This window comes from Oryctolagus cuniculus, chromosome 8, assembly GCF_964237555.1.
Source record: "Oryctolagus cuniculus chromosome 8, mOryCun1.1, whole genome shotgun sequence".
Taxonomy (NCBI): domain Eukaryota; kingdom Metazoa; phylum Chordata; class Mammalia; order Lagomorpha; family Leporidae; genus Oryctolagus; species Oryctolagus cuniculus.
Window position 1 is genome coordinate 17,850,763 of NC_091439.1, and position 576,716 is coordinate 18,427,478.

The window sequence follows — 576,716 nt, forward strand, 5'->3', positions numbered from 1 at the left end:
TTTGAAATAGTTGGCTTGGGATTGGCATTGTGTTGCCAATGTGTTGCCATAATTGAAGCCACTGCTTGTGACGCCAGCATCCTGTATCATAGTGCTGGTGCAAGTCCCAGCTGCTCTGCTTCTGATCTGGCTTCTTGCTGATGTGCATGGGAAGGCAATGGAAGATGGCAGAAGTGCTTGAGTCCCTGCCACACACATGGGAGACCCAGATAGAGTTCCTGAACCTGGTTTTTGAGGCCATTTGGAGAGTGAATCAATGGATGGAAGAGCCTTCATTGTCTCTCTTTCTGCCTTCTATCTGTCACTCTGGCTTTAAAATGAAAAAAAAAAAAATTACAAGAAATGGTAGATCTGTGTTTTGCCTCTGGTTATGTTGGATGGTCAGTTCATCTCTGTAGACCTCCATTTTACTCCATTATAATTTAGAGTAAATGCTCTCCATTTACCTGGAGATTTTTCCCAGTATTCCTGAGTCTTTGGCAGTTATGGAAGTTCATTTGCTAATAAAAGTCCTTACACCTGTCTAGCATGTTTATGAGCACTAGTCATCATTTTAGAAGAAGTTTCTGGTACAGAGCCAGAAGTCTGGCCTTGCTCTCATTCATCTCTGCTCCTTCACATGAATGTTCTTTCCCTATAAACCTCCTGCCAGCTGCTGCACCTATACCTCATGTCCCTGGCTTTTTAAGTAATAACCAGAAGTGGTTTTCTCTTCCACTCTTCATTCTGAATGTGTGCGCTTTATTATAAATAGTTTCCTTGTCCCAGAGTACAGAGACCGATCAAACCCACCTTCCTTAGCATCTCTAGACCACATGATATGTAAATGTGACTCTTATTCCAACATAACTGGAGCATGCCACGTCTACCATCTTAATGCTTTATTGTTTTTTTTTCCCAAATAGTCCTGTTACTAGGTAAAACCTTTAACCAGAGAATCCAATCTGAGTCTGTTTCCATTATTTTCTGTGTTGGCAACTATCTCAGAAGTTTGGGGGACTTAATCATTTATCCTAAATCCTAATTTCAGTGATGGTGTGGCACATGTTTCTTCATATGTAATCAGTCTTCATAATGATCTATGTGAATGAATTGATAAGACAAAAGAAACTTTCAGAATAAACCCTTAATGTGTTAATATGTATACTCTTACATATCAGTGTTTACTTCTTATGTGATACAAATTAGAATGATTTTGTTGCATTGCAAATCATATGCAATATATCTTAAACTTTTCCATAAAGAAATATTCATTATAGATAATTATCTTTATTCTCCAATAATTGTTTACCATCTTAGGAGGTTTTGCTGTTTTACTCACAAGCATGTTTCTATTTCTCATATGTGTTTAATAATTATTTAAAAATTATATGCCTATATCTGTGGCTGATGGTAACTAGCAGTGGCTTCCTTCTGGTTCTTTTTGAGGGGAAAGTTTGTTATGCATCAAATTAGATCATATTCCTTTGCCATTTTCTCCCATTCTATATCATTTTTTTCTACCACAACCTTTTGTTTTCATTCTCCATCTAAAGAGGTATAGTGAAGTTTCTAAAGCTTTCAGACATATACCTCATACATGTGTCTTGAGAAATAGATGCAATGAAGGAGGTTTGATATCTTTATAATGATAATTTAATGGCCGTACTACTTGATGTTAGGAAATTCCTCAAAGTGAAAGTCGGAATGAGATTACAATATGTGCAGTCATTAAGAATATCTGATAGGCACAGTATGAATCATAGATTAAAATGTGTTCTGACTTAAATTTGAAGCATTAACTGAAACAATTCTCCATAGAATAAATAGTATCTTGACCTAGATTTTGATTATTATCTTTCATTCAATCCCAAGAAGACCTTCAAATTCACTTGCCTGGGGCAGTCATAAGCTCCAGGTTTTTCGTGCTCATGAAAGAAAGATAAGAGTAACTCTTGAGAAGTGAGAAATTCTACAGTGAAAACTCAGTGTGGGGTTATCTCTTTGTGTCCTTTAGCCAAATCAGTCACAGCTTTGTCAAATCTTAATTTGTCCTTATCAGTTAATTTGACTCTGTAACCATAATCCAGGTTATTAACTGTAGCATCACTATAACTAAGTGTAGACAAGGGTACCATTTACCTGCCCCCTCCCATGTATATGTTACAACCTATTCCCCAAGGTGCTGTGTTAGGAAGCTGGGCCTCTGGGAAGTGATTAGGGCTCAAGAATGGGATTAGCACTCTCCCAAAAAATGAGGGACTCATCTTTGAACAAAACCAGCCAGAGCTTTGATCATGAACTTCTCAGCCTCCATAACTAAGAGAAATAAATGTCTGTTGCTTATAAGCTGCTGGTTTATATTATTTTGTTTTAGCAGCCGGAATGGACTGAAACAGAGAGAATAGTTTAAGTGAACTTGGGCTATAGTCCTAAAAGACACATAACTCACTCAAGTCTCAGTTTAGATTGCACTTTCACATGGTAGTCTTCTCTAACTACCCAATAGAAATAAACGTCCTCATACATATGTCCGGGCATGCATGGATCTGCACAACCACACACATATCACTCTGTGTTATGTTTTATTTGATTCACAGCCTCCAAATCATCTTGTTCACTTAGTAGCTGTCTCTCATTCTCCCCATTAGAGTATGGTGCTCACAAGGCCCATTAGACTGAAAACTCGAGTGCTTTGTTTAGCGCTATGTGAGTATTTTCAGAATGTAGAAATGGCACACGGCAGTATAGCTAATAAAAGAATATTGTAGTAAAAAGCCTGTTGTTTACAATTTCACATAGGCTAAAGAACTAAAAGACTTATGACAGTTTCATCTGAAAATTCAAAAGAAAGTTATCTAAAATCATGTTATGAAAATCAGTCTGCTAAGGTCACAAACCAATATGTAAAATAGAGTTCTTGAAAGGATTGAGGTCTGAATTAAAATGCATGATTATTTGTATTTCTTATTGCAGGAGGATTATGAAGAAAAGACCTAGAACTTATAAATTATTTTTCTGCAGTAATCATAATATTAAATTGTGTGATACCTATTTATATGAGGATTAGTGTATTTGTACATAAATGGTGGTATGTCGTTTTGTGATTTTTGCAGACTTAAATCCCAAATTTTCAGCTGAATTAAATAATCCCCACAAGTTTTTTAAGTATTGTTTATTTATTTGGAAGGTAGAGTAACAGAGAGAGAGGGAGAGGATGAGGGGGAGGAAAGAGAGAGGGAGAGAGAGAGTCTCTTCTATCTGCTGGTTCACTCCCTAAATGCCTGCAACAGTGGGGGCTGAGCCAGGATGAATCCAGGAGCCAGTAACCGCATCCAAGTCTCTCACATGGGTACTGGAACCCAAGTACCTGGGCCGTCATCTACTTCTTCCAGGTTCATCAGTAAGAAGCCGATTGGGCAGGGGAGGTGAAATTCCATCCCAGGAACTCTGGTTTGGGATGTGGGTGTTCAAAGCGATGCCTTAACCCTCTGAGTCACAGTGTCTGCCCTCCCTAACCCCCATGTGTTTTGAAATTGGGAAAACAGACAAATTAAATGACTAATACTTGCTTGGAGAAGCAGAGAGATACTGAAAGAGGCTGCTCCCAGAAGAGCAGTATTTGAATATGAGATCCTTGTGTCTGGTTTACAGCTTTGCAGATTCAAAGACAAATGTTTAACCTTCACCAAAAGGTAATCAGGAAGTAAAAAACTGATTTTCTTTTTTTTTTTAAAAAAGATTTATTTCTTTATTTATTTGAGAGGTAGAGTTGCAGAGGGAGAAAACAAGACAGAGAGATCTTCCATCCATTGGAACATAAGTTGGTTCATTCCATAACTGCCAGGGCTTGGCCAATCTGAAGCCAGGATCCAGGAGCTTCTTCAGAGTCTCCCACATGGGTACAGGGGCCCAAGCACTTGGGCCATCTTCTGCTGCTTCCCCAGGCCATCAGCAGTGAGCTGGATCAGAAGTGGAGCAGCCGGGACTTGAATTGGTGCCCAAATGGGATGCCAGCACCGCAGGCCCCAACTGATTTTCATTAACCAAAATTCTTAAAGGTGTAGTTTAACACTCAGCTGTGGCATTGCCTGTGTATACAAAGGCTGTTGATTTTTGTGCATTGATTTTATATCCTGCTACTTTGCCAAACTCTTCTATGAGTTCCAATAGTCTCTTAGTAGAGTTCTTTGGATCCCCTAAATAAAGAATCATATCATCTGCAAAGAGGGATAGTTTGACTTCTTCCTTCCCAATTTGTATCCCTTAATTTCTTTTTCTTGCCTAATGGCTCTGGCTAAAACTTCCAGAACTATGTTGAATAGCAGTGGTGAGAGTGGGCATCCCTGTCTGGTACCAGATCTCAGTGGAAATGCTTCCAACTTTTCCCCATTCAATAGGATGCTGGCCATGGGTTTTTCATAAATTGCTTTGATTGTATTGAGGAATGTTCCTTCTATACCCAATTTGCTTAGAGTTTTCATCATGAAAGGGTGTTGAATTTTATCGAATGCTTTCCCTGCATCTATTGAGATAATCATATGGTTTTTCTTCTGCAGTTTGTTAATGTGGTATATCACATTGCTTGATTTGCAAACATTGAACCATCCCTACATACCAGGGATAAATCCCACTTGGTCTGGGTGGATGGTCTTTCTGATGTGTTGCTGCATTCTATTGGCCAGAATTTTATTGAGGATTTTTGCGTCTATGTTCATCAGGGATATTGGTCTGTAATTTTCTTTCAATGCTGCATCTTTTTCAGGTTTAGGGATTAAGGTGATTCTGGCTTCATAGAAAGAGTTTGGGAGGATTCCCTCTTTTTCAATTGTTCTGAATAGTTTGAGAAGAATTGGAGTTAGTTCTTCTTGAAATGTCTGGTAGAATTCAGCAGTGAATCCATCCGGTCCTGGGCTTTTCTTTGTTGGGAAGGACTGTATTACCGATTCAATTTCTTTCTCAGTTATGGGTCTGTTTAGGATTTCTATGTCTTCCTGGTTCAATTTAGGTAGGTTGCATGTGTCCAGGAATCCATCCATTTCTGATAGATTTCCCTGTTTGCTTGTATACAACTCTTTGTAGTAATTTCTGATGACTCTACTTTGCCAACTTATGTTCAAATCTGTATCTGATGATGCAACAAAGATGAACTGCTTAACTCAGGACAGAACTCTTTTGTCAATGTACAAAGGAGATTGTAGGTCAGAAAGTCCACTGGTGAGCAAAGGATTAGAAATAAGTCAGATAGCTTAAAAGACGTGCCTACCAGGCTTTGACCACCTGTAGGATTATATTACTCTAGTGATATCTCTGGCTTGACAGCTAGAATTGGTCTTTGCCATCAGCCTCAGTATCTTTGGACACTCTGGGAGGACATGAGGCAAAGTCATGCTCATATTCTGCCTTTTGCTGTTTGTCACAGCCGTGACACAGTCTCTTCTAGGCAACTTGTATTTCACTGGAATTGATTAGAGACAATTTTCCACACGACAGCTAAGTCTTTATAATCACAAGTCTTTAATGTCAGAGGTAGCACTTTTGCTAGCCATTTCATATAATAGTGTACTTTTACTGATGATCAGTCTGGTGTGTGATAGGTGAATTTTACAGCTCTCAGTTATATTTAAAAACCTCTTCCTCTACCTGTTTTTAATCCTTCCTAATGCACCTTCTTTGGCACCTGTAGCCCCTATGAACTCGTGACATACATCACATTTTCCTTTATTAAATAATTATTAGCCTAGCTAGTTGTGATGGTGCTAAAAATGGAAAAATGACAAATATTTTTATTATGTATTTCATCAATATTTTAGAGGATTTTTGCAATTATTTTATTGCAGTTTTCAACTTTTTCTCTCTGGAACATAAAAGTGATGAAGGGGAAAATGGAAACATTATGATAGCATTTTAGGTGTCAGATTTCTTGAAAATATTTTACCCTGTCTTCAGTGTGTTGTGGAACAGTGAAACATGACACACATAAATCTTCTGGAATTTATTGTCTTAACAACTTGCACAATGAACTGTATCTACAGGAAACTCAGACAATGAGAGTTTATTTAATCATTAGCACACTGTATTCATCTATCTCTCAATCTAAATTTTTTAAAAAGCAAGGTTATTTGGGGTGTTTTTGAGGCTCATTATGGATTTTGAGTTAGACTGCCTTCTTCTTCCATATTAAAACAATGGGAATCATCAACTGAGCAAGGTTCTGCTTATATGAAAATAGGCCTTCTACCAATGAATTCTGTGCAAAATTGGGTGCACAACATCCATTTTATTTGTGGTAATCTCATATTCAGTTAAAACAGCATAGTTGGATCTGTGTTTGCACCTCTAAAGCATCTATTCATTCCATAAATCTTGCACCAGTCAAAGGCAGTTACTTGATAAAACTTTTGGGGTTGACAAGGAGCCAGCCTGAGCAATGAGAGAAGCACACATCAGAAAGCAGGAAGGGGAAGCAGTAAACCTCCAGTGGTGGAAGCCAGCCTGAACGGAGTGCTGAGACCTCGCTGTTCTTTCATAGAGTGAAGGATGCACTGGCACACTGATGAGGAGCGAGTGCAAGAGTATGAGCAGTGCATTTATGACGTGAAAGGTGCAGGATGCTCTAGGACGATGGTGGAAGTGTTAGGAATGGATACAGCTTGCTAATCAAATTGATCAGTTTTGTCAGTAGGTGACAGCCAATCAGAGGATATGGAGACTATATTATTGATGTGATTTAGAAGAGCTGCAAAGTTGCACCTTCAAAAGTACCATTCTTGTCTGTTGAGGCAGAACTACTCAAAGTCTCTAGAACATCACGGTTAGGAGCAAGGACTTTGGAGTGAGAATGCCTGAATAAATCCCAGCTCTGTTGCTTGTTAGCTGGGAAAACTGAAGCCGTACAGCAGAACTGGGTGCATCCTGCACTTTTGCAGGTAGTTTCACAAAGCAGAGGCAGGACTTACCCTGTGCAGACTTGAAACAATTTATTCAAACAGTAAGGTCAGCTGGGAGGCTGGTGCTGGTCTTGACTACATTCAAGTCCAGTGCAGTCTAGTCCAGGCGGTTAAGAGCACATCTCCACCAGGAATCCCTCAAATTACTCATTCAGGAGAGGTAGAATATTAATCAGGTCTTATTTGCAAAGAGCAGAAACGACCAAACTTGAAGGGTAGAACAACGCCAAATGTCATGCCTCATAATCAGTCCTGTGGAGACCCTGGTGCTTTCCAAATCTGCTGGTTTGGAGCCCTCTACAGTGCTGCCTCTGAAAACCGGGTGTGGAGTGACCCCTGTTCCTGGCCTTGCAGCCAGTGACTCCTCAATGACTCACTTCTGGTTCACCAACTACAGCAGATGTGCCTCATTGGCTGAAGCTGGTGATATTTCCATGCTCTCCTTGCAAAGGAGTCTGGGAAATCAGTTTTCAGGCATACTGAGCGTCTACAGATGGAAGCAGACTCTTACAAGGTACAAGATTTCCTAAATATATCTGGAAGATTCAGATGCTGGGTGAACAAAAAGAATGGGTCCGACTGCCCAACATCAACACGTACTATTAGCCCCACGTTTACATAATGCAATTCTCTTTTACACAACCAAAATCTGATCATTCCATTCCCAGTGGGAGTCAACCAGAAAATCTCAGCTGTTTCTGCTTTCAGATCTTTGTCCAACATTACTCAGTGTTATTCATTCTCCCTCAGTTCTTGTATGATTTCCTGTCAATATTTTGAATAAATGCAAACTTGTTTCTGTAACTTGTCATTCAAATGAAAGTTGGCATAATTTTCATTCTCCACTACTTATTTTCTTTTGTTTCTATTTAAAGTTCTTCAAACTCCATATAGTTAGTGCTCTGTGAGTACATTCTCGTGGCCACTGCAACAGATAATAGATCCTCCATTATCTGGTTATCCCAGAAAATAATATAAAAATAGTACTGCTAAAACTGTACACAGAACCACGGAAATTACTCTTGTTTTTATTCTTTGATGTGTAATATACACAAATCTGCCAGCCTGTCAGCCTGTTTAGGTTTATTGCTATGGTCTGAGGGTGCCTCCCCAATTCATATGTTGACATTGAATCTCTGATGCGATAATATTGAGAGGTGGGAATTTAAGAAGGTGACTAAATCAAGCAGGTGGAGCCTTTATGGATAGGATTACAGTCCTTATAATGGGATTTGAGGGAGTGAACACATGCTCATCTGCTCTTCCACCACCTGAGGACACAGTGTTGGGACCCTCTGGTGGATGAAGCAACTGGGAAGCTCCCTCCAGACACCCAACTACTGCTACCTTGATCTTGTTTCACAGGCCCCCAAACTATGATAAACAGAGAGAATGGAGGACAGACATCAGTCTAGTTCTCTCTGTTGCTGATATAGATGGGTCACAGAGTTTAAAAGAAACATGTCTTCTGCATGTTTTTCTTCACTTCTAGGCTGTAAGTTCGTTGAAGACATAACTTACCTCTTCACATTCCCACTTCAGCAGAGTGTATGGCTTGTTTAAATAATGGATGGATGGGTGGGTGTGTGGATTTAGAATCTGAAATTCAGTGCTTAGAACTGCTACTTCATATGCTTTCCTCTGTTATATCTGATTCAGCTGTCATTTGTACTTTTATTTAATATGTTGTTTGCCTGAGAGACTATACTGGAAGTTAAAGTAGAATTTAACTAAATATGATGTTTGTCATCTTGTTCATAATGGTCTTTGAGAAATTTCATTATATTTTATATTTTGTTTATCAATTTAAAACTCCCCTTGCACATACACAGTTACATTTTTTCTTGGAAAGCAAAAAACTTCACTTCTGAATTACATTTAAACATATTATCATGTCTCTTAATAAAATTACATTTGTGTAGACATTAGTAGCTCAATAGAAGTATATGTGTGTGTGTGTGTGTGTAGGTGTATTATCAGGTACATTCACAATTAAATTTTAAAGAGATCTGGACAACTATTGGAGCCTATTATTTTATGGAGATTTGTCTCCATCAATACAACACATTACTGTTATAGCTTTACTCATGGTAGGCAGGAATGAGCTGATGAGTAAAATTAATCATGAAGTATATGTGGATAGTCAGGTTCATATGGTATTTTTTAAAATTAGTAGATTTGGCAGTTTGGCCAGCAGAATTGCATTAAAGCTGCATTTCAGAGTATGAAATCAGTGAATAAATAAGTTCAGTTCTAACAGTGTTTATAAGATTTTAAATGGAATTTGGTTGTTTGTATACTTTGGATTTAAAAACAAAGTGATGTGTACACATCGAGGAAAAAACAGCTACGTCTAATTTATAACCAGTGAAATTCAGATAGGATGTCAAGTGAGATTATATTTTCAGATTATATTTTTTTAAAAATTTATTTATTTATTTGAAAGGCGGAGGGCTGGCACTGTGGCTCACTTGGTTAATCCTCTGCCTGCGGTGCTGGCATCCCATATGGGCGCTGGTTCTAGTCCCGGTTGCTCCTCTTCCAGTCCAGCTCTCTGCTGAGCCAGAGAGGGCAGTGGAGGATAGCCTGAGTGCTTGGGCCCCTGCACCCACATAAGAGACCAGGAAGAAGCACATGGCTCCTGGTTTTGGATCAACCCAGCGCCGGCCGTAGCTGCCATTTGGGGAGTGAACCAATGGAAGGAGGACCTTTCTCTCTGTCTCTCTCACTCTCACTGTCTATAACTCTACCTGCCAAATAAATTAAAAAAAAAAAAAAGAAAAGAAAAGAAAGAAAGGAAAGGCAGAGTAACAAAGAGACAGAGGCAGAGGCAGAGAGAGAGAAGTCTTACATCCACTGGTTCACCCTGCAATTGGCCGAACAGCCAGAGATGTGCCAAACCAAAGCCAGGAGCCAGGGATTTCATCCAGGTCTCCCACGCGGGTGCAGGGGCACAAGGGCTTGGGCCATCTTCTACTGCTTTCCCAGGCCATAGCAGAGAGCTGGATAGGAAGTAGAACAACTGGGACTCGAACCGGCACCCATATGGGATGCTGGCACTGCAGGCAGCAGCTTTACCCGCTGTGCCACAGCGCTGGCCCCTCAGATTATATTACATCAGATTCTATTTTCAAGGGAGGCCAGAATGGCTTTCCAGGGTTTCTTGAAGGTTGATGGTTTTAATGAAATCATTTTCCAGACCCTCACCTTTCAGGGGGGTCTTTTCTGACATTGCTATGCCTAAGTCTCATTTCTTCACCCACCACTGCTTCATTGCTAGCCCCATTTCATTTTTACCGAATCTTACAAACAAAAGGGTAATTCGAGAATGTATAGTCCACACACTCTTTGCTGATTCTATTTGGATCTTAAAAATTATTTTTATAAATTCTTTTAATTGCTAGACAATTACAACAATTGCAGGAAGGTTGTACATATTGGTAAAATCTGCAGAAAGGCCTTCAACTTTGAATTCAACATAAAAATTATTACTTGCAAGCATTGACAAGCCAATAGTTTTTCAAAAGTATTAATACCTGTATTACAGCATAAAGCAGTATTTTAAACATAAGTTCATTTTACAGTTAAAACATTTTATATACAACTCTAGAGAAATCACTGCACAGATAGCTCCACCTTAAAGTGGGTTATAATTTAAAATTCAATTGAATTGTTTGATACATAAATTGCTGTAGGAAACAGTATAATGATAACATTTTCCAGGCTAGCTCAACAGGCTCTTTCAAACCAAATGGTAACTGAATTACACATTTGTGAATATTATTTGAGTTCTGGGATCAAGAAAAAAATGTCTGCTTAGTTAATCCAAATAGTCATTCTTTGTACAATTAAGTTGCGTGAAGTAAATTCCTATAGCTCTTCCCTTGTATTCTTGATGCAGTGCACTGTTTATGTAAGAACAATAAATATTTACTAGACTTCTCCCCTCATTTATTATACAAATGTAAAATGAACCAAAAAGCATTTTGCCATATTTTCAGCCAGCTCAAAAACACACCAACATTTGACACCATATAAATAAAATATTTCAGTCTAGAGGTTTTAAACTAATTTGATCAAAATTCTATATAATAGCAGATGAATAAATGAATTGTTATATATACTCTGATGCAATTTCTTAATTGAATCTTAGAATTTCAACCATTAATTTAGAAAACATATAATGTATTAAAATGTTCAGTGTGAGTAACTGAAGTCATCTGTAATTAACTTATTGATTTGTATCTTTAATTACATTTTATTAGCTCATTTGTATTATCTAATCTTTAATTATTATATAAATCAGTAATATTTGCTTATGGTTTTAAAAATTTACTAGCTTTAGAAAAATTAATTTACTGAACAGTATCAAGGACTCACAAAAATCACTGGGAAACTGATGAACCAGAGTTGAGAGGGGAATATATCAAGGCAGATCCTGGAAAACAAAAATTGCAAAATTATTTTATTATAGGAAGCAGCTGTAGAGGTGATAAGAGACCATAATTCATATCAGCTTCCAAAACTCAAAGTAACTAAATAAGCATTTGAAGGTTCATGTGCAAATTTCAACAAATTATCCTCCATATTGGAGTGTTCAGGCGTCTAAACGTACTACTCTCTCCAAAAACATTTTCACCAGGCAAAAGACTCCTAAATTCTCATAAAATGTGAATCTTTCCTTTTAGCACATGTTTTTTGTGCCAAGGCATGAAGAATGCCTGCTATTTCTTGATCGCCAGGTATACTAGAATACCTATCAGGGGCTGACGCTGTGGTGTAGCAGGAAAAGCCGCTGCCAGCATCCCATATAGGTGCCGGTTTGAGTCCTGGCTGCTCCACTTTCAATCCAGTTATCTGCTATGGACTGGGAAAGCAGTGGAAGATGGCCCAAGTCCTTGGGCCCCTGCAACCCAAATGAGAGACCTGGAAGAAATTCCTGGCTCCTGGCTTCTGATTTTGGATCGGTGCAGTTCTGGCTATTGTGGCCAATTAGGGAGTGAACCAGAGCATGGAAGACCTCTCTTTCTCTCTGCTTCTCATTCTCTCTGTGTGTAACTCTGACTTCCACATAAATAAATAAATCTTAAAAAAAAAAAACCTATCAATATAGTGACCCAGTACAGCATTCTGTGATATGGTAAAATAAAAAAAGGTCCCAGTAGCCTAAATAGCAGCAAAACACCAGAGTTGACAGATCACTGATTTGGAAAATAAAAGTGCATTGCTCTCCCTGCTAGGTAAAAGCAACCTGTTTCTGATTTGTTTGCTTGCTTCTCCTTTATCAAGATGTATGTGTTGGGTGTTGGAGGAGGGGTGGGAGGACCCCATATGCTACATACTAAGTTGTCCCAGCAAAAAGGGCTCTGTTGGGAACAGCAGCAGAATTAAAGTTTCCATCAAGTTATCTGTTTCATCTGCAAGACATAGCACTACATCTGTTCTGCTCAGCTGACCTAAATAATTAAATGAGAAGATGCAAGAAATTAGGAATTTTCAAGAGTAAAACTCCTCCCAGAAATAAAATATTACTTTTGTTTTATTATTTTGATGGAGAAATGTAGGGTTAGCTTGCAGCCAACTCATAGTAGCTTTGTGTTCATCTGGAGCTGTGATATTTTCCCTCCACCTGGATAGCAATGCAATATACTGAATAGTGGCGATAATGTGTTGTTTAATAACATAACTGCCCTGCATCTATTCTTTCTAGCTTGTCTGTGTTGGTTGTTAGTAATATATAGATTGATAATCTACACCTGTCTCACCTCGTTCCCTAGCCTTGTTCTGGCTCTACAACCAGTGGAGAATAAAGATCCCTGCGTAAACTTTACTTCTGTAGATGAACTACTTCCTGTGAATGAACCTGAGGGAGGACACAGAAGTTGCCTCTGAGTGTTCAGAACCAATGTGAACTTTTCTTCAGTTTTCTTTAACCCTGTTTCTGTGTATCCTCTGCCCATAGGAAACCTTTCTGAGTGAACCTCACTAGAATCCACTAAATTCTTTTCATCATTTGACCCAATGCCATGACTACATGAAGGGAAAGTTTCAAGAGCCTCCTCCTGACCCTTTCCTACCATAATAACCTGTATTACATATGCCAGGTGGCCAGAAAAATTGTCTGCAATTGTTATGAATGTATCTATACACTCAAGGGAATAATTATAGGATGTACTCAGGGTCCAATAGGTTTATTTTAGAATTGTTTTTAAAAAAAAAGTTTGTTTACCTAAACTATTAGAAGGGTATTCTAGGTCCCTAGAAATTACTGAGATTTGGTGTCTTCTGTTTAAAAGTCCAAATGTTTAGGATACTCTCCTTTTCTCAGCACAGTTATTTGAATAAATAGAGTTACCTTTGAGAAAGAATAAGAGACAGATTCTGCTGTGGTTCTAAGAGGACTTGGATCCCCAACTCATGCACATCCTTATTGTCCAAAGTCATAAGTTAATGGTACTTGGAAGGTGAGGACTTGATCCGATTAGGTTGTTTAGGAGGTGGGCCCAGTGAAGGCCCATTGGTTACTGGGATTGCTCTCAGAAAGTCATTCATGTGTCAAGGTTGGTGCTAAAATCTGAGTTAGGCCTACCCCATCTCTCTGCTCCCTGGCTCACCAGGTTATCATTGTTCCACATGTACTCTGTCCTTGCCATCCTTCCACCTTACCTCACCACACAATCAGATCAGTGAGGCCTGCGCAATTTTGGACTGTAAATATGCAAAACCATGAGCCAACACACAGCTCTTCCTTCATCAGTAGGCTGCATCGCATACTTAGTTATAATGATGAAAAGCTGACTAATCCAGTGTCGCAGTGTGCACTGGCTGTGTTACATCTAAACTCTGAGGTCCAGTGCCTTCATTAAAGGGTCTATGAATCCATCCTGGAATAGGGTGAGAGAGCAAGACTCTCTGTTCCCCAAGTCATAACTCCAGCTAGGCCTCTGTTTACTAGATTTAGATTCTCCCCCGCTTTTTCTCACACATATCAAGTTCTAAGTAAGTGGGCTACCCACTAATATGATTCCTAGCAAGATCATGAACAATTAATCACAGCCTGAGATCTCCAAAGTTCAGGCTGCTCTAACGAGCACAATGGCACAACTGTGTTTTATGGTTAAATACGTCTAATCTCCTGCTGAGATGTAATGAGCTGGACTCTCCAACTGGGATCATTGCACGTCCGTTGATGTTATGGCATCCACTTAAATTATAACAACTCCCACCAGCACTTTTAACCGAGGAGAAGAAGTTAATAAAAACATGTAAATGCTATGGCCCCTTTCCTCTTTGTATCTCAAATCCTTGGTAAAGGGGAAATTTTCAAAACTTTCTTAAAGACCATAGTGGAGGGTGAGACAATATGATGTACACACACTGGTACTCCTATGTCTGGAAGACTTTAAATCTCTTCCTTCCAATTAAACTTGTGTTTGTTTTCTTTTTATTTTCTTTTGTCTTCTTTTGTGATACAACTTACTTTACTGTTGGTCAGGTTTTTGGCAAAACAGGAAAAGGTTAAATGGAATACACATATTCACTGAAAATAGCTCCTGGAGTTTAGAGTCTCTGGAAAATGTGAAATCGGACAAGACCCCCTAACATTTACACTAAAATGTGGCCCTTAAAGTTCCCCAGAAGTGCTATCTGGGGTGCCACATGTGCTACCGGAATTTGGGGTGCCATACGATTTCACCACGGGCTTATTACTAAATCCCCAGTATTTATAAGCCCGAGAGGGTTCTTGCCTAATATTTAGAGAAGAATTCTAAATATCGGCACAGGTAAATGAGGCAGCATGGTACGTTTTAAGCTTTTATTTACTGAGAAAGATGCATAGGAGAGTGAGAGCTTTCTTTAAGAGAGAGGTAAATAGGGGTTCATATCAAGCACCAGGAACCAGCCGTGTGGCAGAGCATCTCGGCCAGGAAGCCTAGGGTGCATGGCCTCCGGGTTACATGGTACAGAGGCGCAGGGGTACAGCAAGCCCACCTCCTGGCAAGAGTCCAGGGAAGAAGAGAAGGTAGGGACACACTGTGTCCTGGGCTTGTAACTCACTTCCAAAGGGGAGTGGTTAATTAACCTGATTGGCTGGTGGGCACCCATATGTGGCCAGGTAGGGGGATGAGGTCACACAGGGGTATGGTGAAGGCATGGTCTTCCAGTTCACATATCTAATCATTTTTAGCCTGTATGCCTGCCTACTTCAAATGCACTCATTTGACAAGTTAATTGTTTTGTATATTATGTCATATTCTTTTTCTTAAAGAACCTTCAAAACCTATGCTGAAGGAAAGCAAATTGCCTAAAATTTTACTGACATAAAATAACAAAATCACTTTGCCTCTCTCTATCATTGTCTGTGTGTGTGTGTGTATGTGTGTGTGTGTAAACACATGAGTCATCTCAGAGCTTGATTATTTTCACTTATTCCTCCAGAACCTTATGGGATCCCCTTCTTATTACAGATCTGTATATTATGAGAAGATGGATAAAAAAGAAATTAGTTTTTCTTCAAAGGAACAACTTTAGGCAAAGAAATAACATTTCAAGCAAGGAAGGAAGAGTCACATGAGACAAGGAAGGGAATTTTCTACGCAAAGATGCCTCAGTGGAAGATGAGGATTTTGGATATCCAAGGTTTTCTGAATATGCCATGATAGTCTCATTTCCATGGTTACAGTGATACTCTTTTCTGATGACTGCCCTAACACTCACAAGAGAGATCCGCCCAGGTTATAACATCAGGTTTTGCTCTGATTAAATTCCTGTTTTTTTTTTTTTTTTCAGGTGGTTGCATAAAGACCCTGAGATTTACAGTATGTTTTGAGACAGAACTTACTATTTTGAATCTGCCTCTCGTTTAAATTATCCAGTACCGGGGCTGGTGCTGTGGCATAGCAGGTAAGGCTGCCGCCTGCAATGCTGGCATCCCATATGGGCGCTGGTTTGAGTTCCAGCTGCTCCACTTCCTGTCCAGCTCTCTGCTGTGGCCTGGGAAGGCAGTGGAAGATGGCCCAAGCCCTTAGGTCCCTGCACCCATGTGGGAGACCCAGAGGAGGCTCCTGGCTCCTGGCTTCGGATCAGCGCAGCTCCAGCCTTTGAGGCTGGCTGGAGAGTGAACCAGCAGATGGAAGACCTTTCTCTCTCTCTCAATCTCCCTCTCTCTCTCTCTCTCTCTCTGTGTTTAACTCTGATTTTCGAGTACAGTGAATGAATCTTTAAAAAAAAGATGAAGGTATATATTTAAAAAAGAAATAAATTATTCAGTACCCCCGAAAGCAAGTACTTAACTGAGGTACTTGAATTCCTCATTATTTTGTGATGGTCTTTGGTAGCTCCATGGTATATTAGTTCTACCCTCAATGCATAATTGGTCACAAGTAATCTCAGTTGATAATTACTAGCTATTTCACCAAAGGAGGCATGGTTTTCCATGTTTCTCTACAAATTAAGAACCAGTGCTTTGTTACCTTTCGCTCAATGTAGATAACCAATCCCAAGAACTCTAGGTTTACTGAAGAATCTTTCCATAAATACAGTCTCTGGCTCCAGCATCTCTATCAGTTAGGACTTATTCTCAAGCAACAAAATTCTACTGTATTTAAACTAAAGGAAATAGATGAGAAGCTGAAAAATTGGACTTGGGAACTTGTAGGAATCAATGTAGATTCCAAGGTTGAGAAATCACACAGGCAAACATTGTCTTGATAGGACACCACAGAGGTGTGGAGTGAATGCCAAACATTCTCAGGTTATTTGTTTTGCTACTCGAAAAATTCAAATTCCAGGGTGGAATTCTAAAACTGGCCTGGCTTATGTTGCACCCTTGTCCTGAGTGTAGTGGTGTATAGGACACCTAATATTGTCCAACTGGATTCAGTCTGATGGGAAGAAATGTTTGCTCAGCATATATTTTTAGGAAGAATAGTAGATATATACTAGCCAACTTATGCATAAATAAATTAATCTGGTCTAAAGTTTTAGGAAGCGATTTTGGCTATCTATCATGGATTTAAGATAGGAGGTTTATGACTTGGCTATTATGGTTTAATCAGTGTTTCTGTCACTTTTCACCACATTTTCTATTTAAATATTTATTTATTTATTTGAAACTGGGTGGGGGAGGGAGAGATAGAGGGAGGAAGAGTAAGAGAGAGAAAGATATATATATATATATATAGAGAGAGAGAGAGAGAGAGAGATATTTTTCTTTCTTTCTACTGGTTCACTTCTCAAATGCCCACAACAGCTGGGCCAGGAGGAAGCCAAAAGCCAGGAACTACATCTGGGTTCTCATATGGTTGGCATGGGCCCAAATGGTGCTTGGGCCATTTCCTGCTGCTTCCCCAGGCACATTAGCAGGGTGCTGTGTAGGAAGCGGAGCACTTAGGATTTGAACCAGCACTCTGATATGGGATATAAATGTCCCATGTAGTAGCTTAAACCACTGTGCCACGATGCCAGCCCCACATTTTTTTGTTTTGATCTATGTTTTCTCTTCCTTACTTTTTTTTAATTTTCCTTATGTCTTATTTTCATAATCTTACCCTGAGAAAGATTCACAGGCTGTAAAACTGAGCACTTATATTTGTCTCTCTTCTCTTCAAGATCCCAGAGAAATAAAAATTTTAAATCATCACAAAGAAACATAAATAAGAGCAGCAGTGAAGTACTAGGAGATGTCAAAGTGTGAAATATTTTAAAAACCTTCCAAAGACAGGGTAGAAGAGAGCAGGTTGAAGGATGGAGAAGACAAAGAAAGCCCAGTGCTGAAGACATAAAGGGCAGTCTTTTCCTAGCATCAACCCTGGAGCCATTGCTCAGCATCTACAGATAAAGCATAGCAAGGGGAGGAGAGGAGAGATGATGAAGGAAATTCAGTCTCAGCAATGATACATTTTAATCACTCAGTGCCCCACTTGATCCCCCGCACATGCCAGATGCAGAGACGGAAGGAGAGCTTTAACCCAGGCAACTCCTTTATAAAACCATGAAACTGTCAGTGGAACTCATAGGCTCCGTGTTGACTCTTTCCTATTCTAACATAAAGGGCACTGTCTAATAGCTGGTTCCCTATCTGTCATCAAGGAGACATGACTTGTCCACTTCATCTATAGCTATGAAAAGTCTCACCAAGGCGTGGGTGTTTGGCTTAGTGGTTAAAGCACCTGTATCTTATATTAGAGTGCCTGGGTTCATGTCCCAGCTCTGCTCATGATTCTAGCTGCTTGCTAATGCAGATGCTGGGAGGCACAAAGCAATGGCTCAGGTAGTTGGGTCCCTGCCAGGAATGTGGGAGACCTGGATTAAGTTCTTGGGTCCTAACGTTGACCTGGCACGGTCCCAGCTGTTCTGAGTATTTGGGGAATGAACTAGTGGATGAGGAGTGTTCTCTCTCTTTCACTCTCTTTTGCAGCCTCTTCAAGAAATGAATTAAGAAATGAAAGAGTAGAATTACATTAAAAAAAATCATCCAAAGATGAAACTTGGTGAAAAATGGACCTATTTAGACAATAGAGGAAAATCACACTAAACATCCAATACTTCTTTTAAAAGGAAGAATTGAGGCCAGCGCTGTGGCTCAATAGGCTAATCCTCCGCCTGCAGCGCCAGCACCCCGGGTTCTAGTCCCATTTGGGGCACCAGATTCTGTCCCGGTTGCCCCTCTTCCAGGCCATCTCTCTGCTGTGGCCCAGGAGTGCAGTGGAGGATGGCCCAAGTGCTTGGGCCCTGCACCCCATGGGAGACCAGGATAAGCAGCACGCCGGCCTTGGTGGCCATTGGGGAGTGAACCAATGGCAAAAGGAAGACCTCTCTCTCTCACTGTCCACTCTGCCTGTCAAAAAAAAAAAAAAAAAAAAGAAAAAGAAATAATTGACATCTGTACCATTGAAGCTATTTGTCCCTGTCCCCCATTGTCCATTCTCATATGTTCCATAGTCATAGAAGCCCGGTTTTCAGCAAATCATATGGATAGCCCCCCAAAAGTCATATTTTTCAGCTTTTAAGTAGAAACATGGTGAAGGTCTTGCCAGTGGGACATAGCAAGAAGTGATGTATTCATTGTCTTGCAAAGAGCATTCCCTTATTCCCCCATGCATGGTTTCCCTGGGGAACCTACTAATACAGTGGCTGGATTCCCAATTAGATGATCTTAAAATGGAGTCCATCTACATAAGAGTCTGACACCATGGAGTGCCTTTCCAGTTCTGTTTTTTTTTTTTTTCTGTTACTAGCAGCTGAATCCAATGCTAATTAATACAGCTGCCAAGGACAATGAGCTATATATAATATAAATAAATGTCAACATTAAGCAAAGAATAGCTTTTCCTAGGAGGAAAAAGTAATTTAAAGGGAAAAAAAGGAAACTTAAAAATTAATCTATATATTCAGAGATTATTGAGATGATATTGCATCCATAAAAGAAGAAAAAGGTCTGTTAAAAAAGGAGTAATCAAAACATAAGAACTTGTCCTTTGCAACTACATGGATAGAAATGGAGGTTTTTATGTTAAGTGAAACAAGGCAGGCAGAAAGACGAGTGCTGCATGAACTCATTTATATATGAAGTCTAAACAAAGGTGACCTCACAGAAGTAAAAGTATAATTGGTTAACAGAAGCTGAGGAGGAAAGGGGGAGTGTAGAGAAGAGAGAGGTTGATTAATGGGTTCTAGTTATATTTAGCAAAGAGTAAGAAGTTCTGGGGTTCTACTGCACAGTTGGGTGACCGTAGATAATGGGTTGTATATTTCTCTACTAAACAAACTAGAGGATAGGAATTTGAAGGTTTTCACCATGTAGAAATTTTGAATGTTTGAGATATATGTACCCATTACACATGCATACAAGGGCTGAAACATCACACGGTACTCCATAAGTGTATGTAACTTTATGTATCTGTTAAAATTTTTAAGTAAAAAAATTAAAAAACAAGTAAGTAAGAAAAAATTGTCAAAAACTAAACATATGACTTCTACTCACAAAAAAATCAATAAAAGATTGGAAATGAATATTTTTAAAAATTTCTAGATCTTAGAACAAAAATGTAAAGGGAATGAAAATGAATGTCAGGGATAAAAAGGACCAGCCCCAGGGATTTTCATTGAATAAACAGAATCATGGAAAAAGGTAATAGAGAATGAGATATGGAAATTATTTTTAAAAAGAGAATAATTATCTAAGTCTAAGTTAGGATAGGAGGAGTACTTAGCTTAAGGTTTCTACCTAGGGACCCTAAGAAATGTCAGTACAAAAAGAATAAAGAGAATAACCTTAAAAATGCCTGCACTGAGAAGGAAAAAACAAAAACAGATCTCGGTTAGTGATTATGGCCATTCCCAGACAGCATGTTTTTCATTCAGACACATGGAATAATTGCAGTTACCTGGTGTCTTCACGTTGACATGGCCATTTGACTTGCTGTGGCCAATGAAATGGAGAGGAAGTATTGATATCATTCCCTGTGAAACCTTTAAATCCAAGGTGCAGTTTACTCTGTTTTCTCCACCACAGACCAGCAATACCTCAGATGGGAGCAGCTGTCCAGCCTGATTCTGGAGTTAGGACAGCCTGGCTTAATACCCAAGGTTGGCTTGTGGTGGTTACAAATCATAATTAAAAAATAAAATTTTGTTTTAGGCCACTGGGATTTGTGGTTGTCACAATCTTATTACAAGATCACATGCAAAAGAAAAAAATAAAATTGGTATATAATTTCTGCTCTTAGGTATCACATATTTTACTAGAGAAAAGTGAAATAACACCTTCTAAATGCTGAGAGAAGTGATCACTAAGACTATCTTACCTTGCTAAGCAGAGCAAGGCAAAATAAGGACATTGTTAGATACAAAAATGTTCAACCATTTACATCCTGTATAAAAAAAAAAGCGAGGGGTGCGGTGCTGTGGCATAGTGGGTAAAGCCGCCACCTGCAGTACTGGCATCTCATATGGGTGGCGATTCGAGTCCCAGCTGCTCCACTTCCCATCCAGTTCTCTGCTATGGCCTGGGAAAACAGTAGAAGATGGCCCAAGTCCTTGGGCCCCTGCACCCGCATGGGAGACCTGGAAGAAGCTCTTGGCTCCTGGCTTTGGATTGGTGCAGCTTTGGCTGTTGCAGCCAACTGGTGAGTGAACCAGCAGATGGAGGACCTTTCTCTGCCTCTCCTTTATTTATTTGAAAGGCAGAGTTACAGAAAGAAGGAGCGTGCACGAGAAAGAGGTCTTCCATCTGCTGTTTACTCCCCAAATGGCTACAACAGCCAGAGCTGGAAGCTGAAGCCAGGAGCTTCATTGGGGTTTCCCACATGGGTGCAGGGGCCCAGAGACTTACACCATCCTCCACTGCTTTCTTAGGTGCATTAACAGGGAGCTGGATTGGAAATGGAGCAACCTGGACTTGAATTGGTATCCATATGGGATGCCAGTGTCACAGGGGGTGGCTTTATCTGCTAAAACACAATGCTGACTCCTCCATCCTATAGCCTTTCTTCATGTATTACTTGGGAATGTGTTCAGTGACATGGGAAAGATTCAGAATAGTTTTCCTATTGCAAGTGATGATTATTACACTATAAACAAGGCCAGAAAAGTTATCTATAGTAGTTAAGAAGCACTGGTGGCCGGCGCCGCGGCTCAATAGGCTAATCCTCCACCAGGCAGCGCTGGCACACCGGGTTCTAGTCCCGGTCGGGGTGCCGGCTTCTTTCACAGTTGCCCCTCTTCCAGGCCAGCTCTCTGCTGTGGCCAGGGAGTGCAGTGGAGGATGGCCCAAGTGCTTGGGCCCTGCACCCCATGGGAGACCAGGAGAAGCACCTGGCTCCTGCCTTCAGATCAGCGCGGTGCGCCGGCCACAGCGCGCCAGCCTTGGCGGCCATTGGAGGGTGAACCAGCGGCAAAAGGAAGACCTTTCTCTCTGTCTCCCTCTCTCACTATCCACTCTGCCTGTAAAAAAAAAAAAAAAAAAAAAAAAAAAAAAAAAAAAAGCAGCACTGGCTTCCCCTACCAGGTGGGGGGAAACTTTTTTTCTGCCAAGGGCCATTTGGATATTTATAACATCATTTGAAGGCCATAAAAATATCAATTTAAAAATCAGTCTGCTATAGCTTTATTGAGTTTCCGGGCCCATCTGAGGTTGCCTTGGCAGGGTCAGACCAAAAGATTTGGTAGACCTCATACAACTCATGGGCAGGATGTTCTTCCCCAACCCTGCACCTAGAGGATTAGCAGCTGGGCTGCTCTGGGGGCTGACGTAAACTAAAAACCTTTCCCCAGACCAAAGGTGAGAAGAGGGCAATCTTGATGCTGTTCTGTGGGTGAGAGCATTCAGACTGATGTCAGTTGTGGCACCTCCCCTTCCTCCTTAAGTTCTAGATGGGGAAGGGAGAGCAGGAACTCCGAAGAATTACACAAGAAGAATCGGCTCCTGCAGCCTCCATCTGTCCGGTCACTCATTCAGTTAATTCAAAGAACACTGTGAGCACATACCAGTACAGCCTTGTACTGTCCCAGGAAATTCAGAAGACCATAAGATAGTCTCTGCTTTTGAGGAATTCCCAGTATCTCCGGGGAGGACTGACTCATATAAACCAGGCACCACACAGAGTGACACGACATGATAAGGGTAGGTTACAAGGAAGGAGAGGAGAGAGGGAGAGAGCTTTGTGTAAGAAAAGGTGGAGGTGTCTGAAAGTTCTCAAAGCTTTCAGAAGGGCCTGAATCTAGATAAAGTTGCACCCACAGGTGGCATGCTTTGTTGGCAGAAAATGGTTTCCGTTTTTCTCAAGCTAGTTGGAGTTTCCTGCCACTTGCAAACAAATTCTTTAACTGGATTTCCCAGTTCTGAGGAATACGCAGAGAGACAAAGAGAAGTAGTCCAAGAACTGTCAGTGCAAAACAGCAAGCAGGAGGAATAAATCGGAAGTGGCAGGAAGAAGCCACCTGGAACGCTAGCTAAGAGAGCAAAATGTGAGGAAGGAAGGCGTACGGAATTCAGAAACTCCTACCAGTGGAAAAGCCAGGGCTGGGGCAGAATTCACACAGGTCACAGTGGGGTTGTGTTAAGGTGATGCTGAAAACTGGGAAATGAATTCCCCCTTACTGATGTGGGGGAGGGGTAGAGCCCAGTTGCAGGCAGTCACAGTGATTAGTTGAATATGTAATGTGGAAATAATTTAATAATTTGCTGCAGCAAATCTGGTATTGGAGTAAGAGTGTGGTTCTGGTTGTTACACTTGTGTTCCAAATAGAATCGATTTACGGCTGATAGTATGACTCCTGGGAGTCATGTTACTGCCTCCCTTCCTTACAGAGTAAGAGCTTCACTTTCCAGCACACGTGCATTTGAGAGGCAACAAGCAACAAGCCTCACTCCGTGGCCACCTAAACGACTGAGACAATGAAAAAAGAGGCCTGCTTTATCCATTTACAGGAGAGGGGAGAGATGGAAATGCTGGGCTGACATGAACAAGATGACATTTAATTGTTATACAAAAAATCTAAATCTAAAATCCCAAGTTTCAGGTGAGAACTCAAAGATAAATTTCAAAAGGGTAGGATGCAAGGTGATTGTCTGAAAGAGTCCTTGAGTTTTTAGCTAACCACACCTGAAAACTGGATCATCTGGAGACGGGATTGGGAAATATTTGTGTTGTTATTTTTTAAAGATTTTTTATTTATTTATTTGACAGGTAGAGTTATAGACAGTGAGAGAGAGAGACAGAGAGAAAGGTCCCCAGACGGCCGCTAAGGCCAGAGCTGCGCGATCTGAAGCCAGGAGCCAGGAGCTTCTTCCCCGTCTCCCGTGCAGGTGCAGGGGCCCAAGGACTTGGGCTTTCTCCCACTGCTACCCCAGGCCATACCAGAGAGTTGGACTGGAAGAGGAGCAGCAGGGTCTAGAACCAGCGCCCATTTGGGATGCCGGCGCCGCAGGGGGAGGATTAACCTAGTGTGCCACAGCGCTGGTCCCTTGTGTTGGTTTTGACTGCAGCAGAGGAAGAGGGAATGACTTACATAGTGCACACTGTAGGGTCAGATCATGGGGGTGAGGTATGAATGCTAGTCTGAGGGTTTTGCATCAATATTGTAAACAAAAGGGCAGTACAAAAAACTGATACTGCAGGGCCACGAAGGAAATAATTACAGGCCGCTGGGTTTCAGGAACTAATTTTTAAGGGAGCCTAACTTCCTGTAGTAGCCGGGCTGGAAGAGCCTGCTGGGTCTGAAGACCCAGCCCGGAAGCCAATAGGTTCCGCCCTCTCCCTTTGCCCCGCCCCTTTCTCGGAGCGTCTGAGAGCTGCCCCAATCCCGAGTCCTAGAGTAGTCTAACTCCGCCCCCGGAGGCCCGCCCCGCCCCTCTGTTTCCCTGGAGACGCTCTCGGCGTCCCCTTCCTTTAGCGCCTGGCTGCGGGGCCACGGAACCTCAGCGGGAGGAGGGGGCGGAGTCCAGCATCTGTCACCGGTGGGGGACTCACTTCGGGGGAACGGAAAACCGGAGCTGTAGCCCGGGGCCAGTCCAGCGAGGTTCGTGACGGCAGAGGCGAGGCTGGGTCAGAACTTTTCCAGCTCCTAGGAGGGGTGGGCTGTAGGCTGGAGAACCCCTCCTGGCCTTTCTCCATCCGCGGGTCTCTGACTTCCGGAGAAGCTCGTCACCTTTTACCTGAAGAGACGCAGAGGAAGTAGGGAAAGGCACGCTGCTTGCTCCCCAGCTCGCTTGACCCTCTGAGGTCGGAGTGGAAAAGTAAACAGGCTCAGAGACCAGTCCATTAGCCTCGATTAGAACTAAGTAGAGGATAAAGGGAGCTCAGAAGCTCTAGGTTTCCGGAGAAATACCTTCATCTCCTGAGTTTGACAGAACAGACTAATGGCCATCCCTCACATCATCTTTGTATTGGAAGACATTAGTCCATTTGCATAGTTCAGATATTTTGGTGTTCTGTTGAATTAGTGATTGGAGCTGCATTTGTTTTTGTTTTTGTTCTTGAAGCTCCCCTAAACATAGGAGACACTCTATGAATGAATGTGGGATGAAGAGAGAAGTTATCCCACTGGCCGACTTTTAACTTTTTCTTTCTCTCCTTTGCTGGTGCTCTGTGCTCGCTGGTTTTCAGGCTGAAGTGTAAGTGCAGGCTCCTTCTTCAGCTGTCACCTGCAAATGTAAGTCAGGTGAACCAGGGTCTCTTTTCAAGCACTTTTCCTGCTTTCTGCTTTGATTGAACTTGCAGTAAGTGTCAGATGGTAGGAAGTACTTGTTCTGTTTAACAACCTAGCAAATTACCCGCGACAGAATGCAAAAGGTGTCCAAAATTCTAATGCAAGGGACAAAGACTTAATGACTGTTGAAACTCATTTATGTGCAGTTTTTTTTTTAACTTTTAAGGAACATAATTAATATCCTTTCTGTAGTTCTCTTTAAACTTTCATAGTCTAAGAACTTGGTGATAATCTGAAGAGTTCTAACTCTTAGTGGTTTTCAGTGGTGATAATCAGATCTGTCTTGAAATCTCTCGATCATATACGATAAGTTTACTTGCAGTCATTTGTTGACTTCACTTTTCTCCTCCCTGCTCTTACCCCCCAAAGTGACTGAACTCAGGAGACACTGGTCCGCCTCAGACATGGTCCCTCCAAAAGTAGCCTTGGTCTACACAGTTGTAGGCTTCCTCCATGGAGGGCATCTCTGGGGATAGTGGGGAGAAGGGTTAGCCTTTGAAGAATTCTACTTGGGGGGCCAGAAATTTAAACTCACACCGTGGGACACATCCACCTGACCTAGCACTCTCAAAGCTTTCATCCTGTATTTCTCCATTCTCATTTGTCTTTGCATGTGGGGGCCAAACATAGAGACTGCAACTGTGATACGGGAGCCAACCAGCAGATCAAAGAATGCACCAAATCTCTTCTGAATACCAACAGTGGAATGGCTTCAGGCGGCCTTTTGATCTTTGTCTCAGCCCCTGTGGTGCCACTTGTAGCGCCGCCCACTTGCTGTCTTTGGGGGGAGCTGCCTCTGGGTCCTCCTGACAGACTGCTTCAGTCTGGGCTCCTGGTGCTAGGCTCATTTTGGTACTAGCCAGAGAGGTACCCCTCAGTGTCCTCCCCTGCTCACCTGAGCAAGTCCCCTTCCTCTAGTCGTACCCTTCTTGCCTGTATTCCTCTGGGATTGAGCTGGAAGAACCCTGATGCAGTGTGTTGGGGAAGGTTGATATGACCGGTTTCTGTGACAGGCCTGTGTCTCTCACCCCTAGTGCTAGTCCCGTTTTTTGTGGGTGAGTGTTGGTTGAGCTCATCCAGGAGCTGGAACTGCTGTCTGACCAACACTAGGAAAACAAGGCAACTCATGTTAATAAACAGAAGCCACACTTCACTTTACAGGTGTAATTCAGACCTGAAGTGGCAATATGCTAGGCATACTTAACATTTTTTTCCCACTTGCTCCCCCCTTTTGCTGCTTCTATGAGCTACAATACAGCTACTTCCTACAATCAGAGATATCAACATAAATTAGACTGAACTTAGAAGGCATAAAAGAGCAGTGATTAATTAGGTGAGAAAATAATTTGGTACAGGATCCCTTTAAATAGTTGGTGATTTCAAATGTTATGTGTCTATCCATAAAATTCAGATTACGTGATCAAATACTCATATGTAGCCATGTACTGATGGTGAGAAACAAAATGCCCTTTCTGAACCAGCATAAAGCAGGTTAAGATGTGGAGGTTGAAAGCAAGGAGAGACCTTCCCGATTTCCACCCTAATGCTGAGCTTAAACTTTCCAACACAGATTGGATGAGGGTTAGTTTTGCAATATGCAGTTAATAAGTTTTTTCCCACTTTATCATGCAGCTCTCACCACCCCCCCTTCAGAGTTTGTGCCTTGAGGCTTGCCAGCAGGGCTTGCAATACTTACATTCAACTAAATTTAAGAGTAAAGGTGCTCCTGCTGCTAATGTTCTCAGATCAGAGGAGAGCAAAATGAAGGCACTGGCAGCTGAAACTTTAATGGCAGGAAACGTTGACTCAGAATTTGAAAAAAGAAAAAAAGAATTGCAGTTGATCCGTGTAACAAAGAAGACATGTTGCTCTCCATGTATATCATTTGCATTTGATTTCATGAGATGCTTATATTTTCTAGCAGAATTCATCTAGCCTAAGCAAACATCAAAAGGATACATTTTATATAGTCTACTGGTGAGCTAAGTTTTGTGAAGATGCACAAAAGGGCTGAATGGTATATGTTGGCTGGATGGTATATGTTGGCTGGATCAGGACTTCTGCAATGTGCTCCTCTGGCTGTCTAAAAGTAGTTGAGTCTTCCTACTGTTTAGGGAAATTGCAAGTGCTGTTCCACATTTTGAAGCTCCTTGCGATGGTGCAGAGAGGGTCTGGCCCAATGCCAGTTGCACCCAAAGTGAGGCTCTTGGAAGAGTCTTAAAGCATGGAATGCCCCGTCCAAACCAAGCATAGTTGTTTTCTTCTCTCCTTTTTGAAATCCACTAGGACTAGATGGGGCAGGATTAGGGGGAGAGGTGAGTCGGGTTTACTCTGTAAGTTTGGAAGATGGTGCAATACAGAGATGGCACAGCTTCTCTGAAGTAGGCTCGTGGGAGGTAGATCTGAGGAACCTTTGGTGCCCTCTCAGACTTGTACATGGGGCTCAACTATGTTGGTTATAACTTCTTACCTCAAGTTCTGCATAGTCTTACCATTTGGTAAGTTCTGGTTGCTCAAGTAAATCAACTAGTTAAGAAGCATCTGTTCCAAAAAATTGATTTCTCTCTTTTTTATTTAATTGGAGAAAGAAAGAGAAAGAGAAAGAGAGAGAGAGAAAGAGAGAGAGAAAGAGAGAGAGAGAGAGAGAGAGAGAGAGAGAGAGAGATATCCCATCTGCTGTTTCACTCCCCAGGAACATAATCCAGGTCTCCTATCTGGGTGACAGGGACCTGACCACTTGAACTAAGACCCCATCCTACCAGAGTACACGTTAGCAGGAAGCTAGAGTCAGGAATGGAGCTGGAACTCAAACATAGGCACTCCAGTACTGGATGTGAGCATCACAACTTGTGTCTTAACCAATGTGCCAAATGTCTACCCCTGCAAAATATTTTTAAATTAAAAAAATAATGAAATCACTAAATTACGAAGTTATGGGACCTAACGTAGTATATTTTCAGTGTCTTAAAGGAGTAGACTAGTACTGCTGTTTAGACTGTGTGCTTTAAAGTGATAATTGCATAAAAATAAGTGAAAATTATGTTTCATGGATCACATTACGCCTTGATAAGCTGCTTCATATTAGGCTTCTGTTATAGCTAAAATAGCAATCTATGTGAGAATTATCTCTTTAATTATGTGAAAGCATATTTTTAAGCCAACACAATTATCTTTTCCAGAAACACAGATCCACCCATTTCTACATTAAATTTCCAAATATTTCCCCTCAAGCCATAGTGCCCTTCCTACCCTTATCCCAGCCTGACTCCCATTGTGAGACCCCTCTCCTCCATCAGCCCCACCCCACCATGACTTTCTGGCACTGGAGAAATACTGTGTCTCTACTGTCCAGAGGGAGCTCTGTCTCAGGTCTCCCCAACTCTACTTCCCCTTACATCACCATCCTGTCTCACCCCATGTCAGAGCAGCTTCCCAGGTAGCCTCTCTGCTGTTGACATTTTCTCTCTGTGGTCTAACCTCGAGAGAGAAGCCAGAGTGACCCTTTCAAGGTGAAATCACTTCTATGCTCAGAGTTCTCCAATGGATTTTTAACTCAGAGTAAAAGCCACAGTTTTTATAATAACCCTCAAGATCCTACAACTTTGGAACATCACCAAAATTGTCCTTATTTTTTTTCATCTCTAACTTTTATTTATGCCTTTGCTATTGATGAATATTTGTGTAGTTTCTAGTTCTCTGCTTTATTTTACACTATGGAATCTCATCATCTACAGCTGTCTGTACTTGGCTTGTTTGTGTAGGGCCACACTTGTATTATGGATTGATTTTTGTGTTTTTGTTCACTGCTACAACCTTGATATCTAGAAGAGTGCTTGGCACAAAGTAGGAGCTCAATAAATTTCTGTCGAATTTATTCACAGCAAGATTGGTTGTGCGGGCCATTGAAGAAGGAGGTACCTTTCTCTGAAGGGAAGAAGGAACCTCCACTTTGATATGGCCTTGTCTAAATAAGATTGGAGTTGGTGAACTCTAGAGACTTCCAGAGCCTTGGCAGCTCATGACCAGAGCCTCAGGTGATTACTGACATCATAAATAAGAGTGTCAATTGTTAAATCAACAACGGGAGTCACTGTGCACCTACTCCCCATGTAGGACCTCTGTCCTTAATGTGTTGTACTGTGCAAATTAACGGTAAAACTACTACCCAAACAGTACTCTATACTTTGTGTGTCTTTGTGGGTGTACACTGTTGAAATCTTTACTTAGTATATACTAACTTGATCTTCTATATATAAAGATAACTGAAAATTAATTGTGATGAAGAATGGGATAGGAGAGAGAGTGGAAGATGTGATGGTTGCGGGTGGGAGGGAGGTTATGCGGGGGGGGAAGCCGCTATAATTCAAAAGTTATATTTTGTAAATTTATATTTATTAAATAAAAAAAAGATTGGTTGTGATAGGTCACATGGGTAGTCAATACTGGATAAAAGTCATTTAAAACCTAAACAAGTCTTCTAATTGCTTAGTGAAGCTAAGAGTGGAGATTGAAACCAGTAGATACAGATATAGTGGGGGTGGGATTGGGAGACTGGGCTTTTGGATGCCTTTCTGTTTAACAGAAGCGTGGATTCTTTTGCATCTGAGAGCATTTGCAACATGGGACAAGCTTTCTCAGACATCATGCCCACATCTCCTCCTCTTTGGGATAAGTTTTAGACAACTGTATTTTATAGACTTGCCTTCCTTGTTGTTCATCATGTGGCACAATGTATTTTCCAAAGAGGCCTCGGCAGTATCTTTCATCCCACATTCACTTCCTGTAATGTGACTTTGATACTCTGCTCTCAGTAGATGCTCTGTGTTCACTGACCTTAAATCCTGGAAGACCTGTTACCATAGAGGAAGTGAAGGTATATCCGAGGCCAGACCCCGAAAGGGGATGCAGTTTCCGACTGGATTTTCTTTGGGATCCTCATCTCTGTGCCTTGATCTCCCAAGAAGAAATCCAAGGTTGCCATGCTGTGAGGAAGCTCTGTTAAAGCTCTAGCTAATATTTAGCACCAACCACCAGACCACCAGATACAGGAGTCAAGACTCTTATAGATATGTACTGTCCTCCACCCCTGGGTTACCCCAGCTTCTGAGTCTTCCCAGGAGAGACCCCAGTCGTCATGGACAAGAGAGAAGCTGTCCCTGTCCAAAGTCCCAAGCCGTGTACACTGTGAGAGATACAGCTATTTCAAAGAACTGTTTAAAACCACTGAATTGTGAAGTGCTTCATTAAACTAGTAAATCTGTGTGCTTTCTCAGGGCAGCTATCTTGTTGAAAAACATTCTTAGCATCTATCGTTTCTAAGGGAAGGTCTTTATTTGTGAGTGATAAGGTTTTAGGAAAACAGCAAAGTGTGAGCAATTTTCAATTCTTGACTATAACAAGAAAAAAAAAGCATAAAAATTGGAAATCCATAGCCAACCTAAAATTCTTCACTGTAATTGCAACCATCCCCCTTAACAAAACTCTCACAATGCTGCTGATTGTCTGAATCAGCAATGCTTTCAACCAGATTATTCTCCTTAATCCATTTTGTTTGTGGTGGAAATGCAGACAAGTAGTAAACTGGTCAAAAGGCAGCCAGAAGAAAATAATGAGGGAAACAACCCGCAGAATCTACTTGCTAAATATTGTTCCCAAGGAAGAGAGCTCTAGATCCTGCGCACACAGATGACAGGCTGTGGGTGCTAAGAATATCTTAAAGGATTCTTTGAAGATTGATTCTTTAGAATACTCTTCCTCCATATTCATTTATTTATTTATTTATTTTTATTTTTTTATAGTCCAAAATGACCACCCTGCCTCCACTGCCCGTGACACACCCAAAGCTTGTGACCTTAGCCAAACAGAAGCTGCCATGCTCCCGTGGAACCATTCCCAGGTATGTGCCTCTGGCTTTCATTTTGTCCTCCCACACAGAAGAAATGTCCTGTAGTAGTGCCCTTCAGAAAATAAAGTAAACAGAAAAATAGTTCCATCTTTTCAGATATTCAAATTTGCTCTCTCAAAAGGATTGATGAACCTTATTCAAATATGATGACAACTGAATTTAGCTGTCCAACCAGTGTTAATTTGATCATTTTATTTCCTATTGCAAGTGTGTCACGGTTCTTAAAGAGTTTTGAGGTAATTTTCCTTTTGTAAGTATGTGCAGGAGACAAAGCAGAAGCATTAGGAATGAAACGCATGTCCATGAGATCCCTCCTGAGTGCTGACTGCTGTTTCATGGAAGGAGGGTGCAGCTTGATTCCTAGGGTAGATGGCAGGCACAGTTTAGCTCATGAATTGATGCAGGGGGCCTGGAAATACATCCATAAACTGCTGCTACCTGTAGATGGCTGCTAAACTCTAGGAGTTGTCACTGAGAAAGTACATGGCAGAGAATTGGATGTATTTTATCACAATTGTGAATGTTAACAGAGTTGGGCTACTTTGAAGTGGCCACATACTTTCATTGACCTTTAGTAATATAGGGATTCTTCATCAATATAAATAATTTCCAAATGTAAGTTTATTTCCTTTATATGCATACCATTCAATTCCTGTAAGGCAAAATGATCAAAGTATTATGAGACTTGTTCCTCTCATAGCTCATTTTTAGTATTTTTTTGGAAAAACCAAAGGCCCAGGCCCAAAATAAATATACTCAGCTGAACTATCATAGAAGTTCTTTTAGGATAGCAAATCAAAATTTTCTTTTTTCTGTAGCTGAGAAATATTTCAATGTATGCATAATTTGTGTATAAATGTTTTGATATTTGATCTTTTACTTTTGAATGCTGTGAAATATGTGCGAAGTCTGAAAAAAGCCTGTTCTTCCTGTCTTATTTAATGATCAGATTTGCATTTTCTCTTCAAGACGAGCAAAAATATAACCCAGTCTCACATCCCTACAATCAGATAGAATTTAAAGAAAACTTTTTCTTGCATCCATTTTTATTAAGAAAATTATTTTTATCATAACCATTTAAGGCAACATTTATATTAATATTATTTAATAGCTTCTGAATAAATACAGATATTTGTTTAGTCCTCTGTCCCAATGGTTATGGGAACTTGTTAACATTTTATTTTTTTAAGATGCAAAGGTATGAAGAATGAATGTCCTACAAGTATAATACAGTTCTCAAAAAAGTCTTCTTAAAATCATTTTGCACACCAAATCTTTAATAGTAATTAGAGATCTTATGTGTGTTTTTTTAAAAAAACTATCCAGACGGCATTTTCAGAGCAAAATAAGTTTGGAATAAATACAGTTTACACATTTGTATCAAAGAGGAGTTTCTGGTTCAAGATTCTGTGCCAAACAAATGTAACTTCTTGCAACTGGAAAGTTATATCGTGAAACAATGTGACTAAAACGAAGACTCCCCAAGCTCTGAGGATGACACTCAGTTTACATTGGATTATTGCAGTGTGTTCATGTTGTATTTATTTACATTCTGAATTTAATATTCTTCCCTATCTTTTTCCATTCAAGAAATAAAAATTTGGAAACTATCAATCAGCAACCTAACCATAGCTGTTGCAGAACATTTATTATATATAGCATTATAGTCTGATATTTCTGTTCTCCTGGTGGCATTTTATATATTTGGTATCTTTTCAACTTGATAAGGCAGTGCTTTATTATTTCTTTCCATTTCATTTAGGTCTCAATTGATCAAAGAGAAAGATGACATAGATCATTATCTGGAGGTGAATTTCAAAGGATTGTCAAAAGAGGAGGTTGCTGCGTAAGTATAACCTCTTAAAGGTGCTTTAATATAAAGTTTGTTTCTTTTGTCTTGCTTCTTTATTGAAATTCGAATTTTACTGTGCAATACATTTTTTCATTGCAATGTGCCATTTAAAAATTAAAGTTCATATTAAATAGTGATAAGTCATGTCTATTGATCTTACACATTTCAAAGTCTTTAATTTTATGGCTCTCAAAATTCTCATATTTACCAAGATATTATACTATCACATTTGCAATATTTAGTTGTGGCTGTGCCATTAATTGCTTATTAACCTTCATTTTAAGATGTATTGCTTCGATAGGGAAGAAAAAAGCTTTAAGAGAAATATTCACACATGTTTTCCCCTGATGATTAAAAAACAAAACAAATCTTGATTAATATATCTTCTTCCTTCCCTCCTGAGAACCCACAAAAAGAATAACTATTCATTGGTTAATTTAAAAATAATTCTAAAGTGTATGCCTTTATTTTTTAAACAAACATTGTAAACTTTGTGATTTTTACTACTAGTTAGAACATAATTTATGGACTCAATAAAAGGACTATAAGAATCCTTATAGAATACTGACAAGTCACTAGCAACCAGCAATGAAAGTTAAACAGGTTTGATGTTTCTTACTTAAAAACTGAGTGATTCTGTTACCATCGGATCTTGAGATGTGTGTTAAAAATGGAAATACAATAGATGCACATGCATCTTAGGGAGTTTGTAATATGTTTCAATTAAAATACTTTATGCAGAAAATGTTTTTAAAATATTTTATTAGTATTGTCCAGGGCTGTGGAATTATACAGAAGTGTTCCTATTGATTTTTTGGCACAAGTTTCATATATCCTAAAAGTTTCATATATTCTAAGTCTCTGGATATACTTCATTTTATCAGATACTATCTTTTTCAAATTGCATATAGTGTGGGAAAACAAAGTAGTTCATTCTTTCTATAGGCATTTCATAGAATGAAAAAATTTTACAGGAATCTAATCACTCACTTTCCGAGAGCTCTTTAAACTGCCATGTGTTGTATCTGGGATGTTCCGTTAAATGCTATACTGATTGTTAATTCATTATCTCTCCATGGTAACCTGTTGGATAAAACTAATGGCCAGTATTGTATGATTGCACAATTGCGCCTAAAGCTAAAAATGTATTTGTGATATTTACATTCTGATTTAAAAATAATTATATCCAAATACTTTAATTGTCTTATAAATTACATTAGGAATTAAACTAATTGGGAATTAAACTTGTTTTATATAATTCAACAGACTGACATCCATATTCTAAAAATTTATTGATACATAAGCTTACAGTGCAGACTGAAGAAAAATTTTATCTAAGACTACAAAAGAGGCTACAGCATTACATTTTCTCTTAATAATAATACCAAGGATATTACCTCATTGATTTCAAATTCATTTTCATGCTACAGAAAACAGTAGCACTGGTCATTTCCTGTCCTTCCTATTATATTCCCTTTGGGGCTTCCTGCCCTTGAGTAGTATCTTCAATGAAAGCCCTTTCAGTAAGCTAGTGCATGCAAATCATTGGTATGAAGATAGCTTGAGCACAGCACACTATTATCCTTTGATTGATATACATTCTAGAGCTCATGCACACAAATTAATTGCACAATATAAAGAAAAGGAAAATTGATGAATGACTTGAGCATCTCCCAGCAATGTCGAGCAGATGCTGTGAAGAATTATGAATATTCTGTTAGCAAAGCAATTGCTGCATAATATTCTTTATTAGTCATTCATCTCTAAACAGATACATTAGTCAACAAATATTTACTAAGTACTTACTTTATATCTATTGCTAAGTTTTTCACAGTGAGAGAGACAATGATATTTTATTGTAAAGTACTTGACCATATCCTGGAACCTTAATGTCTATTTGAGACAATAAGACCTATGAACAGGAGACACATGAGGAGTGAATGAGTGCTGCTTCTACTGTGGGATGCAACCTAAAGGCCAATGATGGCTATGATGGTAGGGTGACACTTAACAAGGTTTTGAGTTTGGCTCCCTGTCTAGTAGTATTATAAATCTTCAGCATGGAAGGATAAAAAGGGTAGAAATGGAAGAATCAAATTTTCCATCAGGCTAAAGGAAGACCAAGGATATATGGACAGATTTTGTGGCACAGTGGGTTAAACCACTGCTTGCGATGCCTACATCCCTAATTGGAGTGCTGACTCCAGTTCCCGTACCTCTGCTTCCAATCTAGCTCCCTACTAATGAATTCTTTTTTTTTTTTTTTTTTTTGGACAGGCAGAGTGGACAGTGAGAGAGAGAGAGAGACAGAGAGAAAGGTCTTCCTTTTGCCATTGGTTCACCCTCCAATGGCCGCCGCGGCCTGCGCGCTGCGGCCGGCGCACTGTGCTGATCCAAAGCCAGGAGCCAGGTGCTTCTCCTGGTCTCCCATGCAGGTGCAGGGCCCAAGCACTTGGGCCATCCTCCACTGCACTCCTGGGCCATAGAAGAGGGGCAACCGGGACAGAATCCGGTGCCCGGACTGGGACTAGAATCCGGTGTGCCAGCGCCACAAGGCGGAGGATTAGCCTATTGAACCACGGCGCCGGCCCTTACTAATGAATTCTGATAGGCAGTGGATGATGGCTCAAGTGCTTGGGCCCTGCTGCCCACATGACAGACTTGGATGAAGTTGGCCTGGCCTAGCCTTGCCTGTTGCATTCATTTGGGAAGCAAGCCAGTGAATGGAAGGTTTATCTCTCTCCCTCTGTCTCTGTCTCTCTCTCTTACCCTCCCATTCTGCCTTCCCAGTAAGTGAAAATAAACAAATAAACTTTTTTTTAAAAAATCTATGATATATATTCAAATCTTTGTATTTCCTTTTTCTTCACAACAATGATAGATTTATATGTATTCAGTAATATAACAGATATACACTTAACTCTGATATTCTATAATGTGTACAGGCTCTTTTTCTAGTCCCCAAAATAACCCCTTATAATCTAGCTCAAAATGTACCAACCAACATGTAAATTCCATGCACTCTGATTTCCCCCCTATTGTGGTAGGTAGAGGGTTTCTGTTCTCTTTAAGGATTTTCCCTGTACTTTACTTTGGATTCCATCCCCTCTGACCTGCTCCAAGCAGTTAACTCCTGCAGTTAACCATGATTTTTGTTTTCCTTTTACATCTTCATTTCCTCCTTTTCCATTGGAGCCGTCTCAGCAGGATATTGCCTATTCCATTGTATGCCTTTAATGCTTATCCCTCTCCAGTTTCTCTGCCACTTTTCTCTACCATTCACAGAAAGCAGAATCTTTCTGTCAATATTTTCACAATCCACTCTTGCCACAGTTGACTCTGAACAGATTTCCAGCCCCAATAGACACTGAAGCCTCTGTTTGTGGCCACCAATGGCCTCTACTTTGACCACATGTAATGGCTATGTTTCTCCTTCGTCTTACTTGACAGAGTCGAATGCCCTCTGCCTTCTTGCAAATTCTATACTTTCTGTTTCCAGGATGCGATGCTCTATGGTTTTGCTCAAAACTGCACCACTGCTGTCTCCTTAGCTGGCTAAATTTCTCTTTTCAAACTCTGAGTGGTAAAGTACTTGATGACTGGGTCCAAGGCCCTATATGTCAGCTATATTCTCAACCTGAATCCAGTTGTATTGCTGTAAACATTAGCAGTAACATGATGACTTCTTTGTTTTTTTTTTTTTTTAAGATTTATTTATTTATTTGAAAGTCAGAGTTACACACAGAGAGAGGAGAGGCAGAGAGAGAGAGAGAGGGAGAGAGAGAGAGAGGTCTTCTATCCACTGGTTCACTCCCCAATTGGCCAAAATGATGGCCGGAGATGGCCAATACAAAGCCAGGAGCCTAGAGCTCTTTCTAGGTCTCCCACATGGGTGCAGGAGCCCAAGGACTTGGGCCATCTTCTGCTGCTTTCCCAGGCCTTAGCAGAGAGTTGGATTGGAATTAGAGCTGCCGGGACTCAAACTGGGGCCCATATGGGATGCCAGCACTGCAGGCGGTGGCTTTACTCGCTATGCCACAGCTCCAGCCCCAATATGATGACTTCTGAATTTATAAATGTAGCACTGATTTCTCCATCACCTAACAAATTTTATTTCAGACTGCATCCCTAATGGGTATACTGGATAGGTAATAGATGTTGAGGTTAATATAACCTTAAGCTGGACTCTTGCTCTTTCCTGCTCCTCTCCTGCACTTCCCGATATTCCACCCATAATCTTCCCCTAATTCAGCACATAGCACCAACGGAGCGGTGAGTTCTACCTTCCCTTCACACCCGCCCCCTTTAACCCATCCATATACCCCCTTAAATATGATGCCAAAATGTATCCTAACTTCATCTACTTCTCTTCATTTCCCAGCTATAATCCTGCCATGACTGCTGCAATAATCTCTTTGCTGCTCTTCCCCCATCCACTGTAATGCCACCTGAATCCAGCTGCCAGAATGATCTTTTGAGAATATTCAGTGGCAGTCCCTTGATTAAACCCCCAAGAACTTCCCATTGCCCTTAGGATGAAATCTGAACTCCTCATGTGGCCTGAAGCTGTGTGTGCTGTGGACTTTGCTGAACTCTCTGACCTTACCTCCCATTCTCCTCCTACCCCATACCATGTGGCCTTAATGCTGACACTTGTTGTCATGCAAGTGTCACCTTGAAAGTGAGCTCCCCAGTTAACATTCCTCTGGCACCATAATAAAATTTAAATGAATACTTGAGCAGGACAAGTCAATGTAGTTGTTAACTGCAATGGCCAAATCTAACACAGGGTGTTTTTTTTTTTTTTTGAACAGGTAGAGTTCTGGGTTTTGTACCATCACCATCTGAATTTGCACAAGGAATTTCTGTATGCTCTATTACTTTTTTTAAATGACCAGATAATTGCCATACCTTGTTGGTGCATTTTTTAAAAATAATGTTACATTAACATTCTGTATTTCACACTGATGATTTTACATTGTTTAAATGTCTTCAAAAGTTTCACTAATACTACCTAACTGGTCTTTAACAACTAAAGAAAGTTATATAGAAAGTGTTTCTGTATTTAGATTTTAAATTCTGCATAGTTTATCAGAATGCATTATTCAAAGACTTATTTATGTATTTAGAAAACAGAGTTACGAGAGAGAGAGAGAGGTCCTCCATACATTGGTCCACTCCCCAGATGGCCGCAATGGCCGGAACAGCACCCAACCGAAGCCAGAAGCCAGGAGCTTCCTCCAGGGCTCCCACTCTGGTACAAAGTCTCAAGGACCTGGGCCATCTTTTACTGCTTTTCCAGGACCTCACAGAGAGCCAGATCAGAAGCGGAGCAGGCGGGACTCGAACCAGCACCCGATGCTGGCACCTCAGGCAGTAGCTTCACCTGCTACGCCACAGCACCTGCTCCATTATTCTTTTTTAAAGGGATTTAAAATACTACTTACTATCATATCATAATTCCTTTGAGTAGCTAAGTAATAAAGTCATTTACATATCCAAATAATATTTCTGGGGGGCAATTATTACAGTACCAGCTATGTGTATGAAGATACAGGTTAACCAAATCATCTAGGGACAGAGTTGGTCTGCTTAGTAATTTCTAGTTTACCTATGAAATTCTCCTATGTGGAAGAATAGATTTGTGTGCATTTCTAAGATACAGATTTTGTTCAGAATATCTTACTTTCAGTATTGTCAGATGAGTTTACTGTGTTATTTTGTCACTCAGATCAGTTAGAGTATCAGTTACCATAGTCAGCAAGTGTAGGCTGTAAAGAAACAAAGGCTAATTTAATTTGTATCTTTTTTCCTTTCTTAAATTTTGGTTCATTTGTTTGAGAGGCAGAGAGAAAGAGAAAGGGATAGAGACAGAGAGAGCTCTCATCCATGGGTTCACACCCCACATGCCCATAATGATGGACTGGTCTGACTGAAGCCAGAAGGCGGGAACTCAATCTAGGTCTCCATGTAGTTAGCAGGAACCAAATCACTTCAGTATCACTGCTGCCTTCCAGGGTCAGCGTTTTAGCTGGAGAAAAGAGCTAGAACCATGAGGGACATGGACATATAAACCATCATTTTAATCACCAGGCTAATCACAGCGACTAATTTCTTTTCTTTTTTCTTTTAATTTTATTTAAAGTATACAAATTTCATGTATTTCCTATGCATAAATTCAGGAACATAGTGATGCTTCCCACCCCACTCTTCCTCCCACCCACATTCCCACACTTCTTCCTCCTCCCCCTCCTATTCCATTCTTAATTTTTACAAAGATCTGTTTTCAGTTAACTTCATACACATAAGATTAACCCTACACTAAAAGAGTTCAACAAATGGTATGAAAAGAAAAACACTGTTCCTGAATAGTCAAGACAAGAGCTATAAATAATCATCGAATCACAAAATGTCAATTTCAGCCCTATAGATTCATTTTAGTACTCTATTAGTTACTACAAATCAGTGATAATATATGGTATTTGTCTTTTTGAGACTGGCTTATTTCACTAAGTATAATGGTTTCAGGTTGTAGCTATTTTGTTGCAAATGACATGATTTCATTTTTTACTGCTGTGCAGTATCCATCGTGTGTATATATATATATATAAATTACTATATATATATACCACATATATACACCATAATTTCTTTCCCAGTCTGCAGTTCATGGACATCTGGGTTGATTCATATCTTAGCTATTGTGAATTGAGCTGCAATAAACATGGGGTACAGATCACACTTTCATATGTTGATTTCATTGTGTTTGAGTAAATTCTCAGGTGTGGGATGGCTAGGACATATGGTAGGTCTGTATTGAGATTTCTGAGGTATCTCCATTCTGTCTTCAACTGTACCAGTTTACATTCCCACCAGCAGTGGATTAGGGTACCTTTTCCCCTACATGCTAACCAGCATTAATTATTTGTTGACTTCTGTATGAGAGCCATTCTAAGAGGGGTGAGGTAAAACCACACTGTCTTTTTTTTTTAAGGTTTATTTATTTATTTGAAAGGCAGAGTTACAGAGAGGCAGAGAGAGTGAGAGTTGAGAGCGAGAAAGAGAGAGGTATCTTTCATCTGCTGCTTCACTCCCCAAATGGCTGCAATAGCTGGAGCCAAGCCAATCCAAAGCCAGAAGTCTGAGGTTTCTTCTATGTGTCCAACATAGGTGCAGGGGCCAAAGCACTTGGGCCATCTTCCACTGCTTTCCCAGGGCATAGCAGAGAGTTGGATTGGAATGGAGCAGCCAGGACTCAAACCAGTATGCATATGGGATGCTGGCACTACAGACCAGGGTTTTAGCCCACTGCATTACAGCACTGGCCCCTTATTGTGGATTTGATTTGCATTTTCCTGATGGCTAGTGATCCTGACCATTTTTTTCATGTGTTTGTTGACCATTTGAATTTTATTTTTTGCAGAATGCCTGTTCAACTCCTCTGCCCATTTTTTAACTGTATGGTTTGTTTTATTGTTGTTGAGTTTCTTGAGCTCTTTATAGGTTCCAAATATTAATCCTTTGTCAGTTTCATAGTTTACAAATATATTCTCCCATTCTGTCAGTTGGCTTTCACTTTGCTGTTTTTGTTTTACAATGCAGAAACTTCTCAGCTTGATGTAATCCCATTTCTCAATTTTGGCTTTGATTGCCTGTACTTCTGGGGTCTTTTCCAAGAAGTCTTTGGCTATACCAATGTCTTGCAGAGTTTCCACAATGTTCTCTAGTAATTTGATGATATTGAGTCATAGATTTAAGTCTTTGATCCACTTTGAGTGGATTTTTGTGTAAGGTGTAAGGTAGGGGTCCTGTTACATACTCCTACATGAAGAGATCTAATTTTCCAAGCACCATTTGCTGAAGGACTGTCCTTGTTCCAAGGATTGATTTTAGCTCCTTTGTCAAAGATAAGTGGGTTGTAAATGCATGGATTGACGTCTGGAGTTTTTTTTTTCCATTCCATTAGCCTATACTTCTTCTTCTTCTTTTTTTTTTTTTTTTTTTTTTTTTTTTTTTTTTTGCTAGTACCAGGCTGTTTTGATTAAAACTGCCCTGAAATATATCTTGAAATCTGGCATTGTGATGCCTCTGGCTTTTTGTTGTGTAAGATTGCTTTAGCCATCTGGGGTCTCCTTTGTTTCTATATGAATTTCAGCAACATTTTTGTATATCTGAGATGTATCCTTGGTATTTGAATGGTATCACATTGAATCTTTAAATTACTTTTGGTAATATGAACATTTTGATGATACTGATTATTCCAATCCATGAACATGGAAGATTTTTCCATTATTATGTCTTCTTCTGTTTCTTTTTTAATATTTTATAATTCTCTTCTTAGAGATCCTTGGTAAATTTATTCCAAGGTATTTAATTTTTTTCCAGCTATTGTGAATAGGATTGATCTTAGAAGTTCTTTCTCAGCCATGGCACTGTCTATTATACAAAGGCTGTTGATTTTTGTGTGTTGAATTTATATCCTGCCACTTTATCAGGCTCTCTTATGAGTTCCAATAGCCTCTTAGTAGAGTCTTTTGTATCCCCTATATATAGAAGCATGTCATCTGCAAATAGGGATAGTTTGACTTCCCTCTCCCCAATTTGTATCCCTTTGATGTCTTTTTCTTGCTTAATGGCTCTGGCTAAAACTTCCAGGACTATATTGAATAGTAATGGTGAGGGTGGGCATCCTTGTCTGGTTCCAGATCTTAGTGGGAATACTCCCAACTTTTCCCCATTCAATAGGATGCTAGCTGTGGGTTTCTCATAAATTGCCTTGATTGTGTTGGGGAATGTTCCTTCTATACTCAATTTTCTTAAAATTTTCATCATGAAAGCATGTTATATTTTATTAAATGTTTTCTCTGTATCTACTGAGATAACAATATTTTTTAGTTTGTTAATTTGATTTATCACATTGATTGATATGCAAATATTGAACCATCCCTGCATACCAAGGCTAAATACCATTTAAGTCCGGGTGAGTGATTTTTCTGATGTGTTGTTGGATTCAATTAGCTAGTATTTTGTTAAGGATTTTTGCATCCATTTTTCATATGTGATACCAGTTTATAGTTAAGTTTCTTTGTTGTATCTTGTTCTTGTTTTAGAATTAAGGTGATGCTGGCATTGCAGAAGGATTTTGGAGGATTCTCTCCCTTTCAATAGTTTTGAATAGCCTGAGAAGAATTGTAACTAATTCTTATTTAAATGTCTGGTATAATTCAGTAGTGAAACCATCCTGTCCTGGGCTTTGCTTTATTGGGATGTTCTCTATTACTTATACAATCTCTGCCTTACTTATTGGTCTGGTTAGTTCTTCTGTGTCTTCATGACCTATTTTTGGTAGATTGTATGTGTCTAGGAATGTATCCATTTCTTCTAAGGTTCCCCAATTTGTTGGCATATAGCTCTTTGTAGTAATTCCTAATGATTTTTATTTCTGTGGTATCCATTGTTACGTTTCATTTTTAAAAAAATTTTATTTATTTGACAGGTATGGTTACAGACAGTGAGAGAGAGAGAGACAGAGAGAAAGGTCTTCCTTCCGTTGGTTCACTCCCCAAATGGCCGCTATAGCCGGCACTGTGCTGATATGAAGCCAGGAGACAGGTGCTTCTTTCTGGTCTCCCATGTGGGTTCAGGGGCTCAAGCACTTGGGCCATCCTCCACTGCACTCCCAGGCCACAGCAGAGAGCTGGAATGGAAGAGGGGCAACCGGGACCAGAACCCGGCGCCCATATGGGATGCGAGTACCACAGGCAGAAAATTAACCAAGTGAGCCACGGTGCCGGCCCCTCCTTTTTCTTTTCTTTATTTTTTAAAAAGATTTATTATTTATTTGAAAGTCAGAGTCACACAGATAGGAGAGGCAGAGAGAGAGAGAGAGAGGTCTTCCATCCGCTGGTTCACTCCCCAATTGGCCACAATGGCTGGAGCTGTGCCCACCCGAAGGCAGGAGCCAGGAGCTTCTTCCAGGTCTCCCACATGAGTGCAGCGGCCCAAGGACTTGGGCCATCTTCCACTGCTTTCCCAGGCCACAATAGGGAGCTGGATCAGAAGTGGAGGAGCCAGGTCTCGAACTGGTGCCCATATGGGATGCCAGTGCTTCAGGCCAGGGCATTAACACACTGTGCCACAGCACCAACCCCTACATTTCCTTTTTTAACCTCTGATTATTTTGATTTGGCTCTTCTGCTTTTTTTGTTGTTTTTAGTTGTGCCAGTGGTGTGTCCATTTTGTATATTTTTTCAGAAAACCAGCTCTTCCATTTCACTGATTTTTGTATTTTTTTGTTTCAGTTTTGTTTCTTCTCTAATTTAATTTTCTTTCCTCCTAATAATTTTGGGTTTGGTTGTTGTTTTTCTTTTTACTTTTTTAAAGATTTTATTGATTTTATTTGAGAATTAAGAGTTACAGACAGTGAGAGGGAGAGATAGAGAGAAAGGTCTTCCTTCCGTTGGTTCACTCCCCAAACGTCCGTAAGGGCTGGAACTGTGCTGATCCAAAGCCAGGAGCCAGGAGCTTCTTCCTGGTCTCCTTTGTGGGTTCAGGGGCCCAAGGACTTGGGCCATCTTCTACTGCTTTCCCAGGCCATAGCAGAGAGCTGGACTGGAAATGGAGCAGCCGGGACTAGAACTGGTGCCCATATGGGATGCTGGTGCCACAGGCGGAGGATTAACCTACTGTGCCATGGCGCCAGCCCCTGGTTGTTGTTTTTCTAGGTCCTTTAGATGCTTTGATAGCTTATGTTTTTGGTACCTTTCCAATTTCTTGATGTAGGCACCAATTGCTATAAATTTTCCTGTTAACACTGCTTTTGTGGTATCCCATAAGTTTTATATGTTGTATTGTCATCTACATAAAATTTCCAGAAATTTTTTTATTTCTCTTTTGATTTCTTCTGTGACCCACTGTTCATTCAGAAGTATGTTGTTCAGTCTCCATGTGTTTGCATATGTTCTTAAGGTTATTGACTTGTTAATTTCCAGCTTCATTCTGTTGTGGTCAGAGAAGATGCATGGTATGATTTTGATGTTTTTAAATTTACTGAGATTTGCTTTATGATTTAGCATATGTTCTATCCTAGAGATAGTTCCATGCACTTTTGAAAAGAATGTATGTTCTGCAACTATGTGTTCTGTAGTTATCAGGTAGATCCAGTTGGTCCATAATGTTGATTACGTCTGTTGTTTGTTTATTTCTGTCTAGTTGATCTGTCCATTGATAAAAGTTGGGTGTTGAAGTTCCCCATTACTATTGTATTGGAATCTATGTCTCCCTTTGGATCCATTAACATTTGTTCTAAATAGCCAGGTGCAGGTGCCCCAGCATTGGGTGCGTTTACATTTATTATAGTCACATCTTCCTGTAAAGTTTATTTCTTAATTATTACGTAATGCCCTTCTTTGCCTCTGTTAACAGTTTTTATGTTAAAATCTGTTTTGTCTGATATTGGAATGGCTATAGCTGTTTTCTGTTAGCATGGAATATCTTTTTCCATCCTTTAACTTTTAGTCTGTCTGTATCTTTGTTAGTGAGTTGTCATTTAGGCAGCAAATAGATGGGTCTTGTTTTGAATCCATTCAGACAGGCTGTATCATTTAATTAGAGAATTTCGGCCATTTACATTAAAGGTTACTGTTGATGAGTAACTGTGTGGCCCTGAAATTTTTTGATAAATATTCCTATTGTTTACTTTGGATTTCCTTTGTATTTTCACTGGGAGATTTTCTGCCTTTGTGTTCTTTTACAGTGATGAATATCTTCCTGTGTTTCTGTGTGCAGCACATCCTTAAGCATCTTTTGTAAGACTGGACAAATGGTGACAAATTATTTCAATTTATGTTTGTTATGGAAGGTCTTTATTTGACCTTCATTCATAATGAGAACTTTGCTGGGTACACTATTCATGGTTGACAGATTTTTTTTCTCTTAAGGCTTAGACTATTTCTCTCTGTTCTCTCCTAGCCTGTAGAGGTTCTGATGAGAAGTCAGCTGTGAGTATAAATGGAGAGCCTCTGAAAGTAATCTGGTGTTTCCTTGTGCACATTTTAGAATCTTTTCTTTGTGTTTTACTGTGGAGAGTTTGAGTACAGTGAGTCATAGTGAAGCTCTTTTCTAATCATGTCTATTAGGAATTCTGTGTGCTTCCTGTACTTGGATGTCCCTTTCTTTCTCTAACTTATTGAATTTTTCTATAATTATTTCACTGAACAGGACTTCTAATCCATTTGCTCTTTCCACACCTTCTTGAACTCCTAAGACCCATCTGTTGGGTCATTTGATAGTATCCTATAAATCTCTGATACTGTTTTTAAGTCTTCTAATTTCTTCTTCTTCTTCTCTTTTCTTTTCTGGTCTTACTGAAAATTTTCCAGAGATTTGTATTCTAGCTTTCTAGCTCTGATATTCTTTCTTCTGCCTAAGTCTGTTGTTAATAGGCTTTCCACTGTATGTTTTGTTTGAAATATTTAATTATTGATTTCTAATATTTCATTTTGATTTCGCTTTAAAATCTCCAAATCATGGTAAATTTTTTCATTGATGTCCTGTATGGATTTCTTTAATTATTGAATTTACTTATCATTGCTTCTGAGTAATGCTGTGATGGATCTGTTGAATTGCTTTTCATCAATCTCTTCATCTTCACATTTTAATGTTGAAGAGTTGTTATATTCCTTTGAGGTTCATTTTGTCTTCCTCATTCTCATTTCTTGAATTTCTGTGTTTATTTTATTTTTTATTTCTGTGTTTCTAATTTTATTTGTGGAGCTACTTGTTGGTTTTCTCCTCTTATGGCTTTTATCTTTGAACTATGCCTCTGTGACTTTGTAAAGTGTCTGCTCTTTCAGTGAATACCCATAGATGTATGCTGGGTGTGGCTGGAGAACTTTGGTTAGTGATCAAGAGTGGGGCGAGTATCCAATGTTACACCCATCTTGAACAAGATAGATCTCCTCTTGTTAACAGAAAGGGGGGTATGGTCACCTCTGTTGGCATAATAACACCCTCACCTCCTGCCTCCCGAGGTGACCAATGCCTGGGTGTTAGTCCTCGGTGGATGCAGTAGTCATCCATGCGTCCACATGAACTGCACAAAGGATCTGTGCAGTCCTCAGTGTGAGCATGGCTCCTGCTGCCACGATCCACCCCAGGCAGTCAGGGAGCTCTGAGCAAATGGAGCCACACATAGTGATTGTCCCAAGACCCAGCTACAACCTGTGATCTCTCATGCAGTCAGAGTTCCCACAGTCTCAGGACTCAGGGCTCCCACAGGGCAGAGAAAATCCACTCCTCCACTCTAGACTGTCCCATCCACAGAAAGGCAGAGACATTCCCAGAGCCAGATACCTGTGGGTGCTTCACCTTGGCAGTTTGAGTCCTGGGGCGTATGATATGTTGAGAAGCTGGGGTCGCCTCACCATCATATGTGGGCTCCCAGTCCATCCATCCTCCCAGCTAGACTAAAAATCAATGAGGATTGCAGGTTTTTCCCTCTGATAAAGTCCTTGGATTGTACACGTGCACAGTAGCCACTGGCTGCAGCCCTACTCATTGTCCCCACCAGTTGCCAGGCATATACAAGAGTCTCTGCAGCCAGTACTGATGTCAGAATGACTGCTTCTCCCACCCCATCCTGTCACCTCATTTCCGATGTGCGCACCTGAGCTGCTGTGGGTGTCTGCTGATCAGGTGGCATCTTGCCCTTGCCAGTTGATGAGCATGTGCAAGAGCTGTCATAGCTGCTACCTACTTACGTCTCAAATGACAACACCCTCTCTCAGCCAGTTGCCAGGTGCTGCTGTGTGGGAGATGGGTAGAGAGAAAGGTGCCCCTTTATTTCTTTGGTTTATTGGGCACCCTGTTCCTTTCATGGCTCCAAATCGGACTCAAAGTCACTATAGTCCACTAGGCTCTCCCTCCGGCACTGACTGCTGCAGTCCGATCTCACTTTGCTCTCAAAAGCTGGCTCCTTCTCTGGCTCTGGCAGCCCCGAATTTCATATCATTTAAAGCCTTTTTCTCCTGCTTCATCTTGAATTGTATTACACTTAATGGATATTATCCTTTGCGAGTCTAGCTTTTCCTCTGCAATTTCAAAATTTTCTTCCAAAGATGCTTTTATAAACTACAGATACATTTGTCATATACAAATGTAACACCTGGATTGCACAGTGGTCAGGCACTGTGTGTGTGTAACAAGGTGAACATGTGTATTGAGGCTATAATATTTCATAGCAACATCAAGGAATGTTTTGCTTCATTCATTTTCTTTAGCTTCATTCATTTTGTTTGCTTTTGAATGATTTTTTAAATTCATTTTGTTGTCTTTTCAAACCTTTCTCATCTCTTTAGTTGTTAAAGCGAGGTCAGATAATGGCCTCACAAGGGCTCTTCTGCTTCCCTTGGATTTCTGCAGATGCAAGGGTACTGCTCAAAGTTCCTGGGTAAGAGATTTATTTTTGTCATCCCAGAATTTGAAGTCCATGCATAGTTTTTTTTCATAGTACACATTTTCCATGAACTTTTTGAAGATTTCTCATTTTAGCAGACCAGGGTCTTTTCTGGTAACCACAATTAGATGATTCTCTCACTAGGTTCATAGGGTTCAGTGTTATTGTTCTCTTTTGAGATAAAAACATTTAAATACATGGCCGTAGATAATAAAATATATAAACCTCCAGAAGATACTTTTCCTTGACAATTTTTATTAAGTCATTTGCAAACTTAAAACTTTGTTTGCATTGGAATGACTCTTTGAAATGATTTTAAACACTTCCCACATTCTTTGATCTAGGGAGGCATCATATCAAGATATATGGATACAGATACGGGTGGATAGAGCTAGAGATATACACATGACATGCACATACAAACATCAGAAGTATATATACTACATGTTGATAAAGACATATGTTGTATGTGTGCATGTTTGTATGTGTAATGTACGTGTACATACATACTATATTCACACCCACACACGTTTACATATATCTCCAAACCCCATTCTTTAACGGTTAATCTCAATTTTCTACATATCACTGTATAAAAATCTTTCAAAACAGTTTTAACATTTTTCTTGAAAGTAAAGTAGAAGCCTGTTAAGCAAAATTAAATATAGGCAGAAAACTCAGGTGTAGAAGAATACATCTTCTTTCCCATAATCTGCACACCCCAGGCAAAACTTGACAGTCCCTTTCTGATAAGAATATCAGAGATAACTCACTAATTCAGATATCACATTTAGGTTAACCAACATCAGGATTTGTGTGCAAACCTTGACACAAATGAGGAAAGCCCTAGAGAAATAAACTACACATTTTACTGTCAGATAAGGTGTAGAGCCATCATTAGGCCAAGTTGGTTGACTTAGAAATTCATATAAAATTATTTTTTTCTATCTTAACTAGGTTGGACATATTGTTTTGTGCAGAAACCTCATGTTTTCCCTACTTTAATAAATTGCATCTGTGAGGAGGAACTGTAATTCTGAAATGACAGCTGACATAGAGGAAGAATTGACGAATATTAAAACATTATCAAATGCCATAGAAATACAACAAACCATTAGCGATGACTAGGAAGAATTAGATGCTAACAAACTGTAAAACCTAGAAGTGGATAAATTCCTGATACATATAACTGAGCAAAAGTGAACCACAAAGACATAGAAACCCTTAGTAGACCAATGACAAGGAATGAGATTTAATCAGTAGTAAAAAACTCTCCAACAACAATGAAAGAGGCCAGGACAAGATGGCTTAACTGCTGAGTTACACCAAAATTTTAAGGAACAACTAGCACCAATTCTCAAACTATCTTAGAATATGAATGAGAGGAAATCCCCCTTCTAAATATGTTCTACAAGACCAGAATCACACTGACACCAGAAGCAGACAAGGACACACAAAGAAAGCTAGAGATCAGGCTCCCTGATGAATATGTATATATAAGAATTCTTGACAAAGTACTATCAAATTTAATAGAATAATACATCAAAATACTCACTCATCATGATCAAGTGGGGTTTATACAAGGGATTTTAGGATTGTTCAACTTTATTGAATTTGTTTATCTGCTCTAATAGTTTTTTGGTGAAATATAGAAATTTTTCTATAGATAATATAGACTATGAATCAGTCAGTATAATACATATCAACAAAAAGAAGAATAGAAGTCGCATGATCATCTCAATAGATTCAGAAAAGGGGTTTGATAAAATTGAATATCCACTCATGATTAAAACTCTGAACAAATGGGGCATAGAAGGAACATTCCTCAGCAGAATAAAAAATGTGTGTATCAGATTCGCAGTGAGCATCATACTGAATGGGAAAAGCCGAAAGCATTTCCTCTGAGATCTGGAAGTAGACAAGGATGTCTGCTGTTACCTCTCCTACTCAATATCATACTAGAATTCCTAGCCAGAGAGCAGTTAGTCAAGAGAAAGAAATAAAAAGCATCTAAGGAAGAAACAAGGATGTGAAATCATCCCTGTTTGCAGATGATATGATTTTAAATATTAAAAAAAATACTGTTAGAATGGATAAACAAATTGTTAACTTGCAGGATACAAAATCAACACACAAAATCCAATAGCATTTTTATATACTAGTAATTAACTTGCTGGGAAAGAAATCATAAAAGCAATTTCATTCAGAGTAGCCATACAAAAATATGAAATATCTAGGAAAAGTTTTAACCAAATTAACCACTGTGAAAGAATTCTACAGTAAAAGTTATAAAATACTGATTGAAGTAGTGAAAATGGGAAAAATAGAAAGATCCCATATCCATATTGGAAAAATTAATATGTAATTATAAATTGAAATTGAATATAAATTGATTATAAATTGAAAGTATGTCATTGTAAAAAATAAATTAAAATAAGAAAAGGAGGAGGGATGATAGGAGGGAGGGAGAGTAGGATAAGGAGGTATCATTATGCTCTTAAAACTGTATATATGAAATATATAAAATGTGCTCCCGTTGTATAAATATAACAAAGTAAAAAAAATTGGGCTGATGACCCAAAATTATTTACAGATTCAATGAAATACCTATCAAAATATCGATGGTATTTTTCACAGAAACAATTTGTAAGGAAGCACAAAAGATACTGAATAGCCAATACAACCTTGACTAAAAAGAATAAGAATGAATGTGTCACAGTACCTGATTTCAGACATGCTGCAGAGCTATATTTACCAAAATATCATGATATTGGCATCAAAACTGATATGTAGGCCAGCGCCGCGGCTCACTAGGCTAATCCTCTGCCTGCGGCGCCCGCCACCGGGTTCTAGTCCCGGTCAGGGCACCGGATGCTGTCCCGGTTGCTCCTCTTCCAGTCCAGCTCTCTGCTGTGGCCCGGGAAGGCAGTGGAGGATGGCCCAGGTCCTTGGGCCCTGCACCCGCATGGGAGGCCAGGAGGGGGCACCTGTCTCCTGGCTTCAGATCCACACTCACACACAGGCCGCAATGCACCAGCCATAGTGGCCACTTGGGAGGTGAATCAATGGAAGGAAGACCTTTCTCTCTGTCTCTCTCTCTCTCTCTCTCTCACTGTCTAACTCTGCCTGTCAAAAAATAAAAAAAAATAAAATAAAAAAATTTTAAAAAACAGATATGTAGACTAATAGCACTGGATAGAGATCCCAGAAATAAATTCACACATATAAACCAGTTGTAGCAAAAGCACCAAAAGCATACAGTAGAGAAATGTCCTGGACACACTGGATTATATTCATATGCAGAAAATTTAACCATTACCCATACCTCTCATTCTAAACAAAAATCAACTCAAAATGGATCAAAGACCTAAGTATAAGACCTGAAACTATGCAATGAATGAAAAAAACACAGAGGAAGCACTTGAGGCTATTGATATATGCAATGATTATTTAATAAGATACCAAAACCCATGGGCAACAAAAGCAAAAATAGGCAAATGGATTATACCAAATTTAGGAAGCTTCTACAAAGTAAACAGTAAATGAAATGAAGAGAGACAACCACCAGAATGGGAGAGAAATATTTGCAAAATACTCATCCGAGAAAAGGTTAATATCCAGAATATCTCAGGAACTAAAAAAAAAAAAAATCTCAACAATGAAATTGTAAATAATGAATTAAAGGGGCCAGTGCTATGGCTTAGTGGGTAAAACCGCCGCCTGTAGCCCTGGCATCCCATATGGGTGCTGGTTCGAGATCCTGCTGCTCCACTTCTGATCCAGCTCTCTGCTCTGGCTTGGGAAAGTAGTAGAAGATGGCTCAAGTTCTTGGGCCCCTGCACCCGTGTGGGTGACCCAGAAGAAGCTCCAGGCTCCTGGCTTCAGATTGGCACAGCTCTGACTGTTGCGGCCAACTGGGGAGTGAACCATTGGATGGAAGACCTCTCTCTCTTTGCCTCTCATTCTCTCTCTGTGTAACTCTGACTTTCAAATAAAATAAATAAATCTTTTAAAAATCAATTAAAAGGCGCTCAGCCCTCTGCCTCTCTGCTGAGTTGCCCACCTGGTCTGGCCAGGTGTAATCTCTGCACTCAACCATGTAACCTTGCTCCTTCCCCCCAGTCTCTCTGGCTCTGGAGAGGTGCCCATCCATCCTTACGGATGTCCCTTCCCTAATAAACCTTGCTATTTTACCACCCACTAAAAAAAAAAAAAATCAATTAAAAATGCTTAAATTATATGAAAAGATATTTTTCAAAAGAAGAAATTCAAATGACCAATAAATACATGAAAAAATGTTCAGTATCACAACAATAATGAAGGATCACCTCATTCCAGTTAAAATGGTGATTGCTACAAAGACAAAAAATTACAAATGCTGGTGGGGATGTGGAAAAATGGGAATTCGTACACACTGCTTGTAGGAATGAAGTTTAGTACAGCCATTATGGAGTGCAGTTTGAAGGTTCCTCAGATAACTAAAAAATGTTCTGTATGATTCAGCTATCCCACTTGTAGGTGTATACGCGAATAGAATGAAAGCAGCATTTGCTAATCTATGCCAGCACTCTCATATTTATTGATGCACTATTCACAGTAGCTAAGCTGTGGAGTCAACCCAGATATATATCAAAACATGAATGAATAAAGAAAACATGCTATATTTGCACAATGAAATAACATTTAGACATAAAAAAGAATGAAATTATGTAATATGCAGCAAAATAGGGGGAAGTGAAAGATATTAAATGAAATAAGTAAAATTCAGCAAGACAGATAACACATGTTCTCTTTCGTAAATAAAGCTACAACATTTTATCTAAACTTAACAGTGGTTGCTACCTGAGCTTGGGAGGCAAGAGTAGAAGAAAGACTAGTTGATGATAGACATTTAAACACATAGAGAAAAGTAGTAAGATCTAGAAAAGGAAACTGGAGTAAGATGCCAGTCCCTCATTACATATTTTTTTTTTAAAAAAGGAGTAATATCTAGGCTCATAGTGAGGTGACTAGTACACAATAATTTAGGAACAATTACAAGAGTGAAACTCAAAGGTTCCTAAGTAGTGACAAGGAGAATGAAACATTTATTACTCTAATTTGATTATGGCACAGTGTATATACATTTATTGAACTATCACACTGTACTCTGTCGATAAGTACAATTATTGTTAATCAAAAGTTTTTAAAACTATTTAAGTAGAATGGAATGCTAATTAACCTGATTTGATCATCATCAATTGAGTCCATGTATTGAATTATCATATTACACACCATAAATGTTTACAAGTAAGGGCCGGCGCCACGGCTCAATAGGCTAATCCTCTGCCTGTGGCGCCAGCACACCAGGTTCTAGTCCCCGTCGGGGCACCAGATTCTATCCCAGTTGTACCTCTTCCAGGCCAGCTCTCTGCTGTAGCCCGGGAAGACAGTGGAGAATGGCCCAAGTCCCTGGGCCCTGCACCCCTTGGGAGACCAGGATAAGCACCTGGCTCCTGCCATCGGATCAGCACGGTATGCCAGCTGCAGCACGCCAGCCGCGGTGGCCATTGTGGGGTGAACCAACGGCAAAGGAAGACCTTTCTCTCTGTCTCTCTCTCTCACTGTCCACTCTGTCTGTCAAAAAAAATAAATAAATAAAAATAAAAATGTTTACAAGTAAGATAATAAAATAAAAATAGAATAGAAGACTATTGAAACTGCCCAGAGACATACTTTGGAAGAGCAAATAATAACTGGGACTTGCAGGCACCATTGTCAGTGAGTTTATATTGTCTCCAAATTAAATAATTCAAATTTAGTAGCAATGCATTATTTTGTTCATCTGTTTCATGTGACAAGGAGATGAATAATACTTTTTAGAAACATTTTAATAGTGTATTTTGACTTGTTAGTTTATTTCATTCTAGGATTTTATATTTAAAAAGATGACCTCTTCTGAAGTGACCTGAGAAATTGGAGGAACCTCTTTTTCACTGATGAATCTCCAGTACTTCCAGTAACATTCAGCACGTAGTAGGCTCACAGAAAAATGGATTTATTTTAAAATCTTTATTTATGTATTTATTTATTTATTTTTATTTGCAAAACACAAAAACAGAGAAAGAGAGGAGGAAGGAGAGACAGAGATCTTACATCTGCTAATTTACTCCCTGGTGTGCCAGTCTAAAGCCAAGAACCTAGAACTCAATATGGGAATTCCATGTAGGATGGCAGGAATGCAAGTACCTGCTGCCTCCCATGATGCACATTAGCAGGATCTGTAGTGGTTGACCTGGGGTTTGAACTATGCAGTCTTTTTTTTTTTTTTTTTTTTTTTTTTGACAGGCAGAGTTAGACGGTGAGAGAGAAAGGTCTTCCTTCCGTTGGTTCACCTCCCAAATGGCTGCCACGGCCAGCATTGCACGGATCCGAAGCCAGGAGACAGGTGCTTTTCCTGGTCTCCCATGCGGGTGCAGGGCCCAAGTACTTGGGCTATCCTCCATTGCCCTCCCAGGCCACAGCAGAGAGATGGACTGGAAGAGGAGCAGCTGGGACAGAATCCGGCGTCCCAACCGGGATTAGAACCCTGGGGTGCCAGCGCCACAGGCAGAGGATTAGCCAAGTGAGCCACGGTGCCGGCTGAACCATGCAGTCTTGATATGGGATGCAGGCACCCCAAATGGTATCTTCACTGCTCTGCTAGATGCCAGTCCCTCATTACATATTTTTTTAAAAAGGCCAAGCAAAACCCACCCTCTGTCAGATTATTCCTTCAGTTCCCACTTTGAAATCTATTCTTCACAAAAATAATAATGCTAATATGCCTGATATTTGTTGTGTCCTTGGTATGTTTCAGCTAGTTTTAATAACCTTATATGTATTAATGCATTTATTCCTAGAAACAGTTTTTAATTTCATTTATGGCCAACGGCTGAGCACAGAGATACTAACTATGTTGCCCAAAGTCACACAGATAAAAAGTAGAAGAACTTAAATTTGAATCTAGTCAGTGTGACTCCCAAGCCCATCCTTGAACCCTTGCACCATTATGCTTCTGAAGTCACTCAAATGCTCTTTCATCTCTCATTCTTCGTGTGTTGCCATTCTCTTGACATAGAATGCCTTTCTCTTTCCTATTTAGTGGCTAACTTTTAAAAGATTTATTTATTTATTGAAAGTCAGAGTCACACAGAGAGAGGAGAGGAAGAGAGAGAGAGAGGTCTTCCATCCAGTGGTTCACTCCCCAGTTGGTCACAACGGCCAGAGCTGCACTGATCTGAAGCCAGGAGCCAGGAACTTCTTGCAGGTCCTCCACATGGGTGCAGGGGCCCAAGGACTTGGGCCATCTTCAACTGCTTTCCCAGGCCATAGCAGAGAGCTGGATCAGAAGAGGAGCAGCCGGGACTAGAACCAGAGCCCATATGGGATGCTTACGCTTCAGGCCAGAGTGTTAACCCGCTGAGCCACAGCACTGGCCCCTTCCTAATTTTTTTTTTGACAGGTAGAGTTATAGACAGTGAGAGAGACAGAGAGAAAGGTCTTCCTTCCATTGATTCACTCTCCAAATGGTCGCCACAGCTGGTGCTGCACTGATCCGAAGCCAGGAGCCAGGTGCTTTTTCCTGGTCTCCCATGTGGGTGCAGGGGCCCAAACACCTGGGACATCCTCCACTGCCCTCCTGGGCCACAGCAGAGAGCTGGACTGGAAGAGGAGCAACTGGGACCAGAACCTGGCACCCATATGTGATGCTGGCCTTGCAGGCGGAGAATTAACCAAGTTAGCCATGGCACCTGCCCCCCTTACTGATTCTTAAGTGACTCAACTATGTTAGGTAACTTTGCTAGTGTATTATAACTCCCAGTATTCCTCCCATTATGGGACTCTCTGTTTCCCATAAGACTATAAATGCCAGGAGATCTTGGGTCATGTCTGCTTTATTCATATGTGAATCCCTGGTACTCACACAGTGCTTGCCTCATGTGGCTGCTGGATCAGTGAATGAGAGGCCGTGATCTTTTACTTCTCCATAGCGTCGTACATGCGCTTTTCTTGGAGTACCTCCTCTTTCATTCGTGTCTTGTGTTTGTAAACATTGGCTTATCTTCCAGCCTCTGCTGAACTTTCTTGCTCTGTGAGCTCTCCTTTGATCCATCTTCACCAACATGGCAGAACTCAGCTCCTGTTTGATCTCTCTAATAGCCATTGACAACCGTATGCATGGGTTTTACTTCCTCTTCTTTATTAATGTTTAACAAGCTATAGATTGTGGCTCATTAGTGGGTAACAGTTGTGAATCATCAGTTTAGGGATCATAACCAACACTTTAAAATGAAAACAGAGAATGGTAAATAGAACAGAAAAGAGTGTTTTGCATAGAATAAGGCTAAATATTGGGAGGCTGCCAGAAATAATGGAATACAGCACATATATTTTAAAGAATTATTTTATTTATTTGAAAGGAAGAGTTATAGAGAGATGGAGAGATAGGGAGAGATGGAGAGATGGAGAGAGAGAGAGAGAGAGAGAGAGAGAGAGAGAGAGAGAGAGAGATACTGATCGATCTCCCATCTGCTAGTTCACTACCCAAATGGCCACAATAGCTGGAGCTGGGCCAGGCTGAAGGGTCTCCCACAGGGTTGACAGGGACCCAACTAGATGGGCCACCTTCCAGTATTTTTCCAGGCACATTAGCAGGCAGTTAGGTCAGAAGTGGAGTATCCAGGACATGAATCAGCACCTTTTGATATGCCAGCATTGTAGGTGACCGCTTAACCTGCTGGGCCACACCAGCCCCAAGCACAGATTTGAAAACCAGACTCCCTGGACTCAAATCCCAGCCTTCTATTCTCTTAGCAGAGTGACTGGTTGGATAAGTTACTTATCATTTCTGTATTTGGATAAGTTACTTATCATTTCTGTATTTCAGTTTCCTCATCTAAAAATAGACATAATAATATTGAGATCTATTTAGGGTTGTGAGGATTAATTCTGTTATATATACCCTGAGTTACAACATAAATTAATATAAATGTCTTACTGTGAGTGGCCATAAGGAAAGACTGCTTATAGAGTCTTGGAAAGCAGGGATTTTTAAAAATCACCTTTGCATTAAATACCACTTAAAAATATTTCATTTGCTTAAAAGGCAGAGTTACAGAAGGAGAGAAAGAGAGGGGAGATGGTCTTCCATCTTCTGGTTCACTCCCCAAATGGTCACAATGGCCAGGGCTGAGGCTTGGCCAATGTGAAGCCAAAAGCCAAGAGCTAAGAGCTTCTTCCAGGTCTCCCACATGGGTGTAGAGGCTGAAACACTTGGGCCCAGTGCTTTCTCCCGCTTTGCAGGTGCATTAGCAGGGAGCTGGATTGGAAGCAGAGCAGCTGGGACATATGGGATGCCAAGTGCTGCAGGCTGCAGCTTAACTCACAATATCATAACACCAGCCCCTAAATAACATTTTTTTTTAAATATTTTATTTATTTGAGAGGTAGAGTCACAGACAGTGAGAGAGAGACAGAGAGAAAAGTCTGTCTGATATTAGGATGGCCACACCAGCTGTTTTTTGGTTTCTGTTAGTATGGGTTATCTTTTCCATCCTTTCACTTTCAGTCTGCATGCATCTTTGTTGGTAAGATGTGTTTCTTGTAGGAAGCAACTAGATGGGTTTTCTTTTTAATCCTTTTATCTAGTCTTTGTCTTTTAACTGGAGAATTGAGACCATTTACATTCAACGTGACTGTTGTTAAGTACCGACTTTGCCCTGCCATGTTTCCGTAGATAGTCCTGTTTATGTATTTGGATTTCATTTGTACTTTTGCTGGGTCATTTTCTGTGTTCATCTGCTTTTGTAGTGACGTTCCCATTTCTGTGTTTCTGTGTGTAGCACATCCTTGAGCATCTTTTGTAGGGCTGGGTGAGTAGTTACAAATTCTTTCAATTTCTGCTTGTTGTGGAGGATCCTTATTTCTCCTTCATTCATAGAAAAGAGTTTTGCAAGGTACAGTATTCTGTGTTGACAGTTTTTTTCTCTTAGGACTTGGAATATGTCTCTCCATACTCTCCTTCCCTGTAGGGTTTGTGATGAGAAGTCTGGAGTGAATTTAATTGGGTTTCCTATGAATGTGATTTGTCGTTTCTCTCCTGCACATTTAAAAATCTTTTCTTTATGTTTTACTGAGGAGAGTTTTGCTACAGTGTATCATGGTGAAGTTCTTTCCTGGTCCTGTCTATTGGGAGTTCTGTGTACTTCCTGTACTCGGATATCTCTTTCTTTCTCCAGATAAGGGAAGTTCTCTGTTATTATTTCATTAGGAAGGCCTTTTAATCATTTCTCTCTTTCCATGCCTTCCATAATTCCTAAGATCCATATGTTTGATCACTTAATATAATCTTGTAGATCTCCAACCATGATTTTTAATTTTCTAATTTTTTCTCGTATGATTTGGTCTGACTATATTATTTTCAGAACATTGTCTTCTAGTTCTGATATTCTTTCTTCTGCCTCACTTATTCTATTGTTAAGGCTTTCCACTGCATTTTTATTGGATCTATTGAATTCTTCATTTCTAGTATTTCATCTGACTTCTCTTTAAAATCTCAATTTCTTGGGAGCACTTTTCATTTAGATCATGAATTTGTTTCTGATTGCCTCTAAGTAATTATTAATTTTCTGAATTCCTTTTCTGTCATGTCCTCAATCTCTTCTTCAGCTTCTATTATTGAAGAGTTGTAGTGTTCCTTTAGGGGACTCATAGTGTCTTCCTTATTCTTATTTAGGGTTTTTCCTTTTTTCTTTTGTCATTTCTGTTTGCTTTTCTCTTTAATTTGTGTCTTTGTGCTTGTAATGAGATTTCCCTCTGCTATGAGCTGCTATGTGTCTGTGCATTGCACGTGGGAGCATGCAGCCCCGCCTCCTGGAGTCTTACTTACTTCTATATCACGAAAGGGCTAGATCTGAGAGGTCCCAGAGGTCGGGTGCGCTAAGCCCCACCTGCTGAGTCTGGGCTGGCTTCTCACTGGTGCATGACTCAAGCTTGAGTTTTTGATATTTAGGACTTCTCCTGGTTGTACAGCTTGCATGGTGGGAAGGAAATTACTCTGAAATGTTGTGATCCTTGTTCCCGGGTTGGGGGTGTTGTGAGGTGGTCCCTGCAATTGATGGGCGTGTGCACAGGAGGCAAATGTGGTAGCCCCCTGCGTACATTTGAAAATGTAAACAATCAATATGGCTTCTCCCAACCGGCTGCAGGTCCTGCTGGAACAGAGGGGAGATATAGATGGACAAGGGCATGCATATATTATCCATGTGTTCCCCTGTACTTTCTCTTTCTTCCTGCTTGGAACTTCAAACGCAGTTCACCAGGCTCCCCTGCCCGCTGCTCTCCACAGCTTCATGGACTCTCGATTTCCCTTCTCACCTGGTTTGCTGAAGGTGTGTGTGTGCCAGTGTTCCTGTTCGGCATCTCCGCGGTACCTCCACTGTTGCCTCTGCCACTTCCCTTTCTTTTTTGCTCCTTCAGTGTGGACCTCCCCAGTCTCTGTTGGACTCCTGAGCTTCTGTGTGTGAATTTCTCGGGACTCTGTCGCTGGATTGTATCCCCTCTCCTTATTAACTGACATTTGCTCTTGATTTTGATCTTGGTCTCTTCCTCTCAGCCTTTCAAGTAGATGAAAATAAACAAACATTAAAAATAACTGACGTTTACAGAATATTCTACCATAGAAGAGTAGGATCCATAATTTTCAAATGCAAGAAGCATTAATAAGAGATGGCATTCACAGCCATAATGTTTTAAAAAATATATGTAAGGGGCTGGTACTGTGGTGTAGCAGGTAAATCTGCTGCCTGCAGTACTGGCATCCCAAATGGGTGCCAGTTGAAGTCCTGGCTGTTACACTTCTGAGCTACCTCTCTGTTGTCGCCTGGGAAAGCAGTAGAAGTTGACCCAAGTCCATGGGCCCCTGCACCCTATGGGATACCGGGAAGAAGCTCCTGGCTCCTGGCTTCGGATCAGCGAAGCTCCAGCCATTGTAGTCATCTGGGGAGTGAACCAGCAGATAGAAGACCTCTCTCTCTCTCTGCCTCTGCCTTTCCGTAACTCTGCCTTTCAAATAAATAAATAAATAAATAAATCTTAAAAAAAGATTCTCTTCATGTTGAGCCTAGAGTTAGTCTTTCTTATAAAAATATGTAGAGGTGTATAGGTTTTAAATCCTAAAAGTTATATTGTCTTCCAACAATGAACTTAAATTAGAAATAATAGAAAGATCTCTGGAAAACTCCCCCAAATGTAGAAGTGAGATAGCATATTTCTAACTAACCTATGGATAAAAGAAGATTACAACATAAACTTAAATGGGCTATCAAAGTAACTAAAAAAGAAAAACAGAAAACAAAACAAAACAAAACTGCCCTGAGGCCCAGTACCTGATGAAACACAAGGACTGCTATTCCAAGGCCAGTGCTCATAAACAAAGCCTTTAGACCTGTCCCAACATCAGGCTGAGACCAGCACTCCAATCAGGTGGAATAGTTCTGGTGTGTATTACCACCAGCTTCCAACAGGACCCACAGATATCCCCAAGATTTCATGGAGCCCAGTAACTGTTTAACCCAGGTGTGACTCAGAGTGGTTGGCCAAGGGATTGCCTTTCTCACTGTCCTCCAACCTTGGGAAGACAGCAAGGAACCACAGGACTGTGTCTTAGGACCCAGTGCTAGGTTGGTAAAGCCCAACACTGGGCAGATCCTGAGGGTCCCTTTCCTAGGAAAGTCCTAGGCAAGAGACTCTAGATTTGCTCCAGGATCACATTGAGACCTGTGTCCTGGTAGTATGACTTGTGTGAGTCTGTATCACTGACAGTCTCATGTGGGCCTAATACATATCCTGAGGATTGCTTAGGGCCTAATGACTGTGAGACACAGCTGTGACCCACCCATAGCCTGGCTGGGCAGCTGAAAGTCCACATCTCTCATTGCTACCCTTACCTGGGACAGACAGCAAGGAACCACAGGACTGATTTGGATGCAGGGTCAATCTGATAAAACTCAACTTTGAACGGATCCAACAGTCCCTGTTTTGAGGCAGAGCCTACTAACAGAGCATCTGAACCTGCTTCAGTACCAAGTAGAGTTCTGTGGCCCTAATGTTTCAGTCTTTTATCTCCAGCATGACCAGTGGCTGGTATGAATGGCACAGGCAGTGAGTCTACTGCAGCAGGAGACACACCCTTGTAGATTGGGCTTTGGTCCTACTTCCCGGCTGCACTGGTCTTGAGGGACTGTGGACTCCGAGTGGGCCCTAGCATCAGGGCAGTGGCATTCATGGCTGCAGTATTAGGAGTCTGGGCATAACACAAACTCTGGATGAGACCTATAGGGATGCACTATCCCCATTTATGCATAAACAGTAATGTACAGTGAGTGTCAAGAATTTCCAGGGAACCAAGCCTTCTCTTTCTTTTTATTTCATTTTCATTTTAATTAATTTTAACAGATTTGATAGAATTTGTAGATACCAGTCTAAGAACATATTTCCTTCCTCCCTCCCTTCCACCCATCTCCTTGCTTTTCCTTTGTTGTTTTACTTTTTGAGATAACTTATTCCAAATTTACATTGTACTAAAAAGGCTTAATACTTCACCAAATAAGAAGTTTAACAAGTAAAAAGAAAAAAGACCCTAGTTTTGTTGGAATATAGACAATGGCTATAAACAATAATTGAATGGAGAAATAACCATTTCACCCATACACAATTTTCGTCAGCCATTCATAATTACTTTCAATTAAATAGAACCAATGACAATATAACATCTAAATATTTCCTCAGTGGTTACAAGATAATAATTAATTCATTTAGACTTTAAGCCATTTCCTCTCAACAGTTTATGCACAGGAATAAATTTATGCAGTTTACAATGCAAATAATTATACATTACATTTTTTGTGCTCTATTATTTACCACAGATCAGGAAAATATATGATATTTGTCTTTTGGAGACTGGTTTATTCCACTAAGTTTAATGGTTTCCAGTTGCATCCATTTTGTTACAGAAGACAAGATTTCATTCTATTTATGGCTGAGTAATATTCCTTATAGTATATATGCTACATTTCCTTAATCTGGCTGATGGTCATCTGTGTTGACTCCATATCTTAGCTATTGTGAATTGAGCTACAAAAAACATGGGAGTATAAATAACTCTTGCATTTGCTGATTCCATTTCATTTGAGTAAACTCTCAGGAGTGGGATGGCTGGGTCATATGGCATACCTATTTTCAGATTTCTGAGGTATCTCCATACTGTCTTCCACAATGACTGTACTAGTCTACATTCCCAACAGCAGTTGGGAATCCCACATCCTTGCCAACATTTATTGTTTTTTTTTTTTTATTTCTTTATGAGAGCCATTTTAACTGGGGTAAGGTGAAACCTCATTGTTGTTTTGATTTGCATTTCCCTGATGACTAGGGATCCTGAGCATTTTTTCATGTGTCTGTTTCCCATTTGATTTTCCTCTATTGAAAAATGCCTGTCCAAATCCTTTGCCCATTTCTTAACTTGAACAATTGTTTTGTTGTTGTTGAGTTTCTTGAGTTATTTAGAGATTCTGGATATTAATCTTTATCAGTTTCATAGTTTGAAAGTATTTTCTCCTGTTGTATTGGTTGCCTCCTACATTTTGTTGTTTTCTTTGCAGTGCAGATGCTTCTATCCTTGATGTAATCCCATTTGTCTATTTTTGCTTGCATTGCCTGTGCTTCTGGGGTCTTTTCCAAGAAGTCTTTGCCTAGGCCTGTGTCTTGCAGTGTTTCCCCAATTCTCTTTTCTAGTGACTTGAAGGTATCAGGTCTTAGGTTTATATCTTTGGTCCATTTTCAGTGGGTTTTTCTGTAAGGTGTAAGGTCAAGGTCTTGTTGCATACATCTGTATGTGGAGATCCAGTTTTTCCCAGCACCATTTGTTGAAGAGTCTATCACGGCTCCAGGGATTGATTTTCACTTTGTCAAAGATTAGTTGGTTGTAGGTGCATGGATTGATTTCTGGCAATTCTATTCTGTTCCATTGGTCTACATGATGATTTTTGTGGCAGTACCAGGCTGTTTTAATTATAACTGCTTCGTAGTATGTCTTGAGATCTGGTTTGTGATATAGGAAGCCAATAGCTAACATCATGCTGAATGGGGGGGGGGGCATGTGAAGGTTTTCTCTCTAAAATCTGAAACAAGACAAGAATGACCACTTTTATTTCTCACAGTACTAGAAGTCCTAGGCAGAGCAATTAGACAAGAGAATGAAATAGATGGCATCCAAATTGGAAAGGAGGAAGTCAGATGGTCACTATTTATAGGTGACTTGATCTTATACCCAAAATGTCCACCAAAAGAGCTGTAGAACCAATAAAAATTTGAAAACAAATGAGCAGAGTTACAGGATGCAAAGTCAACATACAAAAATCAGTAGCTTTGTTGTACAAAGTAATGAACTATCGGAAAAATAAATCAAGAAAGTAATTCCATTTCCAATAGCTACCCAGAAATAACTATGAACAAACTTAAAGAAGTAAAATATTTCTACAATGGAAACTATGAATCATTGATAAAAGTAATTGAAGAAGACACAAAGAAATATCCATCCTGTGTTCATAGATTGAAAGACTCAGTATGACTGAAATCTCTATACTGCCCAGCTTACAGCTTCAATGCAATGTCTATCAAAGTGCCAGTGACTTTTGATAAAACTAAAAAAAAAAATACGACTGAAATTTGTATGAAACCACAGAAGACCCCAAATAGCCAAAGTGATCTTGAGCAAAAAGAACAAAGCAGGGGGAATCATGCATGTATTACCAAAGGGCAGAAGTTCTGGTGCAGTGAGTTAAGCTGCAACTTAGGATACGTATCCTGCATTCTGTACTGGAGTGCTGGTTCAAGTCCTGGATACTTTACACTCCCAATCCAACTTCCTGCTGATGCAACTAGAAGGAAGCAAATGATGGCCTGATTATTTGGGATCCTGTCACCCACAAGGGTGAACCCTGGCTACTGGCTTCAGACTGGCCCAGCCCTGGCTGGTGAGGGGTTTTGGAAATGAACCACTGGATAGAAAAATTTTCTCTGTGTGTCTCTGTCTCTTTCAATCCCTTTCCCCTTCTCTCTGTATTACTGTCAACAAATGAATAAATAAATCTCTAAAAACAAAATATATCACAGATTTAAGGTAATCAGTATAAAAACTGATACCTAGACTGGTGGAACAGGATGGAGACCCCAGAAATTAAACCCACGCATCTTCAGCAACTAATCTTTGACAAAAGTGCTGAGAAAATAAAGTGGAACAAAGTATTTCCAATAAATGGTACTAGGAAAATTGGATATCCACATGTGGAAGAAATAAAGTAGGCCCTTATCACTTACCATCTATAAAAATAAATTCAAAATGGAATAGAGGCCTCAATATAAGACCTCAAGCTTTGAAACTGCTAGAAAAAAACAAAGAGGAGACTCTTAAGGAATTGGAATGGGCAATTATGTTCTGGACTGACCTCCCAAAACACAGAAAACAAGCAAAAATAGACAAATGGGGTTTCATTAAAGTGAAATAAGCAATCAACAGAATGCATAGATGTCTACAGAATGAGAGAAAATATCTGCAAGCTATACATATGCAAAGCATTAATAACCAGATTGTATGAGGAACTCACATGACTCAAAAGCAAAAACTCAATCCAATTTAAAATGGGGAGTAGATCTAAATAGATGTTTCTCAAAGGAAGATATACAAATGAGCAAGCGTTTCATGAAAAAATACTTAACATCACTAATGATCAGGCAAATGTAAATCAAAATCATAGATAACACTTCACTCCAATTAGATTGGCTATTATTAAAAATAGAAAAAAAACAATAAGCATTAGCAAGAATATGAAGAAAATATAACACTTGTACACTGTTGGTGGATATATAAATTAATGCAGTCTTTGTAGAAAGCCATATGGAGTTTCCTCAAGAAACTGAGAAAAAAAAAAAGAACTACCATATGATCCAACAACCACACTACTGTATGTGTGTGTGTGTGTGTGTGTCTGTGTGTGTATATATATATATGTGTATATATACACACATATATATACACTTCCCTGTTAATTGCAGCATTGTTTTGATAGCCAAGAAATAGAAAGAAAAAAAAAAAACTTGAGTGTCCATCCACTGATGAACAGATTAAGAAAATATGATTCCTTTACACAATGGAATACTACTTAGGCATAAAACAGATGACATCTCGGCATTTGCAAAAACATGGATGGAACAGGACATCATTAGGTTAAGTGAATTAAACCAAACACAAAAATGTCACTTACGTGTTAAGTCTGAAAAAAAGATGGTGATCTCATTAAAGTTAAGAGCATAATGATGGTTACCATATGCTGGAGAGGGGAGGAAGGATGTGGAAAGATTGATTAATGGATACTAAGTTATAGCCAGTAGGAGATGACCTGGAAACTAAGATTTAAGTGTATTCATTCAGTGTGCTATTAAATGCGGAAGGGTGACATGATATATAAGAGGGAACACAAGAAGTTCATGGAAAATAAAGACAAGTTTGTTTCAGTGCTAAGAAACATTGAAGTCTATACATACAAGAGATGTTTAAAAAATTCATGAAAATACATATTATGAAATAATTACATAGATTGCAAGCTTTTGCATCAAAATAAACTTTTAATTCCATTTACTTATTGCAGTAGCATTTTATGTACCCTCAGATATTATATAAAACATTAATATAAAAATAAACCCAATAATATTTGCAATTATCCCAAATAGTTTCCTCTGAACTGAAATGCCACTTTTATTAAATGCCAATTTCTCCTGCATAGATGCACATACATACATATACATACACACACATGTACATATATGAAGGGTCTTCAAAATACAGAAAATGTGCACTTTCAGTTCCATGTTTCCACTATTTGAAGTACCCTCATATATTCCCTTGTCTGGTTCTATTCTATGGTTTATTTAACTTTAAATGTATCACTGCCACACTCTTTTTGTTAATATAATTAAAAAGCATTTTACACTTGGCAGACAGCTCACCTCTTTGTTCCAGCTGATTGACTTTTCTTGTATATTAACTGCTTTGAGTGAATCTTGGAGTTATTTTCTCGAGAGTCAGCAAAATATCATTGAGTTTTTATTGAGCTTATACTGATTATTATGCTATTTAAGTATATTGATATTAAAATACTGAATCTCAGGTTAACAAGAACCTTTACTTTCTTTTTTTTATAGTTCGAGTTCTTTTTTAAAAAAATTTTATTCATATAAAGAGAACAGCTTTCATAGGTACAATTCTAAGAAAATAACTGTACTTCCATCCCTGCTCCACTCCCTCCTCCAATCCTTAAGTTCCAGTGGTGTTAAATGACAGCAATGATGGCAGTACCCCTTCATATGGCTGACATAGTAGAAGTGATTACAGTGTATCACAAAACATAAAGCTTTGTGCCACAGTAGCTATGTATTACCAAAATAGAGATTCTTTAAAATTTCTATTTTTCTTAATCATGAGTGAATTTTAAACTTTATTAAATAATTTTCTAGCATGTACTAAGATTACCACTAAATTGCTAGATTTTCCAATTTTGAAATATCCTTACAATTCCCATTTTTGTTTTAATGTGTTGCAAGTTGTTTCTTTTGTGTATGTGCATGCGAATTTTGTATCTAAATCATAATTATTCAAAGCTACAAATTTTCTCTACACAAGTAAAGAAATTTTCTTTCTAAATAAAATGTTGGGATTTGTACAGTGAACCAAAGAATCGTTCATCTTTTTCAGTGTTCTGGAACGTTTTGGATGAGATGGAAATTTCTTATTATTCAAAGCTTATTTGAACTCCTCTGTAAATCCCCCATAGTTTTGCTCCTTTAGTGTGAAAGTGTATCAAGGGGAAAGGAAGTGGGTCTGTTGTAACTGATGTGTCTTACACTGCCAGTTTTGGTAATTGGTTGGGGTATTTTTAGTGTGTATGAAGATTTTATATTTATTGTGATAAAGTCTAGCATGATATTTTCTAATAATGTTTAAATCTCTTCTATGTGTTTTGAAGTATTCTCTGTGTCTTGTTAGTAGTGTAAAGATAATGATGGCTAATAACATGGTTTCCAGAACTGGACTGCCTGGGTTTTCACCCCAGCTCCCTCACAATGTGTGTAACTGTTATCTTATTAATTAAACTGTACCACACTTTCTTTATCTATGAAATGGAGATTATAACAGTACCTACGTCATTAAAAATGGTGTAAGCTTTATCTAAGATAACTGCATGCATAGTATTGAACAGCACCTGTCATAACCTTAAACATATGTAATCATTTATATGTGGCTGTAATTACAACTAGAAGCTGTATTTTCTTCCATTTTCAGTATTATTTTTGTTTTTCTTGGTTATCCTTGTAAAGATTTCTTTCTTTTTCCACAAAACCTGTTCTTTTGTTCAGTGGGTGTAAGTTTTGTCCCCTTGGATTAATTCATGAATTTACCCTTCATTTGCCCTTCCTTATTCTTTATTTGGGTTTCTTTCATTGTGTATAATTTGGTAGGCTTTTATTCTAGCATCCTGAGTTGAAAGCCTGCTTCTTCGCTTGTGTCAGTTACCCCTGATTTTTATCAAATGCACTGAAATCTGTAAGAATCATTTTAAATACTGAGATTAATTCTCCCTCCAGGATTTTTTATTCAGAGTTTTTATTTCCTTTCAATTCCAAATACATGAAAAGTTTCATAGTATTTCACCATTAAATAATGAATGAATTACAAATATATTTTAAAATGTGTATGTCAGTAGTTTTTGTTGTTACTTATTTTGTTTTGTACAGATTCAAGATTGAGTAATGTATGATATCAATTTATGAATTTCCAGTGTGACCAGTACATAATCAGTTTTCATAAATATTCTCCTATATTTGAAAAATGACAATATATTCTCTATTTATTTGGTAGACAGTTCTACTTGAAAAATCTATCAGAATCTAATATCAGCTTGTACTTGTTATTTCAATGAAGCTAGGCAATTATCTTCCCCATGTTTTTTCTGTAATTTTCTGAAAAAATTCATTAAAATCAATTTCTTATTCTGGTAATTTCATATACTTTGTGGCTGTGCAGTTAGTTGCATTGTTTTCTATCTGCTGTATTTCTTAGTAAATTAATTTTATAGGAATCTCTGATATTCCTATGACCATTTATTTTTTTTTTCTGACTGAATTGTACTTTACGTGATATTAGTAATGCTGTAAGTTTTCTTTTTTTGGCAGTATTTTGTAGGAATAAAAGAGAAGGAAATGACAAGTTCCATCTCTGTAGTTTATTTTATAAATTAAAATGGTTGATTTCAAGGATTTTGTTTTATCTTCTCACAAATATTTCCTTTTATTCTTAGAATGTTCTTACTGATGTACATATATTAGTTTTCTAAATTTTTGAAAAAGATGCAATAAATTTAATATGACATTCAGGAAAACAAGATACTTATATACAGTTGTTGTCTGCCCAGAACATCAAAATAATCAACTTGCTTTTTGATTTTGTCAGTTTTTGTGATGTGCTAGAAGTTGAACCTTTTCGTACATAGGGTCTGTGAGAATCCTGGCTTCACCATTCATGTCAGTAAATACCTTCTTTGTCATGGCAGTTAAAGATCAAGTAATAGGAAAGATGTCTTCCCATGGCTTACAGGTTAGTAGTTATCTTTTAGGCATCAGGTGTGACAGGGAAAATATATTCTGTACTTTTTGATTTGAGGGGGATTGAAATATGTTTAGTGAAAAGTTGAATTACCCTTGCAATAGAAACAAGGATCTCCAAAAATGATGTTAACTGGTGCCCTTCAATAGTCAGAACTTAACTCTTTAGTTAAAATATAGATTTCTTACCCAAGAAGCATAAAATGAGGGCACTGAATTGAGCCTAAAAATAATTTGGTTTAATTTTTTTACTTTATCAAAAAAAATCCAAAGAAGCCAACAGGTTGTAGTTAACAGAATACCAGTAGACAGTGTGTAAAAGAGAAGTGTTATGAGTGTATGTGTTTTTCCTCACCACAAAATCTCATCACCTCACTGGAAGAAACCTTGAAATGCGAGAAAGCTCCATGCAGGCTTTGTTATTTTCCCTTACGCTGTTGGTGTGACATTGCTGAAAAGAGCGTGAACAATGTTTTGTGTTCATTTTTAATTTATGAAAATTTTCCCTGTATATTTTCAACATGTTTTATTTCTCTTGAATACTTTTCATTTTGATAGTCCAATGTGTACTTTTTGTTTTTCTCATCATTTCAGTACTTTTAAAGTGTTATAAGGGAATCCGTGTTTGGAGACAGCAATATTAGAATAAATAAGACAAAGCTACAGGTGTAAAGAATTGATTGGTTTACTTTTCCCAGAGAAACCTTCTCACACAGTTGCTTAATGTGTAAGGCATTTCTTGAAAAGGTTAAAAAAGTTCTAATCAACTTTTGTACATTATGTAGAACTTCATTTTCTAAACTCTGCAAAAGAAAGTTTCATATTTAATGGGAAATCATGAATTATTCCATTTATTATCTACTTCCTCCTTTCAAAGACATGATCTGGATAAAAGGCGGGGTGAATAATTTCAAAAAATACAATACATTTTTAATGGGAAGGTGCAAACTACAGATTCTCATGACTATTAGCAAGTGGAGAGGAAACAGAATTTTACTTGCAAAACTCGTCAAACTCTTGCAAAGATAAAATGTATGACATACTTTAGTAGAAAAAGAACACAGTGAGCTGAAGTTTTCTTTTTAATGCAACTTGTTGTTTTTACTAAGTTTGGGCTTTATATTCCCCAATCTTCCATTTTTATTAAAAGTTTGATTTTTCACTCTGTTTATATGGAAAATTGACAATTCTTTTACTTACAGATGTTTAGAGAAATGAAAAAATCTATATGACATTATTTGGGAAAGATTTACCTTAATAAATGGAATTTTTAAAAATTTTTGAAGGCATCACAGAATTGTGTTTCAAACAACAAATAAAAATATAAATACCAATTAAGAAAAAATATTCAGTTGATGAGCTAATGTGTTATGTTTACATGTATTTATATTCCATTATTTGTAGTCATGAGATATGCTCATTTTTTTACATTCTTCCTCTTTTCTCTTTTGGGTCATAATATTGGGAAACAGTATAAAAGAATTATGTCACTTATTTAGGCTTTCTTTCTTTCTTCTTTTTTTTTTTAATCATTCCAGCTGAATTTTAAGACTAAGATCAGTTTCAGGCTCTACTTCTCAGCTTATGTCTGACTGGTTTTCCTATGGTTTAAAGTTAACAGTGCAATTTGAAAAAAAGAATCAGAATCCAGATGATTGCCTCATTTAGCCAAAGGTGTTTGGACTCCTGTGTTGTATTCCGGCTTGAAAAGTTTCCCGGAAAATTCCTTACGTTAAAAATAATACTTATTCCATATATGTCCATGTCAAAACTTTGTGTTAAAACCTTCTTTTGAGGGGCCGGCGCCATGGCTCACTTGGTTAATCCTCCACCTGCGGCGCTGGCATCCCATATGGGCGCCAGGTTCTAGTCCTGGTTGCTCCTCTTCTAGTCCAGCTCTCTGCTGTGTTAATTAAATATGCAATTAACATCATGTGATGATGCTTTCCTTCTAGTCTTTTTTTCTTTTTTACCACACTTCTAAAGAAAAATTTAAGAATGTTTGAGATTGTTCTGCAAAGCATGAATAATGCTAAAATGCTGTACCATAGCTATACCTGGGTAAATATTTTGGTAATGCTACTGACTGAAAAATAGTCTATTCTTTCCCATTCAATGACAGTCACTTTACTTTAAATATTTGATTGAATGGGATTCACTTGAGTAAGTCATTGTTCACAGGGTATATGCATAAAGATGCCTTTGTGTTATTAGGGAAGTTATTGAAAGCTCTTGTGGGGTTGCAGTCCTGTAAGGTCTTCTAAATAGCCACGGCTTTCCTCTGATGTGTTAAAAATCATCAGTGAAAAAACGCTTGATTATAAAGACTTAAATGATCTCTCAAAAAGTGACTGCTAAATCACTAAATATCTAAATATCTCCTCTAACATAAGAGAATGAGTGTAATATTTTACCCATTCTATACAAATATTCTATTTATCCTGAAATAAAATCGCCCATGTGGAAATGCAGTGTTAGTATACTAATCTTTGCTGATCAAATTTTTGAATATTTCATTGGTTCAAAGAATTATAATAGTAATACATCTATTATTAAATGTCATGGAGTTAACTCTATTTCTTAATTTTTATTAAACTTTTTTAAAAATTAAATATTGAACTTAAATCATTTTTTCTAGATGGTAGTTTTCAGCTTGTCTCTGTGCTTTCAAAATGTTGAGAGTCTGAATATGTGTTTTCACTTTATTACTAACAGATGAAAATTTGTATTGTCCAAAATATACAGAAAAATGTGTGTATGGCATAGTTTCTTTTAAAGATTTGTATTTCTGAACTTATAAATATTCAGAAAATCACATAGAAATTCTACTCTGTAATCTCAGAGGCAGGCTTTATTTATTTATTTTTAAATTTCATCAAACTAATCTAGCTATCTAAATTGATTCTCAGTTTAAACTGAAACAAAAATCTTTTATTATTTTTGGTAACATTTTTATGTTGATTAATTTTTTCAGCTTACACAATTAAAGAGATCACATTTATTTGTATAGTAATTCTAGTGAAATTTAGAAAGAGTGTGAATTAATACATGTTTCATGGCATTTCCTTGCAAGGAAGCTAAAATGTTAGCTATTTCAATTTTTTAAGAAGGGTTTTATATAAAATTATAGCAATATGTAAAATATATACTGTTACAGCTATAGCACAATTCTTACACCTTCAAGATTAATTTTTAAATTTTCCCTGAAAACAAGTATGGTTTATACATTTCACAAAGAAGATCAAGATTGTTATAATAGCTATAATGTTAAAATTCTTATTATATGATTCGCTATAACAGCAATATTGTGAAGAGATCTTTTCATTGAAATACAAGTATCTGTCAAATATATACATGTGCTTGCATTATGTTACGTATGTGTTCTCTATTCTTTAAGGAAATTCTGAGATGTTCAGGAGAATTAATAACAATGTTCATTTTAATGACTAATTCAAATTGTAATGACTAATTATACTAAAAGATTCTTTTGATCTAAAGTATAATAAATTCTACTTTTTGTGATATTAACATGTAATAGTTAAATTAAGTCATACAGAAAATAAGCAGGAATTATCAGCTTATTTATGACTGATGGATGTGCTAAGATGCCAAGGGAATTTGTTTTGCAGAAATCATCATATTTTTAACGTTTTTAATATGCATTTTATTTGCCCTAAAATAAATGCCTCATTAAATATATGTATGTTTATTTATAAAATGTCTAATTTTTTCAGAAGTGAGAAATGAATGATTTGAAAACTTAATCTCTGATATGCCACCTGCCCTATTTACATTTTTAGCAGTTGAGTATTTGTTAACTGATCTCATAGACAGTAACATATTTTGCTGTTACCAGATGAATGAGATAGAATACCATGCATAACTTTACATTTATATTCTTTGAAATCACCTTATTTACATATCAATTAAAATAATGTCTGTATTTAGATGGATAATTAAAGTTATCAAATTAACGTGATATGACTGCAATTTGCCGCGTTTCCAGTAGATGCCCCCAGAGACCAGTCAACTCATTGGGAATCTTTATATTTAAAAATGCAACTTTTCGTGTTAAAATTTTTCTTTTTGTATTTTGAAGAGCATAAATAAATAAATTAAAGGTTCTAAAAATCTTAATTCTCCATGAGCTTATTACTACCCATTGTTTGTTGCATATATGTAACATTTATTTTACATATATGAGTGGTGATAGTAAAATTCATAAGCAGTATTTATCCCTACTAAGACTGATAAGTGTTGAAAATTGAAATGTGTCAAATTAAGAAAGCTGCTTCCAGTTTTCATTATTATTCTGTATGTTTCTAAAGTAAAATAATTTCAAACCCAGTTAGTTTTTTTATTTTTAATTTCTATCAAAATATATACATTTGGGAGCTAGGAAAATGATATATCATTGTTTAAGCTTGAGAAAAATTATCCTTTTTGTAATAATTGTAAAACATACTCAAAATATATATACATATATATATGATTTTACCAGTTAATATGTTTGTGGCAAGAAATGACCATTTCATTTTAACTATATTTAATATCTACCTACACTGAAAAGTATGGTAAAGAATAGTGATTCACTCTATTCCATGGAAATTATGTTAACTGAAGCTATTTAAGTATTAATTTAAATCAATGTAATTATCCCGTAGGTAATTCCAATAACATTTATCCCTACAATATGAATGTAAGACTGTTATAACTGACACACAGATAACCCACTAGTGAATTATAAATATCAACTTAATGGAATAAAAGTATTATCCTGACTTTTGATTAGATATTACATATCTGTAGAGTTTATCATTGTCAGATTAAATAAAAATGTTATGATCTCAATTTAAAGTGAATGGTTTCTTTTAACTGCTTTTGAATTCTATTACTAAATGTGAGGCTTCACCTTGTTGCCATCATTTCTGCTTCGTCCTATGGAGAAACATACTAAACAGAGTAAATTCTGTTTCAAAAGGTGATAAGGCTTTGATTCGAAAGTCCACCTAACAAAAACTTCAAATACTACTGAAGGCTTTATATTATTAGATGTTCTATTGGAGGTGCAAAGAGAATAAAATAAGTTGTGATATCCATTCATCTTTTTGATAATTATAGAAGCATGTGCTTTTTTATGCTTTTAAATGTTTGCTGTTGCCATTTATTTTTTCTGCTAGACTTTACACCCATAACTGGGAATAAATCTTTTTAATTTACTTTTCATGGATGTTCCTGGGCTGTCCACTCATTCCTTTTAAGGAAAGGGATTCTCTGGAGGAGTCACAGAACAATGCTGATCTGTCTTCCCAAGCTAATGGGTCATGTGCATAAAGAGGATAGCTTTCAAACTGAAGAATTACAGTGTAATTGTCAAATTATGTCAGATTTTTAAAACTTTTATTTCAAAATATTTTAAATACATAAAACAAAAAACTGTGAGGTAATATTACAATGTTTAATTCTTCAACGATTGATGCAAAAAATAAAATAAAAACCCAGATATTGAGCAGAAGAGGGAAAGGAGAAGGAAAAAGCAACCATATTTGGTATACTAGGAGGTCTTGTGATGAAATGGAAAAAATTTTGGGATTTGCAGGCAAAGAAAATTGGATGTGAATTCCAGCTCTACCAATTGGGAGCTTGTATGGCTTTGGACAATTCAGAACCTCACTGAAAAGTTTTTGTTTGTTTGTTTTTTTAATCTGTAAACATGGAAGTGAAATTTTACAGTTATTCTGAGAGTTAAAAATGATGTCTACACAGTGCTGGACACATTGTGGGTACTCTATAAATAGTAATTATACAAAGTGGTTGAAAGCAAAATTAAAACTGATACAATATCTCTGTGGCTGTTTAACAATAGGCACCCCATTTGCTACCATCACCATGCATTCCACTTCTATGGAGTTATGTCAGATTATTCAATTTTGCTTTCAGTTACTAGACTTTGTTTATTCTCAGAAGTTTCTAAATAAGTGTTTATGAAAAGTCATAATAGTTAACCAAATATCTATTGAATAAAGCCTTTAAATGACAATAAGACCAATATGAAATATGTGACTACTTAATTCCATTCTTATGTCTGCTACTCTCTAGTTGCTTCTACATCCTGGTGCAACCTCAGGTATCTGCAATGGGCAGAGACCCAACCACTTGAGCCATTCATCGCCTGGGCCTCTTTAGGGTGCACAACAGGAGGACACTGGAATTTAGAATAGAAATGGGACTTGAACCCAGGCACTCCAATTTGGGATGCAGGAGTCTTTTTTTTTTTTTTTTTTTTTAGATTTTTTTTTTTTTTTTTTTATCTGAGAGGTAAGAGTTACAGACAGTGAGAGGGAGAGACAGAGAGAAAGATCTTCAATCTGCTGATTTCACTCTCCAAATGGCCGCAATGGCCAGAGCTGAGCTGAGCTGAAGCCAGGAGCCAGCTTCCAGATCTCCAGATCTCCAGCTTTCAGATCTCTCACAAGTGTGCAGGGGCCCCAAAGATGTAAGCCATTTCCTGCTGGTTTCTCAGGGCACAGCAGAGAGCTCGATCAGAAGAGGAGGAGCTGGGACTAGAACCGGTGCCCATATGGGATGCTGACGCTGCAGGCAGAGGATTAACCTACTATGCCACAGCACCAGCCCCAGGATGCAAGAGTCTTAATCCCTAAGTCAAATGCCTGCCCATCCTTTTTTATATAAGGTTTTCAAACATTGGTTTTGTTTACATATTAAAACACTTAAGAATATTAGTCTGAATTTAAAAACAATTACATGTTCCTTAGGATACATATTTATAGATATCCAGGGTATCTGTGAATATTGTGACTTGCTTCTGTGGATAACATTTTTTCCTAAATGGAGAACTCTCCTCAAGTTACCTATTATTAAATCTCTCCACAAATTATACCAGTATTCTCAGCTTCACACAGTTTTAGAACTTCAGGTCGAGGAGATTTTTCACTTTCTGATGCCTAAAATATTTTTAACAAATTTATATTACTATTCATAAGTATTTTAATGTGTAAAAAAAGCCAAAGACTGAAAAACATGTCCAAAAAAGGGACAGGATTCTGTCTCTCTATTCTCTCCTAGCCTGCAGGAACACTCAGCAAAGGAAGATGCAACTGACAGAATGGAAGAAAATATTTACAAGCTATGCAACTGAGAAAAGATTAATATCCAGAATCTATAATGATCTCAAAAAACTCAACAACAAACAAACAAAACAGTTAAGAAATGGGCAAGGGACTTGAACAAGCATTTTTCAAAAGAGGAAATTCAAATGGACAACAGACATATGCAAAAAGGGCCAGGATCACTAGCCATCAGGGAAATGCATATCAAAGCAACAAAAATGAGGTTTTCGCCTCACCCCAGTTAGAATGGCTTTCATACAGAAATCACCAAACAATAAATGCTGGCAAGGATGTAGGGGAAAAGGTACCCTAATCCACTGTTCTTTTTTTTTTTTGTATGTAAACTGGCATGGTCATGGAACATAGAACAGAGATAACCTCACAAAGCTAAAAATAGATATACCATATGACCCAGCCATCCCACTCCTGGGAATTTACCCAACCGAGATGAAATGAGCATATTTAAGAGTTATCTGTGCCCCCATGCTTATTGAAGCTCAGTTCACAATAGTGAAGATGTGAAATCAACCCAGATGTCCATCAACTGATGATTGCATAAGGAAAGTATGATATATATACATATATATAGTATATGATATATATAGTATGATAATCATATACATGTGTGTATATATACTTTATAATATATATATATGTATACGTATATGTAGTGTGGCATACTATTCAACCATAAAAGAATGAAATCCTGTCTATTGCAACAAAATGGATGCAACAAGAAACCATTATACTAGTGAAATAAGACAGTCCCCCAAAAAACAAAATTGTAAAGAATAGGAGTGAAGTTGACATTTTGAGATTCAATGATTGTTTACAGCCCTTGTATCTAATGTTAAGGACCAGTGATTTTTTTTCTTCTTACTATTTGTTGAACTCTTTATCTAGTGTAGGGTTAATTTTTTTTTTAAAGATTTATATGTTTATTTGAAGGGTAGAGTTAGAGAGAGGCAGAGACAGAGAGAGAGGTCTTCCTTTTCTATTGGTTCACCCCCCAAATGGCCACTGCAGCCGGCGCACCATGCTGATCCGAAGGCAGGAGCCAGGTGTGTCTCCTGGTCTCCCATGCGGGTGCAGGGCCCAAGGACCTGAGCCATCCTCCGCTGCACTCCCGGGCCACAGCAGAGAGCTGGACAGGAAGAGAAGCTTTGCTTGATTTTCTGTTATGAGTTTCTAAATCTGGGAAATCCAGATATGATCATGGAGATTGACACATAATTTTCAGAGATCGTCATTCATTTTCATAAATTATTATTTTCTTTGTAAAAGAAATAATTCATATTAACAGTGGTTTAAGTAGGATAGTCTCCACAGTTAGTAATGAGGGTTACTTAAACAATTGTATCTGTGAACGTGTGGATGTTTGTATACAAAAGAGGCACCAGCATGCCTCGAAGTAGACATGATTTTTAATGAAAGCGTGTTAGGTAACCAGTGAAATTTAGGCACAAATAGGAGAAGACACTGGCCTCTGAATGGCTCTAGGTGTCAAGAACTCCTTGAGAATCTTGTCAAGATACTGCTGCCAGATTGAGTGAGCACCAGCAACCTTCTGTACACTTGTGTGCTTGCTTCAATATCCAAAATCCTGAGACAGAGGACAGTTGGCCTAATTTATATCAATAACCCAACCATTGGCTAAGGAGTCTCTGAATTCCATTCCACCAAAACCATACACAATTTGAGATCATTTATTTCCAGAGTTTTTTGGAGTGCTGAGGAAATGGAATTAGGTGCTCGGTAGACCAAAGGCAGCCAAACCACCTTCATGTTCAGTGAGAGGAAAATAAAGCCCAGAGAGTAATTGTCCATGTTTTTGTCTCATTTGGAATTTGAACTGAGATGGTTTATTAAGTGCCCTATCTGCTGCTTATTTTTATTATTTAAAGTCAATATTTCAATTTTCATTTGTTTATCATTTTCTTTATGTTTTGACCCAGAATTGTTTCTTCACTGATAGGAAAACATACTGGTAGCCACTACATACATGTACAAAGAAGACAGTGCTTGTTTGAAATAAGGTTGGATTTCCAACTCCTTGTGTACTGAATTCCTCTATACCACCCCCTAAACTGCCTTTGGGTCTTGATTTCCCTTCAGGCTCCCCACACTCAAATGACCTCAATCTGAATGTACTATCTTTATTCCAAACTTATTCAACTTTTTGTATTCCTTCTTTAGCAAGGAATTAGTTACTAATTACTCATTACCCAATCCAATAATATTACTGTCATTCCAGATTCTACTTTTTTTAACCCCCAACATCCAGTCACACATGATCAGTATTATTATCTGCTACACGTTTTGGACTCACCTATGTCTATTCCTCTACTCCTATCAACGACGGCCTGAGTCTCCCATCCATTCTCCCTGCTCCCACTTCTACCCTCCTCACATCCCTTCTCTTGGATCAGGTGTAAACTTCAGAGTCACAAACTTAAAGATGCTAAGTTGAAAATCTCTACTTTTATATAACTTAATTTTAATTCCTGGTCCTGAGCCTTAATGCTCTGGAGTATAGAAATCAAGTCTTGCCACTCTCAGGTAAAGTCAGTCCAATTCAACAGTTTCTCAGATTATTCAAGATTCCATACCTCTTCTCTTCATCTTATCTTCCGATAAACAATGTTGTGTAGGCTGGGACTGGAAAGGGGTAGAGAGTCTAGATATAACGAATGAAAATACAGGACATACAGTTCAATTTGCATTAGAGATAAGAGACTTTTTTTAGTACAAATAAATACCATGAAATATTTAGGGCACATTAACACTGAAAAAAACTATTCATTGTTTATCTGACATTCAAACTTCACTGAGCATCCTGCATTTTTAAAAAAGATTTATTTTATTTATTTGAAAGACAGAGTTAGAGAGAGAGGGAGAGACAGAGAGAGAGGTCTTTCATCTACTGGTTCACTCCCTAGATGGCCGCAATAGCCGGAGCTGCGCCGATCTGAAGCCAGGTGCCAGGAGCTTCTTCTGGGTCTCCCACGTGGGTACAGGGGCTCAGATACTTTGGCCATCTTCTACTGCCATCCCAGACCATAGCAGAAAGCTGGATCAGAAGAGGGGCAGCTGGGACTGGAACTCACGTCCATATGGGATGCCGGCACGTCAGGCCAGGACTTTAACCCACTGTGCCACCCTGTCGGTCTCTGAGCATCCTGCGTTTTTGTCTGGCAATCTCAATGGCAGCAGATCTTGATCTGTGTCCTTGTGAGTGTTACTGCATTTGCCTGCCGGGCTCCCTGACCCCAACCAGCACACTATTCTGAATATCCCCTGTAAGATGCAGGCTTTCCACCAAGCCACAGAGGCACCTTTCCAAGAGCAAAGCCTTCAGGGGAGAGACCAACAAGTGATTCCCCAGATATGTAAAAATAAACATAGAAATACATGAGGCTGGCACTGGAGTGTAGAAGGTTAAGCCTCTGCCTGCAGTGCCGGGATCCCATATGGGCACTGGTTCAGGCTGCTCCACTTCTGATCCAACACCCTGCTAATGGGCCTGGTAAGGTAGAGGAAGATGGGCCAAGTGCTTGGGCCCCTGCACCCAAGGAAGGTCCTGGGTAAGGAAGGTCCTGCCTCCTGGCTTCGGCCTGGCCCAGCCCTGGCCTTTGTGACCATTTGGGGAGTGAACCAATGGATGGAAGATTCATTCTCCCCCCTCCCCCTTCTCTATCTCTCTTTCTGACTTTTAAATAAATAAATCAGGAAAAAAAGAAATACAAGAAACATGGACAAGGAAGACAATATGACACCCAAAAGTAACAGAATAATGCAGTTGTACTGTTCTGTGAAGATAAGGAGATTTATGAAATGCCTAAAAAGAAATTCAGAAGAATTATTGTAAGATTACTCAGAAACACAGAGAAGCAATTACATGAAATGAGGAAATATGTACATGACATGGGTGAGAAATTCTGTAGAGAGATAGCAATATTAAAGAAAATCAGACTGAAAGTGAAGAATGTAATATGTCAAAAAATTTGGTGGAAACTCTTAAAAATAGATTTGGTGATGCAGAATAAAGAATATCTGAATTAGAAAACAAATCTTATGAAATATATCTCAGACAAAAAAAAATTAGAAAAACTGAAGTGTTCAGTATCTATGGGGTATCACCAAACAGCCAAATATACATACATGTCTTAGGAATTCCTAAAGGAATGGAACCAAATAATAGCTTAGAAAACCTATTCAGTGATAATAGCAGAAAATGTTCCCAATTAGGAGAAAACCTTGGACATCCAAATACAGAAATACACAAAACCCCAAATAGGCGTGGCCAGAAAGATCTTCACCACAACACATTATAGTGAAACTTCCAAAAGTAATACATAAAGAAAATATCCTGCTGGTTTTTTTTCTTTTATCTTTGTATTTCACCATTCTCTTTCTTAAATTTCTCTGTCTTGTTCTGTACCTCATCTGACCCACTAAATAACAAATCTGTGGCCAATGGAGACTAGGCATTTTTGTTTTGTTTGTTTTTTATTTTTATTTATTTATTTATTTATTTTTGACAGGAAGAGTTAGACAGTGAAAGAGAGAGAGAAAGGTCTTCTTTACGTTGGTTCACTCCCCTAATGGCCACCACAGCCCACGCTGGCTGATCTGAAGCCAGGAGCTGGGTACTTCCTCCCGGTCTCCCATGCGGGTGCAGGGATCCAAGCACTTGGGCCATCCTCCACTGCCCTCCCGGGCCACAGCAGAGAGCTGGACTGGAAGAGGAGCAACCGGGACAGAATCCGGCGCCCCAACCGGGACTAGCCCCAACCGGGACTAGAACCCAGGGTGCCGGCGCCACAGGCGGGGGGATTAGCCTATTGAGCCGCGGCGCCTGCCTGTTTTGTTTGTTTTTTAAACATTCTAGGTGTTGAAAATGAACACTGTATGGCTTCACATTTCCCAGGGTATTTTACCTGCATCATTCCATTTGTCTCCTTGAAGAATCTGGTGGCGAAGATAGGGCGTATAATAATACACATTTTTCAAATGAGAAGAACGAAGGTCCAGGGAGGTTAGGCATAACTGTACTGAATAGCTGTGTTTTCTTTCTGGGTTGTTTTTACTCCCCAGGAAATTGCCAGAAGCAACACATTATGGCAGTGGTTCTAAGTATTTTACTCCTTAAAAAAAAGTAGAGTACTATGAAGCTCTGTCTGCCATCTTATTGTTCTTTTAAAGGAATAATAGCCATGTACAGCTGTTATCCTAAGATACTGTTTATTTCCTTTATAGAAACATATCATTTGAACGTATTTACCACTTTTTTTACCACTTTTGTTAGGGATATTTTACCATTGAAATGCAAACTGCACAGGATGTTGAACCTATTTGACCTAGGACAGTGCTGGAATTTAGTAGGAAACTAAAAGCTATTAGTTGAGTAAAGAAGTATAATATTCATATACCACTTTCCCTCTTTGCATATAATTTATAATTGAAGTTAGAAATGAATTGCCAACCTAACAAAACAGTAACTTGATTCTAACTGAAAATAATCTAAAAGATAAAATTGGTAATAGACTTCAGTAAACATTTTCTGCATGAGTGAGTGATGAACTTCCAAAACATATATTGAAACTAGTGAATATACAGTAATTATGTTTTTGATATTAAATGGCAAACTTTATTTTTGCTTGGAAAATTGTATTGTTTTTCTTTGTTTTGGTGAGATCCTACTCTCTCTTGTATTTTTGTAATGTTGTCAGTCAGCTAGCCTATTTATCCTTATCAAAGGGAGCTCAGTCCTAAACTGATATATTTATAATGTAATTTCATTAAAAATTTCTGTATTTAGATAGCTCCTGGTATCTTTCATTAAACTGAAGTTTGTCTCACTATAAATGTTTGAGGCACAGCTCTTTTGATAGCTTTCAGCGCTCTCACTGAAGGGAAAAGCGCTGTGCAATTCAACCTTTAATTATCAGAGAACAAAAACCCCGTGCGGATTGAGAGGCTAAGAATAAAGCTTTGCGTGTTCTGATTCTGCTCCCAGTCACAGGAACTCCTACAAGAAGAATATCTGCGTTGACATGCTGCGGGACGGTTATCACAAGTCCTTCACGGAGCTCTTCGCTCTCATGGAACAGTGGGAGGCCCTGAGGGAGGCCGCGAGACTCCGGTCCCTCATCTGGCAGCAGAAGCCCCTGGAGGAGCAGCCGGATAAACTGGACTACTTCTACCACTACCTGACCAGGGCTGAGGCTGCCGAGAGGAAAGGTAGGCGGAAGGAAGGCGGGCAGCCGGCACAGTGGAAACAGCACTGAGCACGCCGAGGGAACGTGTCCGCATCTTCCTTGTATAATTAGCAACACGAAGACAACATAACACAGTTTCACCTGGTCAGCTAAGCCTATTTGGGCAATAAGAGCGCCGGGTTAGGCTGGGCTGGACAGCCCAGACACGGGGACATTGGGATGGTGTTGTTCCAAGCCAGGGGAGACAATGCAGAGGGCCTGATAACAGCCCTGGAGTTCTCTAGTGGGTTGGGCTCTTTCATATCGTTAGTGGCAGATCTTCACAACATTCTTCTCATGTGATGTGAATGTTGACTTTGGGGGGATGCTTTCAGAGAGCACCATCACTTGGAAAGCACTCTGCTTTTCCAGATTCCAGATGATCAGCTTTGGGGTGCCTGAGCTGGAGTCCCAGCCCTGGCTTCTGACTCCAGCTTCCTGGTGACGCAGACCCTGGAAGGCCGCTGGTGGTAGCTGAATTCATTAGAAGTCCTAGTTTTAGTTTTAGTTCTTGGCACCTGGTTTCTGCCCTGGTCATTGAAAGCATTTGAGGGAGTGAGCCAGCTGATGGAAGCTCTCCATCTCTGTGTCTCTCTTTATGTCTGTCTCTCTCAACCTCTCAAAAGTGAGTAATAAATCATTTTAAAAAATAGTGTTTTTAAAGTCCAACTGATTTGAATCAGATAATTTATATTACCAAAGAGCGAAAAGCATGCAACTTACAAATGTAAATAAAATTAATTTTGTATTTTCCAAGACATCATTATAAATTTTTTACCTCCTAAAAGTTTTCCAGAAAGTTAATATATGTCAGATATTGAATAAAAAATCTTAACCATAATTATATTAATATTAAAGTATTTCTTAATTAGTCATTTTAGTTGATCATCTATCATCAAAGAAAAAAAGGAAATCTCAGAATTTGCCATATAAATTTGGTATTCTAAAGTACTGTTTTCTTCAACTTTCTGGGTGAAAATAACACAGGACTCATAAAGAAAATCCTAAGCCCCAACTTATTACTGGCCAAAATTACCTCTTGTTCAGAATAACTCATTTATAGGGTTTCCTACTATGTGTGATTGAAATACAAAATTTTGTAATTATTGCAAAAAAAGTTACTGGAAATACTTCAGTTGAAGGGCGTGCAAACATTTATATGGTCTTTTTTTTAAAAATGAATAATCTTTTATTCACATTCAACACCTGAACTTTATTGGACTGTATTTCATTTCAAGCCTCTCTGTGAGAAAAATAGAGGATTAGGCAGCTTCCTGTTACCTAATACTACCGGGGTGGAAATTGGTGGGCCCTAGAAGCAGCAGTAAAGGGGCCCATGCATATTTCCCAGTAGATCCTAACCTGACTTCAGAATATTGACACACATACAGATATGGACAACCATACAAGTAAATAAGGGTATGTGGCAGGAAGGTGGGATATGATGTCATTGTGTATTCAAATGTATTTAACTGTAGAGCTAACAAAAACTAATTTATTGGTGAACTTCAAAATGCTATTTTCATATACCTGCTCAAGAAATTAACTATTTTAAGTAAAAATTGCTGTTGTAAAAACCTTACATTGTAGTATCAGTCTGTAATAACTCAGAAATGATATTTGTACTGGGACTGGAATTGACCAATATAAAATTTGGCCATTTGTCATTTTAAGTGGAATTTCATCAGATTCAATCTTTTCAATACAAGGCTTAAGTAGCATAAATATGATACAATTATCTGACTTGTTACAAAGTATCGTAAATGCATTGTAAGCCAACTAGACATAAAACATTTTGTAATTATAAGGAAACTAAAAAGCCAGATAGTCTATTTTGAGGTAGGAAACTCTCTAATTTATAATCTTTTATTAAAACAAAAGTGCCCCATCTGTTAATAAAAATACTTCTCTAATCTCAAAACTAACAAAGTTCAAAACTAACAAAGTTCAAAACTTAAAGTATCCAGACCTATGCAAGTGGACAGAGTAATGAAAGAAAATCAATTCTAAACTGGGAATCTTATCATATATTCATAATAACTAAGGTTGTATTTGTTAAATTGGCCAAAATTATCTCTTGTTCAGAATAACTTGTTTATAGGGTTTCCTACTATGTGTGGTGGTTGAAATACAAAATTTTGTAATTATTGCAAAAAAAGTTATTGGAAATAGTTAAATTAAAGGGCATGCAAACATTTATGTGGTCTTTTTTTAAAAAATGAATAATCTTTTATTCACATTCAACACATGAACTTTACTGGACATGTGATTTGAATAAATTAGAAATGTTCCAGAAAATGGGATAAGCATATTGGGTCTTACTAACTTGAATTAAATCCTAAACATTAGAATACACACACACACATACATACATACATACGTGTATGTATGTGTGTGTGTGTACAATATAAAATCTGTTAATGGTGTCTCAAGTTTCCAACACATATGGTCATGGAGTCTGAGAAAATTATTCTGAAATAATATATTTCAGAGCATTCTCACTGCTTCTTATTGAAAAGACCATCACTCTTAGGGTCACAATGAAGTTCATTTAATCAAAGCTACGGCACTAACAATAGAAATCTCAGGTCAGTTTTTTTTTTCTCTTGGGATGTCCAGAACCATAGCCTAATATTATTTAAATTACTTTACAAAACATCACTTGCTGTTTTGTAGCAAAAGCTTGTTTAAAGTGAGCCAATCATTTCTTTTTGGATTATTTTCCACTTCTTAAAATGTTTCTTTGTCTCTGATAATTTTCTGTTACCCATTGTTGTAAATCATCTCCATACCATCTGCAACGTTATGACTGGGGTCTTGAGGCCCATGGGACCGGGAGAAGATGGCAGTAATGATAACGGTAGTCAAATCAGTAGATGATTCAAACATTATTTCCAGTTGACTTTTAAATTATTGTCAAGGATTAGGCAGCAGTTTTTTTTCTAATAACATTTGTTTAAGATACACAAACTCTACTCAAGCAGAGTTCCACAAGATATTTATAGCTTTTATACAAAGAAAAACAAAACATAAAATGATGAAATACGTTTGAAAATCATGAAGCGCATTCACATGGAAAGTAAGCATGGTGCTATATCGAAGGGCCTATCAGAGCCCTTAACAAGCTGCTTGGTTTGCTTAAAAAAAGAAATTTGAAGGTATAAATAAGCAGCAATACATTTGATTTTCCTCTTAACATTCTTATTGCCAATTCAAGCCTGTGGTTTATAAGCCAGGAGAAATGCTGCTTGTAGAGAATATAGAGAGCACACATTTGGATTATCCGAGGATTAAAAACTTTAATATATTTCTTTATTCTTGATATTTTGAAAAACATTCTAGTTTTTCCATAGAAAAATAAGTTAGCTGACAAGTAGTCTTTAAATGTGACACCTTGATAGTATATTTAATGATACTTCAAAAATTTGATGCAAAATAGAATAAAAAAGTTAAGTTTATTTTGGTGCAAAAAATATTGAAACCTATGCTTATGTAGAGTCTTTTTAATAAGTTCATATGAAATGAATATAATGAAAAATCAATGTATGAATTTCAAAATGTTTGCACCCAAATGAATTTGTTTTTAAATTCCATTTCCCATGGACTTTTTGAAGTATTCTCATTTTTTTTTAAATTTGTATATAAAATTTTTTACTAAGGCTTAGTAACTGAAAATGGGAAAATTATGAAAGGAGCCCATTTCCTTTTCAGGCTCTATGTGTACCTTTTGTTAAGATGGAGAAAATGAAATATTTTACTTGCTAGCTTCTAAAAACAGTAGCTCTCTAATCAGTAAGCAATACCAAGAATACGGACTACTACAAAATAGACTTTAGGACTCTACTTGTGTTAGGTAGGAGGTTCAGGAAGGAAAGCTATGGCTCAGGGGAAGTCATATGTGAGTATAGAATCCATGTTGTAAATAAATAACTCGGGTTACTCTCCACACTTCATCTAGGCTCTGCCTGTGGTGAGCGCCCTCAAAGAGCAGAATGGCCTCCCACATTCCTGGATACTCCCAAAATAGAGATATTTTTTATTATCTTGTTTTGAAATACATGTTATCTTGAAATAAATATTATTTCCCATGGAAATGTGAAGAAATATATGTACAAGAATGACACAGATTAAACATTTCCTTCAAATATGGAATGACTTGTTTACAATTTTGGTTCATCTGTGGAAGTACATTTTTAGTGGCTGGTTAATTATATCACTACACTCATTGCAGTGCTCATTTAAGCACTTGAAATGTATACAATGATTAAAATAAGATAGAGCACATTAACTAAATATTTGGCTTTTACGTAAGTGTTATAACCACATTGTTGACATTTAATACTGTTATAATACAACAGTTAAACTTAAGAATCTACAATAGAGAGCATCTGTAAACAGGCACAATGTTTAACATTAATGTTTTTTTTTTATTTTATTTAATGAACATAAATTTCCAAAGTACAGTTTATGGATTACAATAGCTTCCCCCCCCATAACTTCCCTCCCACCCACAACACTCCCCTCTCCCACTCCCTCTCCCCTTCCATTCACATCAAGATTAATTTTCAATTATCTTTATATACGGAAGATCAGTTTAGCATATATTAAGTAGAGATTTCAACAGTTTGCACCCACATAGAAACACAAAGTGAAAATACTATTTGAGTACTAGTTATAGCATTAATTAAACACCTAAGAGTAATTGTGTATTAATTACAGAGTTCAATCAATAGTTTTAAGTAGAACATTAAAAATACTAAAAGGGTAAAGTATTAAGTTCTTTTTTTTCTTTTTTTGTTTGTTATATAGTTATTTTTTTTATTTAACAAATGTGAATTTACAAAGTGCAACTTTTGTGTTGTTGTGGCTTCCCCCCCCAACCTCCCTCCCTCCCGTGGCCCTCCCCTCTCCCACTCCCTCTCCCATCCCGCCCTTCATCAAGTTTCATTTTCAATTACCTTCATATACTGAAGATCAACTTAGTATATACTAAGCAAGGATTTCAACAGGCTGTACTCACACAACCGCACAAGGTATAGGGTATTGTTCAACTAGTAGTTTTGTTTTTAAGTTTCATAGTAAAACACATTAAGGACAGAGATCCTACATGGGGAGCATGTACCCAGTGACTCCCGTTCTAACATTAATGTTAAAACCATTGTGACTTAGAATAAAAAAGGGAGAGAACAATCCAATATGGGAAGCGAGATACACAGCAGACCCATAGAATGGCAGATGTCCTAAACAGCACTCTGGCCTCAGAATCAGCCCTTAAGGCACGCGGATCTGGCTGAAAAGCCCATGAGAGTATTTCAGGCATGGAAAGCCAGAACACTCTGGCAAAAAAAAAAAAAAAAAAAAAAAAAAAACAAAAAAAACAAAAAAAACAAAACCTAAATGAAAGATCTCCACGAGTGAGATCCCAGTGGAAAGAACAGGTCATCTCTGAAGGGAGGAGAGAACTTCCACTTTGACTACGACCTTGTCTAAATACCATCAGAGTCGGTGAACTCAAAAGGCTTCCATAGCCTTGGCAACTCATGACAAGAGCCTAGGGTGATTACTGATGCCATAAACAGGAGTGTCAATTTGTTAAGTCAACAACAGGAGTCACTGTGCACTTACTCCTCATGTAGAATCTCTGTCCTTAATGTGCTGTACATCGTGATTTAATGCTATAACTAGTACTGAAACAGTATTTTACACTTTGTGTTGCTATGTGGGTGCAAACTGATGAAATCTTTACTTAATCTATGCTAAACTGATCTTCTGTATATAAAGAGAATTGAAAATGAATCTTGATGTGAATGGAAGGGGGGAGGGAGAGGGAAAGGGGAGGGTTGCGGGTGGGAGAGAAGTTATGGGGGGAAGCCATTGTAATCCATAAGCTACTTTCGAAATTTATATTCATTAAATAAAAGTTAAAAAAAAAAGCACAACATTAAAAAAAAACCATTGTGACTGACAGGTGGGGATTGAAGGTAGCAAACAACATACTCAGCTCCTGAGTGTTTCAAGTTTTACAACACACATTGAAAATTATTTCTTCCATCAACACTATAACTTCAAACTCTCTATGTTTATGCATTTTTCAGGTTACACTGTTGTTTTCAGCCTTTTTCATTTTTTGGATCCTTTTAATGTTAATCTTACCAGTATACCAGTGGACAGTATTTTTCATAGTTTGACCCCTTCGAAAATACATAGGTTGTCTCTTCTTATAGTAGTGAAAAGTTAGTATCAGTGAATTCTGGTAGATTATGGTTGTTATATAAACAAAAAGTCTTTGAGAGAGTAAGCCAGAGGCACTTACATTTTTAAAATGGCACTTTCAGCCTCAATGCCAAAAGGAAAGATTATGAATGTGTTTATGTTCGTCATTAGAGAGGTGTTTACAGGAGTGAGACATAATTTATTAACAGACAGTGCTATTCACGGGTACTGTTGGAACAGAGTTTGTAAGACTGATTCACAATTTATTAACACAGTCCTTTTTGTGTACATATATATATAGACCAGATACCACTCACTTTAGGGAAGACACCTAGAAGGATTTAAGTCATAAACTGACAACCATCTACATGAATGGGATAACTAGCATTTATGCATTTTCAGCAGGGAAGAAAACCAGAAAACAGCAATGCAGAAGTGGATCTTTGTTTTTGTTTTTTGTTTTGTTTTGACAGGCAGAGTGGACAGTGAGAGAGAGAGACAGAGAGAAAGGTCTTCCTTTTGCCGTTGGTTCGCCCTCCAATGGCCGCCGCAGCCAGCACGCTGCGGCCGGCGCACCGCGCTGATCCGATGGCAGGAGCCAGGGGCCAGGTGCTTTTCCTGGTCTCCCATGGGGTGCAGGGCCCAAGCACCTGGGCCATCCTCCACTGCACTCCCTGGCCACAGCAGAGAGCTGGCCTGGAAGAGGGGCAACCGGGACAGAATCCGGTGCCCAGACCGGGACTAGAACCCGGTGTGCCGGCGCCGCTAGGTGGAGGATCAGCCTAGTGAGCCGCGGCGCCGGCCTGTTTTTTTTTCTTCTTAAAGCCTACATCAGGCCGGCGCCACAGCTCACTAGGCTAATCCTCTGCCTTGCGGCGCCGGCACAGCGGGTTCTAGTCCCGCTCGGGGCACCAGATTCTGTCCCAGTTGCCCATCTTCCAGGCCAGCTCTCTGCTGTGGCCCAGGAGTGCAGTGGAGGATGGCCCAGGTCCTTGGGCCCTGCACCCCATGGGAGACCAGGAGAAGCACCTGGCTCCTGGCTTCGGATCAGCGCGATGCACCGGCCGCAGCACGCCGGCTGCGGCGGCCATTGGAGGGTGAACCAATGGCAAAGGAAGACCTTTCTGTCTGTCTCTCTCTCACTGTCCACTCTGCCTATCAAAAAAAAAAAAAAAAAAGCCTACAGCACCCAGTACTCCCAAGAATCTATCGAATCTATCTTTCTTAACACTGCTGGAAATTTGAATTGCTAGGAACATTTTTAGAAAGTATATAGAGCTTATAGGGCCATTCTGTTCATTGTTTCTTACATATATCAGTCCCATTGTTTTTGTTCTGTGTGAAAAGATTGTAATATTTCCATATCTTCTCTGCTTCCTCATTTCCATGATTTTTATGCCATGATGAAGGAAAATTTGCTCTCTGGTGGCAATCTCCAAATGCTTTTCAAGCTTCCAATAGGAAAAATTCTCAATAGCACCACAGACTTGAATTGAGCACATTGCTACGTATTAGCCTGAACTGTGTCTTACACTCAGTCTTCTTCTTAAAAAAAAAAAATTATTTATTTATTTGAAAGGTAGAGTTACAGAGAGGCAAAGGCAGTGAGAGCAAGAGATCTTCCATCCACTGGTTCATTCCCCAAATGGCTGCAATGGCCAGAGCTGGGCCAATCCAAAGCCAGGAGCCAGGAGCTTCTTCCAGATCTCCCATATGGGTGCAGCGGCCCAAGGACTTGGGCCATCTGCCACTGCTTTCCCAGGCCAAAGCAGAGAGCTGGATCGAAAGTAGAGCAGCTGGGACTGGAACCCGCGCCCCTGTGGGATGCCGGCACTGCAGCTAGCGGCCTTACCCACCACGCCACAGAGCCAGCCCATAGTCTTCTGTTTTAACCAAATAGTAGGTCAATTTCTAAAGCGTTTTAAGTTTAAAAAAAAAAAAAAAACTTTTGTTGCTTTACTCATCTACATATCTTTTAAATGACTTAGTTATTTCAATAGTTAAAGTACATTTATTTTTGCATGAAGATTCAGTTTTTCAAGTAATTACACTTTAAAGGAAAAATAGGAGATAAATGCCATGATATTGGTCTGCTCTTCAAAAGGCTGTGCCTTGAAGCATCTTTCTAATGCACTTTATGATGTTTTCCTCTCTTTGAAGAATACTTTGAAGATGTATATAACAATTTGTATGCTCTGGCCTGTTACTTCAATAATTCTGAGGACAAGTGGGTAAGGAACCATTTCTACCAACGATGTTTTAAGATCGCGCAACGGGTCAAAATTGATGGTGGGAAGAAGGAAGCCGAGGCGTATGCGCACATGGGTCTTCTCCACGAGGAAGATGGTGAGTGGGCATTTCCCGTGGCTTCTCTGGGTGTGCTTTGGAGGATGCTGTAACCATGCAACCAGGAAGCACGTAGGGGCTGAAAAAGAGACCTAAGGCTTCGGTGTAAGAGTGTACATTTTAGAGATCAAAAGGGCCTGAGAGGCATAGCCTTGGCTTGAGCATCCCTTGCAGAATGCTCCTCGCAGAAGATTTGCTGGGCTCCTGCTTGAACCCACAGCACAGAGCTAGCAACAGCATCCTCACTAAGGCGTCCTCCCCCGGCCTTCCACACACATCGCTCAGGCCACTTGCTGTACCCTTGTGGATTTTGTTTTTCGTTCATGGCAGCCCTCTTTGTTGACTTTAAGTTGGTATCTCAGGAATGAAAATGGGAAGAATGGAAAAATAAATTTCGTGATTTTCCTAATGCCCCATATCAGCTATGTAAAAGCCAACATATATAAATCAGGTACCACTCCAGCGTGAATTTAAATTAAGGAACTGTTCTTTTAAATATAATTTTCTATCTAGTGTTATCTTTTTTTAAGAAAAACAGATTGATTTATTTGTTTGAAAGGCTGACTTATGGAGAGGGAGAGTCAGCGGCAGAGAGAGAGATCGTCCCTCCACTGGTTCACTCCTCAAATGGCTACAAGAAGCCAGGAGCCCAGAGCTTCATCCGGGTCTCCCATATGGATGCAGGGGCCCATGTACTTGGGCGATCTCCCACTGCTTTCCCAGGTGTGTTAGCAGGGAGCTGAATCAGAAATGGAGCAGCCAGTGTCATGTGGGGCTTCACTCACTACACCATGGTGCTGGCTCCCTCAATGGTATCTTAAGAAAAGCCAAAGTCTAAAAGAACAGCAACAATATTGTTAGATATTATATAGTGGTGGATCAATAATTGCAAATAAGAATTTAAAAATAAAAATTATTTTTGGAAACACAGTGTGTAAATATGCCAAGAAAATGTAAGAGAAGATAAAAATATTTTGTTACAAATAATGCCGTTTCTTCCCTCAAAATACCACTATTTTCCAAATGATTTTTTTACTTTTGCAGAACAGTTAGATTTGAGAATATTTATTATTTTGTGGTTAGGATTGCATAGGACATTGGAAAATGGAAAAAAAAAAAAAAAGAAGCAATAGGGGAGGAGCTGTGGTCTAGGAAGCCGTAGCTACTGAGATTATAACTTAAGTAAAGCATGTGGAGCCTCTGAGCATGTCCAAGGACCAGCAAGAAGGCCACTGGGACTGGAGCTGTGCCCATAAGGTGGAGTGGAAGGAGCTGAAGGTAGACACAGAGGCTTGGCATGGATTTCTTGAGAGTTTGGAGGCCACTTCGGATTTTATTCCAAATTATGTAGGAATCCATAAACATGCATTGATTTGAGAAAGTTCTCATGATACCTTAAGTAGAAAAATAAGGCACAATGTAAAAAAATATATAAATATATTTATATAGAGAATATGTAACACATATCTCACCTAGTTAATTGGTTATTTCTGAGGGTGGTAATTATAAGTGATTACAGAATTATGCACTGAAGAGATGTTTCTCCTTGTAGTTTGAGAAGTTATTAGTTAAACTTTTAGCCTGTTAAAAATACACTTTTGTTTTTTGAATTGTCAAAAGGGCATGAAATTTTGCTTAAGTAAAATTCTTGATGATGTTTTTAAAAATTGCTATTATCAATTCACAGGTGAGATAAATAGTTTTTTAAGTTTGAAAAATTATGATTTTCCTCCTGAGGCTGAGGAAACTGGGCTCAAGGAGGTTGAGCTGGTTAATGGTGGAATTAGTATTAACTGGTCAGCTAACTTCAGAGTCCATGCTAATAGCCACTGCTCTGTGCAAAAGATTGCATTACTTCTGTACTGTACTAATTTTGAAGACTGCTGACTACAATGCTTTTGCCCTTCTCTGTTCTCTGTTGTAGTAATAACCCTCCTCCAATCAAGTAGAAAAAAATTTTGTTTTTATTTTATAATTAAGCCAATGAAAATTTGTCACCTGCAAAAGCAAATCAGATAATCATCTGTCAATTATTGGCCCACCAGAATAAATCATGCATAATACTTGAAAAGAAGGACTGAAGAACTCAGGGCCATACTGTTAAGAAATGAACAGTGGCCACAGTGAGAATCAGATCATTCATTTTCATAAGTGTATTGTGAATATTTTTATAACTTCTATTTCTGATTTTTAAAATCTGTTTGCTTAAAATGTTTTTACTGTGGTAAAAATGTGTGACATAAATCTTGGACATCTGAACCATTTCTCAGTGTACGGAGTTCAGTAGTATTAAGTGCATTCAAATCGCTATGTAGCCAATCTCATAACTTTTTCTTCTTAACAAAGCTGAAACTCTATACTCGATGAACAACTGCCCATTTCCCTCTCCTTCTGATTTTGTAAGGTCTGTAAATGCTTTTCTGTTGGAGGATTTATACATTGCTCATTTTATTCACATATCATGTGTTCAGGCTCTCATCAACAGTTCTTGGAGTGCTCCCTGATGATGCCCATGTCATTTTAGTGTTGGACACACAGAGCTGAGAGAAGGATGAGTTTGGGAAATGTTATTGGGGTGGTGCCGCTGTGAAAGTCCATTCATATTTGCTGTCATTTAGATGTTCCATCCTACAGCATGATAAAATCCACCCATAATCCATAATAAATAAAAAGTGTTGGTTATAAAATTGGTTTTTGACTTGGAAATTATTTTTAAGCTAGAATGTGTTATTTTGCTTTGGAATCACCTTTTGGGAGATATAAAGTATTTTTCTTGTCCCTTAAAATGTTCATGGATTCTAGAACAAGGCCTATTGCCTGATGGATAAAACAACTGAGCCAGTGTTGATGAAAATTCCAGAGGTTGGCTTTGAGTGTTTGATGTATGTAGTGATGGTGAAAATGATCAGTGTAGCTTTTGTGGTTGGGGTAGAATTTACAAGACGACTGAACTAGGAATACCAAGAATAGAGGCTACAGTGTAGTGATGACTCACCTGGCTGTAGGGTTCCCACTGAGGTGGCCATGCTGTAGCTTCTGCATATCTGACCTGATTGGTCCAGACAAGCGAATGGAAGCCCCACAGCAACAGCTAGGCAGCAGCTGTGCCCAGGGGCAGGTGGTAGCATCTTGATTCCATGGATGCCCCCATGCAGGTTAAAAGAGGATATTAGCTGGCAGATGGCAATGGGCAGGTTGTCCGGGCCCAGCCAAGCGGGCTAGAGTCCAGGGCAGGACTCCAGCTCCCTCAGGGAACTGTAGAGCAAATGAGGTACATGAGCAGAGCCACAGTCACAGAGACCTGGCACATGGCTGTAGCCAGGGGTAATGCTCAGCCTGATGGCACACATGTGGCTAGAGTCTCACCCAGAGCCCGCTGGTCAGAGTTCAGCACAGGTTCACCTCCCACTTGCTGCTAAAGGTAGGATCCTGCTATACACTGTGGCCTGGTTTCCATAGGCTAAGGCTGGTAGCCTTGTTTGTCGGGTGAAATATCTTCAGACCTATAGCCAAAGTAGCAGACATGAAGGAGTTATAGACTGACAAACACTCACAGCAAAACAGTGGCTGTATCTTCTTCTAGCATGTTGACCTTATTTGTAAAGATCTCATGGAAACGGGACAAATGGGCAAGCAGGGTTCACACTGTGTCTATGGAGGACTGGAGAAAGCTCTCAGACATTGGACCAATAGGAAATAAGCTCATTCCTGCTAGAGCAGCACACAGAAGTCTGAAAGAGTCAGATGGCAGACCTGGGAGAGAGAACTTTTTAAGAGCCACAATTAGGGACACAGCAGCTCCTCCTCAGTGTGATCTGAGATCAGGGCACAATAGCAAGATGATGTGGCAGAGCCTTAACTTCAGTCCTATCCTTCCAGGCCAGCATTAGTGGTTGGATGCAGCCCCAGCATGCTCCACGGCATGACGAGGGGACTGAAGTCCAAGTTTTGGAGTTGCAGCTTTTTTGGTGGAAGGCAAAGGGGATGCAAGCCAGTGGCAGAGTTCATGGCATCAGCATCCCTTAGAGTTCATGGCATCAGCATCCCTTGTTGAAGAAGCACAGCACTTTCCTCCTCTTTTCCGCCAATGATTTAGGAACTAAATCAAATCTTTGCTCATTAGTCTCAAACACTGAGAACAGCTGGTTTCCATGGTGCCTCAAATGAGGCCAGTGTCTTTCATGGGAGGCTAGACTGGAAGGACTTGAGTAAGTTAATGCTTTGTTCCAGTCCACTATTTTGTTCTGTGCTTCCTCCCTCAATTTCCTTATGCGTCTTCTAAGTGTCTTCTCCTGCTCCAGAACCAGCTCATTACATTGTAAGCCATCATCTTCCAGTCTAGGGATGGGTTTTGCTCTGAGAGACTAGGAGAATGATTAGATGTTCTTCTGGGCAGTTGAAGTTGGGTGATAACCTGTGGGTACTGAGCATGTTCACTGAAGGCAAGTAAGGGAGGTCGTTGTCAGCACAGCTTGGGAAGTACCTACCCTCCAGTTCAAAAGAGCCTCATGTTATATTATCGTAGGGGTTGAGTAAGGGCTAACCAGGATCTACAACATTGCTCACAAGTCCTTCCAGTGGCTGGGAAATTTCTGAATAGAGTCGTCCTGGTTAGCTTTGCTCTCTGTTCCTGTCAATTCCATGGACACAGACGAGATGATGTATCTCAGTGTGGATTTTCAGAAAGCTAGTAGGTCCCAGGAGCAGCACAGTACTGTGAAGACACACTGGAATCACTACAGGCTCACCCCTGAAACACCCAGTAGTGGAAGACAGAGCCAACAAGAGATTTCTGGGGGATGCCACCACTGTGAGGTTCTGTCTCCTTTACCATTTTATGTTTCAGATTGGAGTTAGAATTTGGGAGCCCGTTTGTTGATGGTTAGCATCTTCCTCTATCTCCTCCACCCATTCCTTAAGGATCATGGGAAAAATGTCCCTTTCCATGGTTCATGGTTTTTTTTCCCCCATGAATTTTATGAGAAACAGCGGTTCAGTTTTCCTTTCAGTGAAGTATCCATGCCATCTTAGGCACAACAAAACATAAGGAATTCTATAACTGACAGTCTTCACTCCTTAGCTGTCTACTGCTCTGGGTTTTTTTAAGGCTATTTCCTCCTAACAGTCACTAACTCCTGAAGACTAACCTCAATACTATGAATAGATTCTTTCCACTCCAATTGTAGTGTTGATCTGTCTCTAGTCACTTAACTTGTTTCCAGGAGGCCTAGATGTGTCCCTGGAAAGATGTTCTATCTCCAGGGACAGCTGCCATGCTGGCAAGGTAAGTTGGTGGGTGGCGCTCAGAACAGATCTACTGGATCAGCATTGCTTTGAGAGAACCCACTGAGAAAGGGCAGTAGCAGGTGTTTTGGTCTTCCATTTTCCTTTCATGAGGAGCTGTAAGATTAGGGAAGTATCATCACACTCCTGGTATGGTCAGGGACAATATGACATGACAGAGCCTTGATCTAAGCATTATCCTGTCAATTCAGCATGCATAATTTGAGGTAGCATCAGCACCTCCCCTGTGTTATTGGCAAGACAGCGGAAGGGAGGGAACCAGGAGCTAAAGCAGAGGCTGTATGTTTGCAGTTATGGCTATGACATACAAACAGCAAAATTTGCCACATAGGTATTCATAGTTTTGGGAACACCAGCCTCTTTGGCAAGAGGGACTTGGATCAAGCCTTTGCAATAGGTCAGGACTGGTTGCCCTAAGCACTGAGCATAACTGATTTCCATGAAGCTCTGCCATGGTCCCCCTTCATTTCTGAGAAGCTAGAGTGCCGAGCATAAGTTCTAGGAATGTTTACCATAACCTCAGATTTTTAAGTTCTGTATATAGAGGGCTATTAACGCCTTTAAAGAGATTCTGATGAGATTATGACCACAAAAGTCCTGTAATGCCTTTAAAGAGATTCTGGTGAGATTATGGCCACAAAAGTCCTGTATTTTAAGACTATAAGCAAGACCATCAACTTCAAAAGAAGCTCCACCTCTAAATACTAGGTATTTTCAAGAACTGATAAGAATTGAAGAGAACCAGTAAGCCAAAGTAAGAGAAGATCAAATCTGAGTCCTAGAAGAATGTTTGGTAGACACTGCAATTGAGTTGAGCTGTTCCTACCAATTATCCTACAACTAGGTAGAAGCAGGGAAGTCTACCAGCACCTCATGGTCAGCCGGTAGAGCCAAGGCTAGGCTGTTCAGTCTGCCTGCCTTTGAATGCCAGGATTAAATGGGACCCTTATGGCTGAGAGACAGAGAAAATTCAGGGAAAACAAGGCATTAATACAGAGAGGGTGAACCTAGGGAGTATAAAGGGATACATTTAGAAAAGCACGGAATATCTTCAGAAAGATGCAAGTAGAAGATAGAAAAGCATAGGAGATTGACTGCATTGGGAAAAATTAGACAAAACTTTTCCATTTGCCACAGTACATGGCTCAAGACAAAGCATAGAGGGGAGGGAAAAGAGAATGTGATGCTGTCAATCTGAGAATTGACAGTGCTCTGCAAAACCAACCTCTACTTCCTCTGTGATGAATCAAGAAGACATTCTTAGGTATACAAGGTTCAGAAAGCACAGTATGAGGATAGCTTCTCTGTATATTGTATTCTAGAACCCAGTGAGATAAATCAACATTAAAAATTGAATAGGGAAATCCTGATCTATAGGAATTGACAGGAAACTTTTAAACCAATTGGAGACAGAGTTAAATGTACAATAATGCATGTCAAATGATTGTCAAAGTATTCGATGCACAGTATGAAACTTAGTGTTATTAAAATCTTTCTCTTGGGGGCCAGCACTGTGGCATAGCAGTTTAAGCTGCGGCCTGCAGTGCTGGCATCCCGCATGGTCACTGGCTTGAGTCTCAGCTGCTCCACTTCCAATTCAGCTCTCTACAAATGGCCTGGGAAAGCAGTGGAAGATGGCCCAAAATGGCTCCAGCCCCTGCACCCATGTGGGAGATCCAGAAGAAGCTCTTGGCTCCTGGCTTTGTCCTGGTCCAGCCAGCCCTGGCAGTTGCAGCCATTTGGGCTATTTTAAAGTTAATTTTTTTTTTTTTGACAGTGTGAGAGAGAAACAGAGAAAGATCTTCCTTTTTCCATTGGTTCACCCCCAAATGGCTGCTGCGGCTGGCGCACCGCACTAATCCGAAGCCAGAAGCCAGGTGCTTCTCCTGGTTTCCCATGTGGGTGCAGGGCCCAAGCACTTGGGCCATCCTCCACTGCACTCTCGGGCCACACCAGAGAGCAGGACTGGAAGAGGGGCAACCGGGACAGAATCCAGTGCCCCGACTGGGACTAGAACCCGGTATGCTGGCGCCGCAGGTGGAGGATTAGCCTAGTGAGCCGCGGTGCTGGCCTAAAGTTAAATTTTATGAGATCCACCATGTCCCTCTAATTCCGGAAGAGTTTCCTCTGCCGTTTTTTGTGTGGGTGCAAACTGTTGAAATCTTTACTTAGTATATCCTAAGTAAATCTTCTGTATATGAAGATAATTGAAAATGAATCTTGATGAAGAATGGGATGGGAGAGGGAGTGGGAGATGGGATGGTTGCAGGTGGGAGGGAGGTTATGGGAGGAAAAGCCACTATAATCCAAAAGTTGTACTTTGGAAATTTATATTTATTAAATAAAAGTTGAAAAAAATGTGAGAAATATTTTAAAATAAGCTATAAAAAGTAGAAAATATAGACAAACATTTACTCAGTCATAGGTTTGAAAGATCTTCAAAACATGAAAATGATTGAACAAGCACAGAGCCTATTCAGAGAAAGCCTGGAATCACATCTTAATTGTTAAGGCTGGTTAGAAAAAAGAGCTTATTGTCAGATGCATGGAATTTAAAACATTTTGTATCAAAATAAGCTTGTCTTTGAATTCCATTTTTCATGAATGTATTGAACGAACCTTGTATCTGTGAAAATCAGATTTTCTGTTATCACCCAGAATTCACCTTAACAAGTTAGTTACTAGCAAGCTGTCAAGCTCAGGCTGTCCTACAGGTTCAAAGCCTGCTGCTGTGAGCCTCAGCATGGAGCTCAAAGGTCACACTTCCTGAGGACCTTATCCAGAGAGGGTGCGAGCTCAGAATTTTCCCCAGAGAACTTCATTCCCCCTCTCTTGGTAAGAAGTGAATGGAGATGGAGAGAAGTCCTCCTTAGAAATATGAAGCTGGACAAATAGCATTACCTCTGTCAGAAGAAAAACATTGAGAGAATTGGGTAATTAAAAAAAATTATTTATGTATTTGAAAAGCAGAGTGATAGAGGGGGAAAGACAGGAAGAAAAAAAACAACCAGGTCTCCTATCCCCTGGTTTTCACTCCCAAAATGGCCATAGCAGCTAGGTCTGGGCCAGGCTAAAACTAGGCACTAGGAACTGCATTCAGGTTTCCCACATGGGTGGCAGGGACCCAGGTATTTGGGTCATCTGCACCTTCCCAGGCACATTATCAGGAAGCTGATGGGAAGTGGAGCAGCCAGGACTTGAACTGGCAGTCTGATATGGGATGCGGATGCTTACCGTACTGTACCACAATGCTGAGCCCACGTTCTTACCGTTTAAAGGAAGAGGCAGGAACGCTGATAATCACAGTAATGTAAGTGACTGTGCTGATGGACCGCTGCAGAATGCACCAAATACAAATGTGGAGGAAGCAAACTTGTCTGGGTATTTGTTTAGGATAGCATTAAATGCTTAGGAAATTAATATCATTATTATATGAAGATAAATTAGTGATATTCTTACATTGCTGGTGTAAGATAAATTAGCTGATGTTTCTAGCATACAATTTGAGAATATGTACCAAAAGTTAAAAAAAAAGAAGTCCATATCCTTTAAACCTTCTATTCTGCTTCCAAGAAATCCCACTTCAGAAAAGTGTTTGCAGAAAGGCTAGTCATATCTTCTTGCATATTTCATGTGTAATAGTTTTATAAAGGAAAAAATAGAAATGTCCCCTCACTGGGTACTAATTAATTATGGTAATGACACATGAGCTCTTTTCAAGCCCTTCAAGATGTTGTTTGCCAGTAACTATCAGCATAGGAGCTACCGTTTACTGTGTGCTGTGTGTCTGACATGAAAATTCCACGTGTGGCCAATGGGCAGTAGGCAGTCACTTCCAGGCTGAAGCATGGAGGGACACATGTGAGATCTCTGTGCTGTCTGTAATTTGCCATGGCAGCCATGCAGTCTTCCCAAATGATCATTTGGAAAGGAAGAGTCACACAGTCCTCAGCAAACTTTGAGGTCTGGGAGTTCATGGTCCATTTCCTCCCACAATAGTAAATCTAACTTTGGCTAATACCATCTCCAACATGTATTTGCCCTTAATGAATGAGGGATTTCAAGAGTTTTACTATCCGAGGTAACTAATAGAGCAGCTAAAATGTCATGTGTTGGAGTGAAATGGACATTTTGAGATTCGATGATTGTTTACAGCCCTTGTCTCTTCCGTTGAGGAGCGGTGTTTTTGTTTTTCTTCATGCTATTTGTCGAACTCTTCACTTAGTGTAGGGTTAACTATATGATCATCAAGTAAACTGAAAATAGATCTTTGTAAAAATTAAGTGGGAATGTGAGAGGGAGGAAGAAGAAGGGTTGCAGCTTGGGTGGGAGGGAGGGCAGGAGGGGAAGTATCACTATGTTCTTAAATCTGTATATATGAAATACATGAAGCTTGTATAACTTGAATAAAAATTTTAAAAAGAGTTTTATTAATAGTTTTGGGCAATTTGCTTGGAAGTTTAACACATGGTATAAGGCTCATTTTGGAATGTGAAATCTAATGTCTGTGCTTCCCAAATAGCTTCCACTTTAACATTTTTGAAGACACAGAAAATCCTCAACTTAGTAATATAATTTAGTGTTCCAAAAGTTCATTTCTATATCTATAATACAAAACTGATACACTTTACTTTTTTTCTTTCTGTGTTTCTGTATTGTTTTATTATAGTAGATATTCAGTATATTTGTGATCTAAAAATAAAGACAGAATTTTTTGAAGCTAGCTGATGTAGAATGATTTCAGTGCAAGTCCACACTAGCATAGAGTCTGCTGAGCAGGGTTCTGGATTGTCTTAGGGTGCAGTGGTGGTTCCTACTGAAGACCTCACTCAAGAGGGAACAGTAGCGTCCATGATGACCCAGTCTCCGAGTGTTTCCATCTGTCTAAACCACAGGCTCAATGCCTTTTCACGGATCATAGATTGAGATACCCTGCTCAAAATTTGAGCTCTCCAAATCTTTCATGAACTCCTAATTTCCTTTACTCAAGTCCCTTGGAAGCTCCCTCCTGGATAATTCAACATTCCAGAGTGGAAGGAGAAACAGCCACTGGTATCTTAATGTCAGAGAGTGAGCACAGTGGTTGTGGTAATGAGAATTGAATACTGAATCTGGAATCTTGGAAACTCAGTAAATGAAGGTATTCAACAGATTCCTTGTAGATAACTTATCCTAGAAATTAGGGCTGTCTGATCTTATATTCCTCAAATAATCCACACTGGAAGTATTTCTGTCATCCATTTCCTCTTGGACCATAGCTCAGGCAATAATTCATAGATCTAGAAACATCTAAATCTTGGAGACATTCCCAAAACAGGCTCACATGGCTAAAGAACACTTTTAGATAGGATTGTTACACACACACACACACACACACACATCTATCTATCTACACACACACACACATCTATCTATCTATCTATCTATATTTAAAGTTTTATTTATTTCATTTCGAGGCAGAGGGAGATCTAGAGAGAGATGTTTTCACAAAGTACAAGACATGCATACACACACACACACACACACACACACAGATAGGAATGATTCTACCAGCTGATTCACTCCCCAGATAACTGCAATGGCCTGAGCTGGACCAGGCTAAAGCCAGGACCAGAAACTCATTCCAGATCTCACATATGGATGGCAAGGATGCAATTATTTGAGCTCTCTCCTGGTGCTTCTCAGGGTGAGCATTAGCCAGCAGCTTGATTTAGCAGCATAACCTGGACTTGAACCTGAGCACTCCAATATAAGTTGTAGTGTTTTAAGCTCTACGCCAAATGCCTACTTTCATATTTTAAGAAGTAAGTCATTCATAAACTGTTTATTATTATAAAATATTTGCAACATATTTCAGAACTTACACTTCCAGGCCTTAACACAGCCATTAAGAAAGACAAATTTAGGACAGAGTTTCTGGTTATGCTTTAACAATCCATACCCGAGTTTGACTAATAAACTTCTCAGACCATTCATTTGTCATTGCCATCATCAGTCTGATTTTCTTCCCCCAGTTTTTCCTCTGTGCCTCCCTTCATATTTGAAAATCTTAACATCTGCTAGACCATAAGACCCCAGCTTTCATTGGTTCCCTCTTCCAGTGGATCTCTTAGAAAATGAAGACCTCCAATCCCAACCGTGTGAACTGAACTCCATTCACATTGGCCTGGGGGATTGATGCCAACATGTGCATAAGCTGGAGAACTTTCTGGGTCTTAGAACAAGCTCTTTTTCTTGTGACAGCTTTCCCAGTGACTGATTCACCTACACAAAACGTGACCCTATTTGTGAGAGTGGAATGCTCAGTAGCCTAGGCATTAAGCTTGTTGGCGTGGCAGCCACAGAAGCTAGTTCTTATCCTTCCAAATGAGGGCCTTCTGCAATGAAGCCTCTCTGGGCTGTATTCATACACGGCTTTACTCTCCGCTTGCCTCTTGTCTGCTTTGACCTGTTTGCCATGGATGCTAGCTCCCACATGCAACTCACCTGCAACCATGCCATGATTCTAGTTCTCTGTTTGCCTGATGGACTGGGCCTTTTCCCATCCAGCCCGCTGCATCTTGAGACCACTTGGTGCCATTACTGCCTCTTAACGACATAGCTAAGACAATACAACTACTGTATATGTTGTAGACACTTCCATTTTTTCGTTTTGCAAGAATTTTTCAGCCATTTGTGATGGGCTGAATTGGAGAATTCAAGATATAGAATTCTCAACCCATGGTACCAGTGAATATGACCTTATTTGTAAATAGTCTCCTCACAATGATGAAGACGAGGATGCCACAGTGAGCCCTAAATCCAATTTGACTGTGCCCATACTGAAAGAGGGAATTTAGACCCATAGAAAGACATATGCAAAAGGAAGACAGTATGAAGACATGGGGAGAATGCCACCTAGAAACCAAAGAATGCCTGGGCTACCAGAGGAACCCAATAGACCTTATAAGGTACAAATCTGGATTCAGACTTCCAGCCTCCAGAACCTATTTCTGTTGGTTTAAGCCGCTTGGTTTATGGCACTTTGCTATAGCAGTCTTAGAAAGCTTCTACAACATTCAATATGAGTTCAGTGATTTTCCTTAAGTAATATTTTTTCAGAAAAAAAAAAGAATATACCAATGGTAGAATGATATGACTCAAGATATATGAAGAGTGTAATGTTCTTTCAATTTAAAACCTTTATGTATACCATAATGTGGGCAGGAATGAGTTAAATACTACCTAAAATAATACAAGATGATTTTCAGAAACTCCCTCATATCTCAACAGTCATTTCCTGCAGTTTGACTTTTTACCTTATTCTATATTCCATTATTAATGTGACTTTATTTTTATATTTTGACATTTGAAGTTAGGTTGATTATCATAGTATTCCATTCTCAAAAAAAAAAGCAAAGATAGAATAACAATATAATCAAAGATGCCACAGGAAAATTGATAGAAATTTCCTTGTAATTTCTTACTTGTCACAGAGTAACATTTGCCAGTTTATTAGAAAAACAGCCTTAATAACTAACAAAAATGCAAAGGATATATCAGGTTTTAGTATGGTATTTTATTTTCTCTTTCATTTTATTAAAAATTAATAGACATGTAAGTGCTGCTGAGAGGGTTTAAAACCCATCAAATATACAAAATCTCGACCAGAGCAGCCTCTGGAAAAGAGCACTGATGATATGTATGATGTGGGAAAACATTTTACACAATAAACCCTTTTGCATTGCTAGAATTTGTGCATGAGTTATTTTCTTTAATTGCTGAAGAAGTAGCTAGCTTTTAAAATCTCAACAAAGTCTTGAAAGGGATTGAAGATTTTAGAGTTCGTAAGAGAAAACTGTAAAGGTTGGGAACTATGATAAATCTAATCACAACATTATTAATGAAGTAGAAAAGAATGAGGAATGGACCATGCTAGTTAAATGTATAGATTGAATGGTCCCCAGATAGCAAGAAAAGCCCAAATCCATAGGGATAATAGAAGTATGGGACAGAGGCAAGCATATGGCTTAACAGGGAAGATGCTGCAGAACCCACATCCCATACTGGAGTAGCTGGTTTGAATCCAATCTCTGCTTTTACTTTGTCCTTTTTTAAAAATTTTATTTAAGTTCTACAAGTTTCATGTATTTCATATATACAGAATTTAAGATCATAGTGACACTTCCCTCCCCCAGCCTTCCCTCCTACCAGTGCTCCAGCCCTTCTTCCTCCCTCTCACATTTTTTTACAAAATTTTTTTTTTATTTTTTACAAAAATCAATTTTCAGTTTACTTAATGATCATATAGTTAACTCTATACCAAGTAAAAGAGTTCAATAAATAGTATGAAGAGAAAAACAAACAAACAAAAACATTGTTCCTCAATGAAAGAGACAAGGGCTGCAAACAATTATCAAATCTCAAAATTTCTGTTTGACTCCAATGCATTACATTTTAATTACTCTAATAGTTACCTTGGAAAACATATGATGTCTGTCTTTTGAGGAATGGCTTATTTCACTAAGTATAATGGTTTCCAGTTGTGTTCATCTTGTCACACAAGATGATTTAATTTATTTTTTACAGCTGAATGATGATGTGGATTCTTCCAATCTATGAACATGGGAGATTTTTCCATTTTTAATGTCTTCTTTTTCTTTCTTTAGTGTTTTGTAATTTTCATTCTAGAGATCTTTGGTAAAATTTATTCCAAGGTATTTAATTGTTTTTGGAGATATTGTGAATGGAAATATTTAAGAATGATCTTAAAGTTCTTTCTCAGCATGATGTTATCTGTGTATACAAAGGCTATTGATTTTTCTGTGTTGATTTTATATCATGCCACTTTACCAAACTCTTTTATGAGTTCTAATAATCTTAGTGGAGTCTTTTGGATCCCCTATATATAGAAACATGTTATCTATAAATAGGGATAGTTTGATTTTCCCCTTTCCAGTTTGAATCCCTTTGATTTATTTTTCTTGCTTAAAGTATCTGGCTAAAACATCCAGAACCATATTGAATAGCACTGGTAAGAGGGGCATCCTTGTCTGGTTCTGAATCTTAGGGGGAATACTTCCAACTTTTCCCCATTCAATAGGATGCTGGCTGCGGGTTTGTCATAAATTGCCTTGATTGTGTTGAGGAATGCTCCTTCTATACCCAATTTGCTTAAGGTTTCATCATGAAAGGATGTTACATTTTATCAAATGTTTTCTCTGCATTTATTGAGATAACCATATGGTTTTTGTTCTTCAGTTTGTTAAGGTGCTATATCACATTGATTGATTTATGGATGCTGAACCATTCATTCATGCATACCAAGGATAAATCCCTATTTGTCCTGGTGAATAATCTTTCTCATGTGTCATTGGATTTGATTAGCTAATATCTAATATTTTGTTGAGGATTTTTGCATCTATGTTCATCAGGGATATTGGTCTGTAGTTCTCTTTATCTTTTTCAGGCTTGGGAATTAAGGTGATGCAGGTTTCATACAAGGAGTTTGGAAGGATTCCCCCTCTTCCAATGGCTTTTAATAGTTTGAGAAGAATTGGAATTAGTTCTTTAAGTGTCTGGTAGAATTCAGCAGTGAATCCGTATGGTCCTGAGCTTTTCTTTGTTAGGAGGGTCTTTATTACTGATTCAATTTCCATCTTTGTTATTGGTCTTTTTAGGGTTTAGGTTTTCTGTGTCTTCATGACTCAATTTTCATAGATTATATATATCTAGGTTTCTATCCATTTCTTCTAGTTTTACCAATTTGTTGGCATAGAGCTCTTTGTAGCAATTTCTGACAATTCTTTTTATTCTGTGGTATTTGTTGTTACATTTCCTTTTTCATCTCTACTTTTTTCACTTTTTTTTTTTTTTTTTGGTTAGTTGCACCAATTTTGCACCCAAATTGGGCATGGCAGATCCCAGTGTCCAGCTACACCCTGTACTTTCTCATGTAACTACTGAGTACCCACGTTCTCAACACATAATACTCCACAGTCGCTGGGTGCAGAGGTTTGTCTCAGCCCTGCCAGCTTGTCCAGTCAACAGAGGCAGATGTTCCCTGATATGGCTCTGCCTAGGCATCTTGATCCTGGGAGGTAGCAGTGCCTCACTGTCCTACGTGGTTGCCCAGCCACTTCCCAACCAGATTTAAAGTAACTGGGGACTGCAGATTTTTTCCCTTCACTAGAATCTCCGATCACATGCATACACAAGAGCCACTGGCTGAATGTTGCTTTCTCTCCACCACTGCTGCCAGTATTGCTGAGGAGATGGTGGTATATCTCAGTCAGTTGCTGTGCCTGTGCACAGTCTCCTGCAGCTCCCACCCAGACCCAAAATGGCACCTGCTCTTTCTCAGCCGGGTAGTGGACGCTGTTGGGGGAAGTTGGGATGAGATAAATGTGCCCCCTCTACTGGCACTGGGTCCTCAGGTTAACTGCTGGCAACGGCCAGCCCCCAGAGCTCCAGTCCAGATTCACGCCATGCTCGCCCTCCAGTTGTGTTCCCCACACATGGCTGTGGTGCAGTCTCACCTGCGTCTCCAAGCTGCCACCAGCTCTGGCTCTCAGCTGCTGCAGTTGTGCTTGTGTTTGTGTTCATGCTGCTGCGTATCCACACCCTGCACGCAGGTCCACAGCATTCCTCTTCTCTTGTGCCATTTCCAGTGTGCTTCTTTCTCCAGTTCTACCCCCAGAGTGCAACTCCTGCACTTTTTAAAATGTTTAGCCCTAACCTAGCACAGCATGTTGTTCCCTAATCTGCTATCCTGGAATCCAAGTTACTTTTTATCCAGCATCTGCTTTTCTTTTTTCTTTTTCTTTCTTTGTTTTTTGTTTGTTTGTTTGTTTGTTTGTTTGTTTTGACAGGCAGAGTGGACAGTGAGAGACAGACAGAAAGGTCTTCCTTTTCCATTGGTTCATCCCCCATGGCCGCTGCGGCTGGCGCACCGCGCTGATCTGAAGCCAGGAACCAGGTGCTTCTCCTGGTCTCCCATGCAGGTGCAGGGCCCAGAGACTTGGGCCATCCTCCACTGTACTCCTGGGCCACAGGAGCGAGCTGGACAGGAAGAGGAGCAACCGGAACAGAATCCAGTGCCCCGACCGGTACTAGAACCCAGTGTGCCAGCTCCACAGGCGGAGGATTAGCCTATTGAGCCGTGGTGCTGGCCCAGCCACTGCTTTTGATCCATCTTCCTGCTAATGCTCTTAGAGGCAGCAGGTGATGGCTCAAGTACTTGTGTCCCTGCCACCCATGTGGAAAACCAGGATTCAGAGACAGGATCCTGGCTTTGGCCTGGCCTAGTTCTGAATGTTGTGGGTAGTTGGGGAACGAATGGACAGTGGATTTCTTTTTTTTTCTCTCTCTCTTTCTCATAATTAAAAAAATTATGGAACACAACTTAAATAGTATAGATTATAAATATGCAAATTCTACACAGCTTTAAATTTGTGATAATTGATAAACATTGAATGGATAGCTTGGTCTTGATACCATGGCATTTGCATGTTACTCTAGAGATGAAATCTAGCAGTGGCAAAAAGTATCAGACTAGGGAATAAAGTTAGGTTCTCAATTGGCAAGGCCATTTGCTAATAAATAAATGAATCTAGATAAGTTATTTAATTGTGGATCTTGCTTTACCCACCTCTGAAATGAGGGACTAGAATAAATATTCTCTGTTGTTGATTCACTTGCAACTCTGGGTTCCTTGGCTTCCTGAATTTCAATTGAAAGATCAATTATTTAAAATTATGTGTCAATTTATATACTTATTAATGAACCAGAATGTTAGTTTATGGCAGACATGGAGCCTAATATTAACCTGTTTGTGCCTCTCTTCAATATTAAAAAAAAAAGTCCGATTCTTCAAAACATGTTTTTGTTTTATGATTTATTTTATTTATTTGAAAGGCAGAGAGGAAGAGACAGGCAGAGAGGTCTGCCATCCACTGGTTCACTCTCCAAATGGCCTTAATGGCTGGGGCTAGGCCAGGCTCTAGCCAGAAGCTTCTTCTGGATCTCTCACATGGATGCAGGGGCCCAAGCTCTTGCATTGTCCTCCACTGCATTAGCAGGGAACTGGATCACAAGCAGAGCAGCCAAGACTCCAACCAATGCCCATATGGGGTGCTTACATGGCAGACAGCAGCTTTAGCTGCTAGGTCACAACACCAGCCCTGGAACCTGGTTGTGAGGGTAAACTAGCCAAGTGCAGTGTTTGGTGCTCTGCTCGGCGCAGTGGTCTGTATTAAAGGCTGCTTTGAATTTTCACATTCTTTCTCTCCATGCACAGGGTATGCAAGTCTGTTAAAGTAGGGCCAAGAAGAATTACAGTAGTGCCATTACTCAGATCGGATCCACAAGCAAGAGGTCTCATGAATCCCCACTTAAAACTGGAGAAAACTCAGAGTGCTCATCAGTGTGGAAACCAAGGGCAGCCGGGGTGAGAAGGGACTTTTTGATGAACCTGCCCAAGTCTTCCAACATGGCCACTGCTACTCTTTCCCTTTTATCTCAGCATCTGGCTTCAGCTCATCTGCTTCTTCCTTTCATCTGACATTTTATCTCAGTGTGCTTATCTTCTGCTCCACTGTTTATGACCTCCAAGTTCTCTCTACAGGCCTGCATAAAAGACACAAAGCAGTGGAGGAAAGCATCCTTTTGAACTATTCTTTTTGAGGCTTATGCTTCTCCTTTTAGAGTTTTTATTTACTTATTTGAGAGGCAGACAGGGAGGGAGACAGAGACACACAGGCAGAAAGACAAATAGAACTCCCACCTGCTGATTCACTTCCAAATGCCTGAATCATCAATGGCCTGGGCTGGGCCAGGCTGAAACCAGGAGCCTGGAACTCAATCCAGGTATCCCACATAGATGACAGGGACTCAGATAGTTGAACCATCACCTGTTGCATCCCGAAGTGCATATTATCAGGAAGTTGGAATCAGGAGCAGAACCAGGACTTAAACCTAGATACTCTGAAATGGGAATGTGGACATCCCAAGCAACCATAGGCCAAATGTCTGTACCTTAGTTATTTTAGATGAAAGGATTTTAGAGCCATGTTGGATCTTCAAAGTAATCTAGTCCAGATCCTAATTTGAAAGGTGAATCACCTGGGAGAGAGTAATTAAATAATTTTGCCACAGCCATATAGTTTGTCAGTAGCAAGTGTTAGGCTTGAATTCAGAACTCCTAATACTCATTTAAGGTCTCTTTCTCTTATTTTTGTCACACTCAATATATATAAACACAAACTATCTCTATATATGGTTTCTTGAACTGATGTAACAACATCATTTAGAATGTTGCTATGAATTTAGACCAAATCAGGTGTATTTATAATGCATATATTGGTGGTAGCACATTAGAAAGCTATATTGATAGATATGTAATATTTTTTCTCATGCATTAGTTGGGTGATGTCATCCCCACTTTAAAGATTCATAAAGATTTTGACAGGTTAACTTCTTTTTTTATTTTAATTTTGTTTTGCTATAGTAAGAATACTTATCACGATATCTATGCTCTTAATAGATTTACTTATTTGCTTGTTTGTTTATTTATTTGATTGGCAAAGAGACAGGAAGACAGACCAACAGACAGGGCTCTCATCCAAATGGTTCACTCCCCAAATGCCCTCAACGACTGGGTCTGGGCCTAGCCAAAGCCAGGAGTCAGGAAATCAATCCAGGTCTCCCATAAGGGTAGCATGGACTCAAATACTTGTTCCATCACCTGCTGCCTCCCAGGCTGCACATTACCAGGAAGTTGGAATCTGGGATTCAGAGCTGGGAATTGAACCAAGGCATTCTGATGTGGGATGCTGGTCCCAACCAGCATCTCAACCTTTAACTGCTAGGCCAAATGCCCAACTCCTCTTTACCGATTTTTAAGTGAACAATACAATACTGTTATCAGTAGACACAGTGTTGTACAGAGGATCCTTATAACTGGTTCATATTCTTTGCTTCTGTGAGTTTGGCCATTTACATACTTCATATAATTAGAGTCATGCAGTATCTGCCCTGTGTCTGGCTTATTTCACTGAGAACAATGTCCTCGAGTTTCCCCATGTTACAGGTTGCAGGATGAATCATATGCAGTTATTCAAGGCTGAAAAGAGGGGCTGGTGCTGTGACGTCGTGGGCAAGGCTGCCGCCTGTAGTGTCGGCATCCCATGTGGGCGCCGGTTCGAGTCCCTGCTGCTAAGCTTCCGATCCAGCTCTCTGCTATGCCCTGGGAGAGCTGTAGAGGATGGCCCAGGTCTTTGGGCCCCTGTGCTCACATGGGAGACCCAAAGGAAGCTCCTGGCTCCTGGCTTTGGATCAGCACAGCTCTGGCCATTGTGGCCACCTGGGGAGTGAACCAGCAGATGAAAGATTCTCTCTGCCTCTGCCTCTCTGTAACTCTGTCTTTCAAATAAATAAATCTTTCTCTTAAAAAAAAAAAGCTAAGTAATATTAAATGACAGCTAAAGCATGTCGGGGCCAGGATGAGATCCTGTGACTTCAAAACTGTAGTCTCAGTGTTCTTTCCAAATCCTTGCACTACCCCTGCCCCCACATACAAAGATTTCCTTGACATGGATCTCATGGACCTGACCTTCATGGTTTATTTTTGTCTTGTTTGTTTTATTTTTGTTAAGGTTATGATAAGGAAAGTCTTTTAAAATCAGACTTACTCAGACAAAATTATGAATAAAACAGTGTATCTTCCTTTTTATGTCCTGTTTTGTTTGCCAGTGGACCCAAACATTTGCCTTCTTCATTTTTTCCTCAGCCCTAACCCTGCCTCAGATCCCCACAGAGTGACCCATGAGTGCCCCATTCCATCAGAGGGTGCCAGGACATAGCTCCCTCACTACTTCATCGTCCCTGCTACTCTTCTTGCCTATCCAGCTCATGTATGATAAAGATTGTTCTTAAAAAAAAAAAAAAAAACTAAAAACTAAATCCACGAAGGTTAGGACAGTACAGAGGGCCTCCCAGATGTAAAGAGCCAAGTAGAAGAGAAAGCTTGGCCGACTGAGTCAGCAGGAACAGGTAGGGCTGGTTGGCTTTATAACCCAGCTTTCCTTTAGCTGTCCCAATCCTAGCAGGGGGAAGATTTGGATGGCATGAAGATGGGTGAGGAGAGTAGGCTGTTGTGTAGGCTGAAAAAGTGGGAAGCAAGGAAGACTTCCAGACATTACAGCAGAGAAAAGGGTGCCAGTGTTCAGTTGCAGGAGAGGGGAGTGGAAAAAAGAAGAAAAGAATTGTTGGCTGTGTTCTATGCAGCTTATATGTTAATTGGTAAGAAAATATTAAGATATTCGGAATTTAATAGAGAAAGGAAGCAGCTCATTCACCAATGTGGAAATATAAAGAATATTTAAGAAAATAACTCTCTGAGAATTAATTTGAATAATTGTGAACTACCATTTAATCATTCTTAAAATATCAACAAATTAAAATAATAAGAAGCCTTAAAATAACATTTAATATATTACTTGTGATAATGTGACTCATTTAGAATGTTTTAGAAAGTAATGTAGCCGGACCCCTTATAAGTTCTATTTCTAGAAATATAAGATTTTAAGGACAGAAAAATGCATAGTGTTAATCAAAGCATTTAATGAAAAAATGATCTGAATATCCAAGCACTAGAAATATAGATGATTGAAATATACATTCTCGCTAACCCCAAATATAGTGTAGTCTTTGAAAAAGCAGTTATGGAAGGGCCACTGCTGTGCCACAGCAGATTAAGCTGCTGTCCACAGAGCCGGCATCCTATATGGGTGCTGTTCCATGTCCAGGCTCCTCTACTTCCAATCCAGCTCCATGCTAATGTGCCTGGGAAAGCTATGGAAGATGGCCCAAGTCATTAGGGCCCTGCACCCATGTGGGAGACTCCAATGAAGCTCCTGATTCCTGGCTTCAGCCTGACTCAGCCCTAGCTATTGCTCCCATTTCGGGAGTGAACCAGCAAATAGATCTCTCTCTCTCTCTCCCTCTCTCTCTCTCTCTCTGTCTCTTACTCTCTCTCTCTGTAATTCTTTCAAATAAAAGAAATCTTTAAAAAAAAGAAAAAAAGAAAAAGCAGTTATGGAAATATATAATATGGAAAATAATTCTAATAATATAATCCAGTTAAACAGAAAAATTATATTCAAATCTTTAAAGCTGTATAAAAATTATATATAGATATATAAAAGGAGCAAAATTGGTGCTGGTGTCGTGGCTCAGGGTATTAAGCCACCACTTGCAATACTGGTCTCTGATATCAGAGCCTAGTCCAAGTTCTGGCTACTACACTTCTCATCCAGCTCCCTGCATCTGGGAAAGCCTGGGGCCCTGACAGCCACATGAAAGAACAGGATGGAGTTCCAGCCTCCTGGTTTCTGCATGACCTGTTACAGGTATCTGGGGAATGAATCAGTGGATGGAAGAGCTCTCTGTCTCTGTCTCACCCTGTCTCTGTGTTGCTCTTCCTTGAAAATAAATAAGTCATTTTATTTTAATGATTTATTTTATTTATATGAAGGGCAGAGATAGAGGGAGAAGGGGAGAGAGAGAGAGAAAGAGGTCTTCCATCTCCTGATTCACTTCCCCACACGGCTGCAACAACCAGGCTGAAGCCAGGAGTCAGGAGCTTCATTGGGGTCTCCCACAGGGTTGCAGGGGCCCAAGGACCTGGGCCATCCTCCACTGCTTTCCCAGGTGCATTAGCAGGGAGCTGGATCAGAAGTGGAGCAGCTGGGGGACTCAAACTGACACCCATATGGTATGCCTACATTGCAGACAGCAGCTTAAGCTGTGGTGCCGTGAAGACAGCCCCAGTAAATAAATCACTTTGAAAATCAGTATGATTTCATACATGTTAATAGAATTTTTTAAGAAAGAGTAAAATGAAACTTAATGTTTACCTTTTGAGTGACTCTGTCATTGTTAGCAATATTCAAGATTCTTCCCTGTAGCTGATGTATATTCGCCTTTAAAGTAAGTAAATGAATATTGCTTTATACTTTATCACTTTTTTTGTTTTATTGAATATTATTTGCAAATTTCTTTTGTGTTTTGGGTCAATGGTAAGACGATATCATTCTGGTTTGCCTGGAGCTGAGGTGGTTTCCAGGGACTCACACTTTTTGGTGCTAGAACCAAAGTCCAGATAAACTTGAATGAGCTGGCCACCCTAAATAGAATGAATATTAAAATTTTCCTTTTGTCTTTCTAAGCATAATATTTTATTTTTATACCAGAAACAAGGAGACAATAACATCTGTGTTATTTGCTGTTAATAGATTTGACAAGTATAATATGGTTATTTTTGGTTTTAAATTACTCTTATTTTCTATTGAAATTGCTGTCGTATTTTAAAATTTGCAACAGTGAAGCTTCCTATGTATACACAAATTGTTACCAGAGATATGGCACTTAAGCTGAAAAGGACACCTTATTTAAGTGCCTTGAAAAATAAATTCACTGGTGGCTGCTGTAGATGTTTGGAGAGGAAAACAAAACAAAACAAAACAAAACAAACAAAAAACTCCAAAAATAATTTTAGGTGATGGTTGCTACGTTGTGGATAAAGCTCTCTGTATGTTTTCTTGTTTCAGTTTTAAAGCCCTAGTGTATTTTCTTTAGTAAAACCATGTCAGTTTATCAGAACATTCTCCCCTGTTCATAGTGTATTTTACCTACCTACTAGGATACCTAAATCCCATATCAGAGTAATGGTTCAGAATCTTCTTCTGGCTCTGGCGCCAGCTTTCTGCTATGCAGAACCTGGGAAGCAGTAGTGGTGGTTCCAGTGATTGGGTTCCTACCTATCATGTGAGACCTGGATTTGTTTCTGGCTCCTGGCTCTGGCTTTGGCCCAACCATGGCCATTGTGGGCATTGGGGAGCTAAATAGTGGATAGGAGTATCCTTTCTCTATCAAACAAATAAATAAAAATAAAGACAAAATTTTTAAAATCCTGTTTGTTTGTCTCCCTCCCCTGTTTTGTAAACTGTTTCTAAATTTAGTTCTTAAGGGTCCCTTTGGAGGAAACTTTCCCAAAAAGTTTAGAAGAAAAAACACATTATTCTATGCAGGTTTCATGATAACAGCATGGAGTCAAGATGATCCTACAGTGTCCAAGCATTAGCACAAATGATTCCAATGTCCTTGTCATTGAGACCTGTTGGCGAGCTGAAGGCCTGTGGAAAGCACCTGCCCTTTAGTCCCTGGTGATTGCAAGGTAAACTGTTTCTGGAAGCACTTCCGGCTACTATTTCCCACAGTTAATTTTGGGAATAAATTCCAAGAACTCCAAAGTACATCTGACTGGAGCAATATGGGAAATTGAGTCACTTTGTATTTGAATAAAAATGAATTCAACAGTTAACAACCTTTTTTTAAGAAGTTGAGTAGATTAGCAACGCTATTTCTACATAAATTAGTTGTCACCTTTTGGGGCATGCCAGTTTATTCTCCATCTACTATGTGCACACGTTCTTAAGACCTTATAGTATTTAATGAAGAGATTCTTTTTAAGTATTGATAGCCATGAGAAAATTATACTATGTTTGATCTGTGTTAAAGAATCAAAGTCCAAGATTTTGAATGGAACTTAGAATAAAAATGTAATTAGGTTATATCCCTAAAGCCTGATATATCTTTAAACAAGACTGCAACTGGAACTTTATTAGAGCTTCAAATGAATTATTTCATTGCTTTTTTTTTTTAAATTCATTTTCTTCCCCTTCTCTTTCATGTCTGTGTTGCCAACATTGCTGCTTGTATTTTACCTGTCTTTTTCAGGGTGTTTTAATTATTTACTGTGTAAGGAGTAGCACTGAGAGGAAGCCTCACTCAGAGGTGTCTGCTCTGCAGCAGGTCTTTCTTTTTCAAAGCTTTGCAAGGAGATCCTATAGCACAGAGCCCACAGTTCCTGCTGCACGGAATGAGCTGTTCTGCAGGCAGTCTTTCCTCTGACTGTCTGAGAACAGGTGTTGCCCCAGAAATATCCCTTATAAGGTGAAACTGACCAGAAGTGAAAGCAGCACTGGGTTATTTGGATGCAGTGTGCTCTTTCCAATTAATGCCTTAAATGCCATTTAATCTGAATAACTGACACTGCTCCATGGTACTTGCATTTTAAGGCATTCCATATAGCATGCCCATCCAGATTCTGTCTCAATACCACACTTGAAATACATATTTCAAGTTATTCATAGATATATCCCTGCACGAAAAGTAATACAATGTCTTTGAAGCACTGGGCACTCAGCATGGAGCTGACATGGTTGTTTAAGCTCCTGCTGCATCCTCACCCTGAGCTTGGTATTGGCATCCTTGTTCCACACTGGTAAAGAAAGGGAGATCAGAAGTAGGGTGGGAATGGTACAATTACATCACGCTGTTGAGGTTCAAACCTTGGTCTCTGCTTGGGAGTCAAACATTGAAGACATCCTCTAAAAAGAATCCCCTTGAGGGAGGAAAGCCACGTTGGACTTTGGGCATTGGCTCTGCCATCTGCTTGGTATGTGAATTTAGGCAAGGCAATTCCTGAGACAGTTTACTCATCTCTAAAATGCAGATATTAACACTCAAGGGCCAAATAAGGTCTCCGCACCCTCCAACACACACACACGCACACACACACACACACACACACACACACCCCAGAACGCTTAAAACTTTTGTGGAAAATGGAATTAAAAGATAAGTTTAGGGGTATGTGTTTATGCTAGGGGTTAAGATGCTCCCATCCCATAGAGATTTTATTTATTTGAGAGGTAGAGTTACAGAGAGAGAGAGAGAGAGAGAAAGAGAGAGAGAGAGAAAGGTCTTCCTTCCACTGGTGCACTGGCCAGAGCTGGGCCCATCTGAAGCCAGGAGCCAAGAGCTTCTTCAAGGTCTCCCACATGGCTGCAGGGGCCCAAGCACTTGGGCCATATTCTACTGCTTTCTCAGGCCACGAGCAGCGAGCTGGATCGGAAGAGGAGCAGGCGGGACAAGAACCGTTGCTAGTATGGGATGCTGGCACTGCAGGCAGAGGCTTAGCCTGCTACTCCACAGTGCTGGCCCCAGAATATCTGCTTTTAATACTGGGTTCTGGCATCTGACTCCAGTTTCCTGTTAATGTGTACCCTGGGAGTCAATGCTAATGGCTCAAGGAATTGGATTCCTACCACCCGCCCTGGGAGAATTTAGAACCCAACTCTGCTTTGACCCCCTCTGGGGGCTGTTGTGGGCATTTGAGAAAATGAACCAGTAAACAGGAGGCATCTCTGTCTCTGGCTCTATCTCTATTTTTTTGTCTCTAAAAATAAATAAGTTTGTTTTGCTGCGGAAAAACTTTTGAAATTCACGTATAGCTTTTTCATAATATGCATTTTCAGGAACTTTTGCAAGATCTCTTGCATATACCTGTATGTATCTGGAAGCTGTTCAACTAGCATTATTTCTCTCCCTCCATGTTCAATTAAATAGATTATTTTCAGTTCATTTTTTAATTTAAAACACACGTTCATTGTCTATCAGGACAAGGGTATGGGGGGGAGAACAATTCATACCCTTCACACTGTCTTCAATAATCAACACTGTATTTTTTGTCTTTAGGCTTCCGCACCTGTCTCTCTGCTCCTAGAAACATACAAATCAGATCGAATGTGGCTTATTTAACATCATGAGCAATATGTAATTCAAGCAAGAATTACATTATTGATTAAGTCCCAAGCAATGTAATTCATTAGCAGATCTAATGTCAATATTGACTTTATTTCTCTTCAGACTTTTCATGCCTGCCAACACTTTTAACTTGGTATTTTTAATGAGCCAAAAACATGAAATTAAGGCAATTTACTATATGAGGAAAATAATAAATTCTACAAACTTTACAAGGTGTATGATTGCAAATATGTATTTCATATATATATATACATAATACAAATGTTTCATGTTTTTAAAAAATTTTAATTTTTGAGTAAGTTTTGTATCACATCACACACATTTGAGAACAAAGCCACCTAATCTCTTAATTCTTAGAAATGAAAAGATAGAATGCAACAGACTGATTTCTTGACCCAGAGCAGCTACACTTGGGCACTGCTCACAACTCCGCTATCTTTAACCACAAGCAGCAGGTAGTAACAACTCCCCTGCAACGTTGTGGAGGTATGGCAATTTTTTCCAACTCTCTGAAAATTAACCTGTGCTCCCATGGCCAACATTGGTGGGAAAGCTCAGAGTGAGTCATTCTGGCACCTGCCCCCCTGTCTTTCTGGGAGCCTTTCTCTGTCCAGTTTAGTGGCTGAAGCTCTTGAAGCCGTGACTAGTATAATGCTCTTACAATGTCCACCTGCAGTCTCTGCCCTCAGTGATAAAGAGAGGGTTCTATTTCTAAGATAGCGTCTAAAATTTCTTCTGTATAGCTTCTGAATATCCCAAAGTAGCTACTCAAAAGTTAATGGGCTTCTTTTCTTCACAGTTTATTTGGGATGCCTTTGGGTTACAGTACCAAACCTTTGTTTTCCAGTGTTCCATTCCACAGTGGTGTGCAATGGGTTGTAGCACACAAGCAAATCTCCCCTGACAGGAAACATGCCTTAAAAGGGGTAGCTTCCATGGGAAGCATGTGAGCCTCTAACTATTTCAGCATGTCTACTGCTGTTATAATTATCATAATTGAATGTAAAAACCCAACAATAATATAAATTGTTCATGCAGTTAAGCTGAAATGGGAAACAATGTCTTTTGTTTTTTACAAAAGAGCAATAACATTTTTCTCTCTTTGCTACTGTTCAATATTGCTCCTAGCAGATTTTGTGTCTACATTGTACAGAATAGTAACTTACGCCGCAGATGTCCAGTAGCTCCAGATTAAAATGTAATCTAATATACATAAAACTTTACTGTTCCTTTAGGTTGTTGTTTTAAACTAAAGTGGGATATTTCCCTAAAGTCCTCAACAAATGTGCACAGTTTAAAACTAAATATGCTTAAGACTTACAACAGTGGTGCTGAAGAAATGGGCCGTGTGGACCCGTCAAATTATTTTCATACAATTGTTTCTACAGCGTTATTTTTACTGGCAAATGTACAAGTTGATAGAAAAGGAAATAATTAGCTACTTTCAGAATTGCTGATGCATGGAGCTAAACAGGCCAGTCTATGCGTCTTGGAGATTGTGACATTTTAAATTACGTGAACAATACGAGCAGCCATCTTTGGACATAATTAACACCTGGCCTAATTAATGTCAGGTCTGGAGAGAATCACTCCTTATTTATGAAACGTCATTTCATTTAAACTTGTTTTTGTCCTTACTGTATTCCAAACTTTAGATTTGTGTGCTATTTACTTAAGTGGAATAAGTTCTTTTTTTTTTCCCTTTTTCTTTCTTTCTTTTTCTTTTTTTTTTGTTTCCCTCCCCCTTCAAGTAATCAATGCACTGCTGAATGAGTTCATTTTAATGCACTCAATCATGCCTCTAATGTTCGTAGCTTACGGGCGCAAGCATCAGTAATGCAGGAATGTTATATGGCTTTAGTTTGGGCCATTTCATAAAATATTCATGGAATCAAAAATGTGCATCAAAATAGCGGCTGGGAGAATTACATTTATGTTCCTGCTTTTATGGCAGCTTCACATTTAAACCCATTTGTGTTAATATCTAGTCAATCTTCCTACTTTAAAAAAAAAACTAAAATGGGAGAGATCATATACATTCTCCTTTGCTTAATATTTGTTCTAGACATCTGCTGTGATACAACAAATATCTATAAACTTTCAGAGATGGTGTGCAGACAAGAGGGGTAAGCTACAGTTTGGATAATACCCAAATGTATAAAATCTTATTTTCTTTCCATACTTCTTGTCTTAACATCCTACCAAGCATTTTGCAATTTACCACATTGTCTAGGTTTTGTTTGTATTTTTAGATAAATGGATTTCTCATTTATATGAGCTTTAGGTAAAGCAAAACTCCCTCGTAGTAGTTTTAATTTAAGAGTGCACTTTCCTTTAGGTAAAAAACTATCAATGCATGCCAGACTCCTTAGTGTTTATGTAGATGTCATATAATTGTTGAAAAACAAAACCAAACAAAATAGGGGCTCAGGCTACTTCTAGCTGTAACTGGCTACCTTTGTTTCACATAATTGTTAAGTGTTCTCCCAAGACCTGTTTTCTGATGCTACTTCATACTACTGAAATAATTTCTCTGGAAAGCCATCCCTGGTCTCTTCAACAAAACGTTACCTCTCTCTGTTTTTCCTTATTCCTATGGGGTATTAGTGGACAACCTGCATCTTTGCTTAGTGTAGAATAAAGCATTGCAGACACTTTGGCGATAGTTAGTGAGTCTTTCGCATTGTGGTTACTGCCATGATCTTAGTCTCTCCATGATGATGAGGGTTGGCTGGTGATTCCCAGTGCAACATGGCAGCAGCTCTTTAACAGCCACGAATGTTCCCCGGGGCTCCTTGTTTCTGTTTTCTGTTAACTTTTACTTTTGTGATAACTTAGTGCAGTCGTTATTTCCTCTGCCCCTCTTCCTCACTGCAAAATAACGTTAACACTGGATAATTTCTTAGGGACATCGTTTTTGGACACTTGCACTAAATACGTATCCTTCTCCCACTACTGGACTGATAGCAGGGTCTAGACACCTCACAAGCTTCTGCTATATTTCAGTTGAATACAGGGTAGTGTCTGAACTCTAAGAGGAAGTTATATAGAGATGCTTTGCACTGGATTTGAAATATGCTTCATTAGCTTTGTTCAGAATGATTTCTATATTAATGGTGTTTTTGCAACATTTATCTCAGGTATATGGGATTTAAAATTTTCAAATAATTAAAAAAAATAAAATGATCAGATACAAGCAGTATGCATTAAGTCTTACTAAATGTCATTTAACTTATTATTAGAATATTCACAGAGAAAGTAAGATAATTCTTAAAATCCTGTTCACAGTAGAAAATAGAAATTGGATAGAAAACATGTCATTGTTAATCATGCTTAAAGGGAAACAAACTTATTTAAATTACCATGCTCCTTTTGTGGCATAAGCATATGGTAAATATTTTAAAATCAAATATTGTACTACATCATACTACATGCTTTCAAATTCTGATCAGCATTTATAAAATGTAGCCAAGTTATTTGTGTGCTTGTGGACATCTGAATCACATCCTCGCTGGCTTATTTACTGGCACTGAATAATTTCAGAAATGAATTTCTACATCTGAGAATGACTGGAGCACTCCACAACTCTGTAGGCTGCCCCACCTACAGTCATGCAATCCAAGCCCAGTAACCTCATCTGTGACAAGGTGGTGAAAGCAGGGATATGAAATCGTGAGGTGACTAAGACTAGAACACCCAAAAATTTTAGGTGCCCCTATGAATGTCACTGCATGGCTGGGGAACATCCACTACATGTACCGTATAAGGCCTGTGAAATCATTTGGTGTGACCCTGCCAAGGCAGTCACAGGCAAGACTCAAAATTCAATAAATCTATAGCAGGCTAATTTTAAGTTGATAATTTTGTATAGCCTACGAATGATGCTATAAATATCTAAGTGGCCCTTGGCAGAAAAAAGTTTTCCCATTCTTGCAGAGGGAAGCAGAGAATTTATATGTAGCCAAATGATAAAACTCCTTCAGGAAGACCAATTAGGATGAATCTGTGTGCTTTGGTTAGAGGTTATTTGATATGGCCTGAGCAGAGGCAAAGAATGATAGACCTGGAAGAGACTATAATCTTGAAACTCAAACAGTGTTTTTATTTCCTCTTTAGAAAATTGATATTTTTTGCTTTTTGTTTTGAAATAATTGTAAAAGAAATTTACAAAGAAATGTACAGGGAGATCCTGGGTGCCATGCACCATGCTCCCCAAAAGTTGATATCTTGCAACTATAGTACAATAACAAGACCTAAGAAATTGTCAGTGGAACAATCTATAGAACTGACTCGGATTTCACAATCCCACTTAATCCTTATTTTTTTTCCAGAACTATCTTGTTTTCTTGTAGCTTCCTGTATCCACCTTTTCTTATTCACCTGGCTGAAAAGAAATATGTACCTGTTCTTTATGAATAGATGGATACTGGATAAAAAACGAACTCTCATATATTCCTTTCCAGGGATACAAAGCTATACTTTACAGGCAAAAAATATAGTTAACAGAGGAAACATAACGCACGTATGTGTCAGTGCTACTTTCTAGTTTTTAGAAAAATGAGGGTCGTGGGTATTTGGAGTAAGGTGTTTCTGGCAGGACGTGCTACAGGAGAGGGAGAGACATGAAAAACTATGCCTGCTTTCCTAGGAGGTAGGAAAAGATCGTCAGCTAAGAGTCAAGACAGATTAGAGTAGTGGACATCAACTTTGAGTATTTAAATCCAAGTGAAAATGGGGTTAGACGTTATTTGAAAATGATTTGAATGTACATTTCTTATTAGAAAATACATGTATTTTGGTGATAGAAGCTTAAGAAAATGCCAATAAACAGAAAGAAAAAAATCATGAGAAAATAGAAAATCAAAAAAGAAGCTGTCCAGTAAACATTATTCTACCTCCTAGAGATAACACCGAGAGTGCCTTGTAAATGTTTTCTGATGTTTTCCAGTATTTTCATTTATCATAAACCCCTGTCCATGTAATGAGATTTTCTTTTGTAATAGCATACTTATGGCCTTGTAGTCTCCTGTTGTGTAGAAGTCTCATTGTATAAATTTATCAACAAAAGTGCAATATATATTGCACACCTCTGGATACATCTTTGCCAAGGTGCCCTCTACATGATTATGGAGAGGATTTGGACCGGCCATGTCTTTACTGACATGTATACAAGTCATTTACCAATTAATCTACCCCAATGGTTGTCTTTCTTTGATATTATCATTCTTATTTGTGTGTTCATTTATTTATTTATTTGAAAGGCAGAGGCTTAGAGAGAGAGAGTCTTCCATCTGCTGTTTCACTCCCCAAATGCAACTGGCTGAAACTGGGCCGATCTGAAGCCAGAAGCCAGGGGCTTCTTTCGGGTCTCCCATGCACGTGCAGGGGCCCAGCACTTGGACCATATTCTACTGTTTTCCCAGACCATAGCAGAGTTGGAAGAGGAGCAGCCGGGACTTGAACGGGCGCCTATATGGGATGCTGGCACTGCAAGTGGCAACTTTACCCAGTGTGCCACAGTGCCGGTCCCTGTGTGTTCATTTTTTATACTGATTTTTGATACAAAATTTGGTGTAACAAATAAGAAGAAACGATATGTAATAATCATGGAAAAAGCTTCTACCTGCACTGTACCATGAAGCCTATTTGAGGAAATACATGGGAGCTCAATATGACCTGCATTTGTTAATTTAATTAGACATGATAATATTGTTATAAGGACTCAACTAATTCTTTTTTGCAGGAAGAGTACGTTGTACCTCAAGAATATAACAAATTAGTGGCTATGTTTAAATTAGCCTGTGGCATTTCTAAGAAATTCTCTGACTAAACCAAATGATAACAGAATCTGTGTTCATTGATCACCTGCTGTGTAACATGTTAAATGTGCATCAGTTCATTTCTTAAGATAGTACTCCAGATATTTATGGTATTACACTATTTCACAGAAAAAAAAAAAAGAAGTAGGCACAGAGGGCAATAATCAAACTGGGGCTAAACAGCAAAAAGTGGTGAAGCTGGGGTGGGAACAGGTTGTCTGATTGGAACTCACACTCTTTAAATTATTTTTTAAGTTATTTGAAAGACAGAGTGACAGAGAGGGAGGGAGAGGAGACAGAGAAGGATCTTCCATCCTCTGGTTCATTCCCCAAGTGACTGCAATGGCCAGGGCTGGGCCAGAGCCGAGACAGGAGCCAGGAGGTTCTTCTGAGTCTCTTATGTGGGTGCGGGGACCATCTTCCACTGATTTCCCAGGCATGTCAGCAGGGGACCAGATAGGAAGTAGAGCAGCTGGGAATTGAACTGGCACCCAGATGTGGTGCTGGCATTGCAGGTGGCTGGCCCCCACACTCACTCTTTTTTTAATTTTGTTTTTTGGCTTTTTTTTTTTTTTTGACAGAGCTAGACAGTGAGAGAGAGAGACAGAGAAAGGTCTTCCTTCCGTTGGTTCACTCCCCAAATGGCCACTGCAGCCAGCGTGCTGCACCGATCTGAAGCCAGGAGCCAGGTGCTTCCTCCTGGTCTCCCATGTGGGTGCAGGGCCCAAGGACTTGGGCCATCCTCCACTGCTTTCCCAGGCCACAGCAGAGAGCTGGACTGGAAGAGGAGCAACTGGGACAAGAACCGGCGCCCCGACCAGGACTAGAACCCTGGGTGCCGGCGCCGCAAGCAGAGGATTAGCCTAGTGAGCCACGGTGCTGGCCCCACACTCACTCTTAACCACTATGGTTGAAGTACCTACATTGAAAGTTGAATTTATGTTGATTCTAACTTTGTCACTCCAGTAGCAAAAGAGTGTTTACATTACTGAATATGATGACCATTTCCACAATACAATTGACAAGTAACATACAGTCCACAGTGTTGAATGCCAGCTCCTCTTCCAGAAACATGTTTGCTTGTCTTTTAAAGAATGAAATGACTGAAGGCAGATCTAATTTAGGCCTTGGGAAGATATATTTTAGACTGCATTATAGAGTATTATCCAGAAAGGCAGGTAAGTTATGGTCTAGTAATTAAAAAACAAAAAGAGTATATGAGGGGCCTTAATAAATGTCATGGGTAAGGGTAATTGAAAGGTAACACACATACACACATTTTCTGTGAACCTTTTTTAAGGATTTATTTATTTATTTGGAAGGCAGAGTTACAGAGAGGCAGAGGCAGAGGCAGAGAGAAAGAGATCTTTCATCTGCTGGTTCACTCCCCAAATAGCCATAATGGCCAGAGCTGAACCAATCCAAAGCCAAGAGCCAGGAGCTTCTTCCAGGTCTCCCACATAGGTGCAGAAGCCCAGGGACTTGGGCCATCTTCTACTGCTTTTGCAGGCCATAACAGAGAGCTGGTTTGGAAGTGGAGCAGCCAGGTCTTGAACCGGTACCCATATGGGATGCCGGCACTACAGGCCAAGGCTTTACCCAATACACCACAGTGCTAGTCCCTCTATAATATTTTGAAGGCCTCTTGTGCAAATGCCTCACTAGAAAGTTCAAACATTAAGGAGCAATTTGAAGATACATAAAGTCTGAATTTGTGTTTGATAACAGATGAATTGTTTCTCAAGATACTGAATTCTTCTTGAGAATGAAGAAACTGCCATCTGTTAGAAAAGCACTGTAGAATCAAGGTTGAGAACATGAGCTACGGAGTCAGACTTCCTGGGTCTACCACCGACTAGACATGCAATCTGGGGAAGCATTCTTGGCCTCACTAAGCCTTAGCTTTCTGTTCTGTAGAGTGAACTTGCTAACAGTCCCGCTCCTTAGAGTTGTTGGGAGGATTAAATGGGAAATGCATATAAAGCAGATAGCACAGTGCCTTGCATATATAATGTTGAATAAATGTTAATGAATATAATTGCTTTTAATGATTATTGCTGGACTGTCACACTGTCCCTAAATACACACAATCCCAATCAACTTCTGGTTGAAGGACACTCGTCTTATAGGTGGCTAACCAGATCAATGCTGATTCTCACGTCCAAGCAGAGAGAACTCTTTTCCCAGTTTTTCTCTTCAGCCTTAGAAATACTTTACTGTATTCCATGGTGTCTCCCCCTTTAATAGTAAAAGATAAGATGTACGCAAAATTTTTGAAAATATGTTCTGGCCTGTGGTTTATATTAATGAATGGCTTTTATTCTTCAGGTCAGCTTCTGGAAGCTGCCGGGTATTATGAGACATTCCATCAATTGACACAGGGGCGGCTATGGAAGGATGAGACAGGCCACATCCTCAACTTGCTGGCCTGTGAGAGTCTCCTGAGGACTTACAGATTACTCTCCGACAAGATGCTGGAGAATAAAGAATACAAACAGGCCATCAAAATTCTAATAAAAGCTACTGAAATAGCCAAAGAAGGTGGGTGGAAAAGAACGTTCTCGCATTGCTCTCTTTAATGGGCAGACACTGGTTCTCCCAAGGGGCAAGTAAAAATGGTCAAGTGTTAGGGTGAGTATTTCCTATGAAATGCAAAGACAAATGCCATCAATTTAGTTTCAAATTTGACTGTAAAACAGAGTTGCCTTACTGCTGACAACAGGAAATCCGTTTCTTGAAAGCTTTGTCTCCAAAATTACAATCCATCTACTGGGGTGATGCTGTAAAACAAGAAATCCACAATAAGAAGTTAAGATTATCTGTACAGGATAAGGGTATTTGTGTGTGTGTGTGTGTAAGGTCTTATATTTCTTGCAATCTGAGAGATCTGTGTAAATTCCCTGTTGTCAGGTATAGATGAAATATGATAAATACTTAGGAATAATGGGAAAATGAGACTCTAGTAAAGAATAGACCTTTGCCTCTTAAAATGTGGCCTTCAGTCCAGAAGGACAAGCACCAGCAGGAGCATGGTATGAAAGCAGAGTCGCAGGGCCCACCCCAACCGTACAGTGTTAGAATCTGAAAGTCAGCAACATCCAGGTGCCTCATGGGCACCTTACAGCAATAAAGGTGCTCTTGTGAGAGCTGGCCATATCTTTAATATTGGTTATCTTTTGCATAGGTACATATAATATTTTTTAATTTTAACATATTCTTACAAACTTTCATTTTGTGAAATGCAAGGACTTTTTTTTTATCAGATAATGATTTATCAATAGAGTAGCTTTTCCACTAAGGAGAAAAAGAAACTACATTTATGAGCTAAAGTTTATTAGCTTGTGGCTGTATTTGTTTGATTGATTGGTTTATCAAGTAATAGATGGCTTCTTTACAGTAAGCCAGACTAGGTTTCTGGGTGTGATTTTAATTGACTACAGAATAAAAGTAAGCATCTTGTTCTCTCCATTACTTCCTCTTTTCCTCTTTTTTTCTTTTTCCTTTCTTAAATAACTTCTTTAATAGTATTAGTTGAAATACTCATAGCAAATCATTCCCACTGAAAGATGTTTCCCATTAAATGAACTTCTTGTAAATATATAGTGATCTTGTACTTTCCCCTTAAGAATACTGATATAGTTAGCACTGAGATCAATTTCAACAACAAATTGTCCTCATGTGGAAAGTTATATGAAATTTCAATATAAAGGACTCTATAAATTAGGAAAAGGTTTATGACTTCAGGCTCCCATCTGCTAAGTTGTAAGGTAGTTCACAAGGAAAAGAAGGTTCCTCCACAGTATCCCCCATACCCATGAGCAATCACTCCCTGTTAGCTCTTTCTCCCAGCTCCTGGAAACCACTAAGCTGTGTTCTTCCGTTATGGATTTACCTATCCTGAATAGTTCATATAAATGAAATCATACAATGTGTGTCTAGCCTCTTTCCCTTAACCTAGTGTTTTCAAGCTTCATCCATTTTGTGTCATTTCTTCATTTCTTTTCATGTCTGAATAATATTCCATTGTGTGGTTATACCAGTATTTCTTTATCTGTTCATTTGATGGGCACTTGTGTTGTTTACACCTTTTATCTTTTGCAGCTATGTACAGCGCAGGTTTTCAACGATCTTGAGCATATATTTAGGAGTGGAATAAGTAGGTCATATGTTTAACTCACTGAGAAACAAACAGTTTTTCAGAGTTGCTGTACCATTTTACATTTCCACCAGCAATGTATGGGTTTTCAATTTAGCTACTTCCTCATTATTACTTGTTACTTCCATGTTTATTATGACAGTCATTCTAGGAGGCACAAAATATCTCACTAATGATTTTACTTGTATTTCCCTGTTGGCTAATGATGTTGAAAATTTTTCATTTGTTTTTAATTTGATCATTTGTAAATCTATTTTATAAAACTTATTTAATTTATATAAAGAGGGCATTTCATATATACAATTTCAAGCTCATAATGATACTTCTCACCCTACCTCACACCTTCCTTCCTTCCTTCCTTCCTTCCTTCCTTCCTTCCTTCCTTCCTTCCTTCCTTCCTTTTCCTTCTAACTTTTGTGATAACATACTTTCAATTTGCTTTATAATCACAAGCTTAATAAATAATTTAACTAGTAGAAAGTAGAAAAACTATTCCATGGGAATATAGACCAGAGATTTCAACAATAATCAAATCTCAAGATGCCAGTTTGGCTGAGTTGCATTCCATTGTGTATTTATATCACATTTTCTTTATTCAATCAACAGATTATGGACATTTGAGTTGATTGAATACCTTAGCTAATGTGAATTGAATTTATAGCAATAAATGGGGGTACAGAAAACTCAGATGCTGATTACCACTGGGTAAATTCCAGGAATGAGATGGCTGGGGCACATGGTAGATTGATCTTCAGATTCTTGGTCAATTTTTAGCTAGATTAATTTTTTGTTATTATTGAATTGCAAGAATTCTTTATATATTCTAGATAAAAATCTTATGTCAGATATATGATTTGAAAATATTTCTATTATATTGGTTTTCTCTTCAGTTCTTAATGGTAGCCATTGAAACACAAATTTTGATTTTGATGAATGCAAATTTATTTTTTTCTTGTGTTGTTTGCTCTTTGTATCACAGCTAAGAAGGCTTCAACCAGTCATAATGATTCACTAATATACTTTATTCTAAGACTTACTCTGTTGTTTTTTTTCCCACAGGGAGTATTTGTCACCATAAACCTTACCATGGAATTTATTGTTTACTGTTTATTTCCCATCTCTAGCCTAGTTTTATGTATATAAATATATGTGTCTCATTTTAATAGCACAAACATTTCAGATGTAACATTTGTTGTTGTAATCCTACTCCTACTGACATTTTTCTCCTCTATCTCACTGCTTTCACTTCATCTCAGTTAACAGAAGAAGTTCTCATGTTTATGACAATAGGTCTGATCTGATTTCATCATCATTTAAAAAAAAATCATCTATTATTTTTCACTTTATGTTTCTGTGTGGGAACAAACTGTTGAAATCCTTACTTAAGGTATACTAAGCTGATCTTCTGTATATTAAGATAATCAAAAATGAATCTTGATGTGAATGGAAGGGGAGAGGGAGTGGGAAAGGGGAGGGTTGTGGGTGGGAGGGACGGTATGGGGGGGGGGAAAGCCATTGTAACCCATGAGTCGTACTTTGGAAATTTATATTCATTAAATAAAAGATAAAAAAAAATAAGTTCTCATGTTTAAATTCTATTTTAAAATTAAAATTTGGTTGTCTGTGCTGTGGTTTAGTAGGTAAAGCCACTGCCTGCAATGCCAGCATCCCATATTGGCACTGGTTCATGTCCTGGATGCTCCACTTCCAATCTAGTTGTCTGCTGATGACCTGTGAAAAGCACTGAAATATGTCCCAAGTGCTTGGGCCCCGATACCCATATGGGAGACCTGGAAGAAGCTCCTGGTTTTGACCTGGCTCAACCCTCACCGTTGTAGCCATCTGGGGAATGAACCATAGTATGGAAGATCTTTCTCTGTCCCTCACCCTCTGTAACTCTGCCTTTCAAACAAATAAGTAAATAAATAAATCTTTTTATAAAAACTGATATTTGGTGTTTCCTCACTATTTGAGGTAACTGGCTCAAAAACCTCGATCATCAGGGATAGATTTTTCCTTTTTTTCCTCCCCTTTGCTAAGCTTCCCTTCACACAAAATTAGTTGCAAAAGATCTGCTGTTATCAACTCAAGCAGTTTGCTAGTGCCTTAACTCACTTACAGCATTTGACACAACAGATACAAAATGTATACAATAGATGTTTAGTTCTTTAAGAGTGTTCCTGCCACAGTCTCTTCCTTGTCTCCCATCTTTCACTTTCCTGGTCCCACGACAGCACCCATAAACCTATAGCAAAGAAGGTAGGGCCCAGATGAATTGTAAGAGTTAAAATCTCCCAGGTGTAATCAGTGATACCATCAATTCTAACAAAGTCATTTGTAAAGAGTATAATTCTCTGCCATCAGTAAAACACCTAGGGAGGAAAAAATTACTGTTGCTGCCATTTGACATCCTGTTTTCTTTCTTTTTATTTAAGGTTCATTATTTTACTTGAAAGGTAGTTTTAGAGAGAGATCTTCCATCTGCTGGTTCACTCCCCAAATTATCACAAAGGCCTGGGCCAGCTGAAGCCAGGAGCCGGGAACTTGATCCTAGTCTCCCACATGGGTGGCAGAGTCCCTGGTACTTAGGCCATTTTGGCTGCTTTATCAGGCTCATTAGGATCCTTCTTTCCAAAGAACAAAAACATATATTGCCCAAGAATTAGGTGATAGTAGAAGCCAGTCACTTCCAAAATTACAAAAAAAAAGGTAGTATTCCTCTGAAAGTAAGAACTTTAAATGCAAATATATTAAATTTATGTCACATTTACACTAGTAAATATAAACCACCTACTTTTACATGATACGTTGTAAATTTTGTTGAACAACATGTTATACCTTTATACATTTTGCTTTTATAAATAAAAAGTGGGTTATTCCTGGATTAAAACATGTCACAGGGTTTGGAAAGTCTAAATTCCTTGTAAAAAGACAATGAAAAAACATTGCCAGTGACTAGCAAAGAAAAACATGTCTGGATTTCAAAGTAAGAATGAAATTGTGTACCAGGAATCCAAGCTCTGTCATTCTCTGCAGCCAAGCTGACTTTTATAATTATTATTTATTTATTTATTTTGAAAGAATAATAGAAAGAGAGGGAGCACACATACACATAGAGATGCACAGAGAAAGAGACTTTCCATCCACTGGTTCACCCCCAGATGGCTGCAACAAACAGCACTTGGCCAGGTCAAAGCCAAGGGCCTGGAGATCCATCTGGGTCTCCTACGTGGGTGACAGAAACACAGATACTTAGTACACCTTCTGCTGCTTTCTAAGCCAATAGCAGGGAGTTGGATCAGAGGAGAAGCAACCGGGATACAATCCAGAACCCATATGGGATGCCTACTTCACAGACAGTGGCTTTACGTGCTACACCACAATGCCAGCCCCATTCTCACACAAGCTTTAATTGATAACCTTTAAGCTGAAGATAGACAAGTAGTTCTTAAATTTGCTAATTTTCTGCGCAAATTTGAAAACTTAGCAGAATTTCTGTCCCTGGGAGTACTAGAGTTTGTGCACCAACTAAAGTTGTTACAGCTATTTCATGTATGTTATTACAACTATGCTGAGCTACAGTAGGTCTTTCCATGGTGGAGTCCTATAGAAATTATTTATGAATGCCAAAATGATAACACTAGGTTGTGTATGTAGAAGGAAACCCCTTATAATTATATTGCTAATGTACCTGATTCTGACACCTGTGGTGCAGGCAAGTTGCATTTATGTTAGCCTTTTTCTCAACTAGATTTTTGGGACCATTGATAAGTCTATATAATTTTTCACAATAACTTTCTACTGTCTGAAAAACAAGAATTCTGTTTGCTGTTGTGATAATTTATTGAGCATGTTGGTAATTTTTCTCTGCCTCCCCTTTAGCAAATGACAAGAAGATGGAAGGAGAAGCTTCCTATTACTTGGGATTAGCACACTTGGCTGCTGCAGAGTACGAGACAGCATTAACAGTAAGTTGAAATTCATTTCTGTCCTTGCTGTTTTTAATTTTTATTTCTTAACATGTTATTATCAGGCCAACAGAAATGGCTTGGGCCTATTGTCAGTGTGCCTGTTCACCAAGGTGAAAACAGAATGGCTATATGTTAGAAGCATTAAAGAAGCTGCTTTCATTGTTTATAGAAAACAGTACGAAAAATCACCATGAAATGCTTTAGGGAATATGAAACTTAAATGCATGGCATAGGATGGCCCTCTGTGTTTCCATATCAACAAAGACAAGAGGAAATTGATATAAATGACACCACAAAAAAACTAAGTAGTAAAAATATTACCGTAACTTTATAATGCAATTAGGAGAAATTTTGCTTAGGAAAGAATGTGAGCCTCCAAGGCTGCAGAGTGAGTTCCATGGATACTATCTTTAGTATGGGGACTGGGGAGGGAGGCAGCAGAGGTGACGGGAAGCATTTGGGCCCAGTCTAAGAAGTAAATTGTTTCATGATAGCATTAGTGTTTGCATATTTCATGACAAGGCTTTGTTGGTCTGTCTAAAAACAAACTAAAATTAAGACCTAGCTTTGCTATATTGTAACTGAAGTCATTTTTCTTCTCTTCTTCTCTTACCTCTAGTATATTTAAAGTGTAGCTTCCTACTTCATTTCACATACCCCTGTTTTAATAACTCTACTGATGAGAAGTATTTGGCTTACTTTTTAGTGTTGAAGATATTATTTGCTCCTTTAAATCTTTATGCTGAGTAAGATTCTGGTACTTGGGTTTGGTATATTTTTCTAGCACTGTTAGAACTGGTTGTCGTGGGAGACAGGTTTTCAGAGACAACGCTTCTGTTCAGTAGTTTTCAGCTAATAATAGGCTTTCAGCAAAGCTTTTTCATGTATCTTGGGGAACATAAAGACCAAAAAGATGCACATATATCCTCAGGACCTAATTTAATGAGAGCTATCAGCTTATAAATATAACTGTAATTCAAAGCTGGATGAACAAGTGGTTTCTGAGTGTGAGATGAGAGTAGTTGGTTCCAAAGTCAAGAATAGCTTTTGGAACTGTAGACATACACAGACACACACACACACACACACACAGATTCACACACACATTCACTTGCTGAACATGAAGATATTCAGTATTTTGGGGAAAGCAATGAATTGTCAGGTGAAAGATGAAATGTGGTAGGAGTCTAAGTGAGGAAAATGGTGTAAATTAGCTCATCTCTTTCTCTCTCTCTCTCTCTCTCTCTCTCTCACACACACACACACACACACACATAATACAAGTACATGGCAAAGTAAATCCAAAGAACACCACAATACAGCTTATAATGAAAAATGAATCCTCTTTCCACCCTTGTACTCAATTTCACAGTTCTTTTCCTAGAGACAAATATAACTACAAAATTTCTGGCTTATTTTTCCAGAAGATTCTATATTTGAATATGTATAACATATACTTGTAAGGACATATACTTATATGTCCTTTTCATTGTTTATAAAAGGCTAAAGTTTTATGCACACTATTCTGCATTTTGAGTTAAATTCTTTCATAGTAATGCATACAAATTCATTTTGTAAGTTTCTAACATTTTTCAGCTCTATTTCGAGGTACAATCAATGGATAAATATGGTGTATACTTAAGATGCAAAATGTGTTTTGATATATGTATATGTTGGGAAATGATCCCCCAATCAAGCTAATTGACCTATACAACTGCTTACGTTTTTACCTTCTTTGTCTCTGAGAGCACTTAAGATCTATTCTATCATAAAATTTCAAGTACACAATACATTATTAACTATAGACTTGCTTCATCTTAGAAGGGCTGTATCATATCCCATTGTATGGCTGTACCATAATGGATTTAACTATCTCTCATTGTGGGGCATTAATGCTGTTTTCAATAATTTTTATTGCAAAGGGTGCAGCAGTAAACAACTTTGCCGAATGTGACCAATTTATTCATAGAATAAGAGTCCTAGGGATAGAAATATTGGTGTGTCCTATATTCTAGTCTTAGTATAGTCTATTAATGAATGGATTGAAGAAGCAGTATTTCATAATAAAGTTGATGAATTTCTTGCGATTGTGACTCCTTTCAGAAAATACTAAAATTGTTTTTCTGGTTATAATTGTTAATTTCATGTCTATAGCCTATTAACTAATGTGACTTTGGGAAAGTTCCTTAAGCTCTTAATTGCCTCTTCTATCCAGTAGGACTAATAACTATGCTTATGTTATAGAGTAGAATGTTTATAATGCCCTGCCACCACCACCACAAGATCCATTTCCTAATTCCTGGAACTTGTGAATATAGATGTAATTGAGTTATGGATCGTAAGGTGAGGTGATCATCCTGCATTATCTGGGTGGGCTCTAACTCCAAAGACAGCAGCCTTGTAAGAAAAAGGTAGAGGGAGATTTGAATCAGAAGACAAGAACTTCACACAGAAGAAAAGACCATGGGAAGACCAGGACAAAGAATGCGGAAGACAAGGCAAGGAATGCCTGGACCCACCAGAAGATGGAAGAGGCAAGGGAGTGTCCTCCCCTGGAATGTTCAGAGGGAGTACGACCCTGCTGACACCTTGGCTTCTGACTTCCAAGCAATAAAAGAATAAATTTCTGTATTTCTGTTATTTCAAGTCATTTGGTTTGTGGTAATTTGTTATGTCATCCCTAGGGAGGTAATTTATGTGGTAATTAAAAGAGCTAATTTATGCAAAGTTTTAGATTAGTACATGCCTGGTATGTAATAAACCTTCAATAGTAATTTGATTTCATTATTGTTGCACTAGTCTGAGTTTCTAGACATAAGTAGTAGTAGTGAAAAGGGAGAGAACTAGATGGATTCAAGAGTTGCAAAGAGGATGGTAATGGACTTATGAAGGAGACAGAGGTGTCTAAATGGGCTCTTGGTTTCTGGCTGTGGAACATGGCAGGTGCCGGTGTGAGTAATTTTATAGGTATCTGGGGAGAGTTCAAGTAGATGGCTAAGTAGGTGAGTCTGGAGCTCAAGAAGTCTACATGAGTGGTTCTGTGCATGGCAGGTAATTTTATGGATCAACTTGCCTGGGTTGTAGAATGTCCAGATAACAGGTTAAGCATTAATGCTGGGTATATCTGTGGGAGATCAGCATTTTAATTGGTAGACTGAGCAAAGCAGATTGCCACCACCATCCCCCCAACCCAATATGGATGAGCATCTTCAAATCCATTGATGGTCAACCAGACTCTTTGAGCACAAGCATTGATTTTCTCGTGCCCTCAGCACTGTAGATGTCAGGTCTTCAGACCACATCTGGAATCTATACCACTGGCTCTGCCGCTCTTAGGCTTCAGTCTATACCACCAGCTTCCCTGGGCTTCCGGCTTGCACATGGCTGAGTCTCCATGAATACTTGAGCCAACACTGAAAATAAATTTCACTCACTATATATTAATATTATATTATCACATGGTACATTATATATTTTATTAGAATATTTTGTATTATGTGTACATATATATATATATGAAAAGCTATGAGAGCATACACTTGTTTTAATACATTTAGTTTATGATGGTGTGTTCCATCAACTATGGGAACTAATACATATGGTGATTATAAGAGATTTATGTATATGTCCCATCAATTTTATTTCTCTGGAGAATCTGGGCAGTATACTCTACCCATTTGAAAGTGTTCAGCATATTGAGGCTGTGGAATAAATAAAATTTGCTAGTAAGAGGTAATAGTAAAGAGAGAAAAAAGCCTAGGACAATGCAAGGTGCAGAAGTGAGATATAAAGGAGGGTAAGCAGGTATATCCAGGAAGGTAGAAGGAGAACTGTATAGATGATGATCTTAACATGAACCAGAAAACCAGGTGTGCCTAAAAGACAGAAATGTACAAAATAAACCTGAAACCTAGCTTTGGCTTCATATTGGAAGGCAATATCTTTTAATTTTCCCTAATATCTCTTTTTTTAGGTTTTATTTATTTATTTTAAAGGCAGAGTGACAGAGAGGAGAGACAGAGATCTTTAATCTGCTGACCCATTCCCCAGATGGCCCCAACATCAAGGATTGACTCAGGCTAAAGCCAAGAGCCAGGAACGCCATTCAGTTCTCCCACATGGGTGACAAGGGCCCAAACACTTGGGCCATCTTCTGCTTGCCTTCCCATGAAAATTAGCAGGTAGTTGGATCAGAAGTGGGACAACCAGGACTTGAACTGGATGCTGGTGCCACCAATGACTGCTTAGCCAGCTGCATCACAGTGCTGCACCTCCCCTCCCCATCTTATTTTAGCCACTTTTCCCGCTTCTTTAAGAAGTAAAAGGTCATTCTTCAGATATTATCTGTCTCCCCTTTTACTTTTTTTGGTTTGGGACCCTGTAAAGGTAATTTTGATTTATGGGAGTATTTCAAAAAGTTTGTGGGAAAATGGAAAGTAAAAATATGTTTAATTTGATATCAAAAATTTGAAATCCGTGTATAACTTTTTAATAATATATATTCCATCAACTTTGTGAGTACTCTGCGTATGACGTGTGCAATTTACAGCATGTCTTTCTCTGTGGCCTCACTTTTCTGATGACCTTACTTCCAGTATACAAAACGTCCATTGCAACCTACACAGCACAGAGAGCTCCTTATTTAGTGAACATAGTATTTTACAAATACAATAAAAGTAATTAATTACCTAAATAAATGAGATGTTCCCTGGTTGTTGATTGCTTAATTGATTGATCAGAGACCAGTTATCTAATCATTAAGTAAATGTTCAATACATTAAAATAATTTTTAAAAAACTTCTTTTATTGGGACTGGACTGCCGGTGTGGTGTAGTAGGCTAAGCCTCCTCCTGACAGCCAACATCCTGTCTGGGTGCCAATTCATGTCCCAACTATTCCTCTTCTGATCAGGCTCTCTGCTATGTCCTAGGAAAGCGATGGAAGATGTCCCAAGCGCTTGGACCCTTGCAACCAGTGTGGGAGACCCGGAAGAAATTCCTGGCTCCTGGCTTCAGAATGGTGGAGCTTTGACCATTGTGGCCATTTGTGGAGTAAACCTGTGGATGGAAGACCATTCTCTCTCCCTCTACCTGTTACTCTGCTTCTCAAATAAATAAAGTCTTAAAAAATAGGAAGAAAAAGAAAAAAAAACCTTCATTTACCTTACTTTCCCACTCTTCCATCTGTTATTTCATTCCACAAACAGCGATAACAACCAGGACTGGTTCTTGCACTCGGTTGCCAACATTATCTTCATATGATTGACAGAATTGACACTGTTTCTATAACCATATGGCTGTGCAAAGAGATAAGATTGACCAGACATCAACTTTGTCTTGTCATAGTGAGTTTAATACGATGTATAGTTCAACTTAATATTTTCCTTTCCTTTCCGTGTTCGGTTTGTCTTTATTCTCTCAGTCAATTTTTTAAGGTTTATTTATTTATTTGAAAGCAGAGTTACAGATAAGCACAGACAGAGCGAGAGTGAGAGTGAGAGTGAGAGTGAGAGCGAGAGAGAGAGAGAGAGAAAGAGAGAGTCTTCCATCGCTGTTTCATTCCCCAGATGGCCACAATGGCTGGAGCTATACTGATCCAAAGTCAAGAGCCAGGAGCTTCTTCGGGGTCTCCCACACAGGTACAGGGGCTCAAGGACTTAGGCCATCTTCTACTGCTTTCTCAAGGCATAGCAGAAAGCTGGATGGGAAATGGAGCAGCTGGGACTCAAACTGGCACCCATGTGGGATGCTGGCACTGTAGGTGGTGGCCTTACCTGTTACACCACAGCGCCAGCCCCAGTCGAATTTTAAGTTCGTGATTTTTCAAGTTTTCAGTGTCTTTCCTCTCAATTCAACTTCTGTCTCTCATGGATCTCTCCCTTCCAATAATGTTATTCAACTATTTAGAGATTTTTATATGATTTTTCCCAAAGAAATTTGGCTTAGATAAATCTATCACAATAACTATTCCTAATTAATAGTTCTAATGATCTGACACAAAAAGGATTTTTAAATCTTGCCAATATATCCTAACTCAAATGATTTAATTTATTAATAAATTACTAATCCATGTAATATAAGACTGTCTTGATAAGCATATAAATTAAAGTTTGATGAGCTGTCCCTTGCTGGCATAGTGTTTATTACTGAATTGCAGAAAAGTTAAACTAAAAAAAGAGTGGATTTATTTAGGGTTAAAATGCCTACTATGAATAAAGGATATTTAGTGCAGAAAAATGATAGTTACACTAGTGAAGTTATGCAAGAGGTCATGGAGACCCTGACATTTAAGGAGGAGAATGGTACATGCATATGTCAGGTGCTAGGAAAAGAAATATAATTTCCTTTAGCCATCATCAATTTAAATTTGTGAATGTTCCACATAGAGTAAATTCTAAAGTTTAGAAGGTATCTTATGAAGTTCTATGAGTTGGGAAAAAATTTGCTAAAAATGATAATTAAGGCTTTGTGCAAGGTTGACCCGACCATATTCCAGCAATAAAGTTATTTTCAGGAAAAGGAAGGGCCTCCCTTAGCACTTTGTATGTATGAAGTTCCTTCCTCTCCAGATAGTTCATTCTACTTAAAAGTTCTGGGAACATCAACTTTCTTCAGTTAGAGAATTTTCTTCAGAGAATTATTTGCTTTCTACTATTTAGCATTAATGTTGCCTATAAAAATTATATTATTTATTTTTTCAAAAAACAGCTCTTTGCTGATATTTTTTGTTTCAATTTCATTTATTTCTCCTCTAATTAATTATTTCTTTTCTCCTACTAATTTTGTGTTTGGTTTGCTATTGTTTTTCTAGGTCCTTGAGATGCATTATTAGCTCATTTATTTGGTACCTTTCTAATTTCTTGATATAGGCACTAATTTCTGTAAACTTTCCTCTTAACACTGCTTTTGCTGTATTCCATACATTTTGATATGTTAGATTGTCATCTTCATTCATTTCCAGAAAATTTTATTTCTCTTTTCATTTCTTCTATGACCCACTGTTCATTCAGGAGCATGCTGTTCAGTCTCCATGTGTTTATGTATGATCTAGAGACACCTGAGTTGTTGGTTTCCAGATTCATTCCGTTGTTGTCAGAGAAGATGCATGGTATGATTTCCATTTTTTTAATTTACTGAGACTTGTTTTATGGCCTAGCATGTGGTCTATCCTAGAGAAAGTTCCATGCACTGGTGAGAAGAAAGAATAGTCTACAGCTGTAGGATTAAAATTTCTATAGTTATCTATAGTTAGGTCCATTTGGTCTATAACATCGATTAACTCTGTTGTTTCCATCTTGATTTTCTGTCTGGTTAATCTTCTGTTGCTGAAAATGGGGTATTGAAGTCCTCTATTACTATTATATTGGAGTCCATGTCTCCCTTTAGATCCATTCACATTTCTTTTAAAAAGACAGGAACCCTATAATTGGGTGCAAATACATTTATTATCTTCCTGTTGAATTGACCCCTTAATCATTACATAGTGCCCTTCTTTGTCTCTTTTTATAGTTTTTGAGTTAAAGTCTATTTTGTCTGATATTTTTTGTCTTTTGGGGGGTTCTGTTAGCATGGAGTATCTTTTTCCATCCTTTCATATTCTGTGTATATCAGTGTATATCTGTGTATATCAGTGGTGAGATGTGTTTCTTGTAGCCAGCAAATAGTTGTGTTTAATTTTTGATTCATTCAGCCAGTCCTTATCTTTTAACTGGAGAGTTGAATCCATTTACATTCAGAGTGACTATTAATAAGTAATGACTTGGCCCTGCCATCTTTCCTTAAATATTCCTATTGTTGACTTTGGGTTTCTTTTGCAGTTTTACTGTGAGATTTTCTGCCGTCACATTCTTTCATAGCGATGACCATGTTTCCTCAAGCATCTTTAGTAAGGCTTGCTAAATGTTGACAAATTCTTTCAGTTTCTGTTATGGAAGGCCTTTATTTCACATTCATTCATAAATGAGACCTCTGCAGGGTACAGTATTCTATGTTGACAGTTTTTTTCTCTTAAGACTTGGACTATATCTCACCATTCTCTTCTAGACTGTAGGGTTTCTGATGAGAAGTCAGCTGTGAGTCTAATTGAAGAAAGTAATCTCTTGTGCATATTTTAGAATCTTTTCTTTATGTTTTATTGTGGAAAGTTTGACTACAATGTGTCATGGTGAAGAACTTTTCTGGTCATGTGCATTAAGAGTTCCTTTTGCCTTTTGTACTGGGTGTCTCTTTCTTTCTCCAAATGGTGGAAGTTTTCTATAATTATTTTACTGAATAGGCACTGAATAGGCCTTCTAATCCATTCTCTCTTTCCCTTCTCTCTTTCCACACATTCAGAAACTCATAGGACCTGTATGTTGGGTCATTTGATAGTATCCCATAAATCTTCATCACTGTTTTTTTTTAATTTTTCTAATTTTCTTTTTTTTTTTTTTTTTTGTCTGAGAAATTTCCAGAGATTTGTCTTCTATCTTGGCTAGTCTTTGTTCTGCCTCACCAAGTCTGTTGCTAAGGCTTTCTACTGTGTTTTTTATTTGACATATTGAATTCTTCATTTCTTTTTTTAATAATAATAGTAGACTTTTTTTTTGACAGGAAGAGTTAGACAGTGAGAGAGAGAGAGAGGGAGAGAAAGTTCTTCCCTCCGTTGGTTCACCCCCCCAAATGGCCACCACAGCCAGTGCGCTGTGCCTATCTGAAGCCAGGAGGCAGACACCCCCTCCAGGTCTCCCATGCGGGTGCAGGGCCCAAGCACCTGGGCCATCCTCCACTGCCTTCCTGGGCCATAGCAGAGAGCTGGACTGGAAGAGAAGCAACCGGGACAGAACCAACACCCCAACCAGGACTGGAACCCAGAGTACTGGCACCACAGGTGGAGAATTAGCCTAGTGAGCTGCGGTGCCGGCCAATAGTAGACTTTTTAAAGATTTATTTATTTTATTTGAAAGGCAGAGTTACAGAGAGGCAGAGGGAGAGAGAGAGATAGAGAGAAGTTTTCCATCCTATGGTTCACTTCCCAGATGACCACAATGGCCAGAGCTGCAGGAGCCAGGAGCCAGGAGCTTCTTCCAGGTCTCCCACGTGGATGCAGGGGCCCAAGGACTTGTGCCATCTTCTACTGTTTTCCCAGGCTATAGCCCAGAGCTGGGTCAGAAGTAGAGCAGCCAGGACTTGAACTGGCACCCAGATGGGATGTTGGCAGTGCTGGTGGCAGCTTTACCTACTTCACCACAACACTGGCCCCAGATTCTTCATTTCTAATGTTTCAGTTTGATTCCTCATCAAAACCTCAATCTCCAGTCTCATGGGAGAATTTTTCTTACATGTCATGTATGGATTTCTTTAATTTGTAAATTTTTTCTCATTACTTTAGAGCAATCATATGATTAATCTTTTGAATTCCTTTTCAATCATTTCATCAATCTCTTCATCTTTACATTCTAATTTGGAAGTGTTGTTATGTTCCTTTGTGTGAGTCATGTTGTCTTCCTTCCTTATCTTGTTTCTCAAGTTTCTGCATGTATTTTTAAGCATTTGTGTATTTACTTGTTGCTTTTTTTCCAATGATGAATTTTGTCTTGGAACTGTGCCTTTGAGCCTTAGTGGAGTGTCTGCTCTTTCATTGAATACACAGAAGGATGTGCTAGATATGGCCAGGGAGCTCTGGTCACTGCTCCAGGGTGGGTTGAGTATCCAGGGTAATGCTGAAGTTGGGCATTGTAGATTTCCTCTTGTCAGCAGGAAGGAAAGTATGACCACCTCTGTTGGCATTATCACAACCTCACCTCCTCTCTTCCAAGGTGATCAGTGCTTGGAGTTAGCCCACAGTTTGTGCAATACTCAGCCGCATTGCCACGTGAACTGCACAAAGGATCTGTGCAGTCCTTGTGTGAACACAACTCAGTCAGTTAGGGAGTTCTGAGCCTTTGGTGCCACACACATTAGCTGCCCAGAGACCCACTTACATCCTACGCCCTCCCATGCATTCACTGAGTTCCCACAGTCTCAGCACACAAGGCTCCCATTGTCACAGGGTGCAGAGGACCCACTCTGCTCTGCTAGCCTAACACATACATCACAGAGAAGCAGAGATATTCTCAGAGCCATCTGCCTGTGGGTGCTCCGCATTGATGGTTTGAGCCCAGGGGCCTGTGATATTCTGAGAGGCTGGGGGCGCACCCCACAACCCTACATGGGTGCCCAGTCCCTGTCAGTCCTTCCTGCCAAACTCAAAATCAGTGGGATATGTGGGGTTTACCCTCCAGTAAATTCCCTTAATCACAGGCATGCACAAGAGCCAATGGCTCAATACTCATTTCAACGTGGCAGCTTCTACTCACCAGTTGCTGGGCATGTGTAAGAGCTGCTGTAGCCACTTCTGATTCCAGAGTAGTGACTTCTCCCTTCACATTGCTGGGGGCACGCCCCTGAGCTGCCACGGCTGCTGCTTGTGTCAAGATGATGCCCCCTCCCACCACTTGCTAGGTGCCATTTTGGAGGTATGGGGAGAGAGAAATACGCTCTTTTTTCACTTGGTTAGAGAGGTATGCTGTGCCCTTAGGGCTCCAGGCCAGACTCAAGCCAGGCTGTCCCTCTGGCTATATCGCAAGTAGCATGGGCTGCTGCAGTTTGCTGTCACCTTTCTCTCTAAAGCTGGCACTTCCTCCAGCTCTTGGCTGCGGGGGTTATGTGTTGTGTCCACACTCGTTGCTGTGTGCATCTACAACTTCCAAGCTGATCCGCGGTGTTCCTCTTCCTTCTGTACAATTTCTACTGCAGATTTCTCTCCATCTCCCCTAGGAATGCCCTTCCTCTACTTTTTTGCTACTCTCTCCCCTTGCAGTAAGCAGTATATCCTTTCCCTATGCCACCATCGTGAGGATCTCTCAGTTTACAGTATTTTCAACTTTAAGTGAGCTTCATCAAGCATAATCTTGTCCTGAGCTGAGGAGCCTCAGTGCTTTAACTCTAGTAAGTTCTGGATGTTTGCAGTATATTATAGGATGACTGTTTTTGATGAACATCACACCTATTAATATATGGCATCTGAATCAGTTTTTCTATGGGAGTGATTATTTCCATGCACCTGCATTTTCACCCTTTCCTGCCATCTTTTATCTCCATGTGAATGACTGGGAAGATAGTGGGAACCCACTGGACATGGCAGCATATTTGGTTAGAATTGCCTGGTATGGACATAGGTACACCTGTCACCAAATTTTTGATAATTATACCTTTGTGAGGTAAAGGCAATAAATACTGGAAAACATAGTTTTATAGGATATGTTTATCAATTCTTTAAGAGGGCAATAAACTGGTTAAAATCATGAGATTTATAGAAAAAGTAAGTGATAAATAGGATAACAAATATAAAGATGGGCTTTATATTGAAATCCTCAGTGATGGAACCTCAGCTCTGCCACCACCACACCACGTGATATTACCGAAGTGACTTTATCTTGCTATTTTATTTTTAAATTTTATTAATATAAACAGAGGCTGGCGCCGCAGCTCACTAGGCTAATCCTCCGCCTGCAGTGCTAGCACCCCGAGTTCTAGTCCTTGGTTGGGGAGCCAGATTCTGTCCCAGTTGCTCCTCTTCCAATCCAGCTCTCTGCTGTGGCCCGGGAAGGCAGTGGAGGATGGCCCAAGTGCTTGGGTCCCTGCACCTGCATGGGAGACCAGGAGGAAGCACCTGGCTCCTGGCTTCGGATTGGCGCAGGGCGCTGGCCATAGTGGCCATTTGGGGGGTAAACCAATGGAAAAGGAAGACCTTTCTCTCTGTCTCTCTCTCTCACTGTCTAACTCTGCCTGAATATATATATATATATATATATATATATATATATATAAACAGAACAGATAGATTTCGTAGGTACAATTCTAAGAAGTAACCATACTTCTACCCCTCTATCTCTTCTTCCTCAATCCCCCAACTTCCTTCCTCCCTTCATCTTTTTTTTAATTTTCAGAAAAACATATTATAATCAATTCTGCAATCACAGGCTTAATGCACCACTAACCATAATATTCAACAAGTAAAAAATAGAAAGACCACAATTACAAAGGGGTATAAACAAGGGTTAAAAACAAGCCCTTGGCTCACTTGGTTAATCCTCTGCCTGTGGTGCCAGCATCCCATGTGGGCGCCGGGTTCTGTCCCGGTTGCTCCTCTTCCAGGCCAGCTCTCTGCTATGACCAGGGAGGGCAGTGGAGGATGGCCCAGGAGCTTGGGCCCCTCCGCCCGCATGGGAGACCAAGAAGAAGCACCTGGCTCCTGGCCTCGAATCAGCGCAGCGCTGGCTATAGCAGCCATTTGGGAAGTGAACCAACAGAAGGAAGATCGTTTTCTCTGTCTCTCTCTCTCTCTCTCACTGTCTATAACTGTACCTGTCAAATAAAAAAAAAAAGGAGTCAAGTCATAGATTCCCATTTCATTTATTTATTTATTTGAAAGGCATATTTATACACATGGAGAGAGGCAGAGAAAGAGACACACAGAAATATATTCCATCCACTGGTTTACTCCACAAATGATAACAATTTCCAAAACTGGATCAATCCAAAGCCATGTGAGTACAGGGGCCCAAGCACTTGGGCCATCTTCAGATGATTTCTCAGGCACATTAGAAGGGAGCTGGATTAGAATTTGAGCAGCCAGGACTCAAACTTGTGCCCAAATGAGACGTCAGCACCTCAAGCAGTAGCTTTACTCACTACACCACAGTGTTGGCTTCCTTTTAAAAATATTCTATATTAACTGTCACATCTCAGAGAAAACATATAAAATTTTTCTTTTTGAAACTTACTTATTTTGCTAAGCATAATGGTTTCCAGTTGCATCCACTTTGTTGCCAAAGAAAGGATTTCAGACATTTTATGGGTACGTAGTATTTCATAGTGTATATATTCCAGTTTTTCTTTATCTTGTCATCAGTTGATGAACATCTGGGTTGATTCCATATCTCAGCTATTATGAATTGAGGTGCAGTAAATATGGAGATACAAATGACATTTCATATACTGATTTCATTTCACTTGGGTAAATTCCCAAGAGTAGGATGGCTGGGTCATATGGTTTATCTATTTTCAGATTTCTGAAGAATCCATCTCCATATACTCTTACATAATGATTATACTAGTTTACATTCCCATCAGCAGTGGAGGAGGATACTTTTTAAAACACATCCTCACCAGCATTTATTGTTCTTTGATTTTTAGGTGATAACCATTCTGACTGGGGTGAGATTATACCTTATTATGATTTTTGTTTGCATTTCCTGGATGGTTAGCGATCCTGAGCATTTTTTAATGTGTCTCCTGGCCATTTATATTTCATCCTTTGAAAAATTCCTGTTCATGTACATTGCCTATTTTTAACTACTTGGTTATTTTGTTGCTGATGAGTTTGTTGAGTCCTTTTTAGATCCTCAATATTAATCCTTTATCAAGTGCATAGTTTGCAATTATTTTCTCCCATTGTGTTGGTTCCCTCTTCATTTTGTTGAATGTTTCTTTTGCAGTGTAGAAGCTTCTTAGCTTGTTGTAATCCCATTCATTTATTTTTGCATTTATATCAAGTGTTTTTAAAGTCTTTTTTCAAGAAGTCATTGTGTATTCCAACGTCTTGCAAAGTTGCCCTCAATATTCTCCTCTAATAATTTGATGATATCTGTCATTTGTTTATTTTTTTATTTATTTATTTTTGACAGGCAGAGTGGACAGTGAGAGAGAGACAGAGAGAAAGGTCTTCCTTTTTGCCATTGGTTCACCCTCCAATGGCCGCTGCGGCCAGCGCGCTGCGGCCGGTGCATTGCGCTGATCTGAAGCCAGGAGGAAGGTGCTTATCCTGGTCTCCCATGGGGTGCAGGGCCCAAGGACTTGCGCCATCCTCCACTGCCTTCCCCGGGCCACAGCAGAGAGCTAGCCTGGAAGAGGGGCAACTGGGACAGAATTTGGCGCCCCGACTGGGACTAGAACCCAGTGTGCTGGCGCCACAAGGCGGAGGATTAGCCTAGTGAGCCGTGGCGCCAGCCTGGTCATTTGTTTATATCCTTGATTTATTTTGAGTTGATTTTTGTTTAATGTGTAAAGTAGTGGTCTTATTTCATACTTCTGTGTGTGTAGATTTAATTTTCTAACACCATTTGTTAAATAGGTTGTCCTTTCTACAGAGATTGATTTTAGCTCCTTTGTCAATAACTAGTTGGTTGTAGATTTCTACTCTGTTCCATTGGTCTGCATGTTTATTTTTGTGCCAGTGCCTGGTTGTTTTGATTATAACTGCCCTGTAGTATGTATTGAAATCTGGTATCATGATGCCTCCATCTTTGTTTGTGTTGTTTAAGATTATTTACCTGGTTGGTGTCGTTTGTATTTCTATATGAATTTTAGCATTGTTTTTATAGATCTGTGAAGAATATCATTGGTATTTTAATTGGGATCACATTGAATCTGTAAATGTCTTGTGGTAGTATGGTCATTTTGATTATATAAATTCTTCAAAACCACAGAAATGGAGGATTTTTCCGTTTTTGCATCTTGTTTTATTTGTTTCTTTAATGTTTTATAATTTTCAGTGTAAATATCTTTCATATCCTTGGTTAAATTTATTCCAAGTTATTTGAAATTTTTGTAGCTATTGTGAATGTTACAAATCTTACAAATTCTTTATCAGCTTTGGCATTGTTTGTGTATATATGTATTGATTTTTGTGTGTTGATTTTATATTCTACAACTTTACCAAGAGCTCTTAAGAGTTCCGATAGTCTTTTAGCTTTGGTTCCCCTCTATAGAGGATCATGTCATCTGAAAAAACAGGGATAATTTGACTTCCTCCTTTCCAATGTGTGTCTCTTTGATTTCTTTTTCTTGCTTAATGGCTCTGGCTAAAGCTTCCAGAACTGTGAATAGCAATGTTGAAAGTGGGCATCCCTGTCTGGTTCTGGATCTTAGTGGAAATGCTTCCAAATTTTCCCCATTCAATATGATAGTGGTTGTGTGTTTGCCATATATTGCCTTGATTGTGTTGAAGAAAGTTCCTTCTGTATCCTATTTGCTCAAGATTTTTATAATGAAAGGATGTTGTATTTATCAAATGCTTTATCTGCTTCTAATGGGATAATCAGATGGCTTTTATCTTCAATTTTAATGTGATGTATGACATTTATTTATTCACATGTGTTGAACCATCCCTGCCTACCAGGGATAAATCCCACTTGGTCCAGGTGAACAATCTTTCTGATGTGTTGTATTTGATTACCTAGTATTTTGTTCAGGAGTTTTGCAACTATGTTCATCAGGGATATTGGTCTATAGTTCTCATTCTTTGTTGAATCTTTTTATGTTTTGAGAATTGAGATGATACTGGACTCATAAAAGGAGTTTGGGAAGATTCTCTCCTTTTCAATTGTTTTGAATACTTTGAGAAGAACTGGAATTAGTTCTTCTTTAAAAGATAGGTAGAATTCAGCAGTGAAAGTCATTCAGTCCTGTGCTTTTCTTTGTTGATAGTGTCTTTACTACTGATTCAACCTCTGTCTTGCTTATTAGTTTATTTATATTTTCTGTCTTCACAACTCAATTCTGGTAGATTGTATGTGTGCAGAAATCTATCCATACCTTCTAGATTTTCCAATTTGTTGGCATGTAGCTATACTTTTCTGAGCCTTAGTTTCTTTGTCTGTTAAATGAGGATAATACTACCCCCTAATTCATTGCAGCTTTGTGAGACTGAATAAAAAAAAATGTGTGGAAAGTTCATGGCATGGGGTCTATCATGGAGAAAACCATAGCTATTACATAAACATGGACGATAGATGACCATATATCTAGAAAAAAATCACAGTTTCTCATTTTGCTCTGGGTCCTAGGTACTCCCAATTCTTTAGTTATTATTGGGTGAAAGGTTAAATTTGTAGGTGAAGTCTATAGATGTAAAGGTATTTGTAGTAGGAGTTTACTTAGGTACGTACCTTGCATGATAAAGAGTATCATTATATAATATGGTTCAAAGGATATGTAGCAACAGCTGTCTAATCATTAAGAGGTCAGATAATTGAAACAGGTTTTGATGGACATTTTTTAGTATAAGAAGGTAACAGTAGTATAGAAAGTGCATATAAAACAGAGTGGAAGACAAGGATTTTAGACCTGTTTGCATGCCCTAGATGTATGACCCTGAATTAGTCACCCAACTTCTTGGAGGCTCAATTTCAACTATAAAATAAGGATCTCAGTGGCAGCTTCACTCTATGTACAGTTCAAATTTTAAAAAGTAAATTTAAACTTTATAGTATGAACAATTTTCAAATGTAAGACTATTATTACTATAGGTGTGATATACTTAACACTGGATAATGACAGCAGAGATGTTTTAATAGGAAACCTTTATTTATTAAAAGTGACTGCTTTATGCTTGTTTCTTAGTTATAGTTTACTAAATTTATCATATGTAAATTACATGGTCCTTAAATATATTTTTGCTTTGGCATATATTCGTACAATGGAAATAAGATAAACCATTGTCTTATAGAAAGTTTTCTATTAATAATGTATAAAAAAACTTCTGAATTTAAAATATTGATATTTTTCCCAAAAAAAAGCATTTTTGTTATTTCTTTCTTTAAGCATCAGAGCTATTCACTACCCCTTATGTAGAAGTAGCCTTTACTTGCCAGTTAACAATCCTTCTCTAAAGGTAACCCTTCTGTTCTGATACAGTGGCCTTGGTATTGGGGGGCGCTCAGGTGCTGGCAGAGAAGAAATCATAGCCTCCCTCTCCCGGAGGATGGCTGGCTACTGTGCTCCATAGCAGACAGACAATGCTGCATGCAGTCAGTATGCCCCCGGCTGTGTGTGGTCCATCACCAGCTTCTGAAGCATGCAAAGAGAGCTCACTGCTCCACTCCAGATGACGCAGGTGTAAGCTCAGGGGCTCAGCAGTCATTTTCTTGCTTTACATCAGGGTTTCCATGTGCTTTATCTCTTTGTCACATGGCCCACCTCAGGCAGCATTCTTGAGAAACCTAAAGGGAGCAGCTGGTGCAGACCCCATTTCCCCCAAGTGTGGCCGCTCAGACTTCTATTTAGCCTCATCTTCTGCCCCACACCCACACCCACATATTTCTATCTGGACATAAATAATGCTGACTTCATTTCCATCTTAGACATTTGGCTGCATAGAGAAGTGTTCAAAATATTTAGTATTTAACAAGCAAAAGAAAATTTATATATGAAGATTATAGTTATATTTCTTAATTTAAAAATGGATTTATTTCCAAACTGCATTGAAATCATATTACTCAGAATTATTCAGCAATAATTTAAGGCATAGGAGAAGCATGTGTTCTATATCTGATGTCATTTAATGCTTTTCTGAGTCACTAGCCTTACTTGGAAAATAGCACCTTAAGTAGTTCATAAATGTCTTTTTATAATTGGGGACTGTGAAAATACAATATATTTTATTCATTTTCCTACTCCTATCTTTGTATTTAAAGTTATGACCTTTTTAAAACAAACAGGTAACTTTATAGTAATAATTTAACGTACATTTCAGTGGTAATGTTCGCAGTATAGAATCATAGTAAATTGAATGTTTTCATGGGAAATTTAATTATTTTAAGCCTTTTAAAAACATTTTAAAAGATATCGCAAGTGTTTATTTTTCTTTGCAATGTTACAGCTTAGAAAAGTAGCAATGCATTTTTTTTGTTTTTTAATGATGAATACATTATAGCGTTTTTGTAGCACTTGTAATTTAAATGATAAAATAGTATAGACAATTAGAAAGTTCAAGAAAAAAATAAATCTTATTTTAAAATTATTTCTTTATTTATTTGAAAGACAGAGTCATAGGAGGGAGAGAGGGAGGAAGGAAGAGAGAGAGAGGGAGAGATTCCGTTGTATCACTTCCCAAATGGCCACAGAATCCAGGGCTGGAACAGGCCAAAGCCAGGAGCTAGGAGCTTCATCCGAGTCCCCCATGTGGGTTCAGGGGCCCAAACACTTGGGCCATCCTCTGCTGCCCACCCAGGAGCATTAGCAGGGTGCTGGATTGGAAGTGGAGCAGCTGGGACTTGAACTGGTGCCTATAGGGGATGCCAGGACTGCAGGTGGTGGCTTAACCAGCTGTGCCATCATGCTGGTCCAGAAGTTTGTTAATTAAAAGCAGGAATTGGTAACAGATATTTACAGTTCATGAACTTTCATGGATATAATGAAATATTTTTCAGGAAAAAAGTTAACACTCAAAAGTAATATAAACACTAATTTTCTAGTAATAAAACATATTGCTATTTTAAAATGCAAAAACTTGTTTTACATGTCCTTGTCATCTAGAATAGCACTTGAACCAAAACTTCACGCTCATTTTGATTACTCATTAAAAAGAGAAATTGTGATTAGAGAGGCTCTTTACAAAGTTGCTAAATTTTTTTGTTTCCATTCATTCACATTTTAAGAAAGAATGCAATAATTTCTGGTATTTATTTTGAGAGGAAATGAAAGAAAAAATAATTTTTATTGAGCTATCCAAAAGTGGATAGGCTCCAGGAACCTGGAAGTTGAGTACACCAATAATCAACTACACAGACTAGTGCCATATGGAAGATAATATATGTATACGCCTTAAAGTTCAAGGCCTAACATGGGAGAATGTTCTCTGGCGCAATAAAGCAACCTGCATAGTTCATGACAAGACGAATTGTATGACAGACCTAGAGGCAGCGGCACAGATGTGAGCACACGTTGATCTAGGGGCTGCAAAAGAGGCATCACACCTGGAGTACCAGAGATTATAGGATTAGATTGTGAAGCAGTGGTCAGTGCATGCATCATGCTTCATCCTTACAAGTTTATGCAAATTATATATTTCCTCTAACACATGAAAGGGGTGACTTCAGAGAGAAAAAATTAATGGAAAAATCTTAAAATTTATCCAAATTATTCTCAAATCTTTCTGTAGTGTAGGCAATTAACTTGATTTCCAGTTAAGAGCAATATTGACTTTAGAGATTATTCATAGGCCGGCACTGCGGCTCACTAGGCTAATCCTCCGCCTTCCGGCGCCGGCACACCGGGTTCTAGTCCCGGTCGGGGCACCGGATTCTGTCCCGGTTGCCCCTCTTCCAGGCCAGCTCTCTGCTGTGGCCAGGGAGTGCAGTGGAGGATGGCCCAAGTGCTTGGGCCCTGCACCCCATGGGAGACCAGGAGAAGTACCTGGCTCCTGCCATCGGATCAGCACAGTGTGCCAGCTGCAGCGCACCGGCCACTGGAGGCCATTGGAGGGTGAACCAACTCTCTCTCACTGTCCACTCTGCCTGTCAAAAAATAAAAAAATAAAAAAAGAGATTATTCATTATATTTAGTGGTCAATAAAAATAACATATAGCAGAGTTTGAAAATAGCATTAATACTATACTCGTAATACTCAGTTCACATACTTGTTAAAAACTGTTTTACTCAATAATTTCACTTTCTCCTTTAGTAGGCACAAACATGTAATTAATAACTAATAAAATGTTCTTCCTGAAGATTATCAGGTCTCCATTTTTACAAGTGTACTCTATCGGTACCCACATTTTTTTGAGTGATGAAGATGATGATGATGATGAGCCACAGGCATTTAGCCTAGCAGTTAAGATACTCAGATCCCATGTTTGAGTACCTAGGTTCTATTTCAACATCTGGATCCTGACTCCAACTTCCTGCTAATGCATACTCTGGGAAGAAGTGAAGATAGCTATTGTAATATTCTAGGAGCTTAGTAAGCATTCAATAAATGGTAGCTTTGTGCGGTTTTTAAAGAGATTTACAATTTGTTTCCTTTGATTCAAGAGTTCCTCATTTCATATTTGATCTGAAAAAATAATTATCATGTATACAAATATTTGACCACAATATTGTTCATGTAATAATTACTAATATGTAGAGAGATTTATCTGTAACCTACATGTACAATGTTATAAGCATATTTATAATGGTGAAAAATCCAGAAACAAAGTAAATATGAAACAATAGTAAATTGATAAAAAGCAGTGTTTAGTATCCTATAATGAAATGCAACACAGAGAATAGAATTATACATTAAATAAATATTTTATAACAATAAAATATTATTGATACATTGAGCAAAATACAAGCTTGCAAAACAATATACATTATGATGCTACTTATATATGTATATGTATATGTAATGCATAAATATATACAGAAACACCAAATTGTTTTCAGTAGTAATCTGCAGTAATTGGAATAATGAATGACTTTAATTTCCTATTTTTTGGGGGGCAATGGGATTTGTATTCTCAACATTTTACACAATTAACATATATTGATTTTGCAATAAAAAAGGAAAAAAAACTATTTAAAAAGTAAACTATTACTTCTTTTCATTCCATTAAAATTTAAAGATTTTAATGATTGTCTTCAGTAGGTTTTATATAGACGGTTCATAGTAAAAATCTTCAGCATAGGATTGATGGTAGTAGTTAGTCATTACAACAGCTCATCTCAACCCAAAGCATTAAAGAAAATTATTAAATGTATAACAAATAATGAAAGAATTTAAAGAAGATTTCTAGCTGGAGTATGAATGTGTGGGGGTTGGGGCTGTTCCAAATGGGACCTCGGGAGAAGTCATTTGAAAAGAAGGTGGAGACTGATTAAATAGCATTCCCATGACCACACAGAGTCAACATGAGTCCATGCCTCTAAAGGCCAATACTTTCTTTTTTTAATTTAAATTTTTTTATTTATATAAATGGAACATATTTCATGTATCTCATACTTAAGTTTTAAGAACATAATGACACTTCCCAATTCCCTCCCTCCCTAACTCCCTCCCTTCCTCCAACTTCCTTTCTTATTTTCCTTTTAATTTTTGCACTAAAATACTTTTTATCTCTTTGAGAAAAAAATTTATCATTAATTGAAGAAGCACTTGAAGAGAAAAACCAATGGAGTTTGGCACTTAGGCTTATCTGAAACTATCCTACACTTAATACACTAAAGCAAAGTAAATCTTTGAGAACAATTTTTATTATTAACTCTCATAATAAAACTCTTTGAGGACAAAGGTCCTGCATGGGAAGTTAGTGCACAGTGACTCTCGTTGTTAATTTAACAATTAACAATCTTATGTATATATATATAACACTCTTATGTACGACATCAGTGATTACCTGAGGCTCTTGATATGAGCTTTCTTAGCTTATTAAAGCCTTTTTTTTTTTTTTTTTTTTTGACAAGCAGAGTGGACAGTGAGAGAGACAGAGAGAAAGGTCTTCCTTTTTCCGTTGGTTCACCCCTCAATGGCCTCTGTGGCCGGCGCGCTGTCGCCAGCGCACCGTGCTGATCCAAAGCCAGGAGCCAGGTGCTTCTCCTGGTCTCCCATGTGGGTGCAGGGCCCAAGGACTTGGGCCATCCTCCACTGCACTCCCTGGCCACAGCAGAGAGCTGGCCTGGAAGAGGGGCAACTGGGACAGAATCCGGCACCCCGACCGGGACTAGAACCTGGTGTGCCGGCGCCGCAGGCAGAGGATTAGCCCACTGAGCCGCAGCGCCAGCCAGAAGCCTTTTGATTCCACAAACTCCTTCAGTATTTAGACAAGGCCATAAACACAGTAGCAACTCTCTCCTCCCTTCAGAGAAAAGTACATCCTTCTTTGCTGACTGCTTCTTTCTACTGGGGTCTCGCCCACACAGGTCCTTCATGCAGGACATTTTTTGTCACAGTGTCTTGGCTTTCCATGCCTGAAATGCTCTTGTGGACTTTTCAGGCAGACCAGAATGCCTAAACGGCTGATTCTGAGGTCAGAATGCTCATTTTATGAGTCTTCTGTGTGGACTGCTTCCCATGTTGGAGAATTCACGCCTTTTTAATTCTAATTATTATTATTACCAAATAGTTAATCTTATTTATATGATTGCTTTAATACTTAATCCTATCTATATGGTCTCTTTAATGCTTAATCCTATCCTTATGGTCACTTTAACACTTAAAATGCTTATTTATCACCCTGCTTAATGGGGTTTGGTGTCCCATGGCAATTTTTTTATAGATTTATTTATTTATTTGAAAGTCAGAGTTACACAGAGAGAGGAGAGGCAAAAAGAGAGAGAGAGGTCTTCCATCTGATGGTTCACTCCCCAATTGGCCACACAGCTGGAGCTGCACCAATCCAAAGCCAAGAGCAAGGAGCTTCTTCCGGGTCTCCCACGCAGGTGCAGGGGCCCAAGCACTTGGGCCATCTTCTACTGCTTTCCCAGGCCATAGCAGAGAGCTGGATCAGAAGAGGAGAAGCCGGGACTAGAACCGGCACCCATATGGAATGTCGGTATTTCAGGAGAGGGCATTAACCCCCTGCACCACAGCACTGGCCCCCCATGGCAAGTTTTTAAACTGTACCCTTAGAAATAGGCCCGTGGAATGTATGCAGAACTATACAGCTTTACAGTTGCAGGCTTCATACACTTCATAATTACTGCTTTATGAACATGGTGATTCTTACTATCATGCCCACACTCCCCCCCATACTCCCACCCCACTTCCTCCTCCCTCTATTATTCCCACTCTTATTTTTTTTTTTTTTGCTAAGGTCTATTTTCAATTAACTTTATACACATATGATTAATTCTATGTTTAGTAGAGAGTTCAGCAAGTAGAAAGAAAGAGAAAAAAAAAATGTTCCTCAGCAGTAAAGACAAAGGCTGTTCAAAGACATTGCTTTTCAGAGTGTGAATTCCACTTCTACAGATTGCCTTTTAGGTGCTCTATTAGTTATCACAGGTCAGGGAGGTCATACAGTATTTGTCCCTTTGGGACTGGCTTATTTCACTAAGTATGATGTTTTCCAATTTCATCCATTTTGTTGCAAATGACTGGATTTCATTTTGTTTTTTGTTTGTTTGTTTGTTTTTAACTGCTGTGTGGTATTCCATGGTGTACATATCCCATAATTTCTTTATCCAGTCTTCAGTTGATGGGCATTTGGTTGATTCCATGTTTTAGCTATTGTGAACTGAGCTGCAATAAACATGGGGGTGGAGATAACTCTTTCATATGCTGATTTCATTTCCTTTGGGTAAATTCCCAGGAGTTTGATGGCTGAGTCAAATGGTAGATCTATGTTCAGATTTCTGAGGAATCTCCTTACTGTCTTCCATAATGGCTTTACCAGTTTACATTCCCACCAACAGTGGATTAGAGTACCTTTTCTCCCACATCCTTGCCAGCATTTGTTGTTTGTTGATTTCTGTATGAAAGTCATTCTGATAGGGGTGAGGTGAAATCTCACTGTGGTTTTGATTTGCATTTCCCTGATGGCTAGTGATCCTGAACCTTTTTTCGTGTGTCTCTTGGCCATTTGGATTTCTTCTTTTGAAAAATGTCAGTTTAAGTCTTTTGCCCATCTCTTAACTGGGTTGTTTGTTTTGTTGTGGAGTTTCTTTATCTCTTTATATATTCTAATTATTAACCCATTATCAATTATATAGCTTGCAAATATTTTTTCCCATTCTGTTGGTAGCCTCTTCACTTTCCTGAGTGTTTCTTTTGCAGTACAGGAATTTCTCAATTTGATGTAATCCCATTTGTCGATTTGTCTTTGATTGCCTGTATCACTGGGGTCGTTTCCAAGAACTCTCTGCCTGTGCCAATGTCTTCCAGGGTTTCCTCAATGTTCTCTAATAATTTGATGTTATTGGGTCATAGATTTAGACCTTTAATCCATTTTGTGTGGATTTTTGTGTAAGATGGAATGTATGGGTCTTGCTTCATACTTCTAATGTAGAGATCCAGTTTTCCCAGCACTATTTATTGAAGGGACTCTCCTTGCTCCAGGGGTTGATCCTAGCTCCTTTGACAAATATAAGTTGGTTGTAGATGCTTAGGCTGATTTCTGGTGTTTCTGTTCTGTTTCATTGGTCTATGCATCTGTTTTGCACCAGTACCATGTTGCTTTGAATATACCTGATCTGTAGTATGTCTTGAAACCTGGTATTATGATGCCTCTGGCTTTGTTTTTTGGTATAAGATTCATTTAGCTATTTGAGGTCTCCTTTGTTTCCATAAGAATTTCAGCATCAATTTTCTATAAGAAGAATGTCCTTGGTATTTTGATTGGTATTGCATTGAATCTGTAGATTGCTTTCAGTAGTATGAACATTTTGATGATATTGATTCTTCCAATCTATGAATATAGAAGATTTTTTCATTTTTTGTATCTTCTATTTTTTTAATGTTTTGTGATTCTCATCCTAGAGATCTTTGACATCATTAGTTAAATTTATTCTAGGGTATTTGATTTTTTGTAGCTATTGTCAATGGGATTGATCTTAGAAGTTCTTTCTCAGCTGTGGCATTATCTCTGTATACAAAGGCTGTTGATTTTTGTGTGTTGACTTTATATCCTGCTATTTTACCAAACTTTCGTGAGTTCCAATAGTCTTTTTAGGATCCCCTATATATAAAATCATGTTATCTGCAAATAGGGATAGTTTGATTTCCTCCTTTCCAATTTGTATCCCTTTGATTTTTTTTTTTTTCCCTAAAGGCTCTGGCTAAAACCTCTATGACTATATTGAATAGTAATGGTGAGAGTGGGCATCCCTGTCTGGTTCCAGGTCTCAGTGGGAATGTTTCCAATTTTTCCCCATTCAATAGGATGTTGGCTGTGGGTTTGTCATAAATCACCTTGATTGTGTTGAGGAATGTTCCTTCTATACCCAGTTTGCATAAGGTTTTCATCATGAAAGGATGTTGTATTTTATCAGATGCTTTCTCTGCATCAATTGAGATAATCATATGATTTTTATTCTTCAAGTTGTTAGTGTGGTGTATCACACACTACAGTGACTGGCTTAATGTCTGCCCACTGGTGCTACCAGTGTTGCCCTGTCTCAGTGGGCTGTTTAAATATGCCTGCAGGCTTCCCTGGTTGTACTCCTGATTTAAAATGGTGTCCACCCTCTCTCACTCGGGTCATGGGTTCTGTTTTGGAGAGATTGCTTTGAACTGGCCACCTCCTTCCACCTGCACTTGGACCTCATGCAACCACCAGCATCTTCGGGCTCTCTGGGTTTTCTACTGGACCTGCACTATACTCTTGCCAGTTCTGTACTCACAGATTGCTGCAGTCCATCTTGCCCCATTCCCCTGCCTCAAAAATGCCCCCAGCTCTGGTTTTCTGAGCTCTCTGGGTGCACATCAACACTCACCACGCCAGTTCAAGCTGGTTCCCCTCCTCCCATGGGGCTTCCCTGTGCAGTTTTCTCTCCTAATTTTCATGGAGTATGTATCTCCTATGCATCTCCTTGTTGTTTCTCCATAGGCATGCGAAGCGTGCTGCTCCCTAATCTACCATTTTTTTTCTGTATTCTGCCAATACTTTCAATTGACAGAATTGTCAGTAAGATGACTGTAAACTAATTTGTCGTTTCTCACCAGGAATCTCCCATATTAGTTTTTTAAAGGTTTATTTTATTTACTTGAAAGGTAGAGTTATGCACACACACACAGACACACACACACAGATCATCCATCCACTGGTTCACTCCTCAAATGGCTGCAATAGCTGGAGTTGTACTGTGCCAAAACCAGGAGCCTGGAGCTTCTTCCAGGTCTCACACGTTGGTGCAGGAGCATAAGCACTTGGGCCATCCTCAGCTGCCCTCCCAGGAGCATTAACAGAGAGCTGGATTGGAAGTGAAGCAGCCTGGACTTGGAGCCAGCGCCATATTGGATGGGGGTGCTGCAGCTTAACCCGCTATGCCATAGTGCCAGCCCCTCTCAAAGAGTTTTGAATAACATCTCATCTGTTCTTCTTGATGAACTACTTATACTTTATAGTATTGGTATAAATAACATTTTGCTATTCTTGTCCAGTGGAAATGATTATTGAGTAACACCTTAAGCTTGAAAGAGAAATAACCTCTCTGCTACTGAGCCAATTGGAAATAAACATAGTTTGAGGGAGAGTGCAAGAGCACACTGGAAGCTGAAAGTGCAGCTAGCATCAGGCTAGGAATGCCCCACTGCTTCTCAGGATGAAGAGATGGCACCATGTCTCATTTCTTGTTTCTCATTTCCATCCCCCTCTGCACTCCATCAACCTAGAGAATGGGGTACCTTGGAGTCTATTTGTTATGATTTCACTGCTTAGCTGAATTTGCTTGATATTCTCTGCATTTTTTTTCTGACAAGGAAATATATGCAATGCTAGAGTTAATACACTTTTAAAAAGAGCACTTCATTGAACTATTTTTCAAATCTGGTATATTCAACATGTGATTCCTACATTCCCTGGCCAGTCTCTTCTTGATCCAAGTGCAAATTTGCTATAGCAACTCTTATTAAATGCAAGGGAATAAGCACATGAAACATAATGTTTGTTAGATTTTCAATTGAAAAATCTGATAGTGGAGAATGTTTCTCATTCTCAGTAAAATGAAATAGGAAGAAGGGGCCAGGTTCCTTTCCATAGATCTTTTCATATTCTCAGTTGCCATCTCAACCCTTATCACAGTATGATTTGATAATGACTGACATGATGTGACAGAACTGGGCTCATGGAGCAACAGTACTTGATTCCAAATCCTAGTCCCAGCATTTCTAATACCATGACCTCAGATGAATTCACTGTTCCTGTGCCACAATTCCCTCACTTGCAGAATGAGACTGACCCTGGTACCTACCTTATAAAGGGGTGATGAGGATTAAATGGATTAATATATACAAAGCATAGAGAACTGTGTCTGGCATATGGTACTCCCTCAGTAAATGCAGTGAATATTATAGAAGAGTAAAAGTATGATTTGTGGGGTTAATGCAAGGACTGTGTACCTCAGCTGCTGCTGACGTATCAAATCACAGACGAAATCTCTCAGCACCCCCCACTTTGTAAAGTGAAGATGGTATTTATTAATATAGCATGTTGATGAAAATTCCAGTGGAAGAGCAAAAAGATAATGGTTTATTGGCCCTTATTATTGTACCACAAATGATTTAACTATACATTTTTCCTAAATTTAATTAAACATATTCATTTTCCCTATGAGCTTATATTAGCTTACAGTAGAGTGAGTGTTTATTATGTGCATTTTATATGTTTATAATATCACAGATATTAAAAATAAGCATTGCTCTTTTAAAATATTATGTAAATAAACATTAAGATTTGTCACAAGTTTTAAGTGCCAAAATTAGTTTTTAATTGCTTATTGTAATAGATTACATGGGATTGAAATAGGACTATCCAAGCAGTCATTACAATCTTCAAAATCAGTTTTAAAAGGATCAGAAAGACCTCTGTGTTGGGCACAGACATCCTGAGTTCTGGTTTTGAGTTTGCCATCATGCTCTTTGACCTTTGACAATTCACTAAACGTTGTTCAGTGCCCTTAATGATGCTATGGCATGATACCAGCATGAACAGGCAGCAGTAAGACAGGTTGTACCAAAAAGATCCCGAATTTGGATCCTGACCCTTATGGTGGCTTTACCAGGCAGCATCTCGGCAATGAGATGGGGAAGAAGAGAGGGCTCCGGAGGAGACTGCAGCCTCTGAGATCAGATGGCCTGGATTCACGTCCTTCCGTGGACACTCACTGGCTGCGTGACAATGTCCCAGCAGCTTTGTCTCTGTGTATCTGTTTCCTCACCTTTCAAAGGAGATACGAATAATAATTATAATACCTATTCATGGAATGTTGAGAAGATTAAATTAGTTAGTATGTATGGTCTGCAAAGCAATCTATGGCTTAATCACCCAGCACAGAAAGCCCTGTTACAGGCTCTTGAGATGCACCAGTAACAAAACAAAGATCTTTTTCCTTGTGTATCTTCCATCCCACTGGGGAAAGACAGTCAATGAAGACCAACTGTAACAAATAATGAGCTGTTCTTGTATGTTGGATAGTGAGCAGCACTGTAGAACAGAAGAACAAAGGGATGACTCAAGAGTGCCAGGGCAAGGCGCAGGGGTAGGAAGGGAATTTTAAATAGAGGAGCAGAAAAGGTAGGACTTCACTTGAGGGAAGGACTTTCCAGGGGGTGGTAATGATGATTACAAAAGCCCTGAGGTGGCAGTGTTCCAGGGGGGTGGCAGGGGAAGGCGGCCTGGAGCCAGTGAGGCTACAGAAAAGCAAAAGGGGAGAAGAGCAATAGGAACTTAAACCAGTGAAATAAAGAAGGGACCTTAGATGTCCTTGTAGGACTTCACAGACTGAGGCCAGAGAAAAGGAGATCATTGCAGGCAAATGAATGATATAAAACCATTCAAGCTATTATCATTAAGCTCTGTGATGAAAAAAATAGCAGTTGGGAATGAGTAAAACTGTAACCAGGCAAGTATGAGGTTGGTGTCTAGACAAGAAGACCTGGACCTACAGGAAATGTCACAGAAATCTACAGAAAATGTAGGTGGACAGAGAACAGTTTTTGACAATCAGGGCAGGAATCGGTAAGCTGTTAAGTAAAAGTTGAGTTCAGCCCATCCAAGTTCAGGGTGATCCAGCACCAAGCATGTCATAATGCTTAAGAACATATGTTTCAAAATCCAATAAACAGCTCAAATACTGTCTCTTTCACAGATCCACTGTGTATCCTACAGCAAGTCACTTAGCTTCTCTGTACTTTACTGCTGTCATTAATACAATGGGAATATTCATATTTGTCTCAGGGCTCTGTGAAGAGTAAACGCATCAAAAACAAAACACTCTGCCCATGTAAGCTCTGCCTGAGAAATGGTAGTAACTGCTTTTGGCAAGTGATAGGTACTGGGGCTGAGGGGCAGGACCCCTGATCTAGGCATATTGATGGCAGCCAGGCAGATTTCCAGACACGCAATGGGTAGGAAGACAGAGACTGCAGCAACAACAAGACTGCAACTTAACTCGGTGGGCTGGGATATATACTGGGGTCTTGGGCTCAAGGGACAGGGCAAAAGCCCAGCTGTGGGGAGCAACTCGGACTAGACTAAGTTACTGGAATTAAGACTTATTCTATGCATCTGCTCTCCCACAATATGGCGCTGAGAAGGGAGTAACAGCTTCTACACAGCTGCCTCCAGTTCAACCAATAAACAGCAGGACCTGCTCCTGATTGGAGGAGAGCAGCATACTTGGCGTGTGGGTAGCAGAGTTGGGATTGGTGGAAGAGGACTATAAAGGAGGAGAGAGACAACATGCACCAGGAACATCTATCTGAAGGAACACCTGTGCAGCCCCCGAGAGAGCCAGCCGGCGGTGTGCCGCTCCCCCGCGGAAGTGGGGAAAGCGGCAGGGGGAACCGCCCTTCCACGGAGGTGGAAGGGACGGTAGCCAACCCGGGAAGAACCAGCAGCAAACCCGGGGAGGGCCAAGCAGACAAAAGAACAGCGCAGGGTCCTGTGTCGTTCCTCCACGAAGACGGGGAGCGACACCCAGTCACTTTAACAAAGGCTAAAATCAGAATGTGATCTGTGGCATACTGATGTGAAGCCTTCTGGTAGTCCATTTAGTAACCTGTAAGTTGGGCCGGCGCCGTGGCTCAATAGGCTAATCCTCCACCTTGCGGCGCCGGCACACCGGGTTCTAGTCCCGGTCAGGGCGCCGGATTCTGTCCCGGTTGCCCCTCTTCCAGGCCAGCTCTCTGCTATGGCCAGGGAGTGCAGTGGAGGATGGCCCAGGTGCTTGGGCCCTGCACCCCATGGGAGACCAGGAAAAGCACCTGGCTCCTGGCTCCTGCCATCGGATCAGCGCAGTGCGCCGGCTGCAGCGGCGGCCATTGGAGGGTGAACCAACGGCAAAGGAAGACCTTTCTCTCTCTCTCTCTCTCTCTCTCACTGTCCACTCTGCCTGTCAAAAATAAAAAAAATTAAAAAAAAAAAAAAAGTAACCTGTAAGTTACAAATAAATGGGGGGAGTTGGTTAAGGGGATGACAGGACTAAGGAAACAAGGAAACTGGCAAGTTATTCCAAAAGTGATCTTTACAATTCCTTCTGGGCGCTATAATTTTCAATTTCTGATATTGATAAGTAATTTGAAAATGCCAAACATAATGGTACTTTTTGAGTTTATGTTATAAAACCTAAAGCTTACAATAAGAGTGCTAGCAGCAATTTGTTCCTGCCATTTTATTTTCCGCTCATATATTATTTTAGAGCTGATCAAAGGCATTGGTTGCAAAGAATAAAATAAATCACAGCTCTAAATAAACCACCAAAGAGTGTTAAATTGATTTAAGTGATTTTAGGGATATTAATATTTAAAATTTCTCTCTCTTAGCCTCTTTATGACTACCTATAGCAATAACAACGACCACTTCATTCACCATTCTTCATCTTGTATTATTACACAGTAAATGGTGTAAAAACATTATTTTGTAGCATTGGAATGGAAGTTTAGGATTTCAGCTGCTTATTTATGTTTAAATATCTTGAATTTTATTCAGTCAATAAAAGTATACTCAGTTAAATGCTTTATTATACTCTTTGCATGGGTTGCAGTGAATAAAGTGCACTGTTTGTTTTTTATTATTAAAGAAAACTTCACCTTCCACCAACACTCCTTTGCAGTAAATTTGATTTTAAGCAGACTATATTTCAGGGTTAGTTCCAGTCTCGATAAATTTTCTAGCTTCTTTATATCGCATCTTTGGCTTATCTGAAAATATTCACAAAAGGAACGGCCAGTGTTTGGCCTGGTGGTTAAGACACTGCTTGAGAGGCCAGCATCCCATTTTGCAGTACCTGGTTTGGGTCCCAGCTATGCTTCCAGCTTCCTGCTACTGCACACCCTGGGAGGCAACAGGTGATGACTCGAGTAGTTGAGTCTCTGCCACCCATGTGTAAGATTCAGATTGAGTTCTTTGGCCTGGTCTAGCCCTGGCTATTGCAGGCATTTGGAGAATGAACCAGTAGATGGACGGTCTCTCTGTCTCTGTCTCACTCTCGCTGTATGTCTGTGTAACTGCCTTTCAGAAAAATAGAAATAAGAAAATAAAATAAATTTTAAAAAGATATTCTTAAAATGGCATGTGATTTTCCTAGATTTTTAAAGACACAAAGAGGGAAAAGGAATCCACTGGCCACAGTGTCAAGCAGAATATTGAAGACCATTGCTCAGAGAGAGGGTTTGGGCACTGTGGCATGCCCAGCATCCTCTCTGGTGTTTGAGGCTTCCTGGCGGCACAGTTTGACAGCCAGGCAGATGAATGAAGACACACCGTGTGATGGAAGCAACTCAGATATGGGAATCACAGTGTAAGCGTTCAAAGGCATTTCTGAACCGTTTGTGCAGTTGAACTTACCCTGGTCCCCAGCCTTGTGCACGGCTCACTCATCACTTTCTTTTCCACCTCCGCCTGACTTCGGCATTCTGTGTTCTGCCAGCAACCTCCGTTTCCCTCGACAGGTCACCCCCATCTGCTCGTGCATTGGGGTGGCCCTTCTGCCACATGGCTCACAGAGGAATTCTCAAGATGAAGCGCCTCCCTGCTTCTCCTGCCTGTCACTGTTCAGCGCACAGCGCCACACCGGCTTGTTTTGTCAATAACCATTTATTTGTTGCTGGAATAGTAGCAGCCATTACATCTGACCTCCCTGTTTCATCAATTATGGATAGATTATTGGATGTGAACAGCTGCAAAAGCTCGCTGTTGAACTCACCTCCTGGCTGGGATTAGATAAAGTACTAAACTGTTGTTTATTGTCAGGCCAAAACTCTACTGGGAAGCCTGGGAATTCCAAGAGTGGCAGAGCCCCATCTGAAGTACCCAAAATCATTTTGTATTGCCACTGTTTCCCTGAAGATCCCAGGCATTTATTATTTACTGGTTGTTACAACCTACTTGATAAAAGCCCTTGGCAGGCAAAGAGTTGCCAGTCATCGTCGCTTGTGTCAAGATGGAAATGACTCATAAATTGTTTTCTTGTCTCTTCTGTCACTGGGCAAAGGTGGCAGGCAAGATTCCGTGTGAAGGCATTCGGAGGAAGACTTTCCTACCGTGTTTTATCTTATAGAAATCTGTTCTCACAGCCTGATAGGAAAGCATTACATCGTGGGTCTAAACTAGGGTTTACCGAGTTTACTGGAATAATGGCCTGACGTGGAAAGGCCATCAGATTGAACGGAGAGAATATGCTCAAAATGTTTTTGAGGGCTTTCATGGATTTCTGAGAAGGAGAAGGCAAAATGAAGTTTTATTGAATTCCTCCTCAAATGAGAAAAAAAAATCTGATAAGAGGGAATATGAAAAGATGATGACTTTACTGCCAGAGGAGAGCCAAACCTCCTAGCTGTAATCAATTCATGCAGAAATACAGAAATTTCCATAGTGTTCGTGTTCATCAAAACCTGCTAGAGGCTGGTGCTGTGGCTCAATGGGCTAATCCTCTGCCTTGCGGTGCCAGCACACCGGGTTCTAGTCCCGGTCGGGGCGCCGGATTCTGTCCCGGTTGCCCCTCTTCTTCCAGGCCAGCTCTCTGCTGTGGCCTGGGAGTGCAGTGGAGGATGGCCCAAGTGCTTGGGCCCTGCACCCCATGGGAGACCAGGAAAAGCACCTGGCTCCTCCATCGGATCAGTGCGGTGCGCCAGTCGCAGCACGCTGGCCACGGTGGCCATTGGAGGGTGAACCAACGGCAAAGGAAGACCTTTCTCTCTGTCTCTTTCTCTCAATGTCCACTCTGCCTGTCAAGAAAAAAAAACCTGCTAGATAGTCACTCACAACCAAAGGACACTCCCTGGCCCTGTCATGTGAAGCCAGAAGCCGGTTGGCTTAAGACGGCCAAACCAAAGACGGTTGATAGGTGGCCCCAGCAGTGGACATTGATCAGCTCAGTGTGTCACCACTCTGGTGACTTGGCACACCTGACCTCTCTGCCTCATTCTGTTGCCCCTGGAGACAGAAGCTGTGCTTGGATTTGTCTCTCATCATTCAAGAAGAAAAGGCAGAGGAAAAAGTGCTCTGTTTTCCCTCTACTGGTACACAGATTCATTCCTCAAAATACTGTAACTGTTGCACTCGTGTTTAGAGTTCCAATGCACCTATCCTTGTTTAGCAAAATGGTCATGTGGGCTCACAATGGGAGGGGGATCTTCTATTGGAGACTGTGAGGTGACAAAGCAAGCACTTGTTTAGGCAGTTGGTTCATGTGTTATCTTGAAATTTCATTTCTGTACTCTTCTAAGAATCTGACTTGTTTACTAATACTTAAACACCCCAAGACTGGCTGTTAACTGAAAACTTTCACATACTTTCTGTCTACCATAGTTATAAACTGACATTTTTTCTTTATTGTATCAAACTTAAGGCAAGATGCAGAACTTGTTATATCCACACTAATGTTTCTTCTGCAAGTACTTCACAACTGGGTCCCTCCGAGGGATCTGTCATATTCATTCAACAATATTCAACGTTAACATAAGACTAGGAGTTCAGAATACAGAAAGCAGAAAAGATACAGTCCCTGTCCTCAAGACACTTATGATGTAATTGGAAAGGTATAAATGTGTATTAATAAGTAGTTACACACAGCAGTTGGCACCTTGGCTCACTTGGTTAATAAGTAGTTACACACGACAGTGCAGTGAAAGGGTGTGTATGTGCGTGTGTGTTTCTGTGTGTGCATACGAAGTACTTAAAAAGGAGTGAGTAAGAAAGAGCAATGCTGCCAAAGGGAACTGCAGGGAACAAGGGCCAGGAGGGACAATATGATGCTCATTCCTGATAGGGAAAGTCTTTTATGCCTGGAGTGAGGTTCCCAGAGTCCAGCACATCCCAGCAGGTTATGGACAGTGACATTTCTGAATGGGCAGAGTGGCAACATGTGTTTGGTCAATTAGATTTGACTGGAACTCCATTTAATTCAGTTTGCCACCACTATCTTTAGTTTCCATAAATAACAGAGAACTGATATTACTGGTAATGTTAATCATAGGTATAATGCAATCATTTGTCACACTTTTCCTCATCATAAAATCTTAACCAAGTGGAGTTTGAGAATTTCTTGGTCATAAAACTATACAAAAATGTATTTTTCCTTATTTCCAACACTGACATCACTGAGCATCATGTGCAATTTGTGTCTGCTGGCCTCTCTCTCTTGCCTTGGGAAGAATCAACCTATATTGTTCTTGTCTCATAAACATGCAAGGAAAAAGCCTTGGAATTAATTTCTCGCCTCTTTAGCTCTAAACAGCTGTTTTATTTCTCAGTACTTCTCAGATTTATTCTTTAGGTTCATGAAAGAAATTCTTGCAGGTTACCTTCCACAGAGGAGTTGACTGTAAGCATTTATGGGGCATGGAGAGAAATCATAATCCTATGAATCTTCAAGAGTAGCAGCAAGGACCTCACAGAACCAGGAAGACTCAGAAACCTGAAGACCACTGGAAGATAAGGGACTGAGTTTTCTTGTTACCCCTTCAGCAAGCAGTCAGTTGATTCACTCCATTGACGTAACTTGGTTGCTCTCTTGATGTTCATTTATCTCTGGACACCTTCTCGCTTCTGCTATTACTAACTGCTCAACTGGTCTGAATTTCCTAAGAGGATAGGATTGAACTAACTCATCACTGCACTATTACACTGAACAGAACTTTTTATATCAGGCCACCTCATACATTGCTGGACAGCCTTTAAATTGCCTACCATTTGGTCAAAGGCCTCCAAGCAAAATATAAAACCAAGCCTCTGATGGATTTCCTTAGCAGGAGGTTAAAGGCAGGGAAATTTTCCCTTTAGAAGAGCTGTAAATATAACTCACACTATGATTGGGCTGTACCAGATAAATATTTCCTTGCTTTCTGATTTACAGTAAAGAAAGTAACCACTCAAATTAGAATAAAAATCATCATAAATATATTTCTTATAAATTAATCTTGATGTGAATGGAATGGGAGAGGGAGCGGGAGATGGGAGGGTTGCGGGTGGGAGGGAAGTTATGGGGGAGGGAAGCCATTGTAATCCATAAACTGTATTTTGGAAATTTATATTTACTAAATAAAAGTTTAAAAAAGTATCTTTCTTGTGAACATAGTACGAAACTATAATTACAAATTAAAGAAATAGTCAGTTTTGAGCAGTATGTTCCATTGTGGGAAATGTTCATTTCTAACTGTATGAGGAGTTCGAGGGTTGAGAATGATTTGTGTATTGGATATGTAAAGAGTCTTCAGTGAGGAGAGATTCTTAAAAATGTTCTAAGATATATTTCTCTCTTTGTAACAAAGCTTTTAAAAACACAGTGTGAGGGGCTGGTGCTGTGGCGCAGTGGGTTAACGCCCTGGACTGAAGCACCCGGCAACCTCTAAGAGGGCTGGTTTGAGACCTGGCTGTACCGCTTCTGATCCAGCTCTCTGCTATGGCTTGGGAGAGCAGTAGAAGATGGCCCAAGTCCTTGGGACCCTGCACCCACGTGAAAGATCCAGAAGAAGCTCCTGGCTCCTGGCTTTGGATCCAGCAGCTCTGGCTGCTGTGGCTATCTGGGGAGTGAATCATCGGATGGAAGACCTCTCTCTTTCTCTCTCTCTCTCTCTCTCCCTCTCTCTCTGTGTAACTCTGACTTTCAAAATAAATTATAAATCTTTTTTAAAAAAGGTGTGAACTCCAAGTATGTGAAAAAAGTAATTATCAGTTCTAATTCAGGCTATAAAATTTAACAGTAACCATGAATTTTCAATAAATTCCTTTGAATTTCTGACTGTTAAGCAAAAATTGGCTATTTTCAAAGAATCCCAATCACTGCACTTAATTGGTATTTAGTGTTAACCAAATACCATGGTAAATTCAGCTCACCTTGCAATCAATTATAATGCAATGTGTAGACATTTTTTTAAAAAGCAGTACTTTAAGAGTATGCAGAACTTTTCAATTAAGGAGGAAGTATGAAAATAAAATTTTTGTTGAATGAAATAATTCATTATTTTGTTTCCTTCAGATAGATTTAAGGAAAAATGAGTTGATGAGTGATTAATAAGGCAAAATAAATTCTTGAGAACAATTAGAGCATATCTTAGACTACTAAATATATTGATGTAACAATGTAAAAGCTAAACCATATTTATTGAAGGAAGAATTCTAGACCATTTAACCCAGCCCCATCATCCTCCAGATTTGGAAGTGGCAGCACAAGACAACCCAGCGACTCGTCCTAGGTCCCACAATGAACGAGCAGCAGAGAAGAAGCTGGAACCAGCACCATTTACTATGTAGTCCTTTCTGCCCTACTCCATGCAACCTTTACTGTGTGTGCGGCGACACACTCAGTGTGTGGCCAACAGTCTAAATGATGAGAAACGGGTTTCAGGGGTCAAAGAGCACGTCTTCCAAATGATCAGTATTAAAAACAGTCAGGCTAGACTACTTCCAACTTACGAATATTGTTTCAACAGAATACAAACTACTTAACTATCTTTGCATGTTGGATAGTCTATAAATTTGCATAGTGAATTCATTCAAGATAAAAATTTATAAAAAAAGAATTACTGCATGTCAGATACTTTGCCTTTCCAGAAAGCATGTTAGAACCTTTACATAATGCAAGCCCAATTCTGTTTACTCCCTTTGAAACCCTTCCACCAGTGCCCACTGCTGGCTCCAGTAAATAGCCCTGAAAGCCGCTGCTGCCCAGGCTGGTCCTTGTGACTGGTCTGTGACTGCAGTGCTTGTCAGAAATCATTAGCCACTGATTTCTTTGACTAATGTTGCAGTTGATTGTCTGAATCGTGTTCAGACACTGTAAATGAGGCAGAAACATCCTTTCTGCTCACCAACTGTGAAATGGCTAAAGGGAGTTAGATTGCCAGATATCAGAATAAATGTATCTCCAATAAGATTTGACAATGATTTCAAGCTCAAGATGGTGAACTTGGTTTTATTTAAATTTCTGTATTCTGTATTGCACATGTGTAAGTCAGAACCATTGCCCCTTTTTCCCTCCAAGTAGTGCACTGTATTGAAAACAGTGCTGAACTTTTTTTTTTTTTATGAAATGACACAGTTTGGGGTTTGTAAAGGGAATTATAATGAAATGTTATCCGTGCTGCCTAGTTATGGTGAGAAAAGAAGAAAGAGGTAAAAACAATTGCACGCTTGGCAATGAACTCATAACTTCTTGTTTATAGACAAACTTGCTGGATGCACTTTGTGGTTTTACAATTTCTGTTCTAGATAATGTCATTTAAGCTCTCCTAATACTCTCAGACTTGTAGACAAATCTAGAAAGAAACCACTCAAATGTGGGTGAACTGCAGGCATTTCCATTCTTATTTATTTCAAGCTATCCTGCATGACTGCAAATTTGGGGGCATTGGGGAGGAATAAACAGCCACTTTTCAGTGTTGGAAGGACGATCAAATGAAGAGGGTTGGACTTTATCTTGTCCCACAAGACACGATCATAAGCATGACTAGTAGGTTGAAGTCACAGATCTTGCCTCAGCTTACCCAGTTGTTTTCTCAAATAACTCACTGGTGATTGAATGGCTGGCCTTCCAAGGGAATAGTTTCCAATCATGAAATTTTTTAAATGAAGGCTCAGGGTTTCTTCACACATTCGGGGATCAATAAGTCTTTGTTATGGGTTGTAGGTTGAACATTATAGGATATTTGGCAAAATCACTGGACTTGAATTTAGAGATACCAATAACACCATCCCCTGACTGGCAATTATGACAACCTAAAATAATCCCAGAGGTTGCCAAATATCCATGGTAGGGCCAAAATAACTCCTTTTTAAAAGCCATTGGTTTAGAGAAGCACAGGCAAAGTTCAGCAGTTGCTTCCTGCAAGTCTTCACTTAGTACTTTCAGATACCTCATCTTATTGGAAGGTTATAACATGGCTTCAAGGTAGGCTTTATTCGTTTCTATTTTACATCCAAGGTAATAGGCTCTGAGAGATTCAGTTACCTGACACATGTCACTCAGCTCAGTAGTAAACCTGCCTGACTTGAGAGCCTGTGATAGCTGAAGAAAACTTGAACACCTAGAGGGAAATTTGATTAATTATCCCATACGACCCCTCCAGAGCCTGTACTGTGCTCTCAAAGTAGGCGACCCTGTTGACTCAGACAGTGAACTAATGAAGGATGAAAGAAAGAACAAGGGGAGAGAGTGGCAGAAGAAGAAAGGAATGTGTATTGAAAGAAAATACAAAGTGCAAGAAGGATTAGCATTCACTGATTTTTTTTTTTTTTTTTGCAAAGCTTCAAAATTCCCATTTTGAATGGGTGGGCTAGACTCTAGGACTTATTTTATTTCATGGTTTCTATCCATTATTTCCCCCACAGAAATAATGGTAGAGAGAATGTGTTCCAATGTGGCTAAACGGTAGTGTTTTGCATTATTGGCTACTATATCTCTAGCACCTAGAATAAGAGCTGGTCCATAGAAGATGCTCAGTATTTGTGTAATGAGTTAGTGTCTTTGACTGAAACTTTAACACTTTATACGGACTTAGAGCACTATGTAATTTTCGTGTCTGGAAGTCTTACCCTTTAGCATAACATGACCTGGTTGACCTGAGCTGTGCGTGCACAGTGATATACCACAGGGAGAAAGGGCCTTCCTCTGCTTGCGCTAGGCACAAAAACAAAATTTTTTCCACATTAAATTTTGAAAACTTGGAATGATGGGACACAAGTGCCCACTGCACCATTATGAATGGGATATATTTAACCAAGCACTCAGAAAGTAGAAAAGAAAAAAATATTTATTTGAAAAAAGAATTCTGCAAAAGATCACTTTTTTTAAGCCTATAAAAATATAAGGATGAAAATGAATAGCCTGCCTTACCTTCACAACAATAATCAAATTATTTCTCATTAAAAAGACAAATTGAAGTTTGACAGTTTTGTCCCTTAATATTATGAAATTAAAGTTGCAATTACTTAGTCTGTATGACTAGAAGAAACACTCTATGAATGAAGTGTAAAGTTCAATCTGGTCTGGCACTGCAGCTCACTTGGCTAATCCTCCGCCTGCGGCACCAGCATCCCGGGTTCTAGTCCTGGTCAGGGCGCCAAATTCTGTCCTGGTTGCTCCTCTTCCAGTATAGCTCTCTGCTCTGGCCCAAGAAGGCAGTGGAGAATGGCCCTAGTCCTTGGGCCCTGCCCCCGCATGGGAGACCAGGAGGAAGCACCTGACTCCTGGCTTTGGATTGGCGTAGCATGCCAATGGTAGTGGCCATTTTGGGGGTGAACCAACAGAAAGGAAGACCTTTCTCTCTGTCTCTCTCTCTCTCTCTGTATAACTCTGCCTGTCAAAAAAAAAGTTCAATCTGTTCTTCTGTTGGACATTGTTGCTTCTGTCCATACCAGCCTTTTGTTTTTCCTCATCTACAAAGGCTAACTCAAGCTGCACTTCTCTCTGCAAATCCAGTTGGTACTCCTTTAAAATGCACAATGACTTTCTCTTCCTATATGAAACCTCCCCTGGTTATATGTGCTTCATAGTTCTTGCAGCTCTCTGAAAATTCACTCATTTCCTTATTTCATTACAAATTGCCTCCCCATCACTCAGATACAATGCAAAGTGTGTGGGGGCAGGGATTTTACATGATGGCAACTCTAACCCCAGCACTTAGAGCAAACTCAGTATCTGTGTAGCATCAATGTCTGTGAATTAAATGTTTAGCCCTTTACATAGACATAGCACTGCATGAATTCCCGGGTCTCTAAGTCTTCTTCCCTTAATAAGGTCTTTAAGAGCAGAGCAGAGACATCGTTTTCTGTCTAGCCGTCACACTTAAATAGTGGAAGAGTTCTTTGTATTACACACTGGTTCTGAACTATGGGCATCCTGAAGAGTGTGACAACAGGAGGGAAGGAAACCAGCATGCAGTGACCTTGCAGCCAGCACATCTGCTGCTGCCTGCTCTGCTCTTTGCTTTTTCTGCCTCTCCCAGGCTGTCGTGTAAGAAACATGGTGGAAAAGTATGGGAGCTTCTAGAAAACCTGACAGTTCAGAAGTAGATTTTTTTAAGTTATAAATACTAGTACTTTCTCAAGAGGTCATATCAAAGGTCAGATTTTTCAGACAAGTATAGCCTTTGTTAAAACCTTTGCTCCAAATTTTCCTGCCACACGCTGTCTGCATTGCTTCACTTCACTCTCTAAGACTACCTGGAAGAAATGATTAGGGGCAACCAAATATTTTCCTTTTAAAACTGTAACTTCCTCTGGCAGAGTTAATGATTTTTAATTAATTTTTGAGATAACATATTTTCAATTAACACTGCAGTCAGAGGCTTAATGCTCCACAAAATAACTTCAACAAACAAAAAGCAAAAAGACCATACTTTAGTAAGAACACAGGCAAGTTCCATAAACAACAATCAAATGAAAAGATGTTGACTTCACCAATATATGGTAAACTTCACTGTGGAAAAAGTATGGTGAGTTCTTTAAAAATTAGAAATAGACTTGCCATGTGATCCAGCAAACCCACTACTCTACTGTGTACTTAGCCAAAAAGCATGAACACATTGTATCAAAGAGATACCTGCATCACCATATTTATAGCAGCACTGTTCATAATACCCAAAATATGGAATTAAACCAGGTATACACACACACACACACACACACACAGGAATGTTATTCAGCCATTAAAAAATGAAATTCTATCATTTGCATCAAAATGGTTACAACTGGAAAACATTGAGTGAAATAAAATGGACACAGAAAGACAAATTCTGCATGTTCCTCTTATATGTGAGAGCTAAAATTAAAAAAAAAAAAAGCTAATGATGTTTGAGTCATTCATACCTAGGTATATGTTAGTTTAACCAACCTCTTTTCTTCTATCAGTTAGCCAAGTAAATTTCCTTGGCGAAAACTAAAGAAGGTGCCTTAAAAGAGTGGAAGAGTCTTCTAGCAGTTAGGATGCCTCCATCTCATAACAAAGATTCTCAGTTTCATACCTGGCTCTGGCTGCCATCTCCGGCTTCCTGATAATGCTGATCTTGGGAGGCAACGGCGATGGCTCAAGTAAATGAGTTCCTGCCAAGTGGGCAGGAGATCTGAATTGAGTTTCCAGCTCCCAGCTTTGGCCTCTGGCTGTTTGTCCAGCCCTGGCTGTCACAGGAATTTAAGGGTGAACTAGTGGGTGAGAGCTAGCTCACTCTGTATGTGTATGTCTCTGTGTGTGTGTGTGTGTGTGTCTTCCCTTCTCTTGTTTTTTTCTCTATTCAAATTTAAATTTTTTAATAAAATTTGAAAATGACTTTTTAAAAAAATGGGGGGGGGTGAGTGAAGGCAAATGTCAAATTATTTCAGATTTTTTTTTTGTCAAAACTGGACATTTACCCAAGGAAAAGGGAAAAAAAAGTTCCTCTATAATTCTCTTCTTTTTCCCCTAACAGCAGACTGGAAAAGTATAGGATGATAGATCCTTAAAGTAAGAGAATTTCTTTGTACTTTGATTGTGGTGGTATTCACATGAATGAATGGATATGATAAAATGGCATACAAGTTAATAAAAATGCACACAAATGTGAGGCGGTGGATTACATCAGTGCCAATTCCCTGGTTGTGACAAGGCACTTAATTATGCCACAAGGCATTATTAGGGGAAAACGGGGTGAAAGATATATGGGATCTCTCTGTATTATTTCCTACCACTGCATGTGGCTCTACAATTATCTTTAAAGTTTTGAAAACAAAGGAACTAAGACAACGTTTTCTTACAATGTCTCAGTAGACAAAGAGGTGATAGGAATAATCCCACTAATAAAAGCTGACTGCTGGATTTTTTTTTTCTTAAGTTTGCTTAAAATAAAGGGGATAAGCCGGCGCCGCGGCTCACTAGGCTAATCCTCCGCCTAGCGGCGCCGGCACACCGGGTTCTAGTCCCAGTCGGGGCGCCGGATTCTGTCCCGGTTGCCCCTCTTCCAGGCCAGCTCTCTGCTGTGGCCAGGGAGTGCAGTGAAGGATGGCCCGAGTCCTTGGGCCCTGCACCCCATGGGAGACCAGGAGAAGCACCTGGCTCCTGCCATCGGATCAGCGTGGTGCGCTGGCCGCAGCACGCCGGCCGCAGTGGCCATTGGAGGGTGAACCAATGGCAAAGGAAGACCTTTCTCTCTCTCTCACTGTCCACTCTGCCTGTCAAAAAATAATAATAATAATAAAGGGGATATAAAAGAGTAATTGCAAAGGGTTAAAAATAGGAAGGCAGGAAGAGAAATCAATGCCAAACACTTCATTTTCTTCTGTTCTAAGAAAACCTTGTACCTGGTATTCATAAGAATTGAAAGGAAACAGTTGGGTGTTTGATGTTATCAGACCTAATAACGTGTTCCCATGTATCTCCTTAAAGCAGAGCTGAGGAAAGTACAGCCTGTGGGCCGTGAAAGGCTCACAAAATCATTTGGTCTGGCCCTGCCAAGGCAGCCACAGGCAGAACTTGAAATTCAGTAAATCTATAGCGGCCTAACTTTTAGGTTGTTAGTTCTGTATGGCCCGTAAATGATGTTCTAAATATCCAAATGGCCCTTGGCAGAAAAATGATCCCCACCCCAATCCTAGATCGGCTTCCAGCAAACTGTGTGCCACAAGGCCAGTCAATCAGCTACAGCAGATCCCTCAGATTGCCACACTGTATTTTCTCACCTGAAGTGTTCTTTATAAAAAAGAAATCTACTCTTAGGTGTTTCAAGTTGATCGATATTTATTGATTTGTAGATGTACCTTCCCAGAAAGTAGGACAAGTAGCTTACCATGGATCAGTATACAGCATCCTATTGCTTACAGAATTCATAATCTCGTGTTACTTTTCCATATATTTTACAGAATTCATAACCTCATGTTATTTTTCCATATATTTGTAGGGGCTTTTCTTCAGTCATAATGAAAACCTTCCCACCCTCATCAGTGTGAACTACACAGTTCACCAGTGTGCTAGAGCATGCCCTGTGTTCTCTGTGGTTTCACTTGCATGCATGTCCTCTCCCCCCTGGAGTTCCTGTTCCTGAGGAGCAGAGCTTACCCTTGGTCAGACCAGCTCCTCTACAAGGTCCTCAGTATGGATTTCTTGTTATTTACTGTTTCCTTATTTGGCCATAATGAACTATATATTCTTCCTACTGCCTAGGTATTTCCTGTTTTTAGGTAAATTGTTTAAGGAGCTACCCAAACTCTCAAGTCATACATAAAATGAGGAGGGAAATTCCCACCAGGAGCTAGCTGTTCACTGGGAGTGCTTAAGAGATTCCCAAAGAATTCTTGTCTTGAGGTTTACATATCATTTTATGTTACCTCATTGTAGCCTCACTACAACTCTAGGTTTTCTTTTTAACTCATGAGGAAATTCAACACAAAAAACTTTGGGCCCAAATGTGTTGGTTATGAGAGATCCAGGACTTGAATCCAAGTCTACAAATTCTAAGGTGAGTGTTCATTACAGTAGGCTGCATTTTTCTCCATAAGGGAGTTACTACAGAGTCAAGTCGAAGGGCAAAGCCAAAAACCCGGGTTGAGCTGAGTTGTGCCCCTGTTGCTCCATGGATTGTTGCACTCTGGTGTGGGATAGGAGCCATCAACAGGAAAGCAGGCAGCTACCTCCTTTCTATAGGCAAGAGAGTCACACGTCTCACATAAAATTGAGCACCTCTGCACGTTGCCATACGCTTTGGGGCCCATTGTGGCCAGGGATACTGGAGAGAGGGGCAATAGTTTCAGCTCTGAAAAAACAAGTCTTCAGTCATTGCTAATTCACATAATTGCTTTCAGTCCAATGCCTACACCACTGCACTGTAAAGGGGTTGAGAATTGCAAGCATGTTCTCATCTATTTAAGGTTTCCTGAGGTCCAAATGGTGTCTAGGACATGGTATTTGCAGAAGAAGACAATGACCTATTTTTGGCCCAAGATAACAATAATCTTTAATATTCTGAATGTCGTATAGAAACATATGGAGTAAAAGAAATGACATTAGAAAATCTCTTCCTAAATATTTTGATATTTGGATTCAGTAAGCTCTCTGATAAATGCATGAATTTCAGGGTTTCTGCCCTTACATCAGACAGGTCTGTGTCAAGTAAGAGCTGATTAAGCATAGGTGTTGTCAGTTACGCAAGACAGAGTAGAAAGTATATTCTCATCTTTTTTTTTCCACAGGCAGAGTGGACAGTGAGAGAGAGAGACAGAGAGAAAGGTCTTCCTTTGCCGTTGGTTCAGCCTCCAATGGCCGCTGCTGCTGGCGCACCATGCTGATCCAATGGCAGGAGCCAGGTACTTCTCCTGGTCTCCCATGGGGTGCAGGGCCCAAGGACTTGGGCCATCCTCCACTGCACTCCCTGGCCACAGCAGAGAGCTGGCCTGGAAGAGGGTCAACCGGGACAGAATCCGGCGCCCCGACCAGGACAAGAACCCGGTGTGCCGGTGCCGCAAGGCGGAGGATTAGCCTAGTGAGCTATACAGTTATACAGGGTTTGTCCAGAGACTTAAAAATAAGAATCAAGATTAATAATAATATCTTAACTATTTCAAAATTGCTAAAGTAATAGATTTTTTAAAGTTCATGCTACAAAAAATGAAAAGTTCATGAAATGATGGAATATGTTTATTAACTTAACTGAATCTTTCTATAACCTATATGTAGAATGAAACATCACATTATATCCTATAATACATACTTATAATTTGCTAATTATAGATAAGTAATTTTAAAATACTTTTGAAAGTACAATCAGTGAAATTTTGAACCTTGCACATTTAGCAGAAATTATAACTCGGGTCTATAAGTAACTTGAATAAGCATTATGTCAAAGCACTCATTTGCAAACACACAAAACTCAATTTTTGTGAGGTATCACAACAGCCTCATTGAAATAATCTTCCAAATGTTAACCTTAGGAAAGTAAAGATTAATATCAACACTGCCTCTAATCCTTGAACCTGGAGCTGCCTAATTCTGGCAGCAGCACTCACTCACAGTCTATTTATGTCCCTGTCATTCTGCGTCTCCCTCCCAAATGCCATCGAATCACTCACTAATTTTTGCTTAGAAGATGTGCAAAAAGGATTTCCATAGAGGTCTTTGGAGATTTCCTGTGTCCTCATGTGTGTAATAGGTTGGGTTGAGTAAAAATGAGGGAAAGGGAAAGAATGTAGATTTTGTTTTATGTATTTTTCTCTTTATTTTCTATTGAAAGGTGGGGGAGAGTAAAGAAGAAAATTATACCGTACCGATGATGTCAGTGTTAAATTAAATTAAGATCATATGTTGGCTTTGGCAGCTGTGATCTTTTGATTATTGAAGAGATTGTTGGTAATGAAGTACCTCTGTAAGAAGTATTTTTAGTGTATTCTGTATACATATACACACTATGAGATATGCATCTAATAAAATAATAGGTTTAGAAATAATCTAGCAACTAAATTCATGCTTTTCAAACAACTATTTATAGAAAGAAAAGTGATACTTAAGCTTCCATAGTAGAATATTGTAATCTACCTTATATTACCACTCATAATAGTCTCATATTTTAAAATAATGTTATAAACATTCTATTATTTTTCACACCTACATTATATAAATTGGAAGTTTCAGGATTGTGTAAGAGAAGAATTATTTTTATAAAAGTGAGACCTCATTGTCAAGGCTTAAAGGGATTGCCATGAAACAAGTAGTGCTACAGATAAAAATAAAGCATGCCTACATAATTTTTAAACCAAAAAAATTACAGAGGCATTTAAAATTATTTTCATCTTTTGTGCTATGAAATGAAACATAAAAGAGCGATGTGTCTGGCTATGCTCTATGTTCAGTATGTATTTCTCTCCCTGATAGGTCCTTAACACGTGCTGCAGAATCTCTGCAGACCTTGATGATGATCTCAGCCTGGGGAGAGCCTATGAAGCAGTAGCCAAGGTCTTGAGGAGGTAAGTTAGCACATCCTTGCCTTGCTGTCACTGTGAATTCACTCAACTGTGGAAGACTTAAATTGTTTGAGGTCTGTCGCTTTCCATTACTGCCTGCTTAAATTTTAAGCAGTGCCCTTCTTAAGTGACCCTTTCATTGTAAGTTATTTTAAACCCTTGTGGTATTTTAAAATATGCATCTAAACTCTTCTTTGTCTCTTCTTCCTTCGTATTATTTTCTCTTCTGTTTTCTGTAAGTTTAGTGATGACCTTGAATGAAGGGAGAAAATCAGGTCACATCTTGCAGGTTAAGAAAGCAGAGAGCACAGAAATGCACGCTTCAGTGACCAGTTTCCCATGGCCTTCCTAGATCTCTTCTTTGAGGAAAGTTTCCATTTATGCTTCAGTCATCCTTCTTCCTTTCCGACATCTCTCCATTGAGCATATCTGGATAGACAATTGGGTACAAAACCAATATTCATTTACTCTATTTAAAACATCAAATTTAACAAAAGTATAAATACAAATTTCCAATGTACAATTTTCCCATGGGAAATATATGATTTTTTTCCCTCCACTTATATTGTGATCACTGTGCACTTCATTTAATCTTTACATTATGTAGTACCATTATGACTTAAGCCATGATGGAATAGGGAGAAAAAAAGTTATCAAAGTTAAGACCTTACTTTTAGAATTTTTTTTATATCCAGAATTATAGTTTTCTAAAAAATAGTTGCAGTAGTGTAGATAGATAGATACATATACATACATATATACATAGGTAGATAAAGATCTGATTTCTTCCTGTTTATATTTAAATTGCAAGTACATACAGAGTGGTATTTTGAAAGGGAAATTGTTATTAGAAAGTCATCTAAAACATGAAATGCCTAGTGAGCTGGAGGTGGAATCACTAGTGCATATTATCATTATTAATATAATAATAATTGGTCAAAATACTAATACCAAAGAAATGGAATGGACTGTACAAAATACCAAGTAAATTATAGTCACTGCTGGGTAAGTGGTACAGAAACACAGACACAGTTATAAGGTGAGTATGAACACTAACTCAACAAAGGGAGATTGAGCCACAGGTAAGTTATTTCCAAATAAATATTGGAAACTAATCCAGGGAAGACCAACCAGCTGACCTTTAAAATTTTTCCGTACATAAATAGAGTGTCAATTGTTAAATCAACAACGGGAGTCACTGTGCACCTGCTCCCCATGTAGGACCTCTGTCCTTAATGTGTTGTACTAAGTGAATTAATGGTAACACTACTCCTCAAACAGTACTCTATACTTTGTGCGTCTGTGTGGTGCAGTCTGTTGAAATCTTTACTTAGTGTATACTAAGTTGATCTTCTGTATATAAAGATAATCGAAAATGAATCATGATGAAGAATGGGATGGGAGAGGGAGTGGGAGATGGGATGGTTGCGGGTGGGAGGGAAGTTATCAGGGGAAAAGCCACTGTAATTCAAAAGTTGTGCTTTGGAAATTTATATTTATTAAATAAAAGTTGAAAAAAAAACTTTTCCATTCCAAGTAAAAGCCAAGAAGAAACAAATGCTTGAATACAAAGAAGAGATTTATAAGTATTCAACTTAATGTCTGTTAAAATAAACCAACTCTGCTTTTTTGTTCAGTTTTGAGTCTGTTTTTACCATTGAAAGAAATTGATAGAAAATGATTATATTCTTCCTCTTGCTTTGTAGTAAATGTACCTCTTTAAATCTGTATAACCTATTTTTTTACAAAATGATATTTCCATTGTGTCTCAACATAACTAAAGAGTTTAAACTCCAGGGAAAATTTGTTTTCTTTTCATGAGCTTTTACTGTGTCACAGGACTAGTATTGGAATGCTTCCTTGGGTGCTGATAGTATTTATAATTATTTTATTTATTTATTTGAGAGGCAGAGTTACAAAGAGAAAGGTCTTCCATCCACTGGTTCACTCCCCAAATAGCTGCAACAGCCGGAGCTTAGCCTATCTTAAGCTAGGAGCCAGGAGCTTCTCCAAGTATCTTATGTGGGAGCAGAGGACCAAGCACTTGGGCCATCTTCTACTGCTTTCCCAGGCCATAGCAGAGAGCTGGATAGGAAGAGGAGCAGCCAGGACACGAACGGGCGCCCATATGGGATGCCTGCACCACAGGTGGATGCTTAGCTCATTACGCCCCCTGTAATTATTTTTGAAACTTCTGGAGACAGGAAGTTCTCCCCAAATAACTTTCACATGTTAGCCTTGTGTCTCATCTGGAGTACTTTAGTCTACACCCTATGATTTCAATTCCTAGCCCACAGAGCCAAAACTAAGAGGAGAACTAAACAGTTATCTGGTACATTTTGGCAACAACAGACAATCTGATGTTTTAATTTGGCTGCTTAAGTATTATTAGGGAGTTAGGGATGGGAGACAATGTAGCTGTATTTGAGATTTTCTGAAGTCAAGTGTGGATTTGGTAGGAATGTGAATGATTCTGTTCCAACAGTCTCAGCAACCTAGTAACTTGCCTTAGGGCAAACAGATAATGGAACAAGATTTATCCCAAATTCACTTTTATACCAAATAAAAATAATTCCACCTATAAGAATCCCTGTCTACTAAAGTACAATAATGCTGTCCATGCTTTGTGTGGCCGAGGTTCTTGATTGTGCAGTGTTAGAAAAATGCACAAGGGCAAGGGAGACGTCTCTTCTGAGGTCACAGGGGACCCAGGCCACAACAAGGCTTCAAGGCCAAATCTGCCCTTTTGCAGCACTGTTGGTGTCTATAGAGGAGTGCTCAGGGGAATGGAAGACCCCACATATTTCAACCTCTGTGCACAATAATCCAAGACTATGACCTGTTGACGGGCAGATGTTTCAAAACCAAAAATCATATGTAGGTCAACAATAGCACTCTTGGATATCTGAGAATCCTTATTAAATCAAGTCCACTAAATAGTAGAAATCCTCCTATATTAATTGTGTGGACAGTTTTAGTAAATTTTTGCTTTGCGAGCTTAATATTCTTCAATAAGCTTGCATGTACCTTTACACACTCATTGTCATCATCATGCCATCATCATCACTTTCACATTATAAACTGCGCTTCTCAGGTTTACAGCAACATACAAGGGATAGAGCACATGCAAAACAGAGGAAACCTTGGCAGGACCATCTGCGATACAAGTCATATGGTGGGTGATGTTCAGCATTCCCTCCAAATTTCTTTTCCCTAACCTGTGCAGTTCCACCAGTTTCACTAATAGTAGCTCTATTTCTATAAAAATTTCTATATAAACATATTTAATCTCCTTCAAGGAAAGAGAAGAGGAGAGCTGTGTCTAGGATAAGTGTTTGTATAAGGCCATCCACTGAGCTTCCATGAAAGGTGAATAAGCTAGAAGGCTAGAAGCATCTAAAATAGTTATAAGAATTGATTCTGAACCCTCAAGTGAAAAAAACAGCATGTTCTCTCAAGACGAAGAATTTGGGAACCCAAAGTTTCCTAGTTGATTATACTAGACTTCAGAGCTGGTGTTAGAATTATTGAGGAAGTTTAGCAGTGACCAAGGTTTGTTATTTTTCACAGTTCATCTGAGTAATATTAACTGCACAAGAGTTTAAGTGACATAACAAAAATACACATTTAAACATTTAAAATGCCTCCCATTGGAATACTAGTGAAAAAAGCTGATGCTCCAAAATGATAAAAGCTGCTTTATTAAGTACATAGACCAGAATTATGGCCCATAAAACATAGAAAGATGAGATGAGAAATTTTGAAGTAAATATTATAAAGACAGACTTTAACTACAGAAGGAAAAACACCCTCAATTTTATTTATGGTATTTTTTGCCTTGTTTACTGAAATTACTCCTTTACTGAAATGCCAAACTCTTCAACATCATCAGAATTATTCTTTAAAAGTATCTAGAAAAAAATCACAAAGATGTGTTTCAAGACACATTGGTCACAACTGTCCCATTTCTGGGTTTCCTCCATACCAGTTGGAAATCTGCTTGTGAACCCAAGTTAAATTATTTCCCAGTAAACTTTCCACAGTGATCTTTAAATCAATCAGTACAAAGTTCCAAGTGTGAAAATTACCTTTCTGTTATAACTGGAAATTAATTTCTTCTTGCTTGAGAGAAATGACATGCCCTAGTAATTCTCATATATTCTTTAAACAGGAACATCCAGGCTTTGATGCGAAATCTCCTAAAATGACCAAAAAATACATCACAATATTTCTATTAATTCATGAAATTAAGAACAGCTTTTTACATTTTCTCCTGTCACTGATCCCATTTGCCTTATTACTTTCATCTGTGGCCCACAGACTTGGTGGCACAATCAACAGACCCCTTAGTGGCTGTTTCATCTCTGCTCTATTTGATTTCTTCTCCCTGAGTAAATGATTAAGTTTTCATGCATTGGTTCAACCAAAATCTATGTTCACTCAACCACATCCTTTATTGATTACTTCTACTGCAAACAGTAGGCCAAGTGTGATATACATAATTGGACAGTTGTCAGGGGACGTGGGTGTTAACAGTCCTGTTTTCCCAGTAGAAAAGTGGAATCACCTTGATACACAAATATTCTGCACTGTTTCATTCTCATTCTTTGGACCGAGGAGTCCTGTTCCTCAGAATATATGTTTTTAACTCTCAAAGGTCTGGTTGAATGAATTTAATGATTATACCATATAATGTGCTGTTCAAGTTGCACCTGTGCACTGCATATAGAAAACTGGAATTAATATTTGTCTAACATTTTAACCTTGTCCTTCAACTTATACAAATAATCTGCAGCCTTTCTGTAAGAAAATAATTTTTGTCTCTTTCAAGGAGAAATTGGTTTTTAAATATGTTGCTAACTTTTACATTTGAAAACCCGTTAGCAAGAATATAATGTTTGTATTTCAGATACTGTACGAGTAACTTTGCTGGCTATATTACATTCATTGAGTAGAGCATAGTATTTGTGATAGAAATACTTTCCTGTAGTTGAATTTGTTAGAGCAAGTTCCAGATAATTTTGAACACGTTGGAGATCTGTTGCCCACTGGGAAGAAAAATAAAATCATCCAGCAATAGTTTGATTTATGCTACTTTTCTATTCCTTGTTCATGGAATTTTTTTTGTTTATTTGTATGTATTTAAATTTAATAATCTTCAACAGAACAAATCTAATCCAAAATATACTTCCATCAAAAATATATCAGCTTTTAGGAACATGAAACTAAGCATCCCTGAATTTGTTTCAGCTAAATAATAATAACAATAATAATTTTTCCTGAAGGTTTTAAAGTGATATGCAAAGCAGTCTCCAGTTTTTTTTTTCTTTTTTCATTATTTTTCCTTGAGTATCAAAATCCAGGATATAGCTTGGAAAGTTAATATCAATTTGATAAAAACATTTTTACACATAGAAATCCAAAAATTTGTTCTACATCCCAAATAGTATGATTGATTTATTGCTATTTTGTACTTTTAAGCTCTCTCAAAATTGTTTGGTCATCCTATAAAGAAAAAAATTATAATAAATAGGGAACTTCTCAATAGATTTCATTCTTTGCCTGCATTTGGGAAATTCCCCTCAAAAGCCTTTTTTTCTGATCTACATCTAACTGGAAAATTAGTCATAATTTTGGCATGAAAAAGTGAGGACAGAAGCAGTGTTTACAACTTAAGGAAAGCCAAATTCCATCCTATTTCTCATGCTTAACAGTTTCCTTTACCAATAAAAAAATGGCAAAAGAATGAATTTGATAGAGTCTGGTACTCAAGTAAACAATATGTTAGTTCTTTGATCCTGTTCCCTAGAAAGCAGATACTAGGATTTTGTGTGACTAGTTTGCAGAGTGTACATTTAAATTACCTTGTTTAATTCATTTCATGATAAAAGATTTTCAAGGAAATAATGCTTAACAAATTGAATTTTCTGTTTGGCTTGTGTTGGAAAATATCATCTAGAGAGCTGTGAATGTGAGAGTCGTTTGTTTCATACACGATACTAATACTTGCTGCCACTTAATGAATCCCTACTATGTGCCAGGCTATGAATTTTTTGCTTTTTCATCTAACAGCAATTTGTAGTCATTTTATTTATTTTTACCATTTTTTTAAATTTATTTTTTAAGAAATACAAATTTCATAAGTACAGCTTTAGGAATATAGTTATTCTTCCCACCATACCCGCCCTCCCACCCACATCCCCACCCCTCCCTCTCCTCCTTATTCTTCCCTTGCCAATACCATTCTCCATTAAGATTCATTTTCAATTAACTTTGTACACAGAAGACTCTATACTAAGTAAAGATTTCAACACTTTGCATACAAAAACAGAGAACTAGTGTGACAGTTAAATCTCATAATACATCTCACTGAGGACAGAGGTCCTGCATGGGGACTTAGTGCACAGTGACTCCTGTTGTTAATTTAACAATTAATGCTCTTATGTATGACATCAGTGATCACCTGAGGCTTTTGACATGAGCTGCCTAGGTTATGGAAACCTTTTAATTCCAAAAACTCCTTCAGTTTTTGGACAAAGGCCATAAGCAAAATGGAAGCTGTCTCCTCCATTTAGAAAAAGTATATCCTTTTTTGATGGCCACTTCTTTCTGCTGGGGTCTCACTCACAGAGATCTTTCATATAGAACATTTTTTTGCCACAGTGTCTTGGCTTTCCACACCTGAAATGCTCTCATGGGCTTTTCAGCCAGACCAGGAAGTCTTAAGGGCTGATTCTGAGGTCAGAATATTACTTACAATGATTGTCATTCTATGAGTCATTTTAAAAATGAACAAGCTGAAGTGTTGTTCAGTTTCTTAACTTTAATATGATCAAAATTATTCATCCAAGAAACCAGATTGGAATGAAGCCTAGATCTTTCTAATATCCACAATACAATGAATGACTTTAATGTAAGCTAACTTATTTTTCTTTTTTTAAAACTTTTATTTAGTAAATATAAATTTACAGAGTACAGTTTATGGATTACAATGGCTTCCCCCCATAACTTCCCTTCCATCTGCACCCCTCCCATCTCCCACTCCCTCTCCCATTCCATTCACATCAAGATTCATTTTCAGTTATCTTTATATACAGAAGATCGATTTAGTATTATTAAGATTTCATCAGTTTGCACCCACACAGAAACACAAAGTGTAAAATACTATTTCAGTACTAGTTATAGCATTAATTCACATTGGACAACACATTAAGGACAGAGATCCTACATGAGGAGTAAGTACACAGTGACTCCTGTTGTTCACTTAATAATTTGACACTCTTGTTTATGGTTTGTCAGTAGTCTCCCTAGGCTCTAGTCATGAGTTGCCAAGGCTATGGAAGCCTTTTGAGTTTGCCGACTTCAATCTTATTTAGACAAGGTCATAGTCAAAGTGGAAGTTCTCTCCTCCCTTCAGGGAAAAGTACCTCCTTCTTTGATGGCTTGTTCTTTCTACTGGGATCTCACTCACAGAGAACTTTCATTTAGGTCCTCTTTTTTTTGCCAGAGTATCTTGGCTTTCCATGCCTAAAATACTCTCATGGGCTCTTCAGCCAGATCCGAATGCCTTAAGGGCTGATTCTGAGGCCAGAGTGCTATTTAGGACATCTGCCATTCTATGAGTCTGCTGTGTATCCCACTTCCCATGTTGGATCGTTCTCTCCCTTTTTTATTCTATCAGCTAACTTATTTTTCTAAAGATACCACATCTATGAGAATAAATATTTCATCCAAATCATCAGAGGCTATACAAGTTGATATCCCTCCTCCCTCTGCCTCCTGTTTTGAATAAACTCCATTGACAATACTTTCTGAGCCTGTGACATGTTCTTTCAATCATTATTTGAGAGACATAGTTTTGATCTTTAGAAACAGCCAGATGAATTTGGGGTCACACTTAAAAAAAAAAAAAACAGGAAAAAAATCTCTACTGGTAATCCCATTTGTTGGACAAATTTTATTAAATGACTTATGCATGCTTTACATTGCTTCACTGTGAAGGAGTTTTCTAAAGAGAGATTCAAAAAATACCATCATCCTCACCGTTAGATGACCCTGTCAGATATAACCATTGTAAATAACTGCCTTCTTTACATGCCAAGTGTGTATGGCAGTGAGAAAGTTGGATCTGAAGCAGGAGGGGAAATGCCTAGAAACGCCTGTTTGCCTGATATGTGCTTATGAGAGTCAAGTCACACCATAGTAGTAGAGGAAGCTATCCAAATAAAATTCACTGCAAGGGAAAGTCAAGCCCTGAATAGAACTTTGGAAAGAGCCAACTTTGGGTGAGTGTCAGTGAGAGGTATAGGAGAGGTGAAGGGATGGACTGATAGTGCTAGACGCCGAAGAGGGAAAAAACATTTGGAGAAAGAGAAGATGATTAACAGTGATTCCCAACCTATGTGCTGAGGATGTGGGTGAAAGTGGAGAGGGAAGAAACATGTCAATCACTAAACACACCACGCATTTTGTATATGTCACAATTCTAATATGTCTCCTAAAATGGACACTTTTTTTAATTCATATAAACACTGAGAGGTCTCCATTGCATTCACTAGGTTTGACTCCAAATCTCTTTTGGCTTCTTTGTAAAATCAGAGTTACCCTCCAAACATTGGACATGCTTTTATAAGGTTGTCATATGAATGTACTCCAGATTTCAAAACACTATATGTAATTCATATTACCTATCCCACTTAATCTCATGTAGAGTACATTTATCTCCATCCAAGTTGACAGTGACATTCTTCAAGGACAGAAACCATATTCCCAGTAGTGAAAATATTTGGGGATATTTGCTATGCTTTCAAAGTTTCTTGATGTTACTGAAAAATCCAGTAGTCAGAGTTTATGGTCATGGACCTCAAACATCTGTTTGACAGAGGTTCTCACAGTATACTTGGAGGCTTAACTTTTGTGTATACTCTATAAGTGCCATCCTTCACAAATTTCCAACCATTCCTTCACTCAAAAATATGTATGTACTTAGTAAATGCCAAGCGGTTTGCTATAAATTGTTTTTCTGAGCATTTTTCTAGAGTATACAACCCTCTAAATGTGTATGCACAAATCTCAATGTGTTTTACACCAAAAATAAACATATTTTAATTCCATTTTCCATGAACATTTTTAAGTACCCTGATCTATGTGAATTCAGTGACACCTAGATTTCACTGCTCAGAAAAGCTTGCAAGAAAAAATTAGCCTTTACTTTTTGTAAGATTTTTAAAGGCTTTTCTTTTTTCAAAAGAGCTTTATTCATATAGCATTCAGGTCACCTTTTTAAGATCTACAACCTGGTGTATATTCTGGTATATTCACAGAGTTGTGAAATCATCACCATTACCTAATTTCAGGACATTTTTATCACCCGAAAGGAAACCCTATATCCATTACCAGCCATTCCTCACTCCCCCATCCTCAGCCTCTAGCAACCACTACCCTACTTTCTGTCTAGGCAGATCTGCCAGTTGTGGACATGCCATGTGAATGGAACCATACAATTTGTGATCTTTTGTGTGTGGCCCCTTTGTCTTAGTGTGTTTTCAAGTTTCATCCTTGTTGCAACATGTATCACTACTTCACAGCATTCAGTTGCGTGGGTATACCATATTTTGTTGACTCATTTGATTGCATGGCTTCCTTTTCTTGGCCATTACAAACAATGTGCCATGAACATTTACATACAAGCTTTTTTGTGGACATGTTTTTCTCCTGGGTACATATTTGGGAGTGAAATTTCTAGGTCATATGGTAACTCTGTTAAAGTTTTGGAGGAAGTTTTCCAAAGCAGCTGCATCATTTTACGTTTCCATCAGCAATGCATGAGGGTTTGAAAATTGTCAGTTTTAATTCATGGTGTACTCTAACAAAAAGAAGCCACATGTTTCTTTACTTGGTATTCGCACGTTACATCTCATTGTCCTGATAGCCATCTTGTGCATTTCTACAGCCCAGACACAAAATGCATTCTTTTCACTGTAATGCCAAGTGAGATGGCATTCCAATGGTTTCCTATTTTTATATTCCAGCCAAGGAGAGACAACGGAAGCAATTAAATACTTGAAAAAGTACTTGAAAATTTCCAGAAACACTTTTCAAAGCCTAGATATTGTGAGAGCAAGTACAATGCTTGGAGACATCTACAACGAAAAAGTGAGTGTATATGTTTCTTGTTAACAGAAAGATTTGCAGTGGTTACAGATAACTTGGTGGAGTTTTAAAGGTCTACTCTGACTTGTGTGTGAGGCCAGTGGAGCCCAAGATGAGATCAGAGGCCGAACTGGGGATCTGACCAGAAGGCCGGACTGCCCTGCAGGATCATCAAGGAAGCCCCAGTTTGCTTGCAGAACCGGTTCCCGGGAGTCAAAGCAGATCCAGATGAGAGTAATGCCAGATATTTTCATGTAGTCATTGCTAGACCCTTTGAGGGAGTGACTTTTAAACTTGAACTGTTCCTTCCAGAAGAATACCCAGTGGCATCTCCTAAAGTAATTCCGTGACCAAAATTTATCATCCAAGGTAGACAAGTTGGGAAGAATATGTTTGGGCATTTTGAAAGATAAGTGGCCCCCAGCACTGCAGATTTGCATGGTGTTGCTGTGGATTCAGGTTTTGTTAGGTGCTCCCAAACCAGATAATCTGTTAGCAAATGATGTAGCACAGCGTGGAAGACCGAGGAAACCCAAGCCATACAAACAGCTAGAGCATGGACTAGGCTACAGGCCTTGAGTAATATTCAAGTCGATCTGCTCAAGTATGCATCACCCTCTCCTGTTCTGTTAAGACTTCCTTTTCTGTTTGCATTTAATGGACACAGTCTTAGAAACATTACAGAATAAAAGCCCAGATATGTTCAGGCTTTTGGTGACTAAATGCACTTTAGCAAATCTCTATCTTGTCCTAATTCACTGTTGTAAAGCATGAGCAGATTTAGAAGTATCATCTGGACTGTTGCAAAATGCTGAAAAGCATTGTTCCCTCTGCTTTGATTCATTTCCCCCATTGGTTTAAGTATAAAGCACTGTAAATGAAGGCAGCTGTCAGAGTTAGCTGCAAGAGTGTGGGTGTTTTTCTTATTTTTTGGGGGGGAGAAGGTAAGTTTTATTTTAATTTTATGGACTCCTTTCCCCTTTTCATGGCACTCTAATTGCATTGCTATAAAGCAATGAACCAGTTCTTTAGAATGTGCTTTCTAGCCAAGTCTAACTTTATTTAGGCTCTGTAGATGAACAAGCTTGATTGAACCAAACTGGGAACATTAAGCAAACAGCACAGCCCTCACTAATAACATTGTGACTCTGATGTCAAGTGTAGATTCGCCTTCAAAACAACTTGGGACCATTTTGTATGGCTCATCTGGAAACTTCTATAAGTCTTATGTTTTAGTAAAATATTTTTGTTATTCTACCAAAATAAACCAAACCAAAACAAAGACTATTCTCATGTGATCCTCACCTTGCACAAAGCAAGGACCAGAAAGAAAAACAGTTCTTTCTTCATTTCCTTCTTGTACCTTCATGCCTGCAATCTGTTTACCCTGATTCACATATTCTCAGCCAAGGAAGATTCTCAGTGGCTTTGACTTTGAGCAGCAATTTACAATATGTAAATTCAAAGCAACTTCATAGCAACAGTTGACTCTTATCTGCCTACACTGGCATTCATCTCTCTCACTCCAAATTCTTTTTTTTATTAGCATAGCCCTGATGTTCCCTGCCAAGTACCTAAGGAGAAGAAATGACAAACCCAAGAGTAATTCTGAAGGAAATTTAGAATGGAGTCTGTGGGGAGCAAACCGGACTGGACTGAGTTACTGGAATTAAGACTTATTCTATGCATCTGCTCTCCCACAATATGGCGCTGGGAGAGAAGTAAACAGCTTCCGCACAGCTGCCTCCAGTTCAGCTAATAAACTGTAGGACTTGCTCCTGATTGGAGGAGAGCAGCGTACTCGGCGTGTGGGCAGCCGAGTTAGGATTGGCGGAGGAGGACTATAAAGGAGGAGAGAGACGGCATGCACCAGGAACATCTAAGGGGAACATGTAGCTGAAGGAACACCTGTGCAGCCCCCGAGAAGAGCCGGCCGGCGGTGTGCCGCTCCCCTGCGGAAGTGGGGAATGTGGCCAGGGGGAACTGCCCTTCCACGGAGGTGGAAGGGATAGTAGCCAACCCGGGAAGAACCAGCAGCAAACCCGGGGAGGGCCGAGCAGACGAAAGAACAGCGCAGGGTCCTGTGTCGTTCCTCCACGAAGAGGGGGAGCGACAGAGTCTTAGCAGCAGATTGGCTATGTAAACTAAGACAGAAAAGAAAAAATGTCTAAAATTTTACAAGAAACCATTGTTCATAAAATGCACTATTCATAAGGATCTCTAGCACAGTTTTCTCCTGGTTGTATCTTTTATTACTACCTAGATTCTCTTTTAGAAATGATACGAAACAGGCTTGTTTCTCTGGTTGTAATTGCTATTTTGATCATGATTAAGATCCATCAACTTTTAGGGTAATTGTGTTCTCAAACTATGTATTTTTAAAAATTAATGATTATACATATTTATGTGCTATAGTGTGATATTTCGATATACACACAGTATGTACTGATCAAATCAGGGTAATCGACATTTCTGCTTCTTTGACATCTTGATTGGAGGTTGGCAGCTCCTCCCTGAAGGGCTGTGAAGGTAGTGGCTAAAAATGCAAACTCTCAGGGGTGGGTGTGTGGCACAGCAGTTAGGTTGCCTCTTGGGGCCCATGCATCTCATATCAGAGTGCCAGTTTGAAGTCCTGGCTACTCCGCTTCTGTTCCAGCTTCCTACTAACACACACCCTGGGAGGCAGCAGATGTATCACTCAATTACTTGAGTTTCTGCCACCCATGTGGGAGTCCTGGGTTGAGTTCCCAGCCCCTGGCTTTGAACAGGCCCAGCTCTGACTTACAGGCATTTGGAGAGTGAACCAGTAGAAGGAATATCTCTCTCCATCTGTGCATTTGTCTTTCTGTTTGTCTGTCTCTAAGAAAAGCAACATATCAACTCTGAATCCAGAGTGCTTGGGTTAAAAGCCCAGGTTGTCCGCATACAAGATCTGTGACTGGGAACCAGTTACTTACACTGCAGGATGCCTCGCTGATCCCACTTCAGGAGCTTGTTGTTGAGTATTGAGTTAATATATGTAAAGCACTTAGAACAGAGCTTTCTGGCAGGAGACTAGCTGCAGCTGCTATCTGTATGCTCATTGGCTGTTAGTATTCTCTATGCCCGCCTTGCTTTCAAACAATTCTGCATTCCCAGGCCCTTAGTGAGTTTCACTCATCCCAGGTCTCCAAAATTCTAGGTGGCAGTGGTATTCCAACCCATACTCTTAACCACTATAGTATTCTGCTATTTGCCATAAAATTAACTTTATTTCAGAGTAACTTAGGGGTTTTTGTTTTATAGAAATAGAGGTTGAAATTAATTTGAATGAGTGAAACAAATACTTGTTTCTGCTCTAGGCAAAGGGCTGTCTCATGTTTTAAAAGGAATTTGTTAATACATTAGGTTCTCAGGGTCACAGAAAATGCGTGATAATTATTACAATGTGATTCTCAGCAATTCTCATATTAATCTGATATTAATACAAAGACCAGATTCCATGTGGGCCATGTATACAATTCTAAGAATATGATACTTCCCTTCCTCCCTCCTTCTCTTGATTTTCTTTTCTTTCTCTTTTGCTCTTTCTTGCTTGCTTGCTGGCAGAGGGATTTTTAAGCAGTTTCTCTGGTTTCTTTTCTTTTACACACCCATCTCATGCTCCCCCTGGCCTGTTTGTCCTTGGCTTCATGATCTTAAAAACCTTTTCAGGGGCAGGTGTTGTGGCAGGGTAGGTTAAGCTGCTGCTGGACACCCTCGTCCTATGTTAGAATGCTGGCTTCCAATCCGGCTTCCTGCCAATGCATACTGGCAAGTGGAAGTATCTGGGACCCTGCCTCACACAAGGAAGGTTTGAATGGAGTTGCAAGTTCCTGGCTTTGGCCTGGCCCAGCCCTGGCTGTCTGGCTGTTGTGGTCTTGTGGGGAGTGAACCGGCGGGTAGAGGATCTCAATCTCTCCCTCTTGCTCCTTTCCTCCCTCCTCTGTGTGTGTGTGTGTGTGTGTGTGTGTTGCTCCACCTTTCAAGTAAATAAAAATAAACATTCTTTAAAATTTCCCTCTCTTGCCCAACTTGGCTCCCTTCTCTTATGCCTCCTTCTTTCTGGTCACCCATCCTCTGCTGGCCACTTCCTCTGGTCCCCCTCGCTTGGCTTCGCCTCTCCTTTGAGCCTCTCTTGGGTGCTGCCCCAGTCCTGCTCACCTTTCCTCTCTGCCCTGTGCTTTGTCTGTCTGATGCTCCCATCTCTGACTCTTCTTGATTTTGTTTACTTTTCAGGATATAGTGGTGAAAAAGAGGTAAGACTCACAAACCTTGTGAGGTTTACAGTCTGTTTTGGGGCAGCTTTTCCCAGAGTAGCAGAATTGGCATTCCTAATAAAAAGATTTAGTCCTTTTTTTCTCTTTATTTAAAAACAATTAAGGAATTTATTGATACATTAGATTTTCAGGGTCACAGCAAATCATGATAATTGCTACAACACAATTCTCATCAATTCTCATGTTAGTGTGATACAGTCCTACTTTTTACTGGGATTGTTCTCTAAAACAGAAGTGCAGAGATTACAAATGAATTTTTCCTACCAGCAAACAATGCTGCAGACTCAGTCCTTTAGCATAACAGGAGCATCAAGTATCATCCTGTATTTCCCTAATAACAGGAAGCAAAAGGAAAATAAAGCAGTAAATTTTTCTAAGGGATAATATTTTAGATTTGCATTTCTCTTAATGTTTTTGCCAAAAGTTTGTATCTCATCAATGGGTATTTTATTCTCTTATTTTTTATTTCTGGAGAAGAATTTAATATTTAGTGGCCAGCGGCCGGTGCTGCGGCTCACTAGGCTAATCCTCCGCCTTGCGGTGCTGGCACACGGGGTTCTAGTCCCGGTCGGGACGCCGGATTCTGTCCCAGTTGCCCCTTTTCCAGGCCAGCTCTCTGCTGTGGCCCGGGAGTGCAATGGAGGATGGCCCAAGTCCTTGGGCCCTGCACCCCATGGGAGACCAGGATAAGTACCTGGCTCCTGCCATCGGATCGGCGCGGTGCACTGGTTGCAGTGCGCCGGCCATGGCAGCCATTAGAGGGTGAACCAACAGCAAAAAGGAAGACCTTTCTCTCTCTCTCTCTCTCACTGTCCACTCTGCCTGTCAAAAAAAAATTTAAAAAAAATATTTTAAAAAATATTTAATGGCCAGAAACATGAAATATCCAAAGACTATCTCTACTTCCAAAAGTTAATTTTTTATCCATTTACCTCTATTCTAATATAAAATTTGAAGGATTCCAGGTATTTATGTTATCTTCAAATACACGTGCATTCAGAAATACTAGTTGTTTCATATACTTTGCTGATTCCATTGATAACTGGTCTTCTATAAATTAAGTGGATAATACCATAGTGGTATTCTATGATGTCACTGATTTCAAAGCAAAGCTTGATTTGTTACTCAGATTGTTAAAGTTACATTCAGTTTTTGTACATTACTGTGTTTTTCCTATATACTTCCTCAAGTTAAAAAAATCTACTGATAACTTCCCATACTGATTCTGAGTTGTTAAATCATTATCAAGAAAATAATTTGAAAGGTATTAGACATAAAATAGTGAATTTACTAGAAATACATGGTAATTTTTTTTCCTTCTGATCTTTTTAAGGCAAGGTAGTAGCCTTGATGACAACCTGAATTTCCTTCTCGTTCTACAAAGCCATTTCCAAGGAAAACACTGACAATGAATTATTTCATGTCTCTACTTTTCAGTTGTTTATGGATGTTTCCTGATTATTTAAAATCCTTATTTTTCATCTGTTGGTTCCCTCCCTAAATACCCGTACTATCTGGAATTAGACCCAGCATAAACCAGAAGGCAGGAACTCTCTCTGGGTCTTCACAAGAACTCAAGTATTTGAACATCATCTCTTGCCTCCTGGTGTGTGCATTAGCAGGGTGTTGCATCAGAAGTTGAATAAGCCAGCGCCGCGGCTCACTAGGCTAATCCTCCGCCTTGCGGCGCAGGCACACCGGGTTCTAGTCCCGGTCGGGGCACCGGATTCTGTCCTGGTTGCACCTCTTCCAGTCCAGCTCTCTGCTGTGGCCTAGGAAGGCAGTGGAGGATGGCCCAAGTCCTTGACCACCTGCACGGGAGACCAGGAGTAGCACCTGGCTCCTGGCTTCGGATCAGCATGGTACGCTGGCCGCAGTGGCCATTGGAGGGTGAACCAACGGTAAAGGAAGACCTTTCTCTCTCTCTCTCTTTCTCTCTCACTGTCCACTCTGCCTGTCAAAAAAAAAAAAAAAAAAAAAAAAAAAAAAAAAAAAAGAAGTTGAGTAGCTATGGCTCTAATGCAGGTGGCAGCTTATCCTTGCTGCACCACAACATCAGCCCCAGATGTTTCCTGGTTGTATTGATGGCCTTTTTTTCAATTATATTGGTTAACAAAAAAAAAAAGTGGGGGTATTTGTACCACACTTTATACATTAACTAATCTTTTACAAGAAGGAAACTATAGGAGGAGAGGAACTACCCCTAAATTTTTTTCCACCTGAGCTCAGGCACTAATTAATGATAACTTTGAACAAGGCCATTCTTTGATTCTCAGTTTCCTTATATTTCAATTGTCAATCACAAGATGGCCTGGAGATTATCTAAAGATTAGAAATTTTAGAATAGTTATATGGTACCTAGTAGAATCCTTAGCATATATTTGGTACAAGATACTGTAAGCTACTTAACATCTTGAGCTCAGATCTCTCCCTCAATTCCACTACCTACTTCACATCTTTACTTGGACTGTATCAAATATAACCTAAGAACTGAATTCAATTCATCTTTCCTTTAAATGCCGTACCATGATAGAACATAGCCAGGTATCTTCCAGGTAACCATCTCTTTTCTATGAGTGCTCCTTAACTGACATCACCCATACCCATGGTTATAAATACTGTCCAAACACCAATGACTCCCATATTTGTTACATTTTTTATCTTCACAATCTTGATCTCTTCTGGGACTCCAGACTTGCAAAGCCAGCTGCTTACCTAACATGTCCACCTGAGCTTCTAAACGATATCACACATTTAACATAATTCCTCCTTCCATTAACCTAGTTCCCTCTAGTCTTCCTCATCTTAATCAACAGTATAATTATCCATCAATGTGGTTGCTCAAGCCCCAAAACTCAGGACCTCCTTGGAGTGTTCGCTCATCTGTACTTCATATCCAATCCAGAAGCAAACCTCAACCTTAAAACCAACAAAACAGATCTCAATCCGCCTCCTTCTCTCTGTGCTACTCTTACCAGCATCAGCTTGTTACCCTGCATCTTCTCCCTGGACCAGTGCAGTAAGTAGTACTGCAAACCCATTCCCTGCAGGCACTGGCCCTCTCCAGAACATAAGCCAGTCTCTACACGGAGGCCAAAATAATATTTTTCAAACTTAAATTGAATCATATTATTTCTCTGCTTAAATCACGTCCGTTACTAACTCTTCTTGAGAACGTAAGTAGAAATCTTTGCCCTGGAATGCAGATGTAATGCCCTCACCCCCATATTTCTGACCTTGGTGCTCCCCGTTCTCCCTATCCACTCCACCGCAGCTGAACTGATTTTTGTGGAATTCTTTACACGTGCCAGGTTGGTTCCTGCCTTAGGACATGTGCCTCTCCTGGATTGCTCCACAGGGAACACTCTCCCATCTCACCTTCACGTGAGATGTCATTCAGATCTCTTCAGAGAGGCCGCCCCTAGACAATCCAATCAAACATAGCCACCAGGGCTGTCGTCAACTTTACTGCATTGCGATTGTCCATGTAATATTTATTTCTTGGTTCTGCTGTTTGTGGTTTTTGTTACTGAAGCAAGATGAATTTGCCCACACATAAGGGAGCCAGACAGTGAAGCCACTGTCTTTCGCAGAGTTTATTACAGAGCAGCCAAGCAAGGAGCTGGGAGCCATGCTCAAATAGCATTCCCTGCACCGTTTTTATAGAAGGTATTTATTGGGAAGGGAGTGAGGAGTGGAGGTGGGGCCTAGGAGCTGACTGATCAGCTAAGAAAAAGAAGTTCCTTGCATTTCTGCCCAGCCACAGGTCAGCTACACACCTCGTAACACTCTGCATATTCCAAAATTGACAGCCTTAGCAAGCTCAGGGGGCGTATTTTGGCCCAGAATGTCCCATGTTTATCCGGCAGTCAGCATTGCATGTTTAATATGCTGTCTCATGGCTTTGACTGGTCTCAGCCAGTTTTTTTTTTTTTTCTCTCTCTCTCAAGGGCAATGGTTTTCAGCAAGATTTCCTGTTAGTTTTGCTTGGTTCCTCAGTTCTTAACTGTAGGACATGACTTCAATATTTTTTACTTTCTGTTAGTAACTTCTTGAATATAAACTTGATGAGAGCAGGGGATGTCTACCTTGCTTGTTTTACTTAGTGCTCAAATGAGAACCTCAGAGTTGATGAACAAAATGTCAGTTCACTGAACCAACACATGATATATTTGTTACCAATTTTATACCACACAAGAATAATCTCTCATTTTTGAAATGTAAAAGTTCTCTTTCATTTTTGTATAATATTTTAGTAGTCTGAAAATTTCTCCCAAGCCATTGAAAGCATACCTAATACTGCTGCTGTCCGTCCGTCTGCTTAGTAGGTCTCCTTCAAACTGCCCTCAACTCATCTTCTTAGCTTTAAATTCCTAACGTAATGTATTATAATTGTATTCTTAGCTACGGTTTCCAAGAAATAATGTTACTCAATGAACAAAGTTATACTGCAAAACTTTATTTGGAAAAATACTGGAGTGACCTTTTTCTGTAATCACTATAGTGCTATTGTAATTAAGTTAGCATATATTAAAAGACCCTTTCTCTTAGTAGGCTTACCTTTTTTTATATAATCACAAAAGGAGAGCTGCCACCTGTCCCACCTTTCACATGTGGTCTTTGATGAACTGTTCACTGAAAATATATAAATAAAGGTGTCAAATGAGAGTGTTCCAGGGACAGGTCTAGGTATAGATCCTTTATAAGATTTCTTTTTATAATTTTTTAAAATTTTATTTATTTGAATGTCAAAATAACAGAGAGAGAGAGAGAGAGAGAGAGAGAGAGAGAGAAAGAGAGTCTTCCATCTCCTGGCTCACTCCCCAGATGTCTTCAACAGCCAGGACTGGACCAGAACAAAGCTAGGAGCCCAGAATTTCATCCAGGTCTCCCACATGAGTGGCAGGGACCTAAGTACTTGAGCCATCACCTGCTGTCTCCCAGAGTCTGAATTAGAAAGCTGGATAGGACATAGAGTAGCGATGATTCAAACCAAGCATCCAATATGGGATGCGGGCACCTTAATCACTAAACCAAATGCCTGCCCTGAGATTTCTTATTCCTTAATGAGATCAGAGAACAGTCACACAGATAAAATCATGGTAATTTGAACACTAATTTTACTAGGTAAGAAATGGGTAGGGAATGATTTATCCTTAGGACTAAGAAAATACTCTTTTATTTTGAGCTTGTTCATTGGAAAGGATGATGTTTTAGCCTCTAAAAAGGATCTGGTAATAATCAGAATAAATGCATAAGAATTCTACATTATAGTGTTATAATTCAAGCTTTGTTTCAAGGTCCATGATATCATTGAGATCTTGCCCTGAAATTGTCCACTAATACTCAGTGAAATTACCCTCTTCTAATATGATGAGCTTATAAAATGCATAAATGCACTGTGTATTCTCAGTCTAATCTTTTTTTTTTATTTATTTTATTTATTTGAAAGGCAGAGTTACAGAGTAGTAGAGACAGATAGCGAGGTCTTCCTCCCACTGGTTCACTGCCCAAAAGGCTGCAAAGACCAGGGCTGGGCCAGGCCAAAGCAAGGAGCCAGGAGCTTCTTCCAGGTCTCCCACATGGATGCAGAGGCCCAATCACTTGGGCTATCCTCCACTGCTTTCTCAGGTGAATTAACAGGGAGCTGGATTGGAAGTGGAGCAGCTGGAACTCAAACAGGCTCCCATGTGGAATGCTGGCGCTGCAGGCCAGGGCTTTAACCCACTATGCCACAGCACTGGCCCTCAGTCTAGTCTTTAAGATTGCCAAGTGAATTACTAGAATCTTCTGAAATGTGTAATAGAATAGGAGTAATCTGATAGCAAAAAATAAACTATGGAAGGTTCTTATAGAATCTTTGGAAGGAAGATTAAATTTGATATTAATTTCTTTAAATTTGGAATCTGGAAATATAATATACATTAATTAGTGAAATCTCATTACAAAACAATACTGATTTCTAGAAGTTAGTTTGGTGTGGACATTTGGCACAACAGTTAAGATGCTACTTGAGACTTTTTTTTTTCTCCTCTAACAGCAATGTACACACAGATGCAAACAAAGACATATAAACATTTTCATAGCATTATTATCAATATCAGTGAAAAACTGGAGGCAATCCAAATAAAACCCACAGTATGGAAATGAATAAATAAGTGTTTACAAATCCAAACACTGGAATTCTTTATAGCAATTAAAATTAAAAATCTGTGGCCATAAACAACAATATGCAAAAGCCTCACAATTGTAATACCACATTTGAATCATTGCAAAAACAATGGTGTGTTTACTATTTGATTTGTTCTATTTACACAAATTTCAAAACCAAAACTAAGTCAAATTAATCAATGGCTACAATGGGGTTTCCCTTTGGGACAGGCAATCAAGTGGATTCTGGTGTACTATAAATAATCTATTTCAGAAACATTATACTTTTAATCTAAGAAATGATTACACTGATGTGTTAACATTGTAAAACTCCAAAATTTCATGAATCTGGAAACTGTTAAGTTTTTTTTTCTCTAAGTATGTTATATCTCAATTAAATGTTTAAGACAAATGCTACAATTAAAATGTTAAAAATTAATACATGAAGGATAGGAGGTAAATATTTAAAGTAATACTCTTCTGATGTGTTTGTGTCAGTCGAAATGAGCACAGAAACTGACCAGCTGTTTTACATATTGTCACATAGGCCTATAAAAATGTTAGCATAACAGTAGTAACAAAAGATAGAATGTAAAAATTTTGAGCAAGGACTGTAGAATTGATGATGAGAAAAAAAAATTTGTACAATAGACAGAAAACAGCAAATTGCAATACAACAGCCTGTAAGAAAACAGGAAACGATGATTTAAACAAACGTAAGGTAGAAAATCTCAAAGCTACAATCTCAATGAAACAGTGAAATCAGTATGAATTGGTTCATTATTTCCTAAACATATATTTGTTACTATGATATTAGGATGAACCTTATAAAACTGCCAAATTGGATCACTTTTCATTCAAAACTAGTTAAATTTCATACTGTCCAATCTAATAGATAGAACTTATATTACTAAATTAAGGTATTGGCTGGTACATACTCATTACTCTTTGAAAGAACCTTATTCAAATAGAGAGCCTGTTTGCCATTTCTTACTTTTTTTATATATTTTTATTTTTTTATTTATTTATTTTTTTGACAGGCAGAGTGGACAGTGAGAGAGAGAGACAGAGAGAAAGGTCTTCCTTTACTGTTGGTTCACCCTCCAATGGCCGCTGTGGCCGGCGCGCTGCGGCCTGTGCACTGCGCTGATCCGAAGCCAGGAGCCAGGTGCTTCTCCTGATCTCCCATGGGGTGCAGGGCCCAAGCACTTGGGCCATCCTCCACTGCATTCCCTGGCCACAGCAGAGAGTTGGACTGGAAGAGGAGCAACCGAGACAGAATCTGGCGCCCTGACCGGGACTAGAACCGGGGGTGCCGGCGCCGCAGGTGGAGGATTAGCCTATTGAACTGCGGCGCCACCATTTCTTACTTCTTGAAAATGATCTGCTATAATTGTAGAAAGGTCAGCCTGGGACTTGCCAAAGTAAGATGGGCAAATACATGAAATGATGAAACAAAAATTAAGATGAAAATTGTTTTTATTACTTTCTTAGGGAGACTACAGCAAGGCTTCTAAATCCTTCCACCAAGCTTTTGACACAACTGTAAAGCTAATGAACATGTCTCTGATGGACGAGACCAAAGTTCATTATGGAATAGCAAAAGTGGATCAGATGATGCTGACAATAAGCAGCTACATAGAATCTGCAGATCTCACCAGCCTCGACTCCTTGCTGTCTTGGAAGGAGAGCAGAAGTGACATTGAACTTGATCTGGTTACTGGTAAGGCTTTGGCTTTTGAAGTCACTTTCATTTTCATTTCCCTCTTGATGTTAAGCCATTTTCATCGAAAAAGGTTATTCAACTGCTGGTGATTTTGTTTTGAAAGTTATTTTAATTTTTTTGATTCATTTGCTACATGAAGATTGAGTATGCTCCCATGCCACAAGTATATTGTACCTTTGATTTTTTTTAAGGAAAGCATAAATAATGGCAGTAACTTGATAAATCATATTACACTTTTTTCAGTTATCATAGTCAATAATATATATTGATCATTTGTGAATAATGTGAAATAAGCTTGTGATTTTTTTCAAGGTTGCCCAACCCTTTATTTTTTAAACTTTATTTAAGGTATACAAGTTTTATTTATTTCAAATATACAGATTTAGGAACATAGTGGTAGTTCCCACCCATGATCCAGCCCTTCTTCCTCCTCCCTCTCCTCTTCCCACTCTTAATTTTCACAAAGCTATTTTCAGTTTATTTTATGCTCATAAGGTGATTTTCTTAAATGATCACAGTTGTACCTTACTGACAAGAGAAGTGTTGATAGATGTTAATTTGTATTGTACACATACTTGTCAGATAGCTAATTTTCCTATTCTTTTTTATTAAATTGGGTTTGAATATTAATTTAGAAAATATGGAAAAGTGATTTCTTTTAATTCTGTTTTCCCCTATATATTTTCTTATGAAGAATTCAAATCAAAATCGTCAATTAATGCCAACTGGAGGGAATGCCAGGGTCGGTTTTATGTGTCAACTTGGAGGGGCTCTTATGTTAGTCTATTTCCTGTTTATAAAATACCTGAAGCTTAGTGCTTTATAAAGAAAGACATTTAATTAGTTCACAGTTTTAGATGTTCATGGCATGCCACTGGTACTGGTTCAACTCTGGTGAGGACCTCATGGTGAATGGCCTCACAACTGCAGGAGCTTATGCAAGAGGGAGGCACCACACGATGTTAGAAAGCTAGGGCATGGGAGGAGCTAGTCTTGCAACCTCCCACTTGGCCCAACCTGGTAAAGGACAGACTGCTTTCTAATATCTCCACAGTGAGGACCAAGCTTCCAACACACGCACCTTTGGGAGCAAAACCATAACAACTCTAGTCCCATTAAGAACTTCAGAATAGGATATTTAAAAACAAAAAGTAAAACAAAACAAATAATATTGCCAAAGGTAAACTTTGGGTTTACATAATTATTTGTTTGGAAATCAAACTTTTTTAAATAAAGTGTTTCAAGTATGTTGAGATAGCTCAAGTAGAATCGTAAGATAAAGCTTTTGCAATTTGAAGAATGTTCTCCTATTTGGTTTGAACTAGTTTTTCTACTTAGGTCATTTAGATGAAATAACAATCTGTTTGAGTATTTATTTCCTATACAATATGTAGTAAATAATTTATTTTCTATTCAATACATAGTGAATAATAGTACATTAGGCACCAAGGAATCTCATTGACTCTTTGAGGTCAGCAGGATATTACTTAGCACTCTCGGTCCACTAGCCATAAAATAAGTGAAAATCTTATTCCAAAAACATGCATAGTGATGTTTTGATGTGGTTCTTGTTTCTGGTTTTGACAGAGTCTTCAAAAACAGCTTATTGAATTTCAGTATCTTCAAACACTCTGAAAATATATATAGGCAATTATTAAGTAAACACTTTTAGGCAATACTTTGCTTACTTCAAAATGTAGTTTGTCATTATATATTTGGGAACATGTTCTATAGTTTTAAATTCTCTGTCCTTTAAGCTATCATGTTGTCTACCATAATGGTAGACAGAAAAACAGATGAAATATAATCTATGTGAAATGCTTATATATGATATAATCTATGTGATAAAGATTTGGGAGAGGGTACATTGAACTACTCACGTTTTCAGATTTATTTGGGGGCCATCTCTAACCATTATAATGGTAATTATGAGAAAAATACTACTAAAAAAAACTGTCTTCTGATTAGATCCATGTCTATTTGTTGCAATCCTGTTTTTGATTTTTTAAAAGGTCTTTTGCTTTAGTTTATAAAATTATTTATTTATTCCCCAATTTTTATAGGGTCATGTTTTGGTCAGAGAGTTAGAAGCAGAAAAAAATGTGCATTCCAAAATATTATGCAGACATTAAAAGTTCAGCTATTTGGATGTTGGAAGGGGAAAATTATATTCTTCAGAGTGCTATAAAATATACCCCATTTCACTAAGATGAGAAATCTATGCATGGAAGAGCTGCATCATTGTAAAAGCGAGAAAATTTTCTTCAGACTCAAGTACAAATGAAGAATTAATTCTCATACATAGTTTTCATACCCTTAAAGTTTTCAGGGGAAGTTATTCTATTTAGAAATAAAACCTGTTAAGACATTATCAAACATTCTTATTTACATAGACATATTTTTATTTCAAAACACACTAAAATCTGCTTTTAAATGCTTCAACAATCTATGTTAAAATACAACTCTCATTCCATCTTTGCTCTGTTTAAAAAAATCTTCCTTGGCTGCCCGTTGGCTAATTATTAAATACAAACATCTCGACATTTTTGACCACCTGCCTCCCCCAACTCCTCAAATACCCACATACACAACATACCGTATTGCCACCTTACTTCCAGCTCCAGCCCCAGGCAGGCAGGCAGGTCTTGTCCATCTTGCCAAGTTCTTCTCAGATGCCAAACCTCTCCCATCCCATCCTACTTCAATGTGGGCTCTTCTCTCTGCTCCCACGTTGAATTGCATTCATTTCTCCCCAAGTGATTTTCATGTGTCATATTCTGTATCCCCCCATGGCCATTTCTATCATTGTCTTAGCTGCCTGATCAAGGGTGTTAAGTCTTTTTAAAACAGGTTCTGATTCTTGGTATTCCCCACAAAAGAAGACACTACGTTTGACATCTGTGAAGTTCCGAGTCAATATTTGTTGAATTAAACAGAATTCAAAATAAGTGCAGATGCCCTCATCACAAGCTGGTTTTCACTAACCACTTTCTAAAAATATTCAGTTTCCCTTAGAAAACCTATGAGCCAATGCTGTATTTTGATTACCATCCAATTATCACATGAATGAAGGACGACACTTGCCAAACATGATGTTGACAAAATGAAAAAAATACAGAAATATTATTTGGAAATCTGAGCAGCTTTTAAGATTTCAACTTTTGCCTTTCTTCTACGCAGAGGCATCTTTAATCTTGTGATGGAGAGGGCCCAAGTATTCGGAAAAAAGCAGATCAAAGATCTGAATGACACATTATAAAAGCTGCTCAGTTATCTTCACCTCTGAGACTTCATCCTCCAAACAAATCATTAGCTCAGAGCGCAGGCAATATTCTTTTAAGCAGAGGAACAAGACCCCCTAAGGGAATAGAGCAGTGAGAGTGCTCAGGTCTCCAGATGAAATAGAACAGTGACTCCCCAGCAATCCTCTCTCGTCTTTGTGCCTTTCAGGGGGAACACAGACAAGACAGGAACCTTCACACCATCCTAATACTCTTAGATACGGTGGAAAAGATTTCATTTTCCTCCTTTGCTTTCCAGTGTTAAAAGAAGAATAGATTTTCCTCCAAAAGTTAGGAATGTAGACTGAATTCAAATGTATTGCAGTTCAATAAAATTATTCAAGCCTGAAGCAACTGAAATTGGTTGGCTCCAGAAGGCTTAAGGGCCTATGAATTTATGCCGATTTCTCCAGAATATAGTTTCCTTTCCTTACCAGAAGTATTATCTCTATAATTCAGGATAAATTTATTTTTTTAATGAAAGGCCAGTTTATCTTGCCTTTTGTAGATCCCAGACCCAGATGTGTAATACTAACATAGAAGCAAAAGCTCTCTTTATTCAACTTAATGCAGTGCTAACCTAGAGATGTAATCATAGCCATTGAAATGCCAACATTGTTAACCACTTCATTGGTAATAATTATTTCAGTAACATTATTTTAATGCACTTTCTTCTTGTAGCAAAATGTAAATGATATCAGAGATATCGAATACAAATCCTGAATATGGAAATAAATGAAAACTCTGGCCACTCAGGTCTTAAAAACACTTACAGTTTTCTACAAACGGCACATGAGACTTTGCTTGAGTGGCAATAAAGTCACCCTGGGTTTATGAATCATTTAATATTCTTAAAGAAAAGCAATCAAAGTCATGACTTTGCTTCAAAGCCCTTGCTGTATTTTGGTTTAATCCTGGACCCTGGGATTAATGTCAAGCCAGGTTTTCCTATCCAGTTCCTTGTTCATGCTTTTACATTTTTCAGATATGAACTTAACCCTTTTAGAGCATGTGAGTGCAGGAGAGGAAATAGATGGGGATTAGATCACAAGTACCAAATAATTACCCTGGTTTGATTGGTATGCTTGTATACATTTATTGAACTATCATAATGACCTCATAAATATGTACAATTGTTAAGTGTTAAAACTGGTTTTTAATTTTTTTTATTTGAAACTCAAAGTTACACACAGAGAGAAGCAAAGGCAGAAAGAGAGAGAGATAAAGAAATCTTCCATCTGCTGGTTCACTCTCCAGATAGTCACAATGCCTGGGCTGGGCCACGCCAAAGCTAGGAACCAGAGTTTCATCCAGTCTCCTGCGTGGGTGCAGGGGCACAAAGACTTGAGCCAACTTCTGCTGCTTTCCCAGGCACATTAACAGGGAGCTGGATTAGAAGTGCAGCAGCCAGGACTCGAACCAATGCCCATATGGAATGCCAGTGCTACAGGCCATGACTTAACCTACTGCACCACAGCACCAGCCCCTAAAATTTTTTTAAATGTATAAGAAGACGGAAATGCCAACTAACCTGATTTAATTATCACACATTGAATATCTGCATCAAATTATCACATTGTACCCTATAAACATATATAATTAACAATTTTAAAAATACCTTAAAAGAATGTGACAATGTCATATTCCCAAGTGTGTCCTCATTTTCCTCATGTGATAAGCCACTTTGTTAAATAACTCTAATAATGAGGAGAAATTGAGATAATTAGCCAAAAAGTCAACAAGTAGGTGTCACACCATCCTGTTATCGTAAAGCAAATCTTTCTCTCTCTAATAATGGGTGCAAAAACATAACGTGGGGAAAAAAGCCTGGTGAAAATATGATTGAATCCAAGCTGACCCTTCTGGTGACTGGTCGGCCTTAAGGGAAACTGATATGCAGGAGTCTGGTGACTTGGGTTCTAATAGTACCATCCTGAGCGCCAGATTTGTGACTTGCAGCAAAAGGTTTAATTTCAGATTTCTTTACCTTCTTTCTAAGGTTCAAAATCAAGAAAGATTATTTATAAGATTCCTCTGAAAATACATCTTTTTAAATAAATATGGTGTTTTTTAATAGTCCCTAACAATAATCTAGACTTTCCCAACCTTCTAATTGTTGGGTTTGTTTGCTTTTTTATGAGAGAAAGAGAGACAGACGGGCAAAGAGTTCCCATCCATTATTTCATTACCCTGGTCAGGGCTGAGCTGAGATCCAGGAACTCAATCCAGGTCTCTCACATAGGTGGCAGGAACCCAATTACTTGAGCCATCACTGCTGCCTCTTGGGGCCTACATTAGCAGGAGGCTGGAGTCAGATGTAGACCAGGGTGTTGAATGCACACACTCCCATGGGGACATTGGCATCCTAACTAGTGTCTTCACCACTAGGCGGCACACCTGTGCCTTGATTTCTTTTTTTAACCCACAAATATAGATGTCTATGGTATTTCCACAAAGGGAGATTTATTATTTTATTAAACCTGTATAAAAGACAGGTATATGTGTTTGATCTTTCTTCTGAAATTTATAACAAAGATATTTCTGGCAATCTGATGTCATATGCAGTTTTGCTTTTCCCTGGTTGACACTGTTCAGGTTGCTAAACCTATTAAACTATTTAATCTGCAGACTTGCAGCTCCTCCTCCTGTTTTCAACCCTATGTCTTACTTTCTCTCAGTGTTTCCTCAACCTCTGTACTTTCCCCCACTGTTCATAGGTTACAAATTCCTAAATATTCAGGCTTCTCCATTTATCACCATTCCTTTTTCATAAGCACTTCAGTTTGTTGTTGATTTTCTCCTCCTAACACTGGTACCATTCCCAAATCCTCTTCTCATCCCTGAATACAAATTTAAATCTTCTTGAGCGGCCGGCACTGCAGCTCAATAGGCTAATCCTCCGCCTTGTGTCGTCGGCATACCAGGTTCTAGTCCCAGTTGGGGCGCCGGATTCTGTCCCGGTTGCCCCTCTTCCAGGTCAGCTCTCTGCTGTGGCCAGGGAGTGCAGTGGAGGATGGCCCAAGTGCTTGGGGCCTGCACCAACCGCATGGGGTACCAGGAGAAGCACCTGGCTCCTGCCTTCGGATCAGCGCGGTGCGCCAGCCGTGGCGGCCACTGGAGGGTGAACCAACGGCAAAGGAAGACCTTTCTCTCTGTCTCTCTCTCTCACTGTCCACTCTGCCTGTCTAAAAACAAACAAACAAACAAAAACAAAACAAAACAAAACAAAATCCTCTTGAGCTTTTTTTAAAATTTGATGGTACCATGAAAGGATTGAGTTGTGAAGTACCAAAGAAATCCAATGCTCCCCACTATTTATTTTCCTGTGTCCTGTGACTCATGGGAATGTACTCATACAGTAACAGTACAAAAGACACAATGGATCTATAATCTATGTCTCTAGAATTCTAGTCCAATATTCTTTATTTATATTGCCCTTTCGTACATGTAATGGTACTTTAATTGTTAATATAAGCCATGTCTAACATATTTAAAGGTTGAATTTTTAAGTTAAAGCTTTCAGAAAAGAAGTGAGACTCTACTTCTGGTGAAAATGGAGTAAGTGGGTCCCGATTTACCCTCATGCTTTTAACAACTGGACAAAAACAAAAACAACATGCGAGACAACTTCTGCAGAGACTGGACAACAGGCAGCACAGGGCAGTGATCCATGAGAAAAGTTGGAAACAAATGAGTGAACTCTGCATCATTATCCCAGGAGATAATGACTGGAATAGGCTCCCAGACTGTAGCACATGGTGGGGAACTGAGCCCAGCAGACTCCTGAGTTGAAAAGACTGGGCTGGGAGTTAAGGGAGGCCAAGGTAGCTGGAGTTTTCAGTAAGAAATACAGGAAAGGAAAGAGCCAGGCAGCAAGAGAGCCTCTGAGTTAGGCAGAGGCATTCAGCTGAGGACTGAACATTATGTGGATGTGAAGAGATTAGCAAAGGCACCTGAAAGGACTGGGTAGAACAATCACTTAATTTTTTTTTCATTTTCAATTCTCTTTATATACAGAAGATCAGTTTAGTATATATTAAGTAACAATTTCAACAGTTTGCACCCACATAGCAACACAAAGTGAAAAATACTGTTTTAGTACTAGTTATAGCATTGAATCACAATGTACAGCACATTAAGGACAGAGATCCTACATGAGGAGTAAGTGCACAGTGACTCCTGTTGTTGACTTAACAAATTGACACTCTTGTTTATGGCATCAGTAATCTCCCTAGGCTCTTGTCATGAGTTGTCATAGCTATGGAAGCCTTTTGAGTTCACCGACTCTGATCATATTTAGACAAGGTCATTGTCAAAGTGGAAGTTCTCACCTCCCTTCAGAGAAAGGTACCTCCTTCTTTGATGACCTGTTCTTTCCACTGGGATCTCATTCGCAGAGATCTTTCATTTAGGTGGTTTTTTTTTTTTTTTTTTTTTTTTTTTTTTTGCCAGAGTGTCTTGGCTTTCCATGCCTGAAATACTCTCATGGGCTTTTCAGCCGGATCCGAAAGCCTTAAGGGCTGATTCTGAGGCCAGAGACAATCATTTAATGTTAAACAGACCTGGCCCACCAGCCAAAATAAGAAAGTCCCATAAAATATGAGACATCAGGAAAGGAATCTGATAAAGATGTGGGGGAGAATTTGCAGATAAAATGCTGCTTTGGTCCCACCTAACAAAGCTTAAATACAAACATCAAAAGAATCGGTCTTTTTCCCCAGTAACCTAATTAGGATAAAAAAAAAAATGAAAATCCCTAGCACCCAACAATATAAAATTCCTAATATCTGGCATCTAATCAAAATTATCTAGACACACCAAGAAGCCCAGAGATATGACTCACAATGACAAGGAAATATAGAAGTAGAAACTGATCCAGAAACAATACAGATAATAGAATTAGCAAAGACATAAACAGTTCTTAAAAGTATGGTCCAGTCCTTTTGGCCAGATCTGCTATCTGACAGATAGACACAACGGCAAAGAGGGGCAAGCATTTGGCACAGCAGTTACATGCTGCTTGGGGCACCTGCATACCATGTCAGATGCTAGGTCTGAGTCCCAGCTCTCGTCCTAATTCCAGCTCCCTGCTAAGGCATACCCAGCAGGCAGGAGGTGATGGTGATTTAAGTTCCCGGGTCCTTTGCCACCTATGTGGGAAACCTGGATTGAGTTCCATGCTCTGGCTTCAACTTGGCACAACCCTGGCTATTGTGGGCATTTGAAGAGTGAACCGTCTCTGATACTGTGCCTTTCAACTAAAAATAAACAAAATTCTTAAAAAAAAAAAAGGAAAGAGGAGAGGTACCTTTCTCTAAATCTTTTCTCTCTCTCTGGTATGGGCTCTTCCTAGCTTACAAAGGGTCATTCAGTCTTCACAATGCTTTTCCAGAAGAGAGAGGGAGACAGAATTGGTGAGCTCCCTGGGGTCTCTTCTTTCTTTATTTTTTAATTTTAATTTTAATTTTAATTTTTTTACAGGCAGAGTGAACAGTGAGAGAAAGAGAGAGAGAGAGAAAGGTCTTCCTTTTGCCGTTGGTTCACTCTCCAGTGGCTGCCGCGGCCAGTGCGCTGTGGCCGGCACACTGCACTGATCCGATGGCAGGAGCCAGGAGCCAGGTGCTTCTCCTGGTCTCCCATGCAGGTGCAGGGCCCAAGCACTTGGGCCATCCTCCACTGCACTCCTGGGCCACAGCAGAGAGCTGGTCTGGAAGAGGGGCAACCAGGACAGAATCCAGTGCCCTGACCTGGACTAGAACCCGGTGTGCCGGCGCCGCTAGGTGGAGGATTAGCCTAGTGAGCCGTGGCGCCGGCCTAATTTTAATTTTTAAAAATTAAATTTAAAAAATTTTTAAATTTAAAAAAATTAAATTTAAAATTTAAATTTTAAAAATTGAAAGAGCCACAGAGAGAGAGAAAATGAGAGAGAAAGAGGCCGAGATCCTCCATCTGCTGATTCACTCTCTGGATGGCTGCAACTGCTGGGGACAGGACAGGCCCAAGCCAGGAGCCAAGAGCTTTGTCCGGGCCTCTCACATGAGTGCAAATTCCTGGCCCATCGTCTGCTGCCTTTCCTGGGCACATTAGGAGAGCGTGGACCAGAAGTGGAGCAGCAGGGTCTCAAACCAGGCCCCGTATAGGATGCTGATGTCACAAGTGGTGGCTCCAACTGCTACAGTACAGTGCCTGCCCCTTGGGGGTCTCCTTTTGTAAGGGACCACTGCAGCTGAATCAGGGCCCTGTCCTCATGACATCATTTATCCTCACTGACCCCCTTAATGGCCCCATCTCTATGTCCAGTGACACTGGGGGTCTAGGGCTTCAATCAAGCCCTCATGGTCTTGTCCCATGCTGACCTCCACAGAGCTCCACTGTAGTCACCCAGGCCTCATCCCAGCTGAATGCCTGGGCCTCAGAGCTGGCTGCACAGGAACAGGATCCAACTGCAGTTGTCTTTGTCTTCTCTAGGGCCCACCTAAACCAAGGCATCTGGGCATGAAACAGCAAGCCTCCAGGGGTCTCCTGCAGCTCCTCTGGCTCCCTTCCCTTCAAAGCAGCTCTGATGTGAAGATGGAGCTCATGGGAGGAGCTGCAGGGAGTCTATAAGCCTTTTGGAATAAACAGAAGTGTTTCTTTGGCTGCACACATGTGAATCTACAAGAAAGGTGCCATTAGAGACACCAGGGGAATGGGTACTGTTCAGAAAGGAATGTCCCCGGCCAGCGCCGCGACTCACTAGGCTAATCCTCCGCCTAGTGGCACCGGCACATCGGGTTCTAGTCCCGGTCGGGGCGCCGGATTCAGTCCCGGTCGGGGCGCCGGATTCAGTCCCGGTCGGGGCGCCGGATTCTGTCCCAGTTGCCCCTCTTCCAGGCCAGCTCTCTGCTGTGGCCCGGGAGTGCAGTGGAGGATGGCCCAAGTCCTTGGGCCCTGCACACCCGCGTGGGAGACCAGAAGCACCTGGCTCCTGCCTTCAAATCAGCGCAGTGTGCTGGCTGCAGCGCGCCAGCCGTGGCGGCCATTGGAGGGTGAACCAACGACAAAAGGAAGACCTTTCTCTCTGTCTCTCTCACTCTGCCTGTCGCAAAAAAAAAAAAAAAAAAAAAAAAAAAAAAAAAAAAAAAAAAAAGAATGTCCCATAAATGCCAGCATAGCAAAGTGGCAAGTGTCTACAATTAAACTCGTCACGCTGTTGGCATTGTTGTAGACAAGCAAGGTAAGGGTGTATTGATCACTGCAAGGGCCAAGAGAGCTTCCTGAAACTCGTGAAGAAAAATGATCAGAAAAAGAAAGAGGTACCTAGGTTCAACTGAAGCACCAACCTGCTGCACCCCAGCAAATTCCCTTTGTCAGAATCCAGGAAGGGAGCCTGAACTGCTGGAACTCTTGCCATGTGAATTCTTGGCATAATAAAGGTAAATAAAAGAAAAGACCCCTAGTCTATAAAACAAATAAACTGTAGTCCATATGTTCAAGAAAGATTGAACGTGTATAGTCATGGGAGATATTTTTGAAAGACCCAAATTGGATTTCTAGAAATCAAAAATACAAAGCCCAAGATGAAAAATAAAAAGGAGCAGATTAGATAATACGGAAGAAAAGATTGATGAACTTGAAAGCATAGCAGTAGAAACTACCCAAAATGAAATACAAAGAAAAAAAATTGGAAAAAATGATTAGAGCATATCAGAGATTGCTGGAGTAACTTCAAAAAGCTTAATATATCAGGGTCCGGTGCTGTGGCATAGCAGGTAAAGCCACTGCCTCTCTCCCTCCCACCGTCCCTCTCTTTCTTACTGCCACTCTGCTTTCTCTGCCTTTTACATAAATAAATAAAATTTTTAGAAAACAACCTAGAATTCGGGGGCCAGCCATATAGCGCAGTGGGTTAATCTTCCACCTATAGTACTGGCATCTCATATGGGCGCCGGTTCTAGTCCTGGCTTCTCCTCTTCTGATCCAGCTCTCTGCTATGCCCTGAAATAGCAGTAGAAGATGGCCCAAGTCCTTGGGCCCCTGCACCCACGTGAGAGACCCGGAAGAAGCTCCTGGCTCCTGGCTTCGGATCAGCGCAGCTCCGTCCATTGAGGCTAATTGTGTAGTGAACCAGAGGATGGAAGACCTCTCTCTCGCTCTCACTCTCTCTCTCTCTCTCCTTCTCCTCTCTGTGTAACTCTCACTTTCAGATAAATAAATAAATCTTAAAAAAAAAGATTGTGAAGACAAAGGAATTGATGAAATCCCTGAAAAAGGAATTCAAAAGTTTGATAATAGGATAACTCAGAATCAATGAGAAGCAAATTCACAAGTGAAAGAAATCAGTACATGAGGCTGGAGCCACGGCTCAATAGGCTAATCCTAATCTGGGTTCTTGTCCCGGTCGGGGCGCCGGATTCTGTCCTGGTTGCTCCTCTTCCAGTCCAGCTCTCTGCTGTGGTCCAGGAGTGCAGTGGAGGATGGCCCAAGTCCTTGGGCCCTGCACACCCGCGTGGGAGACCAGGAGAAGCACCTGGCTCCTGGCTTCAGATCAGCACAGCTCACCGGCCGCAGCAGCCATTGGAGAGTGAACCAATGGAAAAAGGAAGACCTTTCTCTCTGTCTCTCTCTCTCTCACTGTCCACTCTGCCTATCAAAAAAAAAAAAAAAGAAAGAAAGAAAGAAAGAAAGAAAGAAATCAATACATGACACAGAGGAAAAATTTTCCCATGAAATTGAGATTTTGAAATAAAAATGAAATATTAGAGATGAAGAATTCAATAGATGAAATAAAAATTGTGTGGGAAGCCTTAACAACAGACTTGGTGAGGCAGAAGAAACAATATCTGAGCTAGAAGACAAATCTTTGGAAATATCTCAGGCCAAAAAGAAAAAGGAAAAAATCAGAAAAATTAAAAATAGTGTTGGAGATCTGTGGGATACTATCAAATGATCCAACATATGGGACTTAGGAGTTCCTTAAGGTGTGAAAAGAGACAATGGACTAGAAGTGAAATAATTATAGAAAACTTTCCCAATTTGGAGAAAGAAAGGGACATCCAAGTACAGGAAGCACTTAGAACTCCTAATAGACATAAGCAGAAAAGATCTTCACCATGACACATTGTAGTCAAACTTTCAACTGTAAAACATAAAGAAACAATTCTAAAATGCACATGAAGAAATGTCAGATTACTTCCAAAGGATCTCCAATTAGACTCATAGCTGATTTCTCATCAGAAACCCTGCAGACTAGGGGAGAATGGAGAGCCAGAACCCAAGTCTTAAAAGAAAAAAAAAAAAAAAACTCACCCCAGAACACTGTACCCTGCAAGGCTGTCATTTATGAATGAAGGTGAAATAAAGACCTTCCATAACAAAAGAAATTAAAGAATTTGCCACTTCTCATCCAGCCTTACAAAAGATGCTTAAGAATGTGCTACACACAGAAACACAGAAAGATAGCCATCATTATCAAAGAATGTAAAGGCAGAAAATCTCCCAGTAGAAGTACAAAGGAAATCAAAAGCAAATGAATCTTTAAAAAATAATAATAATAACCTTTATCGTAAATGGCATACATTCTCCAATTAGAAGATAGACTGGCTGAATGGATTTTTTTTAAAGATTTTTATTTATTTATTTATTTATTTGAGAGGTAGAGTTACAGACAATGAGAGGGAGAGACAGAGAGAAAGGTCTTCCTTCCGTCGGTTCACTCCCCAAAAGGCCACAATGGCCAGAGCTGCACCGATCCAAAGCCAGGAGCCAGGTGACTCTTCCCAGTCTCCCATGCAGGTGCAGGGACCCAAGGACTTGGGCTATCTTCCACTGCATTTCCAGGCCACAGCAGAGAGCTGGATTGGAAGAGGAGCAGCCAGGACTAGAACCGCCATCCATATGGGATGCCGGCGCCGCAGGTGGAGGGTTAACCCACTGTACCACAGAGCCGGCCCCCTGAATGGATTTTAAAATCCTGATATACTCAGTGTATTCTCACCCTTTCACATGCATCTCCTTGGGGAAGGTGAAGCATTTCTCTATACCCAGTGGTTGAGTATTTACTATGTATTTCAGCCAATGTGGCCTCATGACACTAGCCAAGTGACAGCTTTAGGGAGGTTATATGGCATAATTCTAATTAATGATATAAGAGAAGAAAATCTTCTGAGGAATTCAGGAAAGGTTTTCTTTGTTTTTTGAAGGGAGCACAAGATAAGGAGTTTTTTTTTTTTTTTTTTTTTTTTTTTTTTTGGACAGGCAGAGTGGACAGTGAGAGAGAGAGAGAGACAGAGAGAAAGGTCTTCCTTTGCCATTGGTTCACCCTCCAATGGCCGCCGCCGCCGGCGCACCGTGCTGATCCGAAGGCAGGAGCCAGGTGCTTCTCCTGGTCTCCCATGGGGTGCAGGGCCAAGAACTTGGGCCATCCTCCACTGCCTTCCTGGGCCATAGCAGAGAGCTGGCCTGGAAGAGGGCAACCGGTACAGAATCCGGTGCCCCATCTGGGACTAGAACCCCGTGTGTCGGTGCCGCAAGGCAGAGGATTAGCCTATTGAGCCATGGCGCCAGCCAAGATAAGGAGATTCCCTGTTTCTTGACCTTAAATGTTGATATTTGAATATGTGATGCCTGGAGCTGCAGTAGCTACTAAGCTATCAAAGTGCTGAGGATGGCAACAAAAGAGCTTAGAAAGAATCTAGACACTTAAAGCCTTCCTGGATGCCAAATTAACCAACCCTGTAACTACCACCATCACCTTTTGTATGTGAGATAATTTCCCTGTTTATTTTATTTTACTGTTTTTAATTTATGGAAATATATATACATATTTAACATGTGCAATACATTATGAAGTTTGTAGACCCTGTAAAATAGCTAAATCAAGCTACTTAACACATCCATTACCTCGTATAATTATTTTTTTGATGTGAAAACACTTAAAAATCTGTTGTCTTAGTGATTTTAAACTACAACACATAGTTACCATGTTGTTACAATAGTGATCTTGAATCTATCCCCCCATCTGAAATTTTGAGTCTTTTGACCAACATCTCCCCCATCCAAATTTCTCATTTCTTTCTACAAGCCACTTGTAGCTCAGTATTTTGTTCCTTGCTGCTAACTTTACTCTAAAAATGAAATACCAAGTCGTGCTGACATATTGCTGAGCACAGAGGAACGACTGCAGTTATTGTTGTAGCCCCAGCAGCAAGCACAGTGCTTGGCACGTGATGGTGCCCAAGGAAAACCTGAATTGTGCAATTATTTATAGAATCTATTTTTTGAAGTGGAATTTAATAAATGTCATTAAAATATTAGGTAATATTTCAGCACCTGATATTCATTCTGGTTTTTTTTTTTTAAGATTTATTTATTTATTCGAAAGGCTGAGTTACAGAGATGCAGAGGCAGAGAGAGAGAGAGAGAGAGGTCTTCCATCCACTGGGTTACTCCCCAGATGGCCACAAGCAGAGCAGCCGGGACTCGACCTGGCATCCATATGGGATGCCACCACTGCAGGCGGTGGCTTTACCTGCTACAACACAGCACTGCACACACACACACACACACACACACACACACACTGGCTCTGGGGTTTAAAAATGCTTCATGTTCTAAATGTACTTGTCCTACCTCCAAACTTAACTCCTTTCCCAATGAGAGCACATGGAAGCTATAGATATTGTTAACAAGAAATCCGTCTGTCCACGGCTCACTAAGTTAATCCTCCGCCTGTGGTGCTGGCACCCCAGGTTCTAGTCCCGGTTGGGGTGCCAGATTCTGTCCCAGTTGCTCCTCTTCCAGTATAGCTCTCTGCTGTGGCCCCAGGAAGGCAGTGAAGGACGGCCCAGATCCTTGGGCCCTGCACCCGCATGGGAGACCAGGAGGAAGCACCTGGCTCCTGGCTTTGGATGGGTGTAGCGCACCAGCCATAGCAGCTATTTTGGGGGTGAACCAACAGAAGGAAAACCTTTCTCTCTGTCTCTCTCTCTCACTGTCTAACTCTGCATGTCAAAAAAAAAAAAAAAGAAAGAAAGAAAAAAAAAGAAATCTGTCTGGTTGAACTGATTCACACCATATTATGCCTAATTATTATTACTATTATTATGTCTATTATTATTACTGTATTATTAACCTATTGTTACTAATTGCAATTAGGAGTTTGTAAATGATGGAAGCTCAGCAATAGCCAGAACGTAGGACAATTTGATACAATAATAAAATTTAATACACTAAAATCACTTGGACCGTGGAGAACAAGATAATTATGGATCATGAAACTGACTGGGAATCCTGGGCCAGCACTGTGGTGCAGTAGGTGAAACCTCCACCTGCAGTGCCTCCAGCGCTGGCATCCCATATGGGCACCGGTTCTAGTCCCGGCTGCTCCACTTCCCATCCAGCTCTCTGCTGTGGCCTGGGAAAGCAGTAGAAGATGGTCCAAGTCCTTGGGCCCCTGCACCTGTGTGGGAGACCGGGAAGAAGTTCCTGGCTCCTGGCCTTGGATCAGCTCCAGCTGATGCCACCATTTGGGGAGTGAACCATGGAAGAAAGATCTCTCTCTCCGCCTCTCGCTCTCTCTCTCTCTAACTCTGCCTCTCAAATAAATAAATCCTTTTAAAAAAAAATCTTGGAATTTGCCTTTAAATTCAACCTCTGTAAACTATTCCTATATTTCAAAACTTTCCTTTCTTCCATATGAATCTATACCATTTTACTAAAAAAAAGAAATAAAGGTAATTATAAATTTTTTAAGATTTATTTATTTATTTGGAAGAGTTACACAGAGGCAGGCAGAGAGAAAGAGAGAGGTTTTCCATCCACTGGCCACAGTGGCCACAATGGCCGGAACTGTGCCGATCCGAAGCCAGGAGCCTGGAGTGTCTTCCCAGTCTACCACGCGGGTGCAGGGGCCCAAGGGCTTGGACCATCTTCTACTGCTATTTCAGGGCATAGCAGAGAGCTGGATCATAAGTGGAGCAGCCAGGTCTCGAACTGGCGCCCACATGGGATGCTGGTGCTTTAGGCCAGGGTGTTAACCATTGTGCCACAGCACTGGCCCAAGGTCATTAGAATTTTTAAATAATAAACAACTTTGTGATAAATCTGATGAAAGCTAAAGACTCATTTTCAGAAAAAAAAAATGTTCAATTGCAGCATATAATTTTAGAGGGTTCAGTAACCATTCAGGTAGAAAGTATCAGTGTTTGCCAGTGTTTGTTATTTTTTCTCCCTCCCTTCTGGGAACATGGAAGATTGCACTTAGCACTTCCTTACAGTTAGGCCGAGTTCTTGACTTAGTCCTGCTCAGAGGGCTGCGAAAGTCATGCATGGGCAGACCAAAGTGAGACCCTGCGGCTGATTCTCTCTGCTGCAGTGGTCATGGGAGGAGCCTTCGTGGAAAGGATGGGGCTACAACATGGAAGCAGCATGGAGCACTAAATCCACATGCGGAACATGTGCCCTGGGAAGACATTCATATCTGCCACAGATGTGCATGCACACAGAATAATCCTTTATTGCGGTAAACCACTGAAATCTTTGTTCACAATGCTTAATTTAGTCTTTCTTGACTTCAAGGGCTTCCTGATTCTTCATGGTAGCTCCCCACACAGTAGCAGTGACAGCTGCTGCAGGAGAACTGGGACAGCCACTCTTGTGTACAACAGTTTGTGAACTGTGTTTGCAGGCAGCAGGACTGCCTGGGATTGTTTCAGAAGCAAAGATCCTTAAAAACTTCTGTTTTTTACTTCCATTTCTAGTTTTTGAAAATAAGTTTGATAAGACAGATTGAAACATTAAAATATTTTCTCTGTATATTACATACTAGTGTCAAAACAAATAGATTCATTAAATAAAAGTTAAAAAAAAAACAAAGATGTTCAACTTTAAATCACAGTAGATTATGTAAGTGCATTTCTAATAAATATCAAGTAGGAGCTTAGAAAATCCAATGACTTCTAAAACCAGTAAGAAAACAAAATGATTCCAAAGATGGAACATGCTGAAAAACACAGCTCTTTATTTATTTATAATTAAATTTTAAAGTTAAAAAGACAGCAGAATTTAATCCTAAATTTCTGATTTCCTCATTCACATTCAGTTCACCCACCTTCTATATTTTCTCCCACACAAATGACAAGTTGCTTCCTTAAGAATAAAGTATTTCTTCAGAAACTAATGCTCACTTCATTGGGAAATAATAATGTAACTCTAGATCCCTCGGGTTGAAAGATTTTTTTTTCTTTTTCTTTTTTTTTTTTTTTTCTTCCTTCTGAGAGTCTCCTTCTCTATCTGCTGCCTTGGTTCAATAAAAGAGAATTCTTGATTGCTCAAACAAAACTATACTTCTTTTAGATTCTGCTCACAGTTCTTGGTAGCTGATGGTGTTGCCAGTTGTAACTTTCCAGTGCACACTGAATTTGCCACTTCCAAGAAAAATGTAGTAGGTTTCTCTGATCTGATTTTATTTCAGTTTTATCTTCAATTACTAGTTTGTGAAAAGTTGCTTGGTTGGTTGGTTAAACCATAGCAACAGCAACTGGATATTTATCAGTAAAAGGCTAAAGTTTGAAGTTCTGGGAGAACCCAGTTGTCATTCATTTGTATTTGTCTCATTTCAAGGGAGGATCTTAAATCTGCTTCTAGCTGTGTTCTTTTACTCATGGTCGTGGATTCCAAATATGGTGCCAATTTAGCTTAAATGCTTTGCGCCATTGATAGGATTAGGGGGCAAAAGATCATCTCCTGTGTTTATTTAACCTTTCCTCAGAGGGGATCCTTTAGTTATTCTTAATCTATAAGATTTCTTCAGCGGGGAAAAAACAGAGGTTGCTATGCCATTAGTTTTTAAAACATGAACACATGGAAGGCACAAGTTTTGTTGGCTTCCAATTTTCTTTCTAAGATTTATGTATTTGTAAGGCAGAGTTATAGAGAAAGAGGGAGAGAGAGGGAGAGAGAGAGAGAGAGATCTTCCATCCTCTGGTTCATTCCCCAGATGGCCTCAGGGACTGGAGCTGGGCAGGGCGGAAGCCAGGAGCCAGGAGCTTCTTTCAGGTTTCCCCCATGGGGTCCAAGTACCTGGGCCATCCTCTGCTGCAATCCCAGGCACACTAGCAGGGAGCTGGATCAGAGGTGGAGCAGCCTGGGCTCAAACTGGTGCCCTTATGGGATACTAGCATTGTAGGTGGCAGCTTTACCTGCTATGCCACAATGCCACCCCACTTGGCTTCTAATTCTTACTAAACTTCCTTGATTAAAAGGCTTTACAAAAAAAAAAAAAAAAGTATATCCTTAGAATTTATCTATGAACTACATTGAATCAGTTTTCTTTGTATTAATAACACATTAACATGAGAATTGTATTGTAGCAATGATCATATTAATTCATATTAATTAATTAATTCATATTAATGAATTCCTCTTTTTTTAAAAAAAAGTACCCAGGATCCCAGAATTCATTTTTCTTTTAATTCTTTCATTAACTTTCCAGCAAGAGTGAATGTTTTTCTATCTAGATTCTTTAGCATAATTCATAGAGAATTATAATGCCCCCTGGTGATGGGTTTGAACAACAATCCCCAGTGTGTTTCTCCTGCATGACGTGTGCCTCCTGGGAATGGTGGAGTGTGCTCAATATGGGACATATTGGCAAGAATCTAAGAACTACTAGCACGTTTCTTCGTTTCAGTGCCAGTCCATCCTTGGCCAAGACCAGGGCCTTGGCCTTCCTGAAATGAGTCTTTGGATCTTTCAGTGTATCCAGGCCAATTTACTTTCTGACACCTCTGAACCAATGAAATAAATTTTAAAAATATTAACCAGTTTTCAACATCTTACAAATTCTTTTAACACCATGAAGTAGTTAAGATTTTTTTCCTTCCTTTTACTTCATTCTAAGCGTCAATAAAAGAAATCTGAGCAGATAGTCTTTCATTATGCTCTTTATGGTAAACAAAGTTGGACTTTGACAAACCTATGGAAAAACCAAAGTTAATTTGATTTAGTGTTGTGCCTTTAAGAGAAGCATTTATTGATCTCTAACATGGAATCAGACACCTAAAATGGAACAACAACAACAACAACTACAACAAAAAAGACTGGTTTATTTTAGCAGTTGGTAAGATAAGGCTGAATTAAGGTTATACATTTCATTTTATCAGCAGTGAATGCATTGTATTTTTTGCTTTTATCAAAAGAAATATAAATCAGTATTTTCAAAGTTCTCTGTGTCCTTGCTTTTTAGATAAGTAGCTAGGGAGGGATATATTGTTTTCAAATCTATGCATATTTTAAATTCAGATATTAAAATGGGTAAAGATGAAATGATATGAAGTTTCATAATCAATAGTAGGTAAAAACTAGTAAGAAGAAAAAACAAACCAGGAAAATGGGTCAAAATAGCCATTATAAAATTTTGTAGTCAATACTGATACTGTTCAGACTATCTAGCCCAAGTTTATATGACTTCTCACTAACAGGATTATGAAAAGTGGAAAATAAACTATGCAAGAGGAAGCTACTATATCAGCCCTTAGTTATCCATTTATTTCTATTGTAATATTTTAAAAATACTAGTTATACTGAATACAGTGTAAGCCATAGAGACAATGTTTTTCATAAAAGCCTTTGTAGGCACAGATGACTAGACTGATAGATACTATGATTTCTTCGTTGGAATAACCCCTGAAAATATTGATGTCCAAATAGCTATATTAATTACCTCTCATCTGACTGACTTCACTTGTTCACTCACCTTTACCCAGGGCTTTATATTTAATCTTATTTGGAAATTTATATGGTGAAATGTGAATATACTGTATTCCCTAGTAATTTGATTGGCAGGAAATAGCAAAGCATTACAAGCACAGCTTTTTAATAATTTATAATTACTTACACGAATCTACTAAGTTTAGGCACACAATTATATGACTAATTACGTTGAAAATCCAAGAGGATGCTTAAATAGATGACCATGCCCTGAGGCCCTTCCAGTTGTTTCTGCTGTCTCATTTAACCATGCAAATGTTATTAAGCATTCCTGGCTAAAAATTTTCAAGCATGTGCAAGTGTAATTGCATAGATAATTATGCATAAAACTGTCAGTTTCTATATCTAACACTGAAATTTTCCTTTTTATTTTTAAAAAATAGCAGCTTTATTCTGGGTAGCTTTTCCAGTACAAATATAATATATGAAAGATAAATAAACCAAAATCAGCATATTGCTCTTCTTCAAGATCTCTTCCTGACTGCCTTTGGTGTATAGACTTTACTTTTGTTTTTTGTGTGTTTTTTTTTTTTTACCCAGAAACCTTTTACTTAAGATATACAAACTTCATCAATTTCATAAATACAAATTTAGGAACATAGTGATTCTTCCCACCTTACCCGCCTTCCAACACTGCACTCCCACCCATCTTCCTCCTCCCTCTCCTATTACCATTCTTATTTTTTCTTTTATTGTTTGGTTTTTGTTTGTTTGTTTTTATTAGATGCTATAATCCAAAAGTTGTACTTTGGAAATTTATATTTATTAAAGTTAAAAAGAAAAGAACTAGAAGAGAGGAACTGATAGACTCCAGACACAAGATAACAAAATGGAAAGGCTAATCGGTATGACAGGTTGAAGCTGTGTATATGTGCTGAATTATTTCACTATAGACATAAAAATTGAAAAATTTTTTTAATCCAAAATTTAAAAATCAATCATGCCAGAAATGATGACTATGTCTGTATATGTATATATACATGTATATATACATGTATATATTATATATAGTGTGTGTATATGTGTGTATATATGTATGTATATATTTTATATATTTATATATAAATATATGTATATATATATACATATATACGTATATATATGCACATATATATACATAAAATCTCCACACAGATTTCTTTGGGTAAGTTGTGTGTTGAAAACTTTTTTATTTCTATTTTTGCTCTTTAGCTCTGTAAGTTTAGTTTCATATCTTTGTTAAAACCTCAAGTGATATTGATACTATTTAATCTGGAGAAGATGCTTTGGAAAGCACTTTCCTAAGGCAACTCAGAGTAATAGCAAAACAATATGTGGTGGATAGCTAATGGAACCAGCAGTTTAGTGATAGTAATAACTGTAATACTAAGCCTGATTAAAGTGAAAGAAACAAGAGAGAAGGGAGGAAATAACACAGTATTAGTAAGTCAAGATAAAACCATGCTTATTTTTTCTAAGATCTATATTCAATTAATTTTATACATATTAGATTAACCCTAAAAAAAAAAAAAAAAAAAAGATTAACCCTATACTAAGTAAAAGGTTCACAAATCGTATGTAAAAAACCAAACTGTTCCTCAACAGTTGAGACGGGGCTGTTCAAAGTCATCGCATTTCAAAGTGTCATTATCACTTCTATAGATTACTTTTAGATAATCTATTAGTTATCACAGATCAGGGAGAACATACGGTATTTGTCCTTTTGGGATTGGCTTATTTCACTAAGTATGTTTTCCAGCATATCAACTTTAAGAGAAAGAGCAAGACATACACTAATATCAAAGCAAATTTAAACTATCTACAAATGAAACTATCTATATTCACAAATAAATCCAACTTAAAATGTAATTCAATAATTATGTAATAATCATGTGGACCTAGGCCTCTATAAATATTTATACAAATTTGATAACAAGTATACAAAAAACTAACCGACCTGAGAACAAAAGTGTAGGCATCAACTCCTTCAAGCCTTCATATATCAAAGCCACATTTTGGTAATAGCAAAAAATATCCAGAAAAAAAATTGCTTGCTACTACATACATGTTGATAGAACTATTGAGGAAGCATCACAATACAGAGAATGCTGTCTGATGCTGTCTCTTGCCAGGTTGGAGTCTTCACCTGTTCCCAATTGAGTTTTGTTTGTGGGCAGCTTATTGGGGGGGGGGGGGCTGGCTCACATGACCCTGTGCCAGCCACAGAGGAAGCTGGGAAAGTGAAACATCTAGCTCCTCAAAACCTAGAGTGATATGGAATCTCATCATCACACCTGAAGTTATAAAATAGGGAATTTCTTAAGCATGGAAATGGAGGTTTAGATGCTGGTGGGCAGCCTATAAATGGTGCTAAATACTGTGATGAAAAATTAAAGCAGGGTAAAACAAAAGGAAGAAATTGGGTTTGGGGAAGATTTTTTTTAAAAAATCAATATTGTTTTGTGAAAAAAAATATAGATTTTGTTCCATTAGGAAGAGAGGGAGGGAGGGAAGGTGGTAGGGAGGGAGGGATAGAGAGAGGGGGAGAGAGAGAACTCCCACTCTATGGGTCATTCCCCAAATACCTGCAATGATAGGGCAGGGCCAGGTCAGAAATCCAAGCCAGCAGCTCAGTCCAGGTCTTCCACTTGGGTGGAAGCCATTACTTGCTGCCTCAGAGTGCACATGAGCAGAATTGGACTCAGGAGTGGAGCTAGGACTTGAACCTATGATCTCTGTTATGAGATACAGGCATCCCAAGTGGGGTCTTAATTGCTGTGCCAAATGCATGCCTCTGGGGAGGGATATTTTAAACAGAAGATCCTGAGAAGCCACTTAAAAGAGGCATAGTGTGAAGAAACCCTGATTGAAACAAGGAAGCAAGATGTGTGACTATCCAGGAGCTCTGGGAGAGGATGTGACAATAAAGCTAGACTTATCCAAGTAAGAAGACCAATGTGGCTGGAACAGAACGAGTGAGAGGAAGAGAGGAAAGAATTGAGGCTTAAGGTGCAGTTGATTAATTTAGGCTTTGTCAGCCATGGCGCTGACTTAGAATTCCTTCCAGTCGTGAAGGGAAGTGACCACTGTGGTAGGAGAGGGGACTCTGACCTTTCAAAAAGGTCTTTGGCTGCTGTGTGAAGAATAGAAAGTAAAGCAATGGCCTTTTTGATGAGAATCTATAGTAAGAAATATATTTCACTCTGTGACATAGAATACATAATTGAACCAAGAGTTTGACACACTACCTATGAAGCATACTACCTATGAAGGACTCTGGTATTTTGATTGTATTCTAGACTAATCTCATCTTTTTCTTTTTAAAATGATTTTAAAGAAATTGTAAGTAGGAGATTCTTAGGAAGGAAAGTGATATTGAAGTTAGATATATTCACTGGTGAATCAAAGTATTCTGTTGCTTTTTTTGTTGTATACACATATTTTAAGGTACCTGGTGGAAAAGTAAACTTCACAATAAACCTTAAGCAGTTTCTCCGGACGTAACTTAGGGACTACTGGGATCAAAATTAGGGAAAGGGGTGGAAATGTTATGAATGCATATTCCAGCAGCCTACTTCACAATTATTCAATCAGACTCTACTGATAGGGCCTAAGAATTTGCTTTATCAAGCTCAATGGGTGATTATTAAATGTGAGAACTGTTCTTAAGTTTTTCAGTATTTTAGGTGATAAATGCAAGTTTAGCTTTTCCTCACAAATATGTAATATTTCATGAATATATATATTTAAGCTCATTTAGTGGATCTTAAGGTGACGTTTCCTTATCTCCAAACTTATTGAGTTGTACACATTGTGTACAGCTTCTTATAGCTCATTCATATGTCAATAGCATTTTTAATAGGAACATTTTTAAGCAATATTAGTACGGCTTACCCAATGAAAATACAGGTATTTCATGTTAATCAAAAAATTCTAAACTTCAAATAAAAAAATATACTGCTAAACATTATTATAAATATGAAATACGAAAGCATTTCAAATCAGTGCTGATACTCAATGCATCTTTCTTACGCCTCCTCTAGAACTGTTCTCCCTAATCCCAACCCTGTATCAACACTTGTCACTTCACATCATTTATCAAAAATACTCTACTTTCCTCTGCTCAGTTCCCTTTCCTTTCTCCCTCCCACTGTTTCTAAATTTTACTTCCCCGAGCAGCACACCTACCCAGGATGAGTTGTGGTTAAATATCACACATTCACAGCCCCACCCTTCTGAGTGGCATATGACTGTTCCACTCCCCCAGAGCTTCACATGTCATTGCTTTCTACTAAATAGTGTGCTCCTCTGTGCCACAGGCGCCATGTCCTCATCCTGTCATGCTTTTTAGATGCATTCTTATTTAAAAAAATAGATTTATTTATTTGAAAGGCAGAGACTTACATACTGGAGCAGCTGGGACTGGAACCTGCGCGCATATGGGATGCCGGCACTGCAGGTGGCTGCTTTACACACTGTGCTACCAGTCCCCAGATGCATTCTTGATACACAGGTTAGATGCCTTTTCTTAGAAAGGGGCTTTCAGTGCATCATTAAAGTATGTGGGACATTTTTTCTCTACTTAGTTTTGAAATGAAACACAGGAAACCCCAAATAGTAGCAATATTATAGATTACATGCCTGCAAAATCAGGCTCCAAAGCAGTACATTTGATGTTTACACAGAGCAGGTCTTAATACATAATATTCTAAAGCCATTTAGTAAACAGTTTCCCAGTTTCACATGCAGTCTTATTATGTGTAGGGTAACATCTCCCACATTAGTAATATCACTATAGCAAAGCTGATGGCTGGGATCTTTTCCTCATTTCTCAGCCAAAGCAAAATATTCTGACTTCTATGATGTACGTCAAAGGAACTATCTGCCATCAGTTCGGCTTCAGAACCAGAAAGGGGCAGGATTCTTACGTGTTGGAGGGGAAACATGGGGTGAAAGTGGACTGCATTTCAGGAAGTGTTCAGTTGACTTGCTACGTGGTGAAAGGCTGTGAGGGCCTAGCTAATGACTTGTAGGTACTGAATCCTCGGGTCTCTCAGGTGGTTTCAGTCGATCAGTTTCAGCAGAATGATGAAAAGGCTGAGATAAAATAAACTGACAGTTGCTACTCATCGTAGGCAGCAAGCTGTACCCAGGCAGCTGAGACCCTGGGAGCCCTCTTTCTTAAACAAAGGCTTTCACTGCAGTGAGCAGTGAACTCCAAATAAAAAAAAAATGGGGGCAGATTGGCAGCTGGTGACCGACAGGAGGAGGGAGAGGAGGGAAACTGGAAAGCACAGCAATTGTTGGCTAATTAGAAGCCATTCCCACCTACTTAATACCAACCCATTAAGCAGAAAACACTTTTCATCCTCCTCTCCTGCTACAGAGGCATTATACTCCAACGGATACCCCCCACTGGCTGCCCCAGCGCCCACAAATGAAGGCACTGCAAGTTTAAGAATGCAGTAATTGACTGGGGACAGTGAAATTGCAGCTTCCGCAGCCCGTTTTCGGAAGATACTGATGCAGTGTTTGTGATGTTCAGATAAAGTAATCATTTCTATAAACTGACAGCTGTCAAACATTGACAGATATAAGAGAAAGACCTACGCATGCATGATTCCTGAGCCTTAATAGCAAACACTTGGGTAAACTGATTTTCTCACTTTGGGGGAAAAACAACTCAAATATTTGGTTAAATAAATTCTCTCTTTCTATCACCATTTCCACCCTACACACACACACACACACACACACTGAAAGAGAGAGAGAAAGATTGATTTTAGGATGGCATTTGGAAAGTATGATGAGTATTTGTAAAAATGTCTTCCATTACCTTTTTAACATTATGATTGAGTAGAACTATTCATTTCTACTGCTTTGAAACTTAAAGGGATTTATCACAACTCAAATGAATTACTGGAAATTTATATTAATGCAATAAGATGCTATTCATATACCATCACCTTCATATTATTTGGAACAATTTCCCATCCTAAGTGACTTTGGTGGCTCTCAGAAATAGGAGTCGATCCTAAGTAACATTTTCATGAAAACAGTATATTCTATTTTTTTTTTTTTTTTTTTTTTGGACAGGCAGAGTGGATAGTGAGAGAGAGACAGAAAGAAAGGTCTTCCTTTGCCGTTGGTTCACCCTCCAATGGCTGCCACGGCTGGCGCGCTGCGGCCAGCGCACCGCGCCGATCCGATGGCAGGAGCCAGGTGCTTCTCCTGGTCTCCCATGGGGTGCAGGGCCCAAGCACTTGGGCCATCCTCCACTGCACTCCCTGGCCACAGCAGAGAGCTGGCCTGGGAGAGGGGCAACCAGGAAAGAATTCGGCGCCCCAACCGGGACTAGAAACCGGTGTGCCGGCACTGCTAGGTGGAGGATTAGCCTACTGAGCCACAGCGCCGGCCTGAAAACAGTATATTCTTAAATATCATTGTGGTGTGTTCTGTTTCTGTGACTCCTATAAGAGCTAGATATTTTTCCTGAGTCCAAACAGCTTCTAAATTATATATAGATTTTCTAACTGATATTTGCTCACTATTCTGGATCCCTATGCACTGATTCTGGGGCAGTGGTCAAAATATTCATCAAACACTTTGAAATCATAGAGTATGGAATAAGAAGGTAACCAAATTGTTCCCCTAAGCTATGCAAGTACTTGGGATCTCAGAGTAGGCCCTTCCAGGGACAGTAATTTCTCAGAAGTGATGCTGGTCAGAGGAGCCGAACATGGCATTGTGATTCCATCCATATGCATAAAACAAGTCCTATGAGAGTCCAATGATCTTTTTAAAAAAGTATTTATTTGAAAAGCAGAGTGGAGAGGGAGAGGGAGACAGGGAGGAGGAGATTTTCCATCTGCAGATGCTTGCAAACATCTGGGGCTGGGCCAGTTGGAACCTGGAAGCCAGGAACTGCATCAAGTTCTCCGTGCCCTCCATGTCAGGGGCCCAAAAACTTGGGCCATCACCTACTGTCCCAGGGTTGTTAGCAGGGAACTTGAATCAGAAGCCCAGAGTAGCTGGGCTCAAATTGGTAATCCAGTATGAGATGTGGGAGTCCCAAGCAGCAGCTTAACACCTGGTGTGGTTCCTGCCCCCAGTGATCGTGTATTGAGTGTGAGTGTGAGTATGCTTCAAAAAGCTTATGGACGGGCTAGTGTTGTAGCACAGCAGGTCAGGTTGAAGCTTGCAACACGATCATTCCATATTGGAGTGCCTGTCAGAGCCCAGGCTGCTCCACTTCCATCAGCTGCCTGCCAATACATTCAGGAAGGCAGCAGAAAATGGCTCAAGTATCTGTGCCTTTGGAGGACCTAGGTGGAGTTCCTGGCTCTTGACTTCCACCTGGTCCAGTCCTAGGTGTTGAAAACATTAGGGAGTGGGCGGACGCCGCGGCTCACTAGGCTAATCCTCCACCTGTGGTGCCAGTACCCCAGGTTCTAGTCCCGGTTGGGGCGCCAGATTCTGTCCCAGTTGCTCCTCTTCCAGTCCAGCTCTCTGCTGTGGCCCGAGAAGGCAGTGGAGGATGGCCCAAGTCCTTGGGCCCTGCACCTGCATAGGAGACCAGGAGGAAGCACCTGGCTCCTGGCTTTGGATTGGCGCAGCGTGCTGGCTATAGCGGCCATTTGGGGGTGAACCAACGGAAGGAAGACCTCTCTCTCTCTCTCACTGTCTGTAACTCTCTCTCCCTCTCTCACTGTCTAACTCTGCCTGGCAAAAAACAAAAACAAAAACAAACAAACAAACAAACATTAGGGAGTGAACCAGCAGACTAAAGGTCTCTTTCTCCCTCTGTTTCTCCATCTCTGTCTGTCATTGCCTTTCAAACAAATCTTTTTTAAAAAGTTCATCCACAGCAAACTCATAATTACAGAATGAGTTGCTTGAATTTCTTTTTCTACTTTTGTAAATACTTCCTTATAGATGTTATAGTATAGTTTCTTAAACAACAAAGCACCAAAATAGATAGGACTTTACATCATGAGATAGATTACACTGACATAAAGAAAACATTTTCATTCATAATACCATTTTTCTCATAAAACAAAAACAATGAACTAGCTGTTGCACTGAATGTGGTATTTACTAACATTTTTCTGTAAATTTCTCTGGCAGAGCAATGTCAGAACACTAGTTACACAGTAAATATTTTTATTTTTAAGTAACTACAGGAATATAATTAACAGTCATTTTCTTTTGTTATATGACTTTTTCACTTCTCTTGATAATTAATGCACTTTCAACAATTTGTTAACTTTAATATTTTTCACATGAATGTTCAAAATATAGTATTTAATTTTCATAAGATACTGAATAAAATAACTCATTTTAAGGTGGTCATTTTCTACACAAAGTTACCAAGAAAGGGAATGGTAGGAGGCAAGATTAGATTGATGAGAAAAAGGAGAGAAGAAATGTACAAAGAAGTAAAAGTTTCAGTGTCTTCTTAATTAAATCAGAGTCAATTTGTGGAAGCAAAAATAAAGAAAATTTTAAATGGACAGTTGCTACCCGAGGTCACATAAGTGAGTTGACCACTGCAGGTGCCATGCTTCAGTGGACTAAACAGCATGGTTAATGTCTGCATTTTTAAAACAATTGTGTTGCTTACTACTAGGAATTGGGCTTATCATTTTCTTGTGATTTTCAGTTTATGTTTTTGTTCATTGAAAATTAAAAGCCAAGGTTTTCTCTTAACTCTCAGAAGCCTCACCTGTCTCACCCTACCATCGTGTTCCTTCGACCACTGAATTTAACACTGCCTGCATGCATAAGCAAGTTTTTATGGAGAGGCACTCTGTGTACACAGCTAGGTGAATCTCATTTTCTACAGATACTAGAGCGAAAACATTTGAGAGTAGTACTGTGATAAAATGTAATCCTCTGGTAGTCCTATGCTGGAAGTGAATAATTTGAGATAATACAGTATTGGAATAGCATTTGAGCAAGCCTTAACTTTTAATGAAGTTTTACAGAACCCAAAATATAGTAATTTGTTTCTATATAATGCTTGCTTTTATTGAGTAAATCTTTCACAGTACACTCCTTACATTAACTTTACACTGTGCTAAGAAAACTGTTGTCTACTGATTTGTCATATGCATTTCAAGATTTTAATCTTGAATTATGAAATTACATGTATTTCCAGCCATCATTTGTTTAGAGATACTGAGGTTGGGCCATATTTTTATTGTGGTTTCAGAATCTCAATTTCAGGAGTCTTGAACGAATCTTTTATCCAGCACTTGATTCTTTTAATCCATTTTCTCACATTTATTATGAAGGTTAACTCATTTCAGTATGGTACCATCTAAATATTTTTGTTGGAGAAAGACAGATAGAAGATAGGTAGGAAAAGATATCAAGACCTGTATTACTATATTGTCCAGTCTAGCAGTTCTTCTGTTCACATATGGTTATGGATTTTATTGTATCTCATCTTTTGCTTCAGACATTATATTGACAGGTGTACTTTTGAACATACACCTATTTCAAGAATGGGAGCGTGAGGATGTGCTTTGATTTCAAAGCCTCTTTGGTACCTTTTTTTTCATTATAGATCAGTGCCTTTCTTGTATACTTTAATTGCACATGGACATCAAACTTTAGTAAATTAAATTTCATCCCTCTGTTGGAATCCTCAAGTCTAAGAATGTCAGGATATTTTAATGGTTGTGAGACTAATGCAGATTCACAGCCTCCCATCCCCTAGGAAAGAAGCAGGTAAATTATATCGAGGGAAACACAAGAGACGTGAATTCTAACAGCCATCCAGTCATCATTTGCAATCCAGTCCTCCATCTTCTCATTTGTTTTATGAGGAAATAATTCCAAGTTTACAGAGATGTTAGGGTTTTACTGTGTCCCCAAAGATTTGTGTATTGGAGGTTGGTCCCCAGTGTGGTGATGCTGAGAGACAGTGGAACCTTTAAATATGGGGCCTAGTGCGAGGTAATTGGGTCATGCACACCGTTGAAAGAGATTAATGTAGTTCTCCCAGGACCCCAGTTAGTTTCCAACACAGTGAGTTGTTATAAAAAGAGCAAGCCTGGCCTCTGAACCTCTCTGGCTTCCTGTCCCTGTGTCATCTCGCCCTCTTGCTTGCACACTGCCACCCTAAAACCATCCGTCACATTGTGATGCAGCCAAAGGGGCCCTCACCACAGGCCAAACCAGAGACTGCCTGCTCTTGAACTTGCAGCCTCCAAAACTGTGAGCTAAATAAACTAGCTTCCTTATGAAGTACCCAGTCTCAGGTACCGAAAACTTAAGTTGGAAACTTAAGTGTGAAAAAAACAGAATGGTTTTTGTTTTTGTTTTTGTTTTTTTTTTTTTGAGTCTTTTTTTTTATTTAATGAATATAAATTTCCAAAGTACGACTTATGGATTACAATGGCTTCCCCCCCATACCGTCCCTCCCACCCACAACCCTCCCCTTTCCCACTCCCTCTCCCCTTCCATTCACATCAAGATTCATTTTCAATTCTCTTTATATACAGAAGATCAGTTTAGCATATATTAAGTAAAGATTTCAACAGTTTGCACCCACATAAAAACACAAAGTGAAAAATACTGTTTGAGTACTAGTTATAGCATTAAATCTCAATGTACAGCACACTAAGGACAGAGATCCTACATGAGGAGTAAGTGCACAGTGACTCCTGTTGTTGACTTAACAAATTGACACTCTTGCTTATGGCATCAGTAATCACCCTAGGCTCTTGTCATGAGCTGCCAAGGCTATGGAAGCCCCCGGAGTTCACCAACTCTTTTTTTTTTTTTTTTTTTTTGACAGGCACAGTGGACAGTGAGAGAAAGAGACAGAGAGAAAGGTCTTCCTTTGCCGTTGGTTCACCCTCCAATGGCCGCCGCGGCCGGCGCGCTGCAGCCGGTGCACTGCACTGATCCGATGGCAGGAGCCAGGAGCCAGGTGCTTTTCCTGGTCTCCCATGGGGTGCAGGGCCCAAGCACCTGGGCCATCCTCCACTGCACTCCCTGGCCACAGCAGAGAGCTGGCTTGGAAGAGGGGCAACCGGGACAGAATCCGGCGCCCCGACCGGGACTAGAACCTGGTGTGCCGGCGCCGCTAGGCGGAGGATTAGCCTAGTGAGCCGCGGCACCGGCCGTTCACTGACTCTTATCATATTTAGGCAAGGTCGTAGTCAGAGTGGAAGTTCTCTCCTCCCTTCAGAGAAAGGTACCTCCTTCTCTGATTGTTTATGACTGTCAGTATAGTGATATAATGATTTTTAAATATCTAATTGAGATATATATATATCTGATATATATAATATCTAATATATATCTAATAATTATATAATATATGTATTTATATATTACACATAAATATATATTTCAATAAGTAATATGTTCTACAATGAATGAGGTGAACTTCAGAAAAAGGAAGTATCTGAGAATCTGAAACTAGCCCCAGGAAGAGCAATTAATCACAGAGAAGAAATTCCTACAGATATTCTGTATACATTCTGTACATACTTTATACATTCCTGAATGGCTTATCGCCTTGGTCCAAATGGGATACAAGATCCCTGGAAGAAAACTGGAGCTTGCTGATCTCAGGAGATAGTGTAATGGAGCATGCCTCTTTATGTTTTTGTGCTTATTAAATAATTGAAGCATTTCAAACAATAAGATCATTTAATATGCAAAAAATAAAGGTTTTATGATATCTGCATGCACACAGGCATGCACACAAACACACCAAGATTAAAGCTCTTCATTGGGAAGCTAATTTGTGCTAATCTCTCATAGATGCTGAAACATACTGAGCGGAGCTTTGTAGTCTCTGCCCGTGCACCTTGCCCGAAAAGTACTGTAAAATGAAGTATAGCATTCCACTAAGTTCAGTTTGGGGGAAGTAGATAGATTTTAGAACATCTGAAAGAGTATATGAGTTCTGGAAATCTTTGCCTTTCACAAGTGTTTCAATTTAATTAAAATATTTTAAAGTTCTACTAAAAAGCACAGTATCACATTTATTTCAGGTGGGAGGAGATCAGAAGGAAGTACATAACTTTATGTTTTAAACATTCTTTCCTTTTATCTCTTATCCTGGAAATTGATACCCACTTAAATGTTCTTTGCTTTCTCTTAAAGCAAAAATTTTCTGTTAAAATTGTGTTTACTATCCTTGACATTTCAAAGAAAGGTAAAAAATATATATAATACTTTCAAATTGTAAAATATTCCAATTTTTGAGAATGCTCTATAGGTCTGGAATCCCAAGTAGCTATAAACGTCATACTAAGCGAGGGTGGGTGTGAAATATGACATCTTATCAGCCAAAAAGATTATTTGAATGTGGTGTTGAATATAAGATTCACTTTCTGGCTTCAGTTGTCTCGTTAGAAGAGGCTTTAAAAGCAGTGGAAATAGCAGGTGGGTTCCATTCTGTGTGAAAACCTATAAATTCAGCCTTATTTTGACTAGCTTCCAGGTTAGTCTTCCATTAAGTGGAGATTCAGAACCAACGTGAAGGAAATAAAATGGTGCTTGGCAGTTTCACCAACAGTGGAGAGCCAACGACTGTGGAGAAAATGTAGTGATGCCTGGACTCGGCCAGATAGAGCTTAATCTAATCTAATTCAAGCCTGTACTAAAACCCCAGACCACAATAGCCTATCATGACAAACACTGAAACACGCATCGTGTCATCTGTGTTTTCTACAGAAAATATTGATTTATTAGGTAGCTATTAAAATCATTGATGGGGCTCACGTATAATTACCAATGTTTCTAGTTTAAGAGCGAATCACATATCTAGCCTGAATTCAATTTGAAATATTAATTTCAAAAAAAATTTAGACTATCATTAAGTTCCTTAAGAGATGTATTGAATGCTTTCAGGGTGTACCTAAACACTAGGAAAACTGGAAATTAATTGCAAGGGCTCAGATTATAAAGGAGCTGTCACAGATTCTAAACACAAGATATCCGTTGAGATTGGTGAAAAACGGTTACTGGAAAAATGTTCTTCAAAGGTTCTCACATGATAATCCTGGAATGTAACATTTATTTTACTGTTAAATTTACATGTTATCTTTAAAAGAATTCTATCCTAATTATATTGGGAACTTGTATTTATTGTATTATTATTGTATGTATTGTATTATTGGGAACTTGGATTTAAGTTCCTCTTCTCATTCTTCAGAATCTTTGCTGACCATCCTGTTAGTTTTACAAGAGCATTGCAAAAGTGCTTTTTCATAAAATTGCTTTTCACTCAGCATTCCTAGAGACTAATTCAATATGCATTCAGTTTCTGTCCTTATATAGAAAGGTGTACTCACATGTGGATGGATGCAAACATGAGCTGTGATTTTGCCCAGTATGGGCATGGAATTTGTTGTTTGATGTCTTTCCAGGTGCAGTTGCTTCTCTATAACAGAGAAGCTGTAAAAACTTAAGCATGCAGAATACAGGACACAGAAGTAGAAATGAGATTTTTCTACTTAATTTCGACCAAAAGAAACTTGAATAAAAAGCAAGAAAGGATATGTCGTAGGCATTTGGCCTAGTAGTTAAGACACCAAAACAGAGTGCCAGAGCCAAGTGCCTGCGTTTAATACCCAGCTAGGTTCCCGATGCCACCTTCTTGCTTCTTGTGATGGCTTGAGTGACTGGGTCCCGCCACCAGCTTCCAGCCCTCTAGGAAGAGAGCCAGCAGATAGAGTCTCTCTCTCTCTCTCTCTCTCTCTCTCTCCCCCTCTCCCCACCCTTCCTCTCCCTTCTCCTTTTCCCCTCCCCTCCTTCCCTCCTTCCTTCTGAAATAAATAAATAAATAAGTGAAGGATGAATGACAGACTGATTGTAAGTTCCATCCTATCCCTCTTAAAACTCGGCAGTCATCAGGGTCATAGCACAGATACAGTGATAAGGAAAAGCAAATAAACTCGAGGTATATTTTTTAAAGAACCAACAAGATATGTTGGTGGATTCCATTTAAAGATGGAAAAAATATAAAAATAATGACTCCTGAATTTTTCATTTGAGTAAGGATAATTTAAGATAAATAAGATAAATAAAAAATTAATTAAGATAAATAAAGATAATTTCTGGGAAGAAACACACTGGATGGGGAAAGTCTAGGGTCTGTTTCGGACATGTTATGCTTTTGATGCTTCACATGTTTATTAGAGCCTCAGCTCTGCATTTTAAGGAGTGAAATATCTACATGAGGAGTTCAGAGAGGAACACCGGGCTGCAGACGCAAATGTGAGAGTACAGCTATGGATAGTGTTTGAAACAGTGGTACTCCTTGGAATAACCTGGAGGGAATTTAAAGAGAAAAGAGGGAAATGGCCAACATGTGAAAACCAAGGCATTCTACTAGTGAAAAGTGGGTGCTAGAGGAGGAACCAGCAGTAGCAGGCAGGAAAGAACACAGGTACCTCCACTTCCTCAAAAATGTTACCACCATGAAACCTTTAATTTCCAGTTAAACGCAGGATGAAAGTTTCTAAACACTTTTAAAATACATGGCAAAGCTGGCAAAAGGAAGGAAAATGCCCAAAATCCTAAAATGTATTGCATGTTTGCATGCTTGAGAGATAGCAAAGTTGGTTTGGCTTTAGAGAGGGGAGCAAAAAGTCAAGGGATCCTGGACTCCAGCATTAATAACTGGATGGAGGAGGCCTTGATCCAATGGAGAGTGAAGAAGTGACGTGTGAAAGAGGAGCTAATTGGTGGAGTAATGTTCTTTCTTAGACAAAACGACTCGGGATTCACTCCAACAGTAGCAGCATTGGCTTTCAGTGGCCACACAGACACATCTACTTCCAAACAGAGCACAGACACAAGTTCAGTGAGTAGGTTGTTGGGGGTTTATCCAAGTTATTTTTTAATTGCTCCAGTTTTCTTGGGGAAATAAGAAGCAACATCACTGTCTTGTAGTAGGATAGTGAGGTTTGAGGAGGAAAGAGAAATTATGAGACTGTTTTCTAGAATAACAGAGTGCATGGACTAGGTTAACATGTGGTAATTCCAACAAAAATCTAATTGCCTGCTTGAGGTAAATGTTTATAAATATAAAGATCAGTCAGGATGGTGCCATTCCTCTCAAGCCAAAGGTAAGCTACTCTTTGGGCACCAAGTATAAAGACATTCAGACTTAACTGATCTTGGGTTTACCAAGTTAGTACACAGGAGGAAAAAAAAAAGAAAAGATTTTAAAAAAAAAAAAGGAAAGAGGGGAATGAGGAGTATGTACAAAGAATAAATTAATATAATGGCCAATGAAATAAGTGAAAGATAAAGGAATCACTTCATGGATGGCTAGATGGCAGATGAAATACCACTAAGTGGAGAACAGGTTAAAAAAAAAGGTGTTGGGGGGGCGGTGCCATGGCACACTAAGTTAATCCTCCGCCTGTGGCGCCAACATCCAATATGGGTGCCAGTTCTAGTCCTAGTTGCTCCTCTTCCAGTCTAGCTCTCTGCTGTGGCCTGGGATAGCAGTGGAGGATGGCCCAAGTGCTTGGGTCCCTGCACCCGCATGGGTGACCAGGAAGAAGCTCCTGGCTCCTGGCTTCAGATCGGCACAGCTCCAGCTGTAGCGGCCATTTGGGGAGTGAACCAACAGAAGGAAGACCATTCTCTTTATCTCTCATTGTCTGTAACTCTACCTGTCAAATAAATAAATAAAAATCTTTAAAAAATAAAAAACAAAAAACAAAATCTAAAGAAAATACCATGTAAAAGACAAAAGCAGGTATTGACAGTGGTAATTTGAACAATCAAATTTTAAAATTTGGCATAATGATCACTGTGGGGAGCAACTCAGACTAGACTAAGTTACTGGAATTAAGACTTATTCTATGCATCTGCTCTCCCACAATATGGCGCTGGGAGAGGAGTAAACAACTTCTACGCAGCTGCCTCTCGCCAACTTGAGTAATGACCTGCAGGAGCTGATCCTGCTCCTGATTGGAGAAGAGCAGCATACTTGGCGTGTGGGTAGCAGAGTTGGGATTGGTGGACGAGGACTATAAAGGAGGAGAGAGACAACATGCACCAGGAACATCTAAAGGGAACATCCGGATAACATCTGAGCAGCCCCCGAGAGAGCCGGCTGGCGGTGTGCCGCTCCCCCGCAGAAGTGGGGAAAGTGGCAGGGGGGCCCGCCCCTCCACGGAGGTGGAGGGACGGCAGCCAACCAGGGAAGAACCAGCAGCAAACCCGGGAAGGGCCGAGCAGACAACAGAACAGTGCAGGGTCCTGTGTCGTTCCTCCACGAAGAGGGGGAGTGACAGATCTCATGAAATTATATCTAACAATGGGAAAATACACATTAGTCACAAATACATTAGACATTTTTAAAAACTGATGCATATCAGATAATTAATAGAATCTATGGGATTGATTTTATTATATAGACCATGTTCTTGCCTACAATGCAGCTAAGTTAGAATAATTTAAAAAAAAAAGTGCTTGAAAATTTTTAGAAAACTACCTTCTTCAAAAAAAAGTGAGAAAGCAAATTAAAAAATTCTTAGAACTCATTAGTCACATAAATATTAGAATATCAAAATTCATGAAATAGCTGAGGCAACTCTTTAAAGGAAATTTATAACCTCAAATACTTACATTAGGAAATAGGAAGTATATAAATGAACTAAATACACTAATTAAGAAGTTAGAATAAACAATAACTTAAAGTAAAAATAGGAATGAAAGAAATTAAAAAATTATGAAATGGAACATAAAGATAAAAAGGAAAATATAAATGATGACTCCTAAATTTATGTGTCCACTAAGATACCGCCTGCACTCCATGTCTGTGGGCTACCTAGCTACCTTGATAGCTCCATTGAGATATTTAACTGTCATCTGAAACTCAATCTGAATTCCTGATTTTCACCTCAATTTTTTTTACTCCAATCCACCTATCTCACACCCTGAAATTTGCTCTTTAGGCAAAGTTCAGTTAAATGGAAAATCCATTATAGGAGTTTCTATTTTTTTAAAGATTTGTTTACTTACTTGAAAGGCATAGACACAGAGAGAAGAGAGAGAAATTTGCTTGAACTGCTATAGTCAGGCCAAAGCCAGGAGCCAGGAACTCTATCCTGGTCCCTCACATGGGTAGAAGGGGCCCAAGTACTTGGGCCAGCATCCACTGCCTTCGCAGGTGCATTAGCAGGAAGCTATTTGGGAAACAGAGTAGGTGGGACTCACTTTGGCACTCAAATATGGGATGCTGGCATTGCAAGCAGCAGCTTAACCTGCTAAATCACAACTCTGACCCTGGTTCTTAGAGGTTTTTAATATTTTTTAATTTTAATTTTTAATTAGTTTTTAACAGAGTCAGTGTGCTTTGTAGACACAATTCTAAGACCATCTTAATTTAAAACATTTGGAGTCATCTTCACTTCTCTCTTTGTTCACATTCCACAATTCCTATTGGCTCTTCTATCATTGTGATGAATCAACAACTTCCCTAACGTGGAGGAACCCTTCAATCATTGTATTATAAATCTTGATGTGGGTCTGGCACTGTGAGGTAGTAGGTTAAGCCCCTGCCTGTGGTGCCAGCATCCCATTTGGGCACTGGTTCAAGTCCTGGCTGTTCCACTTCTGATCTAGCTCCCTACTAATGCTCCTGGAAAAGCAACAGAAGATGGCCCAAGTCCTTGGGCCCCTGCACTGGTGTGGGAGACCCAGAAGAAGCTCCTGGCTCCTGACAGCAGATCAGCCCAGCTCCAGCCATTGTGGCCATTTGGGAGTGAACCAGCAGATCAAAGACCTCACTCTGTGTCTCTCCCTCTCTGTCTGCAACTCTGCCTCTCAAATAAATAAATAAATCTTTATAGAAAATATTGATGTGATGTTAGTTATGCCAAGTTCGAAATGAAATTTCAAAAAGATCCTGTGTAGGAGTTACCATGCTAAGAATTGCCGCTCCTCCACGGGCTCGCGGGAGAACGACACAGGACCGGACGCTGTTGTTTAAGCGAATGACTCTGCGTTGTGCGCTCAAGTATGCTCCTGTGCTAACCGCATTCTAACCACATTCCACTTGGTGTGTGTCCGCATTCTTGTTATTCTTTCTGCGCGTGGTGTGAGATGTCTGCGGCGCCTCGCGGTGCATAGGCGAATCCCCCCGCGCCGCTTCTATCTCTCCTTTATAGTCCTCTCCCACCAATCCGTGCTCTGCTGCCCACGTGCTGAGCACACTGTCCTCCTCCAATCCGAGGTTGGGTCAGCCCCTGCAACTCATTAGTCAAATTGATGAAGCAGCCGAAGCCGCTGTGTAGAACTTGTTTACTCCCTCTCAGCGCCATGTGGTGGGAGCCGGGCCCTGCTTCCCACAAGAATCTAGCAAGAAAAGAAACAGAGGCTTAGAAAAGTGAAGCTGTAGAAGGCAGAAGTGGCAAAGTATAGACACATGGATAGTGAACGGCCCCAGGAAAGGTGATTGAAGGAAGCGGGAACATTATGTGGGAATCGCTTCTGTGCCACTGAAATGCCATCTTGATTATGATAACAGACTTCTTCTTACCTCGGAACTTCTCTGCTCCAATAAGTAACATTCAAGACACACAAACAAGAATGGTATAAACTCTTAGTTTAAAAAAGTCAGTGTGTGATATAGGAAAAAATAAAACAGCTGGAGTCCAGTCCAGGCTGTGGTACCTGGCAGACGAGTCAGCAAAGGCATTCCAGCTCTCTCTGCCTCTGTTTTATCTTCTCTAATGAGGAAAGCACACTTCCCATGATCTCAAAGGTACCTTCTGCCCAGAAGAACCAAGACTCCAGGAGACAAGGCACTAAATGAAGAAGGCAGGGGCAGGCATTTAACTCTCTGGTTGAGCCACTACTTGGGAAGCCAGCATCCCACATTCGAGTGCCTAAGTTCAGTCCCAAGTCCATTCCCCATTCCAGCTTCCTGCTCATTCACACCCTGGGAGGCAGCAGGTGATGGCTCAAGTGCTTGGGTCCCTGCCACTCTTGTGGAAGATTCTGATTTGAGTTCCAGACTCCTGACTTTGGCCTAGCCTGGTGCTGCCCTTGTTATTGTGGGCATGTAGGGAAATGAATCGGCAGGTGGGAAATTTTCTATCTCTCTCCTTCTCCTTTTCCCTCTCTCTCTCTCTCTCCTTCTCCCTCTCTATCCCTCCCTCCCTACCTCTCATTGTTTCAAATAAAGAAAATCAATAAATTGGAAAAAAAAAAGAATAGGGAAAGTTGCAGTAGTTTATACCACAATCATTTATCCAGAGAATCCTGTAAGTCCTTTGAGATTCAGCTTGCTTTAAAGTATTTGTCATGATATATGTCAAGACAGGATATCAGCATATTCTACCTCAGTGAAGTCTCGATTATGAAAATAGTTCAGCTTCCTTGAAGTATGATACAAAATAATATTCACATTTTTGTATTTTAATACTTTTGTATTTTAATCTTCTTATGCCCAACCATTTATAGAGACTTTTTTTAGCAAAATATTTCTTTTTTATGCTCTTCACATTTAAAATCTTGCAGTTGGGTGAAATTTAATATTTTAAACTATATCCCCCTCTTTAAACATGTAAAAAGTGGAAAATTGCTTTTAAAGGAATATAGTTCATAATTAATTGAGCAGTTTTCTAAAAGAGTTAATGAGAGTCAAAGGTTTTATTGATAACCTTATATCCAAGGAAATTAAAAAAAATTTTGCAATTTTACGATGACTTTATTGATTAGTTTTACAGATATATGCCCATAAGTTTTATTAGAAACATCTGAACAACATATAGTCTTTAACCAAAAACTGACCATAAAGCTAATAAATAAAGTCCACACATTTCTTAATAATAAAGGCTTAGCTCTCTGCTCCTGGGCAAATTCACAAAATGTGCCTGTAAGGTCTGTTCTGCATTCAAAATTATGATTATTACACTTAATCAATGGTTTCTGTCCTTATTGGGGATATCAACATATCAGAATAGCCTGTGCTAATTGGACATAATAACAGCTAAGACTTTAGAGATAATGTAAAATAATGACTAACATCCATCGAGCCCTTGCGTGTTAGGGCCCATGCTGGACAGTTGCATGCAGCACCTCTTACCCTTTCGAGGATGCTGCATGTGATGGGCAGGCTGCTTGGCAGCAGAGAGCTTGACTCCCTGTTTTCCTCTGCACACTCACAGTGCCTGCCATGGAGCAGGTTTGGGTGCATTTTTTGACCACATTGAACAAATATTATTGCATGCATTTTACACATTAGAAAATGAAGGCTTTTTCATGGTGCCGAAACAGGTAGGTAGAGCACCTAGATGTTATCAGATGGATGTTATTCAGACAATGGTATTTGTTTAAAAGTTCTGCAAGTGAGTCTAAGGTGCATCTAGGGTTGAAAAGCTCTTGATTGATAAACCTGAATGCCATAAGGTCTGGATTCTTTCATCAGGGCTTCCACCACCTTGAACAAATCGGCCGACTTCTCCAGATTCGCCTTTTAACTCTGCAGTGGATATGATATGGTATACCCTGTCTACTTCAGGGCTGTTACAGCAAGTAGACAAAAAGGCTCGGGAAGTTTACAGCCACACATTGATTGTGCCTGTCTACATCTAGAAACTCTGTTACCCATCATCTGAATGCTACCATTAGATTTATTTTAGATAAGCTACAGTGGACAGTGGCATTATTTATAGAAGTTTAAAAATTATTAAAGCAACTGAAGATGGCCAGTGCCGTGGCTCAATAGGCTAATCCTCCACCTTGCGGCGCCAGCACACTGGGTTCTAGTCCCGGTCAAGGCACCGGATTCTGTCCCGGTTGCCCCTCTTCCAGGTCAGCTCTCTGCTATGGCCCAGGAGTGCAGTGGAGGATGGCCCAAGTGCTTGGGCCCTGCACCCACATGGGAGACCAGGAGAAGCACCTGGCTCCTGGCTTCAGATCAGTGCAATGCGCCGGCCGCAGTGCACCAGTAGCAGTGGCCATTGGAGGGTGAACCAACGGCCAAAAGGAAGACCTTTCTCTCTGTCTCTCTCACACTATCCACTCTGCCTGTCAAAAAAATAAAAATAAAAATAAAAAAGCAACTGAAGATGTACATACTCCTTAACCTTTATGAGGAATAACAGAGAAGGGTCAGAACTAAACTCATTTCTTTGTCACTTTTTGCAATACTAAATATCAACCCAAAGTACAGTTAAGGTGGTAATCGGCTATCGGGCATATCAGCTATTGAAGACAGGCAGTACATTTGTTTGGTACTACCTGAAGGACCATAGAAATTCGAACTGACTTTATTTTGTTTCTAATTATGTGTGAGGCTCTTTTTTATCTATATCATTCTTCTGGATGTGCGTGAAAAATACATGTTTTATCCCTGCTTGTGTGTGTGAAAGCTATAATTAGTCAATAGTAGAGCCTTCCACTACCTTTCACATGTCTGTATTTGACAAATATACTTTAGTCAAACCCCATAATTGTTAAAGTGAGAGACAAATATTTTTTAAAAAATCCTAGAAATCAAGAGAATATTCTAAACTATGATTTAAAAACTTAGATCTTTTATTTTCATCAGACACAGTATTTCCATTTATTATAAATTGGTGTCTATCCAAAAGTAAGGTCAAATATGCATTTGCAATCAGTAGAGCAAAACATTCACGATTTATTATGTCTTGTGTACCAACAGAATTTCAACAACAAATAGTGTATACTAAAAATTTCATTCAAAACTCTGAAATTATAGGACAACATGTAGTTTTTTTTAAAATAAGAAAGACTTGAAGCCAGGGGAAAGGCTTGAAAGCAGCCATTTTGTTGCTGAAAGTTAGGCATAGTTAATAGGTTAATTTCTGTTTATTGAATAAGAAAGCCCAATGCTGATTGATATAGTAATTTCAGTGTTTGCGATGGCAAATATTTAGCTCATTATCAGTTTTAATAGCATTTTGCAGAACAAGCCTTGTCTTGACATCTAGAAAATACTATTAAATTTCCCTGCATAGATACATTGTTATGACATGCAATAACTACTTGAATATAAAGGGGATTAATAATTTAAAAGGTGTTAACAAATTAGGGCCATCATTAAAAATAGACTTTGAACCATTTTGTAGCAAAATCAGATTGAGGTAATGCTCTGCTCTTATGATAAAGAATTACTGCATTAATTCTGCAAAGTGAACTTATTGCTCCTATTCGTCTCCAAAACCCTGGAGCATTAAAAGACAGGAAGAATGAAATGATCATGGCATTTTTTTCAGGCACAACAGCTCTAATATTTCCATCACAGTTTCACGGCTCGGCCAGCCTCGTTGTGTTAATGGAGAGGGAAGAGGGCAGAAGACCTTCAGATTGTCATCTTTTTCTTCTGTTTCACTTTTAGCCTGTCATATAATATGGGGCCTGATTTTCTGGGACAGTTTATAATAATAAATAGGGAATTGTATTCAACTTGAGCAACATCAACATTGACTACATGTCTTACTACTGTTTTGCACCCTACTGTTTACAGTTTAGTGCATGGGTGTGCTGATGATCTTACTTCCACCCTGGCTACCCTACTGATAGCTGGAGTTAACTTAGGTGGCAGTGATGGCTTCGTGGTGTCCCCTTTCTCCTTCACTCCTCTACATCCATGCCTCCTAAAACTGAGCACTTTGGGATACAAAGGACAACTCCACATAAGTTGTTGCCTGGTCAAGAGAAAGGGGTAGCTACGATCTCCTGTTTGGATCCTCAAATGTAACACATCGTTTTCTGGGCTTTCTCTTCTTTCCTCTTATCAATATTACATATAAGAAGACAATTAAACATCTGTTGTATTCACTGGAAAATTTCTCATGCAACTATTGAGATAAGCTGAAAGAAAATAACAAGTGGCATAGAAATGGCAACCATAACGCCTGTGTGCATAGATTCACCGGAAGAATATTAAAACTAAACTAAAAGATCATCTTTTCCAACTCTACAATTTGAAAGATGAAGAAATGAGGGTTAAATAGATTGCCTTGACAAACACAGCAAAGAATGACAGGCCCTCCCCTTTTGTCATTTCTGCAATACCAGGTATCCTTCAGGTTTGAAATTCCCATATTTTTCAATACCAACTGAGCACACTACCAATTACAGCTGTGAAGTAGAGGCTCTGCCAGACTTAGACTGAGCTGGCCTAGAACCTGAGTCCCAAATTTTGCACATATCCCTGAGGAGGTCACTTGGACTCTTGTGAGTATCAATTTCCTCATCCACTGAATGTAGACCACAAAGTACCACACTCTAGATGTGCAGCGTGAATTAACTGAATTTATACATGCAAACATAATAAACTATAAATTGTTATACAGAAACAACTTATTATCATTAAGGAGGAATATCTGCTTGCGTTAAATTAAGGCATTTGTTATCTGGGAGGGGGGATTATTAGTTAGCTGACACATTAGCAAGGCCCTGAAGCGATGGAACACAACAGTAAGTTTTCGTTTGAGGGAGAAGAAAGGCACAGAAAGACCTAAGTCTTGGCAATCAGAACAGAATAACTGAGAGACCCAGAGCAGTTGTCAAAACCAGCAGTAAAGAAAGTGGAAGAGATAGTGGAGCCCAGTTTTGCAGTTAAAAAAAAAAAGCCAAGGCTTGGAAAGGTTAAATAAGTTGACCCAGAGATCCGGGCAGAGGGTAGAACTAGGACTAAACCCCAGGGTTCTCTGTTTCTGGGAACCAGATATGATTAACTGTAGGAAAATGACTCAAAGTATCATAAATAGAATGCAATTTTTGCACTGAGATCATAAGAGAACATTCTTTTCTCACACCAAAAGCTGGAGGTGACACTTAAGAAATCTGTGTAGAGGAGAGCTGTAGTGTCAGGTTGCTAAAGCAATGGCTAAATGGTGGACTGGTTGTTTATAGCACACTTTAGTGAGTGATTCTAAAAGAATCCCAGTTGGAATTTATCAATAATCATCTTCTTTAACCTTAAACAATTCATTTGAGGGTTGAACGACTTGTACAATTCTTGGTGCATCTAGTTGAAAAGAACAATTCAACCATATGAGTTAAGCTCTTTAAGATAAGTCTATATGCACTAAATATATGCTAAAATATCCATTTAGAAATATTTAGGCATACCTGTCCCTGTAGACAATAAAGTCATCCTCACCCAGCTCCAGTGCTCTCAGAATGTTGGGAAGAATTGTAGAATTTAAATTTAAGAGTGTCCTATGGGTGCAAAAGTAGAAAAAGAGAAGCAGCTGTGGAAATAGTCACAAAAGGGGGAATTTCTTCTGTGGTAGATGCTAACCTGAAATCAGGCTTGCGCAAAGCAATCTCTAGGTCAAAAGCATCTTCCCTTATGTGTCAGAATTATTTGCTTACATACATCTTGCTCCTCTGTTTAAAGTTCAGGAACCAGACATTTCTTTGAGTTAACAAACACTAGGTTACAAACGCAAATTTCTGTATGAAGGTTATGGCCGTTCATACATTAAAACGGATTGACCTAGTCTGATTGCTTTCTTCCTAGCATTGAGTGGAGCACAGCTGAACTAAGACGCTGTGAGTGTGAGGAAGCCGTATTTTGACTCAGGGCCTTTCTGCCCCCCAGGTTTACAGCATTTCTGAAAGCCCCCATTTTCCTTGCTGTTGTGCACTTGCTGAGAATGCAGCGACCTGACCTGCATGTGTGTGGATGGCAGAGGCTGTGTATTCTGAGCCACAGTCCCCTCTAGAGAGTGGAAGCTGTCAAAACATTTCGGTCAGTGTTATTGACAGTTGATTTATACCCTTGAATTTGCTCTCCCAGAACAAGCTTCTTTTTCCCACACCAAGTCATGGAGTATCATCATCATTTAAAACGGGAAGTTTTGGCAAACGCCAGGGCCTGCCCACCTCTTACAGACCATCCAATCAGTTCACTTGACTCGGGGCCCCATTAAATACCAAAATCAACTGGAGGTGCTAGGGACACTTTGTTATCACTGAAGGATCCTATACCTGATATACAGAGATTCTTTCTTAAAGAAATTACAATATTCTCACTATTGTAGGTAAGATAAAAATTTAGAGTTTTAGTTCACTGCTTAGACCAGACCATTCATTGATTTAGAAACTAAAACTTGGAACATCTAATGCATTTCACCTAGATTTTATCTTGTTATTCATAGTTTCTTTTAGATGAATGGCCAGGCATTTAATTCATAATTTAACCTTACAAAGAATTTTTTAAATTTATTTATTTATCTTGAAAGTCAGCGTTAGAGAGAGGGAGACAGAGAGAGAGAGAGAGAGAGAGAGAGAGAGAGGTCTTCCATGCACTGGTTCACTCCCCAGATTGCTACAATGACCTGAACTGGATCAGGCTGAAGCCAGGAGCTTCTTCCTGGTCTCCCACATGGGTGATAGTGGCCAAGGTAGGTGGGCCATCTATCACTGCTTCCTCAGGCCATTAGCAGGAGCTGGATCAGAAGTGGAGCATCCAGGACACAAACCAGGCTCCATACGGGATGTCCGCATCACAAATGGTGGCTTTACCTGCTACACTACAATGCCAGAGGCACGAATTACTTTTTAAATATTTTGTATTGATTTGGAAGGCTGAGTGACACAGAAAGTGAGAGACAGAAAGAGATCTGTCCTCTGGTTCACTTTCCAAATGGTTGCAGCAACTGGAACAGGGCCAGCCAATGCCAGGAGCCTGGAACTCCATCTGCATCTCCCTCATGGATGGTAAGGGTTCCAATATTTGGCCTTTTTTCCACTGCCTTCCTAAGCACATTAGCAGAGAGCTGGACCCTAAGGGGGCAGCTGGGAACACACCCTGATATGAATGCCGGCATCACAGGCAGCAACTTAACCCACAGTGCCACTATGCCAGCCCCATTTTCTAAAGAATTATTTTCTGTGAAAATGGATACTTTTTTCATGTGAAATTAGGTTAATATATTCCTTTTTATATTGAGGAGGTAATATTCTAAATTTTTTAAATAGCAGATAATTACTTTTTATAATGTTATGAAATTATAAGATAAGTTTATTTTAGTCCAAAAATTTTGAAATCATGCATAATATTTTCATAATATGCATTCTCCATTAACACTTTTAAAAATTATTTGAGATACAGACACACAAAGAGAGAGCTCCCATCCATTGGTTCACTACCTAAATGCCAACGAGGCTAGGCCAAAGCTGGAAGTTGAGAACTCAATCCAGGGCTCCCACATAGGTGGCAGGAACTCAACTACTGGAGCCTGCTGCCTCCCAGGAGGTGAATTTGTGTGAAACTGGAATTGGGAGCTGGAACTGGGACTTGAACCAGGGCACTCCAATATGGGGCACATGTATCTTAACACATCATAATTGCTAGGCCAAATGCTTACCTCCTCCATGAATTTTTTTAACATTTATTAATTTTATTTTAAAGGCAGAGTTAGAGGGAGGGAGAGAGGGAGAGACAAAGAGGTTTTCCATCTGCTGGTTCACTCCCCAAACAGCCGGGAGCCTGCAACTTCAACTGGGTCTCCCTCAGAGGTGGTAGGAGCTCAAGCAGTTGGGCCATCTTCTGCTGTTTTCCCAGGTGTGTCACCAGGGAGCTAGATTGAAAGTGGAGTGGCTGATATAAAGTGTTTGTTTATTTTTATTTTATTTGAAAAGCCCAGAAACAGAGAGAGACAACAAGACTAAAATTTTCCACTTGCCGATTCACTCCCCAAATAGATGCCAGAGTTGAGCCATGCTGAAGCCAGAAGCCAGGAACTCCATCCAATTTCACAATTGGGTGGAAGGGACCCTACTACATGGGCCATCATCTGCTGCTTACAAGATGTACATTAGCAGGTACCTGGACCAGAAACAGAGGTGGGACTAGAACCCAGAAACTCCAGTGAGGCATGCAGGTATCCCAAACAGGAGCATAACTCCCTGTGCCAGCTCCCTACCATGAATTCTTTGAAGATTCTTCACACATGGATATATAAGAACAATAATTTTTAAATAAATCCTAAAATTCTTCCAACAGTTTAATTTCATTTTAAAAAAATCTATAGAATGATGCGATCACAAGTTAAGACATAACTTGCAAAGTTAATGAAGTTTCTTTGGGAACACAATATAAATAATTCTTTTGGCTAGGCTTAAAAGCTCACATGTCTATATATTTGACAAGTGAAATGGTGAAATCAGTAAATGAGAAACTGATGATCCTCATGGAACAGGAGAAAAGAGAAAACCCAACCCTGTTTACAGTTGCTGCCACTTTCAAGAGACGATAAGAGAAACACCCACATCAGTGGTACCCCAGGACGTGGTCATCCTGTTTGAGTTTATCAAGTACGTTTCTGCTCCTGAGCCACTCTGTCTCCAAGCATTGCTTTATTCAACATTGTTCCGACCCTAACTCTGGCAGTGATCCCTTTAGTGTATGTTGTTCATTTGTAGAAAAAATGTCAGGCACAAGCGAAGGAGTAGAAGCAAATGATACATATGCTTCAACATGATTTTTTAAAAAGAGGACAGAACTGTTACGTAATTAAATGTAAATGTACTCTCCTAAACTGATTCCATTTTAAAGTGCTTTCTCTCTCTTTTTTAAAATAATTCTTCTGATTGAGTGCTTACAAACCAATTAGCCAGGGCACTGAGCATCATTGATGCCTTTAGAAATATTACTTATTGGGGTGACTGAGGCTCTCCCTCCCCCTGCTGCCCCCACGGTGAGAGGGGGAGAGGCTGAATCTCCCAGGAGTAGCCCCTTGAGGTTAGCTTAAAGCAGCATTCTGCTTTGGAAGAAGCTGTCAGCCCTCTGGGCTACAGGAGTATGCTGTTTTTAATAAGAACTTTGCACAAGACAGCAGTAGCTATGAATTGGTTTCTGTTTTCTCCACTATATCACTCTTGAAATGGAACAGATCATAGGCTGTTAGAATATCCACTGCAAAACTAATTCTGAGCTTTAGAAATGAGCAAGAATTTCAAGGGGTATGTTAACGTTTCAAAAAGTAGTTTGATTCCAGTGCTTTGGGGTTGTAGTCTCCACACAGTGCTTTTGAAGCAGCCTAACATTGCTTGGCCATGGTAGAAGGGTTGCAGTGAGAGAATCAGATTCAGGTGCGTGTTGCCGTGTTGCCATTGTCTCCCCGTCTGGCTTAGCAGTAACCACCCTGTCATTCAGGTGTGATCTCTTCTCTAGAACAAAGTTTAGAAAGTAAATGGACTCAGCCTCTACACATTAAGACACCAGACCTGAAAAAGGGAGAGTGTAAATTACAAGGAAGGAGCTGTCTGGTGAAGTCTATAAAAAAATGTGTCGTTCAACTGAGTCTGTCTGAAAGTTACTGGACAAGTACACCTGCCTGTTGTGTTAAATTAAGAGCACTATCCAAAATGCAATGACTCATCACCTTCAACAAAATCTTTCCAAGCTCACAATTCTTAAACCCATAGTAATTTGAATATGAGTATTATCTAATCCACCTCCCTGCTAATGACTTAGGGTTTGGTCCCTGCGACCCATGTGGAAAACCTGGAAGAAGCTCCTGGCTCCTGGCTTCAGCCTGGCCGAGCCACAGCTATTGCAGCCATCTGGAGAGTGAACCAGTGATGAAAGATGAAAGATTCTCTCTCTCTCTCACTCTCGCTCTCGCTCTCTCTCTCTCTCTCCCTCTCCCCTCTCCCTCCCTTTCCCTTTCCCTCTCCCCCTCCCCTTACTCTCCTATTAAAATAAACACATAAACAAGCAAAGCTTTGTGTCAAATTATACTATGGTTACATACTTTAGTCTAATTGTTACTCTGAGGTCATTGAAGGTCCCAATTCTTATCCCTGAGTTATATTATGATTGGTTTTCAGTAATTAAATCTTTTAAGTTATGTGCATGTATAAAAGGTACCTTCTTCAGGGGCCGGCACTGTAGCACAGTGGGCTAAGCCTCTGCCTGTGGCACCAGCATTCCATATGGGTGCCAGTTCTAGTCCTGGCTACTCCTCTTCAGATCTAGCTGTCTGCTGTAGCATGGGAAAGCAGTAGAAGATGGCCCAAGTCCTTGGGCCCCTGCATCCACATGGGAGACCCAGAAGAAGCTCCTAGTTCCTGGCTTTGGATCAGTGCAGCTATAGCTATTGCGGCCATTGAGGGATTGAACCAACAGATGGAAGATCTTTCTCTTTGTCTCTCCCTCTCTATGTCTATAACTCTGCCTCTCAAATAAATAATTTTTAAACATCTTTTTAAAAATTACCTTTTTCCTTAAAAGGTTTATGAAGGTACTTCAAAAAGTTCTTATAAATTGAATTAAAAATTTTTATTTTGGTGCAAAAATTTTTGAAATCCATGCATGTAAGGGCTTTTCAGAAAGTTTGTGGAAACATATTATGAAAAAACTATGCATGAATTTCAAAAATACTTGCACCAAAATAAACTTATCTTTTAATTGCATTTTCCATAGACTGAAGTGCCCATATATATGAATTAACAGGTAGAAACTGAATGTATACATGCACTAGGCACTGTATGCGTTTCGTTGTCACTTAGGTTTTTCCGGGGGAGGGGAACATGGGAGGAGGTTACTAGGCAAGATAAGCTACTTCTCACTCCAGAAGTCTTCACACTGTACATGGGTGTGTTACTGCAGCTTTTCTTGAAATCCATATAGGACTGTTTCAGTGGACTCTAATTATGCATTTAACAGTCACCTACTGCTACATTCTTTATATAAGCAGATGATTCTCTGGTGGCAGTTTCAGCCAGTGGGTCCTAGTAAGAGAGAGAGACGCTTTCACAGACCACATTGCCTTAAGAGACACTGAGACAAGCAGAGAAAAAACAAAATTACACTGATCCAATAGATAGACCACTAAGGGCTTTCTATTATATTTTTCCTCAGATGTTGTACCACCATTAAATTCTTACATTATGGCCCTGGGAATCGGGCCAGTCTGACACAGAAGTTCAGCTTCAATGAATCTACTGCATTAGATTCTGTGAAAATGATTAAGCTCTATGGATTAAAGATCAGTTCTATTTTTCCAGTGGTGAAAGCCCTATGAAAGTAGGCAAATAAACCCTAATAGAAGAGACAAACGAGAGGGACTCTGACAGAATTGAATAGCAAAGGCGAGCAGGCTACCACAGGAGATTGAGCCAGGTCCTCTATTCAGCAGTTTTGTTTTGTTTTTTAATCTGCCAATAGGTGACATTTTCTGATGTCTTTTAAGGATACTTTCCATTACAAAGGCATCCTTTTAATCAGAATTCTTACAGTGTTTCCCATGTTCCTTTCCTTAAAAAAAAAAAAAGATTTATTTATTTGAAAGGCACAGTTAAAGAGAAAAACAAAGAGATCTTTGATCTACTGCTTCACTCCCCAAATAGCCACACCTGCCAGAGCTGAACCAATCCAAAGCCAAGAGCCAGAGGCTTCTTCTGGGTCTTCCACATGGATGCAGGGGCCCAAAGACTTGGACCATCTTCTGCTTCTTTCTAAGGCACATTAGCAGGGAGCTGGATCAGAAGTGAAGCAGATGGGACTCGAACCACTGCCCATATGGGATTCAGGCAATGAATGCCACAACACCAACTCCTCCCACATTCCTAAAGAGAGTCTACTTCTCTCAAATTAGTAACTCAGATAAATCACATTAATTAGCTAATAGAAGCCAGCATGTGGTTTTGAGTCCAGAGACATCCCCTGGTTATTTAAATTATGTATACTATCCCACACTAATGAAAGAGTAAGTGAAAGGGAGCAACAGAGACAAATTCATACTTGGGAAAAAACACACACACACACACACACACACCCCTAGTTAGGATTAATGCATGACTAAAATTTCCCACAACTTCCTCTTACCCAGAGGAATACAAGGCAACTTTGACCTTCTAACTCAGAAAATATCACACACCAACATTCAGCTCTTATTTCAACATTGATTATGCATGCAGTGTACAAAGTGTGCACTGGAAGCCTCCTTGAATGTATTTGTTCTAGAAAGATTACCAATTCCTAAAGAATGGGAGAGGAAGCATTGTTTTCCCTACATAATTTGTGACACACGAGAATCTTCTTCATCGTCTTCATGCCTGTGTTCTTTAATTGACCTGCTCTAATTTGTGTAATTGAGAGTCATTCCCTAAACTAGAGGAAGAGATAAAGGTACCACGTAGCTGCCTTCCTCCTAAGGCTGTACTTTGACTGATGGTGTGGAGGATGTTTCCATGCTTATCTGTTTTGAAAATCAAGTTGTTCAAATGGAAACAGCTTTTCTTAATCCTGCTAGAGAGCTATTCCTTTATTCTCAATACTGTCTCCCTAAACAGACTGAAATTTTGAATAATCTAACCACAGAATACTTTTTGTACAGAACCAGGTACCTAATTTTATTGCTTTTGCCAAAGGCCATTCATGTTATCATTTTGAACCTCATGGGTGGAATGTTTACTTAATAGGGTTTCTAAAACATGAGTGTCATAAAATAAGTAGATATCTGAAGCTGACTAAATATTTTACTGAAAGAAATCACAGATACAAATGTTACATGTTAATCAGAATTATTTTAAAATAAAATAGCATTTTGAAAAAAATCACAGGGTCTGATTCTGTTTAAACATGAGAGTTGAATTGCATTAAATGGTAACAGCTTGAGGCTGGAAATAGATATCCATTTGAAGATTAAAAAGTCCTTTCTTACTGGAGCTTCCAGAGATAAACTAGCTCCTAAAATAGGATAGACTTAGTTCTGGGTTGTTCTTTGGACCTGTGATATAGAACTCTTTATATATACCTGTTATTCCTGGAATGGAACAGAAAGTGGACCAACCTATGAAATTGAAAAAGTAAGGAACCATTCCCTTTGGCATTCATTTAAACGCACTCTCTGCACAGTGCCCACAGTTGATGACTCCTCCACCACATACATAACACAGTGAAAGTTTCCTCAAAATAGTAGTTTTGTCTAAATTAAAACTATGTGGAAAATACTTATAAACCAGTGTTTCGCTATATTTTCATATCTGTGGAAATAATGAAACTAAACAGAAAATCACAGTATTTTAATTTCTTTATTGTTCACCATTAAATCATAATTGCATCACAGTTACAAATACCTAACATCATGATGGTGAGCTGACTAGAAAATTGGTGTGCAGATGTTTGGAATTTGTGATTTTTTTTTTAGTACAACTCTCCACCTCTTTCGGAGAATATTAACGAGTTCTACATGGTATTGTAGCTCTGGATGGTTCAGAGAAGCAAGTGCTGACTTGTTGCTCACTTCGTGTAGCCATGCCCTTTGATATCTCTCTTTTTTTAAAGTTTGTAATAATGCTGTGACTACTGCTGTTCACAGATATTTTATTTATAAAATCTATCCTCCCCTATGGCTGGTACAGAGGATCTACAAGCTGAAGGCTAGTCTATAAACTCCACTCACTCTAGGAGACTGAGTTTCTGTCTCTAACATCAATCGGTGAGCTGGGAGTTTAGACAGAGAAAACTAGCTGTGCTTCCCAATTGTGATACAGAGAGCAAAGCATCTCTTTGCAAATAGGTTTTCCTGTTGTGTCATTCTTTACACAAAAAGAGAAATACATTGTTAAATAACAGTGCCCTCTCTTTCAGTGTTAGCACTAGAGCCCAGTGCTAAAGGCAAAAGAAAAAAAAAAGTTTTTCAAAAACTATAGCCATCTGAAAACCTTTGAATAATAAATTTGAATAATAAATGTATGATTTGGCTTTTCATTACTACCGTGGAACACCTGAGGCAGGCCAACTTTATAAAGAAAGAAGTTTATTTTGGCTCACAGTTGTGGAGGTTCAAAGTCCAAGATCAGGTGGCACCCCATTACTTGAGCCCCTGGTGATGGCGTTCTTGCTGACAGAGTCCTGTGGCAGTGCAAAACATCACATGGCAAGAGACAGCAAGCATGCTTTTATCTGCCTATAGCTCTATGTCTATGTGGTCTTTTATATCACCATTATTAAATTATTGGGTCTGTACCCTTAGAACCTAATTCAGTCACCTCTCAGAGGCCTTACTTCCAAACACTATGGTTAAATTAACTTTCTACCCTCTTAGTGCCATTAATACAGCACTTTGGGCATTCAATTTTATGACTTTGTGGGTCCATGGCAATCTACGCCTAGATTCCCAAAACTCATATCCTTCTTATATACAACCACGTAGTCAATAAGTCTTATATAATTTCAAACACTGAGTAGTCTTTACATACGCCACACTACTGATACTTGAGTATGCTGTTACACAAGTTATTGTTAGCATAATACAGCAGGAATTACTTTAGAGTGGGCAGAAGAGCTCATGATTTTCTAACAGAAGGCCTAAAGTTTCTTGAGACTCAAAGTTAGTTCTTATCTGCTATGGTTTAAGCCAACTTCCATCCATGGACTTTTATGGTTAACTATACTCAATAGTTTAATAGTTATAGTTAAAGCTCAGCTACATAGTTAGCTCAATAGCAGAAAAATAGTCTAAGCTATAGTTCAGACTCTAGCTGAACTAAATTCACTAGCAAAACAGGAAATAAAAAAGCTTTGTTTTCTGCAACCAACAAAGAACCCACAGAGAATGCTGCCATGGCTAACCAGCTTCAGGTTATTTCCTTCAAAGCCCAACATTGTGTGCCTGTCCCAGTTCTATGACTAGGAGTTTTCTACCTACCTGCCGTCATTCCAGTTTTCCTGGAGGCTTTGGTTCTTGCCAATAGAGTTGTAGTTGTCCAAGCCTGTGTCTGTTTTATTCTAGATCCGTGTACTACCATTGTTTTTCCACCAGTCCACCAATTTCTAGAGCCCTCTCAAATCTGTCACTGTCTCTCAGATCTTTTGTTCAGTATTCCTATCTGTGACTATTATATGTGCCTCATCAAAGTTACTGGTGTCTAGTTCCCAGACCAGGCATCTGGGTGTTGATGTTCAGCATCATTTACTCTGAATCTTGGGTAAGTGCCCATTGATAATGAGTGACAGGAAATACCCCTCCACTTTCCTTTTCATTTTCATATTTTCATCCCTAAGATATAATACAGTGGGGTGACAACTCCTCATCTCCCCATACTCATGCATTCCTATGGGAGTAACCATATAGCCCACTAGCCATTCATTCATAAATTATAACTTGAATGCAAACTGTAAGCCAGAAATTTTCTAGGCCTCAGGAATATGAAACAATCTGTGCCCTCCAAGAGATCATAATATGCACAGACAAGTAAGCGGATGGCAATATGCTGTGATCGCTGAGAGAGGCATAGACATCATTTGTGGGGCACAGGCAGTCTTCCACCCCTCCTACACTGTGAGATCTTTACTGGGACCCCACCTGTGATGATGGAGTCATTCAGCTCTCCTAATCCCAATTTGTGGGACCAGAATGTGTAGGAAAAGGTGCCTGGGGGAACTTTCAGGCGTGGACTACACAGATCTCTTTTTATCCTGGTAGATCTATCTAAAAGTGACCTCTAGCTCCTATCACTGCTGCTGTTTACCTATTTACTTTCATTCCTCTCCTCTATCTCCCCCTCCTCTCTCTCTTTCACACACACACACACACACACACACACACACATGCGTGCGCACTACACATCTCTGCATAGGAGATATCTAATTTTTAAAAACCTTACTCACTCAGAGCAAGAATGAATAATAAGAAGATATATTGGAACGTTACCTGAACAGACCTAAGAGTATTTCAGAGTATTTCTTTGCTTTCCTTTCCCTCCACAGCTCCCATCATTATCATTCTTCCTTACTGGTAAACCCAGTGTGGCTGACTTAGGTTTGCTGGCATTTGCTCCTTGGGTGATTGCATGCTGCAAATATCTGCATTGCGTGGCTCTATGGATTCCTTTCATCAGCTGCTCCCTGTGAGGGGAGCTCTCACTAGCCCAGTTTGTAGATATTTCTGTGTGATCAAACCCAGATGGAAAGGGTCTATGCTCTGATGCTGGAGAAAGTCGGTAGCTGTGCCAGATCTCCTTTATGGGGTGGCATAGATGAAATACTCTGTCACTTAAAGGGCTATACAAATTGTGTTTTTTTCAGAAACTAAGTAAGAAGCAGAATGCCCAGCAAAGGAAATCAAAGCAATCTACAATAATCCTCAGCCTAGGTGTGTTCACCCCTACCTGACTCTCGAAGGAAACTGAAGTGCCCTCAGTCTAGGTGTGTTCACCTCTACCTGACTCTCGAAGGAAAATGAAGTGCCCTCAGTCTAGGTGTGTTCACCCCTACCTGACACTCGAAGGAAACTGAAGTGCCCTCAGTCTAGTTGTGTTCACCCCTACCTGACACTCGAAGGAAACTGAAGTGCTCTCAGTTTAGGTGTGTTCACCCCTACTGACACTTGAAGGAAACTGAAGTGCTCTCAGCCTAGGTGTGTTCACCCCTACCTGATGCTTGAAAGAAACTGATGTGCTAAAAACATCTAAGTGAAATTGGACTAAATATTTCTTTGAGTGCCATAAAACTGAAGCATGTCTTGCATTCTTTGCTTTGTTGTCTTTAAAACATGAAAGGGGAAAAAATAACAGGGAAAAAGCAACCTGTCCATGCTGCCTGTTCACTTTTGAACTCTCCAAGCCATCCACCCCTAATTCAAACTGACACTGCTAATTTTGGCATTAGAGTTTGAAATGAAAATCAATATCTGTTTTGAGCCTGGAAACAGAGTGACTGTGCCTTGGGTACAGCATGGCCAGGCACTTATCTTCAGTGATCTGTAAGTGAGGTAATAGAAGTTTCCAATTTAAAGCATTTAAAACACATACTCAGGTAAAATCTGGCTGTCTTTTTGAAATTAATCATGTGCTACATTCTCCCTCCCATGACCAATCATGAAATATTGTCAACATTTCTCATATGTTTTCTTTCTTTCTTTCTGTTTTTGAAGCCCATAATCCTGAAAAGGTTTGCCATATGAGATTTAGACCCATTACCTGGCCTTCCTGCCAGGACACAAGGTCTCTGGCCCAAGGCTGCTCTCTTGTGATGTCAGGCTAGAGGAAAGCGAGTGCTTTTGCTGGAGGAATATTATATCTGAGGAAGCCACTTGCCACTGTACGTTCTGCTTAGTTAATTTTATATTTCTACCAAAATCGCTTCTGAAAATAAAAGGATATTATTTAAACATTTTTTTAACAGGAAGTTACCTCAGAAAGCTCGCAGGAAAAAATGCAATTAAAAGTTTTTTATTTTGATGGAAAATTTTTTGAAAGCCAGGCATAATTTTTTTTCATGACATGCACGCATTTTCCATGAATTTTTGGAAGACTTATCATATGTAGCCTGATATAATTTAAACTTCTCTTCATTAGAACTGAAATCAGCTATTTTGTTTTAAAGGTGAAAGGATGAGGAGAGGATTCAGGGAGAAGGGAGGAAAGTAGAAGGGAAAAGGAAGTTTTGTTAGGGAGGGAGGAAGCAAGGAAGATTAGTTCACATTGATATGTGTAAGCTATCTTTCAACATTTTGAAGTATTTCTTCTACTTTTAATTACTGGGTGTATTTACCTACAGGCTATCCCCCCTTGAGCTGTAAAGCATTCAAGAAGGCTGTCCTTACAGAAAGAGAATAGTGAGAAGACACCTCACCTGCCCCCTGGAGAGTTCTGTAGTGTAGCCAGCAGCAGTGCAGTTCTCAAGGCACTCCAAATGTTGCACAAAGAAATTCTCAAAGTGTGCATTTGATCATAACCTGAAAGTCAGATTTTGACCAATCAGGAGCAACATGTCCATTTATGCCCTTAAGCAAAAGACCTACCTCAGAACCCTCACTGGACTTCTCGCCCCAGAAAAGAGAACTTGACAAAATAGCCTTAATTTCTTGGCATTGTCCAAAACAACTAGGAAATGTAATATTTTTTCACTAGTAAAAGAGGAAAGACTACTAAGTTCAAGTTGGATACTCGAATAACCTAAGCATAATTTAGAAAAGAAAGACAGAAGTATATAGAGAGAAGGATTCATGGAATAGTGTTCATTCGGCAGTGGAATAGTGATTCACAGTGCCAATTCTGGGGTGAGGTGCCCTAGATTCAAGTTATGGCCCTACCATAACCTGAGTTATGAGTCTCTTTGGCCCTATGAATATTCATCTACAATATGGGGATAATAATATTATCCCAGAAAGTTAGAATTGTGTGAACCCATTAATTCCCAGAATGCTGACTACCATCATTATACAGGTCTCCGATCTGCAGGAACTGGCCATGTAATACAGTCTGATAAAGTACGTAGAGCCATGCAGACGCACCTAGCTTAGGGGAAGCGCCCGCAGAGGAGATGCCTTTGAGTTGTGATGAAAGTTGGGTAGGAACTCACCCAGCCACTGGGGCAAGGAAAGGCTCATTAGAAACCAGAGCATATTTAAGGAACTGAAGCTTAAACAGGCAGGTAGCATGTTGGGAAAATGGAGGTTATCACAAATGTGTAAATATTACTAATTGGCAATATTAAGTAAAGATTTCATCAGTTTGCACCCACACAGAAACACAAAGTGTAAAATGTTGTTTCAGTACTAGTTATAGCATTACTTCACATTGGACAACACATTAAGGACAGATCCCACATGAGGAGTAAGTACACAGTGACTCCTGTTGTTGACTTAACAATTTGACACTCTTGTTTATGGCGTCAGTAATCTCCCTAGGCTCTAGTCATGAGCTGCCAAGGCTATGGAAGCCTTTTGAGTTCGCCTACTTCAATCTTATTCAGACAGGGTCATAGCCAGAGTGGAAGTTCTCTCCTCCCTTCAGAGAAAGGTACCTCCTTCTTTACTTAATATATACTAAATCGATCTTCTGTATATAAAGATAATTGAAAATGAATCTTGATGTGAATGGAATGGGAGAGGGAGCGGGAGATGGGAGGGGTGGGAGTGGGAGGGAAGTTATGGGGGGGAAAGCCATTGTAATCCATAAACTACTTCAGGCCAGGGTGTTAACCCCCTGCGCCACAGTGCCGGCCCCAACCACTTTATTTTTCTAGTTCATCCCTTCCCTGGGTCCCAGCCAACTAATTCATATTTTGACTTCTTCACTCAACTTCCAAAACCTTTCTGCCATTCTGTCTCTCAACTAATGACCCTGCTTCCCATTTCACAAAGAAACCATCAAGAGAACTTCCATAATATCTCACCATTTCTGCCCGTGTCCCTCTACCTCCACTCAATATACAAGCATTTTGCATCCTGGAGGAGCAACTGTCTTGCTCCTGGCTGATGCCAGTTTATCTAGCAGTGTTCTCTATCTCATCCATTTGCATTTACTCACTTACTCAAAACCATTACTTCCAACAGTTCTGCCTTTTTTCTCCTTATGCCTCACATCTTCCATAGATCATTCTTACCGGCATACAAAACATGCTGTAATTTCTCCACTTTTTAATTTCAATCTCACCACCAATTGCTGCTACTACTAGTTCTCTACCTCAAGGCAACACTCTTTAATATAATCACCTATATTGGCAGTTTCTACTGCCTCCTTTCCTATCCTCTCCCAAAACCACTCAAATCAGATTTCCAGTCCCATCTTTTCTGGAAATTGCTTTTCTCAAACTCACCAATGACTTTTACATTATCAACTTTTAGTTGTAGTCATTTTTCAGTCTACATCTTATTTGACCTATCGGCAACAATGAACAGAGTTATTAACTCCTTCCTCCTTGGAATCCTGTCTTCATTTGGCTTACAGGATACCACACTGGCTCCCTCTTCCTCAGTAGCTACTCTTTCCAAATATCCTTGCTGGTAGTATTTCTTCTTCCTAATCTTTAAATGTCACAGTGACTCATGGCTCAAACTTTAATTTCTTCTCTTTTCCATTTACACTCATTCATTTATGATCTTATCCAATTGTATCCTGTATTCAGTACTTATTCTCAAAATTACATATCCAGCTTGGAATTCTCCCTTAAATTACAGACACAAAGAGATGCAAATTCCTTCTTGATACCTCCTCTTGAAAATATAACAGACATCTCCAATGCCCAATGTCCAAATTCATACTCTAATAACTCAATTCAAGTGGGCCTAAGTAGATCTCCTCCCCCAAACTCTCAGGTCTCTGCTAATGTGTGCTCATCTTCCATTTCAATCCATTTAAAATCCAAGTGTCATCCTTAATCTCCTCACACCTCATCTCAGACCTGTCCAGAAATTCTATAAATTGTCTTTGAATTACTTAGTGTCATGTAACTTCTTTTTTTTTTAAAGATTTATTTATTGGGGCTGGCACTGTGGCACAATGGGTTAAAGCTGTAGCCTGCAGCATTGGCATCCCATATGGGTGCCAGTTCGAGTTGTGGCTACTCCACTTCCAATCCATCTCCCTGCTAATGTGCCTGGGGAAGCAGAATAGGGTGGCCCAAGTGCTTGGGCCCCTGCATCCACATGGGAGACCCAGAAGAAACTCCTGACTCTTGATTTAGGATCAGCTCAGCTCAAGCCATTGCAACCATTTGGGAAGTGAACCAGTGGATGGAAGATCGATCTCTCTCTCTCTCTCTCTCTCTCTACCTCTCTGTAACTCTGTTTAACTCTGTTGGAATTACAGAAAGAGAAGGAGGGAAGGAGAGAGAAATTACAGGGAGAGAGGGGGGAGGAGAGAGAAAGAGAGAGAGAGAGAAAGAGAGAGAATCTTCCATCCACTGGTTCACACCTCAAATGGCTGCAGTGGCCAGGGCTGGGCCAAGCTGAAGCCAAGAACCAGGAGCCTCACCCATGTCTTCCATGTGAGTGCTGAGGCCCAAGCACTTCTGCCATCCTTCTCTGCTTTCCTAGGCACATTAGCAGAGAGCTGGATCAGAAGTGGAGCAGCCAGGCATTGCAGGTGGTAGCATTGTGCATCGCAAAGCAGGTGCATTGTGGTGTAACCTGCAACACCACAGTGCCAGCCCCAGCCATGTAACTTCTTAGCCTTTCCACTGCCAACACCTTGATCCAGGCCACCAATATCTCTTGCTTGGATCACTAGAGCTTCCCAAACAGTCTATTGTTAATGCAACAGTCACAGCAATTATTTTTAAACACAAGTTAAACTATTGCTCCTCTACTCAAAACCCTGCACAGGTTTCCCATCCACCATGAAATAGCAGCTAACATTCTCACAATGGCCCTTGAAAGCCTGCATAACCCGGACCTGTGAAATTTCTCTGATAATCATTCCTGTTACTTACCTTATATCCTTCCTTTGTAGGTCTTTGTCGTTCCTGGAACATATCAGACCTATTTCCACTAAGAACTGTTATTTTTGCCTGTGTTACTGTTCTCCAAAGTACCCCCACATCAAATATCACCTGATCAGACTTTTAAAAGTTGCAAACCATACCCCTACACTTGTATTTACATTCCCTGTACTCCTTCCCTCTGCAGCAATATATTATAATCTAGTATGTTTTACCTATTTATTAACTCTTTTTAAAAAAAAGATTTATTGATGTATTTATTTGCTTGAAAAGAAGAGCTACATAGGGAGAGGGAGAAGGAGAGAGTGAGGGAGAGGGGGAGGGGAGAGAGAAAGAGAGGGGGAGAGGGGGAGAGGGAGAGGGTGGGAGGGAGGGAGGGAGGGGGAGAGAGAGAGAGAGAGAGAGAGAATGCTTGCCCATCCACTGGTTCACTCCCCAAATGACCAAAACAGCCAGGCTGGGCCAGGCTGAAGCCGAGAGCCTGAAACTCAATCAGGACTCCACCATGGGTGCAGGGACCCCAGCACCTGGGCAATCTTCTGCTGATTCCCCAGATACATGACTAGGAAGCTGGATCAAAAGTGGAGCAGCCAGGTATTGCAGGTGGTAGCTTAAACCACTGCATACAATGTCGGCCCCATTAACTCTATCCTTATTCACTTGGATCACAAGCTCCCATGAGAGCAGGATTTTTGTTTTGTTGTTCTGTTTTCTTTCACCACTATTGTATCCCCAGAGTTTAGAAACTAGACAAATTGAGGGCACCCAACAAACAAGCATTTATCTAACAAGTGAATGATTAACAGAGAACGATCATGTAATCATCTCTATGAGTGTTCATACCATGCACTGATAAAATTCACTACCTCTTCTAGGAATAATTCCATTGAAGACAACAATAAAACAAAGATACCTCCCATTATTGCTGTCACTTAATATTATTTATGGGGAAAGAAAGATGTATGAGACCTGGAAAGAATCTGGGGAATGTATACTAATTTACATAGATATAACTGCTCAATTGAAAAGTCAAGGAAAAGCAAATGAAAACTCTTATAAATAACTGGAGTTTGTTCAGCTGTAAAAAAAGAATGAAATCCTGTCTTTTGCAACAAAATTGATACAACTAGAAACCATTATACTTAGTGAAATAAGCCAGTCCCAAAAAAGACAATTAACTAATAAAGTAGCATATAGCGTATAACTAATAACTAATAAATGTAACATATAAGAGTGAAATTGACATTTTTGAGCTTCAATGATTGTTTACAGACCTGAACAGTGTTTTTTTAAACTTACTATTTGTTGAACTCTTTACTTAGTATAATCTTTTTTTTTAAGTTATACAGGTTTCATGTATTTTATTTATACAGATTCAGAAACAATGATACTTCCCACCCTACCCTCCCTCCCCTGCCCATGTTACAACCCATCCTCCTCCCTCTCCCATTCCCACACTTACTTTTTTTAAAGATTTATTTATTTATTTGAAAATCAGAGTTACAGAGGAGAGTCAGAGAGAAAGAGACACATATTCCACCCACTAGTTCACTCCCCAAATGGTTGCAAAGGCCAGAGCTGTTCCAGTCAGGAGCCAGGAGCTACTTCCAGGTTTCCCACGTGGGTGTAGGGCCCCAAGTGCTGCCCCTCACCCACGCACCTCTTAATTTTTACAAAGATCTACTTTTAGTTTACTTAATGATGGTAAGTTAACCCTACACTAAGTAAAAGGGTTCACACAAATAGTATGAAGGAAAAGAAACACTGTTCTGTGGGGAGCAAACCGGACTAGACTGAGTTGCTGGAATTGGGACTTATTCTATGCATCTGCTCTCCCACAATATGGCGCTGGGAGAGAAGTAAACAGCTTCCGCACAGCTGCCTCCAGTTCAACTAATAAACTGTGGGACTTGCTCCTGATTGGAGGAGAGCAGCGTACTCGGCGTGTGGGCAGCCGAGTTGGGATTGGCGGAGGAGGACTATAAAGGAGGAGAGAGACGGCATGCACCAGGAACATCTAAGGGGAACATCTAGCTGAAGGAACACCTGTGCAGCCCCCCGAGAAAGCCGGCCGGCGGTGTGCCGCTCCCCTGCGGAAGTGGGGAATGTGGCCAGGGGGAACTGCCCTTCCACGGAGGTGGAAGGGATAGTAGCCAACCCAGGAAGAACCAGCAGCAAACCCGGGGAGGGCCGAGCAGACGAAAGAACAGCGCAGGGTCCTGTGTCGTTCCTCCATGAAGAGGGGGAGCGACATAATGGTGCCGTGACTCGGATATGAAGCCTAGGACGGATAGAAAACTTAGGAGGGAAGAAACGGGAAGAACTGGGAAAATATCGGAGAGAGAAACTAGCAAACAGCCTAGGGAAAATATCGGAGAGAGAGACTAGCAAACAGCCTAGGGAAAAGCCGGACGAAAAGGGTGCCGGAAGAAGCTATTGAAAGCCTAGGCATAGACTCAGATACGGACTACGGGGGGAAGCTGGGAGAAATCTCTAAGGTCGAAAGCGAAAGTGAAAGCTAGAACAAACAGACTCGGATGCGGACTGTGGGGAGAGGCCAGGAGAAATGAGGGAGGAATATCGTTGGAGGAAAGTTTGGGGAAACATACCGGGTAGAGAAAAATGTTAGGGAAATTGAAGCCGTGGGGGGCAGGCCAAGGCGGACACGAAAGCCACTTTGGGATTCTCAAGTTAGCCCGGGAATAGGGGGCGAAAAGTTGAAACCAGAAGCTGAAATGTAAGCCAGATTGGGATCCGTCTGATTAGCCAGGGGAGCAAAGGACGGGAAGCCAAACCGTGGGGCGGAGACGTATGCTGGGTTGAATTCGCCAGGCTAGCCCGGGGAACTTAGATTGAATGCTAGTGGCGGACACGTAAGCTACGCTGTGTTACTCGCGGAAGCCGCCGCGTGCAGAGAGAGCACGGGGCGTGAATAGATAGGGAACGGGGCTGGCGCGAGGCCGTGGTGCAGACGCGAAGGGCGTGGAGACCGCGGAGCGCGCGAAGCCAAGCCGCGCAAAGCCGGGAAGCTGCGCAGATGAGAGAGGCGCGGGCTGAAGCGGCTCAGCCGGGAAGCCGCCGAGAAGCAGCCTCGGGGCGGGCAGCGGGAAGCTGCGGGGATAAGAGAAACAGAAGTTTAGAAGTAAGATGAGAGAAATAGGAATGCTGGAAGATAGAAGTAAAATGGGAGAAATAGGAATGCCCGGAGATAGAGAAATAGAGAAATAGAAAGGCCTCCCTACAACACTGCAATGTGAGAGCTTGGATTCGGTCTGCCTGATTAAGTGAGGCGATGAGCACCTGGGCGGCTAGCAGCTTATGCGCTGCAGGGCACCGAACACAGGCACGTATCAGCGCCTAAAAACCTCCTCACAACATGGCGAAGAGAGGACCCGGATTCGGTTTGCCTGATAGGACTTGTAAGAGCCTGTGGCAACTCTAGCAAGTAGAGCAGAGTGTGTGCCGCGGGACACCGAAGACAGGCGCGTATCAACGCCAAAAAATAAAAAGAAAGGGGGATCTGTGGGGAGCAAACCGGACTAGACTGAGTTGCTGGAATTGGGACTTATTCTATGCATCTGCTCTCCCACAATATGGCGCTGGGAGAGAAGTAAACAGCTTCCGCACAGCTGCCTCCAGTTCAACCAATAAACAGCAAGACCTGCTCCTGATTGGAGGAGAGCAGCGTACTCGGCGTGTGGGCAGCCGAGTTGGGATTGGCGGAGGAGGACTATAAAGGAGGAGAGAGACGGCATGCACCAGGAACATCTAAGGGGAACATCTAGCTGAAGGAACACCTGTGCAGCCCCCCGAGAAAGCCGGCCGGCGGTGTGCCGCTCCCCTGCGGAAGTGGGGAATGTGGCCAGGGGGAACTGCCCTTCCATGGAGGTGGAAGGGATAGTAGCCAACCCGGGAAGAACCAGCAGCAAACCCGGGGAGGGCCGAGCAGACGAAAGAACAGCGCAGGGTCCTGTGTTGCTCCTCCACGAAGAGGGGGAGCGACACTGTTCCTAAACAGAGGAGATGAGGGCTGTAAACAATCATCCTCCTTCCCCTCGTATTCCCATTCTTAATTTTTATAATGATCTACTTTCAGTGTACTTTATAGTTATAAGGTTAACCCTACACTAAGTAAAGAACTCAATAAATAGTAAGAAGAAAAAAACTACTGGTCCTGGACATTATAGACAAGGACTGTAAACAATCATCAAATCTTAAAATGTTTATTTCACTCCAATACGTTACATTTCAGGTACTCTATTAGTTACCTTGGATCAGGGAAGACATATGGTATCTGTCTTTTGGGGACTGGCTTATTTCACTAAGTATAATGGTTTCCAGTTGCATCAATTTTGTTGCAAAAGACAGGATTTCATTGTTTACCTCTGTATAGCACTCCATATTGTATTAATAGCATAATTTATCATAAATAAATATCATAATTTATTTATCTGTCAACAGTGATGGACATCTTAGATGATCCCATATCTTAGCTATTCCAAATTGAGCTGCAATGTACATGGGGGTACAGATAGCTCTTTCATATGCTGACATCTATTGGTTTGGGTAAATTCCCAGAATTGGGATGGATGAATCATATGGTAGGTCTATATTCTCATTTCTGAAATATCTTCATACTGTCTTCAACAGTGGCTGCACCAATTTACTTTCCCACCAGCATCTGAATTAAGGTACATTTCTCCCCACATCCTCACCAGAATTTGTTGTGTATTCATTTCTATATGAGAGCCATTCTAACTGGGGTGAAGTGAAACCTTGTTGTGGTTTTGATTTGCATTTCCCTGATGGCTAGTGATCCTGAGCATCTTTTCATGGGTCTGCTGGCCTTTTGTATTTCTTGTTTTGACAAATGCCTGTTCATATTCTTAGCCTATTTCTTAATTGGATTCTTTGGTTTGTTTTTGTTGAATTTCTTAAGCTATTTATAGATTATGGGTATTAACTCTTTATCAGTTGCATAGTTCGCAAATATTTTCTCCCATTCTGACAGTTGCCTCTTCACTTTGGTGAGTAATTCTTTTGCAGTATAGAAGTTTCTCAGCTTGAAGTAATCCCATTTGTCAATTTTGGTTTTGATTGCTTGTGCTTCTGGGGTCTTATCCAAGAAGTCTTATGCCTAGGCCAATGTCTTGCAGAGTTTCCCCAATGTTCTTAATAATTTGTTGGTATCAGGTTGTAGATTTAGGTTTTTGATCAATTTTGAGTGGATTTTTGTGTAAGATATAAGGTAGGGATCTAGTTTCATGCTTTCTGCACCTGGAGATCTGGTTTTTCCAGCACCATTTATAGAAGACAGTGTCCTTTCTCCAGGGATTGATTTTAGTTCCTTTGTCAAAGATGAGTTAGATAAGTTGGTTGTTGACGAGTGGATTGATTTCTGGAATTTCTGTTTTGTTCAGTTGATCTACACATCTGTTTTTGTGCCAGTACCAGGCTGTTTTGATTATAACTGCCCTACAGTACATCTTGAAATCGGGTATTGTGACACCTCTGGCTTTGTTTTTGTTGTATTAGAAGGCTTTAGCTATTTAGGGTCTCTTGTGTTTCAGTATGAATTTTAACATCATTTTTTTCTAGATATGATAAGAATGTCTATCGTTGGTATTTTGATTGGGAATACATTGAATCTATTAATTGCTTTCAGTGGTATGGGCATTTTGATGATATTGATTCTTTCAATCTATGAACATAGAAGATTTTTCCTTTTTTATGTCTTCTATTTTCTCTTTAATGTTTTATAATTTTCATTGTAGAGATCTTTGATACCCTTGGGTAAATTTATTTCAAGGTGTTTCTTTTTTGTAGCTATTGTGAGTGGTACTGATCTTAAAAGTTCTTTCTCAGCCATGTCATTGTCCGTATATACAAAAGCTATTGATTTTTTGTGTGTTGATTTTATATTCTGCCATTTTACCAAACTCTAACATGAGTTCCAATAGTCTCTCAGTTAAGTCTTTGGATCCCCTATATGTAAAATCAGTTCATATGCAAATAAGAATTTGTATCCATTTGATTTCTTTTTCTTGCCTTATGACTCTGGCTAAAATTTCAGGACTATATTGAATAGCAATGGTGAGAGTGGGCATCCTTGACTGGTTCCAGATCTTAGGGAGAATGCTTCCAGATTTTCCTCATTCAATAGGATGCTAGCTGTGGGTTTGTCATAAATTGCCTTGATTGTGTTCCTTCTATACCAAGTTTGCTTAAGGTTTTCATCATGAAAGGATGTTGCATTTTATCAGATGTTTTCTCTACATCTATTGAGATAACTATATGGGTTTTGTTCTTTAGTTTGTTAATGTGATGTATCACATTGATTTATTTGTGAATGTTGAACCATTCCTGCATACCAGGGATAAATCCCACTTAGTCCTGGTAAATGATCTTTCTGATGTGTTGTTGATTTGATTAGCTAATATTTTATTGAGAACTTTTGCATTTATGTTCATCAGGGATGTTGGTGTGTAGTTCTCTTTCTCTGTTGTATCTTTTTCAAGTTTAGGAATTAAGGATATGCAGACTTAATACAAGGAGTTTGTGAGGGTTTCTTCTCTTTCAATTGTTTTGAATAGATTGAGAAGAATTAGAATTAGTTCTTCATTAAATGTCTGATAAAACTCATCAATGAAGCCCTCCAGTCCTGGGCTTTTCTTTGTTGGGAGGGTCTTTATTACTGTTTAATCTTGATCTTAGTTATTGGTCTGTTTATATGTTTTCATGGCTCAGTTTTGATATATTGTATGTGTCCAGGAATCTATCCATTTCTTCTAGGTTTCCCAACTTGTTGGCATACAGTTCTCTGTAGTAATTCCTGATGATTATTTTTATTCCTGTGGTATCTGTTGTTAAATTTCCCTTTAATCCCTGCTTTTACTGATTTGGGTCTTTTCCCTCTTTTTTGGTTAGTTGGGCCAATTATGTAGCAATTTTATTTTTTCTAAAAGCCAGCTCTTCATTACACCAATCTTTTGTATTTTTGAGGGATTTCAGTTTTGTTTATTTCTTCTCTAATTTTAATAATTTCGTTCCTCCTACTAATTTTGGATTTGGTTTGTTGTTGTTTTTCAAGGTCCTTGAGATGCATTAATAGCTCACTTTTTGGTACCTTTCCAATTTTTTCATGTAGGCACAATTGCTATAAACTTCCCATTTAACACTGCCTTTGCTGTATTCCTTACGTTTTGATATTCTATTGTCATCTTCATTTCCAGAATTTTTTTTATTTCCCTTTTGCTTCCTTCTATGATCCACTGTTCATTCAGGAGCATGTTGTTCAGTCTCCAAATGTTTGAATTTTCCCTAGAGATTCTTGAGTTTTTTTATTTCCAGCTTCATTTCATTGTGGTCAGAGATGATGCATGGTATGATTTTGATTTTTTTTAATCTGACTAGTTTTATGGCCTAGTATATGGTCTATGATAGTGAGCATTTCATGTGCTGATGAGAAGAGTGTGTATTTCTGCAACCCTGGGTACAGAAAAGTTCTGTAGATATCAGTTAGGTCCTTTTAGTCCATAGTGTTGATTAGCTCTGTTGTGTCTTTGTTAATTTCTTGTTTAGTTGACCTGTCCATTGATGAAAGTGGGGTGTTGAAATTCCCCATTACTATTGTATTGAGATCTATGTCTCCCTTTAGATCCATTAACATTTCTTTTAAATAGACAGGTGACCTGGCATTGAGTGCATATACATTTATTATATTCACAACTTCCTTTTGAATTGATCCCTTAATCATTACATAGTGCCCTTCTTCATATCTTTTAACAGTATTGGTGTCAAAATCCAATATTAGGATGACTACACCTGCCATTTTTGCTTTTCATTAGCATGGAGTATCTTTTTCCGTGATTTCACTTTCAGTGTGTGGATACCTTTGTTGGAATATGTGCTTCTTGTAGGCATAAAATAGATGTGTCTTGTTTTTTAATCCAGTCTACCAGTCTGTATCTTTGAACTGGAGAGTTAAGGCCACTTACATTCAACACTATTGATAAGTCACAATTTGGCCCTGCCATTTTTCCATAAATATTCTTATTGTTTACTTTGGATTTCCTCTGTACTTTACTGGGGGATATTCTGCCTTCACCTTCTTTCATAATGATGGCTATCTTTCTGTTTTTCTGTGTGTAACATATCCATCAGCATTTTTTGTAAGGCTGGATGAGTGGTGACAAATTCTTTCAATTTCTGTTGGTTATGGAAGGTCTTTATTTAACCTTCATTCATAAATGACAGCTCTGCAGGGTACAATATTCTGGGTTGACAGCTTTTTTCTCTTAAGACTTGGACAATGTCTCACCATTCTCTTCTACACTGCAGAGTTTCTGATAAGTCAGCTGTAAGTCTAATTGGAAATCATCTGAAAGTACTCTGACATTTCTCTCATGTACATTTTATAATTTTTTCTCTCTGTTTTACTGTTTAAAGTTCCACTAAAATGTGTTGTGGTTAAAATCTTTTTCTGGCCGGCGCCGTGGCTCAATAGGCTAATCCTCCACCTTGCGGCGCCGGCACACTGGGTTCTAGTCCCGGTCGGGGCGCCGGATTCTGTCCCGGTTGCCCCTCTTCCAGGCCAGCTCTCGGCTATGGCCAGGGAGTGCAGTGGAGGATGGCCCAGGTGCTTGGGCCCTGCACCCCATGGGAGACCAGGAAAAGCACCTGGATCCTGGCTCCTGCCATCGGATCAGCGCGGTGCGCCGGCTGCAGCGGCGGCCATTGGAGGGTGAACCAATGGCAAAGGAAGACCTTTCTCTCTGTCTCTCTCTCTCACTGTCCACTCTGCCTGTCAAAAATAAAAAATAAAAAAAAATCTTTTTCTGTTCATATCTATTAGTTCTATGTGCTTCCTGTACTTGGACATCCCTTTCTTTCTCCAAATTTGGAAAGTTTTCTGTAATTATTTCACTAAATAAGCCTTCTTGTCCATTCTCTCTTTCCACACCTTCAGGAATTCCTAAGTACCATATGGTGGGTCATTTGATAGTATCCTATAAATCTCCAAAATTATTTTTAGGTTTTCTAATTTCTTCGTGTGTGTGTGCATGTGTGTGTGTGTGTGTGTGTCTCACTGAAAGATTCCCAAAGAGTTGTCTTCTAGTTCATATATTCTTTCTTCTGTTTCACCAAGTCTGTTGTTAAGGCTTCCCATTGCAATTTTTATTTGATATATTAAATTCTTCATTTCTAATATTTCATTTTTATTTATCTTTAAAATCTCAATTTCATGGGAAAATATTTCATTCATTTCATGTATGGTTTTCTTTAGTTTGTGAATTCGCTTCTGATTACTTTTTTTTCCAAAGAGACATTTTATTTAATGAATACAAATTTCATAAGTACAACTTTAGGAATATAGTGATTTTTCCCACTATCCCCACCCTCCCACTCGACATCCTCCTCCCTCTCCCATTCCCAGTTCCATTCTCCATTAATATTTATTTTCAATTAACTTTATATGCAGAAGACCAACTGTATGCTAAATAAATATTTCAACAATTTGCACACACATATACACACAAAATATTTTTAAAAACTGAGAATAAGTTTTACAGTTAATTCTCATTCTCAGCTCACTGAGGACAGAGGGCCTGCATGGGAAGGAAGTGCACAACAACTCCTGTTGTTACTTTAACAATTAACACTCTTATGTATGATGTCAGTCATCACCTAAAGCTCTTGATGTGAGCTGCCAAGGCTTTGGAAGCCTTTTGAATCCACAATCTCCATCAGTATTTAGACAAGGCCAGAAGCAAAATGGAAGTTCTCTCTTCCTTTCAGAGAAAAGTACATCCTTCTTTGATGGCCCCTTCTTTCTATTGGGCTCTCACTCACAGATATCCTTCATATTTAGGACATTTTTATTGCCACAATGTCTTGGCTTTCCATGCCTGAACTGCTTTCATGGGCTTTTCAGCCAGACCAGAATGTCTTAAAGGCTGATTCTGAGGTCAGAATGCTATTTAGAGTGATTGTCATTCTGAGTCTGCTGTGTGGACTGCTTCCCATGTTGGAACATTGTCTCCTTTTTAATTCTATCTACTGTTATTACCAGACACTTGATATTATTTATGTGATCCCTTTAACCTTGAGTAATCCTATGATTAATCTTTTGAATTCCATTTCCAACATTTTATCAATCTCTTCATTTTCATATTCTCACATTGAAATGCTGTTTGAGGGGTGTCATTATTTCTTCCTTATTCTTGTTTCTTAAGTTTCTTCATTTATTTTTCTGAATTTGTAGAGTTACTTGTTGGTTTTTTCCTCTGATGGCTTTTATCTTTGAACTATGCCGCTGAGGATTAGTGGAATATCTGCACTTTCAGTGAACACCAGGACAAGTTGTGTGTTGGGTATGATTAGGGAGTTCTGATCAGTGCTCCAGGGTGAGGTGTGTCTCCATGGTTACACCCATGTCAGGCATGTTAGATCTTCTGTTGATGTGATCACTCCCTCACCTCCTCTCCTCCAAGCTGAGCAATGCCCAGGTATTCGCCCCCAGTGTGTTCAATACTCATCCACTTCACTATATAAACCACACAAATGATCTGCACAGTCCTCTATCTTAACACAGTTCCTGCTCCAACGACCTGCTCAGACAACCAAGGAGCTCCAAGCATGTGATTGCCCAGTGACCCAGCTACACCCTGCACCCTCTTGTGCAGCCATAAGTCTCCACAGTGTCAGCCCACAAGGGTCCCACAGTTGCTGGGTACAGAGATCCCGCTCTGGTCCACAGAGACGCAGATGTTCCCTGAGCCAGCTCCACTTAGGTGGCGTGAACCCCTTAACCTATTAGCATGTTGAGACGCTGGGGGGGCCTCATGGTCCTACATGGATACCCGGCCCCTGTCAGTCCTGCCAGCCAGGTTCAAAGTCAGTGAGGACTTCAGATTTTTCCCTCTGCTGGAATCTGGATCACAAGTACACAAGAGCCACTGGCTGAATGTTGCCCTGTCCCTGCCACTGCCACCAATACTGCGGAGAAAATGGTGTCCTGTCTCAGCCAGTTGCTATGCGTATGCTCAGAGGCTTTCACATCTGCTGCCCAAGCCCAGAATGGTGCCTATTCTTTCTCAATCAGGCAGTGGGCGCTGTCGTGTGGAGGATGGTGTGAGATAAATGTGCCCCTTTTACTTCCACTGGGTCTGTGGGTAATTGCTAGCCCCTAGGGCTCCAGGATGGACTCCACCCCACACTCTGCCTTCAGCTATATTACCACAGGTTGTTGCATTCCGGTCTAACCTCCATCTCCAACCTGCTGTCTGCTCCGGCTCTTGGCTATTGGAGACAAGTGTTGTGTCCATGTTCGTGCTGTGTGCCTATACCTTCCTTCCACACAGGTCCATGGCATTCCTTTTTCTTTCATAGAATTTCAAGTGCAGTTTTCTCTAAATCTACCCTACACTTCAGGGTACCTTTTTTTTTCTTTTTTTTTTTTTACTATTTATCCCTAGCCTAGCACAGTACATCATTCCCTATTCTACCATATTGGAATCCCCTTATAGGGTTAATCTTATGAATATAATTAAACTGAAAATAGGTCATTATAAAAATTGAGAGGGATTAGGAGATGAAGGAGGAGGAAGAGTGGGAGTGGAGGGTAGTGTGGGAAGTATCATTATGTTCCTAAATCTGTAAACATGAAATACATGAAACATGTATACTCTAAATAAAATTTAAAAAAAAATGGGAGTTTGTTGGTCAGGGGTATAGGTACAAAATTCATGTGTAAAGCTCAATACCATTCTAGTTTCATGTAGAATTCTTGAAAGAATATAAATCCAGAGCTGGCACTGTGACATAGCAGGGAAAGCCACTATCTGCAGTGCCAGCATCCCATATGGGCACTGGTTCAAGACCCGGCTGTTCACACTTCTGATCCAGCTCTCTGCTATGGCCTGGGAAGGCAGTAGAGGATGGCCTAAGTCCTTGGGACCCTGCACCCGTGAGGGAAACCCAGAAGAAGTTCCTGGCTCCTGGCTTCAGATGGGCCCAGCCCCAGCCATTGCAGCCATTTAGGGAATGAACCAGCAGATGGAAGATCTGTCTCTTTCTGCCTCTGCCTCTGCCTTTCCATAACTCCACCTTTCAAATAAAAAAATAAATCTTCAAAAAAAATTAATTAAATCCTAACCTTACAATAATACATACTTTTTTGAACCCATAAAATACCCAAGATACCAAGGCAACCAACAAACTCTACAACCAAATAATGGAACAGATGACAACATACCTTCATAAAAATAAAACATTTCAGGGCTGGCTCTGTGGCATAGCAGGTAAAGCCACTACCAGCAGTGCCAGCATCCCATATGGGCGCCGGTTCAAGTCCCTGCTGCTCCACTTCTGATCCAGCTCTCTGCTATGGCCTGGGAAAGCAGTAGAAGATGGCCCAAGTGCTTAGGCCTCTGCACCCATGTGGGAAACCTGGGAGAAACTCCTGGCTCCTGGCTTGGGATTGGCTCAGCTCCGGCTTTGTGACCATCTGGGGAGTGAACTGGTGGATAAAAGATTGGTCCTCTCTGTCTCTCTCTGCCTCTGCCTCTGCCTCTGCCTCTCTGTAACTCTGCCTTTCAAATAAATAAATAAATCTTTGTAAAAAAAATAAAACATTTCCGCATGGCCAAAGATACCATAAACACATATAAAGATTAAAAACAAACTTGGAAAAAAATCTGCAAATCTCACAAAGGGTGCATCTCTTTTATGTATAAAGATCTCCTAGCCCAATCATCAGCTATCCAACTTTAAAAAGGAAAACATGAAGAGCAACTGGAAAGTATATTTTAATGTAAGCAAATGCTGAACATTATGAGAAGAGAAATGTCAACTGAAAGAATAGGAAGTAAATTATGAGCTATTAGATCAGCAAGATAGATAAAGCAATACATCTGTTGATGAGTAGTTACTAGCCAAAGAATACATATAACCCTTAGGGAAAAAACTTTGGCAATATCAAAATTTTAAATGTACAAAGGTTTGACCCAATAATTCCATGTTTCTTCAGCAGATACTATCACATTCATTCATTCAAGAACTGTTTATTAGGCATGTCTACATGTCAGGCATTATCTGAGACATGGAAGGTACAGAGGCAGACAAAACAAAGTCACTTCCCCACTGGAGTTTATTCACTAGAGAGGAACTACACAGCATAAATGACTGGGTAGTAAAACGTATTATTAAAAAAAAAAACACATGTGGACAGGGAATGATGTAATGGAGTATTCTGTTTTAGGTAGAGTAGACAAGAGGAGGTAGTGTTTCAGGACAGAGCTAGATAAAGCAAGGCATTGAACCTTAATAACCTCTGGGGAGTAGTTCAGACTGTAAGTTGATCTTCTGCACATAAAGATAATTGAAAATGAATCTTGATGAAGAGTGGGATGGGAGAGGGAGTGGGAGATGGGATGGCTGTGGGTGGGAGGGAGGTTAAAGGGAAAAAGCCACAACAATGCCAAAGTTGTACTTTGTAAATTTACATTTATTAAATAAAATAAATAAAGAAAAAAGAAAGATGAGCAAAGAATGCCTTAACTATGTATAAAGGTTTATTTACAGCATTATAATAATAAAATATTTCAGGGGCCAGTGCTGTGGCATAGTGGGTTAAGGCACCGCCTATAGCACTGGCATCCCATATGGGTACCGATTTGAGTCCTGACTGCTCCATTTCTGATCCAGATCCCTGCTAGTGTGCCTGGGAAAGCAGTGGAAGACAGCACAATTCCTTGGGTCCCTGCCCTCATGTGGTAGACCAGGAAGAATCTCCTGGTTCCTGGATTCAGTCTGGCCCAGTCCTGGCTGTTGCAGCCATTTGTGGAGTGAAGCAATGGGTGGAAGATCAATCCTCTCTCTCTCTCTCTCTCTCTCTCTCTCCCTTTCTCTTTCTCTTTGTCTCTGTCTCTCCCTCTCTCTCTCTCTCTTACTCTGCCTTTCAAATAAAATAAACCTTTATTTAAAAATAAAATAAAATATTGCAAACAACTTAAATGTTCAACAGAACACTTAATGACTAGTTAAGTGATAGAAAATCCACCCATGAAATCTTATTCCACTGTGACTAAGGAATAAAGTAACTCTAGTTGTAACTAAAAAAGAATTATCAAGATAATGAGAAGATAAGTTTATCAATTCATTACAAAACTAAATATACTCTTACTATACAATGTAGAAATCATATTGTTTGATATTTACCCAAATGAATTGAAACCTATGTTCAAGTAAACACGTACACACTGATGTTTATAGAGCTTTATTCATAATTTCCAAAACTTGCAAGCCACCAGGTATCCTTCATAGGTGAATAAATGAACTGTGGCACATGGCACATCCAGACAATGGAATATCACTTAGCACTAAAAAGAAATGAGCTATCAAGTTATGAAAAGACATTGAGGAAACTGAAATGCATGTTACTAAGTGAAAAAAGCCATCATGAAAAGGCTATCTTCCAGCTATTGGACATTCTGGAAAAGCCAAAATGATGTCATTGGTTGCCAGGGCTTGTGAAGGAGGAAGGGAGGGATGAATTGACAGAACACAGAAAAACTTTAGAACAGTGCAGCTAGTCTGTACGATATTGTGATGTGGGTCTGTGTCAAAGCTTGTCAAAACCCAATGAATGTACAACACCAACAGTGAATCCTGATGGAAACTGCAGACCTTGAGTGGTAATGGTGTGTGTAAGTTCATCAACTGTAATAAATGTACTGCTCTGGTGGAAAGAAGGGGCCATCAAAGAAGGAGGTACCCTTCCCTGAAGGGAGGAGAGAACTTCCACTTTGACTATGGCCCTGTCTAAATAAGGTCAGAGTTTGTGAACTCAAGAGGTTTCCCTAGCCTTGGCAGCTCATGATAAGAGCCTCGGGTGATTACTGACGTCATAAGTAAGAGTGTCAATTGTTAAATCAACAACAGAAGTCACTGTGCACTTACTCCCCATGTAGGACCTCTGTCCTTAATGTGCTGTACTATGAGAATTAACGCTAAAACCTGTCTTCAAATAGTACTTTATACTTTGTGTGTCTGTGTGGGTGCAGACTGTTAAAATCTTTACTTATACTTAGTATACACTAAGTTGATTTTCGGTATATAAAGATAATTAAAAATGAATCCTAATGAAGAATGGGATGGGAGAGGAAGTAGGAGATGGGATGATTTGTGGGTGGGAGGGTGGTTATGGAGGGAAGAACCACTATAATCCAAAAGTTGTACTTTTGAAATTTATATTTATTAAATAAAAGTTTTCTATTAAAATAAGTACTGCTTTGCTGCCTGTATCCATAGTAGAGGAGGTTGTACATGTGTGGAGGTGGGGGCTATTTGGGGACTCTCTGTGGCTTCCATGCAGTTTTTTTGTGAACCCAAAACTACTCAACAAAGTAAAGTCAATTTAGAGATAGAGAAAGGAATAATATGCAATATATATTGTTTCTTAAAAAGTGCAGGAACCTCTGTCTCAGAGTCATCAGTGCTATGTATAACACAGTAGATTCCCTTTCACATCATTCCAAATACAATGTGTATATTGTGTACCATCTTAATGGAAAAGTATCACTCAACCCTGAATAAGGTAACATGTCCCATGTCAGAGGACCTCCATTCGATTCCTGGTGCCATCTTCCAATTCCACCTTCCTGCTAATGCAGACCCTGGAAGCCAACAAGTAAGTGATGTCTCAGATAATTGGATCCTTGCCACCCAAGTGGGAAATTGAGTTCCCTGTTCCTGGCTTCAGCCCCAGCCATTATGAGCATTTCAGGAGTGAATCCACAGATAGGAGTGCTCACCCTCTCTCCTTCTCTCTGCCATTTGAAAATGAACAAAAGTATGCATATATATGAACATACATAATTATAGAATATGCACACGTTGTTTCTTAAATTTATGACCCACAAATCTTGCTGTCAAACAATTTGAGTCCAACTGTGAAAAACTCAGCAAGCTATTTTTTCTAGAGACAAGTATTTACATGTATTCTATTAAAGTCAATATTTGTCTTTGAAACCCTGTGCCCTCTATGAAATTTTTCATAAAAACTGGACATTAAAATTTCCTTTCTGAAAGACCATACTTGAATACTGCTATAAGCTGTACCCTAGCACCTATCCCACATATGTGTTTTCACCTAGTAAGGACTCAATGAGTATCTGTTTAATTCATCACAAATAGGGATTTGTAACTGGCACAGCATATATTCAAAATAAACTATATCCACTACTGGAAAAAAACAGTTTAAAATTTGTGACATTCTGAGAGTGAACTAGAGTGAATCTCCGTCTCATTCATTGTCATACAAGTTAAATTTAAAAATACATTTAGCCAAAAGAGTGTCCGCTGAGCGCTTGGTTTGCTACTTGAGTTCTACTAAACACATGTCGTAATGGCACAGAGCCAGTCTAAGTGGCATTTCAGGAGTCTTTGTGTATGATTTTTATTTCTCATTGTCCTCACCTTCTCTAAAAAAGAATGACTGATAGCCTTTTCTTGTGATAACTTGGCTTTTAAGAGTGTTGTTTTATCTATTTTTTATGACTAACCTTACAGTTGTTAAGTGTAATTTTTGCTTTATGTAACATAAAAAACAGCTGTGATATGGTGCCCCATGAATTAACAAGAATGGCTGAACCAAAGACAAGAAATCTTTTAAAAATGAATGTTCACATTAAATACCTTGGATAGGTAGGCCTTCTGGGGATTTTTCTTTAATACAACAAAAGTGCACCATTTCTGTTTTCAGAAATAGTTTCTTCCAGGTTTATACTGAGCTTGTCTAATGTCATATTACATAAGTAAGGGCTTAGTCTGAACATTAGTATTTTACATCTTGGAGTCTTACTAAATCCTTTTTTGATCAATTTGATATTGACCAGATCTACATTGATTTCTTCTACACTTGTTTATGGTATTTATTTTGATACATCTAGGATTAATGGCCAAATTAACAAGTGTAATCAATTTTCTCAGTGATAAAGAAAAGTCTTCGAGTACCCTTAGATACATTCATCTAGGGATAAAAAAAAACTTAAGTGAAGATGTTGTAATAAATGGATCGATTTATTCAATCACTGGGCATAAAAAACATTAGCCCTGGGAAAGCATTTTCCTCTAAGAGCTTTAGCTACTGAGTTTCACTTGTGTGGCACCAAACGATTTGCATTTTTAGAGAAATTTCATGTCTGCAGTGAGCGCCAATGAAAACATGAATAAATTGCTTTCTTTTCCTCTTTTTCTGACTTTATGAAGCTGAATCCATTAGGGGTCCAGCCAAAGTATAATGAAATAAAGGCAACAACTTGCATGATGGAAACCCTGGATTAGATTTCTCACCAGTCCAAGCTCAGTTGTCATGCCCTACATGTCAGATTAGTGGTTTGCAGGGAGATCCCTGGGGTATGTAGCTATTTTTTTTAAAACTGCTGCATTAGAAAGAGTCTCTAAAAGACAAGAAATTAAATAGAGAAACAACGATTAAGAACTAAATAGGTTTGCCACAGCAGTTCTTGCCACAGAGTCAAATAAATCAACCTCTCCAAGCCTAACACAATATACGTGTCTGAGAGGCTTTCTTGTTCCTCCCCTCCCTTTTTCTGAATTCAAATTGAGAAGCTCTGAGCCTGGGCTTAACATCAAACTAACCTGGGTTTGAATCTCTAATGAACCAATGAGCAGCTCTGTGATACTGAGCAAGTTCATCTCTCCAACATTTAGTTTCCTCTCTTTGCAACAGGAGTAATACCTAGAGCATAGGGTGGTTGGGAGGTTTGAATGAAGTACTAACCACATTCCCTAGTCCAAAACACATGCCCAATCCATAGAAACAAATTTTATTTTTATTTATGATCTGAAGGTTGCAACTGAATGAAAGAGAAGCAGCCACTACATCTCCCTGATGGAGCGTGCTCTCTTGCTCCTACCTTAAACAGTTCAGTATAAATAAGAGTAAGGTTATATAAAACAACTGTTCTGAAGCTTTAATGAGCTAATGAATCACTGTGAGATCCTGTTAAAATGCAGATTTTGATTTACTGGGTCTGAAGAGGAGCCTGAAATTCTGCATTTTTAACAAGTTTCAGGTAATGCTGATGCTGCTGGTTTGGGGACCATACTTTAGCAAACACATAGGTCATTTGGAAAATGCTATTTATTTAAAATTTTATTTTCTCATTATATTGTTTTAAATAGACCCATTCATTTCTTTTTAAGCAAAAGTTCAAGTGAAAAGTATAAACTAAGATGCAAAAAAACAAAAGTAATGACCACTGTGCATCTTTCATTTATTAGTCTAGCTTCAGGAAGTCTTAGATCATTCAACATACAATGTTATGATAACATACTTCCATTTCTCCCCCTTCCAACCTTTGCACTATTGTAGTCATACATTTTACTTGTACGTATACAGCCACGAGTTGCTTAATGATGGTGTCATGTTGTGAGAAATGTGTTGTTGGGCAATTTTGTCATTGTGCAAGCATCAATGAGTGTATTTATTCAAACTAAGACAGCTATGATGTTACTAGGTGATGTAATCATACCAGACAACTGTCATATATAGTCCATTGTTGATCAAAATGTTATTATGTAATGCACATGTTTTACAAGTCCCACACTCTATTATTTCTGTTTTTGTTTAAACAGTGCCATTTCATTTAGAGAAATTTCATAATTTAAAATATTTTATCTTTCCTGTATACTTTGCACTTGATGTTTTTTGTTCCTCCGCGTATTTCAAGATTTCATCTGGCATCATTTCCTTCTCCCTGAGGACTGGGTCAGTTCCTGTAGGGCAGGTCTACTGCTGATGAATAGCTTCATCCTTTGACCACCTGGAAAGTCTTTGCTTTTGCCTTCCTTTTTGCAAGATATTTAGAGTTCTCAGTTTGATGGAGATTGTTTTTAAGCTTTTTTCTTTTTCTTACAGTACTCCACATTTCCTAAGCCTGGGTTGGATGATCCTGGTTTATCTATGGAATTATGGAGTTCATCTATTAAGGAAATTTTTCAGCAGTAATTGCATTAGGGAAAAAAGAAGCACAATTCACCCGCACTCCATCTCCTTCCAGAACTCCAATAACATGTATGAGGCAGTAGCCCCTCCTTATCCACACCTTTGCTTTCTGAGATTTCAGTTACCCACAGTCAACTGTGGTCCAAAAATATTAAGTAGAAAATCCCAAAAATAAATAATTTATAAATTTTAAATGCTTGCTCTTCTGAGTAGTGTGATAAAATCTTGCACCTGTCCCACTCCATCAAACCCAGAATGTGAATACATCCCTTTGTCCAGCATATCCATGTGTGCCACCCACCCATTTGGCACTTGGTACCTAAATATGGAATTAAAAGATGTTTATGTTAGTGCAAAAAAATGAAATACAACCATAGTTGTTTTCAAAATATACATTTTCCATATTTTATAAAGATGTATTTATGTGTTTGCGAGAGAGAGAGAGAGAGGGAGAGAGAGAGATCTTCCAGCTGCTGTTTCACTCTCCAATGAGCCACAGGGCCAGGGCTGCACCAGGCCAAAGCCAGGATCCTGGAAGTCCAATGCACATCTCCCATGGGTGGCAGGGGCCCAAGTACTTGGGCCATCTTCTATTGCCTTCCAGGCCCATTAGCAAGGAGCTGGATCAGAACTGGAGCAGCCAGGATTTGAACTGGTGCTCATATGGGATGCCAGTGAAACAGGTGGTGGCTTAACCCACTGTGCCACAGCACCAACCTTTTCCATAAAACATTTGGAGACCCTTCCTATATGTAGGGTTTGGGAATACCAGCCACAGCTTCAGGCATCCTTGGGAGTCTTGGAATGTGTCTCCCTTGGACAAGGAGGAACTGCTGTATTGTTTCTTAAAGGTGTGCTGCAGCTCAAATCTGTTCATATTTTTAACTCTTTTTCTTCATTTTATTTTGAGTAGTATCCACTACTTCATCTTCTAAATCGTACGTTTTTGCTTTTCATGTCTCTACTAAGCATTCTTAATGTCTAAAATACAGTTACAGTAATTATTTTAATATCTTTATTCCTAATTGTAACAACTGTGTCAGTTCTGGGTCCATTTTGAATGATTTTTGTCCTCCTAATGGTTTCTTGCATGTTTTATAATTTTTATTAGATGCCAGACACTGAATTTTACCTGGTTTTGTTTTGTTTTGTTTTGATGCTGAATAGTTCTGTGTTTCCATAGGTACCCTTGAGCTTGCTTTTGAAATGCAGTAAAGTCAAATGGAAATAGATCCTTTCAGGTCTTGCTTTTATTATCTGTTAGTGAGGCTCTGAGCCTAGTTCAGTCTATAAATCACCTGTGAGGTTTGACCCTTCTACCCAATTCCTGTGAATTAAGAAATTTTCCAGTATGGCTAATGATAACAGGTGGTACTCTCGGCCTTCTGTGGACACTGTGTATTGTTCACTTGTGAGAATTTTGGTATTTCCTTTATTAGGTAGTTTCCTTACACAGATGCTCTGATCTGAACTTGACCAAATACTTGAGATTGACATGATAACAGGTGGTACTCTCGGCCTTCTGTGGACACCGTGTATTGTTCACTCGTGGGAATTTTGGTATTTCCTTTATTAGGTAGTTTCCTTACATAGATGCTCTGATCTGAACTTGACCAAATACTTGAGATTGACCTGTACAGATTGGCAGGACCTTGTGGTCTGCCTCTCTCCTCTCCAGCACACTTGTCTCAGTCTGCTCGGTCTGTTGTATTACCTATGCAAATCACCATAGACTAGGTGACTTAAATATGACATCGTTATTTCTCACAGTTCTGGAGGTTAGGAAGTCGTAGACCAGGGTGCTAGTCAACATCTTTTGGTTTGCAAATGAACTCCTATTTGTTGTGTCTTCACACGGAAGAAATAGATCATCTCTTGCGAGGCTTCCACCCTCATTAATGAAGACTTTACCAGGTTCCACCCTCATGAAATGAAGACTTTGCCAAGGCCTTGCCTTTGACAGCCATCACATTGGAGATTAGGCTTCAGCATATGAATTTGGGTGTGGGGTACAAAACACTCAGTCCACTAGTTGCAAGCTCTGATTGCCTTGGTCTCCCCAGGATCTCTGCTCCATTTCCTCACCTCAGAGACTGCTAATTTCCTCCTGGGTTCTCCTTCTTGGAACCATGGCCTGGAAATATAAGGAGGGAAGCTGGAGCTAGTGTAAGGATTGTACAATTTCTTATCTCTCCGGAACCACTAAATTTTGTTGTCTGGTGTACAGTGTCTTCGAAATCATTGATGTATGCATTATTTCTGGGTTTATGGGAAGGAAGTTGTTTTAGGAAAAAAAGGTAATCTGATCTCCATTATTCTATCTTGGCCAGGAAAAAATGTATGATTTGAAATGTAGCAACAAAGGGTGAAATCAAAAGAATTATCTGGGGACATAAACATTACACTTACTATCTTGAGAAAATACTTAGCATCTGAACAGATAAATAGACATGAATCTGGTACTCTCATTAAAGCTTAGACACCCAGAAAAAGAAACCCAGTGTAATTTTATGCCAATATTACATCTCAGGGCTCCATCCAGATCTACTTTAATTCCATCTGTTTAAGATAATATACCTCTGTATAAGAATATACTTCAGATTCTTGTACAAATTTTAATAAGTTTCATATATTAACACAAACATTGGAAAGAGAATTACTATATACCAGACCTGAATTAGAACACATGTCAGGGGCCAGTGGCTGTGGCATAGCAGGTAAAGCTGCCACCTGCAGTGCCAGCATCCCATATGGATGCTGGTTCAAGTCCTGGTTGCTCCACTTCCAATCCAGCTCTCTGCTATGGCCTGGGAAAGCAGTAGAAGATGGCCCAAGTCCTTGGGCCCCTGCACCCTCATGGGAGACCCAGAAGAAGCTCCTGGCTCCTGACTTTGGAGCAGCTCAGCTCAGGCTGTTGCAGCCATTTGGGGAGTGAATCAGTAGCTAGGAGATCTCTCTCTCTCTCTCTGCCTCTGCCTCTACCTCTCTGTAACTCCACCTTTCAAATAAGTAAATAAATATTTTTATTGGCATCTTTATTATTATATTCATCAGATATAGAAATACTACATTATGATATCTACTTGAAAATGCAAAACAGATTAATTTTTTGTTAACAAAAATTAGGAAGAGATTACCAAGGAAATTCATTTTTTGATACAGTGAAATTAACTCTATAATCTCTAGCTTCGGTTCAATAAATTTTTACCCCACTGTACAATGAGAAGGGCCATGAATGGCAAACCAATATTACCAAAAGAAGAAAGAAACAAGAGATGGAAGGAAGGAAAAGGGGAGAGAAGGAAGGAAGGCAGAAGAGGAGGAGGAAGAGAAGAGAGGAAGAAAGGAGGGAGGGAGAGATGAGAGAAAAGGGGTCACAGAGAAAATGGAAGAAAAAAAAGCACCAAATCAAGCCAAAATCAAATATGTGGACATTAAGTCATGCTTCACATTCTAAACTTTTGCCAAAAGATAACATTTGCATATTGTGATTACTTTATGCTGGTTGCTACCCCCTACACACACACACATACACACACACATGAGCAGTTCTCCAGCTTCTCTATTCTGTGTCCCAGGTAAGCCTACAACTCAGGCTCACTTGACTTCTGGCTCTCAGATTAGGCTCTAACTAAAGGGATGAAGAAGGTGAAGGGAGTTAGGCTATGATTCCCCTGCCCTTGACCTCACCTCAGCTCTCACAGCTGTGGCACTCTACATTGGCTTCGTCTAGATTCTGTTGGGTGATCCCTTTTATAAATCCCTATCTCTCACTCAGGATGCAATGGCACCATCTGTTCATCCTTGCCCTTCAGCCCCAGAGACGAAAGTGGCACTGTATCCATGACTAGTTCCTGGGTGCCTCTGCATCTCTTGCTTGTTCCTCAACCTGTCCTCATCTCTTTTTTAAAAGATTTATTTATTTATTTATTTGAAAGTCAGAGTTCCACAGAGAGAGGAGAAGCAGAGAGAGAGAGAGAGAGGGAGAGGGAGAAGGAGAGGGAGAGGGAGAGAAAGAGAGAGAGAGGTCTTCCATCCAATGGTTCACTCCCCAGTTGGCTGCAATGGCCGGAGCTGTGCCGACCCGAAGCCAGGAGCCAGGAGCTTCTTCCAGGTTTCCCACATGGGTGCAGGGGCCCAAGGACTTGTGCCATTTTCTATTGCTTTCCCAGGCCATAGCAGAGAGCTGGATTAGAAGTGGAGCAGCCGGGTCTCAAACCGGCGCCCATATGGGATGCCGGCGCTTCAGGCCAGGGCATTAACCTGCCGCACCACAGCTCCAGCCCCTCTTATCTCTTCATCATCCCTTCATTCAAGTCTTTTCACAATCACAGTTGAGTGTGCCATCTGTTTCCTCACAATTGATACTCTTCTGTTGTAAGTATCAACTGGAGTGGCTGAAGGCAAGCAAGTATGAGAAATACTAGGAAACTTCCACTTCTTGAAAAGTTCAGTTGATTAGTGAACAGTGCTAATGAGGCAAAATTAGTGTGTGGCTATGTTCTGGAATCTCAGCCTGTACCCCTGACCAGCCTTCCCACCCCACCCCATCAGCTACAAGGAAGACCATGCCAAAGAGTATACCAGAGAATGTGCCTGTCCATCACCACTCTAGGAACACAATTCAAGGACTAGCTGTTCAACTGAGATACCTTCAAAATCACCTAATTTCTAATGAAATTTTTGGATGTTATTTCGAATAATAAACTTATAATTAACAATATGTTTTTCAAAGAGGAATTTTCATTACTTATTTATGGCTTATTCATAATAAAATAGAAAAAAGTCAAGCTTATCTGAATATGCTGTATACTGGTAATGGGATACAGGTTTTACAAAAATACATGTATAACTCATTGAAGTTCTTCAACTGCTGCAATCACATGAATTAAACTACACAACCATTGTCTAAAGAATTAGGAGTTAAACATTTCCGTCTATTTATTGGAAGTTATCTTCTGGTTATTAAGTGTGAATGACAAACTGTCTTCATATATACATGTTTCCTCAAAACAAATCTCTGTTCTCTTTTACAGGTGGTCTGGTAAAATCATATTGTAATTAGGCCATCATAGATAGGCTTCCTTCCGTGGCATCAATGTTATATGTTTGAAATATCTGTTGGAGAAAGGAGAGATTTTTGTACTTTTTTTCAGAAATCCGTTTCTGAGACATTACCATCAGTGAGAAAGAAGTATCAGTTCTACTAAAATTGAATCTATGACTTTAAGCAGAATGTGCTGAAACACAAAAGCAAAATATCCTCTCATCATCAATAATGGCAGAGTGCTAAGATCACCCACAAGATATGAACATTTTCATACCTAGTAGTTTCTCTGAATCAGTTTCATAAAACGTTATCTGAGTTTTATTTTTTAACAAACCTTTTGAGTCATTTTGATAAGGCCAAAAGAAATCACAGTCTTTTAACACGAGGTGATCAACTTTTTGACAATGGCAGGAGCAGCATAGCTAATGGAATAATAGCCTGCAGGGTCCAGCTAAATATGATATACGAATGTAATCAACCTCTGTGATGACTATTCAAAAGTAATCCCTTTAGCTTTGAACTGCAACCTATATTTCAACAAGGCAAAAACCATATGGAGAAATTCTCTGCAGACCACACTGATACAATACAGCCCTCATATTCTGCTCTATGTATTTGCTGCTTATAGCGAGTTTTAAATTTAAGGTAATGACCACTGTATATTCATGTGAGCATATACCAATACTTTTGATTTGTTGTGAAAAGGTTGAATCCATTACCAGAGGTCTAGTCTATAAACTCTGACACAACCTTTATGTATGAGTTATTATTTACCCTTTTCTAAAATAAAGCCACTAAAAATGTTTTTGCACATCAAAACTTAAAAAAAATGCATTCACCTTTCCAGTCGAAAAACTAGTAGGTAGTATCTCCTTCACATCAATTCATACTCTTCTACAGACATTTTTAAAAATCTCATTTATATATAATACTGTATTTCATACCATGGTCATGGTTTACAAATAAAGGAAGAAGACAATAGCTTTGTGGCAATTCAGCATTTCCTGGCTTATTCCATTGTTTCAATGCAGTGTAGGCCACATGATGATGTAAATAATATCCTTTGTTGCCTGCTTGAGAGAATCTTCCACATGAGAATGTCTTTACCATTAATGACAGAGAAGTTTCAGTTTCTATTGAAATGCCAGACTATATAAGCAAATATCACATACCAGCTTTTCACTGGTTCTGGGTTCTCTTGTTGGAGTGGTGTTGGTCCTGGTCTTCCAGCTTCCTTGAAGTCCTACAGATCAAACATCTGCACCAAACACCTGTCCCCTCCTGCTATATTCATTTTCTCTATGAAATTAGAGAATAAGTCATCAGCTGAGAATAACGATTCATTTAGAGAGTTTAAGGTTTGAGAAAAAATAAAAGATATCTAGCAGAGTGGAAGAATGAAGGGAAAAGGGGTGTTTAACAGGATGGCCTTAAAGCATTAAGGGTCCACCTAATGTGCGTAGCCATGAAATTGAAAGTGAGGCTTCTCAGCCTCTTGTGTATTTTCTCCAGCCACATTGAGCTGTATGTTGCAGGAAAGGAACAGGCAGACAGTTGGATTTAACTGGGGTTACAGCTTTATCAAGTGAGCATGACAAAGTGAAGAAAAGTAAAGTCTAAGCTATTTGCAAGGGAGTGAGTGATTATGGAATTTAAATTCTATGAAGAGAGAAAGAGACTTCAGAATAAGAAAGAACAACAAAGAAGTGGAAGGATAGGAGCTCACAATGAGGTGGCAGGAATGCTAGAGTTGGAGCCCTAGAGAGAGATCTGGAAAATAAAAGGAGACAGTCAAGTAATCAAATGCAAGCAACAGATTGAGGGCAGCTTGCAGTGGCAACTGGCAATGACAAGATCTGTGTCTAGGGAAATAAATGGCAGGTGAAGGAACAAACTGAAAGAATAGGAGCTCAAGGAATTGAGACTTAGGGGCGCAATAACCTGCATGCACGTTGAGATTTCTAGATTGAGAAAGCAGCAGTGATGACGGGCAAATTATAGAATCAAAGAAAGAGTGGTGACCAATGATTGGTTGTACAGTGTGATGCTGGGAAACAGAGAGGGTGACTGTCCAGAAAGAGCAAAAGAGAGGAAGAGGTCACTTAGCATCTCCAGGTCCGGTAGTGAGAAGGCAGAGAGAAACACAAACACAAAGAGCTCGTGGGCTGGTTTTTCCCTTCGAGGAGAGACCGATTTCTGTCACAGAAAGAAAAGTTTAAAAATTTCAGAAAGCAGAGTATTTTGCCAATAGTGGATCAAAAATTCCAAAGGATACAGTGGAGATGTTTCCAGAGTTGCAGTGTATGGGAAATGGGAACATAATAGGAAATAACTAGAACCTTATGAAAAATAAAACTCAGGAAATTGGAAGAGTTGGCTTGAATGCTGGGGCCTGTCATTATGAGATACAGAGCATCTTATTGTGGTCCCAGTGGATTCAAGTCAAAATAAAGGTTCAGGGGTTGACCTAACAGTGAAGATGCCCACAAATCATAGTAGAGTACCTGGGTGTGAGTCCTCGTGCCACTCCCAATTCCAGCTTCCTGCTAATTTGCACCATTGGAAGCAGCCTGTGATAGCTCAGGTACTTGGATCCCAGTTACACATATGGGAGACCCGTACTGAGCTTCCGGCTCCTGGCTTCAAACTGGCCCAGCCCCAGTCATTGAGGGCATTTGGAAGGGGAACTGTGAACCAGTAGATGAGCGCTTGATCCGTCTCCCTCCAACACACACAAACCCCAAATAAAAAAAGAAAAAGGTTAGATATGAAAGTTAAGTATCAAATTAACATGTCTGTTTAAATATATAAACTTTCTCTATTTGACTTCATTATTTGGGTATATACATTGCTCTGTAACTTTCCTTTTTTTCAGTATTACATGATACAATAACCATTTCAATTTATTTTGTTCCATTTTTAAACCTTTCCAATTAAGGTTTTCATAGAATTTTGGAGCTGAGAAAAACCTTGTTTACCACAACCCTTTCATTTTATAAAGCAGAATACTGAGACCCAGAGAAGTTAAACTATTGGTCCAAAATTAAGCAGCTCATTAGTGGCAAAATCAGAACCAAAAACCTGGTCCCTGACTTCCTGCTGATATTCTTTTTATTTATTTATTTATTTGCCTTTTCAACTTTTTTTTAGAAAACTTTTATTTAATGAATACAAATCTCATAGGTACAGCTTTAGGAATATAGCAGTTCACCCCCCTCATACCTGACTTCCCATCCCACCTCCTACTCCCTCTCCCATCCCATTCTTCATTAACATTTGTTTTTAATTAACTCTGTATTCAGAAGACCAACTCTATACTAAGATTTCCACAATTTGCATCCTCACAGACACATAAAGTATAAAGTACTGTATGAAAACAAGTTTTACAGTTAATTCTCATAGTACAACTCATTAAGGACAGAGGTCCTACAGTGACTCCTGTTGTTGATTATTTACGATGTCAGTGATCACCCGAGGCTCTTGCCAAGAGCTGCCAAGACTATGGAAGCCTTTTGAGTCCACAATCTGTTGGTGTTTAGACAGGGTCAGAAGCAAAGTGGAAGTTCTCTCCTCCCTTCCAAGAAAAGTATATAACTTTCCTCCTGAGTTGTTTGAACAAGTCATCTTACCCCAGAAGTTGGCCTTTCCATTTGCCATTTTATTAAATCACAAGAATTTTGTGGGTTAGGAATTCAGGAAGAGCATCAACTGAGGTCAGCAAGTGGTACTCATCTGACGGGATGGTTAGAAGATCAAAGACAGCTTCACTTACAGATTGCACCCTTGGTGAGGATGGCTGCAAGATTGGTACCATCTATTAGCATATGCATCTATGGCTTCTCCAGCATGGAAGTCCCAGGGTTCTAGGACTTCTTATCCAGTGACCTGTGTCCTGCAAAACAAGCATGCTAAGGACATCAGGTGGAGGCTGCATACCCATTGCTGATCTTCCCTTGAATATCCTGGAGTCCCTTCCTGCACATTCTGTTGATAGCAAAAGAGCTCAAAGCCTAGCCCAATTTGAGGAGGAGATAAATAAGATTCTACTTTTTCCTTAGGGGTTGGGGGCTGACAGGGTCATGCTGAAGAGGAACATTTGAAGTGTGAGACATTGTTGTGGCCATGTTTGGATCATACAATCAGCCAGATGATACATACACCCTTATCACATGGATACCCTGAAATGGGATTCCCACTATCACTTATGCCTATTGTCCATTAAATTTAAATATCTTTTTTCTTTAGGAGAGTCTAGAAGATCCACAGAAGAAAGTGAAATTCAAAACACAGAATATTTGGAAGAATTCAACAGGTATTTTCTACTAACACCTACTTTGTACAAGATACTGAGGTGGTTTTTTTTTGTTCGTTTGTTTTGTTTTTTTTGTTTGTTTTTTTGGTTTTTTTTTTTTTTTTGACAGGCAGAGTTAGACAGAGAGAGAGAGAGAGAGAGAAAGAGAGAGAAAGGTCTTCTTTTCCGTTGGTTCACCCCCCAAATGGCCGCTACGGCCGGTGTGCTGCAGCCAGGGCATCGCGCTTGATCCAAAGGCAGGAGCCAGGTGCTTCTCCTGGTCTCCCATGCGGATGCAGGGTCCAAGCACTTGGGCCATCTTCCACTGCCTTCCCGGGTCACAGCACAGATCTGGACTGGAAGAGGAGCAACCGGGACAGAATCTGGCACCCCAACCAGGACTAGAACCCGGTGTGCCGGCGCCACAGGCAGAGGATTGGCCAAGTGAGCCGCAGAACTGGCCAGATACTGAGTTTACTCTGTCTCTAAATACAAAAGTAGTTTCATTCAGCACTTGATAAGTTAACACCAAAATACTGGTTCTTCTAAAAAAAATCACATATTTCCTTTTAAATACCATATGAATTTAAGTATTTTAAATCTTTAAGTTGTGTCTGAAGATTACAGAGGGCAAAATATCTCTCAAAGCAAGTGGGGTTTTTTTATTTTCTAACACAATATGAAAGTTAATCTTACATTCTTTTATTTCAGGTTTCTAGATGAAAAAACTGAAACTTAAATGAAGCAGCTTTTGACTCAACATCAAAGCAAGAAGAAATTTATCACATCATTTTGACTTTGATCCCTGTAATAGGAACATGTCACAAATAATATAGGGTTATAATAAAATTGACTGACTTGGTTTTTGGTTTGCTACAAATTTAGACTATAACATCTAAGTCCCTGAAAATTATACCTACCCCACATGCATAGTAAACTGACAATTATCCATAAAATAAACTACAAAATTTTTCTTCTTATGAACTACTCCACAAGAAGGAGTGATACAGTAGAATCAAAACTCATTATTTCTAATGAGAAAATAATTATAAGTTTATGGAAATCTCCTGTGTTGAATAAATTCAGAATAATCTAAAATTTCAGGGAAGCTTTTCAACATAGATAAAAGGATTGTAAGTGATAAAGTAATTGCATTGGTAAGTACCATCAAAGGAGTTTGCTTTACCTACATAAAAGTATGTTTTGTGACAGTTTTAGCAGATAGAATATAACCTAACTTATTCATGTCGATTTTAAAAGATTAAGAAAATCCTTCAGTCTTCTCTAATGTGTCTTGCAATAGAAAGGACACAGCTGAGATGTTTATGTGTATACTATCTGCAAGTCTCAGGGGAACCCATGAAGGAAATGCATTACCAACAATAAAGACTTCTGTTCTCATTTAACATTGGTCATTGTACCCCTTAATTCTGATTTCTTTGAATCCTCCATGGTTGAATGGTAGAGACTAACCTTGGGATATTGCAATGGCTCAATGCAAGAAACAATCCAAGTACCAAAACAGTGTAGGTGAGGTCATTGAAAGAAAAGTGCTTTCCTGCATTATGTATGCAAACAATAGAAACAATTTCTAAAGAACTAAAATGTGTTTCTCTCTTGAAGTCAAGCATAGATGTCTGCCTTCAAGCTTACAAAACACTGAGACAGAGGTGTTAAGGAAGGAAGAGATGTTGAGACAGGTGATTAGAGAATTCTGAAAATAGACCTTCTAGAGTGATTGTGGGAGCTTCTTTTTCCAGAAATTTCCTAGTCTAACTAGGAATGTCAATGAAAATGGTGATAATGGCCAGGAACACATAGATATATCAATGAAAGGATCGAAATTATATATGAAAATTAACATATAATATAGTCAGCATTTCAAAACCATGGGGGAAAGGAAGGATGGATTGTACAGTGAATGTGCTGCACCACTGGTTCTCCACTCCAGAAGAGTCCAGGATGTGTTCCTTATCTGACACTGTCAAGGCAGAGTGAACCATAAGGTAGCAAAATTGAAACAAGAGGATTGTTTTTCTAATCTTAAGGTCAGGAACACTTCTTGAAGCATGAAATCAAGGTTAAGCACAGAATAAATAACCACAAAAACCTGTGTGATTACAAATCTTAAAAATCTGTAGAGTACAAAAGTCATTAAACAAAAAGACCAATGACAAAGCAGAAGAAGTGTTCATATCAAAATATTTAATGCCCATAAAATGCAAATAATTTCTGGAAAATCAATAAAGAAAAGGAGACATAGAAGGAAGGAGAAAAGAAAACAAAGACACATTAATAGGGAAATGGACAAATCATACAAATAAGCAACCAAGAAGAAAAAATTCAAACAGAATATATACATGTAGTATAAGATGGCCTGTATGGACCACTTGTATAGTACTGTGTAGAATTTAAAACATGTAAGGCCGGCGCTGCGGCTCAATAGGCTAATCCTCCACCTATGGCACCGGCACACCGGGTTCTAGTCCCGGTCGGGGCACGGGATGCTGTCCTGGTCACTCCTCTTCCTGTCCAGCTCTCTGCTGTGGTCCAGGAGTGCAGTGGAGGATGGCCCAAGTCCTTGGGCCCTGCACCCGCATGGGAGACCAGGAGAAACGCCTGGCTCCTGGCTTCGGATCAGCGCAGTGTGCCGGCCTCAGCAGCCACTGGGGGGTGAACCAACAGAAAAAGGAAAACCTTTCTCTCTCTGTCTCTCTCTCTCACTGTCCACTCTGCCTGTCAAAAAAAATATAAAAAAAAGAATTTAAAATATGTAGTTAATATGAAAAATTGTGTATCAATTTCTCAAAAAGTTAAATATATGACATTATGATCCAATATTTCCAATTGTAGGTACAAACTTAAAAGATACTTATATACTTAGGTGTCTGTAGCACCATTATTCATAATGGCAAAAAGGAAGCAACTCAAACATCTAACAATGATGAATGGATAAAAATGTTGTATTTACATACAATGGAATATGAATGAATTTCTGATATATGCTATAGCATGGGTAAACTTTAGAAATACTATGATGAATGAAATTAGCCAGAAAAAAAGCAAACATTGTAATCATTCCACAGATATGAGTTACCTAGATTGGCAAACTCATACAGAAATTAAAATAGTGGTAACAAGGGACTAGGAGGATGGAGAATGGAGGAGTTAGTGTTTACTGGGTACAGATTTTCAGTTTGGAAAGATGAAATATTTCTGGACATGGACAGTAATGATGGTTGTACAACAATGTGAATGTACTTAATTCAACTTGCATTATACACAATTTACCACAACTTTAAAAGAAGACAGCAAAGCTGTGTAAAGATTAAAGAAAGGCAAACTAACCACAAAATGTCATTTTGCACTATTCAAATTAACAAACTTTTTAAAAATTAAAAAATATGTTGGTTATCCAGGGTTTAAGATGAAGGACACTCTCACATGCTAGGAATAGAAACTTAGCACCATATGTACAATTAATTAGGCAGTACTTATCAAAAGGTTAGAAATTAATATCATTTGAGCTAACATTTCTACTTCTAGAACAATTTCCTTCAAACTATTCAAGCAGGTACATATATATTTACCTACAGGAATGCTAATCACAGATCATCTGTAATACTAGAAAATTTGAGCTGTCCTAAATTCATTAACCTAGGAATGGTTAAATCAAGTTTTGTGTATCCATACTACTATATTGCAAGGTACTTCCAAAAATTTTGTGGAAAATAGAATTTAAAAATGTTTATTTTTGGTGCAGAAACGTTGAAATCCATGCATATGAGAAGACCTTAAACCCCTGGGGATTCAAAGAAGATGGGATAGGGAAAGGACACACTGCTTTAAGCTAGGGGAATCTAGTAGCGAAAAAAAGTGGAGGAAGTGCATTCCCAGGGAAGAGTAACAGAGAAATCGGCAGTGGAAATTCTACAGAAGGAAGAGGGACACCATGGATCAGCGTGAAAGGTGCAAACACACAGAAATGAGTGCAGATAAGAGCCAGACGAAACACAGGGTCCCCATAGCCAAGAGCTGACGAAAACACCAGCTTGTGAGAGCAGAATGCAGCAGAGCTGGTACCACTAGTGATATAGCCAGAGGGAGAGCCTAGTTGGATGCACTGCCTTTTGAGTCCAGCCTGGAACCCTTAGGGTAACAGGATAAATGCCTAACGCAGCCAAAAAAAAAAAAAAAAAAAAAAAAAAAGGCACATTTCTCTATCCCCATCCCCCCACATGATGCCTGGCAAGTGGAGAGAAGCCAATATTTTGACACAAATAATGACTGTGGTGGCTCTTGAGCACACATATGATCCAGGAATTTTACCAGAGGGAAAAATCCACGTTTCCCATTGACCTTGAGGCTGGCTGGGAGGATTGAAAGAGGTTGGACACCCACATACAGCTGTGGTTGGGTACCCACATACAACCTCTCAACATATCACAGACTCTGGGGCTCAAACCACCAAGGCAGAGCACCGGAGGCAGCTGGCTCTGGAAACATTTCTGCCTCTCTGTGGATGGGATAGACTAGCCGGCCAGAGAGGACCCTTCTTCTTACCTTGTGACTGTGAGAACCTTTTGTGCTGAAACCACAGGGACTCTGACTACACGATAGGGCACAGGGTGTAGCTGTGTCTCTGGATAGTCACTGTGTGTGGTGTCAAAGGCTCAGAGCTCCCTGATTGTCTGGGGTGAGTCATTATTGTGGGGTCCGTGTTCAGACAAGGACTACACAGATCCTTTGTGCAATTCATGTGACAGTACGGGTGAGTGTTGCACCCACTGTGGGCTAACCAAGGGCACTGATCACCTTGGAAGAATAGAGGTGAGAGTGGGATTATGCCAACAGAAGTAATCATACCCTCTTCCCTGCTGACAAGTAAGGATTTACCATACCCAACTTGGGTGTCACCCTGGATACTCACCCCATACTGGAGCACTGACCAGAGCTCCCTAACCACACCCAGCATTACACCTCTGGGTATTCACAGAAAGAGAAGACACTCCACTAAGCCACAGAGCCATAGTTCAAAGATAAAATCCATCAGAAGAGAAAAACAACAAGTATTTCAAAAAAATGCTTAAAAATAAATGTGGAAACTCAAGAAAAAAGAATAAGGAAGACAATATGACACCCCCAAAGGAACACAACAACACTTCAATATCAGAGTGTGAAGAGATTGATGAAATGCCTGAAAAGGAACAATGGATCATAGAAGAAATCAAAAGGGAAATAAGAAATTTCTGGCAAATGAAAAAAGATGGCAATACAACATTTCAAAACATATGGGTCATAGCAAAAGCAGTGTTAAGAGGGAAGTTTGTAGCAATTGGTACCTGCATTCTAGAAATTGGAAAAGCATCAAATAAATGAGCTATCAGTGCATCTCAAAGTCCTGGAAAAATAACAACAAACCAAACCCCATAGTTATTAGGAGGAAAGAAATAATTAATTTCTGCGTTAGTATAAAGTTAGTTGGAGGCAGAGGAGCCAGGACTCGAACCAGATACTCTGAAATGCGGCTTGAGCCCCCCCAAACAGTGACTTAATCACTGTGCCAAATGCCTATTCCTACATCTCCCTAATTTAAAAATCAAGGTTAACACAGAGAAACTTTTTTCCTGTTATAAAAACAATTCTAGCTTTTAATTTCTAAACCCAAATAATAAATACCCATTTTTCTCCTCTGAAGCCTTTTCTATAACAACTGCCTTTTCCTATACTGGCTTCTTAAATTCAAAAACCCTTTAAAAAAAACTTAAAGAGTTTTATGAGAATATTTTTAATAAAAATGCTCACATCTTTGGAAACACTAAGGAAATTAGATACATCAAACATAAACCTGGTAGGAAGGTCAACAGAAACCAGAATTTACACTCAAATGCTAAATACTCACATTGCTGTCCCATCTGATAGACTTAATCAAGTAGCGTCTTCGGTGCTTTCCCCTTAAATTCCAATTTGAGTCATTTTTACTTATAAAACTGAAAACAAATCTGAAGAAATTCAAGGTTTTATGGATGGCAGATGGAAATCTCAATTGCTTCAAAAACTAGTTCTTATCTATAAAAGAGCCTTCCATAAATTTTGCCGCCAGGCCCTCTCACTAGGAACATGGGAGTATTTACCACAATTCCACATCTACTTTTGTCAAAATTACATTGTCAAATTCAGAACTCTATAGTGTCCTACAATGACTTAAAGTCTCACACTTTGCTTAAAAAAAATTTCAAAGACAGCATGCCTTCTCTGATTTTCAAAGTATCTTTAATACGATTCCTTAAAAGTGGTGGGGAGAAGGAAAATAAAAGCATTGCAGTTATTTGAGGATTACAATCAACAAGTGTGTTTGTGCTCACACATTTCACATAACACTAAATAGATGCAGGTTAACATCATTTGGCCTGGTTTCTCAAGGCCCTATGTCTCCCTCCTCTCCCTTTCTTCTCTCTGGGATCTTCCTTGCCTCTCACAGAATTCTGGTCAAGCTATCCAAATGGGGAGGATGGCACACATCAGATTATAGAAGACATAACGTTCTGTTAACTTCAAGAGCCACATTTAAAGGTGATGTGTAATGAGTCTTTGAAAAAGGAATGAATACAACTTCTACTAAGTCAAGAAAGCTTTGATGCCTAGTTTCCAATGTTATTTTACTCAGGTATTTTAAAATAATACATTATATGAGAGGGACTTCAGAAAATACATAGAAATACACATTATTAAAAAATTTTACATGGATTCAAAATTTTTGCCCTACAAATATCTTTTATCCCATTTTTCCATGAACTTTTAAAGTATGCTCACATCTACTGATTTTCCTCTTTCATACACAGATGCACACAACCAAAGAAGTTATAAACTATACTCTAGCAAGTAAAGTGTCCATCTAATGAATATAGGATTTTTAATATTTTTAAAGCTTATATTTAATGAATGCATTTGTCATAGGTGGTACAACTTTAGGAATATAGTGGTTCTTTCCCCCATACTGGCCTTCCCACCCCCACTCCCATCCCACCTCCTACTCCCTCTCCCATCCCATTCTTCATTATGGTTCATTTTTAGTTCATATACAAAGGAACAACTCTATGCTAAGTAAAGATTTCAATAGTTTGCACCTACACAAATATACAACATAGAAAGTACAATTTGAGAACAAGTTTTGCAGTTAATTCTGATAGTACAACTCATTAAGGACAGAGGTTCTACATGAGGAGTAACTGCACAGTGACTTCTATTGTTCATTTAACCATTAACACTCTTTTTTTTTTTTTTTTGACAGGCAGAGTGGACAGTGAGAAAGAGAGACAGAGAGAAAGGTCTTTCTTTTTCCATTGGTTCACCCTCCAATGGCCACTGTGGCCGGCACTGATCCGAAGCCAGGAGCCAGGTGCTTCTCCTGGTCTCCTATGTGGGTGCAGGGCCCAAGGTCTTGGGCCATCCTCCACTGCACTCCCAGGCCACAGCAGAGAGCTGGACTGGAAGAGGAGCAATCGGGACAGAATCCGGCACCCCAACTGGGACTAGAACCCAGGGTGCTGGCGCCACAGGTGGAGGATTAGCCTATTGAGCCACGGTGCTGGCCACCATTAACACTCTTATTTATGACATCAGTGATCACCCAAGGCTCTTGCCTTTTGTGACCACAGAGTCCATCAGTATTTGGACAAGGCCATAAGCAAAGTGGAAGTTCTCTCCTCTCTTCAGAGAAAAGTACATCCTTCTTTGATGACCCCTTCTTCCCACTGGGGTCTCACTCAGAGATCCTTTGTGTAGGATATTTTTTGCCACAATGTCTTGGCTTTCCATGCCTGAAATGCTCTCACAGGCCTTTCAGCCAGACCAGGAAGCCTTAAGGGTTGATTCTGAGGTCAGAGTGTTACTTACAGCGAATGTCATTCTAGGAGTCTGCTATGTGGACTGCTTCCCATATTGGACATTCCCTCCTTTTTAATTCTATCATTATTACCAGGCACTTGATGTTATTTATATGATCTGTTTTACATTCAATCCTATCTATATGTTCACTTTAATACTTAATATGATCACTTTAACAATTAAGATGGCATTTTTACCACCAATTTTAATGGGATTGGAGTCCCATGACAAGTTTTTAAACTGTACCCTTAGAAGTAAGTCTGTAGGACTGTATGCAGAACTATACAGCTTTACATTTATAAACTACCTCATCTCTCTCTTATTCCTCTTCTTATTTTTTACTGGGGTCTATTTTTAATTGACTTTATATACATATGATTACCTGTAAAGAGTTCAACATATAGTGTCAAGAAAAGAAAGAAAAAAGGAAATAAAAAATAAAAATAAAAAATTGTTCCTTGACAGTCAGGATGAGGGCTATTCAAGTCATTGTTTCTAAAAGTGTCAATTTCACTTCTATAGCTTTGGTTTTAGAGCTATTAATTCTCACAGATCAGGGAGAACATGTGGTATTTGTCCCTTTGGAACTGGGTTATTTCACTAAGTATGAAGTTTTCCAGATTGATCCATTTTGTTGCAAAAGACCAAATTTCATTTTTTTTTTATTGCTGTGTAGTATTTCATAGTGTACATATCCCGTAATTTCTTCATTCAGTCTTCAGTTGATGGACATTTAGGTTGATTGCATGTCTTAGCTATTGTGAACTGAGCTGCAATAAACATGGAGATGCACATAGCTCTTTTGTTTATTAATTTCATTTCCTTTGGGTAAATTCCCAGGAGTGGGATGCTGGGTCATATGGTAGGTCTATATTCAGATTTTTGAAGTATCTCCATTCTGTCTTCCATAGTGGTTTTACCAGTTTACATTCCCACCAACAGTGGATTAGGGTGCCATTTTCTCCACATCCTCTCCAGCATTTGATGTTCATTGATGTCTGTATGAGGGCCATTCTAAATGGGGTGAGGTGAAATCTCATTGTGATTTTGATTTGCATTTCCCTAACAATTAGTGATCCTGAACATTTTTTCATGTGTCTGTTGGCTATTTGGATTTCCTCTTTGTAAAATGTCTGTTTAAGTCCTTTGCCCATCTCTTAAGTGGGTTGTTTGTTTTGTTGTTGTGGAGTTTCTTGATGTCTTTGTAGATTCTGGTTATTAATCATTTATCAGTTGCATAGTTTGCAAATAATTTCTACCATTATTTCAGTTGCCTTTTCACTTTCCTGACTGTTTCTTTTGTTGTACAGGAGCTTCTCAATTTGAAGTAATCTCATTTGTTAATTTTGGTTTTGACTGCCTGTGCTTCTGGGGTCTTTTCCAGGAATTCTTTAAAGATTAGCTTGGTACCAGCATTGTGACGCATCAGGTTTAGCCACCTGCAGCACCAGCATCCCATCTGAGCACCAGTTTGAGTCCCAGATGTTCTGCTTCTGATCAAGTTCCCTGCTAATGTGCTTGAGTAAGCAACAGAAGATGACCAAAATGCTTGGACCCCTGTACCTACATGGGAGACCCAGATGGAGTTTTAGGATTGTGGATTTGGCCTGGCCCTCAGCTGTTGTGGCCATTTGGGAAGTAAACCAGCAGATGGAAGATCTTTCTCTCTCTAAAGTCTGCCTTTCAAATATATAAAATAAATCTCTAAAAAAAAATCTCAATTGATGGAAAGTTAAAGACCCAAATGCTGTATTTCCTTAAAGATTGTTCTTTCCAGACATCTTTCTTTTGTATCTAACTCCTTAAGCTCTAACCCAATTGATAGTTCTTTGTAGAATCATGGTTCTAAATGTTATGATATGGCAATTGATCATAGTTAAAATCCTCTAATTTTTAATATCTATAAATTACCTCAGTATTTTTTTTTGTTTTTTGTTTTTTTAAACTTTTATTTAATGAATATAAATTTCCAAAGTACAGCTTATGGATTACAATGGCTTGCCCCCCATAACGTCCCTCCCACCCGCAACCCTCCCCTTACCCACTCCCTTTCCCCTTCCATTCACATCAAGATTCATTTTCGATTCTCTTTATATACAGAAGATCAGTTTAGCATACATTAAGCAAAGATTTCAACAGTTTGCTCCCACACAGAAACATAAAGTGAAAAATACTATTTGAGTACTAGTTATAGCATTAAATCTCAATGTACAGCACACTAAGGACAAAGATCCTACATGAGGAGTAAGTACACAGTGACTCCTGTTGTTGACTTAACAAATTGACACTCTTGTTTATGGCATCAGTAATCACCCTAGGCTCTTGTCATGAGTTTCCAAGGCTATGGAAGCCCCCTGAGTTCACTGACTCTGATCATATTTAGACAAGGCCATGGTCAAAGTGGAAGTTCTCTCCTCCCTTCAGAGAAAGGTACCTCCTTCTTTGATGACCCGTTCTTTCCACTGGGATCTCACTTGTGGAGATCTTTCATTTTTTTTTCCCCAGAGTGTCTTGGCTTTCCATGCCTGAAATACTCTCATGGGCTTTTCAGATGGATCCGCATGCCTTAAGGGCTGATTCTGAGGTCAGAGTGCTGTTTAGGACATCTGCCATTCTATGGGTCTGCTGTGTATCTCACTTCCCATGTTGGATCATTCTCTCCCTTTTTGATTCTATCAGCTAGTATTTGCAGACACTATTCTTGTTTATGTGATCCCTTTGGTTCTTAGTCCTATCATTATGATCAATTGTGAACAGAAATAGATCACTGGGACTAGTGAGATGGCATTGGTACATGCCACCTTGATGGGATTGAATTGGAATCCCCTGGTATGTTTCTAACTCTACCGTTTGAGATAAGTCAGCTTGAGCATGTCCCGAATTGCACATCTCTTCTAATGAAGAACTGGATTAAGGATTCCTCTGGGTTGCCTTTAGAAATCTTTTTTTTTTAATAATAGGTAAAATCCAACAATTTTATGTAGTACAAGCAAGTGGTATTTATCCCACGTAAGCAAGGCTGTCAGCATTTAAAAAAAATCAATAAATTGGACATACTACACAAACTGCAAAAATGTTAAATGATTACATCAACTTTTGTGGAAGATATTTGGCATAAAAAAACTGAGCAAACAAGGAACAGAAGAGAAATTCCTCATCTAGATAAAGAATATCTACCAAAACCAGCTTTAATAGTGAAATTGGACAGTTTTCCCTTAAGTAGGGGAAAGGGGGAAGTGTCTTTTTCTCACCACTACTTTTCAATTACTAGACGGTGCAGTAACACAAAGAAAGGATACAAAATGCATACATATTGGGAAGGAAGACATAAAACTGCTAGCAAATGTCATTATTGCATGTATAGAAAATTCAAAAGTACATCATAAGTACCCCTGGAACAATGTTAGTGTAGCAAAGTGGCAAATTACATGTACAATTTAATTGTTGTTCCATGTATGGGTAAGAGCTAGGATTTGAAATTTAAAAACAAAATTAAGCATCATTTAAAATTGCATCAGGTTAAAAAGCAAATCCCAATCAGTGTCTTTTAACTGGACAGTTCAGGCCATTAACGTTCAATGTGACTAATGAAAAGTGGTAACTTTGCCCTGCCATTTGCCAAAGATAAGTTCTAATATATGCTTTGAATTCCCTGTGATCTTTTGCTGTGAGGTTTCCTTCCTTTATCTTCTTTCATACTGATGACCGTGTTTCTGTGTTTCTGTGTGTAACACATCTTTAAGCATCTGTTGCAGGGCTGGACGAGTGGAGACAAATTCTTTCAATTTCTGTTTGTTATGAAAAGTCTTTATTTCACCTTCATTCACAAATGATAGCTTTGCAGGATATAATATTCTGGGCTGGCAGTTTTTCTCTCTTAGTACCTGGGCTATATCTTGCCATTCCCTTCTAGCTTGTAGAGTTTCTGATGAGAAGTCAGCAGTGAGTCTGATTGGCGATCCTCTGAGAGTAATCTGACATTTCTCTCTTGCACATTTTAGGATCTTTTCTTTATGTTTCACTGTGGAGAGTTTAATTACAACGTGTCGTGGTGAGGATCTCTTTTGGTCGTGTTTATTAGGGGTTCTGTGAGCTTCCTGTACTAGGATTTCTCTGTCCTTCTCCAAACCTGGGAAATTTTCTGCTAATATCTCACTAAAAAGGCCTTCTAATCCTTTCTCCCTCTCCATGCCTTCAGGAACTCCTAGAACCCGAATGTTGGTTTTTTTAATAGTATCCTGAAGATTCCTGACAATATGTTTTAGATTTCTAATTTCCTCTTCTTTTCTTTGATCTGACTGTATCCTTTCCTGTTCTCTGTCTTCTAAGTCCGATATTCTCTCTTCTGCTTCACCCATTCTGTTTGTAAGGCTCTCTATTGTGTTTTTCATTTGATCTATTGAATTCTTCACTTCAGTCACTATCACAGTTTCCTGTTGTACTAATTGTTTCGTTTCATTTTGATTCCTCCTTAATATTTCATTTTCATGAGAGAGATTTTCTATCTTGTCCATTAAGGCTTTATGTAGTTCAAGAATTTGTTTTTGAGAACTTCTTAATGTTCTTATCAATTTTTTGAGATCTGCTTCTTGCATTTCTTCTATGTCATCATTTTCATAATCTTGAATTGGGGTGTCTTTTTCATTTGAGGGCGTCATGGTGACTTCCTTGTTTTTATTACCTCGGTTTTTGCGTTTGTTATTTGGCATATTGGAGATGTTTGGTTTCTTCACTGTGGTGCTTTTTCTTGTTATACTATGACTCTAGATTAAGTGGGCTATCTGTTTTTGATGGAGCCTTAGGGCTTGAGATGGGTGTGGCCTGAGAGCTCTGTTTGGTGTGCCAAAGGTGACAGTCCCAGGTTAGGCGTGGTAAATCTCTCTCTCTCTCTTTCTTTTTTTGATTCAAAAGGGAAGTAATTCCGCACAGCTGAACGAAGTTGGAGGTAGTTAGCAGGCAAATGATATACCCACAGGAGCCAGAGATCGGAAGCTCTTTCCTAAGGACCACACAGGGAATCTGTTTGGCCCTCAGAGTGGGTTCAAATTCTCCTTCAGACTCCCACTGGGTTGCCAAAGTTACGGAATTGTAGCGTCTCTGGAGAGTACTCAGGTGAATTCCGTGAGTTCTCTCCCCCACTGTCTCTTTTTTCACAGTCTCAGTTCAGTAGCACCACAAATTTACTAGGTCCTAATCTCCTGTTAATTCGCCCCGCCCAGAGTCAGGTTTTTCTGCTAGGCTCAGGGCCGGTGCAGACCTGAGGTCGCTCTGCTTATGATGTATGTCCAAGATGGCGCCTGCTCTTTGTCTTGCTCGCCCTTGAGAGGTGAGCGGAGAGAGAGAAACCCGTGTCCGTACCAGTCACCTTTTTTTTTTTCTCTCTCTCTCTCTCTTCCAGTTAGCCTGGTGAACTTTTCCCCCCCGGGGGTCGTTCCCTCTAGTCTCCTCTCTCCGCTTGCCTGCCGGTGTCTCAGGCTATTGAGGTTTGGCTCACCTTGCGTTCCAGCGCTGGTGTGTTGAGTCTGCCGCTGGTGTCCCGAACTGTGGGCTCCCACGCTCTCCACACAGGTCCGCTGTGAATCACGCGTTCCGGAAGAGTTTCTTCTGCTGTTTCCTCCCCTACTCTTCCTTGAACCTGCAGTATCTCCACTTTTATTAAACTATCTCTCCCCGGACTATCAGTGTGCTCCCTTCCTATTCCGCCATCTTGCCTCTCAAATTACCTCAGTATTTTTAAAAACGCTTCTCATAGTTATTTGCTTGAACAATCTAGAGTTTCCCTAGCTGAATAAATATGGCCTCACAGAACAAAAAGCTGAGCACCACATATAATTTCAAATTCTTACATATTTGCTGCATCCACCAGTGATAAAAGAAATACAAAGCAAAACAGCAATATCATACTAATTTTTTCCTATCATTTCATCAAAAGTTACAAAGAATCAGAAATATCAGAGTTTAAGTAATTTTTTTGAAAAAGTAGAAATATAAATTTGAAAAAAAATGCTGAGAAAAAATTTAACTATTTAAGTTTTCATTTTGTTTGAAGGGCAGAGGGATAGACACAGATAGATTTTATTTGAAAGGCAGATAGAGATTTTCCATACACTGGCTTATTCCTCAGATGCTCACAACATCTGACCTAGGCCAGGCTGAAGCCAGAAGCCAGAAACTCAATCCAGATCTCCCATATAGGTGACAGGGACCCAAGTACTAAAACCATAAGCTGCTGCCTTACAGGATGTGCATTAAAAGGAGGCTAGAAGTAGAAGCAGAGCTAGGACTCAAGCAGGCACTGCAGTATGGGTCCAGGAGTCTCAAGTGCATATTAAATGCCGCTAACAGAGACCCAGCCCCTGGTACTATTCCTCTAGCTAGGTAATGAGCTGGAGCCAGGACTCAAACATAAGTACTGAGATATGGGATAGGGGCAAGCAGCACTTAACTATTGATGCAAATGCTGGCTCATTTAAGAGAAACTTGAAGGCAAGTAAAACCCCTTAAAACTCTGACTCAGTTCAGAGCAGAAAAAAATGAAAGTGAAACAAAAATAAAATAAAAATCAATAATACAAAGCTTAACAAAATGGGCCAGCACCATGGCTCAATAGGCTAATCCTCCACCTTGCAGCACTGGCACACCGGGTTCTAGTCCCAGTCAGGGTGCCAGATTCTGTCCCGGTTGCCCCTCTTCCAGGCCAGCTCTCTGCTGTGGCCCAGGAGTGCAGTGGAGGATGGCCCAAGTACTTGGGCCCTGCACCCCATGGGAGACCAGGAGAAGCACCTGGCTCCTGCCATCGGATCAGCACAGTGTGCCAGCTGTGGTGACCATTGGAGGGTGAACCAACAGCAAAAGGAAGACCTTTCTCTCTGTCTCTCTCACTGCCCACTCTGCAGGTCAAAAATAAAAAAAAAAAAACTTAACAAAATGAAAAGGTAAACAAAATAGACAAACCTTTAGCCCAACTAACAAAAACAAAAACTCGAATTTGAGATGACAAAGGATACATTATAACTGATGCCACAGAAATTTAAAGTATCATAAAAAACTGATCAACTATATGCTAACAAATTGGAAAAAGATAAAAGAATAAATTCCTGGACATATGCATCCTACCAAAATGAAATCAAGAAGACAATGCCACGGCTGAGAAAGAACTTCTAAGATCAATACCATTCAAAATAGCTACAAAAATACCTTGGAATAAGTTTAACCAAGGAGGTCAAATATCTCTACAATAAAAATTACAAAACATTAAAGAAAGAAATAGAAGAAAACATAAATAATGGAAAAATTTTCCCATGTTCATGGATTGGATGAATTAATATCAAAATGTCCACATTGACTTAGCAGGTAAAGCTGCTGCCTGTAGTGCTGGCATCCCAGGTGGGCTCCGGTTCAAGTCCCAGCTGCTTCACTTCCAATCCAGCTCTCTGATATGGCCTAGAAAAGCAGTAGAAGATGGCCCAAGTCCTTGGGCCCCTGTACCCACATAGAAGACCTGGAAGAAGCTCCTGGCTCCTGGCTTCAAATGGGCAGAGCTCCAGCTGCTGCGGCCAACTGGGGAGTGAACCATAAGATGGAAGGAGACCTCTCTCTGTCTGTCTTTTGCTCTCTCTGTCTCTTTTTCTCTCTGTGAAACTCTGACTTTCAAGTAAATAAATAAATCTTAAAAAAGAGAGAGAGAGAGAAAAAAAGTCCACATCATTGAAAGCAATCTACAGATTCAATGCAATCCCAATCAAAGTAGCAATGACATTTTTCTCAATCTAGAAGAAACGATACTTAAATTCATAGGGAACTGTGGTGGAATGAGGTGAAATGTCATATCAAGATGGCTGCTGAAACTGTTGAAATCCTTACTTAAGGTATACTAAGCTGATCTTCTGTATATTAAGATAATCGAAAATGAATCTTGATGTGAATGGAAGGGGAGAGGGAGTGGGAAAGGGGAGGGTTGTGGGTGGGAGGGACGGTATGGGGGGGAAGCCATTGTAACCCATGAGTTGTACTTTGGAAATTTATATTCATTAAATAAAAGATAAAAAAAAATAAAAATAAAAAAAAATAAAAATAAAATAAAAATAAAAATAAAAAATAAAAAAAAAGATGGCTGCTGAGGTGAAAAGTTCATGCCAAGATGGCCAGTGAGGTGAAAAGGTCATGCCAAGATGGCTGCTGACAACAGAAACTGCCTGGCAACAGGCTGTGATTGGATGGCTTCGGAAACCGCATGACAACAGAGGAAACCACATGACAACAGAGCCTGACTGGCAACAGGCTGTGATTGGATGGTTTTGGAAACTGCATGGCAACAGGCTGTGATTGGTTGGGGCATAGACTGCCCCTTGACCGGATTGGCTGGTCTTGCTATATAAGCTGTTGTACTAACTCAAACGAGACGAGTTTGCAGGCTGCTTGCCTCAGGTCTGCTTTCACCCAGACTCCTGGGGTCTGTGTGGTGACTCCACACCTTTTGCCCCCACCACGCTCCTCCTCTCAGAAACGAATCCACTGCAACATTGTTGAGAAATCAACTGCAACATGGAACGTTCCAGGGGATTCCAATTCAATCCCATCAAGGTGGCATGTACCAATGCCATCTCACTAGTCAAAGTGATCAGTTTCCATTCATAATTGATCATAATGATAGGATTAAGTGTCAAAAGGATCACATAAACAAGACTAGTGTCTGCTAATACTAACTGATAGAATTAAAAAGGAGAGAACAATCCAACATGGGAAGCAGGATACACAGCAGACTCATAGAATGGTAGATGTCCTAAACAGCACTCTGACCTCAGAATCAGCCCTTAACGCAATCAGATCTGGCTAAAAAGCCCATGAGAGTATTTCAGGCATGGAAAGCCAAGACACTCTGGAAAAAAAATGACCTAAATGAAAGATCTCTGTGATTGAGATCCCAGCAGAAAGAATGGGCCATCAAAGAAGGAGGTACCTTTCTCTGAAGGGAGAAAAGAACTTCCACTTTGACTATGACCTTGTCTAAATAAGATCACAGTCGGTGAACTCAAAAGGCTTCCATAGCCTTGGTAACTCATGACTAGAGCCTAGGGTGATTACTGATGCCATAAATAAGAGTGTCAATTGTTAAGTCAACAACAGGAGTCACTGTGCACTTACTCCCCATGTAGGATCTCTGTCCTTAATGTGCTGTACATTGTGATTTAATGCTATAACTAGTACTCAAATAGTATTTTTCACTTTGTGTTTCTGTGTGGGTGCAAACTGTTGAAATCTTTACTTAGTATATACTAAATTGATCTTTGTATATAAAGATAATTGAAAATGAATCTTGATGTGAATGGGATGGGAAAGGGACTGGGAGATGGGATGGTTGCGGGTGGGAGGGAGGTTATGGGGGGGGGCACTATAGTCCAAAAATTGTACTTTGGAAATTTATATTTATTAAATAAAAGTTAAAATAAAAATTTTAAAAATTTATATGGAAACACAAGAGTCCCCCAATAGATAAAGCAATGTTTAAAAAATAAAGATTTGTTTATTTGAAAGGCAGAGTTACACAGAGAGAAGGAGAGGCAGAGAGAGAGAGAGAAGTCTTCCATCCTCTGGTTCACTCCTCAATTGGCCTCAATGGCCGGAGCTGCACCTATCTGAAGCCAGGAGCCAAGAGCTTATTCAGGTCTCCCATGTGGGTGCAGGGACCTATGGACTTGTGCCATCTTCTATTGCTACCCACTACACCACAGAGCCAGCCCTGAAACGTTTTATTTTTATGAAGGCATATTGTCATTTGTTCCATTATTTGGTTGTAAAGTTTTGTTGGTTGCCTTGGTATTTTGGGTCTTTTATGGATTCAAAAAAGTATGTATTATTGTAAGGGTAGGATTTCTATTCTGCCTGGTACTGACAAAAAAATATAGACGTGTAGACCAATGGAACAGAATGGAAACTCCAGAAATTATTCTCTGCACCTACAACCAACTTATCTTTGATGAAGGAGCAAAAATCAACCCACTGAAAAGGACAGTCTCTTCAACAAATGGTGCTGGGAAACTGAATCTCCACATACAGAAGTATGAAACAAGACCCATACCTTACACCTTACACAAACATCCACTCCAAATGGATTAAGAACCTAAATCTACAAGCTGACACCATCAAATTGCTAGAGTAGATTGGGAAAACTGTAAGATATTTGCATAGACAAAGACTTATTGGAAAAGACCCTAGAAGCAAAGGCATTCAAGACCAAATTGACAAATGGGATTACATCAAGCTGAGAACCTTCTGAACTGCAAAAGAAACACTCAGAAAAGTGAAGATGCACCTTACAGAATGAGAGAAAATATTTGAAAACTGCACAACTGATAAAGGATTAATATACATAATCTTGGAGCCGGTGCTGTGGCTTAGTGAGTAAAGCCACCGCCCACAGTGCCAGAATCCTATGTGGGCACAGGTATCTATAAAAGATACACTTATTCCAATGAGCACATCCAAAACACAATGAGATACTATTGGATATCTGTTTGGATGGCTATCATCAAAAACTATGGACAATAGCAAGTGTTGGGGAGGAGGGTGAGAAATTGGCACCCTCATTTATAGGTACCAATATAAACTGGTGGGACCAGTGTTGTGGCACAGCAGGTTAAACCATGGCTTTTGACAACTGCACCCCATATGTCAGTGCTGTTTTGAGAACTGGCTGTTTCTCTTCCAATCCAGCTTCCTGCTAATGTGCCTGGGAAAGCAGCAAATGATGTTCCAAGAACTTGGGTCCCTGCCACCCACATGAGAGAACTAGATGGATTTCCTGGCTCCAGGCTTCAGCCTGGACCATCCCTGGCTGCTGTGGGCCTTTGAAGAGTGAACCAGTGAATGGATTATATTTCTTCCTGTCTCGCTATTACTCTGCCTTTCAAATAAATAAACATTTTTTTGAAAAGAATATAAATTGATGCAGAAAAACAGATTGCTAGTTGCTCAAGAAGTTAACATTGAGTTAACTTATAAACCAGCAATTCCACTCCTAGGTATGTATGCAAAAGAATTAAAAACTTATTCCAGCAAAATCTTATACATAAATGTTCATGGAGCCATTATTCATAATATGCAAAAGGTGGAACCATCTGAGTGTCTGTCAAGTGATGAATAGTAAACAAAACGGGGCATCCACTATACAATGGGATAGTGTTCAGCATGAAAGAGGAATGAATAACTGCTAGATATGATCACATAGATGAACTCTGAAGACATGCTAAGTGAAAGATGTCAGACACTAAAGGACTTATGTTTATCAGTTCACTTACAGGAAATGCCCAGAATAGGCAAATCTATTAAAACAGAAAGTAGATTAGTGATTTCTTGGGACTGAAGGGCAGAAGGACTTTGAGGGAAAGTAGACAGTGATTAAACTGGTATGGGATTTCTTTGGAGGATGATGAAAATATTCTGAATTCAGTAAGTGGTGATGCTTGCACACCTTTGTGAATATACTAACAGCTCCTGAATTCTACACCTTTTAAAAGACTAAGCTTGGCCGGCGCCGCGGCTCACTAGGCTAATCCTCTAACTTGCAGCGCCGGCGCCGGTACACTGGGTTCTAGTCCCGGTCGGGGCGCCGGATTCTGTCCCAGTTGCCCCTCTTCCAGGCCAGCTCTCTGCTGTGGCCCAGGAGTGCAGTGGAGGATGGCCCAAGTGCTTGGGCCCTGCACCCGCATGGGAGACCAGGAGAAGCACCTGACTCCTGCCATCGGATCAGCGCGCTGGCCGTGGCAGCCATTGGAGGGTGAACCAACGGCAAAGGAAGACCTTTCTCTCTGTCTCTCTCACTGTCCACTCTGCCTGTCAAAAAAAAAAAAAAAAAAAAAAGACTAAGCTTTATGGTGTGTGAAATATATCTCAATAAGCCTATTATTTCTTAAAGTAAAAATAATGTGGTACATGACTCATAAGTTGTTATAAAGATTACCAAATCAGTATTTGTAAAATATGTGAAGAAAAATAATATGTATGTATTTTAATTATTTTTATTTATTTGAAAAGGAGAGTTACAGAGAGAAGGAGAGAGAGAGGGAGGGAGAGAGAGAGAGAGAGAGAGAGGTCTTCAATCCACTGGTTCACTCTCCAAATGGCTGCAATGACTGGGACCGGGCCAGGCTGAAGCCAAGAGCCAGGAGCTTCTTCTGGGTTTCCCAGGGGCCCAACCACTTGAGCCATCCCTGCTGCTTTCCCAGGCACATTAGCAGAGAGCTGGATCAGAAGTGGAGCATCCAGGATTCAAACTGAAGTCCATATGGGATGAGGGTGCTGCAGGCTGGGGCTTTAACCCACTGGGCCACAGTGCCGGCCCCATTATGTTATGTATTAAATAAAGTGAATTTCCATTAAGGTAAAGGTTCACATTGTGTTACACACGCCCACCCATTCCCAGCATATGGCATTAATCAGGTAAACATTAAAATAATTTGCAACAGATGTAACCAATAATATATTAATATCTAAAACATAGATATCAATAAGAAAAATATAACATGATAGAAAAATTACCAAAGCATTGTTAATCAGAAAAAAGCACACTAAAAATACAAAATGCATTTATATTCATCCAATTTATTCAGAATAAAACATTTAAACAGTATCAAGTGTTGATGATATAAATAAAACACTTTACAGATCAATTTGATGCTATCAACTAGAGTTGATGATTGCACCCTATGAGCCAGCAATTCCATTTCTCAGCACATACCCTAAAGGAAATTATTCACACACATAAGGAACCACAACAAAAACATTTATTCTATCCTTTTTACAGTAATGGCAAACTAGAAAATATTAATATCAGAGTGGTTACATTGTGACGTTCATACAACAGGACCATTATAAAGCGCTGAACTAGAGCAACACGAATCAGCTTGGATAAATCTCCAAAAACATAATTTTGTGTGAAATTAACAAAAGTTTTAAGCATGTAAAGCAATGTATGTATAATAAAAATACATTAGTTAGGGTTACTGTCAGCGTACACTATATAGCCTTACAATAATATATATTTTAATAAGCTTCATTTAAAAGTATAAAGTTAACTGAGATACTATACGAGTTAATCGTTATTAGACATTTAAAGTACTCAGCAAAATGCATAAAAGATGCCACCCCCAGCTCTCCTGGGCGGGGCATAGGGGAAGAGGAAGTGGGTGGAACGCAGTGTGCCTCTTTGTTCATTTGGAATGTGGGGCCTCAGCGAGTTGGCAGCAAAGGGAAGTCTCCCTGCACGGTTGCCCTCGACTCTCGACCCTTGTAGAAGGATCTTGAACTCACCCAGTCACGCCCCATGGGCAATAACCTGGGCCTTTCCGGTCCACCCCAGCCTGTCCCCTCGCAGGAGGGCAAGGACCAGCGGGAGACGCTTGACCGCCACCCACCCGGCCGCGCCCCGTTGCCGACGCCCCCCTGGCCACCAGGTTCCCCGCGGTGACCCTTCTCCAGGCTGCCAGCCCTCCGGGAGGCCTGCCCAGCGGCATGGTCAGACTTCGTTCAGTCGGTTTGGAATAGCGCCTCGCAGACGCTACCCGATCCAGCAGCCCCGGTATTCCCGTGTGGGTTGCCTACCGACCGTGTGCTGGAATGGCAGCCCCAAGAAGCCTGTGCTGTCTGTTCGTAACTCCAAGATGGTGTGTAGGTCGGGGACGGTGAGGGTACCCCTCTTGACCGCAGGCTGACTCGCCGCCCAGGACCTGGGCAGATCATCAGCTCCACCCAGCCCTCGCAGTCTGCTAAGGCTCTGGACCCCTGTGCCCCGCAGAGTGGTGCAGCTGCCCTCCCAGAGAGGAAGAGGAGGAGGAGCCCCGCGGGGGAAGCCCAAATCCTCCTGGCTGGCCGGGAGACTAAGGGAGGCTGTCCTGCTGGCCCTGGACAGGGGCAGTCAGCCGTCTGGGCCCCGCTGACCGGTCCCCAAGACTCAGACGCCCACTTGAGTAAGAGACCCCGCCACTCTTGTGAGAGCTCCCCGGAGAGCTCCACCACGGCTGGCATCCCTGTACCCGTCCGCAACGCCATTAGCAGCTCCTACAGCTCCACTGGCGGCCTGTTGCGTCCGAGGAAGCCGGGCCGGCCCACGTCGAGTGCCTTCTGCGGGCCGGCCGCCTCCTGCTCCAAAATACCAGAGAGGCCAGCAAAGGTGACTGGAGAGGAGGCGCTGGGGCCTCGCTCCAGTACCTCACCTCCCTTGGTGACGGACAGGGAGTCCCAGAGACGAAGAGCGGTAGGTGCAGCCGCGGAGAAACCAGGCTTGCGGAATTCCCCACCTACACCTGGCGGCTCCTGGCCGCATAAAAGGAAGTTTGCTGAGCAGCTTTCCGGGGGAGGGGACCTGGGCACTCTGCCTCCCGCGCCCCGGCTGGGCTATCCTGTCACTCTGGAAGATGGTGACATGGCAACGAAAGGTTCATCTCGGTGGCTTAACCAGTTCGTGGAGCACAGGATGGATGCTGCCCAAGAGTCTGCCCCCGAGAGCCCACCCCGCACTCAGCCTCCCAGCGCGCTCCCGCTGCCTGCAGCCAGCACTGCGCCCTCATCAGCTGCCTTCTGGGGCCGGATAAAGAGGCAGACTGCTCCGCGGTTTCCAGCCTTCCCAGAATATGCTGGAGTAGCAGCGACGGTGGCCCCTTTGCCTGCGAAGATAGCCCGCCTAATGGGCCCTGTTGACTCTTCACAGCCACAGCATCTTCCTGCCAACTCTTTAGGCCTCAAGCCCGCAGCCCCTTGTGTGGGACTGATCGCTGCTCCTGCTGTGATACTGGTCAGTGACACCAAATCCCTGCCAGCCCTCCGGGCTGAGACATCTGCCGAAGTTGCCACGCCACAGGGCCCGCTCCCTACCTCCTCACCACGGATGCTGCTGGACAAGCCACGCACCCCACCTCATGACGCTGTCTGCCCTGGTGGTGCTGCTCCTGAGAACTTGACAGCAGCCGTGCTCAAGACCATGTGTACCACCACATCTGGAAGTGAGAGTTCAGGCCCTTTGCAATCTGGCCCCACACTCACAACTCCAACTTCTTCCAACTCTACCATTGTGACGACGACCTGTACCTGTACCCTGAATTTAAAGCCGGCACCTATGTGCTTGGCCAAACACATTAAGTGGACCATTGCATCAACAAACACACCAGCCTCAACTGCTGCAGCCTCCGCTAGCCGGGCTCCAGCCTCAACTGCTCCAGCGTCCTCTCACCAGGCTCCTGCCACCACTAGTCGGGCTCCTGACGGTCTCTCCCCTGGTGGTGGTGCTGGTGATAACGACTTGGTCACAATGTTCAGCGCCATGTGCATGACTGCATCTGGAAGTAAGAGGAAGGGCCCTTTGCCATCTGGCCCCATACTCACAACTCCAATTTCTTCCAGCTCTACCACTGTGATGACGACAAGTTTAAAGCCGGCACCTGTGCACTTGGCCAAACACATCAAGTGGACCACTGCATCAACAACCACACCAGCCTCAACTGCTCCCGTCTCCATGATCCAGGTTCCTGCCTCCTCTCGCCCGGCTCCAGCCTCAACTGCTCCTGCCTCTTCTCACCGGGCTCCTGATGGTCTCTCCCCTGGTGGTGGTGCTGGTGATAACGACTCGGTCACAATGTTCAGCGCCATGTGCGTGACCGCATCTGGAAGTAAGAGAAAGGGCCCTTTGCCATCTGGCCCCATACTCACAACTCCAATTTCTTCCAGCTCTACCACTGTGACGACGACAAGTTTAAAGCCGGCACCTGTGCACTTGGCCAAACACATCAAGTGGACCACTGCATCAACAACCACACCAGTCTCAACTGCTCCTGTCTCCATGATCCAGGCTTCTTTCTAGAATATGAATTGTCATTTTAGCCTGGAAAAAACAGTATAATTCAACTTCAGTTATCTACAATGGCTGGAAGGTATGGATTTCTGGTGTGAATTTAATTTTGATTAATCAGAATCTTGGAGCCAGTGGTTGTGGCATAGCAAGTAAAGCTGCTGCCTGTGTTACCACGATCCCATATGAGTGCTGGTTCGTGTCCTGGCTGCTCTACTTTTTTTTTTTTTAATTTGAGAGGTAGAGTTACAAACAGAGAGAGGGAAAGACAGAGAGAAAGGTATTCCATCCTCTGTTTCATTCCCCAAATGGCCACAATGGCCCGATCTGGGCTGATCTGAAGCCAGGAGCCAGAAGCTTCTTCCAGGTCTCCCATGTGGTACAGGGGACATCTTGTGCTGCTTTCCCAGGCCATAGCAGAGAACTTGATTGGAAAAGGGGCAGCTGCGATATGAACTGGCACCCATACGGGATGCCAGCACTGCAGGTGGAGGCTTAGCCCACTACACCACAACGCTGGCCCTAGCTCCACTTTTGATCCAGCTCCCTGCTAATGGAGCTTTCTCACCATTTTAGCCTATCCTACTTACAATGGCCAAGCTCTGCCTTTCATCTGTGGTGGGCATTTTGTGGGAGAGGGTTTTCTGCTTCCCCACTCTCTGCAGAGGAAGGACCATGTATTGGGTCTCTCTCAGGTACAGGGTTGTTGTTGTTTACTCTTCTGTCAGTGAGGATGGATCTGTCCCTGGGTCCTGGGGTCAGCAAGTTTGATGCTTCTCTCTTAGTAGCTTAAGTCCTTTGCTCTGCAGGAGAGAAGGGTATGGGGAGGAGGATGGAACTTTTTATTTTTAATTCAGTGATGGTCCCTCCCCTCCTCTGTGCTTGTGCCATTGAAGTAGGCTTTCCAGTCTCCTGTTCAACAGTTATATCTTAATGTGCAGAGTAAAGGCCCTTGGAAAAGAGTCAGAGGTAATATGCATTTGGCCTGTTTGGGGCTTCAAGGGCCTGTAAGCTTTTTTTCTAGCCCACACTTGGCCTTTGACATTTTTAAAATTTTTTAAAGATTTATGTATTTATTTGAAAGTCAGAGTTACACAGAGAGAGAAGGAGGGCCGAGAGAGAGAGAGAGAGAGAGAGAGAGAGAGAGAGAGAGAGGTGTCTTCCATCCACTGGTTTACTCCCCAGATGGCCACAATGGCTGGAGCTGTGCCAATACGAAGCCAGGAGACAGAAGCCAGGAGCTTCTTCTGGGTGTACCATGCAGGTGCAGAGGCCCAAGAACTTGGGCCATCTTCCACTGCTTTCCCAGGCCATAGCAGAGAGCTGGATTGGAAGTGGAGCAGTCGGGCCTGGAACCGACGCCTATATGGGATGCCGGCACTGTAGGCAGTGGCTGTAGGCAGTGGCTTTACCTACTATGCCACAGCACCAGCCCCAGCCTTTGACATTTTATTAAATTTTGACTTGATTTTCTCTATTGTCTATCTGGTCTCTGCTGTTTCCTTCTTTTCCCTGCCGTAGTTGGAACAGTCTGTAGATCTTTTTGCTCCTGGGTGTGAATCTGCCCCTTTTCTGAATTCTGGCTATTTGGTTGCTACATGGTTTTAAGTCCTCATGTTTTTGCAGAAATATTACATGTTTGTTGTTTATCATTTTGCTGTTGTTTGAATGAGGGGTACACAACTTTTCCCCAACTTTTCAAAGGCTTCTCCAGCTTTTTAAAGGCTGCTTTACAACTTCCTAATGTTCTTTATAGCATCAAATATTCCTGTGAATATGCTGAAATAGAACATCTTTCATTACTTGGCCTGGTAGCATGATTAGACCGGTGTTGTAAAATGTCAATAAAAGAGTGCCTCTCCGCATCCTTCATGCTCTGGGGTTTGAATGTCAGTGCCATGAGGACACTGATCCCCTGAAGATGGCCCACTCTTCTGATGTCTTGGGGGCTGCAGGAGAGAGCAGGAGTCAATGCCATCAGAAGAATGTTAGGATCATTTAAAATGTGTTGAGTATGGAGTTCATGAAGTTTGTCAGTACATGTCATACATCTTACTTGATATGATTTTGAGTTTTGGGTCAACTAGTAAAGTCTTCATGGAAAAGATGCCTATTCTGTAAGATGTAGCAAGAGTAGGATTTCACTGAGTAAGGGCATAAAAGCAAGGGGGATAGGATGTGGAAACATATATACAGCTTTGAGGCATCACAGCTCATTCAAAGTATTGCAATTTCTAATCAGTAAGACTAGAACATAGGAATATGGTATAGGCAAAGCTAGACAGAGGGGGGCCTGTCTAGATAGTGCTTTATGTAGCAGGTCATGCTATATTATAGAGGTAGTATGAACCACCGGAAAAAGAGAAGTAGCAGTGTAGAACAATCAGTACTTATTCACGTTTGAGAATTTTGGGAGATGGATTGAGGTTCACAAAGAAATCAGTAGGAGGTTGTGCAATATTTCAGGTAAGAAGTGAGACAAGGAGAATGTATTAAATTTTCAAAATCCTAGTATCAGTTGTTGGGGAGTATAGATTCACTTGCCTGTTACAGGTGGGTAGCTTGGTAGATTTATTTTTGTATGTTTGGAAATACTGGTTCAATATTTCATTTGGATTAAAGTTAGAATGTATGTAGTAGTTTTAGCTTAGTTGAGCACACATCACAAAACAATCCCACAATTCAGTACATTTGTCAGTCTCTACCCAAGAGGGTAGAAGAACTAAAGGCCAAGTGTGTGTAGTGACTGCTAGCATTATAATAGGGTGTTAATATGATGCTCATTTTACTGTGGTGCTTATTTCATAAGCACCAAACTCATATCATGTGGAAAAATAAAATTAAGAAAAAATAAATACATCTTCTATGTTTAACTCTATATTTGATACTATATTTGAAGTAAAACTAAAATTCTTAAGAAATAAACAAAAAAAAAATACTCATGCCTTCCAGTTCCCAATCAGAGAGAAAACTAGTTGAGGAAAAAATATCAATGACCTGTAGGATAGTATTAAGTGATAATTCCATATATTATATAATTCCACATATTATGAATTCCCAGGAGGAAAGGAGAAAGACAATAAGACAAAAAATACTTTAAAATGGTCAAAAATTCACCAAATGTGATGGAAAACATCATACTAGGTATTACAATCTTAGTGAATGCAAAACAAAATAAATGCAAAGGGGACAACATCAGGGCACATCAAAGTCCACCTGATACCAACTGAAGTTAAAAAGCCAATCCGAAAACAGTCTGAGAAAAGAAGGCACATAACACACCACAGTACTTCAGATCACTCACAGGAAAATGTCATAAAAATGCATTTGCTGTGAACTTTTTTATATACATGCATACATCAATACAAATAATGACAGACTTTTCATCAGAAATAATGGAAACCAGATCATGAAATGACATCTTTAAACTGCAGAAGGAAAAAACTGCCACAATAGGCCAGCTCACTAGGCTAATCCTCCTCCTGTGGCGCCAGCACTCCGGGTTCTAGTCCCGGTTGGGGCACTGGTTCTGTCCCGGCTGCTCCTCTTCCAGTCCAGTTCTCTGCTGTGGCCCGGGAAGGCAGTGGAGGATGGCCCAGGTGCTTGGGCCCTGCACCTGCATGGAGACCAGGAGGAAGCACCTGGCTCCTGGCTTTGGCTGTAGCTGTCACTTGTGGGGGGGTGAACCAATGGAAAAAGGAAAACCTTTCTCTCTGTCTCTCTCTCTCTCACTAACTCTGCCTGTAAAAAAAAAAAAAAAAAAAAAAAAACAACAACAAACAAACAAACAAACAAACAAAAAAAAACTGCCACAATGGAACTCTGTATAGAGTGAATGTATCCCAACAGGTGGAACAAAGACATACCTGTGGAACAAAAACACAAATGATTTAAAGCGAGCTGCCCTCAAAAATCTCAATGAATGCTGTGACAAAAATAAAAAGTCAAACCACAGTCTGGGAGAAATTATTCACAATGCAAATATGTGGCAAAAGTCTTATATCTCAAATATAGAAACAACTCATGCAACTCACTGGTAATAAGACCTACCTTCTAACCTAATTAATAGGCAAGACTTGAACAGGTGCCTCACAAAATATTTATGAATGGATAATAAACATGTGGAAAAGTACTCAACATTACTAGGCATAGTCATAAAGCAAGTTAAAAATATGAGATGAAACTTCACACCCACAAAATGGCTAAAATTTAGATTGATAACCTCAAACATTAGGCAGAGATGTGTGACAATTTTGCACTGCTAGTGGGAATAAAAAATAGTACAGCTGGACTGGTGCAGTAGTGCAGTGGGTTAAGCCACCATTCTGACATCTATATTCGATTGCTGGTTCAAGCCCCAGCTGCACTGCTTCTGAAATCTCTGGGATGGCCCATGGACTTGGGTCCCTGCCTCCCATGTGGGAGACCTGGATGGAGTTCCTAGCTACTGGTATCATCCTGGGCCAGTCCTGGACTTTGTGGCCATTTGGTGAATTAACCAGGTGGATGGGAGTGCTCTCTGTCTTTCTATCTCTCTCTCTGGCACACTGTCAAATAAATTAAATCTTAAAAAAAAAAGTATAACCATTTTGGAGAACCATTAGCAGTTTCCTATAAGTGCACCAAAGACAAATTATGGGGCAATGCAAATATCCAGCCAAAAGGAAGACCAATGCCTCATTTCACCATCATCGATTGAATTTCTTAGTTGTAAAAATCTTGGAATTTCATCCAAAAACTAATTTTTACTACAATTTTTTAAAGATTTATTTAGTTATTTATTTGACAGGTAGAGTTACAGAGAGAGAGAGAGAGAGAGAGAGAGAGAGAAAGGTCTTCCTTCCATTGGTTCATTCCCCAAGTGGTCGCTAAGGCCGGCGCTGCGCCCATCCAAATCCAGGAGCCAGGTGCTTCTTCCTGGTAGCCCATGCGGGTGCAGGGCCCAAGCACTTGGGACATTCTCCACTGCCTTCCCAGGCCACAGCAGGAGCTGGCCTGGAAGAGGAGCAGCCAAGACTAGAACCCGGTGCCCATATGGGATGCCGGCACCACAGGTGAGGATTAACCAAGTGAGCCACGGCGCCAGCCCCTTTACTACAATTTTATCATTAAAACCAGTAGTAACATGCTGTAAATATGATATAATATAGAAAAATTATTTCTCAGGCCTGTCAGCAGCCAGCTTACTCCTGTGTTCAGTCTGCAGCTCATGTGTGATACTAAAGCAATGCAGCTGAAATCAGATTGGTAAAGGAACGTATTTTAAGAGTTCTTCGTTTACCTTAACACTTTCTTCCTTTAGTCTTTGTATTTTTTCTTATGTCTAGATCAAAGATGATTTATCACAGATGTTGTTGTACATGAATGGGGTTGTTATTCTGCCTTGTGAAATTTTAACAAGGCAAACTTAACATTTTGCTTCTTATTCATCCTTCAAGGTATGAAGAATTCCCAAAGAGAACTTTTTCCTAAAAGATTCATGGCCCAAATGGAATTATATAACTAAAATTAGCTATAGATACAATTTTAAAGGTTATTTCCTTGATATTTGAATGCTAATACAACAAATAATTACGAAGATTAAGTCTAATCTTTATGATAAAAATTATATTATTCTACCTTGTATTACTCAAAATTTCCTAAATATTTACCAGCTCTGATGGGAATTAACATTCTTTTTAAGGTTATCTAACTAACATATCCTCTCTTAACATTAGCTTCTGCTTTAACTCTCTTTCCTCATACATTCGTTGTTTGATGTGATCTAATTATTTTGCATATAAAATTAGCAGTTTTCACAACCATCATTAATTATTGTTGCAGTTTACTCTTGCAATTTTTATATTTATTTTAACAGACCTACAGACTGTCAACATTTAAAATATACTGCAACATTTCCCATTACAAATTTTTACTTATAGAATGCATATCAATATTGAATATCCAGCTAGTAACAATAGATGTAAATTTTTGTCTATTTCTTGCTGTTGGCATTGTTATGCCACTTCTATGCAATAGTAACCTTTTACACTTAGATCAGTGCTCCTGAAAATGTTTAGGGATGACTGCTGAAGCAGGTATTTGGCTAGTCAGCCTTCTGGGAGACCTGAGGGAGGCTCCTGGCTCCTGGCTACAGATCACTGAGGCTCTGGCCATTTCGGTCATCTGGGGAGTGAACCAGAGGATGGAAGACCTCTCTCTCTCTCTCTCTCTCTCTCTCTCTCTCTCTCTCTTTCTCTCTTTCTCTATCTCTCTATCTCTCTCTCTGCCTCTGCCTATGTGTAACTCTACCTTTCAAAAAAATGAATAAATCTTTTTTTAAAAAAAAAGTATATCACCAAACACTTTTATCTCTTGCATGGAACTTTCTGACATAGCTACACAAATACATGTATGAATTCTTTATCTCTAAACTCTTAATTTGCATGCTTACAGAAAAACATGGAAATATAGAGGTCCTCAATGAGTCATGCCGTGGCTGTTCTTGTTCTTATTGATAATGATGATATGTGCTCTCAACTCTCATCCACTGCCACTTAGAACACTTTAGGATAGCCACTCAAGCAAGCAGCACTCAAGTCCAAGTCCCATTTCCAAAACAGCCCCTCATGGTCACAGCACTTCTTCAGAATGAACTTGGGCAAAGTGGGCTTCATGGTGAATTCTGAGTAGAAGAATAAAAACAAGGTTATTGAGACACAAAAGTCATTGACATAGGTGAATAAGTCAAATGAATCATCTGGCTGGAATCAAAATAGTAAAAATAGAAAATAATGGAAAAATAGAAAGAGGAAAAGACAAAAATATTCACAATAGATTTGCTTACTGTGTGAACTATTTCACTTAAGGTAAGGTAGCTGAAATGATTGATTCAGAGACTAGATCATGCTTTTTAAAAAATAATGAATAATTTGCCTTGAACCTTCAAACCTTACTCATTATCAAATTGTTCAGCTCTCACAGAGTAATAAATGGATTTCAAACTTTTGGATCTCCAGGCACTGTCTTCAGATACTAAAAAATTGTTGATGATCCTAAGGAATTTTTATTTATGTGAAAAAAGAGGAAATGTTTAAGACTTTTCAGAAAATTATGGATATTCTTCTTTCATTCTGCAATAAAAGTTGACAAATGATAATTTATTAAAACGTTGGTTGCAATGTGGAATCTGAAACCAGGTTAAAATTACTGTCTTCTCTGGCACTTAAACCCATACCTAATTTTGTGATATCACATATTTAATCATTAAAAATGTTGTCACACAAAATTAAGCAGAACTTTCAAATGTGAACATATTTCTTTATACTATATTTTCAGAAATCACAGTCACTAGATTAGTTGATTTAAAAATCAACTTCATCAGTAAATGTTTAAGCAATGGGAAGCTATCAAGCTCATGCTGGCAGGTATAAGTGTTCCAAAAGTTCTAATTCATTCTTGAAAACTCAAATTTTGTCACTGGCAACAAATGGTGTCAATTAGCTTTCTTGATGTGACAGGCTCACTTTGTTCATTTTGGAGAAAGTGTCTTCCAGCTGCTAGTCATTCTTCAAGTAAAAACTGTTTCTAACAGTAAAAAAGAAGTAACTAGTTTATCCCACAACTCAGTCTATCAAGTGATTTTCCACAAGTCAACCATTGCAATTTGATATGCAGAAGTGCTTTATGCATACTTCTTGCTTTGTCACACAGCATATTTTATAAAATTGATTCCAGGGATGATATGTAATAAAGTATCTTTGAGGTTTTGTTGTAGATATCATTAGCTCAAACCAGATTTTCTATTTTTCTAACGTGTGTGATACAATGAAGAAGCTATTGCTACCTGTCTAGTTTGGGGTCACTCTTGATTTGTACCTGTCAGCCAACTGTTTGATCTATCATTCCTTTTTCATTACTGATCAAATATCAATAGAATGAAAAAAGCAAATGATGTCTTTGTACCAATAGAAAAATAGCTTTACCTCTCAAGTCACCTGAAGTGTCTTGGAGAAGCCCAGAGACCTATGGGCCATGTTTTAAGAATCTCCGGGCTAGACAGCCTTTAATTATACTGCTTTTGTTGTGACTTCTTAATCCTTTCCTTTTCATGAAAGGAATATTTTGTTCTTTGTTTCAAAAACAATGGAAACAAAGGCTATGAATTTGTATTGTTTTAATATAGTATAAATGCATGTGCTCTACATCTATAGAAATATGGAATTATCCACAAAGGTATTTTTTTTATTACAACAGTTTAGTATGAGCCAAAGGTTGGAAGCAATTCAGGTACCTAGTGATAGAGGATACGTTAAATAAACAATTATACAACTTCACAATGGAATGCTATGCAGCACTAAACAAAAAAGAGGAGGAAGAGAAGAAACAGAGGAAGGGAAGAGGAGGGGGAAGTAGTAAAAGAAGAGGAACAAGAAGAAAATGAGGTGGGGGAGGGTGCTTTCTACATACGTATTTGGAGATATTACCAAGATATATATATATTGTTCAGAGAACAAAAGGCATGGTACAGGGACAGGCATTGTGGCACAAGGGGTAAGACACCAATTGGGATGCCCATATCCCATGTTGGAACGCCTGGGATTAAGTCTCAGCTCTGCTTCTAAACTAGCTTCCTGCTAATGCACAGGGAGGTAGCAGGTGATGGCTTGAATACTTAGGTTTCTGCCACCCACACAGGGGACCTGGATGGAGTTCCAGCCTCCTGGTGCTAGACTAGCCCAGTCCCAGTGTTGTGGGCACTTGGATAATCTCTCTCTCTCTCTCTCTCTCTCTCTCTCTCCCTCTCTGTGTGTGTGTGTGTGTGTGTGTGTGTGTGTCTTTCTGTTGCTCTGCCTTTCAAATAAATATCAAGAAATAAATAGGCAAGATACCAAAGAAAAAGGCATATAGTATATCCTAGGCTTTCCATGTTTGTGCTCCCTCTGAAATTCATGTTGAAATTTCATAGTTAAAGCTGACCCCTTGATCTTAGATTTCTAGCCTATGAGTAAAAAATATTTTGTTTATACACTAACCAGTACCAGGTATTTTGTTACAGCCACTTAAATGGACAAAGGCAGGATGCTACCTTTTGTTATATGAAAGAAAAGAAACAAGAATATGCACTCCTATTGCTTGCTTTTGCATAAACATAAGAAAATAATAAAAGTGGTTCTCAAAAGGGGGTCTGGTAATAAGGAAGACAGAAACACAGGTGAAAGTTATACTTCACAATGTATACTTTGTTAGATTTTTAAAACTGTAGCACAAAAATGTATTACTAACATACAACAAAATAATTAACATGAAAAATATATAGCATGATCCTTTCATAAGGACACACAGCTAAAACTCTGGAGGAAAATAGAGTAAAAGATTAATAATACTCATCTGTGATTTTTGTTCATTTATTTCTCTTTAATTTAATTTTTATTTTCATTGCTCATCTATATGTATTTAGTGAGCTTTTGACAATAAATCTTTATTGCCTGTGAAATCTTCAGTGTTTTAAACAACTTGTCATCTCACGTCTCCAAATGACTAGTAAATAAATCAGGCAACAGCATAAACATTTTCAGTAAATTTAAGAAATCTCATGAATTCCTGGACTCCCGAGAAGATTTTCTCTACCTGTAATCTACTGAAGCATGACATCAGAGCCCAACACTTGGCACTGGTGTTAAAAGGACAAACAGCACAAATTACTCTCCAACTACCAAATGCTTTTTTTAACTTAACTACAATCAATTTATGTTTTTCCCAGAAATCAATTTTACTACCTAGTATCTAGTTAATGAACAAAAAGTTACACTGTACTCCATTCATATATATTTTTGTGTCAAAAAATCCACAAAAATATCTAGTTTTCATAGACTTTTACTTCCCCAAAATGATTTTTATTGATAGTCTCGTCTTTACTGTTTCAACTCATTTGGATTCTCTTCCAATACATGTCCACACATAAAAAAGAAAAGTGTGAAACTATTTTATTAGAAATATTGATTTTAAATTTAAAACCGTTGAGAATAAATTGCTTGTTTAAGAAAAGCCGGAGGGGAAACAGCGAGCCAGGGTGTACTGTGTAAATAAGCACCGTTAGAGCATGCCGTTCCCTTAACAATCTCTATGAGGAGATATTGTGCAATCAAGTGTAATTCACGTCTCAGAACCTCAGCCACAAAGAATAAAGAAACGTGTGGCACAGTATTGTCATAGCTGATGTCTGTCAGTAACTTCAATTCATAGCACACACATGATACCTGCACACTCATTATGCTTCCTCTTCATCAACTAAATACACTGCTGAATAAACATTTGGCCAGAATAAGATAACGGAACTCTTTCGGTAAACGTCTACAACATATTCTGCAGGGAAAAAAAGGGAATAATCCAAGCAGTCAATATCCTTGAGCAAACACTGGTCTAGCCCCAAAAGTCCTGTTAGTCAGTGGGCAGGAAAGATCCTCCCATGGAGTGTTCAAAGGAATCCTGCTCATGGAGTATCTTCCTCATGCACCCTTCAATACAGAGGTAAGTTCTGTCTCCAAAATACTTCCTAAGAGTCTACCCAGTCGAGGCGGGAAGACAGCACAGCCTCTTTAAAAAGGAAATACAGTGCTGCTATAAAACAATAATTCTTGTGTTAGTGAATGCTGTTAGCCTGGAATAGCAACCACTAAAAAAAATACAAAGGGACTTTCAATACTTTGTGGGAAAATGAAAACAAAAGGTAAGTTTATTTTGGTGTAAAAATTTGAAATCCACACATTTTTTTCATAATACACATTTTGCATGAACGTTTTGAAGACTTCTCATACATTCATTTTCCTGTTAGTTATCCCACATAAGTGAATATTACCACAACAGAAACCAGTATCTCAAAGCAATTTTTTATGTGAAAAAAGTAAGGGGTGGGTGTTTGGCCTAGAAGTTAAGACATCCACATTCTATATTGGAATGTCTGGATTCTGGGACTGGTTCTGGTTCTGCTTCCACTTCCAGCTTTCTGCTAATGCAGACCTTGGAAGGCAGATACGATAGCCCAAGTAATTGGGTCTCTGCCACCCACGTGAGAGACCTGAATTGAATTATCAGTTCCTGACTCCAGCCTGGCCCAGCCCTGGCCCTTGCAGGAATTTAGAGAATGAATTAGAGGATGAGGGTGCTGGTGTTCTCTTGCTCTTTCACTCTCCCCCGCTTCCTCCCTCTCTCTCTCTCTCTCACTCTCAAATAAATAAATTTAACAAAATAATTTTTAAATTGATTGAAGTATATCTCTGATTTTAAGAAATAAAGAGTAAATGGGGCCAGCACTGTGGTATAGTAGGTTAAACTATCACCTGCCATGCCAGCATCCCATATGGACACTGGTTCCAGTCCTGGATGCTCTATTTCCAATTCAGCTCCCTGCTAATGCGCCTGGGAAAGCAGCAGAGGATGGCCCAAGTCCTTGGGCTCTTGAACCCATGTGGGAGCCCAGAGGAAGCTCCTGGCTCCTGGCTTCAGCCTGGCCAGGCCTGATTGTTGAGGCCATTTGGGAAGTGAGCCAGTGGATGAAAGATCTCTCTCCCTTTCTCTCTCTCTCCCTCCCTGTCTTTCTCTCAATCTGTAACTCTACCTTTCAAATAAATAAATATTTTTTTAAAAAATTAATAGTATTACAAAAATAATGGCATTGTTTATATCTATGGGGACTCATGGAACTACTATAAATCCATAGAGTGAGGGTCTGGGGGTGTGGGCTGTTGGTTGCTATGTACAACACAACCACTAATGAATAACAAGGCTTTTTTCATTTTCTTTCATCTTTTTGCATTTTCTGTCTTTTGTCTGTTATTTGCTATTATTTCAACCAACTAACAATAATTGTTGCTTATGTTAGTTCTAGATCTCCCTAACAGAACCAAATGCTGATGCTCTAGAACAATGCTCAGAAACCTGGACAAATGACTTCCAGGAAAAACACATTATTATTCAAATCTAACTTCTGAAAAGAGTGTATTTATTTAATACAACCTCAAACTTTATGAGAACTGTTTCAACATTCCAATCTGCATCTTGTCACAGAAGGCAACACCATCATTGAGCTACAATTCTACCTCATGGTCTTCTCAAGGTTGTTATTGTGCTCACGAATGATTAAGTCAACCAGTTTCCCAGCGTGCAGGCTTCTCACAGCTGATAAGATGAGAGGCACTGGATGGTCTTAGAGCCCCAAGTATGGGGCCTTGCCCCAGGACCACTCTACCACTCGGTCAGTGCTCTCAACTTCTCAGGGCTTGTCCCTCTACCTGAGCTTGGAAGGCCAGAAAAACGGCCCCACCTGGAGCCCAATGTCAATCCCTCCACAAGCCTGACACACAAAGGATGGGAGAGGTCTTGTGCCCAGGAGTGTAATCTTTGGGTGAAGGATTGTGGTAGCTACAAACATCCATGCCAAGCTCCCCCTGCAGAGAGGAGATATGTGGAAGAGCAACCCATAAACAGGGTCAGGACCAAGTTCTCCAGACTCCAGATGAAAACCTAGCCTTCCATGTCATTTTGCTGATATATCCATCAAGGTAAGAGTGTGGAACACATTTTAACAATGTGTAATCTTAATGTGTAGCTTTTAAATGTTTGAACACATGCTATGTGTGTGTTCATTTGTACTCATGTGGCAAATCACCCCGATTCAAGTTCTACACCTTCTGTGAGGGCAAACAGGCTTTTTACCCTGATCATTGCTCTACTTCTAAGACCAAAAACAAACTGATGGAATGTTCAGTGAAAAAATCAGTGAAAAAAAAAAAGTTCCATAGTTTAAAAATAATTTGGGAAATGCTACCTTTTACAGTCCCCTTGGGAGGATTGATCACGCAAATTACCAATTTTATAGCTTTGAGATTCCTACTGTTTTAACAAGGAGCCTCTACTTCATTTTTTTTTTCCCTGAAGACCATCTCATATCTACTCTACAGCAGAAGACTTTAGGAATGATCAAGATCAATGTCTTATCTCAACCCATGCACTTGGGGAGCATTTCAAGAAACCTGGAATGAATACAATGAACCTTCAATAGAGTCCCAGATACAACTCCAATATTACAAAAAGCTAAAAAAATAAGTAAAATGCTCAATAAGAAAAAAAGTGATATTTTTCATGAAAAAATCAAGAATCTAATGATAGCAAAATTGATCCTTTCCTGGAATTTTTCTATCTAGGAATAATTAGACAGCAATGGAGAAAGAAAAAAGTTATAAACCTATTGTAGTAGATTTAAGGTGAAGAATAAATGCCCATAAGTTTTTACTACTCATTAAGTATATTACATACCAATTTAAAATGTATTTATTTCTGGATAATGTTGCCACTAATCTTGATTGAAGCAACCTATAACCAACTTTTAATGTAGGCATGGATATCCATTGCAATTACTACTAATGTTGATTATGATAAAACTTGTTATCAGTGAAGAGTAGGAAAATTGTAATACAGATATTTCATTTAAATTGTAACTATAGAAAAAAGTGTAAATGCAAATTAGGATTACTTCAGAGAGAAGCCACAAAAATCCTATGGAAACTAACTCTAAAGGTTTATTGGCTCCTACAGCTGGAAAGAGTATTGGTGTCATTGACCCTAGGAATAACTGAATAGGGGAACTCTATGTTCTCCTCTCTCTCTGATTCTTCTTTACCCTATTTCCTCTTCTCACCCCTTACTCCTCTTATTCCTATCTCTTTCTCTCCTTTTGTCACTGCTTCCTCTCCTTTTCATCCAGTTTTTCTCTTTGCACTGGTCTCCTTCTCTTCAATTGCAGAGTTTTTTCCTTAAGTCAGGAATCCTGGCAGCAGATAGCTCCAAGTCTTAGCATCACAACCTCAAAATCCCCATAGAATGAATGCCTCAAATTTCAGTACATAAAAACTCAAGACGTCTGGTTGACCTAGTTTGGGTGACATACCCCTTTACATCAGTTGCTAAGACCTAGAAGGATATTCTGCTGCCTGACTGCACCCCAGTGTCCCCACAATCACATCTTCGGAGTGAGGTAAATCCAAACAGGGCAGGTGCCCTTGCCAGAAGTAGGGATTAACAAATGTTTGACATATAGAACTTGAACCATCCCATGCAGGATGTAAAGGATTACAGTTTTGTAAAGCAACAGAAATTTGGCAACATATATCAAGAACCTGTAAGTCCATGACTGCCCTCCATGCAAAGAAAAAAACTCCAAACTTGAAAATCATATGCATCAAGAATTACACTATAATATTATTTATAATACCAAAATGTGACAATCTAAGGAATCTAAGAAATCCAATAAAAGGAAAACAAGTATATAGTATAGTACAATGTCAAGAATATGATATTGCCATAATACAGAAAATTACCTGCTGCCTGGAGCCTGCCTACCACCAGATCTCCTGACCTAAGGAAAAGGGAAAACTAACTAAATAAATATATATATACACATGTTTTCACATTCATATTTTCATTTTCCTATACTGAACATATATAATTTTTAAATTTTATTGAAGGTGAAGGAGACAGTCGGGGGGAGGGGGAGAGAGAGAAATCCCATCTCCTAGTTCATTACCCAAATACCCACATTGGGCAATAGCTAGGACTGGGCCAAACCAAAGTCACAAGGTGAGAACCCAATCCAAGTTTCCCTTGTGGGTTCCAGGAACCCAGTAACTTGAGCTAACTGCTAACTGCTAACTTCTAACTGCTAACTGCTAACTGCTAACTGCTAACTGCTAACTGCTAACTCCCAGGGTGCACTTTAGCAGGAAGCTTGAGTTGGGAGTCAGAGCTGGGATCAAACCAAGGTTCTCCAATGAAGCACACAGGTGTCTTAACTGCTAGGCCAAATGCCCACCCTGGACATGTAAAATTTTAATGATGAAAACCTATTAACTTCAAGACTTAAAAAAAAATCATAGGCTGGCGCCGCAGCTCACTTGGCTAATCCTCCACCTGCGGCGCCGGCACCCGGGTTTTAGTCCCAGTTGGGGCGCCTGATTCTGTCCCAGTTGCTCCTCTTCCAGGCCAGCCCTCGCTATGGCCTGGGAGTGCAGTAGAGGATGGCCCAAGGGCTTGGGCCCTGCACCCGCATGGGAGACCAGGAGGAAGTGCCTGGCTCCTGGCTTCTGATCAGCGCAGCACGCCAGCTGTAGCAGCCATTTGGGGGGTGAACCAACGGAAGGAAGACCTTTCTCTCTGTCTCTCTCTCTCACTGCCTAACTCTGCCTGTCAAAAAAAAAAAAATCATAATAACCTTAAAGTATTAGATAAGTATTCTTTGAATTTCACATATTCCCAAGCTTACAAGGTGTTCCTCAAAACCATTTGTTTCAAACCACTATTGTAAATTGTGTGGCTCCGATGGCCTTTACCTCCTGTATGGAGATGAACCAAATGAAGAGGAAAGAACAATGTATGAGGCAGTCAGTCATGAGATAAAGGAGTATTTGCTTCCCTAATCTCCTAAAATCCACTCCATTCAGAGGTAAACATTGTTAGACAGCATGCCAGCTGTTTCTATAAGGAGGAATTTGAACTATGTAGAATGGAACAGAAGCAACTAGACTTTTGGATGACTAAGTCGAGGTCTAGAAACAGTCTCCCCACCCCTCTCAGGAGCTTCTGTCTCCTGACCCCAGGTCCTGATGTGTGCTGACCCCACCCACCTCACTCCTGGTGGACCAAGTCCCTCTTCACTCCCAACCTCAACACAAACCTCTCTGCATTGGGATTCACATCACTCTCCAGTGTCTACTCAGGAGGATGATGAAGGTCACAAAGAATGACCTTCCAGCTAAGAGGTCAACAAGGCAAAATCGGGCCATCGGAGAGAGACAGCTCTGGGACAGAGGTACACTCAGCAGCTGCCCATCCCACTCTGCTGCCCAGACAGAAGAGACTATCTCTCAGAGCTCTCACGATCAGCAACACAAGACACTGCATTGACACTAAGTCTGATGTAGGAGCAGAGATAGTGGCTAATAGTTGTAATAATTATTTGTGCTTTTAAATTGTCCTGATTTCTTATTGGATAATTATTAGAAGGAAAACAAAACATACAGCACACATTCATTCTACCTGAAGTACAATACCAAATATACAGCCAATTTGACCCGGAATAAGTCATTGTCTCTTTGTTCCTTTAATATGATAACTTTGAACTAAGTCATTGCTCAGACATCCTTTTGCTGTAACATATTATCATTCTTATTTTAAAAAAAATTATTTCGGGGCCGGCGCCGTGGCTCACTAGATTAATCCTCCGCCTGCAGACTGGCATCCCATATGGGCACCGGGTTCTTGTCCCAGCTGCTGCTCTTCCAGTCCAGCTCTCTACTGTGGCCCGGGAGGGCAGTGGAAGATGGCCCAGGTGCTTGGGTCCTGCACCTACATGGGAGACCGGGAAGAAGCACCTGGCTCCTGGCTTTGGATCAGCACAGCGCCAGCTGTGGCGGCCATTTGGGGAGTGAACCAACGGAAGGAAGACCTTTCTCTCTGTCTCTCTGTCTCTCTCACTATCTATATCTCTACCTGTCAAATAAATAAAAAATAAAAATAATTTTAAAAATTTCAAAAACATTTTTAAAAAATAAGTATTTTATTTTTATCTGTTTGGAAATCAGAGCAAGAAACAGAGAGAAACTGACAGAAAGAGAGTTCTTCTGCTCACTGGTTCATTCCAAAAATTCCTCCAGGGCTAGGACAGGCCAAAGCCAGGTACTCCAAACTCCATTCTAGGAGCACAAGGGTGGCAGAGGCCCAAGCACCTGAGCCATCATCTGCTGCCTCCCAGCATGCATTAGCAGGAAGCAAGGTAGAAGTGGAGTAAGTGGGACTCAAACTGGCACTCCAATATGAGATGCTGGAATCCCAAACAGTGACTTAATTCACTGTGCCACAACTCTGACCCAACATATTATTATTCCTGAAGGTCTCTCTACAAAACATTAGCTACTGTAATTCAACATATGGGGCAAAGTAAATCTAACATCAGTTGTTATTGCTTGCTAACTCTTTCCCCAGGGCCTTTCTCACAGGAAGAATTTGGAATTTCCCAGTTCCCCCAAGTGCTTACTACAGATACTTAGTATTTTATTTCAAATAAAAACCCCAAATGCTAGTATTAAAAACAAATAGAGGGCCGGCGCCACGGCTCACTAGGCTAATCCTCCGCCTAGCGGCGCTGGCACACCAGGTTCTAGTCCCGGTCGGGGCGCCGGATTCTGTCCCGGTTGCCCCTCTTCCAGGCCAGCCCTCTGCTGTGGCCAGGGAGTGCAGTGGAGGATGGCCCAGGTGCTTGGGCCCTGCACCCCATGGGAGACCAGGAAAAGCACCTGGCTCCTGGCTCCTGCCATCGGATCAGCTCGGTGCGCCGGCCGCAGTGCGCCAGCCGCGGCGGCCATTGGAGGGTGAACCAACGGCAAAGGAAGACCTTTCTCTCTGTCTCTCTCTCTCACTGTCCACTCTGCCTGTCAAAAAGAAAAAAAAAAAACAAATAGAATCACTTTCATTTATCATTTCCACAGAAAAATTTTAGCTATTAAAATGTAGCTCTATGACTAAAATTAAAATACCCACTGTAATGTAAAAGTAATAGGCTTCAGAGAAAAATCTAAGGAGAAGAAGGAGGAATATTTGGAAGTTTTTAAGTTCTTATTATATTTTTTAAGATTTATTTATTTATTTGAAAGTCATAGTTACACAGAGAGAGAAGGAGAGGCAGAGGCAGAGGGAGAGAGAGAGAGAGAGAGAGAGAGAGAGAGGTCTTCATCCACTGGTTCACTCCCCAATTGGCTGCAATGGCCGGAGCTGCGCCGATCTGAAGACAGGAGCTTCCTCCTGGTCTTCCACTTGAGTGCAGGGGCCCAAGGACTTGGGCCATCTTCTACTGCTTTCTCAGGCCACAGCAGAGAGCTGGATCGGAAGTGTTGCAGCCGGCACTTGAAACAGTGCTCGTATGGGATGCTGGCACTGCGGGCAGTGGCTTTACTAACTATGCCAGAGCTCCAGCCCCAATTTTATTTTCATTTTAATTGACAAAATATTTGTCATTGTGGGGAATGAACATGAGGAGAAGGACCTAGAGCAATAAGAGTATGGAAGGAGAAAAGGGAAGAAGTGAAGGGGCGAAAAAAGGGCATTGTTTATCTTTAGGCAATGTCAGAGTTGACACAAAGTTTATTTTTTTAGATTTATTTTTATTTACTTGAAGGCAGAACAAGAGAAGACAGAAAGATTGTCCATCCACTGGTTCACAACCCAAATGATCCCAATAGCCAGAGCTGGATCTGGCTGGAGCCAGAAACCAGGAACTCAATCCAGGTTTCCCATATGGGTGGCAGGGCCTCAAGTATGTGAGCCATCATCTCCTATTTCCCAAGGTGTGCATTAGCAGGAAGCCAGACTAGAAGCAGAGGCAAGACTGGATCCCAGATCCACAGTGTCCACAGTAGCGACTTAACTGCTGTACCACAATGCCGGCGCCCAGAACAGACGTTTTTAAACTAAACCACTAAAGTTCAGTGAAAACTCTGTAGATACTTGGGAAACACAACCTAGGACATCAATTTTTATCACTTCTTACATCATACTTAGTATCTACTAAATCCCCGGGTCAAGCCATAGGATCTCAGCATCTTTATCATACACACTCCTGTTCCTCGCCACTGTCCTCACCTCTCAGCAGCATATAGAAGTCCCCCTTGGCTCCTCCCCCCTTTAATGCCTACACCATGTGCTGCTCTGCACTTATTGGAGGGGCTGGGACTCAAATGACCACAACTGCTCTGTAGATGGCGCTTCATATTACAGTAAGCAACAAGCTACTTCTTTCTTCTCCTTCCATGGGGAAAATGCTATCTTCACAGAAGATTAACCCCCCTCAGACCCCCTTCTTCAGGACTCCCCACTATGACAACAATAAGCATTCTTATTGTTTTATTTTTTAAAAAAGATCTTATTTATTTATTTGAAGAGCAGAGTTACAGAAAGAGAGAGAGAGAGAGAGAGAGAGAGAGAACGAGAGAGAGGTCTTCCATCTGCAGGTTCACTCCCCAACTGGCCACAACAGCTGGAGCTGACCGATTGGAAGCCAGGAGCCAGGAGCCTCTTTCAGGTCTCCCATGAGGGTGCAGCGGCCCAAGGACTTGGGCCATCTTCCGCTGCTTTCCCAAACCATTAGCAGGCAGCTGGATCAGAAGTGGAGCAGCCAGGACTCGAACTGACGCCTGCCCATATGGGATGCCGGCACTACAGGTGGTGGCTTTACTCGCTATGCCACAGCACCAGCCCACATTCTTATTGTCTTAAAAAAATGAAAGTTGACTTTAGAAACAGTGGCCACTTGAGTACATGACCTCAACCCATGATCTGTAAGAAGCGGGAAATTTGAGGGGGTTTCAAAGAGAGACGTACTCAGACTAAGGACCCCACAAAGGCAACAATGAACAGGTATAAAGAAATGGAATGCATCTGGATGCATCCAGCTTAGCTACTACAGATGCAGAGGCGGAATATGCTCAAATGTCTCACTGTTTTGCTAATTAACACTAGTGCCTTCCTATGCCCAGAAGGATGGCCTCCAGCTGAAGGAGGTCTCCCAGCCCCTTCAGGGGCCTCAGATCTCAGTATAAATCTCTACCTAAATTCTTGCAGCTCCTGCATCTGCCAAGTGCCTCTGCAAAGCCTTCCTCTATGTCTATACTAACATCCTGAAGTGTTTTAATGCTTTTTATTTACTATCAATATGTGGCTCAGTTTGAGCATTTGGAGAGTGAATCTCTATACATCTCTACAACAACAAAGAGTAAATTAATTAAAAGCTTAACTAATTGTTCTCACTTGGCATCCACACTGCCTTTTCATGTGGCCTGGCTGAGCCAAGTCCAGCAAGGCAGCTGACTTTCAAATCCTGGTCCCCAGGTATTAGGAAATGTAGGACAACTGTAATGGCCAGAATATTATTAGTAAAAACAAATAAGATCTTGATAGATTGCTTAAACAGATCACTGGTTCTTACAGACATGCTCTTTCTCTTAACTTTAACAGCACTCTAAGGTTCTCATCATGCAAAATGACTACTGTTCACGTCCACAACTGTTAGCAAATGCAATGGATGTTTCCCTCCCAAATATAATATTTTTAAAATTATACGAGTGAAGCATCTTTGAGGCACAAAAATCATGTATTTTCACAAGAAGAGGAGTGTAGAAACTTATTTCCCAGTTTACAATCTACTAAATTCCTTAAAAAGTGTTGATTCTAAAAATAAAACAATCTAAACTTTGTAAAATCAGAAAAAGGAAACTCTCTTCTAGTTCTAATATTCTACTCTTGGAAGCCAAAAGAAATTATCTATCCTCACTAAAGGGATAATGGATGCAGTATTTATTTTCATCTAAGCTAAGAATGTTTACAATAAATATGCATAAACCTAAAATTCTTGAGCAAACGTATCAAAGAGTACACTCATTGAAATGGAAAACACATTCAAAGCTCAAAAGCAAAAGGAATCTCTCCTTGAACCACTCACAACTTTAACAAATCATCATAGTTTTACATAGACCAAAGTATACTCTGAAGAAAATAATCTCTTCTTTCTGCCTATATCAATCCAGGATACGTGTTGCAAAGCTGAAAGGAAAAGTGCGTTTACCACTGCTTATAAGATGCAAATTGTGGCACCACTGTCTCTACTGTCAAGCACGCTGGACTTGACCTGGAAGTTATGCTCCATTTGCTTACCCATTTTCTTAGATGTCTCTCTCCCTAAAGAGCATCCACTTTCCAAGGGTAGGACATTTCTTTTTTTATTCCCATTTGCTTTCAAAAACTTGAAATTCAGAGCTGCGCTGTGGGTTAAGCCACTGCTGCTCCACTTCTGATCCAGCTCTCTGCTATGGCCTGGGAAAGCAGTGGAAGATGGTCCAAGTCCTTGAGCCTCTGCACCCATGAGGGAGACCTGGAAGAAGATCTTGGCTCCTGGCTTCGAAATGGCCCAGCTCTGGCTGTTGCAGCCATTTAGGGGTGAACCATTGGATGGAAGACCTCTCTCTCTGCCTCTGCCTCTCTGGAACTCTGCCTTTCAAATAAATAAATCTTTTTTTTATAAACATTTATTTTATTATTTATTTGAAAGTCAGAGTTACACAGAGAGAGAAGGAGAGGCAGAGAGAGAGAGAGAGTGAGAGAGAGAGAGAGAGGTCTTCCATCTGCTGGTTCACTCCCCAAATGGCTGCAACGGCTGGGGCTGTGCTGACCTGAAGCCAGGAGCTTCTTTCTGGTCTCCCACACGGGTACAGGGTCCCAAGGACTTGGGCCATCTTCTACTGCTTTCCCAAGCCATAACAGAGAGCTGGATGGGAAGTGGAGCAGCTGGGACTCGAACCGGCGTCCATATGGGATGCTGGCCACTGCAGGCGGTGGCTTTACCTGCTATGCCACAGTGCCGACCCCCAAATAAATAAATCTTTTAAAAATACTTGAAATTCAATGCAAGATGTTAAATTAAGGATCAAAATGTGGCCGGCGCCGCGGCTCACTAGGCTAATCCTCCGCCTAGCAGCGCCGGCACACCGGGTTCTAGTCCCGGTTGGGGCGCCGGATTCTGTCCCGGTTGCCCCTCTTCCAGGCCAGCCCTCTGCTGTGGCCAGGGAGTGCAGTGGAGGATGGCCCAGGTACTTGGGCCCTGCACCCCATGGGAGACCAGGAAAAGCACCTGGCTCCTGGCTCCTGCCATCGGATCAGCGCGGTGCGCCGGCCGCAGTGCGCCGGCCGCGGCGGCCATTGGAGGGTGAACCAACGGCAAAGGAAGACCTTTCTCTCTGTCTCTCTCTCTCACTGTCCACTCTGCCTGTCAAAAAAATAAAAAATAAAAAAAAAGGATCAAAATGTTCAACTTACTAATTAATATAATAATTCTAGGAATCTTGCTGAAAAAAAATCCTATAATGGAGAAAACCAGGTCTCACATATTCAAACCATGGATAAAGCAGCAGAATTCCCTAAATTACATGACTTCCAGAACATACCTTCAGGCTCAGGTTCATATATAAAGTCCAAAAAGTAGTAAAGAAACCAAATAAAAATACTCTGCTTAATTTCTATACCCCTGTTGATGGTACCACATGTTGGGGCTGGCAGTGTGGTTTAGTGGGTATAGCCTCCCCCTGTGGTGCTAGCATCCCTCATGGGCACCAGTTTGATATGGGCTGTACCACTTACAATCTAGCTCCCTGCTGATGGCCTGGGAAAGCAGCAGAAGATGGCCCAAGTGCTTGGGTTCCTGCACCCACTTGGGAGACCTGGATGAAGCTCCTGGCTCCTAGCTTCAGCCTGGCCCAGCTCCCACCATTGTGACCATTTGGAGAGTGAACCAGTTATGGAAACACTCTCTCTCTCTCTCTCTGCTTTTCAAATAAATAAATTTAAAAAATAAAAAATATTTTGAGCTACCTTCATTCTCCACCTTCTGAGCTCTTACCCACCTGAAACATCAAGACTGTTCTCATTCCCAGCTATTTGGCCTGTTAAATCCAGGATCTTTGGTTCGTGTGCAATACCTGTTCTGCTGGAAGCCTGTGCCTACCCAGGCAGCTCTGTTTCATTGCTGTTTAAATCCCAGCATGCTATTCCTACAGCCACTATTTATATCTCATCATTAAGCCCCTATAGCTAAAGCAGTAATCGATTTTATATTTCCCTATATACATTGTAACCATTGAGGGTAGCAAAGAAGGTGAACTATTTTATATTCAATATCCTCAGTAAATATATGATAAACTGATACCTAAAATACTAGTAAAATTCTACATAGTAAAATTCTACATTTTAAGTTATTAATGCAGAATTCTGAACATCAACCTCAGAAATGATGTTCTCAGCATATCAAGGTATCTCTTAAAGAGAAAAACATGTGTCTTTTTGAGATTACCTCTGAGATAATACATGAAAATCAATAATTTATTACAAAATATTTTGCTGAAGTAATATATAATGATTAACATTTTCTGAATTTTATAGATAAATTGAGATCAAAATTATTTTTCCAAGTTTTCAAAAAATTTTAGAATGTAATATTAATGTATCAATTATTTTGTTGTCAAGAATCCTACCCATCTCTTTCCAAAAATATTTGAAATCTCATATCATAAATGGAAAGGAAAAGAATTAATATTTACTGAGTTCCTAAAATGTATTGTTTGGGACAATGATTATTTAAAAATGTAGGAAGTAGTATGAGTCAGTCTCCTTTTACACACAAGGATAATAAGACAGAGATGTTTCTGTCCCAAGATCGCATGGCTGGAAAGTGTTTAGTTCCAAATTTGTTCAGAATTCGAACTTAGGTCTATCCAAATCCAAAACCAGTGCAAGGCATTTCCTATGTAGTGTGCTGACCTAGCATAATAAAATCAGGAAGCATATATTCCAAAAATAAAATTCAGAAGTAAATCATTTCTAATAACAATTTATAAAAGGCTAGAGACCAAGAAGATAAATATTCCAAAAGTTCTATGTTGAAAAGAGTTTTAACCCAAATCCTGCGTTATCTGTCAGTCATGGCAACGAGGGAAATTCTCAGGGATCACAACTCTTCTTTATCAAACAAAAAGAAGACTCGATTTATCAAGAAGGAGAAACAACTTACAAGTCTCAGGAAGAATTGCTTGTGTAGGTCACAAACTGAACCTCATACAACAAAATCCATTTTCTCCGTAACTGTTTTCCAAAAGCTATAAAGATGTCACTCACCTAGTTGTTTCCTACAGGGACTCATTTCTGTAGCAAGGGATGGGTGAACAAAAACAAAGTGCTGCTAGCATAATAAAACAGTAACATCATAGAAAGTTTTAATTTTCTCACATCCTTGGGTCTAAGTCATTTTTTTTCACCTCAAGTTCATTAGCAAAACTCCTTCCTGACAACAGGTAAGGAAAAGCCTGCTGTCTCTGCCAGACCAACTATTGGTCATTCTTTAAGTCATTCAACCCAACTACCAATTAGGCGATCAATCAGTCAGCAAATATTTATTATGTGCCAGCAACTATGCTGGGAACAGCTGAGCTCGAAGATCTTACCTGCTTGAGTGTGGAAAGAATCCACCTAATCCCCTGAGAATTTTTATTTGGATGTCAGTAAGAGCTGTAAAGGCATTACAAAGTACAACGAGAGTAAGAAAGGGGCTATATAAGTGAGCCTAGGCTAGAGGCAGGAATCAGGTTAATAATGGCACCTTTGGGGTGACAGGTGCTGTAACTCACTCCCTGGGACCCAGAGTAACCCCAAACAGGGCAGCAGCAGCTGACAAAACAAATAAACTGAAAAAATGTTAGTGGGGAAAAAAAAATCATCCCTGAAAAGGGTCATGTGGGAGATCAGACTTGCTTTTGTTAAGCACATAATTAGCCTCCTTCAATGACTAACTACATTTCCTTAGTTTTAGACCCATACTACAAAGAAACATAAAATACACATATTCTAAAAAATTCAAATTCAGGTGGTTTTGTTTTTAAATAATTGGTCAGATATTTCTCTTCATAAAGAGCAAAGTATGGAATCCTGCAGAGCAGGCCACCAATCTCCCATGCCCACTACGGTGATCCCTAATCAACAGCCACCAGTGTTGAGACACTGCATCTAGGAAACAGATCTCCTTCTTCATTGTACCGCTTCACAGCCACCTAAAAGCTACAAAGCTAACCAAAAACTCAAAACATCTGACCTGCACATTTGACCTATGAGCTCAAGAGGATCAGTGCCAGCCATGCCCTGGGAAGACTTTACAGATAACCCTCAGTTTCTTTGCTTTTTAAGGAAGAGATGATTGTTTACAAATAGAAGTGTTAACTCAGCAGGAGGTAACCATCAGTCTGGTCTGGGTAGGAAACAGGTTAAAAATGCATATATACTGATGCAAGTGATGAATATATATTTATTAACTGTATACTAAAATGAACATCAAAACCAACAATCATGTATCCCGATGTCTCAAAATATATTTTATAATTTCCACCTTTCCATCTGCAAACCTCTTTAAAATCTGAGAAAGTGGTTCTTCTCCTCCACAGGTGGGCATAACTAGCCTAGCTAACTGGAATTCCTGGGCTGTCACTGTTGCACAGGGGCCGGGCTCTACTCCAGTACCACCTTACCTATGGCGACTCGAGCTGCTCCCTGGGCTGGTTTTGCTCTGGAGGTGGAGGTGGTGGTGGTGGTGGTAGTGGTGGGGTGTGTGTGTGTGTGTGTGTGTGTAGCCATCTGAAGAGCAGTGAAGGTATCTAATGCTCTGAAACTAAAACAGAAAGTACATGGTGACTTCTGTCTAAACCACATCCACTCTCCCTGGCAGCAACGCCTAGAACTGGCCTTCTCCTTTCCGTGGAACTGCAACCCTGAATAGGCCCCACCTTGGGGCCTGAGGCTCCTCTAAGCAAGAACAGGAGGGTCTGGGGCCGGTTCGAGTCCCCACTGCCCACTTCGGATCCAGCTCTCTGCTAAAGTACCTGGGAAAGCAGTGGAAAATGGCCCAAATCTGTGGGCCCTTGCACCTACGTGGGAGACCCAGATGGAGTTACAGGATTCTGGCCTTTGGGGAGTGAACCAACAGACAGAAGAGCCCACTCCGCTCTCCACCCTCCCCACCCCCATCTCGGTATCTCTGCCTTTCAAATAAATAAGCGAATCTGCAACAAAAAAGAAGGTTTCTGGTGATTTGAATCAGATCTGACTCCAGCTTCTCTAACGTCGAAGATAATGGTATACGTACACTGCCCACTTCCTAACTTCCATGTAGCAAACCGGGACGGAGCTGCTCAACCCCCGGGGCCCGCTGAGAGGGAACCGAGCCCGCCCAGGGGGGACTCACCACGCTCACCCTGCCAGGCGCCGTGATTGATAGGACAGCTTTCCAAAGGCGGATCGCCAGGGTGACATCTGTTTATCCAAAGGCAAGGGGCTCCTTTCTCTCGGGTCTCCCTCTAGTTACTTCGGGTAACTTGCGGGACGGCTGGGTTCCGCGGGGTAGCCTCGGAGGGGCGTCAATTGTAGGCTAGGGTGGGAGTCGCCGGAAGGAAGGGGCTTAAGGGCCCAGGCGCGAACGGCGTGGGCTCCAGCCGTCCTCCCGGGATTTGGGCCCTGGCACGGAGGGGATGTCCTGAGCTTTCTTGGCCAAAGCCGGGGGTCGAAGGCATCTCCCGGGCATCCGCGCTCTGATTTGGGAGAAAAGCCAGACAGCAGCAAAGTTAATGAGAGGGCGAAGTGGCTGCGGCGCTCGACCCCTGCGCCCGCGGTCCCCGGCAGCCCGAAGCCGGGCGTGGGGTGCCGGGCGCGAACTGCGGGCGCAGCAGGAGGCGCTGGCCGGCGTGGGCTGCGGCGACCGGCGGAGTCGCGGGGACCCTGGCGGGAGTCCCCGGCAGGTCCCGGCTCCGCACCGAGCGGGTGTCGCGGCGGATCAGCGGGCGAACCTGCGGAGGTCGAGGCGCAGGACGCCCGCTGCGCGCCTGCCCGAGCCGGCTGCAGCGCTGCGCCGCCCGCCGGCAATTTTGACCGTTGTGTCCCTGGCCGGCCGCCTAAGGCCACGAGGAGCGGGAAGAGGCCGCGAGAGAAAAGGGAGCGGGTGGGGGAGGGGGCCGGGAGCGCGGGAGCGGTGTCATTTCCACCAACTGGGCTCTCCCTGACCCAGCCGCTCATCTGTCACCGCTGTCTCATTCCTGTTATTTACATCTGTCTTTAGCATTCTAATTACTCGCTTTATTACTTTAGCCTGGAGGAATCCTGTAAAAAACAACGGAGATGAGGATCCTACCACACAATAAAACTGCCCAAAATCCCCACTGCACATTATACAGAGCACTTGAGAATATTTGTGCTGTTATATGACCTCAATATGTCCTTAAATTGATCTTATTATATCTTTCTTTCTCCCTTCTCTTTTCTCCGTGTGTGTGTAATGAACTCTTTTAAGGTGTGGCGTGCAAGGATATGGTGTTCAACAAATGAGGAAAATGAGATTCTTTGAGGGGAGATAAAGAGAAAGGGGGTGGGGGAGGCTTGGAGGTATTTGGACCAACTCAGGCCTCGTTTTTTACTTCTTTCTGATAAAGTAGAGCCATCTTCGCACTCAGACTTCTAAGGCTGAGAGACTCCTGGAAATTTAGAGGGAAGAATAAAATGCCTAATGCCTTTCATTTCTTACATTAATCTCTGAGTTCCCCAGAAGGTCTCAGGAGGGGAAGTGAAATGAGAGTAGGAATAGATGTAGGTTCAAAAATCATGGTGGTTTGAATGTTTTTCTTTTAATGTAGGGTGTAGAAGGGTATATGTGTTTGTAAAATCTGACTAAAGCCCTGATAGCAAGAGTCACTGATCCACGCAGTCTTGGAATAGAAAAGAGGCTGACAGAACCTACCAGAAAATCTAGGACAGGAATACAGTTCTAACTGTTATTTATTTCTGCTGGTGGAATTATTGGTGCACTCAGTTGCAATTTTCTGTCTGTGCTAATGGTTTTCTTTATTGTGTTACACTAACATAATCTCCTCCAGAAAGAAAATGACAAAATATATGGATTTTTAGATAAATAACTGAGGTAATTTATTGGCCTTTATACTCTTGTGATGGGGTGGTTGATAGATAATGCGGTAATATGCACATAATTAAGCAGGTTTACTGTACTGCAGTCAAAATAGGTTCAAAGGCAGTATCTCAGTCTTTAGGCCTTGTGTTTTTTTCAATGGATATTTCTACCCTATGGAATAAAGGGGCCCTGGCCTCAGGGAGTAGACACGGAGGTGCTATGCAGGGACTGGAGGTGTCAAGTGGGGAGAGAAAGGAAAGTGGTGACTTCTCTGGTAAAAGACATTAGATGAGGGCCATCTTCCCACCCACCCCCCTTCTGTAGGGTTCAGAAAGCCGCAGTAGTGTAATGGAGACAAACAGGTCTTCCTGGAGAAAGGAAGGACTCACAGCCAGGTCAGGGACTGGGCCTCCACACCCGCCCTGCAGGACTCAGACCCCTCCTCTCCCCCCAGTCCAGGGAATAGACTTCTGGGAAATCACGAAGCGAGAACTTGGTCACCGAGTGCCCCCTTGCCCTGGCTCCTGGGGGTTACCCATTCAAGGCGTGGTGTGCTTGCTCTTCCAAACTCATCTAAATTACATCAATAACAGAGCGCACTCTTTAATGAGCTCTCAACTTTAAAGACTTGAAGGATATTAACAAGCCGCTTGACAAATGGTGCTTAGAAGCACATTAAAGACGCTGCTAATGGAGCGCATAATGACGGCTAATTTTCGATCAGATATAAATTAGAGCCCCAACAGTTATTTGCCTTAAGGACTTTATGTAAATGATCCTGTTCTGTATAAACTGAAAAGCGAAGAGAGCCCTGCCATTTTGGCAATCCTTGTGGATATGATTAATAGATCTGCAAAAGAACTGGGCAGACAACTGATGGCATTTCCATCTAAAAGTCAGTGTGTTTGGGTAGTAAATATGACATCTTCTGGGGGTAGATGTGTGCTTCTTCCTCAAGCAAAAGAGTCAAAATGTCCTTGGCACCTTCTCCAGTTTGTTACAGGTTCTCCCTTTCTCCTGTGCCTCACACCCCCTAAGATGCCCAGGGCAGCCACACCTGTCTCCTGCACTAGGACCCAGATTGCTTCACAGATTTCCTAACTCTATATCCACCCCAGCCTCCCACACTCAAAGTCACAGAAAACCTCACTAGGAGCTAAGCCCTATTTATCACATTTTGGAATTCTCTCACTGTGAAATCGCTTGAGATCTTATTCCTGGCTTTGCACAAAATTCTCATTCTCTAAGCATGTGCTAGGAAGTGGATGGGAGTGGGAGAAGGAAGCAGAAAACAGAGGGAAAGAGGGAGGGAAAATGATGCTGACAGCAGTGAGGTGGGAAGAAGAAGGGAGGGAGAGACTCTGAGAGCAGAAAGAGTTCAGAGGGAAAAGGAGGGAGGAACACTACCCATTGCAAAGTGGAGGAGACATTGTGGCTCTTTAATTTGTATTTGTTTATTTGTTTTTTTTTTTTTCTGGCTGTGTACCTCATTACAAGAGTCAGGTATCAAGTCACTAGAGTATACAAAAAGAAGATACAAAAATTGATTTCCTCCCAACTTATTCCTATGTTGCTGGTCAATCGGAAGCTGGAAAGTAGAGCTGCCCCAAAACACTGTTACCTTGCTCAGTTTCTGCTCTATCGTGTCTGCTTGCTGACCGACTGCTGGGGAGAGTGTCAGGTGTAACTGTGGGATGGCTTGGAGCTGCATCTGGCTGCAGGTTCAGAGATAGCATCCTTTCCTGAACAAGGGGGAAAAATTTGGGTGAGTGAGGTTGCAAAATCTGGGGGGAAAAATGAGCCAACTCCAACTTGTCACCAGCTTCCTTATAATGAATTACAAACAAACACTCAGCTTCACTGCTACAGGAAAGACAAGCAGTATTGCATCCCAGGTTGTTTCCTCTGCCTTCCATGTGTAAGAGAAATACGGATTTGGGGGGATCGCTTTCATACACTGCTCTTGAGCAGTGCTAAAGTTGATACTGAAATCCTGCCTCAATAAGTGAGCTGTCTGTACCAGTGACACCAGCTTCTAAGATTTCCTCATCCAAGCCATTTGAGAGATGAGAGTGGAAGGAAGGTGGAGGGGGATGGGAAGAGGAAGGGATTCAGCATTAAAGAGATTGCGCCTAAGCTGATTAAATCATTTCATCTTGCAGTAACTGATATCTAATGGCCACAAGTTAAATGCTGTGGAGCACAGATGCTTCTTACCCTCGTTGCCGACTTATGAAGTGAAATAGTTTCAAATTGGGACACAATAAATGCAGTTCTCCTTTTCTTACATTAAATCTGTGTAACCCTCCCCTCTCATCCCCTCCCCAATCACACACAATCGAGATGTTCACAGGACCTGTGGACACTCCCAGACATTTCCTTAGTCTCACCAGTTCAGGATTCTGTAGCAATGGGAGCAGACAGAAAGGGCAATGTTGGCTTTCCCTTTGTCCAACAGCAAAATCCTACTCATGTGTGTTTCCTGCTGCCTTGTTCTCTCTGCTGATGTGGACTTGGACATTGAAAAGTACATTTTTGAGAAATGAAACACAGAGTTCTGTTCATAGCAAAATTCATGGCAAAGCCATAGAATTCTGATCTCACCTGGTTTTAGGAGGAACCATAGCTGCACTTGTCAGAATTAGAAGCGGTGTTTGCCAAGTGTCAGCTCAGAGAACTTCATCGGCTTATTCTTTTTGTGCCACCTCCCACCTAGAGTGTGCAGTCCGTGCCACCTGGGAAGCATTTTGTCATTTTCTTTACAATGAATTAATGCATATTACCAAGACTAATGACCAGTTATCGGCATACTCCTAGAACAAGTTGAAACTACCTGGGGAGAGGGGACTAGTCTGGGTCCTCTCACCAAAGCGTTTTCCATGTAATTACAGCTCCCTTTTCTCTATTGCACATCCACACTTCGAGATCTGAGACAAGGAGACAGCTTGTGTGGTCATTCTTTGCCTTTCCCCTCTCTCTGGGGGAAAGGCAGATATCCCCCTCCTATTAGCCACTCGTCACGCCCTCACACCCTCTCTCTTTATCTTATTCACCTCTCAAGCTCTGAGTGAATCCCAGCGAAAAATAAAATAAGTCTTACCAAAAAGGAAATCAAGCAGCAGCATGAGAAAAAAAAAATCAATGAAATGATTTAGGAAATGAAAGAATGGGCCCCTCTGACAATACTGTAATTAAAAGCTCTCAGGGCTGTAAAGTGAAAAGTTGATGAAAGAAAGTAAGTTGCCAACTGATCCTTACCTACCCCATTAGGACCGATGCAGAGAAACTAGAGACTTAATTTCAGGGTGTGGACCCCAGGGCTCTCAAAGCCACTCTTGTCCCAGAAGGATCAGATGTCCTCCTGACAAGCATGGTAGCCAGGAGCTAGGTTCTGCTTCCCTCAAAGAGCTGAGACTCTGGAGGTGGAAGAGAAAGCAATCACCTTCATTCCGGTTCCAGGAGAAGCAGTGGTCACCTCCAGGAACTGAGATGGACAGAGTTGGAATCTCACACATGGCAAAATTTTGAAACCTGAAACTTGTTGGCCAGGCTACTGTCTCTGGAAGCCACAGTGAAGCTCTGGAGAACTCAGGGTCTGAAGCACTGCACCCTGACTCCAGAGAGAACTTTGGCTGTAATGCCAGCCCCTTGTCCTTGCTCAGCCCAGCTGCAGACTGGGTCCCTGTGTCCTTCTGGAAAGCACAGATGGCTTCCACCTTTGTAGACAGAAGTGATGCTAACAAAAGATCTTGCATCAGGCTCTGGGTAAAGAAAGGAGGGACTGATAGGCAGAACACCTGTAGCCATAAAATCATCAAACAAAGATACACAAGGAAGTGATTCTTAAGTAGCTTCCCCAGGCAAAGCAATGATCTTGCTTAGACTGAGAAGGTGGGACTTTTGCATGAGCTTGAAAATTTTCAGCAAGCATGCTAGGGGAGCTGGAGCAGGGACTCTGTGAGTGTGCCTGTGTGTTGTCAGAGCTGAAGTAGAGGATCTTGGGATCTACATCTCTGTAAGTGTATGGCTTTAGGCCAAGTCTACAAAGGACCCTCTGTGTTGTAGAGCAATTTGGTTCAGGCCAGTGCTCAAGGAACCCTCTGTCTCCATTGAAGGAAAGCCGACCCACCTCACTCCCAGTGCAACCAGTAGGAAGCCCTGAGGTTTATACTGGGGAAGTTGGAGGTCAGGACTAGAGCAGAAAAGGGGCCTGTTCCATGGGAGGGTCAGGAGTCTTCTTGGAAAATCTTACCCTTATTTTGGGGACCCAAATTGCTGTTGAAATTTGAGCATAAAGTGACGGCTTTTGATAAACCCCACCTCCAGCACCTCACACATAAGATCAGTAATTCCATAAAGCAAGATTTCACTCTGTCTCTGGAAATTAGCTAGTGCCCACTCAGTTTAACCAAAATGAACAGAAATGCAGATTGCTCTTAGCAAAAACTAACAGCCCACCAGGAAAGTGCCCTTTGTGTATTTAACCCTTCATCTCCAGATGAGCCTAAGCACTGCAGTGAGCCAAGAGCGCAAGGTGCATTGATGCAAGCCTTCCAACCCCTTACAAACATATCAGTAAACTGTTTTGTAGAACATCAAACCCCATTCGTTTAACAGGATGGCTTCCACCTCTTAGAAGAATTTCAGAAACCAGTTGGCTTGTTTTCAAAACACTGGATACATAGTTTTCATTTTCTTGCTGCCCTAAATATTTCAGGGAGACCCCTAAGATACAAGAGCACCTCATTGCCATGACCAAAGGAAAAACAGAATCGCACAGGCTGGTACACACAAATCAGACTTTGCATATGCTCCCAGCATCCAGAAAATGGAAAAGTTAGAAGGCAAGGTAAAGAGGAAGTATTGTATAGATGAAAAATTATTCCAACATGGTAAGAAGCAGGATTCAGACCCTATGCAAGGGGAGACCTTGGCTTCTGTGGGCGACAGCAAAGGCTGAGGGCAGGAGGAAGGCGCTGGCTTTCCGCCCACTGACAGCTGGAGTAATGGCTGCAGACCCAAGGACGGGGTGGGGGCAGCTGAGGCTGGGCGAGGGGTGGGGGGCAGTAATTACCGGGCGGGCTCCCCTGCCTCCCTACTTGAGAGAGAACCCGTGCTTTTTTTGCGCCCAGCTGCACTCCGGGCTTGCCGCTGGGCCTGGGGCATTCTGGAGCCTGCACGGGAGGCGGGGTGTGCGCTAGAGGAGTCTAAACTGAGGTTCCTAAAAGGCTTCTGAACTTAAGTCTGCCCCACACCTGCAGGACCACGGAGCCAAGGGATGCTGCTCCGCGCCAGCAGCCCCCAACCACTAGGCCCACATCAGTGACCCGACAAAAAGTAAGACCCGGGCGGTGCCCAAGGGGCGGCAGCGCGGGAGGCCGTGGATCTGCGCAGTCCGGAAGCCTTTCTACGAGGACCCAAGGAACAGCGAGGCCAGTGCCAACCTACCCCCACCACCGAATCTCCCCACTCCCTAATGCGGGAACTCTAGGAATGCACCCAAGCCCCCTGGGATTCCAGGGCTTCGAAGTGAAATGCACCCCCGGGTGTGCGTGAGGGGAGCGGCGAGGGAGGGAAGCGGGCGCAGGGCTGGGGTCTGCACCTCCTCCTGCCGCCTCCCTCCCGCAGGCTGGAAGCCTCTCATAGTCTGGGATTTTTTTTTTTTTTTTTTTTTTTTCAGAATAATTGATGGGTCCAGTTCTCCAGAGCTTTCCCGGTGAGAGCGCGGCGGACCGCGCTAGAATTTAAATAGACGTGATTAGTAAAATGCAAGGGGGCGAGGCGCCCGGGCCTCTCTCTTTCTTGCGGGTTCCTGGCTGCGCGCCTGGTGAGGCGCCTGCTCCCCCAGGCTCTGGGGGCCGCGCGGGGCTGAGGGGAGTTCTTCCTGCGCTGGGCGCCGGACCGCTCCGCTCCCCACCCCCACCCTTCGGATTCTCCCCCAAGCTCCCTCCCCACCCTTCTCTCTCCTGTGCGTGCTCGGGACCGGAGGGGAGGAAAGGGGAGCTGGGACTGAAGGGGAACCCCAGGGTGGTGAGCTGAGAGCTGGGGGCGAGGATCTGGCTTCTTGCGCACAACCTGAGCTGGCCAGAAGGGCGCCCAACCTCAGCCTCCGCCAAGAAGGACAACCGGTCGGTGGTCGCTGTCCCCGCGCTCTGCCTGTCGCTCGCACCGGTCCCATTCTCCGCACTGCGTCCTCGTGGGTCGGCCTCTCTCCAGGCCGCGGAACCAGATCAGCCAGAACTGCAGAACTCAAGGCGCCTCTTCACTTACCCAGTGCTCTGAGGAGGTCCCCTCCGCCAAGAAGTGACCCAGGCTGGGAAGAGCCTTCGCCTTCGCTCTCTCCTGATCCCTGCCTCATCGATTTGTTCCTGAAAAGGGGGCTGCGCATTCTTATAACATCTACAGCCAATTAATATTGCATTAACTCTATTTAAAAAAAAAACAACAAAAGCACCAGAATACTGCTCCCTATCAAAGCCATCTATTATTCACAGAAATGTAATTGGAGACCTGAGATACGTGTATTACGGGGCAATGGAAGGAAAACAGAGTCGTGACAATATTTCAGAAAGGACGGGGATCCGAGGGTATCTAATATTTAATTTCAAGTCTGTGGTTTTCTAATTCGAGATTAAAAGCAGTCACGTCTTTGAAGCCAGACAGTTGGTATAAATGTACAGTTAAAATATTCTATTCCATGGTCCCTAGACAGAGCTCTCTGCTCGTCCCAGGCTTCATTAAATTTTTATTATCATCCCAGACTAGAGCAGGGAATGAGCGGAAAGACTGTCCATCTAATTGCAATTGATAAAAAAAAAAAAAGCTCTTAGATTCCTCCCCCCTCCCGCCTCATTTTAATACATTAACAGCAGTTTTCTTGGTATGTCCAGGCTTTCTCAGCCCTGTGATACACACGATCACATTATCACACAGATACATTTCCTACTTTCCAACAGGCACCAGGTTTTGCCCTCTTCTCTGCCCTTTGAGAAGGCCTGGGGGATTGGTAACGGTGAAGGGAGAGAGGGCAGGAGAGGCTGGCTTCACAAAGTGATGCTGTATGAGAAAGAGAGTGACATCAGTTCTTGAAGCATCTGGCAAAAGATCAACCAGAGACAACACTTGCACTAAGCTGGTTCTTCCTGTGGCAAGATGAAAGCATATTGTTACCCAAGCAAAACAAACAGATTATTAGACCAGGTTGCACTTTTCGACAGCCTTTCCACTGTGCAGGATGAAAGCAAAGAGCAATATTTTCATTTCCTTTTTTTCTTTTTGACTGCTCACCACCACCCCCACCACCCATTTGTGTGAGATGTGCAAACTGTTTGTTCTTGAGCCTTCTTCGTGGGCTGCTAATCTGTCACACCAGTCAAGTGTGTGTGTGTGTGTGTGTGTGTGTGTGGTGTGTATTAGGAAGCCCATCTCAACATCTCAACAAGGGTGCCTTATGTTGTTTTTATTTTTTATTTTTTTTTGAGACTGGTGTAAATAAACCTTTTCATCCCCAGGCATTGAAAATACAGAATAAAACTCACAGTTTGCTTTCTGAGTAGCTTCCTATTATCACATTGCCACTTAATTTTATTTCTATTCTCTCCAAGTTAAATAGAAAGACTGGCTCACAGGGGAGCTGCCATGTGCCTACAGACTGGGGATGTCAAGCAGAGAGACTCACTGTGCAAAGTTAATTTCAATTCCCGCGGAGGATTTCGCATTCCGGCTGGCTCTGACCCACAGTAATTAGCTGAGATAACTAATGATTACTTACTTATTCCTTGTAATTATCTGGATTTAATAATTCGCTGTGTAATTTATTAATTCGCTCATAATAGACTTTCAGGACTGGGAATGGCTCCTTTAAAGGGGCAAAGCAGGGGAAATTTAGCAATTTTTTTCTCATTGCCATAAATCTGTCTCCTGACAAACGTAGACTTCATGAACATCGTAACTGTGTGGAAACCTTTGTCTTCCTTTTTGTCCTATCAGAATACAAACCCAACTTTTTCATTCCCTTTAGTTGTAACCTCTCCCTCCAGGGCCAACTAAAATGTACAGTTTGGAGTTGTATGTATGCATATCCTTTACCTTGAGATAGAAATTGTTTTTGCCAGAAAAAGGAAAGATAAATTTCTAAACTTGCTGTCATGGCTTGTCTAGGAAAATTTGAGCTTCATTCTCTGAAAAATATTCATTATAAAATCAAGTGAATTTTCAATGCCTTTGCCACTGTCTCCCAAAGAGCTTCCTCAATAGATAAATCAAAATAAATTAAATTAATTTACTTGAAGTTTGAAACAAAGCATTTTATTCCCCAAATTCCAATTCTCTTGGCAAAAAGAAGTCACAGGATCTGAAATGGATTGTGAAAAAGACTTAGCTATGTGTTGTCATTTATGAGAGTATTCCATTGTGTGTAAATACTGACTGCTTAATTTGCTTTTTCATATGTTCATTACCCCTCCCAAACTATGTGTTAATGAAACTGAATCTGATGAAGAATTGACTAACTGCTCTATTGTTGAATATCCAAAAGAAATTGTATTCTTTCTGGATGATTTGATAATGTTTTGGTATAGAGAGTAATTAAATATCAATCCACAGCTTATATGTTCTTTTCTGTTGGTGACTTAACTCTATTTCAATTTGGATTTAGAGGATAGCATTGAACAAAAGGTTGTTTGCTTGTAGGGAAGTTTTTTACAAACTAAACTACATAGTTCTGAAACATAACATTTAGGATGAATAGGTGAGCTTCTATTCACAGTATATCTCTTTCCAATAAAACATCAATTATGGACTTTGAGGGAAAAATAAGATCATGAATGTTAATCAATTTGATTGATATGACACAGATTTTCAGACATGTTTGCCACTGAGTATTTTGAAAGCCAACATCAACTGCATATTTCTCAGTAAGTTATGTATGGCTCATTCTATTCTTACCTTTAATTTCTTCATTAAGATAAACTCTCTTCTCTCCATGTCATGTTGGTTTGGTGAGGCTTTGCTACTCTCATTAATTAAAACTTTAATATTTCTTTTTGAAACTCTGGTTTTCCCATAAGGCATGCATATAAGCATTCTCTAAGAATGGAAACATGTAACCAAGAAAGTTTTTAAAGTCTTTGTAATAACACAGAGATGAATTAAAAATGCTATATAGTTTTAAAAGCCCAAGAACAAAGAATACTTAGTGAATTAGAAGGAAGTATAAGTTTTCAGTTTCATGTGTGGAACTAAAGGTTTAGTTGTTTTTATATCACTTCCTCATGAGAATCTTGGACATGCATGCATACATGCAAGTTGTCATGCATTTCAAGATGTTCCAAAAAGAATAAACACCTATTTTGTTTCTCTTCAGTATATTTCTATATTTTTACTGCTTTTCCCGGATTTCTTTCTTCAGTTTAAGGTGCCATTTTTGTAGAAATAAAACACCAGCATACCTATCCTTTTTTCTCTTTAACTGACTCCCTTTCTCTCAGTGGTTCCTTCAATAATAACTCACATATAGGTAAGGGAAGGTACTATTTACTGAAAATCATTTTTTTCTAGATAACCAGACCTGATATGTCATACTTTTGAGCCATTTCATTCATTTTATTCACTCTGTAAAAAGTAAGCAAGCAGAAAATTCTCCAGCTGGCTACAATTATGTGGTCAAATATGTGTTGAATGAGCGCTAAAGCCACTGGTGGTTACTGTCCATGGTGCTGAAATCTGTACTCTGCATATTGACATTGGGTACTGGTTCTTTCAAAATACTTTCAGAAAATATGAATCCAAGAATAGGGAAGGAAATGGAAGAATGAAATTTTAGCCTCCAAAACATAGAAATAAAATTGAGCTATAAAATCACTATACCTGAATTCACATTTCTGTCTTTTAACGCTCTACGTGTTTCAACATTTTCATAGGCAATTGTGCACTGTATCTCATTTCTAGATGGACACTTGAATATTATTTCTTCAGACATATTCTGATTTTGGTTATAGAAAAAGAGATTCCTTTACTCATTATCTATCCAATATTCAAACTTCTTTCTTTTACAATTGGAAATTAGTTTTCCAACAACATTTAATCCTAATTTGAGCCACTATAACTATTTTAATTGATTCATTCTTACCCTCCTTTCCCCAAGACAGTTTCATATCAGAGGAGTCACATCTCTGGGTGGTAGAATTAGCCCTGGAAGATGATTGTGTTTCTTCTCTTTATTTTATGTACAGATTAGCAAGATGTCCTTGCATCAATTAATAGTATAAGTTAATCAAATTGATGTCTAAACCAGAGGTTTACTGGGGAAAAAAAAACTTTATCAGCCTAATTCGATGCTCAATTGTTATAGGGAAGCTAAACGTTATTAAAATGAGTGAAGAGGAGTCTTTAAACCAGGATCAGAAATAGAAATTGCCTGTATCAAGTGGGCAGAATTTCCTTATGCCAGTGTCAAGTCAGTGTTAGTTTTCCACCAACTCTGGTGTCAGGGCAAGTCACAATAGAAGAAAAAGTTTGCTCCTTCTAGCCACCAGTATTTATTTCTTTCTGAACCATACACTACCTATTAGGGAAATATGTCTTCATTAAAGGTTGACACAGGGGAGAGAAAGGGAGAGAGAGACAGACAGAGACTATACTTCATAATTCTAGCAAAAAAAGAAAAGTGCTTCCTGTTGTGGCTTGGTGGTTTCGGTCACTGCTCTCTGGGACAAGTGATTAAAATGGGAACTATGATGGACCACCTCTGGGCCTCAACCAGGAGCACAACTTCCCTAACCAGGCCTTGTCTCTTGCCACACCCGGTATCTCAGGGCTACTGAAAAGTGAGCTGAGTTCCTTTCTGCCTATTACCCATGAGAGATGGAAGAGAATGGGTGAAATTGTTTTCATCCAATATCTCTGTGTACAAAGATATTTTTTTCCATTGCAGATGTGGAGAAAGGAATTCAAGAGAGGTATTTGGAGTCAAATATCATTATTCTTTCTGGGCAGAAAAGCAAAGCAGCTTGTGAGACAAGCTCTGGCTATTAAAAGGCTGTTATAGACCCTGTTCTTTTACACTTTCCCAGAGTAATACTCCTACTAAGTCCAAGCAATACTTTAATACTAACCACTCCCAATAAACCATCACCATGTGCTTCCAGCTTTTAAAAAAATCCCCCACCAAAAAAATTCCCACATAAATGATTAAAGCAGCATCACATTTTAAAAACCATTTAATATTAATAGAATATTTTAATGAAAAAAGCAGCATACTTTGCCAATAAAACATTAAAATCATCTCTTCAATGAAAGACAATCAAACAACACCAAAAATAACTTAATACATTACCATAGTAAATAAACCATCTATTAACAAAAACAAGAAAGCAGATCATATACAGAACTCAAGACTTTAGAGAGCCTCAAATGGAACAGCGATACAGCAAAATTTGTAAGAATATATCTATATGTGCATTTTGAATGAAATATTTACAATAGACAAGGTATCAGTCATCACATACCTATTTTTTTGTTCCAAAAGAATTCTACCAAACAATGTGAATTTACTAGCAGTGCACTGTCTTTCATATAGTTCAAATTAGTTTTTCTACAAACAAACCTCCAAAAGGAAAAACTGAAGGGCTCCTATCAATGTTAAATGCAATCAACAAAGCAATTGCAAACTGGAAGATTGAGATGCCTTGGTGAAATCTTGGAATCTGGAAGGGCAAACACCAAGTGACAAATGCCCCTAAAGCTAGGAAAGGATGCATCAGTCATGCTTCCAACTGCTTTTTCTCATCTGTTAGAGACAGATGTGTGTGTGTGCGCGTGTGTGTGGGTGTATATGTAGGGGTGAGACAGAGGGGACAATGTGGGAATCCCCATTAAATATGTAACGAAGTAAACAATACTTCGGACAGTGAATCAGGTCTAGATGATTAAGACCTTCATTACTGAGTGTCGACTTACAAATCAGAACACTAGCAGTAAAAACAAAGAAAAAACAATCTTCATTCAAAGTGAGAATATACAAATGGGCCAAACGGAACACGGCATAAGAGAAAAGCTGTAAAAATTCAGTAAACTCATCAAACAAAATCTTTTGAACATCACTAGCTATACGTTTCCCCCGTCTTTTTAAAACTAAGTTTAATTAATTAGGATGTGCACAAAATTAAGTTGCTAGAGAGATAAATTAATAATTTACAGAGGGTTGTTCGGCAATAATCTAATAATAGCTTTTAAGATCAGTGAACACAGCAGGCGCGACTTCTTTCTTAAGCATTAACACTTCAGAGAAGGAAGAAGGGGGTAAGAACCACAATAAAAATATATATATAATATACAGTGTAAATGCAGAAAATCTGCCATCTTTTTTTTTAATTCAAAATACTTTAGAGATGTCTATCACATTAAGCTTCAACTCTAGCTTAAAGTTTCAGTCCTGAATCCGTTTCTATTTCTGAAAAATAGCTGCAAAGTGTACTTTTAAACTTAACAAGTGTGATGTCTGTAAGAATAAAAACAAATCTTACTTGGTCGTTCTTGCGGACCTTGAGAAGGCTGTCTCTCATCTGCCTTCCTTCAAACAGCAGGCTCCTCGTTTGCTCTGAAGAAGCCGCGGTGGGGTTAAAAGGGACAACTTGCTACAACTTTGACAAATCCCATCTCTTGTTTTTCTCTGCCTTGAGCAACCTTTTCCCGTTCTCGCCGGTGTGGGGTCAGTTGCTTTCTCGTCGTTCGCACCCTCTTTCATCCTCTCTGTCTCTAGATTCACATTTTTTTAACCGAATTGTTCCTGGTCACCAAAGGTGGAAAGAAAGAGGCAGGAGAGAAAGGGAGGGAGAAACGGGACGAGGCGAGGGGCCGTCCCTGGAGAGGCCGAGAGTCTCCTAAATGCCGGCGGAATATTTCATTCTTTTCTGTTTCTGCCTCTGGTTGCAGAACCAGACGCGCACCACGTTTTTCTTAAGGTCCAGCTTCTCTGCGATGGCGGCGATCTTCTCCGAGGAGGGCCGCGGCTGGATGGCGAAGTAGGCTTCAAGGGAGCGCTTCTCCGGAGCCGCGATGGACGTGCGTTTGCGCTTCTTCTCCGCGCCGTTGAAGAGCTCCGGCTTAGTGAGCTTCTCGCGGTGGGACTTCTCCGCCTCTTCCAGCCACGCCTGCAGGATGGGTTTGAGCGCGATCATGTTGTTGTGTGACAGCGTGAGGGACTCGAACCTGCAGATGGTGCTCTGGCTAAGCGAGCCCACGCCGGGGATCTTGAGGTTGGCCAGAGCGGAGCCTACATCCGCCTGGGTCACCCCCAGCTTGATGCGTCGCTGCTTGAAGCGTTCAGCGAACGCCTCCAGGTCCCGCGGGTCGGCGTCCACGTCGCTCATGCAGCCCATGTGCGAGGGCAGCCCGTGCGCGTGTGCCATGCTGAGTGCCGCTTGGTGCATGGGGTTCATGGTGGCCATGTGCGGCGCGTGAGCCGGCGTGGACACCACGGTGCCGTCGGGGCCCGCCATGGCGCCCAGGGCCAGCCCGGGACTCAGGTGCTCCAGCAGCTCTCCCTCAAGCGCCTGGTGCGGCTGGTGGTGATGATGGTGGTGGTGGTGGTGGTGGTGGTGCGTGCCCGCCAGGGCGGACGGGTGCGAGATGGGCACAGACGAAGAGGAGGCGGCCGACGTGCACGGGATGGTGTTCATGGTGTGGTAGGTGGCGTCCGGCTTGAAGGGACTGTGGTGGGGCGGATGGTGGTGGTGGCTCTTGCTCTGGGAGACGATGTCCACGGCCGCCAGAGCCTCGGCGCGGGCCAGCAGACTCTCATCCAGCCCGCCGAATATATTGCTCTGCAATTGCAAGTAGAAGGCACACATTACGCTCAGCAGGGAATTGTGCGCGCTCTCTCCGGAAGCCCCGGCCCAGAGCTCCACACCGCCGCCGCGCCTACAACATTCCCAGAACGTTAAAATAATAATACTAATAGTAATAGTAACGATCCTGCAAACAGGAGGTGAAGAGGAGAGGAGCGGAGCCACCGACAGAAGCGGAGAACGCAGGAGGTGGCAAGTGAGGCTGCAGACACAACACAACACAACATGGCACAACACGCGCACAGGCAACATCCCAGGTCATAAAAATTAATATGAAAGGCAAGACCCGCTGAATACTTAAGAGAGAGAGAGGGGGGAAAATTGGTTGGAGGTGTGGGGTGATTTGCTGTGCAGACATGAAAAAAACATCAAGCAGATAAAGGGGGCTGTCAAAATGTGCCTTTAAGCGGTGATTATGCAGAAATACGCACCGGTGGGGTTGGAAGACAAGCTCTCCGCATCGCCTCCGAGCCCCCGCCGCCGCCGCCACCGCTGCTGCCACTGCTACTGGAGCTGCTGCTCCGGCCTCCGCCGCCGCCGCCGCCGCCACCGCCGCCTCCGCCGCCGCCAGCATTGGTCGAGCTGCCGGGGGAGCTCGCGGAGGGAGCCGCGGGCGCCGAGGCGCCGGGCGAGGCGCTGTGCAGGGCCGAGTACTTGGGCTCCACGTGCAGGCTGCCGCCGTGCGGCATGTTGAACGCCTGCTTGCTGTTCAGGGACATCATCATCATCTTCCTGCCCGCCGGGGCGCCCGTCCGCAGCGCGCTCTCTGGCTCCGGCCGCCGGGACCCTCCCGAGAAGCGCCGGGCCGGAGCCGGAGCGGGAAAGGGCGCTACGAAGTTGCGCTCACCCTTTGCCGCCGCCTCCCCGGCTCAGCTCTCCGCGCGCCCGGTCGGTGCTGCACCCGCTGCCTCCACTGACAACTCGGAGCGCACGCCGAGCTCCGTTCGGCGCTGGCTGCAGACCTCGGCGCCGCCGGAAAGTGCCCCCCTCTCGTCGGGGCCGCCAAGTTATACTCCCCTCTCCTCGCGCCTGCCCCCGCGCCCCCGCCCGCCCGCCCGCCCTCCCCCGCGCCTCCGCCCTCCCCTGCCTGGCTCCGTTTCTCGCGGCGCCCCTTCTCCCTCTCGGCTCCCCCCAAGGCTCAGGTCCTTTCAGTTCTCCCGGCACCCGCCTCCCGCTCCCCCACCGCGCCCTCCGCCTCCCCTTCCTGCCCCCTCTGGCGCTCCGCCGCCGCCGCCCCTTCGTGGCGCCCGCGGCCCCTACTTGGGTCGGTGACCCTGCTCAACCCCACCCAGCCGGCCGGGTCCACGCTTCAGCGGCCAGGCGGTGCCTACCTAAGGGCTGGCCTCCAGCCCCTCCCGCGCTACGCGGTCTCCGCCTAGCCAGGAAAAGAAACTCCCAAATAAAGTTGCGGCCCAAGCCAGCCTTGGATAGGTTTTCCCCAGGACTAATCGGACCACCTCTTACCTGGTTGCCTCCTCCCCCGCCTGCTGCTTACCACTAAATTCCAGGCCTCCACCCCAATCAGCCCTCCCCTCCCGTCAGCTCAGGTGACCCTGGTCCCGGGCTCCTGGCCCCCTCTGTAGACACTGATGCTACCGCCAACCTGAGTCCTCAGCTCCGCGGGGCCTCCAGCCCTGATGCGCGCTGAGGTCCGCACTCGGCCCCGCGCCCCCTCGGCCTGGCGGGTGCGTGCCGGGTGCCGAAGAGACATGGGGTCGGCGGGGCTGCGGGGCTTTCTCTCACTCGATTTCTCGCAGCTCTCAGCGGATTGGACGGCCCCTGAGCCCGTTTGGGTCGACTCTGCGCATGCGACTCCCCCCTCCCGCACACACGCCCCCCCCCCCCGCCGCCTCCGAGACACACACACACACAACACCACACAACACACACACACACACACACACCAGCTCTCGCCCCCCACTTTGCTTCCTCTCGATCTTCCTCCTCCTCCTCCTTGTATCCAGTACAGTGAGAGTTGGGTCTTGGGAGGCTCCACTGGCAAACCTTGCCACTGGATTTATTATTCTTCATTAGCCGCAATCAAAAGAAGGGGCAACTGACAGGCAGAGGGAGGGCCAGAAATTACAAAGCGCATGTGCTGCTGAACCCCCCACCCCACCCCCGCCAATGTACACACACCCCCTCGGGGGCTGGCACGAGCCCCACTTATCTTCATTTCCACAGCCGCTCAGCGCCAGGAGAGCCTATTTTTAGCCGACACTTGACTCGTACTTTTGTCGGAGGGCGGACCACTTTTCCTAGAAGTGGGCGCAAGCCCTTAGTTCCATTTGCAAAAGGAGGCAGTCTTCCTTACATGTGTGTGTATACACACACACGCGCACACACACAAACTCAGAGAGGCACACGCTCATGCACAAACATCGCCATCCTTCTGTTTCACTCCCCCATCCTCTCTCGGCCTCCCACCGGGTTGGGGGCTGCTGTCCTCTCCACAGAACGCTGAAGAAGCAGGGTGCAGGAAAGGGTGAGAAGGCCTTCAACAACCTGGACCCAGGAACCCGCGGGTGGCCTGATTCGGACGGGGATGACCGGGAGCAGGTGCAGACACTGGGCGCCTGGGGAAGGCGAGCAGGTGCGAGAGCAGGCGGCAGGCCTGAGAGGCGGGGACGCGAGCCGGGACAAAAATAGAGTGAGAAGGAGCGAGGGAAAGGGGGATCCTCCGGTGGACAGCACGCGAAAGCCCCCTGCTGCGACGGCCGCAGACAGAGGGCCGCCTGTGCTCCCATCCCTGACCTCAGCAGGGCGGGAGGGCACGTTCAAGTTGGGAGCGCTGTCCTAGAGAGCAGACAGCGGCAGCAACGAGTGCGCGGCAGGCTCTGTCCATGGTCCTTAACCCCCTTCGGCTCTCTTTCGTTAGTCTTGTGCTTGCCTCTCTCTTCCCCTGTGTGCAGAAAAATAATAAATAATAGCCCAAGGGGATATCTACGAGCAATGTTCCCAAATGTGAACCCAGAAGAAGCCTGGGAGAGAGGACTGTTGACATGAATGAGTGAGGCTTGTGCCGAACGGTTCAAGCAAGTGTTTAGGTGTTTAATTTCTACCTCAACAACATCAGGGCAATTTTCAAGGAAATAAAAAAATGACATTGTACAGCTCTCACTGTCTCAAGCTCCAAGAAATGAAATAAATCAAAGTTAAAAGCTTGAGCATCATTTAATTATTGTGCGAATAGCGCTTTGAAAGAAGTAGAACAACATCTCTAAACAAATTATGAGTGGGCCAGGAAGGAATTATTAGATTGAAATTTCATTTAGGCTCGGGAGACACCGCGCTTCACTGTGTAATCTGCTATGCCTCATCTGATTTGTATGCTTAATTCAGCTTGACGAATTTATTAGTTTTCATAATAGTGAAAAAATTGAGCAGCACTATGGGCTAATGTATTGTGTGCGCTATAAATTGTATGTCATCGTGGAAAGGCTGAAGTCTATAGAAATCTTTTATTAATGTTGTTGGAGGAAGGAGAGTTTTCATGCAAGCCTTATAGAGGTTCATGCCAAACTCCTCTGCTGCTGCATCTCAGTGGTCCATTAACACATCGTCATACTAATTAGACCACTTCATCAATGATACAATTTCAAACTTCAAATTATGTTCTAATTAACAAGGGTTGTCCAATTTGCTTACTATTCAAAAGGCTTTGGATGGTCTAATTAGTATAAACTGTTGAGCATCTCAAACGCCTAATAAAATCCATTAAAATATTTTGGGTGTGTTTTAGATCAGTACTCTGTAAAGGCCAAAGGGCCAAAGTTTATTAGAGTGGAGAAGGAAAATGATTGGAAGACAAATTCCTCATCTACATGGTTCTCTTAGATGATTATAGTGAGTCACACAGGAAACTTTTGGGTATTGCAACTCCTAAATAGTGTGTTTATGTGTTTAAATAAAGGCAGAAGACTATCAAGGAGGAAAACCACATGGGGGGAAAATTCTTCTCTTTCATTAGGTGCCTAATTAGATGTAAAGTAAAAAGCAACCCTGAGGAGTTTCCTAAGCATTATTGTGGCAACAGTCTGCTGAACTTGAATTGCAAAATCAAATATTTGGGGTGTTTTGAACCTCTCCCTGTACCCTCCCCCTTCATTGAGCTTAATTACTTGCAATAGTTGTTTTAATGTATGTTGTCACCTGGGAGTATTGAGAAATGCATATCGTTAATATGAATTAATCTTGATTTTAATAGCAACTGACAACTGATCTCCAAAATGCTAAACACTTGTCACCATTTCATATGGTAAATAAGGTAGTATAATAAATTCATGAAATAAAGAGTGCACTGTTGAAATGACTGGACAAACTTTGTCTGAATTGGAATTTATTGGCTAAAACTATTTTAAGCAAGAAACTCCCATGAGAATATTACCCTGATGATAAAATTCATATATCATTAAATTAATATAACTTTGTTCATTTCTCTCAGATATTTCTCAGTGATATCTCTAATTCCTGAGGGGAGAAAAGGAAAGCCCTTATTTTCTAATTATCAAGCTATGGTAAATTACTATGCAATTGTAGAGCGAGTCAAGAGTTTATTTGCCTGTATTTCTTTCCCCCTAGAAAACACATACATTTTTAAAAAGTCAACTCACACAGAGTTAGACCTCTCCTTTTCCCACTCAAAGTGAAAAATGAACAACAGTGATTGTGTTGCATTAGAGGGAAAATAGAATTCTTCCTTCAGCGCCACGACTTGCAATCTTGCAACCTCTCCTTTCAGGAGTGTCCAGAATACCAACATCCTTGCAGTGATATCAATAAAACCCATTTCGGTTTGCCCGCAGGCACCACTGCAAAGTGCTCCAGCAAGTGCAAAAGCTGCTCTCCGACGAAAAAAGACTCCAGTACCACCCCCCACCACCACACCCCACAGTGAGCAGGAGCAGGAGCACTGAGCAGGAGCCATCTCAACAACTGGAAAGTTGGCACCAAACCCAGAGGGTAGAAGTACGTGGCCCCAAGTCCAATACCTGCTTCCTCGGTTTTCAAACATACCCTCGAGGCCCCTGTTCCCGCCTGTACCTCTGCGCACTTACAGATCTACCGAATAAATGGGAAACGAAGTGATATTTTGAAAGCAGAGAGATGGGGAATGCATCAACTGTGTTGACTACAAGAGGAGCGCCTTTCCTCTCGCCAAGCCTCTTTGTTTGACAATAGCTTGTTTCCTGTCCCCTGGCAGATGCGGACAGATGCGAACAGCCTCCCTTTGGGAGAAAAATCGCTGCTGGAGGTTCCACTGAGGTTTCCGGGCAGCAGGGTCCTGGCGGTAGTCACCCCCAACCTGTGCCCGAAGCCATCCCGAGGGGGTGAATTCACTGCCTTCTCCCTGTATCTGGGTCCTAACTTACTATTAAAATTTTAAGCAGTCCATTCATATTTTACCGGACCTAATGTGTTTTATTAAATTTTAATCTATTAAGGGCAGTGTGATTTCTTTGTATTTCAAACAGAATTGGATTGAACTACAAGAGAGATTCCTTAAAAGACAGATTGGACCTTATTCGAGCATCATTAGATAGGGGATGGAGGAAGAGCGAGGGAAGGGATGGGTTACAGGGATTTCGGGAAGATCAGCCAAGCTTTTTCCTATTTTGAGTAGAAGATGAACACCAGAGCGCTCGCTCTCTTGCTCTCTCTCTCTCTCTCTCTCTCTGTCTTCTCTGGACCCTGTGGCTTAAGGCAGAAGGGCAGTGATGGAAAATTAAACCCCTTCCTGTCCTCAGCCGTTCCGCAGAAGAATTTAGAGGAGGAAGGAGGGAACGCTCCCTGTAAGGGAGACCTCTGGGGCTCCCAGGGATCCAGACCCACAGTGGGGTGTGGAGGAGGGAGGGCACCCCCAGGCTGCAGTGTAGAGATGCGGGCCATGATCCCTGAGTGATTGGTGCGTTTTGCTCAAACACCCTTTCTCTTCTAAGTATGTCCACCAAGACTCTAATGTTTGTCTCTAACTTTGCTTCTCCACTTTCTCCCCGTGAGCCCCAGGTTCCCCTCTGCCAAGAAATTTCGAGGAACTCCCATTCCGTCTATGAAAAAATGATGCCACACACACCCTGTGCCAGAGGGCACGACTTCTCAGCCTCCCAGTGTGGGTATCTCTGGGAGTCTGCACATCTTGCACTTCCCAGGCCCTTCCAGATGGGAATTCGGGTTCACAACCTCCCTGGCTTGAAGCCCACACAGGGCTAAGGGGAGAGAGACCAGCAAGTCGCTGCCAGAGCCAGAGGGCATGCTTCAGGTGGGGTAGGGGAAAGGGAAACACTTGGCCTGGTGGTCGCGGATGAGCCACGTGATGCTCTTTCTCTCTAGGTAATTCTGAACAGAGCAAAGCGCCAGGCAGGGAACAGGAGAAGGAGCAGCCGCAGAGCAGAAAGGAAAAGATTTTCTCTGTTCCCGGTGGAGCAAAGAGAGGAGCGCTCAGTTCCAAGGGAAGCAGACTGGAAGGAGGGGAGCTTGGAACGCCGCCAGCCCCAGGTCAGCTGGATGCCTTCGAGGCTGCGGGACGCCCTCACGGTTCCGCCTGGTGGGTTTGCTGAGGCCAAACGTGGCCCGGAACCCAGGTTCAGGGAAAGCTGATTGAACCCACAATGGCGACTAAAGTTTGAAGCAAATTTAATAGGAGCCAAGAAACCAACCAACGCCCAGCTGAAGAACCCAGGATCGCTGGTGTCCCACTGTGCACTCCGCAGCGCGCAGGGACGCTAACTCACACACGGACGTACAGACACACGCTTACGGACACTCTCTAATGCGCGCGCGCGCAGACACACACTTGCAACCACCCGCGCACTCGCGCTCGGAGGCACACAGCTGCTTCTCCCGCTCGCCTTGCCCGCGGGAATGAGGGTGGACCTGCAGGCGGGCACCCCTGTGTTCACTTGCCCAGACGAAACTTATTTTTCGTCGCAGTGAAATTCCTTAGTCCTTGTGATTACCTCTTCTCAAAGTTAAGTCCAGTCACGAAACCAAACTTGAAGCATTGGAACAATCAATGAAGACTTTTGCAATCCATGGCGCCTTGTGCTTCCTGGAACTAAAATAAATGCAAGAAATCGAAACTTAATTACTTGAAAGAAATCCAGAAATCCCTCTGCATAATTTATCCAGTCATTTTTAGTAGCTTTTGTGTTCGGTGCAGTGTATGTTAACTCTACACTTTCGGCCAATACCCAGCTCCCTTTGTCGGTTCCTGGAGGTTCCCTTTCTCTCCCTCTCACCCCAATTTTGCCCTGGAGTTTTACCCTGCGTTAGGCTCCCACCTCCTGCCGCTCCTCAGAGCAGATTTAGAAACATTTCTGTGCAGATATGACCAGCCGTAACTGTACAAGGACCCCAAGGGCTGAGTGTTGTGTGTAGCTAAAATGTTTCCAATTTCACCCATTCTCTCTTCTTTATGTTTCTGCTCACTAGGGCTATTACTTGAATTTGTGTTGAGTTGCTCAATACTAGATGTGAAACCAGGCCTCTTGGTAAATACAAGCCAGGGCTATTTCTTCGAGGGAATCATGCACCATCCAAAAGCGCCATTCTGCCAGTGATGGAAAAGTTGATTCAAATGTGGGTTTTTTCTTCTCTCCAGGGAAGTTCTTTTGTGTGTGTACATGCCATCACTTTAATAATGATTAAGTATGAAGTATTTGCTCTGACTATGCTGCTTTTCCAAGATACTCAGCCAGGACACATGCCCAGGACATGAATTTCTGCCTCTGAGTTCAGTGACTTTCAAACTCACTCATTTTCTGCTCTCTTTCAGCTTCTCATCAACTGAGACTTTTCACTGAAAGAAGTGCTAGAAGACTTCTCACCTGGGAGCACTAAATACAATAGATGCTCCTGTATTCACTTTAAGGTACTGGCTACCACTTCTAGACATATCCTGACTGTGACATTGAGCACCACTGGGGACTGAGAAATTTGGTGACAATTAGTGCCATGGCCAGTGGATTTCCATAAGCGAACATTACCTGAATATATTAGAGTGGTGAAGGTTGTTCCAAAAGGGCCAGCTTTTTCATGGATACCTCATAGAAGTCTGAAGTAATGTTATGAAAGAATGAAAAATACATTGGGGAACAGCTTGGAACTGAAGTACATTTTGATTTAACTTACATTAACAGAAGTGTAATGTAAAAGTGAAAGGATCTAACAAAACCATTAATAATTAAAAAATAATTACAGATAGTCTATCCTTACTATTCATAACCACTCAACACTTTAGACAAAGAAAACGGAATACTCTTAATGGGAAAGAGATGTGAGCGGCCTGCTAATGAGAAGTTAACCAAGGACTGGGCATTTGTCAAAGGAGACAAGTTTCCTTGTTTCTCTCACCTGCGTATTTTTATTCTATGAGTTAGCTTGGACCTTCATCTTCCATCAGTGCATACACTGGATGTCAGAGTTTATGCAACAGGAATATCTTAAGCAATAACAATATAGACCCTACTGCGTTCTGAAGATCAGGGAAACAGATGGCTTGTCTATTAACCATCTTCATTGACAAGCATTTATAGGTGCTTAAGAAATATGAGGCTCTGTCACAGATTTTGGCTGGAATATCCCATTACCCTCACCCTCAAATTTCACAAAACAATGACCCTTTAAAGGCAATAGTTTGTTTCAGTCCCTACTTGAGGTCCCTTTCTTTAAAAAAAAATCATCATTTAAGAATTCATTGTCAATCTTTTTCTTGTATTCTTCACCAAAAGTGCTGAGCTCCAGTACATTTTTAGAAGATGTGTGAATGCATTTTTCTTATACCTAAATCATATTTAATTTTCAGTCTGTATTTTTCATCAACATAAGATTTTTGGAGCGTTATTATACATACAATCATGCAAAAAACCTTTAATCATGCACCAGACCTTTAAAAAAGGGTTAGGAAGAAGAGACAGTGACTCTATTCTGATTTTCTCTGCATATTCTCCTTTATTTTGTTTGAGAGACACAGAGGACTGCCCCTAGAGTGCTCTGTTGACGTTCAAGGCACTGGGAGGAAATCAAAGCAGCCTGGCGGAAAGCAAACTTCACTGCCTCTTTTCAGAGATAAAGGGAAATCTTACAAAAGGAGAGATTTGCAGACATACAACTGGAATTCAATGAAGTCATGGCTGAGGCATCTGCTGGGAAGCCACCAGGAAGTGGAGACCCACAGCCCGTGTCAAATCTTACGCATCTGAAGAATCTGAAGCCTCCTTCCTTCCTTCCCCATCCCCAGATGAATTTGAAACAAAACAGCAGCCTTTTGTAGGAGACCGAGAAACCTAAGGAGAAATGCTAATGGGTTGGCTGCAAAGATTATAAATACTTCTTAGCTATACAAATATGAACTGAGTGCATAAAACATGTTACATTCCTCCTAGGCATCCACTCTTAATTTTCTTTTTTGATTGTGGCAGAAGGACCTTACATCAATGACAACGAACTCACCTCTAAAAGTTTACTCGTTTTTGAAGTTTTACATATGGTCTATGATTTGCCTGTAAATTATTTATACAGATGTGTGAATCATATAGAAAATTATAGTGTTTACACCCAGATTATATGTTATTCTTTCCTCCCCTTATATGCATATACAGGTCACCAAGATATAGTTCAACTAACATACGTAGGGACTTCAAAATGCTTGTGAAAAATGTAATTAAAAAAAACTAAGTTTATTTTGCTGCAAAAAATGTTGAAATCCATGCAAAGAGGATCTTCAAAATGTTCATGTAAATGCATATTATGATTTTGCAACAAAATAAACTTGTCTTTTAATTCCATTTTTCTATGAACTTGAAGTACCCTTATATGCTTTTCCAGGTGCCTTGATTACTTTTTTCCTGATATGTACACAAGATATCAATTTACCCCACTATCATGATAAGAAAATGCAAATACTGGAGCAGGTGTTGATGAATACTGAGGCCAGCATTGTGGCACAGCAGGTTAAGCTGCTCCCCTACAATGTCGCCATCCCATGTGAGGGCTGGCTGGAGTCCCAGCTGCTCCTTCCTATCCAGCTGCCTGCTAATGCACCTGGGAAAGCAGTGAAAGATGGCCCAAGTGCTTGGTCCTCTGTCACCCATGTGGGAGACCTGGGTGGATATGCAGGCTCCTGGCTTTGGCTTGGCCCAGCCCTGGCCATTTGTAGCCATTTGAGTAGTGAACCAGCAGATGGAGGATCTCTCTCTCTCTCTCTCTCTCTCTCTCTCTGTGTGTGTGTGTGTGTGTGTGTGTGTCACTCTGCCTCTCTCTGTGTAACTCTACCTTTAAAATAAATAACAAATCTTTTTTAAAAAATCCCAGTACTATTTATTTGGCAATGTCATATACCCTCCACCTCCTCTTTGGCTTTCAAGACCATAGTATGCATTATTAACATTATGTTCGTCTAACATATTCCTACCCTCATGGTTCATTGATGTTTCCTGGCCTCCAGTAATGACTTACATAGTCTGAACCACACTATTATTCACTTCTATAGTGACCTGGTGGACACCTTGACCTCTTTGTTCCCCTACCTTTCCCATATCAAACTACCCATTTTTGTCCAGTTTTGTTCACAGGCTGCTGATTTCACTTGGAGAGAGTAAGGAGAACAGGCTGGCTACTTTCTCGTTAATTTGGCTTTTTTGTTTTGTTTTGTTTGACAGTGAGAGAGAGAGACAGAGAGAAAGGTCTTCCTTTACCATTGGTTCACCCTCCAATGGCCGCTGCAGCCGGCGCACTGTGGCCAGTGCACCGCACTGATCCAAAGCCAAGCTGGGAGCCAGGTGCTTCTCATGGACTCCCATGGGGTGCAGAGCCCAAGCACTTGGGCCATCCTCCACTGCACTCCCAGGCCACAGCAGAGAGCTGGACTGGAAGAGGGGCAACCGGGACAGAATCTGGCACCCCAACTGGGACTAGAACCAGGGGTGCCGGCGCCGCAAGGCAGAGGATTAGCCTATTGAGCCGTGGCGCCGGCCTCTCGTTGATTTGTAATTTACTGTACAGTTTTCCTTCTGTATCCACAGGCTCAATCAACCACCAACTGAAAATATTAGAAAAAAATAACATCTGTTCCGAGCATTTACAGACTTTTTTTCTTGTTGCTCTTCTCTGAACAATACAGTATTTACAACATAGCACTTATGTTGTATTAGGTATTATAAACAATCTAGAGATGATTCAAAGTATATGAGAGGATCTGTTTGGGTTTTGTACAAACACTACCCAATTTTATATAAGGGACTTGAATATCCATGGATTTTGGTATCTGCATGGGTCCTGAAACAAAACCCTCACAGATACAGAGAGGTGACTATATATTCAGGCTATCCAGCTGTAATAGGTATGGTAGTATGGCACTCAACACCCTCTCCAACCTCATTGGGATGCAGTCTGTGAAACTGAAACCCCATTGCCCAGATTCTTGCAGCTCAGGAACTGACTCTAACCAAGAGGCAGAAGTGCAGGTTGTTTATTTGCAGTTGATACTAATCTCAGAGAAGTATGTTTTTAAAGTGTCTGACATCATGTGTCACTAATGTGGTATATTCCTGCACTCTCTCTAGTGTATTCCTTACTCCTCTCCTTCCTGACTGCAACAGAGCTCCTAGGTTTCCTGGCAAGCTAGTTCTGCACTATGGCAGAAGTTCAGCCTAGAAGCTGCTACTTCAGCCTTTCCAAAGATTTGTAAGCACCCACCTGTATTCAATCTCTCTCTGCTTAAAATAGATAAAGCGGGTTCTGTTCTGTGCAGCTAAACCTTGACTGATTCACTAGCCTGGTCGTTATTTTTTCTACAGCTCAGCCACCATTAGCTGATTCTCCATCTCATTCCCTACAGAATGTATTGCAGTTTCCACTTCTGTATCAAGAGTTGGAACACACACCTCACCTCACATCCTACTAAGGAAATAGCTGACTGCCAGTGTTCCTGTAAGTGCTCTACTGCCACCTAATCAATTTTCCTGCATTTTCACCCAATCTCTCCTCCTTTGATACTCCCATCAGTGTCAACCTCCCATCCCCAGGTTGGCCCATGTTCTCATAAGTTCTTACCCTCTTGTCTCCTTCAGAACCTTGCGTATCAATTTACTTTTACTTTTGCAGCTTCAATTTCTCCTCTATGATCTCTTTCTTGCCCTACAAATATATTCAAGTTGTCTCAGCCAAAAAATTTACATAAAGCCAAAACTTTCCTTAAATTTATCTCTTCCAATGTGTCTTCCTTCAACACCAAATTTTTGAAATAGCAGTTGGATTTACTGCTTCCTTTTTCTTAACATCTAATCATTTCTTAACTCTCTATTCATGTTGCTCCTTCTTAGGGTACCAATGACTTCCTAATTTACAAATTCTGCAATATTTTTTTCCAAAAGTAAATACTTCAAACTTGGTGTTTAGTGCCAGCCCTACCAGTAATTGGCACCAATTCTCATTTTACCCCTCTGAAAAACACGAATAAAAGCATACTAGGGGCCAGCGCCGTGGCTCAATAGGCTAATCCTCCGCCTTGCACGCCAGCACACCGGGTTCTAGTCCCAGTCGAGGCACTGGATTCTGTCCCGGTTGTCCCTCTTCCAGTCCAGCTCTCTGCTGTGGCCTGGGAGGGCAGTGGAGGATGGCCCAAGTGCTTGGGCCCTGCACCCACATGGGAGACCAGGAGAAGCACCTGGCTCCTGGCTTCAGATCAGCGCGGTGTGCAGGCTGCAGTGGCCACTGGAGGGTGAACCAACGGTAAAAGGAAGACCTTTCTCTCTCTCTCTCTCTCTCTCTCACTGTCCACTCTGCCTGTCAAAAAAAAAAAAAAAGCATACTAGGGTTCTTCTCCCAGGTTATTGCACGGATTAAATGGCACATTATGTGAAGAACGTAGACTAACTCCTTGTATGTATAAGCACTTAATAAATGTCACCTAAAAGCACAACAATTTCTGCAGAATATGACAGCTGGCATGGTTCTCAGCATGTACTTGTAAAGGTCACCTGTGCCAGCCTCAGCCAAATCATTCTTTAAACCAGGTTGGATCTTTTCTTGGTGTTCTTTGGCTGCTATCTCTTGCCCATCAAGAAAAACTTGCTCCCTGGTGGCCCATGTCCCCCAGGGCTGTTACATTAAAAAATGTAGGCTAATATATCATGTATTCATTAACTCAAAGATCTGATCCAGAAGCAACATGTTAATTGTTATTGGATAAATGATTTATCTTGATCATTGAGACCAAAATCTTTGTGATCAGACTTTCCCTACACATTTAACATCATTTCTAACTTATTCTGTCTCAAACAAGTTCAGAAACAAAAACATTCAGCACCCAAATCTGAGCCTATCAACCTGATGCCTCAAGACAATGCTGTTGCACACATCTACTTTCAGAGACACTGCTCCCTTGTATCATTTTCCTTGGTTGCTCTCCCGTTTCCTGAGAGGTTGTTATTGCCCAGTTTCATCAACTCTGAATTTTTTCTTCTTTGCTAACTTTATAGATTCTATTCTCACCAAAAAACCTCCCCAAAGTACATCACTCTGAACTCTTTTGAAAGTCAGTTTTATATCTAACAGCTTATTAGATATTTTAGATCTTGTATATGTCCTCTACCTTCAAATTCATGGCAGTTGATGAATATGTCACCTATAGATTTTTTTTATCTCCCATTTGTATAGTTTTCCCTTGTCTGATCTATGGTTAACTCCTCCTTTTGGCCTCAACATGCTTATCATTGCTTCTTGTGTAGTGGGGGTGCTTGATACACACTTGTTGACTGACTGAGAGGGTAGCCATTATGATGGCAAGTGATGTGGATATTGTGCTTTATGGTCTCACTAATGCTTGTTCTCTTCTGAGTTTTTAAAAAAGATTTATTTTATTTATTTGAAAGGCAGAGTCACACAGAAAGAGGAAGAGACAGAAAGTGACAGACAGACAGATTTTCCATCTGCTGGTTCATTCCCCCAGATGGTTCTGAGGGCTGGGGATGGGCCAGGCTGGAGCCAGGAGTCAAGAACTCCATCTAGGTCTCCCATGTGGGAAGCAGGAACCCAATTATTTAGTCCATCTTTTGTTGCTTTCCCAGGCACACTAGCAGGGAGCTGGATCAGAAGCAGAGCAGCCAGACTCAAACCAGCTCTCTGATATAGGATGCTGGTATCACAAGTGGCAGTTTAACTTGCTGTGTCACAATGCCAGCTAGATTTTTTTAACACTTGACCCAAGTTGCTAAGTATATGAAAGTCTAAGTGAAAACATTGACATTATATAAGAATAAAAACATTAGATTATTCAAGGCATTCTTGAGAAATAACATGAAAAGGAACTTTGGGGGCTAGTGCTGTGGCGCAGCAAGTTAACACCCTGGCCTGAAGTGCCCACATCCAATATGGGTGCCAGTTCTAGACCCAGCTGCTCCACTTCTGATCCAGCTCTCTGCTATGGCCTGGGAAAGCAGTAGAAGATGGCCCAAGTCCTTGGACCCCTGCGTGGGAGACCCGGAAGAAGCTGGCTCTCCGGCCAGTGCAGTCAACTGGGGAGTGAACCATTGCATCTCTTTCTCTCTCTCTGCCACTCCTCTCTCTGTGTAACTCTGACTTTCAAATAAATAAATAAATCTTTTTTAAAAAAGGAACTTTGTAGGAAATGAAAAAGGGATGTAAATTATAAATTATAAATTGGCAAAGCCAAGTGATAACCAGTACTGGAGATATGACAAGTCTCACTAAATAACCAGAAAAATATTAATTAAGACATTGAAGTGTCATTTTAAAGCTATCATATTCATAAAATTAGGAAGTTAGTTAATATACAAAATTAATAAGGATGTCAACTAGAAACAACAACATAAGGTTGATAGAAATTTAATTTTTGTAAAAAAGAAAGTAACCCTTATTAAAAATGATCATGCAAATACCTTGGGGTCTACCCATCCTCCTGCTGGATTATAAAGAAATTTTCTACACATCCAAAAAGTAGAGATAATACTGAGAGATAGAGTCAGCAGATAGAAGCAATGACTTTTTTGGCAATGTGGAAAGACCTTAAAATGTTGAATGAAAACTGAACAAAGTCTATAATATAATTCCATTTGTATACGTAGACACAAGAAACTGTGTGTTTCAAGGAGGTATATACTAGTACAGTCAGCCCTCTGTAGGTTCTATGCCTGTGGGTTCAGCATTTGTAGATTCAACCAACCAAGGATTGAAAATATCTGAAAACGAAATTACATCTGTATGGAATAGATACAGAATTTTCTCTTGGCGTTATTATTGACTGTAACAATTATTTACATAGCTTTTAAAAAGATTTATTGATTTATTTTAAATTCAGAGTTACAGAGAATGGGGTGGAGGGGGAGATTGATTCCATCTACTGATTCACTCTTCAAATGGCCACAACAAACTGGGCTAGGCTAGGCTGAAGCCAGGATCCAGGAGCTTCATCTGGGTCTCACATGTGAGTGCAGGGGTCCAGGGACTTGGGCCATATTCTACTGTTTTCCCTGGCACATTAACAGGGAGCTGGATTGGAAGTGAAGCAGCCAGGGAATGAACCAGCAGATGGAAGATCTCTCTCTCTCTCTCTCTCTGCTTTTCTCTCTCTGTAACTCTGCATTTCAAATAAATAAAATGAATCTTTTAAAAAAATAAAACAATAAAAAATTCGGGCACAAAGATGAAAGGCAGTGCTGTTTACAATACTGAGAATTGGAGACTAACTGTCCAAAAATAGAGAAACATCTCAATAAATTTTAGTATATATTATTAAATAGTATTCAGTCACTACAATTTATGTTGTCTGAGAACAATTAATGACATGAGAAAATACTTTCAGATAAAGCAAACGTGACACTAAGATTCTTTTTGTACAAGACAAATATATAGAACTATAGAAAACAGTAAAAACAAGGTTGTGATTTTGCATTTTATGAAAGGTTTTAATTTTCTAAATTGCCTACAGTAAGTTTTTATTCCTCTTACTACCAGAATTAAATACATGATAAAATTTCAATGTAGCAGCGAGCACTGTGGTGCAGTGGGTTAAAGCCCCAGCCTGCAGTGCTGGCATTCCATATGGGCACCGGTTCAAGTCCCAGCTGCTCCACTTTTGACCCAACTCCTTGCTAATGTGCCTGGGAAAGCAGCAGAGGATGGCCCAAGTGCTTGGATCCCTGCATCCATGTGGGAGACCCGGAAGAGATTCCTACCTCCTGGCTTCGGATTTGGGGAATGAACCAGCAGATGGAAGACCTCTCTTCTCTCTCTCTCTCTCTCTCTCTCTCTCTCTCTCTCTCTGTGTGTGTGTGTGTGTGTGTGTCTCCACCTGTTTTTCAAATAAATAAAATAAATCTTTAAAAAAGATTTAGATGTAGTTGCAGACATAGCTTTCCCAGGTTGCATACTTTTCATATAAGATTCATCGCATCTCTTATTTAAAGTGCTCTAACTGATCCATCAGCTGAACTGACTCAGTATCACTAGCTGCAGTGGATAGTTATCTATTGAGAATATGTTTATTTGACACGATAATGTATTTTGCAATCTAAGAGTTACGGTGTATTTCTGAAATGTGGAAAAGTTCATAGGCTTATGTGGAGAAGCCAATCTTAATTATTACACACTTAGCTGGTGATCTGATAAAATAACCCTCCAGCTATGATCTCAGCGCTTTCTATTGCAATCTATATCTGCCCCTCTCCTAGTATTGGACTAAGATGCTCCTGAGATAGTTAAGAACAGGACAGAAACGAGTATGTTAACAGACTCCTTGTTCTCACCCTTTCAATACACTATTACAGAAAAGCATACATACTTGGTTAGTTGAAGTGGGAGAAAGATGTGCTGTTAAGGCAGAGTCAAATTGCATTTCTATTCTCAGAGGTAGGAACCACTGTACTTTCTGCTTTGGATCCTCTAGATGATAAATAACTCAGAGAATTATTATAAACTAGTTGCTATTGTTGTCAAATGAAAACATAACTCACAATGATGCTGTATTTATGTTTAAGATGGAGCAATAGTTTGTCTTTGACTATCTTGTTAGCTGCAAAGTTATATAAAATACAGCAAAATAAGTTGCATAATGGCTTGGTAAACTTATACATATCAGTGACAAGGAGATATATATATATCATAATCATCTTTTCTTTTTTTAAATATTTATCTATTTACTTGAAAGGTGGAGTTACAGAGAGAGAGAGAGAGAGAGAGAGAGAGAGGTCTTCCATCCTCTGGTTCACTCTCTAACTGGCCAGGGATGGGCCAGACTGAAGCCAGGAGCTTCATCCAGGTCTCCCATGTGGATGCAGAGGCCCAAGAACTTGGGCCATCTTCTGCTGTTTCTCAGGCACATCATCAGGGAGCTGGATTAGAAGTGGAGTAGCTGGGACTTGAGCACATACACATATGGGGTGCTGGCACTGCAGGTAGTGGTTTAACCAGCTATACCATAGCACCAGCCTCAATAATTTTCTTTTATAAATGAAACATTCAATATTTTGTGCACATGGGTGTTCAGGAGGACAGGCTACTTTTTATATTTCTTTTTTTTTAAAGATAGAGGGATAAAAAGACAGAGAAAAAGAGATCTTCCATCTGCTGGTTCACTCACCAAATGGCCACAACAGTCTGAGTTAAGCCATACTGAAGCCAGGAGCCTGGAACATCATTTGCCATGAGTAGAAAGTAGCTTTCTTTTAAAAAAGATTTATTTCTTTATTTATTTGAAAGGTAGAGTAACAGAGAGAAGGAGAAACAGAGAGAAAGATTCCTTCCATTGGTTCACTCCCAAAATGGCCGAAACTGCTAGGGCTGTACCATGCCGAAGCCAGGAGCCAAGAGTTTCTTCTGGGTCTTTCACATGGGTGCAGTGGCCTAGGGACTTGGGCAATCTTCTTCTGCTTTCCCAGGTCCATTAGCAAGGAGCTGGATTGGAAGTGAAACAGCCAGGACTTGAAACGACAACCATACGAGGTACTGGCGCTGCAGGCCACAGCTTAACCCCACGCCACAGCACTGGCTCCAAAAGTAGCTCAACTTAAGGTTGTTTTTGTTTTTGTTTTTTGCCTCTGCAACATCCTAATATCATTGATCAAATGCAAGTTGCATCATTACTCATGATGGTGCATAATCATTCTGCTGCCTATGAATATTAGCCTCTGTTGTGCCTCCCAACCATTGTTGTGTTATTTGATCATGACCTCACACATAGTATGCAGAGAAATATGATTTACCATCTGTTTTCTGGTAATAGAGTTAAATGCAAAGAAAAAATACTGAAGCACATAGTTGTAAATCTTTTCCTCAGAAACCTTTTATTTAAGGAATACAAACTTCATGCATTTCATAAATACAGCCTTAGGAATATAGTGATTCTTCCCCCTCTACCCACCCACCTACCTGCACTCTTACCCTTCTTCCTTTACCTTCTCTCATTCCCATTCTTGTTTTTTCCTAAGAACTATTTTCAATTAACTTTATACACATAAGATTAACCCTATACCAAATAAAGATTTCAACAAATAGTATGAAAAATAAAACTGTTCCTCAACAGTAGAGACAAGGGCTGTTCAAAGTTATTGCATCTCAAAGTGTCAATCTCACTTCTATACATTACCTTGTAGGTACTCTGTTACTGCAGATCAGGGAGAACATATGATATTTGTCATTCTGAGCTGGCTTATTTTTACTAAGTATGATGTTTTCTAGTTTTATCCATTTTGTTTCAAGCAACAGGATTTCATTTTTTTTTTTACTGCTGTGTAGTATTCCGTGGTGTACAAATCCCATAAATTCTATATCCAGTCTTCAGTTGATGGACATTTGGGTTGATTCCATACCTTAACTATTGTGAATTGAGCTGCAGTAAAATAGGGGTACAGACAATTCTTTCAAAATTGATTTCATTTCCCTTGGGTAAATTCCCAGGAGTGGGATGGCTGGGTCATATGGTAGGTCTATATTCACATTTCTGAGGTATTTCCATACTGTCTTCCACAGTGGCTGGACCAGTTTACATTCCCAATAACAGTGGATTAGGATACCTTTTCTCTCACATCCTCACCAGCATTGGTTGTTTATTGATTTCTATATGAAAGCCATTCTAATGGGGGTGGTTTGGATTTGCATTTTCCTGATGGCTAGTGATCTTGAACATTTTTTCATGTGTCTGTTGGCCATTTGGATTTCCTCTTTTGAAAAAAGTCTATTTAAGTCCTTTGCCCATTTCTTACCTGGGTTGTTTGTTTTGTTGTTGAATTTCTTGACCTCTTTATAGATTGGATTGGCTAGTATTTTGTTGAAGATTTTTGTGCCTATATTCTGCAAAAATTGGTCTGTAGTTCTCTTTCTCTGTTGTATCTTTTTCATGTTTAGGAATTAAAGTGATGCTGGCTTCATAGAAGGATTTTTTGGAGGATTTCATCCCTTTCAATTGTTTTGAATAGCTTGAGAAGAATTGGAGTTAGTTCTTTAAATGTCTGATAGAATTCAGCAGTGAAGCCATCTGGTCCTGGTGTTTTCGTTCCTGCTGATTCAATTTCCTTCTTAGTTATTGGTCTGTTTAGGTTTTCTATGTCTTCTATGCTCAATTTAGGTAGGTTGAATGTGTCCAGGAATCTATTCATTTCTTCTAGGTTTCCCAATTTGTTGGCATACAGCTTTTCTAAGTAATTTCTGATGATTCTTTTTTTATTTCTGTGGTATTTGTTCTTAACTTGCCTTTTTCATATCTAATTTTATTGATTTATTGATTTGGGTCTTCTCCCTCCTTTCCCTCCTTTTTTATGGTTAGTTGGGCCACTGCTGTGTCAGTTTTGGTTATTTTTTCAAAAAAAAAAAAAAAACAAACAAACAAAAAACAAAAACAAAACCAGCTTTTTGTTTCACTGATTCTTTTTGTTTCAATTTTATTTCTTCTTTAATTATTTTAAAAATTTATTTATTGGCTGGCACTGCAGCTCACTGGGCTAATCCTCTACCTGCAGAGCTGGCACCCCAGGTTCTAGTCTCAGATGGGGTGCCGGATACTGTCCCGGTTGCTCCTTTTCCAGTCCAGCTCTCTGCTGTGGCCTGGGAGGCAGTGGAGGATGGCCCAAGTGCTTGGGCCCTGCACCTGCATGGGAGACCAGGAGGAAGCACCTGGCTCCTGGCTTTGAATTGGCGCAGCTCTGGCTGTAGCGGTCAATTGGGGGGTGAACCAATGGAAGGAAAACCTTTCTTTCTGTCTCTCTTTCTCTCACTGTCTAACTCTGCCTGTCAAAATTTTATTTATTCATTTGAATGCAGAGTTAGAGAGAGGCAGAGGCAGAGAGAAAGAAAGAGAGAGAGAGAGAGAGAGAGAGAGATTCTTCCATCACTCCCCAGATGGCCGCAATGGCTGGAGCCGCGCCAATCCGAAGCCAGGATCCAGGAGTTTCTTTGGGTCTCCCATGTGAGTGCAGGAGCCCAAGGGCTTGGACCATCTTCTACTGCTTTACCAGGCCATAGTAGAGAGCTGGATAGGAAGATGAGCAACCGGGACTAGAACTAGTGCCCATATGGGATGCTGGTATTGCAGGCAACAGCTTTACCTGCTATGCCAGTGCCGGCCCCTTTTCTCTAATTTTTTAAAAAGATGTATTTATTGATTTGAAAGTCAGAGTTGCACAGAGAGAGGAGAGGCAGAGAGAGAGAGAGAGGTGTTCCATCTACTGGTCCACTCCCCAGGTAGCCACAATGGCCGGAGATGTGCAGATCCAAAGCCAGGAGCTCCCTCTGGGTCTCCTACATGGGTGCAGGGGCCCAAGGATTTGAACCATGTTCTACAGTTTTCCCGGACCATAGCAGAGACCATTGGAAGAGGAGCAACCATATGGCGCCTATATGGGATGATGGTACTGCAGGTGGTGGCCTTACCAGACATGCCACACTACTTGCCCCTCTAATTTTAATTATTTCTTTTCTCCTAGTAATTTTGGATTTGGTTTGCTGTTGTTTTTCTAGGTCTTTGAGATGCATTAGTAGCTCATTTATTTAGTGCCTTTCCAATTTCTTGATGTAGGCACCAGTTGCTATAAATTTTCCTCTCAACACTGTTTTTGCTATATTCTACATGTTTTGATATGTTGTGTTGTCATCTTCAGTCTCTTCATCTTCACATTCTAGTATTGAAATATTGTGTTCGTTTGGGTGCATCATGTTGTCTTTTTTATTCTTGTTTCTTGAATTGCTGTGTTTATTATTAGGCATTTGTGGAGATACTTGTTGGATTTTCTTTCCTTGTGATGCCTTTTATCTTTGAACTATTCCTCTGTGGCTTAGTGGAGTGTCTGCTGTTTTAGTGAATACCCAGAGCTGGATGTGGCCAGGGAGCTCTGTTCAGTGTTCCAGAATAAAGACAGTTCTCAAGGTGACACACAAGTTGGGCATGGCATGGTAAATCTCGTTTTCTTTTCTTTTTTTTTTTTTTTTTAATCAGAGGAGAGGTTTGATCAGATGGCATAGTCTCACACTTACCTCTACTCCTCTATGGAGACCGATGCTTAGACACTAGCCCCAGTGTGTACAATATTCATTCATGCTGCCACAAGAACCCCACAAAGGATCTGTTTAATCTTTGTTGTGAGCACGGATCCTGCAGCAATGACCTTTACCAGGGAATCAGGGAGCCCCAAGGGTGTGGAGCTGCCCATAGTGACTTCTCAAAGATCCAGCCACACCCTGCACTCTCCCATGCAGCCTTACTATATTCACTGTTGCAATACACAAGTCTCCCACAATCATAATACTAAGGCTCCCACAGTTATGAGCACCCACCACCTATCAATTCTCTCAGATTCAGACTCAGGCATCTCCTCTCAGCTGGTTGCTGGGTATGAAGACACACGCTGGCACAGCTGTTACATATGTCCAAAACGGTGCCCAACCCCTCTCGGCTAGTTACAGAGTGCTGATTCTGGGTGGCCGAGGGGAGAGAGAAATGTGTCCTTTTTGTTCCCTCTAGGTTGACAGGTACACTGTTCCCCAAGGGATTCCAAGCTGGACTCATGCCAGACTCTTCCCACTGGTTTTATTGCCAATGCCTTGGGCTGCTGCAGTCTGGTCTCAGCTCACTCTCCAATGCTGGTGCTGAGGCTCTCAGCTGTGGGGACTCTGAGTTGTGCATGTCCACATCCTCCACATAGAGCCACAGTGTCCCTCTAATTTGCATGGAGTTTCCTCTGCAGTTTTCTCTCTAACTCTTCCCTGATACTGCACTCTCCATTTTTTTTTTTTTTAAAAAACTATCTTCCCCTAGACTAGAGCAGTAAGCTCCCTCCCTATTCTGCCATCTTGGAATCCTTCCAACACTGTAAATCTGGAAAAAGCAAAGAGAAAAAGGAAGTCTGAAGATAACCAGAGAAAAATCATATATGAACTCCAAAGGAGCAACAAGCCTAATGGCTGACTAAGAAAACTACGAATGAGATCTTTCAAGTGCGGAAAGACAATAAATATCCAACTATAACCCAATAACTGCTTTAAATATTTCAGAAAAACTGTGAAAGAATCTTTCACCCACCAATCCATATCCAAAGAAATTTTAAAGTGAGTTCTTTGAGAAGAAGGAAAATAACCCAAGAAACAGACATTGAATTCATGAAGAAATTGAAAGCATTGTAAAGGATTAAAATGTATAACAACTGTAATGCAGAAGGCTGGGAAGGGTTAAACAGAAGTAAAGTGTTCTAAAATCCTTTCATTATCCAAGAGGTGATAAAATACCGAAGTGTAGTAAGCTCTTCTAGGTTAGGGATTCATGCTGTTACCTTTAGGTAACTACTAAAAGAATAATAAAGGCTACTAGAGAGAGAAAATGGAATTTTTAAAAAGCCTTATTAGCTTAAAAGAGGTACAAAATTGAATAACCAAGGAGCAAAGATTAGAGGCAACAAACAGAAAAAAATGTGAAATTGTTGCACCTGTAATTACATTAAATGCAAATAGACTAAATATTTCAATTAAATAAGCATCTTCTAGACAAGCCATTAGAAAACTTTCTATGTTATTGACCAGATGGTAAGTGTTTTAAGCTCTGTGGGCCACATATTTCTCTGTTACTTATTCTTTCTTTATTGTTTATAATACTTTAAACATGTAAAAACTATCCTCAGGTTACAAATTGTACAAAGCAGTTAAATCACATTTAGCTCAAGAGCCACAGTTCGCCAGTTCCTGCCCTGTTCAAGAGCAAGGATGACAATCACAATGAAAATATTTATTTAGGGCCCACTATGGCTTGGGCACACATATAACATTATAAACATACATATAAACATTAAACATACATACATATAAACATTAACTTCATAAATTCATTTAAGCTTCATATCTATAATGTAGAGTAGGTACTACTGGCTGGCACCGCAGCTCACTAGGCTAATCCTCCGCCTTGTGGCGCCGGCACACCGGGTTCTAGTCCCAGTCGGGGCGCCGGATTCTGTCCCGGTTGCCCCTCTTCCACGCCAGCTCTCTGCTGTGGCCAGGGAGTGCGGTGGAGGATGGCCCAAGTACTTGGGCCCTGCACCCCATGGGAGACCAGGATAAGTACCTGCCTCCTGCCATCAGATCAGCGCGGTTCGCCAGTCGCAGCGCACTGGCCGCGGCGGCCACTGGAGGGTGAACCAACGGCAAAAGAAAGACCTTTCTCTCTGTCTCTCTCTCTCACTGTCCACTCTGCCTGTCAAAAAATAAAAAAAAATAATAAAATAAAAATAAAAAAAGAGAAATAGGTACTACTATTGTCTCCATTTTGCCCAAGAGGAGTTTAAAACAGAGGAAAGTAACTTGCTCAAATCTTATAGTGAATAGCAAAACTAGGTAGTTTGGCTCCAGGGCTAACTTTATTGAGTTGCATAGTAGCATCTCTGGCTAATGTGTAGTTCACAGAAAAACAGTAGCAATGTTTAAAATTAGAAGTACCTTGCATCTGAAAGCTAGAGATAGGACCAGAAAGAGTCTAAACAAAGTTCAGCTTCTAGAAGAATCATTGACTCTATCCATTCATATTGTAATAGGCAGGGCTGTTGCTTTATGACATGTTGTTGCAGCTTGGAATATCATTTCCTTTAGCAAGTCTGAATTTTTAAAGTCTTCCTGAATAGTCATCTTTAAGAAATCTCTTGTCTCAGTATGATGCTGATCTGAGGTGATTTTTAAACCACTCTACTCAATTGCCAATACTACTTCTGTGATCTTACAACTAGGCATGAATCAACTGTGTCGTGTCAAGCCTGTAAATTCCTTCTAGTAGTTGGTACAGGTCAACCTGAACACAGTTTGGAAGTTCTGAAGATGCAGTCCATATTTCTACTAGTAATATCTTTATGAGCTATATATTTTTATTCTTTAATTTTTAGAAGGTGTGTTTATTTATTGAAAGGAAAGTGACAGAGAGAGAGAGAGAGAGAGAGAGAGAGATGGAGAAAGAGAGATTTTTCCGTCTGCTGGTTCACTCCTCAAATTGCTGTAAGAGCCAGGGCTGGGCCAAGGACTCCATCTGGGTCTCCTGGATTGGGATGATGGCTGCTACTGGGTCATCATCTACTGCCTTTCCAGGTGCATTAACAGGAAGTTGGATTGCAAGTGGCACAGTCGGGGTACCGGAAGTGATAGCTTAACCTGGTGTGGCACAACACCAACTCCTGCTGTGTACTTTTTAAAAGGATCTAATTATGTTGTGTCTTGTTCAATTGCAGGACTAACATTATCAGTGTGAATATTTTTATGTTTATCAAAGGTCAAAACAGCCACCCAAAGGATCATTTTCAAAAGTCTTTATGATTTTATATCTCTAAAGATTTCCTAGAAAAAAGTGACTACAATGGAGACCTATTAGCTTACTTACTGTAGGCATGAATACTAGTTTTTTTTTTTTTTCAGAGATATCATGCAAAAAATCTAAATCAGCATAATGATGAAATTCTTTTGAGTGTTTGTATGTTGAAATTAAGCACTTTGTATACCATTATTGAACACTGAATTCTGCCGTCTTATTATTGAGGCATTAAAGAACGTGTCATAATCAAAGTTTCACCATACAAAGCCTGACGTAGGTGAGAATTCTTAGGAAGATGGAAGAGAGACAGACTCCCCTGCTGTATTTGTTCTAGGCTCTTGCCTCCACGCACGAAATAATTCAAGGAGGAGACAAAGAGTGAACAGGAACATAAGCTTATTTAAAGACAAAGGGGAAGTACACACACAGATGGGAGTGTAGGCAACCTCAGGAGAAAACGAGTATTGCAATTTACAAGATTTGGGGTCATCATTTTGCAGGATAGGGGTTGGTGCTCCAAGTCGGGCCTAATCGAATATTTGAAGGAGGTGGAGTTTGGGGCAGGGCCGCAGAGGACAAGCTGCAATCTAGGAGATATCATGGCATCTGGTGCAAGACGGAAAGTCAAGTTCAGAGGAGTGATGGACAGTGGATGTAGCCTGTAGCCATGTGCAGTCAGCACGAAAGGGGTGGGGCTGGGGTAGTTCAGTGCTCAGCTCCTCTTTGCTACCTCCCTGCCTACAGTATAGGGACGCTTACAGAGCTAATGCTGCCAATAAAATTAAAATATATTCAAGAATACCTTTATGTTCTTATGTATTTTCCCTGGAAGTTATTTTAGTTCTTAAATAAGAATCAATTTTTTTATTTAAAAAAATGTATTTAATTCTTCTTATTTGAAAGGTGGGGAGAATGAGAGACAGAGATCAACAGAGATAGATCTTCCATCTGTTGGTTCACCCCCCACATATTTGTAACAGCTGGAACAGGGTCAGGGTGAAGCTGGGAGCCAAGAACTCAATCCAGGTTCTCCCACTGGTGGCAGAAGCCCAAGTACTTGAGCCATCACCTGCTGCTCCCCACGGTGCCCATCAGCAGGAAGCTGGAACTGAAGCAGAGCTGGGACTTGAACCCAGGCATGCCGGTATGGGAGGCTGGTATCCCAAGCAGCATCCCCAGCCCTGTGTCAAATGCCTGCTGCCTGCGCTGTATCTTAAAATATTACTTTGAACAGGAGTAATTCTGAAAAGAAGAAATGAAGCATTAGAAAAATAATATTAAAAAATTCTCATAAACCTCAGGGTTTTTTTTGTGTGCAACAGTAAAACCACTAAGTAGGACACTAAGATGTGATTTCATCAAGTGAGTGAAGATTTACCACAGGGAACGCAGGAGAAAAAGAATTTTTATTCCAGTTGGTGCTGGATGCTTAAATGCAAGTTTACAATTTCCTTTCCTTTCCAGGTGAGATGTTAGAAAATCTCCTATGGTAGATTCATTTTAATTTTGCTTGTTTTCATTCTGCTTCCCTCTGGCAGCTTCATATTCTTGCCAAATAACTGTCCTTATCACTTGGCCCAGTTTTTCTGGCAACACACAAAAAAGGAGAGGAAGTCATTGGAGATGTTCTTTCTGCAGCAGTTGGTGGTTTTCGTTTATTCTTTGCTAACAAGAGCCCTCCGAGAGGTTTCAGAGGCAGCGCATTTTGTTCATTGAAGATTTCTCTAGAAAGATATTCTCAGCAGGAAGAGTTCCCGAGTACCTTTTCAAAGCAGTTGCCTAGGGGAAAACATTGTGGCACAGCAGGTAAAGCTGCTGTTTATGACAACGGGATCCCAGATGAGTCCCAGGTTCGAGTCCTGACTGCTCTACTTCCGATCCAGGACCCTGCTAATGTATCTGGAAAGCAGTGGATGACAGCCCAAGTGTTTGGGCCCCTGCCACCCACATGGGAGAACAGAATGGAGTTCCTAAATTCCTGGCTCCTGGCTTCAGGTTGGCCCAGCCCTGATGGATGGGGAATGAAACAACAGGTAAAAGATTATCTCTCCTTTCTCTGTCTCTCTCTGTCTCTCTCTCTGTCTCTCTCTCTAACTCCAATATTTTATTTAAAAAAAAAAAGCTTCTAAATCGTCTGCCTATTTTGCTTCTTCCTTCTGATTACTCCATCCTCTCCTCTCTTTTCTTCCTTGAAACTTGCTTTCAGAAAAGGCTTTGACACATCCATTCCCATGAAGATGTAATTGACCCAAGGCAGAGTCACTTTTTTCTGATGGTTAATTTTATGCACCAACTTGATTAGGTTAAGGGATACCCCATAGTTGATGAAATGTTATTTCTGGGTGTTTCTGGAAAAGAATAACATTTGAGAGAGTGGACTGAAGAAAGAAAATCCATCTGAGCAATATGGGCAGACGTCACCCAGTCCATTGGTGTTCAGGACAGAGCAGATAGAAGGACCAACTGGGGCTGGCACCGTGGCTCACTTGGTTAATCCTCCGCCTGCAGCGCTGGCATCCCATGGGCACCAGGTTCTAGTCCCAGTTGCTCCTCTCCCAGTCCAGCTCTCTGCTGTGGCCTGGGAGGGCAGTGGAGGATGGCCCAAGTGCTTGGGCTCTTGCACCCGCATGGGAGACCAGAAGGAAGCACCTGGCTCCTGGCTTCAGATTGGTGTAGCTCCGGCCGTAGCAGCCATTTGGGGGCTGAAGCAATGGAAGGAAGACCTTTCTCTCTGTCTCTCTCTCACTGTCTAACTCTGTCAAGAAGAAGAAGAAGGAGGAGGAGGAGGAGGAGGACCAACTGTCTGTGTGAACGAGGCCATGCATCTTCTCTGGCCCCTGACATTGGCGTGTCCAGTGCTTAGGTCCTGGGATTAGAGCAGGATTCACACCATCAAAGTCCCAGCCACTCAGGTCTCAGGTCTTTGTACTTGGACTGGATGATGCTGGCCCTCCTGATTCTCCAGTTTGCAGGTAGAAGATCATGAAACTGCTTGGCCTCCATAATCACATATCAATTCATATGATGTGTGTTAGGAAAAGAGTGCAGATTGGTGCCTCCTCACAGTGAGCACCAAAAATGTTAGGAAAAGAGGCACAGAACAGCAAGGAGGCAGAATGCAAATCTACAGCCAGAGCGAATTTATTCAGAGAAAATAAATTCTCAGAGATGGGTGACTAACTGCAGGAATGCATATTGATGAGCCAAGGGGCTGGGCCTTTTTATATCTTAGGAGGGCTAGGGATGGGGGTGGGGGTAGGAGGCAGCAGGCAGAGGTGAATTCCTGGAACTGGTCTTCCAGGTGGTTCTGTGGGGGCCTCTGGGGGAGAATGCAGGAGGGGTGTAAAAGCAATAGGTGTGAGACCCAAGTGAGATTCAAGGACAAGGAATAAATTCCGATGTTTATCTACCTTTCAGGCACTGAGTGAGAACGGCTAAGGCTTTGTCTTTGTTCCATCACTGCGTGAATATATATTGTTTCCCTGGGAACCCTAACTAATATACCTTTACTAGATTTGCATTTTAATAGAGTTCTTCAAAGTGCATCTCTAGTTACAGAGGGTCCAACCTTACCTGAGAAGACAACCGTAGAGATGAGAGGTCTTGAAATTACATAATGCAAATTGTTTTTTATTCTACCTGCTCATTAAGTTGCACATGACAAAGACAAAACTACATTCATGGGTTATTTAACCATGGGTCATATTCTGAAAAATGTGTGGCTGGGTGATTTGGTCATTGTATAAATATCAAAACGTATGCTTATTTACACAAACTTTTCTGATGTAAGTGACCTTGATACAATCAAGAGATGAGTGAATATGAGATGCATAAGGCTGCTGTTGTGTAACACAGCTTATTGTTTAATATTAAACTTTTCTATAAGTAAGGGTACACTTTATTTTTTTAACAATTTATTTATTTTATTTGAAAAGCAGAGTTACAGAGGGGGGAGAGAGGGGGGGGAGAGAGAGAGAGAGAGAGAGCAGTCTTCCATCCACCGGTTCACTCCCCAGATGGTTGCAACAGAGCTTGGCCAATCTGAAGCCAGGAGCGAGGAGCTTCTTCCAGGTCTCCCACAAGGGTACAGGGGTCCAAGAACTTGGGGCATCTTCTGTTGCTTTCCCAGGCCACAGCAGGGAGCTGGATCAGAAGAAGAGCAGCCGCGACTCAAAACAGCGCCTATAAGGGATGCAGGCACTGCAGGCAACAGCTCTACCTGCTATGCTACAGCGCCAGCCCCAGGAGTACATTTTAAAACATAGTATAATAGATACATAAGCATGTAAAACTGTCATTTATTATCATTACCAAGTATTGTGCACTCTACATAATTGATGTGTTATACTTTTCTACTACTGGTAGTACGGTGGGTTTGCTTACAACAGCATCCACACAAACATGTGAGTAATGCATTGCACTATAGGATGTTACAACAGATAGGGGAATTTCTCACCTCCATTGTATTCTGTGGGACCAAGCTTAGAGGTGTGGTCTGTTGTTGAACAAGATACTGTACCTAAGTTCCCTTGGTAGAACATGTGGAAAGTTGACCTATCACCAAGTGAACTTTAATCAACTGATCGAGCATATGTAACACTGAAGACAATTGTCTTCAAGACTTCAGCATGCATGTAAGTATCCACACGCAGATAATATCGATGGGCAAGACACACTTGCAAAAAGAAACATGTGTTTACTTGAAGATGATTTCCTAGCATCTCGGCAGAAGCCACAATTAATAATCTAAAATAATTTGAATTTTTATCCACATTGACCTGATTGTTTCATTGAATTCTCTCTGCCATTTTAACAGTTTGTGCTAGAGTGCTAAAGAAAAGCATGACTTTAAACTGGTTAAAAAAGATACAAGGAGTAGAGCTGGAATTCATCCCTAAGAAAAACTCTTTTTTGCACTTGTGCAATTTGAAATGGCAGCAATTAGTTTCTTAGTGGAACCTAATCACTTGCATAAAGAGAAAGCATATCATTTCAGATACAGACTCTGCACTTGATTTGATCAGCAAATTCTTAATTTGAAGAAAGAAAAATAGCTTCAGGGCCTGGGTAGGCCAGAAGTACTGAACCACACATGTAAAATGCTGAGCTTTGATTAGGAATATAAATAATTATTAGCTTATACCACATGGTGTTTCTCCCTTCGTGTCTTTCATTCTCTGTATCTGCAGGGTATTTCATGCAATGTCACTGTGGGGAGGAGGGCCAGCTGGCCAAGGGGCCCTTGTCATTGCTTACCTCTGGTTAACAAGGATTCTGAGTGCCTGGATTAAATGCAAATTCCTGCAGTCAGAGGGGTCAGCAGTGAACAAAATGCATTAACATTCTGAAGATTCAGAGTCTTGTGGCTTTTTTCTAAAATGACAACTAATGGGATATTTTTTGTGCCAAAATCAACTGGTAGGATGATGCAGTCCTTTTTCCTGACTTTATTTATGAAATTAATATTAATCAAGTAATTCTCATTCATATCCTGTGGTATAAAGTAGTACTTTTTTTAAAAAAAATTTTATTTTAATTATTTAAAAGGCAGAGTAAGAGAGAGAGAGAGAGCCTGAGTGAGATTTTTTTCCATCTGTTGTTTCACTCCCCAAATGGTCACAACAGCTGGGGTTGGACCAGGCTGAAGCCGTGAGCCTGGAGCTCCATCATGCCTCTCACATGGGTGGCCGAGACCAAAATACTTGGGTCATCTTCATCTGCCAACCCAGACACATTAGCAGGAAGCTAGATTGAAAGGAGCAGATGGGACTTGAACCAGTGCTGTGATATAGGATGCCAGCATTGCAAGTGGTGGCTTAACCTGCTGCACCACAACATCTATCCCTAAAGCAGTACTCTTATCTTTCCTAGTAAAAAGCAAATAAAATGTACCTTTGCTAAACATTTTTCTGAGAATCACAACCTTAAAATTTGACTGTATGGTTTCTTGGACTTTGGAAATTTATTAAGTACTTAAATTTAAAGAATCTCTGCCTGACCATACAGACATAAGGAACAAAATGGAAAATGTGGGTTATTATCTAGAAAGACTCAGTACATGCTCTCAGTCTATTTCCTTTCATGGAACACTGTCCAAATGCCCTGGGTCCATCATTTGCCATATGTATCAACATAGGGATGAAACACCCTCACAGAAATCAAGGGTTGGAACACCATTTTCCATGGGATAGTGCCTTGCTTTCTGTTAAGGGCTCAAATCAGACCGGACATCCCTGCTCACCTCCTTAATATCCAAATGAATTGTGCTTATTCAGATCATTACAGAGACAAAAACTGAGTAAAGTGAATGTAACCCTGGAATGAGAAGCCAGTTTTCAGTTTTCTTTAAACAAGAAACGAGCAATCACGAGCAGTGTTGCTTTGTGCTTCACCTGCAAAGCCTCACCTTTAGGGAAAGTCACTTCTGAACTACTGCTGATCAGGATCTCCTGCACAGCTCACTGTCCTCATTCCATAGCTCTGTCCCATACTTTATTCTTTAGTTTACTCCAACTCACATTTGTCCTGCCATGTTCAACTACTAATAATTATTCAGTGATGGTAGACAACATGAGTCACTCTGTCTGCCATGGTTCTAATGTTTTTCCTCGGATGATTGGCTTTCTGTTTTGTGCAAGAGCTTGCAAACTACTGCTTCCCCTGTTTCTACTATCAGCACCGATTTTCATTGCTCAAATGCATACAAGACATGGAGAAGCATGATTCTCCCAAATTGCACTCTTTCTACATGATTTTTTTCACCTTCTCATACACTTTGTCAAATTTTGAGAGATATTTCATTGTCCACCATGGATATAGATAGACAGAAAAAAAGAAACCATTAAAACGAAAACTACGTGGAAATTTTAACAGAATTATTAATAAAGTAGATCTCCCTTATCTATGGCTCTGCTTTCTTTGGTTATAACTTACAAAGTTCAAAATATTAATCGGAAAATTCCAGACATAATAATGCTCAAGTTTTAAAGTGTTTGTCATTCTGAGTAGCAGGATGAAGGCTCTGACCATCCTGATATGTCCTGCAGGGGACATAAATCACCCCTTCAACCAGTGCATCCATGCTGTATACATTATCTACCTGTTAGTTATTTAGTGGTTGTCTCGGTTGTCAGATCAACTGTTGCAGTATCATCCTGTTTGTGTTCCAGTAAGCCTTATTTTACTTAATAAAGCCTCAAACCACAAGAGTAGTGATGCTGGCAATTCAAATATGCCAGAAAGTTCCATTTAAATGAAAAAGTGAAAGTACAGTAAGATATTTTGAAAGAGGGTGAGAAAGTCCACATTCACATTTATTGCAATATATTAATTATAATTACTCTCTTTTATTATTAGTTACAAGTGTTAATCTCTCGCTGTGTGTAACTTGTAAATTAAACTTTATCATAAGTGTGCACAAGTATATAGGATAAAACATAGGGTTCAGTGCCGTCTGGGGTTTCAGGCATCCACAGTCAGGGTCCTGGAACTGTCCCCTCAGGTAAAGAGGACACTTTGACTGATTATATAAAAATGCAGAGTATTCAAAATGAATTTTTGATTAATTGATACTTAACAGTTGATTGGGTTTCAGATGACTGCCTCTCACTTACAAACAAAAAACTCCTTGGGGCGGGCATTTAGCTGTTAAGATGTTCCATTGTGTAGTAACCGCATCTGAGTCTTGATTCAGGCTCCCGACGTCAGCTTCCTACTAATGCAGCCCTTGAGAAGCACCCATGATGGCTCAAGGAATTGCATTCCTGCTTTCCACATGGAAGACCCGTCTTTAGTTCTCACCTCTCAGCATTAACCTGGCCTACATTTGGACAGCCATTGCAAGCATTTGGGTAGTAAACCAGTGGATGGGACCTAGCTGTCTCTGTGTGTCTGTGTGTTTCTCCTCTCCATCAAATTAAAAGAAATAGAAAACAGCCCTTTACCCACTCAGGTTAACAATTCCTTTTTCTCTTTCCTGATCTGCTCTTCTTTTGTAATGTCTCATAGTTAATAATTGTCTCAATGATATGGACCTATAGTTCACATGCATGAAACAAAAAGCCCAAAATGCCTAACACCATTTAACCACGCATTTCTTCCGTATAAAAGATTCTGACAATAAAGAAGATTATTCATTCTAAAGTAACAAATGTCTTTACCATCCAAGATAATTTGTGACATTTCCCTCCAGTGGGAAAAAATAAACCAACAGCTTTTCAAGTTAATTTCTTTACTAGCTTGCTTTAAAATTACAACATTCACATAGTTAACATTGCAATGACCAGAGTTATCTTAAAAATGTATTGTTTCACCAGAAGTGTTGTGAAACGTGTCAGCAAAACAGTAAGGAAAGAGGGCAGTACAAAAATTGTCTGTAGGGCTATCCATCACCATTTCTGGCAATGCCTGGGAAAAAGAGGAATCCTATCAATCAGTAGGTACTGCATAACACATGATGCCAGAAGTACCTTCAGAAGGTATTGGGAAAGCTAATAAATCACCTGAGATAATTCTCAGATGATTAGGTTGGAAAAGGTCTGGCCCTTCTAGCTCATCGTGGTGCACTGATGGCTGACCCAGAATATTCCCTGTGAGTCCCCAAGTGCTCGGCGGCTGCGCCACTCAGAGGACATAGGTGGAGCCTGTCTCCTCTAGCAAATTTCAACAGGAGCAGCCAGTGATGAAGGGCTCTGGCACAGAAGTTTAAACTAACTCAGCAGTTCAGGCCTTGGTATGTATTTATTAAGCAAAGCTTGTCAGCTGTGTCTTCCCAACCAGCCGTTTCCTACCTTTTTGTCAGTTAACTCATCAGTCATTAAGAGAGAAATGGTGAAATTTCCTATTTGAATTGTGTACCTGCCAGTTTCTCTAGTTTCATACCTTTTTCTAGTTATATTTGACACCAGTTTATTATCAGAGGTATATGATTTAAGAATGGTTGTACCTTTTATTTATTATGAAGCAATCTTTCATCATTATATAATGATAATCCTTATCCTTAATAATGATGTTAATATGAAGTACATTTTGTCTGATGTTAACAGAGAAACACCAACTTTCTTTTTGTTCATTTTTTTTTACTTTGTAAAAGTTGGTTTTACTTTTTTCTGTGTCTTTTTTCCCATTTCCTTCCTTATTTTATTTTATTTCTTTTAGAGGTAATTCTTGAAATTTCATGATGAGTACTTAAAGACTAGGAAAAGTTTAAAGTAATCCTCTTCCAAAATTAATTAACCCTCTCCCAAAAACAGATGTACCTTAGAACAATTTTTATTCCAAATGCTTCTCCCCAAAATCACATTGATTTCTTTTTAATGGGATAACTTGGCTTCTGTGTGGAGAATGGAGGGGAGGAAGGGCAAAAGTGGACATGAGGAAGCCGGTCAGGAGGCCCTGGCATGGGTCCAAGCAGTCAATGATGGTAGCTTAGATTGATGGATTGGATGCAGGAAGACAATGAGGTGCACTTGCTTCCCACACAGGATGAAATCAAAGTACTATCTTACACAACATAGCTGGTTTCCACGTGTACCACAATAAATAATAGCTCAAATTTATCAAGGGCCTCTATGGGCCAGGCAATGCAGAAACATCTTTAAATGCATTTCTCTCTTAATTCTCATAAGAACCCCATAAGACAGGTGTCTTGCTTTGCCTGAAGAGAGACCCAAGGCTGCAGGCTAAGTGTGTGGCCACCCGAACATATGAGGGAGGTGAGAAGCCAGGACACAACATGGACAGCTGAGCTAGGAGGCTGTGATTCAGCATGAGAAGAAAATCATGCCCTGGAGAACAAGCCATAAAATCATGTTCTTTTGTTGGCTTGTTTTTGCTGTATTTCAAAGAAGGTTAACTACCCTTATCTTTCTGTATTTGAAACTACAAAGTATGTTACAGAATTGAAAGAACTGTGAAAACAGAGACTTTTTCTTTTCTTCTTTTTTTTCTGTCTTAGGGTAGAGAAGTAAATATTCCATTTCTCTATAAATATACTCCACTGCTGTATAATCATACATAGTATCTATTTTGCATTTCATAACAACCTCTCAGTTAGCAGCTATTGAAAACTATTCTCTATATCATAAGGTTGAAATCTTTGAGAGCTCTTTACTATCCATCCTACGATAAGTATAGTTTTTTTGGTTAGTAAAAATTGTTCAAGAATAAGAAAACATTTTCAGTGAGGTATTAACTATGGGAAGTCCACAATTTATACAGATACTGTTCCCAGAAGTTGAATGCATTTGAAATCTTATTTGGTTTTCTGTATAAAACAATGATGGTCAGCATTTGTAAAATATGTACTGGTTACTTTAAATGTGTAATTGTTTAGTCTCCCAGAAGGCACTACAAAGTAGGTAAATTACTCCCATTTTGCAAAAGAGGAGACTGAAGCTGAAAAGAGATAAAATAAATTGCTGAAGGTTACACAGCTTAAAAATGGCAGAATTGGGGGGCTGGCACTGTGGTGTAGTGGGTAAAGCCACTGCCTGCAGTGCTGGCACCCCATATGGGCGCTGGTTCGAGTCCCAGTTACTCCACTTCCCATCCAGCTCCCTGCTGTGTCCTGGGAAAGCAGTAGAAGATGGCCCAAGTGCTTGGGCCCCTGCACCCATGTGGGAGACCAGGAAGAAGCTCCTGGCTTTGGATCCGTGCAGCTCCAGCCATTGCAGCCAATTGGGGAGTGAACCAGCAGATGGAAGACCTCTCTCTCTCTCTCTCTCTCTGTGTGTGTGTGTGTGTGTGTGTTCTCTCTCTCTTTCTGTGTGACTCTGCCTTTCAAATACATAGATAAATCATTTTTAAAAAATGGTGGAGTTGGGATTTTAACCCCAGTCAACTCAAAGTCTTGGCCCCATCCCCACTTGATGTCTTTTGAAGTCATAAATGCAGCATCAGGAATAATTATTTAAAAACCAGAGTTTACCTATTGCCCTTGAGCTTTTCCAAATACTGAACATTGATTATTGAATCATTCTCAGTCTAGAACCCAATTCCCCACAGGGTTGAGCATCACATAAACTAGAGTTACTGTACACTAGGGATGCTTTAGACCAGGATCAGGGCTGCATGAAGAACCTGTACAACATACTATGGAGTAAGAACAAACTCCAATGACAAATACAGGGGAGAAAGAGTGGGAGGCTGGGCCCAGGAGTTTATACTTTGGGTATGGAAGGTAGACGCAGGGACTTGAGTCTACATGGACATGGGAAGGTACTCATTGAAGAATCCGACGTAAGTAGGTCATAAAAAGGATATTGGGGAGACTTTCTGTGTCAGCAGCACTGCAGTTTACCTTACATTCCAATTTCCAGGTGTGGAGATTGTCCATTTTTCATTTCCTTTACCCTCCAAAGACATTCCATCATATAATACATTTTTCAGCAAGTGGAAGGCAAATGAATTTTAGTAAGACAATTCAGAATGTCTTAAGATGATTGCATTTAGACTACTCTTACAACCCTAGATTATACAAAGGAAAAGACAATTTCTAATTTATTTTTGATGAAGGTACCTCTAAAAAGTTGTGGGAGATGGAATTATAAGATAAAATATTAAAAAATTTTGAAATCTGTACCAATGAAGGGTCTTCCAAAATTTCATGAAAAGTGTGTATTGTTTAAAAGCTATGTATGAATTATTTAAAATTTGCATCAAAATAAACTTACCTTTTAACTCAATGTACAACTTAATACTTTATCCCTTTTAGTATTTTTTTGTTCTACTTAATACTATTGGTTGAACTCTGTAATTAACACACAATTATTCTTAGGTGTTTAAATTTAACTGAAAAGTAATCTCTGTTAAATATAAGAGTGGGAATAAGAGAGGGAGGAGATGTACAGTTTGGGACATGCTCAATCAGACTTGCCCTAAATGGTAGAGTTAGAAATGTGCCAGGGGATTCCAGTTCAATCCCATCAAGGTGGCATGTACCAATGCCATCTCACTAGTCCAAGTGATCCATTTCAGTTCACAATTGATTATAATGATAGGTCCAACAGTCAAAGGGATCACATAAACGAGATTAGTGTCTGCTAATACTAACTGATAGAATAAAAAAGGGAGAGAACGAACATGGGAAGCAGGATACACAGCAGACTCATAGAATGGCAGATGTCCTGAACAGCACTCTGGCCTCAGAATCAGCCCTTAACACATTCAGATCTGCCTGAAGAGCCCATGAGAGTATTATAGGCATGGAAAGCCAAGACACTCTGGAAAACCAAAAGACCTAAATGAAAGATCTCTGTGAGTGAGATCCCAGTGTAAAGAGCGGGCCATCAAAGAAGGAGGTACCTTTCTCTGAAGGGAGGAGAGAACTTCCACTTTGACTATGACCTTGTCTAACTAAGATCGGAGTCGGCAAACTCAAAAGGCTTCCATAGCCTTGGCAACTCATGACTAGGGCCTAGGGAGATTGCTGACACCATAAACAAGAGTGTCAAATTGTTAAGTCAACAACAGGAGTCACTGTGCACTTAATCCTCATGTAGGGTCTCTGTCCTTAATGTGTTGTTCAATGTGAATTAATGCTATAACTAGTACTCAAACAGTATTTTACACTTTGGGTTTCTGTGGAGGTGCAAACTGTTGAAATCTTTACTTAATATATACTAAAGTGATCTCCTGTATATAAAGAGAAACAAAAATGAATCTTGATGTGAATGGAATGGGAGAGAAAGCGGGAGATGGGAGGGTTGCGGGTGGGAGGGAAGTTATGGGCGGTGGGAGCCATTGTAATCCATAAGCTGTACCTTGGAAATTTGTATTTATTAAATAAAAGTGAAAAAAAACTCAATTTTCCATGAATTTTTTGATGACTTCTATTTATTTATTTATTTATTTATTTATTTATTTAGACAGGCAAAGTGGACAGTGAGAGAGAGAGACAGAGAGCCATTGGTTCACCCTCCAATGGCCATCGCGGCCGGCGCGCTGTGGGCGGCACACCGCGCTGATCCAAAGCCAGGAGCCAGGTGCTTTTCCTGGTCTCCCATAGGGTGCAGGGCCCAAGGACTTGGGCCATCCTCCACTGCACTCCCGGGCCATAGCAGAGAGCTGGCCTGGAAGAGGGGCAACTGGGACAGAACCCAGCTCCCAAACCGGGACTAGAACCCGGAGTGCCGGCGCCGCAGGCAGAGGATTATCCTATTGAGCCGTGGCGCTGGCCTTGATGACTTCTTGTACTTCCATAATGACTTGCAGTTAACAGGTATATAATAAACATTTTATGAAGGAATTCAATTGAATTCTCATACATTGGAAATACATTTTCCTTATAGATTGCGTTGAAAATTTTTAAAGAGCACAGGATTACCAAGATTGCCAGCATTGTAGCACATTAGCAGGGTATATTCATTAGATTTTTTACTCTACATATATTTTAAGCTGATTTATAAAATGATTTTATTTATTTGAAAGGCTGAGTGACAGAAAGAGCAAGAAGGAGAGAAAGAGATCTTCCATCCACTGGTTCACTCCCCAAATGGCCACAATAGCAGGGGCCGGGCCAGACTGAAGCCAGGAGTGAGGAACTCCATAGAGGTCTCCCACATGAGCAGCAGAGACCAAGTACTTGGGCCATCTTCTGCTGCTTTACCAGGTGCATTAGCAGGAAGCTGGATTGGAAGTGTAACAGCTAGGACTCACACCGGCACTCTGATGTGGGATGTTGGTATCTCAAGTGGTGACCTAAATCACTGTGCCACAATGCTAGCCCATAAACTAATTTAAAAATCATCTTACCACCTTTTTTATTTTTCCTGTTTTAGAGTTTTTTAAAGATTTATTTATTATTTGAAAGGCAAAGTTTACAGAGAGACACACACACACACACACAGAGAAACAGAGAGCAAGATATCTTCCATCCATTGGTTTATTCATGGACACAGTGGCTGGAGTTGGTCTGGTCCAAAGCTAGGAGCCAGGAGCTTCTTCTGGATCTCCCATGTGGGTACAGGGGCCCAAGGAGGGAGCTGGATCAGAAGTGCAGCAGTCGGGTCTTGAACCAGCATCCATATGGGAAGCTGTCACCGCAGCAGGTGGCTACTTAACCCACTACACCACAATGCTGGCCCCCATTACTTTTCTTCTGAAACACGTATCACCATTGCCCCTCTCCCATTAAAAAAAATCTAACTACTAGTCATGGTCCACTTGGCTTACCATAGTTGGATCCATTACTGAAATCTTCGGTCAGCTTTTTCATTGTGGTGTCTACCACAGCTGGTCAACAGACATTCATGCCTTTGACTCTTAACTTGTCTTTCAATGGAGATGAGGACCACTTGCCCCAGGCTGAAATCCTTGTTCCTTTTTTTACCCTCCACCAACTGCAAAAGCTTTTTAAATTAAACTTGCTATTTACAAACCTGTTTGTACTCAACTCACTGAAGAACTTTAAAACGGTTTTTAATTTTATGTACTTTTTTTTTAATTTGGAGAGCAGAGAGATGGGGGGTGGAAAGAGAGAGAGAGAGAGAGAGAGAGAGAGAGAAACAGAGATCTTCCATCTGTTGGCTCATTCCCCAAATGCCTGCAACAGCTGGGGCAGGGCCAAGCTGAAGCCAAGATCCTGCAATCCAAGCTGGCTGTCCCACACAGGTGGCAGGGATCCAGTATTTGAGCCATCATCTGCTGATTCCCAGCGTGTACATTAGCAGGAAGTTGACATTAGAAATCGAGCCAGGACTCAAACCCAGTGACTCCAATATGGGATATAGGCATCCCAAGCAGCGGCTTAACAACTATGCAAGTGGATGCCCCACTGAAGAACTTAAAAAACAAAAACCTTTTTTAAAAATATGTATTTGAAAAATATATGTGTTTGAGAGTCTGCATTGGCAGGAAGATGGAATGAGGAGCCAAAGCTGGGGATCAAATTCAGGTACTTTAACATGTGGGCATGTAACCCCTAAAGAACTTTTCAATGACAAGGATCACATGTTGTTCAGCTTCATATTCCCAATGCCCCACATGGACTAGGTTTTCAGTAAATGTTTATTATTGAATTGTATATCAGAAGCTTGTTAAGTAAATGAGGATTTATGTCGGCACTAGGAATTAAGAGAACGAGCTGTTTATTCTTCTGGCTCATTCAGAAGCAGATTTGATGTACAAAGAATCAATAATAAAAATAATAAAAAGGATCAATAATAAAAATTAATAATAAAAACTGGAACCATGTGAGTGATTTCTTAACATGATACAAAATATTTTATGGCAAACCAATGACTGCATCATACTTTATTCATTTATTCAACAAAAGAAATTTACAGAGGACCTGTCCCAGGAGCTAGAATATGATTGTGAATGAGAGAGACAAGGTTCCTGCCTACAGGGCCTCACAGTCAAGTGAAAGAAGCAGGCATGAGCCAGATGATCACAAGGATTATTATGTCAACAAGTAGACTGCATGGTAAGCACCAGAGGGTGCTCTGAGAAGGTGTAAAAGGAGGAGCTAAATTAGTCTGGGAAGGAGGCAAGTCTTGAGGGATGTCTCGGAGGAGGCTTGAAAGTTGCGTGGGAAATGGGCACATTCTGGGCAGAAGGAAGACTGTATATAAAGACTCCGAGTTGAGAAGGGTTTAAGTGTGTCTACCAACAGAGAGGAACCACTGTGGCTTCTCAATCTCACTAATAATCAAAGAAAAGTGGGTCAATGAAGTGTCAGGAAAGCTGGCAAACACACAGAGTTGGTGGGAGTGTCACCAGTATTTGGAGGGCAGCATAGCAATACGTGTCAACCTTTGAAATGTGTATAGTTTGACTCTGAAATGCCATGATTGGGAATTTAACAGGCAGCAACCACCCAAATGCACAAACACCTGTGCTTTCAAGACTTCTCCCTATAATGTAATTTTCATTAGCCACTATTCGGAAACAATTTAAATTTTCATCCATAGCGGATCTGTGGGTTAAATGATAGAACTTAACGGAAATGAACACATATGGGAGAGTATTCAGCTCAGTTAAGCTGCTGCTCGGGACACCCACACCCACTTCATAGCATGATTTGAATACTGTTCCCTCTGCTTCCTATCCACCTTTGTGCTAATGCCCACCCTAGGACACAGCAGATGATGACTCAGTGCTTGGATCCCTGTCACCCAAGTGAGAGACCAGGTTTCAATTCTTGGCCCCAGGAACATCAATGGCCCAGCTCCAGCTGTTGCCAGCACTTGAGGAGTGAACCAGCAGATAGAAGCTTTCTCTCTGCATGTCTGTCTCTCTGCCTTTCCAATGAAATGAAAATAAGAACACAAAACAAATATTCAAGAAATGAATATATAGAGTTATGTCTACTATTAAGTAATAAGAACAAGTGCTTTTATAATAATTTCACATTTTTTGAATAGCGTAGTGCAGATTGCCAGTCATGAAGGCACTGAAAGTTCACGCTTGTTTGAAACACTATGTCAGGAAGTTACTCAGCAAGAAAAAAAAAAATTAGGATACAGAAGAACATACAGGAACATAGGAAAAACAGCAAACACAACATATGGTAAAGTTAATAGTAAAAATGTATATTAATAAATTGGAATAAAATTTCAGACAAAAATAGCAAGACACTGGGACTGGTGTTGTGGTGCAGCAGGCTAAGTGGCTGCCTGTGATGCCTGCATTCCATTTATGAGCACCTGTTCTAGTCCAGGCTGCTCTGCTTCGGATCCAGCTTCCTTCTAATGTGCCTGGGAAAACAAGGGAAGATGGTTCAAGAGCTTGGGCCACTGCCACACATGTGGAAGACCTGGATGTAGTTTTGGGCTCCTGACTTTGGCCTGGACCAATGCTGGCCATCATAGCCGTTTGGAAAGTGAACCAGTGGTTGAAGATCTCTGTTTCCTCCATCTATCTGTCACTCTGCCTGTCAAATAAACAAACAAACAAACAAACAAACAAACCTTTAAAAAGGAGAGAGAATCCATTTAATTCAACAATTATTGATTGAGCCTCCTCCAGAGCCTGGCCAGGAGGACCCAGCAAGTGTGCTGTCCACTTTGCGTAGCCAGTTCCCCAGCTGCCCTGGAGACACGAAAGTCGCTGACTCTCTACTCCTGCACTTCCTGCCAGCACACCCTGAATGAGAGTGCCTCCCTTCCTTCAAATTAGCCAAGGTAGAACATGCTGGCTTTCAACTTTCCTGGCATCAGTGCTTTCCAACCATGCCTTGGTGTGACGGACGCTCACATTGCCCCAACTGGGCTTGGGTTCTAAGATCTCATTAGCCAACATGCTGTAGTCACTTGATTACTACTATAGTTGGTCATTTTATTCATTATATTGGTACTTACTGGACTTGCTTATTCAAAATAGAATTCTTTTTCTTTAAAACTTTTTTACTACCTTTTTTTTTTTAATAGCACAAATGACCTGAAGAGGTGCAATGGGTCCTTGCTGCTGGGGCAGCATCCATGGACTTGGCCATCACCCTCTTTGTTTTTGTTAGCACCACACACACAATGTGTGAAACTCAGAAGTAGCCGGCATCGCGGCTCACTAAGCTAATCCTCCACCTTGCGGCGCCAGCACACTGGGTTCTAGTCCCGGTAGGGGCACCAGATTCTGTCCCGGTTGCCCCTCTTCCAGGCCAGCTCTCTGCTGTGGCCAGGGAGTGCAGTGGAGGATGGCCCAAGTGCTTGGGCCCTGCACCCCATGGGAGACCACGATAAGTACCTGGCTCCTGCCATTGGATCAGCACAGTGCGCCGGCCGTGGCGGCCATTGGAGGGTGAACCAACGGCAAAGGAAGACCTCTCTCTCACTGTCCACTTTACCTGTCCAAAAAAAAAAAAAAAACAAACTCAGAAGTATGAAACATTGTGCTGGGAAATCTCAATGCTCAAGCTGACTTGCCCCAAATGGTAGAGTTAGAAACATACCAGGGTACTCCAATTTAATCCCATCAAGGTGGCATGTACCAATGCCATCTCACTAGTCCAAGTGATCAATTTCAGTTCACAATTGATCATAATGAAAGACTAAGAGTCAAAGGGAGCACATAAGCAAGTCTAGTACCTGCTAACACTAACCGATAGAATAAATAAAGGGGAGAGTGATCCAACATGGTAAGTGAGAAACTCAGCAGACTCATAGAATGGTGGATATCCTAAACAGCACTCTGGCCTCAGAATAAGCCCTAAAGGCATTCGGATCTGGCTGAAAAGCCCATGAGAGTATTTCAGGCATGGAAAGCCAAGACACCCTGGCAAAAGATCTCTGTGAGTGAGATCTCAGTGGAAAGAACAGGTCTTCAAAGAAGGAGGTACCTTTCTCTGAAGGGAGGAGAGAACCTCCACTTTGACTATGACCTTGTCTAAACAAGATAAGAATCGGAGAACTCAGAGGGCTTCCATAGCCTTGGAAACTCATGACTGGAGCATAGGGAGATTACTGATGCCATAGACAGGAGTGTCAATTGGTAAAGTCAACAACAGGAGTCACTGTGCACTTACTCCTCATGTAGGATCTCTGTCCTTAATGTGCTGTGCATTGAGATTTAATGCTATAACGAGTACTCAAACAATATATTTCACTTTGTGTTTCTATGGGGGTGCAAACTGTTGAAATCTTTACTTAATGCATACTAAACTGATCCTCTGTAAAAAAAAAAAAAAAAAAAAGAAAAGAAAAGAAAAGAAACTATCAACTCCCAACTTGACTCTCACTGGGATTAAACATGACAATAGGTCTGATCTGATTTCATCATCATTAAAAAAAAATCATCTATTATTTTTCACTTTATGTTTCTGTGTGGGAGCAAACTCTTGAAATCCTTACTTAATGTATACTAAGCTGATCTTCTGTATATTAAGATAATCGAAAATGAATCTTGATGTGAATGGAAGGGGAGAGGGAGTGGGAAAGGGGAGGGTTGTGGGTGGGAGGGACGGTATGGGGGGGAAGCCATTGTAATCCATTATTCGTACTTTGGAAACTTATATTCATTAAATAAATAAAAAAAAAAAGGAAATCTCAATTTCTCTTTGGTCTTTGTCATCTTTTTTTTTTTTTAATCTGTCTCCTTTTTTTTTTTTTTTTTTTTTTTTTTTTTTTTGGCTGCTGCTAAAATGGAAGCTATTGGCACCTGTGGAGATTGCTTGGAAAACATATTCTGGGTTAGGTTCCCCTCAGGTGTGTTCTCCAGCTCCCCATGCTGTCTCCATCCTTGGTACATGATTTCTTGGTTACTTGCTGATGTCCACTTCCTGAGGGACGAGATTGTCTCTATATTCTTTTACTCCCAGCATTTAGCACAGTGGGTGTACCATCAGGTAGGTGCATGGTAAATAGGTGCTTATTGAGTGAATAAATGTCATGGGTCAGTAACATACACAAGTACTTACCATGGAATAAGATATAGGTATTAAAGTCACTATTGTAGCAGATGTGTTAGTGCCCCACCCATATGTTCCTTGCCCTTGCTATTCTGGTACACACAAGACCAGCTTCCAAAAGCATTTCTTTGCCTGAGGACTTTCTCTGGCCACCTGAGCCCAAAAGGAATTAATGATCCCACCACCACCACTACCACCAATAATCCTCAACCAATGGCTGATGGGAGTCAGGGTACTAACACCCAGGTTCCTTACCCCTGGGGGCTATCTCTGAGGCAAGAGTATTTGCTCCCAGGATTTCCAAACAAGAATATTAAGTTCCTGGTATTTATAATGGTAACTTGGTAGAAAACGGACTAGCTGATACCAAGGTCCTCAGGTTAACCTTTTTACCTCCACTTGGCCTCACTTGGGTTGTGTGCTCAGCCTTGCACCAGTCACCACACACAGAAAAAGGAGATTTTATTTTGATCAGTCAGATTGAGGCCATTTATCCAGTCTTAGAGTCACAATCGAATAAATTCTACCAGAGCCACAAAACTGAGAATGAGAAAGTGCAGAAAAATCAGGGGCCACTTCCGGAAAGCACTGTGAGGAGATGTGGAACAGCCAAAGAACAACTGCATTCTACTATAGACAGAGGGCTGAGGTTCATGTCCTGAATTATTGATCAGACCATCTAAGGAAAATAATATTTCTCTATTTTAAATTTTTTGAGAGTGCCTAGAACAAAATTCCTTTTTTATAACATAGATGTTTTTCTTGGTTGGAACATGACAGCACTCACTTCCAATAAGGTCATTGGCCAAGCATTTGGGTTTTTATAAATGTATTGAAATATTATTCACCACCAAAATTATCCCTAAGTGGACAGGATTTTTCAAAATAATATTTCAAGAAATTTTGAGGAGCCAACCCCAGAAACTTTGAGGTGTTAGAAACTCAACACACTTGAAGTCTCTCGTAATAAAAGGTTTAAAACTTCTGAGCTTTTCTCCTGTAACTGTTCCTTTTTTGCTGTCAGAGAGTTTTTCCAACCTAAAGGATGAATGTTCTCATTGAGATTTACTATTCTTTTACTTTCATAGCTTCTACTGTCCTAAGAACACTGAATTGTATCATTCAGTAATTTTAAATATAGTAATGATAATATCCCCCATATTTAATTTACAATGTTAGTTAGTGAGTCTGGCTCTTTGCCCTGCATGGGTAGCTCAGCCTTACCTGAAGATGCAATATTTGGGAAGCCATCTCTTCAGTCAAGATGCCTAATGAGTCTCTTCTCTGATACACACTCTGAGTTTCTTCTGAGTGGGGCCAACTGGAAGTTCATGTACATGATCACTAAGAAGTTCAGAGAGTAAAAAATCATTTATTCTTTCACTGACCCATTTTTCTTAATACCAGCTCAGAATTGCATACAAAATGTTGCCAAGGAAATGTTGGCTAGGAAATTAGAGAACTGGTTGAGAAGCACTTGACTTTCTCCCGTCTTTGGACAGCAGCTTCAAGGTGGGATAAAGGCAATGACATCAACTGAAATGTGATTAGAAAGAGGTGACCAAAAAGAAAAGCCACAAGATTCCTCCAAACCTGATGTGACATAAGAAATAAAACTGCAAAAAACTCCAACTCAAGAAGAAATTGATGGTGAAATATGTCAAAGCAAGGAGGATTGGGGTGAGCAAAGAGAGAACATTTCTGTAAAACTCAATACATGCAACAACAACAACAAAAATCAACATTTCCCATGTGGTTTTCATTTTCCTTAGGCCTGTATATACAGAAACCCTGCCTGTCCCCTCCATGCCAGCTGGAACATTTGTGGCCCACGGATAACTGACTGGAGACCAAGGAAGTACTGTTTCACTTTGTCGTGTCAAGCTGAAGAGAGAGGAAGCTTTCTCACAGGAAGAAGAGACCCTGTGTGGAGAGCAACTGCTGGAATGAAATTCCAGCTTAACGTCCACTCCAAATTCACCTGCAGCTGTTGCTTCCCTACCTAGAGGCAGCTGGTGACGTGGTGTAACACAAGATGTGTGAGAGAGGGAGCTGGGAGAACAGAATCTCTCCGGCTGATCACTGACATGACGTCTGGAGAAGTTAATGCTCAGCCAAAGTCCACTGCTAAGTGCCAGAGTCGATACCTGGATGCGGGCCCCCTGACTCTGAATTTGTGCACTTTTCACCACTTTTGCCATGGACACTGTGCCTTTGATCATGAATCTGAGATCACATTAAGTGATGGCTTTTTACCATTTGTTTATAACAGGTTTGAGATATGATTTACATCACATCAAACATTCATTTGTAAAGTGGTTTTAGTACACTCACGAACTATGCGGCCATAACAACCGAATTTTAGAACATTTTCATCACTCCCGAAAACAACCTTTGTATCCAATAGCAATCACCCTTCCAGTCCCTGAAAAAATCTGATTATATACATAATGAAATTTTATTCAACCATAAATTCTGACACATGCTACAACATGAATAAATCTTGAAAATACTATAAGTGAAGTGAATGTCACAAAAGACAATGTTTCATATGATTATATTTACATGAAATACCTAAAATAGGCAAATCCCTAGAGCCATTAGATTTTGTAAATGCTCTAGGGAAAATGCACATAACAAACAAGACTTTCCAAAGATCTATTTTATTTATTTTCAAGATTGAGTTACGGAGACAAGGAGGGACAGGGAGAGAAAGAGATCTTCCATCCTGTGGTTCACTCCCTAAATGGCCACAAGCCAGGAGCCTGGAACTCCATCCAGGTCTCTGGTGGTTGCAGGGGCCTAAGTACTTGAGCCATCTTCTGCTGCTTCCCTAGGCACATCAGCAGGAAGCTGGAAACAAAGTGCAGTAGTCAGGACTTTAACCAGAGCTGCAATATGGGATACCTATGTCACAGGCAGTGGCTTAATACCCTGAAAACTACACCAATCCCATATTAATCATTTTTAGTGTACAGTTCAGTGTTATTGACTACAACTGTCACCACTATTTCTAGAACTTTTTATCATTGCAAACTGAAACTCTGTACTCGATAGACACATACTTCCACTTCCCCTCCCCTTATACCATTCTATTTTCCGTCTCGATGCATTTGACTATTCTAAGTACCTCATGTAAATGTATCATACAGTGTTTGTCCTTTAGTGCTTGCTTCACTTAGCATGACATCCTCAAGTTTCCTCCATGTTGTAGCATGTGTCAGAACCTTCCTTCTTTCTAAACTGAATAATTCCATTGTATGTATACCAACATAAGGATACACACTTTGTTTATCCATTCAGTTGTCAGCAGAGACTTGGGTTGATTCCACCTTTTGGCTGTTGTGAATAATACTGCTATGAACATGGGTGCAAAAATATCAGAAATGTTGCTGAGATCCTGCTTTCAGTTCTTCTGATTATGTACCCAGAAGTGGAATTGCTAGGTCACATGTGAATTCTATTTTTAATTTTTCTGAGGAACTGCCACCCTCGTGCCATTAGCTTTCCTAAGCAGTCAGAAGAGCTTAAATTCAACGAAGGCTTCAATTCTTTCTATCATTTGCATGTAGGCAGGCAAAACCCACCCAAGAATAATTCAAGACCAGGCTTCCAAACAATGAAGTGAGGAACAAGCACTCTACTCCCTGCCATCAGCACCACTTTCTGTAAACTATCAAGTTAATGAAATTCCTCATTTTAAAAAATTCATTGACTGTAACGGATTTCAATCTCACTTTACTGTCTGTTAACTTAAGGAAAAAACTGTAAAGGATTATTTCATTTTTAATAACCTGTAAGTCAGACTTGTCTTCCTGCTTAAGCTGAGCCTGCCTCAAGTGTTCAGGGGAAAAGCCCATTTATGAATGGGTGGTTTTTGCACGGGGCCCAAACACTATGTCATACACTGAATTTTACTCACGGAGGATTCAATTTGCATCCCCTAATGGTTTAGTTGCAGTCATGCCTCAAGGCATAGGAAGAGACCGGATTTTGTATCACTTTCTTTTTCTGACTCATGAAGGAAAAGACAGATTGAAGCAGTTTCTGATTTCGAAAGAAGGAGAGGAGTGCCCTTTCTCTCTCTACCCTCAAGTGCTTTCCCCTTTTTCCTCTCCTAAATGTCACCCTCCTGGAAAAAAAAAAAAAGAAAGAAAAAAAAAGAAGAAGAAGGTGTTCACCATTTATCGCTATCATTTATCGCTAACATTTTCTTTGCACAGCAAAGGAAAGAAAACCACCAGATGATTCCATTTGCACCAGGGCCCCGTGGGGGTCATTCGGCAGCGCGAACGATCTGCCTGCACCGCTTGGAGCCCCGCCCCTCAGCTAGGCGCACTTTGAATAAACCAGTGGGATGTTTTCCAGAAAAAGTGACCTCACTGAAATTTTTACTAAGCCGTCTCAGAATTATTCATCTCTCAAATTCCAAGCCAACAAAGCCAAGAATTTTAAGTATGTTTCTAAATGTTTGTCCCAGTCGGACACTTTGCGGACTGCTCACTTTCTCACCCGGGAGAGAGCCATCTGCTCCTCCCTTCCAGTTCGGTACAGCCAGGGCTGTTCTCTGGAGAGTTAGGGAATACCGGAGAAGACGTTTATCACCTGATCCTTCGGGGTGGAGAGAGCCACTTTGTCCACGCCGACGGGAGGCCATAAAGAACTTTCCTCTGCCTATTACTAACCGAGGCCTCCGTGGATAAATTGACTGTGGGAAAGTCCCTAGGGAGCAGGCTTCTGGTGCCGCCATGTTTGTGCTGTCCTTGAAGCCACCGTGCAAGTGACAGAGCTGTGCTTGCCGAGGGTGCCAAGTCCTGACTGCTGTCTTCAATGCACTCACAGCCTCCTCCCTCGGGCTGCTGAAGCATCCTTGATAAATCATTCCGTCCAATTCCCCATCCCCCTTTACTTTGCCCCAAGAAGGGCGAGATTCCTAGATCTCGTGTCTTGACACCAACCGTCATCCTCATATGGTTCTGTCACTCTCACCACAATCTGACCTACTATTTCTTCACTCTGCAGCCAGGGTCTCTTCCCCTGCTTCCTCTGGAACTCACATCTTCAACCCACAGAATCTGCTAAACCTCCCTCTCGTCTTTCTGGAAGCCTGACTTGGCTCTCCATTGAAAACGCTGCTTCCTCTGTAGTTCCCACGGCAGGTGCCTGTGCTTTGTCCTCCACAGTTGGACCTGGGTGGTGGCTGTTCTTCTCCCGGCCCTTGCTTGCTCCAACCTGAGCATGCGCTCTTCTCTTCCCCAAACCTCCCAACTCCCCCAAAGTTCACGCCTGTGTCCATTCCCTCTTGCTCCTCCCTGCTGCAGTGGCCCACAACTCGCCCGGTGACTCTGCTTCTTCAGTCTTGAAGACTTTGGCTGCTAGATCACTGCCAGTCTCTCCAGTCATCCCAGTGTTGCCGAGGTGGTCCTTCCATTCATGTGAGTGTTCAGGCCCTTGACTATCTCTCTACCAGGGTCTTGTCCTCCTATCTCAGCCAGCTTTTCCTTAGGTCATGCAGACTTTGTCAGCGCCTCTTCTGGAACACTTTTGCAAGCTTTTTTCTCCAACCATGCTACTTTCTCTACTACCTTGACAGCAACAGTTCTTCAACACCAACACCACCTCCAAAATCCAAGGACTCAGCCACTCAACCTTATTCCTTCATGTTCCTGCTTCCCTCCTGACATAGTTGAGACTCAATTATACTCCCCTGAAATTATTCTCTTCTTTTCCAAATAATAGTTGCATGGAAAAATGTGCACTTTGTTCGAGTCAACCCCTCCCTCTCCTGCAACTCTGTACTTTCCGCACTAAACTCAGCAGGCACTCAGAGCTGCTCTGTGGTCTCACCTCACTTCCCTGCTCCAATCACTCTTGATTCTAGATCAGTATTTCTTACTTCATTCCTCTTTACTTCCTCTCTCCTCAACTCTCAGTTGTTAGCCTCAATTGATATTTCATTGAGAAAATACTATTACAAAATATTTTCCATTGTCTCCTACAACTGACTCTACAATACTGCCTGTGGGGAGCAACTGGGAGCAACTCGGACTAGACTAAGTTACTGGAATTAAGACTTATTCTATGCATCTGCTCTCCCACAATATGGTGCTGAGAAGGGAGAAACAGCTTCTACACAGCTGCCTCCAGTTCAACCAATAAACAGCAGGACCTGCTCCTGATTGGAGGAGAGCAGCGTACTCGGCGTGTGGGTAGCAGAGTTGGGATTGGCGGAAGAGGACTATAAAGGAGGAGAGAGACAACATGCACCAGGAACATCTATCTGAAGGAACACCTGTGCAGCCCCCGAGAGAGCCGGCCGGCAGTGTGCCGCTCCCCCGCGGAAGTGGGGAAAGCGGCAGGGGGAACCGCCCTTCCACGGAGGTGGAAGGGATGGTAGCCAACCGGGAAGAACCAGCAGCAAACCCGGGGAGGGCCAAGCAGACAAAAGAACAGCGCAGGGTCCTGTGTCGTTCCTCCGCGAAGAGGGGGAACAACATAATGATGCCGTGACTCAGATATGAAGCCTAGGCAGGGTTTAGTGTCGTTCCTCCACGAAGACGGGGAGCGACAACTGCCTACATCAATGCCCACCTATTTTGTTTTCTTCCCTGTTGTGAGAAAAAAAAACCTATGGACTTATTTCTATTTATTCTATATAAGGCCCATGCATAATGTCATTTTCACTCTCTCATTCAAGGATCTCACTGTGGGGCCAGCACTGTGGAGTAGTTGATAAAGCCGCTGCCTGTGGTGCCAGCATCCCATATGGGTGCTTGTTCATGTCCTGACTGCTTCACTTCCGATCCAGCCCCCTGCTAATGCGCCTGGGAAAAGCAAAGGAAGATGGTCCAAGTTCTTGGGCCCCTGCGACCCATGCGGGAGATCTGGAGGAAGCTCTTGGCTCCTGTCTTCTCCCTGGCCCAGGCCTGACTATTGCACCCATCTAGGAAGTGGACCAGTGGATAGAAGATCTCTCTCTCTCTCTCTCTCTCTGTCCCTCTCCCTCTCCCTCTCTTTTCCCTCTGTAACTCTAACTTTTAAATAAATAGATAAAATCTTTTTTAAAGGACTTCCCTCTTCCATGGGTACCTGCTCCTGCCCTCTACAAGAGCTTTCCCATCAGTTTTCTGCAGTATTAACATCATCCAACCTAAATCAGAAAAGAATTTCTCCATCATACATCTCCATCTAAATGCAGACTCATATTATTCTCCTCATTTAATAAAGTTTTATTTACTTATGTGTTTAAAAGAGTTATAGAAATAGAGGCAAGAAAGAGAGAGAGATAATTCTCTTGCATTAGGTCACTCTCCAAATGCCTGCACTAGCCAGGGCTGGGCCAAATCTAGAAGCCAAGAACTCCACCCAGGTCCTCCCTGACCCTCACACTCCCGTGGGTCATGGGAATCCTAGTTCTTAGGCCATCATCTTCTTTCTCTCCAGCGAATTAGCAGGAAGCTGGAATAGAAGCAGGGGCAGGACTCAATGCCAGGCCCTCCAATATAATATTCAGGTTTCCCAAGCAGCAGCTTAACCCACTGCACCAAGCATACTACTTCTTTCTCCTCTTGATAGCAATATTCTTACACAAAATCATCTATCTTCCTGTCTTCTGATCCTCTTCTGCCATTCTTTCCTGAGCCAAATTCATTTATTTATTTATTTTTAAAAATTTATTTATTTATTTGAAAGTCAGAGTTACACAGAGAAAGAAGGAGAGGCAGGGAGAGAGAGAGAGGTCTTCCATCTGCTGGTTTACCCCCCAATTAGCCACAATGGCCGGAGCTGTGCCGATCTGAAGCCAGGAGCCAGGAGCTTCTTCTGGGTCTCCCACGTGGGTGCAGGGGCCCAAGGACTTGGGCCATCGTCCACTACTTTCCCAGGCTATAGCAGGGAGCTGGATCAGCAGTGGAACAGCCAGAACTTGAACTGGCAAACATATAGGATGCTGGCACTGCAGCAGTGGCTTTACCCGCTACACCACAGCACTGGCCCCTGAGCCCAATTTAATAAGACTTTTCTCTCTACCATTTTGCTAAGCTATTTTTATCAACATCACTCATGATTTCTAGTTCTTAAGGTTTGCCTCACCAGGCAACTGCATTTTTAAAAAAGATTTATTTAAAAAATTAAAATAAACAAATAAAGGGCCGGTGCCATGGCTCACTTGGATGGTCTTCTGCCTGCGGCTCCAGCATCCCATATGGGTGCCAGGTTCTAGTCCCAGTTGCTCCACTTCCAGTCCAGCTCTCTGCTGTGGCCCAGGAGTACAGTGGAGGATGGCCCAAGTGCTTGGGCCCCCGCACCCACATGGGAGACCGGGAGGAAGCACCTGACTCCTGGCTTCGGATCGGCGCTGTGCCAGCGTGGCGGCCACTTGGGGAATGAATCAACGGAAGGAAGACCTTTCTCTCTGTCTCTCTCACTGTCTGTAACTCTACCTGTCAAATAAAATAAATAACTAAAGAGATTTATTTATTTATTTGAAATTCAGAGTTACAGAGACAGAGAAAGAGAGAGAGAGAGAGAGAGAGAGATCTTCCATCTGCTGGTTCACTCCACCAAGTGGTTGCAATGGCCAGATCTGAGCCAGGCTGAAGCTAGGAACCAGGAGCTTCATCTAGGTCTCCCATGCAGGTGCAGGGACCCAAGCACTTGAGTCATCTTCTGATGCTTTCTCAGGTCATTAGCAAGGAGCTGGGTCAGAAATGGATCAGCCAGGACGAACCGGCGCCCATATGGGATGCCAGTGTCACAAGTGACAGCTTTAACTGCTATGCCACAATGCTGGCCCACCCTGTAACTGCATTTGATGCAGATAATTGCCCCTCCTTCCTTCACTTGGCCAAGGGGGCTCCACTTCCTTCAAAGAGATCTTTGAGATCTCTTCAGATACCTTCTATATTCATGTTTTTGCAAATCCCATCCAAGCTGATAGTTTTACATACTGTCTACAAAGGCTCTCCAATTTGAAGCTATCTCTTCCATGGACTATCTCTTCCATGGACTCTAAATTCAATTCACATAACTGCATACTGGACCCCTTTCTGTGGGTATCTAATAGAATCTCAAACTTAACATCTGAAAAACTAAGTTTTTGATTTGAGCTGTTTACCTGCCGTCAAAACCCACCTCTCCTTACAAAGTGGTAATGTTAGTTAGCCGGCCAGGTCCAGAGTGTTGGCATCATCTTAAGAACTCTATTTACATTACATTCCACATCCAATCTCAATTTCTGTTGGCTCTACCCTCAAGATATGTCCAAAGCCTTACTGTTTTTAATACCTCCAGTGATAACATCATCAGTTTCTGCTTGATGGTGGTCATTGACTTCCCAACTGGCCTTGCTGCTGCTCCCTTGACACCCACCCTATTCTCCCCCTAGAAGCCTGAGTGATCCTTCTAAGCTGCAAGTCATCCCATGACCTTCTTCTGGTCAAAACATTCCAGTGGTTCCCCCCAGTGCAATCTAAGAACAACCCAGCTTCACTCTGGACCCCAGATAGCCTGTGATCTCTTTGACTCTGCTTCCTCTACCCAAGGCTCACTGTTCTTCAACCTCCCTGGCCTTGTCATTGTTGTCCCAACATCCAGAAACACTCTTACATCAAGGCTTTTGTACTGGCAGTTCTCTGTCTGGAACATTTCCTCCTGCAAATATCCACCTGGCTCCCTCCTACACATCATTTAGAGCTATGCTCAAATGTCTCCTTTTCTTCTTTTTAAAGTTATTTTTTAAATATCTATTTATTTATTTGAAAGTTGGAGTTACACACAGAGAGAAGGAAAGACAGAGGGAGAGAGAGAGAGAGATCGATATTCTGTACGCTGGTTTACTTCCCATTGGCCGCAACGGCTGGAGCTGTGCTGATCTGAAGCCAGGAGCCAGGAGCTTCTTCCAGGTCTCCCATGCAGGTGCAGGTGACCCAAGCACTTGAGCCATCTTCTACTGCTTTCCCGGGCCACAGCAGAGAGCTGGATTGGAAGTGGAGCAGCTGGGACTTGAACTGGCACTCGTATGGGATACCTGCACTCCACACGGTGGCTTTACCCGCTATGCCATAGCGTTGGCCCCAAAACTTATTTATTTATTTAAGTGTCAGAATGAGAGAGAGAGAGAGAGAGAGAGAGAGAGAGAGAGAGATTCTATCCACTGATTGACTCCCCAAGTGGCTGCAATGATCAGGGCTGAGCCAGACGGAGACCAGGAGCCAAGAGCTTCAACTGATGGGTGGGGCAGGGGCCCAAATACTTGGGGATCTTCTGATGCTTTCCCCAGGCTATTAGCAGGGAGATGGATTGGAAGTGGAACAGCTAGGACACAAACCCCTGCTCATATGGGATGCTGTCGTCGCAGGCGATGACTACCTGCTACACTACGATGGCCGGCTCCTGCCTCCTCCTCTTGTCTTCCATCCAAAATTGCACATCCACACCACGACTAGCTTTCCTTTTATCCACCATTTCATTTTTCATAGCACTTATCATCACTTGATGCATTTTACACTGTTGTAAATAGACCAAATGTTTCAAATTCAGGAGATGCTTTTATTCCTTCCCTTTAATGGTGCTATCCCCAGAAACCAACAGCAATTCTGACAGAAATGACTGTATTAAACCTTTGAGGAATCATCGACATCCACCCAATACATGTTGGGGAGTCGCTGTGTGCCAGACATTATTCTAGATACCGGGGATAACATATGAAACATCACAGACAGATCTCTTGTTCTCATGGCATTCTGAAAAGGAGAATGAAGAAACAGGCAAATAAGTAAAATATATGCAAGTGAGATAGTGTTAAATGCTAAGATGAAAAATAAAGAAGGGAGATAGGGAATATCACAGGTTGATAGAATTGAAATTATACATAAAGTGGCCATGGGTTGCCTCAAAGAGAAGATATTTGTGAAGGAAATGAGAGAGCTAGCCAAGTGAGGGGAAAATGCAAAGAAATTGAGAACATAAATTGCAAATTAAAGAACTAGTAAGGAAACCAGTGTGTGGTATGAGGGAACATGGAAGAGTGGACGATTACAGAGGTGAAGGGTCATGATCATACAGTATATCACAGCTAAGAGTAAGCAAGTTGTGTTTATTCTGAGTTGAACTGGAAGTCACTGGAAGGTGTGAGCAGATAAATGCCATTACTTAAGTTTCTCGGGGTAACTAGACTGCAGAGAATGAAAGCAGAAGACAGAGAGGCCTTTCCAATAATCCAGAAGAGAGAAGAGCGGCTTGTGCCAGAAAGATTGCAAAGCAAGCTGTGAGAAGCACTCTCATTCTAGATGTGTTTTAAAGGCTTTTCACAAGAACTTGACATAGGCTGTTAGAAAAATAAAAGAATTAGGATGATACCAAAGTGATCGACCAAAGCAACTGGATGGAGGGTATGTCTTAAAACAGAAGACAAAGGTTGCAAGAGAAGGTGACTTTGGAGGAACTATCAGGAGCTTAATTTTTAATAAATTCAAGTTGAGAAGGCTATTATACACGTATCCAATGAAAATGTCAAGTATGAGTTGACTATGTGATTCTGGACAAGGAATTTTTGGACTTTAAGTCTAGATTGGTTACCTAAATTGGTTTTTATGATTACAATAAAGAGTTGGAAGCAGCCCGTATCTGTCATAGCAATATAGAAATTTCAAGCAGAAATGAATTGTTCCAGGGAATTTGAAGCCTACACAATTATTGAAAGAGTGAATGTCAGAAAAGGTTTTCAGGAAACAGAAGTGTGAGGATCACAGAGCAGTATTGCTGAGGATCACCTCCGTCTCCTCGGTGAAATACAAAGCAAGGGAACATGCTGCGAATAACAGCAGCAAAGAAAGTTGAGAAGGGTTTTGAGGAAGTAGTGAAAGTCGGACTGATCTTCCAAAACATGCTTGCAGGGGAAGATGTTTGGTGCAATGGTTAAGACGTCTGCATCCCATACCAGCCTTCCTGGGCTCAAATCCCTGCTCTGCTTCCACTTCAGCCTTCAGCTAATGTGCACCCTGGGAGGCAGCAGGAGATTGTTCAAGTGCCTGGGAGCCTGCCACCCACATGAAAGACCCAGACTGCACGGTCCACCTCCAGCTACTGCAGATCTTTGGGGGAGTGAACCGGCTGCTCAAAGATCTCTCTCTGCCTTTCAAATAAAATGAGAATAAATTTAAAAACTTAAAAATGAATCCTTGCTACTGAGCCTGTTCATGATTTGTCAAATAAAGGGCTAGGCATTGTGATGTAAAGGAATTTCACACTCTTTTCCTGTCACAGTGCAACTCTATGAACATTAAAAGTAATTCTGTTTAAAAGTTCTCCCAGGAAAACAGTTGAACACTAGTAGCTAATAGAAGGTGCAGGCAGAGACTCAACTCTGAACTTCTACAAGGCAGATTTTTCAGCTTGCCCCAGAAATTCAGATTCATTAGGACTGCAGTGAGGTCCAAGATTTTTAACAAGTGCCCTAGACAATTTTGCATGCTGTGATCAAGGCTGCTGAGTTGCTTCTAAATTGGAATGGTTGCCAGGAACAGCTGTCAAGAACGAGGGGTACCCTTGGTTGGTGCTAGGAGCCATTGCCACCTAAAAGCAGCCTTTGGAAGCAGTGTACTGCTTTAATACAGAGAAAAAGTCTTATTACAACAACGTGCTGAAGACCACAGTCCCCCGTTATTCTGGAATGAATTACCTTAAAAATATTTATTTGTTTGTTTGAAAGATAGAGAAGGAAAGAGGGAGGGATAGAGAGATTTTCTATCTCCTAGTTCACTCCCCAAATGACCAGGAGCCTAGAATTCCATCCTGGGTTCCCTTGTGTGAGGCAGGGACCCAAGTACTTGGGCCATCTTCTATAGTTTTCTCTGTCACACTAGCAGGAAGCTAGATTGGAAGTGGAGCAGCTGGAACTCAGAAAATTGGTATTGCAGGCTGCGGCTCAGCCCACTGCGCCCAATAGTGGCCCCATAAGCACATCAGGATCCACTGTCTACCTAATAGCTGTGGGAAAGCAATGGCTTTCTGGGCTTTTGTTGTAATTCTCAACAAAGAAAATAAATAGAAACCTTCCCAGGTTAAGCTCACAAACACTTACCTTGAATGCTTTACAAGTTTTTGTGTAACAATCTAGCCCTGAAATGTCTAACCAGGACAATATGTCTAAGAGAAACTTGAAAAATGATCATTTTTTCCAAGGCTAGAATTAACTTTCAACTATACTTGGCTAAATAGGAAATATGGACAGAGAAAATATTATGGTATTGTTAATTTTCAGGTGAACACCACATGGACAGACTATCACACAGGTAGCTGCAGATTTTTCTTCATAGAATGATTTCAGTATAAACAAGATCTTATTCCCCGAAGGACCATTTAATCCAAGTATAAACGTGCTAACATTAAAGAAAAGTTTCAACCACATAAATAAAATCAGAATGTCACAATGTACCGACTATATTTTCCTAAGAAATTAAAACTTTACACTTATTACTTGCAACCACTTAACAACCCATACTATTCAGCTCGATCAATTAAATTAGTCCCATGGAATAAAATACAAGCGAGGAATGGTACCTGAAATCATTTTTATTCATGACTAGAGGCTCTGAAGATCCTTTTGACAAGCCCTTAAAAATCTTGCGGGTCATGTTAAAAACTTTACTGTACAAGTGCTGGTTCAATTTGGGTCCAAGCCGGCGCCGTGGCTCAATAGGCTAATCCTCCACCTTGCGGCGCCGGCACACCGGGTTCTAGTCCCGGTTGGGGCGCCGGATTCTGTCCCGGTTGCCCCTCTTCCAGGCCAGCTCTCTGCTATGGCCAGGGAGTGCAGTGGAGGATGGCCCAGGTGCTTGGGCCCTGCACCCCATGGGAGACCAGGAAAAGCACCTGGATCCTGGCTCCTGCCATCGGATCAGCACGGTGCGCCGGCTGCAGCGGCGGCCATTGGAGGGTGAACCAACGGCAAAGGAAGACCTTTCTCTCTCTGTCTCTCTCTCTCACTGTCCACTCTGCCTGTCAAAAAAAAAATAAAATAAAAAATTAAAAAAAAAAAAAAAACAAAAAAAAAAAAAAAAAAAAAAAAAAAACAATTTGGGTCCAGAGGTGGGGGATCTCTGGACTTGATACAATCAGTGCGACATCGAGAATGTGAGAATAGAAAACCCCAAGCCATACAAAGACTGCTGGCATTTTCACACGCTCACTACCTGAGTTTTCTAGTGCTGAACAACTGAGGAATATGAATGTACAAAGCTCATCGACTCAAGTCAGCATCTGCCTTTTTCAGCCGCTCCTCCTCCTGCAAAGGAAGTCACTATGCTTCTGTTTTTCTCAGCTCTGTGTTCTGAATCCCCAAAGCAACCAACAGAAAAGAAGAGTGGGGAGGGTGGGATTTTATTTATTTGTTTTTCAAGCAAAAACAGAACTTGCTTTTCTCAGAACATGTACTTTCAGATAAGAACCAGAGTATGGTCCACGGATTCTCATGTATTTTCCTATAGTAATTTGTGCACATGGTTGTACAAGACACAAAATAAGAGAAATCTCCTTGGCATTGTATCCTGAATTGTCTCCAGTGGTCTGAAAGCTCTTGTGTTTTTCTTCTTTCTCTGTTTTTTTTTTAAATCCAAAAAATACAAAATAAAAGCACTGTCATTAACATTTTTTAAATGGTTGACCAATTTTCTAAATATTTGTTTATTTTTTTTAAGATTTGTTTGAAAGTCAGAGTTACACAGAGAGGAGAGGTAGAAAGAGAGAGAGAGAGAGAGAGAGAGGTCCTCCATCCACTGGTTCACTCCCCAGTTGGCCGAAACGGCCGGAGCTGTGCTGATCTGAAGCCAGGAGCCAGGAGCTTCTTCCAGGTCTCCCATGCAGATGCAGGGGCCCAAGGACTTGGGCCATCTTCCACTGCTTTCTCAGGCCATAGAAGAGAGCTGGATCAGAAGAGGAGCAGCCAGGACTAGAACCGGTGGCCATGTGAGATGCTGGCGCTTCAGGCATGGGCATTAACCAGGTGCGCCACAGTGCCAGCCCCATCATTTGCATTTTTAATATTTTCATGATTTCCTCTATGCTCAAAGTTTTTAAAGTCCCAGTCCTTTCTGGGAATTAGTGCTTGTTTGTTCATCCTATCAAATACTAATTCTGTATAAGAATGATTAATTCAGAAAGGGAAATCTCTAAAATCTACCAGAATCTTTTACATTTTACTCTCCCTGGTACTCAATCTAGACCTCTGCTCTTCCCTGCTGAACAGCCACCAGCAACCAAGCTATCTTGGGCCAGCATCACCACCTACTGGTCATGGTGATAAATGACTAAACTGCTTTAGCGCACGCACAAGCCATGGTGTCCAATTTATTCTACACTCAGAACTCAGTACATTTTTTTTCTTTAGGAAATTTCTGTCCTATTGAAAATTATATACATTCATAGTATCTACTTCATCAAATAATGCAATCCCTTCTTATGCTGTAAATCACATCCCTATATAGCTCTGTCCATCTCTATATATGATCAATCTTGCACCCTTCCCTACAATACAGATTCTTCTTCCTTTTTAAGGGTTTATTTATTTGAAAGGAAAAGTTACATAGAGGGAGAGATGGTAAGAGAGAGAGAGAGATCTTCCATCCACTGGTTCACTCTCCAAATGGCCCAACCGCCAAAGCTGGACTGGTCTGATGCCAGGAGCCAGGAGTTTCTTCCGGGTCTCCCACATGGGTATAGGGGCTCAAATACTTGGACCAACTTCCACTGCTTTCCTAGGTTGTTAGCAAGGAGCTTGACTGGAAATGGAGCAGCAGGGACTTGAACAGGCACCCATATGGGAGGCCGGCACTGCGGGTGGCAGCTTTACACTACAGCACCGGCCCCAGTACAGATACTTCTGTGGAACTCAGTGTCTGTGCGTTGGTCTTCTATACATTCTCCATTTATTTATTCCACAGCTTTATTCCAAATGAAACCTGGGCTTCCTACTCCATAGATACTCCACTGTCAGTTCCAGATCTTCCCTCTTCTTTTTTCCTGGAAGCTCAGCCATGAGTCACCCATTCCCTTCCACACATCTCATCTGCAGACTTCACTGTCCCTCCCCACCATTCTTTGAAGGTTCTCACACTGATCTGCTGTCACTATCTCCGACACAGTTCTCATTCTTGGTGGTCTCGATATCATGGAAAAGATCCCTACAGTGATCTACCAGGGGTAGGGAATGAATCAGCTTCAGGCTGTATAAGGCCTGTGTAATCATTTGGTCTGGCACTGCCAGGGCAACCATAGGTGGGACTCAAAATTCAATCATCTGCAGCAAGCTAATGCTTAAGATGATAGTTTTTTATGTCCCACAAGTGATGTTCTAAGTACCCAAAGGTCTTTGGCAGGAGAGTTTCCCTACCCTGGAGGTCCTTGATGTCCTCCCCGTTCATGATGGTGCTCTCCTCATCATTCAAGCCACCTGTGCCAATAGTGACACTCTAGACTTCACTGTTACCAACAGCTCCACATCCTTCATGACACCAACTTCAGACACGTCACCCTCCAGCTGCACCTCCATCTTTCTCTCCCACTCTTTGTTATCCAGCCCCAGGGGAAGTGCCTATCCATGACCTTATTGTTGATGTCTCACCCCTTCATGTACCTATTGATGATAATCGTTACTTCTCTATACCCCACTTCCTTGGGCCTCCTCACCCATCATCAAAGTTACTTTTCTTGACTAAATCCAAATTTCCACCTCCTCCTTGCTGCCCTGAACCGTGGAGGGTGGCTGGAAGAAAACACACACTGCTGCTCGCGGACCTTACTTCCGTGCCTGTCACTCTCAAGTGAGCCCTTCCTGTTGCAGGATGCTTTACTGCCTTGGTCACTCACTTCCTGCTCTTATTCTTCCGGAAAACTATCTTGGAATGCTTCTGTTCTCTTTAAGCCTCCAGCACGTCATCCTTTATTCTCCCTGTAATGACTTTGCTGTTCATTTTACTAAGAAAATAGAGGCAATTAGAAGAAACTTCCTTTTGTTCCCAGTACCAAGAACACGGACTGTCTTCCCTTGTGCCCCCTTCCTACCTTCCCTCTTAAGACCTTGAAAAGATAGTCTCTGCTCCTCTGTAAGTAGAAATCCAAGTCTAAAAAGGATCTCCTCCACCTCCTCAACTCCAGAGTGTCCTGTCATGATGTGTTCATTTTCTCTGCATCCCATGACACTTCCCTCTCTAACCGGATCATTTTCGTCTTTAAAAATAAAACCCTACCTTGATCAATGTGACCTTCTAGTTACTACCTGATTTCTCTGCTCACCTTCATCACAAAAACCTTGAGAATGATGGGTTCCATGTGTTGTGCACCTCTTCTGGTATTTCCTGAATCAATTCCACCCGGGCTTCTATGCGCTCCTATTCCAAGACTGACAGTGATTTCCATGGACCCCAGCTGGTGGGTACTACCTAGTCCTTGTCTCTCCATCACCAGCAGCGTTGGGTCAGCTCATCACACTCACCTTTCAAATATATTTCCTTTGCCTGGATCTTTTTTGTCTTTCTATTTTTCTGATCATTCCGCTGCTGGTATCCATGTTGGTTCTTCCTTGTATTCTAGACCTCTACATGTGGGTAAATCAAAGTGTTCAATCCTCAGATCTCTCCTTGATCAATAGTTCACTCTTGTGGTGATCTCAAATAATCCTTTAACATTAAATGCTACCTCCATGCAGGTGACTCCAGATTTCTAACTATAGCCTAGACCTCTTTTTTGGACTCTAGACACTTAAACAACCTATTGCCTGTTATTGCCATAGAGAGGACAAGTAGGCATCTAAAACTGAACACATCCAAAACTAAGTCTCACCTGGTCTCACCTCTCAATTGTGTTCAGTTTTTGCTCAAAATAGGCAATGACAATGCCATTGTAACAATTTCCTGAGTCTAACATCTTGAGTCATCCTTCACACACACACACACACACACACACACACACACCCTCTCTTTCTCTCTTACTTTCTGCTAGGGACATTTAAAAGATTATGCATAAAAATTGTACATATCTTCAGGGTTCCATGTGTTGTTGCAATGCGTTTATACATTGTGTAATGTTCAAATCAGGGTAACCATACTTATCTACTCAAATATTTTATATTTCTTTGGTAACACATTTAGAGTCCTTTCTTCCAGTAATTTTTAAAAGAGTAATATATAGTACATTATCCTTATGGATAGCCACCTACTGTGTAATAGAACCCCAGAGCTTCTTTTTCCTATATAACTGTAGCTTAGTACCCATTAATGAGCTTCTCCACATCCCCTCTTCCCCTCTGCTTTCTCCAGCCACTGATAACCACCATTATACTCTTAACTTCTATGAGATCAACCTTTTCTAGGCACTGCATATTAGAACGATCATGAGATACTTTTCCATCTGTGCCTGGCTTATTTCGTCTAACGTAATGGCCTCCATTCTTTCTGATGGCTGAGTAATATTTATACTATTAAATTGTACTTTCCTCAAGTCCTAGTATTTGAAATGTTTTAATTTTCACTATTTTCTTTACCTTTTGACTAATATTATGAAATTATTTGTCTACTATTGTCACAGTGAGTTTAGTAGCTAGTACATAGCATTTTATAAGGCAATAACTCCCCTAAATACAACCATATAGTGCCTGTTCTAAACAAAGAAATGAGGTTAATGAACCATGATGAGTATCTGTTTTTCTTGAGTGAAGTAGATCAAAATTTGTGTGCTGCTCTTGAAAAGATAGGCCACAAGGAAAGAAAACACATCATGTGTGAAAATTCTCATCTTAAATCACTTTCATTTCAAAACCTTGCTTGTTCCTTTGTTTCTACAAAAGAATAGGGAAACAATTACCTCTTAATAGTCCCCACAGTGTAAGAGAGCTCATTGCATGTTCACAGGATCACAATTTCTGTCTCAATAACGTGCTAAAATCAGTCAACCCAGCCCACCACCCCACCTTTTTGCAACCCCCCTCCAAGTCATCACCCAGTTATACCACCAAGTCATGGGCCATCCTCTGGTGTCTCTGCAAAGGTTGAGTCTTCCAAAGTCCGCAGAGAAAGGGAGGAATAATATGAGTGCTGTTTATTTCTGGGTGTTGCATTGGATAGAGGATAACCATGTAGTACTGCTGTAATACTATTGTCCAGTAATTTGTCTCACTGAAATTTTTAAAATCTATGCATAGCCCATCCTGTCTGTTCCACTCTTAATAGTGCTTGCCTGATCCCAGGTACTTGTGTTTACACTTCGTCACAAATTTCACTGGAAAATGAGATGCAAGCTGCTAGCTAATTAGAATTTGAAGATTAGTTCAAATTTAAAGTGAGGCCAGCGCCGCGGCTCACTAGGCTAATCCTCTGCCTTGCCGCGCCGGCACACCGGGTTCTAGTCCCGGTCGGGGCACCGGATTCTGTCCCAGTTGCCCCTCTTCCAGGCCAGCTCTCTGCTGTGGCCAGGGAGTGCAGTGGAGGATGGCCCAAGTGCTTGTGCCCTGCACCCCATGGGAGACCAGGAGAAGTAGCTGGCTCCTGCCATCGGATCAGCATGGTGTGCCGGCCGCAGCGCGCCAGCCGTGGCAGCCATTGGAGGGTGAACCAACGGCAAAGGAAGACCTTTCTCTCTGTCTCTCTCTCTCACTGTCCACTCTGCCTGTCAAAAAAAAAAAAAAAATTAAAGTGAATCTTGCTTTTTTCCCAACAGGATCAAATCAGCAGTAAACTTTTATTTTATTTTATTTTTGGACAGGCAGAGTTAGACAGTGAGAGAGAGAGAGACAGAGAGACAGGTCTTCCTTTTTCTGTTGGTTCACCCCCAAAATGGCTGCTACGGCTGGTATGCTGTGCGGATCCAAAGCCAGGTGCCAGGTGCTTCCTCCTAGTCTCCCATGCAGGTGCAGGGCCCAAGCACTTGAGCCATCCTCCACTGCCTTCCCAGGCCACAGCAGAGAGCTGGACTGGAAGAGGAGCAACCAGGACAGAATCCGGCACCCCGACCGGGACTAGAACCTGGGGTGCCGGCGCCACAGGCGGAGGATTAGCCTAGTGAGCCGCAGCGCCAGCCAGCAGTAGACTTTTCTGGTCAGGCTACAAATCAAAAGGAGAGGAATTGAGCACTGGTATGGATGTTATCAGTGTAGTGAATTTCCCTGCTCACTCCTAAGATAACTAAGATGTTTGAACCTATGGATTTTCTTTTTCCTTCAGTAGCATAATTTAATACTGAGGACAAAAACATTTTACAGAATTAATCAGATAATACTAATCCTGCATGATGGAGGAAACTTAGAAGCAAGTCACTCCAAAACAGTTAAAAATAGGATCTAAGTGCTAAATCCTGAGTAAGGAAATTGGCTCATTTGTGAAATATGTTAGCAAAAGAACTTCACTGATATTGACTGTGGCTTCTGAGCTCAGCTATAAGATTTTCTACTCCTGGACAGAGTTCTAATAGGCAAACAGAAAAGTCAAACTCTAAGACTAACAGGAAATTGTATCTTCTCAGAGGTCACATTTGCCGCAACTTTTGAATAAGGTACAAAAGGGCAAGAGGACCAAAGACCCTGGCGCAATCAGGACCCTGTCCCCTGAAGCCAACGACTGAGTGGCAAAATAATTTCATATCCTCATGCCTGGATTTTAAGTGCAGAAAGCAATATACTGTGGCAAAAATATAGGACATAAATTTAATAAAATGAGTTTTATTAGATGGGGCACTGCAGAGCTTCCCCTAATTAAACTTTATCTTCACGTTAGGGCAATTTTTTCCTTTTGGAGACCAGTCTATTCTTTATTTCTTAACTTCCTGTCATTCTTTTTTATTGGTAAAGCAATTATTTTTGCTAAAACCAGTGGACAGAGCTCATAAAATGGTATTGTTTTATACACACCCTGCATTGTTGAATGATATAAAGAATGAATATATACTTTGGGACAAGAAATAAATCCTCAATGATTACTCATGATTGTAGATTATACCCCTCATTATGACTTTAAACTAGGTTTTCTGGATAAAGATTGGGAAAATAACCATTTTAGCATAGAAAAATAATACTTTTGTAGACATTATATCAAATGGATTTCAGATTGAAAAATTAACTCCAGAACCAAGGAAAGGTGTCCCTCAGAGGTTCCTGAATGTATATTCTCTAGTGTCTGAAAACTATACCTAAACCAGTCTCAACTCCTGAAACTATTTCATCAAAGCATCTCAACATGACTTGCTAGAGCAAGCACAGCTAAATTGTCACCTGTAAATATGTCTGCAGGGAAAATAAGCTTGCTATACAAATCACTACAAACTTCTATAAAAATATGTATCAGGTTTCATTATTAAATAACCATTTCAGCTGTTGAAAGTCAATATAGACAATGGATAAAGTAGCAGCACCAAATAGTCCTTTCATAACTTACAGCACAATCCACATAAAAAGATCTTAGTGACAAAGATTTACTCATAAATCACTTGCTTTATTATATTGATTTGACTTTTGAATAGATAGGGAGAGAGAGAGAGAGAAAGTGGGATTTAAGAGAGGAAAAATGAGCCGGCGCCACGGCTCACTAGGCTAATCCTCCGCCTAGCGGCGCCGGCACACCGGGTTCTAGTCCCGGTCGGGGCGCCGGATTCTGTCCCGGTTGCCCTTCTTCCAGGCCAGCCCTCTGCTGTGGCCAGGGAGTGCAGTGGAGGATGGCCCAGGTGCGTGGGTCCTGCGCCCCATGGGAGACCAGGAAAAGCACCTGGCTCCTGGCTCCTGCCATCGGATCAGTGCGGTGCGCCGGCCGCAGCGGCCATTGGAGGGTGAACCAACGTTAAAGGAAGACCTTTCTCTCTCTCTCTCTCTCTCTCTCTCTTTCACTGTCCACTCTGTCTGTAAAAAAAAAAAAAAAAAAAAAAAGAGAGAGGAAAAATGAACTCCAATCCCTTCAATAACAGTTGTGTTGTCATTTGTAGAAGGATATATGGGACAAATCACGTACAACTTTACTGTTTTTAAACAAATTTATTTATTATTTATTTTCATTTTATGTTGAAGTTAGAAGGACAGAGAGAAAGAGACAGACACAGAGAAAGATTTTTCCATCTGTAGATTCACTCCCCAAATGCCTACAACAGTTGGGCTGGGCCAGGCCAAAGCCACAAGGCAGGCACTCAATCTGGATCTTCACGTGGGCAACAGGTGATCAAGTATTCAAGTACTTGAGCCATTATCTGCTGTCTCCCAGGGTGTCAGTAACAGGAAGCCACAATCAGCATCTCAGCTGCCATGCCAAACACTCCCTTGCTGTTACTTTAAGGTAACAAACCTTGAACTATGAGTTTCATGACATAGTACACATACTTTGGAAGCCAAAATTTCCCAATATGTCATTGTATTCCACCTGTTGACTGTCTACAGAGAAACACCCAGTGATGCTGAAGACTGTATTCTTTGAAAAAATGAGAATGATTTTCACATCCAGATTCTACATCAGTTATAGAGGAAACATGAGCATCCCAAAGCTACTTATTTAAGGTGGTTTCATGAAACAGACTCTATCACATTAATTAGCTCCCGTTGGTGGGTTTTCCTTTTTTTTTTTAAAGATGTATTAATTTATTTGAAAGGCAGAAATACAGAGTGAGAAGGAGAAAGAGAAATCTTCCATCTACTGGTTCACTCTGCAAATGGCTGTAATGGCCAGGGCTGGACCAGGTCAAAGCCAGGAGCCACGAGTTTCTTCCAGGTCTCCCACACAGGTGCAGGGTCCCAAGGACTTGACTCATCCTCTACTGCTTTCGCAGGCCATAGCAGGGAGCTGGATCAGAAGTGGAGCAGCCGGGACTCAAGCCCATGCCCATATGGGATGCCAGCACAGCAGGTGGATGCTTTACCCATTATGCCACAGCGCTGGCCCCCTTTACTTACTGTTTTAATAAACCTTTGTTTATGCCCAGAAGCGCCATTAAATTGCCAGGCAGACACTAATCTACAGTTCATTGGGGAATGGGAGAAGCGCAGTGACACCTGCAGAGGGGTTCACTTAGAGCTCACTTACCACTGTGTTTAGACTAGGAACTGGACAAAAGAAGGGAAAATCAAGGTTGTGCCTCAATCATATCCCAAGACTGTTCTCCTCTCAGACATGGGGATGAATAGCCATTTATGATGTGGATCAAATAACCACAATGGCAGGCTTTAAAAAATACTCGTATTTAATCTTTCAGAGACAGTCTTTCTATGGTTAAAGAGAGAATAATTAAATTTTCTATCTTTAATTTGAAGGAATGAATGAAAATGGGGTGTTTGACATTGAATACTATGTTTTGTCCTCTTCCACTTGATAGCTCAGAACACAGCACAGAGTCCATGGATAAGGGACTGGGTCTCCTTGAGAAAATAACCAAGGAGGCATCAGTTCCCACCTGTGAAAATAAATGTCAAACATTATGTAATTCAGAAAATCAATCTGAACATTGCTGTGAGACCTAAGTCTGAATTGGTTTGGCATGTTAACTCTAATTAAAGTAATTAGATTACAAGTAATTCATCAGTTATCAGCACAATGGGTTAATGGCATTGCATGTCTGATGGGTGATCTTGATTTTTCTTTTCAGCATTTAAACAATAATGCTGCCAAGAAGCTGAGAATAGCAACTCAAAATCATTTTTCAAGTTTATAATGCAAATCAGAGCTTAGACATTCTATTCAGTGATTGAAAAATGTGCTTTTTTTTAATGCTCTCATGTGCTAGAGCAAACATCACAGCAATACAATGAAAATAAGAAAGCAATGCTGGCAAAATGGAGCCATTTTTCTCTGCTAAATGGAATGCAGGGAGCATTCTTAACTCTAAGAATTCATGGAAGTAAGTGAGTAACTTCCCACTGAGGCTCTCATAGGCTGCCTGGCATAGCCTTGGAAATGTGGTTGTTGAAGCCTTCACTCACATTTTAAAAAATTTTTATATATTTATTTGAAAGGCAGAGAGAGAGAGAGAGAGAGAATCTTCTATCCTCTGGTTCACTCTGCTACAGCCCAGATTAGGCCAGGTGGAAACCAGGAGCCAGAAACCATCCATGTCTCCCACATGGGTAGCAGAGGCCTTAGACAATCATCTGCTGCCTTCCCAGGCAAATTAGCAGGAAGCTTGATAAGAAGCAGAGCATTCAGAACCTGAAATTATGTGAGATGCCAGCCTTACAGGTGGCAGCTTAACCTACAGCCATAGCCCTGGCCCCTCACTTTTAAAATATAAGATTGATGATCTAAGTAAAATTTGAATGACAGCTGAGTTTTTCTAGTATTGATAATAATGAAACAAGTCTCTTGCAATTAGCCCCAAATTATGTGTGTATGTATGTGTATAAACACTAAAAATAAATATTGGATAAGCTGCAAAGGGGAAATGAGAAGTGTTAAAGTCCTCTGAGAATGCAATTCTGGTCATATCTATTAAGATTAAAAGTACGTGCACCCCTTCCTCTAACAACTTGATGAAAACAAAACCATCAGAAAGTCGGGAACTTCTTCGCACCCAGGAGGCTGCACCTGGCGGTTCTAAGGCCGTCACCATGCCACAAAATGAATATATTGAATTACACTGTAAACGCTATGGGTACCATTTGGATTACCATGAGAAAAAGAGAAAAAAGGAAAGTCGGGAGGCTCATGAACGTTCAAAGAAAGCAAAAAAGATGATCGGTCTGAAGGCCAAGCTCTACCATAAGCAGCGCCATGCTGAGAAAATACAGATGAAAAAGACTATCAAGATGCATGAGAAGAGAAACACGAAACAAAAGAATGATGAAAAGACTCCCAAGGGAGCAGTGCCTGCCTATCTGCTAGACAGAGAAGGACAGTCCCGAGCTAAAGTACTTTCCAACATGATTAAACAAAAACGAAAAGAGAAGGCAGGAAAATGGGAAGTCCCTCTGCCTAAAGTTCGTGCCCAGGGAGAAACAGAAGTATTAAAAGGTATTCGGACAGGGAAAAGAAAAAAGAAGGCACGGAAGAGGATGGTTACCAAAGTCTGCTTTGTTGGAGATGGCTTTACAAGAAAACCACCTAAATATGAAAGATTCATTAGACCAATGGGCTTACGTTTTAAGAAGGCCCATGTAACACATCCAGAACTGAAAGCTACCTTCTGTCTGCCAATACTTGGTGTAAAAAAGAATCCATCATCCCCATTATACACAACTCTGGGTGTAATTACTAAAGGTACTGTCATTGAGGTGAATGTGAGCGAGCTGGGCCTTGTGATGCAAGGAGGCAAGGTTATTTGGGGGAAATATGCCCAGGTTACCAACAATCCTGAAAATGATGGATGCATAAATGCAATCTTACTTGTTTGATAACAGTAACTCCTAATCATTATTGAAGACTACAAACTAAGTGGGAAAACTGTCTTTCTGAATACTTCCAAATAGCCTTCATGTCTGCAGTTAGCAAGAGAATTATTTTAAGGTGTAAAAAACATTAAAAAGATGCACTTTTACTGACTGTTCTTTATTGGAGTCTGCTTAAGGTTTACATGTTAATAAAATGTGAATAATTAAAGCAAAAAAAAAATCAGCACAAGGAGTCCTCCTCACCAGGGGAATAGAAGAGGAAACTGTGGTTCTTCAGTGTTGCTCACTGAAGAGAATGCGTAAGATTTGTATGAGTGGATTTGGAGGGATTTTTTACACTATGTGTTCAAGTGCACAGAACAGTTTTTTAATGTCTGTGGTGAAGACAGCTGGGTAAGAGTTGGAAGAGAGAGGGAAAAACAGTTTAATAAAATGTTTTGGAAGCATTCTCAGTGAAACATAAAATAGGATTTTATCCAAAATTTTACAAACAAATATGTCTCTGCATAAGTCAGTCAGAAGAGATGTGTTAAATAGTAGTTGTTGAGCAGTCGGTGCTGTGGTGTAGTGGGTAAAGCCACCGCCTGCCTTGCCAGCATCCTATGTGGGCATTGGTTCAAGTCCCGGCTGCTCCACTTCTGACCCAGCTCTAAGCTATGGCCTGGGAAAGCAGTAGAAAATGGCCCAAGTCTTTGGGCCCCTGCACCCATGTGGGAGACCCAGAAGAAGTTCCTGCCTCCTGCCTTTGGATTGGCCCAGCTCTGGCCATTGTAGCCATTTGGCGAAGGAACCAGCAGATAAAAGACCTCCCCCCACCTCTCTCCCTCTCTGTAACTCTGCCTTTCATATAAATAAATAAATATTTTAAAAAATAGTAGTCATTGAAGGGGCCAGTGTTGCAATATAGTAGGTAAAGCGGCCACCTGTGGTGCTGGCATCACATACGGGCACCCGTTCAAGATCTGGTTGCTCCACTTCTGACCCAGCTCCCTGCTAATGTGGCTGGGGAGGTAGCAGAGCATGGCCCCAAGTAATTGGACCCCTGAACCAACATGGGAGACCTAGAAGAAGCTCCTAGACCCTGGTTTTGGATCTGCCCAGCTTTCACTCATTGTGGCCATATGGAGAGTGAACCAGCAGATGCAAGATCTGTCTCTCTGTCTCTCCCTCTCTCTCTGTAACTCTGCCTTCAAATAAGTAAATCTTAAGAAAAAGATATTTGGCTCATTTTCAAAGTAAAGTGTTTAGCTGTGAGTAGACAACTAGCTAGCAACAGCTGCAGACAAGTAGCTAGCTAGCCTGACAACTAGGTTACATGCACCTGCAAAGTTCTTAGGCAATCAGGATATTAGGAGTGGCCAAAACAGCTGAAGCAAATGCGGGTAATAGTGTAACTCCGTGACACTCAGCTGATGAGAACTGGGGGAGGGACCTGCAAGCTAGAGAATAAATAGTTTGTTGTAAATTTCCCTGGCTGTGTCTGCCCACCTACAGATGCCTGATCTCGCAAGGCCATTAGTGTCTCACTTTCTCTGCAGTTCCTGAGTCTGAATCCATCTTTTGAGTGGACGGGTGAGTTTGTTTCTCACAGTAACCAAAGTGTTAATGGTGGTTATCTTGGGTGATTTTGAGTTTTTTATATATTTTTATTTGGGTTGAGTACTTTACAATGACATCTTTTATTTGTAAGAAATAGAAAGTTTAAAGAATGATCAGTAAAACAATATTATGTGTTACATTTTCAAACAAAAGGCTGCATATGTATTCCAGACAACTAGCACTTTTTCTTTAAATTTGGCACATTTTTAAAACATTGCATAAAGGAATTGTATTATGCTATCATGGTCCAAGTACAAAATGTGGACAATCTGCAAGTCCTACTTTGTCTAAAGGCCTGCAAAACCAACTAGACTCTGTCAAAATTGGATACTCCAGCTTTGAAAAATGGGGCTTTGATTTAAAGAACCAGAAAGAATAGCAGAACCTGATCCTCCTGGGCCGTATTGGCAACGTCCTCCTGCTTCCAAGGAGAAAGCATGCAAGCCTGAGGTTGCCAACACCTTCTAAAATAATAGATTAACCTATAACTACTTCTTTGTTTTGGCCATCTAAACATCTGTGTCATCATGCGGCGGACTTATCTCTGTTTTGAATATAGTGAAATGAATTTCTTGGATGACATTTGATAAAATAGCCATAATATCTACCATTTGTTGATCATTGGCAATGTGCTAAGTACGAAGGTAAGTGCCTTCTGTGCATGATGTACTTTAACGCTTCCAGAACAGGAAGGGAGTGTTTTCTCCACATGGCATGCTTGCTCATTTTACTCAGATTTCAAATGGCAGCTCCTCCGAGAGGCTGCCCTAGTCACCCAGTCTAAACAAGAATATCTCACCCAGGTACAGTACCAGGGACTTGGGCATTCCAGTCCAGAGCCTCCAAATCTACCTGGACACTTAGTAAATATCTTTGAGTAAATTATTTTTACTTCTCAAACAACATAAGGTCATTGTGATGACTAACTTGATGGGTTAAAGGGATACTCAGATAGCTGGTAAAATATTATTTTGGGGTGTGCCTCTGAGCGCGTTTCTGGAAGAGATGAGCATTTGTATCAGTAGAGTGAGTAAAGAAGATGTAACATGGCAGCCATTGTCCAACCTGTTCAAAGAGGCAGAGGAAGGGGGAACATGCTTTCTCTAGCACTGGAACATCCATCTCTGTGCAGACATTCACGCTCCTGGCTCTCAGTCCTTCCCACTCAGTCTGAATGACACTACCAGCTTCCCTGCATCTCCAACTTGCACATGGCAGACGTGGGACTTCCTGCCCTTCATAACACAATCCAGTGAGCAAATTCTTACAACAAAAGCCCCTCTTACATGCGTATATATGTCCTAGGAGTTCTTTTTCCCTGGAGAATGCTAATGCAATCACGAGTCAATTTCCTCGTCTGTTTCATTTATGCTTTCATTGGCTCATTCAGCAAATATTTATTAGTATCAACTATATTCCAGGCCTGTACTAGGCCTTTAGGAAGTGTCAGTGAGAAGAAGTTCCTGTGTTGGTGGAGCTTACCTCTTAGTCATGAAAATATTTTTCCCCATGTAATTTTCATGGATCGCCAGAAAAGGAGTAACAAATGTAAGCACTGTCTTAGTTTCCTTCAAGGGAACTTTAAAAATACAGATACTCCTGCCGGGATGCTAGAAATCCAGCATGTCCTGCAGCTCACATTTGAAATTGTTTGTTCTCTACTTGAATAGTGTTAGATGACTGCAGAGATGAAATAAAGTTATAGAGTAATACCAGAAATGACTATTTAATGAAGCCATTGTGTCTCTTTTTAAATTTTATTTTACTTGTGAAAGACAGAGTTACAGAGAGAGGTAGCAACAGAGAAAGAGGCAGTTTCCATCTGCTGGTTCACTCCCCAAATGGCCGCAACACTGGGGCTGAGCTGATTCGAAGCCAGGAGCCAGGAGCTTCTTCCGGGTCTCCCATGTGGATGCAGGAGCCCAAGCATTTGGGCCATCCTCCACTACTTTCCCAGGCACGTTGACAGGGAGCTGAATCAGAAGTGTAGTAGCTGGGACTCAAACTGGCGCCAATATGGGATGCAGGTCCTGCAGCCTGGGGCTTTAACCAGCTTCAATACAGTGCAAGCCTCAAGCCATTGTCTTAGTACAAGGTCATAAGAAAACAAGGTAGGGGCCAGCATTGTGAAACATGGAGTATGGAGGATGTCTGCAGTGCCAGCATCCCATGTGGGCACTGTCTGTGTCCTGGCTGCTCAACTTCCAATTTAGCTCCTGCTAATAGCCTGGGAAAGCAGCAGAAGATGGTCCTTGAGCTTGGGCCCCTACACCCATGTTGAAGATCAGGATGGCCGGCGCCGCGGCTCACTACGCTAATCCTCCGCCTTGGGGCGCCGACACACCAGGTTCTAGTCCCGGTTGGGGCGCCAGATTCTTTCCCGGTTGCCCCTCTTCCAGGCCAGCTCTCTGCTGTGGCCCGGGAGTGCAGTGGAGGATGGCCCAGGTGCTTGGGCCCTGCACCCCATGGGAGACCAGGAAAAGCACCTGGCTCCTGGCTCCTGCCATCGGATCAGCGCAGTGCGCCGGCCGCAGCGCACCGGCCGCGGCGGCCATTGGAGGGTGAACCAACAGCAAAGGAAGACCTTTCTCTCTGTCTCTCTCTCTCACTGTCCACTCTGCCTGTCAAAAAAAAAAAAAAAAAAAAAGATCAGGATGAAGTTTCTGAAGCCTGGTTCAGCCTGGGCCATCGTGGCCACTTGGGGAGTGAGCCAGAACATGGAAGATCTCTCCCTCTCTCTATGAAACTATGACTTTCAAATAAATAAATAAACACATCTTTTTAAAAAAATCAATAAATATAGAAATAATTTTGAGCTCATTTTCTATTTTTTTTATTTTTTCAATAAATTTTGATGTTTGAATCATGGTTTTAGCAAGCTTAAAATATTAGATGCTATTTCCTTATTAGGAGAAAGATTACTCTACAATTGCCAATGAACAAACCTTATAAGCAATCTGAAAACTTGATTTATTTGTTTGCTTGCTTTGTGTTCTAATGCTAATCCTGCACAAATGTGGCCTGAGACCTCCAATCACTGTTTCTTAATCACTAAAAGGGAATAATATCTACACGATTGTGAAGAGAAAGTGAATACTTGTGAGTTTTCATAACTGCATGTTCTACTTAGGTTCTACATTAAAGATTTTACTTGGTACAATTTTAGGAATGCAAAAATGATGTCTCTTAACAACATCTAACATACTTTGTAAATGCAGTGAGCCTTCTGTGTCCATGGTTTAGCATCTGCTGGTTCCTCATCCCCAGATTTAGCCAACCATGGAAAGAGACAAAGTGCCTCTATTGGTGATGTGTCCCATGTAGTTGGGCCTCTGAGGCGTGTGTCTGCATGGAACATGTATAGACTTCTTGCTGTTCCCTAAATAACACAGTATAAAATCTACTTATATATATTATATAATACAATGAAATGATAAGTAATCTAGAGATAATTTAAAGTATACAAGAGGATTTGCCTAAATTATAAACAAATACTACAGCATTTTATAGAAGGGACTTGTGCCTTTGTGGGTTTTGGTATGGGGAATGGTGATTCCCAGAACCAATCTTCACTGGATATTGAGAGACAACTATAGTTTTAGAATGGGAAAAATTAAATTTAATAATAACTTCCCAATATGTTCCACCTTAATGAAGTGAATGTGAAACTAAGAAACTTCCAGTTTACATTGGTCTTAAAGATGGTGAAAGGGTGGGGTCAGAGCTGTGGCATAATGGGTAAAGCCACTACCTGCAGTGCCAGCATCTCATTATAGGACTGGTTGGAATCCCAACTGCTCCAGTTCAGAACCAGCTCTCTGCTATGGCCTGGGAAAGCAATAGAAGATGGCCAAGTCCTTGGGGCCCTGCACCCACGTGGGACACCTGGAAGAAGCTCCTGGCTCCTGGCTTTGGATTGACCCAGCTCTGGCCATTGTAGTCATCTGTGGAGTGAACCAGCAGATGGAAGACCTCTCTCTCTCTCTTTCTCTCTTTCTTTCTCCCTCTCTCTCCCCCTCCGTTCTCTCTCTTTCGCTCTCTGCCTCTCTGTAAGTCTGCCTTTCAAATAAATAAATAAATCTTTTTTAAAAAATTAAAACAATGGTGAAAGGGTAACTCAAAAATCAAATTAATTGTCAGGTCAAGCTTAAAGCTTTTGTAGAAAGCCATAAGGCAAATTCAAGGTTGGAAAATTGTAATTCTTTTGACATTTTCCCTTGATAACTGTACATTATCTACTGTAGATTAATAGAAATATTTTAAAAAGGTAGTATACCATATTGAAAGATTTTTTTTAAAAAACTTTTCAATGCTTTATTTTATTTTCATCTCCTTGAAAGAATAAGAGTGAGCACAAGAGCCAGAGCAAACAAGAGAGAGAGATTGATCTTCCATCCTCTTTCACTCCCCCAAATGCTTGGAAAAGCCATGGCTGGGCCAGGAGCAGAAAACAGGAGCCAGGAACTCCATCTAGGTCTTCCAGATGGGTGGCAAGGGCCTCTTGAGCCATCATCTTGCTGCATCCCAGGATGCACTAGCAGAAGACAGATTCAAGGTGGAGGACAGAGACTTGAATCAGTGCTCCGGTCTGGGATGCTGGAGTTACAAGTAGGAGCGTAACTTGCTGTGCTACAACACTCACCCCTAAAGATGAGATTTTGATGCAATAGCATAAGATTAAAACTGATGGTTGGTAGTTATGGAATAAACCCTGAAAAGGATAGCTCAGGTGGGAGGACTGGTTCCATAGCTGGATTGATTCTGATTTCACATTCCAAGGAGCTCCTTAGAATCCACAGCTGTCTCAGACACAGACTCAGCACTCCTGGCCCCCAGAGGCCTCTGGGCTCCTCTGTCTATTGAAGTCCTGGAAAGTTCTTAGCTTCTGTGCACAGGGCTTTCCACACATCAAGCACTAGGGAGCTTGGGAGTTGGAGATGCAATAGGAGGGCACCTCATCTACTGTCCTCGGGAGTCTGTGGGACTTCCTAGGGAGGGATACCTGAAGTATCAAAGGAGGAGTAGAAGTTGTTTGATGGAGCAAAGCTGTTGGGAGGGGCTGGTGCTATGGTGTAGTGGGTAAAACCATAGGTGCTGGTTTGAGTCCCAGTTGCTGTACTTCTGATCCAGCTCTCTGCTATGGCCTGGAAAAGCAGTAAAAGATGACCCAAGTCCTTGGGCCCCTGCACCCACCTGGGAGACCCAGAGGAAGCTCCCAGTTCCTGGCTTCAGATCAGCCCAGCTGCAACCATTGTGTCCATATGGGATGCAGGCAGAGGCTTAACCTATTATGCCATAGTACCAGCACCTCGGCTGAAGGTTTGATATGGAAAAGGGGTGGTGGTAGTGGTGGATGGTGAATACAGGAGACCTGTTGACAGGCTATGTAACCATTTTTAGCCTCGTTATCTTGAAAGAGAGCAGAGGAATCCCATTTCCCCAAAGTCACAGTGAAATGAGTTGCATAAATGTTATTTAGAAGAGTCCCCTTGTACACCATAGACCCTTGCTTCTTGGAGAAAGGGGTAAATTTCTATCATCACCATCTATCCCCAATTCTTGTTTTTGAATAGTATGTATAGTTACCAAAGTTTCTACTGAATAAATGGTCAAATCAAATTGATTTAATCCTAGGAAATAAAGTTTCTTAATGGATTGTTCTAATCACTTGAATGTGCTATAGAATAAAAAGTCATTAGCATTTGATCTGGAACCCAAGTGAGGGTTTCAAAAGCAAGCAATGGGATTGACAGTTCATGGCTCACATCCAGTTACCCTCTGCCTTCCCTTCACTCCCTTTTGTGGGGATAGTGGTGACTGGACTCAGGAAAGAAGAAAGCAGAGAGGAAAGGTTTTCAATGCAATGGGCTCCTCTAGGAGCTTTCTTTTCCAGGGTCCCATTCTCCTGCCCTTGAGAAAGTGCCATTTCCTTGGGATGATAAAGTTATACCCCCATCGCTTTCCTAGAGCCTGGACCTTCCCCTGCAAACCTACCTGGCCTATTCTTAGGCTTGTAAGAGTTCTATTCCAGCCCTCTAGAAACCCTCTGTGTTGAGCCTTTGAGTGCTTTCTTTGAACATGAGGAGTGGTGATAATGGGAGAGGGCAATATGGACTACTTTCCCTCACAGAGATGTTATCAGGATAAATGAAATGATATTCATGCAGCACTTTAGGATGTTCTTATAAAATGCACCTTTGTAAATATGAAGTATTCTAAAAGGCCAGTGACTGCAACGTCTATTTAAAGTAAAAATTGCTGACAACCATTTCCACTCTGGAAAGCAAACACATCAGCTTGAAATGGAAGTGCACTTTGCCAGGTAGCAGCAGGCTGATGGCATATCTGGATCCTTACCACAAATAAGGCTAAATGTTAGCCTGCATTGCTGTGTGCAGCTCCACTCGCCCAGCCTCTGATGTTTAAAAGCATCAAAAGGCAGTGGCCCAGTCCTGTGTCCTTTGTGATCCAGCAGAATCAGAAAGTGTGCTTTAGTCTTAGACCCTCCAAAGGCATCACAGTCTATTTTGAGAAAGCTAGGATTGGAGACATCCTGAGACCCTGAACTGCAACTGGATCCATGGTTGCTCCTGCTCCTTGGAGCCCACGAAAGCCATCCCACGCAGGTTCACGGATCAAAGTGACTTTCTGAGAAACCTTCAACCTGGAGTCACAAGCAAAACTCTCAGCCCTCAGGTGGCCAAGGTCTGGGAATTAGGCCTTGTCCTGGGAACATGTCTGGAGTTATGTGCATGCGAACCGCATATGTTAGCCCCTTACAGTATACCAGGAAATGTTCTCTTGTCATGGAGCCCTAATGTATTTTAGACCCTAACAGGCAAGATATGACTTAGGACTAGAGATCATACACTAATTTAGGATCCTGGATACAGAAGGGGATGACGTGGCAGCAGCGAACCTTCTGTGAGTTGATAGGACCAAGTCAACAAATGCAATAGGGAGAACTGGAAAGAAAATTAGTCTTGGAGAGTGCAGTCCAGGTAGATATCCCAGGAAGCTATGCAAGGGAGACCTGGCTCTGGGATAACATAAGATAAAGCCACAAAGACTGAGCAATGGGAAAATGGGAATGTCAGTAAGAGGAAGAAGGCAATTATGTCAATCTTGGGAATAAAGCGACTTCTCACACAACCACACCCTTGACCACTCCATGTGTCTCTTCCCACTTTTAACCTCATTTTTTGCTCTCCACTGTGGGATTTCTGCTTAGGTCTCTGTTTGCCTTCCTGACATATGTGTAAAATGGAGTATCTATTTAAAGATTCACAGAAGAAAAGCAATCTACAAATAACAAATTAGGGGGGCCGCATTGTGGCTCAGAGAGCTAAGCCGTGGCCTGTGATGCTGGCATCTGATATCAGAGCACTGGTTTCAGTCCCAGCTACTCCACTGCCAATGCAGCTCCCTGCTAATGCCTCTGGGAAAGTAGTGGAAGATGGCCCAAATGCTTGGGTCCCTGCTATACCCATGTATAGATCTATATGGAGAGCTATATGGAGTTCCAGGCTCCTGGCTTCAGCCTGCCCTAGACTTGGCTGTTGTGGCCATTTGGGGAGTGAACTAATGGATGGAAGATACCACTGTGTATGTGTGTGTGTGTCCCTCTCTCTGTCATTCTGCCTTTCAAATAAATAAATCTTTTAAAATGCACATTAGGATTTCAGTACTGGTTGCCAATTCACATACAAATATACCAAATAATATCTCAAAAATAATGTTCTTCTTTGCAGAATTTTGAACTTCAAACTTGGATGTTTTGATGTTCTTTTTGGATCTGTTGTTACATGGCTTCAGAAGAGGTGCTAACATTTGGGGCCTTGTACTTCTACGTTTTTAAAGTGAGAATAATTGCATTTGTCATATACAAAGATTCCAGAAAGGTCTTAGATGTTGTGCCATGATTTTGTTTGTAATTAACACATCTGAGACTTTCATCCTATTTTATTCCTAAATCTATTCTGTAAATACCGATGTTTAGGATCACCATGAACTGATCTCCTCTTTAAGAACAGAAAGATGGAGAAAACATAAGGGAAAAATAATGAATATTTGTGCTTTATCTGTATTTAACTTCCAAGACCACCTTAAGAGGTCAGTATCATTAACCAAGACATATCTCACCAGCAGGTAGAAGGAGCACTTGTCTCTCAATGAGAGAGTAATACGTTTTTATGCAATTCTTAAAATGTTAACAATAGGATATATCTTTCTTGTGATTTAAAAAAATATTATTGTTTATTTATTTGAAAGAGTAAGAAAGAGAGCAGGAAAGACAGAGATAGAAAGATCTTCCACCTCCAAGTTCAATCCCCAAATACCTCCGACAGCCAGGTCTGGGCCATGCCGAAGCCCAGAACCAGTAACTTAATCTCGGTTCTCCACCTCGATGACAGGAGCTCCATATACTCAGATTATCTTCTGCTTCCTTCCCAAGTGCATTAGCAGGAAGCTGTATCAGAAGCAGAGCACCTGGGACTGGAATCAGTACTCTGATTGGGTTGCCAGCTTTGCAAACAGCAGCTTAACATTATGCTGCAATGCTGGCCCTTTTCTATGGTTTTGAAGTAGAATTTGCCAGATATTAACACTGCTCCTTTACCATTCTATTCTATCAGTGAAGATAACCGTGTAACTGTGGATAGGTAATTTATGCAAATGGTAAGTGTAGAGTTTCAAGCTCCCAGGTTTTCACTCTGCCTTGGTTTCTTGAGTGTTTTAAAGTGAGGCACCTCAAACTGGTTTTAGAAGCACATGCATCTGTAATCATCACTTAGGCTTCAAAATAAATCTTTAGATAGATGACTAAATGATCATGGGCAAGTCATAAACCATGAAAATGGAATCATTTAAAACATGTTTGTTCTTTCCTCCTCTTCATTGCTTTTAGAGTGTTTGGTTTTAGAAACGCAACAAGTAGGGGTAACGTAGGACTGACTCCAGCTGTTTGTAATGTAGTACCAGCTGAGGCAGTATGTTAGTTCAAGCAAAAGGGGGAGGAGGAAGTGGACTGCTTACGGTACTTTCTTGTTGCTTTTTCCCACATTCTGTTAGAAAGTAATTCAAAGGTCTGGTGTTGTGGTGTGGCAGGTGGAGCTGCAGCCTGCAATGCCTGCATCCCATGTAGGCGCTGGTTCTGGGTCACGGCTGCTCCACTTTCAACCCTGCTCCCAGCTGGTGGCCTGGGAAAAGGATTGGAAGATGGCTCAGGTGCTTGGACTGCTGCACCCATGAGGGAGACCCGGATGAAGCTCCGGACTCCTGGATCAGCCCTGGTCATTGCAGCCATCTGGGGAATGAATCAGTGGATGGAACATTCTCTCTCTCTCTCTCTCTCTCTCTCTCCTTCCTCTGTGTGTGTGTCCCTCTCTCTCTGTGGCTCTCACTTTCAAATGAGCAAATATTTAAAAAAAAAACTCATTCATCAGTGTTTTCTCACTCTTAATATTAAAAAGAGACAATAATTCAAAAACACACTTATTTTGGCTTGGCATTAGTTGTTTCTCCATTATACTTTGCTTTCTTGGCTTAGCTTGCCGATGGCTTTAGGCATGTGTCCTACAATATATCATTCAAGTACAGAGACCCAAGTTGTGAAAAGATCAAAATATTTCTCAGATGTTCCCAGCTCTCCCAGTTATTGGGCTATGAAGATCGTATCGCTTGAGAAAATGCCAGTCTTAAGGCAGAGAACCAGAAACAGCTTTTTAAAAAGATAGTTAAAAACACTGCTGATGGCAAATCCAGTTCTAAAGCCCTCTGGGGATTTGGCTACCAAACCTAATATATCAAAGAAACATTTGTTTTGTAAGTAATGTTAATGATACTATCCAGCTCCAGGTTTATTGTTTAACAGTGCTATCATTTATTGATGACTAATAGCCAATAAACAGAGCCCCTTGCCTTTCCTCTAGCTTTGAGCAGTATTTATGGATTAGGTCCATCAGTCTCTTTTCCAAAACATTTGCACCTGTGCTCAGCTGCAGCGATGCAAAAACCATTATCTGCCACTCAGGTAGAGATAAAGAAGTGAACTGAGCAGAAGATGTGCTATGGCAACCACAAAGAAACACTAACATAAGTGCTATAGGGACCTATTTAACATTGATGAAGATTAGCAGTATGGTTACCTCTTTATTCTAGCTTCTAGGATGCTAATCTCTAATAGATTCCATATTCTCTCCTAGGGTTCCACAAAGAACTATGAGAACACAGTGGTTGAGACCACTTTATGGAAAATAAATGCTCAGACATCTAAGTATCTAGAAGAAATAAAGGAATGAAGAGAAAACTTAATGGCTAGAAGTCGATGGTGAAAGGAAGAATGCACACAATTCAGAGAAATACATCACAAGCAAACAGTCATTAAAAGAGGAGGAAAATGCTAATAGAGTTTTTCCCTTCTCTATTCTTAATTGGAAGATATACTTGAGCTATCAAAGTACTGTTACATTCAGTTTGCAACTAATACATATACACTTAAGAACTGACTTTCCCTCTCAAATGAACTCTCAAAGACTGATTCTCCAATTGTCAAGACGACTCTGAATCCATAAACATTTTACATTTTCTTTCTTAAAATTGGGTTTTGTATCTAATAATCTTCACCATCAAAACAGCTTTTCTGGAAGAATTTGTCTCAGTGCAGTGAAGGGAGAAAGTGTAATAGAAGAAAGAACATGGGAAAGGGACTGGATAATTTATGTTATGTCAGTAGATGGCCTATGATTTTATAGCAGGGGAACAACTGGTCCTATTGTTATCTAGGCATGTTGAAAGAGAATTATTTTAACATTTACCTTTGGTTTTAAATTCAGAAAAATGGTGGCAAATTTAAATAGAATTGATTCTCTAACCATCTTTATTTGTTAAGCACTCACAGCAGAAATATGTGAAAATAGCCCAAGTCCTTGGGCCACTACACCCACGTGGGAACCCTGAAAGAGGCTCCAGACTCCTGGCTTCTGCCTGATCCAGCCCTGGCCGTCAAACATTTGGGGTGTGAACCAGCAGATAGAAGATATCTGTGTGTGTGTGTTCTCCTCTTTCTGTAACTCTGCCTTTCAAATTAAAAAATGAATCTTAAAAAGAATATCAACTTTTTTCTTTCTGAAGATAGTATAGTATAGGTAGGGAGCAGCAAAGTTCCCTTGCAAAGGCAAATACCTGTCAAAGGCTAAATGTTAAATATTTTGGCTTTGCTAAATGATGACTCAGCTGTGTCTACTCAACTCCACTGTTATAGAAAAGCAGCCACAGATAATTCTCAACAAATGGCCAAGGCTGTGGTTACATCTTAGTGAAACTTTTCTTATAAAAACAGGATTTGGCTCAAGGGCTTTTGTTTGCTCATCCTTGGTTTAAGATAAAGGATTCTAGCCAGTAATGAGGGGGTATGAATTTAAGAGCTCTGTTTTCATAAGCTATATGGATTGGGAAATGCTATGGGTCTGGTTATTCAATCCCTCGATTCCAAGAAAACATATGCAACAGCACTTGGAGTTGAGGGAAGAAGAGGCACTACTTCTCTGGGGAGTGGTAGTTGCACTTTCTCTCCCCCTCCTTATACAAAATTTTAGTTCCAGTGCCCAGAGTCACTCTGATGTCAAGGTTCAGCCTTGTCATTGATTTTAGGATTTCCAGTATATTCAAAAATAATATTTGTGGATGCCTGACTTAGTATGTTTGAGTTGTTTTCAGCTATGGCTTCTGACTTTTTCCTTCATCCAATTATGCACAAATTTGACTTATCAAGATATGTAAGCCAATCACAACAGCAAATTCCAGCATTAGTTTTCTATTTGATAATCACCCTGTCACCAATGATTCCATTTCTACTGAGTGTAAGTTCAAAAGATTGTAAGGGGGCTATTGCTGTGGCATACTGGCAAACCCACCACTTGGACTCCACATCCCATACAGGCTCCAGTTCATGTCCCAGCTGCTCTATTTCTGATCCAGCTCTCTGCCAATGGCCTGAGAAAAGCAATGGAAAGTGACAAAAATGTTCATGACCATGCCACCCATGTTGTAGACCCAGATGAAGCTCCTGGCTCCTGGCTCCTGGCTCCTGGCTCCTGGCTTTAACCTGGCCCAGCCCTCACTGTTGCAGCTATCCGAGGAGTGAACCAACATATGGAAGATCTGTGTGTGTGTGTGCGTGTGTGTCTCTCTCCATATCTCTCTTTTAACTCTTTCAAATAAATAAATCTTTAAAAAAGAGCCTCAGGTGATTACTGACATCATAAATAAGAGTGTCAATTGTTGAATCAACAATGGAAGTCACTGTGCACTTACTCTCCATGTAGGACCTCTGTCCTTAATGTGTTATACTATGCGAATTAACGGTAAAACTAGTATTCAAACAGTACTCTATACTTTGTGTGTCTGTGTGGGTGCAAGCTGTTGAAATATTTACTTAGAATATACTAAGTTGACTTTCTGTATATAAAGACAATTAAAAATGAATCTTAATGAAGAATGGGATGGGAGGGGGGTAGGAAATGGGATGGATTGCAGGTGGGAGGGAGGTTATGTGGGGAAAACCTCTATAATCCAAAAGTTGTACTTTCAAAATTTATATTTATTAAATAAAAGTTTTTAAAAAAGATATTGTATGAATTGAAAGCAATCAATGAAGCAGTAGTCTGGGTTAATTTTTGGAGCATCTTTGGATCAAGAGACAGGTACTTACTTTTCTACATTTCAGAAACACACTGCATATTATTTAACATTTGAGTCCCCTTTAAGTAATAGAAAAATAGCAATGTTCTGTGAGATAGAAGTTTGCTCCTCTCTTACACATACTCAGATGGAGCCTGGATGGCACACTGGGATGCTCCCATTTTGTTGCCCTTCCAGTCTTGGCAGAGGATGGTCGCAGCCATTTCAGCCTTTACATTTGCACTCCAGCCAGCAAGAAGAAGGAAGGAATAAAGAGATGAGTGTCCCTATCTTTAAGTAACTTCCCAGAAATCAGTCACTTTCAATTGCATTGCAATGATGGAACCTAGTCACATGCCCATTTACTAGCTTCACAAGAAACTACAATTTTTATTTCTTAAAAAAGCTTTTATCTAGTTATTTAAAAAGCAGAGTTAAAAAGAGTGAGAGAGGCCGGTGCCACAGCTCACTAGGCTAATCCTCTGCCTTGTGGCACCGGCACACCGGGTTCTAGTCCCGGTAGGGGCGCCGGATTCTGTCCCGGTTGCCCCTTTTCCAGGCCAGCTCTCTGCTGTGGCCAGGGAGTGCAGTGGAGGATGGCCCAGGTGCTTGGGCCCTGCACCCCATGGGAGACCAGGAGAAGTAGCTGGCTCCTGCCATCGGATCAGTGTGGTGCGCCGGCCGCAGCGTGCCGGCCGCGGCGGCCATTGGAAGGTGAACCAACGCAAAGGAAGACCTTTCTCTCTGTCTCTCTCTCACTGTCCACTCTGCCTGTCAAAAAATTTAAAAAAAAAAGTGAGAGGTAGAAGAGAGACAGACAGACACACAGACACATTCACACACACATGCAGAGGCAGGAGGGAAAAGAGAGAGAGAGAGACAGAGGGTGTCTTCCATCCAATTGTTCACTCTCCAGATGGCTCCAATGGCCAGAGCTGGACCAGTCCAAAGTAAGGAGCCTGGAATTCCATCAAGCATTTGGACCATCTCCATCTGCTTTCTCAGGCTCATTAGCAGGGAGTTGGATAGGAAGTGGAGCTGCGGGGACTTGAACCAGCACTCATGGGATGCTGGTGTCCCGGACCACAACTTAACTGACTATGCCGCATCACTGACCCATATAATCTTTACTTAGCAGCGCCATGCTCACACAAATCAGGGGTTCCAGCACTAACAAAGGGAAGAATGTACAACAGCAGACAGCTGCAGTGTCTCCTACCTATTCTAACTCTACTGCCCTTTTTATCAGTGAGTCCAACGTATTCTTTGGAATGTGCAGTCTTTGGGAGTTCCCTGAACCTAGTGTGATGCATGCAGTTCTCCAAAGCACAGAGACATACATCTCCCCAAGTTTCTGTTAGATCTTTGTTCCTTCTTCAACTGGACTCCAGCTGATGCTCCACCTTAGAGGCCACTGAGATATAAAGCTATATATAATTTTCTAGGAGGAGATAAAAATCCCCTCTGGAGACTTTTAAAATGTTTGGCATTTCTCTCAGGAATATGAAGTGGACTATCACTCTATAAATAGTCTTGATCTGCCCTAGAGGAATATAGGCAGCCATATTTTCCCTAAAAATCAACATTAAAAATTATTCAGGTAATTATTATACATTGTTTTCTGATAGTGCAAGGTAAAGTTGTATTCATATATTTAATTAATTTTAAACAACAAAACTTATATTACCCATGCTGTTTTACACACACACACATGCAGGCTTTTGAATTTTCTCTTTTTATCCCAGTCATCCTTCATTAACAGTGCCAAGTTGTGCCTTTGTCTTTAGTTTAGCTGGTGTTTCCAAGTGCTTCTGTGACATTGTTATGCGCAAAGTGTGGGCTTAATTTCTTTTACTCTTTCTCTCCTTCATCATTTATTAATGATACAGACTATGTGATGAAGAGTTGTCAACATTCCCATCTTTCTATATTTACAGGTATAATAACTGCCTTGAAGTGGATTTGTCTTCTAATAGCCTTAAATGATCTCGTTCTTTCCAGCTGCATTTCCCTCCATTATTTACCGTGCCTCTCAATAGCTTCTCATCCACTGCTGTCTGTTCTCCTCTCTCCCCTTAATTTCCTGAGACAGATTTCCACTTAAGAGACCAAGAAACTATTAGATAGAGAGATTCCACAAACCACCAGAGCATAAGGTCTTCTGCACAGGGAAAGATTCACCCACTATGGGTTAAAGAAAGTAAGTAGCACTACATCTTCCACGCTGACAAACCCGGTCACTGTCAATGCGAGAGGGCGTAATCCCATTTGAGTGGAGGGAATCTACATGCATAACGCTCATTAACACAAATACGCTAGAAACTAAGTGCCTACATTCCGGCACAGGGAAGAGAAGTGGTTATACATCTAGTCTAATGTAAAGCATGGTTTCCTATATTTGAATTTGAATTTTCATAACTGTTTAATATTAGTGTATGAGTTGTTCTAGGGAGAGACAATATCAAAGAAGAAAATAGTACTCTATCTCTGTAAAGCATTTTAACAGTGCTCAGAAAACAGACAACAAACATCTATTTTAGAAATTATCCACTTAGCTACATTACATACTTTGAGATTATGCGTGTATTGGTAGCATCCTGTTGTAAACTGGCAAGCACTGTATATCATTGCTATTTTTGGAGTACCCACAAAGATATCAGAATTTTCTTTCATGGTAATATTTTGAAGCTAACAGTATTCACAAGTATGAAAAGTATTCCCTGATCAAAACAGTTACTCTTAAATCTATGTTTGTTTGAAGATTGCATATGTTCTTGTGTTTCTTTCCATTTAATTTTTAATTACTTCCATTGATGAAAAAGAATACAAATTGGGGGCCTGCTCTGTGATGTCATAGGCTAAGTCTCTACCTGTGGCACTGGCAATCCTATATGGGCCTCTGTTCAAGCCCCAGCTGTCCCACTTCCAATCCAGCTCCTTGATAATGACCTGGGAAAGCAGTGGAAGATGGCCCAAGTACTTGGCTCCCTGCACCCGCTTGAGAGACCCAGAAGAAGCTCTTGGCTCCTGACTTCCGATTAGCTCAGCTCTAGACATTGTGGCCATTTGAGAAGTGAACCAGCAGATGGAAGACCCCTCTTTTGTGTATCTACCTCTCTCTGTAACTGTCTTTCAAACAAATAAAATAAATCTTAAAAAAAAAAAAAGAGAGAGAGATGGGTCCTTGAAGAAGCGGTTTGATTATGAAGGCAGAGTTCTGGTGAATGGGATTAATGAGGTAGAAAAGATGCCCAAGAGAGTGCATGTACCCTTTCTGTCATGTGACAATGCAGTGAGAAGGTGCCATCTAGGACTTAGAGTGTGGACTCTCACCAGAGGCTGAATCTGCTGTTGCCTTGTTCATGAACTTCACAGTCTCTAGAAATGTAAGAAATACAGTTCTGTTGTTTGTAAACCACCCAGCCCCTGGTAACAGCCTGAGCAAGTTAAAATACTCCTTGTGGGAAACATATCTGCTATGTTTACACTATATACCTATGCATTTTTGTAGAACCCCCAAAACACTTAAGTTGCTCACCCAATGCATAGCAAGCCAATCCTATCATCAGGGTGATGGAAGAAAGTAGTACTTTGTGAAATGTAGAGCATGTCTTTTGGGCAGCTAGCACTTAGTTCCTGACTCCCTGGAATTCAGGGTAAGGAGTCTTTCAGACTGAAGTTTGTGCTGAGAGGTGCACGTTCGGCTTATGCACAGGCCTGTGGTTGGTCTGCAATACTTATGGCCCTCCTTTGATTGGCCAGCATTATTTTGTTGTTTGGAGAATTATAATGATGGCACAGTAGGTTCTAGTCTGTATAGGTGGCTGTAACCTTGTTTGCTCAAGGCCTGGGGTCTCTGTAAAGAAAAACCCTCAAGTCAAGCCATAACATCAAAGTATTATTTATCAAGGAGATAAACAGCCTCACGTGATCTGGGACCCTACAGTGCTGGCTGTACCTCATACACTGCTCTCCAATTTAGTGAGTTCATCTTTAGTAAGAAGCTGATGTGCAATCATCACAACAAGGCAAAGAAATTTTATGGTAAGGGAGGGACACTGAGGGCCCAGAGCCTGATAATGTCTATATCAGAGGCACTATATTAAGGTCTCATTTTCACATAAATCACCTGAAACATGGATTCTGCCTTTGTTTGCACTAAGCACTTGGTATATATGCTGCCAGTCAATTGAATCCACAGGGTGGTAAAAAACTCAAATGAGTTGATCCAGATAAAATTTAACTCCTGACACATGGTATGCTACAACAACAACAACAAAAACAATCAATAATAATAACTACAGAAGCCTATATATAACAATCGTTTCTATCACCGTCACCCATTTCTAAGCATGTACTCCTTGCCATCTATGTATTTTGTATAACTTTTTAGGGAACACATCCATGAAACATACTTTTAAAAATATTTATTTATTTATTTATTTGAAAGGAAGAAATGCACAGAGAGGAGAGACAGAGACAGAGAGAGAGAGAGAGAGAGAGAGATGTTGTATCCACTGATTCACTCTCCAAATAGCTGCAAGAGCCAGGGCTGATCCAGGCCAAAGCCAGGAGCCAGGAACTTCTTCTGGGTCTCCCTCATGTGTGCAGGGGCCCAAGGGCTTGGGCCATCCTCTGTTGCTTTCCCAGGCCTTTAGGAGAGAGCTGGATCAGAAGTGGAACAGCCGGGACTTGAACCAGCGGTTATATAGGATGCTGCACTGCAGAGGTAGCTCCAGCCACTGCGCCACAGTGCCGGCCCCATGAAACACATTTTTTTTTTTTTTTTTGATAGGCAGAGTGGACAGTGAGAGAGAGAGACAGAGAGAGAAAGGTCTTCCTTTTGCCGTTGGTTCACCCTCCAATGGCCGCCGCTGCAGCCGGCGCACCGCGCTGATCCGATGGCAGGAGCCAGGAGCCAGGTGCTTTTCCTGGTCTCCCATGGGGTGCAGGGCCCAAGCACCTGGGCCATCCTCCACTGCACTCCCCGGCCACAGCAGAGAGCTGGCCTGGAAAAGGGGCAACCGGGACAGAATCCGGCGCCCCGACCGGGACTAGAACCCGGTGTGCCGGCGCCGCAAGGTGGAGGATTAGCCTATTGAGCCACGGCGCCGGCTCATGAAACACATTTTTACCAGTGAAGAAACTGAGTCAGAGTTTTACTGAGTCACAGACTTGCTTGTCTTGATGAATAAATCTATAAGTGAGTATTAATAGGTCTAAAATCCATATTTCTTTCCTTTTTTTTTAAAAAAAGATTTATTTATTTTATTTGAAAGGCAGAGTTACAGAAAGAGAAAGGGACAGAGAGAGAGAGAGAAAGATCTTTCATCTGCTGGCTCATACCCCAAATGGCTGCAATGGCTGGAGCTAGGTCAAAGTGAAGCCAGGAGTTCCTTCTGGGTCTCCCACATGGGTGCAGAGGCCCAAGCACTCGGGCCATCCTCTGCTGCTTTCCCAGGTGCATTAGCAGCAAGCTGGATCAGAAGTGGAGCAGCTTGGAATCAAATTGGTGTGCATATGGGATGCCAGCACTGCAGGCAGCAGCTTCAGCCACTATGCCACAGTACAGGCCCCCAAACCCACATTTCTTAACCAATTATGCTAACACCATCATTCTTGCGAGGTCCTGATTAGGTGGAAAGACAAAATCTGAATGCATTATTTTTGAGTCCTTTTTAATTTGTAAAGAAGTTCAGTGATTCTTTGAAGTTTTCAGCTAAGGAGAGTACTGTTGTTGGATCATGGTCAGAACACAGATGTGTCTAACGCAGTTTCCATCCTGTCCCACCTCACAGCCATCCTGTGTTACCCATTATTTCATGACAACCACCATCATCTAGGATGCTTATAGCTATCTAGACTTCCAGATCAGTTACACAAACCAAAATTCACATTTTCTCTGTTACCTGCTGTAAGTCCTGTCCCCTTCTGCACATTGTACCTTGTGATTTTATACCAACTATTGAAGTTGTTAAATAAAAATTATAGGAGGCCACTATTTTGGACTAAGCTGTTGCACTAGACTCCAACAAACCAGCCTAAAAATCAACATGGAGTCATCCACACTAAACTTTCATGTCACTAAGGGCAAACTAAGTTGTTATCTGACTTACTGAGAAATCAGGAGTGGAGAGATCTTCAAATTTCCTAAACAAGCCATTTTCAATTGGCATGAAAATCAAGTTCCCTTTGCCTAACCCTTGTACAACAAAGGTCACCTGCTATAAACCGACACTACCTTAATCCATGTTTTTCTATTGCTCTGTCTCCTATCCTTGTCTTAAAAGGAAGATAACTAATCTCTGTTTCATTTCTTGTTTCTGCTTTCTTTAGCAATTTACTGTCCATAAAACCCACTGTTCCTGACACAAAGTGAGTTCACTGCTTGCTGAGTGGAAATTAAAACCTTCATCAGAAGTAGTTGTCAGGCTAAGCCTCTACCCCTGGTACCAGCATCCATATGGCTGTGTTGTGTTGTCCCGGCTGCTCCTCTTCCAATCTAGCTCCCTGTTGGTGGCCCGGGAAAGCAGTGGAAGATGGCTCAAATCCTTGGGCCCCTGCACCCGCATGGGAGACGGGAAGAAGCTCCTGGCTCCTGGCTTCAAATAGGCTCAGCACTGGGCCATTGTGGCCATTTGGGGAGTGAACCAGTGGATGGAAGACCTTTCTCTCTGTCTCTCCCTCCCTCTGTCTGTAACTGTACCTCTCAAATAAATAAATAATCTTTTTTAAAAGAAGTAGTTGTCACACAAAGTAATCTTTATTTGCAGCAATTAAGGAGACCACAGGGAATCATTTCCAAAAAGCCATGGTTTCCCAAGCAATGAAAAGCAGGTAGCTCTTACTTGGGATGTGGAGTGAATATCCCAATGCAGACATTTTGTTATTACATGTAAATGTGTGTAACGCATGCAGGCACAGTTTGAAAACATGCTCTCATATACATCTCGTGTTATGGAAATGAGACTTAAGCTCCTTCTGGAGTGGAGATCTTAGCATTGACAGGAAGTAAAAGGTGACTTTTGTATACTTGTGGGCCATCTGTGTAGGTGTTGCTCTTACAGTAGGGTCTGGACCAGTTCAGAGTGGCTGGTGACTGTGTCTCTCCCCAGAAAAAACTGAAAACAAATTTGAAAAACGTTCAGTTCTTTGGAAAGCTTTAGGGCTCTGAGGTGGAAGTGAGTCAAGGTAAATACTTTTGGGCATTAGCCAGTGACACCATTAGGTAGGAAAGTAGACGTTAACCTGTTTGTGTGAGAGACGCTGAAGAGGAAACAATACGGAATGTTGGTGAGGCTGAAAGAGGGAAGAAACACAGAAGCAGGCCTTGGAAGCAGACAGGCATTTACAGGTCAAAGTTCTGCGTGTGTCTAGTGACCTGGTAGGTATGCTTCCAGCTCTCCCCTGGGGACATCCCTGGGGACTCGTCCAGCCCAGTTCCAGGGTGCTATCTGGTCTAATAAATCCAGGGAGGAATTTCACAAATTCCATGCCCAGAAATCCCTTCAGCCAGCAATACCTCAGAAGGGGAAGGAGCAGAACTCATGGGCCACACCCATCAAAATTCCAGTCTGAATGCAGACTGGGCTCTCATCTCAGTTCTTTGCTGAGATGCCTGCCTGGACTGCTAGGTGTATTCTCTCCCATAAACCTCACCAGCTGACTTGTTGCCTATTCCGTCTCATGTCTGGAATTCTTTTCTTATGGGAAGACAGGAACCCGTGTTCCAGCTATCTCTGACTACAACACAACCTCTTCTGTTTGGCTCATTGAGACATTTATTCTATTTTATGGAACAACGTATTGCCTGATTCTAGAATTGAAAACAAAACCAATAGGATCATTACACTGTTGTAGTTTTGTCCTTTGACAAGTCAATGGACATGTATATGGTGCTTATTATATCTCATGTTACTGTGTGACCTGGTGTGGCTGACAGTAAGATAAAAAGAAGCAAAATCCTGATTCTTGAGACATTTTCAATATAGTTGTAGTAAAGTATGTACACAAATAACCTTAAGGTAACTGCAACAAAGGGAGAAACACAAGAGAGGGCCAGATTATTCCTGGCTCAAGGGAGTAAGAAAGCCTTCATAAAAGATGTAAGATTCGATGTTTTATGATATAAGGGAGGAAATACCATGTTTTGACACAGATATCCATATATATAATGTAGTCTTTATTTTCATTTTATTTGAGAGAGCAAGAGAGAGACTGATTTTACATCTATTGGTTTATTCCCCAAATGCCCACAACTGCCAGAGCTGGGCCAGGCTGAAGCCAGAAGCCAAGAACCCCATCATGTGCACCATGTGGGTATCAGAAGCTCAAGTACATGGGCTGTCATTTGCATTCTTCCAGGCACATCAGCAGGCAGCTGGATCACAAGCATGGAGCAGTCAGGACTTGAGCCAGGATGGGAGGTGGACATACAAAGCTGCCTGCCCCCACAATCTATTACCTGGAGGTCTGGGGTGCAGACAGCGCTGTCCTACTTGTGGAGATTCCACAGGAGACCTTTTCCTTGCCTTCTGCAGCTATCAGAGGTTGCCTTTTCTTGGCTTATGACTCCCTTCTGGTAATCAAATCACTCCGATCTCTGCTTCTATCTCACACCTTTTTCTGAACCTGCTGCCTCCCTCTTCAATCTCTGACAGACCTTTGTCATCACATTGGGCTCACCTAGATAATCCAGGATGATCTTCCTATCATAAGACCTTAACTTAATTACTTCTACAAAAAGAGAAAAAGTCCCTTTGCCTTGAAAGGACACACACTCTTAGAATCTGGGGATAAGTAAGTAGAGATCTTGAGGAGCTGGGTGATGTCAGTCATTATTCTGCTAATCAAACTCAGCACAGAAACACTTTTGTAACCAAGGGTGTGGGTTTTTCCTCACACCAATCAACTCTCCAATTCCAGCTGGGTGTCCTGTAATTCAACTCAATTCTGATGCTATCTACCTGGAATTAGAGTCAGATCTTCCAGGTTAAGGGCTGAGTCCCAGAAGACTGTGCGTCACCTCTGATGTTAGTTGCAAATCCTCGCCGCTGCTATTCCTGCCCAACCAGTTATAAATTGTGGAATCTCACAGCCCCCATATTTGGTTCAGTAATAATTTGAGGATGGCTCACAGTACTTGGGGTGACACTACTTACTCTTGCTGTTTCCTTATAAATAGCCAACTTGAAGAGATCCACTGGGTGAAGTTCAGACGGGCCCTCAGTGTGGGAGCTACTGTCCTGTCCTTTCAGAGTTGGGTGCATCACCTTCCTGGTTCTTGGATGTGTTCAGCGACCTGGCAGCTCTTCGAATCCCACTGTTTTGGACTTTTATAGAGGCTTCTTCAGGTTGGCATGTTTGATTGAGTTATAAGTTCTTGGTGAGCAACCCAACCTTCTGTCTCTCTACCCTCTCAAGCCAGGGTGGCATGGGGCTGAAAAGTCTAACCCTTGAGTCACATGATTGGTTCTCCTGGCAACTATCTCCCATCCTGAGGCTACCAGGAGTCATCAGCCAACAGCTATTTATTGACAAACAAGGACTCTCATCACTTTGGAGATTCCAAAGGTTTTAGGAGATGTGTCCAGAAAACTGAGCATATATATATATATATTTATTATACTACAGCATCGCAGAGCTTCTATTTCTGCTTCATTATTAAGGTCTCCCTTCTAACCAATCATTTTCACCAGCATATGAAAATATTTTAATAGCACTCATCTTCCTTTTTTTTTTTTTTTTTTTAAGTTTTTGCCAGGCAGAGTTAGACAGTGAGAGGGAGAGACAGAGAGTTATGGACAGTGAGAGAGAGAAAGGTCTTCCTTCCGTTGGTTCACTCCCCTAATGGCTGCTAGGGCCGGTGCTGCACCAATCCAAAGCCAGGAGCCAGGTGCTTCCTCCCGGTCTCCCATGCGGGTACAGGGACCCAAGCACTTGGACCATTCTTGGCTGCCCTCTCGGGCCACAGCAGAGAGCTGGACTGGAAGAGGAGCAACAGGGACTAGTACCTGGTGCCCCAACTGGGACTAGAACCCGGGGTGCTGGCGCCACAGGTGGAGGATTAACCAAGTGAGCCATGGCTCCAGCCAATAGCGCTCATCTTCAAAACAAGAAAATCTTCTGCTCCGCATCTCCCTGCGGAGTGATTCTGTTCACCGGCATTGCAAAACTTTACCAATTTGTCCATGCCCACAATGCAGGCACTTTACTACTCTTTCCGACTTGGCTTAGGTATTAGTTATTGCTGTGTAATGAATTATTCCAATCTAACAGCTTAAAACAGCAGGTGTTATCTCACATTTGCTGTGGCTTGAAAATCTGGGCTTGGCTTATTTAGACACCTCCAGCTACAACTGAGGTGTAGGCTGGCACTGCAGCCATCTGAAGACCTCACTGGGGAAGCTCCTGATGGATGTTGGAGGAAAGGAAAGATCACTTTTTTGCCACATGGCTACTGGCTTCCTTCAGAAAAGGAACAAACATGAAAAAAGCCTTTGTCTTTTTTATAGCCTAATCTTGGAAGTGATATCTGATCATTACGGCATATTCTTTTGGTTACAAGAATGTGAGTAAGTCTGTGCACACTATAAGAAGGGCATTACACAGAGGCTTGGAAGTGGAACTCTATCTTAGAAGTTGCCAGCCACAGCATCCATGCCCACTGAAAGGGCTCTTGTTGATGTCCCTCACAACATGTAGTCAAATGCTGGTAGCATTTGCCCCAGATGGCTACTCCATCCTCCATCAAATTTTCTACCTCATCTTCTAAGATTCCAAACTCTCTGATTTCCCTCTACTTTTCTGTCTTTAGTCTCAGTCTGCTTCATGGCATCCTGCCCCTTTATCCAACATTCCCCCTTTTCCATCACCTCACTGGTTAGGTCACTCACTCCCTTGGCTTTACCACCACTGGCTGAATGCTGATGGATTCCAAACATACATCCTGAATACAAACTCCTTCCCTGACCTCTGTATTTTTTTATTTATTTTCCCCAAAGAAACCTTTTTTTTTTTTAAGGAATACTGACTTCTTGCATTCCATAGTACATTTAGGAATATAGTGACACTTCCCACCATACCTGCCCTCCCACCCACTCTACCGCCCCTTCTCCTCCTCCTTCTCCCATTCCCAGTCCGATTCTCTATGAAGATCCATTTTTTATTAACTTCATACACAGAAGACCAACTCTATACTAAGAGTACAACAATTTTCATGGTAAAAAACAACAACAACAACAAAACCAAGAAACCAAAACCAAACCAAACCAAACAGAATGTTCCTCAACGGTTGAGACAAGGCTTGTTCAAAGTCATTGCATCTTGAGATTAATTTCACTTTTTTTTTAGAAACTTCATTAACTTTAAGAAAGCACTTTATATTTTACATTTTTTAGGAGCACGTAGACATAGTTATAATACAACTCTTTGAGGATAGAAGTGCTATATGGGAGGTTAGTGCACAGTGACTCTTGTTGTTAATTTAACAATTAACACTCTTATGTATGATGTCAGTGATCACCTGAGGCTCTTGACATGAGCTGCCTAGGCTATGGAAGGCTTTTGATTCTGCAAACCTCGTCAGAATTCAGACAAGGCCATAAGCAAAGTGGAAATTCTGTTCTCTCTTCAGAGAAAAGTACCTCCTTCTTTGATGACTGTTTCTTTACACTGGGGACTCACCCACTGAGATCCTTCATGTAGGACATTTTTTGCCTCAGTGTCTTGGCTTTCCATGCCTGAAATGCTCTCATGGGCTTTTCAGCCAGACCAGAATGCCTTACAGGCTGATTCTGACTGAACTCTGTATTCATGTATTCTGTTGCCCTTCTGACATCACCATGTACACGTACTGGTGGTATCTCAAACCACACAAGTCCAAACCAGAACTTAAGTTTTTTTTTTTCCTCAAAACTTCTCAATCTGATTTTTGAAAATTCCAGTTGTCTGATATTAGAAAAATAAAATACTGGTCTTTCATTTATGTGGACTGTGAAGCTCATCCCCACCTGATTAACAGCTGTGTCTCAGCTCTCAGTGACGCCTTCCCTTGTCTAGATTATTCTCAATATCCTGCTCTTTTCCTTGTACAAATCACGTTGTTTACAACTGTTCCTTCCACTGGATGATAAGCTCTGCGAGGACAGGTAACCTATTTCTTTTTCTTTACCACTGATGCTCAACATCTGAAACACATCGGGCATATCATGGAGGCACATTAAATAATTCTTCAATTAAGAAATACAATATTTGCTACTGTTTGAATGTGTCTCCCAAAAGTATATATGTTGGAAACTTAATTCCCAAATATATGTTAATAGTATTTGAAGGTGGGACTTCTGAGGGGGTAATTAGGTGAGGTCATGGGCCATGGGGTCCTTGATGTAGTAGTGGATTTCTTTTTTGTTAATATTTATTTATTTGAAAGGCAGAATTAGAGAGAGAAATAAGGTTGGACAGAAAGAGTGAGATCTAGAGTGCACAAGAGAAAGATCTTCCATTTGCTGGTTCACTCCCCAAATGGCTGCAACAGCCAGGAACTCCACCTGGGTCTTCCATGTAAGTGGCAGGGTCCCAAGCACTTGGATCACCTTCCACTGTCTTCCTAGGCATTTTAGCAGGGAGCTGGATGGGAAATGGAACAGGCAGGACTTGAACCAGCTCTCATATGGTATGCTGACATCCCAGGCAGTGGCTTGACCTGCTGTGCCACCACACTGGCTGCATTAGTGGAATTCTAAGAGGAAGCGTGTCCAAGCTGACATGCTTGCTGTCTCATCATGTGATGCCCATGCTGTTTGGTGCAGCAAGAAGGCCCTCCCCAGGTGCTGGCACCTTCCTCTTGGACTTACCAGCTTTTAGAACCATGAACCAAATAAATGAGCCTTTATAAATGACCTGGTCTCAGGTATTTTTTATAGCAACAGAAAAGACAGTATTTATTGAAGAAAAAAAAAAAAAAACAAAACAAAACCAGATTATCCTATGGCTTTTAAAGAGCTGTGGTTTCTGTGTTCATTTTGGTTGAGGTGTCAGGTGAAGCAACAGAGGTCACAAAGAAAACATTGAGATGAAGAGACAGGGTAAAGAAAAAGATGACAGGAAAAAAAGTGAGAGAGGAGTTATTGAAGAGAGTAATGGAAGGAAGAGAAGGGAGGGAGGGGCATTGTAGTGAGTTGAACGCTGGCTACACCAAAGATAAATCCACATCATATCCCTAGAAGCTATGACTATAACAGAGTGGTACTAAGTGGGTGGCTTTAAAAAAAGCCATTTATTTCCTCACGTGTTCGGAAGCCAGAGATCTGAAATGAAGGTGTTGGCAGGCTTTGTACCTTCTGGAGGCATCCTGGGAGGATCTGTTTCCTACACTTCTGGCCTTGCAGGCGGTTTGCCAGCAATCCTTGGCTTGTAGGCCTATCACTTCAGTCTGCTTCCACCTTTAAACGGTGTTCTCAGGTGTGTGTCTCACTTGTGTCTTCACATGGCATTCTTCTCAGGACAGCAGTCATTGGATTTAAGATCCACCTTAATCTAGTATGATCTCAACTGATTATGCCTGAAGAGAGTGATTTCCAACTAAACTCAACTTCTGAGGCGTCAGAAAGAACCTCACTTGGAAAAAAGGGTATCTACAGATGTAATTGAGAGATCCTTCTGGATCCGACACTCAGTGTGCTTATAAGAAATCCACGGAAGAGCAGGGACGGTGTGAAGACGGTTCAGACTGAAGTGATGTGGCCACTAGAGAGACACACAGAGGGGTGACTGTGACTTCTTTTCCATTAAATACCATTCAAAGCAAGACAAAAATCTTTTCATGAGTTAGATTCTGCTCTCAATAGTTGAGTTCTTAGTAAACAAGAATTTGTGAACAGCCATAAAGTTCAAGCAGCTTAATTCTGTAAACATGTTTAATGATCTTTTAGTGCACAAGCAACCCTTCAATGACTCTAACCTACTAAGAAATTACTCTAAGAAAATAATTGCTGTAAACTATGTTTCGTGTTATCTCCACTTATCTTGGAACTCCCTGATAATTCCCATCAGATTTTATCACACCTGGTGTGCAAGTTGTTGAATGTGTCTCCCCGTTAGGTTCTTTTTTATCTTGGAATGAGCTTTTCTTCATGCTTGCCTGATGTATAATTCCATGACATTGGGTACTGGGCAACCTACAGGTGGTAGCAGCTTAGATTTTTGATAGCAACTCATATCATCATGATAATGCTAAAATAAATCAAGGAAATTACCCGATCGGGTCTCTTTCAGGTTTTCCAGAGCTGACCATGGAAGTGGAAGATGCCAAGCTTCCTCAAACCACAACGCAGTGTTTTACTGTGTTCTTTATCAGGGTGCATAACAGAGAGGAGGTGATGTTCCTACGGGGTCTACCAGTACAAAGTCCATTCGTTAAAACGTCAACACCGACCACCAGCTGGAGGATGGACATCACACCCGCCAGGCTCCCCGGCCTCATCACCCCTGACCCCCTTCCTAGGGTGGCCCCCAGCGGCGTCGGTGGCTCAGTTCTGGGGGTCCAGCACAGACCCCACTCCGCCCAAAGGCGGCTTCCAGGGCGGGAAGGAACTCGGAGCGCTCACTCCCAGCCCCCGAGGGGAAGAGCTGCGGACCCCCGCTGTCCTCCCCACTCTCGAGGGCAGAGATGGGCTGAGGTGGGGCCCCAGGTAGAGCGCCTGGCCCACTTTCCTCAGGCTTGGGCGAACGCCGAGACGGAGGTCTGGTAAAAGCGGGCCTCCAATTACCAAGACAACGGCGCGCCTCAGGCGCCCGGGTCAGGGAGCCGCCCTCCCGCGCCCGTCGGAACGTCTAACTCCCCGCCGGACCCGGGAGACCCGAGAGCGCCTCCCCTCCCCCCGCGCGCACGTCCGCGCCGGCGTCGGGGCGGCGCCGTAAAGCCCAGAAGAAGCGCGCCTCTAACAAATGTGCTCCCCGCCGCCGCAGCTCCAACAGAGAAACCTGTGCCCCAAACGCACGCCGGCCGTTCCCAAAGGCTCATGGCAGAGAAAGAGAGGCTGTCGGTGTGGATCTGCTTCCGGGGCGCTGGTGGCTGTGCCTGAGGCTTGTTTTAGTGACACCTCTGTCAGGCTTTGTGGTTCTGGCGCTTCATGACGCATCTCCGCCCCAGTCATTATGAAATTTCCTCAGACCTAGGTAGCGGCGGGTCTGTTAGCCCTACCCGGTGGCCAGCGTCCCTTCTCCGATTGCCTGCTCTTGCGGGCTTGGCCCTCGCCTCCGCTTCTGATCACAGGCGTTCGGTAGCTCGCGGCTAGAGCTAAGAGAGCGTGTGCGCAACTATCAGAAGGCGCGTGGTAGAGATGGCGGCGCTCAGTGAGACTTTCCTGTCACTGGATACTACTACTCCCAGCCCTCCTCCTAGCCGCCCGAGCTACCCTCTGCTCTTGAGTTTACAAGTGGCAATTTGACTTGCTCTGCTGCATGTCTGGAGGGACCGAGGAAAGTGTGGAGACGCCCCGGAGATTAAGGGATAGCAGCTCGAAAAGAAAAAAAGCCAAACAAACAAACAAAACCCACCCCCCCTAGCAAACATGAGGCTGCTGGAGAGGATGAGGAAGGAATGGTTCATGATCGGGATCGTGTTGGTCATCGCCGCAGCTAAGCTGGAGCCGTCGGTGGGGGTGAACGGGGGTAAGTGCTGCCCCTCAGCCGGCTCCACCGCGGAGCCCACTTCAGAACTAATTCAAGGAGGGGCGGCCCCAGGGGGCAAGCTCGGGGTGTCCTCTGCCCCTTTTGCAGATTTACCTCCCCAGAGGCCACTTGCAGCTTAGGGAGAGGGCAGAGGAACTGAGCACAGGTGGCCTGTGCCGTGAACCATCAATGACTTTCCTCGGCGTCCAGGAAGAGAGATGGAAACTTACTCCTCTTGCCTTCAAAGTAGCATCCTATCCCCAGGGACGCCTGGTTGCTGGGAGTTGCTTATCTATCTTGGAGTGGACCTCATCGTCTGGTCTGTTTCCGACTCCTCCTGCCCACGTTAAAAAAAAAAAGAGAGAGAGAGAGAAAAGGTGGAGGTAAAAAGGGGGCCCCCGCTGCTCGCTGCGTTGGCTCTGTGGCCCACGTGTTGGAGAGTGATGATTTGCTGCAGTCGCTGCCGCTCCTGAAACTCCCAAGCCGACTGACACGTTGCACTCTTGATTCCGGGACCTTACTTCCGTGTGCCGCTGGGATTCAGCGGCCGTGCTGGCCGGCTCAGGGATACACCCTGGGTTACATACCCGGGGCAGGGTGTATTCTTGCAGCACTGTGTGGGTGGGCCCAGTTAGGGGGCGACACTGGAGATGCCATTAATGGCTTCGAAATCCCTAGAAATCTGGTCCTACTGCTCAGACCCACGAATTGAACTTGTCCCATTCATTCGTGAAACTGACCTTGGGTGTCTATGGCCAAGCTTATTGGGGAGTTTCAGGCATACGCAGCTGGGGCAGATGAGGTCAGAAGTGAACACACACGCACTTTATGGTAATCCTGCTTGCAAGTATATTTGAAGTTGCTTGTACCTTTTTGTGAAAACACGATGGAAATGAATGAAATGATCTCTCAGAATGATACAGGTTCCTTCTCCCCTCCACCCCCACTTCCTAGACATATGCCAAAAAGAATTATTTACACAGAGATTGTGGAGATGAAAGCTTTTTTGTTTGTTTTAAAGAGTTTCCTTCGTCTAGATTCAAGCTCAGAATTCGTGAAGGAGTATGTAACGGTGAGAATAAAGCCGTCATTCCTTGTGGTTTCTCCCTTGGAAAATACATCTCTTAGACACACTGCTCTGTGAGCTTTCCGGAAACTTTTCGGAAGCTGATGGCAGGTGATGAGCTCCTTCTCTCCCTGGAACCAGCTGAGTAGTGGGAATGAAACTCCGCGTGCCCTTGTGGTGTGCAGAGCTCCCCTCTGAGAGATTCTGGTGTTGGAGCCCTTGCTCCCTTTTGCAGTGCCGTGACTGGTGATGGATGCTTGGACAGCTTACATATGCAGGGGCTAGGTTTGGCAAAATGCAAACATACTTCAAAAAGTTCATGGGAAGCGAATTAAAATATATGTTTCTTTTGGTGCAAAAGCATTGAAATCTGACATATTAGAAGTCTTCAAAAATGCATGGAAAATATCTATTCTGACAAAAACTATGCATGGATTTCAACTTTCTTTTTTTGCTCCAGCATGAACTTGTCTTTGAATTCCATTCCCCATGAGGTTTTTGAAGGACTGAGTTACCTTTCCCTCAGAGCTCTGTGGACACACATGTGGTTGAGTGCTGCGTCCTCTCCTCCCTGTAGTGTTGAGACAGACTCTATACTCTTCTTTGTTCCTTTGGAATGTGCTTACTGAAGTTGTGGTACATTATTATATCTTAGAAACACTGCTTCCCATTTTCCCTAGTCCTCATGTCATTAACAGAGAACAGTTCATTTCTTTAATTATAACGGAGTAGAATGTTAAGAGCTGAAAAGACTTCCAAATATATTAAGCCCGCCTGCCTCTTTCCCAACTGGAGATACTTAGGCCTGAAGCCAGGTGATTCACCCTAGGTTAAGTTAGCTAGCTTTGGGAAGAGAAACAACTGAGACCAGGACTCCTTATTTCATACCACTTGCAGAATCCATACTAATTGTTCCGGCAACAATCAGTAAAACTGAATATCTCTTTTAAGGAATATTACCACATGCTGAGTGCTGACCCAAGGAAACACAGCAAAATCAGCTGATATTAGACAAGAATAACAGCGTACCACATGCTGCTGTCTTTGATAGCTATTCCAGTGTAAAAGCTAATTTTGTGAAAACAACCTTTAAGCAGTTGTTTGGGATATCCTATAGAGGCTGTCGACCTAAGTTCTGTTGAGTTTTTAATGGACCTTCCCTCCTGCTAGACCTCTTGAACAGAAACCCACCTGCAATTTGTAGCACATCCATCTCCCTAGTTAAAAACAACGAAGAGCTAGCAAGAAGGAGAGGAATGGCAGCTGAAAACACCCTTCTCTTTATAGTGGTCTAAAGCTCTTTTTGCTTGGAATTTTTAACTAAAAGTTTCCATTTATGGGCTTTGTCCACTAGGAATGTGATTTGTAATACATTCACATCAGCTGGACAGTTTTCAATTGAACATTTTTCTAGACATTTTTAAATAGGAAAAGTTTCAGTAGTTTTTAGTTTTTTTGTGATACTTATTTTACCTTGGCCTTAATTAATACCTTAAAGATTGCACTGTATTTTTTTAAAGTGTGGACTTTTTTCACTTAAAATTTCACGTATATGAGTTCCTTTAACAAAATCTTTACAGTCAGTTGGTGAATTAGTGTGACAGAAAATGTATAGATGTGGGAACCTTAACATTTGAGACACCGAATATTTTCTGAATGGAAAGAAGCACAGCAATTATCTGCTTAGATAATTTAACATTAACTCGGTATTCTTTTTACATTTAATTTAATTTTTAAATGTATAGGAGATTGAAAATAAATAGCCTTAGAAGATGTAAATCTGTAGTCAGATGTTAATGATCTGTTCTAAGGAGTCCTGAGCTGTCGCTTACCTTAGAAGTTAGGGGTGTTCAGCACTGTGCCATTTGTCTTTGGGAAGAGAAAAGTTTGCTTCTTTGGAGGTTTAGAGTAAGTCTCACTTCTACCTGAGTCTTAACCCAAATTATTGCCCTTAATAAGACAATCCTAAAAAGGAAATTGCTTCATTTTTCCATTAAAAATATATCCTGAAACTGGCTATAAGTGTGAAGAATATTAGCATGAATATCTTAGCTTTAGAAGGGAAATTTACTTTGGTGATGAGGGCTTTTGTGGATTGGCAATCATTCCTTGCATTCCTATGTATTCCAAATCATTTTCTTTCTCCCTCCCATTAAAAATCATGGGTTTTGGAGCCCAAATGTTGCTTCTGATTTTATGCTTAGCTTTTTTTTGGATTGTGATTCCCCATTTCATTTTTGTTGATAAACATTTAAAAATTTTGTTTAAAGTAAAACATACTTCCACTTTGAGCTTTATAGCCATTTTAAGATCTGAATGTGGTTTTCTTGTGACTTGGAAGATATAATTGTTAGCTTGGGGAGGGAACAGATGTAATTTTTATATTATAGTTTCAACTCTCACCTCTGTGCAAATATTTGCCAACTTTTTATTTCAGCCCTAGATGACTTCCAGTTCCGCATTCCCAACTTGGATGATCTGTTAGCTTCTCAGTTGATTATGTTTCAGAAGGACCTTAAGTTGCTCTAAGTCAAAATAAATTCCTCTTTCCTCTTTTCAGGCACATCATAGGCAGCCCCAGAATGTCCTCACCATACTCTTTCATGGATTGGAGTTATTTAGATGTGCAGCTAGTATAAAAGACAATATACCTTGTCTCTAGGACTTAAAGCATTAAAAATTAGGGATCAACGTATTGAATTATGCCAGTTAGTTACTAGTTAGGTGTATTTACGAATGTGTGTGTGGAGTTCAGGAATAGTTAGCATCTTAAAAAAAACCACTTTGTTGTTCACCTATTGTGGATGCTTCACTTGCCCCAAAGAAACATGCATTCTGAGTCAATGGCAAGTGTTTGCTGTGGAGACATAACTTTGAACTTGTGCCCTAACCCTCAATAACAATCGCCTTGATAATTCTAACTCCTCCTGTTAGAAATTCTGGAGACATCACTGTGGATGGAACCAAAATGGATAAGAATAAGGGCTCATAAAAAGCAGGGGACTCGAGGGAAATAAAAATATGAGTCATAGAGCAGGGCATTTAGAATTCCTGGGAGCCATCTATCTGCTTCCAAAACAAGCCGGATTTCTTCATGTTAAAATCTGCTTCTGAATTACCCTCCTCAGCTGTTGGAGAAATATTGTTTCTGAGTGTGAGCTGCCGAGACAGACTCGCTCACAAGTGTAAAAATAATGTTCTTCTTTTTCAAAATTGTTCCTGCCCTGCAATGAAAAGTAAGCCTTCACTGGCCTTCACCCATTTGCTCCCTCCTCTCAGACCTCAACGAAATGATCTGTGTAAAGGGAGGATACACAGAAACACTTGCTGCAGTGTTTGAGAAATCTTTGCTTTTTTTGTTCAAGGTGGTGCAATAAATGCCTAAGAAGTAGTAGGTGCTCAAGAAATACTTTTAAAATGAGTGAGTGATGATTTCCTTTCCAAGCTTGGTCTTCTAGATATTTATTGAGCAATGCCTATAGGTATGGTGGAGGGGTGTAGGGGTATGGAGGAGACATGATTGTGGTCCTGTTGTTTGACTTAAGGAGTATCTGGGTTTCTTGGGGCTGTTGCAACCAATGACTATGAATCGGGTGACTTGAAACAACAGATATTTATTTCTCATAACTCTTGATGTCAGAAGTCTGAAGTCAAAACACTCCCTGAGGGCTCTGCAGAGGGACCCTTCCTGGCTTCCTCTAGCGTGTGATTGTTGCTGGCTGTCCTTAGCATTCCCAGAGTTGTGGCAGTGGCACTCCAACCTCCACCTCCCATCTTCATGTGGCCTACTTTCCTTGTGTGTCTCTTCTTGGAAGAATACCATTCATTGGATTAGTGACCACAGTAGTCTAATAAGACCCCACCTTAACTTGATTATATTTGCAAAGACCGTATTTCCTAGTGAGATCACATTCATAGGTTCTGGGCAGATATGAGTTTTGGAAACATTACTTAATCCATTACAAGAGAGCTGAACAGAATATTAAATATGAGATGACCTCAGGTTTTAAAATGTTGGTATGCACTAGGATTTCTCAGTGTGAGCACTACTGACATTTTGGACACAATAATTTGTTGTTGGAAGTACTGTCATATGGCTTCCAGGATGTTTAGCAGAATTCTTGATCTCTATCCACCCTATGTTAGCAGCACATCTTCTGAGTTATGCCAAACAAAAAAAGTTTTTACACGCTGCCAGATGTCTGTGGTGGCCCAAATCCAGTGCTGGAGAACCACTGACATGTAGGTATAAAATGACATTTATCTCAGAACTGTGTCTTCTGAAAGAAAGTTACTGTTTGGTTAACCCATGAGATCTTCAAGTCAATTGGGTACAGTTCACATGCGACATTTTGTATGTCAGGACAGCCCCTGTTGTCCTCATAGCGTTAACACATTTGCAGCAATCGCTGCCTAATTCCAGGAAGGCCTGTCCTTGTGGGCGTATCACAGTACCCCAGGCCTAGCACAAGTTAATAATAACTACATTCATGGCCGTGTATTATACGTCCTCTCTATATGCTGTATCTTACTCCTGAAGTAAGTGCTTCCTAAGTGTTAGTAGAATGCATACTCTTGGGCTGATCCAAATACTCGCATGGATGCAAGCTTTTATTTCTAGTATCCTAGAAGGAATAAAATATTTGCTAAAGAGAAGGAAACTCCATCGAGTCTCTTCTTCGTGTTTGGTGGGGGGCATTTTGGTTGCTGGGGCAGCAATGGTACGGGTGATAGATCTAGTTAGGACTTACATGGAAGGTTTGGCCTTCCTTCTCTCCTGTGTGTTTTTTTATTCTTCTGAGGTGAGGATACAGTGCTGATGCAGATAGCCATGATCCCTGCCTTCAGTTAGGCTACCTCGTAGCAAATGCTTTGCTCTGTCAGGACAGTTGAACACTAGAGGCAATGCTGATATTTAAAGTACCATTGGTTCTTCTCCAATAGCTTCCTCTTTCATACCAAGTTACCTATTGGAAATCCTTTGCTAACAGTAATTCATTTCTCTCTTTTTAGGACCACTGAAGCCAGAAATAACTGTATCGTACATTGCTGTTGCAACAATATTTTTTAACAGTGGACTGTCATTGAAAACAGAGGTACTGTCACCTATGGGGCACATGAATTTCAGAGAGAAACATTTAATTCGTACTTACTGTTTTGACATTTGAGGGTCCTTTTGGTAAAGTTGTTTATAGCTATGATCCCAAGGTTTCCATATGAGAAAAGATAACCTAGACTTAAGCAAAGATTGTGTGTTTTGTTCTTATGTCCTATAGGACCCTGGGATGTGGCTATGATGAATATTGTGTGTGTGTGTGTGTGTGTGTTTGTGTGTGTTTAAAGGTATACTTATTTATTTGAAAGGCAGAGTAAAAGAGATGGGAGAGAGAGAGAGAGAGAGAGAGATCAATCTTCCATTTGCTAGTTTACTCCCCAAATGACCACAACATTACAATAGCCAGAGCAGGGCCAGACTGAAGCTAGGCACCAGGAACTTGAGCCTGGTCTCCCTCATGGGTGGCAGGGACCCAAGCACAGGTCCTCTTCTGCTGCTTCCTCAGATGTGTTAGTGGAAAGCTAAATTAGAAGCAGAGCAAGCAGGACTCCAACTGGTGCTCCCTTAAAGGATGCTGGCAACACAAGCAATGACTTAACCCATTGTACCACGTCTGCCCCTAGATGTGTGTTTGTAAATACTTATTTATTTATCTATTTGACAAGTAGAGAGACAGAGAGTGCCCATTCCCTTTTTCAATCCCCAGTTGGTTGTAACACCTAGCCAGGGGCTGAAACTCAGTCTGGATCTCTCATATAGGCGGGTGGTGGGGACCCAACCAATTGAGCTACCAACTGCTGCCTCCCAGGGTGTGCATTTGTTGGAAACTGCAGTCAGGAATGGCACAGTGACTTGAACCCAGGCTCTTCATTTGGGATGTGGGCGTCCTAACTGGAGCCTTAACCACTAGGCCAAATACCCACCGCTTGAACCTTTTTTTAATATGGCAACTGAACTTAAGCATCTACTTCAGGTCATCCTCAAATGATGATGGTAACTCATGGGAACCTGTTGTGCTTGGGCACATTTGCATTGTTAAAGCTTATTTTGATTTCCTGAAGTTTTGTGGATCACCTTTTGTTACCAGAATTCATGCTATACTGGAAATGCTTTTTGTGTCTTAACTCTTAACTGCTATTTGTTTACAAAAGCATATTCCTCTTTAGCATATCTACTAAATATTAATAGATATTTCAGAAGCAATATTGATAATTTTCAGAATGAGTCATAATCTGTCATGGAGACAGATAGGTGTTACTACTCACTGTTTCACTGAACATGGGATTCTCTTGGGAGTAAAGGAATCCAGATATTTTTACATGTGAAAGAAGAATGAGTAGGATTTAGTTTTCTCATTTGACTTGTAATGGAAGAAAAAAGGGGAGAAAATGCCCATTTGATTGGAAAAAATTATATAAAGTTATCATTCAGACATGCTTATTACTATGTAAATAAGGCAATCTTATTGTAAGAAGGAATTTTTTCTTTTAAATGGCTTTTAAAGTGAAAATTATGGTTCAGCATCATGTCTTGCTTTTATGTATTTTAAGTTTATTTTCTTGTCTTTTAAGTATGATTTCAATGAAGGCAAAATTTAATTACCTCCTTCTGAGATCACCCTAGTAGCCACATGAAAAATGTGATTTTACTAAATTTATGGATATGGTAGCTGTCAGGGTGATATTAATTTTTTCATTGTAATGTATTTATGTGTATATGTGTGTATGTACAATTTGTAGCGTCTATAGCTGATAAATTGCATATCAAGAAATGCAAATATTTTTGCTGATTGCCTGATCCTGTGACTGTAACTGGCATGGTATGGAATTCTCTAAAAATGTCCAATTCTGGTTTTGGTAAATCATACTGATATCACAGGGCTATGATTAGTGCTTCCAGGGCACAGGGTTTTTCTGTCAACAGTTAAGTCCTAATATTGGTTCTCAAATGTGGAACACAGTGATACAGAAAGATCTGTAAAGTGGTGTGGATTCTCTTACTTGGAAGTCTTACTCCTGCCCTGGCTAATGCTCTTTGTGGAGCAAGTGCCTTACCCAAGTCCTTCACTGGGGACATTGCTCTGACTACATCCCCTGATGGCTGCTTAATGGCTCCAGCTGCTACTTATACTATGAGAAATCTGGCAAGAGACTCTTCACTGCTTAGCTTCGTACTTAAAGCTGTTCTGTAAAGCAGCCAATTTCATAGATGTAGGAGTTGAAGAAGGAAGAGTGTCACAGCTATCAGTGTTTCTCTAAGGAACAACTTTCTTAAGTACATAGGAAACCTTCAGAGTCATCCAGCTAATTTGTATCTAATCATGAAATGCCTTGATCCTGAGCTTCATCGTGGTATCTAAGCGGCCATCAAAGCCATTTTCTCCATCAAAGGTCCTTTTCAAATGAATACAACATTAAGTCATTTTCAAAAGCCATTTAACTTAAGATGTCCTCTGTTGTATCTCTGTGTAACTTTAAAACACTTCTAAGCCCTGCTAATTTCCTGGGCAACTAAACAGCTATAAGTTAGGAGATAGTAGTCTTGTTATTTGATTTCTAGTTAATAATCACAAATTAATTTCTGCTGGGACTATGATCTGTATCTGGGTAGGTTCTAGAGTAGCACATTTTTTACATAGGAGATATTCTGTAAATTATTGTTGCCTTGAGTTTATTTGGAAGCATTTATGTTGGTCCCATTTAATTTACATTGAACATTGCATACAGTATTATTCATATATTGATTTACTGAAGTGTATTTTAAAATGTTTTACTAATTTATTAAAATTGTAAAGGCAACTGTACTAATGTAATAGTAAATCTTCAATTTTATATTGATATGTAGTTTCTGAAATAACTGTTGAAATAATTTTTGAAATTTTATTATATTGAAGTGAAATAAGGTCACGCTTTAAATTTATTTTATATTTATTTGCCTTCGACCTGCAGTTTCAGATTGTGGTAGTGGAGCCAATTCATTTCAACAAATACTCTTGAAATGCCTATGGGTACAAGGCACTGTGCTTGGTGCTGGGCATGGAAACAATGATGAGTGGGAGGCTTATGGCCTGGAAAGGGGTCCTGAATACTCTATTTTCCTAAGCAGGTTATTACTTTTTAATCCCATTAACTGAAAAGTAAATATAGCAAACTTCAAAACTGTAGGCCGTGCTGCTTGTTTTAAGCCCAGAGCTATGAGACTGAGTCTCAGAAAGTGAATCAGATAAAGGTCAAATAAGGGCTAGACGGGAAATTGGTATGTAATGAAAATATTTCTACGTCCCAGTCAAAGCCCTGGTTTAAGCCATTCTTGATGCTGTCAGTGAGACTGTGGCATAATCAGTACATTATGTGGAATATCTCCTTCCTCTTATTTTAATGGAATCTGACCTGTATTACATGTGAATAAACAAAATGTCATGCAGAATCAACTTTTCAATTTTTCATGATGGTATTTATTTGAATATGTGGCCCTGAACTCTACATGGATATATGGGAATAATACAACTTTGGGTTTTATAGGGTTTTCTTGCTTCTTTCTTTTCCAGTGTTACTTTATCTTTATGGTTATTGGAAGAAGATATGGAAAATATATGACACTGGGTTTTTGTGACAGCCTTGAGCCTTTTCCTTGGAAACACTTATGTCTGTTACTTCTCTGTTTTTAAGGAGACCCTCATAGCCCATGGTAGTCTGTTGGGGCTCATTTTGCTGGGTACTTCTTTTTTTTTTAAAGATATCTATCTATCTATCAGTCTGTCGATCTGTCTGAAAGGCTGAATGTCAGAGAGAGAGGGAGAGACATCTTTCATCTGCTGGTTCTCTCCCCAGATGGCTGCAATGGGCTAGGCTAAAGTGAACTCCATTAGTGTCTCTCATATGGGTGGCAGGGACCCAAACACTGGGGCCATCTTCCACTGCTTTCCCAGGTGCATTAACAGGGAGCTAGATTGGAAGTGAAGCACCTGGGACTTGAACCGGTACTTTGATATGGGATGTCAGTATTGTAGGCCATGACTTCCTTCTGTGCTACACGCCAACCCCTTTGCTGTATTCTTTTTTTAATTTAATTTTTATTTCTATTTTAAAAGATTTATTTATTTATTTGAAAGAGTTACAAAGAAATAAGGAGAGACACAGAGAAAGATCTTCCATCTGCTGGTTCACTCCCTAAATGCCCTCAACAACTGGGGCTAGGCCAGGCTGAAGCCAGGAGCCAGGAACTTCTGAGTATCCCACATGAGTGCAGGGACCCAGGAACTTGGGCTGTCTTCTGCTACTTTCCCAGGTGCATTGTCAGGGAGCTGGATCAGAAGTGGAACAGCCTTGACTCTAACCAGCACCCATATGAGATGCAGGTGCTGCAGGCCACTGCTTAATCAGCTGTGCCACAGTGCTGGCCCCTGTTGTGTTCCTTAATGTACCGTTATGCTGATGCAATGTCAGTTGTTGCTAATTGTCATTTACTGAATCAGCTAGTATTTGTAACTCCATTTTAGTTTTACATTTTTTCTGGTTATAAAAGTAGTATTTGCAGAAAGATTAGAAAGAATAAACATAACAGCTATTAAAATCTCTATATTTTGTATCCCTTTTTGTTTCCCCAAGCATTTTAAAATTTCTGTTTATTTGAGAAGGGGCGGGAGGATAGAAAGAGACAGACAGACAGGTAGACAGAGAGGGTTTCCATACACTGGTTCTATCCCCACACAGTTGTGAGAGAAGGGGCTGGGTTGAGGCCAAGGCCAAAGCTAGGAGACAGAAACTCCATTCATGTCTCTTACCTGGTTAGCAGGAACTCAGTTACTGGAGCCATCACTGCTGCCTCCCAGGGTACGTGTTAGCAAGAAGCTGGAGAGAGGAATTAGATATGGGTATTGAGCCAAGGCAGTCCAGTATGGGATACTGATGCATTAAGTGAGGTTTTAACTGCTAGACCAAATGCCTGTCTTCCTAACCATGTTTTATATTTAGAGTATTTATAAAACAAGATATATTTTAAAAAATAAAATTCTCTATATATGTTTATGCATGTACTTACAGACATATGCATGTACACACACCTATCACCTTATCTTATTTGTTGCCTGTAGCCATGAATTATTTTTGGGAACTTAAGTTTGATTTTTTTTTTACTTTTACATTATTTTATTCACATAGTTCAGAATTAAAAGGTACAAAAATGAGTGTGTATAGTAAGGAGTCTTCCTTTCATATCTCTACCAGATGTGTTTTCTGTGGAAACAACTGAGATTAACAATTTCTGTGTACTTTTCCAGAGAAAATTCTATGTAAAATATAGACACTTATATCCTAGTATCTTTAAGTTATAGTATTTTTACACTGACACTTCATGGTATTTTACTTGAAAGGATATTTTGTAGTTTGTTTCATATGATATAAAGAATCCAGTTTCATTTTGTGTGCCAGATAATGTTCTTTTGTACAGGTGTGTCATGATATGGCTATTTTGGTAATTAGCAAGGTTTTGGTATTCCAAGTATATTGGCATTATCTACACTTGGGAACACAGGTGAAGAGATACACTCTGGAAGTACATTTGCTAGGTTAATAGTGTGTGCTGTTTAAATTGTTATAGACACCCTAAGTATCTAGGATGGTGCCAGGTGCTCAGTAAGTATTTCTAGAATTAAGGAATGAGTTGCCAGATTACTCTCCATAGATTGTGGCAATTTCCACTCTTTCTAGTGGCGTTTGGGAAAGATCCTGTACTCCATATGCTCATCATAGTTTTTAATAGCTAATAACACTTTCATTATACTTATTTAATTATTATTCTTATTTATTCTTTTGTAAAACTTATTTAATTATTCTCTGATTTTTGGACATTTGTTTCTAGATTTTGCTCTAACAGATGATATTTTGACCATCAAATTCTCTGTATAACTGTAACCTCTTTACATCCTTAGAATAAAAGCCTACACATAAAATTTGGGGTCAAGAATATAAATTATATTATGGCCCTTGATATATATCATCAAACTGCTTTTCAGAAGTGATGCCATCATCTTCAAAAAGTTGACAGAATTTGCATATTTTGAAAAATTTATGCATAGATTTAAAATTTTTGCACCATAGTAAACTTACTAATTTCATTTTCCACAAGCTTTTTGTGATACCATCCTGTTCCTATCAGAATTATTTTTTAAAAAGATTTATTTTATTTATTTGAAAGGCAGAGTTACAAAGAGAGAAGGGGATAGAGAAGGGTGGTTCCATTTGCTGGTTCACTTCCTAAAAGGCTGCAACATCCAGGGCTGGGTTAGGCTGAAGCCAGGAGTCAGGAACCTTATCCATGTTTCCCACATGGGTGCAGGAGCCCAAGGCCATGGGACATTCCCGAGTGTATTAGCAGGGAGCGGGATCGGAAGTGGAGCAGCAGAACTCCAGCTGTCACTGATACAGGATGCTGGTGTTACAGGTGATGGTTTTACCTGCTATGCCACAACACCAGCTCCCTGAAGTATTTTCAGATCTCTTCATTAGTGTATTCTGGGTAATTACTTTATTATGACTTTTTTTAAAATGAAAAATTAATATTTCTTTCATTTTTAAAGCACTTTTTAAAGATTTATTTGGTTTGAAAGGCAATTACAGAGAAAAGGAGAGAGAGAAAGAAAGAGAGAGTATCTTCCATTTGCTGGTTCACTCCCCAAATGGCCGCAATGGCCAGGGCTGGGCCAGGCCATAGTCAGGAGCCAAGAGCCTCTTACTGGTCTCCCATGTGGGTGCAGAGGCCCCAGGACTTGGGCCATCTTCCACTGCTTTCCCAGGAGCATTAGCAGAGAGCTGGATTGGAAGTGGAGTGACCAGGACTCAAATTGGCACCCATATGGGATGCGGGAGATGCAAGTGGAACCTGTCATGCCACAACACCAGTCCCATAATATTTGTTTCATATTTATCAAATGCCTCTCAGCATATTTAAATGAGATTTGGTCTCAAGCTTGTTGAGAATTCTCTGAACTGCCATCACTCAAGAGTTCTCTAGGGTGCAACTGTAAAAATTCTGATTTATTGTAGGGATGCCTCATTTTCTCTCAGGTCTCTCCAAGGATTTAATGTTGCTTCTGGTAGGCTGGCATTTCCCGGTGGCCATAAGGGAGATCCAGATTGCCAAGAATTCCTTAAATGTCATTAGGGACATCTTGTGACGAAGCAGGAACTGCTGCCTGTCTCCGCACAGTGTGATTGATAGTGTGAGTTGATGGGACAGGTCTCAGAATGTGACCATGAGTGAATTAGTCTGCATTAAATCATTGCTATTCATTATTATGCTTACTATTGTTAAATTCACATTATATTTTAATTCCATTTTTCATTAACTTATTTATTTTTATTTGTTTAATTATTTGAAAGGCATTGTGTATGGAGAGAGAGAGAGAGAGAGAGAGAGAGAGAGAGAGAGAGAGGCCTTCCATACACTGGTTCACTCCCCGAATGCCTGCAATAGCTACACTGGGCCAGGCTGAAACCAAGAGCCAGGAATTTCATCCAGGACTCCCATTTAGGTGGTGGGGACCCCATTACTTAGGCCATCATCTGCTTTCTCTCAATGTGCATTTGCAGGAAGCTAGATTGGAAGTGGAGGTGGGACTGGATCTCAGGTGCTCCAATATGAGACACAGCACCCCAGTGGGCAGCTTGACTGGCTGTGCTACAGTGCCCATCCCATCCTTCTCAATGTAAAGGTCATGACCTTTGGTGAACATCTCTTGAACATCTCAGTTGAGCTAGGGGATTGTTACAGTTCTATGTTTTCCACCAGTCAAAACTCTGGCTTCAGTGACTACTTGCTGATTAATTATTCTACTACTGTTTGAATTTGTTTTATTTCAACTGAATAACCACATAATAGAAATTCAAATGCAAATGTTTGTTGGTTTATATATACTTGAAACCCAGAGGTTTAGTTAATTATTCCTTTTTAGTTGTGAGACATACAACATGTGTGCCTGGTTTGCCATGTTGAATGTGTATCCTTTTTGCTCTTGGATCAGCTGTATGATACAGTGGAACAAGCACAAGTGGGTCTGATAACATGCTAGAGGTAGGCTTGGTTCTGGTCTTCACCTATAGTAACTCATACTCTAATGGGGTTGTTGTGAGAATTAAACGAGGTAACATTCCTAAAGAGATAAGTTCAGATCCTAGCATTTAGCTGCATTCAGTAAATGGTTTTTTTTTTTTTTTTTGACAGGCAGAGTGGACAATGAGAGAGACAGAGAGAAAGGTCTTCCTTTGCCGTTGGTTCACCCTCCAATGGCTGCCGCGGCCAGTGCGCTGCGGCCAGCGCATTGCGCTGATCTGAAGCCAGGAGCCAGGTGTTTCTCCTGGTCTCCCATGCAGGTGCAGGTTGGGCCATCCTCCACTGCACTCCCTGGCCACAGCAGAGAGCTGGCCTGGAAGAGGGGCAACCGGGACAGAATCCGGCGCCCCAACCGGGACTAGAACCCGGTGTGCCAGCGCCACAGGCGGAGGATTAGCCTATTGAGCCGTGGTGCTGGCCTGCATTCAGTAAATGTTAACAACAACAAAAAAATCTAAGGAGTAGATTGTAGAGGGAAAAGTCACTTTAAACTATAGACAATGACTGAGGAAAACATTCAAAAATTATTAATCATAGCCCAATAACATCTTGTCAAATTGAGGCCTTCTAGTTTTGGTGTAATGAATAGAGATTAATTATTAAATTTGGTTAAAATGAGATATGTTGTGCTGAAGTTTTTTAAAACTTTTTTTTATGCAGTTAAATATGTCCATTTGTTTATGATGTCAAGAATTCCCACATCTATACTGGTGTGAGGGTAGTTAGTTTTGTCCTGGTCCAAAATTTTACAAATTTGATATATTAGGGCATGAATGTTCCAGAAATTTTATATGAAAATACTATATAATCATCATGAGTAATATTTTTATTTTAACTTTGGTCTTTTATAGGTATGCTTAGAGATTTTAGCTATGAAGTAACTTACAGTCAAAAACTAACTCGTGATGTTATTTTAGTAATGATCTCTTTCCAGAAGTAGTTTTCTTATCTTTGTTTATTTTGTGCCTTCATATTTTCAGGAGCTGACCAGTGCTTTGGTGCACATAAAACTGCATCTTTTTATTCAGATCTTTACACTTGCATTCTTCCCAGCAACAATATGGCTTTTCCTTCAGCTTTTATCAATCACACCCATCAATGAATGGCTTTTAAAGGGGTATGTATGTTTAAATCCTTTGAGGATTTACCGGTGTGTCTCTAATGACTTCATTGTTTTTTATGGCAAATATATACCAGAGGCTTATATACTTATTTTAGAATTTTAATTTTTATTTATTTTAAAATGAGGATGGGGGAGACTGAGAGAGAGAGAGAGAGAGAGGGAGAATCTTTCATTCTGTGGTTCATTCCCTAAGTACTTGGCAATAGCCAGGGCTGGGCCAGACCAAAGCCTGGAACCCAAATGTAATTCCTGGTCTCCCACATGGGTGTCAGGGACTCACCTATTAGAGCCATCACTGTCTGCCTCCCAGTGTATGCATTTGCAGTTCGCTGGAATTGAAAGTGGAGCTGGGTCTTGAACCTAATCACTTTGGTATGGGATGCGGGTGTCCCAAGCAGCTTCTGAACAGCAGAACAAACACCTACCCCATGTAGGTTATTTTATAAGGAAAAAAAAACACTTTTAGCATTATTATCATTATTTAAAACGATATTCATCAAGGAGTTTCACCAAAGAATTATTTTTAAAAAATCTTAAATGTATCCGTGTAGTTAAGTTCAAGGTTGGACCCTTTTCTGGAACTTTTAAAGAGTGATCTTGGGAGAAAAATGCAAGGGAGAATGTCATATCTGTATGCTATAGACTGTCCATTGGATGTTTTGGCTTTTATAACTTACAAAACATCCACAGATAATGCTGATTCTGTGTCTTTTTAAAATGGATGTGAGGGGCTAGTGTTGTTGGGTAGCTGGTGAAGCTGCTGCTTGTGACACCGGCATCCCACATGGTGCCAGTTTGTGTCCTGGCTACTCTACTTCCGATCCTGTTCCCTGCTAATGGTCTGGCAAAAGCAAAAGAAGATAGCCCAAGTGCTTGGGCCCCTGCCACCCACATGGGAGACCTGCAATAAGCTCCTGGCTCCTGGCTTTGGCTTGGTCCAGCCTAGGCCACTGCAGCCATCTGGGGAGTGAGCTAGTGGATGGAAAATTTCTGTCTCTGTCTCTCCCTCTCTCTCTGTAACTCTGTAACTCTATCTATTTATTCAAATAAATAAATAAAATCTTTCAAAAAATGGATATGAAACAAAGAAATTATATATATAGAATTTTTTCATTTGTTTGGTTTTATGTTTGATATAATAGCTGAACTAACAGTAGATTTTTATTGGACTATTTTCTTTAATTAAAAATATTACCATGTTTATTAAAGGGATTTAACAATTTAACAAATTATTCAAAGCGTTTTACAAGTAACCACATTTTAGTGTGATATTATAGCCAAAACCCTGAACTTAAGAGTTAGAAGGTTGAGTTCTGACCCTGTCCATAATGTACGACATTAAGCAGTATTGTTTAATAGTTTTGAACCTCAGTTTTCTGGTCTGTAAAATAAAGGTAATCATATTTTTACTGCCTCCTTAATAATGATATTGGGTATATAAATTAAAGACACTGATTCACTGATTTATTCAAATCATTCATTTAATTACTGCTATGTACTAGAAATTATTATAGTTGTTGGAAAAACAATAGTGACCAAAACTGACAAAGTGCCAGCTAGTTTTGCATGTGGAAGAGACTTGGGGGGTGTAAACACAGGAATAAGTGATCAAGGTAGAAATAAGTGATGTGAAAAGAGTAAGACAATGTGATGTGGTTGAAAGCGGTTTGGCAGGCAAGCTGCTGATCAATTTAGATTGCAGAATTCTGAGGGCAGAATGTTCTAGGCACAGGAAATGATGCGCAGAACCTCTAGGGCAGGAACAAGTCTGATATGTGCTGTGGGAAAATAATATGGCATAGAGGTGGGAAAGGTAGACAGGAGCCTGGCAGGTGGAGACTTGTGGGCTATGTTCAAGCATTCAGATTTTACATAGCCTGCTGAAGGAAGCTGTTTGGGGGCGGGGATTGAAGTGTGGGAGTGATGTGGTCTGATTTATTCTGGCAAATGATTGTTCTGGCTGCTGTGTGGAGAACAGAAAGCAGAGGGGCTGAGAGAAAGCTAAGAGGCCAGCTTGCAGACTAGAATGGAGCCAGAGCTGTGCAATACTGATAAATGAATGTGTGGAAGGTAGACTTTAAAGTGAGTGCTCTCACCACCTGTGGATGGAGAAGATTGTAGGGTGAGAAGGAGTGGAGGAATCAAGTGTGGTAGGAGCCACTGGGTAATTGTGGCATCATTTACATAGCTGGGGGGAAAGAAGAGGAGAGGTGTAACTGTTTTCACTATAGCTTGAGTTTGGGAGAAGGAACATCAAAGCTCACGCAAAAGCATAAAATGCCATCTGAATATGATGACATCATTTTGGACAAACAATGTGCTATGCTTATCAAGAACCAGTAGTTACTGAATATCTAACAGGTATAGGGCACTCAAGGGATAATATTAACTTGTTTCTGTTTGTCTTTAACCTAGTTGGATACATAGGATAAATTGTGTGTGTGTGTGTGTGTGTGTGTGTGTGAGAGAGAGAGAGAGAGAGAGAGATCTACCAAAATGGGGTGTGTGATTTGTCACTTGAATGTTATAATTAGTTCAGCAGAGTTGGATATGGTGAAAGTAGAGTTCAGAGATGAGGCTTTAGTGGGAGACAAGATAAAATGTTTCTTTTGGGCAAACTTGCAGAAGACCTGGACCACTGGGGCGAGGAGTTTGCATGTGAAACTATAGATGATGGAGAGAGAGCCCATGAGTGCTGAACGAGAGAACAACGTGCTAAGAATTGGATGTCAAGGAAGATTAATCTGAAAGCATTGTACCAGTCCCAGTATGCTAAATGAAACAGGTGTATAGTTCTCACCTTACAGTCTTAAAGGAGTACACAGTCACCCTACTGTACTTACAGAAAGCTCTTTCAGCTCATTTCTCTCCCATCCCCTCTCTCCTTCTCCTTCCCCATTTGAGGGTACTATTTAATATGTTACCCTCAGGGAGGTATAAACTCCTACCTAAGAGTCACGGGTAAGGCATTGGAATGAAGATGCTCTGAGCACACACTCCTTGCCTTGCTCTCCTGAGAGGACAGTGTGGAGCAGACTGTCCAGCAGGACTTTGTAACTGTCCAGATGTCGGTGAAGGCGTCTGAGCAGTCATGAAGAGGAATGGAAAGCTGGTTATGTTGACTGATTGTTTATGAGGAGCAAGTAGAGTTGCATATAACTCCAGAGATTCAAACTGGATTGTTGGCGGGGGGGAGGGAAACACACCAAAATTGGCCTGGGGCAAATATATACTTGGCGTATTCATATTGCATATCAGAGTGCCTGGGTGCAAGTGCCAATTCTGTGCTGGATTCCAGTCTTCTGTCAGTGCGTACCCTGGGAGGCAGCAGCAGGTGATGGCTCAGTTCCTTGGATTGCTGTCACACACTGTTCCTGGCTCCCAACTCCAGCCTGGACCAGCCCCAGCTGTTGTGGACATTTAGAAAGAGAATTAGGGGTGTGGACTCTGCCCGCCTGCCTGCCTGTCTCTGTCTCTCTGTCTCTCTGCCTTTCTAAAAACAAAACAAAGCAAAAAAAAAAAAATCAAACTAAACAAAAAACTGTTCCCATTGACAGAAACAGTTAAATTCAGAGGGGAGATTACATTTTTATAAAATACATGAATTTGTTCCAGAGATTTGTTCTACAATACATGTTTTATATTAAAAATGGCTGAGTAGATCGTATATGTTTTCACCATATCAAAAAAATAACTATGAGGTGATAGATATGGTAATTAGCTTGATTGTGGTGATCATTCCTCAATTTATACTTATATCAAGATTGTTACACTCTAGTCTGTAAACATACAAAATATTAACTTATCAGTTATATATCAGTAAAGTTATACAAATAAAAAATATATAAATATAATATAGGATGTGTTTAGCTTGAAGTGCCAGTCATAGACAGCTCTAAATTTAAGAATGGAAGCTAGAGTAAGACATAAATTTGAATGTACAGGCTACAGACTGAAAATAGGATTGAAAAGAAAACAGGAGTCAGCAAAAAACCAGAATGGGCTGGGTGAAGGGAAAGAAGATAAATTAGAGTGGTGAAGTACAATAGTAACCAAGCAAAGATAATACCCTGACAAGCAGGGATGGGAGTAGAATGAATATGGGAAAGCAGACTTTGGAATCGGACTTTTGAAAATCACTGGTTCCTTTTCAGGTTGCTGCTTTTTCTAATAGAGAGGACAGAAGTTGCATTCCAGAAGAGTAAAGAGAGAACGATCTGTGGAGGGTGATAGAAGTAGATTACTCTTTGAAGAAGGCCAACAGTGAGATACAGTGGAAGAAGGAGGATTGTAGTTTGGGAAGGCAACAGTCTACCCTTTCTGTTAGTTATGTACATTTATGTATTGAATCTGCTGTCTCCATGAAGGCAGGAATAATGTCTTTTTAATACTTCTGTGTAGCATCTTGTTCATGGATGTCGTGTATATTCTGTTTATATAGTTTAGGTCTTTAAGAATGGGGAGAATTCCATGTTTTTGTTTTTGTTTTTGTATATAGAAAGGACAGGGCCAGAGAGGAAAGGATTGAAAAAGTTAGAATGATTGGAAATACCTCAGTGAACCTGTCCCTAGTGTAGGTGGTGGGGAGATAGAAGACCTGGGTGCCAGAGTTAAAGTTTAACTCTAGAGAGCTGGCTTTGTGAGTTTGGAAAAGTTACCTAACTTATGTCTCAACTTCAGTTTCTGGCAAAATGAGAAGAATAATAGTGTTCACCTTAAATTATTGCGAGGAATAAGTGACATAGTGCATGTAAAGCATCTAGAGTAGTATCTACTACAAATGATGAATGCTCAGTAGGTATTAGTGATTATGATGTTGAACAAATAGGAAGGTCAGAGGTTGGTCACTTATAAGATCACAGACTACTTCAGCATCTCTTAGAAAACTGGACTGTAAAAGAAGACCACATTGAATTAAATTGAGATGGAAATTCCATAAAACATCCAAATAAATGAAAACTTTTTTTAAAGTTTAGGTGATATATTTTATAAAAATGAATAAAAATAATCTGTGTTCACACCCATTCAAAATCCATGTAAGTCTGACAGATTGGGTCCTCTATGCCCCATGTGGACTTTCTACTCAAGGCAGCTACTTGCTCTCCCCAGAAGGCACATCTATATGAATTATGCGTAGTTTCAGAAAAATTTTAGTGTTTGGGCCGGCGCCGCGGCTCACTAGGCTAATCCTCCGCCTAGCGGCGCCGGCACACCGGGTTCTAGTCCCGGTCGGGGCGCCGGATTCTGTCCCGGTTGCCCCTCTTCCAGGCCAGCTCTCTGCTGTGGCCAGGGAGTGCAGTGGAGGATGGCCCAAGTGCTTGGGCCCTGCACCCCATGGGAGACAAGGAAAAGCACCTGGCTCCTGGCTCCTGCCATCGGATTAGCGCGGTGCGCCGGCCGCAGCGCGCCGGCCACAGCGGCCATTGGAGGGTGAACCAACGGCAAAGGAAGACCTTCCTCTCTGTCTCTCTCTCTCACTGTCCACTCTGCCTGTCAAAAAAATAAAAAAAAATAAAAATAAAAATAAAAAAAAAGAAAAAGAAAAATTTTAGTGTTTGAATTTACTACTCATATTTGAATTTGCTTGTCATGTAGTTTGTTTTCTATCATGGGAATCGGATTGAAAATAGATATATTAGAATTTGTTCAAGTACGAGTGAAACAATCTATGATTGGATCATGCCTGTTTCTATAATTTTATTATAACATCTTTTATGAAGTGTAAGTTTGAGAAATGCTGTTTTATAGAAAGAAATCCAAAAATGTAAACTTGTGTTTTATATTATTTTTTTGAATTTTGGAAGTGGTTTCGAAGTTTAAACCAAAGGACTTCTTAGAAAAGAAAGCAAATAAAAGATTTTATTTTATGTGAAAATGATCTCAGACTGTATATACCTACCAAATTCTGAATAATTTTGATTATCTTTTAGTGAATTATATACTCACTATAAGTAGCTGGGTTTTTTTTTAAAGATTTATTTATTTATTTGAAAGCAGAATTATAGAGGGGCAGAGGCAGAGAGAGAGATCTTCAATCTGCTGGTTCACTCCCCAGATGGCCTCAACAGCCAGAAATGGGCCAATCCAAAGCCAGGAGCCGGGAGCCAGTAGCTTCTTCCAGTCTCCCACATGGGTGCAGGGGCCCAAGGACTTGGGCCATCTTCCACTGCTTTCCCAGGCCATAGCAAAGAGCTGGATCGGAAGTGGAGCATCTGGGACTCAAACTGGCGCCCATATGGGATGCCGGCACTGCAGATGGTGGCTTTAACCACTATGCCACAATGCTGGCCCCTAAGTAGCTATATATATTTTTTTTAAGTTTTGAAAAGATTTTATTTATCTGGGGGGGGGGGGGGCGGTGAGAAAAAGAAGGAGAGAGAGAGAGAGAGAGAGAGAGAGAGAGAGAGAGCCTAGCATTCCTATCTGCTGGCTCACTCACCACTTGCCTGCAATAGTGGGGAAGAGAAGAGCTGTGAATTCAGTCTAGTTCTCCCAATCACTTGAACCATCACCACTGCCTTCCAGGGTCTGCTTTAGCAGAAAGCTGGAGTCAGGAGATGGTGCCTTAGCACGGCACTCTGATGTGGGGCAGGGGCAACCTAACTGGCATCTTAATCGCTAGGGTAAATGCTCTTCCCTGTCTTTTTGAGTTATATAAAAGAGCTTAAATAACTTAAAAATAAACTCACTCAAAGCCTGAGGGATGAAATGAGAGCTTGGAGCCTGTGCATTTGGAGCATCTTCTAGGCCAGGTCACCTCGTGTAGAATTGTCTAAACACAGAAGGGCAGGTGCATCAGTTAACACTGTTCTGTCTTCATTTGGTCAGCTCTGCCATTTTAGAGTGAATGAAGTGAAAGCTGTTTGTGATTGAAAAAGCCCTGTAATTGAATTTTCTTTTATTTTTCAGTTTGCAGACAGTAGGTTGCATGCCTCCCCCTGTGTCTTCTGCAGTGATTTTAACCAAAGCAGTTGGTGGAAATGAGGTGAGTCATGGGGGCTAACTTTATACTTAAGTGCATGCTGTGTTTTGAACGTAGTTTTAAACCTGAATGAGTCATGTTGCCGAAAACTCGTAACTGCAGCCACTGATGAAAGGAGCCAGGTGTGTTCATGTACCAGGGGGAAGCTCAGATTGTGGTCATGAATAGAATTTGGAATTTCAAAGAGAGGAGCAAAGGAGATGAATAAAGAAGCATTGGTGATTTCCTCTACTTCAGTGGGAGGTTGGGACACAGAGGATTGAAGATTCCAAGGAAAAGGACTTTTCATCCAAGACTCACAGAGGACAGCTCCTATGGCTGTTCTTTAGTTTCTAAGAAACCAAAACCCATCCAAATGGGCAGGGGGAAAGGTTGGTGATGAGGCCATAACAAGAGCATTCAGGCCAGTTCTCTAGGACAAGTTCAAAGAAATTATCCGACTGCTCGGGGACAGTGACAAAACGTGCTTGTGCATTGGGGTAGCAATCGCCCATTTCAGAAGCTTTTAAAAGTGTGTCTTTGTGGCAGAAAGGCCTTGCGATTCATACTGAGGAGCTTTTGGGAAAGCTTGTTCCTCCTCTTCCACTTTTATTTTCTCATTCAGAATACTATTGAATGAAGATATAATGAGTTGGTTCCCACTTCAATTCATTGCTATGATTCTGTTTTCTTAATATTATTTCATTGGTACTTACTTAATCCTTCAAAAAGTATTTATGAAGTGCCTGCTATCTTCTCTTTTAGAATAAGTTTATTAAATGTGATTAAGAAATATGAAGTGCAAGCACTTGGCTTAGTGGTTATACACCTCTTTTGATGCCTGTATTCCGGGTGTGGTTTGAGTCCTGGATATCCTTCCGATGCAGCTTCCTGTTAATGTGCACTGTGAGAGGCAGTGATGGTGCCTGAAGTGGTCCCTGCCACCCACGTGCGAGAGCTGGATTGATTTTCAGGCTCCTGGCTTTGGCCTGTCCTAGCCTTGGGTATTGCAGGCATCTGGGGTCTGAACCAGTAAGCTCTCTCTGTCTCTGTCTCTATGCTTTTTAAATAAAGTAAAAAATTTTTAAATTTATTGAATCCTTGCTGCATTTTTTAAAATAGGCTTAATAAAGCATACAATAAGCTGCAAAAATCTAAGCAATTTAAGGTTTTAACATATGTGTACACCTGTGACCCTGAAATCAAGATGAAGAAGCTACCCACCACCCTCAGAAGTCCCCTTGTACCCTTTGACATCACTTCCTCCCATTCTCATGACCCCTCCTGACCTGATTTCTGTCACCGTAGACTTGTGTGTGCTTTCTGGAGTTTTATATAAGTACAATAAGTATTCAATATGTCATACAATAAGTATTCTTTTATTTTTCTTTTCTGGCTTCTTTTACTCAGCACAGTTATATATTTTGAGATTCATCAATATTATATGTTTATTGCTAGGTAGTGTTGTTTTGTAGGCATATACCAGTTTATCCATTTGCCTGTTGATGGACTTCTGGGCAGTTTCTAGTTTTAGGCTGTGAATATCAATGGACACATCTTAATGTGGATATGTATGCTCATTTCTCTTAGGAATGGCTAGGAGTGGAATGACTCAGTCATCTGGTAGGTTTATATTTTAGTGCAAGGAAGAATCATCTATAGTTATAAATCATCTAAGACCTTCTGAGATGGACAGTTTACCACTATGTAAGCATTCTTTTACCACAGATATATGTTTAACTTTCTAAGAACACTGTTTTTTTTTTCTTACTATTTGTTGACTTCTTTATTTAGTGGAGGCTTAAGCTTATGATCATAAAATAAACAAAGTAAGTCATTATAAAAATTAAAAGAAAAACTAAGAAAGGAAGGAGGAGGGAGGGGGAGTGTAGATGGGAGGGAGTGTAGGGTGGGAAGAATCACTATGTTCTTACATCCTAAAAAACTGCCAAACTATTTTCCAAACTATTTGTACCATTTTATATTTTAGTTATGCTAAATAGAAATTATCGGGGACCTTAGCAGAGTGGCTTTGATGGAGCATTGGGACAAAAGCTTGTTTGTAGTGGGCTCAAAACAAAGCAAGCAAACAGAAAAACTAAAGAAGAAAAATGGAAAGAGAAGAATTACAGGTAGCTTTGAGGTTCTTAGTGATAAAAAGGAGAGGAATGGAGATATGTTTTTTTTTTTTTTTAAGTGCAGCTATGACAGTATATTTCCATTTTGGTGAGAATGGTACAGTAGAGACAGAACTATTGATATAAGGGAGAAAGAGCAAGTAGTAGAGTAATATATTTGACCAACTGAGAGAGAATGCAGCCAGGTTTTATGAGTCTCAGTAAGAACTTGGACCATTCAGAATGATAGAAGGGATGGTAGAGTGTGCAGACAAAGGTGCATGTAGGTGGACACAAGGGGTGCACTTGGGTGTCCTGTTCAATGGCTTTTATTAACGGGTAGGAAGCAGAGTCAGCAGTTGGGCTGGATGATGGGGTAGGTGGTATCAACGTTTGAGACGAGAAGTGTGCTGCTTTCCTCTAAGTGAGGAGAGTGGGTTGGCTTGAAGTTGTGGTAGGGTTGGGAGGCAGCACTAAAATCCTAACTGACACCCATAGACATGTATTGAAAGTGAAGCCAGGCATCATGGCTGTATGTTTTCTCTTTGCTGCATTTAAATTCTTGGAGTATGAGTGGTATTGACTTTATTAAGCCAGGTAATTATTTTTAGTTGCCACAAAATTAGAGAGAGAGAAAGGAGTTATAGGAGTCTTGCACTAATGCCCACTATGGTTTTCTTCCTTCTTTTGCCTTGGAAGAATTTCATATATAGTTCTTTTATGGTATGTGTAAGACAAATGTTAATTGACTTGAAGGTGTCATTTATCACTTTCTAATGTGATTCCTGTAAGAAGTATATATTCTACATGGATTTAAATTAAAAGACTAGAAAAATCTTTTTGTTCTTAAATGACTTTGGTATGACTTCAAAGTTCATCCATTTTCTTGACATTAACATATAGCACTGGATTCTTTTGAAATGTATTTACATGTCGATTCCTCAGTAGATATTTAAATTATTTACATTGAAGTAGCAGGTTAATAATGTGGAATTTAGAAATACCTGTCTTATTTGGTAAAAGCATGGGTTTACTTCTTTAAGTGTTTATATTGTGGACCCTCAAGATTATCAAGTGGCTTTGTAGACCTGAGGAGTAAGATATAATTTTTCATCAATCTTGAAAATCAAATTTCAGAAATAAAGTCTGCAGGGTCCAGTTTAGTCATATCTTCTGATGTGAAATGAATAGACTATTTCACATTTACATCAGATTATGGGAGAAATAATCTAAAAGACAAGACAGTAGATTTTAAGTTTAATGTATTTCTTAAATAATGTTATTGGATAATTGATTGAGGGCTTTCATTGAAGTAAATGTAAGAGAAGATCCATCTCTTGTATGGTGTATCGGGAAAAATCTTATCAAAGGGTGGAAAGTGAATCTGTTGGTAGGTGTAAATGGAGAGGTCCAAAAGCTGGATCCTGTGCCGGATGCCCAGTCAGTGGTGGTGAACCTGTTTTGGTTATTCTGCCAAGAACCGTTTGGTTATTTATAACATCATTTGCAGTCCGTACAAAATTATCAACTTCATAATCAGCCTGCTATAGATTTATTGACTCTCGAGTCCCACCTGTGGCTTCCTTCGCAGGGGCAGACCAGATGATTTCATGAGTCTTTTATGCCCCGTGGACAGCTGGTCCCGCCTCCTGCTAGATGAAGGTTCGGATCTCACCTCCCTGCAGTTCTGTTTTGCCTTGCATGAAGGGCTTCCTGTCTCACCATGATAGTAGAATTGCTGTGGCATGTTTCCGCATTGCACTCTCCTTTCAAACTGACTGTACTTGGCAGTGTTTATGATATGTCCAAAAACTTCTTCCTCCAGGACTTTTTGTTACTAACTTCTTTATGTTAAGTGAATGTTTTGGTATATGTGCCTACCGCAACTTTATATATAATATGTGCATGTTTTTGTATACTCTCATTTAGTAAAGAAAGTGTGGTTGTGCAGTATATTTGCTTTTAATGACTTGGGGATGTATGTAGATACAGTGGTATCATTTGAAATGATTCTTTTACTTACTTTGTAAGTTGTTAGATAACTTAGGAGGAAATTTTTTTCCTGTTATATATGCTTTTAATTTTAAATGACTTTTTGGTAGAATTATTGATTACCAAGAGATTTTAACATGATTCAAAGAGTGATGGCATCCCTTTAAGTTTGACATTCAGACTGTGACAAGAAGTAGTCGTCTTAGTTTTTGTTAAGCTTAAAAATCATTTCTGTTATTACAACTCACGATATTTTTATTTCAGTGAGCCAACTAGAATTTATAATATTTTTAGTAGCAGAAGGAACTCAATGTATGTGCATGACAGTGTTTATACACTGGAAAGCCAGCATATCCTTTAGGTATTTACATGAAACTTTTTTCTTAAAGATTTATTTATTTATTTGAGAGGCAGAGTTAAAGACAGAGAGAGGGAGAGACAGAGAGAGATCTTCCATCTGCTTGTTCACTCCCTAGATGGCTGTAAGGGCCGGAGCTGGGCCAATCCAAAGCCAGGAGGTCTCCAACGTACAGGGGCCCAAGCACTTGGACCATCCTCTGCTGCTTTTCCAGGCACATTAGCAGGGAGCTGGGTCAGAAGTAGAGCAGCCAGGACTTGAACTGGTGCCCATATGGGATGCCAGCGCTGCTGGGGGAGGCTTAACCTACTACACCACAGTGTTGGCCCTAACATGAAACTGTTTTTAGAACTAACAGTTTTATTTTGTGCCTTTTTTACTTTTAGATTATTTTATATAAATACTAGAAATATAGTTGAATTCTTTTTTTTGTGATTGTTATTTATTAATACCAATTTTTTAAATGCAGTTTTTCAAAATTACAAAATGACCCAGTGCGCTATTGACGTAGTCTAGCTGGTGATGCAGGTAGTTGTGAGTGTGTGGTGTGTGGACATGTCCATTTTTTATATATTTATTTATTTAAAAGATTTATTTATTTGAAAGTCAGAGTTACACAGAGAGAGGACAGGCAGAGAGAGAGAGAGAGAGAGAGAGAGAGGGGTCTTCCATCCAATGGTTCACTCCCCAAATGGCCACATCGGCCAGAGCTGTGCCAATCCGAAACCAGGAGCTTCCTCCAGGTCTCCCACGTGGGTTCAGGGGCCCAAGGACTTGGGCCATCTTCTACTGCTTTCCCAGGCCATAGCAGAGAGCTGGATTGGAAGTGGAGCTGCCGGGACTGGAACTGGTGCCCATATGGGTTGACGGTACTTCAGGCCAGGGCGTTAACCCTGCTGTGCCACAGCGCTGGCCCCTATGTATTTCTTTTTCATGCATTTGAAAGCTGTGTGTGTGTGTGTGTGTGTGTGTGTGTTTGGAGGGAGGGAGAAAGAGAGAGAGAAAAAGAGAGAGGGAGAGGGAGAGAGATTCCATTTGTGGGTTTACTTTTCAGATGCCAGGAATAGTTGGGACTGGCTGGGGCCAGGCTGAAGCTTGGAGCCAGGAATCCAATCCAGCTCTCCCACCTGGGTTGTGGGGACCCAACTACTTGAACCTGCTGCCTCACAGGAGGCACAAGGTACAATAAACATGCACATATTATATATAAAGATGTGATATGTAAATATGCCACTATGTGCATTAGCAGGAGAGCTGTAATCAGAAGAGCTGTGACTTAAACCAGGCATTCTGATATGGTGTGCAAATATCCCAAGTGGTTTCTTTTCTTTTTTTTTTTAATTTATTTATTTTACTTAAAAGTCAGAGTTACACAGAGAGAGAAGGGGAGGCAGAGAGAGAGAGAGAGAGAGAGAGAGAGGTCTTCCATCTGCTAGTTTATTCCCCGATTGGCCACAATGGCTGGAGCTGGGCTGATCTGAAGCCAGGAGCCAGGAGTTTCTTCCAGATCTCCCACACGGGTGCAGGGGCCCAAGGACTTGGGCCATCTTCCACTGCTTTCCCAGGCCACAGCAGAGAGCTGGATCAGAAGAGGAGCAGCCGTGACTAGAACCAGGGCCCACGTGGGATACCGGCGCTTCAGGCGTTGGCTTTTCCTGCTAAGCCACAGTGCCATCCTCCCAAGTGGTTTCTTACTGTTATGCTAAATGCCTACCCCTAGTTCTTTTTTAAATAATAAAAAAAGTAATAAGACTTGGTGAATCCTAATTTTATTGCCAAATATGAGAAGATAGATAAAAATATTTTATTACTTATCTAACCTGGGAGACATAGAATAAACTCCTATTCATTGTTTAAAACCATGTACATTTGTTTAATATAAAATTCAGTATGTTTCCCAAAAGCCTTGCAAAGTTTTAAACTTTGTGAGACTTGTTAAGAGAATCATTGTATTGAAGTTGTAGTTACTCTGCCTTATTGTAACTACCACAGGGATTCCCTTTTGATTAATTAATGAAAAGGCGGGGGGTGGGGGGAGAAACTTCCCATAACCTGGTTCACTCCCTGTATGTCCTCAGTGGCCACAGCTGGCCATTACAGCCATGTGGAAAGTGAACGAGCAGAGAGATCTCAGTCTCGCTGTTTCTCCCTCTCCCTCTCTTTAACTCTACCTCTCAAATAAATAAAGAAATCTTTTTTTTTAAAGTTTAACATAAATACCCAAAGGATATACTGGCTTTCCAGTGTATAAACATTGTTATGCACATACATTGAGTTCCTTCGGCTGCTTAAAATTATTATAAATTCTGGTTGGCTCACTGAAATAAAGGTAACTTAAGTTGTAATAACAGAAATGATTTTTAATCTTAACAAAATCTAAGAAGACTACTTGTCTCAGTGTGAATGTCAAGTTTAAAGGGATGCCATCACTCTCCATATGGGTTGCAGGAACCCAGTTACCTGAGCCATCGCTGCTGCCTCCCAGGGGCTGCATTAACAGAATGCTGAAGCTAGAGGTGAGTATTGAATGCAGGCACCCCAGTGTGAGATATGGGCATCTTAACTGCTCAGCCAAATGCCTGTCCCAGGATGACTTTAGAAAAGAAATTCTGGGGCCAGTGTTGGAGGTTAAGCCTCCACCTATGATACTGGCATCCCATTTGGACACCAGTTCGAGTCCTGGCTGCTCCATTTCTGATCCAGCTTGCTGCTAATGTGCCTGGTAAAGCAGCAGAAGATGGCCCAAGTTCTTGGTGGGAAGATCTGGAAGAAGCTCTGAGCTGCTAGCTTCAGCCTGGTCCAGCTATGGCCATTGTGGCCATTTGGGGAGTGAACCAGCAGATAGAAGATCTCTCTCTTTCTCTCCTCTCTGTTTCTTCTCTCTCTCTCTGTAACTCTGCCTTTCAAGAAAAACAAAATAAAAAATGGAATTTTTTTTTTAAGAAATCAAGGTTGTTTCTCTGTTTTCTCAAGAGAGACTTCAGTGGTTTTCATACTGTCACAATAGAAATATTTCATTTCCTTGCCATTTATGCTGGTGTTTAGTGAGAAATAAGGCAGGATTTGGGATAAGATGCACTCTTCTTTTACCTCAATATTTTTTCTTATGGACCCTGAGAAAAGAGAAGGATTCAGCTACAAGAATAACCTAAAAATGTAAGTAAAAATGAGGTCTTAACTGTAGAATGAAGTTGCAAAGCTGTATGTGAAATTTTGTGATTCTGGGTATTAGAACAAGTAGAAGAAGTATATAGTTATGGATCTCTGCCTTCAATTCTTGGAAGAGAAAGAAAAGAAAGACATTAAGAAGTGCAGTGGAAAAGAACCAGTCTAAGTTAGAAAGGAGCTCTCAGTCAGATGGAGGGGTGATGTTTACCTAAAGTCTGTTTTCTGTGTTAGGGCTAAACCTGGTCATTTAAACTATGAAAATAGGCAGGTTCTACACTAATAACAGTGTACTGATTTTGGACATGTTATTTATATTTGTTTGTCTCTCAAAATGAATTGCATGGATCACTTGAATTGGCATTACCTAGGTGATTAGAAAAATATGCTTAAATACTTCATGTCTACCCTAGATCTGTTGAGTTAGAATGTGGTGGGTGGACCTCAATCTTCTTTTGAAAATTCTGAAATCTCTCTTATCTACAAAAGATGTGTAAAACATATATGTACAGTTTAAAGCATAAAGAACACTTCTGTGTATACCAGTTATCTTTAGAAATAGAAAGTGGAGTTCAGCCAATAGTTAAGCACTCCCTTTACTCAAGACACTGTTTCCCACCATGGAGAATAAGATTTATGGGGAGAAAAAGTCATTTTTTGCTAAGCCATCACAAAGGTCAACAAAAGAAATCAGAAGACATTGTAACCAGAGTTTTATATAACATGGGAGGCTTTAGCAAGGATGATGAAAGAACCAGGGAGAGCTGGATTTTTATGCTAAGTCTGCTGAAAGCAGTGGCGAGCTGCTGGAGAAGAGTGGCTGGATGTAATGCTAATGCACAGGCACATTAGCAGGACCTGTTTGTTCACTTTATTTCCTGTATCTCTGTGAGACGTTCCTTCCTCCCTAACTGCCGGGTATGGGGCAATACACGCCAGGATCTACTTCAGGCAACAGGGAAGAAAGGTCCAGAGTGACCTTGCAGCTTCTATGACTCGTTTCTGGGGAGAGGAATTTTAGTTTCCGTGAACTGCTCAGAGGGAAACAGAGGGACTGAACAGGAGGGAGGGGAAAATAAGAGAGACCTCGGTTCTGAGGCCCACTTGTCTCCTTCAACTCAGAGCAAGTCAGCATGCGCAGGCCCATATTTGGGGGTGTTGAGTTCTGAGACCCAACAATCTGATGCCCGCCTTTGAGGAACTTAGATTTAGTGTGATTTCATGCTATTCAAAACCTCTGTTTCATGTTCCAAACCTCACAAAACACATTCCAAGTGAGGTCACAACTCCCAGCTGTGTGGGACAGCCAGGACATCAGCTTAAGAGTCTGGACTGTGTTCGCTGCTTGTAGGCAGGAGGCTGTCACCTTACCTAGTCTAGGATTCAGTGTGCTGCTTTTTTTCTTTTTCTTTTTTTTAAATTATTTTGTTTAAGGAATACAACTTCATGCATTTAATATATACAGATTTGGGGATATAACGCTTCTTCCTCTAACTCCCTCTCACCCATACTCCTGCCTTTCTTCCTCTTCCCTCTTCCTTTCCCATTATTTTTTACACAAATAAATTTTCAGTTAATTTTTATACTCCTTAACCCTACACTAAGTAAAGAGTTCACCCATTAGTATGAAGAAAAAAAGAAGTAAAGAACAAAAACAAACAAATGAGAAAATCATTGTTCTCTGACAGTCAAGGCAAGGGCTGTTCAAAGTCATTGCATCTCAAAATGTCAGTTTAACTCCTATAGATTACATTTTAAGTACTCTATTAGTTACCACATATCAGAGAGACCATGTGGTATTTGAGTTTTTGTGACTGGGGTATTTCACTAAGTATAATGGTTTCCAGTTGTATCCATTTTGTTGAAAATGACAGGATTTCATTTTTTATTGCTGGAGAGTATTCCATGGTGTATATATACCATAATTTCTTTATCCAGTCTTCAGTTGATGGACATCTGGGTTGATTCCATATCTTAGTTATTGTAAATTGAGCTGAAATGAACATGGAGATACAGATAACTCTTTCATATGCTGATTTCAGTTCCTTTGGATAAATTCCCAGGAGTGGGATGGTGGGGTCATATGGTGGGTCTGTATTCAGCTTGCCACAGTAGCTGTACCAGTTTACATTTCCACCAACAGTGGATTAAGGTTTCTTTCTCCCCCTATGTTTGCCAGCATTTCTTTGTTGATTTCTGTATCACAGCCATTCTAGCTGGGGTGAGGTGAAACTTCATTGTGGTTTTGATTTGCATTTCCCTGACTGATCGTGATCCTGAGCATTTTTTCATGTGTCTATTGGCCATTTGAATTTCCTCTTTTGAAAAGTATCTGTTCAGGTCCTTTGCCCATTTCTTAATTGAATTGTTTGTTCTGTTGTTGTTGAGTTTCTTGAGCTCTTCATAGATTCTGGAAGTTAATCCTTTGTCAGTTGTATAGTTTGCAAATATTTTCTCCCATTCTGTAAGTTCCCTCATAACTTTGCTATGGCATTGTCTGTGTATACAAAGGCTATTGATTTTTGTGTGTTGATTTTATATCCTACTACTTTACCAAACTCTTTTATGAGTTCCAATAGTCTCTTTGTGGAGTCTTTTGAGTTCCCTGTATATGGAATCATGACATCAGCAAATAGGGATAGTTTGAATTCTTCCTTCCCTATCTGTATTCCTTTGATTTCTTATTCTTGCCTAATGGCTCTGGTTAAAAATTCCAGGACTATATTAAATAGCAATGCTGAGAGTGAGCATCCTTATCTGGTTCCAGATCTTAATGGGAATGCCTCCAATTTTTCCCCATTCAGCAGGACACTGGCTATAAGTTTCTTATAAATTGCTTTGATTATGTTCAGGAATGTTCCTTTTATACCCAATTTGCTTAAGGTTTTTATCATAAAAGGGTGTTGAATTTTGTCAAATGTTTTCTCTGCATCCATTGAGATAATTATGGTTTTTGGTCTTCAGCTTATTAAGGTGTTTAATCATGTTTATTGATTTTCAGATGTTGAACTATCCGTGCATACCAGGAAGAAATCCCACTGGGTCTGGGTGAATGGTCTTTCTGATGTGTTGTTGGATTTGATTGGCTAGTATTTTGTTGAGGATTTTTGCATCTGTTTTCATCAGGACTATTAGTCCGTAGTTCTCTTTCTCTGTCGTATCTTTTCCTGGCTCTGGGAATTAAGGTGATTCAGGCTTCACAGAAGGAGTTTTGGAGGATTTCCTCCCTTTCAATTGTTTTGACTAGCTTGAGAAGAAGTGGAATCAGTTCTTCTTTAAATGTCTGGTAGAATTCAGCAGTGAAGCTGTCAGGTCATGGACTTTCTGGGCTTCTCTTTGTGGGAAGGGTCTTTATTACTGATTCAATCTCTGTCTTGGTTATTGGTCTGTTTAGGTATTTTTTGCCTTCATGACTCAACTTAGGTAGGTTGTATCTGTCTAGGAATTTTTCCATTTCTTCTAGGCTTCCCAATTTGCTGGCATACAGCTCTTCATAGTAATTCCTGATGATTCTTTTTTATTTATTTCTGTGGTATCTGTTGTTACATTTCCTTTTTCGTCTCTTGATTTTGTTTCTTTGGGTCTTCTCTCTCTCTCTCTCTTTTTTTTTTTTTTTTTTTTTTTTGTGTGTGTGTGTGTGTGTGTGTGCATTGGGCCAATGGTGTGTCAGTTTTTTTTTTTATTTTTTCAAGAAGCCAGCTCTTCTTTTTATTGATCTTTTGTATATTTTTTTGGTTTCAATTTTATTTCTTCCTTAATTTCAATTATTTCTTTCCTCCTACTAATTTGTGATTTGGTTTGTTGCTTTTGTCTAGGTCCTTGAGATACATTGACAACTCATTTATTTGATGGCTTTCTGGTTTCTTGATGTAGGCACTAATTGCTATAAACTTCCCTCTAACACTGCTTTTTCTGTATCCCCAAAGTTTTGATATAAGCTATTGTCATCTTCATTTGTTTCCAGAAATTTTTTAATTTCTGTTTTGATTTCTTTTATGACCCACTGTTCATTTAGGAGCATGTTGTTCAGTTTCCATGTGCTTGCATATGTTCTTGAGATTCTTGAATTGTTGGTTTCAAGCTTCAATCCATTGTGATCACAGTAGGTGCACAGTATGATTTTGATTTTTTTGAATTTGCTGAGACTTGGTTTATGGCCTAACATATGGTCTATACTGGAGAAAGTTCCGTGCACTGCTAAGAATGTGTATTCTCCAACTGTGGGGTGAAAAGTTATGTAGATATCAATTTGGTCCATTTGATGCATAGTGTCAATTAGCTCTGTTGTACCTTTGTTGATTTTCTGTCTGCTTGATCTATCCATTGATGAAAGTGGGATGTTGAAGTCCCTTGTTATTGTTGTATTGGAGTCTTTGTCTCCTTTTGGGTATGTTAACAAATCTTTTAAGTAGCCAGACACTCTACAATTATTATAGTAATACCTTCCTGTTGTATTGATCCCTTCATCATTACATGGTGTCCTTCTTTGTCTCTTCTAACAGTTTTTGTTTAAAATCTATTTTGTCTGATATTAGGATGGCTACCCCTGCCCTTTTATTTTTCCACTTACATAGAATGTCTTTTTCCATACTTTCACTTTCAGTCTACGTGTATCTTTGTTGGTGAGGTGTGTTTCTTGTAGGCAGCAAATAGATGAGTCTTGTTTTTTAATCCATTTTGGTCAGTCTGTATCTTTTACCTGGAGAATTGAGACCATTTACATTCAAGGTAACTATTGATAAGTAACTACTTGGCCCTACCATTTTCCCATGAATATTCCTATTGTTTACTATAGATTTCTTTTGTGATTTTCTGTCTGTGCATTCGTTCACAATGGTGGGTTTCTGTGTTTCCGTGTGTAGCAACTTTCTTTCAATTTCTGTTTGTTATGGAAGGTCTTTATTTCACTTTCATTCATAAATGAGAGCTTTGCAGGGTACAGTATCCCAGATTGACAATTTTTTTTCTCAAGATTTGGACCATATCTTGACATTGTTTTGTAGCCTGTAGGGTTCTGATCAGAAGTCAGCTGTGAATCTAATCGGAGATCCTCTGAAGATAATCTGGCATTTCTCTCATGCACACATTTTGGAATCTTTTCTTTATGCTTTGCTTGGAAAGTTTGACTACAATGTGTTGTGGTGAAGATATTTTCTGGTCATGTCTATTAGGAATTCTATGTGCTTCTTGTACTTGGACCTTCCTTTCTCTAGGTTAGGGAAATTTTCTGTAATTATTTCACTAAGACCTTCTCTTCCCTTCTCTTTTTCCACAACTTTAAGCACTTCTATGACCTGTATGTTGGGTTGTTTGATAGTATTCCATATATCTCCAACACTATTTTTAAGTTTTCTAATTTCTTTTTTTTTTTTTGTTTTTTTGGTGTGACTAAAATTTCTAGAGATTTGTGTTCTAGCTCGGATATTATTTTTTTTTGCCTCACGAACTTTGTTGTTAAGGCTTTCCACTGTGTTTTTTATTTGATTGATTGAATTCTTCATTTCTAGTATTTCATTTTGATTTGTTTTCTTCTTCTCCTTTTTTTTTTTTTTTTTTTTTGACAGGCAAAGTGGATAGTGAGAGAGAGAGAGACAGAGAGAAAGTCTTCTTTTTGTCGTTGGTTCACCCTCCAATGGCTGCCACAGCTGGCGTGCTGCAGCCGGCGCACCGCGCTGATCCGAAGGCAGGAGCCAGGTGCTTCTCCTGGTCTCCCATGGGGTGCAGGGCCCAAGCACTTGGGCCATCCTCCACTGCCTTCCCGGGCCACAGCAGAGAGCTGGCCTGGAAGAGGGGCAACCAGGAAAGAATCCGGCACCCGACCACGACTAGAATCCGGTATGCTGGCGCCGCTAGGTGGAGGATTAGCCTATTGAGCCGTGGCGCCGGCCTTGATTTCTCTTTAAAATTAAAATTTCATGGGAAAATTTTTCATTCCTATCATACAGTTTTCTTTGGCTCATGAATTTGCTTCTTATTACTTTTGAGTAATCCTATGATTAGTTTTTTGAATTCCATTCCTAGCATTTCCTCAATCTCTTTATCTTCACATTCTAATAGTGAAATGTTGTACTCCTTTGTGGAGGTTATAGTGTCTTTCTTGTTTCTTGAATTTTTGCATTTATTTTTAGGCATTTGTGGAATTTTTTTTTCTCTGCTGGCTTTTTATCTTTGAGCTATGCCTCTGTGGATTAATGGAATTTCTACTCTTTCAGTGAATACCACGAGGTGTGTGGTGGGTGTGGCCAGGGAGTTCTGGTCAGTGCTCTAGGATGGAGCAAGTATCTGGGGTAATATCCAAGTTGGGCGTGCTAGTGTTCCTCTGGTTAACTGGATGGAGAGGAATGGTCACCTCTGTTGGTGTGATCACTCCTTCTCTTCCAAGCTGAGGAGAGCCCAGGTGTTAGCCTCCAGTGTGTCTCTTCCACTCCAACACACATATGATCTGCTTTGCCCCTCCTGTGAGCACTGTTCCCTCCACTATGAACTGCTGTAGGCAACCAAGGAACTCTGAGAGTGTGCCACAACACTCTGAGTGCCCTGATCAAAGCCATACCCTATCTCCTTTCAAGGGATCACAGTGTTTTCTTAGTCTGATCAGCCAGGGCTCCCATGATCCAGGAGTACAAGTGGAGCCACTCTGCCTGGCTAGCCCATCCTGACCACAGGGGAACTGAGGCGCTCCCAGAGCCACTGTCCTCATATGTTCCAGCCCACTGGATCGATTCTTCTCCTCCCAACCAGATTTGATGCCAGTGGGGTACACAAGTTTTTCTCTCTTGTGAGATCTCTGGATCACAGTCACACACAATACCTGCTAGCTGCAGCCTTGCTTATTGTGCTGGGTGCATAGGAGAGTCCTGCAGGCAGCACTTCCCTTCCTTAGGGACGGCTCCTCCCCCCCCATTGCCAGGTGGGTACAGCTGGCGCAGTGGAGACTTGTCTCTATCATTTGCTCTTGCACTGCTGTGGATGCCCCTGCTAACTGGGTGGAGGGTGACCCCAACAGTTGCTGGGTGTGTGCATTCAAGTTGGGGTGGCCACTACATGCCTATGTCCAAAAATGGTACCAGCCCTCCTACCACTGGCTGCAGGTCACTGTTGTAGGAGGGAGGAGGGGAGAGAGAGCGATGTGCTGCTTCCCTCCCACCTCCCCATGAGCAGTTGCCTTGCTGTCCTGAGGGATCCCAGCTGGACTCAGAAAGGTACAGTTCACTAAGCTGTGCCTCCTGATGTATCAATAGCATCATGGGCCCTGGAAGTCCAATCTGACCTGTTTGGCCAGGGCAGACATCCTCTTTCCCAGATCCAAACTGCTGGGTGTTCTGTTGTCTCACTGTACCTTGCCATGTGTCTGCTCCTTCCTCACGGGTCCAGGCTGTTTCTACTGCTTTAGCAGGATCTCCACTGCAGTTCCTCCTGCAGCTTTACCCCTAGAGTGCACTTTCTCCACTTCTGTTAGTTTTACCCCACATAAATCAGTGCACCCTGTCGCTATTCTGCCATCTTAGAAACTCCACTCAGTGTGCTTCTTAAATGAAACATATTTTGCTGGCATTTTTATTATATTTCATTTAGCAGGTTGAACGATTTTAGAACACTTTGATAGTCATATTGAATTCAAAATACATATTTTTTAAAAGTTTTGACTTTGGATTGGAAGAAAGATACAAGTAAAAGTGGTGTGTGTGTGTGTGTGTGTGTGTGCACACGCACCCATGTGTGCCTGTGTATTAATTTCATCAATGGAGTCAGTACCCAAATCTCTTCAAAGATAATTTAAGGGTGTCTCCTGAGCAATGAAAATGATCACATGTGGTGAACTCTTTAAGTCATAGATGAAGGTCATGGCAGTCCGAGTGTATTTAAAAAAAGGTTCTCTATCTGCTTGGAAAGCAAATGAAGCTCTCATTACTAACTTTAAAAGTACAGCTATGAGATTTTTACTAGAGGTGAAAGATCAAATCATCACAGTCCAAAAGGAGACTGAAAGTTCAATTTCTGGCTTATCAAAGAGGCATGAAACATTTCAGGGTTATTTTGCATTATCAGTAGGGAGTTAGTCTTGCTAACCCAATGCATGAAGATAAGATTCATTGAAACATTTATAAAGGTAGTTTTAGTAGATATAATCAGGAGTGGGGGGAGGTAGGGAGGGAGGACAGACTTGGAGCGAGAAGGAGATCTGACTTGTCATTTACTCTCTTCTCCACCAGCAAGCACTTGGCCTTTTTGTTCCTTGCTTTTCTCTTCTGTTAAGTGGGGTTACTGCTTTTGGGTAGGTTCCTGGCATCCTGGAGGAATCTTAGGTCTAAAAAGGTTGTCAGGATTGAACTTTTTTGCCTGTTGGCAGATGTGTGTTTCTCAGCCTTCTGTCTCTCATGCTGTCTGGGAAAGGCAATATGTTTCCTTGTTTGATAGGAGCAAATATAGAAGTAACAGCAACAGCAACAAGAAATTTGGTCCCTATGCTTCTTCTAGACCGACCCTTTAACTTCAGTCTTATCTTCTGTGTTGGATTAGAGTTCTTAGGGACACTAGAAAGAGTTCACTGTGCTTATTTTAAATTGCTATAAAACTTCCTTGAAACACCTCAATTTCCCAAGATTTTGTGTATAGCTTAAAATTTTCTTACATGATTCTAATGCCTCTCAAATTGTTTTCCATTTCTACTACTCTAAACTACAAGAGTCCCTTCTTAATGACCAACAGTGGTGTGTGGTTAGCAGGTGCATGGCCAGTTCTCAGTTCTCATCCTCCGTGACCTAACTGCAGTCTTTTGTAACTTACATCCAACTTCCTTCTGCTTCCCTGACACAATTCGCTCCTGATTTTCTTCCTGGATCTCATCACTTCTTCTCTTCTCTGATTCTTTTCCTGTCCCAATGGGAAGTGTCTTCTGGAGACCTGATAATAACTGATAGAATTAAAAAGGAGAGAACGATCCAACATGGGAAGCAGGATACACAGCATACTCGGAATGGCAGATGCCCTAAACAGCACTCTGGCCTCAGAATCAGCCCTTAAGGGATTTGGATCTGGCTAAAAAGCCCATGAGAGTTTCTCAGGCATGGAAAGCCAAGACACTGTGGCAAAAAAAAAAAAAAAAAAAAAAAAAAAAAACCCTAAGGGCCGGCGCTGTGTCACGCTAGGTTAATCCTCCTCTGGCGGTGCCAGCATCCCATATGGGCACCAGTTCTAGTCCCAGCTGCTCCTCCATCTTTCAGTCCAGCTCTCTGCTGTGGCCTGGGATATCAGTGGAGGATGGCCCATGTGCTTGGGTCCCTGCACCTGCATGGGAGACCAGGAAGAAGCACCTGGCTCCTGATAGGCACAGCTCCGGCCATTGTAGCCATTTGGAGAGTGAACCAACGGAAGGAAGACCTTTGTCTATGTCTCTTTCTCACTGTCTGTAACTCTACCTGTCAAATAAATAAATCAAAATCTTAAAAAAAAAATGACCTAAATGAAAGATCTCCGTGAGTGAGATCCCAGCGGAAAGAACCAGCCATCAAAGAAGGAGATACCTTTCTCTGAAGGGAGGAGAGAACTTCTACTTTGATTATGGCCTTGTCTAAATAAGGTAGGAGTTTGTGAACTCAAGAGGCTTTCATAGCCTTGGCAGCTCACAAGAGCCTCAGGTGATCATTGACATCGTAAATAAGAGTGTCAATTGTTAAATCAACAATGGGAGTCACTGTGTACTTGCTCCTCATGTAGGACCTCTGTCTTAATCAGTTGTACTATGAGAATTAATCATAAAATGTGTCTTCAAACAGTACTTTATACTTTGTGTGTTTGTGTGGGTGTAAACTGTTAAAATCTTTATTTCGTATGTAATAAGTTGGTCTTCTGACAACCATTCTTAAGCGTTTAAAAATTAATAGGAAATTGATCTCTGTGGAACATGGGAGTGGGAATAAGAGAGGGAGGGGATATATAGGACGGCACATACTCAATCAGACCTACCTCCAATGGTGGAACTGGAAATGTGCCAGGGGATTTCAACTCAATCTTACCAAGGAGGCAGGTTCCAATGCCAGCACACTTGGTAAAGAGACAAATATAAATACACAACTGATCCAAAAGATAGGGTAAGTGTCGAAGAGAGTACACAAATAAGACCAGTGTAAGCAAATAATGAAAGATAGAATCAAAAGGGTTGAGAATGATCCTGCGGGGGAAGCAGGTCACACAGCAGACTCATAGAATGGCAAATGCCCAAAACAGCACTCCTGCCTCAGAATCAACCCTTGGGACATTCGGATCTGACTAAAAGGTCCATGAGAGTCTCGCAGGCATGGAAAGCCATGACACGGTGGCAAAAAACAATCTAAATGAAGGATCTTGGCGAACAACGCTCCAGCAGAAGGATCAGGCCATCAAGGAGAGAGGCGCCTTTCTCTGAAGGGAGGAAGGAACCTCCACTGTGATATGGCCTTGACTAAACAAATTCAGAGTTGGTGAAATCAAGGGGCTTCCATAGCCTAGACAGCTCATAGCAAGAGTCTCGGGTGATTGCTGACGTCATAAATAAGAGTGCCAATTGTTAAATCAACAACGGGAGTCACTGGGTTCATGCTCCCTTCGCAGGATCTCTGTCCTTAATATGTTTATGTATGAAACTCAAAAACAACACTACTAGTCGAACAATACCCTATACCTGGTTCGGTTGTGTGAGTGCAACCTGTTGAAATCCCTGCTTAGTATATACTAAATTGATCTTCGGTATATGAAGGTAACTGAAAATGAAATGTGATGAAGGGGGGAGAGGGGAGAGGAAGTGGGTGAGGGGAGGGCCACGGGAGGGAGGGAGGTCGGGGGGGAAGTCACAACAATGCAAAAGATGCGTTTTATATTCTACTTAAAACTATTGGTTGAGCTCTGTAATTAATACACAATTACTCTTAGGTGTTTAATTAATGCTATAACTAGTACTCAAATAGTATTTTACACTTTATGTTTCTGTGTGGGAGCAAAATGTGGTAATCTTTACTTAACATACGCTAAATTGATCTTCTGTATATAAAGATAATTGAAAATTAATTGTGATGTGAAGGGGAAGGGAAGAGGGAGTGGGAGAGGGGAGCGTTGTGGATGGGAGGGAAGACACGGGGTGTGGGGGAGGAGGCTATTGTGGTCCATAAGCTGTACTTTGGAAATTTATGCTTATTAAATAAATTTAAAAAAAAAATAAAAAAAAATTAAAAAAAAAAAAAAAGAAAATGAGTCTTGATGAAGAATGGGATGGGAGAGGGAGTGGGAGATGGGATGGTCGCGGGTGGGAGGGAGGTTAAGAGGGGAAAAACAGCTATAATCCAAAAGTTGTACTTTGGAAATTTATATTTATTAAATGAAAGTTAAAAAAAGGAAAAAAAAAAGAATTGAAAGACCTTGTTTAGCCCTACAAGCTTCTGAGTCCTCTTCTTTCTATAGCTAAAGCCGTGTGACCTCTACCTTTTCAGTCCAACTCTGACACTAGAACCAGGCTTAATCTTAATCTTAATCTTGGATGAAATGAGATTACTACAGCTCAACATACCATGGCACGATATTAGTACCTTTGCTGCTGGGTCCCCGGACCTTGAGCAAAGGATGCCCCTGGCATGAGCTCAAATCATGGATTTGAGTCTTGCTTTTACTATCACTCAGCTGTTGATCTCAGCAAGCCCTGGGCCTCTCTGAGCCTGGGTTTGCCACCTGAGGAGCCATATTCGCATACTTACTTCCTAGGATTGCTTACAAACATCTCGTGAATTTGCACATGGAAGTACTTACAAACTGTGGAAGAACAAATGGAGCAAACATCAACATTATATCATTGTTTCAGAGGTTTGTCACTGATAAAATCACTTGTGTTTTTGAGTCATTGCCATGGCTTTCTCAAGAATTTTATCTACTACATTTACTCATTCTCTAACTTTGTTCAAAAATAAATGTTGAGTACTTGCTATAGCTTGGAGTGTGTATAGTATATTTATAGAATTTTCAGTTTAGTAGGAGGTATGAAACAGAAAATTGCAGTATAATATGGTGTTTAAATACATTAACAAGGTGATGGCTATTAAATAAATTTAATAAACTGGGTGATCTAAGCTTATTAGTCTGTGTTATAGTTAATCCTAAATATTTTTGAATAAATATTTCCTGTCATAACCTGGAATACTCGTGTCAGATATCCAAAGTAACCCCTTCTGATAATGAAAGGGCATAGGAAGCTAAATTAGTAGTTGAAAGATTGCTTTGAGAACTTAGAAGCAGATATAAGGGTTTGAGTGGATTTATATGCTCTTTCCCCTAAACTGTGAAACTTTAGAAAAGTATCCCAGCTCCTTGCAATAAGCAACTAAGCCACAAACATTTTCTGGTAACATGCACCCTCCACCCTAAATAAACATTGAATATTTGCTATTAATCTAATTCTTCTTTTTCAGTATCAGAAAATCTGCATATATTAAAGTGACAAAGCTTTTTGCTTTTGATAATTTGATTTATGTTAACTAGCTACATTTTGAATACCAGATTTCCTTTTCAGGGAAATCCATTAGTGATTTTGAGGAAACACTAAACACATTTTTAGCTTTTCTCTTAGCTAATCTAATCTGATTAACATTTGATTTTTTTTCTTATTATGGAGAATTTATTTTTTTTTTCGGATTTATTTATTTATTTGAAAGGCAGAGTTAGAGAGAGAGAGACAGAGATCTTCCATCTGCTGCTGCACTCCCCAAATGGCTGCAACAGCCAGGGCTGGGCCAGGCCAAAGCCAGGAGCCTGTCACTCCATCTGGGTCTACCACATGGATCCTGGGGCAACAGCCTAACCCAGAATGCCAGGATGCTGGCCCAGAATGTGATTATTTTTACCTTTTTTTTTTAATTAAAGGAATGAACCTTTTAGAGTTCTGTGGCATATGTATACACTGACTATATGCTAGTTACACATTTCTGTAAACAATAGGGGATCTAGGTGTGAATACTGTGTCACAGTGGGTTAGCTGCTGCCTGGGATGCCTGCATAGTATATTGGAGTGCCAACTGGAGTCCCAGCTGCTCCACTTCTGATCCAGCTCCCTACTAATATATGTTGTGGGGTAGTATGTAATGGCTCCAGTGCTTGGGTCCCTGCCACCCACATGGGGGACCTGGGTGGAGTTCTGCACTCCGATCTTCAGCCTGGCTCAGCGTTGGCAATTGCAGGCATTCGGGAGTGAACTGGCGGATGGAAGATACTTCTGTTAGTCTCTCTCTCTCTTTCTCTCTCTCTCTCTGTTGCTCTGCTTTTCAAGTTGATGAAAATAAATAAATAAATAAATAAATATTTTTAAAAAGTAGGAAACCCATTCTCCAAGTTTAGTAAACCATAGACTTGTGGAAATACCAGTAAGTTAAACCTCAGAAGACTCAGCTTCTTTTGACCCTGCTCTAACCACCTCTATAACCTGGGGTATTCTCTCCCTCTCTCTATTTTTTTTCCTCAGATTTTTAACACTTGTGTGTAGGTAGAGCTGTTTTAAATGAAAATATTTAGAGAAAATACATATAAGAATCTATATAAATGAGAGGAGATGATCTGTCAGTTTAAACTGTTTCCTTCTTGGTGAAACAATCTCCTTTATTGCATTAATTGAAGACGTCTATGCTTTCTAAACTATTCTTATGAGATTATATGCCATGTAAAAGAATATTACACTGGGGCCAGTCTTGTAGATTAACAGATTAAGCCTTGGCTTATAGTACCAGTATCTCATATGGGTGTTGGTTCAAGTCCCGGCTACTCTGCTTCTGATCCAGCTCCCTACTGATGTGCTTGGGAAAGCATTAGAGGATGACCCAAGTCCTTGGGCCCCTGCACCCATGTAGGAGACCTGGATAAAACTCCTAGTTCCTGGTTTTGGCTTGGCCCAGCCCTGGCTGTTGCGGCCTTTTGTGAAGTGAACCAGCAGATGGACAATCATTCTATGTTTCACTCTCTCTCTGTAACTCTGCCTTTCAAATAAATAAAACAAATCTTGGAAAAAAGAATATTGCCTCATATTTGTATCTTTCACATGGTGTCTAGCAGAGTTTTTATTAAGAACATGGGAGTTGAAGAGTAGGCTAACAGAAGGAAGCTTGAATTTTACTGTACTGCTCCAAACTTTGGAAATAACCATTTAAAACTTTCCTCACTTTATAGAGACAGTAGGCTCTGTCTTTTAAGTACCCAATGAGAAGAGCCTGCTTATTTCAATAAGATTAATCATGGCCAAGAACACTCGGATCCAAAATAACACTGAACATATCTAGTGGGCTGAAACACACTCTAATCAAGTGCCACATTCATTTAAAGGTCCCTGTGGACCTTTATTTTATTTTATTTTCATTTATTTATTTTATTTTCATTAAAAACAACAACAAAAACAAAAACCCATAGCCACAGATAGAATCTGCAAAGCTTCTCAGAATCTCATTACAGTACGTGTAATCCACTCCCTCCTCTCCTTTCTTCCCCCATCTGCTTCCACCTGTTCTCAATGCCTGTCTCGGTTTCTTCCCATTTATTTTGGAAAGCAAAGTGCTAATCCATAGTCACAGAATTGATTTGTGAACCACAGGTTGAGAAGCACTACGTTAGACTGTAGGGGACACCTGCGATCCGCATTGCCTCTTCAGCCACCTCCTGTGATATCTGAACCAACCCTGTGACCTTTTGCTGGCCTCCCATCACTTGCAGACAGTCCTGTGGTGTTGGCCCCACACCACTTTGAAAACTTTGATTTCAGATGAATTCATCTGCTGCCTGTGGTCATTTCACGTGGCCTGATGAATTCATCTACGCCTACAGTCCAGTCCCGACCTCATATCTACCAGTTGGAAGCCCTGTTCAACGGTCAATCCCAGCTCAGAGACCCTTTCCCTCTGAAGACAGAGGTCCTGGCAGAATTAATGTTTTCTTCCTTCAACTGAAGAGTTTTGTGTGTGTACCTGTGTTGTGACACTTACCTGTAATCAGTTGTCTTTGTATGTATTTTACTTCTCAACTGATTTTTTAATTATTTTTTTGCAAGATCTACTTTTCTTTGTATCCCCTTAATACAGTAAAGTAGTATCTATAATAAAAATGGCACAAGAGGGTTTGGGGAAACAAGAGAATGGTTCAGTTTCCTCCTATTCATATTATTGTCCTAAGAGTTGTTCAGAACCATATTTCAGAACTAATTCCCAAAACTGAATTTTTCTTCTCTTTCAAGGAGATCTTTATGTATTTACTGTGCCGAAATAAGTATGGGGTAGAATTAAACAGTCTTAGTTTAGACATCATTTTTCATTGGTGGGAGTCTAGTTTAGATCCTGTTAATAAATCCTGTTATGGGAGTTTTCCGGGGTTGACCTGTTGTGCTTCTCGTTGAGTGATCCTTTACATGTGGACCCTGAGAAATTCAGTGTAATCACATTTGCATCACATTCAAGCTGCTCTGCAAATGGTACACTTTCTCCAATAGGCAGACCATGATAATTTAATTATGAAAAGCGGTCGGAGAGACTAACTATATGAAGCACAGCACATTTAACATACTAATCTTTGCTTGAGTGCATAAGGTTAGTCTGGAAAATGATTTTCAACTTTTGCAACTCTCCTCATCAAGAGCAACAGGGACCACTATGCCTAAACTGTCATTTGAGTTTACAGTTAGTCCTTGTCAAAATAAACCATCATCAAATCTGCTTACATTTCTGTAGTGGAGTTATTAGCACGTACTTAATCTGTATTCCTCTAAAGTCTGCTGTGCAGGGCCCAAGCACTTGGGCCATCCTCCACTGCCTTCCTGGCGACAGCAGAGAGCTGGACTGGAAGAGGGGCAACCAGGACAGAACCGGCACCCCAACCGGGACTAGAACCTGGGGTGCTGGCACCGCAGGCAGAGGATTAGCCAAGTGAGCCGTGGCACTGGCCCACAATATATGTATTTGAGTATTTTAATATTTTTGAAGACTTTTCTTTAAATCTAGTCCTAGACATGTCTTATTTTAAATATGTAATGAAAAGGCCATAATTCATATTCACTTATTCTTTGTACTATGTTAAATAAGCTTTTTTTTTTTTAAGATTTATTTATTTGAAAGAGTTAGAGGGGCCAGCACTGTAGCTCAGTGGTTTAATGCCCTGGCCTGAAGCACTGGCGTCCCATATGGGCGCCAGTTCTAGTCCCTGCTGCTCCTCTTCTGATCCAGCTCTCTGCTGTGGTCTGGGAAAGCAGTAGAAGATGGCCCAAGTCCTTGGGCCCCTGCACTCATGTAGGAGACCCGAAAGAAACTCCTGGCTCCTGGCTTCGGATCAGCGCAGCTCCGACTGTTGCGGCCATCTGGGGAGTGAACCAGTGGATTGTTTACTCTCTCTCTCTCTGCCTCTCCTTTCTCTGTGTAACTCTGACTTTCAAATAAATAAATAAATCCTTTTTTTTTTTTTTTTTAAAGAGTTACAGAGAGAAGGAGAGACAGAGAGATAGAGATCTTACATCCATGTTCACTTCCCAAATAGCTGCAATAGCCAGGCCTGGGCCACAACAAAGCCAGGAGCCTCTACCTCCATCCAGATCTCCCACATGGGTCAGGGGCCCAAGGCCTTAAGCCATTTTCCACTGCTTTCCAGGCATGTTAACTGGGAGCAGCATTGGAAGTAGAGAAGCCAGGACTCGAACTGGTGTCCACATGGGATGGTGGCGTTGCAAGTGACAGCTTAACTTGCTCTACCACAACATTGGCCCCTAAGTAAGCTTTTTATAGAAAAATCAAGCCTTTCTAGGAAAATCAAATATGCAATCCTTTGTGTCTTATAATATCTTTGTAGTTTTCAGTTATTCACACTCATTCTGCTTTGTTGAAGCCTTATGGTGGCCAGTCCCTCTAATGGCTGGCATAATGCCTGGAAGGAAATAAAACTTCTAATGCTTTGCAGGAAATAAAAGACCTCTGTAAAGGATTCATTGTTCATTCACAAGCCTATTGTGTGATGAGAAGCATACATAGAAATTCTAGTACTTGAGTGGAATCTTTAACCTGTTTTCTTCCTTTTTTCATTTTGAATGATGTTTAATTATGTACTCAAGTGAATGTCTTGTATGGGAAAAATTAATTGGATTTTAAAAGATTTTAGTAGATACTTGATAAATAAATATATGAGTGTATATATATATATATATATGACAAAGAGAGAATTCCTTTTTCTGATTTAAAATAAATGGTTTTTTTATGGAAGTTTTACAATATATAGCATTTAAATATGTAAGAATACTTCTTTAGGCCATCTGTCATTGTGACAAATACATCTTAAGTTATTGTGCCCACCTTGTTAAATGCTTTTATTTTTACAGCTTGAGCATCTATAATCTAAAATTCACAATGCTCATGTGTCAAGAAGTTTTGACCTTTGGAGCATTTTAGAGTTTGGAATTTTTAAATTAAGGATGATCAGCCAGTGAAGTGTGTACATATCTTCAAGTATGTGTAAAACTCATGAAATCTGAAATACTTCTGATTCTAAGCATTTGGATAGGGATACTTAATCTGTATTTTCTCTTTTCTAATTCTCAACAATTGCATGAAGTAGGTAGGATTGGCATTATGTTATCCTGATTTTGTAGTTGTTCAAGTCATCAATCCCCTGTCTAAGATAACTTTTCTCTGATTATACATTATGTCAAACCAGATCTACAGAACCCCAGACATCAAATGTGTAAGATCTAGATCTTGTGATGGTTCCTCATAAAAGGTGGTTCGCTTGAAAATTTTCCGAGGGATGAATGTCAGTGTTCTGTTGACGTAAAGCAGGTTATTCAGCACTTGGCACTTGTCAGACGACTGTGTTTACATCCTGATCAGTGGGGAGCTAGAGTTCAAAGGGACTCAGACCTAGTCTGCTTTCACAGGGATTTGTAATGAAATGGGAGGAAACTGGTGAGAACATACACCAGTGAGTGTGAATAAGTGAATAGGATGAGTGGGGAAAGAGCTGGGGAAGCCTATAGAACTTGAGTCAGGTTCTGGTTGGAAAGTTGGCCCTTGGATGTGAGATTTTCAGCTTCTCTTCTGGTGGATGGGGCTTTGTTTATTTATGTATGAAGGGAGGCAGGGAAAGAGGGAGAGAGGTAGAAGAGAGAGAGGAGAGAGAGAAACAGATGGATGGGGAGAGCTTGCATCTACTGGTTCACTCTTTCAAACCATGTAACAGCCTCATATGGGGCTAAGCTGGGAGCTGGAAACTCAATCCAGGTCTTCCATGCGGGTGGCAGAAGCTTAAGTACTTGGGCTGTAGCCTGCTGCCTTTTGGGGTGCACATTAGCTGGAAGCTGGTTATGGAACCCAGGTACTCTAATTTGGGATACGGGGTCCTAACTGACATTTTAGCTGCCAGGCCAAATGCCCACCTATAGAGCATTTTTAAAAGGCCTTCCCAGTGGGGTTAAGCTAACAAACTAGCTGAAAGATCATTATGAGTGGGGCTGATGAAAGGATGCTGCCCAGAAATCCTGTCCCCATACCCTGGTTGGTGGAACAGACTTATCTTCCAGGAAAGGAGGACAGAAGTTGGTAAAGGAAGGAATTGCAGGTGGGTTAATAGTTTGATGGAAAAGTTGCTTCCTTATGGTCACTTCTTGGCACAATTATTGCTTTGTTTTGTCCCACAGAGGCAAAATCCAAAGGTAATGACCAAAGACTTGGGTGTTACGGACAGGTCCTGGGCAGAGACAGTTGTAAAGTTAAAGAAAAGACCATCACTGCCTTAGACACAGGGACATTTTCCATGTTCACCTTGGGGACTCCTATTCCCCTTGGACAAGAGCTGAAATTTCCTCCTGCCCCTCAGTGTGAGGACTTTTGTCCCGAATTGGTTTTGGTCTCACAGATCCAAATTCCGCCAGGAAGCCAATCTCACCCAGAAACACAGCTGCAAATGTCTCCCATTCTCACAAACATAAATGGTAACTGAAAATGTAAGGCACTATGCACATATTTTTCCTTTTATGCTTATTTAAGTAAAAGAAGAAAATTAAGTGCAGTGCTAGAAAGGCTGTTGGTAGCACCCACTTTCACCCCTAAATCCACAGTGTTGGTTAGGTCATATAATGTATTTCCTGGCAACAGATCTATGTTCCTTAGTGTTATCCTGTTAAATGATTGCATTAACATGTGTGAACATGCTTTGTGAATTGCAAAACATTATGCAATTATATTATTACTATTGCTGTCATAGATCCAGCTTTTAAAGCATTTGTGATTGGAATGGTCTGCTGGTTGTAGTTAATTGGTGATAAATTAATCATTGCTTTCTCGGGAGCTTATTTGAATGACCTACAGTTTCTAGCTGAGTATTGAATTGTCTTATTGAATATTATGTTATTACTTCAGGGGTTAGTAGTTAAATGTGATATTTTTCACCTCAATGTAGAAAAACTGTAGTTCTATCTTGATATCCGGAAAAAGATTTAGTATTTTCTCTCTTCCTTGCCCCATTGCTTCACACATTTCTTTTTACTGCATAAATCTGGGAAGAAAGAAAAGCATGATAGTCTATTTGATTTTTTTACACAGATTCTTCATTTTTATCTTTGCATTTTTAAAATCAATGCCTCCATCTGCTGAGTTCTTCTCTCTTTTGTCCATTTTCTCCTTTTCTTTCATCATTCTCACTTTACTCTTTCCTGGTGAATTTTAGTTTCTCCACTAACCAGGTCTCAAGCAAGCAGGCCTCTTTGAAGGACACTGCATGGCCCTCTGACACCTGTGTGTTACCATCTTTATTCTTGGCATTGCCATTATAGTCTTCTCCTGGGCATAACTGTTCTTCAGTCCACAGTGGGACATCCACTCAGATTTCCCAGTCCTCAGCCTGGATTTCTAAAGTATGTGCTTCCCTGATCCTGTGTCTTCTTCCAGAAACTGTAGTGATTGGCCAGCCTGCTCTTGTAGTAATTGTCTCTGCTGGGGTTCGAGCCCAGAGGGTTGCCTTCCACATGGGGTCTGTGTGGAGCAGATGCACTGGGGTCCCTTAGGCATTCTTCCCTCAGCACTAAGGTGTTGGTGAGTTTCCTCCAGCCTGTGTGACTGTTTTGTTGTGATCACAGGTTCACTCCGCAGCCGAGTCACCTGTTCTTCCAAGTTCTGCTTGCAAAGCGCCCTCAGAATCAGTGACTGCCATCTTGTTTTGGATGTTGTCAGAGCCGAGGAGCTAGAGGAACTTGGGCTATGTGTCTAACTCAAAAATCTCCAGAGTCATCCGAAACTCTCTCCTGGGTGACTCTATACATGCATGTCTCCACTGGACCTGAGCAAGAAACTGTAGGAAATTGGCTTGTTATTCTAACTTTCACTCCTTTGCTTCTTTTCCTACATTTTGTTTTCCAGCAACAGCAAAGGATGGGAATGGAATTGTGGAAAATCATTGACTTCATTCCAAACCTAAGATTACATTTAACTCTGTCTAAGCCAATAATGAATGTTAATTCAATGGAAGGACCTCCTTGATTCATTTACTAAATACTCAATTCATACTTCTGGAAATTCAGTTCAATGCAAGGTTACTTATTCCTTAATGTCTTTAATTGAATTTTAAATGGACCCAATCTTAAATTTCTTATTTTCATATGGTGATGTTTTGATAATTCCCACTTTCAACTGAATTGTTCTCATCTGATCCCAGTAATGAATGTGCCACCCCTCCCCCACCCTTTTGAGGCTACTTATTAAACTGCAATAGTAGTTGCGGTTAACTGAGTATATTAGTTAAAATATGCGTTGGAAATCTCAGATTGCTTTCTTCCGTCATTCCTCCTTCATCTTTAGAACACAATGCCAACTTTTAGCTGGACACACTGCTACCCACCTAAAGTACCATGTTTACCAAGATTCCTGGTATTATATTTAGCCACATGGCTAAATTCAGTGAGATATAAATGAAAGTTCTGTATTGTGTCTAGGATGTCTCTTTCAGAGGAGGTGCTGTGACCTGCATTTTTCTTTCCTTTTTCTGCTTACTGGAATGTTGATTGGATGACTAGAATTTCAGGATCCTTCCGGGGCTGTGAAACAGCCTGCTAAAGATCCTGAGACAGCAAAAACGGGACTGTGGGTCCTTTACATTAAGGAGCTGCCATACCAGCCCTGCCTTGCTTACCTCTTTGCTTCTTTTACATGGAAGAAAAATGAACATCTTTCTTATAGAACCCATTGTTATTTGTTGGTATGCAGCTAAAACTGATCGTAACTCATATAGAATATATAATGATATCATTTTCAAATAATATAATAAATTACACTTAACATTGAAATTACCCCGAATATAATTTAGAATGCTATGATAGTTATTAGATACTTTAAGAGTTGGATTTCTCTTTGAGTCTATTACAATTATAGTATTGTAAAAATATATCTTTGGTTGTCTTAAATTTTCTTACCCTTTGGGTTCTTCTAGAAATGCTGATTACTATTCAGAAGCAATGTTGTTACTTGGCTGCAGTACTCCTAATACCAAGATCAAAACTTCAGACATCTAGGGGAACTTGCAGAAACTTTCTTTCTGAGATCCATCTGTTAATGTATCCGGGGATTGCTTTTCTGCTTGTCTTTGTTTCTTGTGTGTTGGTCATTCAGACCTACAAAGTGTGATTGTGGAGCCTTTTGTAAACTTTGTGCATCTTTGATCAAAGAAACACAGTTAAAAAAACACTCTTTGAATTCTCCTTGTCTTTTGAGTTTTTATGTTATACTTAAGAATTTTTTGAGTAGTGCTAAAATATATATAACATAAAATTCACCATGTTAAAAACTTGTAAGTACAATTCAGTGGCATTAAGTGCATTCGTATCATTGTGAAAGTACCACTAGCATCCATCTCCAGAACTTTTTTCATCTTCCTCAGCTGAACCTCTGTACTCATTACATTTAACTGTCTGCGCCCACTTCCACTTCCCTTCTGTCTGCTGCTACCATTCTACTTTCTGTCTGTTCAGTCAGCTGGAAACCTCATAGAAGTAGGCTCATACAATAGTTGTTCATTTGTGAGTGGCTTATTTCACTTAACATAACTCCTTCATTCTACTTAGAAAATATTATATTATATTGAATTATTATTGCATAGGATTGTCATCTGTTCACCTTCATCATGGTAACTGGACTAGGTAGTGTTATGATAGCAGGGTTAGTAGATGGTAGTATTAAGATAAAATAGGGTTTGAAATTGTTAATCTCTGAAATATCAATACAAGGTAGAAGTCACTATATAATTGTGTTTTATTATTATAAAAAACAATTGAAACATAAACAAGAAATTTCTGTTAACAATAGATGAGATTTGTGCATTGGGTTTTTCAGCAATCAGGTGTTTTCCATCACCTGTAGTATAATGTAAATATTGTATTTCAGTGTAACTTTTGATTGCACATATTATCTAAATCTTTAGTCATGTATTAGACATGAATAAAATGTGATTTTATGCTAAAATATCAACGTTTTCAAATTAAGCAGTTGTCCCACGTGGCTTATATTCTGCTTGTGTAGCAAGTGGTAAATTATTTTTTCATTCTCTAATTTTATGGATTTTGGGAGTTGAACAATAATCCTGAAAAAGGCAACAGAATGTTGATCATTATTTGTTGCCTTGGGAAAAATATTGATGATATTGTCACTATAAAATATAACATTTTGTTCCTGTTCTTTTTTTTTCTTAAGCTTATATCATTTCTTGCTTCTTCTTGGTTTTCTTAGTATACTTTTCTGGTAGTTTGGTAGGTAAGGTTCTGGTAAAAAAAAAAAAAGCCCAGTGAAAAGAAGGATAGGGAGTTGGCATAATGAGAGGCATGCAACCATATTTGCAAATCTCAGACATTGTCCCACAATTTTGGTGTAAACCTTCAGCTGACAATTAAAATCTTTGTTTTATCAGTCATCACCCAACCCTAACAGATGGGTGAAGAATTAGTCTGATTTGTATTTTTCCCCACAACTTTCTCCTGCACATTGTAATATCTGATGATTAATATTCACTGGATTCTGAAAGATGATGGATGGGCCTTAAAGATTACTACATACATCCTATTTAAATTATGCCAGAGTAGAACAACAGACTGGAGGAGTTCCTAAGACCCCTGTAGAAATTTGAAGACAATTTTGATACTCTTCGTCCACTCAAAAAGAAATCTGCTAATACTGTAATGTTTTTTCCCTTGCCAGGACCCTCCTTGCCTGGTGTCATTTCTTGAGCTCTCCTGGGAGGAGATTAGTCTAAAACAACAAAGTAGCCAGATGTCTGGTTCTGAGAGAGTCCCAGAGGCCAGGCTACCGTAGGCAACAGAAACCGCGTGGGGCTGAAGATCAAAGATACCTGAGAATTACTTATGGGCACATAGTATGTGTCGTTCCCATTATTAACAGTCTGAGAAAATTTGTTTCCCTAATTAACCCCTTTGTTGGAGTAACCTTAAATTTTAGTGAGTATATTTTTGTTTTGATATGTTTTCTTTTGTGTAGTTTTGAGCAGAGCACATAGCAAAAAAGAGAGATGCAAGGAAACTCACATGCTTGTTTGAAATCATTAAGCTGTTTATTCTTATCCAAAACAGATACACTATCGTGTGTCATCATTTTTCAGAAAATAAATGAGCATTGTGGTTCTGAGTTGAAATTATAAATCAATAGTTGGGAACTACATGGTTTACACGTACAAAGAGATGTTCTAAAATCCAGAATCCTTACTTTTTAAGCAGTATTATTTCAACTTTTAACTTTTTGAGGGGAGATTTTTAGATCACAGCTTCTTGGTCCTAAAATGAATTCAGGATAAATCCCAGTGGTGGGAAATCTGTACCTTATTAATAGTTGACCTCTTTCTTTTCACAATAGTGTTACTAATGAAATGCTAATTAAAAATTTCTCATTATTCTTTACCTGTTTGCTTTATAGGTCCAATTTTACATTGTTTAGACATACAAGTTGGAAAAATACAATCTGAATATGAGGGTATTTGCTATGTTACATTATTCTGAATTCTAGAAGCTCTAAAAGCATTTAACTGCATTTATTCCAAGAACAGGTAAAAATCTAATTCTAACTTTTGACGTCTTAGCCTCTGGAAGAGGGTATCAGAAGAGAGAATAAAGGATTTTGGTTGACCTTGCCATTTGTTTTTATTTGAATTCCTGTTACCATGTAACAGCAAAGGCATGGGTAAACCTCCTTCCTGCTTTTCTTGAGATAGAGTCATGAACCATTGTTACCAAGAGCATGATTAGGCAGCCTTAGCGCATTTAAGGGCTACAACACATTCTTTAACATCTAGTAATATAAACTTGGCATAAAAGCTGTAAAAATGTCTTGGAATCTAATTGGAGATATGTGTTAGCAATTTAGCACAGAGATTCTATGTTCTTTGTGTAGTGGTCATGGTTCCTTTTAACTCCTTGAGGAAAAGGGAGCTCCTAGGAACAGTTTATGAGGATTAATAGATTTATCTCTTGGTTTCTAGATTTAAGTATTGAAGCCAGAATAAAATGAGCTTCTTGCACAAAGAACAGGAGAGGCAGCTGTATTTTTTTTTAAGAGCAGAATTTGATGTTACTTGTGACAAAGGGTGGTCTGTGTTTCACTCTTTCCACCTGAGTGGCTACCCTCATGGTGAACAATACCAGTCACTCCCACGGAAGAAGTTGGTGATCTCTTTTCCTGTTTTGAATGCTAGATGAGTCACTTATGCTAGTGGTCCATCAATATTCCTCAGCCCCAGTTAGTGGACTATTTTAGGCAAGTACTATTCAGAGTAATGATAAATCCCCCATGCATACCACAATATCATCAATTCCTTAGCATTGATTGTTTCAAGATTTGATCTGAGGATTAAGAGTCACATTTCCAGGGCTAAGGTCTAATAGTAGATGCAACAAAACACTTTATTGTGTTTTGTTTTCTTTCTTTTTTTATGATTTATTTATTTATTTATTTGAAAGGCAGAGTTATAGAGAGGCAGAGGCAGAGAGAGAGAGAGTCTTCCATCTGCTGGTTCACTCCCCAGATGGCCGCAACAGCCAGGGCTGCACTGATCTGAAGCCAGGAGCTAGGAGCTTCTTCCAGGTCTCCCACGCAGGTGCAGGGGCCCAAGGACTTGGGCCATCTTCCACTGCTTTCCCAGGCCATAACAGAGAGCTGGATCAGAAATGGAGCAGCTGGGATTTGAACAGGTGCCCATGTGGGATGCCGACACTGTAGGCGGCAGCTTTACCTGCTAAGCCACAGCGTTGGCCCTTGTCTTCTGTCTTAAGGGAACTCCATGTGGGCCTCCTGGTTCCACCTCACCTGCAAGACACTCCCCTACTCTCTGCAACAGCCAAGCAACACATTTTAAGTGGGTATTTGCTAAGGGGAAGGCTGCAAAGTAACTCTTCTTCATGTCTCACAGAAATTACCCTTGTTGCTGACCACTTACATCTTAATGTTTTTACCCAGGATTGGGAAATGATGCTTGCACACACGTGTGTACTTCTGCTTCCCTCCTCCTCCATCCTCTCACCCCAGCCATCCCCACAACCACCATTTACTCTTTAGACTGTTACTCTTTCTATCATCTCTTTGTGGGACATCTCTTCTACACACTGTACACAGAGCAGCTTTCAATTATGCTTTGAGAAGAGTTATCATTCAGTTTGAAGTAGTGAAGAGTGTTGTTTTTCTGCTCTATACTTACTCTACCTTTTACATTCATAGATTTCTTTTTACATTGATTGCTTCTTCCTCTACCCTCTCATATTTTCTTTTTCTTCATCTTTTAGTTCTTAATTCTTGGTATTTGTAGCTTTCCAAGAATGGTTATGATTTGAATTAAAGATTAGATTGTAAGAGCAAAAAATTAAGATCTGTTTAATGTTCTTTCAGAAACAATGCATAATAACTTAGTACTTTAGTGGATGTGGAAGTGGTAATCCAGGAACTTCTTTGTGATAGAATTATGTGCTAAATAAAAATGTTTGCAATGTAGATTCAGTTGGCTTTGTTTGGATGTTATGATTTAATATGCATTTAAGTCCTCTAAGTTTTAAAAGCTTCATGGTTGAGTATATAAGCTTAATGTTTTCTTTCAGATCTGTGATGGTCTGAAGGTTCTTTTGTGCTATTTATTCATTTACTTTTTCATTTGTTTGATAAACTTCTATAGATCTAATTCAGTTATATTCATCCTCACCTGAGGTTTGGCGTAATAGCCTTGAAACATCTGCTGCTGTTTAGAATGGTGGTCTTGACTCTGAGTTGCCTGGGAGGCTGAGGTTGCAAGGAGATGGGTTTAGATTTTGCCAGACAGGAGGGTCCTTTCTCCAGTGCCAAGTGCGAGGTAGCATGCGACTCAGAGGGCAGCCCTGGAAGGAAAGTTATATTTTGGGTACAAAAATGATCACGTTTGAATCTCATGACTTCAAACTCTATTGGTAAAATAAAGCTCAACCTTTTAAAAGGAAATGAAATATTGTGATAAGTTGTGTTCACTATGAGATTTGACAGAAAAGAAGTATTTTAAGTGAATTCATTTTCCTTTTTCTCTAGTAGATTTACATGACTAAATATGAAATGAAACTACAGCCAGTAGATAATCAGATACTGAAGAATCGTGTTTGGGAAGCTGGGTTTCCTGAAGATATGAGGCTCAGTTATTTTAGCCTGGGGATTTTGCCTGGGGAAAAATGTATGTGCCTCAACAGCTGAAGGGCTATTCAGGAAGAAACAAAGTAAAATGGCATCTTTTTCAACGTGTAATTTCGGCATCTCATACTTAATCATATCCTTGGCAGAAATGTCAAAATATACTAGCTGCAAACCAACTCGGAAGCCATATCTCCACTACCAAATTAACCTGGGTAGATAAAGTCCTTAAGAATCAGATCGTTCTCATTGGGTGAGGAGGGTTCTTTTCTATGTGATTCTCTGGAGGGAAGGCAAGGCTCTGGTAGAAGCAAAATGAAGATGTGGCTTATTTCAAACACAGGAAGGCAGAGCCAAAAGAAACTGCTGGGGGTGGGGTAGATTTAACAACTGATCTGTCCACCTTGCAATCTAAGTATTTCTTTCACAGGATTTTCTATTCGGATTTACTCCCACTTAAAAACTTAAATAACACTTTCCTTCGTGTATGTTTAGTTTTTGTATTTTTTAACTTTTAACCTCATCCAGAGTTGAACGCTAGTAATGACACTGCAATTCTGTCCTTATTGCTTTCTGTGCCATCCCTTAGAGGCCAAATTGTTCTAGCTGGGTCAGTTGCTATTTAAGTTAAAATTAGATTCTTACTATTGCAATAACTAGATTTCTTTTCTATGGAAATGCTTTTCCTTTGTTTACCCTAGAGTGGAAATGTACCCCTTTAAGGAATTAAAGTGATAAAGTCTAAGCCACTATTTATCCTGCCACCAACATGGCTGTTGTTGATTGTTTTTTAATCAAAAATCAAGTTTCTATATTTAATGACTTGGGAGATGCATTATATTTGGTTAAAATGTACAGATTTCTGAAAAATAAAAATCCCCTGGTATCCCTAAAAGATCAAGAAGGGGATGTGTATAATTGTGTTGCTTAACACATACATAAACATTAATATTTATAATAGAGTTTAGTGTTTTGTTTTTGTACTCCCATCAACATATAATAGAGTGTATTTTTTAGAGACTATTAAATAACTCAGGCTTTACAAAATAAAAAAAATTAAGTTTTTTTTCTCTTTTATTTGAATTTTTCCTAGGTTGTTTGGTTAAAAAGCCAGCACAGTTTTTAATAATGAGAGTATTTATTTAATATAATACCTTCTCTGGTATGTATAGAAATAATCCAACGAACTGACAAGATGCTGAGTGGTCACCATCATCTGCAACAACTGTTAATGCTAAGGTGACAGAGTTAACTGTACCAGTGAAAATCAGTGCTTTTTGTAGATATGGTCCTCAATACTTAACTTTTACTTAATTATTAGAATGTACATAAAGTAGATCAGATTGGTCAGCTTAAATAATAGTCTTGGTTCCTTAACATTTAAAATTCATAGAAATGCTAGATAAATGTGCTTTTGTTTGACTGGAGAATTCATTTTTTATTAAAATACCCATAAAAAGCAAAAATGTAACATTTCTGGAAACCCAATTTTTTTTAGAAATGCTTAATCTGCAGAGAATGTTTTCTTAGCCAAATTGGTAGCTTTGTGTTCTTTTTAAAAACCATAATTTAGAATACTCTAAAAGCATGCTTTTTCTATATTAAATTTCAGATAATGCACATTCTTTGCAAACTTTTTAAGGGGAAATTTCAAGGAATGAGTCTATTGTGAGTAATTCACTGAAGTGCATTATAATTTCAGACATCTGCTAGGGTGTTTGAGGGTGATCTGTGTAACATATAGTAATTGTGCCTTTATGGGAAAATAGACTCCTTGGCTTTTACTTAGTGATGGGCATTATAGCTTGGAAAGAAAATCACACAGAAAGCAAAGGAACCAAACAACATTGAAATAAAACACATATTTCATACATGCAAACAGTAAGAAGCATACCTATGGACAAGCTTTAAAAAAATTCTTTAGTAGTTGTTTGAGATTGAAAAATGATTTTATCTGATTATTTTGGATTTTCTACTCTTTCAGCCCATTGTAATGCTAAGTCCACATACTTTCTACAAAGGTATCAGTAGGAAGGAAGGGTGATGCTTTATGGCAACTTTAGGATAGCTTGAATTAGGCTGGCGCCGCGGCTTAGTGGGCTAATCCTCCACCTTGCGGTTCCGGCACACCAGGTTCTAGTCCTGGTCGGGGCGCCGGATTCTGTCCCGGTTGCCCCTCTTCCAGGCCAGCTCTCTGCTGTGGCCAGGGAGTGCAGTGGAGGATGGCCCAAGTGCTTGGGCCCTGCACCCCATGGGAGACCAGGAGAAGCACCTGGCTCCTGCCTTCGGATAGGCGTGGTGCGCCGGCTGCGGCGGCCATTGGAGGGTGAACCAATGGCAAAGGAAGACCTTTCTCCCTGTCTCTCTCTCTGTCCACTATGCCAGTCAAAAAAAAAAAAAAAAAAAAAAAAAAAAAAAAAAAGGATAGCTTGAATTAGAGGAAAAACTACATTTATTTAAAGAAGACATCGGTGTGATAGTCTTCTCACTTTTGTCCCCTGGATGCTGCGAATCAGGTCTTCTTCACACCCTGGTCCTCCTGTACTCACTGAAGAATTTTCAGACCACTGGGGACCAAGCAGTTAGCTTCTTAGCAACTTGGGCTTTTTTTAAATTTGAAATTCACATTTAGTCTCATTTTTGGTTACTGTGGCAGAATGTCCTTTAGACAACTGGACTTTTAAAAGTTAAAAGGTAGTAAGTCAGTCCCCCAGAAATGATGCAGAAATGTAGATTCAAATCACAAATAAGGAAATGCATTGAGTACATTAAACAGACATAGAAAAATGGATTTCTGTCTTTTGTAGTAAGGTAATTGGGCACCACTGCTTGGCAGGAGCTGGTGCTATTGAGCCAGCGATAGCTGCCACAGGTTGATAGGCAGGTGATAAGGCAGCTTCCACCAGGGCCTGCACAGGAGGCCTACCTAATATGCTGTCTGCCCTAAGGGCCTATGGGAACACAGTTGGATTATTATGTTAATGCATGAGCCCGCTGCCCTCTTCCTATCCCAGCTGGGTTCCCTGTTGTTAGGAACTGCTTTGCACTGACAGTGGAGTAATATGCTTCATGATTGAAAGGGCAAAGGGGCTTGGAAGAAAAAAAAAAAAAAAGAATAGGCCTGCACAGTTATGTAAATGAGGTAAGGAAATCTGTAGGAAGATTTCACTCTTAGAGAGGAAGTTTATGAGGAAGTACTGTATAAAGCCCCTCATTTCTTAATTAATTTCTGGGCTTGCTTTCCTTTGTACCACTGGTGTGTATGGGCAGAGTACATGGAAGTGTTTTCCAAAACAGACGCTCAGCTTGACTGGGCTTAACCTGAGACACTCACACAATGGTGCCCAGCTAAAGTGCCCACAGCAGTGCATTTGTTTGCACCTTCCTTTCTCTCTAATACTCATCTCTCCTCTTCCCCTGTATTTTATAAAAGGTTCTTTTTAAATATAATAGATTTACATTTTATTATTAAAACATCACTTTTATTTCCTTTTGTTTTGATGTAGATTTAGAAAACTACATGCACTTATTTTCTGGGAGAGGGTGGAGGTGGAGGTGAGCAAATGGCTGGATGGGTCAGAGGGGATATCTTCTTGTGTTTAGGAATTTGTTACAAGTGATGCCTCAGACATTTTCTGTTTAGCTGAGGTTTTTGTTGATACCTTAACGTGTTAAAGATTGTGGGAATAGGGGCTGGCATGGTGGCACAGCAGGTTAAGCTCCCTTCTGCAGCACCTGCATCCCATATGAGCAACGATTGCTCCACTTCTGATCCAGCTCCCTGCTAATGCACCTGGGAAATCAGTGGAAGACAGCCCCTGCACCCACACAGGAGACCCAGAAGAGGCTCCAGGCTCCTGGCTTTGACCTGGCCCAGCCCTGGACACTTCTGCTACCTGGGGAGTAACCAGTAGATGGAAGATTTCTCTATCTCTGTCTCTGTCTTTCTCTCTCCTCTCTGTCACTCTGTAACTCTGCCTTTCAAATAAATAAATAAATCTCTAAGAAAAAAAGAGAATAGGCTCTGCTATCTACAGGCTGTTCAAGTATTGACTCTACTAACTAATTTCTCTCTAATTTTAGAAACATTACTTTATCTCAGTTGTAAAATGGGTATAATATGAATGTTAAGAGGGTGGATAATGAATATGATTCCCTTATTCTGCAGAGAGTGAGTACTCATTAAAGTTAGCCATATGATTGTACTCAATTGCTATTGTAACAACTGTCATTTTCAGTTATGAGGCCACTATTTTAATATATGTGGTTGTTTAGTCTCAGTGTACCGAAGCTTTTATCTGTCTTTTTAACCAAGTTTGAACAAATGAGAATGACGTTAGCTTTAACCAGAATTTGATGCAGAAAAATATCCAGAAAGATATCATTTAACTGAAGGAGTTAAAAGTTCTTCAAATAAAATGCTATGATATATTCCTAGAAAGTTAAAAAAAAATAGTTAATTTAACACACACACACACACACACACACACACAGGTTCACTCTCCAGTGACTTAGTGGCATGGACTCAATGTTCTGGGGCTAGGTCGGGTTGAAACTGGGAGTTCGAGAACTCAATCCAGGTCTTCCATGTGAGTGACAAGAATCCAATATTTGAGCCTTCACTACTGCCTCCCAGGATCTGCATTTGCAGCCCAGGAAGCTAGAGTCCAGAGTGTAGCTAGGGTCTGAACTCGGGCATTCTGATATGGGATGCAGGCATCTCAACTGCTAGACCATCTCAACTGGGCACTATTTAAATACATGCCTGTCATGTTTTCTACTTTATTGACATTTCACCTCTGCATGAGATGAGTTATGTAGAGGTGATATATGCATCCCATGCCTGGCACACATTAAGGAATTGAGAGTGTGGTGATCATTGTTATTAGTGCCAGTGCATTTCCCTAAGGATGTACCAGTTTGCATTAGTAGTACTTTGAAGATTTACAGGGAGGAATTTTATAGAGCTTATCCAGGTCAGCAAATGCAGTTGGGCAAGTATAGGCTCCATGGGCTAATGATATGTTTACCATATATCTGCTGAAAATGAATTCAAATGATTGCTTTCATCAAAAATATAAATACACAAACATCATTTTAATATTCTGGTGAAAACTTTGTTGAAGTTTGAGGTTAATATCTTGTGTTATATTAGAAAAGAGACTCTTTTCCAAGAAGATAATGGTGCATTTGACTTTAAACATTTAGAATCAAGTGGAAAGAAACCAATCCTATCTAAGTGATTCTTTATAGTTCAAGCAAAAATCTTTTTGTAACATCTCCAAATTACCCACATATTTGTCATGTGTACATAAATGATATGTATATATGTGAGTGTGTAGATATGTGTGTATATATAGATGTATGAAAACAGAAGTATGTGAATATAACTATGAATGTATGTATCTATGTACAACGTGTGCATCTGTATCCCAAAGTCAGAAGTATATCTAGGGATATTTCTTTTTGTTTAAATTAATTTGTTTGCGTGAAAGGAGAGTTAGAGAGAGGGAGAGACAGAGATCTTCTGTCCACTGTTCACTCCACAAATGGGTGCAACAGCCTGGGCTGAAATAGGCTGAAGCCAGGAGCCAGGAGCTTCATTTGTGTTCTCACATGGGTGGCAGGGGCTCAAACATTTGGGCTCTCTGGCTGTCTTCTGTTGTTTTTCCCAGGCCATGAGCAAGGGAGCTGGATTGGAAGTGGAGTGCCCAAATGGGATGCCAGCATCACAGGCAGCGGCTGTACCCACTATGTCACAATACAGGCCCCCAGGAATACTTCAAGATGCACTCTCATTTTCAAGAGAGATTGAGTGCATCCTTTAAATGTCACATTTTCAATAATGCATTAAGTTTGAACAATAGTTGTTAAGTTGTTAAGACTTCGAAGAAAAGGCATTGCATGGGATAGGTAAAGAAGTAGTCAAAGGATTACGCCTTTCTTACATCTTTGTTTTCCCACCCAGCAGATAGCTCAGGGTGTGTATGCTGGTGATGTCAGAGCAGTTATTCTTCTGTTCCAAGCTTGGCCGTTGCACACAGAAAGAAGCCCATTACCGAGCAACTTTCTCTGCTTTTAAAGGAATTCCTGGTTCCCTTTAAAGTAGCTTTGGATTTGACTCATGCTCTACTCTCCTGTAGGTTGAAATGTTCTTAAGGACAGATGCCACTCTTTCATTAAGAAAATATTTCCCAGTTTCTTATACACAGGAGGAATTCATGATAGTTGATGATAGTTCTCAGATAGAAGTGTTCCAAGTCCATGGGACCTAGTGCCCTTGGCGTTTTCTCACCTCTCCCTGGTACTGCTCTCCAGGAAGTCTTCTCCACGTGCTCTCTGGCACCCCTGAGAAATGGCAGGCTGAGATTAATTTCCAACCTCCAGCACCAGTGGTGATTTCTGCTCCTCCTGACCCACTTCCTGCTTCCAGCAACCTTTTGTGTCTCTTTATAGCCTGCCCATGTCATCATTTTAGCAGCAGCTCAAGAAATGCCAGAGTTGGAAAAACGATGACTATCTTAGGAAAAGGACTTCCTGGGAAACAGCGAGATTGGTTTCTGTCTTTCTAGAAGCCATTAGCCTCTCCAGCAACCATGCTGTCTTTCTGGTTGGGTTCTCCATTCAACTTTGCTTTTCAAAAAAGTTTCAGAGCACCCTGAACGATTCTTTTATTCCAAACCACAATCCCAAGAGGGTTATTAGGACACCATCCTCCAGACGGGATCGCTTTCCCTCTGACAACTTTAAGATTTTACTCCCAATGATAGTTAAAAAATTATTGTTGAATATTTGCATAGGCCTTACAATTCTCTTAATGTTAAAAAGAAGTCCTAGGGTGAGCATTTGGCAGAGCAGTTAGTACGTTGCTTGGATACGTGCATCCTTTATGAGGTCGTCCCTGGTCTTTACCCCTGCTCCTCCGCTTCAAATCCAGCTTCCAGCTCTGATGTACACTATGAAAGGCAGCAGGTGATGGATCAAGGGTATGGGCCCCTACCACCTGTGGGGGAGACTTGGATTGAGTTCTGGCCTCCCAGCTTCAGCCTGGCCTGTCCCTGATAGTTGTGGGCTTTTGTGGAAGGAACTTATGGATAGAGGACCTCTATTTGTATCTCTGCCTTTCGAAGAAAAGGAAAATAATAAATAAAAATTTAAAAACAAAGGTCTAAGTAAACAGGTTATAATTTCAAAATCATGGTGAATTATAAAAAAGAAAACACTGCATTTGTGGAAGGCTTACCCTATATACCCTAATTTCCATTCCTCTTTCCACCTTCAAGTGTTTATTTGACTGTATTTCCAAAAATACGAGACATATCTCTGTTTCTGGATTACTATTCTGGCAAGTCATCAATCAGTGTTTTACGACTTAGTGACAGTAGTTATCTCCTAGGGTTATCTTGAGAATTAAATAAAATAACATTGGCACATAGGAGATGCTCAGTAAATATTGTTTTTTTTCTTCTGCTTCTGAAATGGTTTTTGAAGGAAAAGTTAAGTAAAAGAATCTAACCATTCTGTTGTATATCCTTGGGTCAGAAAACCAGATTTTGTCTCCTGTCTATACACAACTTTATGCAGTATTTCTGTGTGAGCTACTGATTAGGGAGAAGGAAATGAAGTTCAGTTTGCTTAATAAAACCTCTTGGAAGGCAGTTTTTAAACCGTGATGAAGCTAGGTTAAATAGGAGTCAAGTGGGTTCATTTCCAGGGGTTTTAGAGGTGAAGCAATTTGTTTTTATACTTGTATGAGTACTTTCACTCTTTTAAATCTCATTTCTAGTCCCTTAGGTTTCATAATAAAGTCTTCAGTATTTTACATTTTTATTAAACATCTTTTTTGGACTCCAATTTGCATTTCAGATAATATAACAAAATGTATGTGTTTTAGATATTCACTGCCTAATTGTGATTAGAACATGTAATCCCTCAAAAGATGTTAATTGCAATTTAAATTCACACTGAATTTAATTAAGTGAGTTGGGGATTAGAAAGTAGATGTAAAGAATAGTTAAGGGAATACATTTTTAAAAAGCATCCACTTTTTTTCTAAAAAAGAAAATAAACCTCTTTCAACGTGATGCTTAGAAAGATAAAGGAAAATTAGAGGAGAAGAGGAGGAAGCAGGTTTAAAAGACGTCTTAAAAAGTCTTAAACTGTATCCACAGGGTGGATCTTGAAGCTAAGCTAATTGTGGGTAGGTAAGGAAGGCTGGTTTCAATAACATTCTCATTTATATTCTGGAAGAATCTTTTCAACATCTTAACTTACTGGCTATCTGATCAAAATTTCAGTTAATCGGAAGAATAGCTGGAAAGTGGCCACAGAACTTCTGACCCAACTGTTACCTGATATTTCAGTCTTCCTTATAATCTACTTGCCAAGAGGTATTTTATGAATAATTAGATGTAATAGAACTTTGCATGTAGGCGATTCAAAAATTTTCTTAAATGTATTTCTCACTGCAGACCATAGCTCCCTGCATACATTTTCTCCTCTCAGTGCAAGTTTGTCTGTGTTGTAAAGATGGACCAATGAATGTGTATTCAATGAACATTTTTGTTTCAACTTCTCCTTGGCTCTGCCTACGCCCCTCATCCCCCCTTTGCTCATGTTTTGGAGTAAAATCTAGAGAGCAATGTTTACAAGGTATCTCTCTTTCTGTATTTTACTTTAGTGAAAAGAAATACACACTTAGTTGCTGCTGAGTGTGGTGTTTAACTAGATCTCTAACCGTGTTATAAATGGTACCTGTGGAAGGATCTGGGGACCAGACCTTTCAGAGTTTTCTCTCTTTTTAATCACATCTGAAGAACTCGGAGAATGTGAACTTATATAAGAATGTGTGGCCTACTGTTATTGCAGTGAAACCTTCTGAGAGTATCTTCTTAGGCCATTTTTTTTTTTTTTTTAAGAAAATGTCACTTACAGATATAAAACGTTTGACCAGAAGAAAGCCTCAGGTTGTCAGAGTTACTTCTACACCATTGTTCAGCTGGGCCTCTTTATTAAATCATCTCTTGGCAGTCCATTAGTTGTGGTGCTACAGCTATTGCATGGCCCACTAAGCTAATATACCTTCAATCACTAACAGAAGGATAACCTTAATAAAAACTGGAAGTCGATTTAGTGCTTCACTGCTTGCTGAGTAGTGTTCTATGTGCGCGTGTGTCTGTAGAGCTCCCATGCCGTGTCATACATCTCGTATCTACATAGTGTTGTAGAGCCAAATAATGATGAATGGCCTAGAGAAGAAAGAGGGGAGCTCTTGCAATCCTGACTCAGCCGCTGTCATACACGGTGTGATCTTGAGCAAGTCACTTCCCATGCTGCGCTGCTGTGCAATCCCTACATGTAAAATTAGGAAATTGGAAAAATATCTTCTAATATTTCTCTCTGTATTACTCTCTTGTTTGTAGAAAATTTATATTAAATTATGTTGAATGTAACACTCTGAAGCTTTTTTTTTTTTTAGCTTTGTATGACTTTATAGGACAGAGAAAGAATTGCTATAATCTGCCCTCTAAAAATTTGAGTACTAGAATGAAAAAAAAGACCAACATATTTAATGATGAAGATAAAACCCACTTGAGGTCAATTAACTGGGGAAAAAAAAAGGTAAAAGGTGGACATTTGGTCTGCTTGTATCCCATATTGCAGTGACTGGTTTGGAGCCCTGCTCCTCTGCTCCCAATCCTACTTTCTGTTAATTCACCTAGGGAGGCAGTGAGGATGGCTCAAAGCAACTGGGTCCCTGCTACACATGTGGGAGACCTTCAACCTAGCCTTGCCCTACCTGTTGTGGCCATCTGGGAAATAAACCAGTGGATAGATGAGAGTTCTCTCTCTCTCTCATTCAAGTAAGTAAATAAAAGAAGTATTTTTTGAAAAGATTTGTTTATTCATTTGAAAGGCAGGGTTACAGAGAGAGAGAGAAAGACACAGAGAGAGATATTTCATCTGCTGGTTCAGTCCCAAAATGGCTGCAGCTGTGAGGGCTGGGCCAGGCCGAAGCCAGGAGCCAAGAGCCAAGGGCTTCATCCAGCTCTCCCAGGTGGGTGCAGGGTCCAAGTATTTGGGTCATCTTCTGCTTCCCAGCACATTAGCAGGGAGCTAGATGGGAAGTGACTCGGCCAGGAAAGGAATTGGCTCCCAAATTGGATACTGGTGTTGTAGGTGGCAGCCTAACCCACTGCATCACAGTACCTGCCCCAAGAATTCCATCGTTTTAAAAAAGAACATTTTGTAGTAATTACTGAAAACATATTTAATTGGTCTATCCTTTGAAAAGTGAAATTCTAAGTTATGAAAATGAGCTTATTTTATCATTTACTTAACAACATACAGCTTACAATTATGCACTAATTCTTAGAACAAATGAAGAAAGAATCAAGTATTATTTTTTAGGAGTTGAAATCATTGTAATTTTTTTGAACCTCTTGTTTAAGGTGTACAAACTTAGCACATTTCATAAACACAGCTTTAGGAACATAGTGATTCTTCCCACCCTACCTGCCCTCGCACCTTCATTCTGACCCTTCTTCACCCTCCCTCGCCTATTCCCATTCTTATTTTTCACTAAAATCTATTTTCGATTAACTTTATTTTTTCATTTCAGTTAACTTTATATGCATAAGATTAACTCTATCCTAAGTAAAGAGTTCTACAAATAGTATGAAATAAAAAACTGTTCCTCAACAGTTTTTTTTTTATTTCCTTTTTGATTTCTTCTGTGTTTCTTCACTGTTCATTCAGGAGCATGTTGTTCAGTCCCCATGTGTTTGTATATGTTTTAGAGATCCTCAAGTTGTTAATGAATCGGTGCTTCTCTTCTATTTATTTTTCCAAAAAAATACCATAAATATAATCACAAAGGTAGAAATTTGTGAAAAGAATTGTCTTCATCAATTTCACAGGTACGCTCATCAAAAACAATCAACTCCCTTCCTTCCTTCCTTCCTTCCTTCCTTCCTTCCTTCCTTCCTTCCTTCCTTCCTTCTCTTTCTCTCTCTCTCTCTCTCTCTCTCTCTCTCTCTCTCTCTCTTTCTGTTTTCTAATTGAAAAGCAGGCAGACAGGGATCTTCCATCTATTGGTTTGTTCCCTAAATGTCAGCAACAGCTAGGCCAGATGTGAGCTAGGAACTTGGAACTAAATTCTGATTCCCATGTGGGTGATAGGTACCCAAGTACTTGCATCATTGCCTGCTGCCTCCCAGGGTGCACATTAGCAAGAAGCTGAGTTGGAAGCAGAGGACCTGGAACTGGAACCAGAGACTGATATGAGTGTGGGTAATCAAGCTGTGTGCCAAACATCTGCCCCGATCGTCCTTTTTAAGCACCTGTCCTCCCCTCCCCCCTCACTTCTCATTGACTTTGTTTTAATTTCATTGACTTAATTAAGCCCTGCGTCTTTGGCAGGACTTCACATATAGCAACGATTTTGTGTTTTATTTGTCTTGTATGATCAGATGCTTAACATGCTATACACCGAGTGAGAGAAAACTAAGCAAAGCTGAAGTGCGGAGATAGATACTTTCATGTGGTAGTCAGGATGCTTTCAGGAAGAGGTTTTCTTGGGCATCACTTAGAAGTGGCAGGTTGTCCGTTTTCTCACCATGATGCCTCTTGTTCCCTTGTTCAATCTAAGTTCTTAGGGAATTTGGAGAATGAATACTTCTATAATAAAAGTATGCTGGACCTTACATTGCATTGTTTTTGTAGAATACAGAGTGTTTTTCTTTTTAAAAAAGATTTATTTATTTATTTATTTGAAAGGCAGGGTTACAGAGGGAGGGAGGGAGGGGGAGAGGGAGAGGGAGAAGGAGAGGGAGAAAGAGAGAGAGATCTTCCATCTACTGCTTCACTCCCCAAACGGCCACAATGGCTGAAGCTGGGCTGATCCAAAGCCAGGAGCCAGGATCTTCTTCCAGGTCTCCCATGTGGGTGCAGGGACCCAAGGACTTGGGCCATCTTCTACTGCTTTCCCAGGCATATTAGCAGGTAGGTAGATCAAAAGTGGAGCAGCCAGGACTTGAACTGGCACCAACATGGGATACTGGCATCACAGGCAGTGGTTTTACCTGCTACACCACAGCACTGGCCCCAACAGAGTGGTTTTTTATTTGCCATCTTCATTTAATTCTTACAAAAGTTATTTGAAGTTGATGTCATTTTCTTTTCAGTTTTTTTTTTTTAATATAAAATTGTTTAAAAGGCAGTGTGACAGAGATAGAGAGAGAGAGAGAGAGATCGATCTTCTGTCTGCTGGTTCACTCCCAAATGCCAGCAATAGCCAAGGTTAGGCCAGGCCTAAGCCGGGAGCCAAGAACTCTATCCTGGTCTCCCACATGGGTAGGAGAGACCCAAGAACTCGGGTCATTACTACTTCCTCCCAGACATATTAAAGGAAGATGGATCAGATGTGGAGGTAGGACTCCACTATAGGATTTGGATGTCCCAAGTAGGAACTTAACCCTCTGTGCCACTGTGCCCACCTTTGTTATTCTCTCTGTTTAAAAAAGATTTCTTACTTGAAAGGCAGAGTGACAGAGAGACAGGGAGAGACCGAGAGAGATCTTTCATCTGCTGGTTCACTCCACAAATGCCTGCAACAGTCAGGACTGGGCCAGGCTGAAGTCAGGTCTCCCACATGGGTGGCACTGCTCTCAAGTACTTGGACCATCATCTGCTGCCTTCCAAGGCTCATTGATTGCTGGAAGCAGAGTAACTTGGACTTGAGCTGGCACTCTGCTGTGGGATGTAGGCTTCCCAAGTGCTGCACCACAACACCTGCCCCAGTTACTCTCTTTGAATAAAATGAATAAATCCAGGCTTAAGGAGTTTTCATAGCTGTGTATGTATGTAAACAGGTTGTTTTGAAATCAGATCTTCTGTCCCCATTATCACTACTATTTCTGGTATTTCACACATTCCTTTGTGATGATTTAAAATGTATTTAACATGAAATTCTTATCATCTTTACATAAGGATAAAGCAAGGATACCTTTTTTGAATGTCATTACTTTACTATGGGGACATTTTTTCAAATCAGAAGCAGAGCCCTGAAGCTTATTTTTCTTACATAATAATAGCAGTTATTCTGCGGTTTCATTGCTTTTTAGTTTTAGTATGTAAAATCTTATATATTTACTGAAATATTCTGTGTAAACCCTAAAACCAAGTATAAATATGAAAAAGTTAAGCCTTAATAGTTCTATTGTTATATTTTACTGATTTTAAATTTTTTTATAGATTTAAGAAGTCAGGTTTTGGCATATATAATTTGCAGTGAAATTCACTGTATAGTTTTAGGGAATATATAAAATTGTATAAACACTGCCACAGTCAAGATATAGAACTTTGTAGTCATGACAACAATTTTTTTCCCTTTTGTTTTCCCCTACAGTCCCTGGCTGCCAGTGATCTGGTTTCTGTGTAGTTTTGCCTTTTCCAGAGTATTATGTCATTGGAATCAATGGTACATAAACTTTTGTGTCTGGCTGATTTTCCGTGGCATGATGATCTTTTTTTTCATCCATGTTGTTGCATGTTTTATAATGTTATTTACTTACATTTATTTAGAATTACAGACAGAGAGAGGGAGAGACAGAGAGAAAGGTCTTCCATCTGCTGGTTCACTCCACAAGTGGCCACAACAGCTGGAACTAGGCTGATCCAAAGCTAGGAGCTTCTTCTGGGTCTCCCACACCTGGGTACAGGGTCCCAAGCACTTGGGCCATCTTCTGCAACTTTCCCGGCCATAGCAGAGAGCTGGATCAGAAAAGGAGCAGCCAGGACATGAACTGGTGCCATATGGGATGCTGGCACCACAGGCAGAGTCCCAGCAGTTTATTCCTTTTTACTGCTTAGTAGTATTCCGCTATATGGATGTATTATCCTTTGTTCATCCATTCACATATTGATGGATATTTGGAGAGTTTTCAGTTTTGAGTTATTACAAAATAAAGTTGAATGTTTCAAATATAAGTCTTTATATGAAAAATGAAGATCTGTCTCTTGGATAAATGCCTAGTGGCAAGAGGGCTAGGCCATAAGAAAAGAATACATATAACTTTAAAAGAAGTCAACCAAACTATTTTCCTCAATGGCTGTTTCATTTTGGATCCATAGCAGCAGTATTTAAGAGTCCTAGCTGGCCCACATACCCACCAGCTGTGTACTGTCATTTTCTTTTCAAGTTTTATCCTTCAGCGTGCACATACTTGTATCTGTCTCATTGTGACTTTAATTTGTGTTTTTCTAATAACTAATGATGTAGAGTTACTTTTTATGTGTTGATTTCTTGTTCACATCTCTGCATTAGTGACGTGTCTGTTCAAGTCTGTTGCCCATTCTTTAATTGGGGCATCTTTAGTTATAAGTGTCATTTTTAAGGATTTGGCCTACATACAAGTGCTTTATTAGATATGTATTTTTTCAAAATATTTCTCTCTGTCCCTGGCTTGCTTTTTAATTGTTCTTAACAGAGTCTTTGAAGGAAAGAAGTTTTAAATTGTAGGGAGGTTTAAATTCTCCATTTTTTATTTTGAAGTTTATGACTTTTGTATATCATCTGAGAAATGTTGTCCTAACCTACACCCACAGTTTTCTTCTGTGTTTTCTTCTGGAAATGATATAGATTTAGCTTCTATGTTTAGATCTATGAGATCTATGGACCATTCTAATTAACTGGTTATGTATGGTATGAGGTGAGCATGAAGTTTTGTTTTGTTTTTGCATAAGTATGTTTGTTTACCACAAACTAGAATAGATTGTCCTTTTCCCACTGAATTATCCTTAGATCCTTGTCAAAAATCAGTGTATCAGATCTGTGCAGGTCCAGTTCTGAACATTCTCTTTTGTTCCATTGGTCTGTATATCTGTTCCTAAGCCTTTACCACATTGTCTTGATTAGAGCAGCTTTGTATTAGTGTTGAAATCAAGTAGTAGGAATCTTCCAACATTATTCTTTTTTTCCCCTCAAGAAGCAGATTTCATGAATAAAAAATAAACAAATATAATTTATTTCTTAAGTAAAATTTAGCCAAGTCAATATACTAAAAATACTGCAGGAATTTTAATTGAGATGACCTTGAATCTATGGATTAATTTGGAGGCAATTTAATATATTAACATTGATTTTCTTTACATATCCTTGTATTTAGGAATTTTAAAATTTGCCTTATCAATTTTTCATCTTTTAGCATATAGAGTATGAACATAGTTTGCTACCTTTATTTCATAGTTCATGTTTTTTTATGCTATTCGTAAAAGATATTTTTATTAATTTAATGTAAAATGGTTTCTTGCTTGTATATAGAAATGTTAATGGATATGGCTGTTCGCAGGCTCTTGTCTTTGCACATGAAAGAATTCAGATGTGAGACAGGGGGTAATGGTAAGCAAGGTAAGACGTTTTAATGGGGTAGGGCATCTGTCAGAACAATGGACACCTCTCTGGATGGATCTGAGAGTCAGTGCCTAGCCATTCTGACTAAGGTAAGCAAGGTTACATAGTTTGATGAAGAGAATACACCTGACAGTCTAGACAGGCATCTCAGCAAAGAACTGAGAGAGCTGAGCTGAGCGAAACACATCTGATAGACCAGGCAGGCACCTCAGGAGATACTGGGTGCACAGTTTGCATTCAGACTGGGGCTATAAGGAAATGGGTCTAGTTCTTCACACGGTTTCTCCTTCCCCCACCCTCTTCTCCTGGACAAAGGGTTTGCTAGATGTGAAATAGGTAAAATCCCTCCTAAGTTCTTATTACTGGTGTTATTAGATTGGGTGGTCTATTTGGCACCAGGCAGAGAGGATTCTCCTGGGGTGTCTTCACTGGGGAGAAGCTGGGACTACCAGTAAACTTACTGGGGGATGAGCAGGACTTTGCAGTGTAAGATACTGGCTGCTTCCAACGTGCGTTTTCAGGCTGCTAAAGATTGCTATATCACACACAGGCTAATTTCTTACTTCCTGCCTAATAGAAATGCATCAGCTTGTATTCTGCAACTTTGATAAATTCATCTAATATTTCTTCTAGTTTCTTTGAGAAGAGGGGAGTTTTCTAGGATGATGTGAATCAAAACATTTATTTCTTCTTTTTCCAACTTACATGCTTTTTTCTTTTGCATGGTGGCCTGATGAGGAGTTTCAGACTATCCAAATTGAAATCAAGTCAGATCAGCAAAGAGAATATTAAAGTTTATTGTTGCACAAAAGAGGTCACAATCAGAAAGACTTCAAAAGTGTTAAGAAGCACAGTGGGAGACTATTGCAAATTGCCTTAGATACCAAAGATTAGGAAGTCGGTTGACCTTTGTAGTGATTGCTTATAGGAACAGGAATTTCCAGATTACAGGGTATTTTTTACCATTTTTGGGAAGCCACTTATCAGTTTTGTTTCTTAATTATCAAATGCATCTACAAGAAATAACCCAAGTTTTGCAAATCAAGCAAGCATAATGCTGCTTCCATAGCCCAACTTGCTGGATTACTTTGGGAATTTTTGGTCCTGATCTTCATTTGGTTTTAATTTAACAAGGCCCAGGATAGATGTAGTAGTGAGAGTAGCCATCATTTGGTACTAATTTTTAGGAACATTTAGTCTTTTGTCACTTAATACAAGGTGGAGGAAGTTTAGGAATTCTACCAATCTGAGTTTTTCTCATGAATTTATGTCTAATTTTGTCAAATCCTTTTTTTTTTTTTTTTGCATCTACTGAATTCATCCTATGTTTTTTTCTTTTTTAATCTGCTGATAAGGTTAATTGCCTTGATTGACTTTCAAATCTTTAACTTTGCATTCCTGGAATAAACCCCACTTGGTTATACTAAATTATCCTTCTTACATATTTCTAAGTTTAATTAGTTCCAGCTTCTAAAAAGTTTTAGGTTATCTATGTGTCTGAGTGTTATTGTAGTTTTTTTATGATATTTTATTTTTAAAATTTGTATTTATTTTCATTTATTGGAAAGGCAGGGGGAGAGAGAGAGAATGAGAGAGAGAGTGAGAGAGAGCAATCTTCCAACTATTGCTTCACTCCTCAAATACTTACAAGAGTCAGGATTGGTCCAGGCAAAAGCCAGGAGCCTGGAACTCAGTCTGGGACTCCTGGGGGTGGGGAGATGGCAGGACCTAACTGCACCATTGCTGCTGCTTCCCAAGGTCTGCATTAGCATGACATTGCATTGGACATAGAGGTGAGACTCAGAGCCAGGCACTCTGCTATGGAATGCAATGTTAGAACTACTGAGCTGGCCAGTGCCGCGGCTCACTTGGCTACTCCTCCGCCTGTGGTGCCGGCACCCCAGGTTCTAGTCCCAGTTGGGGCACTGGATTCTGTCCTGGTTGCTCCTCTTCCAGTCTAGCTCTCTGCTGTGGCCCGAGAGTGCAGTGGAGGATGACCCAAGTGCTTGGGCCTTGCACTCGCATGGGAGACCAGGAGGAAGCACCTGGCTCCTGGCTTCGGACCAGCACGGTGCGCCGGCTGCAGCACACTGGCTGTAGCGGCCATTAGGGGGTGAACCAAAGGAAAGGAAGACCTTTCTCACTGTCTCTCTCTCTCACTGTCTAACTCTGCCTGTCAAAAAACAAACAAACAAACAAAACCTACTGAGCCAAACACTGGCCCTATTTTGTTTTTTAAATTTGTATTTGCTTTTATTTGAGAGGGAGGGAGGGATGGAGAGACAGCAAGTGAGTGAGAGGGCAGTCCCATCTGTTGGTTCATTCCCCAGATGGCCAAGGCTAGGCCAGGGCCTGAGCCAGGAGCTGAGCATGCAATCTAAGACTCCCATGCAGATGACAGAAATCCAATTACCTGAGTCATTGCTGGTGCCTTCCAGCTTCTACATTAGCAAGAAGCTGGAAGCAGGAGCTATGCATATGGTTATTGAAGTAAAACCCTCTGATGTGGGATGCAGGCATCTTAACTGGTATCTTAATACCAGGCTAAGCACCTGCCCCCTTATGATGTTTTCTTCTGGCTTTGGTATCACCCTAAATGCTTGCTTTATAGAATAATTTGGCAAATTTTCCTTCTTTTTGTGTTTTTCTGGATGAGTTTTTATAGAATTGCTATTACTTCTTCATTTGGTAGAATTTACCTGTGATGCCATTTATTCCTAGGGATTTCTTTTTGGAAAGTTTTAACTGTGTATTTAATGTCTTTCCTATTTTTATGTGCTGTTCAGGCCATCTATTCTTTTTTTAACTTTATTTAAGTTATGCAAGTTTCATGTATTTCATATATACAGATTTAGGAACATAGTGACACTTCCCACCTACCCTCCCTCCTGCCTGTGTCCAACCCTTCTTCCTCCTCCCTCTCATATTCCCACTCTTAATTTTTACAAATCTATTTTCAGTTTACTTAATTATCATACAGTTAACCCTATGCTAAATAAAAGAGTCAAGCCATCTATTCTTGAGAGAGATTTGGTAGTTTGTATCTTTCAAAGGACTTGTCTATTTTATCTAAATTTTCAAAATTTGGGGCTATCATTCCTTTTTATTAAAATCTGAAGGTGGGGCTGGTATTGTGGCATAGTAGGTTAAGCTGCCACCTGAGATGCTGGCATCTTATATGGGTTCCAGTTCCTGTCCCAGCTGCTCTACTTCCAATCCAGCTCCCTACTAATGGCCATGGAAAAGCAGCAGCAGATGGCCCAAATACTTTGGTTCCTAAAACCCATGTGGGAGTTCTGGGTGAAGTTCCTCGCTCCTGGCAGCTGTCTGGACCAGCCCTGGCTATTGCAGCCATCTGGAGAGTTAGCCAGAAGATTGAAGATCTCTTGGCAACTCTGACTTTCAAATAAATAAATAAATATTTTTAAAAATTGTCTAAGGGTTTCAGGATAACCTCCCTTTTTAAAGATTTATTTATTTATTTGCAAGTCTGTTATACAGGGAGAGGGAGAGACAAAGTAAAAGAGATCTTCCATCTACTGGTTTATTCCCCAGTGACTGCAATAGCCAAGGCTGAGCCAGGCCAAAGCCAGGAGCCAGGAGCTTCATCCAGAACTCCCACGTGGGTGGCAGGGGCTCAAGCACTTGGGCCATCTCCTGCTGCTTTTCCCAGGCCAATGTCAGGGAACTGGATAAGAAGTGTAGCAGTTGGGACACTTACTGGCACCCATAAGGGATGCTCATGTTGCAGGTGGTGGCATATCCACGTTGCCACAATGCCAGCTCCTCTTTCATGCCTGATGTTAGTAAATTCTGCTGTCTTTCTTTTCAAGAGCAACAATGGACAAATTACGGCTTGCTGGCCAAATCAAGCATGCACATGTTTTTGTTTGGGTTGTGAGTTAAGAGTGGTTTTTACAGTTTTTAATGGTTAGAAAATAGTCAAAGGCAATACAAAATTTCATGACATGAGAACTGAATGAAAATCAGGTTTTACTGTCTACAGGTAGAAAAAGTTTTATTTGAGCACAGCCACACTTACTAGTTTATACATCGCCTTTGGCTGCTTTTATATTGTAGCAGCAGAGTTGAGCATTTGTTACTGTATCAGCCACAAAGCCTAAAACAATATTTATTATGTAGCTATTGTATAGTAAGAAACATATCTAGCCTTTGTCTCAGGTTCTTGGCACAGAGCTTCAAAAACCTTTGGAATTTTCCCAGGGATAAGAGTCTTAATGATGTTAATGCTTTGACCCTTGTGGGTCCCTAGATAGCTTCAGAATGGGGGCAGCAGATCACTAGAAAAATCAAGCCGATGAATTAGAAGGTTGGAACTTTCAGCTTCCAAGAGACTCAGAGACCGAGTTCAGTCTTCTGGTCAATGATTCAATCAGTTGTCCTGCATAATGGCATCCCAAGAAAAACTCTGGACACCAAAGCTTGGCATTACTTCCTGGTTGGTAAACATACTGAAGTTTGTCCACAGAGAAAGGGCATGGCAGCTCCATATTCCTTCCCAGACCTGTCCCTGTGTGGGTCCCTTCTAGTAAAATTATAATTGTAGGTATAGCAATTTTAGTGAGTTCTGTGAGGTAGTCTATTGAGTTGTGAGGGAGTCATGGGAACCCCTGAATTCTGTAACTTGTTGATCAAGAGTGTAGGTAGCCTGAAAACTTCCAAAGTACAACTAATGTCTAAAGTAAGGGCAGTGAGGCCAACATTTAGTTCAGTTCTTAAAATAACTCTTGGGATGACCATATCCTATACCACAATGCCTGAGTTTGAGTTCTGGTTCTGCTCCTGATGTGGTCTCCCACTAATATTTACCCTGGGAGGTAAAGTAGCTGGGTCTTTGCCTTCTGTGAGGGAGACCTAAATTCCCAGCTGAGGTTGCTGTGGTCTTTTGGGGAGTGAACCAGTAGATGGAAGGTCCCTGTCTGTGTATCCAGCTTTCTATCTTTGTGTGTCTCTCTGCCTTTAAAATTAGTAAAATGAATAAAAACATCAAAAATAATAAAGAAAGAGCAATATTACGGAGGACTGGGTTTTTGACCTGTGAGTTTGACAGTAACTCCAGGTTTGTAACTTCATAAATGTCTTGCTAACTATCCACTTGATGCTAGACCAGTTGGATTGCAAAAGTACATGGACCCTTTGTAGAAAAATCCAACAATCCTTGTTCTAGAGATAGATCAATTTTATTGATATTTTACTAAATAACTAACTTTTGATTTCTTTCACAGTTGTTTTATTAATATAAAGAGAGCAGATTTCATTGGTACAGTTCTAAGAAGATAACCATACTACCTTCTTCAATCTATCTCCCTCCTTTCTTCTTTTCTTTTTCTTTATTTTTTTTTTTGAAAACATAATTTAACTCTATTCTATAATCACAGGCTTAATGTAACACCAACCATAATATTGAAAAAGTAAAAAACAGAAAGACCATAGTTCCACAGGAATGTAAATAAGAGCTAAAAACAATTAAATCACAAGATGTCTGTTTCATTCCTGTACAGTTTTTTGGATTCTATGTTAACTACCACATGTCAGAGAAAATATATGATATTTGTCTTTTTGAGACTGGCTTATTAAACTAAGCATAATGGTTCCCAGTTGTATCTATTTTGTTGGAAAAGACAGGATTTTATCCTTTTTTACGGCTGAGTGGTACTCCATAGTGCATTTATACCACATTTTCTTTATCCAGACATCAGTTGATTACAATCTGGGTTGATTCCACAATTGAGCTGCAGTATACATGGGGGTATAAATAACTCCTTCATATGCTGATTTTACTTCTCTTGGGTAAATTCCCAGGAGTGGAATGGCTCAGTATTGTAGTAGACCTATTTTCAGATTTCTGAGGAATCTTCATTTTTGTCTTCCATAATGGTTGTACTAGTTTGCTTTCCTACCATCACTGTGTTAGGGTATATTTTTCCCCACATTCTTGCCAGCATTTTTTTTTTTTTTTCATTTTTGGACAACAGCCATTGTAACTGGGGTGAAGTAAAACCTCATTACCTCATTGTTGTTCTTATTTGCATTTTCCTGATAACTAGTGATCTTGAGGATTTTTTCATCTGTCTAGTGGCCATTTGTATTTCATCCTTTGAAAAATGCATGTTCATGTCTGTTGCTCATTTCTTGACTAGATTGTTTGTTTTGTCATTGTTGAGTTTTTTGAGCTCTTTATAGATCCTGGATATTAATCCCTTATCAGTTGCAGAGTTTGTCAATATTTTCTCTCATTCTGTGAGTTACCTCTTTATCTGTTGAATGTTTCCTTTGCAGTGCAGAAGCTTCTTAGCTTGATGTAATCCGATTTGTCTACTCTTCCTTTTATTGCCTGTGCTTTTGGGGTCTTTTCTGAGAAGTCTATGCCTATGCCAATATGTTGCAGAGTTTCCCTGATGCTTTCTTCTGGTTATTTGATGATATCAGGTCATTGATTTAGATCCTTGATCCATTCTGAGTTGATTCTTCATAAGGTATAAGGTAGGGTTTTGTTTCATACTTCTGTGTGCATACATCCAATTTTCTCAGCACCATTTGTTGAAGACTGTCCTTTCTTCAGGGATTGATTTTAGTTCTTTTGTCAAAGATTAGTTGGTTGGAACTGGGTGGATTAACTTCTAGAGTTTCTATTCTGTTCTATTGGTCTATGTGTCTATTTTTGTGTCAGTACCAGGCTGTTTTGATTATACCTGCACTGTAGTAAGTCTTAAAATTTGTATTGTAATGCCTCTGGCTTTGCTTTTGTTGTTTAAGATTGCTTTAGATATTCAGGGGTTCTTGTATTTCCATATGAATTTTAGTATTGTTTTCTCTAGATCTGAGAAGAATGCCATTGGTATTTTGATTGGGATCACATTGAATCTGTAACTTGCTTTGGGTAGAATGGACATTTCAATGATATTAATTCTTCCAATCCATGAACATAGAAGATTTTTCCATTTTTTTGGTCTTCTTTCTATTTCTCTCTTTAATGTTTTATAATTTTCATTGGAGAAATTTATCACATCCTTGGTTAAATTATTCCAAAGTATTTAAAATTTTTGGTAGCTGTTTTGAATGGTACTGATCTTACAACTTCTTTCTCAGCCAAGACATTGTTTGTGTATAAAAAGGCTATTGATTTTGTGTGTTGATTTTATATCGTGCAACTCTCATGAGTTCCAGTAGCCTCTTAGTGGAGACTTTTGGTTATCCTAGATATAGCATCATGTCATCTACAAACAGGGATACATTGACTTCCTCCTTTACAATTTGTATTCCTTTGATTTCTTTTTCTTGCTTAATGGTTCTGGCTAAAACTGTCAGAACCAAATTGAATCACAGTGTTGAGACTGGACATCCATTTCTGGTTCCAGCTCTTAGTGGAAATGGTTCCAATTCTTCATCATTTAATGTGATGATGGCTGTGGGCTTGTCATATATTGCCTTGATTGTGCTGAGTAATTTTCCTTCTACGTGCAATTTGTTTAATTTTTTTTTTTTATCAAGGAAGGGTGTTGTATTTTTATCAAATGCTTTCTCTGTATCTATTGAGATAATCATGTTTTTCAGTCTTCATTTTTTATTGTGATGTATCACATGTATTGATTTGTAAATGTTGAACCATCCTATCATACCAGAGATAAATCCCATTTGGTCTGCATGAATGATCTTTCTGATATGTTGTTGGATTAGCTAGTATTTAGTTGAGGATTTTTGCAACTATGTTTATGTATTTTTTATTTGACATATTGAATTCTTCATTTCTAATATTTCAGTTTGATTTCTCTTCAATCTGTATCTCCCAGCAGATTTTTTTTCATCCATGTCATGTATGGATTTGTTTAACTTAGGTATTTGGTTCTCTGTGTTTTTGAGTAATCTTGTGGTCATTCTTTTGAATTACTTCTTAGGCATTTAAGCAATCTGTCTTCACATTCTAATATTGAAGTGCTGTGTTCCTTTGGGGAAGTCATATTGCCTTCTTTGTTCATGTTTCTTATATTTCTACATTAATTTGTAGGCATTTATAGAAACACTTGCTGATTTTCTCCTCTGACAGCTTTTATCTTTGTAACATGCCTCTGTAGCTTCGTGGAGTGTCTGCTCCTTCAGTGGATGTCCAGAGACATATGCTGGGTGGGGCCAGGGAGCTCAGAACAGTGTTTGAGGGTGGGGCAGGTGTCCATGGTGACCCCCAAATTGGGTGTGGTAGCTTTACACTGTTGTCAGTAGTGGGGAAGAGTATGTTTGCATCAACTGGTGTAATCAGAATCAGCCCATCTCTTATTAAGACAGCATTTATTCCTTGTTGGTTCCTGGGTGCCTTGCTTGAGGAAGACCCCAGCTTCTGATTTCATCATTTTTATTTTATTAGCTTCTGTTCATATCTTTATTATTTCTTTTCTGTGCTTATTTTCGGTTTAATTTGTCCTTTCTTTACCACATTATTCATTTTAATTTTTATGTATTTGTTTGAGAGATACAGAGTTGGGGGTCTTCCATCTGCTGTTTCATTCCCCAAAGCCTACAGTGGTGGGGGCTGATTCTGCCAAAGCAGGGACCCAAGAGCTCAATCTAGGTTTCTCAGGTGGATGATCAAAACTCTATTACTTGAGCCATCACTGCTACCTCCCAGTGTTTGAATGAGCAGGACGCTTGCATCGAGAACTAGAGCTAGGCATCAAACCCAGGCACTCTGATACAAGACACCCACCCCCGTTTTCTAATTTCTGTGCCTTTGGAATTATACCATCTTTTCTATGTTGGTATTCTGTGACATCATATTTAAATCCTGCAGTTGGCTAGGATGGGAACATTTATACCATGAAAATAGCAAATATCACAAACTGGTGTCCTTTCCTTATCCTGAGAGCCACTTGTTAAATTTGTACAGTCCTTGCAATAGCATTAACACAGCTATTTTAAAATGTTCTCAGGGCAACTAACATGAAAAAATGATTTCAAATTAAAAGTTAGTTCAGAAAAGGGAAGGCCTTACTAATGAAAATGTGATTTAAGACATAGATTTTAAAATCTAAACCCTAAAAGAGGTTGTGCATCTTTGATCCCAAAGACACAAAGCACAGGGTAGGTAGGTACCATTTGTTAGTGAGTTCAGTGTAGTTCTTTTTGAGGAAAAGTGACTTGATTAGTTGATCTGCACAAGTCTGTAGCAGTTCTGTGAATCTATGGTAAGTTATTTCCCAGAAGATTGTAGAAAAGCTATTTTATTGCTAATGAAAAGCTGATGAGAGAGTTATTGCTGAGGGATTGATCCATTGCCCTCTTAAGAAGCTCTGAGATTCCCAGACCTAATGGATGGAAAAGAGCAGAAATAACAGTTAGGTAGCTAGAGTCTAAAATTGGTAAGAAACATTAGATGTTTTGACACAAGCTGTCACTTAGGTTTTGTGGATGCCTTTCTAAACAAAGTGTTAAGGGAATTCTTGGCCAATTCCTGCTTGTCATGCTGAGATTTTAGTTTATGGGTTGTCATTAAAAAGAATTTCCATTAATTGATCAGAGAAGTGCTCCCTGCATATCACTAGGAGAGACTGAAAAAGCCCATTTTAAAGGAAATTTTAGTAATCAATTTCTAGGCTGTTATAATTCTTTGATACCATTGATCTTGTTTGTGGCTATTAGGAAGTCTGTCTTATAGCTCTAGATTGTGTATTGGTACTGTATGGTCTTTATTTTTTGTATTCTGAATGCCCAAGTTCATAAATTTGTATTGAATGGATGAATGATAGTAAGTTTGGTTCAGCTTAATTTTGGATGGGTTTAGTAAGCTATTAATAAATACATTGCATATATGAATATGTTCAACATAAGAGTTGATATTAGTTATACCCACATTTTGTTCCTCTACATCTTCAGAGTTAATAAAACAATGGCTTTTTAAGTAGTTTCTTCTTGGCGTTATCCTCCATTCATTCAATTTTTAGTTAGACATTGAGTGAGCACCTAATATTTGCACAGCATGGTTTCAGGTTTATCTAAAGATGAAAGTTAGAACCTCTAAAATTAGAGTATTTATTGTATAAATTTTAAAATGAATGCATAATCAGTACAAAAACTTTGAAAACCAAGGAAAACTCAAAGGGAAAACAATGCATAATTCCATTATCCCAATATAATCATTGTTAGTATTTTAGCATATACCTTTTTTCTAATATATCTCCAAGTGGCTGTTTAAAATAATATGTAAATATACAGTGTGGTCATATTAAAGGGGCCCAGGGAATGTCTGGGGTGAGTTCTACTCTGGGTTTGCTGCTAACATGACCTTGGGAAAGGTCCTTGCCTCTCTGGAGTCCTTTTTCTTGATTTGTCAAGGGATTGTCATTGTATCTAAGGGCCCTTCCTACTTGAAAATTCTCATTTCATTGAAATTGATCACCTTTGGAGACACAGATTTCAGAAGGATGAAATCGAAAGCATTTAAGTTCATATGCACGTCAATTAATTATATGGCAGATTTAAAAATCTTGATTTAGTATAACTCTTTCCTGCTATTATCATTAGGTTTTGGGATTATGAACCAGGAACACCTAAAGTGTTGTGGAACAAGAACCACAATCTGAATTGATGATTTCAGCTGATAAATGTGTTTTTAAGAACATATTCTAAAAAAAAAAAAAAAAAAAAAAGAACATATTCTTTGAAGCTGTTAAGTATGCTACTAGAAATAAGAAATACAGAATCACCACCATTTTAAGTCCATGATATTTTGTCCAAAAAGTGCACCAAGGAGAAAATCAAAGCAACTGTGTTACTGCATTCTTTTTGCACCTCAAGAAAATTGATTTTGCCTTCTGTCTCCTGCTCTGCCTGTGTTGTGAAAATGTAGATTGGTATGCAAAAACTATTGCATATTAGGCACCAAGGCTTTAAAAGTGTTAAAAGGTATCTGGTTCTCTTAGAAGTTTGCACATTAAACAGTTTTTGCTGAACAGTTAAGATGTCCTTTTCCTGTTACCATTTTGTACTAGGATTTTTGGTATGCATTTTAACGGTTATTTAAGAGTCCCCATGTGCTTAGAAAGGAATATGAATATATGTGCCTTTTTTTTGTAAAGCCTCAGCACAATGTAGGTTATTCCATCAATACCATCAGATGACTGGGAGCTGTACTTGGAACAATATGTAAAAATACAGCTTGTGAAAGATTTCCTTTATTAACTGTCATCATGTGCAGAATATATGTTCAAATAAACGTTGTGTAATAACTAAATTTGAGATTAATAGGCCCCTTAAGAAACAGCGAAGTCATTCAGAATAGTCAGTGAAAAATAGGCTGTAAGACTGTAACATGCACATATTGTCCTGCTTACGTGCTCTCTCTGGTGTCATTCCCATTTGTCACTGTCGGCCTGCTCTGTTCTCATTAAAACACTCTTGCACAAAAGCAACTTAATTTTCTTAAGAGGAGAGGACACCTGATTCAATTTAGCATCCAGAAACAGAAACTTGAATATATTTTTCTCCCTGGCCTGAATTGAGATGAATAGTTGCAACCAGAAATAGCAACCCCCATGTTCACCTCAAGATTGAGGATATTAAATAATTTTTTTCCACCATTATCAAGAAATGGACCTGTAGAAACAGAGAGAGAATGGAGCTTACTCTTGGAAAAGCAGCTGGATGTTAAACATTTGCTCTTCTCTTGGAGATATAGAAATAGAGATGTAGACTTCTGTAAATTACTGTAAGATTTTTACAACAAATAAGTAGCTGTTAAGAAGATGAATTTTAATGGTACATGTCCCAAAATCAATCTTTTTTAGATTGGTGGATGCCTTGTAGCGGCACTGTAGTTTGCATTTAGATTTCTTTGTTGAGGAGAAATATTCAGTAGTGGTTTCAAAGCAATATTCTGTACTTTAAGCTATTGCTTCTTCAAAAATATTATGACAGATATTAAGTGGAATCAAATGAAAAGTGTTGAGTATGCCATATCAACTCATATCTTAATTGATATCCTTTATATTTATTTTCTGGAGTATGATTCAGTAACACAAATAGAGAAATTTTATTTGTAAGGAGATTTGTGTAGCAAAGTAATGGTAGTTAAGAAATCAGTAGTAAAACTAGCAACTAAATTGCATACACAGAAATTGGCTTTGAATACAGAATAAATGTTTGATAATTCTTTGATTTTTTTTGCCTTTTTATGGCACCATACAAAATACTTTTCTAGTATAAAAAAGTACTTTGTATTTCCATACTTAATTGAAAACCAAAGATTGAAATTCAATCTTTGATGTTTTAGTCTTTATGTGGTTTTCAAACTGAACCTTTGCTTAGAAAGGAAATAAATATTAATGACAGTTCTTCTTCCTGTGAATCAGAGGTTGGTATGATATAAATTCACATAATTGAGGAACCTTTGCAGGATAAGGCAATTCAGCTTTGATCTCCAACAATCATGACCAATAGTCCATTTTCTTTCCCATACTATTCAGTGATGTCATTTGCAATGGTAACAAGGTATTTTGCTAAATAAATCTTAATACACTTGTTCAAATTTGTATCTTAAAAGAAGTGCTTTTTGATTTACCCAACCTGCCTGATTAGTCCTTTATTATTGTCTCTCTTGTTTAGGAACATGACTGTGTCAGAAACTGAAAATGGCCTAACTAAGCAGGGACTTATTTTTTCTCATGCACCATGATGCTGCAGGCTTTTTTTGTGTGTCTCAGTGATGTTGATGTGGCTGTCTCTGCGGTGTTCTCACGGGGGGTGAGATCACTTTCCCTGTAGGCGGGAGTCAGGAAGGAAGAGGCAGTCTCAGAAGCTAACCTCCATACACTCCCATCATGACACTAGAATCATTTTATATCTTCATTGGCCAGAACTGTGTTGCATGGCAACCACAGCTTTTCCTTTTTGTGTGTACTTTATCTTATCATGGTTAAGAAACTCTACTTTTCTGAAGGAATAAAGATAGTTTCATATTTTCTCCTAAAAGTTTCTAAGTTTTGTCTGCATCTAGGTCTTCCAACTTTCTAATAAGTTTTTCTTTACCATATTGTGAAAAAGCCAGTTGCTTCTCCGCCCCCCACTGCCTGGAGGTGGTGATCTTGTCATATACACTGTTCTGTTGTTTACAGTTCTTGATTGTAAGCCCTCTTTTGTGGGGATTGTTTCATCTGGGAATCTGCTTTGCTCTGGGTTATCGGAGTGGCCTCAAAGATGAGTTTTGCATTTGTTTCTTTCAGGGCCTCAGGAGTTCCATTGGTCTTTGATCCAGCTTGTCTTTTCTTTAAATTGTTCATACTTTGGGCTTCCTGAATCACATGGGGAGTGTACAGTGAGTTGAGTCCTCATGCCTACCCTTGATAAAGACCTTCTTTCTTGATTTTCTGAGTAGAACTTTCTCCCCCCCCGCCCCCCACCCCTTGCTTACTGTCTCCCTCTCTCAAGAATTCATACTCTCATTCCGTGAAAGACAGACAGAGATGGATGGACAGAAATCTTTAATCTGCTACTCCACGCTCCAAATGACCACAATAGCCAGGGCTAGACAAAGCTGAAGCTGGGAGCTTGGAGCTCAATGGAGGTCTCCCATGTGGGCTACTGGGACCCTACTACTTGGGCCATTACCTGCTGCCTCCTAGTGTGTGCATTTCTGGGAAACCAGAAGCAATAACAGAGTCGGGACATGAACTCACCTGCAAAGTGGAATAAAGGCATCTGCATAAAACAAAGGAGATGGCCACAGGACTGCCTCTACCTTGAAAGGTACTACTTTGGTGTTTGGGGTGTTTGGCTTGGTGGTTAAGACACTGCTTGGGACACTAGCATCCTACATTGAAGTGCCTTGGTTCAAGTCCCAGCTCTGCTCCTGCTTCCATTTTCTGGCTGTTTTGGGCATTTGGGGTGTAGATCTGCAGATAGGAGAGCTCTGTCTGCTTAACAACATCCAGTAGTGCAATGGGTGCACCTGCGATGGCTGAGGGCACCGAGGCCCATATTACAGGGGTTTTGAAGAGATTGTTGCACTCCATCTAATGCAGTTGTCCTACCCCAACTCTGAAGAGGCTGGAGGTAGCAAATGTGGTGAACTTTTAGAAAAGTGAAATAGACCTCATCCCCACTGGTTCTACTTTAAATTTGTATCATGTGTATATATTTTTAAATTTAAAAGTTTAATTTTCTATGTTTAAAAAAATACAAGACATGAGATTTAATGCTATAACTAGTACTCAAACAGTATTTTTCACTTTATGTTTCTGTGTGGGAGCAAACTGTTGAAATCTTTACTTAACGTATGCTAAACTGATCTTCTGTATATAAAGAGAATCGAAAATGAATCTTGATGTGAATGGAAGGGGAGAGGGAGTGGGAAAGGGGAGGGTTGCGGGTGGGAGGGACGTTATGGGGGGGAAGCCATTGTAATCCATAAGCTGTACTTTGGAAATTTATATTCATTAAATAAAAGTTAAAAAAAAACACAAGACAGGTTGGGGATTTGAAATTTTAAGTTAGACTGCGCTGGATTATTTATTAACCTCAAAATTAACCCTAATTTTGATAGATGCAACTATTTTTGTAACTGAAAGTGACCAGAAAACCAAGAGAACTGACAGGGCGAGGAGGAAGGTGAGGGGGGTGGGATATGAGTATTTGAGAAGACATTCAGGTATGTAATCCTTAATTTCACACTGTTCCATAGAGAAATTATAAGAACAATGGAATATTTTAAACATATAGCTGAGTTAAAAACAAAACCACCAAATATGTGCTAGACGCCGAGAGGCTGGGATCGTGAGAGCAGTAAAGCACAGGAGTCCCTGCTGCCCTGCTGCCCATGTAGAAGCAAGCAGCATGGACTTCGGTCTGTAAGTCAGGGTAGGGCCAGCACATTAGATGGGGTGGGACAGTCTTACCCTACAGGTAGTGTTGCAGCATGGGCCACAGTGACCTGGGTCATCGCAGGCATCCATGTGCTGCATATTTGTTGGGCTGGTGAGGGAGGTGATCTTCAGCGTCACGTCCAGCCTCTACCCCAGTTCCTAGCATCTTCAGCTCCTATCACTGACGTCTCTCTGGGGTGTGGTCTCTTAAAAGGAGTCATGTTTGAAGGCAATCCTGCAAGGTGCCTTCTTGGCCCATGTAGAATGGACAGCACCTTGCTTCTCGGCCCATTATTCTCCCTCTCCTTTTGTTACGTCCTAGATGCTCATCTCTAGAGCAGCCTCTCACCTTTGCTGTTTCTTGTCAGGGGTTTTGAAGTTGTTTCTACCAGTTTCTGCCCATGTCTTTGGCTCACATGACACAGTCCCTATCCCTGTAACCCCAATTCTAGGGACTGCACCATGGTGTTTCCAAGACCTCTCCTGGAGCACACCCTCTGCTCTGCGGCAGCCCAGTGTGGAGTTTGTCTCTTCAGCAGTGTGCAGCAGGGGATAGCAATGCCAAGCACGCTGCTTTGCAGTTTCTCCCATCTCTACTGTCGGTTCTTTTGTAGATGTCATTTCTACCTCCAACTTTGGAGATAGGGTGAACACATCAGCTTTCGCCCCTAGTGAAGGAGAAAAATTCAGAGCACTCAGTAGTCCTGGGAAGTTCCTTTTCTCAATCTTCTTTGGGATTTCTGGTCTTCACTTACATAGGCTGCATATGAAGGGGTGCCTGGCCCAATCTGTCTTTCTCTAAGGACCCAGGCATGTATCTTGCTGTCTAACTTTGAATAGTGGGCTGATTGCCTTAAATTACCATTATTATAGAACATTATTAGAAATGACAACCAAAAGGGGGTTCCATTTTAACATTTTGGGAAACATTTCTATGTATTTTGGCTGGGAATCAGGGTATTCAATAGCTAAAGCCAGAAATTTCACAAATTAACTTGCAATGAATCATTCATATTCAATGTAAATAATAGATTTTATTATTATTTTTATTTCTTAAACTCATGAGGGAAGAAAAAAAGAGGGGTATTAGACTAGCATTATGAAGATTATTGATATAATGTTGTAAGAGACGACTTGTTCATATATATGTGTTCATATATCTTAAATGCATTTTAGCAAAGACCAGATATATTTAAGTAACTCTGGAATATGGAACATGGCCAACACATGGCATTGCTGGGAAGTTGTAGCTTTCATGCCTAATTTAAGATAGAACTTCATAATGTCTATAGCTATTCTGCAATGGAAGAGCTTGCTGTTTTCATTGAGATAGAGAACTTTTCATCATCATTGTTTTCAGTTTCAAAATGTTTATTTAAAGATTATTCCTTAATATTCAAAAATTTTTCAAGATTTATATTTATTTATTTGAAAGGCAGAATTACGGAGAGAGAGAGAGAGAGAGAGAGACTGAGCACGAGAGACAGAGACAGTGACAGAAACAGATTCTCCACCTGCTGGTTCAGTCCCCAAATAGCCACAACAGCTATTTGGTTCAGTCCCCAAATAGCCAAGTCAGGAACTTGGAACTCCATCCAGGTCTCCCACATGAATGGAGGAACCCAAGCACATGGGCCATCTTTCACTGTTTTCAGGTGCATTAGCAGGGCCCTGGATGGGAAATGGAGCAGCTGAGACTTGAACTGGCACTTACATGGGATGCCAGTATCACAGGCAGCAGCTTAACACACTGTGCCACAATGCAGGCCTCTCCCCTTTTATTTTAAATAATTCCAAGTAGATAATAAAGAAATTAATTCATTATTGAGCTTGCTAGATTTTTCAAAAGAACAATAAAACATGCTGTCACTTATATAATGAAACATTAGTCAGATATTTTGATTAAAACTGAGCTGTTTCAAGAAGCAATGTGTTATCTAGAATATGTAATACAAAGGAATCCAGTGTCATTATTAGAAAATCACTTCAAAACCAACTTTTTTTGTTCAGCATTTTATCTAGTTATCCATCACATGTGATCACTTCAATGTATACATTTTTAAGATGGGGTGCATGAGTTAATAGTGAAAACATTGCTGCACAGAACATTCAGTTAGCATGACAAGCATTTGCTCATTCATACATTGGTTAGTTCTTTGACCCAGTAATACTTACTGAGGGTCTGTTATGCTCCAGGTGCTATTCTAGGCACTATGGATACAAGGCTTGGTAAATTAGATGCCATTTTTCTGTCATGGAGCATTCTAGAGGAGGGATGGATTTTACATACATTTCTGGCAAAAGAGGTAATACCAAAGGAAGGACTGTACGCAAAACTCAGTGAACCATTCAGATCTGGCTTCCAGAAAGCCAAGAAAAGGAAACTCATATCTCAGGAGAGGCTGGTCATAAAACCCACAGGTTCCTACCTTTCAAATAAATGAACTTTGGTAGCTCATGTTTGATTTCAGTTCATGAAGTTTGTATTCTCTAGAGCCACGTTTGTTTTAATATGAAAGGGATAGTTTTTTTTTTATGTGTTTCCCAAACCAAATATTCAGATACCATAGATGTGCCCAGAAAATGACTTCTGTTCATCCAATCTCAGTACCGTGGTGTGGGCTACCAGGAATAATCAACTTGCAGCTGTGAGCACCTAGCAAGAGAAAGCACTAACGTTCAAAGCAGAAATTAAAATTTTGATTTTAGGGGCTGGCACTGTGGCATAGTGGGCTAAGCCTCTGCCTGCGGCTCCAGTGTCCCATATGGACACTCGTTGTAGTCCCAGCTGCTCTGGTTCCCATCCAGATATGGCCTGGGAAAGCAGTAGGAGATGGTCAAAGTACTTGGGCCCCTGCACCTGCATGGGAAGCCTGGAGGAAGCCCCTGGCTCCTGGCTTTGGATTGGCATAGCTCCAGCTGTTGTAGCCATTTGGGGAGCAAACCAGCAGATGGAAGACCTTTCTGTCTGTAACTCTGCCTATCAAATAAATAAGTCTTTACCAATTTTTAATTTTATATTAAATATTTATTATATTTTCAATAAAAAGGATTCAAAAAACAAACAAATGGATCAACACAACCCTACTTTATTTTTTTATTTTTATTTTTCCTTTATTTATTTGAAAGGCAGAGTTACAAAGAGAGTAGCAGAAGGAGAAAGAGAGACATCTGCCAACTACTGGTTCACTTCTCAAATGGGTACAACAGCAAAGACAGGGCCAGGATAAAGCCAGGATCCAGGAACTCCTTCCAGATTTCCCATGTGGGTGGAGAGGCTGAAGTACTTGGGCCAACTTCTGCTGCTTTCTCAGATGAATTAACAGAGAGCTGGGTGGGAAGCAGAGTAGCTGAGACTCGAACTGACATTCCAGTATGTCCTGCTGGCATTTCAAAGGATGGCTTAACCTGGTGCCCCACAACTCTGGCCCCATCTCACTGCTTTAATAGTCTTCACTGAAGCATAAAAATATAGTATTTACAAACATTTAAAAGCCAAACAGCACCACCAACAAAATCAAAAATAAAACTTTCTCTCCTTCCCCATTCAATCCTTTCAACAAATTTAACCACAGTTAGGAGTTTTTGGTGATTCCTGTCAGAAAAAAATTAGTGCTCTTATGTAAGTGTGTATATGTGTGTGTGTGAGTGTGTAAATACTTAATATAAGAAGAACCATACATTACCGTTTTGAAGCCTGCTTTTTCACTCATCAGCCTGCCTTCATACAGTTCAGCATATGCAGATCATCCAGTGCTAATGGTTGCTGAGGATTCCTGGGAAATTCTAGATTTTATTTAACTCCATTGCTGTAGAGAAATGTAAGTTTTAAAAACATCATTGGATAGGCCGGTGCCGTGGCTCACTAGGCTAATCCTCTGCCTTGCGGCGCCGGCACACCGGGTTCTAGTTCCGGTCAGGGCGCCAGATTCTGTCCCGGTTGCCCCTCTTCCAGGCCAGCTCTCTGCTGTGGCCAGGGAGTGCAGTGGAGGATGGCCCAAGTACTTGGGCCCTGCACCCACCAGGATTAGTACCTGGCTCCTGCCTTCGGATCAGCGCGGTGCGCCAGCTGTAGTGCGCTGGCCACGGCGGCCATTGGAGGGTGAACCAACGGCAAAGGAAGACCTTTCTCTCTGTCTCTCTCTCTCTCTCACTGTCCACTCTGCCTGTAAAAAAAAAAAAAAAAAAATCATTGGTGGCAAGCATTTGTGTAACTATTTCGTAATAGCAAGATGTTGGCATTTCAAGGGAAGCAAACAAAGCAGGATATGGTGGAAGAGATTATTATAATGGTTGGAAGACTAAAATCTGGATCTACTGTCACTGCTGTTGTTTGGTTATGACACCAGGTGCCGGATCCAGTCTTAACACATAGAATCACTTGGTGAGAGAGGTAGACTTTGGGCACTGCAGGAAATTCTGCTTATTCAGCAGTTCAGATAAGCAGCAGCTTAGGATAAGCTCCTTAGATTCCTTTCTTAGAAGACGTTAGATGGCGGTGGCGCAGGAAGGTGTCTTCACAGGTCATTTCAATACGATGTGGCAAGTGCCGTGGCAGATACAGGCTCAGGATGCTCTGGCAGCAGGTGTGGGAACATTCAGTCCACCTACAAGAGTAGATGTGTGGTATTAAAAGGAGAGTGTTGGAGGAGAGTGATTGAACACTTCTTAGAAGGATGGATGCCCAAGCTGGTGGCTATGATAATCAGAGTTAGCCAGACAGAAGAGGGAGGAAGGGCATCTCAGGTCATGGAGCAAGGATGCAAGAAATTGCCTGATGAGTTTGCAGAAAATCAAGTAGTTAAGTGTTGTCAGAATAGAAAATCTGAGATAGGAAATGAGCTAGAGACCTGATCCTGTAGAACCTTATGCATCATGCTAAGGGCTGAAATTCCTCCTTAAGTCAAAGGTATGCATGTCTTGATTGTATCAATAAAAAGCTTTCTAAATATTTGTCATTACCCTTGGAAGCACTGGGCATCATAATGCTCTCAAACACTGCAACTGCAGAATTGAGTCATCTGTTAGCTTAGTTATCTACTGCTGTTCAGCCAGATCTCCTTGGTTCAGTGATTGATTTCGCCTGGTACCCAGAGTACCCCAGAACCTTAATTGATCAATTGACAAAACCAGAGGTCACTGTATGGGAGAACAGTGTAGTTGAGTGAATTCAAATCCATCTCCACTGTCAGAAAACAACTAAGATTGAGTTGGGCTGCAACATCTTTGAGTATCTAAGATGCTCATTTTCCATTAGCTGGTCACTTTATCAGATATAGGAACACAGCCAGTTCATGTAAAATATATTGCTTCTGTTTGGGTTAAAAATGGAAACCAGGCGGGGCAGGAGGGACCTGCAGTGCCGGCATTCATGTGGGCACCAGTTCCTGTCCCAGCTGCTCCACTTTTGATCCAGCTCCCTGCTAATGTGCCTGGGAAAGCACTGGAAGCTGGCCCAAGTACATGGGTCCCTACACCCATGTTGGAGACCTGGAAGAAGCTCCTGGCTTCAGCCTGGCCCAGCTCCAGCCTTTGTGGCCATCTAGGGGGTGAACCAGAGGATGGAAGATCTCTCTCTCTCTCTCTCTCTCTCTCTCTCTCTCTGACTCTTTCAAAATAAATAAATCTTTAAAAAAAGAGACACCAAAGGAGTGTGGTGATTTGATCTGAATGAGTACTAGTTAGTGCTTGTTTTACTTTGATATTTGAGTATTTTTATTTCTAATTATTCCATATTTCATTAAATGCTAGGCAAAACCACCAGTTATTCAGTATGAGATAAGTGAAAAGCACCGGAAAGAAATTAACTTGGAAGACAGAAGCTCAGAGGAGGAAGACCTCACTCTTTTACTAAAGAGAGAGATAAATCCATTTTAAGCACAAAATAGCATCTAGATATTAAACTTATTTGTGGGAAAGTGCATTTTTATAAGAAGGTAGACAGTGTTCCCTGTTGGTCTCACCACAATTAATTTATTTAAACCCTTTAACTTAATTTTCTCCAAGCAAAAAAAACTTTTTCCTGGAATTATCCATCATGGAATTCCAGGAAGATGTGTTAAATATGTCGCTATAGTTGAAAATTGTCATCTACAATGTTTTATTTAGCTGCGTCTTTGTTTGCCCTGCTGCTCCCAGTACAACACACGGAACACCATATGCCATTGTCCCTATCAAGACGCAAAGGGTTCCCTGGTCTGTGCCTGTGCTGGTGTTTATGCCACAGAGGAGCTGTGGTCCAGTGCCATCTTTTATTGATAGGGCCAGCAAAGGAGAAATCTAATGAAATTATCAAAGCTTTGAATTAATTATGAACTGGAATAGGAGAGCTAAGCTCTCTGGAGCCAAGGATCTCATTACCCATTCACTCTCTTTGCATCCTCTCCCGGAGCAGAAGGCATTTTCAGCTACAGCTCTTAGCCTGGCTTTGGACTTTATTCAAACTTGCTAAAACTGACATCTTCTTTTTCCTACAGTGTGGCTGCTAATGTCCATGATGATTAATTTAACTCTGCTCTGGATCTGCGGGAGCTAGAAATAGGTTTTCTTTACCCCTCTTTTTGCCTTTTATTGTTTTTTTTTTTTTCTTCCCCTATCAAATTGGATGTTTTATATGTGTCTCTCCTTCTGGGGTAATGTGAGAAGCTTCCCTGGGATATAATGACTAAAATTAAGAGCTATGTTATATCTACTATGTGTTCCATGGATATTTAGGTAAGCACAAAGTCAAATATTTCTTCTTTGAATCTTGAACACCAAATTGAAGTTTTTCTTGCTTGTGTCTGCCATAGCATTAACAGCGTAGCAGTAACTTTCTTGGTCTCCACAGCACTGTGGAGACTTCCAGGCTGTCGTGAGTGCCACATCTTGCCCTGTGGTTGCAGTTCAAAGGACTTTTGCTCACTAGTAGGGAAAAATTAATGTTTGCCTTATAATTCTGTATTCCTTCCTCTCAGTAATGTGAATTTTTTTTTTTTTTTTTTAGGAATAAATCAACCTCTGATTGGTCTAAGCCTAGTAGCAAAATCAATAACAACAATGTTTTGATTTACTATTGGTGACGATTCTTTTGGTACTGTCATAGAGGTTTAAGGCATCTCATGGCAAGCCATTTCTGCCTGCTTTTGAGACCCATTATTTATGAATTCCTAAGCTGCAGCTCATCTGTCTTAGTAAACTACAGGCCACTGCCAATTTTGTAAGCAGTGACTAAGTTTGCTTTGTAGAGTCAATGTTTTAAGGTTTTGATTAGTGGGGGAGGGAGAATGATCTCCTTTGCTTTCCTATTTACTTTGAGTTTTTCCCTCCTATTTATTTTCTCTATAGGCAGCTGCGATATTTAATTCAGCCTTTGGAAGTTTTTTGGTAAGTAAATATAGTTTTCTTTGTCTATTATAACTTTTGCTGTGATATTGTTTGTATGAAAAATTTAGTGAGAGCTGGACTTTTTTACTCTTTGGTTAAATGTAAAAGTCCTTGAATTTTTTTCACGTGCCAGTATTTTCTGCAGGAAATCAGTTAATAAATAAAGTGATTGTTCTCTTATAATATATTTTGGAGGCTCAGGTTTAATATTCCATTTAATGGATTCAAAGAATCAATTAAAACACTATGTGTCTCCTTATAGAGGTTATGTCAATATATCGATCATTTAATGAGGTCTTTTAGATTATTATTATTTTGTATCATGGGACTGAGGATTTTGAAAAGGAAACATGACCCAGCTGGTCAGAAAGAGAATGCTAATTTACTTGTTGACATGTCATTTATTTTGTACATTTCACTGTCAAAGAAGGTACTGTCTTAGGTACTTCTGAGAAATCTATGTGGGAGAAATTTGAAATGAGGATACAACTATTGAGTGTTTTGTAAGAAAATGTGATATATTTAGAGAACTATAGATTATATGTAAAAATATTTAAAAGTAGTTAAACTTTCAAAAGTGGAATCAATATAAGAATGTTATTTTAGCATTATTTTTAAAATAGCTGATGTAACAAGAACTTCATTTGTTTTATAAGGAATAAGAAAGAAATTAAACATTTTCTGTTAATTTAATATTTTTATTTATACCTTAAACTGCTAAATTTGTGAAAATGAATTATGTTACTTTTAGGTACATAATGATTTACAACTAAATGATAATAAAATCAGTGGGGGTCTCTTATTGTCTATTTAAATATACATAAAGCTATTAAATATTTTGTAATATACTGTTAATTCTATATAGTGTTGCACAGATTTTAATGTACCATAGCCTTGCAGAGCTTTTAGTAATGTAGCTTACACAAAGTATATTGCTTAGAATATATGCTATTTTAAAAGAAGAATCAGTACTTTTTATTGTATTATTATTGGGTTTTAGAAGAAAAAAAGGCTATTTAACAAAAATGATCTCTTGCACTACTTAGTGGTAATTCAATAATATTTTGTTATTATTCCATGTATCCAGTTATTATTCTATATGTTGTCACAGTTGTTTGACAGAATAATATCTGTAAAATAGGATTTTTCTGGAAGCCAGTTTTTCTGTATGGCTTGGAATCATACACATCCACTGTGAAAGCATGGCTTCCTACATTGGGTCTATTTACTCTTTAAAGTGTCCAAGTTAATAGAGAAAGCGAAGTTAAGGCAACTGTGTGAGTATCTGAAGAAAATACTCTGTCCTTTTGTTAGAGAACAGGCTAAGCATAGTTTGAGCTTTGCATTGACTGTGTGTCTACCATGGATACTCATTCTGCTAGGCCTGATTATTTTTTTTTTTTAAATAATTCTTTACTGAAACAACATACATGTTCACAATAAATGTAATCACAAGGACTAAGCAACTAATCAAGTACTTAGGTTTTGGAATCAAGATTCTGGGGTTTGAAGCCTAACACCACCACTTCCAGCTATGTGACACTAGAAAAATTCTGTAACCCAGAAATCAGAACTACTAACAATATCAACAACTTTCAGTTTTCTGAGTATTAAAAAAGCTGATGTGTGGGAAACACATTTAATACAGTTATTATCTAATAGGAAGTCCTCAATAAATATTAATTGTTGTTGCTATAGAGCTGTAATGGAAATAAAAACAAGTACATTTCTCTGGTAACAAACACATATTAACTTCAGGGGAATGGAACACAGAATTTCCCCAACAAGACTAACAGCTTTCATTTAGTCTATCAAGACTTCTCTGCCATGGGTAAGAAATTGTTTTCATTATATTCAACCTGTATTTGTCATAATGTCCTAGTCAGGTATGAAACAGGGATCATTATTCCAAGGTGATCTTAATTAATCTGATAGGACATTTTCACTCATTTCAGAAAGTTCCTTCCTTTTTTTTAACTTTTATTTATTAAATATAAATTTCAAAAGTACAACTTTTGGATTATAGCAGCCTTTTCCCCCCATAACCTCCCTCCCACCCGCAACCATCCCATCTCCCACTCCCTCTCCCATCCTACTCTTTGGGTTTTTTTTTTTTTTTTTTTTTTTTTTTGACAGGCAGAGTGGAAAGTGAGAGAGAGAGACAGAGAGAAAGGTCTTCCTTTGCCGTTGGTTCACCCTCCAATGGCCGCTGCGGCCAGTGCGCTGCAGCCGGCACACCATGCTGATCCGAAGCCAGGAGCCAGGTGCTTCTCCTGGTCTCCCATGGGGTGCAGGGCCCAAGTACTTGGGCCATCCTCCACTGCACTCCCTGGCCACAGCAGAGAGCTGGCCTGGAAGAGGGGCAACCGGGACAGAATCCGGCGCCCCTACCGGGACTAGAACCCAGTGTGCCGGCACCACAAGGCGGAGGATTAGCCTAGTGAGCCGCGGCGCCAGCCCCCATCCCACTCTTCATCAAGATTCATTTTCTTTTTTTTTTTTTTTTTTTTTAACAGGCAGAGTGGACAGTGAGAGAGAGAGACAGAGAGAAAGGTCTTCCTTTGCCGTTGGTTCACCCTCCAATGGCCGCCGCGGCCAGCGCGCTGCGGCCGGCGCACCGCGCTGATCCGATGGCAGGAGCCAGGAGCCAGGTGCTTTTCCTGGTCTCCCATGGGGTGCAGGGCCCAAGCACCTGGGCCATCCTCCACTGCACTCCCTGGCCACAGCAGAGGGCTGGCCTGGAAGAGGGGCAACCGGGACAGAATCCGGCGCCCCGACCGGGACTAGAACCCGGTGTGCCGGCGCCGCTAGGCGGAGGATTAGCCTAGTGAGCCGCGGCGCCGGCCAAGATTCATTTTCAATTGTCTTTATATACAGAAGATCAATTTAGTATATACTAAGTAAAGATTTCAACAGTTTGCACCCACACAGAAACACAAAGTATAAAGTACTGTTTGAGTAGTAGTTATACCATTAATTCACATAGTAGAACACATTAAGGACAGAGATCCTACATGGGGAGTAAGTGCACAGTGACTCCTGTTTTGATTTAATAATTGACAGTCTTATTTATGATGTCAGTAATCACCTGAGGCTCTTGTCATGAGCTGCTAAGGCTATGGAAGCCTCTTGAGTTCACCAACTCCGATCTTATTTAGACAAGGCCATATCAAAGTGGAAGTTCTCTGCTCCCTTCAAAGAAAGGTACCTTCTTTGGTGGCCCGTTCTTTCCACTGGGATCTCACTAGCAAAGATCTTTCATTTAGGGTTTTTTTTGTTTTTTTTTTTTTTTTTCGCCAGAATGCCTTGGCTTTCCATGCCTGAAATATTCTCATGGTAGGCCCAGTTATTGTTAAGGTCCAGTGAGGTAAAACTTGTTCTAGGGGTTCCATAGGATTTCTGTTATGCTCTGTTACTTCTAAGAAGTCAAGTAGTCTCACTCTCTCACTCTTTAGTTTTCTGCTCTTCTTCCTTTCTGCACTTTTTTTCTTACCTGAATTCAACGGATCAGTCATAAGTATTTATTGATCTGCCACACGCAGTTTTCTAGAAATACAAGGTGGGTCCTCTAGGTTGTAGAGAGGACACATAGAAAAGAGCAATGCAATGTGAAAATTAACAAAGTGAGCAGAAGGCATTACTGGCACAGGCATTGCCAGTTGCTGAATCCAGAGGCCTGACTGAAGTGGTTTCCCTTAGCTTGGCCTTGAAGTAAGGATAGGGCTCAGCTAGTCTAGAAAAGACAATGAAGTGCATGAGTAATGGTCGAGGGCAGAAGCATCCTGGTTTTTTCCCATCCAACTCCCTCCTTTCTTTTACTTCTTTTTTGTTTCTGAAAGTTGGAGTGTATCTGAGAGTGTCTGAGAATGAAACGGATTGGGTGTATTTTGCTCCAATATTACAAAAGAAATAATTTTATTTCTTTTTTTCACCTTTTCACCATTGTTGCAGGAAATCTGGGATTATGAAATAAGTGTGGGTCTAAGTTACAGGCAGCATATTTAAAAGGAAAAAAAACAATAGTAGTGATTTGTTTGAGATAAAATGTTATTTCTATATCATATAAAATCTGGAGAGAGGCTGTCCAAGTATGGTACAGCCCAACCATGGGCTGAGACTCCTGCCTTTCTCTTCCACCAGCCAGCCACAGCATGTACCTTCCTTTCTTAAGGTTTCCTTGTGGTCCAAAATAGCTGCTAGCACTCCAGCCAACATATCTGACTTAGCAAAGCAAAGTAGCAAGAAAGGACAACAGAGCTCCCTAGAAGCTAAGTCTGCTTTCTTTAAACAGCATTCCTGGAATTCTAACACCACACTTGCACTAGTATCTAATGAAAGACTTAGCCAATGGATTACACCTTGCCAAATGGCATATGTGGCAATTTGCCAATAGCTGAAAATTGAATTTCTATTAACAAAGAGGAGGAGCATGGATATTAAGAGACAGCTATGCAGTGATCATCATAGATTTGAAGAAAGAGAGTAATCTCAGTTGAATGAAATCTTTGGGAAGATGGTGGTGCTTTGGTTGGTTTGGGAAGAGATTTATTTTATAGGTGAAAAATCCCAAGTTATAACTTTTATGTTTTATTTCTTTATACTTAAAATGTATTATATAGCTACTTAAGAATTTTTTTTGAATGGAAAATATCTAGTTATCCTTAAAATTTTTGATTATGAGTAACAGTATGATTTCTGGAGTCAGACCTCCTGTGTTTGAATCCTTACGTGACCAAATACATGTTTAAAAATGATAGCACCTATAGAGTTGTGTTCAGGAATAATAGTATAATCTACCTAAAATGCTTGTATGATATCGTAGAAATAGTTTTGAACTAAAACTTAGACCTGAGTTTTGGACTAGGCTCTGCGATGATTGCTTTGTGTATGTGGTTATGGATATTCATAAAATGTGAAATCTAAAATACACTCATTCAGTGGCTCACTGGCAATTCTCTGATTATGAGGGACCATTCCTTTTTAAAAGGAATCTGAAAAGGGTATTGATTTCAGATTACTTTACAATTGAATAAGAGACTTTTATTAGAAGAATTTTTTCAAGAACTCTGAGAATATTCTTGTTGATTTCCAAACACTTAGGTATATCACAAAATATATTGTATATATTTATACCCAGTTTAATAATGTCCCAAGTGTGGTTAAAACAGTGTTTTTAAGAACTAATTGTTTCAGAAGACCTTTTTTATTTTTTTATGCAGCTGGGCTAGTAATAACTAATGATAGATGAATTCAATTTACATAAATTTCAGACCAAGAGAATATTTTAAATCATGCCATGGAGGATTGCTTTAAGTTAAGAAACTAATGTCATTATCTCTTCCTCTTATTTAAATTGTCCAGTTTACAATAATTGTGGAGTATAATAAGTGATTTGAGATTACCTTCTTGATGAGATTTTAATAAAATTTGATAGCCAAATACTTTTAATAACAAAATGCTATCAAAATTTATATACCTATATATGTTTTCTAAGGAAATCATATACTTCAAGTTCAGCCATCTCACATGTTGCTTCCTTGTCAGAAGGCAGCTTTTTAAAAGAATATTGGCAAGTTTTTTAAAAAAAATCCAATTGAAGAATTCTTTAATTTAGAAAATGCAACTGTGCGCTTAAATAAAAATAGTTAAGCATCAATGCATCCTTTCTAAATTTCTTCATTTAAAGTGGCAAAAAAAATTTTTTTCAAATAATTATTTTTCTTTTAAAAAGCTAATTGCAGGCCGGCGCCGCGGCTCACTAGGCTAATCCTCCACCTTGCAGTTCCGGCACACCAGGTTCTAGTCCTGGTCGGGGCGCCGGATTCTGTCCCAGTTGCCCCTCTTCCAGGCCAGCTCTCTGCTGTGGCCAGGGAGTGCAGTGGAGGATGGCCCAAGTACTTGGGCCCTGCACCCCATGGGAGACCAGGAGAAGCACCTGGCTCCTGCCTTCGGATCAGCGCGGTGCGTCGGCCCAACGCGCTGGCCGCAGCGGCCATTGGAGGGTGAACCAACGGCAAAGGAAGACCTTTCTCTCTGTCTCTCTCTCACTTTCCACTCTGCCTGTCAAAATAAATAAATAAATAAATAAATAAATAAATAAGCTAATTGCTGGGACTGATGGAAGATGAGCAATGATGAAGAAATTTGTTTCCATACCAGATCAAGAGTTAACAGGAACTCCTTACCTTGACCCAAGCACTAGCCATAGCTTTCTTCTTTTACTCGATTATGCTGCCCCCACCCCCTTGCCTGGCTGGCTCCTCATTGCTGCCTGGCTTTATAGAAATATTGAATAGTTAATTGATCTGACCATAGTTGGTGGAAGTAAAGAAATCCCAAACACAAGTGCCATGTTTTCATTACGTGTGATGCATGTTTATCATCTTCTTTAATCCTTCCTTTCCTGGCCAAAAATATACTCAGCCACATTTAGAACCATCAGAGAGGAAAGACACTGGCTTTGTGACTCACCAATTGCCTGGCAACAGTGAATTTTAGACCCAAGAAGGGTCAGTGCTGTGGCAGAGTAGTCTAAGCCTCCTCCTGCAGTGCTACCAACCCATATGGGCACTGGTTCAAGTCCTGGATGCTCCTCTTCCAACCCAGCTCTCTGCTCTGGCCTGGGAAAGCAGTGGAGGATGGCCCAAGTTCTTGGGCCCCTGCAACCCACGTGGGAGGCCTGGAGGAAGCTCCTGGCTCCTGGCTTTAGATAGGCCTAGCTCTGGCCACTGGGGCCATTTGGGAAGTGAACCAGCAGATGGAAAACCTGTCTGTCTATAACTCTGCCTTTCAAATAAATAAAGAATCGTAAAAAAAAAAAAATTAGACCAAGAATCTCAAATGTTAATGAAGAGGCTTAAGAGTGATACTAGGCAGGACTCAATTGTTCATTGGGTTTTTCTTTTAGGCAAATTCAGGATGTTTAAAGTGTGTGGCTATGGATATCTCATTTTGTGGAATACTAAAGACTATGCAGATTTTTTTCCACTTAATTTTCTTAAAATATTTTTAAATATTTATTTACTTATTTGAGAGGCAGATTTATAGACAGAGAGAGGGAGAGAGAGAGGTCCCCCATCCACTAGTCCACTCCCCAAATGGCCACAATGGCCATAGCTGGGCCAGTCTGAAGCCAGGAACCAGGAGCTTCCTCTGGGTCTCCCATATGGGTGCAGGGGCCCAAGCACTTGGGTCATGCTCCACTGCTTTCCCAGGCCATTGGCAGAGAGCTGGGTGGGAAAAAGAGCAGCCAGGACACAAACTGGTGCCCATACAGGATGCTGGTGTTGCAGGTAGAGGCCTAACCTAATATACCACAGCACTGGCCCAATTTTCTTATCTAAGCCAATTTCTTTTTCATTTGTGATCTTGGTTTTCCTCCAAAAGTTCACAACGTGTTTGTAAAATAGTTTTATTTTTATTAAACTTAAATTCCAGAACAAATAATTTAAATGCAATATTTAAATACCATCTTATTGAATTTTATTTCTAGTTCCTTGTATTGCTAAGGACTTGACAAAACAGGATTTTTATGTGAATGCTTTACAGTTTAATTTTTTAAGATTTTTTTTTTTAATCTGAAAGGTAGAGCCATAGAGAGGCAGAGGCAGAGAGAGGGAGAGAGTGAGAAATCCTCCATCTGCTGGTCCATTCCCCAGATGGCCACAATGCCCGGAGCTGGGCCAATCCAAAGCCAGGAGCTGGAAGCCTCTTCCAGGTCTCCCATGCGCTTGCAGGGACCCAAGTACTTAGGCCATGTTCCACTGCTTTCCCAGGCCATACCAGAGAGTTGTGGAAGTGGAGCAGCTGGGACTCAAAACTGGTGCCCACATGGGATGCTGGAGCACTGTTGGCTTCACCGACATGCCATAGTGCCGGCCCCTTAGTTTTAATTTTTTTAAAATCTATTTATTTTATTTGTACTTATTTGAATGCCAGCGAGACAGAAAAACAGAGACTGACAGAGATCTTCTGATGATTCATTTTCCAAATGCCTGCAAAGGCCAGAGCTGGGCTAAGCCCAAGCCAGGAACATGGATGATCTCCTACACGGATGTCAGGGACCCAACTACTTGAGCCATCATCTGCCGCCTCCCAGGCTGTTCATTACCAGTGTGCTGGAGTCAGAAGGAGAGCTGGGAGCCCAATCCAGGCACTTGGATATGGGATGTAGGCATCTGCTGTGCCCTATGTTTGCTCCCCATAATGTGCTTTAAAGCTTGTGTGATGAGCCATGTTCAGGTAACGGGAAGCTGGTTTCCACCTTTACCGAATGGAGCCCATTGTCATGCTATGGGTATCATTTGATCACCTTGTGGGGCAAATGAGCACTGTAACTGCTGGATCACTGAGAACACACTACTTTTTCTTGGTTCAGTCAGCAGCCTGGAACAAACCAGGAAAACAGGGAAAAAAATCAGTAGATACTGAAGGATATATAAAAGCAGAAATCTGTGAAAGAGTAAGTAAAAGTCAAAGGTTTGAGAAAGAGGAAAGACAGGAATTGCCTTCAATGCAGTGTCTTCCAGGAATGAGGAAGAGTATGGTTGTTTAAGAAGGTTAAAGCTAAGTAAGACTCACTTTTAAAATGTAAATCTATTTCAAACTTTAAACCAATATTATATATTAAAAAACTGGCTTGTCATAAAGAGATGGTAACTGAGAGTAAATCTGATGGAAAAAAAACCCTATTAATGTGTAGCTAAAGTCGGCTCCCTGCATAAGGCTCTGTGTACATGTGCAGTGCCTGTTCTTCATTTGCTAAGAAGTGGCATTCGCACCAGCAGCAAACCAGCAACTTTCCATATCTGCAACCTGAGGCATTGAGAAAGTTGTCAAAAGAGAACCACTTATACTCTGTCCATGTCCTTTGAGTCATCTTGTTGACATACTTAGAATTTAGCAAACGTTCTTCTCTGAGTTTCTCAGCCATGTCATCAAAGAGATGAATTGAAACCATTTTGATAAGTTGATGAGGTGATGAATACGTTAATTGTCTTGGTTGACTCTTTCTACGATGTGTGTGTATACATCAGATATCACATTGTACCCCCAACATACACATAGTTATTATATACCTATTAAAAAGAAGTAAATTTTTAAAACAAAAAAACACATTTAAGAGGTCAAATGAAGAATTTTCCAGGATCAGGGCTCTGGCAGCCTGGAAATACTCACTTTTCTTTTATGAAAGTATTTTCTATATAGCACCTGTCCAGAAAAGCAGTATGCACCTGTGCCAAAGCACCCAACACATTTGTAGAGCTAAAACACGTTACAGTGCTTCCTGTGAGAGAAACCCTGCGATTGCCGCATTGGGAATTGTTTCTTACACAAGCTATCTAAGGTACAGTCACTGTAAATTTAGGCAGTCTTTGTTACTTACTACAAATGTATAGAATCTTTACCTACTTCATTTTAGCAGCATAATGCTCTCTGCTGTCTGACAGGACTTGTGTAGCAAGTAAATGCATTAGTCACACTGACCATTTTTCTTGCAAATTTGTGACATAGATTTAATTATAGGAATGACCAGCAACTTACAAATCTAATTTTGGTGGAGGCTGAGGCAAATTTTTTTTTTTATTTTAATAATGATGGATTTTTTAAAGCAATGATTTCATTACTATTTAAAGAAATCTACTGGTGTAGAACTAGCCAATTGACTGGAGTTATTTTATTACCCTTTAACAAATGCCATGTACTTTCATTTTTATTTTTATTAATTTTTAAAATGTCATCATTCCTAAACTGGAAAAGCATTTGCTCCTGTGCCCATTTGGGTAAAAATAAATACATATAAGCTATTCTGGGCCAGGATGCTTGTAACGGGCCTCCTAAGACAAATGATGCTGGCAGTTGGTTAAAACCAAGATTAAATTTCTGAGACTTGAATCCAGCCCACTACAGAACTGCTTAGCTTGTGGCCTTTATGGCAAGTTGCCCACTCACATGAATTGATAGTAATGTGCTTGAGAGTTCTTATTTTTCTGCTCCTGTTTCTATAAACTAAAATTCTACCATGAATGATCTATTTATTGAGCTAACATTTTGGGGTCTGAGCTAATATTGTGGTGAGCCAAACAATTAAACTTCAAGATGTCTTCAAGTGAGAATATTAAGTCCCAGCAACAGAGGGTGGGTAGGTGTCTGGGGAAATTGTGCCTAATATTTACATAGCGCTTTTCATTTTATCATGATTATGTGTTCATTTGAGAGGCTGAGTGACAGAGATAGTGAGGGAGAGACAGAGAGAGAGATCTTCCATCTGCTGGTTGATGATTCAAATGGCCACAATGGCCAAGGCTGTGGCAGGTTGAAGCCAGGACCCTGTACTCCATCCAGGTCTCCCATGTGGTTGACAGGGGCCCAAGTACTTGGACCATCCTCCACTGTTTCCCCAGTCACATTAGCAGCGAACTCGATTGCAAGTGGTGCAGCTAGCACTTGAACCAGTACTCTGTTATGAGATGCCAGCATCGCAAGCAGTGACTTAACCTGCTGCATCACAATGCCAACCCTTTCATAGAACTTCTTGCAAGCTTTTTCCCATTATTAATGCACTTCATGGACTCAGAGCCCACTGCCATTCCTAAGTAAATGAGGGTGTGTAGAGAGGAGCAGGATGCATAGACTCCAGGCTCCACCAGGAACTCAGGTTTTCAAGCATGCATGCAGCTGTCACTTCTGAAAAATAAGTCTATGTTATTCAAAGTGGCAGATTGCAGTTTGAAATAAAAATAAAACCAACTTTAACCTCATTTTTTGTTGTTTGATGTCACATTAATTTGTTGACTGAAACATTTGTGGATTTCCAACAAGGAGATGGGCTAGCTTCTAGAACCGATAGATAGAAAAGAAATATGTACATATAATTCTTGCTGTCAAAGAGCTTAAAGTTTCTGGATTTAAGTGGTATTTTTCACAAATGTGATTCCACAGAAATCTTGCTTCTAAATTGTTCTCAGGTGATTTGGTGCTACAAAATTTGAGAACCACTTATTTTAACTATGAACCCCAAGTAACATAGTAGATCATCATCTCAATTATTTTTTAAAGACTGCCATTTTTGTGGCATCAGTTTCCACTTGCTGAACTTTTGGTTATTCCTTATATTTGGTGATTATGAATACAGTTGCTATGCATAGCTACTTGCAGGTTCCTGTATATGCTTCCATTTCTCTTGGGAGTGGGATTGCTGAGTCATGTGCTAAAATATGTTTAACATTTTAAGAAACCACCACGCTGTTTTCCAAAATGGTTGTACCATTTAACATTCCCATCAAGTAATGCTGAAACAATCCAGTTGTTGCATATCCTCACCAGCCTTTATTTTAACCATTCTAATAGGTGTGTTGTGTGTCACCACAGCGTGGTGGCTAATGATGTTGGACATCTTTTATGCCTTATTTTCTATCAATATTTCTTACTTGATGCAGTGTCTGTTTGAATCTCTTGCCTGCTTTTAAAACTGGGTTCTTTGCTTATAATTGGTTGTGAATTTTTAAATAGGTTTGAACATCAGTCATTTTCAGGTATGTGTTGTCAAGAACTTCTCTCAGTCTGTAGCCTGCTTTTGCATCTTCTTAATGGTGACTTTCATGGAACAGAAGTTCTAAGTTTTTATGAAATTAAATTTATGCATTTTTTTCCTTTCATGAGCCAAACTTTTTCTATCCTAGCTAAGAAATCCTTGTTTAACCAAAAGTAATACAGATTTTTTATTATATTTTTCTTCTGTAAGCTTTAGTTTTTGTTTTATAATTATGTTTATAGTCCATTTTGAGTTACTGCTTGTATGTGGTGAAATAAGGTGGGGGGTTTTGCATTTCCTATGGTTGTAAAAGTATGAAGTTTTTATATCTATTAAGCTTATCCATGTTTTCCTATATGGATGTTTCCATTGCCCTCATAATTATAAATCCCTTTCATATCACAGTGTCAAACTCATGTGTGTTTTCTTTTAATTTTATAGTCAAAATGTGTACCCCATATATATTGAAAAGCAAAGCCTATCAACTGGGGTTCAGCAAATACAAATAATAGTTTAGAGGCAGTTCATTTGATCATGGTGTCATTGGTTAAATAAGTCAATTTCTATTTGTTGCCTCTCCTGCTGGCGTTTTCCCATGTAAATCTAGCCTTATAGTGTTATTTTCACTCCTACAAAGTGATATATATGCTTGTCCCTGAAAATAATTAGATCAGTATTCATGACTGTTAAAAATTGTTTCTCTACCTTAGGATATTACACATGACATTAATGTAATCACTTAAGATAAAATTGTTTGTTCAAAATGTAAAATGCGAATGTATATAGAAGAGAAACAAAATTATAGGAACCTAATTTTTATCTCTATCAATTTAATTGGAAAGATTCACAGTAATTCACAGCAAAATATTCCTGTTTATAGGATTGTGGACAGTGACAGTTTCAGATAGAGAATTTAAGACATAAAATTCATCATTTTAAAAGCATTGATCCATTTGGTTTAAATTTTTGCTAACCAAACAGACTGTACTGGTTAAGGGAGAAAATCTAGTGATGTGAATCTGGTATGCTGGAAATTAGGATCAGAGAATGCCTCACAGCTCTTGGGAAGTGCTTGAATGTTGATTAATATTCTGCATGTGCAGTGGTGATTATGCTGTGAGCTTACAGTTTTTACATTTTCCTTCTCTATTGCCAGAGTAACACACTTGTTTGATTTTCTCGAGTTAACTTTTTGGGGGCAACATTTATAATAAGCAGAGTAATTAAATTAGAATGTGTTCACTTTACCGTTTTACTTTATAAAAATATTTGGTCTACTTGGTCAAAATTGGTATTTATTATTATTAATATTATTCAAGTAATTCTCTTATAAGACGTTATTTTCTAAAGTGTTCTCACGTTTCCACTGGAAAGCTTAAACTAATATTTTTATGTATCCATTTAGAAAAGGTAACGCTTGTTAACGTTTATTGTGCTTTAGGTATTTTCCAAGAGGCAAGGTAATGAATCCCATCTTCCTTCTCACCTTCCACGTAATGTTGTAATATAAAATTTCATCTGATATTACTTGTATATGTCACTCCCCTGCTGCTTTCACTGACTCCTACTGCCCACCACATACATGAGCCATTCTGCTGTCTTCCTGGTGTGACCCCATCCTCTCTCTTCAGCACCTGTCATCCCACGAGTTGAGTGTCGGTTCACTCTTCTCTTCCTCTCTTCTAACACTTAACGTTTTCCTGCTCCTTCCTCTGCCTGCACTGTCTCCATCCTTCCTGTGATCTTAGCTATCTCACAAAGCCTGCCACAAAAGCAGTTTTTCCAGCTTTTCTCTTATGGTTATTTAGCTTTTAGAGTGACTGTCTGTCAGGATGGAATTGGATAGTATAGTTAGTGTAAAATTGTGACCTTATTTTCCTGTCTCTGGTACTTCCTGTCCTCATTAGGCTGCTGTTTTTCTTTTCACAGAATATTTATCTCCTAACATATTATATGATTTATTACTTATTATGTTTATCATCTTTCTCCCCCTATTTAAATGAAAGTATGCTTTGTTTGCCTCATTCAGTTATCAATAGCACCTATGACACCTGGAGCAAAGTAAACACTCAAAAAATACTTGTTGAATGAATAAATAGAAGTCATGCAATCAATGCTATTATATTATCATATGTCTAATATTATAAAAATATAGAGGTATACATTTAAAGTATTTGTTAGTTATTACAGTTGTGTGTGGAATTAGCTAAGTAATTATCCCAACATCACTTTAATTGAGCATATATCTACCAAATTTTTTACTATGTTAGAGTGATTTTAAATTGTGAGCTTCTAAATATCACTGAAGCATATGTTGCAGCCATAAGAAATTTGCATTGCTTTGTATTCAATGTTGACTCAGAAAGAGGGAGGGAACTGCCATACTTAAATTTAATTTTGGATAGTTTGTAAGGTTTTCCCCTTATAATAACTGCTGTGAGGTAGATTGGGTAAGATTATCCCTGTGCAATAGATTACGAACCCATAGAATTTTTCGTTGAAATAATTGCAAATATCTGAAAGATCCCCATGAAAAATTACTATAAGCATGATTACTGCATATATTTAAATAATTAGAGATTTATAAATGGTTATAAGTGATTGTCGTTATATAGCATTGTAGCGAATGGTCACACTGTTAATATTAAATGAAAATACCTTTTCTTTATTTCTTAAAAAAAGTTTTTTTATTTCTTTTTTTTAACTTTTATTTAATGAATATAAATTTCCAAAGTACAGCTTATGGATTACAATGGCTTCCCCCCCATAAGGTCCCTCCCACCTGCAACCCTCCCCTTTCCCACTCCCTCTCCCCTTCCATTCACATCAAGATTCATTTTCGATTCTCTTTATGTGCAGAAGATCAGTTTAGCATACATTAAGTAAAGATTTCAACAGTTTGCTCCCACACAGAAACATAAAGTGAAAAATACTGTTTGAGTACTAGTTATAGCATTAAATCTCAATGTACAGCACACTAAGGACAAAGATCCTAGATGAGGAGTAAAGACAGAGTTACAGAGAGAGAAAGATTGAGACACACACAAAGGAGAGGTCTATCTGCTGGTTCACTCTCCAAATGGCCATAATGAATGGGTCAGGGCCAGGCTAAAGCCAGGATGCCAGAACTCCATCTGGCTCTCCCTCCTGGGTGGCCGAGTCCCAAGTTCTTGGGCTATCTCTGAGTGCCTTCCTAGGCACATTAGCAGGAAGCTGGATCGGAAGTGGAGCAGCTGGACACAGACCAACAGCCCTATGGGATGTCGGCATCACAGGCTGAAGCTCAACCTGTTGTGTCAATGCCAGCCCCTCAAGTTTATTCTTTAACAATCTGTGAACTTTGTCACATAATTAAATTGACAGGTAAAAAGCTGGATTTCCATACAGCACTGAGAAAGGAACTGTATAGTACACTTCAGAAGAGGTAAAAATGTTAGCAGATCTGAAAAGTTAAAGAACCAGTTCTGCCGTGACTCGGATATGAAGCCTAGGCAGGGTTTAGTGTCGTTCCTCCACGAAGAGGGGGAGCGACATAATGGTGCCGTGACTCGGATATAAAGCCTAGGCAGGGTTTAGTGTCGTTCCTCCACGAAGAGGGGGAGCGACATAATGGTGCCGTGACTCGGATAGGAAACTTAGGAGGGAAGAAACGGGAAGAAGTGGGAAAATACCGGAGAGAGAGACTAGCAAAGAGCCTAGGGGAAAGCCGGACGAAAAAGGTGCCGGAAGAAGCTATTGAAAGCCTAGGCATAGACTCGGATACGGACTACGAGGGGAAGCTGGGAGAAATCTCTAAGGTCGAAAGCGAAAGTGAAAGCTAGAACAAACAGACTCGGATACGGACTGTGGGGAGAAGCCAGGAGAAATGAGGGAGGAATATTGTTGGAAGAAAACTTAGGGAAATATACCGGGTAGAGAAAAATGTTAGGGAAATTGAAGCCGCGGGGGGCAGGCCGAGGCGGAAACGTAAGCCAGTTTGGAATTCTTTAAGTTAGCCCGGGGGGCAAAAGGCGAAAATCTGGAACCAGAGGCAGAGACATGGGCCGCCAGGTTGGAATCCGTCAGATTAGCCCGGGGAGCAAAGGATGGGAAGCCAAACCATAAGGCGGAGACGCGTAAGCTAGGTTGAATTCGCCAGGTTAGCCCGGGGAACTTAGATTGAATACCAGTGGTGGCGGAAACGTAAGCTACGCTGTGTGACTCGCGGAAGCCGCCGCATGCAGAGAGAGCGCGCGGGCGTGAATAGATAGGGAACGTGGGGCTAGTGCGAGGCCGTGGTGTGGGCGCGAAGGGGTGCGGAGACCGCGGAGTGCGCGCACGAAGCCGGGAAGCCGCGCAGATGAGAGAAGCACGGGCTGAAGCGGCTCAGAGCCAGGAAGCCGCCGCCCTGGGGCGAGGCGCAGAGAAGCAGCCTCGGGGCGGGCGCCGGGAAGCCACAGGGATAAGAGAAACAGAAGTTTAGAAGTAAAATGAGAGAAATAGGAATGCTGGAAGATAGAAGCAAAATGGGAGAGATAGGAATGCCCGGAGGTAGAGAAATAGAGAAAAATAAGGCCTCCCCTCAACATGGCAATGAGAGAGCTTGGATTCAGTCTGCCTGATTAGGGAGGTGGTGAGCACCTGTGGGCGGCTAGCAGCTTATGCGCCGCAGGTCACCAAAGACAGGCACAAATTAACATCAATAAGTCTCCCCACAATACCGCAATGAGAAGGCTTGGATTCGGTTTGCCTGATTGTTAGGGCTTGTAAGTACCTGCAGGCAGTTCTAGCAGAGCAAAGCATGCGCTGCAGGGCACCGAACACAGGCACGCATCAGCGCCTAAAAACCTCCTCACAACATGGCGAAGAGAGGACCTGGATTCGGTTTGCCTGACTGATAGGGCTTGTAAGCACCTGTGGGCAACTCTAGCAAGCAGAGCAGAGTGTGTGCCGCGGGGCACCGAAGACAGGCGCGTATCAACGCCAAAAATAAAAAGAAAGGGGGATCTGTGGGGAGCAACTCGGACTAGACTGTTACTGGAATTAAGACTTATTCTATGCATCTGCTCTCCCACAATATGGCACTGGGAGAGGAGAAAACAGCTTCTACGCAGCTGCCTCTTGCCAACTTGAGTGATGACCTCCAGGAGCTGATCCTGCTCCTGATTGGAGGAGAGCAGTGTACTCGGCGTGTGGGCAGCCGAGTTGGGATTGGCAGAAGAGGTCTATAAAGGAGGAGAGAGACAATATGCACCAGGAACATCTAAGAGGAACATCTGAGGGAACACCTGTGCAGCCCCCGAGAGAGCCGGCCGGCGGTGTGCCGCTCCCCCGCGGAAGTGGGGAAAGTGGCCAGGGGGAACTGCCCTTCCACGGAGTTGGAAGGGACAGTAGCCAACCCGGGAAGAACCAGCAGCAAACCCAGGGAGGGCCGAGCAGACAAAAGAACAGCGCAGGGTCCTGTGTCGTTCCTCCACGAAGATGGGGAGCGACAAGTTCCATGGTATATAAAAACTAGGTCAAATCTATATCTGAGAAGCATTAGAAGTGCTTAGGAAATAGAAAGTTGGGAAAGTCCAGGTGATAATAAAAACAGGTTACTTGAACTTGCAATATGATATGACCACAAGTGAAGGTTAATGCAGTTCATCTTGAGAGGCATCATGTTACAGCCCTCTGCACTTGAGTGTGTAGATTCAAAAATAAGAATATTGCTTTGTCTTTGGTCTTATCATCCTGTCAGAAGTTAAAATTTGTTTAAAAAATAAAGATGCAGAAAATAATATAGATGTGAGTGGGGCTAGAGGAGCTTTGGAAAGTGAGCTCTAACTCTAAATAATGTAGAAAAAAAGATTTTTAAGGTACTGAAAGAAGAGGTGTAAAGCTAATTGGACATGATTTTTTAAATGGGAAAACTGGTTCTATTACCTTATGATAACCTGATAAAAACATTTGTGACATTTATATTTATGATAGCAGTCTATCAAGCATTCAGAACTCCTGATCAGGAGCTATTGATATGTACAGATTGGAGCAGGACAGATTTTATAGTCTTTTTATTAACTAAAGTGAGCAATAGGAAAGATTATTTCTTGGGGCTGGCACCGTGGCTCACTTGGTTAATCTTCCGCCTGCAGCGCCGGCATCCCATATAGGCGCTGGTTCTAGTCCCAGTTGCTCCTCTTCCAGTCCAGCTCTCTGCTGTGGCCTGGGAAGGCAGTGGAGGATGGCCCAAGTACTTGGGCCCTGCACCCACATGGGGGACCAGGAGGAAGCACCTGGCTCCTGGCTTTGGATCGGCGCAGCGCACAGGCCATGGCGGCCATTAGGGGGGTGAACCAACGGAAGGAGGACCTTTCTCTGTGTCTCTCTCTCACTCACTAACTCTGCCTGTCAAAATAATAAAAAGAAAAAAAAAAACAACAAAGATTATTTTCTTGTTCACCAAAAAAAGGTAATGTTGCCTTTTCTCCTCTTTTCCTTCCACCTTTTTTAAGTTGAGGAAGAAAAGAAGGGGTAGAGATCATGAAAAACATTTTATAAATGTAGAGGCTTCTGCCTTTTGCCCTTTAATTCATTGGTAATTTTCCTCAAAGTGGTTGAATCCCAAGTCTGCATCATTAAATATCTCTATAGAATTTTTGATCCATACCTCAAGTAGTTTGGAGACAAACAATTGTTGAGGTCAAAAGCTTACATTTCCAGTTCTAAAAAAACATTGAATGAAAACTCCACCAGTGAAGACAAGTGATTAATAAAATGAAAGTTAAGCAGGTGAGTGTAGAGAGCAACCAGGTTAGGAAGAATACTTCCCCTGCAATAGAATACCACATTCTTTTCTGTGTGATTTCCCAAGATACACTGAAAAGTAGTATCAGATCTCTCTAAGGATTAACCCCAACCAACACTCCTCAGCCCTGAAATACCTTCTCTACATTTGACTTTTTTCTGATTCTCTGAACCTGATACCACAATCACTAATTTCCAGAGATAGAAAAATCAAACTCATGAAAATCTTAAATCGTATGGTGTATACCTTAGTTTGCCTGGTGCTGATCATTCTTTTTTATATAAGAACTATAAATAATGGGTCACCCAAAGTATCTAATTGATACATATGTTTAAAAAGACAAATAAATTAGAGAAGGAAATCTTTATCCTTTTAGAAAGAAGTTGAATGCCACATAATCCTTAGGAAAATTTTTCTCTTGGCCGGAAATAACTCTTGATGCTTCAAAAATCTAAAAACTCTTTCCTTGGGTTTGATGCTAATATGTCACCTCCAAGTAGAATCATTTCCTTTTTTTTTTTTTTGTTTTTCATTGTCTACTTGAATTATCCACAGTTTCAAATGTGCTCCTCATTGTCAGGGATATAGGTGGCATGTATTTTGTAAATTTACTCTGTTCCTATTTCTTTTCCTTTCTTTTGTATTTATTTGAAGGCAGAGTTGCAGAGAGAGAAATCTTCCATCTGCTGGTTCAGTCCCCAAATGGCCGCAACAGCTAGAGTTGGGCTGATCCAATGCCAGGAGCCTGGAGCTATTCCAGGTCCCCCTCATGGGTGCAGGAGCCCAAACACTTGGGCAGCCCTCTGCTGCTTTCTCAGATGCATTAGCAGGGAGCTGGATCAGAAGTGGAGCAGCTGGGTCTCAAACTGGCACCCTTATAAGATGACAGTGTCACAGGCGGCAGCTTTACCCATTGTGCCACCATGCCCACCCCTGCTCTTGTTTGAAAACTGAGTCTTTGGCTCTACCTCACAGAAATGGACTCACACTAATCATTCTTAGGTCTTTGTATACAAAGCACACTGCCAGCTTATTAACTGGGAGTGGAAAAAATAATTATGGGCAACTCTTAGATGCATGAGTTGATGTATTCTCTTCGAGACTATTCTTACATGAGAAAACGTTTTAATAAGAAGTGAATTTGGTGACAATGGGGTTAGAGGAAGCAGAGGGAGGGTGGTAATTCCCAAGTTGATTGTATCAAGCTGTTGTTGTAAATGGATGTGTCTGGCTGCCAACTAGGGTGTGTTGCCCTTGGAAACAGCCAGGTCCATGATTTGGGTGAGGGATCTTCTTCCCTAGATGCTGCTTAGATAGGTGTTTTTGTCCTCCCTGCTTCCATGGCTGACTGGTTTCTCCTTTTCATTGACCTACCAGCTTAATGTCTTGCTGAGCTGAAAACCATTCTAATGTTGAACATGATTTTGCTTGTCTTTGCTATCAAGGTATTTCATCTGATTCCAAGTTCAGGAGCGAGGAGATGCTTTAATATCTCCATTTTGCATTACCTAACGCTGCACTAACCAAAATACAAGTTAAATGTGGCAATTTAAAAATAAATTGAGTTAAATAAAATTGAGCCTTCAGTTTCTCAGTCAAGTTAGTCACATTTCAGGTTTCTAACATCTATATACGACTGGTGGCTATACATTAGGCAGTACAGTGTATTGGACATTTCATCACTGCAAAATGTTCTAGTGGGAGCACCAAAGAGAGATGCATAATAGATAAATGACTTTGCAATTATATATTTTATATAATATATAATGCAATTATATATTTTTATGTCTTTTGTTTGGCTTTATTTCTGCATGCTCCAGGAAATACCCCAATTTCCCTATTCCAGTTTTCTCTGGAGAATTCAGTATCAATCATATACATATTTTTAGATGAATTGAGATTGGTAGTTGTGATGTTGATTATTCCAGAACTTTAGAATTTTATTTATTCAACAGTTTGTACCCACACAGAAACACAAAGTGTAAAGTACTGTTTGAGTACTAGTTATAGCATTAATTCACATTGTACAACACATTAAGGACAGAGATCCTACATGAGGAATAAGTGCACAGTGACTCCTGTTGTTGACTTAACAAATTGACACTCTTGTTTATGGTGTCAGTAATCACCCAAGGCTCTTGTCATGAGTTGCCAAGGCTATGGAAGCCTTTTGAGTTCACCAACTCCGATCTTATTTAGACAAGGTCATAGTCAAAGTGGACGTTCTATCCTCCCTTCAGAGAAAGGTACCTCCTTCTTTGGTGGCCCGTTCTTTCCACTGGGATCTCACTGGCAGAGATCTTTCATATAGGTGTTTGTGTGTGTGTTTGGTTTGGTTTTGGTTTTTGTTTTTTTTTTTTTTTTTTTTTTTTTTTTTTTTTTTGCCAGAGTGTCTTGGCTTTCCATGCCTAAAATACTGTCATGGGCTCTTCAACCAGATCTGAATGCCTTAAGGGCTGATTCTCAGGCCAAGAGTACTGTTTAGGACATCTGCCATTCTATGAGTCTGCTGTGTATCCCGCTTCCCATGTTGGATCATTCTCTCCTTTTTTATTCTACCAGTTAGTATTAGCAGACACTAGTCTCGTTAATGTGATCCCTTTGACTGTTGGACCTATCATTATGATCAATTGTGAACTGAAATTGATCACTTGGACTAGTGAGATGGCATTGGTACATGCCACCTTGATGGGATTGAATTTGTTAAATAAAAGTTAAAAAAAAATACATATAAATACTATAAACTTCCATTGTTTTCTTGAAAAAAATTTATTTATGAAAAGTACTCATGAATTTCACTTACAATTATCCTTTTCTTTACTTAATATATACTAAATAGATCTTCTGTATATAAAGATAATTGAAAATGAATCTTGATGTGAATGGAATGGGAGAGGGAGCGGAAATTGGGAAGGTTACAGGTGGGAGGGAAGTTACGGGGGGGGGGGAGCCACTGTAATCCATAAGCTGTACTTTGGAAATTTATATTTATTAAATAAAAGTTAAAAAAATACATATAAATACAATAAATTTCCGTAGTTTTCTTGAAAATAAAAGAATTTTATTTATGAAAAGTACTCATGAATTTCACTTACAATTATCCTTTAGTTTACTAAGAGAACTATTTGCTTGAGGAAATTAGAAAAAAACAGGGTACACAAACATTTTTTATCATGAAAGTATGGTTTACATAATTTTGGCTTTTTATAGTGGTCGATTGCACTCTTTTTCCAACACTGTAGTATTTTGACAAATTAAAAATACTTTTTCAGAAATGCTGATAGTATTATGAGAATAAAGACAATCTCATATGTATTAGAAATATCCTTTGAAGAATAATATGTTGTTACTAGAAAAGCCTGAAATTCAGTTCATTTTCAGTCTGGATATGATTTTATGTTTAAATCATGTGCCTTCTCATGAGCCAATTGAGAATCGTGCCTTACATTTGAAAAATCATTTTCTTACATGGTAGTTTGAGTAGGTCAGCGATTTTCTTACAATTAGATTTTATTGGTGAGTAAAATTTCACAAGAAATTTAGGGAAGTGCCTGATGTTTTCAGTTCTTTATTTTGCTCAACACTGAATTATCATTATCATTTAATGAAAGAATGGACATTTAAACATAAAAGACAAAAGAATGTATTTTGGAATAACCTGAATAGAGTTAGTTTTTTAAGTCATACTACCGTCTTCTAATTTTTCTACTTATCTCCAGGGCTATTGACTAGTCCCAAATATAAGCTCTTCCTTGACAAAATAACCACCTTAGTTGTTTGGTTTTCTTTTTCTTCACTGATCTTTTTACCACCTTTCTTTGATATTTTGAGCTAATATTTTGATTTTGATTTTTATGTTTTTATTAGACAAAGACAGTTTCTGTTTAAGGAAATCCCATAACATAATTGATGCTGGTCAGAACATTTGACAAGTGACAGTGATTTATCAAAAAGTTATTCCACAACTTTCACCATGCCAACTGTTATCTGAATTTTCACTTGTTTCATATATACTCCAAGTTGCCTTTGTCCAGAAAACCACATTTTTAGGGTTACATTTAACAATGCACGTATCATTTTTACTTGTAAAGTTTTCTGTTTTTGGAGTTGACAAAGAACTTCTTGAATTGTGTGTATATACACTTAGATATTTTTATACATAGTTGTTCTTTTCATGAGGAAAGTTTACTTTTTATGGAGTACTTAAAGTGTAATGGGTTCCGTGGAGCTGTTGGGTGGAATGCAAAAATATCATTGGGCACAAATCCTACATTCAGAGAGCTTCTACCACAGTGATTAAATATATACGAAGGTACAGGTAAAAGATTGGATTGGATATAGTCTGGAAAGATTGCTCATAAGTGATGATATGAGAACCTGCCTTGCATAATAGGTAGAATTTGGAAAATAATGACATTCATTCCAGGTCAAGAAATATTATTATTATTGATCTCCTATGCAAAAACCTACCTGGTGATGATGAGTTATGTTTGTGCCTTGTAGACAAAATGTGGTATGACCCAACATACTCTAACAGGGACTAGTAATATATAGAAGGAAACTTGCTTTAACATAGCGGAATTTCTTTTTTTTGGACAGGCAGAGTTAGTGAGAGAGAGAGACAGAGAGAAAGGTCTTCCTTTTTCCATTGGTTCACCCCCCAAGTGGCCACCGTGGCCTGCACGCTGTGCCGATCCGAAGTCAGAAGCCAGGTGCTTCCTCCTGGTCTCCCATGTGGGTGCAGGGCCCAAGCACTTGGGCCATCCTCCACTGCCTTCCCAGGCCACAGCAGAGAGCTGGCCTGGAAGAGGAGCAACTGGGACAGAATCTGGCGCCCCAACCAGGACTAGAACCCGGAGTACCAGTGCCGCAGGCAGAAGATTAGCCAAGTTAGCTGCGGCGCCAGCCATACATAGCTGAATTTCTGTCATGAAAAGTGTGCAAATCAATTTATCGGATTTTTGAGTTACACATGGTTAAACTACAGTTATGTTCTTTTTAGATAAATGTTTTATATATATATATATATGTATAAACTGAGTATTAATCTTTGCTTATGCTTAAAATAATTTTTCTTCTAAATAAGTAAAGACTTAATTTGCTCCTATCAATATTATTGACGTCACACACACTGCTTCCAGTCCTAATAAATTTGGCCTGTGGTATAGCCTCTAAATTATGTTCTACTACACACTGTGAGAATTAAAGAGGCTGATGTTTCATAGAATGTAGAGAGTATTACGAATTATTGGAGAGAGTTTACCATACATGGAAATTTTCCTCTTTGTACATTACCTCTCTCCTTGTACTTACCTATTCCTTTCCTACTGTGCATTATCACTGAATTCAGACATGATCTCTGTTTAAGAGATTTAGTGTAATTGAAGAAAGGAGATGTGTGTAAGTAAAACACTTGGAACACAGACAAATTATAATTAAGTGCTCAAACGTGTGGCCTCATCAGTCAAGGAAAGGAAAACACAGCAGGGTCAAGTGCTCAGGAAAGGATTCCTGGTGGACAGTACCTGTAAGATCTTGGAAGTCAAGGACAGCCCAAGTGGAGAAGGTCAACCTGACTTGGTGTCTCCCTGTATATATCTGCAATGGCAAATACAGGGCCTGGTACATAGAAGACAATAACATAGAATGAATAAATCAGTGCCTGATCAATTGCAGGCAAGAAAACAAGAAGAGAGATGTTTAGTGGAGTGAACCCATTCTTGTTGGTGATGGGTGGAAATAAGGTAAGGCAGTATTATGGGGAGTCATGCATGGCAAACTCAACTTGGACTTGAGGTGTGTTAGAGGATTACATCATGCTATACGTGTTATATTATGAGAAATGGACTGGAAGCAGTGTGTGTGTTGTTGAGTTGGTGAGTTATTGGAAGACTGATGTTCAGAGCATTCCGAGTCCAAAGAATGATGAACACCATGTTCAACCTTTGCATTATCTTGCAAAGACAGAACCACAATTGTGAAAGAAAAAGACAGTTATTATTATCCTGGTGCCAACTGTATGCCAGGCTCTAATACATAAGGAGGAATCTTAGCATTGTGTTTTGAACTAGTGATCAATACCTCCTGGTGGTGATAAAAAGAATAAATTAGATTGCATCTCTGAAACACTTATAGTGTCCGACTCATTAGCAAGCACTCATAAGTGGCAGCTGTCATTATTATTATCCAGTATTTTTAGAAATAGTGCCACCCTGACTCTCTTCATCCCTATGGCCAGAACCCTCTCTAAAGCCAATGTCTAGGCTTTTTAAGCAACAACATGAACAACAACATCAGAATCATTTTAGAGACTTTGAAACTTCTGTAGGTAGACGTGATGATACTACTGAAACCTCTGTGCCCATCTCTCAACTTCAGCAGATGTCACCTCACCCCAGTCTTGTTTCCTCTACCCTCCCATGCACTTCCTTCCACTCAGGTATTAATCTAAAGCAATTCCACTCATCATGTCATTTCAACATGAATTTCTAATTGGTAAGGACTCGCTCTTGGTTTTTAGCTTCACTGGAATCTTATTTTCCTACTTCAATACTTATATACTGGCAGTTTTTCCATGAAGGTGTATGGGATATAAAATGGCAGAAAGGTCAGAAAATGCAAGGAACGTAAAGAGTCTGAGGACTCAAAGATTTTAGGGTTAATGATTGCAGTGTCATGAGCAGAAGCAGTGAGTTTAGATGACAGAATAATTTTGAGTGCGATGACTGAGAGTTTAACTTGGTATCTGTTAGTTTTATGGTGTCCAGCAGTGGATGTAGTTGTTATCAGTTCTTCCTTTGTGAATGAAGGACACATAGGTCTGAAAACAATGTACTTGTCTTTTAGGTTGACCAGTAATTCACCTCCCTCATTTTTTCTTAACTTCTGATCTCATCCTTTCTGTGTCCCAGTCTTCAGCTTGCTACTGCTGCTCCCTTCCATGCCTATACAGTTTCTTTATACTTCGTAACCTTACTTTTCTAATAATTATGCTTGTTTGAGTTCATGATGTTGAAAAGCTTACTTTTTTCCTAAAAATGGTTTTGGCCTCCGTGATAGTACTTAGAAACAAATGATTAAGCAATGAATAAATATTTAAATGTAATGGGTGATAGCTTCAGTTTTGATATTATAGTGACTTCAGCTTAAGATATTTTTCCAAGTAGGAGCATGAAATAGTATAATAGATAAAATTCCATTAATCAGAGAAACACAGAAATACCACTGATTCCTGACATTAATGAAGATCAGAATGCTCATAAATGAAAACCTTAATTACTTTTAAGTTTTAAAAGAAAAATTTTAGCTTTCTAATTATTCTTTCCCATTTTTCACTTTTGAAAATAATGTAAGCAGTTTAGCCTTTAGACCAAAACAAAGATGCTATTACTCTTTTTGATACATGGGTATCATCACAATAATGCTAATTTGGGTTATATGTTTTCATCAAGAGTAAAAATCAGGCTCATTTTAGAGCCTGATTTAAGCCTCCAGCGGACTTTCACATCAGCGTTGTAAACCCTAAACATTAGAGATTTGTATAGAAAGTGGAAATATATGTCTAGGACTTCAGCTTTATAACACACTAGTAATTATTAGTGATGGGATCCAAGCTGTTTACACTGGGTACTGTTTGAATGTTTTGTGATAATTTATAGGGTTGATTACTCCAGCCTCAAGTGGAAGCTTAGAAAGAAGAGCAGCAAATGGTAAATCTTTGTGACAGTCCCTGGAGCAACATTTCAGTTGGAGGCTCTGAGTTATGTGGATCTCAACCTCTTTTCCTCCCCCAGCCCTTTCTGTGGCTCCTCCTCCTCCTCCATTCAGATAATGTCTGTTCAGAAATCACAGGTCCCCAAGGAGGAGACAGAGGGGAGAGTCCTGTTATAAGCATACTCGCTGCAAACCTTTCACCTTGCTGTCAAGGTGACAAATGTTTGTCCTTAAGGGAACACTGGAGGTTAAATCACCAATGTTTCTCTCACTTATCTTCTTTTCCATGCTACCCAAGCTCTTAGCTGAATTTGTAGCTAAAACAATCTCAGAAAATTCCGGAACTCAACCTTCTGGGCCTTGTTCAGAAGTGTGTTTTGTGTTCCTGTCTAAGTAATCAGAATTTGTTAGAAAGTCATTGTATCAGTACATTTTCATTTCAGAGCTTATTTAAAAGAAAAAGATTTGGGAAACATTTAAATGGTGAGAGATAGCATTGAGAATTTTGTGAACACAATTATGCAACTAGGCATTTTCACAGGAGCAAGTGTTTAGGGTGTGAACATCTTAGAGAGACACCAGAACTTGTGTTAATACTAGATTTCTCCATCCCTTTTTTACCCCATTCCATTTTTCTATAAAATAGAAAGATATAAATTGATCATATAAATGAATAAAAATTGTCATTTTTCTACTTGAAATCCTCCAATGGCTTTTTTTTTTTTTTTTTTTTTTTTTTTTTGACAGGCAGAGTGGACAGTGAGAGAGAGACAGAGAGAAAGGTCTTCCTTTACCGTTGGTTCACCCTCCAATGGCCACTATGGCCAGCACGCTGCTGCTGGCACACCGCGCGCTGATCCGAAGCCGGGAGCCAGGTGCTTCTCCTGGTCTCCCATGCGGGTGCAGGGCCCAAGCATTTGGGCCATCCTCCACTGCCTTCCCGGGCCACAGCAGAGAGCTGGACTGGAAGAGGGCAACCAGGACAGAATCCGGTGCCCCAACCGGGACTGGAACCCAGTGTGCCGGTGCCGCAAGGCGGAGGTTTAGCCTATTGAGCCGGCGCCGGCCCCAGTGGCTTTCTTGAGATAAACCCTAAGGTACCTTCTGCAAGCATGGCTTAGAGTGCCCTCTCTGTGGTCTGATTCTTTTCTTTCCTGTCCAGCTTCATCTTGTGGCTCCTTCTTCACCAGTCAGCTGTCTGCCATGAGGCCTTACACACAGTTTCACCAGTTCATTCATTTAGCAATACTTCACTGACTTCCTGCTGTGTGGTAAGGCTACCAAAATTTACAAAACAGAAGAAATACAGAGGGCTTATATTCTAGTGAGGGAATATGCAACTAAAATATATAGTTTTTCAATGAAAAGAATACATATGTCTGGGGCTGGCTCTGTGGCGCAGTAGGTTAATCCTCCGCCTGTGGCCCTGGCATCCCGTATGGGCGCCAGTTCTAGTCCCAGCTGCCCCTCTTCCAGTCCAGCTCTCTGCTGTGGCCTGGGAAGGCAGTGGAGGATGGCCCAAATGCTTGGGCCCCTGTACCCGCATGGGAGACTGGGAAGAAGCACCTGGCTCCTGGCTTTGGATCAGCGCAGTTCCGGTTGTTCCAGCAAATTGGGGAGTGAACCATTGGATGGAAGACCTCTCCCTCCCTCTCTCTCTCTCTCTGTAACTCTGACTTTCAGATAAATAAATAAAATCTTTTTTAAAAAAAGAATATATATGTCTAGGGTTGGTGTTGTGGCACAGCAGGTTACGCTGTTTCTTGGGATGCCTTCATCCAGTATCCGAAGGCCAGTTCAAGCCCCAGCTACTCCATAATTCTGATGCAGCTTCCCGCTAACGCACCTAGCAGGCAGCAGGTGATGGCCCAAGTATTTGGGCCCCTGCCACCCATGTGGGAGACCAGGATGGAGGTCCTGACTCCTGGCCTAGCTTTGGCTATTGCAGGCATTTAGGGAATAGACTGTGGATCAACTATCTCTGTCTCATTTTCTGCCCCCACCCTTGTCACTCTGCCTTTAAAATAAAATAAGTATATATTTTTAAAATATATTTAAATTTATTTTAAAATAATATGTGTGTCATAGAGAAAATGCTCTTGTGGCTAGGTGATGTTGTCATTATGCAAGCATCATAGAATCAGTGTACACAGCTAAGATCACTATGGCGTTACCAGGCGATGAAATGCTATGGGACTGCCACCATAGGCTTCTTATAAAAAGATTAGATAATGATCTCATAAGGGAACATTTGAGCAGACTATTAAGAGGTGAATGACTTACACAACCCCAAGAAAAAATTATTTCATTTAATAAAATTTTTTTTTGAAAGGCAGAGTTAGACAGAGAGAGAGACAGAGAGAAAGGTCTTCCATCCATTGGTTCACCGCCCCCCCCCCCCCATGGCCGCTACAGCCAGAGCTGTGCCTATCTGAAGCCAGGAGCCAGGCACTTCTCCTGGTCTCCCACACGGGTGCAGAGGCTCAAGCACCTGGGCCTTCCTCTACTACCTTCCCGGGCCACAGCTGAGAGCTGGACTGGAAGAGGAGCAACCGGGATTAGAACCGGCACCCATATGGGATGCCGGTGCCACAAGCGGAGGATTAACCAAGTGAGCCACAGCGCCAGCCCCAATACAATATTTTCAAGTACATTATATACTCTCTCATTTTCTGAAACTGTGGGTTTTTCTTCTGCTGATGATTTTGGTTGGTCATCTTAGTACTGAAAATAGTTCTGAATATTAACTTTTACATTAACCATGATACCCACTGGCATGGTGAAGTGTTTGTTTTTTCCTCTATGCTAATCCATCCTACCCACAGTGCTTTCTAAGTTGGGGTATCTGTGCTTTGATTTTTGGCTTCTCCTTTGTTCTAATCATTCTCAATGATGCTCTACCCCCAGACACTGGGCTCACTGCTCTGAATACCCTTGGCAATAGGAGTGGTATACACCAATGGAGCTACCCGTTTTACTTGAATTTCTGTGGACTTGAAAAGCAGCTTATTAGAATTGGGTTCCAAAAAGACTAAGTTCTGAGTGAGAGTCTGGTGATTCTCCATCAGTATTTATACAGTGCTTTCTGCATCAATGGGCCTCAGTAATTCACAACTTTAGGGTATTTCAAGCTGGGTTAAAATAGGTTTAATATATATCATATGTATTCCTACTGAAGTAATTTTGTGATAAATATTTTTAATATAGACTCAAAGTATTATACTTTATTCATTTAATTGATGGTAGATACTGCTAATTGTCAAGGAATTTTACCTTTTTATCTAATACTAGTGATTTCTTATGTATGTATAGTATCTGATAGATTTCCAAGCACTTTGATGTGTATTTGCTCAGACAGCAGCCACAGTACTGCTTAGACTCAAATTTCCAGTGAAACTGATCCTGGGAGTCAGGCTGTCTGGGTTTATATCCTACTGTGCCTCTCTTCTCTGTTCAGGAATACAAGAAATAGTACTTGTGTCAACGTGTGGAATGTTAATAGAGTGTGTAACATGTTAATAAATACACAGTAAATATTAGCTGTCATTGTTTGTGCAATTTAATAGATAATGAAATTGACATTCAGAAAGGCCAAGTGGTTTGGCTAAGCTTATCCAGCTGGTATTGAGAATACCCACAGCTGGAATCCAGTTCCTGTTATTTTCTTGTAGAGTCCACTTGCTATGATGTCATGTACCTTAAAGAGTCCTATTTTCAACTACAGATTAATTTGAATATAGAAAGTAGTATTCATTTCTTTTAAAATGTTCTTAATTTGAAACTTTCAGTACTGAATCCTGACACACATTTCTTCCTTCTGATGTTAATTCAAATAATGGAGGTTTCATTTTTATGTCTATTCATCAAACTTAGCCATTTATTTCCTTGAAGTAGTCTAAAAATTGGAATCTCTGTTGAAGTGTTAATTATTTTCTTTTGAAATTGCTTAAATTCTTTTCTTTGTTTTTTCAACAGTCCACTGTGCCTTATTTTCATTAGGAATGAGAGTACCTATTTGGAGACTTTTAAATTAAGACTTCAAGATTTCTGCTCTGTTACTTGACATTTGTTCTGGTTTTGCCCAGTCTGCTCCTTCGGAGGACTTTATTAATGAGTAAATGAATAGATTCTTATGGATGATGTGGTTGGACAACAGGCAGATTCCTAGGTATTATTTTCTTAGTGAATTCTGTGTGCTGGTGAACTTCACATCAGCCCCTGACAGCATCAGAGAACACACCAGAAGGTTTGCGACAAGGCCTCATGATTGATTCTACATTGGCATAGCTTTCAGGTGGCACCTTGAAAACTTGACTTCCCTGGGCTGCACAGGCATAGCTAGGACCTGTGTTTAATGTGTATTCATCAGAAACCTCCTTTCACCAGGCAGAGCTCTTTCCCTCACCTTGTCGTGTATGACCCACAATGCCATTTCCATGAGTTTGCAGCTTCCCCAAGGTTATACCTGACTGAGCTGTTGAGGAGACTCAGGGTCCCGGTTTCTAGATATCTCTACTTCACCATCCGTATTAAGTGGGGCCATGGTATCAGACATCCCCATAGCCTCTGCCTCCACATCTTTCTGGATCTCCCTTCCTGCCATTCTGAAGCACAGTCTGCTTGCTCCCTGGGCCATTAAGAGCTTCCGTGTATCACATTCTGAATCTTCTCTCCCTTTGTTTGTGGTAAAGATTGGATTTGACTTTTAATCTGCAATAGGAATTTAAGGACTTTAGAATATACTTTTTCTCTCACAAGGATATTGAGAATCTCTTTCAAGACTCTTTTCCCTCTAAAAATTCAAATAAGCCTAATTTGACTGTCAAACTGAATATTAACCTTAATATCGTAGAAGTTGTTCACTCCATTCTGGGTGGTAGGCTGCATAACTCAGCTTGAATGGAAAGGCTGCAAGGCGTAGTATTTATAATTGAATAAAAACAAAAAAATGATATAAATTAATATTTTCATGATATTTCTGTTATAGATTTTTGATTCAGCGAGCAAGATTACATTAGCAACCTTTAATTCATCTTAAGTAATTAATTAGAACTTATTAGAAGCAAAAATCTGTACTGAAGAAGCAGCTCAAAAAATGAAATACTGAGAGTTCAAAGCAGAGAAAGACAACGGAACCATTAAATATGACTCCACTCTGCTTGATCCCTTTGATTTAGGAGCACATAGCCTTGCCTGTTTTGCTAACATTTGATAGGACCACAATATTATATGACAGAATA

The 576,716-nt window shown here is 40.4% G+C and overlaps 4 protein-coding genes, 1 long non-coding RNA gene and 1 pseudogene across 27 annotated transcripts in view; 4 read left to right on the forward strand and 2 right to left on the reverse strand.

Moving 5' to 3' along the window:
• Positions 1–24,296: 24,296 nt before the first annotated feature.
• TTC29 (tetratricopeptide repeat domain 29) lies at positions 24,297–288,071 on the forward strand. Of its 5 annotated transcripts, none has more exons than XM_051820003.2 (13): positions 24,298–24,452; positions 25,040–25,152; positions 30,941–31,038; positions 32,810–32,893; positions 81,240–81,463; positions 89,854–90,039; positions 124,140–124,352; positions 129,850–129,935; positions 175,709–175,800; positions 185,829–185,952; positions 197,892–198,120; positions 286,620–286,686; positions 287,377–288,071. In XM_051820003.2, exons 3-13 carry the CDS (start codon positions 30,947–30,949, stop codon positions 287,402–287,404), a joined length of 1,425 nt encoding a protein of 474 aa, XP_051675963.1. In that variant the 5' UTR covers positions 24,298–24,452; positions 25,040–25,152; positions 30,941–30,946; the 3' UTR covers positions 287,405–288,071. The 5 variants fall into 5 exon arrangements, with proteins under 5 accessions (XP_008265599.2, XP_051675963.1, XP_008265600.2 ...); XM_008267378.4 differs by having other exon boundaries at positions 25,040–25,085; XM_008267377.4 differs by lacking the exon at positions 25,040–25,152 and having other exon boundaries at positions 24,297–24,452.
• Positions 282,048–287,427, reverse strand: LOC138843481 (uncharacterized). The gene is made up of 2 exons (XR_011378228.1): positions 283,547–287,427; positions 282,048–282,442 (listed from the first exon to the last, which is right to left on the reverse strand). It is a non-coding gene; the product is annotated as an uncharacterized lncRNA (long non-coding RNA).
• Positions 288,072–307,769: 19,698 nt separating the features above from the next.
• Positions 307,770–314,142, forward strand: LOC138843461 (nuclear envelope pore membrane protein POM 121-like). Its single transcript, XM_070047309.1, has 3 exons — positions 307,770–308,138; positions 308,222–310,191; positions 310,270–314,142. Exons 1-3 carry the CDS (start codon positions 307,770–307,772, stop codon positions 310,400–310,402), a joined length of 2,472 nt encoding a protein of 823 aa, XP_069903410.1. The 3' UTR covers positions 310,403–314,142.
• Positions 314,143–350,437: 36,295 nt separating this feature from the next.
• POU4F2 (POU class 4 homeobox 2) lies at positions 350,438–352,544 on the reverse strand. Its single transcript, XM_051820005.2, has 2 exons — positions 352,234–352,544; positions 350,438–351,778 (listed from the first exon to the last, which is right to left on the reverse strand). The coding sequence occupies exons 1-2, from the start codon at positions 352,528–352,530 to the stop codon at positions 350,837–350,839; spliced, it is 1,239 nt and encodes a 412-aa protein (XP_051675965.2). The 5' UTR covers positions 352,531–352,544; the 3' UTR covers positions 350,438–350,836.
• Positions 352,545–420,436: 67,892 nt separating this feature from the next.
• On the forward strand, positions 420,437–421,318 carry LOC138843276 (ribosome biogenesis protein NSA2 homolog pseudogene; annotated as a pseudogene).
• A 29,413-nt stretch (positions 421,319–450,731) lies between these two features.
• The window catches only part of SLC10A7 (solute carrier family 10 member 7), a 290,444-nt gene continuing 164,459 nt past the window's right edge, over positions 450,732–576,716 (forward strand). For 2 of the 19 annotated variants that reach the window (XM_051820010.2, XM_051820011.2), the window contains exons 1-6: positions 450,735–451,216; positions 457,296–457,378; positions 466,428–466,564; positions 473,480–473,555; positions 545,423–545,461; positions 547,220–547,292. In XM_051820010.2, coding sequence (XP_051675970.1) covers positions 451,117–451,216; positions 457,296–457,378; positions 466,428–466,564; positions 473,480–473,555; positions 545,423–545,461; positions 547,220–547,292 — 508 coding nt within the window. In that variant the 5' untranslated portion in view covers positions 450,735–451,116. Of the gene's footprint in view, positions 451,217–457,295; positions 457,379–466,427; positions 466,565–473,479; positions 473,556–475,121; positions 475,415–477,239; positions 490,619–545,422; positions 545,462–547,219; positions 547,293–558,435; positions 558,455–576,716 lie in introns of those variants that run through there. The other 17 variants (XR_011378229.1, XR_011378230.1, XR_011378231.1 and 14 more) reach the window with 17 other exon arrangements.

Bases quoted from the DNA above. Each gene is read 5' to 3' on its own strand.
- TTC29 (XM_008267377.4), top strand. From the start codon at position 30,947: ATGACCACCCTGCCTCCACTGCCCGTGACACACCCAAAGCTTGTGACC. The intron at 175,801-185,828 runs GTAAGTTAGCAC...TTTATATTCCAG, and splicing joins GTAGCCAAGGTCTTGAGGAG to CCAAGGAGAGACAACGGAAG. The intron at 185,953-197,891 runs GTGAGTGTATAT...TTACTTTCTTAG, and splicing joins GAGACATCTACAACGAAAAA to GGAGACTACAGCAAGGCTTC.
- LOC138843461 (XM_070047309.1), top strand. From the start codon at position 307,770: ATGTGGGGCCTCAGCGAGTTGGCAGCAAAGGGAAGTCTCCCTGCACGG. The intron at 308,139-308,221 runs GTGGGTTGCCTA...GATGGTGTGTAG, and splicing joins AGCAGCCCCGGTATTCCCGT to GTCGGGGACGGTGAGGGTAC. The intron at 310,192-310,269 runs GTGCGTGACCGC...AATTTCTTCCAG, and splicing joins GTCACAATGTTCAGCGCCAT to CTCTACCACTGTGACGACGA.
- POU4F2 (XM_051820005.2), bottom strand. From the start codon at position 352,530: ATGATGATGATGTCCCTGAACAGCAAGCAGGCGTTCAACATGCCGCAC. The intron at 351,779-352,233 runs GTGCGTATTTCT...TTGCAATTGCAG, and splicing joins CTTGTCTTCCAACCCCACCG to AGCAATATATTCGGCGGGCT.